We start from the raw sequence: 576,716 nt of genomic DNA on the forward strand, positions 1-576,716 counted from the left end.
TGTTCATAGAGTTATGAAAAGGGTTGACACGAACATCATTCCAACCTGCACTGTCTTCTTGACATTTGACAAAGTTCAACTCCCATCGAAAATCAAAGCAGGCTATGCGATAATTTCCGTTCGCCCTTACGTCCCAAACCCTACGCGTTGCTATCGGTGTCAGCGGTTCAATCACAGCAGCCAGTCCTGTTCCAATCCGGCCAAATGTGTTACGTGTGGCAAGGATGCCCATGACGGTGCTTGTCCACCTCCATCCCTTCGCTGCATCAACTGTATGGGTGACCACGCTGCTTCCTCTCGAGATTGCCCCATTTTTAAAGACGAAAAGCTCATCCAGGAAATCAGAGTGAGGGAAAAGCTGTCGACCTTTGCTGCTCGAAAATTATTCGCCAGTCGACAGCCCACCGTGCCTCAGACAGGAAAATACAGCACTGTCCTTGCTTCTCGGCCAACAAAGGAGGCGGCCACGCAGACTTGCGACCTCACCTTTAGTACCACGGTCGTCAGATCGGCCAGCGCAAAGATCGCCCATTCAACCTCACCACTTTCGCCTGCCCACTCTATGGGTCACCCTTCATCGGGTTCTGCTAAATCTCGAGCCCAAAAGTCAGACACCAAGACTTCGAAAAAAGAGCATACTCGTGAAGATTTTTTACGTACCCCAACTTCACAACCATCGGTTCCTCCTTCATCTAAACATCATATTTCCAAGAAGGCTAATAAGAAACCCAGTTCATCTCCTTCTCCGCCAAGGTGTGTCCCATCTACAGCACCACCTGGCAGAAATCGTGCTCGGCCGTCTTCTGTGTCGCCGAGGCGCACTGCTGGCGGCCGATCAACTGGCCGATCGCTGGTGGCAGGAGCTGCTCCTGAACAACCTATGGATCAGGATCTTCTGCCTTCGGCTGAATGCCATTCCATGCTGTCGGTCGCAAGCTCTAAGCAGTCGCTGAGTTGACGGCAACCTTGGTCACAATCCTCCATTTTCTGTTCACCCTATGTCCATTATCCACTGGAATATCCACGGCATTCGAGCCAATCGGGATGAATTGTCGATCCTCTTACGATCCTACTCACCGCTCATCTTCTGTCTTCAGGAAACAAAGCTGCGTCCCCGTGACCGCTTTGTTCTCCCCCATTTTCAGTCCGTCCAATTTGAGCTCCCCTCTGTTGAACACACTCCAGCACATGGAGGACTCATGATTCTTCTTCATGATACTCTCCATTATCACCCAATCCACTTAAACACTTCCTTCCAAGCTGTCGCTGTCTGTCTTTCCCTTTCTGGATATACCTTTTCTCTTTGTACTGTATACATTCCATCGCCCACACCAATGGCACAAACTGATCTCCTTCATCTTCTTGGTCAGCTTCCAGCTTGCTGGTTGGGGACTTCAATGCCCACCACCCGCTTTGAAGATCTCCACGTCCTTGTCCATGTGGCTCACTATTGCTAGACGTCTTCCACCAAGCGGATCTAGTTTGCCTCAACACTGGGGTCCCTACATTTTTGTCTGCCTCCACGACAAATTTCTCTGATTTGGACCTTTAGGTCGGTACTGTTCCGCTAGCTCGGCGCTTCGAATGGTTCACCCTTGATGATACACACTCGAGTGACCACTTTCCATGTGTCCTTAGACTGCAGCCTCAACTGCCATACATGCACCCGCGATGCTGCAAGTTTACCCAAGCCGATTGGACACTTTTTTCGTCTCTAGCAACATTCGATGACCGTCACTTTCCTAGCGTCGACGATGAGGTCACACATCTTACCGACGTTATTCTTACAGCTGCGGAACATTCAATACCACGCACCTCCGAATTGCCCTGGCGCCCCCCAGTTCCTTGGTGGATCGAGGCATGCCGTAACGCAATACGTGAGCAGCGACGTGCTCTTCGTGTTTTCCGCCACCATCGTACTTTGGCCAACTGTATCCGCTATAAGCAGTTCCGTGCGCGATGCCGTCGCGTCATCCGCGATAGCAAGAAGGCAAGCTGGAATTTCTTTACTAGCTCATTTAACAAATTCACTCCCTCCTCGGAAGTTTGGAGTCGAATTCGATGGTTATCTGGCGCGCCTAGTTTCTCCCCGGTCTCTGGGCTCACTGTCGCGTGTGATACGTTAGTGGACCCCGTCGCAATTTCTAACTCCATGGGTCAACACTTTGCTGAGATATCGAGCTCTTCAAATTACCCGCCAGCGTTTCTCCAAAAGTAGTGTATGTAAGGTTCTGGAGCGTATGGTGAATTTCCGTTTAGCTTGGTGGCTGGAGTCCCGCAGTCTTTTAACACCTGTGCAATGCGGTTTCCAAAAGCATCGTTCTGCAGTTGACCACCTTGTTTCTCTCTCCACTTATATCATGAACAATTTTCTCCAGAAACGCCAAACAGTAGCAATATTTTTTTGATCTGGAGAGAGCATACGATACCTGTTGGAGGACAGGCATCCTCCGCACACTGTTCTCTTGGGGCTTTCGAGGTCGGCTGCCCCTTTTTCTTCTCGAATTTATGGCCGAGCGCACATTTAGCATGCGGGTGAACACTACTCTCTCCTGTACTTTCTCCCAAGAAAACAGGGTACCCCAGGGCTCCGTGCTAAGTGTTGTACTGTTTGCCATTGCCATAAATCCAATTATGGATTGTCTCCTTCCTGATGTCTCGGGCTCCCTCTTTGTGGACGATTTTGCGATCTACTACAGCTCTTAACGGACCAGGCTACTTGAACGACGTCTTCAAGGATGTCTCGTTCGCCTCTACTCTTGGAACATCGAAACCGGCTTTGGTTTTTCTCCCAGTAAGACCGTTTGTGTTAATTTTTGGCGACGTAAGGAGTTTCTTCCACCCTCCTTACATCTAGGACTTGTCAACCTTCCATTTTCGGACGTCGCTAAATTCTTGGGTCTTATGTTTGACAGAAAACTGTGCTGGTCCTCCCACGTTTCCTATCTTTCGGCTCGCTGTCTGCGATCCCTCAACACTCTCCGTGTCCTGAATGGTACCTCCTGGGGAGCGGACCGAGTGGTCCTTCTCCGCCTCTATCGCGCCTTAGTGCGCTCGAAATTGGACTATGGAAGCATAGTTTACTCCTCTGCTCGGCCGTCTATTCTTCGGCTTCTTGACTCTATCCACCACCGTGGATTACGTTTAGTGTCTGGAGCTTTTTACACCAGCCCTGTGGAAAGCCTTTGTGCTGAGACTGCTGAACTTCCGCTGTCCAGTCGGCGAGCAGTCCTTCTGAGTCGTTATGCTAGCCATCTGTCTTCCATGCCTGCTAATCCAGCCCCTGACATTTTTTTCGACGCCTCCTTTGATGTAGGGTATGCAGGCCGCCCCTCCTCCCTACTACCACCGGGAGTCCGCTTCCGTCAACTGCTCCATTCTCTTTCCTTTCGCTTTCCTAAAACCTTCTTGACAACTTGGGGTACAGCACCGCCTTTGCTCCGTCCCCGGATCTGCCTGCTCCGTGACCTTTGTCAATTTCCCAAGGATGGTACCCCTTCACTTGTTTATCGTCGGGCATTTACTGCTCTATGTGCACAAATGAAGGAAGCCGCATTTATTTACACTGATGGCTCGAAAACATCGTTAGGTGTAGGGAGTGCCTATATTGTTGGCGACACCCCAAATCAATTTCGGCTTCCCGACCAGTGTTCGGTTTATACTGCGGAGCTTTACGCTGTTCTCCAGGCTGTCCACTACATCCGCCGCCATCGGCGGATACAGTATGTTATCTGCTCAGATTCTCTCAGCTCTCTCCTCAGTCTCCAAGCTCTTTACACTGTCCACCCTCTGGTCCTCCGGATTCAGGACTGTCTGCGCTTGCTACACCTGGGGGGCGTCTCAGTGGCGTTCCTCTGGCTCCCGGGACACGTTGGTATCTGTGGAAATGAGGCGGCCGATATAGCGGCCAAGGCTGCAGCCTCTCTTCTTCGGTCAGCTATTCAATCGATTCCCTTCACCGATCTACGGAGCGTTTTATGTCGTCGAGTTGTTCTTTTATGGCACGCACATTGGTCGACACTTCCCCCATAATAAATTGCGGGATGTGAAAGCTCTTCCTTGTGCTTGGACCTCTTCCTCCCGAACACGTCGTCGGGAGGAGGTAATTTTAACTAGACTTCGGATAGGGCACTGTCTTTTTAGCCATCGACATCTTTTAATCGGCGATCCTCCCCCACTCTGTCCCCACTGCTCTCAGCTGTGGACGGTAAGACACCTTTTAATTGAGTGTCCCTATTTTACTCCGTTATGCGCCCGTCTACAGCTGTCGCCTGTTATATCGTCCATTTTAGCAGATGACACGCGCTCGGCCGATCGCGTTCTTGAGTTTATTAGTGCCAGTGAAATGACGTCAGTCATTTGAAGCTTTTTTTGGGAACAACCAACCCCTTTCTGTAGTGGATTTTTAAGCCTTCCTTCTGCTTTTAGTTTCTCCACTTTTTTGAGTTTTGTTCCCATTTCTGCTGGTTTGCATTTTCGGTTTTTACTGTTTCCTAAGTCACGGACCGGGCGCTAATGACCATAGCAGTTTTGCGCCCTAAAACAAAAAAAAAAAAAGTCTACCTAGGTACTCCATATGGAGCTTATCTTGAAACAACAGGGAAGAGAATTATCTTCCCTAAGGCTCTGCACTGAATCATCACACATACTGATTTCTCATTGTAGCCATTGCACACTTGAGAGCTCACATCATCAAACTCACAGCTGCATATTTAATTCTCCCGCATGACAAACTGTAAAAGCAGTTCATAGTGTTGATAACTTAACATCAAATGAGAGAAACTCCTGCCTATCATTGCTGACCAGACTTTTTTTGTTGTTATTACAATTTCAGAAATATGACTGCTCACAAGACTCAGTGACACGACTAATAGTATAAGATAAAAAAATGAATAGTGCAAATATGAATTATATTCAAAATCAGCTATTTATGTGCCATGTGTGAAGAACAGCTGCAAAAGCATTGGTAACATGCATATTTGGACTTCATGCCTTCACTGCGACGTTGACATCTATGCCGCCATCTTGAATAAATTTGGCAACAACGCAATGTGGGGTGGTACAAAGGTTGTCCCACTACTATCCGTATCGCACTTTCCGAAAAAAAGAATGTCTCTAGGATAGATCTACACCACAGTGCAGCACTGAAACTGCATATTTGCGCAATAAGCAAGTATAAATACCAAATTACCAAATACGGCATGACAGCTTCGGAAGCTTTAAAATTGGGATTGTGCTGTACGATGTGCTTTTGATACACAGTCTGGACGCAGGCCTGCATGCAGTTTCAGTGCTGTACCATGATGTAGATCTATCCTAGAGACATTCTTTATTTCGGAAAGTGTGATACCGATAGTAGTGGGACAACCTTTGTACCACCCCACATTGCGTTGTTGCCAAATTTATTCAAGATGGCGTCATAGATATGTCAACATTGCAGTGAAGGCAGGAAGTCCAAATATTGGCGGGACAATAGGTCAATTGGTCTGCCTCTACTAACCTATCCCCCTCCCCTCCCCCACTCCCCTCCTCTCTCCCATCTGGAAATTGGTGCTGAAAGGATGCAGCCGGTGTTAGGCTGTTGGATAGGATGGACGTGAGTCTTTATTTTGCAAGCATTGTTCATTTAAGCAATTTGAGTTGTCATAGACAGTAGCTGCATCCAGTGTGTTCACCATGAGGTCCAGAGTCCAACTGACATAATTCACAACACCGTCACCAGAGGGCGCTGTCGTCCCTCTCCCTCACCACTCCTTTAATGTAATCCCAGATGGTGGTCTGTGAAAATGGTGGGAAAAGGATGCAGTCTGTATCTAGTTGCTTGACTGCGAGGACAGATGTAATTGTTTACTGTGTTCAATGGACAAGATGTCTCTGCTGGAGGCGGAGGAGTATATCAGCATCTGAAGACATTGTCGATAGCAATGATATCTGGAGAAGATGAACACGGTTCATAGCATCCTGCCTGAGGTGGATGGTCTGCTTGGACATGTCTCTGAACACTCCAATAAAGAAGACATCATGTGACTCTCAGATATCACAGAACTTTCCATAGATACCCTACTCCAGTCTTGTGTGAACCAGTTTATAGAGGCTCCTATGCCTCACACAAAGGACGTCTTGTGAATGGAGCATTCTGATTGGTTCTTACTGGATTTACCCAGCTGGCTCCCCTCGGCACAAAGGCGTTACTCTTTCTGGTCCTGACCTGCTTGCTTGCTTACTGCCATGCTTTCCACACCCATCTTCATACTCTGGGATTACAAGAACACATGTATTTTCACGTAGTTTGCCAGAATATCATACCATTTACGTGATAGTTTTCGATATCAAGCACATAGAAATATTGCTTGCACAATATAATTCTGAAGATAAAGAGTGGAAATGATTTCTCTAGAAACCCGAAAATTTAGCGAGGTGAAACGTGCTGTAAACCACTGAGCAACTAGAAACTTATATCATCTACGAAGATCTTTATGTGAAACTGGTAAAAATAGAGGAAACTGCTAGTTTCACTCGCGAATACTTAAGTTTGTGATATAACAGATGCCAAATCATCCTTTTAATTTACAAAGTTAACTAAGGTGTTTTTCACATCTAGAGAAACAGCAAAGGTCTCTTCCAACTGTCTTTCACCATTTAGGTGCACACAACATGCACAACAATCGACATTCTCTTAACCAAATAGAGACAGGAAATATGTAGAAGGAGTCAACCGGACAATTTACGTGGGAGGGAATAACAGTAAAGTTAAAGCACACACCCATATTGAATCTTCTCAAATGTCCACGGACAACACACGTGATCGTGAAGGTTGCCTAATACATATTGAGTATTAGTTCGCTATTCACCTGCCTAGAGAGCAACAGGTTCCTGTACCCCAGCTGGGCTCATGAGTCTGGATGTCTTTCATAGTAAGCCAGAACGTCAATCATTCCAGGGATAGGCCATTGCTGCCGCACAGCCCCACTCCAGACCAAATCATCCTAGGAAATCAGCCACTTTTATTTTCTCACTGTACTTACAATAAAATATTATGACTGCAGCCTCAATCTGATGACAATTTACAATGAGTGAAGTATCATAAATACCCCCTCATGACAGCTGTGGCTCTGTAAATATAATGCCTGTACCTATGACTGGACATAATTTTCCACGTTAAAAAAAAAAATAATAATTATTCATTCCTTTACACTATTACAATTTTCCATGTCAAATCCACACCAGGCCAAAGCCATTTTCTTTATACTTCTCAGAACACTAACTACAGTACAGATACTTTATAAGCCCACTGATCACAACCAATCCATCATGCATCCCCTACAGCTAAGTATAATACTTTGCCAGTAACCGAATGCTGGCGATACCAAATAATACTGAGCAAAAATCCGCGATGGATGGACATGTCTCGTAAGTTTTTCTTGCGAGTGGCACCAGTGTGTCTTAGAAAGAGAGACAAACTCGTCTTACAAGCCACTGAGGGTTAAAAACAAGATCACAATGGCTATATTACTGTCACAAGCGGTCTTGAATCTACAGACGCACACAAGTATGGCTAATGATATCCATGCTAAAAACTATACAAACATTATAAATCGAGGTACAGTATTGCTTCTGAATTAAGTGGTTTTCCACATAAGTTCCACGACATTGATATAGACAGCGATCGTCAGGGTGTGTATTAACAGACCGAAAGTGCAGATACATGTCGCCGGCAGTGTAGCTAGTAAAAAATCACCGAATTTAGAAAGTGATTCGACTGTGGAATGTGATATGAAGCCAGTATTTGCAACTCCCTCATGCCACCGCTATATATTTTTCCAGTATTTGTAATGCATTCTATCCCGATGCCACATCACAGGTTCTGCGATACATCCACTGAGTTGATTGAGCATGATCGCATACAGTAATGGTGTACTATGTGACAAATCACTCTAAAAAAATGCAACACTAGATTTTGGTCATATGAAATGTACAAAATCCTATGACCAATACACTGGCTTTTTTCACATATGTAGTGTGACACTTTCTGATATAAATTTTGTCTGATTTGGAATCAAGTCTTTCCATTCAACCACATACCAGCATTGGATTCTATGGAGAAGTCTCTTAATCGTTGCAATCACTAGTGAACCATATTCGTGGAACTCATATTTCTAAATGAGTCGCCTTTCTCGAACCTATTAGCTACAGTAAAACTCCAAGGTGCGTTTTTAGGCAGCCCCTATGCATATTGTAATTGTTCCTCAGTCTCTGCAGCTTTGTGCATGTGATAGTTCCAATTTAAGTCGGAACTGAGCAGACCATAGGCTTTCACAGAAAAATAGACATTGTATGGTGTAAATTAAAGGGAATTAGAATGGAATTTTTTTTCACATTTTCAGATTTCTGTCTCATTGTAAAATTTGCAATTTTTCGAATAAAATGATATATATATATATATATATATATATATATATATATATATATATATATACACACGAGGGCGGTTCAGAAAGTAACCTCCGATTGGTCACAGTGCGGGTTGTGGGGGGAGTAGCGACGCCATCTGTGCGTTCACGCACTCAACAGGTCAGTCGGCATCAAGCCGTGGTCGAGTGAACGTCGTACCTGCGCTAGTTTAGTTTTTGTGGCAGTTTGAAATGTGTGCTGCAATAGAAAATCTCGCCAAATGTGAAGTGCGTGCTGTCATAAGGTTTTTCACAGCCAAAGGATATTCTGCAGCAGCTATTCATCGTGAGCTTTGTGCCGTGTACGGACCAAGAGTTATGCGTGAAGGAGTTGTCCGTGAATGGGTACGTTTATTTAAAAGTGGACGAGAAAACGTTCATGATGAAGAGAGGAGTGGTAGACCATCATTGGTGACTGACGAACTCGTTCAGACAGTTGATGCAAAAGTTCGTGAAAATCGACGTTTCTCAATGTCGGAGTTGTCTACTGGTTTTCCACAGATTTCTAAGACTCTCTTGTACGAGATAGTGACAGCAAGATTGGGTTACCGTAAGTTCTGTGCACGATGGGTGCCCAAAATTCTTACCGACCACCACAAAACTCAAAGAATGGCCTCTGCATTAGACTTTCTGTCACGTTATGAGGACGAAGGAGAACCATTGTTAAACAGAATCGTGACCGGTGACGAAACCTGGATTAAGTACGTGAACCCTGAGACAAAAGAACAATCAAAGATGTGGGCACATTCAAATTCGCCTACCAAACCAAGAAAAGCCTCGCAAGATTTTTCTGCCAGAAAACTGATGGCAACGGTGTTTTAGGATGCCAAAGGGGTGTTGTTGGTTGAATTCATGGAACGTGGTACGACCATTAATCAAGACGTGTACTGTGAAACAATAAAAAAGTTACGACTGGCTATACAGAACAAACGCCATGGTATGCTGACTTCCGGTATCGTTTTTTTGCACGATAACGCCCGTCCTCACTCTGCTCGCAGAACAACGGCCTTTCTTGAGTCCTTCAAGTGGGACGTTATCAACCATCCACCTTACAGCCCAGACCTGGCGCCAAGTGATTATCACCTCTTCATGCATTTGAAGAAATGGCTCGGGTCACAGCGGTTTGATGACGACGAAGAGCTCAAAGATGCGGTCACAGGCTGGCTCCAGGCACAAGCGGGTGATTTTTATGCAGAAGGAATTTCAAAGCTTGTGAAGAGATACGATAAGTGCCTCAATCGCTATGGAGACTATGTAGAAAAATAGTGCAAAGATGTAGTTGTAAGATGTATATATTAAAATATTTTTATTTAACTTGGTGTATTTTTTTAAATCAACCGGAGGTTACTTTCTTAACGGCCCTCGTATATATATATATCACTTATAAACTCACATAAGAAGTATCATATTTTATTTTTTTTTAATATAATCTACACCGGTTGACAATTTTAAAATATTTACATGGATTACTTCAATGCCTAATAAAATCGCAATTTTTTTATATAGAAGGCTGTGGATTGCTGTATTATAACGGTTAAATTACGTGTTTATACAGGGTGATTCAAAAAGAATACCACAACTTTAGGAATTTAAAACTCTGCAACGACAAAAGGCAGAGCTAAGCACTATCTGTCGGCGAGTTAAGGGAGCTATAAAGTTTCATTTAGTTGTACATTTGTTCGCTTGAGGCGCTGTTGACTAGGCGTCAGCGTCAGTTGATGCTAAGATGGCGACCGCTCAACAGAAAGCTTTTTGTGTTATTGAGTACGGCAGAAGTGAATCGACGACAGTTGTTCAGCGTGCATTTCGAACGAAGTATGGTGTTAAACCTCCTGATAGGTGGTGTATTAAACGTTGGTATAAACAGTTTACAGAGAATGGGTGTCAACTACCTGAGGCGATAGATCGGCCGCCAGGCAGCCCATGACAGAGCACTTCATCACTGGCCTCCAAGAAGCCCTGATCTTACCCCCTGCGATTTTTTCTTATGGGGGTATGTTAAGGATATGGTGTTTCTGCCACCTCTCCCAGCCACCATTGATGATTTGAAACGAGAAATAACAGCAGCTATCCAAACTGTTACGCCTGATATGCTGCAGAGAGTGAGGAACGAGTTGGAATATCGGGTTGATATTGCTCGAGTGTCTGGAGGGGGCCATATTGAACATCTCTGAACTTGTTTTTGAGTGAAAAAAAACCTTTTTAAATACTCTTTGTAATGATGTATAACAGAAGGTTATATATGTTTCTTTCAATAAATACAAATTTTTAAAGTTGTGGTATTCTTTTTGAATCACCCTGTATTTGTAGCACTGTCAAAACAGTATCGTATCATATCATAGTGCAAACACGCACTGTATGTGGAAGTGCTAACAACTAACAGAGGCAGGCTGACAGACTAAATGATTGATGAACTACAGTGGTATTATGGGATGGCCATTAGAAATAATACTGGAGATTTGTTGAAAATGAAGCAGGCAATATGGGTTACCTTCTTCCACGGACTGTCAACTGACGAAAAGCCTCCTTTGCCCTCCTGGATCTGATGCATGGTGCAATTACCGCAATGCCCAGTACTCAAACAGTTCATACAGCCATAAACATTCCATCCCAGCAGCAGTCATGGATATCATAAAACGTATTTATAGAGAACTGCAAATCCTGAATTACTGAAGAAGTGTCTGCATGGTCAGAGTCAAAATCCCAATGAGTTGAGCAATAATCTTACACGGACTCGCTTACCAAAAAATGTTTTTGTTGCAATGAAGAGGGGGGGGGGGGTCTGTGTGCTGTCATTGCTTTGCTTTTAATGATGGCAACATTGGTAGGGTGAAAGTGCTGCAGCATTATGGGAATTAATGCTGGAGCAAACTGCATCAGAGAACTTGAACAGATGGACGGGGTTCGCATTGATAAGCAGAGTCTGCAACACAGTTGGTCACTGAAGAGACCAGAAAGAAAAAAGGAAGAAAAAGCTTGGAAAAAGATCAAGACAATGATATACATAATGGCGCAGGTTGCTTCTGAGTAACTAAAAATAAAAAATTAAGCATACAAGAAGAACATAATGTTATGTATAATTAAAATTATTTAGGATAATGTACAAGAAAAGTACACAAAATTTTAACCATGTAATTAAAAATTGTATTTCTGAAAGCAGTGGCTGAAATACAGGTATTGTTGTTCAGTAGACTCAGAATATACAGTTTAATGTCTGTAAAAGTTTCATGTAAATGGCTACAGTAGTTCCTGAAATACAGGGAAGCCAAGTCACTAAATTGAACATTGTTGGGATAGGGCGTTCCAACTCCCTTTATGTTGCTGCTGCTTGCACAACACACATACTGGATGATTTTAAATAAAAAACACTCACAACATATGGAAACTGGAAGAGTTGTGCGGCGTTGTGGAGTGTTTGCAAACAGCTGACCGAAGGTGACTGATGGCCTCTAAATTTGAACTCATCTTTCACAGTGACAGGACAAATGATGCCTCTGTGTTCCGTTTCCATTGAGTCCTCACATTGCACTCATGGATGCGATCACTGTTTCAGTGCCAGCCATCTCTGGAAGGTGTTGCGCCTCCACCAAGACACTTTCTCCATCTCAAACAAGTGATGTCAGTCAATCATTATGTGGTAATCAACAGCGTACCAGTGGACAGATTGGACAGAATAAGGATCACGGTTGATAGTGCGATCAATTTTAGCAATTTTACCATAATTTCAACACTGGCCAATGATGCAGCAGCATGTTTTCAAATTTCTGAATCATTGCTAAACAGCCCCTTCACTACTTTGCGAGGACCATACACGTGATTGCGATTGTAGATAGATAACTGTGCAGTACGTTCATTCATTGTTAATTCTGGAACATATACACCAAAACATACCAGACAACGATTTACATATTTCTAGCACTTCGATCATAGCGCGTAATTTACGATCTTTACCTATGTGGACGGAGGTTCACAGATCATTCTCGCATTCTTAGGATAAAGTTATTGAATGAACTTCTCGCATTGTCTTTTACCGGCCCTCCCGCCAGCGTTGTCACTAATTCAATCTGCACCTGACCAGAAGTAGACCGCTATATTCCACATCTCGTGAAAGAACAAAACGAGCTGGGTGTACATAACTGCTGTTCTGCACCAATATTGCCCATGGTACTCACCCAGGTGTACAAGATTTCACCAGATGCGTGAGGGTCGAGGAGATCGGCACCCCTTGTCTTCATACAGTAGTAGATATGGAAGTGTTGTGATATAATAGCAGATGATTAAGTAGAAGAAGAACAGGTGGTTTTTATATGTGATTGAGCTCCAGACGGAGTTTGAAGCATTTTATGTAAATCAACTGCGCTATAAATTCTAAAGTATTTATTCTAGTGCCTGGGATCAGTACCAAGAAAGTATTGCTAAGAGAGGACATAAACATGTGTACTCCTAAGGCTACACAGTTCTGCACTTAAAACATGCTATAATGTTAGAGTGGTGCGGTTTCCGACCTATTAGTCGTGTGTAATGCAACACTGTTAGTATTCCAGTGTAATAAATATATTTCGAGTGCATGACATACAGCCTCCGTGCAGGTTACACTACAATAAACTATGGTGACAAAATGTAAAATGAAAAAAAAACTACTTCCTTAAAACATCGATCCTTTGTGGTACATGCATAATATAGCTTTGCAGAGGCGTATAGCACCCACTGTTCACATCCGATCATGGTTCAGAAATTATACTATGCTCGCATCAGTCCTATAAAATGATTGTTAGTAAACGAGAATGCCTCTTACAAGAAAACAAACAAACGCATACCAGCGGTGTTCGACATGTGAAATTACGTGTCATCCCGTCACTAACTCCATAAACAGGACATTTGTCAAGCAGATTTATACATGGGAACTGCGGTACCTCCACAAACACTAACTTAGAATCACCGTAGTTATGAAACTGCACACTTGATTTGATGCCCAAAATGCGGCAGGGGAATGAAGTACGTCGCATAAATCTTTGTTCGTCTAGAGGAAAGTGCCAAAACAGGATGCACATATTTCATCATCATGACATATGAGATGGAAGTCCTCTGTTGACTTAGAGGTTTGCTGTTAACCATCATTATGTAACACAACTGATGCACTTCGACAGAACAACGAAAAAAAATGGCTAAATGACCTGCAGCAACATCTCCCTATCTCTCTAGAATGCATCATCAGTCTCCCATTAAATCATACCTCGCTACAACTCCATCTCAATCGGTCACTCCATCCACTTCCACACAGGTGCAAATAGGTTTAGAGGCAGATGTTTCTCTTTTGTCCAGTAAAGCATCGAAGACAGCAGTCAACTCGCGTGTGTCAGTATTACCTGCCATACAGCAATTGTTTCTTAGGTGACACCGCAAGGTTGTGTTTGGCACAGCGTATAGATAATCACATTGTAAATATTGTTTGTTAGCGTTTAAAACACCTAATCAGTCCTGCATAGGGTCAAACACGCTATCCATTATGTAATTTTATATTGCAGTCACCCCACCTCGTAATACAATGCTCCTTAGCTCAGATCACAAGTCATAGCGTCCCATCATCTGCGACACGTATCTTTTGCCCGGCCGCGCGACACCAGTCTGGGCGCGCCCTCAGGGGGCCGCTGGTGCTAGCCACACTTCCTGTCTCTTGGGAAATACCTAAGCCTTATTTGTTTGTGACCACGTGTAGCCAGCAGTAAATACGAAACAACTCTGCCTTCCTCCGTGAACCATTGGTGATACAAGGGCATACAGAAAAAGAAACAAATGCACTGGATCTGCAGTCGAGTACAGTGATATACTATACCGTCCCACCAGAAAAATAGTGCATGTGCTATACTACCACATTTACAAGCAAATTTAGAATGTGGCTTGAAGTGATGTCATGATGGCGTTGACATAAATGACATAAAATTAGGAAAAAGTTGACAGAAAAAAATACGCCGAAATGCAGGATTACATGCATGTTTTCTGCTTGGTGTAAGACAATTCTTGTACGTGGCAGACGGCGGGACGCTATGTGTCCTTAGCTAAAGACCGTTGTATTACGAGCTGTGGTGATTGCGATGTACAATCACAGAATGAATCGCTTGTTTGACCCTGTACAGGACTGATCAGGTGTTTTAAACCCTAACAAACAGTGTTTACAATGTGGTTCTCTGTACTCTCCGCCAATCAAGACCTTGCTGTGTCAGTTAACAAGCAGTAGCTGTATAGCAGCATTCTATTTTATTTCTATTGGGGTAATAGTGATACACACGAGTTGGCTGCTTTCTTTGATGCTCTCCAGGACGAAAGAGAACCATTCACCTCTAAATTTATTTGCATCTGTGTTGAAGGATGACAGAAATCGGATGCAGAGATCAGTTGAGATGGAGTTGTAACGAGGTATGGTTTAATGGTAGACTGATGATGCATTCTAGATAGATAGGAAGATGTTGCTGCAGGTGATTTAACCTTTTTCCATTGTTCTGTCGGGGAGCATCAGTTGTGTGGCACAACTTGAGTTCAACTCGTGTACAACTGCATGTTTTGTATGTGACTTAGAGCATTATCTACTTGCTATCGTTAACAGCAAATCTATCAGTCATCAGAAGACTTCCATCTCATGTGTGATGATCGTATGACATGTCCATCCAGTTTCGGCTCTTTCCTCTAGAAGAACGAAGATTTATGCGATATACTCCATTCCCCCTGCAGCATCTTGGGAATGAAATGTACTCTTCAGTTTCATAGCTAAGGTGATTTAAAAGTTAGCCACAGGTAAATTAGAATACATCTGTTTGACAGATGTCCCGTTTACCGAATTATTGACGCCATGATGTGTAATTTCACATGGAAAACACTGCTGATGTGCTTTTGCCTGTTTTCTTGTAAGGGTCATTCTCGGCTACTAACGATCATTTAATAGGACTGATGCTAGCATAGAATAATTTCTGAACCGTGATCGAATGTGAACAGTGGGTGCTACACATCTCTGCAAAGCAATTCATCACAAAGAATCGATGTTTTAAGGAAGTAATTTTTTCATTTTACAGTTTGTCACCATAGTTTATCGTAGAGAAATCTTCAAGGAGAATGTATGTCATGCGCTGGAAATATATTTATTACACTGGAATATTAACAGCACTGCACTTCAAATGACTAATAGGTCGGAAACCGCACTACCCTATTTTTTCCAGTTTCAGATAAAGATCTTTGCAGATGAGATAAGTTTCTAGTTACTCAGTGGTTTACAGTATGTTCCACCTCGTTAAAGTTTCGGGTTTCTAGAGAAATAATTTCCACTCTTTATCTTCGGAATTATACTGTGCAAGCGATACTGCTATGCAAGCGATAATGCTATGTGCTTGACATCGAGAATTATCGCGTAAATAGTATGATATTCTGGCAAACCATGTGAAAATACATGTGTTCTAGTAGTCCCAGAGTATGGAAATGGGTGTGGAAAGCATGGCAGTCAGCAAGCAAGCAAGCAGGTCAGGGCCAGAAACAGTAACGTCTTTGTGCCGAAGGGAACCAGCCCAGCCTTTGTACAACAGTTAGGAGATTGACTGCAGTACACTGAGGGCACTCTGATCGCGTGTAGGGCCAGTGTGCCTGTTTGGCAGCAGTTGACTTGTGACCATTGGCCAAGCTGGGTGACCGACTGACCGACCTCGCGGGAAACATCTAGTGCTGCGAGGCCTATATACGGTGCAAGAGCTTATGTTTGTTTCTTTGAGAAGTGTCTGTCTTTGCAGTATATGTACAAGAGTCTGGTGGTCAATAGCTAGATGCAGGATGGAGAAGTAATGACTCTGTACGGTGCAGGATACGAATTGTGTGTTTACCACGTCGATGAGGTATGTATTGATATAGCCCGGTTTAGGATCAGTTTGACGCCGAAATATACAAGCTTTCCTCGACAGTAGCAGAGCATTGTAATTGAGGAAGTGTCTTTGGCTCTAAATGGTTCAAATGGCTCTAAGCACTATGGGACTTAACATCTGAGGTCATCAGTCCCCTAGACTTAGAACTACTTAAACCTAACTAACCTAAGGACATCACACACATCCATGCCTGAGGCAGGATTCCAATTTGCGACCGTAGCAGCAGTGCAGTTCCGGACTGAAGCGTCTAGAACCGCTCGGCCACAGCGGCTGGCGTGTCTGGCGATAGTCTTCATATTTCATGATCATTAGGTCACCTTAGCAGGGTTTAGCTGTCAGAGCAATACGACCATTGTATCTTTTTTCTTTTCGATCTGTAAAAAATGGTGCTGCAGCTGAAATCCTCGTAATTGGTCTGTCTGCAGAAAAATATGGCGGACAGTGCTCCCACATCGGCAACAACGGCAATTTGGCAGGTTTCACACCAGAAAACTCAAGCCTTCCTCGAAAATAGTAAACTAGTGTATTTGAGGAAGTGTCTTTGGCGATAATTTCTGTGTTTTATGAACTGTAGAGCACTTTTGCAGGGTTTAACTGTCAGTGCACTATGACTGGTGTATGTTTTTTCTTTTCGATGTGTACAAAATAGTTTTTCCACTGAAAGTCTCGCCTGCAGAAAATGGCAGACAGTGCTCCCACACCGGCAGCAGCAGCAGTTTGGCGGGTAAATTCAGTAAGAATCAATCACAATGCTCCATTCAAAGATGTCGTTTGCGTGGGGCATAGGAGCCTCAACAAACTGGTTCAAACAAGGCGGTGTTAGGGTATCAATGGAAAGTTCTGTGATGTCTGAGAGCAACATGATGTCCTCTTTGTTCGAGTGTTCAGAGACATGTCCAAGCAGACCATCCAGTGTGGTGGGATGCTGTTCCTCATCTACTACTATGGCTTTAGAGCATCTCCAGACCAGCAGCTGAAGGACATTTCGAGAAGCGAGGAAAGTAACATCGCTGACTCCAGCAGCAGCAGCAAATATAGAATTAAGCCCACTCACCTTCTCAGAAAAGTGATGAAGATCACAGCAGCTGTAGGACTCAGAAGGTTTTCTCTCTCTCAGGCCGTGTCTTCAAACAAGTAGCTAAAACTCGAAAATCGTGAGCGTCCTGTTTAGGGTTACAGAGGTATTTATTTCGACTTCCAAATATCATTGTTTTGGCGTGTAAAATTAGATATTGCAGCTCTTGATCGTGATCGTGATCAGTTTCGCACAAAAGCATGTGAAGTGCAGGTTTCACAAGCGTGCAGCGTTCTTTTTAGAGTCCATATTTGAGTGAGGCGGTATATATAGAAAAACTGACACAAACTACAATACAGCGATCTTCTTTGAAGGTGTATTTAAAGACATATGCAGTTGGATTTAGAAACTCCTGAAGCAGCCCATGCTCAAAGACAAGTGTATTTCCCACAAAAGTGTGTGAAGTGTCTTTGGGATGGTTTCACAAGTATGCTGCGATCTTCTTTTAGAGTCTGTGTTCAAGTAATGGCGGTATCCATCGCAAAATTGAAGTAAACTACTGTGCAGTGAATTTTTTGAAAGTGCATTGAGAGAGATATTCAATTGGATTTAGTAACTCCTGAAGCAGGTTGTGTTCAAGGACAGGGGTATTTCCCACAAAAGCGCGCGAAGTGTATCAGTGATAGTTGCACAAGTGTGTCACGATCTTTTTAAGAGTCTGTGTTGAAGTGTGGCGGTGTCGGTATTCCTTGGAATAAAACGTGTAACTGTTTAAATATTCTTGTGTCATCTACAAAGCTGTCTCTTTCTGTCTCTCTCTGTGCGGTGGTACATTTAGGCCCTGTGATATTTTCAAGTTATGTATGTGACAATATTTCGCAACACCAGATGTAATAACTCCCGAAGCAGTTCGTCTTCAACGACAAAGGGTATCTGTGCACCAGGGATGGGAAGGAGGAAGGCGCGGGTATTTCCAAGGCGACAGGAAGTGCTTAACAAGCGGCCCTGCGGCTATTACGTGACCATGCCATAAGCCTGTGCCCTCCCTGGCCTTGCGCAAGCCGGCACATTGCCTCTCTTCCATCAGCTTGAGTTGTGAAGCATAACTTAGCCCCATCTTCATTATTTCATGAAGCGTATTCGTCTTCACCAAATATCTTTGCCATCAACTCAGTCCTCAGATGCTAATATACTACTCCTTCTCCAGCACAGAAGTCTCGTCCATTCAAAACAGTAAACAATTATGTCTGTCCACCAGTCAAGGAGGTAGACAAAGATTGAGTCGTTTAGTCCATTTTTCACAGACCGCCATCTTGCATTATGTTACAGGAGGGGAGAGAGGGAGGGACGAAAGCGCCCACTGTGGCGGTGTTGTGAACTAAGTCAGTTGGACTCTGGACCTCATGGTGAATACACTAGATGGAGCTACTGTCTATGACAACTCAAATTGTTCAAATAAACAATGCTTCCAAAATAAAAACATATGTTCATACTATACAGAAGCCCAGCACAGTCAATCCTTTTCCTGCCAATTTCCTGATGAGACAGAGGAGGGGAGGAGAGCAATGTATATAAAATAAAGACTCATGTCTGTCCTATCCAACAGCCCAGCACAGACTGTGTCCTTTCCCCACCACTTTTCAGATGGGAATAGGGTGGAGGATGGGGCAGGGAAGGGGTTTATGTTAGTGATGGTAATCCAATTGACCTATTTTCCGGCCAAAATTTGAACTTCGCGCCACGACGTCACTGCGATGTTGCCACTTCAATGGCCACCATCTTGGATCCGCCTTCTTCAATAAATTTGGCAACAATGCAGCATAGTGTGGCATGAAGGTTGTCCCACTACTAGCGATATATAAAAATTCTCAGATGTAAAAAAACCTCAAACAGAGCGCGCTAAAGATATCTTGAGCTGCCTTTACTTTTACCGTAATAAAACATAATCATGTCACATGCAAAGTTCAAGAAAGTTTATTTAAACTGATTACACACATATACACGACAATGCCATCTTATTATATAAAAAAGTCACAGTTGTGGTTCTCTTCCTTAGATGATGAATTCTATGCGCCTGGTTTTCCTGGAAAATTGGTTAATTTCTTCGTCAATTGGACAATCATTGTCAGGGTGTGTGTTCAACAGAGCTAAACCATTAAGTCAATCCTCCTTCATAGGAAAGTACAACTAGTAAGTGCCACATTGGAAAGTACAATTACTCGATAACTCGATTCAGTTGAGTCGACTGACGAAAGGAACGAATAGCGTGCGGGCTGACTGGCAGGAGCAGCATGGGTGGCAGTGCGGACGGCCCCGCAAGGGGAGGGCGCGCCCGCGCGACCCCGTATGTATCCTCCACTGTTTCACACACATTTGGTAGTTTAAATCCCCTTAGCCTCAGAAATTCACTTATTTTACCGGGAATGCTAAAAACTGCGTGAAATCCTGATAGATTCGTCTCAAAAACTTTACTTGCGCAATTTTTATGCTACAGTATCATAGAGGAGGACTGGGTTCAACTGACGTGAGTAGCAGTGGATAAAGAGTGCCCGAGGATATGTTTGTTTCGCAGTAGAATGAAGACCATGATTTTTCCCTGCTATTGCACTGCTGCCATCATATGTTTGGGACACTAATTTGTTTTGTCGATATCCCAACTGCTTAGCACTTGCAATAAAACAGTGGCTATGCCCTGTCCACTCCTTTCTTTGCCTATATCATAAAACCCTACGAATCTCTCTTGTATTCCTCCTGATTCGTTATTTGCAAAACGAAAAATTACTCTCATTTGACTTCCAGTTCAGACATCCATTGTTTTGTTGGCTTGTACTCATATAAATGACCATTTTTAACTTCACTTGAAATTTATTCGTTAAAAACATCTCCAATAAAAGTATTAATTCATTCTGTGTGTCAGAGGAAGTGCCTTTAAATACTCCATCGGATGCTAAATGTTCATTCATGTATGGTTCTTCTCCTGCCAAGAAATCTGAAAGTTCTAAACAGTTTCCCTTATTTACCGACGCATCAGATTTGTCATGGTCTGAAAGACCTAAGTCTTGCCATGCTAGAAAACAGATAGTCGAAATAAGTCTCTTCGTTATTCTTCTGTTTCGATCAGACTTTTCATTATGTTTCAAAGCTCCATGTGTGTTGCTTCTGAAAGTGCGCGGTCAAATCTTACTATACCTAGCTGATTTCACAGCTGCTGATACGTCAGACCGAACATTCCTGCTTTTAAGCTTTCGATAAAAAATTCTGGAGACTCTCTTCGTCTACTCCCCACTTATGCCATTTAAAACTGTCATTACCAATTCCAAATAATACACAGGAAAAACAAAGAGGTTTGTTCCTTTTAAAGCTGCCGCTTAACCACGGTTTTGAATTGTACAATTGTGCCTGGAAACGACTTACAGATTTTCCGTATGATTTATTAATAGACAGAGTTGGCGTCAGCTTTGGTTCTTTCACCAGGAGTTTATCTGTGAAAGAAAGATGAGAGAAGAATGCAGCGTCTTCAGTTTAAAATTTCAGTGGGTCTTAAGATGAAATACACACGTCCATGGCAGTTTGAAGTAGTCAGCAATACCATGCTTTACAAGATAATCGTTTGAATATTAGACAACTTACAGTTTTCCTTTCGAAAACACAATGACAAGACTAACTGACGATGACACCACGCTCTAATACATGCATCTACATCTACATCCATACTCTGCAAGCCACCTGACGGTGTGTGGTACCTTGAGTACTTCTATCGGTTCTCCCTTCTATTCCAGTCTCGAATTGTTCGTGGAAAGAAGGATTGTCGGTATGCTTCTGTGTGGGCTCTAATCTCTCTGATTTTATCCTCATGGTCTCTTCGCGAGATATACGAGGGCGGTTCAGAAAGTAACCTCCGATTGGTCACAGTGCGGGTTGTGGGGGGAGTAGCGACGCCATCTGTGCGTTCACGCACTCAACAGGTCAGTCGGCATCAAGCCGTGGTCGAGTGAACGTCGTACCTGCGCTAGTTTAGTTTTTGTGGCAGTTTGAAATGTGTGCTGCAATAGAAAACCCCGCCAAATGTGAAGTGCGTGCTGTCATAAGGTTTTTTACAGCCAAAGGATATTCTGCAGCAGCTAGCTATTCATCGTGAGCTTTGTGCCGTGTACGGACCAAGAGTTATGAGTGAAGGAGTTGTCCGTGAATGGGTACATTTATTTAAAAGTGGACGAGAAAACGTTCGTGATGAAGAGAGGAGTGGTAGACCATCATTGGTGACTGACGAACTCGTTCAGACAGTTGATGCAAAAGTTCGTGAAAATCGACGTTTCTCAATGTCGGAGTTGTCTACTGGTTTTCCACAGATTTCTAAGACTCTCTTGTACGAGATAGTGACAGCAAGATTGGGTTACCGTAAGTTCTGTGTGGTCACAGGCTGGCTCCAGGCACAAGCGGGTGATTTTTATGCAGAAGGAATTTCAAAGCTTGTGAAGACATACGATAAGTGCCTCAATCGCTATGGAGACTATGTAGAAAAATAGTGCAAAGATGTAGTTGTAAGACGTATATATTAAAATATTTTTATTTAACTTGGTGTATTTTTTTAAATCAACCGGAGGTTACTTTCTGAACGGCCCTCGTACATAGGAGGGAGCAATATACTGCTTGACTCTTCGGTGAAGGTATGTTCTCGAAACTGTAACAGAAGCCCGTACCGAGCTACTGAGCGTCTCTCCTCCAGAGTCTTCCCCTGGAGTTTATCTATCATCTCCGTAACGCTTTCGCGATTACTAAATGATCCTGTAACGAAGCGCGCTGCTCTCCGTTGGATCTTCTGTATCTCTTCTATCAACCCTATCTGGTATGGATCCCACACTGCTGAGCAGTATTCAAGCAGTGGGCGAACAAGCGTACTGTAACCTGCTTCCTTTGTTTTCGGATTGCATTTCCTTAGGATTTTTCCAGTGAGTCTCAGTCTGGCATCTGCTTTACCGACGATCAACTTTATATGATCATTCCATTTTAAATCACTCCTAAAGCGTATTCCCAGATAATTATGGAATTAACTGCTTCCAGTTGCTGACCTGCTATTTTGTAAATAAATGATAAGTGATCTATCTTTCTATATATTCGCAGCACATTATTCTTGTCTACATTGAGATTCAATTGCCATTCCTGCTCCATGCGTCAATTCGCTGCAGATCCTGCTGCATTTCAGTGCAATTTTCCATTGTTACAACCTCTCGATACACCACAGCATCATCTGCAAAAAGCCTCAGTGAACTTCCGATGTCATCCACAAGGTCATTTATGTATATTGTGAATAGCAAGGATCCTATGACATTCCCCTGTGGCACACCTGAAATCGCTCTTACTTTGGAAGACTTCTCTCCATTGAGAATGACATGCTGCGTTCTGTTATCTAGGAACTCTTCAACCCAATCAAACAATTGGTCTGATAGTCCATATGCTCTTACTTTGTTCATTAAACGACTGTGGGGAACTGTATCGAACGCCTTGCGGAAGTCAAGAAACACGGCATCTACCTGTGAACCCGTGTCTATGGCCCTCTGAGTCTCGTGGACGAATAGCGCGAGCTGGGTTTCACACGACAATCTTTTTCGAAGCCCATGATGATTCCTACAGAGTAGATTTCTAGTCTCCAGAAAAGTCATTATACTCGAACATAATACGTGTTCCAAAATTCTACAACTGAAAGTCGTTAGAGATACAGGTCTATAGTTCTGTACATCTGTTCGACGTCCCTTCTTGAAAACGGGGATGACCTATGCCCTTTTCCAATTCTTTGGAACGCTGCGCTCTTCTAGAGACCTACGGTACACCGCTGCAAGAAGGGGGGCAAGTTCCTTCGCGTACTCTGTGTAAAATCGAACTGGTATCCCATCAGGTCCAGCGGCCTTTCCTCTTTTGAGCGATTTTAATTGTTTCTCTAACCCTCTGTCGTCTATTTCGATATTTACCATTTTGTCATCTGTGCGACAGTCTAGAGAAGGAACTACAGTGCAGTCTTCCTCTGTGAAACAGCTTTGGAAAAAGACATTTAGTATTTCGGCCTTTAGTCTGTCATCCTCTGTTTCGGTACCATTTTGGTCACAGAGTGTCTGGACATTTTGTTTTGATCCACCTACCGCTTTGACATAAGACCAAAATTTCTTAGGATTTTCTGGCAAGTCAGTACATAACTTTACTTTCGAATTCATTGAATGCCTCTCGCATAGCCTTCCTCACACTACATTTCGCTTCGCGTAATTTTTGTTTGTCTGCAAGCCTTTGGCTATGTTTATGTTTGCTGTGAAGTTCCCTTTGCTTCCGCAGCAGTTTTCTAACTCGGTTGTTGTACCACGGTGGCTCTTTTTCATCTCTTACGATCTTGCTTGGCACATACTCATCTAACGCATATTGTATGATGGTTTTGAACTTTTTCCACTGATCCTCAACACTGTCTGTACTTGAGACAAAACTTTTGTGTTGAGCTGTCAGGTACTCTGTAATCTGCTTTTTGTCACTTTTGCTAAACAGAAAAATCTTCCTACCTTTTTTAATATTTCTATTTACAGCCGAAATCATCGATGCAGTATCCGCTTTACAATCGCTGATTCCCTGTTCTGCGTTAACTGTTTCAAATAGTTCAGGTCTGTTTGACACCAGAAGGTCTAATATGTTATCGACACGAGTCAGTTCTCTGTTTAACTACTCAAGGTAGTTTTCAGATAAAGCACTTAAAAAAATTTCACTGGATGCTTTGTCCCTGCCACCTGGTATGAACGTTTGAGTCTCCCAGTCTATATCCGGCAAATTAAAATCTCCACTCAGAACTATAACATGGTGGGGAAATCTACTCGAAATATTTTCCAAATTCTCCTTCAGGTGCTCAGCCACAACAGCTGCTGAGCCAGGGGGCCTATAGAGACATCCAATTACTATGTCTGAGCCTGCTGTAACCGTGACCTTCACGCAAATTATTTCACATTTCGGGTCTCCGTCAATTTCCTTCGATACTATTTAACTTCTAGTCGCTATAAACACGCCTCCCCCTTCACTGTCCAGCCTGTCTCTGCGGTATACATTCCAATCTGAGTTTAGGATTTCATTACTGTTTATGTCTGCTTTCAGCCAACTTTCTGTCCCTAGTACTATATGGGCGTTGTGACCGTTTATTAATGAGAGCAGTTCTGGGACCTTTCTATAGACGCTCCAGCAGTTTACTGTTAGCACATTAATATTGTTATTCCCTGTTGCATTTTGCCTACTCCTACCTTGCCGCATCTCAGAAGGCGTCTTGTCGGGCCTAGGGAGGGAATTCTCTAACCGAAAAAAACCATCTGTGCACTCCACACGTACTCCGCTACCCTTGTAGCCGCTTTCGGCGTGTAGTGCACGCCTGACCTATTCAGGGGGACCCTACATTTCTCCACCAGATAGCGGAGGTCGAGAAATTTGCACCCCAGATCTCCGCAGAATCGTCTGAGCCTCTCATTTAAGCCTTCTACTCGGCTCCAAACCAGAGGACCGCGATCGGTTGTGGGAACGATACTACAAATAGTTAGCTCAGATTCCACCCTGCGAGCGAGGCTTTCCGCCTTCACCAATTCCGCCAACCGCCTGTACGAACTGAGGATGACTTCTGAACCCATACGGCAGGAGCTATTGGTGCCGACATGAGCAACAATTTGCAGTCTGGTGCACCCAGTGCTCTCTATAGCCGCCGGCAGAGCCTCCTCCACATCTCGGATGAGACCCCCCGGCAAGCAGACAGAGTGAACACTGGCCTTCTTCCCCGACCTTTCTGCTACTTCCCTAAGGGGCTCCATCACCCGCCTAACATTGGAGCTCCCAATAACTAATAAACCCCTCCCCCCGTGTCCCTGCTTGGACCTTGCTGAAGGAGCGGCCACATGTCCACCCACAGGCAGAGCTGGCGATGCCACACGGCCAGCCTCCAACTTTGACCCTCCTCCTTGTGCGCCGTGAACGCCGCTGAACCCACCACTCCCCTTGGGAAGAGGGTGGCCCAACCGCGCCCGGTACCTGCGAAGATGTCTCGACAGCAGGGACAGTGGGTGATGCATGTAACACCTGGGGTGTACCATGCGACGCACCAGACTCCCCACTGCCGCTACACTCCTAGGCAGCAGCCTGAAGATGGCTGATGCGGCCATCAACACGTTCAGCTGTTCACGAACATTGGCCAGCTCCTCCTGCGTCCGTACACAGAAGTCACACATCCTATCCATCCTAAGAAATCAATTTACTGTAGAGAGTTATTCAACTTTTAACTAAGAGTGCTAATTCACTAAAGGCGGCTGATTGTTGACTAAACTGTGGTTGCTAGACACTTCTTGTAGGAAACAATGAAAATAGCACTACCTCTCTCTGGACTGCATTGAAAACAAACACTAGCACTACTGGTACCAAGGAGGTATATAAACTACATAGAGTGGCTATCTGTGAGGTAACAGTGCTCCCAGCGGCAGCAAAAAGCAACACCAGCCGCCATTTTTTGAGACGTCTACATGTCAGCATATTTACATTTGGTGCATAGTACTGGCGTTAGAAAATCACTGTTTTCCGGTTGTAATTTGTTTTAAAAGTCTTATTGACCAATTGCGAATCATGCCCGGTGTATGTGCAGTGTACAATTGCGCTATAGAAGTGATAAAACAACTGGAATATCATGTTTCAGATGAGTATCTAAATGCGTGTTGTGCTTAGCGTCTTGTGCATCATTTGCATGTTTAAGCTGTATACAAAATATAAATAAGCTACTGTATACACGTCTCTTTGTTTTTAGTTTTCCTCTGAAAAAGAAAGAGCTGTTAAGTCGGTGGGTAGCCAATGTGAGGCGAGATAAGTGGCAGCCAACTCAGTATAGCTACATATGCTCGTTTCACTTTGAAGATAGATACATGTATAGTACAAACGAGAAAAGGCGACTTCTGGAAAACGCAGTACCGATAATATTTACGTTTCCTGACCATCTGCAGAAAACAACTATAGTATAGAGACAACCAAGGAAACGGCCTGTCAGTGAAGAATCAGCTTCCTTATCAAATGAACCGGGTAAAATAGTTTGCTGTTATTTATTTGCTATATGGGTTATGTGTGACTTTTACTATTAATCAATTTATGTTTAAAGAAAAATAAACCTTAATGATAATACTTCATTTTTTAGGTGAAAGAGTGAATCAGAATGATCATACAGATCATTCTTATTGTTTGCCTAGCCCCAAAAAATTGAAACAGAATTATGAGGCACTACAGAAAAGGACCGAGAAGCTGAGGAAGCAAGCAAAACATGCAAGGCAAAGTGTTTCAAGAAAGAAGAAACAAATTGTGACATATAAAACAGTGGTTGTAGGCCTAAATAAGAGACTTCAAGACTGCGCTTCTGAAGTGATAGGATGTGACAAAAATAGTGCTATTCTGAAGCAACTTTTTGCAATGCAAAAAAAAAAAATGTTCAATTCCTGAATATCCTAAAGAAATAAGACAGTTTGTCCTTACACTCTATTTTTTACTCCTCCAAAGCTTATAATTATTTGAGGAAGTTTGTTAAATTACCCCATCCTGGAACACTACACAGGTGGGCAACTACAGTAAATGGCAGTCCTAGATTTACAGAAGAAAGCTTAAAAAAATTAGCAGATGTGGTTCAACGTAGTTCAATACCTATTTTAGCAGCAGTTACGTTCGATGAGGTTGCTCTTAAAACAGACTTAATACGGGATGGTAATAAGGTCTGGGGTTATGTTGGCTTAGGGCAAGGATGTGAGGAAAGTGATGATAGCCAAATAGCAAAAGAGGCACTAGTGTTTATGGTCACTGGGATTAATTAGAGTTGGAAAATTCCTGTTTGCTATCGTTTTCTTAATGGTTTAACAGCAAGTGTGAAACTTAATTTACTGCAGCAGTACCTCCGTAAATTGGTGGAAACTGATGGAAAACAGGTTTCATTGCAATAAAATGTATCAAAAATAGTTTTTATACTGCTTCAAAGGGTGTGTTCAAATTGTTAACAGTGGCAGAAAGAGTTTTCAGGGACTGTCAAACCTTAATATGGAAGAACTTCCTTCTGTAGTTGTGTGTGGAATTGTTCAGAATGGTGGGTGACACGCCGAATATATTCACGCGATTTTGACCATCTAATGGTGCCAGCTGAATTTGGAGAAGAGTCACATTACTCTTTTCTAGTCAGGATGCTGTTAAAATGGTATTTTAATTGTAAGTTACACCATTTGTGCAAAGGAAGAGGGAAACATATTCGGCAAATATATACAAACTTATATGGTTTAAGGGACAATGAAAGGTCCTGCGCTGTCAATTGATCGTTTTTGGACGTACTGAACTATTTAAAATTGTTTTTGACAAATCTATATGGCATTGCAGCGAAATGAACAGCAACATTTCTTAATAAACTTTTCAATTAATCGATGTCAGAAGTGTGTTTCATTTCTTTTAGCCTTCATCACTATATGTTTTACAGTAGAGAAATCATATTGTCAGTGCAGATTGGCTTTTTTTTTACACCATGCGTAGTAAACAATAACAACATTCGGGTCAACAGAAACCTCCGATCTCACGCGTCGGCTTTGACCCGTGGTCGTAAGGGTGTTGTGGTCTGTGACGTCATTACGGCGCGGAGTTTGGTTTGTGAGTGTGGCGTGTTTGTAGATGTTGCCTCGTTGACGTTACCTTAGTAGGAGTTTTAGGGCCTGTAATATATAGTTTACCTTTTTACTGTACTTTTTGTTTTAACGTCGTCTATGAGGCTTTTATCAGTTTGCCATTAGATTGTTCAATCTTTATGGTCTATATGTTTTGTCGCTACTCGTTATGTCTAATGAATCAATATTCTTTTTTTCTTTTTTTTTATTTGTTTCTTTTGATTGACCTACACATTGATCTGTAGCGTAGCCCTGAATACGAGGTTAGGTTGGGAGTTTTTTTTTGGCGGGGGGGGTCAGGGGGGGGGCGCAGCCCCCTCTGCCTGGCCTTGAGTACCACTTGTTTATTATTATCTTTGTTTGCTATCAATGTTAGCAGATTGTTCTTGTGAAACCTTTGTGTGTGTTGTTTTTCTATGTGTTTTCGTCTTTGTGATACGTATGCAACGTTTCTATATCCGCCATATTGGAATTGTCGTTTCCGCTATATTTGTGACGTCATGGGTGAAAGCCGACGGGTTAGATCGGACGCTTCCGTATTTCCCAACATTCAGTATTAGCAGACGACGTGTAGGCTGCACCTTCACGTTACAAGATATGGCGGCTCAGTTTTCAAGTTGTTTCAAAGATGGCGGTGCCATAGCCAGTCTATGTTGTTTATATAGGTCGTTGACTGGCACTATGGTTGACTAAAGGGAGTCTCTCTGACGGTATTCAAAACAAACACGAAATCTATGGAACACTAGTACGAGCACTCGACAATTAAAGCTTCCTAAAAGCAAAAAACACACGGAAGAAGAAGTGACAAGTAAGAAAAATACAGTTAACACTTAAATTAACGTAGCTCGCTGCACAGCAGACGTGAGGCAGACGGCTGTTACGACGACACAGAGAGTCAATACACTCTCTGGTGCGAAAGTTGTTACCGCTTGACAGCTAGTGCGACACTAGCGCGCCAAGTGGTTAGAAAGCAGACAGTCACATGCGTCGTAAGGACAATGTTTGTTTTTAATTATTTTCTATTTAATTAACGAAATGATTGTTATGTTTTTGCGTTCCATGCGTTAGTGAATTACCAATACACATGAGTTATCGTGATACAATATAAAAACCGCCGAATCACACTGACTCAAAGACGTAAGCTACAAATTATTCATGAAGAAATACTTTGGAATATGTGTATATTTGCAGCTTATTCCATTGAAAGCAAGGGAATATAAACACATACTTCATGCATGGGGAGCACATATTTCTGTTGTTATTATCAGGCACATTCTTTGACAATTAAATATTTTTGTGGAGCCTAACGATTATCCCATTGTTACACTTCATTTGACTTTCTCATACGCGAATATTTTTGTAAATGTAATTACTTTTGTATCAAAAGCGAATGTGTTAATTACGGTACTCTTGCCATTTGTGGCACAGATTTAGCAAGAATTGTGGAGTTGGTTTCTTCTATGTTTGAAAACAGTTCTATTGCAGTCTGCCATATGAAAGGAACTGGCTTACTGTGCATGCTCGTAAGAAGCACGGAATTGCGAGCTGCCATGCAGTGTGCTATTTGGAGGGGGGATGGGTGGATTTCCCCCTCTCTGCATCAGACTATCCCCTCCTCTGGTTTTAGTTTATGCATCCCTACCTGGGATGTTTATTTCCCACGCACTGGAGTAAAACTTTACATATAATTTAAATTTGTGGAGCCGAACACTGAAAGTTTTTAATAAGTCTTACTATTAATACTATTAATATGTTTCAGCTTTCTATCATCAGAATAAGTACAACTTTTCACAAATGTGCCTCTACTTTATTAATTCCCCTCGTATATCTGTACCCTATGTAGATGATTTTGTAAATAAGCTTTACTTATAATGTACTTTTAAAGATATAATAAGGGATGGCTCTTCTGATAGTGCATACGCGTCAATAGTGAGTTTCGGCATTAACATCTATTTATAAATAGCTGTTTAACCATGCGTAAGGCCACGGTCCAAGCTAGTAACATATATAATTCTACTAACCCCCTAAGACATCGCCCCCACTGGTAAAAGCACAAATCGCACCCTGCTGCTATGGGCTGCAAAGCTAGAGGAGTGATGCACTATACTGCTGCGTTCATACACGAAGTTCAAACGTAAAATATCTGAAAACAATTACAAGGGTACATGACGAGATTGGATTACATTCAGTTTGGACATATTATTTTGGAATTCTTTGAGTAGAGTCAGTCTTAGAGACTTAATGGACGTTTCGCCACTGTACAAAGCTATAACATTTATTTCATGTAGGCAAATGAGGTATCTCACTGCAAATATATTTCGTTATCTTGTTTAACTCGTTCTGCAGTTACTTTTTTATTAGTATTTCTCTGCTTGCTGTAGAGTAACTAGTCTCGTTTCCCGTATTAAATAATTATGATCAGCTGTATTTCTTGCTCTATATGTACCTCGAAAATGTGTCGCTCGTAAAGATTTCAATACCTTCAGCCATGCTCTGGAATCGCATTCGAGAGGAAGACGGTTCATAACCGCGTCCAACCATCCTAATTTAGGTTTTCCGTGATTTCCCTATATCGCTTCAGGCAAATTCCAGGATAGTTCCTTTGAAAGGGCACGGCCAGCCTCCTTCCCTAATCCGATGGGACCGATGATCCCCTCCCCCAAATTAACCAATCAACCAAGCTTCAACCATGAATTTTCTGGAGCACTGACGCTTATCAGCCATGTTAAAAAGAATTCAAGAATTCAGTGTGCACGCAAGGACGAGAAACATTAGCCTGAATAAACACACAGGTGACTCTAATTTTTCGCTCCAGGTGTGCGGGGATTTCCCGTCCACACGCTATGATTTGTGCGCACAGATGTTATATAACTCCACAGTTTTGTGCTATTTCGATCAAACTAGAGACTAAATCTTCCGACATTTTAAATCTGTGACTTGCCTGCACAGACAAATAATAGCAGACGTGTACATTTTAAGCTTTATATGTGCATAGGGTGTGGACTCGTCTGTACACAGGATTGAATAGATTTTAAACAAATACCTAATTTTGGCTGCCTGCATCTAACGGGAAAAGAAATATTCGGAGTGTAAATCAATTTTTGTAGTGGCGTACTGTAGTAAATGCTACATGATTCCCAACGATGCCAGACCACGCTTGAAATACAAGCAACTATGACTTTCGCTGTTTACTGTTGTGTTGTTGTCATTGGTTCGATTTGCCTGTGTTTGGATTTTTGCGTGGGAAATGGGTGCGTGGGTATTTCAAGGAAGACTTCATATGTGGAGCACGGTGCAAACGGTAGGGATTCCGTCATTGTGATGTGGCTGCAAGTTGGAGGTTTTGTTCGGGAAACAATGGGTATGGTGATTTAAAAATTGGTGTTATCTCAGATGCGGCATTTCACGAAATACAGCTAAAACGATTCAGTAGTGACGGTTAACATCCTAATTTGTACGTCTGATTCTCCAAGGAACAGCAACCAGTTTATAGAATGAAGAGATCGAACAAGAAATCCTCCAAACCCCTTGAACGGGTAAGTAATGTCAACTGTCAACCTGGACATGATTCCGTTTCTGTGATGACGCCCATAAACACTGCAGATGTGGATTGTGTTAGAAGGAACTGAACGCCATCGAGGACAAAGATCCCTAAAATTTCGGGCAAACAAAGCCTTTGTTGTTAGAACCTGTTGTTTATATCCTAGTATTTATGCGTTTAACAAAGTGATTTCTTTTGACATTGGAACAACGTGCGCACGCGACTGTACAGTTAACCCCGGTTCTAGGTACTGTAAAATGTTTTTTGAATCACCGGAGTAGTGTGAAGTGCTTTCAAAATATTTCCAGCGAATGGTGCGTTCTAACAGTGTTCGTAACTTCCGGTTATGCATTAGGCCCAATCAGTTCATCTCGGCGTAACAGTTGTATGTCAGTGGAACTTTTTATCAGCAGTCCGAATATAGCTGCAGGTGCCTGTTCTTTATGAATTAATGAAAATAAAATTCCCTCAGCGAAGATTTTTCTATTGTACCAGGTTTGTACATTGTTAAATTAAGTTCGTTTGCTTCGCGTAATGGATAGTTAATATTTCGCCGACACTACAGAGCTGCAATCACTTTCAAATTTTTGAACTTCAGCTGCAGGGAAATGATTTACGGCTGTTGTTTTTGTCGAGATGTTCGCCGACTGCACATGTAAATACCAAAAAATATCTACTTAACAAAGAAAATTGCAGCTATTTCGGAAAGACGGTAGCAAACCTCAAATTTTCTTGAAAGTTCTTGTAATAATTCACACTACATATGTGAAATGAATATTGGAACCATTACGTTCTCTTTTGAGACTGGAGGTTCAAAGTTGAGTTCTGTGCTTCAGTGCATGTTTCTGCTCAATCTGTCACTGGAATCCTTTTGGAATACCTACTTCTTGCCTTTATTAGAAACTGGTCTTGCAAATATATTTTTGGAGGGGGGGGATGCTCCTAATGAAAATTGTAATCATTGTTACAGTACTTAATTATTTTCTCGAAGAAAGATCAATATCTGTGTGAAGGATATGCTTGAAAAACACTACTGCCATGTCAACTCTGTGTTTGTGTTTTCAGTGATCTTCTGCTCCATGTTGCTCAGAGCCAATGCATGGATGATTCCTTCGAGAAAGGAATGACCCATTTCCCTCCTCAACCAGAGCTTCTGCTCTTGTCTCTGATAATTAGGATACATCAGACCCTAATCTTACTACCTCCTTTCATTGTAAAGAGGATACAGTATTTATGGATGTAGGTAATTGTTTTCATTCAAAAATAGCAGTGGAATTGAAGCTACCAGTAGAGCTAAGCAGCAGCTATGTAATGTAACTGAGGAGGCAGCAGTTGTTTTCAAAGTAGCATTTCCTTTCTAATTTACGTGATTAAATTTGTCTGGTATAAGCATAATGCCATTGAGCAGTATAGGCATAGTCCAATCAATTCAGGCAGGCTAGGAAAAAATCTTTAAATTCATATCTTTGGATGTTATTGGATGTAGCAAAATGAAGGACTAAGTAAGGAACACCTTTTTTTTCGTTTTCTCCAAACAAAAATTCTGTGCGATATATAGCTCTCCAAAGATGACACTGCGCATAGGCCTACCATTTTGAAGATGTGAATTTTGGAAATAATTATAAAATGCTGTATCTCTGGAACAGTTCTAGATTTTTTTGGAGAGGTAATTGCTTTATGATTAGAAAGAACTCCTTCATTTGGACGTATCAGTCAAAGTTCTTGTAGGCCTACTACAGTGTTCTGAACTTTTTTGCAATTAATGGATTTTTTTTTCCGAAAATGCTGATCTTTTCTTTTTTTTATTATTATTATTAATACCAATAGTTCTACATTCCCTGAAACGGAGAGCTTCCACTTTTAAGATGAACAGGTTTTATAAACAATTGAAATTTTTGCCATAAATAAAACCTGTTTTATTACCACATTATCACATAACAGGCTCATAAAAATCAAAATCTAGCCTTATTTAAAACATAATTTTATTTTTGAAAGATGAGTAAGAGACTCATTTTCCGAACATTTTAAATGGTTCCAAAATGTATGTGAAAGGTCCAAAGACTTAAAGGTTTCAATTTATGCAACTTCTGTGCATTCTGTTTTGTACTGAAATTAGTCAGTCAATGAATTAAAAAAGTGTTTCACTGCTTCAGTATCTTCCTTTGATATAAAGTGATGCCTTCCTATTGATCTGATAGAAACTGGAGCACTTTAACAGTTTTCAAATTGTGAACAGGAAGTGTGCACTGACGGTGTTGTTGCTGTCCTTCAGCTGGAAACCTATATCCAGCAGCAGCTTCGTGTGGTATCATAAAATTCACTACCATTTCGTTTAACTCATAACTGGTCTCTGTAATCTCTGCAATCCACCAGTCACAGTCATACACACATGCCACAAACATCCACCTTCTCAGGTTGTGAATCTGAATATTATCCTGCTGTTTCTGAAGTGTTGGCCAAACGAACAAAATTTCTTCCTTCTTGCTCTTTAAAATGCATTCAATATGAGTTTGCCCATCACTTTGAGTCCAAAAATGTGTCTTCTGAATTCCTTTCATAGGAGTAGTTTGTTTGGACCATTATTCTTTCTGCTCACGGAATTCTTAGATTTACTCTTTGGACAAAAGAATGAGGGCTGTGGATGTGTAAGATTTCAAGACTCGCGTAAAATCCTCAGCATTCTGAATCGCAGCTGTATTTGGTCTGGAAAGATTGTTTTGTAGCATGGTGCTTCAGCAGGCCTCCTACACCATCACAAGACCCCTTCCCGTTACCAGTTGCACTATATACCCAGTCAGTTGGCACAAGCAACTTACTCAATTCAAACAGCTGGCAACGATTTTTAAAATGACTAGGAGCATCATCTTCTCTGCCCCTGTTTGCAGTTGGAGAATTTTGCGCATTGCTAGGAAACCATTTGCTGACTCATGTCCTGTGTCATCATTTATAACTGCGACACTTGTGGTCACTCCTGTGAAAATTGAAATCTGGTCATTACTTGAGTGGGAGAATTACGGACCAGTTCTCAGCAAAATTGCAGTGAAGCACTAAACATAGTTCTTCAGCCTGTACACATCCTATCACGTTTGCAATGTGTTGTTGTTGCAATTTCTTCAGATGTTGCTGCGTTACTGCTTTCATTGACCATTTACCAAGCTCATCAATGAAACTGTCAAAGACAACAGGTTTCTTAATTAGTTTATTTTCCTCCCATGTCGCATATGTAATTTCTGCAGAGTTATCTGCTACATCTTCCAGGCCAAGTGTCTATAAACACAGCCCACCCTTTCCAGGGCAGTCACCACATTCTTGAAACAAACAAGTCTCTCGCTTTACATCACAGATTACTAATGACTTCACACTCCCAACCAAAGTGTCGTATGTCACGTGCTCCAGTAAGTTCTTTAAAGTTACCACACAAAAATTTGCGCAGTACACACATAAACAGATATCTCTAGGTGGGCATGGAACTACCCACTTAGTTCATAGTGCATAAGATTTTGATCTTCCAATATGTGAAGATGTATAGTTGCTCTTATAAACTGCAAAAGTTTCTTTAATACTGCGAGTCATGTACCTCTTTGCTTTCGCAACTTTTTCACTTTTGACTGTTACTTATAGTGTGTCTCTTGTTGGTACTCTGGCGAGAACAGTCCCATTTATCTTCCAGATAAAATGATTGCCTTATTTGAACTTGAGCTGCTTCTACAGGATGGTCTTCCTAAGACTCCTTTTACAGACCTCACACTTCTTGATTTGTCTACTTTGTACTTAGATACCAGCACACACAGTCAGGTGGCTTGCGGAGTATGGATGTAGATACTGATGGAACATAGTTCAAAACTGTTTTCTTTGAAAATGTGTGTGGAATAATAGCTAAAACTTGCACCTTTTCACTGTAGGATGCACGGTATTAAACAGCTGAATTGATATTTGTGAAAAATTCCTGGCAAGAGTGCTTCTTTGGTTCATTTTCTTCTGAAGATGGAATTTCTACTTTGAAGAGTGTGGTCGGTTTTGCTGTAGTGTATTCGTCCATAGCTTTAGTAATTTCTCTGCGCTTCCTTGATGCGTAGTGTGCCTATGACTCGACTTCACTGCCCACAGTTTCTTAACAGGACTGACACCTATGTATGTAGGTGACTGATTCAGGGTATATTCCTATATTGATGCAAAATCTACATCATCTGCACAATGGGAGGCTTCATCCTGTTCAGGTACTATCATAGTCGTTATTCTGTCAAAACATTTAGACCACAAAAAGTTGTCACTGGAAATGTCTTCACTTTGATACAGAGTCTTCAAATGAGAACACTTATTCCCAACCTGAACAGTCTGTGTGTGTGTGTGTGTTTTTTTTAATCACTCTTTTATGGATATGCAAATAGCACACTTCACTCCCCTGTGGCCCCAGTCAGAAGACATTTTAAACAGACCTTTTCACAAAACACACTACAACTGTGTCATCTGGCAAATTCCTAACGAAAACACAGAACTCACTGGACGGTCTCAGATTTCTTAAAAGCCTCTTCAGTAAACAAATTAGCACCTTACAACTACAGTACAGAAACCTGCAATGAACAACCATGACAAAGAAAAAAAAAAAAAAAAAAAAGACAAGAAATTAGCCCTACAGCAAAGTGTAAGAAATATCTGCAACAATGAGAGTGAAAATAAATAACTGCTACAAAGGAAGTGACAAGAAATAACTGCAACAAAGACAATAGAAATAAACATTGTAACAAAGAAATTAGTAAGAAAGAACTTCAGTGAAGACATACATTACCCTTGAAAGTTTTTTAAAAATAAAACCTGTCCAACTTAAAAGTGAAAGCTCTCCTTTACAGGAATATAGTACTACATGGTACTAATTAACAGAAAAAACTAACTTTTCTGGATTGGCATTTTTGAAAAAAAAAATTTTTTTTTCTGTTAGAAAAAAAAAAATTAAATTAAATTAAAAGGTGACAGTAAAAGAACTTTGACAGATATGCCCAAATGGAGGATACCATTGTAATCATAAAGCAATTATCTTTCAAATAAAAAAACTCTTACAAAATATCCAGAACTGTTACAGAGATACAGCATTAAAAAAAAAAATCCGAAATTCGCATCTTCAAAATGGTATTTGCAGTGTCAACTCTGGAGCCCTATATCTCGGGGCAGGAATTGTTTTGGAGAAATAAAAAAAATACGCGTTTCTTATGTACTACTGAATGCTAACCGCAATAACATACGAGACTATGAAGGTAACCCCTCCCCCCCCCCCCCCCCCCCCCCCCTGCATGAAGTGTTAAGGATTATGCCATATTGACCGTTTATTGTTACTTTAGGATGTAGATTAAGTTTATATAATTTGCTTATCTTCTCTTAATTTGTATTTTTACCCATTGGACATCCCAGATGGTTGTCTTTGATGGAATCTTCAGTATATTGTACGCACAAACAAAGTTGACACTCGCCGCAGTGCCTGATGGGAGTGACTGCAAAGGCATTTCCCGTTTACAGCTGCACCCATCAGCCAGCGCGCTGAGTGTCATCTTTGTTTGCGCGTACAATAGATAAATGAATTACTATATAATACAGCAACCGGTGCAACAAGATTTTACTTTAACGTCATGTTGACACCAACTGTGGGCTCCTTCACCAGAAAATCCAAACAGTTACATTTAGTAACCAATGGACAGATACTTCATAAGAAGATTATATTGAAACCACTTAAAACTACAGTTATTGGAACTGACATAAAGTTTGTAATTGTCAGTAAAATTATAGCTAAAGGCATATCACACTATATGCTGCTAAGGACTGTGAGAGGAAACAGGCACTGAATGTGGCTTCAGACTAAGCTTAGTCACCTCCAGCGACTGTTTCCTCGTACCGCCCTTAGCGATGTATCATGTGCTATGCCATGTAGCTATAATTTTACTGACAGTTACCTACTTTGTCAGTTCCAATGTCTGTAATTTTATATGGTTTAAATATTATCTTCTTATGAAGTATATTATACGACAAGAAAATTTTGCTCTTAAATCTGTTCGTCTTTTACTACATGAAATTGTTTGGGTTTTCTCATGGACACACATTGTCAGTGTGAAAACCAGGTTAAAGTAGAAACTTATAGCACTATTTGGCTGTATTATACATATCATATTCCTGTACATTTGCCGTCTCATAGCTGTGCTTAAATTTGTAGGAATAAATGAGTAAATAAAGATGAACTGCATGGAACTGTCAGAAAGGGAGAGAGAAATCTCTTATGTCAAGGTCTCTTTACTATGCCGAGGTAATTTACCAGTCTTACTTTAGTTTTCAAGAGGACTGCATCATGGAAATAATTTCTTAAACATTTACCAATGACTTAATGTTATTTTAAAATTACAAACTTTGTTGTTTGGCTTAATAATAATCTGGAGTATACCACCATCTCCTGCATGTGATCAATGTAATTATTTGTGAACTATCTTAAATTGGCATTACAGAAGCATCTGATTCCACTCATCTGCTTTGACCCATGACATGATCAGTATGGCGGAAACGGTTACTTCCAATGTATATAGACTGACGACAATGATGTCACTACATATGCAAGTGAACAAACAAGAACAAAAATAAAAATAACACAATAACATCTTACTCCAAAAATAAAATGAAAGTAATGGGGCAGCTGCGGTAAACTGAAGTGGTTTGGGCTGGGACAAGCTACATATACAACAATAGAAAAACCACTCCATCCCAAAACAAATAATATCCAAAAAAATATTAAATTATAGCATTCCACTACACCAACAAAACCACAGGAGTTGGACATTTCCCTTGACCTATATAGCTCAACTGCAGCTATCAATACCAAAAGACCTATATCTCTGAAAAGTGGAACGAAAACCCCAACAACTCAAAAGCTCACATACCCCATATTCACTACATCAATTAAAATGCAGCTGACTTATAAATATACAACACACAAAACATCACTATTACTATACAATAAAACCAGAACAAAAATTACTTACGAATAAAAGTCTCTGGTAATACCATCTAGGTTGGCCAACGCATACACAGGTGTGTACAAGTGCCGACAAATCCACATATACATGTCCCTGGCCTGAACTGGCACAACTCCTGTCAACCTCATGTTGTTGCCACAAATGTGATACCTAACATATTCAGCAATAAGACCGAACATCTGTGGAAACTATATGACGAACATCACATCACCACCTGTCTCAGAAAGTAATCACACCCTCATGAACTTCATTGTCATATCCATAACTAACAGAAAACAATTAAAAAATTAAGACTTCCTTCCACACAACAAACACCAATTATTCAGACTTGGGGAAAAAAACTCCAAACACATCAACAAAAAAAGAACCTTAATCACTTACTGAAAGCACTTCCACAGTCCACGTTACCGCACCAGCTACCGAAACTCAAAACCAGGTCAGCACACTGACAACCAAAATTAAAATGAACCCAATTCCATATGTTAAACTTGGCATGCTCACATCCACCACCAGAGGACACCATCAAATACAACAACATGAAGTCTATAAACACAACCAGCTCAAAAACTCTGCACCGTAATGACATCTCAAACACCACCACCATTACGTAAAAATTGGTCAAAGCCAACACGTGGAATTGGACGCTTCCTTTGATTCCTTAAATTTATTGACTGATTGTGCATGGTAAAGTTACTCTTAAATTGCCAAGTACTATTTCATTTACGTGATGTTCCAACTTTCCTGTAGCAACCCACATTACCTACAGTTTGTCCACGATAAGTTGATTCACATGGTGGCTATAGAGAATGGCAGAATGCCCCAGCATTACAACTGCAGAGGTGAGAGGAGTAGTCAGAGGGAGGCTGTGTTGCTTGCTTGCTGCATTGTTGGGGTCATTATCCTGAGCAATGTGCACAGTACAACTTTTAAGTCTTTAGGAAGCTTAAGGTTGGCACTGCTCAGAGATAGATGAATATCTTTCAACTAGAGTCAATTTTGTCCACTTCTGGCAGCACTCATAAAATCATCAAGGTCATGGATCATGGATTTTGGCCAATTTTTATAATAGTAGCTTAATTATAGTATTCGTAGTAATGAAATCAGATGTAACAGGCTGCACAATTCATTTGAAAACTCTAAAACTAATTTAAATGATCACAGTTTCCATATAAGTTTTTCTAAAATTATGGAATGTGCATTGAACATTCATCACAAACTGAGGTTTAAAATAAAGTAAAAATTATTTTCAATGTTCCACCTTCTGGAATGCAACAATTTTTTTTTAAAGAAGCAGCACACATCTTACGGAAAAATGGAAGATGAGGTAAAGAAGAGGTTAAAATATTTTATTTACGGAACTGGAAATGGGACAAATAAGCAGAACCTCTGTTAAAGATGTATAACAACAGCCAGTTTAGTTTGTCTTTTAACAGGATAGATTTAAAAAAATTGGCTTCTCACTATCTAGATCCAAGTCCTTTGAACATATTATTCAGATATGTCTTTCACCAGAACCTAATCACTGCAGGCAAACACTCTCAGCTTACATATTAGTGCAATAATTATAACCAATTAGGCATAACATAAGTCAGCTGTGTGCCAGTTTTCCAGTAAAACCACAAACCACTTAGCAATGCTGTGACCCTTAATGTGTCTCATTGCTCATTCATTTTACTCTTAAATAAGGACCATTTTGCTTCCACAAATTGAGAAGACACTTGACTTACAATAAAAGTACGTGCTGTCATTGTGTTGATTTCTACCTGATATAAAATGTGGGATAATGTAATATTAAAAGTATCATTTTCAGACTAGTGAAAAGATGATGATGGCCTATTTGGATGTATAAATCTAACTGTTGCATCACTTTCACACCATTCACTTTCAAAACAATACCTAGATACCGGAAGGAATTGTACACACAAGCGACATAGCAATTAGCATGCACATGAACTTCAGGCATTAACGGCTCACTTTGACAGGTATAAAATATGACACTGAAACTGCTATCACAGCTTAAGTGTTTGGCTCCAGTCTGAGTTGCTGAAAGTGGTAAGAAGCATCTAGTTCCAGTAACAGTTCTTGCAGGTGAAAAATGTGCAGAAAGACAAGTACAAACTTTAGCTGGCTCCTGGTTTGAAATAAAGAAAACTGACACTTGTTTCTGGTTGTCTTTACAAAATTGAAAAATTGTGCAGCGCTAAGTTATTGTCCGTGAAACAGTCTTTGCAGACTTGCTTTTGTAACAAGCCTTTTCAAGTGCTACCAATTCCATCACAGGGAGATTTACCATGGCTTGTTGCAAAAAATGACCAAGTGCGTTTTAGTTCTGAAGTCATGTTCATGGTTGTATATATTAAAAAAAAAGTCTTGTAGTTTTTGTACTGTGCAGTACAACTGTCTGTGAAATATACAGTATCACTTATAGGCAGTTCAAGTTCTTGTTCCAAGAACGGCAATAAAGTATTCTGAGTTTAATGAATCGCGGCTGCATTTTGAATGCAGAGACTTTGAAATTGAAAACTTTGGTCTTTCTTATAGTACACACAACTGTCATTATTCCAGTCATAATCTTGTGCTCTATCTTGCACGCCGAAGCCGAAATTTTCACTGACATCCACCAACATTAAAACAGACCCTTTTTGAAGAGTTTCTGTTCTCATTTTAAAGTAATTACTCTTGAGATTTTGCAATGAAGGAACGAGGTGCAAGTTTCTTTATCTTCTGTACCAGCAATTCACAAATTTCTAACAGTTTACTTACTTGAAGAACCAAATTCATCCTGTCTGTTGTAACCCACTGGACGTATTGAAGTCTTTCATCAGGCTCAAAATCTTATGTCTGATTTTGCAGATGTTCCTGAAGTACTGATGTAGGAGGATTTTTGTCACAGGAACATAGCATACAGGTTCTGTAATTCATGTTGCAAGTTATTACTCCCATAGGATTACTTTTTTTTAAAAAGGTTAATGGCATGTAACAGCAATGAGCAAATGTAGAAAATCCTACTTTATTTTCAGGAAATTTCTTTTGTTTAGAGAGTACAGATCAGTTAGCTAACTTAAAATCTGTTGTTTCTGTTCATTTACATTTTTCCTGATGTCACTTTGTCTTTCTTTCGTGCCTTTATTCTAGAGTTTTCATCATCCAAATAGAAATTTTGTACTCTGTCAAAAACTGTTTACTGTGGTAATCATTTCCCTTTTCTGTTCAGGCATAATAAAAATTCCCTTTGTTTTCAAAAGAGTGCATGCCTGACGTACCAAATATTCAGAGACTTGAAACATTTCACATACTTTTTGTGGAGCCCAAGCCTCTGATGTAAGAGTCAAATATTTAATTTTTTCTTGATTATTGGAGTGTTTCATTTTCTCTTTTATTTGTTCCTTTAATTTATCAAAATGGATTACTTTCTGTTCACGTGATAGTTATCATGCTCATATTTCTTTCTCAATTCAACACTGAATAAACGTGAAAGTTAGGCAGTCTCAAATTTGTTTTCTCTAGTTTCATTGGTATCCTTAAAGAAGTTCCTTAATTTCTATTCTTTTAAACTGTAATCGTCCTTCTGCAAGTTGGGCATAGCTTTTCAGCAGGAACAATAGAAAGTCCTTTCTCTCTTAGTTACTTTGCTTGCTGTAATGTCACTTCACACAAACCAGAAGACACCATTTTTTTGTGACACCTGAAAGGAACAACGCATCACTTTTTATGTAGTGAGAATCTTAATAAGTATATTCCTTTTTGTTTAGAACATAAGTACACTTGATCTACTGGCAAAGATACAGCACCATAATAGTAACTCCAGCTCTTCTTCAGTTAGCTCAGAAATAGTTGTCACGGGAGCATCACATCCATCTGCAATGTGTCATCTCCGAGAACATTCTCTACTTGCGAAGTCTTCCATTATTTACCCTAGAAAAGATGGGGAATATCAATGGAAAACATCTAAAATTAGCCAAATAATATGACAGTAATTTTTTCAGTCTGTTAATGAAAGCTTTGAAGGATTTAAAATTATTATAAAGACAGAGGAATGTTGCCATATCAAAGAGGATAAATGGTATAACAATATTGTAAATTTAAAACAAGGGAAAAATCCCCTAACTTCATAACTGGACTGCTTTATTATTATTGTTGATGAGTGTCTACTGTTGGTAGATATTTTCTCCCAATAAAATATTTTTACACAAAACTCGTGATTTCTTGACTCATGATAAAATGATTTAAATAAACTACGCTAAAATGATAGAAACTACAAAAACTCAGGAATCGTTGTACTTCAGAACATACATTACAGAGGAACTTATGTGGGAAATTTTTAAGTAAAACGAAACTTTTGACAGTTAAATATTTTTTAAGTCGGCAGTTAATAACTTTATGTAAAGACCAGAATAGGTAATATCAGGATATGAATGAAATATTGAGTTAATTGTATATTGTCCATAAATGATTTACTGCAGTCGACAGTTTTTTTTTTATTGAGGCATTTTCAGTATTTCCTTTTATTTCTCCAAAACAGTTGTTTTTTCTATGGTGTCTATATTGGTTCTTTAATGACCCCGTAAAATTTTGAACAAAATCCAAAAGAGGGAAGTTGGGGAAAAGTAAATTAATTTGTAGGCTATGGTTTTATGTCATCTGTATAAAAACAAGCAATGTAAGACAAAGGAAACGAATGTCACTTTCAAAACTACAGTATCCTCTTTCATTGACAGATGAAGCTTTCTAAAATATGGTTACAAAATCCCCTAAGTTATTCTTATCATAGTGTTGCAATCATTTAACCAAATGCAATACAATTTTAAAATCTGTCACAGTGGTTCCTAAATTTTTACAACACAAAACATACTGTGACTGAGTTGAAAAACCTTCTAAGACAGTGCAATTTGCACTCAATCAATAACAGGCCCACAAGAGATAAAGCATGTCTTGACAATATTTTTGTCAACTTTAAAACTACAGAAGAATCATGTGATGTTACAGCGTTTCCATTTTCAGATCATGACTCTGTATCTTTAAACTATACAAGTAGGTTCTGTATTGATAATAGTAATACTCCTAAGCCTGTCCCAAAAGTTATAATCACCAGACCTGTCACAGATGACAAAATTGTTCAGCTCTGTAAGTCCCTTGGTGAGAGAGACTGGTTCAACCAATGTCATGGTGACACAAGTTATAGTCTTAGTGCTGATTTGTCAGGGAAACTATTGTTTGGGAGATTTTTAAAAACATTTCTGACACAATTTAATGACAACATCCCCATAAAGAAATGCAAATTAACTGACAAAGGCTTTACAAACAGGGCTAGAAACAGACAAAATTCATGGTTCACTAAACAATTATTAAATATGAAAAACCAAGTTATGGTGTTGCACAATATATGTAGCAATCAGAAAACAGAACATGCCAGATTAGCCTATATAAAGTGCAGGAATGAGTATAAAAAAGCAATCGTGGAAGCCAAAAAAGCACATAATTTCAATACCATTGATAATTCCACAAATAAGTGCAAAGTTGCAGGGAAATTAAGTCCCCAAAAGTTCAATGATTTCTTTATTAAATCTGTTGAAGATGTAGGAAATACTATAATCAAACCTGATATCAATTCATCAGAGTTACTTTCTAAAAATGTTTGCAGAACACCAACAGACACAGGTATGTTTATGTTCTCCGAGGTCTCACCTAGTCATGTCCTAAGCATTGTAAAACGGATGAAATCTTCAGACAGTGTAGATATATATGACATATCCTGTAATTTACTAAAGAAAGTAATAGACTATATTGTGTACCCCTTAACATTCTATATAAATAAATGCATATCTGATGGGATATTTTCCCGAAGAACTCAAAGTGGCTAGGGTAGTTCCAATATATAAAAAGGGAGGTATGGACTCACCTTCCAGTTACAGACCGATCTCCATAGTCCCAGCTTTATCTAAAATACTGGAATGTGTAACTTACCAACAGCTATCTGTCTATTTTGAAAAATTAGAAATAATTAGTGAATCTCAGTATGGTTTTAGGAAAAAGTTGTCTACTGTGGATGCTATAGACTTTGTAGTCAAATACTTACATCAAGTGTTTGAGGATAAGGGCTATGCTCAACTCACATTTTGTGATCTAATCAAAGCTTTTGACTGTGTAAAGCATAAGCCACTACTAGAAAAACTGGAATTCTATGGCATTAGCCATAAGAGCCTTAAATTAATAAAATCATATCTTCAGAATCGTAAGCAAGTTGTTTGTGTAGGGAGAGAAATGTCGAGTATAGAACAAGTCAAGGTAGGTGTTCTGCAGGGATCTGTGCTGGGCCCTTTTTTGTTTCTGATAATGATAAATGATCTGCCGTCATTTATCAAGTCCACCACTGTGTTGTATGCAGATGATACAACATTTCTTCATGCTAGTGATGATTTCAATAGCCTTAAAACTTGTGCAGCAAATACAATTGACCAAGCATCCTATTGGTTCAAGGCAAATGGATTCCTGCTGAATGAAAACAAAACACAGCAGATGGTCTGTAGTCTTAGAGACAAGATTCTGTCAGATGATCCAAGTTATGTCAAATTTTTGGGGGTATACATCGATGATAAATTATCTTGGGGTCAAATGTACAATATATTAGTGGTAAATTGTCAAGAGTTATTTACCTGTTGGGCGACTTATGGATTGTGTTCCTGAAAAATATGTTAGAACATCCTATTTTTCATTCTTTCAAAGTATAACAACATATGGAATTATTTTGTGGGGAACTCTAGCTGTGTACATGACATATTAATACTGCAAAAAAAAAAGCTATTAGGATAATTACTGGTTCTGCATATAAGGCATACTGTAAACCATTGTTCTGTGAACAGAAAATCATGACTGTTATAAACTTGTATATACACTATGTTCTAATTTATACGAAGAAGAAATTACCAGAAACAAAAACCAGAGAAAATGTACATAGACACAATACAAGAAGGAATAGGTGCCTCTATATTCCTTACCACAGATTGTCAAAGTCACTCAACAGCTACGAAATCATGGGGTACAAATTATTTAATAATCTTCCTCAATCTGTTCAAGAATTACCTGAACAATTATCCAAACAAACAATTCAAGACTGGCTAGTCCTCCACCCATTCTGTGATATAAGAGAATTTATCAACTGTAATATAATACTATAATGTTAACAACAAACCTGTTGTTTCTTTCAAACTATTAATTGTATTTTAGTATGTATATGACGTTGTCTATTGCTGTAATGGCCAAACGACAATAAAATTATTATTATTATTATTATATTATTATTATTATTATTATTTGAAAGTTTTCTCTGAGGGTAAGGTTTCATTTTCTTAAATTTCTGGTTGATTTGACGCGGAACGAACCCAGGGTATCATGGACAAACAGTAAATGGCCATTTGGTTTTGTGTACCATTATATTAGGTGCATTAAACCACAAGAGGGCAGAATTGTTTGTTCTGAACTGACAAGTCTCTTGACACCTGATTATCATTTTTCAAATGCTGCTGCCTCTGATTTATTTGATGTGACCTTTTGATTTTATATGCTAGATATTGTAATGGAAGAAAGAATTAAAGTATGAATACTTAAATACTCAGTTTCCAGAAAAAGCAAATAAGTACATTCTAAATAAGTGGAGGTTACATTGTGATTAGGAAATCTGCATAACATTTGCAATGTGACAGTGTAACATACCCCTACATGTAGGATCTTGCATTGGGGCTCAGTCTCCAGTGACATAGAGTGGATGAGTGGCTGAAAGTGTGAGATGATAAAATCTAAATGGTGAGCAGTACATGGTGCTTGTGGTATATGACTTTCTGTACACCATGGTTTTGAAAGAGTGCACCTAGTGTACTAACAAGAAGACAGCCCATAATATGGCTTAGGGATACTCCTTTATTTTAGTGATGACACCAGTATTATCTTCACCTTAATAAATGCACACTGACCTTTTCTTTGAGCTGGACAACTTATATTTAGTTACAAATCTTGAATTTTCTGCCTGCACTGTGGAAGGGAGGTGGCACCTGGATTGTTTGTCCATGATAAGTTGTTGATTTGCGTGGTGGCTGTTAGGAATGGTAGGAAATGTGCATCACCCTCATATTTGTACTGCTGAGGGGAGAGGAACTGTGATGGAAAGGTGGTGTTGGCTGCTTGGCACAGTGCTGGCATTGTCCTTAACAACGTTTACAGTCATATTTCATATCTAGGGGAAATGTAATATTGGCAGCACTTGGAGATAAATGAATGTCTTTCAACTACTAGTGCCAATGTTTTCCGCTTTTGGCAGCATCAGTACAATTGTCAAGTTGTCGTGGACAAATAGTACTTTCTGCTTCACTCCTTTCTCTGTGCTGGTTTGTGTGTGAGGTGCATATTGTATGATCCATTCCCCTCTGTCTCCATAGAGAGAGAGAGAGAGAGAGAGAGAGAGAGAGAGAGAGAGAGAGAGAATGAATCAATCCCATCTTGTGGATGAATCACCATTGACAGCATCACATACTACTGCTGTTACCCAATGAAATTCTGCAGATAAATTAGGAATTTAACTCAGGACCTTGGTGCTCAATCTGGTGGTCATTAATTGTAAAATATTGAATGGATATTGTGGCAGTGAAGAGTGATATGCACTGTAGCTCAAGGTCTAGGTTACATTGGAAGATAGCTTGTCAGTTGGCAAACCAATGAATGTGTGCCACAAAACAAAGTCTTTAAAATGAGGGTTGCAGTGACTGATCTATAGCATAGCTCGTGGTCTTAACTTAAGTAGGAAGACTATAGTTCAAAACTTCCTGGCAGATTAAAACTGTGTGCCAGACTGAGACTTGCGCTCGGGACCTTTGCCTTTCGTGGGCAAGTTCTTTACCATCTGAGCTACCCAAACACGACTCACGACCTGTCCTCACAGCTTTTCTTCTGCCATTACCTTGTCTCCTACCCTCCAAAGTTCACAGAAACTCTCCTGCAAACCTTGCAGGACAAGGACTTCTGTAAAAAAGGGTATTGCGGAGACATGGCTTAGCCACATCCTGGGGGATGTTTCCAGAACAAAATTTTCACTCTGCAACGGAGTGTGCACTGATATGAAATTTCCTGACATTAAAACTGTGTGCCGGACTGCAGGAGATCTTCTGTGAAGCTTGGAAGGTAGGAGATGAGGTACTTGCAGAAGTAAAGCTGTGAGGATGGGTCGTGAGTTGTGCTTGGTTAGCTCAGGTGGTAGAGCACTTGCCCACGAAAGTCAAAGGTCCCGAGTTTGAGTCTCGGTCCTGCACACAGTTTTAATCTGCCAGGAAGTTTCATATCAGTGCACACTCCGCTGCAGAGTGAAAATCTCATTCTGGAGGCTAGAGTTTGTTTGTGAGATGACAAAGGCAACAAATGTGTCATGTCATTGTATATACATTTTGTATTCATTGTGTGTCCCATACTTACATTGTCTTCTATGAAAACTCCTATTTTCCAACTGTGGTTCTGTATTATTCAAGTTTTAATGTGTCTGCAGGTGTTAATAACAGAAACGTTCCCATCCAAAAATCCTGAACTCCCATGAGACCCTGTTAGTTTGTTGGTCTTTGTTTTGGTAATTTTTTTATGTTGTTAGTGAAATTGTGAATTGGTCGTTTCTTGAGCCTTGTCCCTATATTCATGACATTGTTGGTCAGTGTGGGCACTGTGGCATTATTTACTAACTCCAGAAGGTTGTTTGCAAACATGGTCATCAGATGGCTGTTGGAATAAGTGGACTGGAATCTCAGTTCAGAGGAGGTGAAGAGGAATAAGGTAGGAATGGATAAAAAAATGTATAGGCAAAACTGTTTATTTGTAGTGACTAAAAAAGAGTTACGAAAGATGTGTTCGCTCTGTCATTGCTAAATTGTCGTTGATTACTCCATTTCATTTTAATATGCAAACCATTTGTGCCCCTAGTTGATGGAGTTTTGAGATACTTGAAAATTATCAGCATGTTTACTCATTAGTGCCGGGCTACAGTGGCAGGTGAGTTGACTTTGCTGGCTTACAAAATGTGTTTGCTGGTGGTGGGACTAGAATAAATAGTTCTGTGTGAGTAAATGGGCATTGGACTGGGAGCTGTTGCCTGGGCCTTGGCAATGGGTTTCAAAGGCAATTGCATGATGTGTGGGATTCTTTTCTCTTTTTTGAATGTCTACTGTTTAAGTGAACGTGTTATTAAACAATCAAGGTTACTGATTGAGTGTAAGGGCTTAGAGTATTTGATATGACTATGCCACAAAGAAAATGTAATGAAAAGTTGCTACAAAATTGTATTAATGTACTGCTCTGTACAATTTATTAGAGTTCTTTGAAGTGATGAATTAATTTACTTGATTCTAAAAGCTTGTGTTCAGTGAATTAATAGTATGGAAAGATTGGTCGTTTTTGTTTTTTTAACTAACTTGAAGCAAAGTTCAGGAATTTTTTCACACACACACACACACACACACACACACACACACACACACACACACACACTGAAAGATTGTTAATTGATCTCAGATCTTCCAGAGACCTACTGTATTATGAGAATAACAAAAGTTCAGTGGCTAGCTGTAGGATTTTGTCTGTAGAGTAGAAGAGCTGTGTCGTCCAGTTTTAGGCATGTTTCTTAAATGTGACTTCAGTGAGGCCTTGTAGATATGATTCCACACAGAACAAAATTTGAGTAAGTGCGGGAAACAATAGTGTCATTATTTTACAGTTACTTGCATTGACATTGTGTTACATGGGCAACAAAGTTTACAAGAATAAAGGTACAGTAGGTACATGCATTGAACTGAGGAAATAATCACTCTAAATGGGGGAAGGGGGGCACAAGAGGACTGAAGATATTGCTGTTGTGGGTCAAAGCCTGCTTCATTATTTTCATCTAAATAAAAGCTTGTAGTGGTATGGGAGAAAGTGAAAATTCTGAAATAAAAGTGGGTTGACATCCCTGAAACAAATTTTGAACCACTGCTAATTTTGAGACATACATAATGGAATGTTCAAGAGATGAGCGTTTAACTCTCATCTCGAGTTGAACTTGAAGCAAATAACAAGATGACTTGAAAGATGGTTATTGCAGAAAATATATGAGAATCTTTTGAGGAGGCAACAACCTGAAAGTAATTAGAGGAGAATGGTAACACAAAATATGATTATAAAAGAGGAGGAAGGGTCATAAATTTGCACGATTAAACAGCAGAGGGCAAGAGTCAAGTAAATGCTGGAACACCAGTTCCAGTCTCCTCCTCAGTCTGAAAACATTAGGGTGGCAGCTGCAACTGCAGGAGGGCACAAACCTACATTTGAATGCTTGCAAGTCCTTCATCATAGACATTTCCTTCTGTTTGCCTGCCTTCGCAGACGTTGCGGAAGTGTGTGCTTGGTGCTGTGAAACTGACGAACAGCCAGCTCACTTGGTTTGAATGTAAAGACACTGTGTAGATGGCTCAATACTACACCACTACTGAAGCATCCGTACCAAAGACCTCAAGACAAAATAAGGGGCTTTCTTTGCTGTCCAAACTGATTCAGTTGGGTGACAGCTTGAAGTTACAGGTCCAGTCCATTAAGAGAGCACCGTTTTGTGTTGTGAGAGTAAGGAAAAGTTGTGGCAAGATTTTTTAAAATTCTGTTGATCATTCCACAGTAGACACAAATGTTTGGAAGTTCTTCAAAGGGAGTTCTCGTAAGAATGGAGCAAAAACTCGCCTTTGTCATATTAAATGGTGGGGTTCTTTTAATATCTCTATTTAACATAGGAAATCCAATGGCTAATTCTTTTTTGCAAAGTAATATCTCATCTTGATAAAGACTCCACATTCATAATTCAGAAGTAAATTGAGAAATTCCATAGAAGGGACAGTTAGAATTTATTTTACACAACCAATAGGAATGTACCTATCTCTTCTCAATGTGTAACTTAAATGACATATTGTCCTTCAGTAATGGTACATCACTGGAATGCATGTTAGGTTAGTTGTCGCCTCAGAGATCTATTTTGCTCTGTTTAACCTCATTTGATTGCAATATTTTTATATTTAGATTAATTGAGGGAGCAATGAAATTTGCTCTGCTAAAATCAGTGAAGGGTGATAACTACACGAATGTGAAATTCTGGATTGGACAACTAATATGTACCTTCCTTGTTTCGATAATCCTCACTAAGATGTAATCAGATGTGTTCCACTTGGTACTTAGTAGAACCAGAGACCTATAACCAATAATGTAATGTGTTTTTTATGCTTGGATTAGTAGGACAAGAGTTTGATAATGGCTTGTTACATACTTTTTACACCCATTTACAGGGTGACAATTATTGAATATATGAAATAAAATCGTCATAACTTCTGAGCGGTTTGCGTTAGGACGTTCAAACACGATTTGCTGCGGGGTATGATTGAAAGTAGTATGCGCTGTATGGTTTGGTTTAGCCATGAAGCCCACTTTCATTTGGGTGGGTTCGTCAGTAAGCAAAATTGATGCATTTGGGAAACTGAGAATCCACAGTTCGCAATTGACAAGCCTTTTCACGATTAATGGGTCACATTGTGGTCTGCAATGTCTAGTCGCAAAATAATTGGTGCAACATTCCTTGATGGCGTGGTGACTACCGAATGGTATGTGAAGGTTTTGGAAGATGATTTTATCCCCCTTATCCAAAGTGACCCTGATTCCAACAAGATGTGGTTCATGCAAGACGGAGCCTGAACCCAATGAAGCAGGAGAGTGTTTGATATCCTGGAGGAGCTCTTTGGGGACCACATTCTGGCTCTGGCATGGACTTCGATTGGCTTCCATATTCTCCAGATCTGAACACACATGATTCCTTTTTGTGGGGCTATATTAAAGACAAGGTGTACAGCAATAACCCCAAACCACATACCAATGGCCTTGCTGTAGTGGTAACACTGGTTTCTGTCAGATCACTGAAGTTAAGCGCTGTCAGGCTGGGCTAGCACTTGGATGGGTGACTATCCGGTCTGCCAAGTGCTGCTGGCAAGTGGGGTGCACTCAGCCCTTGTGAGGCAAACTGAGGAGCTACTTGATTGGGAAGTCTGTTGTAGAATTTTAGAACATGTTTTTTGCTCGAGTATCATGTCGTTTTTGGAAACCCAGAATCTACTATGTAGAAATCAACATGGATTCCGGAAACAGCGTTCGTGTGAGACCCAACTCGCTTTATTTGTTCATGAGACCCAGAAAATATTAGATACAGGCTCCCAGGTAGATGCTGTTTTCCTTGACTTCCGGAAGGCGTTCGATACAGTTCCGCACTGTCGCCTGATAAACAAAGTAAGAGCCTACGGAACATCAGACCAGCTGTGTGGCTGGATTGAAGAGTTTTTAGCAAACAGAACACAGCATGTTGTTATCAATGGAGAGACGTCTACAGACGTTAAAGTAACCTCTGGTGTGCCACAGGGGAGTGTTATGGGACCATTGCTTTTCACAATATATATAAATCACCTAGTAGATAGTGTCGGAAGTTCCATGCGGCTTTTCACGGATAATGCTGTATTATACAGAGAAGTTGCAGCATTAGAAAATTGTAGCGAAATGCAGGAAGATCTGCAGCAGATAGGCACTTGCTGCAGGGAGTGGCAACTGTCCCTTAACATAGACAAATGTAATGTATTGCGAATACATAGAAAGGATCCTTTATTGTATGATTATATGATAGCGGAACAAACACTGGTAGCAGTTACTTCTGTAAAATATCTGGGAGTATGCGTGCGGAACGATTTGAAATGGAATAATCATATAAAATTAATTGTTGGTAAGGCGGGTACCAGGTTAAGATTCATTGGGAGAGTGCTTAGAAAATGTAGTCCATCAACAAAGGAGGTGGCTTACAAAACACTCGTTTGACCTATACTTGAGTATTGCTCATCAGTGTGGGATCCGTACCAAATCGGGTTGATGGAGGAGATAGAGAAGATCCAAAGAAGAGCAGCGTGTTTCGTCACAGGGTTATTTGGTAACCGTGATAGCGTTATGGAGATGTTGAATAAACTCAAGTGGCAGACTCTGCAAGAGAGGCGCTCTGCATCGCGGTGTAGCTTGCTCGCCAGGTTTCGAGAGGGTGCGTTTCTGGATGAGGTATCGTATATATTGCTTCCCCCTACTTATACCTCGCGAGGAGATAACGAATGTAAAATTAGAGAGATTAGAGCGCGCACGGAGGCTTTCAGACAGTCGTTCTTCCCGCGAGCCATATGCGACTGGAACAGGAAGGGGAGGTAATGACAGTGGCACATAAAGTGCCCTCCGCCACACACCGTTGGGTGGCTTGCGGAGTATAAATGTAGATGTAGATGTGAAGTTGCGGCCCTGGTCTCGTAAACTGACATATGGCCAGGAGAGCGATGTGCTGTTCGCATGTCCCTCCGTATATGCATCCAGGGACACTTGGGCCTTCCAAGGTCTGTTCGGACGGAGTTTAGAGTTTAAGTCTGCTCCATGTCATTGCCAATGATGGCAGGCACATGGAACATGTCATAACCTAAATCCGAATAAAGTGTGTGTATGTCATAGTTTGTAAATAAGTTAAGTTTTTTCATATAGTTTAATAATTGTCACCTTGTATTTTTCTACTAGCTGATGTTGATCCACTGCTTGATCAGCGTTTTTCAGTTCCATCTGCACTTTTAGGGTTGTATGTTGTATGGGGATCAGACAGTGGGAACTGTTTACCAAATATTCTTTTTTTTTTGTGTGCAGATATAAAAGCAACATTGGATTCTCGCACATTATCGGTAATTAGTTGAAAACTGTAACTCTACACATTTTTACACACTCTACACTTTAAGTTGTTCTCCTTCTGAACAAAATGCCTTTCTTCTTTTGTTTCATTTCAACGTGCTGCCTCATTTCTTCGTTCTTTCACTCAAGAGTGTGCAAATATATTCTTCTTAAGTTTAGGTATTGAACAATGAAAATCAATAAGACTGAGACCAATAGAATATTGACTCATATGCATACCAGCTGCCAAAATGCCTGAAACTTATTCTCAGTAAATATATAAGGAAGTCTGAACGCCACAATTGTAGCTCCACTCACTTTGTTCACCGCCTCAGTCAATTGTAACTGAGGAATATCGATATTATTGTCAGTTTCAATTTCTTGCGTCAACTTATTTCCTGTTTGACAAAAAATTTTATGAACAAATCAAAAGCAGAATGATTACTATATGTGTTCTCTAACATTCATGTTGGGGAGCAAATAAGATTTAATTCTGACATAGCAGGAATCTGTGTGTTGCATGCTCAGTTTAAGAACAGTTATAAAACTGTTGCTCAGCACTCGCAGTTCACAGCACTCGCATTTCTTTTCTAGCTAAAACTCTTCTTATGATGCTTTCAGATGGAATAGGTGTTGAAAGAAGTAACATCTATAGAAACACAGATGCATAGAAAGCACAAAAATCGAAAGACGAAAGAGTCTGATTTCAGAGAGAGCGCGCTCACACACACACACACACACACACACACACACACACACACACACACGCGCGACCTGTGTTGTCTGTGAGTGCAAATGATAGACTGAATTTTTTCATTTTTTTCATGTATTGCTGTTTAGCCATTTGAAGCAACTATCAGTACAGATTTGTTGAAAAACTGAAGATCTAGCAAGAAAGAAAAAATATCCTTTTGATCTTTTTTGTGTCGAAAAGTATGATGTTGGACATTATGTGAAAGAAAACATTAAGGTGGTGATTCTGATAACCGTTAGAAAAGATTTTTATTACAGATTTGTAACCATTTGTGTGCATAATTCCGGGCCTTTTAATAATTTGTCACAATCGATCCATTTATCTGGCCAGCGACACCAAATTAAATAAATTTCATTCATAAATAAAAATTTATATGCGTTACAAGCCTATAAGCTGCCTAGTCTCTCGATGCTGTTTTGTGACAACCCACTTTTTAAAATGGCATCCTAACCATAGCCTTGAGCAAAAAATTCTGGAAAAGCTATTTTAACCTTCCTTTACTGTGTGAAATGAAAACCTGGCATAAAGAAATACAAACATCTGTGTATCGAGGGCAACAAGAGTTATTTGTTTTAGATGATTTAAAAATAAAAGGAGTCTTACTTTCTCAAATTCTGCCATAAAGCTCTTTCATCCTCTTCATTAGTAAACTGACCTATCCATGTACTCTGCAGCAGACCTCTATAGCACGTCATTCTGAAAGTTTCTTTTCTCTCCTCTTTCATACAATTTGTTGTTCACATTTCACTTTGATATAACGCTGCACTCCAGACAAACACTTTTATCATAGACTTTCAAACACTTAAAATTTGTATTAAATGTTAAAATATTTCTCTCCTCCAGAAACACTTCTTGCTATTGATAGTCTGCATATTACATCCTCTTTGCGCCATACTGCAGTAGAAAATTTATATCTGGGTAGTGACCTTCAAATACTGTAAATTTGAAGAAATTCGAAGAGGACACCCGTAATATCCCCTTGTCAAATAGACATGTCTTAAAAAACATGCAATGTCTTAAAAATCAGATTTTCAGTTGCATAACATTTCCTCTACTGTTATGAACTCTGATCATAATTTGTCATGAAATGCGGTTAAAGTGGAAGATACCACAGAAGTGTAGGATAGTAGGAACAACTGGATGCAGAAAGTTTCCAAGAAAACATGTCATCAAGCCATCTCACTTTTCGATGAAACTTGATTTACTACTACTCCCTAGAGAGATTAATAGCCGTAACAAATTTTACCATTTTATGTCTCTGTTTCTATTTTATGGCACTTAAAAGATGGGAAGTCTCGTTTTTTTAACATTGTGATGCATGAAAAGGAGGACAGGTCTGATGCCAACAACTACCACCAAATCTTACTTCTGACAGCTTTGTTCAAAATTCTTGAAAAAGCACTGTATTCATAAGTGGCTTCACATATTTGTATAAATGAATAACTATCAAAATTTCAGTTTAGTTTTCAGAAAGGCTTTTCAATAGGAAATGCTATATATGCTTTCACTGATCAAATATTAAATGCTCCGAATAACCGAACATCACTCACTGGGATTTTTTGTGATCTCTCAAAGGCTTTTGAGTATGTGAATCATGAAATTCTTCTAAATAAGCTTAAGTATTGTGGTACGAGTGGAACAGTGCACAAATAATTTACTTCGTATTTAACTGGAAAGAGTACAGAGACTGAAATAAACAGTTCACATAATGCGCAAAAATCAGCAGATTCCTTTAACTGGAGAGGTAACGAGAATGGGGTCCTGCAAGGTATAATCTTGGTTCCCTTATTGTTCTTAATGTATTTTAATGACTTGGCACACTGTATTCATGAAGATGTGATGCTACAGTAATTCTTGTTTGGTGGTGGTACAAGTATAGGAATCACACCCAGCAAAAAAGAATTAGCTGATGAAATTGTTAATAATGTCTTTGAGAAAATTATTAAGTTGTTCTTTGCAACTGGACTCTCACTGCATTTTGTTAAATGAATTTTTAGTTCTGAATTAGTAAATCTTGAATTATGGCATGCAAAGAAACCTTTTGTTAAACTGACATGTTCCAGATCATTACACAGTGCTGAATTCAGGATCTATGGAACAAGTATTAATCTAATCAAATCGAATGCTCTTATTTATTTATCATCCATAAAGTGTAAAATTTGAACATTATGAACTTTATTCTAAGGATTGTATAAGTAATGTTCCATACCTTTAACATTGGATGATGAGTTTGTGCTACGACTTTGGGTACTGTTAGTTAACCTAGACGTCATGCAACATGTTGTTGTAAATAAGCTTGTTTGTACATTACATCTTATAAAAAGAGAAAAATTTTCAAAATATATAGTTCACAGGCTCAGTTAGGAGCAATTCTTGCAGTATTTTTTTCTGGCCGCAGTGATCCCAGAGATTTGCTGTTTCACTGGATTCCTGATATTCACGGTAACTCGTGAAATGGTCGTACAGGAAAATTCCAACTTCATCACTACCTCAGAGATGCTGTGTCCGAACACTTGTGCGCTGACTATAACACCACATTCAAACTCACTTAAATCTTGATAACCTTCCATTGTAGCAGCAGTAACCGATCTAACAACGGCGCCAGGCACTTGTTGTCTTACATAGGCGTTGCCGACTGCAACACCGTATTCTGTCTGTTTACATATCTCTGTATTTGAATATGCATGCATATACTAATTTCTTTGTCACTTCGGTGTATATGCAGTATATACACTCCTGGAAATTGAAATAAGAACACCGTGAATTCATTGTCCCAGGAAGGGGAAACTTTATTGACACATTCCTGGGGTCAGATACATCACATGATCACACTGACAGAACCAAAGGCACATAGACACAGGCAACAGAGCATGCACAATGTCGGCACTAGTACAGTGTATATCCACCTTTCGCAGCAATGCAGGCTGCTATTCTCCCATGGAGACGATCGTAGAGATGCTGGATGTAGTCCTGTGGAACGGCTTGCCATGCCATTTCCACCTGGCGCCTCAGTTGGACCAGCGTTCGTGCTGGACGTGCAGACCGCGTGAGACGACGCTTCATCCAGTCCCAAACATGCTCAATGGGGGACAGATCCGGAGATCTTGCTGGCCAGGGTAGTTGACGTACACCTTCTAGAGCACGTTGGGTGGCACGGGATACATGCGGACGTGCATTGTCCTGTTGGAACAGCAAGTTCCCTTGCTGGTCTAGGAATGGTAGAACGATGGGTTCGATGACGGTTTGGATGTACCGTGCACTATTCAGTGTCCCCTCGATGATCACCAGTGGTGTACGGCCAGTGTAGGAGATCGCTCCCCACACCATGATGCCGGGTGTTGGCCCTGTGTGCCTCGGTCGTATGCAGTCCTGATTGTGGCGCTCACCTGCATGGCGCCAAACACGCATACGACCATCATTGGCACCAAGGCAGAAGCGACTCTCATCGCTGAAGACGACACGTCTCCATTCGTCCCTCCATTCACGCCTGTCGCGACACCACTGGAGGCGGGCTGCACGATGTTGGGGCGTGAGCGGAAGACGGCCTAACGGTGTGCGGGACCGTAGCCCAGCTTCATGGAGACGGTTGCGAATGGTCCTCGCCGATACCCCAGGAGCAACAGTGTCCCTAATTTGCTGGGAAGTGGCGGTGCGGTCCCCTACGGCACTGCGTAGGATCCTACGGTGTTGGCGTGTGATCATTGCTTGTACAGCCCTCTCACAGTGTCTGGAGCAAGTATGGTGGGTCTGACACACCGGTGTCAATGTGTTCTTTTTTCCATTTCCAGGAGTGTATTTTGCAGATGAAAAATATAATAATTTGATTTCAAGTATTTATGGACATAATAAAATTAGCTCACATATGGTATTATAATACATACATAAGATTTTTTTAAAAAGTTTTTATTTACCTTATGTCATTTGTGTTAAAGAATTGTTAAAACACTTCTAGAACATTTTTGGAAAAAGTTTTTGGGATAAAGAGTGGCATATAATGCAATTCTGTATGAAAATTTGTCTTAAGTATTGTTGCAAAAATGTTATTAAAATTGTGATGATCTGGACACTGGCCATATTCTCTTACACGATGGTATGTTTGACATTAGTCATCTAGTATGAATATCAACAATGCAAGAAAAAGATAGATTGCTACTTACTTTAAAGATGACACGTTAAGTTGCAGACAGGCACAATTAAAAGACACTTAAACTTTCGGCCACAGTCTTTGTTGGAGAAGGAAACACACACACATTTATTCACACAAGCAAGCACACTTCATGCACACATGACTGCCATCTCCGACAGCTCAGACTGGCATTCTGTTCTTAGTTGCTGGAGGTGGCGGACATGTATAGGTGAGGTGTGTTTGTTTGTGTGAATGAATGTGTGCATGGTTCTTTTTCTGATGAAGGCTATGGGCAAAAGGTTATTTGTAGGTGTCTTTGAATTGTCCCTGCTTGCAGCTTAATGTGTCATCTTTATGGTAAGTAGATATCTGTCTGTCCCGTACATTGTTGGTTTCCAACTTCACGTGAATGTATTTGTAAGAATGAGCTGGTAATGCTAGATCATATGCTTAGTTTAATTGCAGTTGCAATCCCATGTGGTGTAATAATTGTACATTGGTTTTATTAAGCATTGGAAGAGTGATCACCAAGATATCAGGTGATCAGATGGCACATAGGTGTCAAGTGACGAGATTTCACCTAGACCTTGAGCACCCTGTTGGTGTCGTCAATCAGCTCATGTAAACATCATAATGGATAGTAAAAGCACAAACAATAACTCTGCTGTTGGTATATGTACTTTGAATTTTTTCTTGATGAAATATGCAGTTGTATTGAGCTATTCCTGGATGTATTAAAACAACCTACATAAGACACGATTAGATGTATATAGAGAGCTTTTAAGTGGTTGTAGGTTGTCATCTTGTTGTGAATTTATATAAAGAAAAATTTGATAAAGAAATTTTAAGAATTTGTATAAAATTTTTTAAAAAAGTCGAAAATTATATAAAAAGTTTTATGTAAGTTATGTTTTATGAATGAGACATGATTTTACTGGCAGATTTTTGAAACTGGAGAATAGTGACTTGGCTTACACACATTATGATAATAACATAGGCATATGTAATTATATGTAATAGTAGATCCATGCCTTAATGTTATATGTGAGGTGATGATATTGGTTTGTACTACAACTGTGCCATCTGATGTACTTATGTATCACTAAGAATATTTACGCTTGGATCTGCCAGTTTTAAAGTGGTGATGAGTGTGAGCACTTGTAATCACTGCAGTATCATGTGTACATAGGTGTTATTTTAAAATTGAAGTGTCGACTTCTTGTATAGCTCATGATGCCTGTTTGGACATGCATTGTATAGCGCCACTTACTGTACAGAAAGAGAAGGTTGTGTATTGATGTAAGCATAGGTATGTTGTTATTCCATGTATTGTAAATATTGGATATAATTGTGTGTGCTGTTATGTTAGTTGCTGTATCCTAGCATTTTTGGTCCCATTTCTTGTAGATCCGAAGATGGCAACAGAGAAGCTGAAACCAGTAACGTATACGGATAAATGATTTTATTGACCTTAGCAGTTGAAAATTTATTCAGTTCATAACCAATAGATTGTAGTCAGATTCCACATCTGCCCCTGGAAATGTCTTACAATTTAAAACCTGGTTCCTAAATCTCTGTCTTACCATTATATAATCTATCTGAAATCTGTCAGTATCTCCAGGCTTCTTCCATGTATACAACCTTCTTTTATGATTCTTGAACCAAGTGTTAGCTATGATTAAGTTGTGCTCTGTGCAAAATTCTACCAGGCGGCTTCCTCTTTCATTTCTTAGCCCCAATCCATATTCATCTACTACGTTTCCTTCTCTCCCTTTTCCTACTACCGAATTCCAGTCACCCATGACTATTAAATTTTCGGCCCCCTTCACTATCTGAATAATTTCTTTTATTTCGTCATACATTTCTTCAATTTCTTCGTCATCTGCAGAGCTAGTTGGCATATAAACTTGTACTACTGTAGTAGGCGTGGGCTTCGTGTCTATCTTGGCCACAATAATGCGTTCACTATGCTGTTTGTAGTAGCTTACCCGTACTCCTATTTTTTTATTCATTATTAAACCTACTCCTGCATTACCTCTATTTGACTTTGTATTTATAACCCTGTATTCGCCTGACCAAAATCGGGCAGGATGTAAAGATGGTGGGAGAAACCAACTACACCGCCAAAAATTCAAACGAACGGTTTTGTCAGAGGAAAAATTAAAGCCATTGTCAATGCTCCATGAGTAAAGACGATCGAGACATCACTGAAGATGCCACTCAATGAGACAGGTCCGCAGAGAACTGCAATAGATGGAAGAATCATCATCAAGAAAAAGGCAGCTGGAGCTGCCCAGCACGAGACAGGCCATTATAGGGTTAATGAACATCCAGGACAGAATCCTGAGGCACACAATTTTCCTGGGTAAAGGTGTCCGACAAGGCAGAACCCACACATACCTTGAAAACTCTGTGTTTTAAAAATTCCTCAAGGAAACAGGGCAGGCAGCCACGGAAGCCCCACCTGTAAAGAGTACAGAGGATACCAGTCCTCCAGCAGGCGTCGCAGGCTTTCTCCCAATCAAAAAACACAGCCACAGTCTGGGATTTCCACAGAAAACCATTCATGACATGGGTGGACAAAGTGACGAGATTGTCAACAGCAGAATGGTGCGCTTGGCATCCACACTGTGCGGTGGTTAGCAAATTGCGAGACTCGAGCCACAATACCAGACAGGCATGAATCATACGTTCGATCACCTGCAAAACACACCTGGAGAGAGAAACAGGGTGGTAGACACAATGAAGGTGTTTATCCTTACCGGGTTTAGGTACGAATACGACAGTGGCTTAACGCCAGCATATGGGAAACATGCCATCTGACCAGATGCAGTTGTACATACTAAGCAGAAAGGGCTTGCCAGCAAGGAAAAGGTGCTGCAACATTTGAATGTGGACAGCAACTGACCCTGGGGCAGAGGATCGGGATGAACTGAGAGCATGATCTAGCCCCCTCACAGTAAAGGCGGCATTGAAGCACTCATGATTCTGAGAAGCGAAGGGTATCGCCCGAGCCGCTCCGCTCGTTTCAGATGGAGGAAGGGAGGGTGATAGTGGGAAGAGCTCGAAATTTCTGCAAAATGGCGGCCCAAGGAGTTGGAGATAGCAATAGGGCCCACAATAACATCGTCTGCTACTGTCAGGCTGGAAATTGGGGAATGGATCTTGGTACCAGAGAAGTGTTGGAGGTTGGCCCACATGACAGAAGAGGGAATGGAACTGTTAAAAGAACTAGTGAATGAAATCCAGCTAGCTTTTTTGCTATCCTAAAGAACGCAGATTGCGCCACGGCACACCTCAGTCCACCAAGGGACCAGGGTATGGAATGGTAAAGAGGAAGTGCAAGGAATGGAACGCTCTGCAGCGGTAAGGATAATGTTTGGGTAATCTTGTTTGTCAAAGCTTGGTAGGGAGGAGGAAAGCTTCCAGTTGGCCTTAGTAAGCTGCCACTTGGGTGTGCACACAGTTGGGGTAGGAGTCAGCAAATGGATAGCACACGAGAAATGGTCGCTCGAGTATGTGTCAAAAAGAATGGACCACTCAAGACGATGGGCAAGCTGGGCAGTGCAGAAGGATAACTCCAAATGGTAACAGGTGTGCAAGGAGTCTGAAAGGAACATGGGTGCTCCTCTGTTAAGGGGAGTTGGAACGCCCTATCCCGACAATGTTAAATTTAGTGACTTGGCTTCCCTGTATTCCAGGAACCACTGTAGCCATTGACATGAATCTTTTACAGGATATTAAACTGTGTGTTCTGAATCTACTGAACAACAATAACTGCATCTCAGCCAGTGCTTTCGGAAATACAATTTTTTAATTACATGGTTAAAATTTTGTGTACTTTTCTTGTACGTTATCCTACATAATTTTAATTATACATAACATTATGTTCTTCTTGTAGTTCAATAGACTCAAGATATATACGTTATTACTCCCTTAAAATTTGAATACTCTACTCGAAATGGTTTCTGAGGTTTAGAGAAGAATGCAACAGAAAATGTAAATTTTCAGGAACCGCTTCTAAAGTTTCAAAAGACTGTAACTCACTTAATATATGCTTAATTTTTTTATTTTTAGTTACTCAGTAGCACCCTGTGCCATACTGTATATCATCTTGATTTGATCTTTTTCCAAGCTTTTTCTTCTTTTCTTCTTTCTGGTCTCCTCAGTGCCCAACTACCGGTATGCTGCATGCTCTGCTTTATCAATGCGAACCTTGTCCATCCATTCAAGTTCTCTGATGCAGTTTGCTCCGGGATTAATTCCCATATGCTGTAGCACTTTCACCCTACCAATGTTGCCATCATTAAAAGCAATAACAGCATCACTGATCCCCCCCTCCCACTTTAGTGTCTTCATTCCAACAAAAAAATTTTTTGGTAAGAAAGCCCATATAAGATTATCGAACGACTCATTGGGATTTTGAGTCTGACCATGCAGACACTTCTTCAGTAATTCAGGATTTGCCAGGTCTCTGTAAATAGGTGTTATGATATCCATGACAGCTGCTGGGCTGGAATGTTTATGGCTGTAAGAACTGTTTGGGTACTGGGCATTGCGGTAATTGCACCATGAATCGGGTTCAGGAGGGCAAAGATGGTGTACTGGGTTTTCATCCGTTGACAGTCTGTGGAAGAAGTTAGCCCATACTGCCTACTTCATTTTCAACAAATCCTCAGTATTATTTCTAATGGCCATCCCATAACACTGCTGCAGTCCATCAATCATTTTGTCTGTCAGCCCACCTCTTATGGTTTTACCATCAAAGTTTCTTGTCTCTCAAACTTGGTTTCAACTTCCTCTACCTGGTGCCCATCGTCTTCTGGACATCATACACACATTGCAGTTTTGTGATAATCTTCTCGCCATAAGGTTGAGTGGCTACTACACTGTTATATGCTTTTGAGTCTCCACCACCTAAGAACTTAGTGTAACACACTCCCCTTTTGTTCACAGATTGACTAAAAATTTCAATAGCTGCCGAGGCCTCCATTCCACCACTTGTTCCTTCATAATTTCTGTCACAGATACGCCCTTCTTCATTCCCTGATTTACACTTATAACAATGTTTGGTAAAAGTCTGGAAATTTATTACCTTTCCAGTAACCACACTGGTCACCGTAGCAACAGAATTCTTACAACTGTGAGTCATACCATCATTTATTTCAACAGCTTTGTTTGCAGCACCCTCCATTGACTTGCATGCAACAGATTTCACAGCAGCTCCAATAAATCCTGCATACTTGTCGATTTTACAAGGTGGGCGTGGCATATTCATCACGGCACACATTGTTTCTGCTGCAGTGTGTCCTTTGCCAATAGCTCTTAATCCATAAAATCACCAAACATTTACTACAAAATAATTATCTTTACACTTATCAGAATTCCAAAATGAATGAGTGTATTTACGACCAGCGCAGTTAATGATAAGTTTCCTGGATAGTCCATTTGAAACCTCACTGTCTTCATGTAAACTAACTGGCCCTCCACACATTTTACAACACACACATTCACCTAACATCCTTGTTAGAGTGTGTAAATCTATCAGAATATAACCATACCTACCATTTACATCACTTTCGTTTTGAGAAAACTGTGTATCACAACATTTTATTTTAATCTTCAAAGCACTAATGGGTATTTCTCTAGATGCTGATGAGTTTGTCTGTATTTCATTGTCTGTAACTTCACACGCCACATGTTGAACACAATGTTTCCCTTTATTCGAAAATCTATTACCATGAAACCAACATTTCTAAAAAACACCTAGTTTTGGTGTCATACTTGTCACTTTCCCTCGGAAAAACGTTAGCACTTCGACATACAACGCATGTTTATACTATGACACGATACGAAACTGTTTTTGACAATGTTACCAATACAAGCGCGTAATTTAATCTTTATAACACAGCGATTCACAGCCTTCTATATAAAAAATTACCTATTTTATTAGATCTTGAAGTAATGCACGTAAAAATTTTAACATTTTCAACCAGTGTAGATTACATTTAAAAAAATAAAATAAAATACATCCATGTGAGTTTATAAGTAATATACATACAATCATTTTATTCGGAAAATTGCAAATTTTTATAATGAGATAAAAATCTGAAAATGTGAAAAAAAAATCCATTCTAACTCCCCTTAAGGCAGAAGAGATTAAGTTGATTAAGTAGGTCAGCCAAGAGGGCACCACTCTGAGAGGTTCTGGGAGAACCCCAAAGGGGATAATGTGTATTGCAGTCACCGAGCAACAGAAATGGGTAAGGTAGCTGCCCAATAAGCTGGAGGAAGTCAGCCCTGGTGACATTGAATGACGGAGGGATGTAAACAGTACAAAATGGAAAAGGTCAAGTGAGGAAGGAAAAGGCAAACTGCAACAGCTTGAAGACAGGTAGTCAGGAAGATGGGTTGACTATGAACGTCATCCCCTATGAGAAGCTAGATTCCCCCACGAGATGGAATGTTGACCTTGGGGGGGGGGGGGGGGGGGGGAGGAGGTCAAAACTGACCGGGTAAAAACACGAAAGCTCAAAGCGGTCGGAGGACACAATTTTGTTTCCTGAATTTGGAGTACAAGTACGAACTGCAATTCTAAAAGAAGCCGTAAATCCGCTTTTTTTTTTATCAAAGGCCGTGAACGTTCCATTGGAAGAGAGTCACGATGAAAAAAAAAAATGAAGGGGTGTCACCTCAGCAGCTGCCGAGTGCCAGCCTGCAGACTCTCTGCTACAGGGCATAGAGGCAGGAGGACCCTGCTCCATGAGGTCCACGGAAGCGTCAGCTTTCTTCTGTTGTTGGCCTGCAAAGTCCAACACAGAAAAACGGTTGGTGGTACGCACCAGCGGTACAGTGGCGACATCGTCGAAGAGGATCTTCGAGTAGGTGAAGGAGAAGACAGTTTACCTTTGTTGGACTTCTTCGAGGCAGAGGAAGACTCAAGTGTTGGTTGGCTGGAGAGACATAGGAAGTCTTCACAAGAATATAACTTCTGTCCTTTCCGGCCTGCCAGTTGTGTAGCTGTTAACTCCACTCCATGGGGTGAGAATTTGGTGGCTTGCTGCACAGCTGGACGGGGGGATGGCGATGCTACCATGACAGTGGACGATTTCACAACCTCAGAGCTGAATTTGAGGTCACATGTCTGTGTGGCTATGTCCTTCATGGAGGAAGATGTCGCAAGAACAGTACTGTAAGTGTCAGATGGTAGAACGCAGGGCTTGCGACTAGCCAATAACTTGCGAGCGACTTTTTCCTTTGCTCAGGCCTCCTGGACAGCCCGCTCATCGAGATCACAGGACAATCTCAAGAGGAGACAGCTTGGGCACCATTGCAATTGATACAGAAGGGAGAAGGAGGTGGGCAATCGCCCTTATGCGCATCCCTACCACAAGCTACTCATTTGGCTGGGTGTCGACAAGACATTAGAGTGTGGTTGAAACAATGACACTGGTAGTAGCATATCAGGTTCGCAATGTATAGTCAGACTGTGATAACTTCATAGCCTGCTTTGATCTTTGATGAAAGCACCACTCTATCAAAGGTGAGAAAAAGACCACATGTGGGGCCCTAAGAAGGAATCTACCTTTTCCATCACCCAATGGATGACAATGACACCCTGATCAGAGAGGTAAGATTAGATTTCAGCCTCGCTCAGACCGTCGAGCAGTGTAAATAACAACACAGGAAGAATTCAGAGTTCTATGGGCCTCGACACGAACAGAATAGCCAAGGAGGAGTGAAGTGGCAAGAATTTGCTGTGCTTAAGAATCAGAAGTAGTCTCCAGAAGAAAAGTGCCATTCCATAAATGAGAGCAGGATTTCACAGGACCTGCAATTGCATCAACACCTTTCTGAATATTAAACAGATTTACTGTTGCTAAGAGCTGACTGTCTACAGCTCATGAAATCATGAGGAACTGTGGTGCAGCTGGGTGTGTCTTTGAATCAGGAACTTCATTTCATTTACATTTAGTACACATGGACTGCAAAGATGATGATTGGCTAATGCGAGGAAATATCCCATGATTGCCAGCATCCCCAATGGCACGCTCCTTCCAACTGGGGGCCCGCTTCACTAGGGGGTGCACCTGCCTTAGGTGATTGTTCACATCTCAGGTCGCACCTCCCGAACACCTGACAGAGGGACGAATCGTCAATTTGGGAAGGTAGCAGTTCAAGCAATCACCCCTCCCTGGGCCTGACCTGAACCACGGGGTACGTTCGAACCCTACCTGTTGGCCCGGGGCTGGGAATTATGCGTAACCCAGTTACCTGTCATGCGTAGACAATAGGGCCGGCCTTGAAGAGCACACAGGGAGGAAGAAGAAAAAAAGAGGAGCCTCAAATGCCGAAGTGGAGGAAGGGTAGGCGAAGGTGAATGAAGAAAGGAAAAAGGAATGAAAAACAGTGGTAAGACTTTGTATGTAAGCTAATGACAGTTCGGAGCATTCCCAAAACACCCCAGACATGTTGCCCAAGGGAGGGGAAAAAGAATAGCAAGAGCATAGGCATGCACAGCACAGAAGGGAAAAACCCGCCAAAGAGCAGCGAGTCACCGGGAAGGGGGGGACTCAAGAAAAAAAAACTGTTACAAAACAAAAAACAACAAAGGAGCAAATCTTTCATTAATTTTATTTTCTTCAGTAATAATAGCCCATGCTTTGATAATTATTTTGAGAAAAAAAAAAAGGTCTATCCCACTCCCTGTAGTTGATATTCAATGAACTGCATTTTTTTGTAAAATAATATTCTAAAATATAGGTATGTATTTTATTCCTGTCTCGGTGGTTTTACCTACAGGTATGATGAACACTGAATAAATTTTCAACTGCTAAGGTCAATAAAATCATTTATCCGTATACGTTACTGGTTTCAGCTTCTCTGTTGCCATCTTCGGATCTACAAGAAATGGGACCAAAAATGCTAGGATACAGCAACTAACATAACAGCACACACAATTATATCCAATATTTACAATACATGGATTAAAACTGAAGAAACTGCAAAAAGGTGGGAATTTAAGGATATGGGACCTGGATAAACTGACTAAACCAGAGGTTGTACAGAGTTTCAGGGAGAGTGTAAGGGAACAAATGGCAGGAATGGGGGAAAGAAATACAGTAGAAGAAGAATGGGTAGCTTTAGGGATGAAATAGTGAAGGCAGCAGAGGATCAAGTAGGTAAAAAATCGAGGGCTAGTAGAAATCCTTGGGTAACAGAAGAAATATTGAATTTAATTCATGAAAAGAGAAAATATAAAAATGCAGTAAATGAAGCAGGCAAAAAGGAATACAAACGTCTCAAAAATGAGATCGACAGGAAGTGCAAAATGGCTAAGCAGGGATGGCTAGAGGATAAATGTAAGGATGTAGAGGCTTATCTCACTAGGGGTAGGATAGATACTGCCTACAGGAAAATTAAAGAGACCTTTGGAGAAAAGAGAACCACTTCTATGAATATCAAGAGCTCGGATGGAAACCCAGTTCTAAGCAAAGAACGGAAAGCAGAAAGGTGGAAGGAGTAATTAGAGGGTCTATACAAGGGCGATGTACTTGAGGACAATATTATGGAAATGGAAGAGGATGTAGATGAAGATGAAATGGGAGATATGATACTGCGTGAAGAGTATGACAAAGCACTGAAAGACCTGAGTCGAAACAAGGCCCCGGGAGTATACAACATTCCATTAGAACTACTGATGGCCTCGGGAGAGCCAGTCATGACAAAACTCTACCATCTGGTGAGCACGATGTATGAGACAGGCGAAATACCCTCAGACTTCAAGAAGAATATAATAATTCCAATCCCAAAGAAAGCAGGTGTTGACAGGTGTGAAAATTACCGAACTGTCAGTTTAATTAGTCACGGCTGCAAAATACTAACGCGAATTCTTTACAGACAAATGGAAAAATTGGTAGAAGCCGACCTAGGGCAAGATGAGTTTGGATTCCGAAATATTGGAACACGTGAGGCAATACTGACCCTACGACTTATCTTAGAAAATAGATTAAGGAAAGGCAAACCTATGTTTCTAGGATTTGTAGACTTACAGAAAGCTTTTGACAATGTTGACTGGAATACTCACTTTCAAATTCTGAAGGTGGCAGGGGTAAAATACAGGGAGCGAAAGGCTATTTACAATTTGTATAGAAACCAAATGGCAGTTATAAGAGTCGAGGGGCATGAAAGGGAAGCAGTTGTTGGGAAGGGAGTGAGACAGGGTTGTAGCCTGTCCCTGATGTTATTCAATATGTATGTTGAGCAAGCAGTGAAGGAAACAAAAGAAAAATTCGGAGTAGGTATTAAAATCCATGGAGAAGAAATGAAAACTTTGAGGTTCGCCGATGACATTGTAATTCTGTCAGAGACAGCAAAGGACTTGGAAGAGCAGTTGAATGGAATGAATAGCGTCTTGAAAGGAGGATATAAGATGAACATCAACAAAAGCAAAACGAGGATAATGGAATGTAGTCGAATTAAGTCTGGTGATGCTGAGGGAATTAGATAAGGAAATGAAACACTTAAAGTAGTAAAGGAGTTTTGCTATTTGGGGAGCAAAATAACTGATGATGGTCGAAGTAGAGAGGATATAAAATGTAGACTGGCAATGGCAAGGAAAGCGTTTCTGAAGAAGAGAAATTTGTTTACATCGAGTATAGATTTAATTGTCAGGAAGTCGTTTCTGAAAGTATTTGTATGGAGTGTAGCCATGTATGGAAGTGAAATATGGACGATAAATAGTTTAGACAAGAAGAGAATAGAAGCTTTCGAAATGTGGTGCTACAGAAGAATGCTGAAGATTAGATGGGTAGATCACATAACTAATGAGGAGGTGTTGAATAGGATTGGGGAGAAGAGAAGTTTGTGGCACAATTTGACTAGAAGGGGGGACCGGTTGGTAGGACATGTTCTGAGGCATCAAGGGATCACCAATTTAGTATTGGAGGGCAGCGAAGAGGGCAAAAATCGTAGAGGGAGACCAAGAGATGAATACACCAAGCAGATTCAGAAGGATGTAGGTTGCAGTAGGTACTGGGAGATTGAAGAAGCTTGCACAGGATAAAGCTGCATGGAGAGCTGCATCAAACCAGTCTCAAGACTGAAGACCACAACAACCACAACTACTTTACATCCTGAGCCTGTTGTTCTTCCATTTGTTGAAACTACGAAATTCCTGCGGCTTCTGCTCAATAGGAAACTCCCGTGGTTCTCCCAATGTCTTACCTTGCAGCTCGCTGTACGCATTTCCTCAGTGTCCTACATGACCTCAGTGGTTCTTACTGGGGTGCAGATCGAAGTGCCCTCCTCCATTTTTACCGGTCCGATGTCCATTTTAAACTTGACTATGGGTGTTTTGTTTATCCATCTGCACGTCCATTCCTTTTACGGCATCTCAACACTATCCACCATTGTGGCATCCGTTTGGCCTCTGGCGCCTTTTAGACTAACCCAGCTGTGAATTTGTGTACAGAAGGTGCCGAAATACCTCCGTCCTACCTCCGTGACCTTCTCGTCAGCAGATATGCTTGCCGTTTGGTTACCGTGCAATGCCAACCATCCTATGGCTCCTACTTTGATGACTCCTTGAGTCGCCAGTATGGGGTGCGTTCCTCTTCTCTGTTACCTCCTGGAGTTCGCTTTTGGCTCTTTGCTCTGCTGATTAACTTCACGCTCCCTGCAACTTTCCCGGTGGGTGTGAACCCTTCACCACCTTGGCTTTGTGTGGTGGCCCTTGTTCACCTTGGGCTTAATTCGCTGCCTAAGGACACTACTTGAGCCTCGCTGTATTGCCCTTGTTTTCAAGACCTTTGCATGGAACTTTGTGATAATACCTCTGTGGTCACTGATGGCTCTCGGACTGACTGTGGTGTCAGGTTTGCCTCCGTCATTGATGCAAACGTTTTTCAGTATCAGCCTTTGGCACACAGCTCAGTATTTGCAGCAGAGCTCTTCACCCTGTATCAGGCCAGGGAGTACATCCGGCAACACAGGCTTTTCAATTGCGTCATCTGCTCAGTCTCTCTCAGTGCCATTCAAAGCCTCTGTACACTGTACACAGTCCATACCTAGTGTAACGGGTCCAGGAAAATTGTCACGTGCTCACTCTTGATGAGCCACAGTGATGTTCCTGGTCATGTCGATCTGACAGGAAAGGGGCTGCTGCCAAGGCTGCAGTCCTTGTATCTCAGTCCACTAGTTCTTATATTCCTTTTGATGATCTCTGTTTTGTTTTGCCATGTGTCAGGAGGTTGTGTCACTTGGACATCACCACTGATCCTCCCTTCATGGGAATAAGTTCCCGATTATTAAGCCTCTCCCAGCAACTTGGACGACCTCCCCTTGGCCCTCCTGCTGCGATGAGGTCATTTTAATCAGATTGCGTATTGGGCACTGCCTTTTTAGCCATGGCTCCCCCACCACTTTGTGCACATTGTGCCCAACTTTTAACTGTCTGCCGTTTCGTGACAGAATACCTTTTTTTTTTACTGTGTGTGTTCCCGTTTGGGTTTGCCGTCTGAGTTATTGGCTGTTTTAGTAAATGAAAAGCGAGCTGTCAGTCACATTTACTTCTTATCTGACATAGCAATGTGGCGAAGAGCATTTAATTTTTAGTTCGGGGCCACTGTTTCTCTATTTTATAGACCTTTCTCCATGTCCCTGTTTTTAGCTGTCTTGTCTTCCGTCAGTTGGGATTAACGTATAGTTATTTTTAACTCCTCTCTTTGTCATCGTGTTTTACAGTTTTGAGATGGGTGCATATGCCCCTAGTTGTTTTTGTGCCCTAAAACAAAACAAAACAAAACAAACTGAAGGATGCACAAAATGTATAGTAACATCATGTCCTGTTCAATGATTATCCCAAAGTACCACATATAAGCATCTCTACAAGGTGGGATCAAAATATCTTCCATCATACAGGATGCTAATTTATTCCTTAAATTGTATTTGAAGGTGGGCCCCGCATCACTACTAATCTCCATTGCTTCCAAATTCCCTAAATAATCTAATGGCGTAAAATTATGGAGGCTTACAGTTCCTGGAAAGGTTTGAAATTCTTCAGAGCATTCTGCAAGGTCAGGCTGTGCCCGACTAACCAACCTCTTAAGAAATAAAATAATGCTTAACTATGATGCCATTAACATTACCAAACTGAAACAAATCTGATCCAGGTAGTTTTTCAATTCCTGTGGATCTTTGTAAAAATCTCCTGTCGTGACAATCTAATTGTGCCTTGTATGTCATCACACTTAGTTTTTAGTGCCCAAAGAATGACCATTCAGCATTAATATTAAAATCATTTTAGGGTTATAGAATTATTTTTTTGCCCTGCACTATCATCACTACCATGGTGGAATTTTTTAACATTTAATTAAATCAGTCACAGTTTCATGTCGTCAGATGTAAAACTTTATGGTATTCTTGGAAAAACTGAATTAACTTGAGCTTTTTTTAAAAAATACTGGTGGTTGAGACTGTTTCCTTCATAAGTTCTATCATATAAATTTTTAATTAGGTTAAAAGTATATTACTCAAGAGCCTTAATATTTCAATGGTTTATTTTAGGATCTCAAGAAAAAAAATTAAAAACTGTTATTTGTTTAAAAAAAAAAGACAAAGGCTCATTACTTTATTTTCCAAAGTGTTGGCTCATCCTTTGAACATTACTTTGTAAAACAATTTTTAGGGATTATTCCATTCACCCTGTATGATATTTGATGTAAAAAGTGATCTATATATATTTTTTTAGCAAAATAAAATACTAAAATGTGAGCATATATTTTTCCCTGTTATTTAAAGGCATGAGATATTTTTTTCTTTTAAAATTTCACATTGTTTGGATGGCAATTAGAGAGACGGTAATTTATTTTCAGTATGTTGGTAATGTTATTTTGTGCCATCACAATGTTAAAAAGATGAGATTTTCAAACTTTGAAATGCCATAAGATGGAAACAGAGCTAAAGTACTAAAATTTGGTTTGGCTTGTTATGTGCATAGGGAGAAAAAAATAAGCAAAGCTTCATTCAGTTCTAAGATGGTGTACGAGATGACATGGATGGGTAGGTGCAGGATGACTTGCTAAAAAACTGTCTATATTCAGTTGTTTCAACTTTCCCGCACTTCTGCAATCCCACACTACTGCAATTTCTTCAGCTTTAATCTGCATTTCATAACAATAACTTAAGGTCAGATTTCACATCTACTGAAGAAAATATTACTCAATTTAAAATTGGGTATATAGGCCTCTATTTTACCATTATGTAATCCCTCCGACAAATTAGACCTTATAGACTGGTCTTCTTCGAATTTATTCGTTCTTATAGTATTTGAAGATCATTGCCTGGACATCAATTTTCTAAAGTAGTATGATAAAATCCTCAGAACATGAAAAAATTACCTTTAAAGCTGGGAGCTTAATATAAAGGAGTAATCTGAGGAGTAGAACAAATATTGAATAATAATTTTTCAGTAATACATTTAGTTTTAATTACTGCTCTTATAAGAAGATTGTTACAGACATGAGAAATGCTGTGATGTTAAATGAGAAAACAATATACTGTATGTCAATAATACAGTTCAGTATTTAGAAATAAAAATTTAAATAATTTTTTGTTTGGCATTTTTCCACCAAATTTTAAATTTATTGTGAAATCTGGCATTTCTTATATTTCAGATTTAAAATAAAAACAGGTTTTCTCATTTAAAAAAATTGAGTCATTAGTTGTTAATAAAGATAGAAAATAAATGAAAGTAAAAAAGTGTTGTTACTTGTGTAATTTCAACTAAGTACTCAGATGCCGAGAAATGTCAATGAGTTGCAAATGTTTAATACAGCACCCAGAAATCATATAACCATCAAAACTATTTTTTTAGAATTGCACCTTACTACCTTAGGAACTTGATAGGTGAGCACTGAGCTTCAAATCCTGTAAGCACACAAACAGCCACCACAGTAGTATAAGTTTATATCCCTGCTAGCTCTGCAGGTGATGAAGAGATTGAAAGAATGTATGACGAGATAAAAGAAATTACCGAGATACTTAAGGGAGAGGAAAATGTGACTGTGAATGAGAACTGGAATTCAATAGTACAAAAAGAAAGGAAATGAAAAATAGTAAGAGAATATGAACTCGGGAAAAGAAATAAAAGAGGAACCCGCCCAGAGCTTGAAACATATGGTATTCGAGGTCTGTCCAACAAATGGATTAGTTCCTTCCTGACTAATTGTATGCAGACAGTGTGCATCAAGCACACAAATATTGAACTAAAAACTGTATCCAAACACTTATCTGACAATAAGCAAATTAATTGTGGTGTACTCCAAGGATCAGTAGTGGGACCACTTCTGTACATAAATGATCTAAACTTATTTGTTGATGCACATAAAACAATCATATTTGCAGTTGACACCACATTTCTACTAAAAGGGGACAGCAGTGAACAGTTAACATCAGTCGTAAATGTAGTTACGAAAGAACTTGGGAAATGGGCACAGAATAATCAGCTTGTAATAAACAGTAAAAAAACCATTGCACTAAAATTCCACAATGCTTCTAACAAGAACATGTTTATCCCATCAGTCTCTTATCAATTTTGAACTAGTTCGTAACAGTACTGAAACCAAATTCTTAGGACTTAGGCTGCAGAGCAATGTCATATGGAATAAGTGTATTGAATATCTCAATGCAGAACTTAGCAAAACATATTACCTTTTTTGCTCACTAAAATCATGCTGTAGTGAGAAAACAGTAACAAATGCATACCATGTGATTTACATGATCACTCTACCAGACAAAACAGAAACTTACATATAACACAAATCAGCACAGCTCTGAGCCAAAAAGGTATTTTTCTCATGAGAGTTAAGCTTTATAACAAACCTCCTGAGAGTGTAAAAGCTATTACTGAGGTCAATAGCTTTGGAAAATCTCTGAAGTTGTATTTATGACATTACTGCCGTTACTCCATTGAAGAATATTTAAATTTATGAAGTGTGTGTTATATAAATACTTACATATAAAGTGTATTATTGAAACCTTAAATACGTATGCCTAGAAATGACTTTCAGCTGTGTGTTTATAACTTGACTTGTCCAATGTCTTATGCATAAGCTGCTTTGTAGACAACAGGACCAATAAATGCAGCAGCAGCAGCAGCAGCAACAACAACAAAAACAACAAATTTTAAACTAAGAGATGTGTGGGGGTAGATGTGTACTCTGACCATAATTTATTTGGTAATGAACTGAAGATACTGCAGAAAGCTAGGAAGTTATGGAGATTGGGCCTGGGTAAGTTGTAAGAACTAGAGGCTATGTATTTTAAAGGAAATATTAGACAACGATTGACTGCAGCAGGGAAAGGATTACAGTAGACGAAGAGTGAGTAACTTTGAGACATGAAATCGTGAAGGCAACAGTGGATCAAATAGGTAAAAATGGTATAAATGGTATAAATCCTTGCACATAAGAGGAGATATTGAATTCATCCGATGAAAGGAAAAAATATAAAAATGCAGAATATAAAGCAGGCAAAAGAGAATACAAACGTGTAAAAAATGAGCATGATAGAAAGTGCAAAATGGCTGAGCATGAATGGGTAGAGGGCAAATGCAAGGTCACAAGAGCACATATAACTATGGAAAATTAAGATATTGCCCATAGGAAAATTAGAGAGACCTTTGGAGGTAAAGATGTAGCTCTATGACTATCAAGCACTCAAATCAAGGACCAGAACCAAGCAAAGAACAGAAATGTGGAAGGAATATCTACAGGGACAATAAAAGAGACCTGGACTTGAAGCAATAATATCGGTAGGAGAGAAGAAGTCAATGAGATGGGAGATATTGTTGTTGCAGTAATAATTTGATAGAGCACTGAAAGATCTGAATCAAAACAAAGCCTCTGTAATAGATGACACTCCCTCAGACTTATTGATATGGTTAGGAGAGCCAACCATTACAGAATTATTCCTCTGATGTGCAAGATGTTTGAGGCTGGTGAAATAATCTAAGAATTCAAGAGTAATATAATAATTCCAATTCCAAAGAAAGCAGATGTTGACAGGTGTGAATATCACTCAAACATCAGTTTACTGAGGCATGGTTGCAAAGTGCTTGCACAAATTATTTACAGAACAAACCAGCTTTGGGAAAGATCAGTCTGGATTTTAGAGAAATGTAGGAATGTGCGCTGCAATACTGATCTTATGACTTACCCTAGAAGATCGGTTTAAAGAAAGGTGAACTTTGAGAGAGTTTTTGAGAATGTTGACTGGAGGAATAAACTCCTTAAAATACTTGAAAATAGCAGGGATAAAGTATGGGGAATGAAAGGCTATTTACAACTTTGCAGAAACCAGACAGTAGCTGCAATAGTTGATGGGCATGAAAGGGAAACAGTAGTTGTGAAGAAACTGAGACAGGGAGGTGGCCTATCCCCAACATTGTTAAATCTGTACATCAAGCAAGCAGTTATGAAAACCACTTGAACAGTCTGGAGAAGGATTCAAAGTTCAGGGAGAAGAAACAAAAACTTTGATGCATGTTGCTGGCATTGTAATTCTGCAGATACAGTAAAGGACTTGAATGAATAGTTGTTTATGGACAGTGTCTTGAAAGGAGGATATGAAGATATAAGATGAACATCAACAAAAGCAAAACAAGGGTATTGAAATTCAGTTCAATTAAGTCAGGTGATGCTGAGGGAATTACGTGAAGCGGGACACTAAAAGGTTTGCTGTTTGAGAAATATAATTGATGATGGACGAAATAGGGATAATGTAAAATGTAGATTAGCATTAGTAAGAAAAGTATTTATGAAAAACAGGCATTTGTTAACATCTAATATTAATTTAAGTGTTAGGAAGTCTTTTCTGAAGTATTTGTCTAGAGTGTAGCATCATGTGGAAGTGAAACATGGATGATGATAAGTTCAGACTAGAAGAGAATAGTTGTTGTGGTCTTCAGTCCAAAGACTGGTTTGATGCAGCTCTCCATACTACTCTATACTGTGCAAGCCTCTTCATCTCTGAGTAACTAATGCAATCTATGTCCTTTTGAATCTGCTTACTGTATTCATCTCTTGGTCTCTCTCTCTTTACTTTTACTCCCCACACTTCCCTCCAGTACTAAATGGGTGATTCCTTGATGCCTCGATCCCTCGATGCCTCAGAATGTGTCTTCTAGTCACGTTGTACCACTAATTTCTCTTCTACCCAGTTCTGTTCAGTGCATCCTCATTAGTTATGTGATCTACCCATCTAATCTTCAGCATTCTTCTGTAGCACCACATTTCAAATGCTTCTGCTCTCTTCTTGTCTAAATTGTTTATCGTCATGTTTCACTTCCATACGTGGCTACACTCCATACAAATACTATCAGAAAGCACTTCCTAACACTTAAATCTATACTCGATGTTAACAAATTTCACTTCTTTAGAAAGACTTTTCTTGGCATTTCCAGTCTAAATTTTATATCTGCCCTACTTTGACCATCATCAGTTATTTTGCTTCCCAAATAGCAAAACTCACCTACTACTTTAAGTGTCTCATTTCTTAATATAATTCCCTCAGCATCAGTTGATTTAATTCGACTACATTCAATTATCCTCAATTTGCTTTTGTCGATGTTCATCTTAGAGCCTCCTTTTAAGACACTGTACATTTCCGTTCAGCTACTGTTCCAAGTCCTTTACTGACTCTGACAGTATTACATTGTCACTGGCAAACCTCAAAGTTTTTATTTCTTCTCCCTGGACTTTAATTCCTACTCCAAATTGTACTGTAGAAGTTTTTTGAAATGTGGTGTTACAGAAGAATGCTGAAGATTAGATGGGTAGACCACGCAACTAATGAAGTGGTACTGAATAGGATTGGAAAGGAGGACTTTATGACACAACTTGACTAAAAGAGTGAATTGGTTGATACGACACATTCGAAGACATCAAGGAATTGTCAGTTTAATATTGGAGGAAAGTATGTGTGGGGCGAGGGGGTAAAATTTGTAGGAGGAGACCAAGAAATGGATAGAATAAGCATGTTCAAATGGATGTTGGTTGCAGTAGTTACTCAGAGATAAAGAGGCTTGCACAGGGTAGACTAAAGTTATGAGCTGCATCAGACCAGTCTTCTTACTGAAGACCACAATAACAACAAAGACTAAAATAATGGTTATATGTAAATTGCTAAAAAAAGACTTTTTCATTGGGAACATATTTTTAGTACTGTTTTGACCACAGTACAGCTTAGACCGTGCAGGTTTTATCACTTCATGGCAAAAGGAGTTGTCAGCACAGGAAGCTGCTCACTGAACTGGCATACACCACTGTGACTTCATTTAAATGAACCTGCTATCACGTGACAGAAAATGTTGAGGATCTGTCATGTAGTGGTCACCTGTGGCCAACAGTAGCTGACAACTACCTACAAATTATGGCTCTTCATTACCACAAGGAGAATACAAAAGAGCTGATTCCTGCATTTTTGAATGCAGCTGGGATGACTGTCAGTTCAGGCAGCACTCATCCCTCTATGGATGATTAGTTTGGTATCAAGGCAACCACTATAAACAATGCTACAATCCACCCACCTCCTTTCCAACACAGTGATGCACAAGGAAAGTGAGCAAGAGACAATCTGAAATAGAACTGCAGTCATTAGCACCAGATTCTTGTCAGCAATTGGTGCAATATTTTTCGGATGCCTGATGTGTAACTGTCATAGAAGAGTTTAGAGGCGGCCAGGCACCAATGCGCATCTCAGGCATGCACTCCCACACATTCCTTGGGGAGGTGAATTAGTCATCTTTCGTTCTGGCATTAGTGGATGTTGGAGATGTTTCACCGCTTTCAAGGGTAATTTAAGGCCTGTGCAATATTCGTGTTGGCTCTTCCAACCTATTGTCCAGCCCATCAGTTAATATTTCCATCCTATATGTTGCAATATACTTGAACCCGTCCCTATAGCCACCCCCCCCCCTCCCTCTTTTGGCAGCTTGTTTATATGGTCCTCAAGACATCATTGCTATAGCCATCCCACTTCTTGATGTTGGTCCTCTTGAGATGATCTGGTGTGTGGAGAGGTGATGACACACTGCAAGTATTAACTGGTGCCAAACATTCACAATCAATTCCTTATCAACAGATACTGCAGTCATTTCTATTTGTTTGCTTCCTGTATTTTGGAGGAGGGTTTTCACAATATGAGTAGTGTGTGCTCGTTCATTATGGACTTAAAAGAGGAACCCATCACTGAAATGTTGACTGTACAGTTGGAATAGGTTGAAGGACTTTGCTTAGCTGTCAAATTACTGTTAATAAAAATTGCAATGAGAAGTTCTTTTGCTTTTTCCCTGAGGGTACCTACAAGTCGTAAATTGTAGGTAGTGTTCATCAGCTGGTATTGTTGGCCAACCACTATGAGGCAGATCCTCATGTTCCGTGTTGCACAATAGTGGATTCATTTGAGTGAAGCCACTGCATTGTATGCCATAAAATGACAATACCTGCATGTTCTAAGCTTAGCTTGAAATGACCCGTTGAGGCAAGTTGGCATACTGTGTAGTGCACACAAGCTAGATTGTTCATTCACAATTGGAGACACAGTATGCTTAGCTAAACTGCACTGAGAAAGCACATTTCCTTTTCCTTTATTACACAGGCGGTTGGGCATAGCTGTTTCATGTGCTCAAAAGATTATTGAGAAAGAGGATTCCCATAAAGGAAAAATGCTGTTTTTGAGCTGTTTATATTACATTTAATCTGTTAACTTTTTTGATTAGTTTATCTGCACTGGATGCAAGCTTTACGATGTCATTTACAAAATGAACGTGATTTAGATATGTTGGATTAACTGTTTTCCTTCTTAATTTTCTCAGTTTAAGCATCTGAAAACCCTGTCAGTGGCTGCTATGAATAATTTAAATGATATGAAATCTCCTTGCCTAGCACCACTTTCAGTTATGAATTTGTCACCCTGAAGGGTAATGGAAGCTATAGCATTGACAAAGAATGTTTGTTATTAAGCATAAAATTTACCTTGTTTCTTAGTATTGCTACATGGCAGTGTAAATAACTCCACTACAAAATGTAAAAGAAAAGAATGATCAGAATGTTTTTCCTGTTGTGCAGTTGTGCTCTGATTTCCATAATCAATGGGAAAAATCACAAAAGTATCATCAGCTCAAAAATGTTTTCCTTGAAAATGTTTGAACATAACCAAAGTGTAAAAAATGTGATAATGTGTTAGTAAAAGATGAAAACATAATTATATATAGTTAAAGTATGAGATGACTTGTAACATGTTTTAAGCATGTTGTACAGGTGTTTATCCATTTTGTATAACATAAGGAATTCCAGTTTGGAATATGATTATCTTGTGCACAATCTTGATGTGTACAGTGGTTCTGTTAACGGGCCCTAAATGGAAATGATTTTAAGCTCCCCCACCCCCCCTCCCCCCCAAGTGTGGAACTATTTAAAAAGAATTCTGAGTTTTCCAAACTTGCTGTATCGGAATCGGATTGAGAAGCTGCAGTCCACTATATTGTATGATCTGTTTACTCCTTAGCTCTGATGTTTGCTTTGTCTTAGTGACCTTCTCATGACCAGTGCTAGGAAAACCAGTTAACAATGCAAATGATCATTATGTTAAATTGATTTATTTGAAGTTGGGATCATACACCTGTCACTCTGGAAGTTTTGAGCAAGTAATCCAAAGTTATGCTTTTTTGGCAACGTTCATAGATTTTCAAAGTACTCCTTCTGAAGTTGTTGCACCAGTGAACTTTGCCTCTTGTTACAAAAAAAAAAAAAAAAAAAAAAAAAAAAAAAAAAAAAAAAAAAAAAAAAATCTTTATGGACGAAATCATGGCAGGACACTATAGGAAACAGTAGAGAAGGGTAGGAAGGCCATTTTTGTGTTTAAATTTGTGTGACAATTAGTCTTTGCCTTGCATAATTAGAATGAGTATGTTGTGATTATGTATACAAATCGTCTCTTCCTAGTAGAAACTAGGTTCTTGTTTACAAAACTTGTAATAATTAAAGCAACTATGTACTGGACAGGCATACTTCTAATATTTAATACATGAATGGTAATGACAGTACTTCATGCCTTACATGAGATTACGTTTTCCATTCTTGATTCGTGTTCTTACCAAGATTATTTAGATGATGTATTGCTCATTTCCACCCCAAATGTTTGTCAGATGTGTGCAGAAATGCTCCATCACTAGTGAGTACAATGTTGACATCCCATTACAAACAGTAATTGGTCATTTATTCAATTTTTTTAAAGGTGAAACCTTCACAGGCTATAGTGGCAGCCAAAAGGAATGCTAAGTTGAAGCAGACATCTAAAAAACAAGCAGAAATCATTATAAAGGATATTTATGAGAGTGTAAGTATTCAATGGAAGAAAGTTAACATGGAGTTAGTCATCTTTTTGTATGCGTCATTGCACTTGCACTTTAGAAACAGTTCATAAGGCATGTGTTCCTGGATCCTTTGACGTCCCACGTAATAGAACTTGTTTGTTTATAATTGATTCATTGTTTTTACTCATATTCCAGCAGCAAGGGTTATGCCTCACTCTTATTTGTGTGTACACCATTTTGTTTATGGTTCACAGATTGCTATTTATCCTCTTGTCAGCAGAATTGAAGCCTATTTCTATTTTGCCCTTCCAGAAGACTGACATTTAAAATTCAAATTATGCTATTACACATAGCTTTGGTGGTTGCATGACAGTGGACTCGTTACTGATGCAGAATGAAATTTCTTTTTACCCTTCAATTACTGATGCTGCTGTTACGTAGCAGTGCTCTTCATTTTTTATATTATAATGCTTGATTCCTAAAAGTAGAAAGAAAGGTGTTCCATTTTTCAGTCTTCCTTTTCGATTCCTATCTACATTCTTAGGAAAGTAGAAGGCGTACTTATTACTGTTTACGAAAGTTGGTATTCGTGCAAATTACTATAATGAGTAATTACATATTGATATACTTAAAGAAATAATTGAGTATTAAAAGATTTTAATGTTCTTATGTCATCACATAGTGATGGAAATCAAATATCTGTAAATATTTATGAGATTGGGGATAGATTACTACTCAGCATGTAGATACGTTGAGTATCACACAGACATATATAGAAAATGGAGGCTCAGTTTTGGAATATTTGGGGGGAGAGAGAGAGAGAGAGAGAGAGAGAGAGAGAGAGAGAGAGAGAGAGAGAGAGAGAGCGTGTGTGAGTGTGTTTTGTGAAGGGGGTATGGGGTGGAAGGGTGACCTTTAGCTGTCTTAGGAGGAATTCTGTCATGACATTTTTTGTGTCTCTCTCTGATTTTCAGCATCACCTCTGATCACCGAGTAGTAATCTACCTTTATACAGTAATTATATTTTCCTCTGGACTCCTATATGTATATCTGGTGCAAGTCATTAACTGACAAGTAGCCTAGGTCCCAGCTGTTCTCATCTACAATTTTTATGCAATGCTCAAGAGTCCAACTAGAACTTTGCCAAGTTGTGGCTCCACCAGTATTTGGAGAGAGATGCATTTTCAGAACTGAAAAGACTCAAAAAATCTCAGCTTTTGGCAAGCCATTGCTCCTGAGCTGAAAGAGTTGGGATTCAGTAGCTTGCCGTCCTGGCAAACTTTTACCTGTAAGTAAGAAATAGCATAAACGAAGATGAGCAATGCTCATGGCAAAGTCTCTCTTCAAATTAGCAGAAAAAAATTATTGTGAGGAACTTTCCCCATGTTTTAGCAAGAAATAGGTGATGAATTAAAGGCACCGGAAATTGAAACATTTGTCAGTACATTGTCTGCCTGCCTGTCTGAAAATTACAGAATTATAAAGTGTCCTACAAATTTATCACTAAGTTATCAGCCTCTGAAGTTACCAGAAATATTAAATGTACTAAATTTTGCCTATTTTGAACACTGTGTACTGTAAAATTGGCTCCTCTAATTTTATAATCATTTACACCATTGGAAAAAGCACACTTAAGTCTATTTGAAAGGCTTATTTTCATTTTTATGTCATTTCAGCAAAGATGAAAAATTGTCTCAGATTTATGATTTTTCATTGTATGAGGGCTATTCATATATTAACTTCGCATTGACTGTTAAAAATACAGAAATGCTTCTAACTTCATGGTGCTTGTGTGGTTGGAAAAGGAGACTTTGTAGGTAACTTTGCACCAGTCACATGGGTATTTTGTTCATCAGTGTGTGAGAAGCAAGCAATTGAAATGTACAGTGTTAATGCACCTCGAGACAGTTGTGAGATTCATTCTCGAGTGTGTGATATCTATGGAATATTGTTATGTGTGGTGGTGTGTAAAGTGGTAGAGGCGCAGAAAATTTGAACCTGGTCCCACGGATGTGCACAACACAATGGTCCAGGAAGACATTCAGATGTGACTGATGAATTTGTGCTGCATGTGGACGAAATTGTGCGAGGCATCACTTCTGAATTTTAAGATGTGTTTGAGATTTCAAGGAGAATCTGCTTCAACATTGTGATGGAGAGGTTAGGATTCCATAAATTTTGGGTATGGTTGGTGCCAAACTTTCTTGATGTTTCTTCAGCACTACCATGAAGAGGGGGTATCGTCTGAACAGAATAATTATTGAGGATAAGACAGCTCTGAAATTAAGGAAAAGTCCAAACAGTGGATTGACACTCATTCTCCCAATAAGCCCAAAAATTCAAGGAAGCACGTGTGAAGTGCAAAACAATAACTAAACTATGGAAAATCCAGGATGGAATAATAACAATATTATGACAAGGATAGATCGCTACTCACCATGTAGCGAAGATATTGAGTCACAGATAAGTACAACAAAATGACTATTAACAAGTAAGCTTTCGGACAAAAGGCCTTCCTTCAGAATTAGATAAAACACACACACACACACACACACACACACGACTATCTTTAACTAGTTAAGTCTTTTTGTTGTGACTATCTGCGACTCATCATCTCCATTATATGGTGAGTAGCAATCGTTCCTTTTCATAATGCTGTCAGGAAAGTAGTTACAGTTTATTTGGAATGGCAAATAAATTTTGACAACAGATGTCATGAGACTAATGCGTGAGAACACTGTGACATCAGAGATTTTCTGTGAGTGTCTCTGGAGGACAGTCAAAAATAAATGTTAGGTGAGTACCTATTGGACCATTCTCCTTCTCGTCACTGTGCAACCATGCACTGCATGTTGAACGAAGGAAAAAATCAAGCTTTTTGGATGGGAGATAATCAATATCTTCCCTATTGTCCAGGGTTGGCATCAAGCAACTTTCATCTCTTCCTCACAATGAAGGCCTGACTGGCTACTCAGCACTTCTCAAATGAAGATGAACTCAAGGATTCTGTCAAGAAATGGTGAAGCACCAGCCGGCAACCACTTTGGCGAAGGTGTAAAAAAGCTCATGTTGCAATACAAAAGATGTTTCATTTTCAATGGTGACTTTGTGAAAAATTAATGTCAGCATGTAAGCAAAGATTGTACGTGGTGTGTCTAAAAAGTTCAGTGAATGGTGGCATATCTAAATGGCAACGTAGCATGTTTGTGCATGCATCAGAGACTTCAGGAGAATCGATACACAGCATGTGACTGACTGGCTACGTAAACAGACTTTAACGAGTTGAACATAGTCAGTGTGAGAGGAAGTGCCACAGCACAGTGGAGCAATGTGTAAACATCAAGTTCTGCTACAAATAGGGGAATACTGCAACAGAGACACACAGAATGTTGGTGCAGATGTATGGGAGGAAAGCTGTGAGCAGAAAATGTGTTTGTGAATTGTTTAAATGACTTCGTAAAAGGAAGGAAACAACTGACCACATTTAGGTCAGCCATTGACAAGCAGAACCCCAGAAAAGATCAAGACAGTGTGACAAATGCTGGCACAAGATCGGCGATGGACTATCAGATTGATTGCGGAGGAATTGGGCATTAGGAAGTACACGGTGCACACCATCGTCTGAAATGATTTGGGTAAGAGGAATATCTGCTTCCGATTTGGGCAGCACAAGCTCACAGATGAGCAGAAAGCAAAATGGATGGAAACTTCTGGTGATTTCATTTCCATGTGTGACCAGGATCCATTGCTTCTGAACATCATCGTCGTGGGAGATGAGACCTAGTGCTACCAGTTTGATCTCGAATCAAAACGGCACTCGATGTCATGGACTTCACCATCTTCCCCATGTCCAAGAAAAAGCCGTTTGCAAAGATCCAAGGTGAAGACACTGTTTGCCTTCTTCAACAAGAACATTATTATCCACAAGGAATTTGTTCCTGCAGGTCAAACCATTAATGTTGCATTTTACCAGTCCGTTTTGAACCGATTGCTACAGTGTATCTGGCTGGTTCGGCCAGAGTAGCACAGGACTGGAAAATGGATGCTGCTCCATGACAATGCCCCTGCACAATGTGCAATTTGTATGCACCAATTCCTGGCGCAGAAGATGGTAAATTTTTTGAACACCCTCCGTACTCCCCTGATGTGGCCCCTGCGGACTTCTTCCCGCATCCACCTGAAGGCGGCCATGAAAGGTGAACATTGTGGAGTTGTGAATGCCATCAAAGATCGTGTGACAGACATTCTGCGATCGATTCCAGTGGAGGCCTTTGTTGATAGTTTCCAGCTTCACAAACATCAAAAGTGTGTTGTAGCGGGTGGCGACTATTTTGAAGGACAATAACAAACATTTGTTTGTATCTTTCGTTCTGTTTGTTGTCTGATAGCATTCACTGGACTTTTTAGACACATCACTTATATAAAAATTATTTATCTTTCCATTTGTTAACAGCCAGTCAAGTAAGTGTATCAGTATGCTTATTTAAATAAAATTTGTTGCTTTAATGGTCAATAAAATGTCTTATAAAACTGCATGCTTTCAGGGCCATTGTCATAGGATAATACATTCGTTGTATTGTATTGCTACATAATAGGAAAGAGAGACATACTTTCCACAGTTGTCTGAATGACTTCCACCCAAAAATATGCTTAGTCATGGGGATGGAGAGTGAGGTTGGCCTCTCGTACTTGCATGTGTATATCTACAGAAGACCTGACTATACTCCAGGACACAGAGTTTATAGGAAACATACCAACAAAAACTGTTATCTAGATGCTGGTTTGCTTCACCATCAAGCCCAGGAGCAAGCTGCTGTGAAAGCTCTGACCTCGTGATTTCTAAGCAGTGACAGAAAGAGTGTGTGTTGTGAAAATATTGATGGCCAACAAGGCCGACATTTCCGTAAATTGGTCTTTCAAAAGAAGTGGTAATAATAATAATAATAATAATAATAATAATAATAATAATAATAATAATAATAATGAAACAAGAAGAACAAAGAACCTCTTGCACATTCTGCGAATTTATTATTTATATTTGGAGTAGCTGACCACATAAACAGATTCCTCCTGAAGAATGGTTGAAGGATTTTTCTGGTCTACAGCGGATGTGCCTGATCGCTTCAACATTGTGGGAGTGTTCGGCAAAGCATCTATCAATGATACTGGAAGAACAATAAAACAATGCAGTAAAGAGCATGCATGCCACAGAGTGTAAAATCAACTGTAGCGAAGCATCAAGAAGTATGTGCCCAGGTTATATATTTCAAGAACATATGTGTGATGTCCAGAAAAAGTAATATCTATATAAAGGCCATGTAGCAGATGAAATATCGGAAACTGAATGCAATTTCAGTAGAGATGATAGCTACAGGCTTCCATCTTCATGGCTGTCTGTTTATCATGAAATTAAACACCCAGCCCTAGTGAGTGAAGAACACAAACAACTACCAGGAGGCAACTGAGATGGCGCACCAATATAATTTTGGATTGCCACTCTCTTTCAATGTTTCACCAATAACAACAGTCCACCAGTAGCAGACTGAAGATATTTATCCAGTAACTCCACGTCCCCAAAAAAGTGTAGGTAAAGTAACTATTTATAAGTGAACAAGACACTAAGATCCCTGCAGAAGGATCCAAATGCCAGGCACTGTGGAGGTTTGAAGAGGAATACGATGCTGCCTAATGGCTCTGAAGATTTTTATCACCAATAAATTTTTTGTTCCCCATTTCTTTTTTAAAATACGTGTGTGGAGCAATTTTGCCTAGTAGATTCATTGTTTTATTGAATTATGTTGATCAATTCAAGATTTCAAGACATCTTAATGTCTTGTATTCAGCTGCTCACAGCTGGTGAAATGGTTGTTTGTTAAAACATGAGCTGTTTTGCGGCTTTAAGTCGCATCATCAGGTGAACGTACATGGTAAAAAGCAAAGTGCAGTGTACTCACTTCTTGTGGATATTAAAAGTAGTAAAGAAGTATCTTATACTGACAATGTTGAAAGATCATAGGCATACCCATCACTCTTAGTCTAAATTTTATATTCAGAGAATGTCGTCAATACTATAGCGATCGGAAGGCAAAGGAGAAGTGCCTCATTCTTTAAACAAAAAAGGAAATATTTTATAGTAAGCAGACAATTAACTTTTTTAAGAAAGCAGTGGCTGGATTAGTGGTAAAGAATTTTCACTGTTAACATGATTAGTCTTGGCACATGTAAATTACAGTGTGGAAAGAATCGGGTGGCAGTGTCTTACCAGAATGACAGCAGGACAGCTTAGTGCAGGGCAAAGCAAAAGCGGCCCACACGAATGACAAAGAGAGACTTGCTGGCTGGCAGAATGGAAGCTGTTCCTTTTGGACTGTGTGACGCCATAAAGTTATGACCAGGAGCAATGTGTTGCTACCTTTACAAGCGAGAATAGTACAGAATTTTATTACATACAAGTACTTTATCATACAAACAATGAAAATTAGCCAGAATGCTACAGTGCTTTAATTCCAACTTGTTATTCAACATGAACTGTGCATTTTCTTTTTTATGTATAAGTTTTTCCCCTTCCTCTACTATATATTCAAAATATGGCTTTTTTATTTTTTTATGAAGTATTTTTAAATTTTCTGAAGGGCTTGTAATGCTGTGACCCTCTTGCCCAGCACCGAGTTGTGCTGCTGTCATACTGGTAAGACACTGCCACCTGATTCTTTCCGCATTGTAATTTGCATGTGCCGAGACTAATCATGTTAGCAATGACAATTCTTTGTCACCAATCCAGCCTCCTTTTTTTTATTTTTTTAAATTGGCTGCTTACTATAAAATATTTTCTTTTTTGCTTTTATATGGAAGAAAATTTTAAAGAATGGGCACTACTTCTTAGCCTTTCCCTCACCATAGCATTGACAATATTCTTTGAATAGTAAATTTTGACTAGGAATGATGGGTATGCCTATGATCTTTCAACATTGTGAGTATATTTTAGACATTCCTTTACTATTTTTAACATCTTCAGAAAGTGGTGACACTGTACTTTGCTTTTTACCATGTAGGTTCACCTGATGATATGGCTTAAAGCTGCGAAACTGGTCGTGTTTTAATAAACAATTCTACTAGCTGTGAACGTTCTTCCTAACATCATGCCTTTCAACAGCTGCAGTTGCCCATTGTTAAAATAGTTCTTGTATTCATATTGACTTGAAACTTTTCTTGTTTTAACAGCAGTTAATGTTTTATATGGAGGTGGAGGAAGTTCAGTTAAATATATGCAGCTTTGACAATATTAACAATTTTGTGTGCCACTTATTGTGTACAAAGACTGTAAAAGTATGCAAACTTCTTTAAAACTTTTAGCAACATGAATAATACAATACAAAAATGTCTGGGCAGAACTGATTTCAAAATACTTAGTCAGCCAAAATGAACGACAAAATCTGATATGAAACTAGTCCAAAACCATGCCCATTGTGCAGAAAAGATTTTTCCACAAAGAAAGCTCAAAATACCTTAATTTGATCTCAACCGTATGAGTCTAATGAGATCAATTGAAATATTACCATTAAAGTTTCAATGAAGTGATTTCAGAGATGAAAAACAGACTTTGCTAAGCAATAGCTGCATGGGGTTGAAGCTGCAGTTATTAAGATTATTGAAATGGTTGGTGGGCCTGATGATTGTGGACTTAAACAAATTAGTGCAAGCAAGCAGTGTCTTGTGTACACTACAACAAGGTGATCACAGAATTAAAAGAAATACAGCCAATCAATATTGGAAAAAAAAAAGTTTTGACTTTAATCCTGCTGAGTTGGTCCATTAAAAACACTGTGGAACAATTGTGTGCTTTAGAATGAATGGCATATGTTGCAAGAAAGTTGAAGATGGAAAGAGGAGGATTGGCATATCCAAAAGCAAGTGTGGTAAGAAGCACCCAGGAAACAAAGCTGTGAAATTCTTGTATGATCAAGGGTTTAGCCAAATTTTTTCAGGAAAGGAAGGGTGTTTTCCATTCAAGTAGATGGAGATAAAGTTCAGAAGCTAAAGTACATGCCACTGAGCAATTTGAAAGAAATGTTGATTCCTTTTGAAAATGGAAATTTTCAAAATAATGTGAAATAACATCCAAATCGATGTGTGAATGTTAATGCAATAGCTCAAACTTGGTTTGTCTGTGCACAGTACGTCAGAATGCAATGGGACTGGATAGCGGTGTAGCCCCTACAGACCAACACTAGAATTAAGTCTTCTCTTTTCTTTCTTTCCCTTTTTTTCTTACAGATGTAAAAAATAATTATGCATTTTCTTGAAATGGCACCAAAATTAAATTAGTTATTTGTGATATACTTAAATTCACTTTTTAATTGCTGTTAAAAATTATAAAATGTCAGTGTCATGCCAATTTTAAGGTGCATGGTGTCGAAGATAGGCAAAATTGGTACGTTTATGGTAACTTTAGAGGATGATAAAATAATGAATACATTAGTAGGACAGATCACAATTCTTTAATTTTCTGACAAGCAAGCAGACAATGCACTGACAAATGGTTATCTTGCCAGTGCATTTTACTCATTACCTATTCCTTGTTAAAATATGGGGAAAATTTATCACAACAGCACTTTTTTGGAACTTTGAAGAGAGACTGTGCCATGGGCACTGCTTATCTTCATGTATGCTATTTCTATATTCGAGGCAAAAGTTTTCCAGCATGGCAAGTTATAGGATCCCAACCCTGTTAGCTCAGGAAAGCCAAAGTTGAGGATTTTTTCGTACATTTCCAGATTTGAATAAATGTGCTCTTGTGAATGTGGCTCCTGTACCTACACCAAGTTGTAGGCGGAGCATGAAGTTCATGCAAGTCTTTTAGGTACACTATGTGATCAAAAGTATCCGGACACCCCCAAAAACATATGTTTTCATATTAGGTGCATTGTGCTGCCACCTGCTGCCAGGTACTCCATGTCAGCGACCTCAGTAGTCATTAGACATCGTGAGAGAGCAAAATGGGGTGCTCCACAGAACTCATGGACTTCGAATGTGGTCAGGTGTTTGGGTATCACTTGTGTCATACCTCTGTACATGAGATTTCCACACTCCTAAACATCTGTAGGTCCACTATTTCTGATGTGATAGTGAAGTGGAAACGTGAAGGGACATGTACAGCACAAAAGCGTACAGGCTGACCTCATCTGTTGACTGACTGAGTCCGCCGACAGTTGAGAAGGGTCGTAATGTGTAATAGGCAGACACCTATTCAGACCATCACACAGGAATTCCAAACTGCATCAGGATTCACAGCAAGTACTATGACAGTGAGGCATGAGGTGAGAAAACTTGGATTTCCTGGTCGAGTGGCTGTTCATAAGCCATGTATCAATCTGGTAAATGCGGAACGACACCTCACTTGGTGTAAGGAGTATAAACTTTGGACAATTGAACGGTGGAAAAATGTTGTGTGGACTGATGACTCATGGTACACAATGTGGCGATCCGATGGCAGGGTGTGGGTATGGCGAGTGCCCGGTGAATGTTATTTTGCAGCATGTGTAGTGCCAACAGTAAAATTTGGAGTCACTAGTGTTATGGTGTGGTCATGTTTTCAATGGGGGGAGCTTGCACTCATTGTTGTTTTGCATGGCACTATCACAGCACAGGCCTACGTTGATGTTTTAAGCACCTTCTTGCTTCCTACTGTTGAAGAGCAATTCGGGGGTGGCGATTGCATCTTTTAACACGATCGAGCGTACCTGTTCATAATGCATGGCCTGTGGTGGAGTGCTTACACGACAATTACATCCATGTAATGGACTGACATGCACAGAGCCCTGACCTGAATCCTATTGAACGCCTTTGGATGTTTAGGAACACTGACTTCGTGCCAGGCCTCACTGACCGATATCAATACCTCTCCTTAGTGCAGCACTCCGTGAAGAGTGGGCTACCATTCCACAAGAAACCTTCCAGCACCTGATTGGACATATGCCTGCGAGAGTGGAAACAGTCATCAAGGCTAAGGGTGAGCCAACACCATATTGAATTCCAGCATTACCGATGGAGGGTGCCACGAACTTGTCATATTCAGCAAGGTGTCCAGATACTTTTGATCGCATAGCGTATATTCTGCGCGAATTTCAAAAAAATGGTTGAGCTCAGAGGATGTTGCAGATTGAGTCACTTGATATGCAATGGGCACAACATAACACAAATATACTACAGTTAATCAACCATTTTGGACATAGTCTGCTCTTACAATCAAATTTAGTGGTAATACATGAAAAAACAATGTCAGAATCTTTTTTTGTATGTAATTTGTAATTGGCTAGAACTGAAATATACTTCAAAGAGCGCATGAGAAATGCACATTTTATTTTAAAGAAAGGAGTAGCAATAGCATAAGCTGTAGCTTATGCCATGTTCCTGTTACATTAGGCATTTTACAACATTTTGATGCAGCTGAATGGAACACAGTAGAACTTCTAAAGTTTGTCAAAATCTTTTCTGTGGTGGCCAACTCTGATGCTAGCATTAAATATATGTTGAGTTTATAGTGGTAAGTGTTGAGTGTTACAGAAGATGTTGATATTCTTTTGTGTAGCATATTCTGTGTGATCAGTTGGAGTGCATCAGGCAGTTTATGAGAGTTTTAACAGTTATACAAATCTTAAGTTAAATACTATAGAAGTATAACAGATAGTGGTTTCATAGTCTGTACTATTTGATGCACTAAGATGCTGTGCCTAAAATAAATTTAATCATAAGATTTTTCTGCTTGCTAGACACATTTGCTGATAAAATTTTGCATGCGGCATATGATATTCCCATATTGTATTCTGGTAACCTCGATTTTTCAATGCTTTTGGCATACAGTTTTGCTTTTAATTTAAATCATTAACATAATTGGTTTCTCTGTGTGGGTATATGTTCTAATGCAATGCAGCTTGTGCTTGCCTGCTTTTAGTGGCATAATTTCCCATTCTGCAGTTTTGTTTGATATTTTAATTGTGCGGAACATTAGATCAAAAATCTTTGGTGAACTAAGTTGAAACACTCAACCTATACGAGATCTGACCACCTTGATTCGGGTCTCCAAGGTTCTTGTTAATCATGTAACGTGAATTCTGATAGTTAAGACGTACTTAATCCTGTGTCCATACCATCTACTGTTTCCTTATCTTGTCAGATAACATCACAGGTTCTTTCTGAGCAAGACAACCGAGCAGTGCTCTGAAGTTCATTAATTATTGCTTGTAAGTTATATTAAAGTTCTAAAATTCTGATATTTTGAGAAAATTGAGAGGGAGCTTCCTGTTGTAGCTAAAAAGCTAGAAATCACCACACACACACACACACACACACACAGAGAGAGAGAGAGAGAGAGAGAGAGAGAGAGAGAGAGAGAGAGTGAGAGTCTTTAATCACTGCCATTTGCAGCTGACTTGTGCTCAAAAATTCTTATTCTGTGAACAACACTACTTTATGTAAAGCATGAAGTTGGGGCACTGTCCATGCACAACGGGACAATGAAGAACAGTTGACTGTCTCAAGAATCTTATTTGAAAATCCATTTACCGTGCTCAATCTTTCTCTTTTGCAATACTTAAAAGTTCCTGTTGGAGGTGGTATGCTCCTGTATTTTTTTTTAAATAACATAACAGAATCATTGTCAGTTATAAGGAAACCTATAGTTTAATGTGTTATTTGAGATGGACCTTAAATTATTTGTAAATAAAAATTCTAGGATCAGTTGGGGATGGATCTATGACCCTCAGGATTTGTAATTTGACACTTATCCATGCAACCACAAAATATGACACTTGAACCAAACATGGAAGCTGGAAATGGGGGTCGACAGTGAAGATAGCCTTTAACTCAGAATAGCAATGAGGTGGAGGAATCAGTTTGTTATGGTTTTACTCTTAACATATTAATGTAGGGCATAACGTTCAATGCTGTAATTGAAGTACTACAGAATTTGATTGAAGTGTAACTGAAGCTTTAGTTAGAAGAGTAGAATAGAAGCCTTGAAATGTTGTTCATTTATTTGTGAAGGGATTCTGAAAACTTGTATATATCTACCACATACTGTTGTTGTAAATATATTTGCCATATATAAGTTGTGTAGCAATTTTTTTTTTATTGCTGGTGGAGGACTGTTTTTTTTTCTTCTTTTTCTGTCATTTATGTTAACATAGTCTCCTTAAATACCGAGAAACTAGTGAATTGTTTAATTGCAGATAAAAGTTTTCTTTCCATAAAATAGGCAAGGGAATGTAAAGAAATGATTCGTGGTTCAACTGGGGTCATTTTTGACAGACGGATGGTAGAGCATCACTGTCTGTGGGATTCCAACTATCCAGAAAGCCCAGAGAGGTTTTCAAGAGTACTACACAGGTTAGTAATGTATTTAATTCTCTTGATTGTAAAAATAAATAAATAATAGAGCAGAAAATTAGACATGAACCACATAATGTAGAGTTGTAATTTTTTCTACGTAATATATTTTGCAAGTTTAACGGAATTGTTATTAAATTGAACAAATAAGTCTCAAAATTAGTTTACTACTTTTGTTCTGTGATCTAGAAATTTTATTTTGTGATTTCAGGCTTTTAAATCAGAATCTTGATAATACAGTTTTCTTTAAATGTGCTAGAGTATTGTTGGTCTTGTTTCTATGTAATATTTAGATTAATGTCGACAAAAGCAAACATTTTATCTCTGATGTTATCTTGCAACACTGAAAAATTGCACGTATTTTATTTGTTGCTCTGCAGTTGAGCAATGCAAGCGACAGGCCAGGTATAGAGGAAAAGTCAGGAGTGTAAAAAGTGAGAATAAACGAGGAAACAGAAAAGAAGTTGAAAATTGAGGAAAATGAGCTTTTAACAGGAGAAAGAAAGTGGAAATTATTTATTTATATTTGGAAAAAAAATGAGTGCAACTAATTGGGAACACAAGTTGCAAAACAGTGCAGAGTTGACGGGGTGGAAGGATAGAAGAGCATATTAAGATGAGATTATTGGGGGTTAAGACCAGTTGCTTCATGTTATAGGAGAAATGTAAATTTTTGTTTATCTGAATCTACATGTATACTCTGCAAACCACTACGAGGTGCGTGGTAGAGGGTTTTTGGTGTATGGCAGATAAAAGTGTTGAAACAAAATCTTTAGTGTAAATGTAACCAGTAAGTGTGAGAGGCATATGGCAGTAAAGTGGGAAAAAGTTAGTGTGTCATTTAAAGGAAACCTACTGCATCCCAGTTACATTAACACAGTCAGGCTGACAATGCTCTGCTTGGACAACTTACTTCACCTGTCTCAAGAGACTGTTGTGGACCATAAAACTGAATATTTGCTAGTTCTGGGTAGTTGGAATTCCGAAGGATATAATAGCATCCAATGAATTATAGTCTATTAGTCCTTCTGCCCCTAAATGAACCATGGACTTTGTGATTGTGGATTTACACGCTTTTTCAAATCTAAAACGCGTACCCTAAGTGCAACTGCCTGGAGAGGCATCTGCAGAGAAGCCAGATTAACGTAATATTTCAGTATAGAGACAACAGTGTTTTCAGTTACAGTGGCCAATTGTTTGGATGATTGGCTGATCTGGCCTTGGAACATTGATCTTTCTATGTTAGTACTGTAAATGGCTGAAAGCAAGTTTTTTCTGAAGGGCATGCAGCTCTACTCCATGGTTTAATGATGACTGCATCTTCTTGAGTAAAATATGCTGGATGTAAAATAGTTCTCCACTCAGATCTCTGGGCAAGGACAACTTGGGGGGATGTTGGTATCAGAAAAATAAAATCTAATAATGGAAAATCCAGATAGGAATATCAACAATGTAGATTGCTACTTCCTGGAAAGAAGACACATCAAGTTGCAGACAGGCACGATTAAAGCCTTACACACACACCCACTCACACACACACACACACACACACACACACACACACACACACACACACAAAACTGCTAAATCTAGCATCTCGGTCCAGAGACTCCGGCATTCTGGCTCGAGATGCTTACCATAACTGTACAGTATATATGTCTGCCAGCACTTCATATGATGAAATATTCAAAAACTGCACGGTGTGGTAAAAGAAATTATTCAGATTGTTAAGGAAGATAAAACTTTAATTGTGGTTGGAGGATTGAAATTTGAGAGTAGGAAAAGGAAGATAAGTTAGAGTAGTAGGAAAACATAAGTAAAAAGGGAAGCTGCGTGTTAGTTTTATGCAGAACACATTTTAATCATTTCTAACCCTGGGTTTAAGAATCATGAAAGAACATTGTACACATGGAAGAGACCTGGAGCACCAGAAGGTTTCATTTAGATTATATAATGATAAGATAGAGATTCTGATAACAGATTTTAAACTGTAAAACATTTCCAAGGGAAGATGTGAACTCTGGCCGTAATTGATTGATTATGAACTGCAGATCGAAAATGTAGACGAGTAACGGTAAGAAATTAAAGGGGTGGGGTCTGAATAAGATGACAGGCCAGAAGCTGTTTATGGTTTCAAGTGAAGAGACAGTCAACAATGACTAAAGCAAAGACAAGGAATACAGTAGAAGAGGAATGGGTAGCTTTGAGAGGGAAATAGTGAAGGCAGTAGAGGATCAACTAGTCAAAAAGCTGGTGCTAAGTAGAAATCCGTGGATAACGCAGCCAATATTATCGGCCTGCTTAGCTGGGTGGTAATGTGCTTGCCTCCCATGCAAACAGTCCCGGGTCCGATTCCCGGCTGGGTTGGAGATTTTCTCCGCTCGGGGACTGGTTGTTGCGTTGTCCTCATCATCATTTCATCCTCATCGTTGCCGCTCAAGTCGTCGAATGTGGCTTCGAATGAAATAAGACTTGCATTTGGCGGTTGAACTTCCCTGAATGGGGCCTCCCGGACAACGATGTCGTATGCTCGTTTCCATTTTTTATTGGATGTAATTAATGGAAAGAGAAAATGTAAGAGGTGATCGAAAATTTTATTTTCGAAGGCTGTACAGTTCAGAATCGATACGATAATCAAGCAAATTGCTGAGAACATTGATGAAATCCCTCTGACAACAGTTGAAGATACTCATTTCCTGCTGCATGAAGATGTCTGTAACTGTCTGCAACACTTCCTTGTCCAACAGGAATTTTATAAGGGACTGAAGGTATGATAATGGCATGGGGAGAGATGAGGACTGTAGGGTGGGTACTCCTGTGTGTCCCACTTGAGGCTGCACTTTGATATTGACCGGTGTCTTGTGTCGAATCGCAACCAGCATGGAACTTGACAACCGTTACACAATGGAGGTTTTCGACGGACATGCTGCCCCAGACACATTCCTCAGTATCTAATGAATGTCTACCAGTGTTTGTCCTTCAGCAGCCAAGAAAATGATAACAGCACATTGGCCTTGTTTGGATGCTTCAGGTAATAATGTCACCATAGTTCATGTCTCTGCATTTACCGTACACACATTGGAAAAAGACAGTGCTACCCAAATCGCTTGCCTACCTGTAACTGCTTACGTACCAGCACTGGAGTCACGATATATTGCATATACACTGCAGCAATTCCCTCAAATGGAAAAGGGGCAAATAACAATACAAATATCTAAAAAAATGAAAGTGACAGAAATTTCAAAACAGCCCAGCAGTAATGAGTAGAGGACTAATGTAATGCTGCAAAAGCTTGTGTGAATAGGTGAAAGGTAGACGCTGCCTATAGGAAAATTAGAGAAACCTTTGGAGAAAAGGGAAGCTGTCATATGGATATGGAGGGCTCAAATGGCAAACCAATAATAACCAAAGAAAGTAAACTGACAGGCGGAAGCAATATACACCAGGGTCATACAAAGGAAAGAAACTTCTTAACACTATTATGTAGGGGAAGAGGAAGTATATGAAGATAAAGTGGGGATACGATACTGCAAGGAGGATTTGACTAAGCACTGAAAGATTTAAGTCAAATTAAGGTATTCAAAGTAGACAAAAACCCCTTAGAATTATTGACCTCCATGGTAGGAACAATAATAGAAAACTATTCCACCTATTATACAAGATAGAGGTGAAACACCTTCAGACAATCAAGAAAAATGTAATAGTACCAATTCAAAAGAATGCAGGAGCTGACTGCTGTGAATATTTCAGAATCTTTAGTTAGATAAGTTACAGCTGCAAAAAAAATTTACTCAAGTTATCAACAGAAGTGTGGAAAAACTGGTAGAAGTTGACCTCTGAGAAGATTATTTTGGGTTCTGGAGAAATGTAGTAACACACACAGCAATGCTGAACCTATAACTTAGAAGACAGGTTATGGAAAGGCGAACCTACATTTTCAGCATTTGTGGATGCAGAGAAAACTTTTGACATTGTTGACTTGAAGACACTGTTCGAAATTCTGAAGGAAAGAAGTGGGGGGTGTGAGTGTAAAATACAGGGAGTGGAAGGTTATTTACAACCTGTACAGTAACCAGGCGGCAGTTACAAGAGTTGAAAGGCTTGGAAGGAAAGAAGTGGCTAAGAAGGGAGTGAGAGAGGGTTGTAGTCTATTCCCTGCTCTGCATGGAGCGAGCAACGAAGAGAAATTTGGAAAGGTAATTAAATTTCAGGGCAAAGATTTGCTGGTGACCTCATAACTCTGTCAGAGATGGCAAAGAACCTGTAAGACCAGTTGAATGAAAAGGGGTGTGTCTTCAGAATACAAAGGTAAAACAATGGTAATTCAGTGTGGCCCAATCAAATCAGGCAGTTTTGAGGGAAATAGATTAGGAAATGAGGCACTAAAAGTAGAAGATAGTTTTAATACTTGGTCAGCACAATAATTGGAGACAATGAAAATAGAGAAGTTAAAAAATGTAAATTGGCACTAGCAAGAAAAGGTTTCTGAGAAAGATGAATATTTCAACGTGTATGGTAAAAGAAATTGAAGTGTTACGGAAGTCTTTTCTGAAAGTATTTGTCTGTAGTGTAGCATTAAATGAAAGTGAAATGTGGACAATTAGCTGTACAAAGAAAAATAGAATAGAAGTATTAGAAGTGAAGTTCTACAGAATAATCTAGAAAGTTTTTTTGGTAGTTTGGTTAACTGTTGAAGAGGTACTGAATCAAATTAAGAGGGATTGGGAGAATGGAGAAGATTTTTATTTCACAACTTGACTAAAAGAAGCCATAAATTGATAAGACCTATCTTGATAGCATCAAAGAGTAATTAATTTGGGAAGGAGGTAAATGTGGGAGTAAAAATTGTAGAGGTATACCAAAGTTTCACTGCAGTACTGGTATGCAGACTCAAATTATGCAGAGATGATGAGATAGACTAGCTTGCAGTGCTGCATCAAACTATTCTCTAGACTGAAGATGATAGGAGCACCATCAACAAGAAGTCTCTCTGAGAGTGTTATTTCGAAATAGAATTCTGATAGTAGTAAAGTGATACACAGCTTTGCAGAATGTGTTTTTGTCATTTTAAGAGAAACTCTTGAGAGACTGTAGGATGCTGAAATCAGTGAAGTGTCTAAGAAATGTGGAAGTACCTACTGGTATATCAAAAGAGGTCACAGGCTTAACACATGTAATATGCCTGTAGCACAAAGCCCACTGTGTCTTACACAGACCAGATGAAAGGTGATGCATCTGCATGCATAGTGTCTTGGCCTTGTACCAGGCTGAAATACAGTGCTGAAAATTGCCCCCTCTCCCTCCCATTAGTTACTACTTTGCCTGTCTTTCTGCCAGTTCCATAGAAGGAGAAATGTACAACTTAAAAACCTAAGCCACCAAACTATACAATTACAACTGTATTAACCATGTTGTGCTGTGGTTTTCTTCGGAGGACAAACAAGCTTGTTAGTGGGTTAGGACAAAACTTAATGCAGATATATGTGACTAAGGAAGTAAGTTTTGTACCTACTCCAAATCTCATAGTGCAAGCCAAACCATTTACCAAAAGGCGTTAGCAGACAAAATGGAACATACCATACAGAGCTCCCTTCCGCTACAAAATGAAGGGACAAGTGTGTGCTTTTTTGTACTAGGGCACACTGGAATTTGGAGGGGAGAGAGGATGGGTGAAATTGAACAGCTCACTGTAGTCCTTGGAAGCAACTGTACACCCTTGGTGCTACTTCTTCAGGTTGCTGAGATACGTTAGAGTAGTTACAATCCATCTTCATGTAGGACGAACCCTTGATGAATAAATGTTTTAAATGATGAGAGATTCTTTGTGTGTATGGTGGCAGAGATGTCTATGGCGCCATGCAATAACTAGATCATCCATTAGTTTAAACACCTCTGGATCTTCTCCCAGGTGGCTCACGGTTCTTTCATGTGATCATGCATGGTGGACATGGGGCCCCGATCTATTATGGCCCATTCTTCATTCCTGGCTGCATTTCCTTCACCCCGCTTCCTCCCTCTCTATCCTCGCTCTTTCCCTGTTGCCGCCTCCTTCCCCTCTCTGTGTTCTGATTTATGTCGACCTGGCTATACAACTGGTTTCCTGTATTGGTTGCAATATTGTTCCCTTTGTTTGTTCTTTCATCCTTTTTGGTATTTAGGTCCTGACTTGAGGTTTGACCTTCAGTTCAAAATTTCCTGTTTTTAGTGTGAGCCATATGGGGAAGAACTCCCTCCCTAGCATCTATGATGTGGACTCCTCTCCCCCCTTCCTACCCCTCTCCCTTCGTCACCAACATATATAGTCAGTCTGTGTGGTGGGGCTGTTATATATCCATATGGCTGAGCCCCCTGACAACACAGGGATCACACTGCTGATACCTGAGCTGTTCCCTCCCCATGTGTGCCAAGGAGTGGTTGCTTATCTTCTTGGAGCATCAGAACTCCCGGCAATGGCCGCTGTGCCAGACGGCCCTTGGTGGTTGGCGTCCATGGGGAGAGCTCCTGGTCGGAGTGGGTACTATCAGGGTGGAGCTTGGTGCGTGAAGCGTATCAAGCTGCAAAAATCTGGCCATACTCAAATGGCCATCTCTTCGAATGGTGGAGGATTCTTGAATACTGCTTCGTATGACCCAGCAACCTTCCCTTCCCTGGCTACACCATGGGAGGAGGGCCAGGTTCGCCATCTTGGGATGAAACCCTTTCCCTGTTACCTTGTCTTTACTGGGATGAATGGGGACACATTCTCTGCCACAAAGCTTTTGTTTTTCGTGGAAAATATTGAGGACAAGTTTGTTCAAGTGGAGTCTCTTAGTAAGATGCGGTCGGGCTCCCTGTTGATCAAAGCTTCATCTGTCACCCAATCTGCAGCTCTTCATGATCGTCTGTGCAATATCCCGGTGTCTACCACTTCTCACCAATCTGTGAATGTGGTCCTGGGAGTAATTTTTCGTAGGGATCTCATTCTGCAAACTGATGAGGAACTCTGGGCTAGTCTGTAGCGGCACGGCGTTCATTTTGTTCGACGTGTGCAGAAGGGTCACAAAGTCAACTGCACCGATACTGGCGCCTTCATTCTGGCTTTCAAGGGGGATACCCTCCCAGAGAAAGTCAAGGCTATATGCTACATATGTGACGTGAAGCTGTACATCGCTACATCTATGCGGTGCTTTCGGTGCTTGTATTTTTGGCATATGTCTTCCCACTGTACGGTGGACCCTTTTGTGTGGTGACTGTGGCCACCCACTCCATGAGGGAAGCCCCTGTGTTCTGCCACCTGTGTGTGTCAATTATTCTGACCGCCACTCCCCTCACTTGCCGGATTGCCCAGCTTACAAGAGAGAAAAGGAGATCCAGTGTCACTATCTTCAACTTTTGCCTCTGCTACGTCCTTTCCTCCTCCTGCCCGTCCTTACCCAAGCCCTGTCCCCCTCTCCCCTCCCCCCTCCCCCACCCCAGCAGTTCCCACAACCACCCGTCAGGGAGCTGCTCCCCCTCCCTGGCCAAAGAAGTGCCACCCTTCTTCGGCATCGGCCGGTGTTTGGTCTCTCCCCCGGGACTCCTCTCCCCAATGTCTCTCAGGCCAGAAGACTATTACCACCACACAGCCACAAGGTGCACCATCTGTGCGCCCCAAGGTCACTCACTCTCTTTCGGTTCCTGATCTTGTAGAAGCCTGTACTCCGCCTGTGCCCCGCCCTATTCCACCTCAGAAAGAGAAGAAGAAGAAGAAGAAAAAACATAAATCGCAAGACAATGCACCCCTGGTGCCCCCGGAGGTGCCATCTCCCCCCTCGCATCCTGAGTCTGATGTCTTATTTATGGGTGTCACCCCATCCTTGTCGGTGACAACTACTGACCGAGTGACCTGATCTCATCCTCGGCTTCTTCATGTCTACCTTGGACTCAAGCCACACAATAATCCAGTGGAATTGCAAAGGATACTATTGTCACCTACCGGAAATGCAACGTCTTGTCTCCTCCTATTTTGTGTTCTGTCTTGTTCTTCAAAAAATGCATTTTCGTGATGACCACTCTCCAACTTCTCATATTTATCAGGTGTTCTGTCGGAACCGTGCTGGCCCTGGGGTAGCATTTGGTGAGGTCTGCACTTTGGTTCGCTCCAATGTTATTAGTGACTGGATCCCCCTACATACCACCTTGGAAGTGATAGTGGTTTGAGTGCAAATGACTCTGGCAATCACCATTTGCATGTCTCCCTCCCTCCAAGTAGGCCAGTTGCTTACGTTGCACTGTCTAGCTTACGTTGCACTGTCTGGATTACGTTGCACTGTCTACCTTAATCCAACAACTCCCCCACCCCCGTTTCTGCTTCTTGGGGACTTCAGTGCCCACCATCCACTGTGGGGGAGTATCACTTCAACGGTTAGGGGTATCCTACTTGACCAACTTATCACGGACCACGATTAGTGTCTACTCAATGATGGTTCCCCTACTCACTTCAATGCCGCTCACGGCACCTTATCTGCTATCGATATCACGATCTCCTCCGCTGCCCTCATGGCTTCTGTATGTTGGTCATCCCATGATGACCTTCGTGACAGTGACCACTTTCCGGTGATTCTGTCGTTCCCCTGCTGCAGACAGGCCCCCACGTTGGACATTCTGCAGGGCCAATTGGCCTTTATATATGTCTGCTGTCCACTTTGACATCCCCCTTTCGAATTCCATTGATGTAGTCATGCAAGTTATCTCTGCCGCTCTTCCTCATGCTGCTGGCACTGCTGTTCCCCTATCCACAGGTCCCCCTCATTGTCGGCCGGTACCACGATAGACCAAGAATGTCACAGTTGCTGTCCAGGACCGCCAACGGGTGCTGCAGTGATTTAAGCGACACCCTTCACAGACAAGCCTCCTCACTTTTAAGCGTCACCGAGCTAAGGCTTGTTACCTTATTAAGCTGAGTAAAAAAGAATGCTGGGAGTGCTACGTTTCTTTCCTGGGGATGTATGCCTCTTCACCACAGGTTTGGTCATAGCTCCGTAGCCTTCTGGGCCGCCAGCAACAGTCAACTGTCCGGGGTCTTAATCTCCAGGGTGCTGTGTCCACTGATCCATTGGTTCTGGAAGAATACCTCGTGAGACACTTTGTGAGGTCATCGTCATCCTCTTCCTACCCTACTACCTTTCTCTAGCAGAAATGCAGAGTTGAACAGATACCCCCCCCCCCCCCCCCCCCATCTGTTTCATCCCACGCCACGTTGAGCCCTATAATGCTGAATGGGAATTGTGCAGGCTCTTAGCTCTTCATGAGACACAGCCCCAGGGCCAAATTCCATCCACAACAAGATGATCCAACATTGGATCTTCCACAGAGGCAACAGCTCCTCAGGGTCTTCAACCACATTTGGCTCAAGGGTGCTTTTCCATCACAATGGCGAGACAGTATAGTTATCTCCGTCCTTAAGCCCGGGAAAAACGCAACGTCTCTCGACAGCTACCCCCCAATTAGCGTTACGAATGTACTTTGTAAACTGCTCAAAAGGCTAGTCAACTTTAGATTATGCTGGGTACTTGAATCTTGGGGCCTTTTGTACCTGTATAAATGTGGCTCCCAGGCAGGGTGATCTCCAACTGACCATTTACTCTGATTTGAATCAGCCATCCAACAGGCTTTTACTCACCGCTGGCAGCTTGTCGCGGTCTTCTTTGACCTACATAAGGTGTATGACATGGCTTGGTGCCATCACATTTTAGATACCATCCATGACTGGGGCTTCCATGGTCCCCTTCTGATTTTTATCTGAGAGTTTTTATCTTACTGGCTCTTCCGGGTTCGAGTTGGGACTTTACTCAGTGCTCCTCAGATTCAGGAGAATCGTATCCCACAGGGTTCTGTGCTGTGTGTCACCCTCTTCCTCATTGTCATCAATGGGCTTGCGACCTCTGTTGGGCCTCTGGTTACCCGGCATTGTACACCGACGATTTTTGCATCTGGTGCAGCTCCCACTCAGTAGCATCTGCTGAGTGCCAGCTCCAAGGTGCCATCTGACGAGCCTCTGCATGAGCCACCACCCATGGCTTCCAGTTTTCTCCTTCCAAAGCGCAGGTTATGCATTTTTTTCATCAGTCCACATTACACGCCAATCTAGAACTTTATTTAGGCAACCAGCTCCTCGATGTTGTAACACAGTCCCGTTTCTTGGGCCTTATTTTTGGTAACAAGCTGACATGGCTGCCCCACATTCACCACCTAAAGACTACATTTATGCAGAAGGTTAATGCTCTCCACCTCCTGGCCCACACATCTTGGGGTGCAGGCCATTCCACTCTCCTCCATCTTTACCATGCTCTGTTCTTGTCCTGACTAGATTATGGTAGTCAGGTTTATCTCTCAGCAGCTCCTTCCACTTTGAAACTCCTTGACCCTGTCCATGATTGTGGGGTGCGTCTGGCTGTTGGTGCCTTTTGCATTATTCCTGTTCGTAGTCTCCTCACAGAAGCAGGAATTCCCCTTCTACACATCCAATGGAGCCAACTCCTTGTTTCTTAAGCAATCACCATTTGCCAATTCCCTGACCATCCTGTGTACCCTGTGCTCTTCGCCACTGAGGAATGTCTCCCTCGTAACACCCGCCCAGGGGTGGGATTGCCGATTGGCATGCATATCACTTCCCCCTGTCGGGATCTCCATCTCCACTCACTAGACTGCAACCCGGGTCTTTCCTCCCATACAACCCCCCTTCCCCCACACACACTGCACACGCCCCCCCCCCTCCCCTACCCACCCGGATGGTGCCTTTACCATGGATTGGGACCAATCTGTTCCAGGGTCCTAAGCTCTTTGTTGCTCCTATGGTTTACCGGCGTCTTGTATGTGCCATCCTTCCAGAGTTCCTGGGCCAAGATTGATGGAGTACTGACAAATTATATTAAAGTTCAAGGTGACATTACTGTATATTATCATCCTTAATAAAGATCCTTTCCTTTTTTTTTTTTTTTTTTTTTAAAAAAAAAAAAAAAAAAGCTACTGAAGCATCTTTATCTTCTGTGGGTTGCAGGGGTTACGACCCCTGGGGAGGTGGGTGGGTTTTTTCTATGGCTGTGTGCATATACTGTACACTGCTGTGTAAGGCATCTACACTTACGCTTTTAAGACTATTGATGAGATGGGATTTGCTTTTACGTCTCCTACTGGCTTCGAGCACCATTCATTGTCGGGATCATGTAGTGTGTTGACAGCAGAGCTTGTAGCCATTCACAGGGCCCTCTTTTTTGTTTCTCAGGCCTCCCTCCACAGTGTTTCAATTTGTTCAGACTTCATGTGGGTCCCAAGTCATGTGGGCATCCCAGGGAATGAATTGGCTGACCTTTTGGATAGATAAGCAGATACTTACCTCTTTGCCCAACAGTGGAATGCCTTCTGGAGCGCTACTGCTCTTAGTAATAAACTCATCAAGGAGTCTACTGCAGTTTGGCGCTCTTCTTTCCACTCCTCTCGCAAGGGTCCACTGTTTTGTGCTGTTTACACATTGGTTATACCCAGCTCAACCGTTGTTTCCTCCTACATAACGACCCATCCCCGCAGTGTGGTTGTGGAGCCAGACTGACGATATCTCACCTATTGGTGGAATGTTCCCTTCTTTCGGCCCTTTGTGTTAATTACAGTCTTCCTGATTCTTTAAATTTAATATTAGCAGATGATCCATGGATGGTTGAACTGGTCCTTGGGTTTGTCTGTGAAAGTGGTTTTTATTTCCAGGTATGAGGTTCTCCTTTAGTCTTGGAGCAGGGGCAGGTTGGTTGTGGTTGGAACTTCTTTTACAGTCTCCTCAGTCTGTCATCCCTTGATCACCCCCCTTTTCCAGTTTTTAGATTTGGTCCCACCTTTTATGCTTTTATTGTGTGTGTTAAATGTTCATTATTTTATAATTTGAGTCCCCTGACTGGATCTGTCCACTTTCAGCAGACCCTCTTTCTTCTACATCTAAATTTATACTCCGCAAGCCACCCAACGGTGTGTGGCGGAGGGCACTTAACGTGCCACTGTCATTACCTCCCTTTCCTGTTCCAGTCGCGTATGGTTCGCCGGAAGAACAACTGCCGGAAAGCCTCCGTGTGCGCTCTAATCTCTCTAATTTTACATTCGTGATCTCCTCGGGAGGTATAAGTAGGGGGAAGCAATATATTCGATACCTCATCCAGAAACGCAACCTCTCGAAGCCTGGCGAGCAAGCTACACCGCGATGCAGAGTGCCTCTCTTGCAGAGTCTGCCACTTGAGTTTGCTAAACATATCCGTAACGCTATCACGCTTCCCGAATAACGCTATGACGAAACGCGCCACTCTTCTTTGGGTCTTCTCTATCTCCTCTGTCAACCCGATCTGGTAAGGATCCCACACTGATGAGCAATACTCAAGTATAGGTCGAATGAGTGTTTTGTGAGCCATCTCCTTTGTTGGTGGACTACATTTTCTAAGGACTCTCCCAATGAATCTCAACCTGACACCTGCCTTACCAACAATTAATTTTATATGATCATTCCACTTCAAATCGTTCCGCACGCATACTCCCAGATATTTTACAGAAGTAACTGCTGCCAGTGTTTGTTCTGCTATCATATAATCATACAATAAAGGATCCTTCTTTCTATGTATTCGCAATACATTACATTTGTCTATGTTAAGGGTCAGTTGCCACTCCCTGCAGCAAGTGCCTGTCCGCTGCAGATCTTCCTGCATTTCGCTGCAATTTTCTAATGCTGCAACTTCTCTGTATACTACAGCATCATCCGCAAAAAGCCGCATGGAACTTCCGACACTATCTACTAGGTCATTTATATATATTGTGAAAAGCAATGGTCTCATAACACTCTCTGTGGCACGCCAGAGGTTACTTTAACGTCTGTAGACGTCTCTCTGTTGAGAACAACATGCTGTGTTTTGTTTGCTAAAAACTCTTCAATCCAGCCACACAGCTGGTCTGATATTCCGTAGGCTATTACTTTGTTTATCAGGCAACAGTGCTTTACTGTATCGAACGCCTTCCGGAAGTCAAGGAAAATGGCATCTACCTGGGAGCCTGTATCTAATATTTTCTGGGTCTCGAACAAATAAAGCAAGTTGGGTCTCACACGATCATTGTTTCCGGAATCCATGTTGATTCCTACAGAGTAGATTCTGGGTTTCCAGAAATAACATGATACGCGAGCACAAAACATGATGTCAAAGATATAGGTCTATAGTTTTGTGCATCTTCTTGATGACCCTTCTTGAAGACTGGGACTACCTGTGCTCTTTTCCAATCATTTGGAACCTTCCGTTCCTCTAGAGACTTGCGGTACACGGCTGTTAGAAGGGGGGGGCCAAGTTCTTTCGCGTACTCTGTGTAGAATCGAATTGGTATCCCGTCAGGTCCAGTGGACTTTCCACTGTTGAGTGATTCCAGTTGTTTTTCTATTCCTTGGACTCTTATTTCTATGTCAGCCATTTTTTAGTTTGTGCGAGGAATTAGAGAAGGAACTGCAGTGTAGTCTTCCTCTGTGAAACAGCTTTGGAAAAGGTATTTAGTATTTCAGCTTCACGCGTGTCATCCTCTTGTTTCAATGCCATCATCATCCCAGAGTGTCTGGATATGCTGTTTTGAGCCAATTACTGATTTACCATAAGACCAAAGCTTCCTAGGTTTTTCTGTCAAGTCGGTACATAGAATTTTACTTTCGAATTCGCTGAACACTTCACGCATAGCCCTCCTTACGCTAACTTTGACATCGTTTAGCTTCTGTTTGTCTGAGAGGTTCTGGCTGCGTTTAAACTTGCAGTGAAGCTCTCTTTGCTTTCGCAGTAGTTTCCTAACTTTGTTGTTGAACCACGGTGGGTTTTCCCCATCCCTCACAGTTTTACTCGGCACGTACCTGTCTAAAGCACATTTTACGATTGCCTTGAACTTTTTCCATAAACACTGAACATTGTCAGTGTCGGAACAGAAATTTTCATTTTGATCTGTTAGGTAGTCTGAAATCTGCCTTCTATTACTCTTGCTAAACAGATAAACCTTTCTCCCTTTTTTTTATATTCCTATTTACTTCCATATTCAGGAATGCTGCAACAGCCTTATGATCACTGATTCCCTGTTCTGCGCTTACAGAGTCGAAAAGTTCGTGTCTGTTTGTTATCAGTAGGAGGTCCAAGATGTTATCTCCACGAGTCGGTTCTCTGTTTAATTGCTCGAGGTAATTTTCGGATAGTGCACTCAGTATAATGTCACTCGATGCTCTGGCCCTACCACCCGTCCTAAACATCTGAGTGTCCCAGTCTATATCTGGTAAATTGAAATCTCCACCTAAGAATATAACATGCTGAGAAAATTTATGTGAAATGTATTCCATATTTTCTCTCAGTTGTTCTGCCACTAATGCTGCTGAGTCAGGAGGTCGGTAAAAGGAGCCAATTATTAACCTAGCTTGGTTGTTGAGTGTGACCTCCACCCATAATAATTCACGGGAACTATCCATTTCTACTTCACTACAGGATAAACTACTACTAACAGCGACGAACACGCCACCGCCGGTTGCATGCAGTCTATCCTTTCTAAACTCCGTCTGTGCCTTCGTAAACATTTCGGCAGAATTTATCTCTGGCTTCAGCCAGCTTTCCGTACCTATAACGATATCAGCTTCGGTGCTTTCTATCAGCGCTTGAAGTTCCGGTACTTTACCAACGCAGCTTCGACAGTTTACAATTACAGTACCGATTGCTGCTTGGTCCCCGCATGTCCTGACTTTGCCCCGCACCCTTTGAGGCTGTTGCCCTTTCTGTACTTGCCGAGGCCATCTAACCTAAAAAACCGCCCAGTCCACGCCACACAACCCCTGCTACCCGTGTAGCTGCCTGCTGTGTGTAGTGGACTCCTGACCTATCCAGCGGAACCCGAAACCCCACCACCCTATGGCGTAAGTCAAGGAATCTCCAGCCCACACGGTCGCAAAACCATCTCAGCCTCTGATTCAGACCCTCCACTCGGCTCTGTACCAAAGGTCCGCAGTCAGTCCTGTCGACGATGCTGCAGATGGTGAGCTCTTCTTTCATCCCGCTAGCGAGACTGGCAGTCTTCACCAAATCAGATAGCCGCCGGAAGCCAGAGAGGATTTCCTCAGATCCATAGCGACACACATCATTGGTGCCGACATCAGCGACCACGTGCAGATGGGTGCACCCTGTACCCTTCATGGCATCCGGAAGGACCCTTTCCACATCTGGAATGACTCCCCCCGGTATGCACACGGAGTGCACATTGGTTTTCTTCTCCTCTCCTGCTGCCATATCCCTAAGGGCCCCCATTACATGCCTGACGTTGGAGCTCCCAACTACCAGTAAGCCCACCCTCTGCGACCGCCTGGGTCTTGCAGACTGAGGGGCAACGTCTGGAAAAGGACAAGCAGCCATGTCCGGCCGAAGATCGGTATCAGCCGTAGATAGAGCCTGAAACCTGTTCGTCAGACAAACTGGAGAGGCCTTCCGTACAGCCCTCCGGAATGTCTTTCGCCCCCTGCCACACCTCGAGATGACCTCCCACTCTACCACAAGTGAGGGGTCAGCCTCAATGTGGGCTGTATCCCGCTCAGCCACAGCCGTAGTCCGATCGGGGGGATGCGTGGGACGAGCTGGCCCTCCCCGACAAACCCCCATCTGGACCCCCACAGTGATGCCATTGGTAACAGCCTTAAGCTGTGTGACTGGAGCCAACACTGCCTGAAGCTGGGAGCGAAGGGATGCCAACTCAGCCCGCATCCAAACACAGCAGTTGCAGTCCCTATCCATGCTAAATATTGTTGTGCAAAGAACGTCTGAACTAATCTACAGAGAGCACAAACAATTCGACACAAAATTTAAATGTGATTCTTGAAGTGCACGCCCGAAAGATGATGGAACAAAATTCAAATGGTTATTAAAATACAAGATTGCCTAGTAAATGCAGTAATGCTGCTACTTGCGCACTGCTGACACACTGCTCAGCGGCAGGAGGAGACTACGCGATTTTACACTATTCAGGTACTAAAACGCGATGCTACAACTCTCAAATACTATAATAAACCTGAAATTTATGAATTAAACAATGCAAGTACACAAAAACATGCAAAGAAATTAAGGATTAAACTATGTAACAAATAAGTGAGCTAAGAGTATACGACTTGCTGCTGGCAGCTGCTTATCCAATGGCGGCAGGGAGCTGTAACTCACTTTGGAATCGCGGTACTGATGACCTTGCTGTTTGGTCCCATACTCTTCAATTAATCAATCAATGTCTGATCTTATGTCAGTATGCTACATTTTAACGGAATAGGTTTTCTATTCTGTGTAGAAGATTATGTCATATTTAAGTGTGGACATACTCTTGATTTGCACTTATGGTGTGATATGTGAATATAAGTGTTAAGAGATGAGGGACCAATGCAGGGGTTCCCAAACTTTTCCCCTGACAGAACACTTGGGGAATCCTGTCCCATGGATGGTACATCATGTTTAAGGTTAATAAAATTAATAAAATTTAAAAAAAGAGCATGAGATGAAGTGTTTTTACTTTTAAAATACACAATTCACTGAATATTTCTTGGAAGTTTAAACTGTTTCCCAACCTGACTCAAGCAAACTTTAAATTTGTGAGCATTTGTAACAACAGGGCCATGTTTCTTGAAACTTGCCTACCAATGTTTTGAACATTATGAAAAATTTAAGATGTGTGAAAAGCTGAGATCAAACCCAAACACTTCCTGCTCAGCCCACCAGATATTCAGGACCATTACTCTCGAGAAAAAGAATTTATCAAGGAGTTTGATTTTTCTATAGCCTCAGTGTGATTGGGGCACCTCTGTTAAATGTAGAAGATACAAAGAGAAACTGTCAGGTTGATGATGTGACATGACCTATGGGACATGCATAGAGGGCTCAACTGAAAGAGCAGTCATAATGAAAGGCATCTGGCTGTGCTTGAGCCTGGTTGGTATACCCTTTAAACTTACAAGAAATATTCAGTGAATTGTATATTCAAATAGTAAAAACATGTTATCTCATTCTCTTTTTTGTGTTATTACTTACATCCTTGTTCAGCATTACAGTTCCTCCTCTTTTGTTTGAGGTTTTGAAGGAAAATTACTGCACTGCATGTGTCACAGTGGTGGCTGAGTTGCAAGAATTGAGCTTGGTGTGAATGTAGCATTTTTATTTTATGTATAAACCTTGGGTTCTTATTTTTAGTTCAGAGTAATGTTTTAATATATGTGTTGATTGATTTTTCCATTAAGACATTTCAAGTTCATAATGTTTTCTAAACTCCGTCTCTGTTTTTAAATTTTTACAGTTACGCTGCTAGTTGACTATTTCCAAGGCATGCTTCATTTATGTATCTGGTTTTATAAATTGAGAACTTTGCTTTTGAATGTTATATTTCATTTTTGTCATGTTTTTGAATCTTAATCTGAAGATAAACCAATGCACACTTGAAGATAGATGCAAACTATCCTAAGAAAGGTTACGAATTTTCAAGAACTAACTTTAAATGATAAATCTACGCATATACTAACATCCCCTGCATATCAATCCTATAGAGATCATGGGTACAAGAGTGCATTAATTTCAGTATGCACTGAGGCATTTAAACATTCTTTTTTCTTCTTGTTTAGGGCGAGCAGCATAATACATGTCTGATAATAACATGATCATTAGAATAGAAGCAGCAAAATAGCTGCTTATAATAACAAATCTTTATTTATGACAGATACACTCCTGGAAATGGAAAAAAGAACACATTGACACCGGTGTGTCAGACCCACCATACTTGCTCCGGACACTGCGAGAGGGCTGTACAAGCAATGATCACACGCACGGCACAGCGGACACACCAGGAACTGCGGTGTTGGCCGTCGAATGGCGCTAGCTGCGCAGCATTTGTGCACCGCCGCCGTCAGTGTCAGCCAGTTTGCCGTGGCATACGGAGCTCCATCGCAGTCTTTAACACTGGTAGCATGCTGCGACAGCGTGGACGTGAATCGTATGTGCAGTTGCCGGACTTTGAGCGAGGGCGTATAGTGGGCATGCGGGAGGCCGGGTGGACGTACCGCCGAATTGCTCAACACGTGGGGCGTGAGGTCTCCACAGTACATCGATGTTGTTGCCAGTGGTCGGCGGAAGGTGCATGTGCCCGTCGACCTGGGACCGGACCGCAGCGACGCACGGATGCACGCCAACACCGTAGGATCCTACGCAGTGCCGTAGGGGACCGCACCGCCACTTCCCAGCAAATTAGGGACACTGTTGCTCCTGGGGTATCGGCGAGGACCATTCGGAACCGTCTCCACGAAGCTGGGCGACGGTCCCGCACACCGTTAGGCCGTCTTCCGCTCACGCCCCAACATCGTGCAGCCCGCCTCCAGTGGTGTCGCGACAGGCGTGAATGGAGGGACGAATGGAGACGTGTCGTCTTCAGCGATGAGAGTCGCTTCTGCCTTGGTGCCAATGATGGTCGTATGCGTGTTTGGCGCCGTGCAGGTGAGCGCCACAATCAGGACTGCATACGACCGAGGCACACAGGGCCAACACCCGACATCATGGTGTGGGGAGCGATCTCCTACACTGGCCGTACACCACTGGTGATCGTCGAGGGGACACTGAATGGTGCACGGTACATCCAAACCGTCATCGAACCCATCGTTCTACCATTCCTAGACCGGCAAGGGAACTTGCCGTTCCAACAGGACAATGCACGTCCGCATGTATCCCGTGCCACCCAACGTGCTCTAGAAGGTGTAAGTCAACTACCCTGGCCAGCAAGATCTCCGGATCTGTCCCCCATTGAGCATGTTTGGGACTGGATGAAGCGTCGTCTCACGCGGTCTGCACGTCCAGCACGAACGCTGGTCCAACTGAGGTGCCATGTGGAAATGGCATGGCAAGCCGTTCCACAGGACTACATCCAGCATCTCTACGATCGTCTCCATGGGAGAATAGCAGCCTGCATTGCTGCGAAAGGTGGATATACACTGTACTAGTGCCGACATTGTGCATGCTCTGTTGCCTGTGTCTATGTGCCTGTGGTTCTGTCAGTGTGATCATGTGATGTATCTGACCCCAGGAATGTGTCAATAAAGTTTCCCCTTCCTGAGACAATGAATTCACGGTGTTCTTATTTCAATTTCCAGGAGTGTAGTTTCGGCATTTGTCTCCATTGTCAAGTATACCTAGACTGATGTGACATCCGTATTATGTCATTAGCGGACTGTCTTACGTTTACCCCATCATATTAAAACAGTGACCGTTATAAGACAGTTCACTAATGACGTAATATGGATGTCACATCAGTCTACACGTACTTGACAATGGCGATAAATGTCAAAACGGTCTGTCATAAATAAATATTTGTTGTTATAAGCAGCTATTTTAGTGTATCTGTTCTAATAATTCAGACATTCTTCCCGTGCCCCATATGTAAATGGAACAAGAAGATGCCCTAATAACTGTTGAGAGTACCCTCTGCCATGCATTTCACTGAGCAGTTTGCAGATTATGGATGTAGATGTAGATGGTGAATTCGTTTGCTTCATGTGTTGATGTATGGAGAGTTTCTGAATAATTCATCATTTATCTTGCTGCCTTTTCCATCTTCCTATTCTGGATCCAGCACTTTGTCTGTTGAAGAAAGAATAGTAATAAGGATCGCAGAAAAGTTTATTTTGTTTGTGTGGACATTAATATGACAATTTGTTTTCGTGAGTATGTTTGTATTTGTCTTCCAGGGTATAAGACTATTTTATAGATTTATTTGTTGGATTTTGTATTTTAATTTAATATTTGTCATGGAATTGCATTTTCATTACTTGCAGGTGTGAAGAACTTGGCCTTCTTTCTCGTTGTACTGTCATTACTCCGCGAACTGCTGAAGAATATGAAGTCTTATATAAACATGAAGAAAGACATATAGAGATTCTCAAAGCAACAGAGAACTGTAAAGATGAGGAATCCCTAGAGAAGTTATCCTCCAAATACGATGCCATCTATATTCATCCAGTGAGTATGTCATAATTTTGAGTCCTATTTCTGTCGGTCTTAAGTAATCAGAGTTTATTGTCTATGTTATTCAAACTGTGATCAAGACATATACCTTTGATGCCTTGTCATAATCATTTTAAAACAATAGTTTAAAAGCTTCTCTGTGTTTAATGACTGCAGTTTAGTGTGTACATTTATATGTGGAAATAGAATGTATGAAGAAAGAAAACTAGGTAGGTACTTCTTTGTTCTAAGTAGCAGATTGAGAGATCCACACTTTACTAAAATTAATCCTAATGAAATTTCTTCTGAATTGTGCTACACTTAATTGCCACAAATAGGTGACAATATAATTCTAAGAAAAATGGTAGCCATCTGACTAGAAGTTGTACCACTCATTTACAAACCTTCTTGGTCTCAAGAGTCATTGTTCCTTTTCATGGCTCAGCTCCCTTCAACGTCTCCTATTTCAGGCCTTGAGCACACTCTATTCTCGTGGTCTTGACTCTCCAGTGATATTTCTGTGTCCCTCAGGATGGACCACTATTTGACTCAATAAAGGCTCAGCAGGATGCTGAGGATAGGGATATATAAACCCAATAACATTGTTTGTCTGTAGCCTAGCATTATTTTTTTACAGTGAGGTTTGTGTCATACCTCCCACCCCCCGATGACTTTCATATACTTATTTATTACTATGAATGTGTGAAAATTTAACAGTTTCTGTTACTTTATAAATACTACAGGCATTTTATTCTTTATTAAAATCTCAATCATTATATTATTTCTTGTAATTCCTGGGACAACCTTTTATTTCATTGACTGAGGTACTAAAATCAGCTTTGTTTTTCTCCTCTGAATGAAATGATGTGTTTTGTCCAATAGAAGTTATTTCTGTGAGTTTCTCTTTGTGTCATCCACTTGCTGCCAACTATGTCCACATATTTAAAATGTTGAGTTTGTGATGCCAGAGCTGTACAGAGGCAGCTTGCAGTTTATTGCACTTCCACTGCAAAGAGTTGATACCTAGCTGTTCTACAGTACTTGTCGACAGAATCAATAAGGAAAAATAATTTCAATATTTGTGACACAATTATAACTCGAGAAGAGTATCTTCATGTCTTCTCTCTCCATTTGCTATTTTGAAACTTCTAGCAAATTAAAACTGTACCAACCAGGACTCAAGACCCAGAATGCCGCCTTGGGCGGCAGTGCTTGTACTGACTGATCTATCCATCCTGAACTCATGACTTGAACTCACAACTTTAGTTGTGGAACTTCCTGGCAGATTAAAACTGTGTGCCGGACCGAGACTCGAACTCGGGACCTTTGCCTTTCGCAGGCAAGTGCTCTACTAACTGAGCTACCCAAGCACAACTCACACCCTGTCCTCACAGCTTTACTTCTGTCAGTATCTCATCTCCTACCTTCCAAACTTTACAGAAGCTCTCCTGCAAACCTTGCAGAACTAGCACTCCTGAAAGAAGTAAAGCTGTGAGGATGGGGCGTGAGTCGTGCTTGGTAGAGCACTTGCTCGCGAAAGACAAAGGTCCCGAATTCGAGTATTGGTCCGGCACACAGTTTTAATCTGCCAGGAAGTTTCATATCAGCGCAAACTCCGCTGCAGAGTGAAAATCTCTTTCTGGGAACTTCAGTTGTATTTATGTTTTATTTGTTTTAACATGATTAGATTAGGACTGTCAGCCCTCCTCTTACATCATATTAGGGTTTTACGTATAGAATCCTTTCTAAATCATGGTTACTTTAAAAAAAAATGATGTTACTTTTAAGTGGATGCATTGTGTTGAAATTATAGTAATAAAATGAAAAATTGATGTATCTAATGCCATTTGGAATAGTAGTTCTGATTAAGAACTAATAGTGATGAGATGGCTGCTGCTGCTGCTGCTGCTGCACACATCATTAGCTGTCATTTGAGATTGGAGTTGTTATTTAGTTCTCTGGTATTGTGAGAAATATCATTCCAGAATCAGGTTCCTGCTGCTAAAAGAACTTGGAGAAGGCAACTGAGTGGTCTAATTGTATAGAAAAGCTTTATCTTGGTGAAAGTGGATCTTTCTACTGTTTAGCCAAGAGTATCAAGGCCGAGAAGACATATGAGGGATTGTATACATCAATAAGAAAGTAAAAAAGACAACGTATGTGGGAATTAGTGCACTTGCTTGCACTTAGCCAACATAGCTGTGAACATTATCTTGAAATATAATAAAAGTTTAATGTTGTAGATATATTGTACGTAGACCTACATCACCAGCCAGAATCTGGAAGAGCAGTGACTTTTTTTTGAAGTGGCCTTGCAGAATAACACTGCTGTAATCAATAGCTGGAAATACAAGCATTTGTAAAAGTTAGGTTTCTTCTTCAGGTGAAAAAGAGTTTTTTTATATATATTTTATGAGGGTGTAGAGAGATGCCAATGCTTTCTTGCACTTCATTGCTCTACAGTTTAGACTTTCATCTGTTATCACTCCTACACTATTTGCTGTGGGTAAGTAATTTATATTTGTCCCACTTAGGATCCCCTTCATGAGTCATGGACCTTGTTGAGATGGGGTGGTTTGCATGCCTTATTGATACAGATAGCTGTACTGCAGCTATAACCACAATGGGGGGGGGTTCTGTTGAGAGGCCAGACTAACTTGTGGTTCCGGAACGGGGCAGCAACCTTTTCAGTTGGAGCAACAGCCTATCAGTTGACTGGTCTGATCTTGCCCCATTAACCAGCAGGGCTTTGTTATTTTAGTACTGCAAACAGTTCAGAAGGAAAGGAGCAAAAGCCATTATTTTTCCAAAGTCCTTGCAGTTCCACTACAAGGCATAATGATGATGGTATCCTCGTGGATAAATATTCTGGAGGTGAAATAATTCCCGCCATTCGGATCTCTGGTCTGGGATGTTGCATTGGGAAAAACAAAGCTAGCAATCTGGGGACCACAATGTGTAATGTTTGATCCCTTAATGGGCTAGGTAGGTCGGAGAATTAAAAAAATAAATGTTCAGGTTGAAATTAGATTCTGAAAGGAGCAAAAGCCATTATTTTTCCAAAGTCCTTGCAGTTCCACTACAAGGCATAATGATGATGGTATCCTCGTGGATAAATATTCTGGAGGTGAAATAATTCCCGCCATTCGGATCTCTGGTCTGGGATGTTGCATTGGGAAAAACAAAGCTAGCAATCTGGGGACCACAATGTGTAATGTTTGATCCCTTAATGGGCTAGGTAGGTCGGAGAATTAAAAAAATAAATGTTCAGGTTGAAATTAGATATAGTTGGAATTAGTGAAATGCAGTGGCAAGAAGAAAAGAACTTCTGATGAGGTGAGTTAGGGGTTGTAAATATGAAAGCAATAAGGGTAAATGCAGGAATAGGTGTGGTGGTGGTGGTGGTGATGATGATGATGATGATGATGATGATGAATAAGAAAGTAGGAATGCAGATAATTTACAAAGAACAGCATGTTGAACACATTATAATAGCAAAGATGGACATGTAGCCTTCATCTGCATAGTAGTATAAGTTATATGCTTAATAACTACACAAATGATGAGAAAATTGGAAGAATGTATGATGAGATAAATTTTCTGCCCCCTGAACTATCAGAATAATAATTCTGATAGTTCAGGGGGGCAAAAAATTTTATAACGATGGGTGGATTGGAATATGATAGTAGGGTAAAGAAGAAAAGGAAAAGTGATAACAGAACATGTTCTTGGGCAACAGAATTTCTAAGAATGTAGTCCAGCCAAAAATGTCAAAAGTTTTCTCTGGATGTAGAAATGCTACAGACATAATTTTGGATTTATTATTTCTAAGGTAAGTTGCTTGTTTCTCTGAAACGATAACTGATCTTCTACAAACTTTTCTTCTTCCAGTTTTTCCATGCATCTGTGAATAACTCTTATCAGTGTGTCACAAACATGACTTACTAAACTGTCAACACCTTCCTTTGGTGGAAGTGGAACTATTCTGTTTCACTTGAAGTCTGAGGGTATTTCATCTGTATCATATCTTACATATCAAGTGGAATAGTTTTGTCATAGGAGGCTCTCCCAAGAATCTCAAAAATTCTGAGGGAGTGTCATCTACTCCAGAAACCTTGTTTCGACATAGGTCTCATAATGACCAATCAAATTCTTCTTGCAGTATCACATCTTGCACCTCATCTTCTTGTACTTCCTCTTCCCTTTCTATATTATCATCTTCACGTTTAGTAGCCCTTCTGTATACTCCTTCTACCTTTCAGCTTTCTTTTGTTTGCTTAGTACTGACTGGCCATCTGAGCCCTTGAAATTTGTACACGAGGTACTCTTTCTCAAAATGTCTCTAATTTTGCTATAGGCAGCATCTACCTTTTCCCTAGTCAAGTCATCTTGTGCTGTCTTGCCTTTGTCCATCAGATATTTTTGCCTTGCATTTTGCACTTCTCGACATGTCATTTGTTAGATGTCTGTGTCCTGTTTTGCTTGCTTCATTTTTGTATCTTCTTTCTTGAATTAAGTTCAGTACATCCTGTGTTATCCATGGACTTCTACTGAGCCTTGTCTTTTTGCCTAGTTGATCCTCTGTTGCCTTCACCGTTTCTCATCTCTCAAAACTGCCCATCTCACCTTCTGCATTCCTTTCCTCTATTCATCAAATTGATATCTATTACTTCCTTTGAAACTCTCAACAACCTCTGGTTCTTTCAGTTTTATCACATCTCCTTATTTTCCTATATTTCTCCAATTTTTGGAATTTTAATATGGAGATCACACTTGCACCTGAAATGTTTAACAGTTTAAATTCTGGTTTTCAAAGCTGCCTTACAATTACATTTTTTCACAAAAAATTTTATTTCATGATTCTTTGGAAGAAGGCCTTTTGGCCGAAAGCTTAAGTGTATAGCAATCTTTTTGTTGTGCCTGTCTGCTACTAAAGGTCTCCTATATGTAGTGTATAGCAATCTATCCTTTCTCTAATTATGTTGAAAGTTTTTATGAATATCTTTGTGACCCATGAATGTTATTGCATCTTTTCCAGTTTTATGTATCATAAGAATTCTATTACTGATATTGCTAACAATATATGATTAATATTTACTTTGTTTTATGGATACGTAGTTCCAATATTTATTTGCACTTATGCTCCACAAATATCTCTTCCACAGGTTAATATCTAGTAAATTGTGAGACAGAAATGCTGGCCATCGTGTCGTCTGAGAAGGTAAAGTATCATTACTGTCAATAGGCCCATACAAAAATATGTGACACTATCCTAGCTTTTTGAAATAATAGTTCCTTCCCTGGCGAGCATAGAAAGGAGGTAGAGGAAAGTTAAAATTGAAGGGCAGGTCACTCAGAATCCTGGCTAACTTTTTTCTTTCCTGAGCTTTCCCCCCCTTTCCTCCCCTAGCAAGGAACTGTTATTTATGAAAGCCAGGATACCATTGTGTGTTTTTATGTACATCTGTTGGCAGTAATGATATTCCGCCTCCTGAAGGTAGACTCTGGCCAGCAGTTCTGTCTCAGAATTTATAGTTTTTTTTTCTTTTGTTAGATATATCTAGTAATTCTGTCAAACTTTTGTAGAGTACATACCAACTTTCATTACTGGCTGCTGGCTGTGCTATTGAAATTGTTGATGCAGTATGCAGAAAGAAGATTCAAAATGGAATGGCAATTGTCAGGTATGAACACCTTGAATTGGTTTTGGAAACTGAGCTTTCATTACTTCAGACAGTATGTGACACTTGACATCTTTGGTAAAACATAAAGTTTTGTGGAAATCTGTCATACTGTCACCACATTTCTGAGTTAACCAATGCCTTCTTTTTTATACATGTGAATTGTACATACGTACATTTTGAACTTCATATGTATATTTTTTCTAGACAAAAGCACAAAAGTGAGGTGATACACAGTACACTCACTGTAAATGATGATAAATATTTAATCAAAAACAGCAGTTAAGCTATCAGTGCAGGAAAAGAGTTATTTCTGTTTTGCTTGGGCTTTTAAGTCAGAGATAACAAAAATCAGTTCACTAGCTCTAACAGTGGAAAATCCAGTATGGAATGTAACAATATTATGAAAGGGAAAGTTGCTACTAACCGTATAGTGGAGATGCTGAGTTGCACGACAAAAACACTGTCACAAATAAAGCTTTTGGCCAGTAAGGCATTTGTCAAAAATAGACGACTCTCTCTCTCTCTCTCTCTCTCTCTCTCTCTCTCTCTCTGTCTCTCTCTCTCTCTCTCTCTCTCTCTCTCTCTGTCTCTCTGTCTCTCTCTCTCTTTCTCTTACTCTTACTCTTACTCTCACTCACACAAATGCAAGTCACATAGACGACCGCAATCTCAGACAACTGAAACCACACTTGGGAGTTTTTGGCATTCTGCGGTATTTCCTGCACTGCACTATTTACAATTGCCTTTCTTAACTCTTGAGTTAAGGAAACGCTGCAGAATGCCAAAGACTGCCAAGTGCAGATGCGAAATGAAGCCTGTCGACACCCACCACTACTAGCAAGAAGGGAAGGAGCAGATTATGTAAAGAAACACCAATAACTAAGGAAGATGTATGTAAATAAAAGCGAAACGCATCTGGTGTAATTCTTTTTAATTAGACTGCAGTCAGTTCAAGACAGATAACCTATAGTAACAACAGTTTTGTTATTGTGAAATACATTTTGGTGGTATTGTTTCTGTCCCTAAATGTCTCTCTCTGAATTCAGAATATTTCTAAATGCATGTTTCAGGGATTTGAATGAAAGATGTTTTGTGACTTACCTTAGTCTGTAACCCTTCCAAAACCCTGTTCAGGAAAATTAGGATAAATTCTTAATTGTGCTTAACTTTAAGACACTACTATAGGACGGTAATACCAGTTGAAAAAATGTTATCCACAGAAGAGTGACCTGTATATAGCAGTTGACTAGAAAAACTACCTCCAAACTGTGTGTGTGTGTGTGTGTGTGTGTGTGTGTGTGTGTGTGTGTGTGTGTGTGTGTTTTAGCATTTCTATAAAATTATCTTCTCAACCTGTTAAGTGTTCCAGGTGGTGCTACAGTGTGCATCTATGACAGATTCCTCTGTTTTGTGTAGATTAGGTGTATTGAACTTTACTAGGCCTCCTACTTCTGTTCGGGAGTGGTCAGGAACACAATAACCATAATCTCGCGTATGCCTTACTGGAATGATGCAGTGTGTTATCTAGTGTTCTTTAAGCATCTGGCTTGGCTGGAACATTATCCTATCCACGATAAGGTTAGTAGTCATGATACAGAACTGGAAGAAGAGTAGTTAATATTTTGGATCAAAATGGTTTGTTCACAAAAGAGGGAATTTGTCTAATCAAGAACTAAGCCTCACTAAAAAAAGTATTCTAAAATCTCCTTTCCCCCATTTGTCATAAAGAAGTCAAAAAATTAGAATTATTTGCAAATAAGAAACACAGTTCCATTCCACAGAAGAAAGAGAGCTGTAGGTATATTGTAATTACTGTCTATTATAGTGACTGTCCCAGTAGCGATGAAAATATGGTGATTAAAAATAAACACTAAAATTGCAAAATCAGGGAAGATAACAAATGATGAAATGTAATTTCTTGTGAATATACAGCAACACCTTGAAATATTTTTTCCGTAAATGTTTTTTTTTTCTCTCTTAAATAAAAGTTCAGCTTCAGTATGTCAACAAAATCGTATAATCATAATTTTAATATTTTTAGGTCCTATAGTTACGACACTTTAACTGCACATGCACGTGACTTATCTAGCAAATCCTAAAACATATAATAGTGCGACAACTTTTCACTGACTCGGTAGGCATTCATTTTAAAGTTGCATGTTAAATCATGAAATGGTGTTTCCTTTTAAAGGCAGAATTCAGAGTGAAGAAGAACTAGTTCACATTCAAATTTTGCTTTATTCCACCAAAAGACTAAAATATGATTACATGAAAAGGAAAAATCCTAAAATATTGTCCTTTATTTCTTGAATGAAATAATCAAGAATTGTAGTTTGCTTTTTCCTGCCAGCAAAAGATCATTAGAAAAAGTTGTTGCTCTATTTGGTTGATATTAGCTAGAATCAACTCATTTACACTGAATGGGGAAAAATAGTTTACGACATCTGAAACAAAACTTGGAGCAGCTGACTCATCCTCTTTGTACACCCCCGCCCCCCAACCTTTCACTAGCCGTGCTTGGTTCTTTATTAAAGTATCAGACAGTCACTTACATCTACCTAATGCGCAAAAGTCTGGCTGTCAGCATCACAGCAACGTCGTAAAATGTCACACTTGTATTGACAGCCTTCAGGGAAATCATCATCTTCAGAAACTATATATGACGGTAGTATCTGTTACCGAAAGAACACATACCGTGGATGACCATGCAGCTTTGCTAGAAATGAAATGATAATTAAATAGACACCCTAGCTGCAAACAGGCGTTGATATACTTCACTGGGGACATGTTGAAAATGTGTACCCCGACCGGGACTCGAACCCGTGATCTCATGCTTACATGGATAGAGCATCTGCCATGTAAGCAGGAGATCCCGGGTTCGAGTCCCGGTCGGGGCACACATTTTCAACATGTCCCCAGTGAAGTATATCAACGCCTGTTTGCAGCTAGGGTGTCTATTTAATTATCATTCCATTTCTTCAGAAACTGTTACTGACGCAAAGGGAGCAGGGTTCAACAGAGTCTGTTGTGCTACAGCATTCCCAGCAGCAACAAAAATATGCATAGCGTGTAGATTCTCACTACATCCTTTCTTTTGAGAACCTTTACAAAACAGCCATTTTTACTTAGCTTTCACAGGAAGAATTATGCTTAGATGTAGAAGCTGCAGTTGACTTTGTACAGTTACCAGGAAGAAACATCAACATTTGTTGAAGAATGTCGTTGCCTTTGGATGTGAAATGGTATACATTAGTAATGAGAACCATCTTGGTTCCTTAAGTCCTAAGAAACTTTGTGCAAATTTGAGTAGTCAGCCTGGCAGCGATAACAAAATCACAAAATTATAGGTGTACGGTAGTGTTGTTATGTTATAGATCGTCTGGGTGTTTAAAATGTTCCCATTATTAATAGCTGAAACGTTTTGCTTTCTTTTCCCTCTTCTTGACATTTTTCCGTCTAGGCAGATTAGGCCTGTGTGTTTGATTGAAATAAGATCCCAGTTCCATTATAATTGAAAATATTTGTGCACTCAAATCCGTCTTCAGCCATGGCAAAATATTCGTCTTGCAATTTTCAATACTCTTGAAGTCTACTCCTCACTTTTTCCACACAAATTTTGGTAAAAGAGGTTAAGACACTTTGTGATGGTTTAGCGGATCTTCTCCTGTGATAAATTTTGCGTTTCATGAAGCTGTCTTATTTATAGGAGGATGGTTTCTAAGTCCTTAAGGGCCTATACACCTTCAGTTTAGCTGTACGACTTATTATGTGTGACATCATATTTGAGCAATAAGCTGTCTGCGTGTATCATGTTAAGCAACTTTGCAATTCCTTCAGAAAATTGTTCAATTTTCACAGTCTATTCTATTCGTTACCAGTCACCTGAACCTCAACCTGCTGCCATCGTTACCTCCATGCAAAAGTAGATACACTTTCCAGTTTTCTTGAAGATTTCTGGAATCTTCATGAATATTGGGATACAGTGTATGTTTCATGCTCCAATTATGACTGCTTACAGTGTTTTAATATATAAAAACTAAAAGCTTCTGGAGCCTAATGTGATTCTTGATGCTGTAGTGAAGAAAATAAAGAACTGTCAATCTGCTTTTTGAAAAGAATTGCGGAAGCAATATACCCGCAACCACACAACAAACTGCAGCTCCTCTTCTTTTCTGTTCCCCATTGTCACTTGATCATCACAAATGCTGCACAGAACCCCAGAATTAAGAGAACTGAGGGGAAAACAGAATGTTGTGTACACTACTTACTTTCAGATAAATGTACATGTTTTAAATGGAACAGATAGCTGCACAGTTAAACTAAAGTGTGTTGACCCCCTTTAAATGACGAAGCCTGAATGTTCTCCCTTTTTAATGCAGATGGGCATTGAATTTCAGGACTCAGGAATGCCTGCAAATTTTTCAGTGTATACTGCACAAAGAAAACTGTACCAGATTGTAACTCTTTGTCATGACAAAGAGTTTAATATTCTGATCATCACCCTCAGGGGCCCAGCATTCATTTGCTGGGTGTGGGCTTGGGCTTGGTGACCGTGGGGTTTCTAAGCTGGTGACTAGTGAGTGCTACCAGTTCTCTGTATTGTAAGCTCTGGGCATGCTTCAGTTACAACTGTACAGTGTAGCAGTGGAGCGTAGTGTGTCATAGGTAATGGGGAACTTGGCTTGAATGTCTGTGGATGGTAACCCCTCACTCTTGAGGTTTGTTGCGTGACCTAATGCATGGCTGTCAAGGTGGAACAATCATTAGCAGACCGATATGCAACAAGTGGTTGCGGAATAGGACACTGTTGTTCAAAACCTCAAGTTCCCAACAACCAACTAACCTGCAGAAAACCAAAAGCCTTGAGGAATATGTCATGGAGACTGAGCTCCATACCACCTTGAACAGCAGCAAAGGTGCTGGTGACATGCAGGGATCTGGTCTACATTCCCAAAGATGAACTGAAAGCTGAAAGAGTCCAAGAAGGCATTGTTGACTTCCGAAATATAATGAAAAAGATGAATGGCAATCTGGTTAAGACAGATTCATTTATACTTGCTTTCAATAGCATAAACTTTGAGAGCATGTCAAGACAGGTTTCTTTTTGCTAAGCATATGGCTGTGTTTCCCTAAACTAGTGTATGCTCTAGTTATTCACGTCTGTAGTAGGGACTACAGTGTCTTTCTTGAAGAAAGGAAGAGCGAAGAGATAAAAACAACAAAACACATTGTGTATGGTGAATCCAAAAAATCTAGAAGACCATGCATCTACCTATGGTCGCTGCCTCCTTTGCTTCAGTTCTTAAACAACCAGTCCAAAAATCTGATGCTTCCAAAAAATGGAGGTTGCTAGTGTCAGTAGTAGTATGTGCATTTGTCAATGTACTTGTGCTGCTGCAACTATTTAGAAGCCTCTATCTCCCCCTAGAATGTAAGAAACGGGTGTAGCTCTGAAGCCTACCCAGGGCAAAAAAATCAAAGGCAAAGTGCCAACCATTGAGTCAGACAGTCTGACAGTGTCGACATTATCCTCTTTGACATCTCTCATGAGCCTTCTTCAGAGCTGATGGACCTTCATGTCGACATGGGGCAATCATCTCACCCCAATACTGTCTCCGCCCACTATAGGCTCCCCTCACCATTGGAAAGACAGGATGAAAATGCTACACCTGTGATAAAGGGCACCCAGACCACAATGGTACAGGTGCAGGACACGTGGAGAGATTGAAACTCTTAGCACAGGATCACCCCCTGTGCTTGTGTTCGCATTTTAAAGCATATGATACCCTGTAATGTGGAGCTGTGCCCTCCATCACAAGGATGACCTGACTGAGGAAAGGGTCAAGGGAGCAGTCGTTGTGTTTGTACACACACCACTCCCTTTCTCTCTCCCTGGCTACTGATCTGCAAGTAGTTGCAGTTGAAATTTGCGCATGTCAGAGGATCACAGTTTGCTCAATGTTCAGTGGTAAGTACTGATGATCTTCATTCCAGTGACCATTTTCCACTCTGGGTTGACCTATAGGATGGCACTCTCTCCGAAAAGACACAGTAATGATAGATGATCCGCAGGACCAACTGGACACTGTTCAGTCAGCTGGCTGTGTTTGAACGATGCCACAGTATGCATGAGTGGGTGGACCACATCACACGAGTGATCTACCAAGCCGCTGACTTCTCCATCCTAAAGCCCGTTTGTCATCTTAGGAGGCCACATTTTCAGGTTTTCGTTGGTGGACTTCGTTTAGTAATCCAGGTCAGGTGTGTGGTGGTTTAAGTGCTGCCCAGCGGCTGAAAATCTCGCAGCCTTTCACATAGAAAGTGCAAAGGCTCGACACATCATCCAGGGGAGCAAGGAAAGGTCATGGCAAGAATTCTTGGACCCTATCAACTGTTCTGCTTGTTCTGCTACAGTACTGTAAGCCATCAGGAGGATTTCTGGTAAAGACATTCAGCTACCTGTAGCAGCATTGTTGAATCAGGAGTGTCTACAAACACCACATCATGCAAGCAGTGGCAGAGCATTTTGTAACTACTACTGCCACTGCCAGCCAGGATCTAGCGTTCTGTTATTCCAAAGCCAGCATGGTAAGGAGTGAGTTGGACTTACAGTCCAACACTTTAGTGTGCTGCAACTGCCCATTCTCCATGAGGGAGTTGATTTGGCACTGAATGACGCTCCTGATACTGCACCTGTTCTTGACCAAATCCGATACAGCATGCTGTGGACCCTTGAAACATGCATCTTATAATGCTTTAATTTGATATGGCAGACAGGCCACTTCCCAAACTCATGGAGAGAGGCAATTTTGATACCTCTCCTCAAACCAGGAAAGGACCAAATGTGGCCCAGTAGTTACGGGAGTGTTGCATTGACAAGCTGTGTAGGAAAAACCTTGGAGCAAATGGTTAACCATCATCTGGTGTTGATGTTAGAGACCAGGCAGCCCCTGAGTCACTTTCAGTGTGGATTCAGAAGGTGTCAATCCACTGTAAACAACCTGAGCCTGCTAGATATGATTATCCAGAAGGCTTTCCTATGTAAACAGCGCTGTGTAGGTAGGTGTATTCTTTGATAGTAGTAAGGCATACTACATTACGTGGAGTCACATTATTCAATGGTAGCTCCACCAGTGGAGCTTCTGTGGCCATTTCCCCACCTTGATTTCATCCTTATTATCAAATTGCATTTTCAATACAGAGCTGGTGAGGTGCTGCCAAATAGTTTCAAGCAGGAGAATGCTATTCCTCAGAGCAGTGTTTTAAGTGTTAACCTCTTTGTCACAGCCATAAGCAGTAACACATCTGTGGTAAGGAGTCCTGTGCAGTGCTCCTTATTTGTGGATGATTTTGCAGTTTTTTCTTCCTCCCCCAATATTGCCACAACAACTTGTCAGTTGCAACTTACAGTGAAGAGGCCGGAGGAGTAGTCAACACAGACTGGTTTTACATTTTCTTCAGAGAAATCCATGTGTGTTTATCTTAATCGTTCTTGTCGTATTTTTAATTTACCTGAATTGTGTGTGTGGAACACCATCCTCCCTGTTAGACTCTGTGGTTTTTGGGCCTCATTTTTGATTACAGACTGTCATGGTTACCACACGCAAAGGACCTGAAGGCCAAGGCCCAGAAAATATTGAACATTTTGAAGTGTTTTAACCACAGGCCTTCGGGTGCAGACAGGGTGCGACTGCTCCAGTTTTATAGGGCTTTCGTGCGATTAGGGCTGGACTATGGGTGCACAGTGTATGGGCCAGCGAGGCCTTTGTTACTGAAGGTCGTTGACACTGTACACCGTGAGGGGATCAGGTTGGTCATGCGCACTTATAGGATTAGCCCCTTACCCTGTCTATGTGCCGAGGCTGGTGAACCATCAATAGCCATCCAGCGGCAGCTTCCCGAAGGACAACAGTTGTGTTAGTTCCTCGCTACTCCAACTTCCCCAGTGTAACATACCGTTTGCTCATCCAGCAATGGAACATTTCTTTACCAATCGTCTACTGGCAATGAGGATGTTTGGGATGTGTCTGAAGTGTGTGCTGGAGTCCCTTGGTGTGGGGCATGTAAAGGCTTAAACCTGGGGTTTTAACCAACTGCCACCCTGCTTATTGCAGAGGCCGAGAGTAATTTTAGATGTAGTGCAGTACGGCAGAGGTGGCACTCCTGCGTATATTTGTAATACATTAGTCTTAAATAAGCACCTTAACTCTGCAGCTGTATTTACATGGGGATTCCATTGGTTGCTCAATTATTTTCCCTGTTCGTGTCCTCAGGTCCGACTGCCTCAAGGCTTACTGTCTATGACTTGGAATTGTACACAATATTGTGGGCACTGGAGCAGATGAGACGTGTTTTGAGTTCTAAATTCCCTGTCTGTTCTGATTCCCCGAGTGCCCTTCACTCGCTCCAATGCTTGTTTCCAGCAGATAAAGTTGCTCAGAATATCCAGGATGCCCTCTTCCAAGTACAGAGACAGGGGAAGGAGATGTCTTTCTGCTGGGTGCCAGGGCACATGGGTCTTGCAGGGAATGAAAAGGTGGATGTAGCAGCCAAGGTGGTGTGTCGCATTCCTCAGTTAGTTTAGTGTGCTGTCCCTCTGCATGCTGTCACCTTGCTGTTGATGTACAGGGTCATGTGTCGATGGGAGGATGAACGGCAGGAAGTGATAGACAGTATGCTCCGTCTAGTGAAGCCCACAACATGGTTGTGGTATACCTCCTTCCAGCCATGTAGATGGGATGAGGTCCTCCTTACTCGTCTTCGCATAGGCCACAGCCCTATGATGCATGGCTTTTTGCTCCAGCAAGAGGACCATCCAATGCGTGGTACTTGTGGTGTACAGATCACAGTGTGCCACATTTTATTAGACTGTGTTTTGTTTTCAGACCAGAGGGCAGAGGCAGATTTGTTCAACAGATGTGCCCTCCATTTTAAGTGACCTACAAATGGGTGTGGTTAGAATTTTAAAGTGTTGTGAATTGAGCCGCATGTTTCCTAATATTTAGTGATATGGTGTTAATGTGGTAGCAAGGTGACTGGCTCACCCATGTTTTTGAAAGGTTTCAGCTGGTCTCATTTCTGTATGCCAGTGTTTTAGCTGCTCTGTCATTTTACTAACATTTTAATCCCTCGTATAGCACTTTTTACCCTTTTTTTGTCATAAGTTGTGTTGTCTGAGTGTCACTTTGTAGTTTCATCCTTACTGTGTGCAACAATTTTAGTGATTTTATCCACATTTGTTTCTTTTACTATGTGCAAGGGCACTGATAACTTTGCTGTTGTGTGCACATAAACTCGGAAAAAAGAAACAAAACATACACACACACACACACACACACACACACACACACACACACACACACACACACACACACACATATATATATTCCGATTATCTTCAGAATGCTTTTTTTGGTTGCCATAACTTCACAAAACTTTTACAATGTAGAATTCAGCACTTTAATAGAACACACAGTGCGATCAACTTATGCACTGGGACCTAATGGCAATGTCTCCTATGATGCCACATCACAACATGCCTGCAGAAATTGGAATTTGTTTGTAATTATTGACCAGATATTATGACAATCTTATTGGCAATTAGAATTTATTGTGAATTATTCTCTGTTAGAAGTTTATTGCAGTTCATTTGAAAATGGGTTTTAGTTTCATAACAGAATTTCGTTGCGAACTGTTTGGTTGTTTGATTTGGGGGAGGAGACCAAACATTGAGGTCATTGGTTCCATTGGATTAGCGAAGGAAAGGGAAGGAAGTTGGCTGTGCCTTTTCAAAGGTACCATCCCATCATTTTCCTGTATAAATTTAGGGAAAATCATGGAAAACCCAAACCAGGATGGCCAAACGTGGGCTTGAACTGTCATCCTCCCGAATGTGAGTCCAGTGTGCTAACCATGGCGCCACCTTGCTCGGTGAACTGCTATTCTTCAAAAGAGGATGTTATGTTTAAGCTGGCTTTGTTAAAACTAAATTTCAGTAAAATAGTTCTTATGGAAATTTCCTTGGGACTGACAGAAACATTTGTTAAAGGCAGGAATTCCTTAAAAGTGGCTCTGTTAATGTGGTATTTTACTGTAATACAGTCTTGTATGCTGCAAGTTTGTTTGTCCAGCCCATGTTTCATGGCCAAATGAAACTGTGTTTCCTGAGACTTTTTCAAGTCTCAATCATCTATGATGCATATGTGCAGATGGCAGCGACGAATGAAAATTTGTACCAAGGCCAGAATTTGAACGTAGGTCTCCTGCTCACTAGGCAGAAGCGCTAACCCCTGTGCCAATCTGGCACACTGACTTTGCACAACTGCATGTCTCGCTCCTTGATCCAAATTTCCATTCATGCCTCAACCCACTTGATATTCCTCCTGACTCAAACATAATTGCAAAGTCTGTCCAACTGTATTGGAATAGCAGCTCAGTCTAGTGATCAGGATCCCCGGTTTCAAATCTGGGCCGTGGTACAGAAATTCATTTGTTTCTTCAGTCTGCATATATACGTCATAGATGTGTGAGGCTTGAAAAGGTTATTGGAACTGTATAGTTTAATTTGATTAAAGCACCTATTCCCTGGTTTCAGGCAGAATCCCCCATTTTGTGTGATGCTGAGGTGCTGTTCCGATATAGCTGGAGAGCCTGTGAAATGCTATTCCAGTTTGGGGGGAGGGGGATACAAAGTGGACATAGGTGTGAATGGTAATTTGGATCATCTGCCTAGTGGGCAGGGGAGCTGGTTTTGAATTTCGACCTTTGTACAGATTCGTTACTTCAGTCTACACACACACACACACACACACACACACACACACACACACACACACACACAAAATCAACCTGACTGATAGTGGGTCTGCACAACTGATTGCAACTCGCTGGACCTGACTGGTCAGGTTGACAACCTCACTTGCCCATCACCTCTTTAGCCCACAGGGTTGCAAACTGAGATTAATTACTGGGCAAGCCTCGTGTTCTGTGTCAGGTCTGCATGATATTAAGTTCTTTGCTACATCTTTGTGGGAAATTCATAATACAAACAAAATCAGCTGTGGGATTTCATCCTGTCTGCCATCTGGTTACTGCCTCTCCATTTATTACAATCCTAATCAGTGACTATTGAGTATTTAGGTCTAGGCAGTGGGGGATTGTATACCAATATTTATTAAACCACAAACATTCATACAGTTTACAGGAAGAACATGTCTTAAAATCCCAGTCTGCTTAGTTAGCTGGAATCAGGCCATCCATATTCAAAGAAGAGAGAGTCAGAAACAAGTATGTACAGTTACAGCTCATAGATTATTTCGGCCTAAGTTTGTTTTGTGCCTGTTCACCAATAATATGGTCAACCTGCCGAATATCTGAAGTACTTGGCATCCACAAGGTTAAAAGGGCAACAAACTGTGGTTACTGTTCAATGTCCTAGCCACAGTGAGGGACTTCGCCTATTGCACATGGAGCTCACTGCATAAGTAATGGTGGTACAATTGTCAGCTCACGGGCCCTCGCATGATAATAGTAGTCTCTGGTCCAATGTGATCTCGTATTCAGAGTGATTACCAGTAGTATTGTTAGACATCCAGTTATGGGAGACACTTTTGTTATACATATTGTTATTCTATCAGAAACTGGTGTGGCCACTTGGCATAACACATTCTGTGCAGAAAGGTACCAGACGCAACAACTACTTGAAAAACTGTGGGGCTGTGATGGAATGAGATAATCTGTTTTTCATTATTTACCCCTGTTCTTATGTCCCTTTAGAGAAAATTTTCATGAGTTGCAACATTACTGTAAAGCAGTATCATTAAAAATTTAAATTAAAAAGATATTTCACATTTCCAAGAAATTTGGGTGGGGTAGGGGGAGGGACACCAGGATTTTATACAGTAATTTGGAGGTGTTTATCAAAGTCTGGGTAGAAATCCCTTTGAAACACCTCGGCAACAAATTACATATTCACAATATTTATCCATATTGGCATTGGAGTATCATTAGCACTTTGCTTTTTATTCTTCAGAGTAAAGCGTGTTTTCAGATTGTGCAGCATTTCGATTGTAGATTGTATTTTACTGATCCTGTTGTCTACATAGCAGCTTATGCATAAGACATTGGACAAGTCAAGTTATAAATATACAGGCTGAAAGTCATTTCAAGGCATACATATTTAAGCTTACAATAATACACTTTACACGTAAGTATCTATATAACACATTTCATAAATTTAAATATTCTTCAATGGAGTAAAAGCAGTGATGCTGTAAATATGACTTTAGAAATTTTCCAAATGTATTGACCTCAGTGATAGCTTTTACTATGTTTTCAGGAAGTTTGTTATAAAGCTTAACTCCCATTTGAAAAGTACCTTTTTGGCACAGTGCTGTGCTGATTTGAGTCATATGTAAGTTTCTGTTTTGTCTGGTAAAGTGCTCATGTATATCACAGTTTTTTTGCAGTCTCTGGTCCTTGCCTATTACATTTAATTTAAATAACAAAAGGGTTTCCATAATGTATACACATGGTAATGGAGGAATACCAGATTTCTTAAACAGGGGTTTACAAGAGTCTCTAGGCTTGCACCCAAACAAGATTCTAATGGCCCTTTTTTGTAGTTTAAAAGTGCTATTAGCTGTTTTAGAGTTTCCCCAGAAGGTGACCCCATATCTAAGACGAGAATGAAAGTACGCATGATATACATTTAATACTGTTTTCTCATTACAGCACCATTTTAATGAACAAAGATTCATCAAATGTCCACAAGCGATACAGCATATTTTGATCTGCGCGATGGTAGACCAGTCTGATTTTTGGACCAGATTCTAGTCTGCACTAGAGGGTGAAGTTGACTGCTAACATGGATACTCAAAAAGCTAATTTTTATCTGCAGCAGCTTAAAGAAATTCTACTCCATATTCCGTTATAAAAGTGTACTTTTATGACATCTTATTCCTGTACCGCATTTACTTACCAATTTAATTTTGTCTCAGTGGTATTGTCAAGATCTATTTACCAAATAATTTCACTGAAGACATCACAGCTTTTTATATAATCTTGAAGGGACTGCAGCAGACGAGATGTATTTAAACTACAAAATTCTTCAGCAGCTCAGGCACTTTTGCACACACTAAAATCTTTTACTACATGTTTCCAGCACTCCATTACATCCATGATGCCTGCCATTGCCTTAATACATTTAGGGAAGAAGGTTATACTGTACATAATTGGGTGACTGGAAATTAGTGATAGCAAACTACTATCATTATATGACATGATTCACCTTCTGCTAAGAAGACCACCAACGTGTTGGCTGTGGCATGTGAACATCAGCTTGTAACGTTTAAGGGGTTTGCTTCCTGTTTAGTATTGCATGGGTGGCTGTTGCATTGAGCGCACTCTATTTTGGGTGATGAAAATCTGTCATACCTCTAAAACATTTTTGTATATCTTTGCATCTTTGTCCAAAAGTGCTAGGATGGTACAACCAGCTCCTCAGACTAGGCTGTAACACCCAAGATTTAAAAATTTTCTAGTTTGTAGCTGTTCACCCCCTTTTTTTTTTTTTTTTTTTTTTTTTTTTTTTTTTTTTTTTTTTGCCAGTTTCATATCTTTAGTCATTTTTGGAATTTTGTTCTTTTGTTACTTTTAATTCTCACATTTTACCATGTGATTAATTTATTAGGAATTTCATCTTAGTGCCTGGATGCCGATGACCATTTAGGTATGCCCATAGCCTCGGCAACAACAGAAACAGCAACAAACAGCTGTGCGTGTAGAGATTTTTTTTCCCTTCAAAACTCTTACCAACTGGTTCATCTGAGTTCATTTTGTGTGTTGTTTCAGTTTGATTACTCTAGTTCCTCCCTTTTTCTCTTGAAAAGTGCTATACATGACATTCTAAATATTTAGTCACAATTGTTTTAGTGGTCTTACGGTGGATGTTGCTGCTTCAACATAACATCCTTTGGCACGGATCAGAATGAGACAGTGTTACTTTGGGGTCTCTTGGACATAACAGAAGTGTAAACTTTTTTAATGTGACGTCCTTAAATGCTTTTAGCACCAGAAACACAATTTAAGTACACTGCTGACCATTAAAATTGCAGCATCAGGAAGGTTAGCAAACAACAAATTTTACTTACTATGTGTATACTGTTAGCAGGAAGAATATGTGAGTTCGTGATTTGGAAATATTCAGAGTGCAAAAATTGGTGCACAGAGCTGTTAGCTCTGACAGCAATAATGGCTCTAACCTGGTTAAGTGTTGGGTCGAACTGAGCATGGATGTCAGATACAGTTGCCGTGCGGGATTAGCAGAGCGGTCTAGGGCGCTGCAGTCATTTACTGTGCGGCTGGTCCCGGTGGAGGTTAGAGTCCTCCCTCGGGCATGGGTGTGTGTTTGTAGGATAATTTAGGTTAAGTAGTGTGTAAGCTTAGGGAGTGATGACCTTAGCAGTTAAGTCCCATAAGATTTCACATACATTTGAACATTTTTGACAGATGCAGTTACATCATTATTCCAATTCTGTGCCAGAGTTTAACTGTCTCAGTGAGTGAGAGGTCTGGAGAATGTGCTGGCCGGGGCAACAGTCAAACACCCTCCATATTGAGTTAGGTCTGTATAGCATGGGCAACATGTGATATTGCATTATCTTGCTGAAAGATGATGTCATGGAGACCTCAAAAACTGGCCTCAAAACATCAAAGACATACTGTATTTTATGGCATAAGCTTCCCCTTGCATATTCCCCTCATAAGATTTTTCATCATTAAAAATTATTTTATTAATATCACACACAGTTCCCTCTCCTGGTTCATTCTTAACGGAGTGGCCTTCAAATGACCTGACAATGAACAACATTGGACACAGTGGTACTTGACATAAAAATATTTCCAGGGTCACAACATACTGTAAATTTAACAAGTGAAATTGCAGATGTATTTCTAGGTCAGTTTGTTATAAGTCATTATAATATTTAAATATTCAGACTACGCAGCAAAATTTAAATTAAATGTTTTATCTTACACTGATACAACCGAGTGAAAGCTGCAGGAAGACATTTCTCCATTGATCCTCATTCAATACAGTAATGGCGGAGATAAAAAGATAAACTCATGGCTGCAAAGGCAAGCTCCAAATCATTCTGGGGGCCTAAAACAGGGAAATATCCCAAAATTGTCAATGGTGTAATTGCATATGTCAATTAACTTTGGAGCAGTGGTTGTGCTGTCTCTTACAAAATGAGTCAGAACAAAGATTGCGAGATAGATGCCATGCTCAACATTGACAGAAAGGATTTTATAGCAAGCATTGGTTGGGTGATTTGTTTTATGAGATGGCATAATCTCAGTCTACGATGGAGACCGTCTTAATACCAGCGTTTACAGTGAGACAACATAGATAAGGCACTTGAGTTCCATTGTTACATAATATAAGTGCAGTAGTAATGTGACTATTTGCTCTTCCAGGTTGGTAACGCTGACCAGACACCACTGTTTTTGATATGTCGCATAACACCACCGTTGCTCCATCTGGCTTGAAAAGTGTGCTTCTTAAGATGGCTGGAGCGGAGAAACTAAGAGGCACAATGATGTGCACTACAGCAGATGGCAATAAACTTCCACCGTATGCCATCTTTAAAAGTAAGACATTACCAATATCCCCATGGAATTTACTTACGAGTTCAGGAAAAGGACTGAATGACAGGAGATTTGATGGCGGGGAGAAAGTCTGGGGAGGATGACCAGGGACATTATTACAAAAGAAGTTCTTTCTTGACCTAAACAGTTCCTGGGATGACCTTATGGGAGCTGTAAAGTACAAATTGAAATGTATGAAGTCCCATCCTGTCACCATCCCTGGAGGTTTAACCTCCATTCTTCAACATTTAGATGTCAGCATCAACAGACCTTTCAAAGAACATCTTCGACACCTTTATTCAGAAAGGATTGCAGTGAGAACTCATCAGATGACACCAGGAGGCAAGATAAGGAAACCATCAATATAGACGACGTGCGAGTGGATCCATGCACGGGAGAAAATTAATGTCGATATTATTAATAAGAGTTTTAAAAAAAGCTGAAATTTCTTGTGCCATTGATGGATTTGAAGATGACATGTTGCGGAATAGTGAAAATGGAGATGATGATGATGATGATGATGATGATGTGTTATCTGAGCCTGAAAATAGTGATGACAGTGATGAAAATGATGCTGAGAGAGAGAGAGAGAGAGAGAGAGAGAGAGAGAACACTACATTGCTGCTTTTCATTGCAGGCATAATGAAACTGTGGTATGAATCCAGTTCTTTTGTGTTAATTGAAAATAAGTAATAGCAGATACCATTTTTTTCACAACTACCATAAATATAACTTTTACGTACCTAGTACATTATTTTGCTGTCTTTCTGAATTCTTAAAAAGCACCACTCTACTACTTGTATAATTCCCTCCGTCTCAAGAAAATTTTTTGAGAAAAAGTTTGCAGTAAAATACGGTATGGTTGCTGTCCAAGTTACTGAGTATGACAACCAGAAATGATGATGATGATGATGATGATGATGATGATGTGTATCCAGTGGTGCCTTACACGATCAAACCAGATGCTAGGCCTATATGGTAAACAGGGCTGTATTATGACAATGGTCATTCTCCTTGGAGCCTACACAACACACACACACACACACACACACACACACACACACACACACACACTGTGAAACTGTGTGCAGAGCCTGGACTCAGGTGAAAAGACAATGCATTGCCACTCCTGTGTCCAGTGTTGTCGGGTACTCCACTGTTGGCATGTATCTATCTGCTTCCTTGTCAAAGGATGCCACAATAATGATCACCATACTGACAGTCCATGGTACTCCAGACATTGTTGCATTGTCTGTGTGGATACTTTTCTTGCAGCAGGATCCCATTTCCTGATGCAAGGTTCATGGTATGGCTGTACAATCCTGCATGGCCGCACAAACAATATGTCTTTCTTTTTTGACACTAGTCACAGTGGACTGTTGAGATGCTGCATGGTGCTGAGTATCACAATCCTGCCTGTCAAAATAATGGGAGCCCAGTGTGAGCAACAATATTGAGGAATGATTAATTGCAATCTCGAAATGCCACAATCCTGTCACTGTCGAATTTGGACAATTGCCTTCTTACCCAAGGTGTAACATGATCTCTTCATGACAATCGACATTCTGCTGCAAAATAATTTCTTATATACGTAATATAGATGGTATTGATCCTGCCTACTTTATGCAGTTCCACTGAAATTGCTGATGGTAATTTGACATTTGTTACTTGCCACCTTCATGGTGTTGCCATGTTAAGCAAAACAATCAAGATGTGAGTAATTACAAGTATTTGGCTTTTGTCAGTGTCACTGGGTTTGAAGACGAAACAAATTCTTGTTTGTTGTATTAGGGTTGTCTTAAAGTGATAAATTATTGCATGTACAGTGTCAATTTAAGGACTGTTAAGATCATCACGTGACTGAAATTTGTGTGCATGATATTTATATGTTGTGGATGATGATGCAAACTTAATGCAACATGATGATAAGGATTGTGGTCTTGGTTGTGAATGCCTATGTGTTTCTATTATAGTCTTTTGAGAAGAGTTGAAATGGTAGGAACTACTGTTATTACATTTTAAGAGTGTGGCACATGTTTTCATTGGTGTTTTTTGTTGCAGGCCACCTGGTCATCATGCCATGAAAAGTGAATACTGTGGTTACTGCTTCTTTAACAATGTAGCGTTGGCAGCAGAACATGCCTTGAATAATTGTGATATATCACGTATTGTTATAGTTGATTGGGATGTTCACCATGGTCAGGCAACTCAGCAAATGTTTTATGATGATCCTAGGTAAGAGTTGGGGATTAGATGTTACGGAATGCAGTGTAAATTAAGTTTGGGAACACCTTTTGTGTTTATTGTTGTAAGGTGCTGCAGATCATGGAGATTTTGTATACATATCCTTATGAAGGAAAATTATGGAGAATATTAGAGGCCGACAATTATTGAACTATATGAAATAAAATCATAACAACTTGCGAATGGTTTGTGTTAGGATGTTCAAACTGCACGGTTGGCCACAGGGCATGATGCGAATTAGTATGCACATGCACATTCACATGCACATGCGCCCTGTTGTTGTCGGCCATTTACATGTGAAAATGTCACGGTACAGTGTGCCTGAGAGTATAGTGGTTGTGAAGGCCTACTATGCAAGCAATAACAGCCCAACTGCGGCTCAAAGGAAGTTCATGACAGAGTTCAAGACAGACGATCCAAGTGTGCTAACAATCAAGAATTTGACTCGCAAGTTGGAGAGAATGGGTAGTCTTCGTGATGACAGTTTTGCCAATGTCAGTCATCCAAAAAAAGGTGAAAATGCTTGAAAACATTGAGAAGACAGGTGCTGTGTTTCAAATGAGCCCCGGGAAATTGATAAGATGAGCTGTACAACAGGTGAGACTCAATCGGGAGACACTGTGACAAACCCCCAGGGGGCCCGAGGTTAGAATAGGCCTGAGGTATTCCCGCCTGTTGTAAGAGGCGACTAGAAGGAGTCTCACACCTTTCGGACCTTATGTGATGGTTCCCTGTAGGGTTTGAACTCCATTTTTCAAAATTTTCCCGAAGAGCGAGCCAATTGGGGAAGGGCGCCTTCTGTGGTGCATTGTGTCCATCGTGCATTGGGATCTTTAGCCCACTTTCTCGTTGTGGCATTGCAGTCCTGCTCATCCTCCATCTCTTGAACGAGGACACCTTCCTGGGTGTGTTTTCCTTCACCCACTGTGCAGTGTTTTTTTCTGTGCCGATGATGACCTTGGAATTCTTTCCACCTCATATCCAGCACAGTAGCCAATCCGTTATGGTGGGGCCGCCAAGTACCCTGTTGGTTGTAGCCCCCTGACTACACAGGAATCACTCTGCTGATGCCTCCACTGTTAACTCCCCAAGTATGCCAAGGAATAGATGCCTGTCACCCTAGGCCATTGGGGCTCCTGGCAATAGCCATCCTGCCAGGTGGCCTTTGCTGCGCCTGGGTGGCACCCATGCGGAAGGGTGGCATCAGGGCGGATGACGCATGATGAAGCGTACCACGCCATCACTTGCTAGTGATCAAACGCCAGCAGTCTCTAACCGCTCTGTCTCAGTACAGTGCAAGGAAGTATTATACAAAAACGTCCTCCTCCCTGGCCACACCATCAGAGGAACACCAGGCTAAGGATGCCAGTGAGCCTTATTTGTCCCGATACCTCATACGTACGAGAGCTTATGGGGACACCTTTGTCTCAATGAAGCCTCAGTATTTTGAAGAGCATTTAGAGGACAAGTTTGGGGAGGTGGAGGGCTTGTCCAAAATGTGGTCAGGATCTGTCTTGATAAAAATTGCATCCTCTGGCCAGTCATGGGCGTTACTCGCTTGTGACAAGCTGGGGGATGTTTCTGTTACCTTCACGCCTCATAAGATCTTAAATATGGTCCAGGGTATTATATTCGACAGGGACCATCTTTTGCAGTCTGATGACAAACTGCGCACCAGCTTAGAGCGGCGAGGCATTCATTTCGTCCGGCGCGTCCATCAGGGCTGAAGGATAATCAGGTTGCCGCCGGTGCCTTCATCTTGGTCTTCGAGGGTGACACATTACCCGAGAAGGTCAAGGTCATGGTCTACCGCTGTGACGTCAAGCCCTATATCCCTCCCCTCGATGCGGTACTTTAAGTGCTGGAAGTTTGGCCCTATGTCTCCCTGCTGTACTTCCAGCATCACATGTCTAGATCGTGGATCTCCATCCCATCCCAATACTCCCTGTGCCCTGCCTCCCATCTGTGTCAACTGCGGAGAGCATCATTCTCCTTGCTCACCAGACTGCAGGATTTTACAGTAAGAAAGGAAAATCGTGGAATACAAGACCTTATGCCGCCGCTACGAGAACGGTTGTAGCCCCATCAGTTCCGTGAGTTCCAGTTGGCTCTCAGAGCCGGAAGACAACACCTGCCCGCTTGATGGTCACTTCCCTCCCTGTTGCTCCTGCACCACCTCCCTGGGGAGCACTGTCCCCCCAACCATCGGGGACACCAGTCGCTATTTCTCAGCTGGAGAAGTATAAGTCTTCTTCGGCTCCTCTCGCTTGGAAGGGGTCCCTTGGGTCACTTCCTTCCCAGGTTTCTGCTAGTGTGAAAGATGACACCCGCCAGTGGCTGAAGTGCCCAAAAGCAGCTGGTTGTAGGCCTTCACCATCATTCTCAGTTTCAGAGACTGAATCAGTGAAGCCCTCGCAGGCAGAGAAACCCAGGGATCAGCAAGAGAAATCCAGAAAGAAGACTCCTAAGGCCAAGGGAATTGCGGTGGCACCCACACCACCACTGCCTACAAGCTGTGCATTTGAGGATGAGGTGAAGGTTCTGGCATCCGCTGAGGGCCTAGATCTCGCCAGACCCTCAGACACAATGGATATTGCCTGTTCAGGAAATTAGTCAGTGGCAGCAGGTGACCCTGAGGCGTAGACTGCGTCATTGAGTGTTTCATGCCTTTCCAGTCTCAAGATCACGTCATCCTCCAGTGAAATTGCGGAGTTTTTTCCACTACCTGACTGAGGTACAGCAACTGTTAAGATTTACACGTGCTTTCTGTATTGCCCTCCAGGAAACTTGGTTCCCGGCAATCGGACCCCTGCCCTTCGTGGCTACAGGGGATATTACAAGAACCGTAGCGCATATAATAGTGTGTCAGGTGGCGTTTGCATTTATGTCCTGAACTCTGTATGTAGTGAACCTGTGCCCCATCAATCTCGTTTTGAAGCTGTGGCTGTCAGGGTATGACGACACAGGAAATAACTGTCTACAACGTATATCTCCTTCCAGATGGTGCGGTACCCCTGAACATATTGGATGTACTGATTGATCAACTCCCTCAACCTTACCTACTTTTGGGTGATTTTAATGCCCATAACCCCTTATGGGGTAGCACCATGCTTACTGGCCGTGGCAGAGATGTCAAAAATTTACTGTCCCAACTCGACCTCTGCCTGTTAAATACTAGGGCCGCCACAAACTTCAGTGTGACTGATGGTAGTTACTTGGCCATTGATTTATCAATTTGCAGCCCAGGACTTCTCCTATCTATCCACTGGGGAGCACGTGATGACCTGTGTGGTAGTGACCACTTCCCCATCTTCCTGTCACTCCCCTGGCATCGTGCACACGGATGCCTACCCATATGGGCTTTAAACAAGGCAGAGTGGGTGGCCTTCGCCTCTGCTGTCCCCATTGAATCTCCTCCATGTGATGCCATTGATGTTGTGATCGAGCAGGTCACGAAAACAATAATTTCTGCAGCAGAAAATGCGATCCCTCGTTCTCTAGGTTGCCCCCGGCGAAAGACGTTCACTTTGTGGTCGCCAGAAGTCGCTGAGGCAGTTAAAGAGCATCTGTGAGCTCTGCAGTGACGTAAGTGGCACCCTTCCCTAGAGCACCTAATAGTCTTTAAGTGGCTCCATGCCCACGTTTGCCTGCTTATAAAACTATGGAAACGAGTGTTGGGATAGGTACGTTTCGACCATTGGGTGCCATACGTTACCTTCTCAAGTCTGGTCGAAGATCAGTCAACTTTTTGGGTACCAGCCACAGCTTTAAGACGAGATTGATGGGGCACAGTTTACCAGGTGTTAACATCGTTGGCGTCCTGTCTACCGACGCAAACGCGATTGCCGAGCACTATCCTCGAGCCTCTGCGTCGGAGAACTACCCCCCAACCTTTGGCACCCTCAGTCCCCAGATGGAACGGAAAGTCCTCTCATTCACTACATGCCACAGTGAACCCTCTAATGCCCCATTTACAGAGTGGGAACTCCTCAGCGCCCTTGCACATAGCCCCGACACAGCTCCTGGGCCGAATCAGATCCACAGTCAGATGATTTAACATCTCTTGTCTGACTACAAGTGATATCTCATCATCTTCGACTGGATCTGGTGTAATGGCATCTTTACATCACAATGGCAAGAGAGCACCATCATTCCGATGCTAAAACCCGCTTGATGTGGATAGCTATCGGCCCATCAGCCTCACCTACGTTCTCTGTAAGCTGCTGGAACGTGTGGTGTGTCGGCAGTTGGGTTGGGTCCTGGAGTCTAGTGGCCTACTGGCTCCATGTCAGGGCAGCTTCCACGAAGGTGGCTCTACCACTGATAATCTGGTGTTCCTCAAGTCTGCCATCTGAACAGCTTTTTCCAGATGCCAACACCTGCTTGCTGTCTTTTTTGACTTATGTCAAGCATACAACATGACCTGGTGACATCATATCCTTGCCACATTGTATGAGTGATGTCTCCAGGGCCCACTCTCGATTTTTATCCAAAGCTTCTTGTCGTTCTGTACTTTCCGTGTCCAAGTTGGCCGAGCTCTGATAACCTCATTGTTGTGCGCCCTAAAACACTAATGATCATCCATCCATCCAAGTTGGTGCCTCCCATAGGTGTCTCTCCACTGTCACTTCCTCGCGATTCTTGACATATTCTGGTGCTCTGAAGTTGTTTACGCTGACGGATCGATGGCTGATGGTAATGTTGGCTTCGCCTATGTCCACAGAGGTCATATTGAACAGCAATCCTTGCCCGCTGGGTGCAGTGTATTCACTGCAGAGCTTGTGGCCATATCTCGTGCACTTCAGTACATCTGTTCCTGTTCTGGTGAGTCGTTTCTTCTCTGTTCTGACTTCCTGAACAGCTTACAAGCTATCGGCCAGTGCTATCCTCGCCATCCTTTGGTAGCGAACATCCATCTCTGCCCTGGAATGGTCCAGTCGTTCACTGGCGTTTGTGTGGACCCCGGGACAAGTCGAAATCCCAGGAAATGAACTTGCTGACAGGCTGGCCAAACAGGCTATCCGGAAACTGCTCCTGGAGATGGGCATCTCTGAAACTGGCCTGCGTTCTGTCTTGCACCTCAATGTTTTTTGGCTTTGGGAGACGGGGTGGCATAACAGTATGCACAACAAGCTGCATGTCTCTTTTTTAATTTTTATTTACTTTCTCTTTTTGAAGATAAATGTCTTAAAGTCCATATTCCTTCCAACTTCCGCTTTCCCTTTTTTATTTAGTACTGACTTGCCACTTGAGTTCACGATATTCGTGCAGCAGCTCCTCTTTTTAATTTTCCTTCAAAGGATATTCGTACAGTTAAACAGAAAGAAAATGCAGTAATTTTATATTAATGACAAAAAAGATAAAACTGTTATTTCTTTTATAGGGTTGTGTACTTTTCTATTCATCGTTATGAACATGGCTCCTTTTGGCCAAATTTGAGAGAGTCTGATTATGACTACATTGGGGAAGGAAAAGGAAAAGGATACAACTTTAATGTTCCACTGAATAAAACCGGAATGACTGATGCTGATTATTTAGCTATTTTTCATCACGTTTTATTACCAGTGGTTTTGGAGGTATGTATTTCTAACTACACTTACTTTCTTCAAGTTTTAATGGGCAATAATAATCAGAGTTATTAAATGAACATTTAGTAGCATCTGTTTCCTGTATACCTTTTATGCGGGTAGAAAAATGCAATAATCAATACTGATTTATTTGAAACTAGACTACATTTTAAAATCTGATTTGGGGAAACAGAACTCCCTCAAGTGAAGTGCCTGTGTATGCAGGTTACTCTTCATTTTCACTTATGGTTTTATAACCTTTTTTGTTTTCTTTGTTTTTAGTCTTTCAGTTACCACACACTTTTAATTCCCAGTGTGTTTCTGAATCCTCACTTTTTCAAGTAATTGTGGTTTTCATTGAATTCCTCCTTTTTTAAAGTTTAAGAACTACCCCCCCGCCCCCCCCACTCTCACCCCCCCCCCCCTCTCTCTCTCTCTCTCTCTCTCTCTGTGTGTGTAAATTTTTTTCAAAGAGTTACTGACCATCATGACCGCTAGAACTCTGATAAACATTTCCTTTCACGTGTGAGCATTATCTTGGCTCTGATGCTATAATCTTACTTCTGAATGTACCTTGTAGTATGGTGATTATCTTTCTTTGGAGATCCTATTTACAAACAAAAGTATGAATAGTCTTAAATACCTCTTGTTATTTTATAATATCATGCAGAGATAAAACCATAATTACAGGGAGTTCAGTTATAATTAATGAAATCCAGAAAAGAGGGCAATAACAAACCAGAAGGATGCAAAGGGGACGATGGTGCACTCAGTATAATAGGTGTAGGTAGATATACTAGATACTGGGTAGGAATATGCTGCCAAAACTTGAATGCACCAAATGAAATGGGAAGTTTGAGAACATTATGTATATTGTATGAATGAAAACGTGTGTTCTACTGAGAGATCGGTTTTTGTGCAAGAATGAACTTCCTCTGGAATGTGTTCAGTTGGAGAGCTGCTTCGTTTCTTTCGCAAATCCCATGCACAGGATCTCACAATGATGTAGAACATATGTTTCCAGCACCCACTTAACCATTCTTATATTACTGAATAAACGTGTCACCCACATTTCATTGGTTTTTGTGTATTCGTCTTTCTTCACACACTTAGAAACTATGTTGCCGTGTGTCTGTGTATTATTCACCATAAGCACAGTTCATCCTGGATATTGCTCTTCCATTCCTCATTCTTATATCCGTTTGCTTATTTCTATGAATATTTTATTACTGATGTTTCAGTTTAAACTAATATATCATTAAAAATAATAAAATGTAAATGGATAGATTAAAAATGTACTCACCAAAGGGTGGCAGGCAAACACACACACACACACACACACACACACACACACACACACACACACACACACACACACACACACACAAAAAGGTTTTAACTTTTACAATCTTTCGAAGCCAGTGATTCCTTCTTCTGGCAAAAGAATTGAAGGGGAAGGAAGCGGTGTGAAAGAAAAGCACTGGAGAGGATTAGGGAAAGGGGTACAATTCTGAAAAGTCACCCGGAACCCTGAGTTAGGGGAGACTTGTTAGACAGGATGAGAGCGAAAGACTAATTGTTGAGGACTGCACTGGACGAGATTTGAAAACTTGAGATCTTAAAGGTGGAAGACAGGGTAATATGCGAGAAGGAGATTACTACTAAAACACCGTACACGAGTTAAGAAGATTGAAAAACTAAGTGCATTGTGTGTAACAGAGATTGGGGGGTGGGGGGGGGGGGAGACAGCGAAAAATAGACACATCAGAAAATGAAAGATGTAGAAAACTAAAATGGAGTGAAGAAAGGAGTAGTTACTGTGAAGGAATGCTGAGATGGAAGGCGTTAATGTAAATGGAGGCCAGGTGGGTGGCGAGAATCAAGGATGTGCTGTAGTGCTAGTTCCTATCTGTGAAGTACTAAGAAACTGGTTTCCGGGGGAAGAATACAGGTGGCGCATGTGGTGAAATGGGGGCCGAGGTCATGACTGTCATATTGTACAGCATGATCTGCAACAGGATACTGTGTGTTGCTGGTATACCCCCTTTGCCTATGCCCATTCATCCTGACTGATAATTTGGTTCTAGTCATGCTAATGTAAAAGGCCAAACATTGTTTACATAACAGCTGGTGTATGACATGTTGTTTCACAGGTGGTTCTCCCTTGATAGTATATGTTTTGCCAGTTACAGGGCTGAAATATGTGGTGATAGGAGGGTGCACAGGACAAGTCTTACAGCTGGAATGGTCACGGGGGTAGGAGCCATAGGGTAGAGAGATGGGTGCAGAAGTAGCCTAGTGTCTGACAAGAGTATTGTGAAGATTGGGAGGGCAATGAAAAGCTATTTTATTGGGAGGGCGATGGAAAGCTATTTTATTGGGAGGGCGATGGAAAGCTATTTTAGGTGTGGTGGGCGAAATCTCAGACACAAAGGATTTCATTTCAGGACATGATTTTAGGAAGTCATGCCCTTGTCGAAATAGCTGATTAATACATTCAAGACCAGGATAATACTGAGTGACAAGTGATATGCTCCGAAGCTGTCTTGTGTAGGGATCAGCAGTACCAGGATTGGATGTGATGGCTTGGGAAATCTGCTTATGAACTAGACGCTTGGGATAATTAGCTTCTGTGAAGGCTGATGTAAGAATGGTGGTGTATTGCTGTAAAGAGTCACCATCTAAACAAATAGGTTTGCCTCGAATGCCAAGGCTGTATGGGAGGGGATGTTTGACCTGGAAAGGATGGCAACTGTCAAAATGTAAGTACTGTTGTTTGTTAGTAGATTTAATGTGGAGAGAAGTGTGTAGCTGGCCTTTGATGAGGGTGAAATCAATGTGAAGGAAAGTGGCATAGGATTCAAAATGGGACCAAGTGAAATTTAGTTCGGAGAAAGTACTTACAGATTACAGGAATTTTAACAGGTCAGCTTCAACATCAGTCCACACCCTCCTGCGGGACTGGGGGTTAGAATAGGTCCGTGGTATTCCTGCCTGTTGTAAGAGGCGACTAAAAGGCGTCTCACGCATCTCGGCCCTTAGGTGATGGTCCCCTTTCAGGTTTGACCTCCGTATTTCAAATTTATTCCAAAGAGCGAGCCAATTTGGGAAGGGTGGCCTTACTTGGTGCATTGTGTCCATTGTGCATTGAGATCTTTAGCGCCTTTCTCGTCGTCACATTGCAGTCACGCCGATTCTCCATATCTCGGATGAGGATAAGCCATGCACTATGCAGTGTTTGTTTCTGCGCTGATGACGACCATGGACTTCTTTACGCCTGATATCCAGCACGGTAGCCAGTCCGTTGTGGTGGGGTCGCCATTTACCCTGTTGGTTGTAGCCCCCTGACAACACAGGAATCACTCTGTTGATGCCTGCGCCGTTAACTCCCCACGTATACCAAGGAGTAGGTGCCTATTTCCCTGGTGCATCGGGACTCCAGGCAATGGCCATCCTGCCAGGTGGCCCTTGCTGCGCCTGGGTGGTGCCCATGGGGAGGGCCCTTGGTCGGAGTCGGTGGCATCAGGGCAGATGACACGCAATGAAGCATGGTACGTTGTCTCTTGCTGGTGGCCAGCAACCAGCACTCTGTAAGCTTTCGAGGGCTTAATTTAATGCAAACACGTATGACCCCAAATCGTTCCCCTACCTGACCACACCATGGGAGGAAAAAAAGGCTAAGGTTGGCAGTGAAGCTTATTCGCCCTAGTACCTAGTATGTACGAGAGCTGACGGGGAGTCTTTCACAACAATGTAGCCTCAGTTCTTTGTCGAGCATTTAGAGGACAAGTTTGGAGAGGTGGAGGGCTTGTCCAAAATGTGCTCTGGGTCAGTTTTAATAAAAATAGCATCCTCTGCTCAGTCACGAGCATTACTCATCTGTGACAAGTTGGGGGTTGTTTCTGTTACCATCACGCCCCATAAGAGTTTAAATGTGGTTCAGGGTATTATATTCCACAGGGACCGTCTTTTTGCAGTCTGATGATGAGCTGCGCGCCAATTTGGAGCGGCGAGGCGTTCATTTCGTCCGGCGCGTTCATTTCGTCCAGCGCGTTCATCGGGGTCTGAGGGATAATCAGGTTGCCACCGGTGCCTTCATCTTGGCCTTCGAGGATGATACATTGCCTGAGAAGGTTATGGTGATGGTCTACCGCTGTGACGTCAAGCCCTATATCCCTCCCCTGATGCGGTGCTTTAAGCCACCTACTTCAGAGCAACATCCCCCCACCCATCGGGGACATCCGTCCCCACCTCTAAGCCGGAGAAGTGTCCAACTTCTTCGGCTCGTCTCGCTCGCAAGGAGTCCCTTGGGTTTCTCCCTTCCCAGGTTTCTACCAGTGGAAAAGATGATGCCTGCTAGTGGCTTAAGTGCCCACAAGCAGCTGGTCGTAGGGCTTCATGATCCTCCTCTGTCCCAGAGACTGAATCAGTGAAGCCCTCCCAGCCAGTAAAACCCAAGGGGCAGTGAGAAAAGTCCAAGAAGAAGACCTATAAGACCAAGGAAATTGCGGTGACACCCACCCCACCGCTACCTACAGGCTCTGTGTCTGAGGATGAGGTGGAGATTTTGGAGTCTGCTGAGGACCTAGATCTCACCGGACCCTGAAGACACAATGGATGTCGATCGCACATGTCCTCAGTCGGTGGCAGCAGCTGACCCAGCGGCATAATCTGCCTTCTGGTCCCTCCACGCCTTTTTCGGCCATGGACAATGTCATTCTCCAGTGGAATTGCAGTGGTTTTCTCCACCACCTTGCTAAGCTCAGACATCTTATCAGTCTTTGCCCTTTCTTCTGCATTGCTTTCCAGGAAACTTGGCTTCTGGCAATGCAAACCCCTGCCCTCCATGACCATTGGGGTATTATGAGAATCGGGCAGCTTATGAGAGGGTATCTGGTGGCGTTTGCACCTATGTCCATAACTCTTTTTACATCGAGTGTGTACCTCTTCAAACACCTTTAGAGGCTGCTGTTGTTCTGGTGTGGACGCCTCAGGCTGTTACTGTCTGCAGTATCTATCTTCCACCGGATGGTGATGTCCCACAGCATGTATTGGCTGCGCTGATAGCCCAACTGCTGCCCCCTTTTCTGTTACTGGGCGATTTTAATGCCCATAACCGTTGTGGGGTGGTTTGGTGGCAACAGGCCGAGGCACTGTCGCTGAGCAGGTGTTGACACAGCTCGAGGCCCCCCCCCCCCCCCCCCCCTTCTCTCTCTCTCTCTCTCTTAACTAATGTTGCCTACACACATTTCAGTGTAGCGCATGGCACGTACTCAGCCATCGACCTTTCGGTCTTCAACCCTGGCCTTCTACCATGTGTCCAATGGAGTGTACATGATGACTTGTGCAGTAGTGACCACTTCCTGATCTTTCTGCCACTGCCACAGCGTCACTCTTTGGGCGCCCCTCCAGATGGGCTATGTATAAGGCTGACTGGGACTTGTTCGCCTCCATTGCCACTATTGAGCCTCTTTCTCATGACGCCATTGATGTGGTGGTTCACACGATCACCACCAGCATTGTTTCTGCCGCGGAATCTGCAATTCCCTGTTCTTCTGGGTCCCCTCGGCAGAGGACTGTGCCTTGGTGTTCACCCGAGGTCGCTGAGGCATTTAGAGATCTCAGGCGGGCCCTCCAACGTCATAAGCGGCACCCATCATTGGAACACCTCATCGCTTTTAAACAGCTCCATGCCCGAGCCCACCGCCTTATTCGCCAATGCAAGCAGGAGTGCTGGGAAAGGTATGTCTCCACCATTGGGCTCCGTACCTTCGCAGGTTTGGGCCAAGATTAGGCGACTCTATGGCTATCGGACCCCGATCAGTGTACCTGGGCTTTCCCTGAATGGATCAGTCTGTACTTCCGCCAACACAATTGCAAAATTTTTAGCGGAGCATTATGCTCAGAGTTCCGCTTCTGCGAATTACCTGCTCCCAGAAAGAGCGGTTGGAACTTCGGAGCCTTTCATTCGACACGTGCCACCCCGAATCGTACAATGCTCCATTCAGTGAGTGGGAATTCCAAAGTGCCCTAGCTGCTTGTCCTGATACGGATCGCATCCACTATCAGATGCTCAAACACCTCTCGGTGAACTGCCAGCGACACCTCCTAGACCTTTTCAACCGTATCTGGGTTGAGGGGAGTTCCCGTCTCAGGGGCGGAAAAGCATTATCATACAAGTGTTGAAGCCTGGCAAGAACCCCCTGGAGGTGGACAGCTACCGTTCCATTAGCCTCACCAATGTTCTATGCAAGTTGCTCAAACGCATGGTGAGCTGGAGGTTGAGTTGGCTACTTGAGTCTCGGGGCCTTCTGGATCCATCTCAGGGTGGATTCCATAAGGGCTGCTCTGCCACCGATAATCTGGTCTGCCTCGAGTCTGCCATCCGTAGGGCATTTGCCCGCCATCGGCACCTGGTTGCCGTGTTTTTTGACATGCGGTAGTCATACAATACCACATAGCGACATCTCATCCTCACCACGGTTAATGGGAGGGGTCTTAGGGGCCCGATCCCAGTTTTTATTCAAAATTTTCTGTCGCTTTGTTCCTTCCGCGTGAAAGTTGGTTCCTCCCATAGTTCCTCCCGAGTCCAGGAGAATGGGGTCCCACAAGACTCTGTCTTGAGTGTCTTCCTCTTTTTAGTTGCTATCAATGGGTTGGCTGCAGCTGTGGGAACGCCCGTATTGGCTTCTTTGTATGCTGATGACTTTTGCCTGTACTATAGCTCCACTAGCATTGCGGTTGCTGATTGGCAGCTACAGGGCACTATCCGCAGGGCACAGTCTTGGGCCATCACACACAGCTTCCAGTTCTTGGCCGCGAAGACCCGCGTCGTGCATTTCTTCCAGCATCGCACTGTTCACCCTGAGCCATGGCTTTATCTCGATGGCGAACCTCTTGCTGTGGTGGAGACGTACCATTTTTGGGCTTGCTTTTTGATATCCTGTTGACTTGGCTCCCTCATATTCGGGAGCTTAAACAAACGTGCTGGCACCATCTTAATGCTCTTCGTTGCTTGAGTCACACCAGCTGGGGTGCCTTTCGGTCTACCCTTCTAAGACTGTTATCAGGCGTTTATTCAGTCCTATCTCGGTTACAGGGGCCTGGCTTATGGTTCAGCATCGCCCCCATACTTCACTGTGGGATCCGACTTGCAACTGGAGCTTTCTGCACAAGCCCTGCAGACAGCATACTTGTAGAGGCTGGTGTCCCACCATTGCAGATCCAGTGCCTACGTCTACTGGCTGCTTATGCTGTACACGTTTGTAGCTTGCCTGGGCATCCAAATTACTGTCTCCTGTTCCCCAACTCGGTCGTCCATCTTCTAGAACGGCAGCCCCGATCATGGTACACGATCGCGGTTCGTGTCCGGGCTCTTCTCTCTGGGCTTGAGTTTTTCCCTCTTCCACCTCTTTTTCTGGCCCCATATACGTATACCCCCATAGTGTGTGCACCGCCCATGGCTTCGGCTGGATTTAGCACAGGGCCCGAAGGACTCAGTCCCTCCTGTGGCCCTCCACCGCAGCTTTCTTTTCATCCTTGCTGCGTTTCACGGCTCTGATGTGGCCTATACAAACGGTTTGTTGGTTGCTGGTTGAGTTGGTTATGCCATTACTCTTGGGGATCATTCTGAACAATGCTCATTGCCGACTGGCTGCATTGTTTTCACTGCAGAGCTTGTTGCCATCTCTCGCACTCTTCAGTACGTCCGCTCCTGCTCAGGTGAGTCCTTCATTTTCTGTAATGTCTCCCTGAGTGGTTTACAAGCTATTGACCAGTGTTTCCCTTGCTCTCGTCTGGTGATGGCTATCCAGGAGTCCCTCCATACTCTTTCCCGTTGTGGCTGCTCCGTGGTCTTTGTGTGGACCGTGGGTCATGTCGGCATCCCGGGTAATGAACATGTTGACACACTGGCCAAACAGGCTGTTGGTGCAACGGCGTCGGAGGTTGGCCTTTCGGAGTGTGATCTCCAATCAGTTTTGCGGTATAAGGTCTTTGGCACCTGGGGTGATGAATGGCGCACTCTGCCTTCACCCAACAAACTTCAGGTCATCAAGGAGACTACAGGTGTGTGGCACTCTTTCCTGCAAGCTTCCCGTAAAGACTTGCTGGCTATGCATTTGCAACACCTGGCTGACGCACGGTCATCTCTTGCGATGCAAGGACCCACCTCTCTGTCGCTGTGGATCAGTGTTGACAGTGGTCCACATCTTGCTGGCCTGTCCGCTTTTAACTGAGCTCAGACAGACGTTTGCGCTGCCTGGTACACTCCCTACACTTTTAACGGATGACGCTGCAATGGCAGACTTAGTTTTGAGTTTTATTTGTGCAGGGTGCTTTTATTGCTTGATCAAAGGGTTTGTCATTTTTTGTGTTGAGTCTGGCCTTTGGCCTACGATTTTAGATTGGGGTTTTTAGTGTGTCTCTTGGTGGTTGGCTTTTCCATTTTTGTTTCCATGGTCAGCCAACCACTGCCACACTTTGTGTGTGCTTTTAATTCCTTTTGTCTGGTCTTTGTCTCTGTCTTTCTTGTTCTGTGTCATCCCTTGTCATCTCTGTTGCTTTTTTTTAGTCCTTTGTGGGTGCTTCATGGACATGGAAAAAGGGATCGATGACCTTTGCAGTCTGGTGCCTTCAACCCTCACAAACCAACCAACCGATAGTTCCACATGGAAATGATGTCATCAGTATATCACTACCTCAGTATCATCTCTTCCAAGCCTTCCAAGAATTTCTCACCTCCAACATTATCCTCCCAGCAAACAAAGGATCTACCTCTGTGGTACTTGCCTGACAGGAGTATGTTAGTGAAGGTCTACTCCAGCTGTTTGACACCTCTACATACAGCATCTGCTATCAAGATCTCATCCCTGTGATTCAAACTGACATGCCGTCACTCCTAAAAACCTCAGGCCCCTCAAAAGGACTTGCACATCAATCCATAGAAATTTTTACCCCATCCAAACTAAGCAGCCCCACATTTCACCTTCTTCTTAAGATCCAGAAACCCAATCATGCTGGCCGTGATATAATTGCTGGCCGTGATATAATTGCTGGCCGTGATATAATTGCTGGCTTCAGAACACCCACCTAATGTATATCTACCTTAGTTTATCAACACGTGGAACTTCCCTCCTATGTTAAAGATACCAACCATTTCCTAGACCATCTGAAATCTGCACCTGTCCCACTCGAATCGCACACCTTGCTTGTCACAATTGATGCCACCTCCGTCTATACCAACGTCCTCCATGTACATGGCCTATCTGCTACTATACATTTCGTCAGTCAAAGCCCTCCTGATTCCAAATCCATGACATCCTTCTTGCTCACCTTAATCAAATTTATACTTACCAACCCCTTCACCTTTGAGGGGCAGACATACAAACAGATATACAAACATATCAGAGGTATGGCCCTGGGAACCATGATGGCTCGTTCCTATGCCAACCTTTTCATGGGTTGCTTGGAGGGGCTTTTCTGGGATTCATAAGCCTTAAGCCTCGGGTTTGGTTTAGATACATTGATGACGTCTTTGCCGTATGGACTGATGGTGAGGCTGACCTGTTAAATGCCTGGAATTTCTGAATACCTTCTCCCAATTAAATTTCACATGGCCCTATTCTGAATCCTATGCCACTTTCCTTCATGTTGATCTCATCCTCACTGAAGGCCGACTACACACTTCTGTCCACATTAAACCTACCAACAAACAGCAGTAGTTACGTTTTGACAGTTGCCATCCTTTCCATGTCAAACGTTCCCTCCCATACAGTCTTGGCATTTGAGGCAAACCTGTTTGTTTGGATGCAGACCCTATATAGCAATTCACCACCACTCTCACTTCAACCTCCTTTAGACGAAATTATCCCAAGAGCCTAGTCCAAAAGCATATTTTCTTGGGCCGTCACATCCAATCCTGGTACTGCTGACCGTCCATAAAGCACTTCAGAGCATACCACTTGTCACCCAGTCTTATCCTGGTCTTGAATGTATTAATCAACTACTCTGGCAAGGACATGACTTCCTAAAATTATGCCATGAAATAAGATCCATTCTGCCCACCACTCCCTAAAATTATGCCATGAAATGAGATCCATTCTGCCCACCACTCCCAGAATAGTTTTTCGTCATCCTCCCAATCTCTGCAAAATCCTTGTCAGACACTATGCTCCTTCTGCACCCATCTCCCTAACTTATGGCTCCTACCCCTGTGACCGTTGCCGATGCAAGACTTGTCCTGTGCACCCTCCTACATGACCTATTTCAGCCCTGTAACTGGCAAAACGTGTATTATCAAAGGGAGAACCGCCTGTGAAACAACATGTCATATACCAGCTGTTATGTAAACAATGTTTGGCCTTTTACATTGGTATGACTAGAACCAAATTATCAGTCAGGATGAATGGGCATAGGCAAAGGGGGTATACCAGCAACACACAGTATCCTGTTGCAGACCATGCTGTACAATATGACAGTCATGACCTCGGCCCCCATTTCACCACATGCGCCACCTGTATTCTTCCCCCGGAAACCAGTTTCTTAGTACTTCACAGATAGGAACTAGCACTACAGTACATCCTTGATTCTTGCCACCCACCAGGCCTTCAGTCACATTAATGCCTTCCGTCTCGGCATTAATTTGCAGTAACTACTCCTTTCTTCACTCCATTTTAGTTTTCTACATCTTGCATTTTCTGATCTGTCTATTTTTCACTGCCCCCCCCCCCTCCCCTCAAATCTCTGTTACACACAATGCACTTAGGTTTTCACTCATAGTAACTCATGCACGATGTTTTAGTAGTAATCTGTGTCATGCAATACCCTGTCTTCCACCTTTAAGCTCTCAGGTTTTCAAATCTCGCCTGGTGCAGTCCCCAACCATCAGTCTTTCCTCCTCATCCTGTCCGGTAAGTCTCCCATGACCCGGGGTTATGGGTGACTTTTTTGAACTGTACTCCTTCCCTGAAAACCTCTCCAGACCTTTCCTTCATCCCTCTTCCTTTCCCTTCAACTCTTCTGCCAGAAGAATTAGCCACTGCTCCGAAGCTTGTGTGAATGTTCACCTGCCACTGCTTGGTGAGTAGATTAGCTATCCATTTACATTATATTCTCAGTAATTTATTATTTTCAATGTTATATTAAAAATAATAAGGAAATTATCTAACTTTTTATACCGCACAGTAGCAAATGAGAAATAAGTGTTTTAAATAGTGAAAATAGTACTGATACTGTAGCTTAAACGAAGTAGTCATATGGCTCAAATACAGTCTGTTTCCTGATCTGTTTGTTTGTTTTCTGGTCTCTCATAGCGCCATATTTACCTGATTATAAGATGATATCTCAGGTTTTCTTTCCGAATTCATCATTCGAAAAGTACTGGTTCATCTTATATTCACAGGTTGTTATTCTTGCTGAGGTTAACATTTTTACGTTGTGTGATAGGCTATATAGGGATCCTCTTTACATATGAGGCTTTAAATATTTAGGTCATGTGCTGATTTATTTTGAAGAAATCAGGATGATAGATATGGGAAAACAATATTTGAATTTGAACAGGTTCAGGTTTTCCTGATACGACAAAACTCTTTACACACGGTATCAATGTTGCTTGAACAATTGCATGACATATGACTAGAGGCACCTGTTTGTGGTGAAAATTTCTGCCCGATTTCGTCATTTTTAAAAAGTTATTTCAGTAAATTTTTCACTAGTTTTTTTTTTTTTTCCATTTCGTCAAGAATTTCACTAAATTTTATTTCCACTTTTCAGCAGTAAAAGGTAAAGGAAATACATTTATGGCACATTTGCAGTGAAAAATCTTTTATTTTACATAAATTGAAAAAGCATAAAAATTATAAATATTACTAAAACACAAATACCAAATCATGAAAGTTTGGAAAAAATTTATCCTTTTCTAGTCTATGTACACAACACACAAGTCAGTCTGAGAAAGACAAGGATATCATGACTTCCATATTACTGGGAGTCAGAGCTGTTCTCCTGTCAGACATTATACTGCAATATCTAGAAAATGATCTCTCACTATCAACATTACTGACTGGGATCCACAAAGCCTTCACTGCAGCTTCCACAAAAAGTTCATACTCTGCTTCCAGGGAAAGAAGAATACCAATCACATCTTTACCGTCTCTAAAAGAACTAGCTACTAAATCCCTAGACAATGTGTATGGTACAAGAAATTCTGACATTTGAAGTTCTTGTAGAATGGGAATTTTCTTTATCTGCTGAGAGATTTCAGCACTGTCTAAATTACCTTTTATTATGTTTCTCGGATCAAACAATTTACCTGTAGAAGAAATGACAATTTTTCCTGTATCACACTCCATCAAGCGGTTCAGTTTTATAAGACTTGCGCTACCTACAGACTGGAAGAGTGATGTTAACTGTACTTGCATATGCTCTGGCAATTTAAGTTTTTCTGAGGTTGTCTCGAAGAAAATCCATCCTCTAGTAACTTAAAGCTCTTTGCAAGGTCACGAAGCTTAGGCTGCAGAAGATGAATTAACGGGGTCTTGGAGCTCTCTAATGTCAGCAGCAAATTGCAACATTTTGAGCAGTGCTCAACAAGGAAAAATAGCTAGGCATTGAATTTTTTTTTGCTCAGCAGAAGTCAAAGCTTTAAAATAATTGACAGCTACACTCTCATCTTCAACAGTGTCAACAAATTCTACTATACCACAGAGATATTCTCCAAGGTACTTGACACTTTCAAACCAGAGTTCCACCTGGTGATGCCAGGAATAGGGAAAAGTTTAGTTTTTGTGGTACACATACATATTTCTGCGCTAAGAACTGAATGTATGCATGCTTTCTCTTTCGGGTGTTAAGGAAGATGTGTTTTTTCTGCAAAACACAATGGTTCAAGTCACAAAGTTCCACAGCCCACACATTGCCAACCAAATTTAATTTATGAGCCCAGCATTGTGTGTGTTTTAACCCTTCTGAAACTAAAACCCTAACTGCATTTATACGAGGTGCATTCAAGTTCTAAGGCCTCCGATTTTTTTTCTAATTAACTACTCACCCAAAATCGATGAAACTGGCGTTACTTCTCAACGTAATCGCCCTGCAGACGTACACATTTTTCACAACGCTGACACCATGATTCCATGGCAGCGGTGAAGGCTTCTTTAGGAGTCTGTTTTGACCACTGGAAAATCGCTGAGGCAATAGCAGCACGGCTGGTGAATGTGCGGCCACGGAGAGTGTCTTTCATTGTTGGAAAAAGCCAAAAGTCACTAGGAGCCCTAAAGTGCTGCAGCCATGGACTGTGCAGCTGGTCCCGGCGGAGGTTCGAGTCCTCCCTCGGGCATGGGTGTGTGTGTTTGTCCTTGGGATAATTTAGGTTAAGTAGTGTGTCAGCTTAGGGACTGATGACCTTAGCAGTTAAGTCTCATAAGATTTCACACACATTTGAACATTTGAACAATAGGAGCCAGGTCAGGTGAGTAGGGAGCATGAGGCATCACTTCAAAGTTGTTATCACGAAGAAACTGTTGCGTAACATTAGCTCGATGTGCGGGTGCGTTGTCTTGGTGAAACAGCACATGCGCAGCCCTTCCCGGACGTTTTTGTTGCAGTGCAGGAAGGACTTCGTTCTTCAAAACATTTTCGTAGGATGCACCTGTTACCGTAGTGCCCTTTGGAACGCAATGGGTAAGGATTACGCCCTCGCTGTCCCAGAACATGGACACCCTCATTTTTTTCAGCACTGGCAGTTACCCGAAATTTTTTTGGTGGCGGTGAATCTGTGTGCTTCCATTGAGCTGACTGGCGCTTTGTTTCTGAATTGAAAAATGGCATCCACGTCTCATCCATTGTCTCAACCGACGAAAAGAAAGTCCCATTCATGGTGTCGTTGCGGGTCAACATTGCTTGGCAACATGCCACACGCGCAGCCATGTGGTCGTCTGTCAGCATTCGTGGCACCCACCTGGATGACACTTTTCGCATTTTCAGGTCGTCATGCAGGATTGTGTGCACAGAACCCAAAGAAATGCCAACTCTGGAGGCGATCTGTTCAACAGTCATTCGGCGATCCCCCAAAACAATTCTCTCCACTTTCTCGATCATGTCGTCAGACCGGTTTGTACAAGCCCGAGGTTGTTTCGGTTTGTTGTCACACGATGTTCTGCCTTCATTAAACTGTCGCACCCACGAAAGCACTTTCGACACATCCATAACTCCATCACCACATGTCTCCTTCAACTGTCGATGAATTTCAATTGGTTTCACACCACGCAAATTCAGAAAACGAATGATTGCACGCTGTTCAAGTAAGGATAACGTCGCCATTTTAAGTATTTAAAACAGTTCTCATTCTCGCCGCTGGCAGTAAAATTCCATCTGCCATATGGTGCTGCCATCTCTGAGAGGTATTGAGAATGAACGCGGCCTCATTTTAAGACAATGCACATGTTTCTATCTCTTTCCAGTCCGGAGAAAAAAAATCGGAGGCCTTAGAACGTGAATGCACCTCGTACACTTGCCCATATAACGGGCTGAATCTGAAGTTATAGAAACTACATTTCTGTACTGAATTTCAAGTTTCTGTATGACACTCATAATTGCTTGTGCACATTCTGTAGCATTTGCATTTGCAATAACTTTCACTCCCCCGACAAATAATTTCTGAACTGCACCATCGCCACAACGAAGTACTTTTATCAGAACCACGAACACACACTGCCATTTTCTGTCTGTCGTTTCATCACACAGAATTGAAACTCTTTCGTCTTTCACGGCTCCTTTTAATCTTTCCTCTTATTCTTTGATGATTCAAGGTATGTAACCTTCCTTTAGTCTTCCAGCTGAGGGTAAGTCTCCAGCATCTTAAAAATGTCAATAGAACTGCTATTAAAGTACTATGTAATGAATTAAATTACCACATTACCCAATTATAAGACTTTTTTAAGAGGGTGCTTGAGGAAAAAATATTTTTAATAAAGGCCTATTCCGAACAACAAAAATTATTGGCTATCGAGATTACCTAATCTTTGCTGCGATTAGCAGACGGTAAATTAATTATTACACAAACCTGGTATGTATTTGTTCATTCATTCTCTCAGCTTCAGATGAGCAACTTTTTCCATCAGAATGTTAGCCTCAATGAAAACTCGAGTAGTCAATAAAATGAATTATTCTTTATCATTTTTCGCTTGTTTTGCCGCTGCAGTGACTTCCGTGAGCGTAGCTTGTCTTTTTATATCAGTAATTGTTAGCGCCTTCTCCTTGTTCTTCTTATGGGAAGAACTGTTATTAATGTGTTTCACTCTGCCACTCAATGCGCACATTGCAGTATTTGCACATAAATGTGTTCTTACTTTTGTCGAAAACGTAAAATCCTTCTGACGAAAATTCCTTTTCTTGATCGAAAACTGTCACTGCCATATTAATCATCTGTAGCACGAAAACAAGACACAAAATACCACACTCAATGCATCGGCGATCCACAACGATTTCCAACACGCAATACTGAATACATCGCCAGAACACTGTAGAATGTCTTTGGAATACTCGATATATTATATATATCGAAATGGTGTACAATCGATCCGGATTGTGTCACCATAACGCCAATTGAATTTCCGCAGTTAAGTTCAAATGACGAGATTTTGCAAAGTTTCGTCAATTATTTCGTGATTTGGCTTAAAAGTAAAGTGTTTCGCGTTTTCAGCAAAATGTGTAAAATTTCATGAAAATTTCACAATTTCGCACTTTTTCGAAAAACAGGTGCCTCTACATATGACTCATGACTCTAGTGCAAGGGATACATGAGAAACTATGAACTAGCCACCTGCTTAAAATTTGACAATTTTGTAAAACACAGGAGAAATACCACTAACTTCTGTCATCTTACAAACTATTGTGTTGTTGTATTTGAGCAGGTTTACATGAAAGTTATCATACATGTGTGGATACTGGTACCGTGTACAAACATTATTGTTGCTTTTTAAGTAAAGTTAACATTCAAAAGTGGAAATGTTGTTCTTCAAAAATCATTACTTGATTCTGAATCCATATCAATATTTGATTTGATTATAAGATAATGTAATCATTTACTAATTGAGCTGCAAATGAGAAATTCGGTTGCTTAAATGTGGAAGACAAGGTGAAATGCAAGACAGAGATTACTACTAAAACATCGTGCATGAGTTAATAAGAGTTAAAAGCTAAGTGCATTGTCTGTAACAGAGGTGGGAGGGGGACGGTCAAAAATAGACAGGTCAGAAAATGAAAGATGGAGAAAACTAAAATGGAGTGAAGAAAGGAGTAGTTACTGTGAAGAAATCCTGAGACAGTAGAAATTAACATAAATTAAGGCCAGGGTGGTGGTGAGAACAAAGGACATGTAGCACTAGTTCCCACCTGCGGAGTTTTGAGAAAATGGTGTCTGGGGGAAAAATCCATATGGCGCACATGGTGGAACAGGCATTGAGGTCATGGCTGTCACGAGTAGAGTATGCTCTGCAGCAAGCTATTGTGTATTGCCAGTATACACCCTCTGCCTATGCCCATTCATACTGACTGATAACTGGGTAGTAGTCATGCTGATGGACAGCTTGAGCGCAGTGCAGTCTCCAAAAATCAGTCGTTCCTTGTCATCCCGTTTGGTTAGTCTTCCGTGACCCCGGATTCTGGGTGGCTTTTCTGAACTGTACCCCTTCTCCTAAATCTCTCCAGTCCTTTTCCTTCAGCCCTATTCCTTCCCCATCAACTCTTCTACCAGAAGGGGGAGTCAATGGCTCTGAAAGCTTGTGTATGTTAAACCTCCTCTTTTGTGTGTGTGTGTGTGTGTGTGTGTGTGTGTGTGTGTGTGTTTTCCTGTCACCACTTGGTGAATAGATTCCAATCAAATTATGTTCTCAGCTATTGATTATTGTTGTTGACTATAATTATTGTTGAGAATAAATAACAATGGCAAAGAACAGTTGTGGAGATAGTACCAACATGTCTCAGTAGGTCACGAGATGAGCAAAAGTTCAAGAATCGGACTGAATCTTGATTGCAATCTTTTATGTATTTTTAAATTTCCCTATCTTCAGGTCTAGGGTCACAAATTTTTTGTCATCAGACTACCGGTTTTGAGCTATAATGACTATCTTTAGATCTGCAGCAAAGTATGGGAAAAACACAAATACACTAGCACATTGTTCGCAGCTTAAAACAATAAAATAGACCACAATGAAAATTATTACCGCCATACATGTGCATTTGTGCACTTGAAATATGAAGAGGTATACCTGTTTTATAAAAATATGTGTAATATACTGGAGCCATAGGGGCATCGCCAAATGCTAAACACAAAATCAGTGCCAGCATCGTCAAATATATAAAAATAATAGTATATATGAAAGTAATCTTGTCAGCAGCTCTACTGTTCCAAATAAACTGCCGTACAGTAGCCAAAAAATGTTTGTGTTCCAAGTTCGCCAAATGTCGCTACTGTTGGCATACACATATTCTTCAGTGATTAATTGTATGATGTAAAATAATGGGGGATACAGTCAGTAAAGTCTGTAATGGGCTTATAAATTATAAGAGACTGTACAGTAATAAGAAGCAATGAAATAAAACAAGACAAAAGTTTGATTGTTGAAAAGGAAAAAGTTAGAGATAGTAATTGACATACACTCAAGTGGCTATGTTGTAGATAGTGAGATAAATAATAAACAGCTTTCTGAGTACACAGGATAATATAAAAATTACGAAAGAAATAGCTAGGCATATTATTTGTCCCCAGTGCCTACTTTAACCACTGGACATCTCTGTTTTATATATCTTGCTGATTGTTTCACCTACTTTGTTTTCTTACATTGTGCACGTAACTCTAGTGTTTTCTTGTTTCTTCTCTGTTTTATATAATATTCTTCATTAGCTAGATAATATTGCTCATGCCCTGGTGGGGTTTTATAATTCTTTTCTGCTATGGCATGCCACAGGGTATGAGGGACCCTCTTGTGGTCACATTCCTCTGACCACTATCGTAACTAATTTGGAAGAAATTATTGTGACAATAAAGATATAAATTTCACAGCTGTGTCATTATTATTGTTGTTGTTGTTGTTGTTGTTGTTGTTACTGTTATTATTATTATTATTATTATTATTATTGTTAAAAATGTTGAACTACAGATGACAGGAATAGTAAGCAAAAAATGTAGGAAAGAAAACGGTGTGCACATTAATGTTTAACATTTCTCTTATTTTATTTCTCTTTGTTTTATCAAAATGCAGACAAACTATAAGTGGCATAAATTTAGAATAGTTATGGTGTAAACTCTTTAGACAGATACTTTGTGTCAGGAAAACAGTTTGTAATTTTTATTAGAAAGAATATGTTAAAAATAACTCTTTCTCAAGAAGCCTCTTGAGAAGATGGTGGTTGTCTTATAATCAGGGTTGTCTTATACTCGGGTAAATGTGATAATTCTCAACATGCATCTTTGCATTGCTCACTCAGCAGCAACAAATTTTTGAATAGTTTTTCTATTAAAAGTCAATGTTCTACAACCACAAGTAAAAATTTTTGTTTGACCTATGAAAAACTGTATTTTGGAAACCATATTTGTTAATGAAAAGCATTCTTTTGAGTGTTTAATTTGCTGTCCATCCATTTCCTGTCTTCACCTACCCTAAATGTAGGAACTCCCAACATTTCTGTTACTTCACTGTTAATTTGCACTATTTTGTTTCAAGATGTTGAGTTTACATTATTTCATTCATAAAATCATAAATGATTTTCTGTCCTACTTTTTATCTTGCTCTAGTACGTTAATTCATTAGTTGTTGAAGTTTGTCTGCCTTCGAGGCAAGCTGTGTAGTGTCATCCGAAATAATAATTCAGATATATTCCATTAGCACATACACATTTCTTACTTTTCCAGTTTAAGAATATGAGAGCTTCCTTGAGATTAGTGGAAATAGTTTTGTGATATTGTCTGTATTTACTACTTTACTTAAAAAGAAAATTCTTTGACACTGAAGCCATATACACTGCTGTTTGCATGATAAAAGATTCTCCCACTTTAAATCAATAATTGATACTACCATTGCAATAAATAACTAAAATTTTGAACTGAACATTTGTTTGCAGTCAATTTTTTAAATATAGTTTTTCTTTTTAGTTTCAGCCAGAATTGATCCTGATATCAGCAGGATATGATGCTGCTATAGGATGCCCTGAGGTTTGAATTTACTTACTACTTTTTTTATTTTTTTTTATTTAGTTTCAACCTGAGCTGTTGATCGTGTCTGCGGGCTATGACTCAGCTTTGGGCGATGAGAAGGTAGTTTTGTTTTATGGTTTATAACATGATTTTATAAAGCTGTGAGCATGAGAAAAGATTATATATTTAATGTTAACTATGTGTTAATATGTCATCAGATAAAACTGCATTTACCATAACTTGTACTATCACAATGTATAGTCCTGTTAAATCTGTAAAATATCAGCATGGAGTGTGTAATGGATGAATATGGGAAAACTATGTATGCTGATAGAGTGCTTCTTTGCTTTGGCAGCTTCATTCATTCGAGGAAACAGTATGTACTAAACAGAGGTTAGATAATTTTTTCATTAGCTTTTCATTGGTATTATTTCTGAACAAGAAAACACATAATGAAAACATAGCTGACAATGATCACTCTTGCAATGGGTATAAGGGTAGTTAAAAGGATATTTTTTGGTTCAATATTACAAAGAGAGAACAAAACTGGTTCTCAAGGATGCAAAAAAGCATGTTCACAATGAAGATGTTTTTGGATAGAAATAATGTCCAATAGATTATCCTTTATGGATGTAAGACTGATTGACCAAAGTAAAATGTAGGACGAAAAAGGGGGGGGGGGGGAGATACTGAGACAAATTGCCTTATCAAATTTAATTTTGTAGTGTGTAGTGGCAGTTTCGGGTTTGAATCCATCTTCAGATGAAGACATATTTTGCCTCAGCAAATTACAAAGGGAGTGTAAAAAGTTCTCGCTCTGGCACTGAAATGCTGTTTTTCAGAAAGATAAGCCTCTAAATTTGACTTAAATTGAAAAAAGCTTAAGGGGGGTAGGACGTCAAACGGGCCGACTTGGAGCAGGAGAGGCATCACAGGACATTTTAATTTCCTCTGTCTATACTTTTACAAATAAATTCATAAAACTTTGTCAGCATGACCAGGAAGGATTCAGAATTTACACTCACAGCAGTGGAAGTTCGAAAACATAACAAAATAATTTTTTTTACATGTGAAATTTCATCATTTTTTTCACTTACTAGTGGCAGCATTTATTTCTATAGGTACACTTTTCTTCATAAGTAAGAGAGATTCTTCGATGAATTTTGCGCAGTATACAACCCGTACTCAAAGGTGTATGAAACTCTAGAATTTTACATATCTATTAAAAACTGTGGTAAAAATTGAGGTAATTAACTAGAAAATTTGTGTTTCTTATAAACATGAAGTTTAAAATATAACAGCTCATTCGTTTTTTCATAAATTAAATAAATTCTAGAGTTTCATACACCTGTAAGTATGGTTTGTATGCTGTGCAAAATTCATTGAAGAATCTCTCTAACTTACGAAGAAAAGTGTACTTTTAGCAACAAATGCAGCCATTAGTAAGTGAAAGAATGATGGAATTTCACACATAAAAAAAAAAAAAAAAAAAAAAAAAATGTTATGTTTCCGATCTTCCACGGCAATGAGTGTGAATCCTAAATCCTTCCTGGTGACGTTGACAAATTTTTATGAATTTATTTGTAAAAGTATAGACAGTGGAAATTAAAATGTCCTGTGATGCCTCTCCAGCTCCAAGTCGGCCCATTTGACGTCCTACCCCCTTAACACTAAACTGATGGGCCTGCAATACTTTTTCCCATTAAAGTGGTGTTTTGATCAGACCCAGGGGAACAAGCAATGCTGACAGGTCTCTGTATTGTTTTCTTCCAAATGGCATAATTTGGATGTGCACTGCATGGATATAGGATCTGCACATCATTCTCTTTGCTGATAACAATTTTCCAGACTTTGGAAGAACTACCTGTTATTCAGGTAACTCCATAGGTGCTATCATAAGTCTGAATATACCCAGCTCAGGACTCCAAAGCAAGGGTAAATTCTTGGCAACTACAGGGGCAAACACTTGTGGGGGGGATCTGTATTTTGTTGCTTGTCAAATGATACCACAGTACAGTAATTTGATTTACAGTATATTGTTTTTGAGGAAAATATATGTTCGTCTTTTTCACCATTAAATTGAGACAAATTGTTAAAATTGTCCATTGTTTCCTTTGTTTTGCCATTTGCAGTGTACATATTAATAGCTGTGCATACTTTATGTGATGATGTGCATTTCTGATGTAGTGAGGACAGGAACTAAAATATTGATTGCGTAATAAATCTGTTATCTAATTCTCTGTGATTTTTTGAGCTCTAAACAGTCTACAAAATGTCTTCATCTGCCATAATTAGTGCTGTACTCAGTGTTATCATCGACTGAAATAAATTCATCCACTCACACTTCAGACTGCTTCAATAATGTAGAAACATTTTTAAACAGTTCATAAAATGTCATCTCAGTTTCAAAATCTGCTGATTCCTTATGCGTGGAAGAATCTAGAACTTTGGAGAATGCCTTGTGGTGAGAACAATTTTGTATCACATGGTCTCTCAGGTTTTCTCAGCATGATTGATTAATGGTTTGCTTCTGAGTGTACAACTGAGTTGTCGTTTCCATTTTGTGCTTATTATTTCAATGACTGGTCCAGCCGTAGTCTTCGGATGCTGAGAGTTGTGCTACTTTGTGTACTCAGTACCTGGACTTCAACCAGATTGTGGAATATTGTTGGTCCTTTGCCGCTATTTATAGCTGATTGTGAATTTGACTCCCTACACCCACTATATGCTCTTCTGCTTTTCGGAGCCTGTACTGATATTTTCTGAAACATGTATGGCCTTAGCATCTTTTCTTTTTGTAATGTTGATATAGATATCTGAAATCTGGCATGGCATGTCTTACGTGGTGCAGAATATTAGAACAGTTGACAGAAAATGGAAGGGACATCAGAGATACACCAGACTAAAACTACCAAGGTCGTGGGATGGTGTAATTAAGGAATCTACTAAAGCTAAGATGTAAGAAAACCTAATAAATAGAGACACAGTTTTAAATTTAAACATAGCTTGTGTCTGGCACTGACTTTATTAATATCTTGCCAGATATCACAAACCAGAGTTGGGAAAAACTAAGAGAATAAAGATTTCACAGAATATCAGTATTGGTTCCGAAAAGCAAAAGAATGTCAAAGCACGTAGTTGGCATAGAGAGTTGAACTCTGATTTAGCTATAAATAGTGACACAGGACCAACAACAGATCACCGTTTGATTAGAGTCCAGGCAGCAGGTAAACACAACAGCACAGCTCACAGCACATGAGGATTATGACTGGGTTGTTCTTTGAAATCTGCATATAAAATAAAGTGACATCATATTCCATGGAGAATGTACAGTGTCTGAAAAAAAAATGAAGTACCCAGAAGACATGGTTAGATCTTCACGTAACTTCATACGTGTCTATTTCATCCACAGTATGTAAATGATTAGAGTTGAAATTTTCTCTGACAGATAGAAAAGCCACCAGCATTCATTAGTTTTGTTCATTTTAATGACAGGGTATGTAAGGAGCATGAACAGTGTTAGATGTTAATCATTTTGAAGGACGCAGAAAGACTGCATACTGGACCTGACCGATTTTGAAGGGAACTCATTGTGGGTCTCCATTTGACTGGCTATCGAATCTTGGAGCATCCAGATTTTTGGGGCAGGATGTGACAGTAGCTTGATATTGGGCTACACGGGAATGTGAGGGAAGGCATTCTCATCAAGATTCTGGTCAACCTTGTCTGACCACCTTGAGGAAGGAGCAATGTATTGTGCATCAAGCGCATCATAACCCCTTCACATCTGCATCTGCCGTGTGAGTACAGGCAATCGACTTCCTTCAACATTCTATGTCATCCCGCACCATTGGTCAGAGAATAGTAGCAGCTGGACAAGGGAATTACCATCCAGTGCATAGATTGCCATTAACACAAAACCACCAATGGCTGCGTTTGGAGAGGTGCCATGACCAGGAAGCATAGACTGAATGGTGTCGCATTGTGTTCAGCAATGAAAGTCACTGGTCTGCACTATCCCTGTTGACCATCATTGGCGAGTATGGTGGTGACCTGGATAGAGGTTCTTTAATATCGCTGCCACCCTGAATACAGAAGAACACAGATGAGTCTGTGTGGATCTAGGCAGCAGAGTAGTAGGAAAGCTCTCATGGACAGCTTGTGTAGTGTGTGGTATGGGCAGACCTACTGGACCAGGTGCTTGTTTGCCAGTGGCACTAAGTCTGGCAAGTTCAGTTCTTATGCTCAGACTGACTACCTCAGACCTGGCTTCAGCATCACACCATGCTCGTATTTGTTTCTGTTATTTGTGCTGGTTGTGTCTGTGCCTGTCTCCATGCAGCGTTTGGACTCTCTGCTCTCCCATAGATTGACTGAATGTCAAGTTTCTTTTCCTCTTTCAGGGCCCAGCTACAAGGTTTCTGGGGTGCACATCCACCATCAGCTAGAGTAGCAACATTTGTGCTGATAGGATGGTTTTGTGGCATCATCATACCTATGCAGCTACAAAAAGTCCCATTCCCCCAATGTTTTGGAGAGGCACACCAGTGTTACTCCTGGCATCATGGTGTGGGGAGCCATTGGGTATGACTGCAAGTCATGGCTGGTACATCGAAGGTATCCTGTGTCTCCTTATGTTTTACCTCCCATGCAACGATATTGTGGTGGAATTTTTCAATAGGACAACGCTCGTTCATATGTGGCCCATTTCTCTGTGAACTGTGTGTGTGAGCCGGCCGAAGTGGCCGTGCGGTTAAAGGCGCTGCAGTCTGGAACCGCAAGACCGCTACGGTCGCAGGTTCGAATCCTGCCTCGGGCATGGATATTTGTGATGTCCTTAGGTTAGTTAGGTTTAACTAGTTCTAAGTTCTAGGGGACTAATGACCTCAGCAGTTGAGTCCCATAGTGCTCAGAGCCATTTGAACCATTTTTGTGTGTGTGATGTTGATGTACTGCTATGGGCAGTAAGACCCATAGATATGTTCCTGAGTTAAGATGTGCAGATATGTTCTTTATGGAACACGTTGGATCAGCTCGGATGTGAACTCTGTCCCAGTTCCAGTATTCTGCATATCGATGAACAGTTACGACAGATGTGGGACAGCTTGTCTCAAAACAAGAGATAACAGCATTGTGATGCCCTTCCCAACCGAATCTAAATCTACATCTACATCTACATTGATACTCCACAGTGCACTTCATGGTGCATGGTGGAGTGTTAGCTGCAACGGGCAAAAGATGTGCTCTGTTGGTGCTGCATCTTTCAGCAATATTGACCAAGATAAACTCTCACTGCAGTGTTATTCTTTGGCACGCCAGTGCAGAAGTGTGCACAGAATCAGCTAAGTGTCCCACACTACTGCTGCTCATTTCATCTCCTGTTCCACTTGTTAATAGATTGAGTGAAAAACAACTGTCTGTATACCTCCATATGAGCCCTAATTTCTCGTATCTTATTTTCGTGGTCCTTACGCGCAACGTATGTTGGAGGTGACAGAATTGTTCTGCAGTCAGCTTCAAATGCCAGTTCTCTAAATTTTCTCAACACTGTTCCTGGAAAAGAACATCGCCTTTCCTCCAGTGATTCCCATTTAATTTCCCAAAGTATCTCCATAACACTTGTGTGTTGTTCGAACCTGTTGTTGTTGTTGTTGTTGTTGTTGTTGTTGTGGTCTTCAGTCCAGAGACTGGTTTGATGCAGCTCTCCATGCTACTCTATGCTGTGCAAGCTTCTTCATCTCCCAGTACCTACTGCAGCCTACATCCTTCTGAATCTGCTTAGTGTATTCATCTCTTGGTCTCCCTCTACGATTTTTACTCTCCACACTGCCCTCCAGTACTAAATTGGTGATCCCTTGATGCCTCAGAACATGTCCTACCAACCAATCCCTTCTTCTAGTCAAGTTGTGCCACAAACTCCTCTTCTCTCTCGAACCTATCAGTAACAAATCTGGCAGCCCGCCACTGAATTTTTTCTATTTTTTTGTCTAATCTGACCTGGTATGGATTCCAAAACACTCGAGCAGTACTCAAGAATAGTTCGCACTGTCGCCTATATTCAGTCTTCTTTAAAAATAAATAATATTTTTCTAGTATTCTCCCAATGAACTGAAGTTGACTATTTGCCTTTCCTACTACAATCGTCACATACTCATTTCATTTCATATTGTTTTGCAACATTATGCCCAGATATTTAAAAGATGTGTGTATATCAAGCAGCATGCTGCTAATGCTGTATCTGTAAATCATAGGTTTGTTTTTCTTACTCATCTTCAGTAACTGACATTTCTCTACTGTGTCATTCATGACACCAACTAGAAATTTTATCTGAGTCATCTTGTATCCTCCTACAGTCATTCAACTTTGACACTGTACTGTACACTACTCCATCATCAGCAAACAATCACAGGTTGCTACAGACCCTGTCCGCCAAGTCATTTATGTATATAGAGAATAATGATGGTCCTGTCACTCTTCCCAGGGGCAGTCCTGACAGTACCCTAGTCTCTAATGAACACTTACTGTCGAGGACAACATACTGGGTTCTGTTATTTAAGAAGTCTTCAAGCTGCTCGCATATATGTGAACCTATTCCATGTGGTTGTTCCTTCTTTAACAGCCTGCGATGGGGCACTGTGTCAGACGCTTTCCAGAAATCTAGAAATATGACATCTGCTTGTTGGGCTTCATTCATAGTTCACAGCATTGCAAGTGAGAAAAGGCAAGCTGAGTTTCACATGAGCAATGCTTTCTAAATCCTTGCTGATTTGTGGACATAATCTTCTCAGTCTCAAGAAAATTTGTGATATTTGAACCGACAATATGATCAAGGATTCTGGAGCAAACTGATGTTAGGGATATTGGTCTGAAATCTGCATTTCTGTTCTTTTGCCCTTCTTATATGCAGGAGTCATCTGTACTTCTTTCCAGTCACATAGGACGTTGCACTGGGTTAGAGATCCAAGATAAACGCAAGCTGAGTAAGGGGCCAGTGCCATAGAGTAGTCATTGAAAAACTGATTTAGGATTTCATCCAGACCTGATCACTTCTCTGTTTTCAACTCCTTAAGTTTTTTCTGTATGCTAGGGATGCTTATTACTATGTTGTTCATAGGGGAGTCTGGTCGATGGTCAAACTATGGTATGTTCGCACAATTCCCCTGCGTGAATGATTTCTTGAATGTGAAATTTAAAACTTTGGCTTTCGTTTTGCTATCTTCAACTGCCACACCAGACTGGTCAACAAGTGACTGGATGGGATCTTTAGACCCACTTAGCAATTTTACATAGGATCAGAATCTCTAGGGTTCTCTGCCAGATCTTTTGCTAAGGTATGACTGTGATGGTAGTTGTGTGATTTGCACATAGATCTTTTCACAGATACACAAATCTCTACTAACCTTTGCTTATCATCATTTGCATGTTCTCTTTTGAACCGAGAGTGCAACAGCCTCTGCTTCCTCAGCATTTTCTGGATCTCATTGCTAAACCATGGTGGGTCTTTTCCGTCCTTAATCCACTTGCTAGGCACATAATTCTCCAGACCACAATTAACAATCTACTTAAACTTTGCCCATAACTTCTCTACGTTCATCTTACTGGAACTAAGTGATGTCAGTTCACTTCTAAGTGAAATGCTAACAACTGCTTGTCTGCTCTTTCTAGCAGAAGTACTCTTCTCTCCTTGACTGATTATTAACTTTCGTACCCATAGTCGCTACAATGACACCATGATCGCTAATCCCTGTTTCTTTACTGATGTTAATAAGGTCCAGACTATTTGTAGCTGCAAGGCCTAAGATATTTCCATTGTGTGAGGGCAGCTGAACTAGCTGCTCAAGACCATTATCAGAAACTGTATTCAAAAGTACTTTGCATGACTGTCTGTGTCTACGAGCTACATTGAATCCGTAGACATTCCAGTCTATACTCAGTAAGTTAAAGTTGCCTTCAACTAGTAATGCATGATCTGAGTATTTATGCGCTATTGACGATAGAGATTCTTTAAATGACTCTAGAATTGTCACAGGAGACTGCTGGCTGATAAAAAATTCAACAACTTGCTTGGTTTAATCTAGACCTGTTATAACTGACCAGATAACTTCACTGTCACACTCAACTTTGACCTCAGTAGAGACAATATTTTTGTCAGCTGCAGTGAACACTCCCCCACGCCCCCTCCTCTTTCTTTTCTTTGTATGTTCCATGACTTACTAAATAACTCAACGCTTTTTTACTTTGTGTTTCAGCCAGGTCTTGATTCTGAGAATAATTTGAGCATCCATGCATCCAGGCTATAGGGGGTGCAATGTCCTAGTGATAAGCGGGCTCTGACTACCAAGTTCTTGGTGAATTTGACTTGAGATTGTAATTACTACAATAACATTTCATACCCTCTCAGCTCATGAAGTTTCATTCTTAATTTAAGATAATTCTCATTTATTGTTCCATCTGAGTTGCACATTTTTAATTAGATTACGTGCTTTGATCACTCTGTATCCTCTCTAGATCTAGACAGTTGCGTCAGCAACGTGTCATATCTGTTCAGAACCACATATCATGCTGAACAACTACTTAAATCTGAAGATGATGTGGAGTGATTGAGGAACCTTAAATATCAATACAGTTGCTGTATCTCTAAAGACTGTTATGTCAGCTATAGTGATGTTTTATTTCATTTCCTCCTCCCCTTCAGGGTGCTTAACCCTTTTGTTTTGCAGTATAAGTGACGTATCAAATAAACTGGTGGCATATTATTCTTTTCTTACAATTGTGAGTTAATATTTTCAGTGCAATGAATGTTTGAGAACAGATGCACACTGCGCTGTTGAAAGATGACTTTCAGTTTCCAAGCTTCTAGAAACATTTTTTCAACTATTTGGTCCAGAAAACATTTGTGGTATTCACTAGTTATTATCTTAAACAACTCAAGATTTTCAGTAAGAATATTATCTTCGAATCCCAGATATCCTAAAATTAATCCTCCCAGCTCATCGTGTTAAAGAGTTTTTTTGGTGTTGGGCCACAGGCATTTACTCACTGCTATGGTTGCTCTTTTTTCTAATATGAGGTAGTAGGCTCAACATAAACACATTTAGAAATTTTTGCACAAAATCAGCTGGATTATTTTGGAATTGCTCAATCATTCATGATAAGGTAATTTCCCATGTTTGCTTTGGGTCACCATTCATCAAATCCCTCCCAGCCTCCATAAAGATTTGTTGTAGTTATATGTATAAAATTTTCTCCTTTTATTGATTTGCCAGTTCAATCATCTGTATCATGCATCTTTAATCAATGATTGTTTGATCTACATTTTCTACTTTGAACAGTGGAAAATTAAGGATGGAATAATGGCAATATTATGGAAAGGACAGATTGCTACTGACCATATAGTGGAGATGTTAAGTCACAGACAGACACAACAAAAAGATGGCTAAACAAATAAGCTTATGGAAAGGACAGATTGCTACTGACCATATAGTGGAGATGTTAAGTCACAGACAGACACAACAAAAAGATGGCTAAACAAATAAGCTGGTTTCCAAGGCAGCCGGAGAGAGTGGTCATGTGTGTGCGAATTGTTTTTGTGCGTGCGCGCATGTGTGTGTGTGTGTGTGTGTGTGTGTGTGTGTGTGTGTGTGTGTGTGCACTGTCAGAAGGTTTTTCGGCAGAAAGCTTACTTGTTTAGCTGTATTTTTGTTGTGTCTGTCTGTGATTAAAAAACTCCACTATATGGTGAGAAGCAACCAATCCTCTACATTGTATACTTTCTTAATGCTTTAAACTATGGTTACAGGTTTATGGTCCCTTTACATGGTCTGTCTTAAAAAATTATATCACAAATTTGAGTTCAATAGATAATTTCTTAAAAAGATGAAAGAAAGTTAGGCCATTGTGAGGTGGTGCAGAATTCAGTTTTATACATTTGTTAAAATAATTCAAAAGACTACTGCTTCATAGAGCTGTAAAAATAAGTTACGTCATACATAAAATGCATACGTATCTTATAGTATAGTTCAACTTCTGCCAACATAATAAAAGCAAAATAAAATATTTCAGTGCTGTTTCTAAACCAGGTTCTGATATTGTACTGTCACTCACAAAAGAAATATTTTTCATTATGAGATTCTCTGTAATAGAACAGTCCCCAATGTCACCCACACCACCATATCTTACTCATGCCACATGTTCCACCCTCTGTTGTGACTCCTCTGTCTACCCCTCTCCCACTCCCCTGCTTGCTCCTCCCTTTGCCTCTCTCCCACTCCCATGCTTGCTCCTCCCTCCGCCTCTCTCCCACTCCCTCTGCCTCTCTCCCACTCCCTCTGCCTCTCTCCCACTCCCTCTGCCTCTCTCCCACTCCCTCTGCCTCTCTCCCACTCCCTCTGCCTCTCTCCCACTCCCTCTGCCTCTCTCCCACTCCCTCTGCCTCTCTCCCACTCCCTCTGCCTCTCTCCCACTCCCTCTGCCTCTCTCCCACTCCCTCTGCCCCTCTCCCACTCCCTCTGCCCCTCTCCCACTCCCTCTGCCCCTCTCCCACTCCCTCGGCCCCTCTCCCACTCCCTCGGCCCCTCTCCCACTCCCTCGGCCCCTCTCCCACTCCCTCGGCCCCTCTCCCACTCCCTCGGCCCCTCTCCCACTCCCTCGGCCCCTCTCCCACTCCCTCGGCCCCTCTCCCACTCCCTCGGCCCCTCTCCCACTCCCTCGGCCCCTCTCCCACTCCCTCGGCCCCTCTCCCACTCCCTCGGCCCCTCTCCCACTCCCTCGGCCCCTCTCCCACTCCCTCGGCCCCTCTCCCACTCCCTCGGCCCCTCTCCCACTCCCTCGGCCCCTCTCCCACTCCCTCGGCCCCTCTCCCACTCCCTCGGCCCCTCTCCCACTCCCTCGGCCCCTCTCCCACTCCCTCGGCCCCTCTCCCACTCCCTCGGCCCCTCTCCCACTCCCTCGGCCCCTCTCCCACCCCCCTGCTTGCTCTTCTCTGTACTCCTCTCCTCTCTCCTCCCCCTATCCCATTCCCTCCCCTCCCATCCCATTCCCTCCCCTCCCATCCCATTCCTTCCCCTCCCATCCCATTCCTTCCCCTCCCATCCCATTCCTTCCCCTCCCATCCCATTCCTTCCCCTTCCTGCTCCTCCGTCTCTCCCCTCACAGCTCCTCCCTCTCTCTCTCCCCTCACAGCTCCTCCCTCTGTCCCTCCCCTCACTGCTCCTCCCTCTGTCCCTCCCCTCACTGCTCCTCCCTCTGTCCCTCCCTTCACTGCACCTCCCTCTGTCCCTCCTCCCTCTGTCCCTCCCCTCACTGCTCGTCCCTCTGTCCCTCCCCTCACTGCTCCTTGCTCCTCGCCCTGATCCTCCCCCCTTGCTACTCGCCCCTCGCCCTGATCCTCCCCCCTTGCTCCTCGCCCCTCGCCCTGATCCTCGCCCCTCGCCCCTCGCCCTGATCCTCCCCCCTTGCTCCTCGCCCCTCGCCCTGATCCACCCCCCTTGCTCATCGCCCCTCGCCCTGCCCCTCCCGTTCACGCCCCTCGCCCTGCACCTCCCCTTCACGCCACTCGCCCTGCCCCTCCCCTTCACGCCACTCGCCCTGCCCCTCCCCTTCACGCCCCCGCCCTGCCCCTCCCCTTCACGCCCCTCGCCCTGCCCCTCCCCTTCACGCCACTCGCCCTGCACCTCCCGTTCACGCCCCTCGCCCTGCACCTCCCCTTCACGCCCCTCGCCCTGCACCTCCCGTTCACGCCCCTCGCCCTGCACCTCCCCTTCACGCCACTCGCCCTGCCCCTCCCCTTCACGCCACTCGCCCTGCCCCTCCCCTTCACGCCACTCGCCCTGCCCCTCCCCTTCACGCCCCTCGCCCTGCCCCTCCCCTTCACGCCCCTCGCCCTGCACCTCCCCTTCACGCCCCACGCCCTGCACCTCCCCTTCACGCCACTCGCCCTGCCCCTCCCCTTCACGCCCCACGCCCTGCACCTCCCCTTCACGCCACTCGCCCTGCCCCTCCCCTTCACGCCCCTCGCCCTGCACCTCCCCTTCACGCCCCTCGCCCTGCACCTCCCCTTCACGCCCCTCGCCCTGCACCTCCCCTTCACGCCCCTCGCCCTGCACCTCCCCTTCACGCCCCTCGCCCTGCACCTCCCCTTCACGCCCCTCGCCCTGTACCTCCCCTTCACGCCCCTCGCCCTGTACCTCCCCTTCACGCCCCTCGCCCTGTACCTCCCCTTCACGCCCCTCGCCCTGCACCTCCCCTTCACGCCCCTCGCCCTGCACCTCCCCTTCACGCCCCTCGCCCTGCCCCTCCCCTTCACGCCCCTCGCCCTGCCCCTCCCCTTCACGCCTCTCGCCCTGCCCCTCCCCTTCACGCCTCTCGCCCTGCCCCTCCCCTCCCCTTCACGCCACTCGCCCTGCCCCTCCCCTCCCCTTCACGCCACTCGCCCTGCCCCTCCCCTTCACGCCACTCGCCCTGCCCCTCCCCTTCACGCCACTCGCCCTGCCCCTCCCCTTCACGCCCCTCGCCCTGCCCCTCCCCTTCACGCCACTCGCCCTGCCACTCCCCTTCACGCCACTCGCCCTGCCACTCCCCTTCACGCCACTCGCCCTGCCACTCCCCTTCACGCCACTCGCCCTGCCCCTCCCCTTCACGCCCCTCGCCCTGCCCCTCCCCTTCACGCCCCTCGCCCTGCCCCTCCCCTTCACGCCCCTCGCCCTGCCCCTCGCCTTCACGCCCCTCGCCCTGCCCCACGCCTTCACGCCCCTCGCCCTGCCCCTCCCCTTAACGCCCCTCGCCCTGCCCCTCCCCTTAACGCCCCTCGCCCTGCCCCTCCCCTTCACGCCCCTCGCCCTGCCCCTCCCCTTCACGCCCCTCGCCCTGCCCCTCCCATTCACGCCCCTCGCCCTGCCCCTCCCCTTCACGGCCCTCGCCCTGCCCCTCCCCTTCACGGCCCTCGCCCTGCCCCTCCCCTTCACGGCCCTCGCCCTGCCCCTCCCCTTCACGCCCCTCGCCCTGCCCCTCCCCTTCACGGCCCTCGCCCTGCCCCTCCCCTTCACGCCCCTCGCCCTGCCCCTCCCCTTCACGCCCCTCGCCCTGCCCCTCCCCTTCACGGCCCTCGCCCTGCCCCTCCCCTTCACGGCCCTCGCCCTGCCCCTCCCCTTCACGGCCCTCGCCCTGCCCCTCCCCTTCATGGCCCTCGCCCTGCCCCTCCCCTTCACGGCCCTCGCCCTGCCCCTCCCCTTCACGGCCCTCGCCCTGCCCCACCCCTTCACGGCCCTCGCCCTGCCACTCCCCTTCACGCCACTCGCCCTGCCACTCCCCTTCACGCCACTCGCCCTGCCCCTCCCCTTCACGCCACTCGCCCTGCCCCTCCCCTTCACGCCACTCGCCCTGCCCCTCCCCTTCACGCCACTCGCCCTGCCCCTCCCCTTCACGGCCCTCGCCCTGCCCCTCCCCTTCACGGCCCTCGCCCTGCCCCTCCCCTTCACGGCCCTCGCCCTGCCCCTCCCCTTCACGGCCCTCGCCGTGCCCCTCCCCTTCACGGCCCTCGCCCTGCCCCTCCCCTTCACGGCCCTCGCCCTGCCCCTCCCCTTCACGGCGCTCGCCCTGCCCCTCCCCTCCACGGCGCTCGCCCTGCCCCTCCCCTCCCCTCCACGGCGCTCGCCCTGCCCCTCCCCTCCCCTCCACGGCGCTCGCCCTGCCCCTCCCCTCCCCTCCACGGCGCTCGCCCTGCCCCTCCCCTCCCCTCCACGGCGCTCGCCCTGCCCCTCCCCTCCCCTCCACGGCCCTCGCCCTGCCCCTCCCCTCCCCTCCACGGCCCTCGCCCTGCCCCTCCCCTCCCCTCCACGGCCCTCGCCCTGCCCCTCCCCTCCCCTCCCCTCCCCTCCACGGCCCACGCCGTGCCCCTCCCCTCCACGGCCCCCGCCGTGCCCCTCCCCTCCACGGCCCCCGCCGTGCCCCTCCCCTCCACGGCCCCCGCCGTGCCCCTCCCCTCCACGGCCCCCGCCGTGCCCCTCCCCTCCACGGCCCCCGCCGTGCCCCTCCCCTCCACGGCCCCCGCCGTGCCCCTCCCCTCCACGGCCCCCGCCCTGCCCCTCCCCTCCACGGCCCCCGCCCTGCCCCTCCCCTCCACGGGCCCCGCCCTGCCCCTCCCCTCCCCTCCACGCCCCTCGCCCTGCCCCTCCCCTCCCCTCCACGCCCTGCCCCTCCCCTCCCCTCCACGCCCTCCGCCCTGCCCCTCCCCTCCCCTCCACGCCCCCCGCCCTGCCCCTCCCCTCCCCTCCACGCCCCCGCCCTGCCCCTCCCCTCGCCTCCACGCCCCCGCCCTGCCCCTCCCCTCCACTCCACGCCCCCGCCCTGCCCATCCCCTCCCCTCCACGCCCCTCGCCCTGCCCCTCCCCTCCACGCCCCTCGCCCTGCCCCTCCCCTCCCCTCTCCTCCACGCCCCTCGCCCTGCCCCTCCCCTCCCCTCCCATCCACGCCCCTCGCCCTGCCCCTCCCCTCCCCTCCCATCCACGCCCCTCGCCCTGCCCCTCCCCTCCCCTCCCATCCACGCCCCTCGCCCTGCCCCTCCCCTCCCCTCCACGCCCCTCGCCCTGCCCCTCCCCTCCCCTCCTCTCCCCTCCACACCCCTCGCCCTGCCCATCCCCTCCCCTCCTCTCCCCTCCACGCCCCTCGCCCTGCCCCTCCCCTCCCCTCCACGCCCCTCGCCCTGCCCCTCCCCTCCCCTCCACGCCCCTCGCCCTGCCCCTCCCCTCCCCTCCACGCCCCTCGCCCTGCCCCTCCCCTCCCCTCCACGCCCCTCGCCCTGCCCCTCCCCTTCCCTCCACGCCCCTCGCTCCTGCCCCTCCCCTCCTCGCTCCTCCCCTCCCCTCCTCGCTCCTCCCCTCCCCTCCTCGCTCCTCCCCTCCCCTCCTCGCTCCTCCCCTCCCCTCCTCGCTCCTCCCCTCCCCTCCTCGCTCCTCCCCTCCCCTCCTCGCTCCTCCCCTCCCCTCCTCGCTTCTACCCTCCTCGCTCCTCCCTCTTCCCCCTCACCTCTCCCTTCCCCCTCACCTCTCCCTTCCCCTCCTTACTCCTCCCTCTTTACCCCTCACCTCTCCCTTCCCCTCCTTGCTCCTCCATCTTTCCCACTCACCTCTCCCTTCCCCTCCTTGCTCCTCCCTCTTTCCCGCTCTCCTCTCCTTTCCCCTCCTTGCTCCTCCCTCTCCCCCCTCCCTTCCCCTCCTTGCTCCTCCATCTCTCCCCTCCCTTCCCCTCCTTGCTCCTCCCTCTCCCCCCTCCCCTTCTCTGCCTATCCCTCTCCCCTCCCCACCCCTGGCAGCTGCTCTCCCCTACCCTCCTGTCCACACCCGACCCCTCGTTCCCTGTTCTTTCCATACCCCATTGCCCACCCCTCTCCAAACACATCCACGTGGCCTCCTTGCAATCCCAAATGTGGCCCCATTCCATTCCTCGCCCTCCCCCCTGCCCCCTCTACTCCACCTAGCCACCCATGTACCTCACATGTCCCCCTCCTGCCTTCCCTTCTATAGCCCTGTCCATCACACCTACCCTCTGCCAACAATCTCCTCCACACCCGACCCCTCTGCCTAACACATGCTAACTTTTTCTTCTACTGTCCATCGTCATACACATTTCTAGTTTTGCCTCCTGCTTCATGTTCTGTACATGCTTCCTTCTTTCCCCATGCATCCCTTCTGTCCATGCATCTGCTATTTTCCTTCTGTTGTTCTGTATATGCCCTTTCCTCTATTCTTCATCAAATTTTGACGAATTTTTGTATTTTGTGCTTACCTTGTACTGTTGCTTTCAGTAATATGTGTAGAAATTTAAATTTTTATCATTTTCAGGGGGAAATGAACATAACGCCTGTGTGCTATGCCCATTTACTGTCTTCTCTAATGTGTCTGGCAAGTGGAAAAATTGTTGTGGTGCTAGAGGTGAGTGACATGTTCTGAAATTGATTGTTACATTAATTTTATGAATATACATAGCAACTGTTCTGATATTTAACAAAATCACCACCACATTCTGTTGTGTATCAAAATGTCAGATTGCATGCAAAGAAAGTTTAGGTATGATTGTAACCAGTAAATTAAATTGTAATCTCAAAACAATTGCAATGTTAAAGAGGCTGATACAACTAGGAAATATAGTTTGGCACAGTTTTCTTTGTGTAGTTTATGGAAAAATAAGAGAATTTGAATGTTGATGCTAAGGTTTCTGCATTTAAAATACAAAGAATAATAATTTTTTTGGCCTCCGAAGGATGATAATAGTGCTCTTAAACTGCTTCATGAAATGGGGAGTGCATACATTCCTATATCTAGCGAACTGGCACAGTGGTTAGCACATTGAACATGCTTTTCGGAGAACAATGTTTCGAATCCATGCCTGGTGTTCCTGATTTAATGTTTCTGTGATTCCCTAAATCAGGATGATTCCTTTGAAAGGGCGTGACTGACTTCCTTCCCCAGGCTTCCCTAATCCAATGGGACTAATGACGTTGCTGTTTGGTCCCCTCCCTCAAATCAACCAACCAACCAACTGTTCCTACAGGTGAAGTTGTATTGCGAGTGAAGATTGGGAATCCCACCCAAGATTTGGCACACCATACATCTGTCCATACTGGTGTAGAAATGCAATAAATTTATGTGGAGTCAATGGAATATTGAAAGAATAGTACTTTTTTATGGATGATAAGAAGTCAGAAACATTTTCTTTTTTGTGGAATTGGGTTTGCTTTACTCATTACTTCCAACTGACATTTACTCTGTTAAAGTGAGAATATGTGACTAAGATAAAAATAGCAAAGAAAAAATGAAGCATAATTTTGTGTTAAAGTTAATGGAAATGGAAAGTTTCCAGAATTAATAATTTGAAGTTTAAAACCATGATTTAACAATGGAACTTCCAGGAGTAATAACAACATTGAAACGGTAGATTGCTATTGGAGCAAAGCAGGATATCTTAAAAATTTTAATGAAAAGTTTATACCAGAGCAAGGAGCTCTTATTATAGACTGACGTTCTCCACATCCAAAGAAACATTATTGTTTTTGTCTTGCTAAATCCATGTTCAGCACATTTCAGGACCTAGACATAATCCACTGTGTAAAAGCTAACTACTGAATGACTGTTCAGAAAAAGTAATGAAATTTAACATTTTATGGGCTGTGCACATATTTGTTATTGTCTAAGCATAGTTGTTATTGTCTGAGCATATTTGTTATGGAATCAACAGACTGCATTGGACTGATTTTAAGAAGCTGGCTATTTTACACTGTTAGTTGCTGTAGAAGATCATTATTTCTGTAAAGAAGAGTGGAAAGTCATCACAAGTTTTAGCAAGTGAGATATTTTAGGATTGTTTCTTATGTTGATATCTTTACTGTTAAGTGAGTGGAAGTAGATTGTTGTGATGTGGGTGAGGACAGTGCGGAAAGTAGTAGTTACCAGCAGATAAATTTGCTGTAGTTTTGCTAGAATTTGATACTGATAAGATATTTTTCATTAAATTGCTCCGCTCTAGTCAGCTTCAGTCAGCAGTAGCAGTAACTCCTGTCAATACATCGTGCTTCAAGATCTTGTTCCTCCTGTGCAATTAGAAGAATGAAACATTTTTTGAATAAGAATGAAGACCTGTCAGTTTGATGCTATCTATATTTTAGTTTCCAACACTGAACTTTTGATCAAAGAGTACTGAAATATCTTAAAACTATTGCAATTCAGATTTTGCTCCCACTTCCAGTGCTGTTGAAGTAAACCCCTATTTTAGGAATTCCACTTTTTGGAGGAAAAAATGAAAAGTTCCCAGAGATTTGGGAAAGAAAGGTCTTTCTTGTGTATGTTCCACCCATCTCCATTTTCATGAAAGTCACTGTGACATCCTGAACTCTTACCTTTTCTCTCATCTATTTCTCTACCTTGATTCTGCTTTTCATATTTCTAATTTCTGTCTAGTGATTCCTGGCCATCTATTGAGTTTCAAGAATGATCTACGTATTGTGTAATAATCGAACATTAAAACTATGTGCAGAGACAGATTATTTCTAGTTTTACATATTTCAAATTTTCTTATCAATGTGACATTTGGTTTCACGGATTAAATCCAAACAATTTTTAGTTCCATCCACTTGTCAAGTTTTGATTACCATTAAGTAGTTGAATTCTTTGCCTGTTTCAGCATTTTTGCTGTGAATTTTCTTCGTTTCTGCATTTTGGTTATACACTGCCAGAATATAAAATCCAAGCACCAAAAGATAATTAGCCTAATTTAGAGTAATGAAATTACAGGATACATTTGCCCATGTATTTTAAGTGATTAATGTTGCAAGCTCACATGTTTATGTAAGCACTACAAAAGCTATCAGAAACATGAAATGCTCTTACATTAATAACCAGCATAACCGCTGGAATGTCGAATGCAAGCATGCAAACATGCAGGCATTGTGTCGCGCAGGTGTTCAATCTCAGTCTGTGACACGGAGTTACTAGGTTGGTAAATATGTGAATGGTTAATGCTTCTTATGGATGGTGGTGGAGTTGACGTCTGGTGATTGGAGACAGATCTGGTGACTGAGCATGCCAAGGTAACATGTCAACTCTCTGTAGAACATGTTGGCTTAAAACATTGGTTTATGGGTAAACATTATCGTGCTGGAAGACATCCCCTCGAATGTTGTTCATGATTGGCAGCACAACAGATTGAAACACCAAACTGAGATATAAATGTGCTGTCAGGATGTGTGGGGTAACTGTGAGAGTGCTCCTGCTGATATATAAAATCGCACTCCAGACCAGAACTCCAGGTGTAGGTCCAGGGTGTGTAGGCCGCAGACCGGTTGGTTACAGGCATTCAGCTGGCCTAATTCTAACCAACACAAGGCCATCACTGGCACGAGGCAGAACGAGTTTCCACCAGGAAAAACAACAGACCTTCAGCTTGCCCTCCAATGAGCTCTCGCTTGACACAACTGAAGTCGCAATTGGTGGTGATTTGGGGTCAGTGGACCTAAAGCTCCTGCTAATAAGCTACAACTAGTAAAATTTCATGGTGCGTTTTGGTATTGTGATACACAGTTACTTACATTCCTAATTTTTGTGAAGTGAAATTTTTTATATTGTCTCTCAGTATGGTTTTGTAGGCCGAGAAAGACCTCTGTGTAGCACAAGAGGTCAGTGGTGTACACAGTGGAATTTTGATTTTACGTTCTCCGATTTTCCTTTTTTCGCATTTCTACACTATAAATCTGTAGCCTCTGTGAAAAACATCAATGCTAAAAATTCTTCAGTTCTAAGTTCTTACTTGACATCTCGTTTGACTTTGTCCCATTTTGTTCCTGTTGACATTTGATGTGACTGAATGAGTCATAAGTGGCACTTTATAGGAAGTACCGGAAATTAATTATATGTGGTGACTTCAATATTAATTTTGTATATGATTGTGCGAAAAAAGGATGTTGGTAGATTCCTAAATTCATATGATCTGATGCAGACTGTGTTTTTTTTTTTTTTCAACTAAGGTGCTGGGGAACAGTTGCATAGCCATAGACAATATTTTTATTCATTCTTCATAACTAGATGGGCATACTGTTAGTAGAAGTGTGAATGGCCTTTCAGACCACGGTGCACAAATTTCTAACACTAAAAGGCTTTTGTACTCAAACACACATATATTATGTCACATATAATTACAAACTATGTAGGAAAGCTAATCCAACAGCAATAGAGAGTTTTTTAAAACTTGTCAAGGAACAAGAATGGCAGGATGTTTATAGTGCTAATAACATAGATGACAAATATAATGTTTTCCTTAATGCATTTTGCATGCTATATGAGAGTTGTTTTCCATTAGAACATTCTAAACTGGGTACCAGCAGTGAAAGGCAGCCTGGGTGGCTGATAAGTGGGATAAGGATATCATATAGAATAAAGTAGGAATTATATCAAAATGTTAGTAGCAGTCACAATCAAGCTACAGTGGTCCATTACAAACAGTATTGCAAAGTGCTTAAAAATGTTATTAGGAAGGCAAGAGTATGTGCTACGCACATAGAATAGCTAATTCACAGGATAAAATTAAAACCATATGGTCAGTTGTGAAGGTCATGTGTGGTCAGCAGCACAAGGTTGACAATATAAAGTCAGTTCGTAGTAAAAATATTTCTATTACTGATAAATCAGATATATGTACAGTATTCAACAATCACTTTCTGAGCACTGCTGGTGAATTAAATAAAAATTAAGTTTCTGCAGGGAATCATATAACTCTCTTGGCAAATGCCTTTCCGAGATTGTCTGAAATACTCTTCTGTGATACAGACACGAGGGAGATTGAGTCAATAGCTAAATCACTGAAGACTGAGAACTCTCATGGATATGATGGAGTGACTTTCAGAATATTAAAGTACTGTCCTGCACATGTTAACCCTGTACTTAGCCATATCTGTAATTTTTTTTTTTTTGGATGATCAGTTTCCTGAACGATTAAGGTACTCAGTAGTAAAGCCACTTTATAAAAAGGGAGAAAGACAATTTTAGACCTATTTCTATGCCATCAGTGTTTGCTAAAGTTATTGAAAAAGCTGTTTGTGTAAGGATAATTGATCATTTTATATCCCATAATTTGCTATGAAATGTACATTTCAGCTTTAGACGTCTTACAACTGAAAATGCTATATTCTCTTTTCTCTGTAAGGTACTGGATGGGTTAAACAAAAGGTTTTGAATGCTAGGCATATTTTTTTGATTTAACCAAGGCATTTGATTGTGTTGATCACAAAATATTGCTCCAGAAGTCGGACCATTACGGAATACGGGGTGTGGCTCACAACTGGTTCCCTTCTTACTTTAACGAAGACAGCAAAGGTCATTATTCACAATGTTGAGAATGGCTGTGATGTGGAATCTGAGTGGGGTACAGTCAAATGGGGGGTGCCCCAGGGATCAGTGTTGGGGACACTCCTGTTCCTTATTTATATAAATGATATGCCCTCTAGTACTACGGGTAACTCCAAAATATTTCTGCTAGCTGATGACACTAGCTTGGTAGTAAAGGATGTTGTGTGCAACATTGGCTCTGTTTTAAATAGTGCAGTCCCTGACCTAAGTTTGTGGCTTGTGGAAAATAAACTAACACTAAACCAAAGAAAGACTCAGTTTTTACAGCTTCTAACACACAATTCAACAAAACCCGACGTTTTAATTTCACAGAATGGGCATATGATTAGTGAAACTGAGCAGTTCAAATTTCTAGGTGTTCAGATAGATAGTAAATTGTCGTGGAAGGCCCACACTGAGGATCTTGTTCAAAGACTTAATGCTGCCATTTTTATTATTCGAACAGTACCTGAAGTAAGTAATTGTTTGACATGAAAATTGTCTCCTTGCTTATTTTCATTTGCTTGTGTCGTATAGTATTACATTTTGAGGTAACTCTTCCCATTCTAAAAGGATATTTTTGTCTCGTAAATGAGTGGTTCGGGCAATAAGTGGCGTAAGTTCGCAAGTGTCTTGTCGACTCCTGCTCACTAGTTGGGGTATTTTGACATTGGCCTCTCAATATATATATTCTTTACTGCCGATTCTCATTAACATCAGCTTATTCCCAAGAATAAGCAGCTTTCACTCAGTTAATACTTGGCAGAAATCTTACTTGCATTTGGATCGGACTTCCTTAACTCTTGTACAGAAAGGTGTGCAGTATACCGCTGCATCCATTTTCAGTAAGCTATCACAGGAATTCAAAAATCTTAACAGTAATCCATGCGCTTTCAAATTGAAACTGAAGAGTTTCCTCATGGGTCACTTCTTCTATTCTATTGAGGAGTCCCTTGAAAAATTAAGCTGATTCTTATGTTATATTGTTGCGTGTACTCAACCTTTTGGCTAGACTTTTTTGGGTTCATAAACATTTTACTTTTATCTGTTGTTACTTTTATGTTGTAATTTCATGTACTGACATGTTCCATGACCTTGGAGATTTGCTCCACAATGTGGTCCTATGGAACTTGACATGTAAATAAATAAATAAAAAAACAGATGGTTCACACCATGGGTGGTGGCAGAATTAAGGAAATATTTTGGGCCGTTGTGGACAGGGGAGATGTGAGAGAGGAAATGCTGACATAATCCATGATCAGGGTTGCCAACACAAGTGCAATATTTGCTTCGCCGCGCAGTTATGATACGACTACTGCTAGGTTGCAGCAGTAAGGGGAAAAAAGGCAGTTAATGCAAAGTGTTCTGGACTGAGCCAGAATGTGAGGAAGGGGCCCAGCCACCACCTTTTCTTGTGCCACTTGTAACTCTGTCTCATCTTTTTGCATGTATTTCCAGTGTACTGTATTTGGCAACAATATCAATCGCAAACCTTTTAAATTCAGACACTGACACTCTAAGAATATGCTTGGTCATAATTGAGGAAGTGTCGCCCATTTCCAGCTAGTGAAATCTTATTTCTGGTGACTTATGAAGACACCCATTAGCCAGTGCAACCACCACACCACACTAACACACACAAAATGAGCTCGCCTGCTGGATGTGTGGAGTGGGTGAGTGGCCCTTCAATGACGGAAGTGCTGATAGGGTCGAAAGCATTTTGTGAAGTGCTGAAAATATAGTTTTTGTGCAGATGATGTTCTGAGACACAGATTTCACACAGAAATAGAACAAAGGTTTTGCGTTAGCCCATTTTAAAGACTTACATTTTCAAATATGACATGATACAGTTGCAACTACTACATACACTACTAATGTATATACTTTACACTGCACACACCACGCATTGTAGATCATAAACATTGGCATAAGTGATAAGAGGACATGAAGCGAAACTGTAGCACATGAGCTTTCTTTCAAATTTACATTTTAGACTGTGTATAGAAATTCACTGAGCTGACTTCTAATAACTTCTAGTAAGTTTGCAATGTCAATTGGGGAGGTAAACTCATTTGTTCACATCTCTGTTTCTCTCATCAAGCCTAAAATAACGCTTTAATGGTGGTTAGAATATAAAGCATAGCCCATAAGAAAAGCATTAAAGAAAAACAGCAATGACAACAAAGTATGTCATTAAGCAGATGTCCACTTTAATGCAAACGGTTTAATGACTTAGCTACTGTGATGTTTTTGGTTTAATTTAACTGTTCATCAGTTTTTGCTTTTTTCTGGGTGAACACAAAGGACGATATATCAAAAACACTTGTTTTGAATGTATAATTTGCGGTTCTAGCATGTCAGAAATCAGCTTTATAACCTTGTACTCAGATACCAATTTCAATTTTTTGATAAGTTTTTACTTGCTGTTACACATCTGTGATCTTTTAAGAACTGAGGAAATGCATTATTACAAATTATTGTATAAACATTGTATTGTACATTTAATTTCCTACAGTTAGACACATTTTGTTCGAAGTATTGGAGAGGATTGCAATTTTTAATCATATATGCCAAATACATGTGTTTTTGTTGAACATTTTTCCCTGTGCTACATTTTCCTCAATTTTGAATTTTTTAAGTCTGGACTGCACGAAAACGTAAAATAGGGGTTTCACTGTATTTCAACACAGTTGCTCGAAATCTACCCCCATTACAATCCACCCTTGAATTTCTTCCCTGGAAAAATGATACACTTTCTTCATATCCAGTATTCCTCAGAAGACTGTCCCTTAATGTAGTGAGGCATTGTATACCCACTGAACCAGGTACCTTCTCCAGATAAATCTGCACATCGGAGATCACGTCTACATTATCTTTTTGTGATAGAGATGAGGACTGCAATCGTTGAATAGAAACTGGTGGATGTTGGCAGTGAACTCTTAAAAATGCCAAGGATGCAACAGTCTTAAGAGCTGTGTGAACTTTTTCAGTAAAAGCTGATTCATTATATTTAAATGTGTGTACTACCTCCTTGACTTTTTTTGGCATAATATAAAGCTTCCTAGAGCCAGGTGCATCAATGTGAAAGTTTGGGTTAGGTTAAAGGCAAATGTTGGGAGCTATTTCCTTAAAGGACTGAATGTGGTTCGAAACTGTACCTTCTTAACAGAAGAAATGACACTGTCAACCCACAGGAACATTATTTCAGATGCCCTCTGCTACATGGTGTAAGTCATAGGCAAGACCGGCGCAATGGTTCATATTGGGATCGAATTCTTTCAGTGGTGCTCCCACTTGTAACATATGGGCAACACAGTCTGTCAACAATAGCAAAGCTTTTTCATCCCTACCCTTCCCTGGCCAAAGGGTGCATAGGACATCCCTGACAGCGCAGGCTATAGTACTGGTATTCATCTTTCCCAGTTCCTTACACAGTAGTAGGTAAAGTTTTCCTGGTGCCGTGGAATCTAATTTCCCAGTGTGACGTATCTACGTATATAAATTCAAGTTGTCTGATCTTGTCTGTCTTAATATTTTAATCCAGATTAGACTAGTAAATATACCGATTCACAAGGAAGGTTTGTGTATATAATTTATAAATATTTCATAGAAGTTGTCTTAATTACAATAAATTAAAGTTCCTTGCCACAGTGAAAATGATGCCATTGCTGTGTAGCGAACAGCTACCAAGACTCCAGAGAGAGAGAGAGAGAGAGAGAGAGAGAGAGCAGCAGCAGTGTCTCGAGAGAGCAGGAAGCGTGATTAAATTTGTATCTGATGTGGTAGGCTGATAGTAGAACATGTGGCTAGAAACTGAAAGGTTGTGGGATCAAATCCCGGCTCAGTCACTTCTTTTCATTCTGCATCTTAACCTAGCATCACCTCTCAATCATACGGCAATTCTCCAGAAATGAAATGTGGCTTAGATTCCACATTCTGCTCTCCTTTCCCAGGTTGGATAACTCGTTAGGGGCATGCATGTTGTCTAAATGACATTCAATTGAGGTCAGTTGTTTCATAACAGTTGCATATTGAACAAACATGTGAATACAAAACTTGTGGTTTTCAATTTTTTTATTTATAAAATAAAATGTTTACGAAAATCTTCTCCAGCGTGAGATGCAGTATTGCTTCGTTTACGTAAAGTAAGTTTTGCAGCAGCACATCAGATGACTCACCTTCCAGCTTTGATTTTCTTCAGTTATACATAGACGCAAACATGATTCTTTGCATGGTGGGGTGAAAACGTCTGCCACAAAGAGTCTGTGTCACAAAATTATGGCAGTGAGGCTCAATAATGAATCTCTGTGTGCTAAGGGTCTACATATCTACATTGAAGTCTCTTGATTGCTTCTTTTCATACGTTGGGACTCACCTCAGGAATTACTGCAGAGATTTTGATATGGTTTTTAATAATAGGTACACTGATTTGGAAGGTTTGTGTATACAATTTATAAATTTGTCATAGCAGATTGGTGGAACTATGAAGATATAGTCAACTGCTGCTGTGAAAATGATGCCATTGCTATCTAGCGAAGAATTGCAAAACTCCTTGTACCCACAGCTCTGCACAGCACACCTCTTCCTTTCATGTACTGTCAATGGGCGGAATGCGTTCGGCACAATGCACTCAGTTTGTGTATTCATGTATTATTTATTTGGACACTTCCAAATTATACAGTAGACTGATAAACGAATCTCCACTGGTGAGAGAGAGACATTACTGCTTGGTTCGGATTATGAATCACAATTCATGCTCTTAATGAATTGTAGATTCTTCACTTGCAATTTGAAAGAATCAAATATTTTTAACCAGTAGTGTTCCTGCTATTGTTTGAGAATAGTTGTATAGTGAAAATGTATGCAAATCCAAAATGTATGTTGTTTTAGTTTTTATGCTACCATTAGAAAGACTTCTGAAACACTGCTTCAGCAACTTTACTTCATTTATATACATTGGATTTTTTCAGCAGTGCAACAGAGGACTTGATTATAAGTTCTGCTTTCCTTGAATCAAACCTAGATGTGAAAAAGATTCTTTGCATGGCACAGCAAATAATTCTGCCATAAAGAGTCCACACCAAAGAATTGTTACAATGAGTTTCAACAATGCATCACAGTGCATAGTAAGCTTGACAGGAGGAGTGCTGTAACATGAGCTACTCATATAGACCATGTGTATTTTTTTTTTCTTTTATTTGTGCCACGTCTGCCGGCTTCTGATGTATATTGCATCACTCACATACTCAGGGTTTGCACACAGTGCTTGCATTGCATATGAATTTATCACTTACATTAGTGTGCCCCCAACATTGCTTTGAGATGTCACAGCAGATGCCAATTAATTATGGTACACATAAGATTTGTGCCTCCAGACAAATTCACTGACATGCACTGCTTTCACTGCCTAAGTTATATGGAAGTGATGACAGTCAGATAATTAACATTGTCTGAATTTCATTCATAACTCTACTCAGTGGCCTGCAAACAACTGTCTGTTTTCTCATCGAATGAAAGCCAAATATAGTGGTCATCAGTGTCAATTTTAGTATCAACAATAGCCTTTACATACACTAGTTTCAAATAATTTTTGCACAATGTCAACTCATTGGGTACAATGCGGCTGCTGATACTCGCCAAGAAGCCGTTGAAGGTAGATTTTTTTTTTTTGGAAAGTTAAATTGCACATTAGCCGACACTAAAGCCGCTCACAATCCTACATCAAAGCTGACTATCACACTACTTGATATAGAGGAAATTATTGATTGAATATGTTGTTTGTTTGTTATTGCTAGTGATGCCCGTAATGTGAACTGTGGAATTTTTGTGTTGAAGTAAATGTGATTTTTTTTATCATGGCATACGTATAAACACTAAGATGGCAGTAACTAAAAGATAAGAACATATTCATGTAGAATGTCATTTTCAGTTGAATTGCACATGCATGTGAATAAACTAATTTTAAATTTTGTGTTGAAAATCAAAGAAGCAAAGACTGGCAAGGTAAAATAATGACAAAAGTAATCTGTTTTTACTTACATGTTTTTGGCAGGCTTAGCAAAAAATTACTTAGCTATCAGTTGTGAAATTGGAGTCTTCCGCAATCCACTGCTGGAAGAGACCAGTTTTTGACGATTTCTGTTTAGGCATGACAAAATTACACCTAAAATGCACTGCTTAAGATGAGTGAACACACCATGCAACTTTACTTCATAACTACAAAAATAAATACCTTTAAGAGTCACTGATTTGTTCTTTTAGTACACCCCTCTAGTGTCAGACAGCAATTAAGGAAAAGCTGGCTGAATTTATGCAAACAGAGTGGTATGTGGACATTTTCTCAAAGCGACAATGCTTCATACTCAGTGCTAATTTCAGTGCGGGCTGTGTTTTTTTATACCTTCCAAATTAACAAATAAGTAGACCCGATTGTTCCAGATGCAACAGTGTGCGATAGAGTTATAAGGACCAGTGATATTGTGCCATACACATTCTTGATTTCATTGCAGTGTATAAATTTATTATTATGTATTTTCTTAGAATGTGCGAATCCACAGTATTGATTTTCTTAGTAGTAATTATGAAAATATATTGAAGAACCATGTTATTCTACAAAAATCCATTTTAGACCATACTTTTGCTATGAAAATCCTGTACTGTTCTTTGTAGACCTTTAAGTTCTACTAGCACTTTCTAGGTTCTATAAGGTTAAAACCTACAAACCAAGGTCCTACTACAACAACACAAATTGCCAATGAATTATTTATTGTGTTCGTTTGGCATTTTATTTTAGGGTGGAGTTGTGAATCCCATGCTGCTTGAAATTCTCTCTCCTCTGTAGTTTGAACACAATCAGTTTAATCAGTTTTCGCTTTTGATATAAACTTCTCCTTACACATTCATTTGCATTCCTTATCGTCAATGTCACACCGTTCTCCTTCTCATCGTCAGTCAGTTTAATGTGAAGAACAGCACATTATTGCACCTCTTCATAATAAAATTTGCGGACGCACATGTGTCCCCCCCCTCCCCCCTGCCCCTCCACACACACACACACACTCCTGCCTCATTCCCTATCCCATGCCCATGCCGCCTCTGCCTGCCACCTGTCAACCTTTGTTTCTCCCGCTTTTCCCTTCTCCTCCACCTCCTTGCTTCTCTCACGCACTGCATCCATTTCTTCTTTTCCGTCAAGTCATGCGGAACCCATTGTGATGCAATTTTTCGCATGCCCAGGCATTCCTTCAGGATGCGAAGCAGTCGTATGCACTAATGTGGTTCTTTGGGCAAGCTCACAAATCGTATGGCATCCACTAATGCAGCAACAGCATGCAGTTCTACTTCAGAGATGCTAGGATGACTGCCCGATGCATGTCTGCCACAGTTTTCCGACCTTCGTTGAAGGCTTTTACCCAACATGCCACAGTTCTGTACAGCAATGCCGATTCCCTGCACGCCTCTTGAAGACCTTGATGACACTGTCGTGCTGAACGACCTCTGGCACATTCAATCTTGATCCAACTCCGTTGTTCCTGTTTCGAAAACATAGTGACACTGTTACGTTAGATTGCTTGCTCACAAGTGACTGTGTTTCCCTTGATTGTGCGCATGCCGGTGATATGTGACAGACGAGTCCATTTGCTCGGAGGTAAGGTAGGTATGTCAACAACGTGTGCTATAAGCGACTATAGTAGATTGCATTCCGTAGTGTCTCCACAGCAGTGTTGCCACTATTTAAGTCCCAACCTACTTATTTGCTCCGAATATAAATTTTTGGTTGTTGGAATGTAGATGATGAAAAATTCGTGAGTGGTGTATGCATCGATGCCTGTGAATCTGCATTTGAGCAGCTATGTGACACGGATATAGTGAACATTGTGTGTTCGATAGATGAAGAGAGCAAAGCCAAAGCAATTGAGCAAGCTGTATCACATACATCAAGGCACTGAAATGCAATTATCTCGTATAGAGTATGCTGGAAAAAAATTTGACTGTTTTGGTGTGTTGGCTTTCGGGAAAATGAGAAACATCATCAAGAAGAAAAAAATAATGCAAGCAATTGATAATGAAATACAGTGTACTTGAAGTGTAATTTTGTAAATGAATTATCAGTTTCTGGTGGCTAAGTACTGGTGTTTCAGATGTGACATATAGCATGTTTTGTACATACAGTAAGCAGCAGATTCCAGGAAAAACACATGTATTTTGAATTTTCCATATATTAAATTGTGCATTTGATCTCGGATCCATATTAACATATATAACTGGGAGTTTACTATGTAGTCATTTCTTGTATTTAAGTCAGTTGTTTCCTCTTGCTCCACGGTGTTCTCTTTATTTATTCTTGAATTATGTTTATCATCTAATTCAAACTTGTGCTTAGTGAGTTTCAATATTTTTTCACCATGTATAATCTTATGTCATATTAGCTATTGTCACAGAAGTTCTTTCATTAACCATTTCTGTTTCTTGTTGTGTTTTGGAGACCACTTTGTAATTTCTGAATGTTTACATTGTTACTATGGTAATAATAAAAAAATTATAATATTGAATATTAATTTCCTATGTTGTTGTTCTGTTTCTTTAATGTAAAGTTTGTGTTTTTTTTTTTCTTAACAGGGAGGGTACTGTTTGAAATCCTTAGCGGAAGGTGCTGCACTTACTTTGCGATGCTTGCTTGGAGATCCTTGCCCACAGCTACCAAGTCTTCCTCCTCCAAGTGACAGGTGTGATATTACAAAAATAAATACTAGGTTTTCTGCTACACATTGTTTGAGGCACAACATTGATAACTGTTAGGTACTCCTAAGCAGTAACTTAATGTGTGGGAGAAGGCATTAAAAAATGCAGTACAGTGTGGTTTTTTTTTCCAGGCATTTTACAAATTAATGTTATGAAAATTTGAAATACTTAGTAACATGAAATACTTAGTAACATGAAATACTTAGTAACATGAAATACTTAGTAACATGAAATACTTAGTAACATGAAATACTTAGTAACATGAAATTTTCTGATTGAGAAAACTCACTCATTTGAAGTAAATGAAACCTTTTTGTTTATAACTTGTATTGCATCTACAGTCGTTACTACATGCATTAACATACACAGCACAGCCTGAGGGAGGCAGTGTAGTGGCATAGCAGTATTTCGATCCACAGAAATGCCTTCAGGCAACTATTTGGATTGTTAACTCTCAGTGTAGAACTTGGATTGTTAACTCTCAGTGTAGAACTTGGATTGTTAACTCTCAGTGTAGAACTTAAACAGTTTACTAGCATCCTGTCAGTCCATCCCATGTTTTATGGTATTCCTTAAAAAAAAAAAATCAGGAAAAAATTAATGGTGCTTACTCACACTACACCGCAGTGACTAACACCTTCATGTACACTTGTTCATTTGATGTTGTATATCATGCAAATATCAGTGTGAGGGAGGTATTAGACTGCACCTCCTCCACACACACTCTCTCTCTCTCTCTCTCTCTCTCTCTCTCTCTCTCTAGTGTAGTTTGAAATGATGATCAGAATTTGCATTCTGTTTATGCTGCACTGTTAAGTGTAATGAGGAGCTGTTGTTTTCATATACGAATATATGTTTGTCTTCTGCCATTTTCCAGCAAACCTTATACATAATAGGACAACCAGTTCCTTTGTTACCAAGATATATAGCTACACTAATCTTTCACTTTGAGTATCACAGCAGCTATAGTTTTGAGAGAGTGGACTCAAATACTTTACTCTGCTACATGTTGTTACGTTTGTTGAGGTGGTTATATGTAAATTTAATTTCATTGGCTTCATTAATGATTGTTTCCCAGAAGCTATTTGTATGCATTGGAACACACAGAATATTTTGGTACAATAGGCACTTCCATTTAGCATGCATGCATCACTTTCCCATCATTTGCATTGTATGTTCTTCTAATACTAAGCAACTGTCCTATGCCATTCTACTAATTCAGACAGTGCACTGAGTAAGACATTAGAGTTGCAGTTTAAAGGACTAGTGTTTCCCTGAGCATTCAGACTTACATGCCATGGCTAACATAATGATACTGGAGTGTTTATTAGTGGTTGATGACTGCTGTATTTAGCTAGTGTGGCAATGTTTTGACTGCTTGAGCAAAATCTGTTCTATACCTGGTACTCCGTACAGCTACACCTAACACTGCCGCTTTAACACTTCCTTATTAGATTGGTGTAGATACTCAGCCTTGCAACTCAAGTGATTTACTTCAGGGTCAAGCTATGCTATGCCCTGTTCTTTCCCAGCATTGAACTTATTTCTTCCATTCAGATTTCTTTAACTGAAATGCCTTCCATGGTATGAGAGCTCCTTCATTCCTCCTTGTGCCATGGGGATTAAAAATGCTCTCCAGTAGTTAGACTCCACACCTGTTTAGAGTAATACTTTCCCACAGTATACGGTCCAATCCTTACAACTAATTGCGATCATACACATCTTTACTCGGAACACTGTATTTGATGTACATGATACATACCCTTCCATGAATGATCAGAGAAAATTACTACATACATACATACATCTACATTGGCACTCTGCAAATCAAATTTAAGTGCCTGGCAGAAGGTTCATCAAACCACCTTCACAATTCTCTATTATTCCAATCCTCGTATAGTGCATGGAAAGAATGAACACCTATATCTTTCCATATGAACTCTGATTTCCCTTAGTTTATCATGGTGATCGTTTCTCCCTATGTAGGTCGGTGTCAACAAGATATTTTTGGATTCGGAGGAGAAAGTTGGTGACTGGAATTTTGTGAGAAGATTTCGCAGCAATGAAAAATGCCTTTGTTTTAATGATGTCCACCCCAAATCCTGTATCATTTCAATGTCACTCTCTCCTCTATTTCCAATAATACAAAATGTGCTTCCCTTCTTTGAACTTTTTCAGTGTACTCCATCAACCCTATCTGGTAAGGATCCCACAACACGTAGCAGTAGTCTGAAAGGGGACGGACAAGTGTTGTGTAGGCAGTCTCCTTAGTAGATTTGTTACATTGTCTAAGTGTCCTGCCAATAAAACAATCTTTGTTTAGCCTTCCCAACAGCATTTTCTATATGTTCCTTCCAATATAAGTTGTTCCTAATTGTAATTCCTAGGTATTTAGTTGAATTTACGGCCTTTAGATTTGATTGCTTTACCGTGTAGCTGAAGTTTATTGCTTAGCACTCGTATTGATAACCTCACAGTTATTTAGAGTCGATTGTCAATTTTCGCACCACACAGATACCTTTTCTAAATTGTTTTGCAATTTGCTTTGATCTTCTTATGACTTTATTAGTCAATAAATGACAGCATCATCTGCAAACAACATAAGACGACTGCTCAGATTGTCTCCCTTTTTTTTATATAAAGATAGGAACAGCAAAGGTCCTACAACACTATCTTGGGGAATACCAGAAATCACTTCTTTCTTACTTGGAGACTTACCGTCAATTGTTACGAACTGTGACCTCGCCAACAGAAAATCACGAATCCAGTCACATTACTGAGATGATATTCCATAAGCACACAATTTCACTACAAGCTGCATGTGTGGTACAGTGTCAGAAGCCTTCCGGAAATCAGAAATATGGAATCAATCTGAAATCCATTGTCAATAGCACACAACAGTAAAGAGCTAGTTGTGTTTCACAAGAACAATGTTTTCTAAATCCATGTTGACTGTGTGTCAATAGACTGTTTTCTTCGAGGTAATTCATAATGTTCAAACACAATATATTTTCCAAAATCGTACTCCATATCGACGTTAATGATATGGGCCTGTAACTTAGTGGATTACTCCTACTACCTTTCTTGTATATTGGTGTGACCTTTGCAACTTTACTGTCTTTGTATATGATTGTTAAGTATGGAGCTGTTGAACCAGTATAATCTGAAAGGAACCTAATTGGTATACAGTCTGGACCAGAGTTGCTTTTATTAAGTGATTTAAGTTGCTTCACTACTCTGAGGATATTTACTTCTACGTTACTCATGTTGGCAGCTGTTCTTGATTCTAATTCTGGAATATTTACTTAGTCTTCTTTTGTGAAGGCATTTTGGAAGGCTGTGTTTAGTAACTCTGCTTTTGCTGTGCTGTCTTTGATAGTATCTCCATTGCTATTCTGCAGAGAAGGCATTGATTGTGTCTTGTTGCTAGCATACTTCACGTATGACCAGAATCTCTTTGGATTTTCTGCCATGTTTAGAGACAAAGTTTCACTGTGGAAACTATTATAAGCATCTCACATTGAAGTCCGTGCTAAATTTCAAGCTTCTGTAATAGATTGACAATCCTGGGGATTTTGCATCTGTTTAAATTTGGCATGTTCGTGTTGTTGTTTCCGCAACAGTACACAAAAAAGGATCAGCTCTGTCGTTCGTTAATTTATTTGTTATAAATATCTTAATTGTTGCCAATACTATTTCTTTGAATTCGAGCCACATCTGGTCTACACTTACATCATTAATTTGGAATGAGTGGAGATTGTCTCTCAGCAAGAGGTCAAGTGAATGTTTATCCGCTTTTTTGAATAGGTATATTTTTCATTTATTTGTGGAGGATTGGGGGCTACAGTATTTAATCTCAATATGACAACAGTGTGTTTGCTAATCCCTGTATCCGGTTTGTTGCTCATTGTTAACTCAGGATCAATTCTTGCTAAGAGGTCAAGGATGTTTTCACAACCGTTTGCTATTTGCATGTGCTCATGAACTAACTGCTCGAAATAATTTTCGGGGAATGCATTTAGCACAATTTCGGATGATGTTTTATGTGTATCTCCAGAATTAAATGTGTATTTTCGTCAACATATTCGAGGGTAAATTAGTCACCACTGGCTATAATCGTATGAGTCTGGTACGTGTTTGAAATCAAACTGAAGTTTTCTTTGAATCTTAAAGCAGTTGTATCATCTGAATTGGGAGATCGATAAAAGGATCCAATTATTATTTTATTCTGATTGCTAACAATGACCTCTGCCCAGACTAACTGACAGAAACAATCTACTTCAATTTCTCGATGAGATACTAACAGCAACAAACATGCCACCGCCAACTGTGTTTAACCTATCCTTTTGGAACACTGTTAGGTCTTTGCCAAAATTTTGGGTTAGCTTATCTCTGGTTTTAGCCAGCTTTCAGTGCCTATAACGATTTGAGCATCAGTGCTTTCTATTAGTGCTTGGAGCTCTGGTACTTTCCCAAAACACATATGAAAATTTACAGCTGTTATAAAGATGGTTCCTGTATCTAAGTTCTTCCTGCGTTTGGCCTGCACCCTTTGTAATTGAAGCCCTTTTTGTGTTTTCCCGAGACCCTCTAACCTAAAAAACCACCCAACCCACACCACATAGCCCCTGCTGCAACCCGTGTAGCCACCTCCTGCGTGTAGTGGGCTCCTGACCTACTCAGTGGAACCCGAAACTCAACCACCCTTTGGTGCAAGTCGAGGAATCTCCAGCCTACGCAGTCGCAGAACCGTCTGAGCCCCCTGATTCAGACCCTCCACTCGACTCTGTACCAGAGGTCTGCAAACGGTCCTGTCGACTATGCTGCAAGTGGTCAGCTCAGTTTTCATCTCGCAGGCAAGACTGTTAACCTGTACCACTTCTGTTAGTGCTTGATGCCAGAGAGAATCTCTTCTGATCCAAAGTGACACACACCATTGGTACCGACGTGAGCCACCACCTGCACTTGGCTGCACCCTGTGCTGTTCATGGCATCTGGGAGTACCTGTTCCATGTCTGGAATGACTCCACCCATTATTCTCCTTCTTGGCAGCCATGTCCCTAAGGGGCCCCATAACGCACCTAACGTTGGAGCTCCCAACTATCAATAATCCCACCTTCTGTGATTGTCCGGATCTTGCAAGGTGAGAGGTTTCCTCTGAAACAGGAAAGACGAGGGCATCTGGATCAGTGACAGTATCAGCCACTGGAACCTGTTTGTCAGGATAATCGGGAAGGCCTTACGTGTGCGGTCCCCTGGGAAGTCTTTTGCTGCCTGCTACGCCCCGGGACGATCTCCCATTCGACCACGTGTGAGGGGTCAACCTCAACATGAGCAGTAAGAGGGCTGGCCACTGGTGAAGACCGATCGGAGGACTTGGACGTGCTGGATGTCTGTTGGATCCCCACGGCTGACCCACAATAGTGGTGCCCATCCACAACAGCCTTAAGCTGTGTAACTGAAGCCATCATAGCCTGGAGCTGAGAGTGAAGTGTCACCAACTCTGCTAGCATCCACACACAATGATCACAGTCACTATTTATACTGAAGACCAAACATCTTTGAATCAGAATTTTCATTAATTTAGTTGTTTTAGATTTAATAGCTCCTCAACTTAGCTATCATACAGACATTGAATGAACCATAATTACATTGCTTTCTTTGAAAGCACTTTCAGGTCTTAACCATTAATTCCATTAATTTGTATTTTTGCCTTTGGAGAAAGCACATAGTCTGGTCATGTAAATGATGTCGACAGTGGCTCGTCTATGAATTTACCTTGCATTATTTCAATGGGAGATAAACCAGTAGTTATATGTGAAAGTTCATCAAGTATTACTGGGAGTACTGGTATTTTCTGTGACCAAGTTGTATGTCTGTTTGAACAGTATGTCCTACATAAAGTACCAATTTATTTCACTATACATTCACAAGGGCTACTTTGCTGGTGATATTTTGAGAAAGCAATTTGTCTAACATTTTTCCATGCTAAAAACTCTTTAAAGGCTGTATTCACAAACTGTAGGCCACTGTCTGTCAGCAATTTACTAGGCCTTCCTATCTCCAAGAAACAGTCCTGGACATTGAAGCGTCATCTCTGTGTTGGCTTGCTTACCAGGATAGAATTCAACTAATTTAGACCAACACCTAGGACAAATATATAAATATAAGTTACCCCCATTTCCCCTCTACTAATTGGTAATTGGCCAAAGGAGTTAGCAGCTGTGAGGTCATGTAAGCCTTAAGGTACTCTTGGACATAACTTGTATGTTATCACTTGGTTATTGTCCTTCATCTTCTAGCAACTTTCAGATATACATAGTGCACACAGTATATTCATTCTTATCAGGTGTAGAAGTATGAAATGCGGATTTTTTTTTGTCTAAAAAAACATGTTAATTTCAGAAGGCTGATAAATAGCGCTTTATTCAAAGTATACTCCTTTCATTTTTTATACATTTATCCCACATTTTGGACAATTTGTTGTGAATACCACACCAGTAAAGATTTTCCATGTTTGTTCCAAACCATTCAATGAGCCATTTTTTCACGTCTTCGTATGAACCAAAGGCTGAGCAAGTGCGTGACCTATTGATCCAAACAAATGGTAATTGCAAGGAGCCAAGTCTGGCAAGTAAGCCGCATGGGGTAGAACTTCCCACCCAACTGCTTGCAACGTGTTGCGAACCAGTTTTGCCGTGTGTGAAGGGGCATTGTCTTGAAGAAAAATTACTTTGTGTTACCTCTTTCAGTATTGAGGCCTTTTTTCAAGCAGTGAAGTCTTCAGATCTGTCAATTGTTGTTAGTAAAGTTTACTTTTAACCGTTTTCCCAGGTTGTAACAGCTCATAATAGATGATGCCCCTCTGGTCCCACCAAACACAGAGAATCGTCTTCTCCCAAAGCAATTCAGTGTTGCGGTCAATGTGGATGGTGTGCTTGGGATTCTCAAAATAAATCCACTTTTCATCCCCTCTAACTGTACAATGCAAATATGACTTCTGTATGTACCTAATGAGCAAAATCTAACGTGTTTGTGCACTTTTTCATTTGCCTGTCGTTAGACTCATGTCGTGTACCCATCTACAGGTCTTTCGAATCGTTACCATCTCTCGTAGCCAATTGGAAATAGCTCGTTGACTAACATCCAATTGTTTTTGTGTTTGTGAATCATCTTCGTTCAACAATGCTTCCAATTCCACACCTTAGTACCCCCCCCCCCCTTTTTTTGCGGGTTTTCTATGTTCCTTGTTCGCAACATCGAATCCACCATTTTTGAAGCATCAAAACCATTGTTCACACTTATCTTGCAATGGAGCACATTTACCAGGAGTTCTTCTAAGTAATTAGTATAATTCAGCAGCAGTTTTCTTCAAATGAAAACAAAAAAAAAATAATGCTGTCCATGAATTCTTGCTTCGATATAAATTTTGACATATTCAACACAACATAACTCTATGCACAAACTTCTCCAAATCACTTGTGCACATCTGTCACTTGTTGACGCAACACAATGGTGCAATGTCTTATTGTTATAGCACAAGCTCCATTGGTGCGACATCTGCTGTCTGAAAGCCACATTTCGTACTAGTACACCTGGTAAGTTCCTTAAGTAGTAAAATTTTACCATATGTTGAACACATTTTCGTACTCCAACATGTTCATACCTTTGATAAATAAATGTAATTAAATCAAATTCTACCAATTTCAGTATACACAGTCTTCATTCGAGTCTAATTTTCTTTATTCTCCAAAACAAAACATGATTTACCATAATCCATTCTATCATACCATTATCATTTCTCTCTTCTTGGTCTGAGGTTCACCTCTTATCTGGAAAATATAGATTGTCTGTGATGCCCTTGTTTATTCTTAACGATAGGTTTTTAACTACATTATTAGCATATCTTATTGATGAAAATTTAATGTTGAAGATAGCTCCAGGACCTTCCATTCGTACCAAATCATTCATTCCCAATGGTAAGTGTGATAACGCATTAGGAAATACATTTTGCGAATTCTTTGTAAACCTAGGTTCAATTTGATATTATTGCAAAAATAGTTGTTGTTGTGGTCTTCAGTCCTGAGACCGGTTTGATGCAGCTCTCCATGCTACTCTATCCTGTGCAAGCTTCTTCATCTCCCAGTACCTACTGCAACCTACATCCTTCTGAATCTGCTTAGTGTATTCATCTCTTGGTCTCCCCCTACGATTTTTACCCTCCACGCTGCCCTCCAATACTAAATTGGTGATCCCTTGATGCAAAAATAGTACCCAGCGTATTAACCTATGTAGTAGTATCAATTTCCATAAGGAATGCTAGTGCTTGGTGATCATTATACACCATTGTTATAAAGTCATAAATTATACCTTTTTTTTACTCACCGCACTGTAGTAAGTAATTCTTTCTCTGTTGCGTTGTAGTTCAGCTCATGTTTGGTTAGAGCTCGGCTCACAAAAGCTAATGTAATATGTTCTATCATGTTAACGCCCCACTCTCCCTGAGAAACGACTCTCCTGCTATTCCATACTCTGTGGCATCAGTACTTAACTTAAAAGATTTGTCTGTCTGTGGGTTTCTTAAAATGGGTGTGTCTGCTAGAGCTACTAAAATCTCATTAAAGGCCTTAGACTCCTTGTTACTCCAAATCCATTTTGTGTTTTTCTTCAATAAGTTTAAAAACTTCGAATTGTTCATAGGTTGACTTCGAATATATTTCCTATAGAATCCCAGAATTGCTTTAGTTGTTTCATACTTTTAGGTTCTGGACATTCTTCTAAGGCTCTTATCCTGTCTTGATCTGTTTTCATTCAATTTATGCCTACCAAGTGGACAAGAAACTTAAGTTCTTCTCTTCCAGAAATCGACTTGGACTGTCTAATGGTGATACCTTTGACATAAAACCTTTCTAATGTTCTAACCAGTAAATCACAGTATTCTTCCCATGTCTTGGACACCAGGAGTATGTTGTCTATATAGATTATTAGTTCTTTCAATAAATCCTTACCTAATGCAGCATCCAAGGCTCTTATGAGTACTGACGCTGAGGTATTTAATCCAGACGGCAACACTCTAAATTCGTATGACTTACCATCATACAAAAAAAGCAGTAAATTTCTTTAAATTCTCATTTTGAATTTGACTTGCCAGTACCCAAGGATGAGATCCATTGAGTTAAAATATTATGTTTGCTCAAATTTCATCAATATTTCATCTGTAATGACTGGTCAGTCTCTCTCTCAGGTTCAGTGTGTTAATTTAGTGTACGTGCGTCCAATACTAGACGTACTACCCCCGTTGCTTTACGCACTTCTAGTAACAGGTTAATGCATGCACTAGAACTACTTTCTATTATTCCACCTTTTAACATTTTATTAATTTCCTCTTGATGCTCCTGAATAGGGTTTATGGAAGAAAAGGCAATTCATCTTTGATCTTAAAACTACACACGTAGTTATCAAGTAATCCAGGTTTTTCTGAGAAAGTTTTGGTACACTTCAACATTGGTATTATAGGCCTGCTTATTCAAATACAGAGATACGTAAACAGACAGACAACATGGCGCTGCGGTCGGCAACGCCTATGTAAGACGACAAGTGTCTGGCGCAGTTGTTAGATCAGATGCTGCTGCTACAATGGCAGATTATCAAGATTTGAGTGTTATAGTCAGCGCACGAACGATGGGCCACAACATCTCCGACGTAGAGATGAAGTGGGGATATTCCCGTACGACCATTTTACCAGTGTACCGTGATTACCAGGAATCCGATAAAACATCAAATCTCGGACATTGCTGCGGGCGGAAAAAGATTCTGCAGGAATGGGACAAACGACTACTGAAGAGAATCGTTCAACGTGACAGAAGTGCAACCCTTCCGCAAATTACTACAGATTTGAATGCTAGGCCAATAACAAGTGTCAGCGTGCGAACCATTCAACGAAACATCATCGATATGGGCTTTCGGAGCCGAAGGCCCACTTGTGTACTCTTGATGACTGCACGACACAAAGCTTCACGCCTCGCCTGGGACCGTCAACGCCGACATTGGAATGTTGATGACTGGAAAGACGTCGCCTTGCCAAACGAGTCTTGCTTCAAGTTGTATCCAGCGGTTGGACGTGTTGGATATGGAGACAACCTCATGAATCCACGGACCCTGCACGTCAGCAGGGGACTGTTCAAGATGGTGGAGGCTCTGTAATGATGTGGTGCGTGTGCACTTGGAATGATGTGATACACATGATATGTCTATATATGACTGTGACAGGGGACACATACGTAAGCATCCTGTCTGATCACCTGCCTCCATTCATGTCCATTGTGCATTCAGACTGGCTTGAGCAATTCCAGCAGGAGGGGGGAGGGGGGGGGGTAGTGGGAGTGACATGTTCCACATCCACGAGGAGCTCCTCAACACAGATCTTTTTCTGTAATTCAGGTAGCAGATCAGATTCCTAAGCTTTCTTCATAATTAGTTCTTGCAGTGTTCTTTGTGTCTCTAAAGTGTTCTCTAAATCCATCATGGTGCTCGTTGCTACAAGGTGGATGTTAATTTTTTTTCATATGGACCTACACTTAGTTGTACATGTCATGAATCATGACCAGTACTCCCCATCTTTGTTGTTTGCGTTTACTATTCTGACATTTATTTACATGACAGTAATTAACCTTTTATTCCCCCCCACCACCACCAAAAAAAAAAAAAATCCCTTTTTCCAAATTTTCAACAATCAACAGCAATTCATTCATGGTAGACCAACCTCTTTCTAAAATTTCCTTCCTTACTTAGTACGGCAAATGCCTGACCAATACCTTTGATAGAAGTATTTTGTCTACTGCATTACCTAAATATATATATATAAAAACAAAGATGCTGTAACTTACCAAACGAAAGCATTGGTTTGTTGATAGAGACAATAAAACACACACACACACACACACACACACACACACACACACATTTCAAGCTTTCGCAACCCAAGGTTGCTTCATCAGGAAAGAGGGAAGGAGAGGGAAAGACGAAAGGATGTGGGTTTTAAGGGAGAGGGTAAGGAGTCATTCCAATCCCGGGAGCAGAAAGACTTACCTTAGGGGCAAAAAAGGGCAGGTATACACTAGAGAGAGAGCGCGCACGCACACACACACACACACACACACACACACACACACACACACATCCATCCATCCGCACATTTATATATTTTTCCCACGTGGAATGTTTACTTCTATTATATTCATATCAAGAATTACCTAAATACTTAGATCTTGTTAGATGCCATTCGATATACATTTTGAAATTACCCCATGAACTGTTAAAATGTTTCAGGCCCAGTAATTCTAGCGTCAGTTTCTGTTGGATGGTTTTAGACCAACATTTACGCTTTGAATTTCTCCTGAAAATTGTCCCATGAGGTAAATGCTTGCAAGTCGATGTTTCCCCATTCAGCAGCACCCCCAAGCAAATAACTCAAAACGAAATCTGTCTTTCTAGAGTCTTCCAATTTTGGTAGCAATGACATGGAATACACTTGCAGGAAGTACGTTGGATGTGCTTCCACATCTGGTATAACTTTGGAAAGTTTATAAAAGTTCGTTCCCACTTCCCAATTGCAATTTCTCTTACAGTGCAGTTGCATTGAAAGATTCACCTTTAACTTGACTTTCTGTTAATTTCCGTCTATTTTTTGAGAATTTATCCCATTTGTGGCATTAGTAGCTTCGTCTCTGGAAAGCTGCCCGTTTTCTAAAGTGCATAAAATCTCCTGAAATTTGTGATCTAACAATGCTTGTATTTTTTCCCCCACTCATGAGTGTACATTGTGCGAATATATGGTATCTCCATTGTCTCTTCTCTGCTTAAAAGTATCCATGCGTTTTGAACATCAGATATCTGATCTTTTACCAACTCACATTCTGTTTCTGAAAGTTACTTAAACTGTCTACTTTCATACACAAATCTTTCATATCTTCGTGTCTCTCCCAGAACTAAGTAACTTTGTTTCAAGACATCGGTGTGTATTTCTTCCCTTAACAAGTTGAGTCTTGTCTTAAACACGCCTTTAATGCTTCATGAGTGTCTTTAATCTGAGTTTCTAATTCTTGTCGCAGTTTGTTTTGGTTTTCCATTACTTGCTCATGAGAGTCTTCAATCTGATTTCCTAAGTGTCTCTATGTGTCTTCCAGTTTTTGTACTAATGTTTCCACAATTTCCTTGTTATCACCGATTTAAACAAACTCACAAATATTACCAAATCACGATATCACACCACACCACACGACACCCACAAAAGCAATTTTGAAGTGAAATGCTGGTGTAGCTCACCATAATTCTACTGTGTGCTGGTGATGGTATGGTTGTCAATGATTGTGTGATGACTAAGCATTGCTTTAGCCTGCATGCTGGTGTTGTGATGGTGTAGACTACATGCTGATGGATCAGTCGTCAGTGGCTGCATGCTATTTAGGTGTTGCTGGCTGCGTGCTCTCTTTGGGCAGGTCATCAATAGCTGTGTTTTTTGTCGGCTTAGATGGACGCTCTTTGCCCAGGTGCATCGATGTTGTTTCTTATGCTCCCTGTTGTCCTTGGCAATGCGTCTTCTCTTTACTGATTTATTATGGAATTTCTTCCTTTCAGTCTGTTTTGTATATGCCCTTTTCCACCTATAGCCATAGGGTTGCCACATGGAGTATTTCTTAGTGTCTGCTGTATTTAGCTAGGAGTGGTGATGTTTTAACTGTTTGAGCAATGTCTTTTCTAGACCTATTACTCCATACAACTACACCTAACATCAGTGCCTTAACACTCCTTTATTAGATTGGAGTAGATATTCAGCCGTGCATCTCTAGTGATGTGCTTCAGTGTCCAGCTATGCTGTGTTCTGTTCTTCCTTGGCATCAAACTTTTTTCTTCCATGCAGATTTTTATAAGTGAAGTGGCTATAAAACAAAACACTGCCTCTTTACTTAAATAAAGTAATAGATTGATTCAGTTAACTCTGTATATTGCTACAAACTTTCACAAAATGATACACGTTACATAGGAACCAACTAATATTACTGTCTCAGACTCCTCGTTAACTTTCGATGGATAGTATATGATCACAATCGCTTATTGTTTGTGTACATAATATTTGTCTTTCTTGGTGCAGGAAATCTTCCACGATACCAGAGCTCCTTCATTCCTCCTTGTTCCACGGAGATTACAAACGCTCTCCAGTGGGTAGGCTCCTTGCATTTTGAGTAATAATTTCTCACAGTATATGGTCCAATCCTTCCAAACTAATTGCGATCACACACATCTTTACTCTGAGCTCTATATTTCATATATGTGGTATGCGTCCTTCCATGAACGCATGCATGCATTTGTCATTTTCTCATCTTTTCTGATATTAGTCTGTGAGAGTATTGTACATTCAACTAATACTATATAACCTTCCCGTACCAGTCTACTAACCCAGATAATGGACTGGTTACGGCATTAGACTTGCACTTTGAAGGAATAATGTTTCCCTGAGCATTCAGACTAACGTGCCATGGCTAACCTAATTATACTACCTTTGGTGGAGTTGGGTCCAGAGGAAGTATTTTGTGCCATTCTGTACCGTCTTGTCTAGGTCTCGTTGTTCGACCATCATGGAGTCCATTTAAATTTTATGTGAATGTTCAAACAAGTCTGTGATGATAATCGGTAAAGCTTGATGTTCACTCAAGCAGTACTGGCTAAGACGTAGTCATTTGTTTTACTCCATGTGTGACTGCACAGAATGAACGTTAATTTCTGGTGGCGTTGAGTTGCTATATCTCAGGCAATATTTTGTTGATAGAAATGAAATTTGGCTATCTTGTACAATGTCATGTGTTCTCTCAGGAATAATAATGAAAATGTTTGACAAGCCATGTTGTTGTTGTTGTGGTCTTCAGTACTGAGACTGGTTTGATGCAGCTCTCCATGCTACTCTATCCTGTGCAAGCTTCTTCATCTCCCAGTACCTACTGCAACCTACATCCTTCTGAATCTGCTTAGTGTATTCATCTCTTGGTCTCCCTCTACGATTTTTACCCTCCACGCTGCCCTCCAATACTAAATTGGTGATCCCTTGATGCCTCAGAACATGTCCTACCAACCGATCCCTTCTTCTGGTTAAGTTGTGCCACAAACTTCTCTTCTCCCCAATCCTATTCAATACTTCCTCATTAGTTATGTGATCTACCCATCTAATCTTCAGCATTCTTCTGTAGCACCACATTTCGAAAGCTTCTATTCTCTTCTTGTCCAAACTATTTATCGTCCATGTTTCACTTCCATACAAATACTTTCAGAAATGACTTCCTGACACTTAAATCTATACTCGATGTTAACAAATTTTTCTTCTTCAGAAACGCTTTCCTTGCCATTGCCAGTCTACATTTTATATCCTCTCTACTTCGACCATCATCAGTTACTTTGCTCCCCAAATAGCAAAACTCCTTTACTACTTTAAGTGTCTCATTTCCTAATCTAATTCCCTCAGCATCACCCGAATAATTCGACTACATTCCATTATCCTCGTTTTGCTTTTGTTGATGTTCATCTTATATCCTCCTTTTAAGACGCTATTCATTCCATTCAACTGCTCTTCCAAGTCCTTTGCTGTCTCTGACAGAATTAGAATGTCATCGGCTAACCTCAAAGTTTTTATTTCTTCTCCATGGAATTTAATACCTACTCCGAATTGTTCTTTTGTTTCCTTTACTGCTTGCTCAATATGCAAATTGAATAACATCAGGGAGAGGCTACAACCCTGTCTTACTCCCTTCCCAACAACTGCTTCCCTTTCGTGTCCCTCGACTCTTATAACTGCCATCTGGTTTCTGTACAAATTGTACATAGCCTTTCGCTCCCTGTATTTTACCCCTGCCACCTTCAGAATTTGAAAGAGAGTATTCCAGTCAACATTGTCAAAAGCTTTCTCTAAGTCTACAAATGCTAGAAACGTAGTTTTGCCTTTCCTTAATCTAGCTTCTAAGATAAGTCGTAGGGTCAGTATTGCCTCACGTGTTCCAACATTTCTACGGAATCCAAACTGATCTTCCCCGAGGTCAGCTTCTACCAGTTTTTCCATTCGTCTGTAGAGAATACGCGTTGTTCGGTAATTTTCACATCTGTCAACACCTGTTTTCTTTGGGATTGGAATTATTATATTCTTCTTGAAGTCTGAGGGTATTTCGCCTGTTTCAAACATCTTGCTCACCAGATGGTAGAGTTTTGTCAGGACTGGCTCTCCCAAGGCCGTCAGTAGTTCCAATGGAATGTCGTCTACTCCCGAGGCCTTGTTTCGACTCAGGTCTTTCAGTGCTCTGTCAAACTCTTCACGCAGTATCGTATCTCCCATTTCATCTTCATCTACATCCTCTTCCATTCCTATAATATTGTCCTCAAGTACATCGCCCTTGTATAGACCCTCTATATACTCCTTCCACCTTTCTGCTTTCCCTTCTTTGCTTAGAACTGGGTTTCCATCTTAGCTCATACAAGTTCATACAAGTGGTTCTCTTCTCTCCAAAGGTCTCTTTAATTTTCCTGTAGGCAGTATCTATCTTACCCCTCATGAGATAAGCCTCTACATCCTTACATTTGTCCTGTAGCCATCCCTGCTTAGCCATTTTGCACTTCCTGTCGATCTCTTTTTTGCGACGTTTGTATTCCTTTTTGCCCGCTTCATTTACTGCATTTTTATATTTTCTCCTTTCATCAATTAAATTCAATATTTCTTCTGTTACCCAAGGATTTCTACTAGCCCTCGTCTTTTTACCTACTTGATCATCTGCTGCCTTCACTACTTCATCCCTCAGAGCTACCCATTCTTCTTCTACCGTATTTCTTTCCCCCATTCCTGTCAATTGTTCCCTTATGCTCTCCCTGAAACTCTGTACAACCTCTGGTTTAGTCAGTTTATCCAGGTCCCATCTCTTTAAATTCCCACCTTTTTGCAGTTTCTTCAGTTTTAATCTACAGGTCATAACCAATAGATTGTGGTCAGAGTCCACATCTGCCCCTGTAAATGTCTTACAATTTAAAACCTGGTTCCTAAATCTCTGTCTTACCATTATATAATCTATCTGATACCTTTTAGTATCTCCAGGGTTCTTCCATGTATACAACCTTCTTTCATGATTCTTAAACCAAGTGTTAGCTATGATTAAGTTGTGCTCTGTGCAAAATTCTACCAGACGGCTTCCTCTTTCATTTCTCTCCCCCAATCCATATTCACCTACTACGTTTCCTTCTCTCCCTTTTCCTACTATCGAATTCCAGTCACCCATGACTATTAAATTTTCGTCACCCTTCACTATCTGAATAATTTCTTTTATTTCATCATATATTTCTTCAATGTCTTTGTCATCTGCAGAGCTAGTTGGCATGTAAACTTGTACTACTGTAGTAGGTGTGGGCTTCGTATCTATCTTGGCCACAATAATGCGTTCACTATGCTGTTTGTAGTAGCTTACCCGCATTCCTATTTTCCTATTCATTATTAAACCTACTCCTGCATTACCCCTAATTGATTTTGTGTTTATAACCCTGTAGTCACCTGACCAAAAGTCTTGTTCCTCCTGCCACCGAACTTCACTAATTCCCACTATATCTAACTTTAACCTATCCATTTCCCTTTTTAAATTTTCTAACCTACCTGCCCGATTAAGGGATCTGACATTCCACGCTCCGATCCGTAGAATACCAGTTTTCTTTCTCCTGATAACGGCATCCTCGTGAGTAGTCCCCGCCCGGAATATTTTACCCAAGAGGACGCCATCGTCATTTAATCATACAGTAAAGCTGCATGCCCTCGGGAAAAATTACGGCTGTAGTTTCCCCTTGCTTTCAGCCGTTCACAGTACCAGCACAGCAAGGCCGTTTTGGTTATTGTTACAAGGCCAGATCAGTCAATCATCCAGACTGTTGCCCTTGCAACTACTGAAAAGTCTGCTGCCCCTCTTCAGGAACCACACGTTTGTCTGGCCTCTCAACAGATACCCCTCCGTTGTGGTTGCATATACGGTACGGCTATCTGTATCGGTGAGGCACGCAAGCCTCCCCACCAATGGCAAGGTCCATGGTTCATGGGGGGAGGTGACAAGCCATATTCAGCCATAAAATTTTAGGCAAAATTCCTCGGAAGAATTGATGTCTGAAAAAGTTTCAAGGTTTGGCTTCTTATATCTCAGGGACTAAAGGTGTGTCAGTCATGAAACTTAGCATGTAATAACCTAACAACGCAGCAGTCTCAAATATAAAGTACCACTTATGTAACACTTTTCAAACTCAATAAATTAAGTGCAAAGTTGACGAGTTGTAACAAGGTCAAAAATGGTATTGAGAGAGAGAGAGAGAGAGAGAGAGAGAGAGAGAGAGAGAGAGAATTTTCTATAAAACTTTAAAAACTATTCTCAATAGAAAGGCCCTGGTTTTAATTAAAAAAAAAAAAAAAGTGTATTTGAGTATCCAACATTGCTAACAATGCTGGGAAATATGGATCAAAGTTGAGCGTGAAAATTGTGGCATGAAAAAAATGTAAGCTTTCTATTGGTACTCATATCTTGCAGAGTAAACACATGTTGAACATGAAACTTAATATGCAATCGGTCGGTAGTGCAGGAATCTGGAATACAAAATTTTGTTCACATACTGTTTTCCAATAAACTACATATTCATCAAAAAGATTGTGATTTTTGTGAAGAGGGGAAATATGGTCTATTCAACACTCCCTTTTCAAATGTTGTTTTCTATTAAAGCTTCAAAACCAGTCTTATTCGAAACCGGGTGTTTAGCCTCCACCCCCAAACAGTTGGTTTAATTTCCAACATGGGCTGTCAGTACCACATAAACTGAGGAAAAGTAGCTGGAAAACTTGTATTGTGAATAAACTTGTAACTTTCTCTTCTTATTTGTGTGAGAAACATGAAAGTTTAGACATGTCGTCTTACAACATACTGCTTTCAAAATTTGTGCAAAATCATTTCAGACTTGATTTTTGTAAAAAGTACAGAAATGGATTGATTTCAGTTTGCTTTTAGAAAATCTGTTTTCCATAACTGATTTTAAATTAATCACAGTTAAAAAAGAGCATGTGCCAGCAGTACCGGAAAATGAGACAGATTTGAGACAATGTACCACGGCAACAGGCTACATTGCAGCAACCTGTTGTCCATGTTTCATTGCATGTGGTGTTTATTATTAAACTGACAAATAATGTCTTACTATATTGAATTGGTCCATGGTGACATTGTCACTGTAGTGGCCAGCCTGAAAATAGGGCTTTAAGGTCATCTCACTGCCTTTCAGCATTGACAGTTTTTTAAATAGTGATAGTTTCAAATGTTTGTAAAAATTAAAAAAAAAAATTGGGGAACTCTATTTTAGTCTAGAATATGATGGAGTACTTGTCAAAAGAAAATTCTCTACATCTACATCTACATCTATGTGATTACTCTGCTATTCACAATAAAGTGCCTGGCAGAGGGTTCAGTGAAACACCTTCAAGCTGTCTCTCTACTGTTCCACTCTCGAACAGCATGCAGGAAAAACAAGCACTTAAATTTTTCTGTGCAATCCCTGATTTCTCTTATTTTATCGCGATGATCATTTCTCCCCATGTAGGTGGGTGCCAACAGAATGTTTTCGCAATCAGAGGAGAAAACTGGTGGTTGAAATTTCTTGAGAAGATCCCGTCGCAATGAAAAAGTCTTTGCTTTAATGATTGCCACTCCAGTTCGTGTTTCATGTCTGTGGCACTATCTCCCCTACTTCGTGATAATACAAAACGATCTGCCCTTCATTGTACTTTCTCGATGTCATCTGTCAGTCCAATTTGATGCGGATCCCATACCGCACAGCAATACTCCAGAACAGGGCAGACAAGCATGGTGTAAGCAGTCTCTTTAGTAGACCTGTTGCACCTTCTAAGTGTTCTGCCAGTGAATCACAGTCTTTGGTTGGCTCTACCCACAACATTATCTATGTGATCATTTCAGTTTAGGTTATTTGTAATTGTAATCCCTAAGTATTTAGTTGAATTTACAGCCTTCAGATTTGTGTGACTTATCAGGTAATTGAAATTTAGCGGATTTCTTTAACTACTCATGTGAATAACTTCACACTTTAATTTATTCAGGGTCAGTTGCCACTTTTTGCACCATACTGATATCTTATCTGAATAATTTTGCAATACATTTTGGTCATCTGATGACTTTACAAGATGGTAAATGACAGCATCATCTGCAAACAATCTAAGACGGCTACTGAGATTGTCTCCTATGTCGTTAATATAGATCAGGAACCACAGAGGGCCTATAACACTTCCTTGGGTACTCGATGACTTTCCATCTTTTACTACGAACTGTGACCTTTCTGACAGGAAATCACAAATCCAGTCGCACAACTGAGGCGGTATTCCATAGGCATGCAGTTTGGTTGGAAGACGCTTGTGAAAAAGCCTTCTCGAAATCTGAAAATATGGAATCAATTTGACATCCCCTGTCGATAGCATTCATTGCCTCATGAGTATAAAGAGCTAGTTGTGTTTTGCAAGAGTGATATTTTCTGAATCTGTGCTGACTGCGTGTCAATAAATTGTTTTCTCCGAGGTACTTCATAGTGTTCGAATACAGTATCTTCCAAAACCATATTGTAAATTGATGTTAGTAATATGGGCCTGTAATTCAAACGGATTACTCATACTTTCCTTTTTGGGTATTGGTGTGGCTTGAGCAATTTTCCAGTCTTTAGGTATGGATCTTTCCGTGACTGAGTGATTGTATGTACTTGCTAAATATGGAGCTATTTTATCAGCATACTCTGAGAGGAATCTGACTGGTATACAACCTGGACCTGTGGCCTTGCCTTTATTAAGTGATTTAAGCTGCTTTGTTACACTGAGGATATCTACTTCTATGTTTCTCATCTTGGCAGTTGTTCTTGATTGGAATTCAGGAATAATTACTTCGTTTTCTTTGGTGTAGGACTTTCGGAAAACCGTGTTTAATAACTCTGCTTTAGTGGCACTGTCATCAGTGACTTCACCGTTGTTATCGCGCAGTGGAGGTATTGATTGCGTCTTGCCAATGGTGTGCTTTATGTATGACCAGAATCTCTTTTGGATTTCTGCCAGATTTCGAGACAGAATTTCGTTGTGGAAATTATTAAAAGCATCTCACATTGAAGTACGTGCTATGTTTCGAACTTCAGTAAAACTTTACTAATCTTAGGGATTTTGCATTCTTTTAAATTTGGCATGCTTTTTTCACTGCTTCTGCAACAGCGATCTGACCCATTTTGTGTACCATGGGGGATCAGTACCATCACTTTTTAATTTATGTGGTATATATCTCTCAATTGCTGTTGATACTATCTCTAAAATCATTCCACAACTTTTCTATGCTTACATTATCAGATTGGAAGGAGTGCAGACTGTCTCTGGAAAAGGTGTTAAGAGCATTTTTATCAGCTTTTCTAAATACATATACTTTGCATTTCTTTTTGATGGTTGTAGGAGTTACGGTATTAAGCCTAGCACCTTGTGTTCGCTAATCCCTGTATTCATCACGATACTATTTGTCTAGGATTATTTGTTGCTAAGAGGTCAAGTATGCTTTCGCAACCATTTACGCTTCGAGTAGGCTCATGAACTAATTGTTCAAAATAATTTTCTGATAAAACATTCAGTACAATTTCAGATGACGTTTTATGCCTGCCGCTGGCTTTAAACGTATAATTTTTCCAGCATATTGAGGTTAGATTAAAGTCACCACCAACTCTAATTGTATGAGTGGGGTACCTATTTGAAATGAGACTCAGGTTTTCTTTAAACTGTTCAGCAACTATATCTTCTGAGTTGGGGGGTCAGTAAAATGACCTAATTAATTGTTTAGTCCGATTGTCATGTATAACCTCTACCCATACTGTTTCGCAGGAACTATCTACTTCAATCTCACAACAAGGCAAACTACTTCTGACAGCAATAAATACTCCACCACCAATTGCATTTAATCTATCCTTTCTGAACACTATTAGATTGCTGGAAAAAATATCTGCTGAGCTTATTTCTGACTTTAGCCAGCTTTCTGTACTTATAACTATTTGAGCTTGAGTGCTTTCTTTTAGGGCTTGGAGCTCTGTTTCTTTCCCAACACAATTACGACAATTTACAACTACAATACTGATCGTTTCTATAAGTACTTTTCTGTGTTTTACCTGCCCCCTTTTAGACGGACGCCCTTTCTGTGTTTTCCTGAGACCCTCTAACCTGAAAACCCGCCTAGCCCCTTCCATACAGCCCCTGCTACTTGTGTAGCTGCTTCCTGTGTCTAGTGAACTCCTGACCTATTAAGCGGGACCAAGAAACCCACCATCCGATGGTGCAAGTCAAGGAATCTGCAGACTACACGGTCACAGAAGTGCCCTAGCTTCTGATTCAGACCCTAAACTCAGCTCTGCACCAAAGGACCACAGTTGGCCCTATTGACGATGCTGCAGATGAAGAGCCCCCCTTAATCTCGCAAGCAAGACTGGCAGTCTTTACCATTTCCGATAGCTGCCCAAAACCAGAGATAATCTCCTCAGATCCAAAGTGAAATACGTCATTGGTACCAACATGAGCCACCACCCGCAGTTGGCTGCATCCTGTACTCTTCAGGGCATCTGGAAGCAGCCTTTCCACATCCGGAATGACTCCCCCCAGTATGCACATGGAGTGCACACTCTGGCTTCCTTCACACCCCTACCCCCCTCCCCCGCCCCTGGCAGCCATGTTCCTAAGGGGCCCCATTATGCACCTAATGTTGGAGCTTCCAACTACCAGCAAACCCACCCTCTGTGAACGCCCAGACCCTGCAGGCTGAGAAGCTTCCTCTGGAACAGGGTGGATGACTGCATCCGGCTCAGAGACATTTTCAGCCACAGATAATGCCCGAAACCTTTCCGTCAAATGAACGAGGGAGACCGTACGTTCGGCCCTCGGAAAGTTTTTTTTGCTGCCTGCCAGACTTTGGAATGATCTCCTACTCGACTACGGGTGAGGGGTCACCCTCAGTACAGGCAGTACACTGGGAGGTCACAGCAGTGGACCGAATGGGGCCACGTGGGATGTGCTTGACATCTCTCGCATCCCCGTGTCCGACCCCCCCACAGTGATGCCCCTTGGCAATAGCCTGAAGCTGTGTGAAGGAAGCCAAAGCAGCCTGGAGCTGTGAGTGAAGGGTCGCCAACTCAGCTCGCATCTGTACACAGCAATCACAGTTCCTATCCATTACTGCAGTCACTCCCATTTGAAGCTCGTAAAAATATACAACTAACGAACGGTGTACTCACCTTCTTAGCAGCAGGAACGCGAGGTGCTCTGTCACTGACAGTCTATCTGACACTGAGCTATACTAACAAAAAACAAACAAAAGCCTGTACGATACGAGGGTCGATTTCTCACTAGCTGCTAGGAAAAAAATGAAAACTAACATTACAAGAAATTTTGGAGGAAAGTAATTTTTTACTTCAGCCTGTGGTAGTAACAGAATCACTAATGTAATTGGATTGAGGGGAAAAAATTGAATATCTTCAAAATTTACAGATGCATATACTGCATCTTTTATTTCGGAAACATAGAAGTATTCTGAGATAAAAAATAAAATATTGGAGGTGTGAAACTGTGCCGACTGCGTAGTGAAAAATATTAGTCGTTGATGAATTTTCATTCTTTAGGGCTGCGAAGAACCTTCCCATGAGAAAATAGTTAAGAAAACTACAAAATTATTTTTGGTAACATTTCGGACATTATTATTGTATTGTATCACGTACAGAGGCAAATTATTTCCATGATATTCCGTGCGCAGCAGTGCACAAGTCATTGTAGGCTGCCGCCAAGAGTTTTGTTCGGACGGCTCACTTTAATATGACCGAGAATATACCGTACTTCCCAAAAATATTTTACTGGCAGCTAATAGATGTCCTTTGTCATTGCATCCATCTCTCAAAATGACAATATACACTACACTAAAGTAATTGTAGTTATTTTAAAGCCAATATTTTCACTGAAGTCGAGCAAAATATTTCCTTGAAAGGTTTTGTGAAACCTAAGTTTTATTTAAATTTGCTGTAAGCCTATTATTCTAAGCACGCAATATGTGCTTGGTACACAAAAACCTCGTTCTTACTACTGCGATGTCCCCTGTGTTACAAATTTTGTCCATCATTACAGTTTCTGAATTAAAAACCAAATGGGCGGAGAAGACAGTGCATTGAAGTGACTGTCCAAAATAATCAATTTTGTCATGGACATTACCCTGTATTTCTCTAGCCATCGAATACTATCTTCTGTCATACTGAAGTAATACAATTCTACGTTCTTTCTTTTTGTATAAGTGGTCCAATATCATAAATTTCTATGCTCTTCTCGGAGAATCAGAATAGGTGCTGGGACTGTTGTGATGTTACTGCACTGTTTGTGTATACAGTCGATATAGAAGCACCACAATGTTTTGTCATTTTATGAACTGCATTACCCTTACTACGAAACAGCCAGTAAATCCTTCTATGAAAAAAAGGAGTTACATTTCAAATGTACAAGTAAACCGAATGCAGTAAGACATTCAATACAGGTTTTTAGGAAAAACTTGTTAATTAATGCAGAATTGACAATGTTATTTTAATTGACAGTTACTGTTGAGTAAACTAATTGCCACCACTTGTGATAAATTCACCAGACGTCAACTGTAAGGGAAAAACATTCGCTGTATGTCCTCTGGAACTGAAATGAACAGACAAACATTTAAATCAAATCAGCTTTTTACTTACCTAAACTGAATGATCTTCTGGCTCCGTGTCTTCAGATTCACTGTTGCCTGTTTCAGCCAGGTGTATCATCACAGCTTCCACTATGGTGTCTCTTTAAACCCTGGTTCATGAAATCAGTTTCTTGCAATGCTTCTGCGTGTTTTTCGCACCTCTCCCAGTCCTGCTGAGTAACGTTGTCAAGAGATTTGTGTGTTAGCTTCTCAACATCAGCAAGTTTGAAAGTAGTATTTCTTTTCGCTACAACTCGCTTTACTTGGAGGCCCAATCAATTCAGCAGGACTATACTGGCCGTGATACGGTGGTATAGTACCACTGGGTGTCCCATTTCGTTTGCTAGTTGATCTAATTTGTAAGTCTTTTTGGCATCTACGATTTCTTCCTTAGACAGGAGTTCAGCCTTCATTTCATCGACTGAAAATGAAACATTCCTTGTCTTTAACCATTCCATAATATCTGCCTTGCGCCAATTTGAATGTGGCAGCTTTTCTATCTGAATGGAGTGGTAGCTGGCATTATCCATCATGATAATTGACCCTTCTTCCAGTGCAGACAACAGACGAATAAACCAACTCTTAAAAACTTCTTCACTCATTTCTGAATGGTAATCGGATTGGCAAGAACTTTTCCCACCACGAAAAACAAGTTTGGCCTCTCGTATGAAGCCTTTGGTTAATGAACCAGCGTGGGCAATGATTAATTGGCCACCTCTACCAGTAGGCACTTTCAAACCTCCATTTCCTTTGGAGTCGTGCCATATATACTTATTGGTGTGGTTCTGTGAAACCGAAGTTTCATCCAAGTACACTGCAGGCCTGGTGTCTGCAGCACACAAGAAGTGTGTTGTATGCAAAAACTTTGCTCTTACTGCTGCAATGTCTCTATGTTCCATTAAGAATTTCCATCCATCATTACACTTTTTGAACCGGAAACCAAGGGAGCAGAGAAGACGAACGGAGATATCTGAGCCAGAGTTATTAATTGTTCCACAGAGGTCAGCCTGTATTTTTTTAGCCATTGGACTTTTTTAGCCATTGCTGCCGATATTATTTCTTTGAACTCAAGCCACATCTGGTCTACACATATATTATTAATTTGGAAGGAGTGGAGATTGTCTCTCAGGAAGGCATCAAGTAAATTTTTATTTGCTTTTTTGAATAGGTATATTTTTCATTTATTTTTGGAGGATTTGAGGGTTACGATATTCAATCTCGCTATGACAACCCCGTGTTCACTAATCCCTGTATCAGATTTGATGCTCAGTAATGACTCAGGATTATTTGTTGCTAAGAGGTCAAGGGTGTTTTACAACCGTTTACTATTTGCGTTTTCTTGCCATTGTTCTTGAAAACTTATTTTCTTCGATTTATTATTATATGAAAATTTTTGTATAGGGTGTACATAAAGTCTAAGAACACTTTCAATTATTTATTGCTCAAGAACTAAACATTATAGAGATATCATTCATACTTGTAACAGAAATCTCAAGTCTTACCTACTTTCATCTTTTCACAAAAATCATTATGTTTTCAACAAATTTGTAAATGATTGTGAAATAGTAAGCAAATGAAATGTTGTATTCCACATCCTTGAACTGCCAACCTATTGCTTGTTAAATTTCAAGTCAGGTATATGTTTGCTCTACGATGTGTAAGAAATCAAAGTTAAACTTTTTTTTTTTTTTTTTGTGGCACAATTTTCACCCCCCAACTTTCATTCAAATTATCTAGCATTGCTAGACTGTGTTGGATAATGAAATACTTTTTTATGGTTAAAACTGTAGTCTTTCTAACAAGCTCAGTTGGGAGCGTTTATAGAATTAAGTTTTTCTCAGAAACATCCCATTTTCATGTTTTTACAAAAGCTTCAGCTTTACACGTAATGTATTCAGTATTGGAAAAGTTACATAAAGGAAACTTTATATAAGGGGCGTTCAAAAAGAAATGACCCAGAGGCATAATTACATAAACCAGGACATGCATGTTAGAAGTATTGACCCTGGCTGTTGACACACTTGTCCCACTGTGACACAAAGTGGTGAATGGCTGCCTCATAAAATTCCCGGTGTTGCGATGTTAACCAGTTCCGCACATACAGCTGGACATTGTCGTTCGAGATGAATTGTTTGCCCCTCAGAGCTGTTTACGGGAGCCAAAAATGGCATAATCACAGAGAGGACTCTACGTAGGGTGGCCGAGAACATCCTATTTGAATTTCTGCAGGAGTGCCGTGACTGTGTTGGCCGTTTGAGGCTTTGCATTGTCGTGGAGCAGAATGACCCCACGGGTGAGATTGCCTGGTTGTTTTGATTTGATCGCTTGGTGAAGGGTAGTCAACGTTTGCAAGTAATGCTTGGCATTCTCTGTTTTCCCGTACTGCAGGAAGTGAATTAGAAGGGGGCCATCTTGGTCAAAGAACAACATCAGCGTAACATTTTCTGCACTAGTGTTGATGGCCTTGGCTTGTTTTGAGGCTGGAGACCCTGGATACTTCCACTGGAGACTCTGTCGTTTTGATTCTAGTTCGAACTGATGACACCATGGCTCATCTCCAGCTACCACTCATGCCAGGAAAGCATTCACTTCCCGAGCATAGCGCTGTAGATGAGCAAGACAATGGGCCATTCGACATGCTACTTGGTATGGTTGAAGACTGCGGGGCACCCATTGGGCACACGCTTTGTGGATGTGCAGTCGTTCCTTCATGATCGTGTGAACACTTCCGACGCTCAATCCGACCACGGTGGCTATGGCTTTCACTGTCACTCAGCAATCCTGGGTAATGAGAGCATCCACCAGCTGGACGATGTCATCGGTAATGCAGCATGGTGCTCCAGACTGTGCATCATCGGCTAACAGCACTCGTCCCTCCCTGAAGTGTTTGTGCTGTGCCTTGATCCTTGCAAGGGACATGCAATGTTCGCCATAAGCTTGTGACATTTGTCTATGAATATCTGTACCGCCTACACCTTGTGCTGTCAGAAAACGAACACCACCTCTTTGCTCTTCTGTTGGCACCTCCATGTCACTGTTTGCAATTATACTGGCAGCGTTGGATGATTGATGCATACTGCTGCAAGCTCTGTATAGTCACATGTCATGCACGCATGCCCTCTAGCAATGGGCTGTGAACTTTCACGCTCTGGTCGGAACCACACCTTGTTACACATGCCATAATATTACCCTCATGTCACCGTTTTGCGCATTCCAGACTACGGTTCGTTTCTTTTTGAACTCTGCTTATATTTGAGAACACTGTGTTGCTAGGTTAGTATACAACAAGTTTCAAGTTCGTCATATTGTTAAGCCCTGAGATACAAGAAGCCAAACATTAAAATTTTTTCAGGCACCAATTTTTTCTTTAACTTTGCTTAAAGTTTTCTGGATGAATATAGCTCACAGAATTCTTTCAGTTATTATTATTTAGAGAATGTAGTGAAATTGTGCAAGATGGCCAAATTTCATATCATTCAACAAAATTTTGTCCAAGATATAGCAGCTCAAAGTCGCCAGAAATTCATGTGCGCTCTGCACAAAGTCATGCATGGAGTCAGACAAGTGAAGATATCTTGTCCAGTAGTGCTTCAGTGACTTGAAAACTTTACCAGTGTTCATTGGGGATGTGTGTGAATGTTCACATAAAATTTCATCTGTGATTGGCAAGCAGGAAAATGTTAAAAAATTAGGCAGTTTGGCAGTTGGACATGGAATGACTCTTTTGAAACTTCTTAAAGAAACAGCCTGTTATGTGTCAACAGCCAGTGCTTTGTCTGGTTGTAACCGTTGTACTTAGGTAAGAAGAGATGATATCAAATTATTTCAATCTGTTTCAATGACTCTATGTTGAAATGTCAGAAAGCACACATTTCTTATTCTGCCGTGAAGAAGTGATACGTCTTCAGTCCTGAGACTGGTTTGATGCAGCTCTCCATGCTACTCTATCCTGTGCAAGCTTCTTCATCTCCCAGTACCTACTGCAGCCTACATCCTTCTGAATCTGCTTAGTGTATTCATCTCTTGGTCTCCCTCTACGATTTTTACCCTCCACGCTGCCCTCCAATGCTAAATTTGTGATCCCTTTATGCCTCAGAACATGTCCTACCAACCGGTTCCTTCTTCTTGTCAAGTTGTGCCATAAGCTTCTCTTCTCCCCAATTCTATTCATTACCTCCTCATTAGTTATGTGATCTACCCATCTAATCTTCAGCATTCTTCTGTAGCACCACATTTCGAAAGCTTCTATTTTCTTCTTATCCAAACTATTCATCGTCCATGTTTCACTTCCATACATGGCTACACTTCCATACAAATACTTTCAGAAATGACTTCCTGACACTTAAATCTATACTCGATGTTAGCAAATTTCTCTTCTTCAGAAACGCTTTCCTTGCCATTGCCAGTCTACATTTTATATCCTCTCTACTTCGACCATCATCAGTTATTTTGCCCCCCAAATAGCAAAACTCCTTTACTACTTTAAGTGTCTCATTTCCTAATCTAATTCCCTCAGCATCACCCGACTTAATTCGACCACATTCCATTATCCTCGTTTTGCTTTTGTTGATGTTCATCTTATATCCTCCTTTTAAGACACTTCTCTTCCAAGTCCTTTGCTGTCTCTGACAGAATTAGAATGTCATCGGCTAACCTCAAAGTTTTTATTTCTTCTCCATGGAATTTAATACCTACTCCGAATTGTTCTTTTGTTTCCTTTACTGCTTGCTCAATATGCAAATTGAATAACATCAGGGAGAGGCTACAACCCTGTCTTACTCCCTTCCCAACAACTGCTTCCCTTTCGTGCCCCTCGACTCTTATAACAGCCATCTGGTTGCTGTACAAATTGTAAATAGCTTTTCGCTCCCTGTTTTTTACCCCTGCCACCTTTAGAATTTGAAAGAGAGTATTCCAGTCAACATTGTCAAAAGCTTTCTCTAAGTCCACAAATGCTAGAAATGTAGGTTTGCCTTTCCTTAATCTATTTTCTTAGATAAGTCATAGGTCAGTATTGCCTCACGTGTTCCCACATTTCTGCAGAATCCAAACTGATCTTCGCCGAGGTCCGCTTCTACCAGTTTTTCCATTCGTCTGTAAAGATTTTGCGTTACTATTTTGCAGCCGTGACTTATTAAACTGATAGTTCGGTAATTTTCACATCTGTCAACACCTGCTTTCTTTGGGATTGGAATTATTATATTCTTCTTGAAGTCTGACAGTATTTCGCCTGTCTCATACATCTTGCTCACCAGATGGTAGAGTTTTGTCAGGACTGGTTCTCCCAAGGCCGTCAGTAGTTCCAATGGAATGTTATCTACTCCCGCGGCCTTATTTCGACTCAGGTCTTTCAGTGCTCTGTCAAACTCTTCATGCAGTATCATATCTCCCATTTCATCTTCATCTACATCCTCTTCCGTTTCCATAATATTGTCGTCAAGTACATCGCCCTTGTATAAACCCTCTACATACTTCTTCCACATTCCTGCTTTCCCTTCTTTGCTTAGAACTGGGTTTCCATCTGAGCTCTTGATATTCATACAAGTGGCTCTCTTTTCTCCAAAGGTCTCTTTAATTTTCCTGTAGGTAATATCTATCTTACCCCTAGTGAGATAAGCCTCTACATCCTTACATTTGTCCTCTAGCCATCCCTGCTTAGCCATTTTGCACTTCCTGTTGATCTCATTTTTGGGACGTTTGTATTCCGTTTTCCCTGCTTCATTTACTACGTTTTTATATTTTCTCCTTTCATCAATTAAATTCAATATTTCTTCTGTTACCCAAGGATTTCTACTAGCCCTCGTCTTTTTACCTACTTGATCATCTGCTGCCTTCACTACTTCATCCCTCAGAGCTACCCATTCTTCTTCCACCGTATTTCTTTCCCCCATTCCTGTCAATTGTTCCCTTATGCTCTCCCTGAAACTCTGTACAACCTCTGGTTTAGTCAGTTTATCCAGGTCCCATCACCTTAAATTCCCACCTTTTTGCAGTTTCTTCAGTTTTAATCTACAGTTCATAACCAATAGATTGTGGTCAGAGTCTACATCTGCCCCTGGAAATGTCTTACAATTTAAAACCTGGTTCCTAAATCTCTGTCTTACCATTATATAATCTATCTGATATCTTCTAGTATCTCCAGGATTCTTCCATGTATACAACCTTCTTTTATGATTCTTGAACCAAGTGTTAGCTATGATTAAGTTGTGCTCTGTGCAAAATTCTACCAGACGGCTTCCTCTTTCATTTCTCTCCCCCAATCCATATTCACCTACTACGTTTCCTTCTCTCCCTTTTCCTACTACCGAATTCCAGTCACCCATGACTATTAAATTTTCGTCACCCTTCACTATCTGAATAATTTCTTTTATTTCATCATACATTTCTTCAATTTCTTTTGTCATCTGCAGAGCTAGTTGGCATGTAAATTTGTACTACTGTAGTAGGTGTGGGCTTCGTATGTATCTTGGCCACAATAATGCGTTCACTATGCTGTTGGTAGTAGCTTACCCTCACTCCTATTTTTTTTATTCATTATTAAACCTACTCCTGCATTACCCCTATTTGATTTTGTATTTATAACCCTGTATTCACCTGACCAAAACAAAAGTCTTGTTCCTCCTTCCACCGAACTTCATTAATCCCCACTATATCTAACTTCAACCTATCCATTTCCCTTTTTAAATTTTCTAACCTACCTGCCCGATTAAGGGATCTGACATTCCACGCTCCGATCTGTAGAACGCCAGTTTGTTTTTGTCCTGATAACGACGTCCTCTTGAGTAGTCCCCGCCCGGAGATCCGAATGGGGGACTATTTTACCTCTGGAGTATTTTACCCAAGAGGACGCCATCATCATTTAACCATACAGTAAAGCTGCATGCCCTCGGGAAAAATTACGGCTGTAGTTTCCCCTTGCTTTCAGCCGTTCACAATACCAGCACAGCAAGGCCGTTTTGGTTAGTGTTGCAAGGCCAGTTCAGTCAATCATCCAGACTATTGCCCCTGCAACTACTGAAAATGCTGCTGCCCCTCTTCAGGAAGATAACAAAACAAAAAACTTACTTTTCACGATTATAATGATCAATGAAATTGCCTCTATTTTGAAGAGGCATTGTATTTTGTTAGTTTTGGTCAAGGAGGATAGTTTTGTTTATAATTTACAGATATGTCCCCTGCATTTTTATTGCAGAATAAGAAACAACTCCAAAATCATTTAAATTTCATTTTCAGCATTACGGAATCAATTTTGAATGTGATATATGCCCATCGAGACTACTGGAAGAGCCTACAGATTCAAGATGTGCATAAAAAATTGACAGAGGCAGAAACAAATCCAAATAACAGGATAAGGGAGGAGAAGATGACGTCAGCAGTCGTAAAGCTGTACCAGATACCACCAACTCTTTTTCTGGGGTCATCTGAAAAGCCAGAACACTACGAAACACGGAATTGTTACCCTGTCCAAAGTGAAGCACTTCTCAAGGAGCTGGATGCTACACTTAATAAATTAATAGTTGGTGAGTAATATATCCACTTTTAATGTTATTGATTGGAACAAATGCTATTTTTGAGTTTTTTCAGTGAAAAGAAAACTTCATTCTTATTTTTATTGTTTAGTAACAAATCAAGTATTTCTAAACAAAAGGCCCACATTTACTTGTACAGTGGTGATCCACCACATTCTTGAAGTAAATCAGTGTGTATAATCATCTCCATACTTCTTTCATTTGTTTCCGAATAGTTTATTATTATTATTATTATTATTATTATTATTATTATTGCCATTGTACATGTGTGAAGAATATTAGAGTGAAGTTTTATCTGTAGTACTTGACTTATTGAAACAATTTTGTCAAAAGCTGACATTTTCTGTTATAGAGATCTGAAAACTAAGAGTTTTTGCTAATCTCAATATTTACTCATAACCAGTTAAAGCAAAAGTCGATAAAAGTAAATGGGCTATAATTCTGAGAGACCTGAATGAAGAATGACGGTGTAGGATGCCACTGTCAGTGATAATATGAGAGTTTTCTGCAATAAAGAAAATAATGTAAACTGTAGGAAAGCACACACTGCCAGAACCAACAATAGAAATTAACTCCTGATCATTGCTCAGCTCAAGCCAGCTTTGTCAGGAGAAGGAACATAAAGAAAGGTACAACAAGGAAGAATGCTGTTTCAATAAAGTATAGCATAAGAAAAAAGCTGGCCATGCAGTACCTGGATGTACTGCAACATCCCAAACATAGACTCTCAAACAGAACAAAGTTTGGAGGAAAAGAATCAATTAATAGCAAATCATAGATTGTCCACACTTTGTGCAAAGAAGTTATGTATGATAATGAAAGAGGAAAATCCTAATGTGCTTAAAGTGTAGTTTGATGTACTTTACAACAGAATCGGCCAATACCAAAGCACGCCATGGTTGAAATATTCTATTCAAGACATGTTTGCTTATAAAATTTGCGCATTATGAGTCATTCTCGAGCTGAGATAAGGGAAAGGATTGGTTTTTATACTTGACTTGAAACAGAAGGACCAAAAGGGTTCAGCCAAGTAGCCTTTGCTCAGTTGGATTTTCTCAAAAACGGTGAGGTGCCCCAGTCAGAAAATTGTCAAAGTGAAATTCCTTTATTTTCTAACTCTTGCGCTCATCAAAATATAAGTACATTAACGATGTGTACACTAATGGCCTTCATGGTCGAAAGCAGAAAATTTAGTAAACTGGTATGTTGTTCCTTTTTTCATGATCACAGCTGTATTCTTGGCAGAGTGTTTGGTACAGTTGATAAAGACGTCTGGAAATAGAACCTATTCATTCACTAACTGAATACTATTAAGTGCTGGACCAACACAGCATTGTTAAGATACTAAATAATGATTAGGAAGCAAAGGATCTCGGATTCAGTGCACTAATAGCTCTACGGTCTGAGATGCTTCAGAATAACTGCTTATTGAGTGATGACTTATGAAAAGTCTAAAAAGGTGGTGTTGTCAGTCACACAGTTATAATGGAAGTCCTGTAGAGGTTGATATATGGAAATCCAGAAACTGCAAACAGAAGGTGAGGAAAGCAGTTACCTTGGGAAACAAAAACATGATTAGCAAGTAAAAGAAAAAAATATATCTTAAAACTTACAAGGCACAGGGTGTATACATTCCAGGAAATGCAGGAAAAACCCAAGATTTTTTTCATCTGGGAGAAAATTGGGAAACACATGGGAATTTTTTGGCATTCTGGGATATTTTCATTGTTTTAGTTTTCAGTTCAATTTTGTAATTTTGACTGGTAAGAACTGATACTCTAACAAAGAATATTACTGTATCCCACTAATGCAGAATAATACTGCTGCGATAACACAAAAAAGAGAGAAAAAACCAAAATAAACTTTAGTTGCAAAGGAAATGCACCATTTACAACAACAGAACACTCTGCGCACACACAAGCGTCTGCCAACAGGGAAATGTTTAAAAGGCCTTAGGACAAAGATTATGCAATACTTCGTAACAACAAACTGCTACCGATGAGCATGACTTCAGAACTTTTTACATTAGGTTAGTTTTAGCAGCTGTCAGCGGGCGTACGCACAGTTGAGTCTAGTACGAGCAGTACTTTCTCCCGCTTCTAGCTACTTGAGATATGGCTGTTAGCTATATCAGCAGTAGCAGCAAGCAGCCAGATGCTAACCGAAAAAATTATGTGGCATGCCCAAGCTGCCAGATTCGTGCATGTGCAGAGCACTCTGGGCTGTAGTGGGAAACGGATAGAGTGGGAAACGGATAGCCTCTATGTGACCTGTGCTTATGTTTAGTGATTTTGTTGTTTCCTCTTCCACATAATTATGGAGGGATAAAATATTATTTTGTTTCCTGATGTTATTTCCAGTTTTTTGGCTGTTTAGTAGTAATCGTCTGGCAGATCGATGAAGTTATTTTCATCGGTTTGCTAAAGAAATTTGGTATTTTATTAATGTTTTCCACTGAAACAGTCAATTTATGTGACATGAAGTGTTGCATTCCACAGTATTGGCTAGTTCCAACTGTTCACTGAATTTGCAGTGCACATTTTCATCTTTTGGCTTGTGTGGCATTATGCCATAATAAAGAACCCAAACATGATCTAGTACAGTACTGGTACTCCAAGAAAATGTACACCCTGAAAGCCCCACTGAAAAGCTTACTATCAGGTTGGAGCCTACCTACTTCTTCACGAATCTGGACATACAAATGTCCATTTCAATCCGAATTACTCATTTTAGTATGGTTTATGAAATTCTGATGCTCTTGGAATATCATCTGGTGTCCTGTTTCTTTTATGGCGTAATGTAAGATCTCTTAATGCTCTATACATATGAACATACTGACTTCCTACGTCATCGTAGCTGTGCACATGCAGTAATCTATGTTTTTGGTGCTCTCTGGCAATGCTGGAGCAAACCTATTTCTAATAGGTCTTGGGAAAATATTCTGAATGGTGGTTGGAAAAGTGTTTACTTTCAAAGTAAATTTCCTTTTATGCAACATGAACTATGTTATATATGAGAAGGTGTGATGAATTTCTTAAATTGAGAGCACTTGACTCTCGTTCAAACTTATAACTTTAAGGACCAGCCACTTAGAAGAATTTCGAGTCCAGAAGACCAGACATTCATGTCATTATTTTAAATTTTACTGACACATTCGTGTGATGGATCTTAAAGTGCAATGTACACACAAAAGACCAATATTACATGTGAAAGCTTAGCTTCTCTTGTAGCTCATTAATTTTCAAGACCAATATTATATGTGAAAGATTAGCTTTTCTTGTAGCTACACTATGTATATTAATTTAAACTATTAACTGTTCCTATTTGTGTGTTTGCACTACTTAATTGATGTTACTATTGGCTGACTACATCAGGTCTCCTAAGCTCTGAATATCTGCTGTCATCGGCTGACACGAGCTATTATTGACTTACAAAAGGGTGTCACAATTTAGATTTTAATGCTTCAGAAACTAATACAATATATTTGGTAAAATTTGAATTTATACTTCCGTATTACAAAAATATGCAGCGAACATGTTTCTGCACATGCAAGTTCTTTCCAAAACCCCCCCCCCCCACCCCCCAAGTGCCCAGAAGTTCTATGGCGGTGTATAAAACATTAAGCATTCAAAGGATTGATATGTTTTACAGTTGCGAGGGAAAGTATGCAGGTACATAACACGGAAGAGGTGTGTTTTAACTTGGGAAAAATTGTATTTTTTAACTGTGAAATCCGGGAATTTTATTTTATTTTTTTTTCTTGTCCATTGTTGAAAGTGATCAATAGATTTCCAGTTTAATATTGTTGTAACCAGTATTTTGCATTGAGTTGCAATGACATTTGTTGCTATTATAGCATTTTGCCTAAGAAATGTTCATAAGTAAGAGTGATACTAAAGTGTAATGTTGTAGTACATTATTGCATTTCTATGCAAAATGAACAGTGATGTAGCTTCCTTCGTAATTAACATTAAAGGTAAAAAAGAAATGGAAAAATCAATTTGAATGTGTGTATTAATAAATAAAACCTTTAATTTCCATCTTTGCATCTATCGATATTTAAAGAGACTGGGAAACTTTCACAGTCAGAATCAGAATCAGGCCCACAAAAGATGTGCGAATGATAAATTACATCATTTACGTAATTAGTATTTCAATATGGTATTTGAAAGATGTGTTCCCAGAAAATTTCCTTTTTTATATTCATTGGGTTTTGAAAAAACACTCCTCATTTGTCAAATAATCAATGGTGTCACATTTGTCCTGATCTTGCCAGCTTGTTATGCTGTGAGTGTTAAATATAATTTTTGCACCGTTCCAGTGTAGGAAATTAGTCAGTTATTGGAAGTCACTGTCCAGAGTGCGTGTACTATTTTAATTTTTGTGTGTGCCTAATGTCAGAAGTAATATCCTTGTGTTCACCTAGAAATATGGTCTCGTTATTTCATAATTTTTTTAAGAACAGGTTTGTGGAAGCAGTAGAACTATGTAAGAAACATGGCTGATGTTTGAGAAGTGAATCAGAAATGTTAATGGAGACATGATCGACCCTATTTGAAAACAGAATGTGGTCTGTAGAGGTTTCTCTGCTGTAGTACTCATTTGTTGTTGCCTGTTGAGTATGAAGAGCACTGCAGGTTTTGATTTCTATGAAATTGTGGCCTTGGTTGATAAAAGTGGGTGAAAGGAAGCTGTGCATTACATATTAGAATACAGTAATACTGTGACAGATTGAAGCAAATTAATGTAATGGGTCACAATTTAGACGTAAAGGGAAAACTGTTGATGCAGGATGCAGAGAGAGATTTTCTTATGGAGAGAGGATAAACTGAGAAGAGGAGGGAGGGAGGGGAGGGTAATTACAGAAGATATGGAGGGGGAGATATTTTGGGTTATGGGATAGCTCAGCCAGGTGAAGTTCTTGTGAAGGTAGGCTTCTTTTCTTTGCATTTGGGGGTTGGGGTGGGGGTACAATATGATAGGTTTTTTGTTCATGTTATTTCCATTTCATTATTCATATTAACTTCAAAAATGCACCAGGCGGGAGAAGAATGTTCAGTTCTCATTTGGTGGGTCTCAGACATTTGAAATTGGCTTACCGAAACAAAAGAGGAGGAAGAAATTTTTGTGAATATCATCTTGAGGATTGCACCTTAGGAGTCTCTGAGATGCTTTTTCTTTTTTTTAAATTTTTGTTTTCTTTCTTAAATAGTCTTCTTAACATCCACTTGGAGGTGGACTGGCACAAAACGGCACACGACCAATGTGTTATGCTTTGTCCAGCCATTATGTAACTGGTTTAGTCATCCCAGTTTCAGTGCTTCATAAATTAATACTTTTCCTTACTAGTTTCCACTTTTTATTTTAAAATGTGGATTGACACAAGTCCAACTTTTCATTTGGTTGCCAATGTCCCGTTGACTAGTATTTCGACAATTTTGTTCTTATGCTTGTAACATTTGTTATCATGCTATCTTTTGATTACTGAAAGAGTGTGTATTGCCGAAAGTGGAATCCTTATGTTGATTGCTGCTATTGACTGAAACAGAATTTGAAATATAATCCCCAGGGTCATAACTATTTTTGAGTACATGGTGGGTATCGGTATCCAGTCGGTCTAGTACTCCTTCCTTTATATGCTACAATCCTGCTCTCTGACTATACCTTTTCTATGACTTGATCTGTAGGGCAGTTTCATTTTTGACAGTCTGACTTTCTTTATGGCAATGAATTCGGTTGCCTACTCTGCTTTTTCCATAATTACTTTTCCTTAATTCTCTTGGCTAAGTCACATTTGGTTCTCACTTCCAAGAACGTAGCCAGAGGGGGCGTCCAGGGGATCTGGACCCTCCCTGTCACCTAAATGAAATAACACACGACCTAGTTCCCATGTATGAAGATGGAATCTGTTCTTTCGGATATGTCTGAAAGAACAGATACCATCATCATATAGTTAAGGCTAACCGGCCATTTACCTTCTTCTTCTGTGCTGGATGCACATGCATTGCCCGAACTCTTACGGGACTTGGTAAGATTGTCTGCTGCGAGTAATGAGTGTAATGGGCAGGGGCACTACGAATGAAGTGTGTTGTGGACCTTAAGTTGGGAATGTGGGTCTCACGGGGAGCGTGCAAGGGACAAATCCCTGCAGTCGCACTATCCTCTGGCTCTCGGTGGCTCAGATGGATAGAGTGTCTGCCATGTAAGCAGGAGATCCTGGGTTCGAGTCATGGTCTGGGCACACCTTTTCAACTGTCTCCGTTGATGTATATCAATGCTTGTTGACAGCTTGGGGTCTTGATTTAATTATCATTTAGTCCCCATGTAGTGAAATTGAAAGATACAAGGGGTGATCAAAAAGTTACTGCACAAGGTAGTTGTTGCTCTGTGTATGCAACGTTGCATGACTCGATGTGGGTACATGAGAACCAACTTGGGGCAAGGGATTAGTGTGGTATTCATGTCTTTCTGAGGTGCTTGTGGTATATTTGGAAATATAAACTGAGGCGTCGTTATTACCAAATGCGTTCAAACAAGACTATCTGCTCTTACTCTTTTCGTGGCTGCCAAAGAACAAACACTGGTAGATATCCATCGGAGAATGAAGAAGGTGTATGGGGGCAGCTTGTCTGTCCAAAAGCACCTATGTGGAATGATGTGAAAGAGGTGTTGCTACTTCATGATGACATATGCACCCACTTCGCAAATGTTTTAATACAGAATTTACGCCAAATCAGATAGTAGACACTCGAGCACCCGCTCTACAGTCATGGTCTCTTCCCCTACGATTATCATGTCTTCAGTTCCTAAGAAAAGGCCTTGAAGGGTTGATGATTCGCTTTGGATGAAACGTGCAGTGGGCAGTTACAGACTTCTTCTCGCAGCAGGACACCGTGTTTTACCAAATGGGTATCTTCAACCTGGTACGTTAGTGGGATGAACGCCTCTATGCTTATGGTGATTTGGCCTTAGTGGTGTCCCAATTCAGGACTGCACGGCCTTCAAACATGAAACATAACAGCTGTGGCCTTTCCTTTTTTATAAAGTTTGTTATTATCAGATTCTCACTCATACTAATTAATTGAAAAGCTAATAACATGTCAACAGCAATCCAAAGCAAAGGCCAGATGTGGGGAGTATGACTAATACTACACTTCCGGAACATAACTAATACTACAACTCCGGAACTGTTATGATGAAATAAACCTCTATGAAGTTTTCGTTATGCCTCAAGTAGATATCGTTATTGGTAGGAATGTTTGAAACTGTATTTTTTACTTACAATCTCAAAAATATGTTTACGATAATTGTTTATGACATATATTTTAAACTCAATGTTGTTTGAAACTAAAAAACAGAATTAAATTAAAATCCGAGTCTTACTATGTAATTGCAAAGTATTATCCTGTTCGTGTGAAACATAATTATTGTAATTAACAGGAACAGTAATTACAAATAATGTAAATAGACTGCTTTAAAGAACTTCCAAATTGCTTTTCAAAAGACTGTTATTAGTAAAATGAAATACATTTTTATTAATTCTGGGAAACATGCTAGGAAGAAAGTATTCAATATTTTTCATATATACTAGCAGCCGGTCATAACACAAGCAGCAACAGGGAAGTAAACGATTGTGCCCCTAACCAGGAGCTAATTGCATAGTTTTCCTCTGTGTGCTTTAGTTTCTTGAGTTTCTGCATGTTAATTTAATATTTAATAGACTGAGTTCTCAGGCTTTCGTTTGTGTCGGAAAGTAAACCAATTTTGTGACATATTCGAGCTCCTAATCAGCGAATTATTTTATCTCACCTGTGTGCTTTGATAGTTCAGTTTTTGAATCTCTGCTTGTTAATCTAATTTATTAGACACAGTTCTTGAGTTTTCCTTTGTGTCTACAGTAGAGTTCCGTAGTGTGTGTTGATTGAACTTGTTTGTCTGTGTAGTGTAGTTTTCCACAATCTTTAGTACAGACAGGGACTGCGATGGCTTTGTGTGGATGCAAGCTGAATTGGTGACACTTCGCTCTCAGATCCAGGCTGTGATGGCTTCGGTTATACAGTTTGAAGCTGCAGTGGATGGGCATCACTGTTGTGGGCTGGCCATGCAGATCCAATGGATCAGCTCGCACCAGTGACCAGCCCAGTTACTGTCTACACTGAGGTTAAACACTCACCCATGGTCAAATTGGAGGTCGCCTCAGGGCGCAGCAGGCAGGGAAAGGCTTCCCAGGGAGTCACATGTAAGGCCTACCCAGTTAGTCTGATAAACAGGTGTCAAGTGCTGTCTGTAGCTGACACTGTCCCTCAGCCAAATGCAATTGCTTGTTCTGTTTCAGAGGGAACCTCGCAGTCTGCAAGATCTGGGCAATTGCAGAAGGTGGGATTATTAGTAGTTGGGAGCTTCAGTGTTAAGCAAGCTATGGGGCCCTTAGGGACATGGCTGCCAAGGAGAGGAAGAAAGTCAATGTGCACTCTGTTTGCATGCCAGATGGAGTCATTCTAGACATGGAAAGAGTCCTTCTGGATGCCATGAAGAGCACAGGATACAGTCAACTGCAGATGGTAGCTCACATCGGTACCAGTGCTGTGTGTCACTTTGGATCGGAAGAGATTCTCTTTGGTTTCAAGTGGCTAACAGAAGTGATAAAGGCTGCCAATCTTGCTTGCAAGATTAAAACAGAGTTCACCATTTGCAGCATAGTTGACAGTACCGATTGCAGACCTTCGCTGCAAAACTGAGTGGAGGGTCTGAATAAAGGCTCAGACGGTTCTGCGATCATGTAGGCAGCAGATACCTTGACTTACGCCATAGGGTGGCGGGGTTTTGGGTTCCGCTGAATGGTTCACGAGTCCACTATATGCAGGAGGCAGCTACACAGGGAGCTGGGGCTGTGTGGCGTAGACTGGGCAGTTTGTTAGGTTAGAGGCTCTCAGGGAAATACAAAAAGGGCTTCAGTCTAAAAGGGTGCAGTTCGAACATAGGAAGAACATTGGTGCAGGAACCATTGGTATAACACTTGTAAATTGTCATGGCTGTGTTGGGAGAGTACCAGAGCTCCAAGCACTAATAGAAAGCACTGATGCTCAAATCATTACAGACACTGGAAGCTGGCTAAAGCCAAAGATAAGGTCAGCTGAAGTTTTTGCGAAGAACCTAATCGTGTTCTGAAAGGATAGGCTAAACACAGATGACAGTGGCATATTTGTTGCTGTTAGTAGTAGTTTATCCTGTAGCAAAATGAAACAGATAGTTTCTGCGAGTTAGTATGGGTGGAGGTTATTCTTGGCAACTGGAACAAAATAATAAATGGATCCTTTTTCCAACCTCCTAGCTCAGATGATACAATTGCTGAAAGGTTCAAAGAAAAGTTGAGTTTAATTTCAAACACGTACCCAACTCAATTATTGTTGGTGGTAACTTTAATTTACCCTCAGTATGTTGGCAAAATTACATGTTTAAATCCGGAGGTACGCATAAAACATCATCAGAAATTGTGCTTATCACATTCTCTGAAAATTATTTCGGGCATTTAGCTCATGAGCCCATGTGAGTAGTAAATGGTTGCGAAAACATGGTTGACCTCTTAGCAACAATTAATCCTGAGCTAGTAAAAAGCATCAAAATGGATATAGGGATTAGTGAACACAGGGTTCTCATAGCAAGTTGAATATTGTAATCCCCTAATCCTCCAAGAACAAATGAAAAATATACCTATTCAAAAAATCAGTTAAAAATTCACCTGATGTCTTCCTCTGAGACAATTCCTCTACTCCCAAATTAACAATGTAAGTGTACACCAGACGTAGCTTAAATTCGAAGAAATAGTATTGACAGCAATTGAGAGATTTATATCAAATAAATTAACAATTGACTGAGCTGATCCCCCTTGGTGCGCAAAACTGATCAGAAAATTCTCTCAGAAACACCAAAAAAGTATGTCAAATTCAAATGAATGCAAAATCTCCACAGAAGCTAATAATTTAGTGTGAACATCAATGCTAGATGCTTACAATAGTTTCCACAGTAAAACTTTATCTTGAAACCTGGCAGAAAATTCAAAGAGATTCTGGTCGTATGTGAAGTATGCTAGTGGCAGGACACAGGCAATGTCTTCTCTGTGTGATAGCAATGGAAATACTATCAACAACAATGCTGCCAAAGCAGAGTTACTAAATACAGCCTTTCAAAATTCCTTCACGAAAGAAGACAAAGTGAATATCTCAGAATTCGAAGCAAGAATTGCTGCCAATGTGAGTAATGTAGAACTAAATATCCTCAGAGTAGTGAAGCAACTTAAATCACTTTATAAAAGCAAGTCTTCTGGTCCAGATTGTATACCAATTAGATTCCTTTCAGAGTATGCTGATGCATTAGCTCCATACTTAATCATATAGAATCGTTCGCTTGACGAAAGATCCGTACCCAAAGACTGGAAAGTGGCACAGGTCACACCAATATTCAAGAAAGGTAATAGGAGTAATCCACTAAATTACAGGCCCATATCATTAACATCGATATGTAGTACGATTTTGGAACATATATTGTGTTCGAACATTATGACTTACTTTGAAGAAAACTGTCTATTGACACACAGTCAACACGGATTTAGAAAACATTGTTCGTGTGAAACACATCTAGCTCTTTACTCTCACAAACTGTTGAGTGCTATTGACAAGGGATTTCAAATTGATTCCGTATTTCTAGATTTCCAAAAGGCTTTTAATGCTGTACTACACAAGTGACTTGTTATGAAATTGTATGTTTATGGAATATCATCTCAGTTATGTGACTGGCTTCGTGATTTCCTATCAGAGGTGTCACAGTTCCTAGTAATTGATGGAAAGTCATCGACTAAAACAGAAGTAATTTATGGCATTCCCTAAGGTAGTGTGATAGGCCCTCTGCTGTTCCATGTCTATATAAACGACTTAGGAGACAATCTGAGCAGCCGCCTTAGGTTGTTTGCAGATGATGCTGTTGTTTATCGACTAGTAAAGTCATAAGATGATCAAAACAATTTGCAAAACAATTTGCAAACAGATGTCTGTTTGGTGCAAAAATTGGCAATTGACCCTACATAATGAAAAGTGTGAGTCATCCGCGTGAGTGCTAAAAGGAATCGATTAAACTTCGGTTACATGAGAAATCAGTCAAATCTAGACAATTTAAATTGGAAAGAACGCTCAGAAAATGTTGTTGGGAAGGCAATCCAAAGACTGTCTTTTATTGGCAGAACACTTAGAAAATGTAACAGATCTACCAATGGGACTGCCCACACTGTGCTTATCTGTCCTCTTTTTGAGCACTGCTGTGCGGTCTGGGATCCATACTATATAGGATTAATGGAGGACATCGAGAAAGTTCAGTGAACAGCAGCACCGTTTGTATTATTGTGAAACAGGGGAGAGAGTGTCACGGACATGATACACAATGACAATATTTAAACAAAGGCGTTTTTCGCTGTGGCGGAATATTCTCATAAAATTTAAGTTACCAACATTCTCCTCCGAACTTGAAAATATTTTGTAGACATCGAACTACATAAGGAGAAACGATCATCATAGTAAAGTAATGGAAATCTGAACTCTCATGTGCTGTTCGAGAGTTTAATAAAAGAGAATTATTTTGAAGGTGGTTCAATGAACCCTCTGCCATGGATTTAAGTGTGATTTGCAGAGTATCCATATAGATGTAGATATAGATCCATTAAAATGAAATATGTTTTGTTATTAAATTCTCAAACTTTGTCAAGTTGAGTGTACTAATGGACTTTCAAGTATTTTATCTCGGACAGTTTCAGTTACTTTGAAGACAGTAGGAACATTATTGTTTTGTTTTTGTTACAGTAACTTCTCAAACAGAAACTTTATGATCACTCCTTATATTTTGACTTTCAGGTAGTCAACAATATCGTAATTATATTCAAACTATCGACATATCAATACCACTGTCTGTTATCGCCTATTTCTGTTTTAGCTAAGATCAACTATTACACTTTATTGGCCTTACTTAGAGTGCAGTTGTTGTTTTGTTAATCAGTTCATTTCGTACTTTCATTTGATAATGCAAATGCCGCTGTTTATTGTTTTTGTGCAGTGTGCTGGTCTGATAATTTCTAATTACGGATGCGTTTGTGATAAGGAAGAACAACAAAACCAATTTTTATTCTTCCATTAACATTGTGGTAACTCAAAATAGGTATGCACCACTTAGTGGTCTAATTACCAATCTATAGCAGTTTAATGTTAGCATTGGATTCTTTATTTGGAGACGGATAGAACTATGCGGTTGCAAAATTACAGTATTTCATAATGCAGCAGAGCAGTAGACATAATTAAAAACAACATTAAATTTAAATCTGTGTATAAAAATACTCTTGGATATCCCGTGTTACCCAAAAATCGCATTGATCATCAAAAATATCACGAAAATGGGGATGGTTGAATTTCTTTTATAAAGTTCCTCAAAAAGTCTATTATTATTGGCAAAATATTGCCCAATTCGGTCACCAGGGTGGTACTCAATTATGAGAAACTGATTCTGTTACAGAATGATGAGGAGGAGTTTCTGAAGAGTGGAAGGGGTGTCTGATGACAGCACTTTCTTTATTTCCTACGTTTCTAAAAGATTTTTTCTGTGAGATACTTGGATTTGTCTGAGCCAACTGTGCCCTGCATCCCCCTCCCCCTTTCTTCGACAACATATTTTCGCTCTTGTAATAACTTGTAATAACTTAAGCCATAAATTCCTTGTGCAATTAAATCTTAAAATATGCATGCATTCATTCACTATCAGATGACAAAACATGTACAATTAAAAGAAAAACATGCAATATCAGAGTTCCATCATTTTTAGTGATGCATTTTGTTTTATTTGGAAACAACATACCATCAGGTTTACCAAATTCTCCACCAAACGGTGTAGCTCTGCGCCGTGAAACACTGAGCTAGCAATCTCTGGATTTGGGAGGTGAAGTGATTCGAATTTATCCACCGATAACCTTGAAAATGGTGTTCTGTGGTCTGCCAGTTTCAGTTTAGAAAAAATTTCAGCGTTGGTGCTTACTGTAGGCCTTTTGAATTCCTTTTTTTTCCTGACGCATTCCCCATGAACCATGGACCTTGCCATTGGTGGGGAGGCTTGCGTACCTCAACGATACAGATAGCCGTACTGTAAGTGCAACCACAACGGAGGGGTATCTGTTGAGAGGCCAGACAAACGTGTGGTTCCTGAAGAGGGGCAACAGCCTTTTCAGTAGTTGCAGGGGCAACAGTCTGCATGATTGACTAATCTGGCCTTGTAACACTAACCAAAATGGCCTTGCTGTTCTGGTACTGCGAACGGCTGAAAGCAAGAGAAAACTACAGCCGTAATTTTTCCCGAGGGCATGCAGCTTTACTGTATGATTAAATGATGATGGTGTCCTCTTCGGTAAAATATTCCGGAGGTAAAATAGTCCCCCATTTGGATCTCCGGGCGGGGACTACTCAAGAGGACATCGTTATCAGGAGAAAGAAAACTGGCATTCTACGGATCGGAGCAGGCAGGTAGGTTAGAAAATTTGAAAAGGGAAATGGATAGGTTAAAGTTAGATATAGTGGGAATTAGTGAAGTTCGGTGGCAGGAGGAACAAGACTTTTGGTCAGGTGAATACAGGGGTAATGCAGGAGTAGGTTCAATAATGAATAAAAAAATAGGAGTGCGGGTAAGCTACTACAAACAGCATAGTGAACACATTATTGTGGCCAAGATAGACACAAAGCCCACGCCTACTACAGTAGTACAAGTTTATATACCAACTAGCTCTGCAGATGACGAAGAAATTGATGCAATGTATGATGAGATAAAAGAAATTATTCAGGTAGTGAAGGGAGACGAAAATTTAATAGTCATGGGTGACTGGAATTCTTCAGTAGGAAAAGGGAGAGAAGGAAACATAGTAGGTGAATATGGATTGGGGGGAAGGAATGAAAGAGGAAGCCGTCTGGTAGAAATTTGCGCAGAGCATAATAATCATAGCTAACACTTGATTCAAGAATCATGAAAGAAGGTTGTATACATGGAAGAACCCTGGAGATACTAAAAGGTAACAGACAGATTATATAATGGTAAGACAGAGATTTAGGAACCAGGTTTTAAATTGTAAGACATTTACAGGGGCAGATGTGGACTCTGACCACAATCTATTGGTTATGAACTGTAGATTAAAACTGAAGAAACTGCAAAAAGATGGGAATTTAAGGAGATGGGACCTGGATAAACTGAAAGAACCAGAGGTTGTACAGAGTTTCAGGGAGAGCATAAGGGAACAATTGACAGGAATGGGGGAAAGAAATACAGTAGAAGAAGAATGGGTAGCTTTGAGGGATGAAGTAGTGAAGGCAGCAGAGGAACAAATAGGTAAAAAGACGAGGGCTAGTAGAAACCCTTGGGTAACAGAAGAAATATTGAATTTAATTGATGAAAGGAGAAAATATAAAAATGCAGTAAATGAAGCAGGCACAAAGGAATACAAACGTCGCAAAAATGAGATCGACAGGAAGTGCAAAATGGCTAAGCAGGGATGGCTAGAGGACAAATGTGAGGATGTAGAGGCTTATCTCACTAGGGGTAAGATAGATACTACTTACAGGAAAATTAAAGAGACCTTTGGAGAAAAGAGAGCCACTTGTATGAATATCAAGAGCTCAGATGGAAACCCAGTTCTAAGCAAAGAAGGGAAAGCAGGAATGTGGAAGAAGTATGTAGAGGGTTTATACAAGGTCGATGTACTTGAGGACAATATTATGGAAACGGAAGAGGATGTAGATGAAGATGAAATGGGAGATACGATACTGCGTGAAGAGTTTGACAGAGCACTGAAAGACCCAAGTCGAAACAAGGCCCCCGGAGTAGACAACATTCCATTAGAACTACTGACAGCCTTGGGAGAGCCAGTCCTGACAAAACTCTACCATCTGGTGAGCTAGATGTATGAGACAGGCGAAATACCCTCAGACTTCAAGAAGACTATAATAATTCTAATCCCAAAGAAAGCAGGTGTTGACAGATGTGAAAATTACCGATCTATCAGTTTAATAAGCCACGGCTGCAAAATACTAACACGAATTCTTTACAGACGAATGGAAAAACTGGTAGAAGCGGACCTCGGGGAAGATCAGTTTGGATTCTGTAGAAATGTTGGAACACGTGAGGCAATACTGACCCTACGACTTACCTTAGAAGAAAGATTAAGGAAAGGCAAACCTACGTTTCTAGCATTTGTAGACTTAGAGTAAGCTTTTGACAATGTTGATTGGAATACTCTCTTTCAAATTCTAAAGGTGGCAGGGGTAAAATACAGGGAGCGAAATGCTATTTACAATTTGTATAGAAAGCAGATGGCAGTTGTAAGAGTCGAGGGGTATGAAAGGGAAACAGTGGTTGGGAAGGGAGTGAGACAGGGTTGTAGCCTAACCCCGATGTTGTTCAATCTGTATATTGAGCAAGCAAAAAGGAAACAAAAGAAAAGTTCGGAGTAGGTATTAAAATCCATGGAGAAGAAATAAAAACTTTAAGGTTCGCTGATGACAATGTAATTCTGTCAGAGACAGCAAAGGACTTGGAAGAGCAGTTGAACGGAATGGACAGTGTCTTAAAAGGAGGATATAAGATGAACATCAACAAAAGCAAAGCGAGGATAATGGAATGTAGTCGAATTAAGTCGGGTGATGCTGAGGGAATTAGATTAGGAAATGAGACACTTAAAGTAGTAAAGGAGTTTTGCTATTTGGGGAGCAAAATAACTGATGATGGTCGAAGTAGAGAGGATATAAAATGTAGACTGGCAATGGCAAGGAAAGCGTTTCTGAAGAAGAGAAATTTGTTAACATCGAGTATAGATTTAATTGTCAGGAAGTCGTTTCTGAAAGTATTTGTATGGAGTGTAGCCATGTATGGAAGTGAAATGTGGACGATAAATAGTTCAGACAAGAAGAGAGCCGGCCGAAGTGGCCGTGCGGTTAAAGGCGCTGCAGTCTGGAACCGCAAGACCGCTAAGGTCGCAGGTTCGAATCCTGCCTCGGGCATGGATGTTTGTGATGTTCTTAGGTTAGTTAGGTTTGACTAGTTCTAAGTTCTAGGGGACTAATGACCTCAGCAGTTGAGTCCCATAGTGCTCAGAGCCATTTGAACAAGACGAGAATAGAAGCTTTCGAAATGTGGTGCTACAGAAGAATGCTGAAGATTAGATGGGTAGATCACATAACTAATGAGGAGGTATTGAATTGAATTGGGGAGAAGAGGAGTTTGTGGCACAACTTGACTAGAAGAAGGGATTGGTTGGTAGGACATGTTCTGAGGCATCAAGGGACTACCAATTTAGTACTGGAGGGCAGCGTGGAGGGTTAAAATCGTAGAGGGAGACCAAGAGATGAATACACTAAGCAGATTCAGAAGGATGTAGGCTGCAATAGGTACTGGGAGATGAAGAATCTTACACAGGATAGAGTAGCATGGAGAGTCTCAGGACTGAACACAACAACAACAACAACAACAACATTCCAATTCCCTTAAGGATGCAGCCTATCTGCTGAAATGAAAATAACAGCTTCAAAGGTTAGCCGAACTTCTCTTTGGGGATTCCTGACACTAAAAGCCACATTTACTTTGGAAGGCACTGGCGATCATCATTTGGTACTATGTGAGTTCATATACTTTAGAAGTCTAGTTGAAATTAATGTGTGAACCAGTGTTAGGGTCCCAAAACTGTACCTAATAGTGTTAGTGTATTCAGTTTTGTTTTATAAATAAATTTGTTGCTGTAGTTTCAAATTGATTGTTGAAATAATAATTTAAAAGAAAAGTTTTGATTATTTAAGGAATTTGAGCAACTTGGGATGCTTTGATGTACTGAAAAAATTATGACTGGGTTACAGATAAGTAAAATCTAAATACCAGATTGTGGTAGGAGAAATATAGCTATTGCCAAAAGTATTTTGAACCCATTTAATTTTACAAGTTATTAAATCCACTGTTACGATTCTTCTGCTCTTTAATAGTGTACCTAGTATTAGAAGACTGAGCTGTGTTTTGTTACCAGTGAGGCAACATTATTTTCGAATTTTAATTTTTTTTGTCAATAAAGTAAAGTTATCATATTTTAATTGGACATTGTCCATTTTTAAGAAAAGTTTTTCTTGCTTAGTGCTTGTTGACATTGCCCGTACTCAACAGACGGTGCAGACAGAGGCTGAAACACGAAAAAAGTGAAACACCATTATTCTACATTTTCGTGTGATCCAGTTTAAAAAAATGCATAAATGAGGAAAATGCAGAACCGAAGAAAATGTTACGCCCCCCCCCCCCACCCAAAAAAAAAAAAGGTATGTAATTGGCATATATGAATAAAAATCGCAATCCCCTCCAAAACATTGTATAAAACCTTTATAAGTGAAGGAAATTAAGTGTCAAATGTAATGTTCATGCAATAATTTGTGGTATTAAATATAATCGGTTCTAAAAAAAATCACAGATGTTTAGCAGCAAGTAAAAACTCTTAAAAAAAAAAAAATTGAAATTGGTATCTGGCTATAAGGTAATCGAGCTAATTTCTGAAATGATACGACCACAAATTATGAATCGAAACATGGGTTTTTGAGAGATCTTTCTTTTGTGCTCACACAGTAAAAAGCAAAAATTGATGAACATGCTGAATTAAACCGAAAACTGTGTAGTATGGTGGAAGTCATCTGAATCTAACCTGTGGGAGGACAGGGATGTTTTGCTTCAGTAGCTCTGGTGATGCGAGTATAGTGACATCTAGTGAAAAAATTAGTTTACTTCCCCAATTGACATTACAATCTTATTGGAAGTCAGCTCAGTGAATGAATTTCTGTACACTGAATAATATGTCAATGTAAGACAAAGCTCAGGCGTTACAGTTTTGCTTCATGCCTTCTATCATTGGTGCCAGTCTGTATGATCTACAGTGAGTGGTGCAGAGTATGTATGTGAGTAGTGTATGTAGTTGTTACAACTGTTTCCTGTCATATTTGAACACGAAAATCTTCAAAATGTGCTATAACAAAGACTTTGTTCTACTTCCATGTGAAATCTTTGCCTTGATGTATGATCTGCATAAAAATTATATTTTCAGCACTTCAAAAAATTCTTTCATACATACCTGCACTCAGGTTATTGAATGGCCACTCCCCCTCTCCACATATCCTGCAGGCAAGCTCATTTTATCTGTGTTGGTTTGGTGTGGTGGTTGTGCTGGTTGTTGGGTGACGTAACAAGTCACGAGCCAGTAAGAGCTCACTAGCCGGAAATGGCCACTGTGTCATTCATTCTGACAAGCTATATTCTTAAAGACTCAGGATTTGAATTTCAAAACTTGACAGTCAGTATCGTTGCTGATTACAGTACATCGGAAACGCTTGCAAAAAGAAGAGACTGCATTATAAGTGGCACAAGAAAAGGTGCGGCTGGTTCCCTTCATCACGTATTGGCTCGATCCGGAACACTTCATGTCGACTGTCCTGTTTTTTCATTGCTGCTGTGACCTAGCAGTAGTTCTATCATAATTGCACAGTTTTGCAAGTTGTGTTGGCAGTGCTGATTGTGGATTGTGTCAGCACTTCCTCTCTTGTGTCTTCCCTTTCTGCAGTGGCCTACAATATTACCTTAACTCCACCACCACCTGTGGAGCAAACCATCCGTCATTTGTGCCACTTATAACTCGTTCAGTCATATCAAATGTCAACAGGAAGAAAATGGCACGAAATCAAGCTAGACGTCAAGTAAGAATGTAGAACTGAGATAAACTCTACTAGAAAGAAATGTAAAATGGGAGAATTTTTAGCATTGATCTTTTGGGTGTTCCATGGGGGGTATCAATTTATGGCATAGGATTGTGAAAAATGTAAAATCTGAGAGTGTAAAATCAAAGTTCCACTGTGCCTTTCCACCTAGTTAATGTGTGCACATACTATCATTTTATCCAACAGTATGTATAGACCTTCAGGGAAATTGGTTCCCTGAAACGTAGACCCCTCTCTTTTATAATCACTGTGCTCCTTTCAAAAATAAAGTTGGCCCTGAAATAACATCAGGTAGTTTCTGTACAGTGGTACTTGCAGCCAACAAAATACCACTCAGTACAGCATTAGGCATTTTGGCTATTTTCATAAGAACAGCTGTGGATTTTACCTCCAGTAACATATGTCTCTTTCCAGGTAGAGAGCTGAACAAATTTTCATCTGTAGTGCTTGGCAAATTCATTCATTTGTCCAGAAGGGGAGGCCGACATTGTTTGCCCACTTCTGGATGGTTGGCGGTGTGCTCCACTGTCAGATTCAGAGCACACAACTTGAAGTCTTTCTCAAATGTTTCTACAGAAACTATTCAGTAAAAAATAATAAATTTTTATGTTATTTATAGCTTGATGTGTCAGCTTCATCATGAAGTGATCATTAATTCATTAATATTAATTCATTAATATTATTATGATATTTGCATTAAAGTAAGACAGTGCATGAAGTTCAAAAAGATTTGCAATGAAAAACTAGAGTTGTTATGATTTTGCATTTGGTGCATATCCCATCATATGTTAGTATTGATGAAATTTGTCAAACATATTGAAAATTGTTTTTATGCTTTGGTGGAGGTATCTGTCGCCAAACTAGAAAAAATTGGTTTTATCCAGCCAACTCGTTTGCGATTTCATGTTGCAGCAATAAAGCTAGAATGAAATGTCCATATTCGTCATATCTCATAATTGATATGAATATAATAGAGGGAAACATTCCATGTGGGAAAAATATATCTAAAGACAAAGATGATGTAACTTACCAAACGAAAGCGTTGGTACGGTGATAGAGACACAAACAAACACAAACACACACGCCACTCATACCTCACCTGTCATTCAACAACATCTTTGCCTTTACGTATGTCTGCTTGTGTCTGTATATGTGCGGATGGATGTGTGTGTGTGTGTGTGTGAGTGTGTGTGTGTGTGTGTGTGTGCGCGCGAGTGTATACCTGTCCATTTTCCCCCCTAAGGTAAGTCTTTCCGCTCCCGGGATTGGAATGGCTCCTTACCCTTTCCCTTAAAACCCACATCCTTTCGTCTTTCCCTCTCCTTCCCTCTTTCCTGATGAAGCAACTGTGGGTTGCGAAAGCTTGAATTTTGTGTGTGTGTCTGTGTTTGTTTGTGTGTCTATCAACATACCAACGCTTTCGTTTGGTAAGTTACATCATCTTTGCTTTTAGACATATCTCTTAATTGGTTTGAGATACCGAAACAAGATTTTGGCAAATGGTAGCATGGAAAGAGGAGAGTATTTTTCCATATTCTTAATATAAAATTTCATTATCTACTGTGTTAGTCCACCAATTACAGACTTTTTTGAAAGAAACACGTAATTTTTAAGGGCCATTGATAGCTAGTGAAACGAGAATTGCTGTCGGCTTTGGAACAACAGAAGGGAAGGCATTACACTTTTATTTTTGTACTGAGGCTGTGCTTTTTCATAAGCTATTGATATTACTTGTCCTCTGTTCCTCACTTAATAAACCTCTTTTTCAAGATTCTGTCGTAGTTGCATTTACACAATGTATTAGTGAGGTGGTGATGTGTCAGATCTTCTGTGTTATGTGAAAGAAGCGAATTTTAACAGGGCGACAAGAGAAATGTAGATTTTACTCGAACGTTGTTATTCATGACGGTTTTCTGGAAGTCAGGAAAATGTAAATCACACTTTTGTTGTTTTGTTGAATTTTCAGTGGAATTCTCTTTAGATACTAGCCAAAGCAGAGGTGACAGATATTTTTGGATGTTCACCATGGAAGTTTGGGCATGGGATGCCCCACTTAATATTTACAAAAAAATATGAACTTTGGCTTTAGTTTAGAATGGCACTTCCCCTCCAGCGTTCAGCATGTAGTTACCCCTTCCCGTATAGCAGGTTGATGGCCCACCTGTAACCCCCACCACTACTGATGTCCCAACGCATGCCCAGCTGACTGCTCACTGCATGCACTCTACTTCCGCCTTACCACTTACTGGGGAATTTCCAACGCCCAAAATCCATTGGGGAGTGGTGTTATAATACAATCAAAAGCAATCCAACATAACACGTAGTTACAGATCTTGACATTTGTTTGTAAAACTGTTGGCATTCCCACCTGTTTTAGTGTGGCACAAACAACATATTCGGTCATTACCCTCTTTATCTCTAACTTTGCAGGAGTGCTCTTACCCAATTGTCATGTCTGTTGCATGCCTTTAACACACTGAGAGTGCATAGAAGTGGGATGCTTTCAGTGTTGCCATATCGCTTGATGCTACTCCACAACGATGATATACTAAAAGATATAACTACTGCAATATGAAAATCTGCAGAATCAACAATCCCTCTTTCCCAGGAACATTCATTGGATACCAATCCCATGTCATTGTAAACAAATGTCTTCGTGATCAAAGGATATTGTAGAGGCCACCAAAGATCATTGGTGGGCTCTGCAAGAATGTGTCATCTCCCAGTGGAAATTCTTATTGTGTTCAAAGGGTTTGTATTCTGCATGCTATCTTGGAAAACACCAGAAGGAATGTTGGGAACGATACATAGCTTTCATAGTATGCTGTGCCTCTTCTTCATTGATTTGGAGCAATTTGAGTTGTGATTGGCTGCGAGATAGCAGCTAGTATTCCCGGTATCCTATTAGATGGCAATGTCATTGGAGAACATGTTGCTGATCTCGTAACTTGGGCATCTACACCTAACAACTATCGCTCTGACCTTGGACTACACAAAAGGTGATGGTTAGTGGCTAACAACAACCAGTCTTTCACCACACAAAGTAGTGAATCATATAATGCTACTTTCAGTCTTTGGAAAATCTCCAGCACCCTGGCTGTTGGCTATCAAATGGCAGCAGGACGAGGTAGAATCCACATGCAAATGCTGTAACACCTGTATGTAGATTGCTGACACCACATTCTTGTGGTCTTTAATCATATATGGCGCAAGGTTGAATTCCCAAATGCAGTGTGGGCTTGCATATTGCCAAGGTTGTCCCATTTTGGAAAATGGGGAAAACGATTTGAGATGGGCAGCCATAGACATACCAGCCACGTGATTGTTCCTTGTAAGTTATTTGAATAAATAGTGAACTTGTGTCTGTGTTGATCTTGTGAGGCGGAGAGTCTCTTGCCAGCTCCTTTAATGGATTTTGTGAGGGCCAGTATGTAACAGACAACTTAATTCAACTGGGTGAATTTTGCACATCACCAGACACCTGATTGCTGTCTTCTTCGACTTAAGAGAAGCTGCTACAGTTCTTCAGTTATGACTGATGCTGGATGTCAGTGACAGTCTGCCATAAGGAAAGAACATATGTGGGCTGATGCACATAGCTCCAAGTTTTCCACTGTCAAAACATATGTTGTGCACTTCTGCTGACATAGAATTGTTCATCCACATCTAGAACTTTATCCTCACAAATAGCCTCTCAATGTTGTTGTCCGATCACTTTTTGGGACTTTCATTTTATCTTGGTTATGTGGCTTCCACATATTTGTTAGTTTAAAAACAAATCCTGATTTAAACTGGACAAACTCTGCTGTCTTAGTCACATCTCATGGCGTGCGGACAGCTCCATGTTAAAAATGGATGATGCGTATGGACACCTTCCTGGCGAGGTTTGGATTCCTCCTCTACAGTTCTGTCACCACCAACTACTGCTGAATTTTACATTACACGTCCTACCCTGAATATCTGAGTCAGCATGTTTTTCCATCAAATTTGATGTCCCTGCAACAGTTTGTCTCTGTCTCTTCACTCTGACCTCCACCTTCTTCGGTTGAACCCTCTTGCCAGGTTGACTTTGTAAAGCCTCTCTACCCCCAAGGATCTGCCGGGACCTATCCTGCAGACCAAAGAAAAATATAGACTCTTCGGTTTTTGGTGTTTTTTTTACTCTCAGTTCTTAGCAAATTTCCTGATTCAGAAGTCATACTGCTGACACGCAGGTTGACCATCACATTGGTTGTGTGTTAACACTGTGAGGATCACAAAATGAGTGCAGTGTTTTTACAGCAGAACTTATGACCACTAATGAAATGGTATGTATCACATTCACAAGAATTCCTTAATCTGTTGTAATTTTCTGAGCAGTCTATACACTGTAAAACAGTGCTATTCTAAGATGCCGTCAGTATCAGTCATATATGATCTTTATTGGTTATCAGAGCGAGGTACCAAGATGTGAATCAATGGGTCCATACTTGCGGTCAACACTGTGTCTTCAACTTTTGGAACGTCACAATATGAAATTGCACACCATGGCTGCTAGAACACCGAAAGGTTGTGCGGTAGCGTTCTCGCTTCCCGCGCCTGGGTTCCGGGGTTCGATTCCCGGCTGGGTCAGGGATTTTCTCTGCCTCGTGGGGATTGGGTGTTGCGTGATGTCCTTAGGTTAGTTAGGTTTAAGTAGTTCTAGGGGACTGATGACCATAGATGTTAAGTCCCATAGTGCTCAGAGCCATTTGAACCATTTGAACACTGAAAACATCCGCAACCTAATGGCGATCTTCCCTTTGCCCCTAGCCTTTGCTGGCTCCATACTAGAGACACCTGGCAGACTCATAGACATGTCCTCAGGTGAGAGGACCCACCCCATTGTTGTGTTGCCTATGTCAGTGACCCATATCCTGTTGCAGTGTCCCACCTTTGGTGCTTTGTTGTGAACAACGGTGGTTGAGGACTCATTGCCTCTGTTGATAGTGTCAGAACTGGTTTTATGTGTATATTCAAGAAATTGGTATACAGCAAATGAAAATGAGACTGATGGGGGGAAAAAGTAAGTAAATTATTTATTATTTCAAAAGTAATTGCCATAATTGGTGACGTAGAGAACTACAGACCCATTGCTGTAATATTGACATTTAGCAAACTGAAAGAGAAAATGATATTTGAACAAATTCAGGAACATTACAACAATGCTGACATATTAGGTGATTTCCAGCGTGGTTTCCGAAGAGGTTAAAGTACCACGTCAACAGAAGTACAATTTGTCCATCATGTACTCGAAAAAATAAATTAAAAATCCCAAGCTGTAGGTGTATTCCTGGACCTCTCAAGGTGATTTTTTTTTAAAGTGCATTATGACATGCTCTTATCAAGAATTGCAAAGGGTGGTGTCACTGGAAAACTCGTGCAATTGCTATAAACACATTTAAAGGGTATGCAGCAGTGCATGGATATTATGTACTCCAATGGAGAACTACTAGAGAGGAGAAGATCAAGTTTAAGAAATATACAGTTCGGTGTTCCTCAGGGCTCCATTTTAACTCAAGTCCTATTCATTTGCTATGTAAATGATTTCCCAAGTTCTCTTGACAATAAGCAATTGATTACTATGTATGCAGACAATACATCTGGGCTCTGCTGAGCAGACAGTGAGCCCAGCGAGCTAAAGAGATACATAAATTTATTGAAAAGGTAAGAGCTCACTTTGAAGCAGACAACCTAAAAGTAAACATAGAAACAAACTAATGTTATTAATTTTAAACTGAGTGGCCCAGACAGACAAAATACTGTGATTGATGAAATTCTACCAACCAAAAGCCTGTACAGATTGTAAATTCTTGGGTTTATGTATAGATGGTGGACTTTAATGGAAGCATCAAGCTGTGTGTGTGTGTGTGTGTGTGTGTGTGTGTGTGTGTGAGTGCGTGCGCGCGCCTGGGGGGGGGGGGGGGTTCTATATGTGTTAAGAAGATTATCAACATATTTTAATTCTGAAACCCTAAGGACTGTGTATTCTGGTTTAGTGTACCCTTTCTTGTCTTGTGGAATAGTGTTGTGGGGTGGGGCATGCCAAAATAATATGAAGAGTTTTCATATTGCAGAAGTGAGCCTTAAGGATCATAGCAAAAGTAAAACCAGGAACTTCTTGCAAACCCCTACTAATTAGATACAATATTCTCACAGTTTCCCTCTCCATTTTTATTATCACATAACATGCCTTATACAATCAAAGATTGTGACCTAGGTGACTTGTTAGTTTTACACTAAATATGTTGTTGTTGTTGTGGTCTTCAGTCCAGAGAGTGGTTTGATGCAGCTCTCTATACTATTCTATCCTGTGCAAGCTTCTTCATCTGCCAGTACCTACTGCAACTTACATCCTTCTGAATCTGTTTAGTGTAATCATCTCTTGGACTCCCTCTATGATTGTTACCCTCCACACTGCTCTCCAATACTAAATTGGTGATCCCTTGATGCCTCAGAATATGCCCTAACAACTGATCCCTTCTTCTAGTCAAGTTGTGCCACAAATTTCTCTTCTCTCCAATTCTATTCAGTACCTCCTCATTAGTTATGTGATCTACCCATCTAATCTTCAGCATTCTTCTGTAACACCACATTTCGAAAGCTTCTATTCTCTTCTTGTCCAGACTATTTATTGTCCACGTTTCACTTCCATACATGGCTACACTCCATACAAATACTCTCAGAAATGACTTCCTGACACTTAAATCTATACTCAATGTTAGCAAATTTCTCTTCTTCAGAAACGCTTTCCTTGCCATTGCCAGTCTACATTTTATATCCTCTCTACTTTGACCATCATCAGTTATTGTGCTCCCCAAATAGCAAAACTTCTTTACTCCTTTAAGTGCCTCGTTTCCTAATCTAATTCCCTCAGCATCACCCAATTTAAGTCGACTAGATTCCATTATCCTCGTTTTGCTTTTGTTGATGTTCATCTTGTATCCTCCTTTCAAGACACTGTCCATTCCATTCAGCTGCTTTTCCAGGTCTTTTGCTGTCTCTGACAGAATTAGAATGTCATCGGCGAACCTCAAAGTTTTTATTTCTTCTCCATGGATTTTAATTCCTCACTCTCTTCCCAACCACTGCTTCCCTTTCATGCCCCTCGACTCTTATAACTGCCATCTGGTTTCTGTACAAATTGTAAATAGCCTTTTGCTCCCTGTATTTTATCTCTGCCACCTTCAGAATTTGAAAGCTTTCTGTACGTCTACAAATGCTAGAAACGTAGGTTTGCCTTTCCTTAATCTATTTTCTAAGATAAGTCATAGGGTCAGTATTGCCTCACGTGTTCCAACATTTCTACGGAATCCAAACTGATCTCCCCCGAGGTCAGTTTCTACCAGTTTTTCCATTCGTCTGTAAATAATTCGTGTTAGTATTTTGCAGCCGTGGCTTATTAAACTGATAGATCGGTAATTTTCAAATCTGTCAACACCTGCTTTCTTTGGGATTGGAATTATTATATTCTTCTTGAAGTCTGAGGGTATTTTGCCTGTCTCATACATCTTACTCACTAGATGGTAGAGGTTTGTTAGGCCTGGCTGTCCCAAGGCTGTCATTAGTTCTAATGGGATGTTGTCTACTCCCGGGGCTTTGTTTCGACTTAGGTCTTTCAGTGCTCTGTCAAACTCTTCACGCAGCATCATATCTCCTATTTCATCTTCATCTACATTCTCTTCCATTTCTATAATATTGCCCTCCAGAACTTCGACCTTGTATAGACCCTCTATATACTCCTTTCACCTTTCTGCTTTCCCTTCTTTGCTTATTACTGGATTTCCATCTGAGCTCTTGATATATATATACTATATATAATATACTAAAAATAGACAGTAAACTAATAATACATATTGTGTAACATCTTCAAAGAGGTATTTTAATTACAATTATAATGCATTGTTGACATTCAAGAAATCTTCTACACTATAGTAACATTTATCTTTCAGATATTTTTCCAGGTCTCTTTTGGTACCTTTTACATTTGGGTCATCCACACCTTTCCATATTTTATTTACAAATGTCCTGCCCATATAGTATGGGGTTTATCATGTGATTTTAATCGGTGGGTAGGTAACATGTAGCTCGTTCTATATGTAGTAGCATATTGATGGAAGAAGCAGTTGCCCTCAGAAAGTTGAGGGTTTCTTTTCATGAAAAGTGAGAGTTTCATAGATGTATATGCTTGATATGCTCATTATATCTAGTTTTACAAAAAAAGGTTTACAATGTTGCTTTGGTTTTGCTCCCACCATTGCTCGGATGATTCTTTTTTGTAGTTCTAAGTAAATTTGTAGCTCTAAGTAAATTGGTTTTTTTTTCTCCCCCCCCCCCCCCCCCCCCCCGACCCCAAGAAAATTATACTATACCTAATGACTGAAACAAAATATGCATTATATACAGTTTTTCTTACAGCTAAATCAGTAATACTATACAAGATATGCATAATATATACAAGGCTATTCAGTAGACCCAATATGTCGTCCACATGGTGACTCCATGACAGGTTTTTATTGACTAATACGCCAAGGAATTTGACACAGTCTGCAGTCTCTAATTTTTTGTCCATATATCTTATTTCACATATAGAGTATGCAGATTGTTTTGTGGTGAAATGAACAGTTTCTGTTTTTTCAAAATTTAAAGTCAAGTTATTGTTTTTGACCCATGCCTCCACTTCCCCAAGTGTTTGTTCAATATGACAAATTAGGTCTACCTCATTTTTACAACAGACTCCAGCTGTTGAGTCATCTGCATAGAGGATAGTATCAGACTGCACCTGGCATGGCATATCATTAATATAATACAGAAAAAGTAGTGGCCCTAATATTGAACCTTGTGGAACACCTAACTGTGTATGCTTCCAGCCAGAGAGAAAATTATTGCCATTGATGTTAATAAGTACTCCTTGTTTTCTGTTTGCCAAGTATGGTGACATCCAGCTAAGAGATTTGCCTTGAAAACCATAGTGTGCCAATTTTTGGAGAAGCAGGTCATGATTTACTGCGTCGAAGGCTTTGGACAGATTACAAAAGATACCTGACACACACATTCTATCATCAAGACATCTGCTGACTTTTGTGACTAATTCATCTATTGCATGGATTGTGCTGCGGCCTTTTCTGAAACCATATTGATTGCATAATATAATGCTGTTAGATGAATTGTGATTTTCGATCTGATCACATGCAGCTCTTTCAAATATTTTTGAGAAAATTGGTAACAGTGAGATTGGCCTGTAGTTGCCCAATTCATCTTGTTTGCCTATTTTATGTACTGGCCGAACTTCTGCGTATTTTAATCAATCTGGGAGACATCCCTCATCAAAAGATTGGTTGATTATGAAAGAGAGTGGATATGCAATACCGTGCCGGACTATTTTTATTATTTCAGTGGGGATCTCATCCCACCCCACAGATTTTTAATTTTGTATGGACATTATGATTTTGATGACATCTGAGATGGAAACATGAGAAAACTTAAAACATGGGCGATTACTGTCTATCATATTGGGCTTTGTTTTTGGTGGTGGGCAGTCACCAAATTTGTTACAGTTTATGAAAAAGTCATTGAATGATTCACAAATGGCACTGGGTTCCATAAAAGCTCTACCATTTATCACTATTTTAGAAGGGCATTGTCTCTGCCTCCCTGCCAACTTCGCTTCTTATAACAGACCAAACAGCTTTTGATTTGTTTTTTGCATTTGAAATGAAGTTATTATTCGCAGTAAGTTTTGCTAGTTTAACTAGTTTGTCAGATGTTTTTTGTATGTGCTTACATACTTAAGAAATTCAGGGCTTCAATTTACTTTTTCCTTTATATGCAGTTTCCTCTTAGTACCACTAGACACTCTAATTCCTTTTGTTACCCATGATCTACTTTTATGGGACCTGGTCCTCACTGTTACAAAAGGGAAGCATTCGTTGAATATATCCAAGAATTCAGTTAAAAAGTAATTGTAATTGTCACTTGTGGAAGTGTGTTTGCTCACTGTCCACTTGGTTTGGCTTAGTTTTTTACAATATACTTCCACATTTTCTTGATTGAAATTCCTACATCTTTTTGTTGTGCAGACTGAATTTTGCTTCGGTAGTGATACAAATAGTGCTTTATGGTCTGATACTCTAAATCTAGAAGAAACTTTTCTTTTACATAATAATTATAACTACTTACAATATTGTCAATACATGTTGCAGAGGTTGCTGTAATTCTTGTATACTGATCAAAATTGAGATTTAGCCCATTTGTGGCTACCAAGTTCTTTAAGTGTGAAGAAAATTTGTCATCAGTCCTTACATCTGTGTTGAAGTCAGCACATATAACCACTTTCTTGTGCAGTTTCTCACTTTTTCATTTATGTACCAATGTATCAAACTTATCTGAAAATACAGAGCTTATCTGGTACCCAGGTGTGTGATATATGCTGATAATTAATATGTTGTACTCTTTAAGTTCTATACCATTACTTTAAAATGTACCTTCTTCAATCAGATGGCTTAAATTATGTCTGATATCATAGTCTACCGAGGAATGAACTAGTATGCAAGAGCCTCTATACCCATTGGTCCTACAAAAGCTGGTAGCTAGTTTATAGCCTGTATGTTTATTCAGGAGACTGATATTTTCTGGTTTTAGCCTATGTTTATGCCTTGTATATACTAGAAACTACACTCCTGGAAATGGAGAAAAGAACACATTGACACCGGTGTGTCAGACCCACCATACTTGCTCCGGACACTGCGAGAGGGCTGTACAAGCAATGATCACACGCACGGCACAGCGGACACACCAGGAACCACGGTGTTGGCCGTCGAATGGCGCTAGCTGCGCAGCATTTGTGCACCGCCGCCGTCAGTGTCAGCCAGTTTGCCGTGGCATACGGAGCTCCATCGCAGTCTTTAACACTGGTAGCATGCCGCGACAGCGTGGACGTGAACCGTCTGTGCAGTTGACGGACTTTGAGCGAGGGCGTATAGTGGGCATGCGGGAGGCCGGGTGGACGTACCGCCGAATTGCTCAACACGTGGGGCGTGAGGTCTCCACAGTACATCGATGTTGTCGGCGGAAGGTGCACGTGCCCGTCGACCTGGGACCGGACCGCAGCGACGCACAGATGCATGCCAAGACCGTAGGATCCTACGCAGTGCCGTAGGGGACCGCACCGCCACTTCCCAGCAAATTAGGGACACTGTTGCTCCTGGGGTATCGGCGAGGACCATTCGCAACCGTCTCCATGAAGCTGGGCTACGGTCCCGCACACCGTTAGGCCGCCTTCCGCTCACGCCCCAACATCGTGCAGCCCGCCTCCAGTGGTGTCGCGACAGGCGTGAATGGAGGGACGAATGGAGACGTGTCGTCTTCAGCGATGAGAGTCGCTTCTGCCTTGGTGCCAATGATGGTCGTATGCGTGTTTGGCGCCGTGCAGGTGAGCGCCACAATCTGGACTGCATACGACCGAAGCACACAGGGCCAACACCCGGCACCATGGTGTGGGGAGCGACCTTCTACACTGGCCGTACACCACTGGTGATCGTTGAGGGGACACTGAATAGTGCACGGTACATCCAAACCGTCATCGAACCCATCGTTCTACCATTCCTAGACCGGCAAGGGAACTTGCTGTTCCAACAGGACAATGCACGTCCGCATGTATCCCGTGCCACCCAACGTGCTCTAGAAGGTGTAAGTCAACTACCCTGGCCAGCAAGATCTCCGGATCTGTCCCCCATTGAGCATGTTTGGGACTGGATGAAGCGTCGTCTCACGCGGTCTGCACGTCCAGCACGAACGCTGGTCCAACTGAGGCGCCAGGTGGAAATGGCATGGCAAGCCGTTCCACAGGACTACATCCAGCATCTCTACGATCGTCTCCATGGGAGAATAGCAGCCTGCATTGCTGCGAAAGGTGGATATACACTGTACTAGTGCCGACATTGTGCATGCTCTGTTGCCTGTGTCTATGTGCCTGTGGTTCTGTCAGTGTGATCATGTGATGTATCTGACCCCAGGAATGTGTCAATAAAGTTTCCCCTTCCTGGGACAATGAATTCACGGTGTTCTTATTTCAATTTCAAGGAGTGTATAATGCTAGTGAAAGAAGACACTAAGATCACGAAAAGAAACATGGATATTCACAACTATGAAACGAGGCATAGAAAAAACTCTCATATGATTAACAGAAGATTAACTGTAACAGTGAAAAGCCCATATGTCAAAGATGCTGTTTTTAATAACTTGTTACCAAATGAAGTTAAGGTATTGACAGGGGATACTTTTTAAAAGTGAGTCAAGCAGTGGCTTATCCACAACTGCCCTTATAACTTGAATTTATCATGAATTATAATGTAATAAGAAGCAATGTAAACTAAAAAAATTGTAACTGTATAAACTTTATACTTTGTTGAAAATGCACATACATGTAAAATTACATAAATTGAATTGATATGTTTTGTTTATTCTGAAATTTTGCCCCAATAATGAGATCCAAGTATGTAATTTTTTACAGAATGGATTTTTCACTTTGCAATGAGGTATATGTTGTCTTCAAGCTTTATTGGTAGATTAAAACTGTGTGGTGGACCAGACTTGAACCTGGAACCATAACTTTTATTGGCAGTGCTCTCATGTCGTGTTTCCACAATTGAAGTTCTGCCAGTACCTCTTTTGAATCCACTGCAGAGTTTCAAAATAGCATAAAACACCTGCAGAGTGAAATATTCATACTATGGTGGCAGATGAAGTTATATGTTTATTATTTTAATTTCTTTTTTCCTGTACATTATTTAGTTGGATTTTTGAGAAATGTTTAGTTGATGTAAATAGTCACATTTAAATTTTAATTTTTGTTAGGTACTAACTTATCATTTGCACCAAATCGAGTCTGCATTGTGTATGATGAAGTGATGATGAAACACAAGAACATTGCTGAACCGTAAGTACTTTTTTGTATGTTCTTTGCATCATCATAATTCTAAAAATAACTGGTTTCGTGTAAATATGATCTGTAGCAAGCATAACAAATCACAGTTCACTTGAAATATTACTTCTAATTTTTATTAGCAATGTTTATGTTGTGGCACATTGATTTTTATAATTTCACAAAACTTGTTATTTGGTTTACGTGTTTGTTTGTTCCAGTACTCACCCAGAAAAACCGGAAAGAATTTCTGCCATATTTCTTAAACATGAAGAATATGGACTACTAGACAGATGCTTGAGATTGAAGGTAACTTTTTTTGTTTCTTTCTTGTGCTTTACTGGACACACCAGAAAATAAATTTAAAAAAGTGATGGACATTTTTTACCTTTGAAATTCTTTTTTTTTTAAAAAGCTAAAAGCTACTTCAAGTTGATGCACCATATTTTTATACTGTGACTATATTAGGTTGCATTATAATTTGGAATTTTTCCCCCCTCCTCTCTCATTTGATAAGTGGCGACAGTCTGCAGATAATAATGTGCTGAAATATCATAATGGAAGCTATGAAACATGACATTACTTTTCAAGTGTGCCACTATTGTAATAGAGACTGAGAATCAGTGTGAATTTGAAAGAATGTATTGTGAGAGAAAGATGAAGCTGTTTACCAACAGTATTAATGTATTGAATTACAACTCCAGAGTGAGTGCATTATGTACTGCCCAAAGTTTCAAGGAGGATGCTTTTTCATACTGTTTTTCATAGTGAGATCATCGACATAGAAGATTGTTAGATCTGGGTTTTGCTCCAGATTGAAATTATTTTACAATTTGTAAATGTAATCATCTTTAATTAACAATTCAGTGTGGATTCTTAATAAATCCATCACTAAACTGCATAATTTTCTGAAACGATCTATGCTTCGAGAAACTCTTAAGAGTGTTTCAAGAACCCTGTCAGTTTCGTGGGTACTGCTCACAGTAATTGATCTTATGCCCGTCACATGATCGAATGTACAGCAATACAGAAACCAGTGGAGGCTGTACTTGGCTGCTCATATAAATCTGCATATGAACCATGTGCTGGTGGTTTCGGGTGGGGTGGGGGTAGGGGACTAGATCTGGTTGCGGGAGATATGAGCAGACTGCTGAAACTTGTGTACCTGTGTCATCCTACCAGCTCGACCCTGCTGCTCCACAAGAATGGCACAGAAACTGCTGTATTCCACCAACTGAATTCAGAGGGACACAAGTTGAGTTGCTTGATGTGAGGCAACAGTGCGCAATATCTGCCATTCCTGGGGTATCTCACGGCTGAGAGCCATTTATTCAGAGATGCCCCCCCCCCCATTTACAGCTATGCTTGCAATCCAGTTGCTCACCTAATCAACAATGTGCTAAATGAGTGACTATACCAAGTAGTCATGGGTTATGAACACAGCTCCCAAAGAAAATTGAAAAAATGACCAATTACAGGACTCGGTCCTTGCTCCACTTATCTCCACCTTGTGCATTGCAGAAGTCTTGTAAACAGAATCAAAGAAAATCAAGAAAGTTTGTCAAAGTTTTTAGTACATTGGATCTTACAGCTCTCAAAAATTGGAGAAAATACGTTTCAACACCAAACTGCTGTTTATTTATTGGCTGACTATTTTCAGGATGTGCACATTTTCACAGACCAGCTATTATAGAGAACAAAATTTGTTGTGAGTGGAGGTGTACAGGGTGTGTATATGGTCCGGGAGATCCGGGAAAAACCCGTGAATTTTTTCATCCGGGAAAAACCCGGGAATTGTTTAGTATTCCAGGAATTTTTCATTGTTTTGGTTTTCAGTTAAATTTTTGTGATTTTGACTTGTAAGAACCAATACTCTAACAAAGGATATTACTGTATCTGGCTACTGCAGAATAATACTGCAGCAACAAAACGTGAACGAGAGAAAAAAAACGAAAATAAAACTTAAGTTGCAAAGGAAATGCGCTGTATACAACAAAACAGTGCTCATACAAGCGTCTGCCAACAGCAATATGTGTCAAAGGCTTTAGGAAGACCATGCAATGCTTTATAACAAATTGCCTCCGATGAGCGTGATGTGACAACTGTTTAAATTAGATTCGTTTGAGCTGTTGCGGGCAGGCTCTTGAGCATGCGCAGTTGAGTCACGTATGAGTAATACATTCTCCCGCTTCTGGTTACAGAAATGTGGCTGGGTGCCACTACTTAATATTGCCCCGGTTCAGAAATACAGTAAATCTGGGGCTGATGCACAGAGCAGTCGGAGTTGAGGTGGGGTGTCTCCACGTGACCTTTATTTACGTTCAGTGATTTTGTTGTTTCCTCTTTGTTTATTGGTCTCACATTAAATGATAACAAAACGGATTTTTGTGGCCGGGAGCTATCAAATGAATTAAAATACATTCGTGTAATTACAGAAGGCTAAAATATGTCATTAGTTTCAGATTTTATCTCCACCTTTCTGACAGTCAAGCATTAATCGCCTTACAGAACAATGAAGTTATTTTTGCTGGTTTGCTAAAGAGATTTGGCTGAAAATTAATCTTTTCTGCTGAGGCAGTCAATTTGTGTGAATCGAAGTGTTTAATTTCACACTATTAGCTAGTTTCAACTGTTTGCTGCATTTCAAGTGCACATATGGCATTATGCCATAACAAAAAATCAAACATTAGATAGTACAGACTGATGCTCCAAGAAAATTTACATACGAATGTGCATTTTAAGCCGAATCATGCGTTTTAGTATGGTTCACGAAATTCCGACGCCCTTGAAGTATTGTCTGATGTCTTGTTTCTTTTATGACATATGTAAGATCTTTTAATGTTTTACACGTACGAACATATGGGCTTCCTGCATCATCGTAGCTGCGCAAGCGTGGTGACGCCTGTTATGTCACGCTCTCTTGCTGAAACGACCCTATTTTTAACAGGTCACGGGAGAATATTGTGAATGGTGGTTTGAAAAGCGTTACATTCGAAACAGATTTCCTTTTACGCAAGATCACAAAGCGTTTGACTCTCATTTAAAAATCAACTCTTTGAGGACGACAATTTAGCAGAATTTCGAGCCCAGAAGATCAGACATTTAAGTTGTTATTAAAAATTTTACTGGCACATTTGTGTGATGTATCTTAAAAGTGTAACATGCACAAAAAGATCAACATTATATGTGGAAGCTTAGCTTCTCTTCCAGCTTATTAATCTTAGAGACCAATATTATATGTGAATGCTATGTATATTAATTTAAACCATTAACTTTTCTTTTTTGTGTGTTCGCGCTACTGAAGAGTGATCTTGCTATTGGCTTACTACATCACGTGTCCTATGCCGCCATCAGCTGGCGAGATCACGTGACATGAGCTATGACTGTCTTACAAAAGCGCATCGCAATCTTGATTTCAATGTTTCGGAAAGTAACATGTGGTGTTTAGTGGATTTCAAATTTATATCTTTGTAATACGAAAATATGCAGCATACATGTTGCTGCACATCAAAGGTCTTTCAAAACTTGTTTTTCCCCCTCAGTTTCGTTTTCTAAAGTGCCAGGAAATTCTACTCTGGTATATAAAACTTTAAACATTCGAAGGATTGATGAGTTTTACTGTGCCGAGGAAGACTATACTGTCACTTAACGCTGAAAAGTTTATTTTCACCCAGGAGAAAGTGTATTTTGTACCGGGAAATCCGGGAATTTTTTTCCCTTGTCCACGTATACATCCTGAGGTGTAGAATGTGTACAAACAGTGGAAATCGAGGACAGAATAAGGACAATGTTATGAAAAGGATAGGTGGCTACTCACCATACACTGGAAATGTTGAGTTGCAGACAGGCACATTAAAGAGACTGCTAAACAAGAAAGCTTTCGGCGAGAAGGCCTTCTCCTGAAACACACACACACACACACACACACACACACACACACACTGTCTTTGCTTTTCGAGGCTTTCAGCTTGATGTGATCAATGTGACGATAATATTATACACACAATGGAAAATTTGTTCTGATTAGATTACGCTGTGTATCATGCTGGCTTATTTATTGTTGGCGTTTCATAATTTTGAGAGATGATGATGCAGAGAATTTTATTATAAGGTCTTATGTAATATGTGATATTTTCAATTTACTTCACACTTGTATTAATAGCACTATGTTCAGTTTGACATATAGTGTTCCATAACATCACAGTGATACAATAATTTTTTTTTCCTTTTTAGTACTGTTTGAGATAAAACATTTTGTTTTATTTATATTTCAGTTTACACCACATATGATAGTGTAGTTATGCTGTTAAAATTTTTAGTTGTTTTGTCTATTGTCTCATATTTGGTGAGTGATGAAGGTAGGATGGAGTGCAGTTCATATGCTGATTAAGCTGCTATTGAAGTTTTGTGTTGATCATTTATCATTGTGTATTTGATGGTTAATGCAGGATTGAATGCCTGTCGTAAGCTGTCTAAGGTGCTATGGAAAATTTCTATGACTTTTTGCTGTGAAATTCTGTTTGTTCAGTTAGCATTCCTTCTGGGTGTTTAGTAGTATGAATCTAAATTTGTATACCTTCTAAAATGTCCATTAATTGTCCTTTGGAGACATTATGCAAAATAGATTTTGCTCAGTATTTTCAGTGGAGTGGTTATTCTGTGTGTGATGAAAGCTGAAAGATTATTTGTCCTTGTGTTTGTGTTTTCTTTCTATCTCAGTTTAAACTTCTGCCTGCCTGTTTAAAGTAGGCTTTGTTACATTCACTGCATTCGATTTTGTAAATGCCAGAATGATTTCATTGTTGTGTTTTGTCTATTTTATGAATAATGTTGGCTCCTAATGTGTTGTGATGTAGAACCCTATTCTGAGATTTGCTTTCTTTAGTGTGTAATTCATTCTATCTGATACGTGGCCCCAGTATGAGAGTACTACAAATTTATCTTTCTTTTTTGTTTCAGTCTTTGTCAGTGTGATTTCATCTTTGATGTCTTTGTCGTTTGTATTTCATTTCTTTGTATATAGTTTGTGGACTAGTTCTGGGTTGTAGCCAATACTGATTGCTGCTGCTCTGAGGGTGTTCAGCTCTGAGGGTGTTCAGCTCTGAGGGTGTTCAGCTCTGAGGGTGTTCAGCTCTGAGGGTGTTCAGCTCTGAGGGTGTTCAGCTCTGAGGGTGTTCAGCTCTGAGGGTGTTCAGCTCTGAGGGTGTTCAGCTCTGAGGGTGTTCAGCTCTGATTTAAAATTTTCATTGCTGAGAGTGTATTTCGTCGTTCGATCAACTGCTGATCGAAAGTATGCCTCCTTGGGTGATGAGCTGTTTCAAATATTATCTGTAGTCGTGGACTTGTGGAAGATATTGAAAGAATGTACCGACTTTGTGTTCATGACAATTAACTCCAGGAAATTAATGCTGCTGTTAAGTTTGTGTTTTGTTGTGAAGGTGATGTTTTTGTGCATGCTGTTCAACTGTTGGTGGAAATACCTAATTTCCTTTGCTGATCCATTACATCAAATGATTGTGCCAGCTGCGTATCTTAAACAGTATATTACTTTGTTTTTCCAGTGGTCTTGTTTTTCAAAGAATTTATTTTCTGTGTTTTCTAGAAATGCACACTTGTTAGTGTGCTAGACAAGCAAGTACCCATTGCAAGACCGTCTTCCTGTGAAAATATTTGGTTTTTTAAGCTAAAATAGATAAGGGGTAATATTATGGTTAGTAGTTCCATGGATTTGTAAACCTCCACTTGATATACTTTTTTTTAGTTCAAGAGGTTTTCCTTTATGATGTCAATAGTTTAACAAATAGGTACATCAGTATATAGATTAGTTACATATAAGGAAATGAATCTGCTGCTGTCCGGGATTTTTATACCTTTTATTTCTGCAAATAAGTCAAGCAAGTTTTTGATGGTATATCATCTATGATTCATCTAATTGTCACATTTAATTTGGTTCAGCTTTATCTCAATTAAGTATGCAGGACCGTTTACAATTGGTGTAATTGGAACTTTTGGTTTGTATGCTTTCGACTGTGCTGTTAGCCTTGGGCGTCGTGGGTTCATGACTCAGTACCTGTTCTGTTCTTTCTGTGTTAAGAGAAATCCAGATTTTTTGATTGCTCTTTTTATTAGTGCTTGGGGTCTGTTTGCGTGGTCTTTACCTATATGTGTGATGTTATTTGCCTTAAAGGATTCAGGCATTTTATTTATATACCCATTTTTTTCATCAAGGCAATGGTATTACCATTGTTTGCTTTTAGTGCTAAGGTATTATGTGCTTTTAGTTTGTTTTTAATGTTGTACATATGTTGTAGTTCCTGTTTTTGGTTATCATTTTCCCTTACCATATTATATGTTGTAAAAGGATGTATGACTTTGACAGTTTTACTAGCTATACTGTTTTGCTCTAATACAGGAAGTTTTACCGTGTCCAGTACTACTTTTGCGTGGCCTATCATTGGAAACTACAGCGGTAGCTTTTGGTTTTTGTGGCAGATTATATTTTAATCCCTTTTGTAACAAATTCATTTCATTATTATTGAGGATGAGGTCTGTTACATTTGTAACTTTCTCATGAAACGTAAACTCAGATTTGTTGGAAGATTTATTTTCAATACAGGTGATACTAGTTAATAGAACTAGACATTTCTTATTATGTCATATTTAACAGTTTCAGTTGTACTGTTTATGTACTAATCAATGGCATTCTTCTTGTACTCGTTTGCATTCACTTTCCTTATTTACAAACTGTGTTACATATGTCTCCACTTTTGTGTTCACAGGGGGTCACTCTGCTTTCTAGGCAGCGTTTGTTATATCTTACACCTTGTATTTATCCTCGTCTTTATCTCTGTTCTCTGGTGTGGTGCTTTTGCGAATGGAGACTAGAACCAAACACCAACAAAACAGAGGTTTTCCTGTTTACACCTAATTAATAAACTTGCCAGAAGAAAACTCCACCTGCAATTAGAAAACACTGCACTCGCTCATGACACAACACTTGGTAGTACTCTTATGTTTCAGGGAACATTTGACAAAAACAGCCAAAACATTGAAAACAAGAATCATCATCCAAAAGCTATGTGGCACTACCTGGGGAGCATCAGCATCCATCTATGTTCTCTGCTGTGGGTTTTGTCTTCTCAGCTGGTGAATATTGTGGCCCAGTTTGGCTAAACAGCCCACATGCACAAACTATAGCTGTCTAACTAAATAATGCCATGGGAATGATTGCTGGCACTATTAAATAAACTCCTACAAAATAGCTGCAAGTTTTTAACCACATTCAACCTTCTCATGTACGTCACATTAATGCTTTCATGAATGAGCACCAAAACAAAAAGATCATGGATAGTAAAAATCTACCAATCCATGAAAATGTTGATGATGCAAACCATAACTGACTGTGCTCTAGATAACCACTGACAGTAACAGCAAGGGTTGCCGAGTTCAACATTACTATTCCATGGATTCAAGAATAGACTCGATTACAAAATAATAATATGCTGTGTATCACCTAAAAACGACTGGGATATGACTTTCCACACAAAACATGGTCTTTGCTAGACAGAATTAAAATACAGAATGGCAATTAACGTATATTTTTTACACAGATGATGTGAGCAACTGTCTCCACTTTGTGATTGTGGAGAACCACAGACCTTCAGCCCCCCCCAGGCGGGTCGCCACTCTTTGGTGGGTTCGTGCTTGGCTACCACGGGGCCCCAGCCTTTGCAGCATATTTTCCCTTCTGTGCTGCATGTCTATCCTCTTGATATTCTTTTTCCCCTCCCTTGGGGAACATGTCTGGGGTGTTATTGGGAATGTTCCGCATTGTCTGTCACTGACATAAGAACAATCTCACCACTGTTTTCTGTTCCCTTTTCCTTTGTTTGTTTCCCTTCTCTTCTCGTTCCTCCACTTTAGCATTTGAGGTTCCTCTTTTTCTTCGAGGTGTGACCTTAGTTGTGAACAATCATCTAAGGTGGGTGTGCCCCTGTTGTGAAGGGGGCCCCCAGTTGGAAGGAGCACACCATCAGAGACGCTGGCAATCATGGGAGATTTTCTCGCAATGAGCCATTCATCTTTACAATCAACATCTATGAAATGTAAACATAATGAGGCTAACAATTCAAAGACCCTTCCAGCAGCACCATTGTTCCTTGTGGTCTCACATACTGGAGACGGTCTGTCCTTCGCTACTGTAAATCCATTTATTATTCAGAAAGGTGTTGAAGCAGTTGCTGGCCCTGTGAAACCCTGCTCTCATTTATGGAATGGCACTTTGCTGTTGGAGACTACTTCTGATTCACAAGCATAACAACTGCTTGGCACCTCGCTTCTCCATGGCTACCCTGTTCGTGTTGAGGCCCATATAACTCTGAATTCTTCTTGTGGTGTTATTTACACTGCTCGACGGTCTGAGTGAGGCTGAAATCTAATCTTACCTCTCTGATCAGGGTGTCCTTGCTGTCCATTGGGGAATGAAAAATGTAGATTCCTCCTTATTGCCCACCCGCACTCTTTTTCTCACCTTTGATAGAGTGGTGCTTCCGGCCAAAATCAAAGCAGGCATGAAATTATCACAGTTTGGCTGTACATTCTGAACCCGATGTGCTGCCACCAGTCTCATCATTTCAGCCACTCTAGAATGTCTTGTTGACACCCAGCCTAATGTGTAACCTGTGTTACGAATATGCACAAGGGCGATTGTCTGCCTCCTTCTCCCAGCTGTATCAACTTCAGTGGCGGCCATGCTGCCTCCTCTCGGGATTGTCCCGTGTATCTTGATGAGCTGGCTGCCAAGAGATCCGGGAAAAGGAAAAAGTGTCTTACCCAGTCGATTGCCAGTTATTGGCTAGACGCAAACCCTGTGTTCTCCCGTTGGCACACCTATTGTTCTGTTCCTGTTACCCTTCGCTCCATGAAGGACATCGCCACGCAGACATGACCTCAAATTCAGCTCTGAGGTTGTGAATTCGCTCCATCTCAAGTTAGCATCACCATTCCGCCATCCAGCTGTGCAACACTCCATCAAACTCTCACCTTGAGGGGCAAAGCTACCAGCTTCACAACCGGTAGGCCAGAAAGAAAAACTGTGGAGTACAGAAGGAGTACTCCTGTGAAGTCTTCCTTTGCTAACCGGAAAGGCTTGAAGAAGTCCACCAAAGGCAGACAGTCTTCTTCTTCACTGACTCGAAAATCCTCTTAGACGGTGTTGCAAGCGATCCCTTAGCCTGGCCAGCCTCTGTTTGCTGGTGCACACCACCAACTGTTTTTCTGCGTTGGACTCCATAGACCGACAGCTTAAGCAAGCCGATTGATGCTTCTGTGGACCCCATGAAGGAGGATCCTCCTGCTTCTGTGGCCTTTAGCAGCGACTCTTCGCAGGCGTCACTTGGCAGTGGCTGAGGCGACACCCCTTCATCTCTTCCTCATCATGATTCTCCTCCAGTGGAATGTTTGCAGCCTTCGGTCCCACAAAGAGGATTTGCGGCTGCTTTTACTCTTTTTACTCTGACTTCAGGAAATGAAATTGAGTCCTCATAATCACTTTGAGCATTCACATTTCTTCCTGGTTCGTTTTTAACTACCCCCTGAGGTTGGAATTCCATCTCATGGGGGCATCATGCTGCTCATACAGGATGATATTCATAGTCAACCCATCTCCCTGACTACCCATCTTCAAGCTGTTGCAGTTCACCTTTTCCTTCCCCACTTGACTTTTTCCCTCTGTACCATTTATGTCCGTCTGTTATTCAGTGTCACCAGGGCAGCCTTCCTTCAGCTTATTGGGCAGCTATCTCCCCCATTTCTGCTACTTGGTGACTTCAATACACAACATCACCTTTGGGGTTTTCCCAGGACCTGTCAGAGAGGTCCCCTCTTGGCTGATGATCTTAATCAACTCGACCTCTTCTGCCTTAACACTGGAGCACCAACATTACTTTCCAACTCCTCGCACACCTATTCCCATTTAGACCTATCCTTCTGCTCTGTCCAGCTAGCCCATCGTCTTGAGTGATCCGTTCTTTGTGACAACTTCTCGAGCAACCATTTCCCATGTGCTATCCGTTTGCTGACTCGTACACCCCCTACGTGCACACCCAAATGGCAGCTTACTAAGGCCAACTAGCAACTTGACTCCTTCCTGGCGACCTTCAAAGAACAGGATTCCTCCAGTTGTGATGACCAGGTGTAATATCTCACAAAAGTTATCCTTACTGCTGCAGAACGTACCATTCCTCACACTTCTTCTTTACCATGCCGTGTCCCAGTCCCCTGGTGGACTGAGGCATGCCACGGAGACATGCTCTTCACGTTTTTACCCATCATCCTACAGTGGCAAACTGCGTTCATTATAGACAGATGTGTGAAAAGTCTCATTGCATTCTTTGGTTTAGCAAAAAAGCTATTTGGGTTTTATTCACTATTTCATTTAACAGTTCCACCTCTTCCTCTGTCGTGTGGGCCAACTTCCTGCAGCTCTTTGGCCTGATGGTAGCAGATGATGTTATTGTGGACCCTGTTGATATCTCCAACACCTTGGGCCACCATTTTGCGGAAATTTCCTCCATCAGAAACGAGTGGAGGGGGCTAGGGCGATACCCTTCTCTTCTCAGATTCGCAAGTGCTACAATGCCGCCTTCAAAATAAGGGAGGTAGGTCATGCTCTCAGTTCATCCAGATCCTGCGCCCCCAGGGCTAGACGCTGTCCAAATTCAGATGCTGCAGCACCTTTCTCTTGCGGGCAAGCACTTTCTGCTTAACAACTATAACTGCATCTGGGCAGAGGGCGCATTTCCCGGATGTTGGCATGAAGCCACTATCATACCCATACCTAAGCCTGGTAAGGACAAAAACCTTTCTTCTCGCTACTGCCCCATCTTTCTCACCAGATGCATTTGCAGGGTGATGGAACATATGATTCTTGCCTGTCTGGTATGGTGGCTCGAGTCTCACAATTTACTAACCACCGCACAGTGTGGATTTCGAGCACGCCATTCTGCAGTTAACCGTCTCGTCACTTTGTCCACCTATGTCATGAATGGTTTTCTGTGGAAATCCCAGACTGTGACCGTATTTTTCAATTTGGAGAAGGTGTACATTTGCTGGAGATCTGGTATCCTCCGTACTCTTTACACGTGGGGCTTCCATGGCCACCTGCATTGTTTCCTTCGGGAATTTTTAAAATACTGAGTTTACAAGGTACATGTGGGTTCTGCATTGTTGGACCCCTGTATCCAGGAAAACAGTGTGTCTCAGGGTTCTGTCCTGAGCGTCATCCTCTCTGCTTTCGCCATTAACCCTGTAGTGTCCTGTCTCCTGCCAGGCATCTCTGGCTCCCCTTTTGTTGACGATTTTACCATCTATTACGGTTCTCCATGGACCTCTCTCACTGAGTGGCTTCGTTTGTGATGTCTTGATCGTCTTTACTACTGGAGCATCAACAATGGCTTTCGTTTTTCCATTTACATAACTGTCTGTATGAATTTCTGGGGTAGCAAATGGTTTCTCCCACCTTCTTTACATCTTGGGCCTACTGCTCTTCCATTCATTGAAACTACGAAATTCCTAGGGCTCATGCTCAATAGGAACCACTCTTGGTCCTCCCATGTGTCTTACCTGGCAGCCTGCTGTATGCGGTCCCTCAGTGTACTACGTGTCCTCAGTGGTACTTCTTGGGGTGCCGATCGAACCACCCTCCTCCGTTTGTACCGGTCGCTTGTCCGTTTGAAACTCGACTATGGGTGCTTTGTTTATGCGTCTCCATGTCCATTGCTCTTATGCCGTCTCAACACTATCCACCAATGTGGCATCTGTTTGACCACTGGCATCTTTTACACTAGCCTGGCTGAGAGTCTGTATGCTGAAGCTGCTGAACTACCACTGTCCTGCCACCGTGACTTTCTCCTTAGCAGGTATGCATGCCGTATGTCTGCCATGCATGGCCACCCATCCTATACCTTCTTCTTCGATGATTACTTTGACCGTCATTATGGGATGCGTCCCTCTTCTTTGTTACCTCCTGGAGTCTGCTTTTGGCACTTGGTTTGGCAGCTTAACTTCATACTACTTGCAACTTTCCCAGTGGGTGTGAACCCTTCGCCACCATGGCTTTGTGTAGTGGCCTGTGTTAACCTTGGCCTTCATTAACTTCCTAAGGACACTATCCCAGCCTCGCTCTATTGCCTTCAGTTTCAGCTCCACATGGAATTGTGTGAGAGTACCTTTGTGTACACTGTTGTCTCTTGGACTGACCATGCTGTCTGGTGTGCCTTCGTCATTGGTGTTCGCGTCTTTAGATATTGCCTTCCGGCATGCTGCTCAGTATTTACAGCTGAGCTCTTTGCCCTGTATCAGGCCACGGAGTACATCCGGCAACACCGACTTTTCAATTGCGTCCTCTGCTCAGACTCTTGAGTGCCCTTCAAAGTCTATGTACACTGTACACTGCCCATCCCTTAGTGAAAAGGGTCTAGGAAAGTTGCCACTTGCTCACTCTTGATGGCGCCACTGTGCAGTTTATGTGGTTTCCTGGCCATGTTGGTCTTCCAGCAAATGAGATTGCTGACACTGCTGCCACTAATTCCTATATTCCCTCCAATGATCTCTGTGTTGCTGTCTGTCAGGAGGTGGTGTTCCTTTGGCTTCGTCATTGGTTGTTGCTGCACATCACAGATCTTTTCAAAACACGTTTTTTCCCATGTGTTTAGTTTTCTAAAGGCCCGGGAAATTCTATGCCCGTGTATAAAACCATAACCATTCAAAGGACTGATAAGTTATAAAGTTCCGAGAGAAAATATACTGTCAGTTAACAGGGAAAAATTATTTTTTCACCCGGGAGAAAGTGTATTTTTAACCGGGAAATCCGGGAATTTTTTTCCTTGTCCACGTATACACCCGGATGGTTCATGATGGCTATTGTAGTCTCCCATTTACACCATATGGTTGTCGAGGGTTTCCAGTACGTGGCTCCATGTGGCTTCTAAAATATTCACTACAATTACTTCACCAATTGTGAAGATGACTTAGTGGTTATTATTTGTGTTCCTGGTAGATAAAATGTGGATCTTTTATATACTGCATCTTCCCAGAATTTACTGCCCTCCAGGAAAATTGTTGCACTCAAATTATTCTTGGGACTAAGAGCTGGATGAAACCCAATATAGAAAGCTCCAAAATGCACTGATCAGCCAGAACATTATGACCACCAACCTAATATTGATATAAACCTGTCCAGCTGATGGCAGTGTCAGTTGGTGATTACTGACTGCTAGTCAGACATATGCATGGTGTATGTAGTATCACTGAGCGTGCTGTCCGTGTGTGGAGTGGGGAAGGCGCCCCAACTATCTGAGTTCAGCTGAGGGCAGATTGTGATGGCCCTTAGGCTCGGCGTGAGCATTTTGTATATTGCACTACTTGCCGTGTGTTCGAGAAGTGCCGTAGTGAATGTCTTCAACACCTGATGAAACCAAGGTGAAACCACGTCAAGATGTGGGGTTGGATGGAGACTTTGGATGTCATGGGCTGAACGGACTGGTAAAACAGGACAGGTGGTGAACTGTGGTGGAACTAACATCAAGCTATAACACTGGGTAGAGTATAAGTGCTTCTGAACGTACAGTGCACCGAACGCTTCTAACAAGGGGCCTCCACAGCCAATGACTCATGCATGTACCAATGTTAGCACCATGACATTGGCAGCTACAAGTGAAATGGGCACGTGACCATTGGCACTGGCCATTGGCGCAGTGGAGACCGTTGCTTGGTCTGATGAATCCTGATACCTTCATCATGCTGAATGGAATGCTTAAATCCATCGTCTTTTAGGGGAACACTCCTTGACACCTGTTCTGTGAGACAGAGGCAAGCTGTCGATGGCTCCATTATGCTCTGGGGAACATTCACATTGGCTTTCATGGGTCCAGTGAAGCTTGTTCAAAGCACCATTACAGCCGTAAGTATAGGGTACTGATTGCTGACCACGTACATGAGTTCGTGACAAATGTGTCTCATGACGGCAGTGGCATACTTCAGTAGGATAATGTATCATGTCACAAGATGTGATGGAATGGTTTGAGGAACACAGTGATGAGTTTCAGTTAATGTGCTGGCCCCCCAGCTCTCCAGATTTGAACCTGATCAGACACACCTGGGATGTTATTGAACATAGCATCAGAGCTCATTGCCACCCTCTCCAGAATTTATGGGAATTAGGTGACTTGTGTGTTCAGACGTAGTGCTAACTCCCTCCAGCGACCTTCCAAGGCCTCATTGTTTCCATACCACTACATGTTGTTGCTATTATCCATGCCAGAGGCGGACATGCTGGCAATTAGGTGGTAATAATATTCTCACTGATCACTGTATTTAGCAAGTCATGGAACATATATTGGAAAGACAGATTGGATGTTATAGGAGGGGGAGTGTTGATTGCAGTAAACAAAAATATTGTCTCTAACGAGTGTGACTGTGAAGTTATCTGGAGGTTTGTAACAGGTCTAGGAGAAATCAGTTTAATTGTTGTATGTTTTTATCTACTGCTCAATAATACCATGGCAGTTTTAGAGTCATTCAAAGAAAGTAAATGCTCAGTAGCGTGGAAATACCCAGATCATGCAGTACTAGTTGGAGGTGACTTCAGACAACCGCTTATAGGCTGTCAAGTACTTCTGATGTACTTTTGAACATTTTCTCAGAAAACTGTCCTGGCCGGCCTTGGGTGGCCGAGTGGTTCTAGGCGCTACAGTCTGGAACCTCGTGACTGCTACGGTCACAGGTTCGAATCCTGCTTCGGGCATGGATGTGTCTGATGTCCTTAGGTTAGTTAGGTTTAAGTAGTTCTAAGTCTAGGGGACTGATGACCTCAGAAGTTAAGTCCCATAGTGCTCAGAGCCATTTGAACAATTTTTGAAAAACTGTCCTGAGCAGCTAGCTTGGCAGCCTACAAGCAGTGGATATATTTTAGATGACCTTGTGAATAGTGCCAGTGTAGAGACAGGGATTAGTGATCATGATACAATTGTAGTGATGATAGTTATTAAAGTTAATAAATCAGCCAAATAGGCTATGACAGTAGTTTTGCTAGAAAGAGCAGATAAGCAGATGCAAGCATCCCATTCTGACAATGAATGGAGATCATTTAGTTCCATTATGATGGAAGTAGGGCAATTATTGGCAAAGTTTAAAAAGATTGTAAATGAAATGTGCTCTGGAGAAATATGTCCCAAGTTTAATAACAGAATTCCGAAAATGCTGAGGGAGCAAAGATCGTTGCGCTCTTAGTTGAGAATAGAACGTGCAAATGCTGACACACGAAAGTTAGCAGAGATTCGTGCACCTGTAAAAAGGATTATGTGTGAAATATACAACAGCTACCTTCCTCATACCTTAGCAAAGAATCTAGCCGAGAACCTGAGAAAATCCTGGTTCTACGTAAAATTGCTTAGTGTGTCAAAGACTTTGATCCAGTTACTCATTGACCAATCTGGTATGGCAATAGAAGGTAGCAAAAAGAAAGCTGAAGTTTTAAATTTTTCGTTTATTTGACCACCACACAGACTCCCACATGAAGGATGTAGTAATAGGCATCCTTGGTGTAGAAAAGCTACTGAAAGAGTTGAAAACAAATAAGTTGCTGGGTCCAGATGGAATCCTAACTTGGTTTTACTCAGAGTACTCTATAGCATTGTCCCCTCACTTAGCTTGCATTTATTGCGAATCTCCTGCCCACCTGCCCTGTGCAAGGTTCCTCACAACAGGGACAAAGTGCATGTGACTCCAGTATATAAGAAGATTAAGAGAACTGACACACAGAATTACAACCCAATATCCTGAACGTTGATTTGGTGCGGAATTCTTGAACACATTCTCAGTTCGAATATAATAAAGTTCCTTGAGGCAGAAAAGCTTCTGACCACAAACCAGCACAGTTTTAGAAAGCATATAAATGATCAGATGAACCGGGTGAGAAGCAATCTGCTGATGGTGCTGTGTTGTATGGGAAGGTGTTATTTAGTGACTGTAGGGGGACAAAATACTAGTTGACAAAATGGGTGTGATGAATGGCAGCTAGCTCTAAATGTAGAGAAATGTAAGTTAGTGCAGATGAGTAGGAAAAGCAGTTACGTAATGTTCGAATACAGTGTCAGTAGTGTGCTGCTTGACACAGTGAGGTCAATTACATATCTAGGTGTAACCCTGCAAATCAATATGAAATGGAACAAACATGTAAGAACTGTAGTGGGGAAGGTGAATGATCTGCTTCGTTTTATTGAGAGAGCTTAAGAAAGTGTAGCTCATCTGTAAAAGAGACCACATATAGCTCACTAGTGTGACCCATTGTTGAGTACTGTTAGTGTGTTTGGGATCCCCACCAGGTCAGATTGAAGGAAGGCACCGAAACAATTCGGAAGCATTCTGCTAGTTTTGTTACTGGTAAGTTCCATCAACATGCAAGTATTATATAGATGCTTCTGGAACTTACATGGGAATCCCTGTATGGAAGGTGATGTTCTTTTGGAGGAATGCTATTTAGAAAACTGATATTTGAAGCTGATTGTAGAACAATCCTACCCCCATTAACGTACATTTCACGTAAGGACTGTGAACATAAGATAAGAGAAATAAGAGCTTTTACAGAGGCATATAGACGGTCAATTATTCAAAATGACAGTCACAATCGCATTATTTATTTTGCCGCCAACTGGTTTCAACCTGTGATGGGGTCATCTTCAGGGCAATTTACACCATTTGGTCGCTCGCTGGAGTCGTCACCCTGCCTGTGCAAGGTTGGTATGATAGTTATCAACCGCGCACAGGCAGGGTGATGACTCCAGCGAGCGACCAAATGGTGTAAATTGCCTGAAGATGACCCAGTCGCGGGTTGAAACCGGTTGGCGGCAAAATAAATAATGCGATTGTGACTGTCATTTTGAATAATTGATTATAAGTAAATTAATCACTGTTTATCTCCATACAACTATGTTGTCTAAAAATATAGACCGTCGTTTTACCCACGTTCTATTTGCAAATGGAACAGGTTGGGAAATGACTAGTAGTGGTACAGCATACCCTCTGCCATCATATGTTGCACCAAGTAAATCAGATCAAGTCATATGCAGCACCAAGTAAATTGGATCAAGATATCTTATGGCTTGAGTTAAGTGGCTCTTCAGTTTCTACAGCTGCCAAATCAATTTCATACTCCTACAGGATTTTGTGTTGAATGTGGTCTATGGTTGACGCTAATGCCTTCAGTGTTTGGCACTTTTTAACATTGAGACCAAATTTTCTGTACAGATGGTCCTTAAAAGGGTTCTTGCTGTGCTTAGTCATATCTGATTTGTGTGCGCTCATCTTTTATATGCCAAGAGCTAACTAGGATTGTCTGGTGCTGGTATTGGTGTTACTTGTTTAGAACTGACCAGGAGACGCGTACAACTTAAGGCATGCTGCAGACACGAATAATATCGTCGCCCATCAGATGCTAACTATGAATAAGTATTGGTGAACATATACATATTGAATTTCACATCATATCTGTCTCTTCCTTGATGGCTTAGAGGTGTTGAGGTGTGCGAAGACCTTGAGCCCCGTGACTGCTTATCAATAATGTTCAAAGCAGTGTGGGTGCTTCATGGTGGCCACAGTGGAGATGGTTATCATCTGTAAACTTTGGGGGAAAATGATGAAAACAGGGGAAGGTGAACTGACTTGCAATTGAATCGATGGTAGTAGCTGCCAGGGTTCCATAATTAAGTGTATGAAATAGTAAAAAGTGTCTTTTATGTTTGGATACTAAAACTGAAATTATTTCATAGGCTCGTCCTGTGACTGATGAAGAACTAGAGCTATTGCATTCGAGGGATCATATAAAGATGATGAAAGACATAAAAAACATGAAACTGAATGACATCCTTAAGCTGCAGGATGACTTCTCATCAATGTATTTGCACCCAGAAACTTATGAATCAGCCGCAGTTGCAGCTGGATCAGTGCTTGAGGTTAGTATGAATGATTAATATGATTAACTTGTTCATAGTTTCTTAACATCTCACAATCAACATTTATTGATGCAGATTAATTACACTTTTCAGAATTGCAAGACAACTTTCCATAGAAATTATTGATGTCTAATCCCCCCCCCCCTCTCTCTCTCTGTGTGTGTGTGTGTGTGTGTGTTTTTTTTTTTTTTTTTTTTTTTTTGCGTAAGTACCGTTTTGCCACACCGCGGCCGCAGCTCTGCAGTCGGCATTCTGCGCATGAACAGTTAAGATGCCTCCGATAATCGTGAGTCCCACCGACTGTGAAGTACGGTCTGTTGCAAGATTTCTTATTGCTAAAGGCCTAAAAGCGACCAATATTCATCATGAGATCTGTGCAGTTTATGGAGAAAACATTATGAGTGATGGAATAGTAAGAAAGTGGGTGAGAGCATTTAAAGATGGCTGCACAAATGTGCATGATGAACAATGGAGTGGGAGTCCTTTGGTCATTAATGAAAGTTTGGTGCAGGAAGTGGACAATAAGGTGAGAGAAAACAGACACTGTACGATTTCCTCCTTGCGGGATGACTTTCCTAATGTTTCGCTTAGTGTTTTGTATGGCATTGTGACCGGGCACTTGAATTACCGAAAATTGTGCGCCGTTGGGTACCTAAAATGTTGACAGATGTGCACAAAACCAAATGTTTAGACTGTGCATTGACTTTCCTTGAGCGGTACCACAACGACGGTGATGATTTCGTACGCCAAATTGTTATGGGCGATGAAACATGGGTGGCCTATGTCACACCAGAATCAAAGCAACAGTCCATGGAATGGCAGCATTCAGATTCACCCAGAAAAGTGAAGTTTAAGCAAACAATTTCTGCCCGGAAAATCATGTGCACAGTTTTTTGGGACAGAAAAGGAGTATTGCTCGTGGAATTTGTGTCTCGTAATGAGACAATCAATGCAGCAGCTTACTGTAAGACATTGTACAATCTGCACCATTCAGTTCAGAACAAAAGACATAGCAAGTTGAGCAAGGGCATCTTTTTGCTGAAAGACAGTGTCCGTCTGCATGTGGCGAATCATACAAAAGATCTCGTCATATCTTTTCTATGGGAAACTCTAGATCATCCTCCGTACAGCCCCGATCTTGCGCCCAGTGTCTACCATCTGTTCCTGCACTTGAAGAAACCCCTGGGCGGTCAGCATCTTCAAGACGATGACAAAGTCAAAACAGTGGTGGTGCAGTGGTTAACAAGTCAGGTGGCAGACTTCTATGAGGAGGGTATTCAAAAACTAGTACGACGTTATGACAAGTGCCTCAATGTTGACGGAAATTATATAGAAAAGTAGATTAAGGTACAGACTTTCATGTAAAAATAAAATTATTGAGATATCTTAGTATGTCTTTTTTTTTTTTAATTTCAAAAGGGTACTTACTTAAAAAACACGCCTCGTATTTGTAGGAAAAGTCCACCAGTAGAGTCTTCTGTTATAATGCCAGATTTAAATGTATATGGATAGATAAAAAATGTACTCACAAAGTGGAAACAGGTGAAGTGCCGCCCCCCCCCCCCCCACACACACAAAAGGGTTTAACTTCTACAAGCTTTCGGTATCAGTGGCTCCTTCTGGCATAAGAGTTGAAGGAGAAGAGACAGAGATGAAGGAAAAGGACTGGAGAGGTTTAGGGAAAGGGGTACAGGCCAGAAAAGTCACCTGGAACCCTGAGTCAGGGGACACTCAACAGACGGGGTGAGAGGGAAAGACTGATTGTTAGGGACTGCACTGGACGAGATTTGGAAACCTGAGGGCTTAAGGTTGGAAGACAGGGTAATATGCAAGACAGAGATAACTATTAAAACATCATGCATGACTTAATAAGAGTGAAAAGCAAAGTGCATTGTGTGTAACCGATGGGAGGGGGGACAGTGAAAAATAGACAGATCAGAAAATGAAAGATGTAGAAAACTAAAATGGAATGAAAAAAGAGTAGTTACTGTGAAGAAATGCTGAGATGGAAAGCATTAATGTAAATTGAGGCCATGTGGATGGCAAGAACCAAGGATGCGCTGTAGTGCTGGGTCCCTGAGACCTGCTGTCCGAGGGAAGAATCCAGATAGCACATGTGGTAAACAGGAACCAAGGTGATCAATGTCATGTTGTACAGCATGCTGTGTAACAGGATAATGTGTGTTGCCTGTATACACCCTCTGCTTATGCCCATTCATTCTGACTGTTAAGTGGGTGGTAGTCTTGGTGATGTAAAAGGCCGAACAGTGTTTACATAACAGCTGGTAAATGACATGGGTTGTTTCATAGTTGGCTCTCCCTTTGATAGTACATGTTTTGCCATTTACAGGGCTGGAATAGGTGGTGGTAGGAGGGTGCATAGGACAAGTTTTGCAGTGGGGATGGTCACAGGGGTAGGAGCCGTAGGGTAGGGAGACAGATGCAGAAGCAGCATAGGGTCTGACAAGGATATTGCGGAGATTGGGAGGGCGATGAAAAGCTGTTCTAGGTGTGGTGGGCAAAATCTGAGACAGAATGGATCTCATTTCAGGATATGATTTTAGGAAGTCATGGCCTTATCAAAGTAGCTGATCAATACATTCAAGGTGACAAGTGGTGTACTCAAAAGTTGGTTTTTGGAGGGATTAGCAGTACCAGGATTTGATGTGATGGCCTGGGAAATCTGCTTTTGAACTGGGCTGTTGCGATAATTACATACAGTGAAGGCTAAAGTGAGAATGGTGGTATATTGCTGTAAGCTCTGCATCTGAACAAATAGGTTTGCCTCGAATGTCAGGGCTGAATGGGTGGGAACATTTGACATGGAAAGGATAACAACTGTCAAAATGTAAGTACTGTTGTTTCTTAGCGGGTAGAAGTCTGTAGCTGGGCTTCGGTGAGAATGTGATCAGCATGAAGGAAAGTGGCACAGGATTTGGAATATAACCATATGAAATTTAATTGGAAGATGTTATTTAGGGATTCCAGGAATGTTAACAGCTCAGCCTCACCATCAGTCCATACAGCAAAGATGTCATGAATGTATCTAAACCAAACCAGGGTTTGAAGGCTAGTCCAGGAAAGCCTCCTCCAAGTTACCCATGAAAAGGTTGGCATAAGGAGGAGCCATCCTGGTTCCCATTGCTGTACTGCTGATCTGTTGGTATATTTGTTTGTATGTCGGCCCCTCAAAGGTGAGGTAATTGTTGGTGAGTATAGAGTTGATTAAGGTGAACAAGCCGGCCGAAGTGGCCGTGCGGTTAAAGGCGCTGCAGTCTGGAACCGCAAGACCGCTACGGTCGCAGGTTCGAATCCTGCCTCGGGCATGGATGTTTGTGATGTCCTTAGGTTAATTAGGTTTAACTAGTTCTAAGTTCTAGGGGACTACTGACCTCAGAAGTTGAGTCCCATAGTGCTCAGAGCCATTTGAACCATTTTTTAAGGTGAACAAGAAGGGTGTCACAGGTTTGGAATCAGGTGGGCGTTGACTGAGGAAATGTTCAGCAGCAGACCGACCATGTATATGGGGTATATTACCCTGCCTTCCATGGTTAAACTCTCTGGTTTTCAAATCTCATCTGCTCCAGTCCCCAGCAATCAGTCTTTCCTTCTCATTCTTTCCTTCTCATTCCGTCAGGTAAGTCTCACCTGACCTGAACTTCTGGGTGACTTTTCTGAACTGTACTCCTTTCCCTAAACCTCTCCAGTCATATCCTTCACCTGTCCTCCTTCCTATTCAGCTCTTCTGCCAGGAGGAGGAGCCACTGGCTCTGAAAGCTTGTAAAAGTTAAACCCTTTAGTGTGTGTGTTCCCCTGCCACCGTTTGGTGAATAGATTTTCTTATATATCCATTTACATTATATTGTCAATAACTGATTGTTTTCGTTGTTGTATTTAAATGTATGTTTAATACATTTGCCAATATTGCATCAGATGGTTATTTTTTGGTTGATCAAATTCCTGTTAGTTTTAGTGTCCTTGTTAAGCATAAAAATTCCTTATGCAGTTAAGTGGAACCAATTGCTCTTTTAAAGGTAGTAGTTTGATGGTATGCATTTCATTGGTGTCTTCTATGAAAGTGGTCCATTTTGGGTTCATAATAGAGCCCCTTGGAGTCCAGATGGTGTCACGCAGATTATTCTTGTTTCGAGATACGTACTGGTTTACTAGGATTGTTGTACAAAATTCAGCTATACTGTCTGTGTCACTTTCTTATGATATATATTATAAAAATAGTTTTTTTTAAACATTCAGATTAACAAGTCCAAAAAATTTTATCCAATTACAAAACTGATGATAATTTGTGATATATTCAGGTAAAGGATTTTAAGTACTATGAAAATACAATTGATGTAAAGAACAATATTGTATTTACATAATTTTTGTAACTCATCTTCAGTACCATCTTTTCCATTCTGTGGGCATTGTCTTCAGCATTGTGAAAAGACAGAAGACTCTGAAAGTTATGGTGATGAGCTTTTGGAATGAAGGGCAAAAGTTCTTCCGTGTCCTCCTACTTTCTTTTCTACCACCTGTGGACTTGTGTACAGCTTTCCGTGAGGTATGTTACTCAGAGAAACTGTGGATCCTTTTTTCAACTTTTGTAGTCCTGTCTTCCTCAGTTGCGTGTAATATTACGGTATATTGATAATTTTTACTTATGGACCGTCTGACAGCAACTGAATAAAACACAATTTTAGTGCCATACGCGTTTCGCCTTTATTTTCTGCAAGGCATCATCAGTGGCAGGTTGCGTGGACAATTTCGTACATATTACGCTCCTGTTACATTTTTGGTTTTGTTCTTCTTCTTATGAATGCCAATTTGCGGTTATTTCCACATTCCACAGCACTATGCACTGAACGCTTGTTTTAATCATTGTTGGGGAGTTAGAATCAGTCACTTTTCATGAGCCTTTGGTCTGCTATTTCAGTGTTACTCTTTTCACTTAAAACTAGTTTCATTTAATGTCATGGCTAATCTCAAATTCCTGTCATGGTCTGTACATTTATTTATTTATTTATTTATTTATTTTGTGTGTCAAGGACACAAAATAATTGCACTGCTGGTAAAGCATTAATGATATACAGAGGTTAATTACATACAAAGTATCCATTTCAGGGAAAATTCAATAAAGAAAAGACAGAGAATAATAACAATAAAAATGCAAAAGGGGGAGGGGGAAAATAGCATGGTAATTCTCTTCGTATTCTGTGATGAGTGAAGTATTTGGCAGTGTGACTTCTGTTTTGTAGCTGCAGCAAGATCACCATTAGGACAGACGTTGTTGGTTTTGTTGGTCACCACATTGGAACATTTCATCACAAGTGCTGAAGTCCCTTTTTCCGAGGTTGACTTTGCATAGTGACACCTCCATTCTCAGTCTGTTCAGTGTCTTCCATGTCCAATAGTTCCTCTTCATCATTTGTTCGGTTGGCCTCAAGCAAACAATCTTGGCAAAGAATGAAATTTTCACTCTGGACCAAAGCATGCACTGATATGAAACTTCCTAGCAGAGTAAAACTGTGTTCTGGACTGAGACTTGAATCCGGGACTTTTTCCTTTCCCGGGCAAGTGCCCTACCGACTGAGCAATCCAAGCACGACTCACGACCCCTCCTTTACTTCCACCAATTTTACTTGCCAAAGTTCACTTGATGAGTTCCAGGTGATGAAAGAATTGTTGCAGATGTCAGCCCCTGAAGTTTTATCTTCATCCATGTCTTGGTCATTGAGGCTCGTGTCCAAACAACTGATGTGTGGGATCAGTTTCCTGTTCAGTCTTCCCCGCTTATGCAGCTGATTTCCTACAAATAATTGGTGGTGCTATATTCAGAATTTGGTACAGTGTGCTGACAGGAATTGGTCATAGACAGCCTATCATAGTGCATCCAATCTCATTCAAAACTGTATTAACTTGTTTGGCATTTACAGTATTTTGCGAGACCGGTGCAGAATATTCCACTATGGAAAACATAGTGCCAGGGTATATGTTTGAAGCACTTCTGGTTGAACACCCCAAGTTGTTCCTGTAAGTTTACTGATGATGTTGTTCCGTGCAGATACTTTGAGCTTTACTATTTCAGATGTGGCTTTGAATGTAAGGGAGTGGTCATTCTTTACTCCATGGTATTTGGGATTGTCAGAGAGGTATAGTCATTGTCCTCTCCAAATGATGATCAGTTTTCTTTTAGATTCTGTATTTGCTAAACTTTCATCAGTGTACATGACAGCATGTCTTTTGAATCGTGCTTATGCCTAAGTGTGTTTGACCAAGGGCCCAACGATTTCTTGGGAACCATGAGATCCAGTCACTTCATCCCAGCAGTACACGAATTCTAATTTTGATGACAGGTCGTGACAACCAAATTGTAAATATATAAAGAGCTTTTTGTGCCTGTAAAGCCAGCCAGGGTGGCCAAGCGGTTAAAGGCGCTGCAGTCTGGAACCGCGCGACTTCTACGGTCGCAGGTTCGAATCCTGCCTCGGGCATGGATGTGTGCGATGTCCTTAGGTTAGTTAGGTTTAAGTAGTTCTAAGTTCTAGGGGACTGATGACCTTAGACGTTAAGTCCCATAGTGCTCAGAGCCATTTTGTGCCCGTAAAGATGCAATTTACAGTCTTGTTGAAGTTATGCCTTTTCCTTTTCATCTGTTGAACGCTTGCATTTATTTACAAAAGTATCACATTGTGCACAGGTGTCCTTGCGAGGAGCATGTAAATGCAAGTTGAATTCTTTGTTAAAAGTTCTACAGTAAATGTTTTCTTTACCTGCGTTTTTTCTTTGACTTTGTTTTTTGTACAAATTATAGAGCAGTCAGATATTCATATTTTCTGATAAATATCTTCTGCTTGGATTGTGGGATCTTGCATAGTGTGATTGATAAGAGGGGATCGGTGCTATGAAGTCACCTATTGTCATCATTTTTTCGTCTGAGTTTTTGTTACCAGGAACTTTCTTACTTTGTTTGTCTTCACCTGGTGACTTTGCCTGTACTATCTTTTTCACGGCTTTGGTCATTCTATCATCACTGATTTTTAATGTTTCCGGGAAATATTTTTTGCATGCTGTTTCACTTCATCTACCAGTGGTTGCGTGAAAAATGTTAGTTGCAGTTTTTTTTATTTTTTACTGCCTTTTGTTGGTTGATGACATAGTGGAATTTCCTTTTTTTTCCCCAGTCCATGTAATAGTGTGTAATAATATGGTTCAGATCGTTGTTATTCTGATTGATTATAACACTCACATAGCATCTATAGTTAATATCCTCACAAGATATCTGTTATTCTTACGTAACTAAAGCTTAAAAAATCATTAAATATCAAGATTTGGTCGAGTGATAGAAAATGCTCTGTTATTGGCTGAAACTCTGATGACGTCACAGACTAGGTGCGAGACGAAGCTGTAATGTGTTATATGAGTGTTAGCTAAAGTTATAAGGCTTTTTATGTATTTCTTCTGCAAACGTTTTAGCTATTTAGGGATGGAAATCTCAATTACAACTTTTAAGTAACAATAGAAAGGAATTTTGTGAACACTGATTGTTGAAACCTTACGAAAGTTTATGCATTTATACTCCATCCATTTAGAACAGCAATATATGCAGTGACGGACATTCTTTTCCCTGCTCACTTTAACATCATTAAACTCGCTCAAAACTAAGGAATCGTAGAATTTTAGCAAATGGATCTGTGTTTTATAACTAGATCATTGGCTATCAGTCATGAGCTACAACCTAAAGCACTATAAAATTATTATTCTCAGATCTTAGCGCTGATTTTCTGTATGGAAGGCATTTGGCAGAAATGGTACTACGATAAACGCGTGGTGGCGCAATGGATAGCTCCTCTGACTGGATGAAAAGGCCACAAGCTTTAATCCTGGAAGGGTCATATATATATATTTTAAAGTTTTACACAAAATACGGAAAAAAAAACCATTAGCTAGAACTGATTGTAACAATTGTTTAGATGGTGGATGTATTATATATGGCTTCACATTAATCTTAGTCCACAGTACAATGAGGTGTAGGGCAATGAGATTTTCTATATGGGGAGATATAAAGAATTTACAACATCCAGGTAACACAAGTATAAGAGTTGTCTGAAGCAGACGTACTTCATCTTTATGTAAGATGATGAAACTGAAGGTTTAATAAATAAGGGTCCTAGCTCGACAGTACAGAGAGTTTTTTTTTTTAAATAAAAAAAGTACATTTTCTAATAAAGTAAAAAGTGTGTGGTCACATTAAATAGAAAAAAAAATAAAATAAAAATACTAGCCACTTTGGTGTAACTCCCAACTGCACCACTTCAGCTGTCAGCAGTTAGATGTCTCTATCAACCTGTACAGTTTCTAAGTGAGGTAGGAATTACACAGTTTGAAATGTTAACAAATGCCAGTTACTGAACAAGATCTCTGCCCTATTAAGAAGAAGAAGAAGAAGAAGAAGAAGAAGAAGAAGTGGCATTATATCACTTGTGCTGTAAGGGACTCAATTATTGATCAAGTTGTTAGGAGGAGGAGGAGAAATGCCATTTGTTGGCTCATCTTGTAACACTAATAGGGTGTATCAAAAGTTCCATTATTCTTGATTACTGTTTTTTTCTAATACAAAATGTCAGTCAGAATAGTTGTCTTTGGTTCTTCAGTCGATATTTGTCTGATGATTTTTCTTGCATTTTGTCAGCTCAAGTGGCTGTTATTGTTGAAGCTTCACCATCCATTTCTGGTGGCAGACTGAAGTCGAGCTCATGGCCACAGATTATATGTACCTGTCGCACCAACATATCAGGGCTTTTCCCATGTTTTTACTGCTTGGTCCTTGCCCTGCTATCTGCAACAGTCATTTTCTGTAGCACAGGAATCGTGGATCCATAGAGCTTCAGATCTTCGTCTTTCTTGTTACAGCTATTGTCATTTTTATGAATTTCTGTGGCTTCCTTAAACACTCAAGCATTGTAGCTCTTATCCTCAGAAAGCGCTACTATGTTGATGAATTTTATTATGTCGCCAGTCTTACACATTGCGTGCTCCACCATGCAGATTTCTTCACCTGTCTCAACCTGCGGTACTGTTTAATGTACTGTGATTGTGGTGTTGATGATACATCCAGTCATAACCACATAGACATTTTTCAAATGTACTAGATATGCAATGTATTCCCAACATTGCAAGTTGGTGCCTTTTGTCCTGTGATGATTTGGATTTGAGACACATGTTGATCTTCTTGGTATGTTTGTAAATATTCTTTACATCATGTTTGCGCAAAATACGACCAAATCAGTCTGTAACTGTGGGGATGTATCAGATCTCTTCTACCAGTGTGTCACTTCATTGAGTGTTAGATTTCGTGACACTTCTTGAGCATGCATTGGAACATCCAGGGTTCCTCAGAATGGTTGCCAGATGTTGCATCTCATTTACAAGGTACTGCAGCTCACATATTCATCTTGCTGGCATTGCTAGCATGTTAAATTGTTCCTCTTTTCTGGTTTGGGTGATAATTTGACAGTTTGTACAGATATTGGTTAGTGTATGTCAGTTTTTGATACTGTCGCAGATTCTCACCATCCCTCATACCTAATACGTTTAGAAATGGTAACTGTTTCTCCTTTGCTTTCTCCATAGTAAATTTTATGTTGGTACGGAGACTGTTCAGATGTCTTATGAAGTCATCAAGCTGTTCCTCCCATGGCTCCGCACGACAATGGCGTCTTCAGTGTACGTGTTCGCAGAAATTGCTATTTCACATGAAGTAGTTCAAGCCAAGATATCCATGAAAGAGCTTGTTGAGGTCATGTGAGGAAAATGGAATCAGTATGCTCCAGGGAATCATTGAGTGACACCTTAAAAAACAACAACAACAAAGCTGGCCAGGATGATGATTGTGTGGAGGAAACAGAGTGATCAAATATTTTGTCAGTTTTTGTGTCCATGAACCAGGAGCACATAAAGTTGGTCTTAGTGATACATAGTCTTTATGGAATTTTGATAATCGATTCAGCTGAGGTGTTTAGCTTTGGTGTTGTACAGGAATGTCCACTGAGTGAGAAGATTTCTTGATTAACCAACCTGTATTCTGTGTGAAGCGCTGCACCGGATCTTCTCTTAGCTTTCAGTGGGATGTCGGATCTAAAAGGTACTGAATCTTCTGCTCATAATCTTCAGTCTTCGTTACAGCAGTCGCATTTCACTTGTCAGCAAGCAGTACAATGTACTCTTGTCAGCGTAGAGACTCTCAATAGCTTGTAACTGTTCCTTTTTCATATTGCAAGTTGGTGGTTTTGGTTGGCACAGTATCCTGCCAGTTTCAGTGCATAATTCCTCAGATTTTCACAAAGAAGAATCCAATAGAAAGCATCTGTTGAAAACCTGTGCAAACTGTGAACTCACCATGCAAGTCAGAAAAAGGAATGATTAATACGTTTGTAAAGCCCTTGAGATAAATTTGTGTGTTGTGGCACATTAGACACGAAATGCTAGATTTGGAAAACATTCTATGGAGCATTAATTACGCCAGCAGTTGCATAAGAAGTATCATGAAATCTTACATTTGGCAGAGTGACATGTTGAAAATAGTAGTTTAGTGTCTGGCATTTCTGCCATATATCCCAAGGCACAAATTTGTCTCCATGTTGTGTGAATGCGATGTAAAGACTATGTACAAATGGACCAAGAAGATCAAAGAGTGTCTCAGATCAGCAAATGACAAAAGGAAACCACTTGCTACGTTCAGGAATATAGAGCATATTAAGTGCAAGTGGAAAAATGTATGTGGGAATGACTGCACAGTCCATCAACACCAGTAGCACTGAACAGAAATGGTGTTGCATGTTGGGACAAGTGGGAAAATTGGCCTTGGCAGAGCACGTGCTGAATGGGACCGACCACTCAGAAGCTCTTTCTGTGTAGAAGAGCTACCACAGTCACTTATTCAGGGAAGCCATACAAATTCAAAAACATGACAATAACTTCAACAGAAAAGAGGAAAACCTCAAGCTAAATGGATCCTAGATTCCTGTGCTGCTGTGAATGACTGTTGCAGGTAACAAGGGGAGAACCGCAGCAGTAGTAACCAGAAGAAAGTGCTCAGACACTGGTGCGACAGGCACTTGTAATCTGCAATTGCAAAGATTGACTGCAGTTCATTACATGCGTTGGAGTGTGAAGCTTTGACACTGCCAGCCACTCGTACTGGTAAAATGTTAGGAAAAATCATAAAACATACATTGGCTGAAGAACCTGAGGCAGGAGCCAAAGAGATTTATTTTTTATTTGCAAAGCAGTTAAAGTAATCTCAAAATGGATGATTTCTTTTCAAAATATTGATTTCCTAACTTTATGTTATCCAATTTCTGAAGGGGAAGAAGAAAATACTCGAACAAGATAGGAATCCCAAAGGGTGTGTGCGCGCCACACATTTGGTTAAATATTTGCCAGCACTTACTTACATTCTGTGGTGTTCACAGCCAGTGATGTTAATATGTTATCTACTTAACAGGCCCATAGGCTATAGTCCAGTGGGTGTGCATCATCTCTTTGACATTTCAATTGCAGCTGCACTTGGCATTTTCAGAGGTGTGATTCTCCCATGTCTCCCATGATGGTCAATGGCTATATTTAGCGGAGTACCACACTTATGAAGATCCCCCAGGCAAAGTATCTGAGCCACTGATGTACATTTCAAAACCTCGGGTAACATTGTAGGTAATGAGGTTGTGCATAATCGTGTCACAGGTACAAAGTAGATGGGCACATTATAGGTTGTGGATGGAATGTTTCAGGCAGTATTTCAGATTCATTCAAAATAAACTGGGCAAGCTACTGTAAGCATTGGGACTTTCACAAAATACATCACGTTAGGTGATGGATACCATGCTGCCCTGTTTGCAGACATTAAAAATGTTGGCCCTCCATCTTTTGCTGTCGATAGATAAGTTCCTTTACCTACTACGCCGGCAAGTAGTATTTTTCTATATTCCATTAAAAATTTCTGAAACTTGCAAACAAAACCGTCTTCCATGAGTGCATTCAGCTTTCTTTTGTTAAAAAATAGTGACAGAAGTAAAATGAAGCCCTTATGGCCATGTTGAAATTCCTTCAGTTTCACATTGAGCTCTACATGTATGTTCAAGAAGTCACTTATCAGTGCTTGGTGCAAGATATTCCATACTATTATCAGTTATTAATTTCCTTTTGAATTCACAAGTGAAGTAAATGTGAATTAACTAAATGTTTCCATGGAAATCCAGTTATCCTGTATACTTTCTCATTGTCCTTACTTGAGATGTGTGAGGTATGGTATAAAATAATATCATAGTTTGTCAATTAATAATTATATAAATTACCCAACAGCCTATTTCTGTAATTGAATTAATTTTCTTCCTTCCACTTTATATCTCTGTAAAATGATAGTTGTAGATTTGTAATTCATTGTACTGCTTGTAGGCTGTGCACAATGCTTTAGTGAACTACTGGTGTTTTCTTCCTATTGTTTATGTGCATTAATTTATACTGATCCATATTTGTCGATGATTCATTTATTACACAAAGTAGAAATTATGTGTTGGTTGTGTTGAATTTCCTTGCAATTATTGAGGTGATATTTTTAGAGATGTCCTGTTTGAATTATTAGTTCTGATCTCTTTCTGGTAAATGTTAATACCTTTCTATGTCTATCATCTGTAATGGATGTTAAGAATTATGCAAGTGTGTTGGTCTGCTGAACACTGATAGCCAAATTGCCATTACGAATATTAACAATTTGGTCCAGTATTGCTAGTGCACATTTGACTCTGTAGTTCTGTAATGTTAAATATCTACAGTTTCAGTAGTAGTGTGTTCCATTCACTTCTAACCCATTGTGTTTGTTATCGGAATGTGTGATCCCCACTGTCTTCTCCTGTTTAAATTAAGTAAGATCATGCCATCTTCGTATATAAACCCAAGATGTATCTCTTCTTCATGTAACGAACACCTGTTACAAGTACTTGCTTTTTAAACTGTAGATGTCACATTGCTTCTTGAAGTGTTTTTCTAAATATTTACCCAATATTATATCTTAAGTTTCAAAAATTTTGTAAACTGAAATGGTTGATATTGTTCATTGTCTTTTGCCAATAATGGGCTGGAAATTGATGTGGCTGTAGAAGTTATGTGATACTAATCCACTAAGATTTGTGGCAAGACAGTTGGACAGTGTCCAATAAGGTACATGTAACTCTCAGCCAGTGTGTGTATTCCATTCTGCCACTGCTAGTGCAAGGTGATAAATACCATAAAATGCAGAACATTCAGTGTTAGAGAAGCGCATAATTGTTGTAGTCATACCTTACTGTTGCTTTTTTGTGCTTTTTATGCAATCAGTGTGCTTTGGGCATTGCCATATAATAACAGCACTAAGGCTAGAGATAATGGCCACCAACATTTAATACAGTTTCTTTTCTTATGAGTGTCATTATTTTACACACACACACACACACACACACACACACACACACACACACACACATTCTGATGAAGTAAAACAGAATGACCACTGTAAGATTCAATGCCTCCTAGTAGTGTTGTGGCACGTAGTGTTGCCAGGGAAGTATTTAAACGCGTGAAGATGAATGCGGTATCATTCTAGTGATGATGCGAGCCACAAATGGTGGAGTGCACTGACATACGTGTCTAGCAAAGGGCAGATTGTTCTAGGCAGGTGCCAGGGAAAGAGCATTTTGCGTGCAGGTAGTGGGTGGTTTGCTTGCTGCTGTATTAAGCATATATGGAAAGTGTTTGAAGGATGGGGAAACCAAGAGTAGGTGACAAGGTGTTAGATGCGCCACGCCTCATGATAGAATGTGGAGGTTGGAATGTTGCACTCTATAGAAAGCAGGATAGGTGGTAATCTGCAGCAGATCTGACAATTGCAGTGGGCATGGGATCGTAGAGATCAGACTGTTAATCAAATGAAAATGTCCGCTTCATAAGATGAATCATATTTCTTGTTACAACAGATGGATGCTTGTGTCCAGGCAAATGTCTGCTCAAAATGCAGCAAGTTGCAGGCATAGGCCAGTAGGTCATGGGACCTGTTGTCATAATTGAAAGCAGTGTGACAACTATGGACTGTGTGAACACGACTGTGGACCACCTCCATCTGTTCACACTTAATGTCTTTCCCAACAGAGATGGCATGTTCCAGCTTGATAACTGTGTACGTCACACAGCAAAACTTGTGTTACAGTGTTTTGAGGAGCATTAAAATGAACTCGCATTGATGTTTTGGCTGCCAAAGTTTCCTGACCTGAACCATATGGAATGATATCTGGAGCCAGCTCCACATATACATTTTTGGGAATTGTGTGACATACGCATAGACATCTGTGCCTCATCCCTCTGAAAACTACCAAAAGTTTGATGAAACGTGCCATGAAGAATCACTGCTGTATTGTGTTACAAAGGTGGACCAACACATTGTGCAGTGGATGGTCACAATGCTTTCTTCACATCTTTTTTTATCAGTTTGTAATATTTAAGCAGGATTGCTTGTAATCATAATTTGATTTTTCACGTTGTTTCATAACTTTCACTCTAGGCTGCAGTGTGTTGAGACTTACATGAGAATTTATGAAACTTTTGATGTGTTTTATACTGATGAGATTGACAATCTTGTTTTCTTTTCATTGTTCTTATTGTGAGAGCTGCTGGCTTATATACACCACTGACTGTATTGTTAGTAATTGTCTTTTAAAAGAATCTGTTTGCTTTTGATAAATGTTACAGGTGGTAGACTCTGTTCTAAATGGAGACAGCCGATCAGGAGTAGCAATTGTAAGACCTCCTGGACACCATGCAGAGGAAGGTGAACCATGTGGCTTTTGTGTTTTCAACAATGTTGCCTTAGCAGCAAAATATGCTGTGAAGATACATGGTCTGAAAAGGTATGATAGAATAGATTTTTCTGTTTTGAAGGTAGTGAATTTATTTGTAAAAACATGACTGTTGTTATGTATAACTCTGGTTTAAAATTTGTGAACATTTTGTAAATCATATGTATTGTATCATTTGGCCAGTTGCGTCATTTGAATGTTTTTGAAAAGTTACATGTAAACACAACAGTTCTTACCATACAAGCTGTAGGAGAAATGGGATAAGATTGAAGGATTAGAGTGCGAGAAGTCTGAGGGAAAGTAACAGTGGTGAGTGCTGACTGTGGTAGATTGGTACTAAGAGTATTTCACTACTATGCTGTGGATGGGGAGGAAATGGGAGAAAAACATCCATGTAGTGTAAGACAGATGGTGTAGATTTCACGACGGACCCTCCCATTCCCCTATCCTCTCCTGGATTGGAACAACTCGTGCCTTCACTCTTGTCTGGAAGTTTCCTATATCTTGCTATGCATGTACCCTGCTCTCCTTCCACTCACTTGTACGTAAATGCCTTCCCACACTGCGCAGGCTGTGCCACAACTTGCCTGAGATACTGTGGCATTTATAATGTGTGTGCAACTGTGTTTCCTGTCTCTGTGGCACTCAACATTTTCAAAATGATCGTAGTACGTCTCACAGTAATTGCTAATCATCTTTTGCTGGTTCTCCTTTGTACTGTCATTACCCATATTGCCTGTGGGCTTAATTTAGACTTCTGTAAGTGTTTCCTTGTTGAAAGTATGGTGGGTATCTGTTTTGGTTGTTCATTTTCTGAGGGAACCAGTGATCAGAAATAAAATGATATTAAAAGAGAATAAATATATGATCTTCTCTATAATAAGAGGTTTTTCACTGGAATATTTGCTTGTGCAAAAACTCCAGTTTTTCCCTGAAATGGACTTTCTTTGTTTTTCTTGTTTTGGCTGTGTGTAAGCTTTCACCAGATGATTATATCTGTTGACAAGCAGCAGTACTATCTTGCCAGTGAACAGAGTGCTTCTGTGACTTAAGACATTTCTCAACCTTATCCCCCACCCACTTCAAGAATTACAAAATCTGCTGAAGTGCAGTCAGCCATGAGTGTAAACAAGTGAGAATGTTGACTACCTGTCAGAAGAGGTATGGTTGGGAGAACAAGCCATGCCTCCCTCTCACAAAGCAGATAGCCTTCACCAGTTTTCTGTGCTGTAGCAGAAACAAAACTGATACTTTGTCATAATGATCATCAATTCCTTCTGCTGTTGGAGAGTCAGACTCAAACACTGTGATGGATGAGAGTGAGAGTCTTTACTCATTTCAAAATAAGAAAAGAAAGCAATGAATGAAGTGAAACACATAGCAGAGCGATTTGCACAAGCATTTGACAACAGCTACTGCACAGTTGCTTGTTGAGATTGGCAGTGTCATAAACGAGCTAGTTCAAGCCTGCCTTCTACCAGTATCTTAATGCAGCCATAGTACCTTCCCACTTAAAATAAACTGTAACTTTAAAGTGTCCGCATTGTACCAACGTTAACTAGCAAAGAAGTACATGTTTCTGTGTTTTAAGTTTCTAGGTCCATGGCTGATATCTACATAGCCATGCACAACTTGTTTCTTATAAATCATTGTACTCCCCACAGCTGACATGGCATCAGAGAATAACTTATAAAGAGCAATGGTATATCGTTGCAATCATGTAAAGTTACGATCATTGATTTGTAAACATGTTTGTATGCTCTCTTCTGAAATTGAGCTTCACCAGACCTTTTTAGCACCAGTAACCAAAAATAGGGTTCTTTTCGATATTTGCAGAAAATATAGCTATTTCATACTATGTCTGGTAAAATAATTCATCTAGATAAAATTCCCTGTCAAATAGCATTATTAGATAACTTCTCATTTTGAGGCAGAATCCATGTCTATATTTGCATTTCTAAATCTATGTCTACATTTACATAGATACTCCGCAAGCCACCATAGGATGTGTGACGGAGGGTAGCCTGTACCGGTACTTGTCACTTCCCCTACTGTACCATTTGCAAAAATAGAGTGTGAAAAACTACTGTCTGTATGCAACTGTACGAGCCCTAATTTCTCGTATCTTATCTTTGTGATCCTTACACGTAATGTATGGGGCAGTAGAATCGTTTGGGAGTCGGCTTCAAATTCTGGTACACTAAATTTTCTCAACAGTGTTTCTTGAAAAGAATGTTGCCTTCCCTCCAGGGATTCCCTTTCGAGTTCCCGTAACATTTATGTGTTGTTCAAACTTACCGGTAACAAATATAGTAGCCCGCCTCTGAATTGTTTCGATGTCTTCTTTCAGTTCGACCTGGTACGGATCCCAAGCACTTGAGCAGTGTTCAAGAATAGGTTGTTCCAGTGTGCTATATGCAGTCTCCGTTACAGGTGAACCACTCTTCCCTAAAATTCCCCCAATTAACTGGTGGCAACCGCTTGCTTTCCCTCCCACAGTTCTCACGTGCTGGTTCCATCTCATTTCGCTCTGCTATGTTATGCTGAGATATTTAAACGAATTGACTGTGTCAAGCAGGACACTGGTAAAACTGTATCTGAACATTACATGTTTGTTCTTCCTACTCATTTACATTAACTTACTTGTTATCACATTTAGGGCTTGCTGCCATTCATCACACCAACTTTAAATTTTATCTAAGTTGTCTTGTATCTTCGTACACCAAGGCATCATTAGCAAACAACTGCAGACTGCTTTCCACCCTTTCCGCCCAATCATTTATGTATATCGAGAAGAATAGCATTCCTATCACACTTCCCTGGGGTACTCTTGATGATACCAATGTGTCTGGTGAACACTTGCCTTCGAGGACAACATACTAGGTTCTATTATTTAAGAAGTATTTGAGACACTCGCATGTCTGTGAACTTATTCCATGTGCTCGTATTTTTGTTAACAACCTGCAATGGGGCACCATGTAAAATGCTTTCCGGAAATCTAGAAATATGAATATGGAATATTGCAAATGTGAATTTTTCAGCACCATACCTACCACTATCTTCCTAAATAGCACATGACATTCAACTTTCTCATTTTGAGGCATGAGGCAAGCAGTACAAGGCAGTATAGTCAATGCCAATAACACCAAGTGATTCTTTACGAAATGATCATGTTGGGCAAGAGAGAGAACTAACCCCCCCCCCCCCCCCCCCAGTTATGTATATAGAGAACAATAGTGGTCCTATCACACTTCCCTGTCTCTCTCTCTCTCTCTCTCTCTCTCTCTCTGTGTGTGTGTGTGTGTGTGTGTGTGTGTGTGTGTGTGTGTGTGTGCGCGCGCGCGCGCGCTCTATATTTGGTTCTATTAATGTAATTTGTGTGTGTGTATTCTTATTTGTGGTTGTATTAATATAATTTTTACAGAGTTCTTATCCTTGACTGGGATGTTCATCATGGCAATGGCACTCAGCACATGTTTGAGGAAGACCCTCGTGTTCTATACATATCACTTCATCGGTATGACAATGGCAGTTTCTTTCCGGGGTCAACAGATGCAAACTACACAGAAGTTGGTGTAGGTCCAGGAAAAGGTTATAATATCAATATACCTTGGAACAAGGTTTGTATTAGTAATTTATAATACAGGATTATTCATAAGTTGAGAACTATAGGTGAATAACAAAAGCAAAATAAAAGATATTATTCAAACTGTTAAACTTTTTATAAAATTGTGAATTCCATTCTTCCAACATTCGTTGAATCTTCTTTGCCAAAATTTGCTAGCATGTATGAAAATCCAGTATGTACTCAATTTTAACATCACTTGTATTTCATTAATAGAGCCGCATAAAAACAGAATCCACAGAGTTAGCTCCTAGCAGCTAACTGCTTGTCTGCCTGTTTACTATTGGTCTCCACCAGTAAAACTTGGTTTTGCTCCTGCTTAAATGGTGCTGTGGTTTATTTCATGAATAATCTGAAAATCTGTATGGTTCCAGGCTTAAGACATGCATTCCTATTTAAACTCCTACATAGAAAAACTTTATAATTAATGGATTAAATTGCCCATGATCTTTTAGCTGGAACAAATTTTATCATAGGCGGATAAACGATATCTATTAGAGTTATACACATCAAAAGAAAATGAAATTGAAATAACGTGCAAAATAGCAGAGCAGTAATGGCTAGAAGAGAAATGGAAAGCTCTAGAAGTATGCATGAATATGGGGCAGATAGATGCCAGCTACGGGAAAGTGAGACACACCTGTTGAAAACCAAGAGTTCACTTGGAAAGCCAATGCAAAGAAGTGAAGGCTGAAATATGGAAGGAATATATACAAAGAAAACAAACTAGAAGACTTGTGTTGTAGGAAGGAAAGAGGAGTGGATGGGAGATGGGGTTCTGTGAGAAGAATTTGATGGATCACTGAAAGATCTGGACTAGTCAACAGCCCCACAGAATTACTGTGATCCTTGGCAGTAGCCTGACATAACTATTCCACCTCATACGCAAGGATGTGAGGCAGGTGAGATACACTCAGACTTTAAAAAAGAATGCATTAAGCCCAATTCCAAAGAGAGCAGGAGTTGACATATGTGAATATTACTTAACTATCAATGATATGGTTATAATAGAGGGAAACATTCCACGTAGGAAAAATATATCTAAAAACAAAGATGGTGTGACTTACCAAATGAAAGTGCTGGCAGGTCGACAGACACACAAACAAACACAAACATACACACAAAATTCAAGCTTTCGCAACAAACTGTTGCCTCATCAGGAAAGAGGGAAGGAGAGGGAAAGACGAAAGGATGTGGGTTTTAAGGGAGAGGGTAAGGAGTCATTCCAATCCCGGGAGCGGAAAGACTTACCTTAGGGGGAAAAAAAGGACGGGTATACACTCGCGCGCGCGCACACACACACATATCCATCCACACATATACAGACACAAGCAGACATATTTTCATGTCTGCTTGTGTCTGTATATGTGTGGATGGATATGTGTGTGTGTGCGAGTGTATACCCGTCCTTTTTTTTTTCCCCCTAAGGTAAGTCTTTCCGCTCCCGGGATTGGAATGACTCCTTACCCTCTCCCGTAAAACCCACATCCTTTCGTCTTTCCCTCTCCTTCCCTCTTTCCTGATGAGGCAACAGTTTGTTGCGAAAGCTTGAATTTTGTGTGTATGTTTGTGTTTGTTTGTGTGTCTGTCGACCTGCCAGCACTTTCATTTGGTAAGTCACATCATCTTTGTTTTTAGATATATTTACTTAACTATCAGTTTAATAAGTCATAGCTTCAAACTGAAGATGAGTTTGGATTCTAGAGAAATGTAGGAATATGAGAGGCAATACAACCCTATGATTTACACGGTAGGTTGAAAAAAGGCAGACCTACATTTACAGAATAAGTAGATTTAGACAAAGCTTTTGACAATGTTGACTGGATTACATGCTTCGAAATTTTGAAGGTAGCAGGGCTAAGATACAGGGAACAATTGGAACAATGGGTTATATGCAACTTGCATAGAACCGAGACTGCTGTCATAAGAGTTGAAGGATAAAAGAGTAGCAGCCATTGAGATATAAGTGAGACAGGAGAGCAGCCTATCCCCAGTGTTGTTTGATCTGTACATTGAACAGTCTGTGAAGGAAACCAAGGAAAAATTTTGAAATAGAATTAAAGTTGAGGGAGAAGATATAAAAATTAAGGTATGCTGATGTCGAGGGAGGAGATACAAAAACTAAGATGCGCTGATACCAGTGGAACTGTAGAGATGCAAGAGACTTGCTGAAAGAGCAGGATGAATGGACTGGGTAGTGTCTTCAAAAGAGGTTATAGGACAAACAGAGAGAAAGTGGAACAATGTAATTGAACATAGTCGATCTACTGTATTTACCCGAGTATAAGATGACCCTGAACATAAGACAAACACCCCCTCTTTTTTTTAAAAGGCTCCTTGATTAAAATTTATTTTTAACATATTCTTACTAATCAAATTTCCAAACTTTTATTAATGTAAGGTATCTGCCTAAAAAGTTAACGTTACAGTTATTCTAAACATATGGCATTTAATGGTTGTCTGCATTTTCTTAATACAAAAAGAAATAAACAAAAAGAAATTGTTTTCCTTAATCTTCATCGTAACTGTCTGTAGTTTGGTTAGCCTGTCTGTGGTATCAGTGGTATCACTATTTTAAATCATCATTATCATTATCATCCTGCTAACAGTACAGCTGTAAAACTTATATCTTCGATATCACAAATATTTGGCTGTTTCTTCCGAATAAGTTGTGATTTCTGAGGTTGTGGTTACGGTGGGGCACAACTATTTTTTCTGAATAAATTGTGGATTTCACTTTTATACTGACGTGAGAATGTTACTGAGTTTCTTGCTTCTAAATACATTGTCTGCCCACCGCTCTCTCATTGGCTGTGTAGAACCAGCAGCTGATGCATCCCCTATTGTTCTTCTCATACCAAATGGCGAGAGTTGACAACATTGCTGTGTGAAACACATAAGTACACTACTACCTTCAGCCTAGACATTTACCATCTGCTGCAGAAGCGTGCACTGTTGTCGAGTATTTGTCCAGTTTTAAAGTCAGTATGATTCAGAGTACAAATGAATTCAGGCAGACTGCAGTTTATACATGGTAGATGTCAATAAAAAGCCAAAGAATGCATTGTAGATTCCCATAGTTCCCAACACAGTGAAATTTGCTGCCTGCTCAACACTCCCCTCCTCACATTCATCATCATAGTTCTCAATTCTCAATGTTGCTGATGTCACTGTTCTCCCTCCAACCCTTCTGTAATGGTGTGCTTGAGCAAGTGTGCAACATGGAAGTCAGTATCTTCTAGGGTGCAGGTCATATGTAAAAGCAGCAGCTAATCATAAATGACAGAACACAATCACAATTCAGTCAAGTTCCCAGACTTCCACTTGTCCCGCGATCTAGTCACATCTGTTGGTACTGTCTACATAATGGGTCTTTTGCTGCAACTTATTTTTGCAATAATAATTGCAGTCAATTTATATGATTAATTTCATATCTTATAAATTTAATTCTGAATTAATTTTCTTTCTCATTTAATCTGACTGGCACCATCTTGTTCTAAAGCTGGAAACATTCTCTCATGGTATTCTAAGATGTGAACAGTGACTGAATGTTTCATTTACAACCCACGTGGTAAATCATTAGAGTTTCTCATAACCAAATAAAGTATTAACTTGGATTCAGAATCAAGTAGTAGTTTTTGAATGACAAGATTTTAGCCTTTAGAAATTAGCTTTACTTAAAAAGCAGATATATGAGAACTTTTATTGCAGACCTGTTCAAATGCAACAAAAGTTCATATGTTAAAAGAATTTAATGCTATTTCCTCTTGTGTAGTTTTTAAGCAGATCATTAGAATATTGTTGTGGCTAGTTCATAGTTTTGCGAGTATCCCGTGCACTGGTGCCACGAGTTGAATGTCACGTGATTGTTCGATTAAGGTCGATACTGGATCTATCACAGGAGTGCTTCTGCGTATCTGGAAATCTTGAGCCTATTTGAACTCAAGTATTGTTTTCTAAGTCCTACCCTATGGGATCCTTGAAAATAAATTTGTACTAAACCGCAAAAGCCAAAGCTTCATCTGTAAATGTAGGATAACCCCTATATTCATCCATTAAACAATGTAAAAACGTTGACCTTAGCAGCAATAGTTTAATTTGCGAATATAAGATGACCCCCCCTATTTTTCGAATGACGAATTTGGGAAGAAACCTAGTCTTATAATTGGGTAAATATGGTAAATCGGGCACAGGCAGTGCTGAGAGAATTAGGTCAGAAAATGACACTAAAGGTGGTAAATGAATCTTGTTATTTCGACAGCAGAATAAGTGACAATGGCTGAAGTTATAAGGATATAAAATTTACAAATAAAAGTGTATAATTAATCTGATGCTACAGGTGTTTCAGAATTTTAAAAAAAAAACTTGGTGCCAATTTTTTGAATACTGACAAAAGCAAAATGTTTGACTTTGTCAATTTGTAATTGTGGATGAGAATAGAGTCCACCGCTTCAAGGTAGAAGTGAAACAGCTGTTGTAGCAGTGGGTTGGAGAAAGCCCTCCACCAAATGAAGTCTGTTTCATGTGCCTGAAAGATTGCGGGTAGTGTTTTCTGGAAGGCCCGAGGTATTATTCTTAGTTGTTATGTTATGAAGAGTTAAGAAATAAGAGGCAAATACTATGGAAAGCTATTGGGCCAATTGATTGAAAAATTGTGAGAAGAGGTGTGATGTGCCCACAGAACGGATTTGGTGTTGGAAAACCTGAGAGATTTTGAAATATGGATTCTTAGAACATTCGCCTTATTTACTACTGTTGTCATTCTCTTGAATTTTTTATGTATTGACTCATTGAAAGAAAGTTATGATGTTAAAATGTTTTTAAGTACAATGAAACAATTAACAATAGCCACAGCTGGATATTTTATTGACATTGTGGTAATATAGTTCAGGCATGGGATAGAGCCACAAGTTTCTGTGGCCGGTATCAGTAAAATCATTCTGAATATACTGCTGCGTCATCTTATAAAATATTTAACATTCAACTAACTGACCTATTAAGTATTTTATAAGACGACAATACACCCAGAAGGATTTTGAAGAGACTGGACAGAGTACATGAACAATGTAATATAATGAGTTCCATTTTGACTAAGTGAAACTGTCTTTACACAAAATCAAGAATCTTTGAACTTGACGTAATTTATATTAGTTTATTGTGGCTTTCTCACTGGTATTTCAGTTTCAAAATTTTCTTCATTGAGACTAGAAGTTTACCGTCAAACGGGGTGATTTCGGACTCCAGGGCGAATTCGGACAGTATGGCTTATTTGCTCTTTGCCACTGCATAGAAGCAGAGAGTTACTTATTTTAACATCCGAGTGCCAGTTATTTTAAGCGCAAGATTGCATTTGTCGCTTTCCACAACTTTTATTTTGCGTCAATTGTTTCCCTAGGCGAATAACTGACGAACAGTCTCAGTGTTAAAAATCCATGCATTATCGTAAAGTGGAAACTTTCTATTGTTTCATCGAGCGGGAAGTTATTGTAATCGTAATTGCCGATGTGCTACATAGCTAACAGCATTGAGACAATTTCTGTACAAGTTTGTCGAGTTTCTCGTGCAAGGTTATAAAATAACAATGGTTTTTGTAAAATTGTGTACTGTATGGGGTGATTTTGGACAATGTCGAGAACATATCAGAGCAGGAGAGGTGCTACAGTACGGTGTAATTATGACCCAGAACTTTTAGATAAAGCTGTTTGTGATATTCAGAGTGGTAAATTATCTTAAAGAAAAGCGTGTGATTTGTATGGTATACCTAAATCAACCCGACAAAAAAAGTGCAGGAAGCACATCCGAAAAAAAATGGGAGGCCAGCCAGTGCTAAATAAATAACAAGAAGAAGAAAAGAAGAAGAAATTTTGAAGCAAGGTATCTTGAGGGCTGCACATTGGGGATTTCCCTTGACTAAATTCGGTATTAGATATTTTGTTAAAGGCTACCTTGTTAAAGCTGGCCAAAAAGAGAAGAAATTTCGTAATAATTTGCCAGGAGAAGAATGGGTGCATTTATTCCTCATACGACAGTCAGAAGATCTTTCCATTTGCTTAAGCGAAAATATTAAATGAGCTCGTGCAGAAGTGAACAAAGAGACTGTTAAGATGTTTTTTTCTAATATAACGGCAAAGCTGGAAAATCTCCCACCTAGCAAATTGATCAACCATGATGAAACCATCATTTCGTATCACTTATTCATGACAAAGGGCTACCTTAAAATGTGTAAAACGTCACCAAAATCAAATAAAAAGCATGTATAATTTAAAAAAAAGGCAGTAACTGTCCGAATTCACCCTCTATATACTGTAACTTTGGACAGAGATTTAAAAAACACACGTGTCCGAAATCACACCAATCCAAGGGGTGACTTCGGGCACTTTTTTTAACTGCTTCAGATAAATATACCTACACATATACTTTCTGGTTCTGGTATATTTTATTTGTTACACATATACCCTACCACTTCCATAAAAATCAATTTAATCTAACAATATATACGAAAGTTACAATCAAAATAACAACAAAACTGTCCTAAATTACCGCGTTTGACAGTACTCCCATTTCATCGTGACGCTGACATTATACCATTTAAATAGTGCAACAGATAAATATATGCAACTGAATTTGTACATGTAATACAATTAGGCAACTGAATCAGTAGTACTATGATCATATTTTTGTAGCTACATCTTTAATGTGATTCTTACTGGTTTGTTTTAAAAGCGTGGAATGGGTGATGGAGATTACGTCACGGCATTTCACCAGGTAGTGCTTCCTGTGTGTTATCAGTTCAACCCGGAACTGGTACTTGTCTCTGCTGGCTTTGATGCTGCTATTGGTGATCCATTAGGAGGTATATAGATACACTTCAATAATTTTCACTTTAGTGTTTTTTGAATTACTTTGTCGCAGCTACCTAGTTCTTTAGGCAGTCATGACGGTATTAATCATCTTAGGGTATTATCGCCTTACATGTGTAAATTTATTGAACAAAAAAAAAATCAAGAGTCCATGCCTTTTATAACAATTTTACCTCAAAGTCGCAATTTTAATTTCTTTAATAGATAGTTTCATCTGTTGCCATCGTCAGATTCGTTACATGTGTTTATTCTGGCCAGTGAGATATACATACACAAGTAATAAAATAAAATAAAATTGCGATCTTTATGGGATAAAAAGTTATGTTTTTAAGTCATAAAATAAAGTATGCACAGTTATGATGCCTCTTTTAGTTATATTTCAACTTACATACCAATTTTATCAGTGCTTCCACTCTTTCTTACTCTCTCATCTGTCTGTCTACCTACCTACCTACCTACCTACCTACCCACCCACCCATCTCTTTTTTCAGCTGAATGATAGCTGCTGACAAAATTTCTCATCCAACTCTGTTATATTTTGATAAACAGAAGACTGGAAGTGAATTTTATTACAGAACAGACTGAAATGTACAGTTTTATGTTATAGTCTCTAAGGAAATGAAAGAGTGAGAACATACGGCCCCAGTTTGGTATGCTTGGATTAAAATAACTAGGTTTCAGTGAGTTGAGTGGTAGGGGCCAGCTGCTGGCCAGTTGTAGTTCTCTCTGTGTTACTGTTTAATAGGTACAAGCAGAGCTTCGTCAAGCAAAGCCAGGTGCATGCTGGCAATACTGTCCCTTAGCACTGCAATCCATCAGTCAGAAAGTTATCAAACAATGGAAAGCCCATGTTGGAATATCAACAATATTATGAAAAGGATAAATTGCTACTCACCATATGTATAACATTTTGAGCTGCAGACAGGCAACACATTCAGCTTACGGCTAAAGCCTTCTTCAGAACCCCCCCCCCCCGCACGCGCGCGCACACACACACACACACGCACGCACTGATGGACATCAGGCTTGTTGTCATACCAATGTAAAAATCTATGCAATGATTCTGGCAGTTCTTGTATGTGACATGGTGGCTGCTTTTGGAGGTGGCCCAGCCTCTTGCACTTGGGATTGCGAGCCGCATACGGATGGACTAAGATGATGTGGAGGTCGAATGGTGGACACAACCCCACATTAGGAGGGTGGGAAGGGCCTTGGGTATGTTCTTCATCATTTCAGAGCTTGATCATAGATAATCAAAACCCTGATGAAGGATGTGGTTCAGTTGTTCCAATCCAGGGAGTTATTAGATGATGAAGGGGGCACTCCTTTACTGTTGGTTGGAGATTTGGAGTGTGTGGGGGATATGGCACGGAAATCTTTGTGCGGACTATGCCTGGAGGTAGAGCCTGTCTAAGAGGGGCCTTGTGAGCCCCAAGCATGCTGGGCAAGGGATTTCTTGTCACAGCAGATACTCCATCCCCAGATGGCCATGTTGTACGGGAGGGATTTTTTGGTGTGCAATGAATGGCAGCTGTCAAACTGCAGGTACTGTTGCTGGGTTTAATGTGGCCAAAGGTGTGGATGGAACCATCAGAGAAGAGGTGGTCAGCATTCAGGAAGAATGGTTAAGGAGGACCAGGTGAAGTGGATGGGAGAGAAAGTGTTGAAGTTGTGAAGAAATGAGGGAAAGTTGTCCTGGCCCTGGGTCCAGATCATGAAGATATCATCAGTGGCCTAAACCAGACCTGGAGTTCAGGGTTTTGGGACACTAGGAATGGTTCTCTAAACGGCATATAAACATGTCAGCATAGGAGTTGGACATACTGCAGATTTATTTATGTGGCTCTTTTTCAAAGGACAAGTAGTCATGTCTTAGGGCAAAGTTAGTAAGGTGTATGAGAAATGAGGTAGTGGGTTTGGAGTCTGAAGGATATTGGGGGAGATAGTGTTCAACAGAGGCAAGACCATCATCATGAAGGATGCTGGTTTATAGGGAAGTGGCATCAATAGTGATGAGCAGGAATGCAGAAGGCAAAGGAGTGGGACAGTCGTGGATCAGTGAAAGAAGTCGTTGGTATCTTTGATGTAGGAGGCTAGATTTCAGGCAATTGGTTGGAGGTGTCGGTCAGTGAGGTCCAAAATTCTTTCAGTGGGGGCACAATAACCAGCTATAATGGGGTGTCCAGTATTGTTGGGTTTATGGATTTTGAGGATCATGTGGAAGTGGATGTGTGGGTGCCATAGGGGTGAGAAGGGAAATGTATTCAGGGCAGAGGTTCCAGGAACTGCCTAGTAATCTCTCTGGCAGAGTTTATAAGTGAAAGAATCAGTTGGCAGCGGCCTTCTGCCAGGTAGTCACTGTGATTCATAACAACAGTGGTGGAACCTTTGTCAGTAGGTGGCATGATTAGGTGAGGATCTGTTTTGAGGCTGTGTATGGCTGTCCTTTCTTGTGCTGGAAGGTTGGTGTTCTTAGGAAGAGACCTAGAGAAGGATGTTGATGCCAAGTTGGAGGTAAGGTATTCCTGGAAGTTGACTAGTCAGTGGTTAGGTGGGAGGCAACAGAGGAGGATCACTGTTGGGTGGCGATATGAACTGCAAGAGGCAGGTTCAGGTTTAATGTTAGGATTTGGTTGTGACAAAGAAGTGTTTCCATTGCAGGAACTGATAGGAGGAGAGTGGGTCTTTGACAAGTCCACCGTGGCTAAGTTGGGGTGTAGGCCTGAAAGTGAAGCCTTTGGAATGGAATCCCTTTCCCTGGCTGAAACCTGGACACACATCCCATTCCTTAAATGCTGCCTAAACCATGGAATTCCCCCTCCCCCTGCAATGGCCTAACTATAAAAATTCCTTTCTCTGGATCCCACCTCTCCTTTAACAATGATGTCTATGAGCTCTGCTGCAATCATTGCACAGCTTTTTATATTAGCATAAATGGACACTGCCAAACTTTGGCCAAGAGCAAAGTAGACAACCCTCTGGCACAACATGAAGCTACACATAACATGCTTTATTTCAGTGGCCGCATAACAGCGCGGGTCATGTGGATCCTTTACTCCTCGATGAACTTTTCTGAACTGTGTAGGGGGATTTATCCTTACCACCCATTCTCCACTCCTGAAATTACCCTGGCATCAATTTATAGTAATCTAGTGTCCCCAGACATTTCACCCAACAGTTTCTGCCCCCTTTCTCCTCACATCTCCAACCATTACATGTCCTCTCACACTCATTGTGTGCTGCTCTGTACCATCACACCCATGGATCTTCTTCCTTTCTCTGCTACTCCCCCCCCCTCCCCCAATCTCTCCTGTCCCACAGCCTCCCAATGCTTTGCCGGGCAGCCTTGTTCTGCTGCTGTCTCGTCTCTGCATTCTCCACCAGACAGCATTCTTCACTCCCCCCCCCCCCCCCCCCCAACCAATACCCTGCTATCCCTTCCCCTTCTCTACCCCACTCGGGATTGTTGCTTTAGTTCAACACAACACAGCAATTCAAGCTATAACTCTGCTCTTAAAAGAGGTTGCAGTGGCACTTCCACATATTTAAGTGAGGAGTGACACAGTGTGCAGTCAGATTAAGTCTGGGGAGAGTTTATTTTTTACTACATACATAAACAATGTACAAGATTTATTTATTCCATTCTTTTTAAATCGTATCATTTTGGATTAAATATCAATAACTTAAGAGTGAAAATCATAAGACCTGCAGAATTTAAAGCAAGATTTTTCGCTAAAAATATAGAATACAGTGCACATGTTTCTGAAAGTATATCTGTACACTTCGTCCACTTAAATGGATGGATAGATGTCACTAGGGTGTATTGCACTTCAGCATTTTATAGTGTAGCACAGATATTGAGCAGGAGTTTTGAGCCATGTTTCTTTGAACTGGGTGACCAGCTTCAGTGACAACATGCATTCAAATGTGTCACAGCTTCTGAAACAGTTTCCTTGAAATCATGTCCCCATTCCACAAGCAGTGTAGGTCATACAAGATAGAAATATAAGATGAAAATAGAATCCACTGACTGCAACTTATGTCTTTTGTTATTTATGTAATCAATTTCGAAACATCCAGTTTAATCTCCAGATGTTCCTGTAACAAGAAAACTCTTTAATCAAGGACAGTCTACATGTCGTCATTATGTACATAAACTTCAATTATGAAATAATTACTGAAATTTTATCATACTCCATTTCATTAGCAATAACAACTATATTTTGTTACTATTTTACAAAATACCATATATTTAAAACAGTTTTTATTTGTGTAACGTTAAGGAAATTTATTTAAGAGGTCTAAAGTTCTAGTGATTTAATACAAGTAACATTAATTCTGCTTTAAGAATGCATTTCACACTTATTTTGGAAACTACTGGTTAAACTTTAATCAGACTTGCACTTTTATTTATTTAGCACATTCCATCCAAAAGAACTGCATAACTCAAGAGGAATGGTTAGCTCAGACGGCAAGCAAATGCTAACAAAAGAAACAAGATCTGAAAGGTGAAAGGAATGTGTAGGAGTGCTGTATGAAGGAAACGAACTTGAAGACAGTATAACAGAAAGAGAAAAGGAATTAGGAAAAAATGAGATGGGAGACATGATACTGCGAGAAGAATTCAACAAAGTACTGAAAGGTCTAAGCTGAACAAAGAAACCCAGGCATGCACTCTAAATTATTGATAAGCTACGCAAGGGAGAACCGTTTATGGCAAAACAAGTCATTTACATGAAACCGGCAAAATACCCTCAGACTGCAAGGAGAATATAACAACTCCAGTTCCAACCAAGGCAGTTGTTGACAGGTGTGAATACTATTGAACAGTCATTTTCATAAGTCATGTTTGCTAAATACCAACATGAGTAATTTACAAAAAAATGAGATGATGTGTAGAAACCAACCTTGCGGTAGATCATGTTGGGTTCTGGGGAAATGTAGGAACATGCGAGACAAGGCAAACTTACCATTTATAGCTGCCCCAGATTTTGTGCAAAAGTACTTATGATCGAGTGTTCCAGAGTGTTTGTTGTATAGGCGCTGTTGTCCATTCCAACAACTACTATAATCGTATGTCTGGCTATAGAGTCAAATGCCATCTTAAAATAATAAAAGTATATCATGAGCATTTACTTATCTCCAATGAGCATGTCTGTTACTGAATTTAGCATATAGGCCCCCCCCCCCCCTCTCCTGTACACACACACACACACACACACACACACACACACACACACACACACACACACCATTTTAAAGTTTGAAAACTGTTATTTATATCTCACTAATAATTCATATGTAATTTTTTGTTTTCCTCATTACAGGTTGTAAAGTAACACCTGAAGCATATGGTCACATGGCGCATTGGCTGTCTTCATTAGCAAATGGCAAAATAATTTTATGTTTAGAAGGCGGATACAATATTACATCAATCTCCTATGCTATGACACTTTGCTCAAAAGCTCTTCTTGGTGATCCTTTACCACCATTACAAGCAAAGTTAGCTCCTAGCCAGAGTGCTATAAATACAATTCGCAATGTTGTAAAAGTTCAGAGTAATTATTGGTCTTGTCTTAGATTTGGAGTTTCTTTCCTTGATCAGCAGTACTTGACTGATCATACGAAAGCAGTGGGAGATACTGATGTGGTAAGCAGCTGTTCACAATGCAAAGAAGAAATGTCAGCACAGATTCCCAATGCCAGTTCGATTTCATTGGAAGATACATTTGCTAGAATAAATTTAAGAGAGGAAGTGGCACTACACTATTCAAAATCTGCATCTAGTCACATTACAACCAAAGATAACTACTTAAATGATAGCAATTATTTCTCAAGTTCTGGTGAAGACAAGTCTCCAGACAGTCCTATGGACTTTTCAGGAACAAGTTCACTTATAAGCCCAATTTCTTCTCCAGGAGATTGTAACCCATCTTGGTCTCTTAGCCCACCAGTCAGTGTCACAATACCAGAGAATGTTTGTAATGAAACAGTTGTAAATACACAGTTTTCTGACAAAATTGAAGCTGAACTTGAACTAGATGAGAAAAACAGAAATGTAGCAAGAAAAAATTCTGAACTTTCACTTTTGTCAGATTTAGGACATGATAGCAATGAGAATCCAATCACAGAAAAACATCCAAAAGGTATAGGAGATACTGAAGTATCACTTCGCAGAATGGCAGATAATAATACAAGCAGCAGTGGAAGCAACTCCCAACAAGCTGGGGCAAGTAATTCTGCAGATGGTGGGGATGCTGCTGATTCTTCTACTGCATCTGGGTCGAGCAGCAGACCACGTCGTCTAGTGGACTACTTAGCTGAAAATATGCAGGTGAGAACACTACATTTTTGGTTTTACAACATTATCATAATTTGTAAATTTAAAATGTCAAAGTTAATTGGGCAAATGGGTGGGAATAGTCATACATTTGAAATTACTTTTGGTAAGTTAGTCACATGTTCTGTAGGTCTTTTGTATGAAATCATGGAAACTATGTAGAATGAGTTAATTGCTAATGAATGTGAAAGGCATTTTTGACAAAGAAATTTTGTGTCAGACCTTGTTCCCTTATTTTACATGTTGCACATCCTGTAATTTACATTCTGTAACACAAAAAATGTAAGGCTTTATGTACCTGTAACCATGACAGTGCTCAAACAGGCAGAGCTTACCCCTTTTTTTATATTTTAAGAAAAGAACTTTATTTTTAAAGAGAATATTCAAATTCAAGTTGTACATTGTTTTCTATAGTTGTCATTATAATTTGTGACTGATTCTGTTTTTGGCTAAGGAAAAAAGTAATGTAAAACTGTGTTTCCCTTTAATCATCAGTCATGAATGCAAACAATGTAGTGCTTGGAGATAAATTTCATAAATTTTCCATATACAGGTGAGTTTCTGGAAGACATTTTCAATCATTCCTAAGAGCTACACTAGAATGATGTGTATTAAGAATGAGATAATTTTTATTTTTAGTGTGTTGTTGAAGGAACAAGGTTGTCTCATCGTGTTTCACCACTGTAGTCTCTCACAGTTGTGTTTTTCATATTGTTACTGAAGTTGGTGTCTTTTCTCAGATGCTTCACTGTATCAACAAAGCTAATATTGTTACTCGTTGTGATGTGTCACAAGCTTCTTAGTAACTTATTGGAAAGGGTTTAAATTTGTGGTTGATGTTCGTCCTTTCTCAGATATGGAAACCTGTTGAGCAGATATTTGGCTTCACAACAACTGCTAATCAAAATTTGATGCTGAATTTTTCCAGATTATTAGCCAAATAGTGTGTAAATGTGTGTGTGTGTTTAGTAGTAAAGAACTTTTCGTCATTTGTAATGTTTTGTCCTGGACTATAAACAAGAGAACAGTTTTCATTAAAATGGTTCCAGACTTGTGGCACTAAATAGAACTTCTCTATTATGAATCTTATTGATCTTCTTTCACTTATAACAAATTGTAAAAATTTTGTAACACTTCTAAATCTACCCCCTATTGCAACTTTGCTGACCTGTTCTGATTCACCACAAGTCTCATATATCTTCTTCTACCAATAATCTCCGGATCATTGTATGGTGTTTAAACACTTATTAAATAATTCAACACAACACTGCCAAATTTACTTTTCATTTCATTCACATTTATTGCAACTAAATATGATCATGATCACCACTTTGCTTGTAATGAACTACATAAATTTAACAACACAGATCAATAAGCTCCATAGCTTAAGAGTGGCCTAATAAAAATTCACAAATGGTTCATAAAACAAACATAGTAACTTTCCTCTTTGAATGCTAGCTGCCAACTGACTGACACACAACTGTGCATACTGAATGATAGAAAATGACTGTATCTAGTAACTTGATGCATGATGCCCATTTAAAAAGAGGTGTGTAGGAGAGAAATTACAAAGTGTTAAAATAGAAAGCTCATACATTTTAAATATTAATGTAAAAGAAAAATAGAAAATACATCAACATATTAGAAAGTGAAGTAAATCTGTGTAACTGTGAACTGTATTTTCTTAAACTGGTATAAATAATTAGTCATCAGTATGAGGCAGAAATTTTGGTGCACACTTAGATCTACCGACGCCCATCAACAATTTTCTGGAAACTTAAATTCTCTAATTTAACTATTTCATAAATTGACATATTATTCAAGGAAAATTTACGTTTCTGATATCACAAAATTTAAGGCTGACATACAATAACATTTGATTTTTTTAAAGGATTACATTTTAAGATTTGAGCTTTCTAAAATGTAATTTTGATGAGAAATAACGTTTGAAGTACTAAGTTTTAGGAAAAGATAATACATTCTTTAGCAAGAAGAGAATGGTGGCTGTTAATTTTTTTTAAGGAGGTGTTCATGAGTTTAGTCACAAATTGACTGTTGTCATTGTTGGCCTGAAATCAATACATTGAGTAATCAAGTTTAGCAAATTTTATTGTGAATAAGAATGTATGAATTATATGTAATCATGGTGTATGCATTATGTGTAGAAAAGATAAAAGAAAATAGAAAAAAATATACATTAAAGGAGTGGGATTACAGCAAGTAGACACACTCCTCTTAAGGGGCTCCGGAACGCCCTATACTTGCAATGTTAAAATAACGCTTATAAATTACATCTTTCCTCACAAAGTATTTGAGGTAGGAAGTTGAACTTTTTACAGATTATTTATTGGAATATGGGCTACAACTTAACACAGGGATTTACAAAATTTTAGTTCAGTTATTAAAGATGATTTTTTTTTTCAATTGTAATGAAAATTCACAACATTTTTTTGCAATTTTTTATTTATATATTCAAAAATATACAGTTTTTTGGAAAAAGGCTGTGTTAAATTATGCAGAAGGTACTGTGTAACATTTACTGAAAGTTTGAAACAAATATGTTTGGAAGATCCTTAGAAAACATGTAATTAGTATGAGAAAATAAAAGTTTTGGGAATCGAGCGACAAAGATTGGATTAACTTTTTAGTGCATTCCAGGTCCATAGGATGGATTATCTTCATCCTCTGCAAACTCCTCCTCCAGCTTCCTCTTGTTCCTCCTCCTGTTTACTCTTGCTTGTATTTCTAGACTCTTTACAGCCCTGTCTGCAGCCCGAAGGCGTTCCTTGTCTAAAGCAAGCATCGCTCGTACCATGTTAGAACCTATCTCCATTCCCATATTTCTAAATACCTTGCACCTTTGGCTTTCCAACATTTCTCCTTTTCTTAAAAGCCTTCAGAGGATTTCTAATAACTTTACCTTTACTCATTATTATACTTCAACAAAACAGAGACTCAAGAAACAGAATTAATTACGAATATTTTCGAGATAACGACAGAGTAAATAAACATGAAACAATCGACAATCACACCAGCGATATATATTGAACCATCACAGGTTAGCCACAACACATACTTTATCTCACATCACTAAAATGTACCTGATGAACACGGACGTTAATAATAACACCATTTGACAGCAGTTTAACAGTGCCACAGTGGGTCACGCCCATGTAGAACACATTTCAAAAAAATTTAAAAATAGTTGTAGTCTTCGGAATTGAATAAATTATATATCTATTAAAAGGTAATAGTCTGCAGATTCAGAAAACGCAAAAAAGTAAAAATTGAACTTTTCATGATTTTGAGCCTTTCTGGAGCCCCTTAACTAGAATTCATTATTTCTGATGTTCCTATTGTGAAAGAACTATGCCCACGTGAATTCTTCACGTAAATTTGCAGTAATTTCTTTTGATATGTTTATGATGTCAACTTTTCCTTACATCTCTTACTGTCAACCATTCATTACCATGTTGTACACTGTTTTGATAATTTCTTCAGTGATTACGGTTTTGAGACTTTCTTCGTGAGGATAATCATCAAGAAAACTCCTCACCTTTTCAATCTACTGATCAATTTCATAACAAAGACAATGCATTTATGATAAAGCTGCAGTTTATTGTCTTCCAGCTGACTAGTTGTGAGCATTTGTTGTGGCTGTATTTAATTGAACAGGGTTCAACTTAATGGGGGGGGGGGGGGGGGGGAACATAGATTTGGTGTAGATGTGTAACGTTCTTCACATAATGTACAACTACATTTGGTCATTCAAATTTAATAACTGTTGAAAGTGAAGAAACAGACTCCATATAAATTTTCATCAATGTGGAAAGGATAGATTGCTGTTCACCACAAAGAGGGAGTATTGAGCTGCAGACAGGCACAGTGAAAGAGAGTGCTAGAAATTTTCAGCTTTCAGACTAAGACCTTTATCAGAAGTGGCGCGCGCACACACACACACACACACACACACACACACACACACACACAAAGAGAGAGAGAGAGAGAGAGAGAGAGAGAGAGAGATGGCGAGGGGGGGGGGGGGTAGAGTGACTGTCATCTCCAGGTTGTAAGGAGACTGCAGTCGGACCTTAGTGCCCAAAGATGACAGTGGCCATGAGTGTATGAGGTTGTGCTTCTTCGAATATATGTGATTTTTCTACTTCTGATGAGGGACTTCTTCCAAAAGTTGAATATTTGTTGCATTGTTTTTCATTGTGCCTGTCTGTAACTCAATGCCTCCTCTATGTGGTGACTATGAGCCTATCTATATTGTTACTCCATCTCGGACTTTCAGTTGTTAGGATGAGTTTCTGTTGATCAATGCATGGTATTCTGTTTTGTCTGTTTGAATAAACAGACAGACAACACAACTGCTTCAATGATCTATATGCTGAAAACTATTCCACAACTCATTTTTCCACTTTGATCGTTTCAAAGCATGTATCAGTAACAAATACAAAATTTTTTTGATATCAGTATTGTATCTGTGGCACACCTAGTGTTTTTCTCCTTGCCTTAAGCAAATAAATTAAAAAAAAAATTAAGTACTAATCTGAAAGTCTTGGTTCAAGAATGGAAAACTCTTGTCAACAGAGGTAGTTAGTGTCATTCTTTGGTAATAAACAGTGTAGTCATGTTGGTAAAATAGGCTACTTTGTTTCACTGGAAAAAGCAACTTCTTCTTCTTCTTCTTCTTCTTCTTCTTCTTCTTTTTTTTTTAAAAAAAGTAGGGGCAGTATTTTCTAGTTTCAGTTAGTTGATTTATAGTCTTTTGAAGACAAATTGATGTGTAATTGTTAGTACAGCGTACAGCTGCTTTGTCCTTCATGACAGGTTCTAAGGAACACATTGCCTAAAGGAATGAACTAAACAAGCTATATACAGAAGTATTGCCTTCATAATAATGTTTTTTGCAGATGTTGGTGGCTGGAGAAATGTTTGCTGTTGTACCATTGCCTGGTTGTCCTCACTTGGATCGTGTAAGAGAAGTGCCTCCATGTGGTATAAACTGCACTCTACCTTGTCTTGAGTGTGGATCAACAAGAGAGAATTGGATTTGTCTTGAATGTTACACTGTAAGTTTATAACACTGCACTTATATATGTGTGTATTTAAAATATTATCATCTTGTGTACAGTGAGCTGTGTAGATGTGTTTATTTTTATCACTACAAAAATGTGGTATTCAGAACTTTGTACCACATGGATCACATAAATAGAGGGTTATTTGTAATGTAACAGGGTAATATGAAATGTAGTATCTTATTTTCCACAAGATTTGCATCCATTTCTGGCAAAATTCGCATCTAAATTATTAAATAGCGGAAACTCCAGGTTGGAACATAAAAGATGTATTGCTACTTACCATAAAGATGACACATTAAGTTGCAATTGGGCTCGGTTGAAAGACACTTGCACATAAGCTTTTGGCTACAGCCTTCATCAGAAAAAGAAACACACACCATCCAATAACCACACCTCATGCACACATGACTGCCAACTCTGGATCTGGCAGCTTGGGCTAAATAATCTTGCATTCTAGCCAAAGTTGGGGGTCATGTGTGTGTGAAGTGCGCTTGCCTGTGTGAATGATTGATGTGTATTTCTCTTTCTTTTCCTGATGAAGGCTGTGGCCGAAAGCTTATGTCTAAGTGTCTTTTAATTGTGCATCTAAATTATTTTCCTTTGTAAATGATTAGACTTAAAAATTTGAAAGTTTGTCACGATACATGCCTGAAATTGCCACACTACTTTGAAATTGACTGTTTAAAATAATAGTGTTGTGGAGCTTTTGTATTGGAATGTTTGCTTTTTTCACTGAAATGGCTTTTGGTTGTTTCCCTCTTTTTGCTCTATATACCGTATTTACTCGAATCTAAGCCGCACCTGAAAAATGAGACTCGAAATCGAGGGGGAAAAAAAAATTCCCGAATCCAAGCCGCACCTGAAATTTGAGACTCGAAATTCATTGGGAGAGAAAAGTTTTAGGCCGCACCTCCAAATCGAAACAAAGTTGGTCCATTGTAATATGAGACACAATTTAGGTCGAATGAATGAAGATACAGCTACAGTACTTCGGTTCGAGTCATAAGCTTAGCAGTTAACCTTTACCAGGTAGCCATTGCTATGCGTCACGTGCTCCGTCCGTATTTATACGAGTACCCAAGTTTTTCGCATACTGCATCTGGTTTGAATTGATTGCTTATTTTTCTTTGATCTGAAAAGTGTCGTACTCTTTGTTATAAGTGTTTACGCCACTTTAAGCTGAAAATGGATTACTGTACTGTGTCGTGCATTGTTTGTCGCATTCTGATAATGAGTGTTTACGATCTGTCGCCGCTCGCAGCATGGCTTGCTTTTGCGCACGCTACCGCCGCTTACAATTTAAAAAAAAAGAGAGAAAGGAATCGTCTCCTTAGCGAAGCAGTGGCAAGAGACTGCTATTTGTTGTTACTTACACTGCTGCTTTGTTTGATAATGACCAACAAGAACCAAATAATAGACAGCGTATGATAGAAGGTGTTCTGAACGAGAGTTTAGCGAAAATTTTTATCTGTTTGAAAATCTTTGCAGACGCCTCTTTAGTAGCCTACATTACATTCTGCACTGAAATTAGTCATCTTAGATTTAAAAATCTAGTCAGTTGCCGTGCTTCATTTCTGACTGTATCACTATTAGGCATAAGAATAATACGAATATAAACATGACATGATATGTATATTCTTCCGCGTTTGCTGTTGTCTCACACTAGTTTCGTAGTTTATTAGGCAGACAGGATTTAAATGAATTAGCAGCAAACACGAAAGAATACATGGCAAAATGTTTATATTCGTATTATTATTATGGTAAAGAGAATACTGCATTAAATTCACAATTCACAAAAGTTCCTATAAGGAACCATCTCTTCTCATAGGTAGGAAAAAATAAAGAACGTAGACATCCCAAACAGTCTTGCCAGTCGGATTTTCGTAGTACATTGAAATGCTGCTACATTCGAAGGTGGACAATACGGAATTTGTATTTACTTCATTGGATAATGTGTGAAAAGGCAGTGGTCGAAACTCGAGGCGGAGGAAAAAGCTCGTCGTCCACTTTTTTTTTTAAATTTATTTACTGACGCAGAGGGTTTGGGGCCAGTATTTATCTTTGTGCCGGCAAAGCATGCCTGTGCATCGCTACATATATTCGACGGCAGAAGTTAGTTGTGGCGGCACCTACCAAATTTTTTTTTCAGAACTTCCGCTTACTTTGCACTCGTTTTTAAGCCGCAGGCGGTTTTTTGGGTTACAAAAATCGGAAAAAAAGTGCGGCTTGGATTCGAGTAAATACGGTAAGCTTTTTCTGTTGAGAAGCAGCAAAATTTTCCTGCCAGTGAACAGATTATGTCACTGATTTAAGTTGTTTCTGGACATGATTTCTCTATTCTCACTCAATTTGATAAAGGCAGAATATTGATTTTGACCTTTCATGACTGACAAGGTATTTAGCATAGAAGTAGGATTGAAAGTATGACTCAGCCTCATCAGAGTACAGATTCACAGATTTTGTTCTCTGGTTGCTGTTGTGCAGAGTATGGATACTGTAAATTGCCAGTCTGCCGCGAGTGTGAAGAAAGTAGAATTATGGCTGCTGGAGGAATGGTGTGGAGGGAAAAGCCCTGCCTGTCTCTCGCAGGTCTCTTCAATCATTTCAAAATATAAAAAGAATGCACAACACAAAGCATTCAGGAATGGATGCTGTGCAGTTGCATACCTTGGTTCACGATGTCATAAATGAGGTAGTTCAGGCCCGACCTCAACTAGTATTTGACACAACCATAGTTCAAAATAACCACCAACTAAAACTGCCATTTTACACTAACTTTTGCGTTTCAGCTAGTGGACAAGTGTACACATTTCTGTGTTCTAAATAATGCTAGGTCCAATAAACAAGTCCTATGTCACATTACACAATGTGATTCCTTACGCCATTGTAAACAAACAAACAATTTGTCAACTTTAGTGGTTTGCCATATTATGTGGTAGAGTGCAGCTCTGATTGTTGTGTTTGCTAAGCACTGATGATGATTTGTGTTTTTGAGAGGAATTTTGATTGACGGCTGATTTGACAAGGTGTTTGGTGTTGTTTGTGATGTTTCACCACACATGTTGAGTGAGAAAGAGATTTTCTCACCGTATTGTGGGTTTACAATATTGCGGAAACTACAGCCAATAGAATATATGGATAAAAACAAAAGTGCACTGATAGTTACCAAAATGGCAGAGGTATTACATCTTTTTCAGCCTTATATTAGGCAGGAACACATTAAGAAGAAAATTGTACAATTTACAGATGGGAATGCAATAAAATAAAATAAAATAAAAATTGAAGCTCTCAATTTCTTCCACAGGTGATGTGTGTGGTGTGTGCTCCATTTTTGTCACATATTAATGCAAATTCATTAGCTTTTTCTCTCAATTTCAACCATTCCCTGCACCAGTGTCTTGCGCCCCCCCCTCCCCCCCTCCTTTTTTTATTTTTAAATACACATTGCAAGAAATGCTTTCAATTGATATCCATCCCCAGTAGTATCAAAATCTTTTGTGACAATTGCTTTAAAATTGAGGTTAAATTTGATAAACTTTGTTGATACATATACTTGCTTCTCTTACAAACCCGTGCAAAGGAAACGACAAATTTGAGAAACAAGTTTAATTCTTTTTAGGGACCTTTATAAATTGCATTTGTGCACTATTTAGGGTTCTGTACTCCATTCAGTAAATATGGAGTCCCTGTAGGATCACTTTGTTGTCCACCTGTTTGTCCATCTGTTTTCTCAGGAATGTGTCATGGTATCAAGTTGAAATTCATTTCAAATACTTATGTGTACACTTTCTTGATGGTGTAAAAAATTTAAGCTTCTAAGCCAACACAATCAAAAGATATGGCCATTTGTGGAACATATCTTGATATTCATAAAATCACTCATCATAACCTATGGATGAACTATTTATATACATAATTAAGTTTGTATGGATCCATTAGAGCAGGAGTCCTACATGCACTTGTGGTTTTTATTTTGCAAACGTGTTCTTATGTAGATTACCTTCGCCAGGTGATGAGTAGTTCCAGTAACTGAAAATTGATTACATTTTCCATATTTGTATGCAGAAAATAAATCTATTTAAATTATCTCTAATAAAATATTCATGTAGATACAGTTACGTATGAAACAGTCTTCATTAGGTAGTTTCACATCTTTATATTTTGAGGCAAAATTTGCATCTGTGTTCTTATTTATTTCAAATTCATTTTTTCAGGTCCTAGTTATTTGTATGCACCTCCAGTGTTTCAAAAGAGACAGTGTGAAAACTGCAATACTAATGACAAGTGTCAAAGTACAGAATATCTCTCCAAGTTTCAGTTCATAATATATGTTGTGGCATAGTTGCAGAGTGCATCACTAAGGTGCAGATGTTTTGTATGGTTGCATCTAATTAGCCATGCCTGCAGATAGGCAACACTGTGAACAGATTTTCAAAGTAGGGTGCTGTTGTCTCTCTCTCTCTCTCTCTCTCTCTCTCTCTCTCTCTCTCTCTCTCTCTCTCTCTCACACACACACACACACACACACACACACACACACACACAAAAACACAAACAAACAACAACAACAACAACAACAACAAATCTTGCATCCACATATTACTGTTTGCAGCCTCACAAACAGCGCCGATATTGAAAACTTGATACTCTGTCATGCACTTCACCTGTATGGCTTGTATTCTTCAGGCGGTCTTTTTCTGAAACCTTGGAGGTACTTAAGAAAGACGCTGTACAAAACAATCTTAATTTTACTTTTCAGGCATTATGTTTCAAAATACTCCAGCAAATCCTTGATTGTTTAAACAATCAAACTCTCACCTATCAGGTGCACCCAGAAGGTAAATTCTGATGACGAATATAGAGAACAAAGATATCACTAAGTAATAAATATTTATTGGAATATTTACACTATGTGATCAAAAGTATGTGGACACTCCCAACAACATATGCTTTTCATATTAGGTGCCTTGTGCTGCCAACTACTGCCAAGTACTCCATATCAGTGACCTCAGTAGTCATCAGACATCGTGAGAGAGCAGAATGGGGCACTCTGCGGAACTCACGGACTTCAGACGTCATCAGGTTATTGGTTGTTGCTTGTTTCATATGTCTGTATGCGAGATCTCCACACTCCTAAAATCCTTAGGTCCACTGTTTCCAATGTGATAGTGAAGTGGAAACGTGAAGGGACATGTACAGCACAAAAGCGTACAGGCCGACCTCGTCCGTTGACTGTCGGAGACCACTCACGGTTGAAAAGGTTCATAATGTGTAATAGGCAGACATCTGTCCAGACCATCACACGGGGATTCCAAACTGCATCAGTATCCACTGCAAGCACTACGACAGGTGGGAGGTGAGAAAAATCGGATTTCTGGTTTAGTGGCTGCTCATAAGCCACACATCATGCTGGTAAATGTCAAACGATGCCTTACTTGCTGTAAGGAGCTAAACATTGGATGATTGAACTGTTGTGGACTGGCCAGACAGCCAATCCACTATGACCGGTAGCCGAAAGGCACGCGTTAAGCTCACACAGGCTGGCGTGAGGTCTGGAACAGGACAATGTCTTGAGACTAGCAAAAAAGGTACGTAGCTTCTGGAATACTTAACTTTAATCCATAATTGGTGAACATCGCTCTTGACGGTACATGCATCACAAGATAAATAGCAAATGAAAATGGCGCCTTGCTAGGTCATGCAAATGACGTAGCTGAAGGCTGTGCTATCGTCTCGGCAAATGAGAGCGTAATTTGTCAGTGAACCATCGCTAGCAAAGTCGGCTGTACAACTGGGCGAGTGCTAGGAAGTCTCTCTAGACCTGCCGTGTGGCGGCGCTCGGTCTGCAATCATTGATATTGGCGACATGCGGGTCCGACGTATACTAGCTGACGCGGCCGATTTAAAGGCTACCACCTAGCAAGTGTGGTGTCTGGCGGTGACACCACATTCCTCCCCCGCAAATCGGCGAACGGCTGTGTTATAAGGCTTCCGCGCGCCGTGGGGAGGACCCCATGTTGATGTATGCGACGAGGTGGGGAGTCTAACAACAGGCGAGGCTGTGCCACCCGCACCCTGCCATTAGATCTGAGGGGAGCTAGGAAACGCCTGAAAACCTAGTCCAGGGTGCACGCCAACATGCGGTGTATGCGCCCGCAGAGAGACAGGAGGAGCCGAAGGGTCGACCTCCATCGGGTCGGGGCACCCGACGGGTGAAGACGACATATGGTCCGGAGCGGGCAAGAGTTCCATGTCGGAGGACCACTGGTCACGGGATGCAATTGGCGGCGCGTGATCCAGGGAGGTGCCCGGCGGTTGCAGCGACGCGTCCACTGTGGGCGTGTGCGGCGGGAGAACAGGCGGCGGTGGCCCGTCGCCATGGGGCAAAATGGAAGGCATCGTCGGTAACACCTGGGGCTGAGGCGAGCCAGTAGATGGGTCCCCAGGGCGCTGACCGGACGGCACCGTCGCTGAAAGCAGACGGGGAGCGGCAGAACCCGTGCGACGACAGAGGCGCAGCTGATTGAGATGCCGACGCACCTCACCAGAGGCCCCCAAAACCAGATACATAGCGCGGCCGAGGCAGCGAAGAATGCGCCCTTCGAGCCAACGCCGTGCACCTCGATAGTTACGATAGTAGACAACGTCGCCTGGAGCAAAAGCAGGTGTTTGCCGCTGCACAGGAACCTGATGCGGCGGATGTAGCAAAGACATCAAGGTTCGATGAGGACGACCGTGGAGCAACTCAGCCGGCAAGCGACCATCTCGGGGCTGAGAGTGATACGAGGACAAAAAGAGCAATAACGCGTCCTCCCGAGAATGCGACTCTTTTAACTTCAACATCTGTGACTTGAAAGTCCGGACCAAGCGTTCAGTGACACGGTTTCAGTGTGGCGAAAACGGCGCGGTTGTCAGATGTTGAATACCATTGGCCTTGCAGAATGACTGAAATACTGCAGACATAAATTGTGGGCCATTGTTGGAAACAATAGTCTGTGGAAGACCTTCAATGCAAACGATAGCAGATAACGCTTGGATGGTGGTAGATGACGTCGTGGAAGACATCCGGACAACAAAAGGAAAATTACTGAATGAATCTACCACAACCAACCATCGAGCATTCCAGAATGGACCAGCAAAATTGACGTGTAAGCGTTGCCAAATGGAAGAGGCCTTCGGCCACGCAAAGAATTTCCGCGGCGGTGCGGATTGTTGTTCGGCACACGCCATGCAAGAAGAGCACATATTCGTAATCGCAGCATCGATTCCGAACCAAGTACAGTGCTGACGAGCAAGTTGTTTCGTTCTCACTATACCCCAGTGTCCTTGGTGGAGAAGCCGTAAGACAGAGGACTGTAACGAACGTGGGACCACGACCCTGGACTGATCATTATCTGAACGTAACAGCAGAACACCACGGCGTACAAAAAGTCTCTCCTTGTGAGCAAAATATCGGCGAACCAACGGATCCTCGATCCATGATTTTGACAAGGGCCATTGCGTAGCAACAAAACGCAAAACGGTAGCAAGGACAGGGTCAGCAGCTGTGGCTGTAGCTACATGACGAAAATCAATCGGAAACCATTCTATCACGTCATCGGTTTCCGAATCAATGAACATGCAAGCAAGTTCGGAAGAATCGAGTGCTCTATCCTCAGCAACAGGCAAACGGGACAATGCATCGGCGTTTCCTTGCTTAGCAGTGGGCCGATACAAGATATCGTAGCGGTACTGTGAGAGGAAAATAGACCAGCGGATGAATTTCTGCGCTGTAAGCGGAGGTACAGGCTTGTTCGGATGAAAAAGTTACGTCAAAGGTTTGTGGTCTGTGATGATGGTAAAGAGACGACCATACAAGAAATCATGAAACTTAGTAACACCAAATACGAGAGCCAAAGCTTCTTTCTTGATCTGTGAATAATTTCTTTGTGCAGATGAGAGCAATTTGGACGCAAAGGCAGTAGGGCAATCGTGCGATCCATATTTGTGCGCAAGCACAGCACCGATGCCGAAATCCGATGCATCTACCATCAACAAAAGGGGCTTCCGGGGATCGAATGGCATAAGGCAAGTATTGGAAAGTAACGCCGATTTCAACTGGCGAAAGGCGTGTTCGTGTTCCGTCGTCCAGACGAATGGAACACCTTTACGGCGTAAGCGATGAAGCGGAGCTGAAATGGAAGAGGCGTGGCACACATAGCGATGATAATAATTGATTTTTCCCAGCACACTCTGTAGCTGCTGCAAATTCTGCGGCGAAGGCAAGTCTTGAATGGCACGGATGTGCTCGGGACTGGAATGTATGCCTTGGGCATTGAGTACATGTCCCAGGTAGGGTAAGTCACGAGCAAAAAACACACATTTGTCCTTCCACAAGCGAAGACCATTGTGGCGCAAGACCTGAAATAATGTTCAGAGATTGGCGAAATGTTCTTCTTCCGTCTTTCTGGAGATCACAATATCGTCCAGATAGTTTGCTGCAGTAGGGACCGATGCACAAACCGTTTGCAGATATTGCTGAAACAATGGAGGGGCGGATGCACACCCGAATGGCAGTCTTTTGAATCGATACAAACCAAGATGCGTGTTAACAACCAAAACGCACTGGGATTCTTCGTCCACCGGTATTTGCAAGTACGCATCTGCTAGGTCCAACTTCAAAAAATATTTACCCGGGCACAGTTTGTCAAAAAGATCTTCCGGGCGGGGTAAAGGAAAAGTTGCAATCACTAGTTGGGGATTCACTGTTGCCTTGAAGTCCACACAAAGTCTCAATTTTCCGGAAGGTTTTGGCAAAATTACTAAGGGTGAGGCCCAGAGAGAAGCCTGCACACGTTCAATTACACCTTGTGATTCCAAATCGTGTAATGTTTTTGCGACCGCATCACGCAATGCGTGGGGAACATTGCGCGCTCTGAAAAATTTCGGTTGCGCGTGGACTTTCAGTTCCAAATGTGCTGTATAGTTCTTAGCGCAACCAAGGCCCGGTGCAAAAATATCTGCAAACTCTTCACATAGACGAGAAACACTGTCTGAATGCACAGTCTGGTTCACTGATAGGACCTGATTTACTATAGACAAGTTAAACAACTGAAATAAATCGAAACCAAACAAGTTCACTGCAGAAGAAGAATGAAGGACGTAAAATGACACAAGTTTTGTTTGTCCTTTGTATGTTGCAAGAAGACTGCACTGCCCTAACACAGGGAGCCCGTGACCTGAATACGTAGTTAGCTTAACATTTGCGGCACGCAACGGTGGTGTGCCCAGCTGTTTGTACGTGTCTTGATTGATCAGTGAAACTGCAGCTCCGGTATCGAGCTGGAAGGGTATCACTTTGCCGTTAATGTCCAAGTCTACAAAAAGTTAATTGTCCTGCTGACGACAAGAGCGACTGTCTCGTGCATCGTGAAGGGACACTGATACAGAATCACTTGCGACTTAACGGGATTTCCGGCGATGTCGACGCACACTATTTGTGGGACGAACACAGTCACTGTTAGAGAGAGTGGCACTGGGTGGAGTGGAATGAACTACATGAATTTCCATGGGCGAAGGTTCACGAGTCTGAGTATTCTTGGTTCGATTCCGATTCCGGCGCGAAGCAAAGGGCCTGGAATGGTTGTGAGCTTCCGATTGGAGCTTTTTCTGGCAAACACTTTGAACATGTCCTTTTTTATTACAGAAAAAGCAAATAGCCTGGCGGGACGGGCAATTCTCACGCGAATGTCTAGTAGCACACCGCGGGCATGATTTCACTGCATTTGCTTGCTGGCGCCGGACACGTGGCTGAGAGCCAGGCGGCTTTGGCGTGGCCGGGCGCGAGGACTGTTTACTGCTCCGTGCAGCTCGCCCGGCGGGCCAGTTAACCTGACACACGGGTGGGGAAGTTTCAAATGATTCCTGAGCAAAGTCAAGTGTGTCCTGCCGATCCAATATGTCCATCACTTGTTGAAGGGAGGGATTGACTAGTTTCAAAATCTGTTCTCTTATACGAACATCAGAAACGTTCTGTGCAATTGCATCACATACCATAGTATCTGAATAAGGGAGTCCACATTGACACTCAAAAGCACAATCCCTAGTAAGGCCTTGCAAGGTTGCAACCCACTCCCGATTAGTTTGACCGGCCGTACGTTTTGTACGAAAGAAGGTATACCTTTTTGCAACTACATTGACTGATTCTTTGAAATATGCATCTAATGCAGACAAAATTTCGTCGTAGGACAGAGTTGCTACGTCGCATCGGGGAAATAATTTCACTATCACACGGTACGTCTGGACGCCTACGGATGCTAACAAAAAAGGCTGCCGCTCATTACCTTGAATTCTGTAGGCGGCGAGATGGAATCCAAATTGGCGTGACCACTCCGTCCAGCTTTCCAGTGCAGCATCAAAAGGTCGAAAAGTTGGTGCAACAGCGTGTTGTGGCTGCGTGAGTGGTGGAGCAGCGGCTGCCGCATCGTTTTGCATTGCACGTTGAACCTGGACGAGCTGTCCAAGGGCATCCAATAAGGCCTGCGTCTGCTGGTTCTGTAAGCGATAAAATTCGGACAGTACATCTGGAGATTGTGGCGCAGCCATGATGCAAGTAAATCAGGGCAATATAGTTACGAACGCAGAATTCTCGTCGCCAACTGTTGTGGACTGGCCAGACAGCCAATCCACTATGACCGGTAGCCGAAAGGCACGCGTTAAGCTCACGCAGCCTTGCGTGAGGTCTGGAACAGGACAATGTCTTGAGACTAGCAAAAAAGGCACGTAGCTTCTGGAATACTTAACTTTAATTCATAATTGGTGAACATCGCTCTTGACGGTACATGCATCACAAGATAAATAGCAAATGAAAATGGTGCCTTGCTAGGTCATAGCAAATGACGTAGCTGAAGGCTATGCTAACTATCGTCTCGGCAAATGAGAGCGTAATTTGTCAGTGAACCATCGCTAGCAAAGTCGGCTGTACAACTGGGCGAGTGCTAGGAAGTCTCTCTAGACCTGCCGTGTGGCGGCGCTCGGTCTGCAATCACTGATAGTGGCGACACGCAGGTCCGACGTATACTAGCGGACCGCGGCCGATTTAAAGGCTACCACCTAGCAAGTGTGGTGTCTGGCGGTGACACCACATGAACGGTGGAAAAACGTTGTGCGGAATGACAAATCACGGTACACAATGTGGAGACCTGATGACAGGGTGTGGGTATGGTGAATGCCTGGCGAATGTCATCTGCCAGCGTGTGTAGTACCAACGGTAAAATTTCGAGGAAGTGGTTTTATGGTGTGGTCATGTTTTTCATGGAGGGGGCTTGCACCTCTTGTTGTTTTGCTTGGCAGTATCACAGCACAGGCCAACATTGATGTTTTAAGCACCTTCTTGCTTCCCACTGTTGAAGAGCAATTTGGGGATGGCGACTGAATCTTTCAACATGATCGAGCACCTGTTCCTTTGTGCATAGCCTATGGTGGAGTGTTTACGCGACAATAACATCCATGTAAAGGACTGACATGCACAGAGTCCTGACGTGAATCCTATAGAACACATTTGGGATGTTTAGGAACACCGAGTTAGTGCCAGGCGTCATCGACCAACATTGATACTTCTCTTCAATGCAGCAGTCCGTGTAGAATGGGCTACTATTCCCCAAGAGACCTTCTAACACATGGTTTAACGTATACGAGTGAGAGTGGAAGCTGTCAACAAGGATAAGGGTGGGCCAACACCATATTGAATTCGAGCAGTACCGATGGAGGGCGCCATGAACTTGTAAATCATTTTCAGCCAGGCGTCTGTATACTTTTGATCACATATTGTAGATTCAGTGGCTACTTCTCAGCATAGACACCACCATTGTTGAGCCATTTAACACAATGATGCACCATTATTTGTTTGCCCATATCATAGGAGTCTGCTGCCAACATCCAGAGTCATGAAGGTACTTCAGTCTGCCCCTCAGCGTCATTGTGAAAATGTTTTCCTGCCAGAAATCACTTCACGAGGTGGACAAGATAAAAGCCACTAGGAACGAGGTTGGGGCTTTTGGGTAGATGGTTGAAGATCTCTCTTCCATACTGATTCAGCACATTTCTTGGGACATTATTTTATGGTGTCTGGCATTATCATGTACAGTCATATTGCCTCTTGTCAGCATCCCTCATCTCTTGTTCTGGATCATTCTTCTCAGATTTTTCTGTGTCTCACAATAGCAATCAGCATTCATGGTCTCTCCTTGTAGTAAAAACTCTCACAGGACACCACATTGATCCCAAAACACAGTTCACATGATTTTTTTGACAGACTATCTGCTTCAATTTGGTCTTCACAAGTGAACCACTGCGCTGCCAATGCATGGATTGTTGTTTGGTTTTTGGTGTGACATGCAATGCACATTTCATCCAAAGTGACAACATGGTTGAGAAATTTGCACCTTTCTCTGCATACTGCTTTAGGAATGTCAATGCTGAGGCCTTGGTTTTGTGTCTCTGTCAGTTGCCTTGGCAACTATCTTGCATGCACTTTATGAAAACCAAGCCACCAGGAAGACAGTTTCGTGTAATAGTGAGTGAGACATCTGAGGGATTGACGAGAGAGTTTTGAAATGCTGATTCCACAAATTTGCATACCGCTCACTTCCCATCCGTTATGGTATCACCAGGGACAGTCGGCCACTGTGATCTTCATTGTGAATGTTGGTTTGTCCTTCAATGAATTGCCTGCACCATCGTCTGACCACACTGTCACTCGTAAAGTCGTCTCCATACGTGTGGGATAATTGGGGATGGATCTCTGCTGGAGATTGTTTCTGAGCATGCAGAAATAAATGCACAAACTTTGCAGTTTTTGGGAGACAGTATCAGAGCAGCCATTTTATTCTAGCACTGTGCGGTATCTACTGCTGTCACGAGACTGAAACTGCACTGCATTATCCCCACATACCTACTCTCTACTCCTGTGCATGTACGTTCCTATTCGACAACTTGTGCCATCACTGGACATGATGTGAACTTAGCTTCTGGATGCACTTCATATAAAACAGCTTCAAATATCTAATTACCTTAGAAATGAGTTAATGTGTTAAGTATTTGACTTGAAGCATGTAAGGGAGAAAAATGTTACGAAATGTCTGAATTTATAAAGTTTGTTGGTAGTTACTACATGCCCTCATTCTCAAATACTAGATGAATGTAGGCTGAGTATTTGTGCCCCGTCAGCTACCATGCCTCAAGATACAGCATTTTAAATAGTTAAATTTGGTTGATAATTATGTGAAATATTAAAAATCAAATGTTTATTGCCCATAGAACTCACTAGTTACGCAACCTGCAACGGGTTACATTGTCCTGGGATAGTGGTTTACTGATAAAGGTCACTGCGTTTTTTCCATATTTATATCAGACGTATTGAACTTTGTGATTCACTTTGTAATCACGTAATATTCTTGTCCACCTTTACTCAATCCCTGTAAGATGATAAATGATAGATGGCTACTCACCATATAGTGCAGATGCTGAGTTGCAGAAGGCACAAGAAGAAGACTGTCAAACAAGTAAACTTTTGGCCAAAAAGGTCTCCTTCTGAATTAGACAAAAAGCACACACATATACACGACTACTGTCTCTGGCTGCCGAGGCCAGACAGCGAGCAGCTTTACATGATGGGATGATGGGAGAAGCAACCTGGGTGGTGGAGGTAAGTAGTAGTCTGGGGAGTGGAGGGAGAGGGATAGCAGGGTAGGGGTGAAGTATAGTAAAATGCTGCTTGTGGGAGCATGAAGGGACGAGGTGGAGAGAGGTTAAGGCAGCTAGATGCAGTCGGGAGGTTAGACAGAGAGCAAGGGCAGTGGAGGCATGGAGAGAAGTAAAAAGACTGTCGGTGTGTTGGTGGAGTACAGGGCTATATAGTGTTGGAGTGCAAACAGGGAAGGAGATAAGTGGGTGATAGACAGGAACTAACGTTGAGGCCAGGAGGGTTACGGGAATGTAGGAAATATTGCAGGGGGAGTTCCCACCTGTGCAGTTCAGAAAAATTGGTGTTGGTAGGAAGGAACCAGATGGCACAAGCTGTGAAGCAGTCATTAAATCGAAGAGTGTTTTGTTGGGCAGCGTGCTTAGCTACTGGGTGGTCCAGCTGTGTCTTGGCCACAGTTTGTTGGTGGCCATTCATGTGGACAGACAGCTTACTGGTTGTCATGCCCACATAGAATGCAGCATGGTAGTTGCAGCTTAGATTATAGATCACATGACTAGTTTCTCAGGTAGCCCTGCCTGTAACTGTACAGGTGATGTTTGTGACTGGACTGGAGTAGATGATGATGGGATGATATGTGGGACAGGTCTTGCATCTATGTCTATTACAGGGATGTGAGCCATGACAGGGTGTATGCACCCTGCAACAACCAGGAAATCCAGGAAAATCCCAGGAATTTTTTCATCCAAGAGAAAACTGGGAAAAACCTGGAAACTTTTTAAAATTCCATGAATTTTTCAGTGTTCTAATTTTCAGTTAAATTTTTGTATGTTTGACTGGTAAGAACTGATACTCTAATAAAGAATTTTACTTGAGCCTCCTACTGCAGAATTATGCTGTAGCAGTAAAATGTAAACAAGAGAAAATCACCAAAATAGAACTTACGTTGCAAAGAAAATGTGCCAATTATGACAACAAAATGAAGTATGCATGCAAGCGTCTGCTGACAGCAAAATATGTCACATACTTTAGGATGAAGACTATGCAATACTTAATAACAAAAAGCTGCTTTTGATGAGTGTGGCGTCACAACTGTTTGCATTTCTAACAGCTCACAGGAAAAATATTGTAGTTGGTGGTTTGAGAAGTGTTACTTTCAAAGTAAATTTCCTTTACGCAAGATGAATTATGTTGTGTGTGAGAATGTCTAATGAGTTTCTTAAATCACACGTCATTTGACCCTCATTCAAAACTTAACACTTTGAGGATCAGCTCCTTTGAAAAATTTCGGACCCATAAGACCAGACATGTATGTCACTATTTAAAACTTTTGTGGCACATTTCAGATTTGATATATCTTAAAGGGTAGCACAATGCAAAACAGACCAATATTATATGCCAAAGCTTAGTTGTTCTTGTAACTATGTTCATATTAATTTAAACCGGCAAGTTTTCCTATTTCTGTGCACTACTTAACATTGAGTTGCTGTTGGCTGACTACATCACGTGTCTTATGCTCTGAATATCTGCTGTCATTGGCTTGCAAGATGTGATGCGAGCCACGATTCACTGACAAAAGTGCATCGCAATCTCGCTTTCACTGCTTCGGAAACTAATGAGCTGTGTTTGGTGGAATTCGTATTTATACTTTTGTAATAGGAAGAAGTTCTAGGCCAGTGTATAAACCCTTTACAATTCAAAGTATTGATAAATTTTAGAGTTCCAAGGGAAAATATACTTCAGTTAAAACAGAGAAAATGGATTTACACCTGGGAAAATGCGTATTTTTAACCGGAAAATCCGGAAATTCTTTTTCTCTATCTGTGTATACACCCTGAATGAGGCAAGGGTTGGAAGCAGGAGTTGTGTCAAGAAAGATGAGGGTAGTGGAGGTTCCGTGGGCGACCAGATACCACTGTGGGAGGGGTGGGAAGGACAATGGGTAGGACATTCCTCATTCCAGGCCATGACAAGAGGTAGTCGAAACCCTGGCAGCCAATGTGATTCAGTTGCTCCAATCGTGGGTGGTACTGAGTCACGAGGGGAATGCTCCTCTGTGACTGGAAGGTGGAACTTTGGGAGGTGGTGGGTGACTGGAGAGATAAGGTGTGGGAAATCTGTTTCTGTACAAGCTTGCGAGGTTAATTACAGTCTGTGAAGGACTCATTGAGACCGTTGATATATTTCGAGAGGACGTGCTCATCACTACAGATACGACGGCCATGGGTGACTAGGCTTTATGGAAGGGTCTCTGTGGTATGGAATGAGTGGCAGCTGTCAGAAGTGGGAGGTTGGTTGGTTGATTGATTTGGAGGGAGGCGACCAAACAACGAGGTCATCGATCCCAATGTATTAGGGAAGGGTGGGGAAGTAAATCGGCTGTGCCCTTTCAAAGGAACCATCCTGGCATTTGCCTGGGCTGATTTAGGGAAATAACAGAAAACCTAACTCAGGATGGCTGGACATGGGTTTGAGCGGTCGTCCTCCCAAATGCGAGTCCAGTATGTTAACCACTGTGGCACTTTGCTCGTTGAAGTGGGAGGTATTGCTCGTGTTTTAAGTAGGTTTGATGTGGGCAGAGGTACTGATGTAACCATCTTTGAAGTGGAGTTCAACATTGAGGAAGGTGACTTATTGGGTGAAGGAGGACCATGTGAAGTGAATAATGCTGAAAGCTTACCTGTTTGACAGACTTTTTGCTGTGCCCATGTGCGACTCAGCATCTCAACTATATGGTGAGTAGCAGTCTTATCTTCTTCATATTATTATCATTATTCCATTCTGGATTTTCCATTGTAAGATGATAAAGGAATAGATACAGCTATAGCGAAATTGAAGGACAAATTTGCAGCCAGAAGGAAACTCCATTTAAACCATGGATTGAGAAACCACATGTGGGAAGGAACTGAAATTAATAATAGATTGGTTTGGAATGACCATTCTTTCTATCATTTTTCACTCTTTCCACATCATTTTCTTAGGAGGGAGTTGAGTCATAGTTCTTGTTTGTTTGTCCAGTGAGACCATTATTTGTGAATTTCTTAGCGCTGAGCTAGTACTTAATCTTAGTAATGCTGCTGTTGACAATATTAGAAGCAAAATATTTGGCATCTTACCTGTGCTATAGGTTTCGTTTCAGAGTGCTATGTTTCCTCATGTCAGCAATCACAGGAACTCTAATATATGAGAGACTTTCTTTCTCATGATATATACAATACTATCAGTTTCATGAGTTTCTGTTTAAACAAAAATCTTGTTTAACTTTGGTTTAATGTTTCATGTGGGTAGTTTCAGCGGCATATACAGTTTCTTATTTCCCATGTATAATTACAGTTACTGTTATGCCACTAATATCCTATTTACCCATTTCTGCTTGGCAGTTTGTTTATTGCACTAGCTTAGAATGCACATGCTATGTGTTATTTTCGTAGTGTATTTCATAGTGTGTAGTGTTCTGGCATTTATATCTGTAATCCAAGTATATTACCATTGTATCTCCACCCCCCCCCCAAAAAAAAAAAAAAAAAAAAAAAAAGGCACCACTCCTGTACAGTAGTGTTTAGCTACACAAGAAAGAAACTAAAATTAAATGTTCAAATATTTAAAAAAGTGGATATTCGAATATCAAGTATGGCTTGAGAAATTCTCCATTCAATGTTCCTCCTAAACTGTACTTGTTGTTTTCACCAAACGCATTTAGTGGCAGGAGGAGAACTCCTTAGCACAAGTAGTTGCTGTTACAAGATGGCTTGCATGAGCACAACAACTATACACAGTCATCCCAGGGACAAATAATGTTTGGCAACAGATACGGCAAAAATAGATGACAACACAGATTAGTAACAATTCACAATGATTTGCTGATAAAAGTTTCAATACTCCACTGGAGTATGAAGATTGTGCCTGACAGTATAGATCAGAGTTCAGTTGCACTGATTTGCTTTAAACTTTGGTATGCTGGTAGATCCAGTGAACAATGACTAACATCTGTAAGTAACTTCTATAATGTCTGTTTGGGCTTGTTCATATTGGTGGCGACTGTTGATGAGTCCTGAGACACTGTCCTGAGTTACTATCTAACTTACTACTGAGTGGAGCCATATGTCTGCTTATACCCACATCTGATGGATGGATGTACACAGGGGAACTGTTTGTGCAATGTAAAGCAGGCGCGTAATATAATATTTTTAGCTTGATGTTGATCGTTATTGAATGAGATACATAGTTGTCATTTTAGAAGGAGACAGCATATTTCGCTTGCACTTACTTTCAGAAGGAATAATTTCAGGCACTGTGGATGAACTTTTAAATATAGAATGGGAGAGTGTTCCTGGCATTTGGAACTTTTATTTTACTTCCACAGTTGGGAAATAGGATGAGGGGACAGATTGGTGGTGGAAGGTTGGAAAGGAGGGGCTTGTTACTCAGAACACAGCTTGAGAGAAACCCAGCTGCTAGACCTCCAGCTGACCACAGCGCCTCCTGCGCTACGTGATACACCAACCACTTTCTGCAACATCACAGACCTATTCCCACTCCTTTCCCACCTGAAACCTTACTTTTTACCTTTAGCCATCCCCACTCTACACCAAAATCTCACAAACACAGGGCCACTCACCTTCCTTATTGTTGCTCTAGTTAACACCATTCTTACCCATAACTACTTCCCTTCTGAGGGCCAGATCTACAAAAGTATCAGAGGAGTGACTACACACACACTTACAGGCTAGGCTTTTGTGACAAACACATCTGCTGCAGCACGAAATCCCTCAACACTTGTACCAACTATGTGTCCCAGGCATTCCTCTTTGACAACTACCACAGAGATCTTGTCTACAAACAAGTCTCCTCTGCAGTCTCCTAATCCCCACTCCTACAAACAAAGCTCTTACATCCAAAATACTATGAGGCAACCCCATTGGCATCTAGTACCACAGAGCCTTGAGTGCCTCTGTACATTAACGTGTGAAGGCTATAACTTTTTCGTCTATCCCTAACATGAGATCATCTCTCCATGATATCTTTCTACACTGCCCACTATCACTCTCTGTCCCAGCCTCTGAAAGAGCATTGTCAAACCAGGTCATTGCCAGAATTTAACCCCTACCCTAATGTTCCGACAGCTGTAATTGTTTCCTCTGTAAAACTTGCTGCACGTGCATGTTACCAGTTATCCTATTTCCACTACTGGTAAATCCTACAACAGGCAGAGTTACATCTGAAACAACACATGTTGTTTACCCACATGTATTCACTGCACAGCATATTACCATATTTACTCGAATCTAAGCCGCACTTTTTTTCCGGTTTTTATAAGTCAAAAAACTGCCTGCGGTTTAGAATCGAGTGCAAAGTAAGCAAAGTAAGTGGAAGTTCTGAAAAATGTTGGTAGGTGCCGCCACAACTAAATTCTGCTGTCGAATATATGTAGTGCTACATAGGCATGCTTTTCAGGCACAAAGATAAATACAGGCGCCAAAACCTCTGCGTCAGTAAATAATTTAAAAGAAGGGTAGAAGAATGTAAACATTATGCCATGTGTTCTTTCGTGTTTGCTGCTATCTCATTTAAATCCTGTCTGCCTAATAAATTACGAAACTAGAGTGAGACAACAGCAAATGCGGAAGAATCTACATATCATGTCATGTTGATATTCGTATTATTCTTATGCTGAATAGTGATACAGTCAGAAATGAAGCACGGCAACTGACTAGATTTTCAAATCTAAGATGACTCTAATTTCTGTGCAGAATGTAATTTACTAAAGAGGCGTCTGCAAAGATTTTCAAACGGAGAAAAATTTTCGCTAAACTCTCGTTCAGAACATTTCTATCATATGGTCTGTTATTTGGTTCTTGTTGATCATTACCAAAAAAAGCAGCCGTGTAAGTAACAACAAATAACAGTCTCTTGCATAGTTTCACTTATGAGACAATCCCCCCCCCCTCTCTTTTTAAGCCGCGGTAGCAAGCACAAAAGCAAGCCAATGCCGCAAGCGGCGACAGGTCATAAACACTCATTATCAGAATGAGACAAACAATGCATGACACAGTAAAATAATGCATTTTCAGCTTAGAGTGATGTAAGCACCTATAACAAAGACAAAACTTATCAGTTCAAAGCAAAATAAGCAATCGATTCAAACCAGACGAAGCACACGAAAAAGGAAGGGTACCCATATAAATATGGACGGAGCGCCTGACACATAGCAATGGCTACTTGGCAAAGCTTAACTGTTAAGCTTACGACTCGAACCAAACTACTGTAGCTGTATCTTCATCCATTCGACCTCAATTGTGTTTCATGTTGCAATGGGCGAACTTTGTTTCGATTTGGAGGGGCAGTCTAAAACTGTTCTCTCACCTTGAATTTCGAGTCTCAAATTTCAGGAGCGGCTTAGATCCGAGAAAATTTTTTTCCTTGATTTTGAGTATTATTTTTTAGGTGCGGCTTAGAGTCGAGTAAATACGGTAAATAGGAGTGACCACCACTAAACTGGTTGTGCAAGTAAACGGTCACAGAAGAATGCTTTGGGGACATGCAGTACTTAGTTCCTGATCGAGCTCAACATAACTCAGGAGAGCAACTTTAGGGGTAGGGATTAAAAGCAGGGAATGGCATATCTTTTGATAAGGATGCTACTGAAGAGTTTGAAAGAAAGTGCCATTTACATTGCTTGCTACACCGTATGGCCCATTTAGATTCATCCAACCAGCACTAATTTCCCTGTACCCTGGGGATGGGAACTACTTTCCAATGTATCCTTATGCGCCATCACTTCCTTTTTTCCCAATGATTTACTATTTACTCTGTGACTTGTTTAAAATCTTTACCTTTAAGCTATCTTTCTCTTTGCCCCACCCCCTCTCATTGTCCATCAAATTCTAAATTGCATTTTTCATCTCTCTGTAACCACCTTTATTTTGATCTCCTACTCTGTTGATTATTTCCTCTTGTTTTTGTCTCCACTTGTCCTCACAAACAGGGGTCCGAGTGACCTGCAACTCTTTTACAACCATTCCCAACAAATCCTTCTTTTGTCCTTGAGAAAGAAATGTACAAGTTTGGAACAGTTTTCTCTGTTTTGAGTGATTTGCCAGTACTAGACATTTTGTATTTGAAGATAAGTAAAGGCCAGCCATCCTGTCTCCTTTCAATTTAACAGTTTTCTCAATTGAATTTCCCATAGGATATGTAGTAGCTTTTATATAACTCTCAAAGATTCATTCATCTTAATGGTAGCCTCATCTAGTGGGGATGATAAACTTCATGGTGCAAAGATTTCTCAGTTACGTAAGTTTTGGCTGAACTCACTAAATGTCTTGTAGGAACACTGGAAGTAGCTGGCTTGAATTGTGATGAATTTTCATTGCTGGTATTTTGCTGACAAAGGGGGACTTACGATGTGAAGTTTCTTATCACCAAACTTACTAGTGCCCTGGGTTAAATTGCAGACCTTGCTGCAGTGGCTCTTGTATTGAGAACACATTACTCTATTTATGGTGAACTGTCTTTTGAATGTTTGTGTTAAGCTTGGCAGCATTCTATGGAGCTATTTGAGATGGACAGGCTATGTTTCAGCACTAGGTTTCTCAGTAGCAGTATCTGTGGATTACAATAAGATGAAGAGTGTGCAAAAGATGTCACCTACAGTTAATGTTATTTATAATGTAGACACCTGATATGCCATTGAGAATGCTGTGTAGGTTAAGGTTGCTTCAATTGTTACCTGCTTTGAATGTTCGGTGCGCTTTAATCTCAACTATTGTTGAGATTGAGGTGGTGGGGGGACTGAGTACTAAAGCTTATTTTAGACCTCGTAGCTAAAAACAGTCCTGACCTCATTAATAGTGTCAGTATATAGACAGGAACTAGTGCTCATGGTGCTGTCATAACTGCAATGGTTATTAAAATTAATACCTGTAACAACAAGGGCAGGAGAATTTTTATGCTAGAAAGAGCAGGTAAGCAGTCGTTACTTTCGTACTTAGACAGTGACTGGACATAATTTACTTCCAGTATGATTGATGTAGAGGAATTTGAGGAAAGTTTAAACTGATTGTAAATCACAGTCTTGAGAAGTAAGTGGGTAAAGAATAGAGAAGAACCACTGTGCTTTAATACCTGTAACAACAAGGGCAGGAGAATTTTTATGCTAGAAAGAGCAGGTAAGCAGTCGTTACTTTCGTACTTAGACAGTGACTGGACATAATTTACTTCCAGTATGATTGATGTAGAGGAATTTGAGGAAAGTTTAAACTGATTGTAAATCACAGTCTTGAGAAGTTAGTGGGTAAAGAATAGAGAAGAACCACTGTGCTTTAATCAGAAAATTTGAAAAATTATAGGCAGACAGTGATTGATCCACTCTTGATTCTAAAAATAATGAAGGAATGTCAGCAGGCAAAAGTTGGTAAGACTGATATGTAAAGAATACAACAACTACAACCATTATATTTTATTGAAATATCATGCTGCGAATTGTAGAAAATTCTGGTCCTATATAAGATTGCTAAGTGGATGAAAGTCACATCAACCAGTCTGATGTGGCCAGAAGGAAAGCTGAAGTTTTAAATTTTGCATTTAAGAAATCATTCACAAGAAAGTTCGTGAAGACATACCATTGTTTGACTACTGCTCAAGCTCCTATATGGAGGACGTAGAAATAGTCATTCCTGGCATTGAAAGGAAACTGAAGAGTTTACAACAAATAAACTGCCAGCTCTGGATTGAATCCCAGTTCATTTTTGGGAGAGTACTCTTCGGCATTGGCTCCCTTCTTAGCTTGCATTTAGTGCCAATCTTTCACCCAGCATAAAATCCCAAGCAATAATGGAACAGTGATTACAGATTTTAACTTTGTTTTCTGCTGAACTATTGCACAAGTTTGAATTTATTTATTTTATTTTATTTAATTTTTTTTTATTTTTTGTTTTGAGAGAGAGAGAGGGAAAAGCTGTTCACAAATTGAGGATTTAGAAAACATCATTTGTGTGAAACTCAGCTTGCCCTTTTCTGGCACAATATCCTGTGAACCATGGATAAAGGACAACAATCAGCTTCCACATTCCTAGATTTCTGGAAAGTATTTGACGCAGTGCCATGATGCAAACTATTACCTAATAGAGCTCAGGACAATGTCCTGGATGGCAAGTATCCCATCAGAAACAAATGTGCTGTAAGGAGTAGTGATAAAACAACTCTTGTTCCCTGCACACACACACAAACAATCTCATGGATAGGGCAAGCAACTGTCTGTGATTGTTTGCTGATGACTTGGCAGTGTACGGGAAAGTATAATTTTCAAGTGATTGCAGGATACAATATGACTTGGGTAGAATTCGGGTTTGTTGTGGTGAATGGCAGCATGCTCTAAATGTGTTAATGTGTATGAGTACAAACAACAATCATGTAATGTTGCATACAGTACTAGCAGTGTACTGCTCGACACAGTCACTTCAATTAAATATCGAGATGTAACATTGCAGAGTGACATGAAATGGAACGAGCACATAAGGTTGATAGTAGAGAAGGCAAGTGGTAGACTTTAGTGTAGAAGGAAAAGATCTATTAAAGTGTGAGACATTCATAAATATCTATACTGCCAGGTTGGATTAAAGGATGAAATCAAAGTAATTCAGAAGCATGATGCTAGATTTGTTGCTTGTAGGTTCCATTGACATACGAATATTACAGAAATGCTCTGTGAACTCAAATGGGAATCCCTGGAGTGAAGTATTTTTTTTCACAAAATGTTATTGGGATAGTTTAGAGACCTGGCATTTGAGAACCTGCCAGTACTGCAAGAGCTGGGGAAGGGGGGTTGTTCCTTCCAAATCCTTCCCTTTCTTGCAGCTAGTTCATTAGTGAGATACATGTTCCATAGATCACTTCAATGATTTTTGCATTGAAATGATGTGCAATGAGTCAGTTTACAGTATATGTACCTGTGGGTTTCAGTGGATGGCTATGTGCTGGCAATTTACAAAGTTCCAAAGTGGCACCGTGGCCTGAGTTTAACATGAAGGAACATATTATATTTAAGCCCTACTCATGCAACTTCACTTAAAGCTAGTTCTTTTGACAGGCTACAGTATTTTAAATAATAATTTGTCTGTGTAATAGAAGAAATTGTACAGATGAAATGATATTCGGTTAGATTTAAAATTTGCTTTATCTGCCAGACATTTTATATTATATTGGCCAAATGATTAAAAAAAAAGTTTGCTGATTTATATTGAACTCATTTCTGAGCCACCGATTGCTGTAATAATGAGTAATAAAGATAATTTTTTCTTACAGTACTGTAGATGTGGTCATCACTATCTTCTCAGATTGTGATGGATTATTTATGACAAATAGCTTCAGTGAATGAGGAGGTAACTAGAAGATGACTGTGTGTAAACACCATATGTTATTTGTATTGCTTGCTTTTGTGCAATCAGTGTGATGAGTTACCCAGAAAATTATCCCATAAGCCATTATTCAGTGAAATTATACAGAACATTTTAGAAGGATGATTTGTTTGTTTCCAAGACTAGCAGTTATTTAGAGATCAAAGTAGCTGACCTTCATTATTTGAACAGCTCAGTAATGTGTTTGCTTCCAGGTCAAGTTAATCAGTATGTATATTAAAAAATTTGGAGCATGCCATTCTGTTAATTGACTCCTGTTCAGATTCTAGATCGATTGCTGGTATGACTCTTATTTGTTGTATGGAACTATGTATAGTGTGTTTTCTCAAAAATGAGGGAGGGTACGTTTTCAGAGAACCATTTAAATAATTCTTTAAAAACATCAGTAACAATTTCTACCTTCTTTGGGATTGGTTGCAACACTACTATTGCTGCAAAAATGTACCAATTCTGCTTGATCAATACCAAGTGGAAGATTGCTCATGTATATAAGGAACAGGAGTGGACCCAAAATTGAATCCTAAGGGACTCCCTTCATCATTTCTTCTCAGTCTGTAAAATTTTCTCTCCTTCCAACATTGTTTGAATTATTCAGCACAACTACTTAAGTACAATTCAAACCAGTTGCTTGTAAATCCATTGGTTCCATAAAAGTTCAGTTTTTCTAAGAAAGAAACATGATATACAGAGTCAAATGGCTTGGAAAAATAACAAAAAATACCAACTGGTGTATTTCATTATTTAAGGGCTACAGTGGAAATGTTATGGATAGTTTTTGGTCTAATGTTGAAGCTTTCAGGAAACCTCATTTGCTTGTTTTTGTGCAACTATTTCATTGAACATGCAGAAGTGTGTCCTATGTGACCCTGTATTCACTACAGCAGTAACAAATCTTTTTGTGGCTGTTACTCTTCCTTTCCTTGTTATTATCCATTACATTCTTAGAATTGCCATTATCAGTTATACACATTTTAATACTGGCAATCTTTCCAGAATAATCTGAAAAGGAATTTTGTTTGCTTTTTTAAAATAAAAATCTGACCGAAATGTTTGCATACCCAAAGTAGTCAACACACCGTACAATCACACTCCATAAGCACTGATAACACTGCTGTATAGGTTGCAGTGCTGAGTGTATTGCCTCAGGTCAGTCACTGAAGTAATTTATGGCTTTCTGATGAATAAGATGTATCATTATGAAGAGGGGGGGGGGGACAACTGTAAGGCGGCGAGATACACTCATTGCTCCGCTATAGTTGAAAGAGTACCATGGTATGCTTTGCACCAGATGATGATCTACGTATGGAAAATTATTTTACAGAAACTGGTCAGTTGACCTATTGCTAAACTTTGCCCTCAGGTTTCTGCCCATTCACTTGTTCATGAATATAATACTAACACAGGTAGAAAGACACTGAAATGTTAGATTGCATATAAAAAATATATCATGCTGGTGATTGAAGTCAAATAGTCTATATGGCAAGTTAATGCCATTTTCATTAACACATTTGGAATATCAGAACAAGTATAAATTAAGTTGTTGCATGTGGGTTTCTCAATTTATGGTAATATTCTATATTTGTGTTAAATATGTGTTACTTCCTTGAATCATGTGTCACATTACTATGTATTCAGTGTTAGACTCATTGTAAAAGGTTGACCAAAACAAATAAATATGCAATTCCAAACAGTGGGAAATCCATGATGGAATATAACAATATTATGAAAAGGATAGTTGCTATTCAGCATATGGTGGAGATGCTGAGTTGTAGGTAGGCACAACAAAAAGACTATCACAAAAAGCTTTTGGCCAACAAGGCCTTTGTCAAAAAAAAAAAAAAAAAAAAAACACACACACACACACACACACACACACACACACACACACACACACACACACACACCCATGACCACAGTCTCTGACACCTGGAGCCACACTAAAAAAAGCAACACATGATGGAAGAGGCAACTGGATGGGGGTAAGGAAGAGGCAGGGGCGGGGAGGGGTAATAGGGTAAGGAGGGTGGGGGATGGTAAAGTGCTGCTGCTGGAGTGTGCAGGGACGAGGTGGAGAGAGGGTAGGACAGCTAGGTACAGTCCGTATGTTGGATGGATGTTGGGGGAGAGAGGGGGCAGCGGTGGTAGCAGAAAAGGAGAGAAGTAAAAAGACTGGGTGTGTTGGTGGAATAGAGGGCTGTGTAGTGCTGGAATGAGAACAGGGAAGGGGTTAGATGGTAAGGACAGTGAGTAATGAAGGTTGAGGCCAGGAAGGTTACAGAACATAGGATATATTGAAGGAAGAGTTCTCACCTGTGCAATTCAGAAAACCTGGTGTTAGTGGGAAGGATCTAAATGGCACAGTCTGTGAAGCAGTCATTGAAATGAAGAACATTGTGTTGGGCAGCATGCTCAGAAACAGGGTGGTCTAGTTGTTTTTTGGTCTCATTTTGTCGGTGGCCATTCATATGGACAGACAGCTTGTTGGTTGTCATGCCCACGTAGAAAGCAGCACAGTGGATGCAGCTTAGCTTCTAGATCACACGACTTGTTTCATAGGTAGCCCTGCCTTTGATGGAATATTACAGGAATGTGTGACAAGAAGTTATGTAGGTTCAGTGGCTGGCAGATTACCTCTGTGGGGTGGATAATGGGCAGGACGTTTCTCATTTCAGGTCACAACAAGAGGTAGCTGAAACACTGGCAGAGAATGTAATTCAGGTGCTCCAGTTGTGGTGGTACTGAGTGACAAGGGAAATGCTCCACTATGACCGGATGGTGGGACTTTGTGAGGTGGTGGGTTATTGAAAAAATAACACACATGAGATCAATATTAGAGAAGGAACGTTGCCACTCACTATATAGTGGGGATGCTGAGTCATGATAGACGTGACAAAAAGATTCACACAATTATAGCAGTGTGTTTTCAGTTAGTTGAGACTGCAGACGTGTGTGCAAGTTGTGTGTGTGTGTGTGTGTGTGTGTGTGTGTGTATTGCTGACAAAGGCCTTAATGGCGGAAAGCTATAACTGTGTGAATCTTTTTGTTGTGCCTATCGCGACTCAGCATCTCTGCTATATGGTGAGTAGCAACTTTCCTTCTCTAATATTGCTACATCCCGTCTTGGATCTTCCATTGTTAGACACAGGAGATCTGTTTTTGTACAAGGTTGGGGGGGGGGGGGGGTTGATTATGGTCTGTAAACGCCTCAGTGATGGTCTGTAGTAAAGGCCTCAGTGAGAGCTGCGCTGTATTTTGAGAGTGACCTCTTTCTGTGGATTGGGTGGCAACTGTCGAAGGGAGGTACTGCTGCTGGTTGGTAGGTTTGATATGGACAGAGGTACTGATGTAGTCATCTTTGAGGTAAAGGTCAACATGAGGAAGGTGGATTGTTGTTTTGACTACGGCCAGGTGAAGCAAATGGGGGAGAAGGTGTTGAGGTTCTGGAGGAATGTGGATATGGTATCCTCACCCTTGATGCAGATCATAAAGATGTCATCAGTGGACATGAAACAGGTGAGGGGTTTAGGATTCAGGGTATTTAGGAAAGCTATGTCTAGATGGCCCATGAATAGGTTGGCATAGCCTGGTGCCATGTGGATGCCCATAGCTATACCCCGGATTTGTTTGTAACTAATGTTTTCAAAGGAGAAGTAATTGTGGGTGAAGATATAGTGGGAGACTAGGAAGGAGGTTGTAGGTTTGGAACCCATTCGGCATTGGAAAAAAGTGTTAAATAGCGGTAGGCCATGGACATTAGGAATGTTGCTGTGAAGGGAGGTGGCATCAATAGTGATGAGCAGGGCACCGTATGATAAACGAATAGGAACTGTAGAGTGTCAGTGGAGGAAATGGTTGGTGTCTTTTATACAGTAGGGTAGGTTGTGGATAATAGGCTGAAGGTGTTGGTCTCTGAGAGCGGAGATTCTCTCAGTGGGGGCACAGTAACTGGCCACAATGGGGCTTTGTGGGTTGTTGGGTTTATGGACTTTAGGAAGCATTGAAGAAGGTAGGAGTGTGGAGAGTGGTAGGGGTGAGGAGAGAGATGGACGCCAGGGAGAAGTTCTGGGATGGGCCTAAGGCTTTGAGGAGAGACTAGAGATGCTGCTGGATTTCTGGAATGGGGTCACTATGGCAGGGCTTGTAGGTGAATGAATCTGGCAGCTGGCAGAGTCCTTCTGCTGAGTAGTCCTTATGGTTGAAGGCAGCAATGGTGGAGAACTCATCAGCGGGTAAGATTATAAGGTCAGAATCAGTTTTTAGGTGGTGGATTCAGTTCTTCCTGTGGATGTAAGGTTAATTTCCATGTTGAGGGATTTGGGGAATGATGGTGAGGCAAGGTTCGAGGTTAAGGATTCTGGAAAGACAATAGGGGTTGATTTGGCAGCAGTGGATGTGGATCACAGTTGGATGGAGGAGTGAACCCAGTCAGGCAGGATTCAGCATTGATCTTTAGTTGAGTCTGATTGGTAGGCTTGGTGGTGAAAAAGTGTTTCCACTGTCAGGCCCGGGAAGAGGAGAGAACGTCTTTAACAAATTCTGCATGACTGAATTTGGGAGTGGTGCAAAAGATGAGGCATTTGGAAAGAACTGATATTTCTGTGGGGGCTAAGGCTTCTGGAGTAGCGGTTCATGACTGTGTTTTGGGTCTGTTTAGGTTCTGGATTCTGTATGATGATGGGAGTGAGTTTTGGATGGTTGGGTAAATGTAGTAGGTCTGCGAGACAGGGTTGTCAGCTATGAGGAGACATGGGAGATAATTGGAGGTTGTTGTAGAGGTGGTGGACAGTGGTACATGGTCCTACTCAATTCATCAGGCCACCTTTCTCAATGTTGACCACCACCTCAAAGATGGCTATGTCAGTACCTCTGTCCATATCAAACCTACCAACCACCAGCAATACCTCCACTTCGACAGCTGCCACCCATTCCATACTAAGAAGTCCCTTCCATACAGCCTAGCCACCAATGGTCATCACGTCTGCAGTGATGAGCAGTCCCTCTCAAAATACACCAAGGGTCCAACTGAGGCCTTTAGAGACCATAATCACCCCCTCCCCAGCCTTGTACAAAAACAGGTCTCGTGTGCCTTATCTGACCTAGATGCAAGACCAGTCCCATACATCTTCCCACCACCACCACGCACTCCAGTCCAGTCACAAGCATCACCTATACCATAAAAGGCAGGGCTACCTATGAAACCAGTCATGTGATCTACATGCAAAGCTGCAACCACTGGGCTGCATTGTATGTGGGCATGACAACCAACAAGCTGTCTGTCCACCTGAATGGCCACTGATGAACTGTGGCAAAAAAACAACTGGACCATCCTGTTACTGAGCACACTGCCCATCGTGGGATTCTTCTTCCCAATGACTGCTTCACAGCCTGTGTTATCTGGATCCTTCCTTTGTGAATTGCGCAGGTGGGAACTCTTCCTGCAATTTATCCTATGTTCCTGTAACTCTCCTGACCTTCACCTTTGTTAGGCATTGTCTTTACCCATCTAGCCCATTTCCTGTTCCCATTACAGCACTGCACAGCCCTCTACTCCACCAACACATCCAGTTTTTGTACTTCTCTCCTTTTCCGCTACCCCCCCACCTCCTCCTCCTCTCACCCGCCTTCAGTCTAACCTCCTGACAGCACATAGCTGTCCTACCCTCTCTTCGCCTTGTCCCTGCATGCTCCCACAGTGGCTCTTTTCCGCCCCTTCCCCCCCACGCTTATCCTGCTGTCCCTCCTCCTCCCTGCCCTAGCCACTTCCTTACCTCCACCTGGTTGCCTCTCCCATCTTGTGCTGCTGTTCGTTGTCTGGCTCCAGCTTCTAGAGTGTGTGTGTGTGTGTGTGTGTGTGTGTGTGTGTGTGTGTGTGTGTGTGTGTGTTTTGTCTATTTTTGACAAAGGCCTTGTTGGCCGAAAGTTTACTGCGTGCCTATCTGCAGCTCAGCATATGGTGAGTGGCAGCAAATAAACGTGCCATATTTACAAGCCTCATTATATAGCTCACTGCATGTAGAATACTGTATCAAAAGTGAGGTAGTAGTATTTAAAAGGCACATTATGTAATGAAAACTCTTATTAAAGTGTACATTGGTAATGATTATGATGATTTATTGTAGAAATAATTAACTTGTAAAAACTTTCAAACAACGTGATAAGTAATGAAGTGGCTTTGTCCATTTCATCCAGTACTATATACCTCTGTTCATCTTCAAGGAAATTGTAAAGCTCTTTTATTTTCTCAGGTTCACTGTGGCCGATACGTAAATGGGCATATGGTGGAGCACGGTATGGAAATGTCACACCCAATCACACTCAGTTTTTCTGACATTTCAGTCTGGTGCTATGCATGTGAAGCATATATTGAAAACCAGGTTTGAATTTCAGTGATCATTAGCAGATTAACGTTGATTGTTGTTGCCGTCTATAGTGTCTCTGTTATTAAAGTAAAAATCATCTGTTATAGACATGCTTGATTATACTTGCAAGTAAGAATCCACTTAATCTGATTTTTAAATATTGTTGTGCTTCATTAGGGAGATTTCTTTCTGGTCCAGGTATTCTCCTTTAGATTTTTCCTGGTGTCCCAAAATCATTATACCAACAAGATCACAGACAATTTCTTTTACCCATCTTAAAAATATTGAACCCCAATGATGGAACTGATTTTTAAACACTTATATGAACCATAGACTTGCCATTGGTGAGGAGGCTTGTGTGCCTCAGCAATACAGATAGCCATACCGTAGGTGCAACCACAACGGAGGGGTATCTGTTGAGAGGCCAGACAAACGTATGGTTCCTGAAGAGGGGCAGCAGCCTTTTCAGTAGTTGCAGGGGCAACAGTCGGGATGATTGACTGATCTGGCCTTGTACCACTAATCAAAACGGCCTTGCTTGCTGGTACTGCGAACGGCTGAAAGCAAGGGGAAACTACGGCCGTAATTTTTCCCGAGGGCATACATCTTTACTGTAGGGATAAATGATGATGGCGTCCTCTTGGGTAAAATATTCCGGAGGTAAAATAGTCCCACATTCGGATCTCCAGGCAGGGACTACTCAGGAGGACGTCGTTATCAGGAGAAAAACAAACTGGCATTCTACGGATCGAAGTTTGGAATGTCAGATCTCTTAATCTGGCAGGCAGGTTAGAAAATATCAAATGGGAAATGGATGGGTTAAAGTTAGATATAGTGGGAATTAGTGAAGTTCAATGGCAGGAGGAACAAAACTCCTGGTCAGGTGAATACAGGATTATAAATACAAAATCAAATAGGGGTCATGCAGGAATAGGTTTAATAATGAATAAAAAAAAAAAAAAAGGAGTGCAGGTAAGCTACTACAAACAGCATAGTGAACGCATTATTGTGGCTAAGATAGACACGAAGCCCACACCTACTACAATAGTACATGTTTATATGCCAACTAGCTCTGCAGATGATGAAGAAATTGATGAAATGTATGACGAGATAAAAGAAATTATTCAGATAGTGAAGGGAGATGAAAATTTAATAATCATGGGTGACTGGAATTCGATAGTAGGAAAAGGAAGAGAAGAAAACGTAGTAGGTGAATATGGATAGGGGGTAATAAATGAAAGAGGAAGCCGCCTGGTAGAATTTTACACAGAGCACAATTTAATCGTAGCTAACACTTGGTTCAAGAATCATAAAGAAGGTTGTATACATGGAAGAACCCTGGAGATACTGACAGGTTTCAGATAGATTATATAATGGTAAGACAGAGATTTAGGAACCAGGTTTTAAATTGTAGGACATTTCCAGGAGCAGATGTGGACTCTGACCACAATCTATTGGTTATGAACTGCAGATTAAAACTGAAGAAACTGCAAAAAGGTGGGAATTTAAGGAGATGGGACCTGGATAAACTGACTAAACCAGAGGTTGTACAGAGTTTCAGGGAGAGCTTAAGGGAACAATTGACAAGAATTGGGGAAAGAAATACAGTAGAAGAAGAATGGGTAGCTTTGAGGGATGAAGTAGTGAAGGCAGCAGAGCGTCATGTAGGTAAAACAACGAGGGCTAGTAGAAATCCTTGGGTAATAGAAGATATATTGAATTTAATTGATAAAAGTAGAAAATATAAAAATGCAGTAAATGAAGAAGGCAAAAAGGAATACAAACGTCTCAAAAATGAGATCGACAGGAAGTGAAAAATGGCTAAGCAGGCATGGCTAGAGGACAAATGTAAGGATGTAGAAGCTTATCTCACTAGGGATAAGATAGATACTGCCTACAGGAAAATTAAAGAGACCTTTGGAGAAAAGAGTACCACCTGTGTGAATATCAAGAGCTCAAATGGAAACCCAGTTCTAAGCAAAGGGGAAAAGCAGAAAGGTGGAAGGAGTATATAGAGGGACTATACAAGGGCGATGTACTTGAGGGCAATGTTATAGAAAGGGAAGAGGATGTAGATGAAGTTGAAATGGGAGTTATGATACTGCGTGAAGAGTTTGATAGAGCACTGAAATTCCTAAGTCGAAAGAAGGCCCCGGGAGTAGACAACATTCCATTAGAACTACTGACAGCCTTGGGAGAGCCAGTCCTGACAAAACTCTACCATCTGGTGAGCAAGATGTATGAGACAGGCGAAATACCTTCAGACTTCAAGAAGAATATAATAATTCCAATCCCAAAGAAAGCAGGCGTGAAAATTACCGAACTATCAGTTTAATAAGTCACAGCTGCAAATTACTAACGTGAATTCGTTACAGACGAATGGAAAAACTGGTAGAAGCCGACCTCGGGGAAGATCAGTTTGGATTCCGTAGAAATATGGGAACACGTGAGGCAATACCGAACCTACGACTTATCTTAGAAGCTATATTAAGAAACTGCAAACCTACGTTTCTAGAATTTGTAGACTTAGAGAAAGCTTTTGAAAATGTTGACTGGTATACTCTTTTTCAAATTCTGAAGGTGGCAGGGGTAAAATACAGGGAGCAAAAGGCTATTTACAATTTGTACAGAAACCAGATGGCAGTTATAAAGAGTTGATGGGCATGAAAGGTAAGCAGTTGTTGGGAAGGGAGTGAGACAGGGTTGTAGCCTATCCCCGATGTTATTCAATCTGTATACTGAACATGCAGAAAGAAAAAAAAAAAAAAGAAAAAAAAAAGGAGGAGTAGGTATTAAAATCCATGGAGAAGAAATAAAAACCTTGAGGTTCGCTGTTGAAATTGTAATTCTGTCAGAGACAGCAAAGGACTTGGAAGAGCAGTTGAACGTAATGGACAGTGTCATAAAGGGAAGGTATAAGATGAACATCAACAAAAGCAAAACGAGGATAATGGAATGTAGTCGAATTAAATTGGATGATGCTGAGGGAATTAGATTAGGAAATGAGACACTTAATGTAGTAAAGGAGTTTTGCTATTTGGGGAGTTAAATAACTGATGATGGTCGAAGTAGAGAGGATATAAAATGTAGACTGGCAATGGCAAGGAAAGCGTTTCTGAAGAAGAGAAATTTGTTAACATCGAGTATAGATTTAAGTGTCAGGAAGTCGTTTCTGGAAGTATTTGTATGGAGTGTAGCCATGTATGGAAGTGAAACATGGACGATAACCAGTTTGGACAAGAAGAGAATAGAAGCTTTCGAAATGTGGTGCTACAGAAGAATGCTGAAGATTAGATGGGTAGATCACATAACTAATGAGGAGGTATTGAATAAGATTGGGGAGAAGAGGAGTTTGTGGCAAAAGTTGACTAGAAGAAGGGATCGGTTGGTAGGACATGTTCTCAGGCATCAAGGGATCACCAGTTTAGTGTTGGAGGGCAGTGTGGAGGGTAAAAATCATAGAGGGAGACCAAGAGATGAATATACTAAGCAGATTCAGAAGGATGTAGTCTGCAGTAGGTACTGGGAGATGAAGAAGCTCGCACAGGATAGAGTAGCATGGAGAGCTGCATCAAACCACTCTCTGGACTGAAGACCACAACAACAACAACAACAACAACAACATATGATTGTATAAGTTAGGCCCCCAAGTATCACACCCTGCAGCCCTTCACCCTGGTGAGCTACCTTTTGGGAGTAATTGACAAAAAAGAATGTCTCAATATACATTAAAGCCTGAAGATACTGGAGAGGGGTACCCCACAGGTAACACATTAAGGTGTTATGTTGAAAGTTGTCAGTACTGAGTCCTGGAAGATTCTACCTACTCCTTTTCTCTTCATCACAAGTACTTTGAGCATCATTTTTATTCAGTTAATTAGTTTGAGTATTTTTTAAATTTCTTTATTTCTGTCACATACACTGGGAATTTGTGCCCATGTGCTTTTCATTATTTCGATTTATCTGTTGTGGTATTTAATCATTAAAAAAGCATGAATCTAATAGTTAAAAAAGAAGAGATGAAATATAGCTGGGTAACAGTGTCAGAAATTAATTTATGTTACAAAATGTAAATTTTTTGGGCCTTAGTTAGCACACAAACATCTTAAACACAAATAGTTACAGTGATAATGAACACAATAACCTGGGTGAAATAAACAAGGAAGAAAAGAGTTATACAGTTGTAATGAACAGCTGATGGAGTCAGTAAGGAAACAATGAATATGTTTTACATCTGTTCAGGATATGGACACAACCTGAAACCTGAAGTTTCTGATAAAATGGTTCAAGGAAGCAAGCTCAAAAGCACTGGACTGAATCAGGATGACCTCTCTAACCAAACAAAGTACAGTTTTCTGATAACAACTTAAAAGGTCTTTCACAGTGAGAAGAAACAGAGCAGTAGATGGTCTGAGAGAGAAGGTAGGTGGCCAGAGAAAGAGTGCAGTGCTCTTGGGCCGTAAGAAAGGCATCCAGAAATGCCTTACAGTTACTTGGATTAGTTTGGAAAGGTCCTAAATGAAAACAGAAAAGTTGATGAAAAGGAAGTAGTAATTACATCAAAGCAATACATAAAAATAATTTAAATGATTTGGTCAAAAACTCCAAATGAAAAAAGGAAGAAAAAAGAAAGCAAATAAAGAAGTTGATAAAATGATGTGACACAGGATTAGAAATATAGAAATCACATTTAAACCAATCTGCAGAATAAAAAGAATCATCATTTTGATAAGGAGAGCGGAAAAAAGAAAAAAAAAAGAATATAAAAAACACTTCACACCATACATGATACACTTTGTGTCACATAACTTGACCACTATGCTACAGTGTCATATCGAATATTAGTATTGTTTGCAGGTTTCTAGTCATCTAGTGGATCACAAGATATTCTTTTTTCTCGATAAATCGCAAATGACGGGCATAGGGTGAATGGCTGCAGGGTGAGTGATACCTGGGACCGTAACCCACACAATTGTATATGTAGTTCCAAAGAAAGTTAACTGCGTTTGATGTATCTAATTTGTAAATCGTGATGTACCTGCATACAGAGGTTTGCTTCTGATCCAGGCATTCTCCTTTCTGTTTTTCATAGTGTTCCAGGGTTACTACTGATGATAGCTTGGAATTTTTCTGAGATATTTGCTTTCCACGACAGTAAATTTTTTTTTTTTTTTTTTTTTTTTTTTTTTTTTTTTTTTTTTTTGTAGTCATTTGAGTCAGAGTTTGTTGAAAGATGGGAAAATTGAATTGATCGATGTTTCTCTTCACTTTATGTATTTAATTTATTTATTTTTTCTGTGTTTTGCATGTAGGAAGAGTACAAAGATTGTGTTTAGGTTCATGAAAAGTGAAAACGTAAGAGGAGTGACAGTGAAAAACAATAAAAGTCCAGTGTTCAGGTGCAGACGGAAACAATGACATAAAATCTGTTTGCACTCTTGTCATTTTCTGTGGTAATTTACAACTGAGTAGATGCTCTTAGATTATTGACAGATTTTAAAAATATCTCTTTTGATGCCGTGCCGACATTTCTTTTAGCTTTAATTGGGTCAAACAGTTTGAAGTCACTAGTACATTTTTTCTTTTGCAATGTCTAACCTGTTACATAATTAAAAATCGATTTTCTGGAAATGAGAGGTGGTTTTACCCATTACACTTTTTTTTTTTCAAAGTTTTTCCTTTACATATTGAGTATTTATCATTGACACTATCAACAAACAAACATGTTGGGTGTTGCAGAACAAGCACACATACTGGGTATCTTAGAACAAACAAATATTTTGGTATCGTAGAAGAAGCAGACATATTGGGTGTTAAACTTCTTGTCAGATTAAAACTGTTTGCCAGACCAAGAGTTGAACTTGGGGCCATTGCCTATCACATCCAAGTGCTCTGCCGATTGAGCTACCCAAGCATGACTCATGACCAGTCATCACAGATTTACTTCCGCCAGTATCTCATCTCGTACCTTGGTCTGGAACACAGTTTTAATCTGTGAGCAAGTTTCATATCAGTTCACACTCCGCTGCAGAGTGAAAATTTCATTCTGGAAATATTGGGTATCCTAGATTAAATGAACATATTGGGTATCATAGAAGAAATGAACATTTTGGGTATTGTAGAACAAATAAACATATTGAGTATTGTAGAACAAATAAGCATATTAGACTTTACTCTTAACTGTGTACTGAGCAATCTAGCGCAGTGGAAGACACTGGACTCACATATGAGAGGATGGTTCTTAAAGTCCCGCTCTGGCCATCCCTGGATTCCCTAAATTGTAAGGCAAATGCTACGCTAGTTCGTTTAAAAAGAACTTTGTTCAGTTTTTTCTCCAGTCTTCGTGTGCACTGTTTTTGTAATGTTCTCGTCGGTAGGACATTAAACCCTAATCACCTTTTCTTAATTATAATTTAACACAGAGTCCCCAGATCGATATTTGTCTCTCCCACAACATAAAGAGATTCAGGTCAAACGAGGAGCTCAGCAGACCTGACAACCCACTACCACTCCATACCAAATGACATCTGCCTCTTGCTGAATTCTAGAACATTTTAGGTTTCAATTAGATGATCACCAAAACAAAATTGGCTTTTCCATGGAATCTGAAAATATCAAATGCACAACATTCTGAAAGATATATTATTATATTACTAATTTGGTAAAAATTTAGTTGCTGTCTCTTTGTTTTCGCAGATGGCTCAGTTACGAAAATTTTGTAGCTGAAGACAGTGCAATGGTATCCACTCAGAGCTGGGCAAGATTTATTATCAATGCAAAGAAGGCAGTTGACTGTAAATATTTTAAAAGAAACAAGAAGTATATATAAAAGCATCATTTAATCAGAAGCAAAATTAACTTGCTAAAAATATTAAAACTACAAAAAAGCAGAGTGGCTGGCTAGTACTTGCCATCAGAAAGAGGAATTCCTAATACAGGGTGTATATGACCTGGGACAACCGGGAGATCCGGGAAAAACCCGGGAATTTTTTCATCCGGGAGGAACCGGGAAAAACCCGGGAATTTTTTCATCCGGGAGGAAACCGGGAAAAACCCGGGAATTTTTTAATAACTACAGGAATTTTTCGTTGTTTTAGTTTCCAGTTAAATTTTTGTAATTTTGACTGGTAAGAATTGATACTCTAACAAAGTATATTACTGTATCACGCTACTGCAGAATAATACTGCAACAATGAAATGTGAATGAGAAAAAATATGAAAATAAAACATAAATTGCAAAGTAAATGTGCCATATACAACAACAAACCACAGTGCTCACACAAGCGTTTGCCAACAGCAAAATGTGTCAAAGGTTTTAGGAAGACTATGCAATGCTTCATACCAACAAATTGCCTCCGATGAGTGTGACGTCACAATTGTTTATATTAGATTCGTTTTAGCAGTTACGAGTGGGCTCATGCGCAGACACAGTTGAGTGGCGTATGAGTTGTATCTTCTCCCCCTTTTGGCTACAGAAATGTGGCTGTTAGCTGTGTAAGCAGTCACAGCAAGCAGCTAGATGCAGCCGGGAAAAAATTTACTGCCATTCCCAAGCTGCCAGATTCACGCATGCGTAGCAGGCCTGGATCTATGGTGGGGGGGGGGGGGGGGGGGCGGGGCGGGAATGTCGGCAAACCAAGGTATCTGACCCAGGCAACACAAAGCGCCTAGCATCCAGCACGTTGGTCTATCGATTATTCGTATGATTTTGAAACGCATCCTTGTTGGTTTTTGAACACACTGTGTAAGTTGATTTCTGAATGAATCATAAGTTTATTTTTGAATGCGTGCATAGTGTACGTGATGTCTAACAGGGTAATCCTAGTCACATCTAGAAATATACTTTCCTGCAGGCAAAAGGGGACCGGGCTATACGAGCTGAGCGGAGTAAAGCCGAAAGAGCTAACGCCAATCCCTATCTGATTATGTTGTTGATTGGGTTTGCGAATGATCAGTGTTGTTATAATTACTGGGTAAATCCATAGATTCAGACTACCAGAGTAGAAATAAACGACTAACAGGAATAACAGGTAAGAAAGATTACACATTATCTTCTTGGTGTATCCAAGAAAATGAAATTTTCTCAGAAAATCTTTGTCCAGATCGCTGCACTAGTAAGGTTTGTACGAACATAACAACGCCTAACCGGAGAATAATCTGGGATAAGTAAACCAGGGATTCTGGCAGGGTTAGTGAAGTTAACCGGTGAATAAGTTTTGACAAAGGCAGGAATAGTTCCAGAATTAGTCATGACAAGATTGTTTGTTAGAACGAGTAAGGAGAAGAAATGCTGACGTCACAGAAATTAGGGAAGAAAATGACGATTCCAAATACATATAAATATCTCGTACTACTACTTTTTAATCTCATGCTCGAGAAACTGGAGCGTATGAATGAAATGTGAAACTATTTTCTAACATAAAGCTTTTTGCTTGTAGTAGGCCTAATAGGCATTTTATGTTGGTCTTTGTGAATTATATTCTGTCATGTTATAAAAATGACCATTTGTGCCAAAACAGTCTCGTTTATTTGGTGTGTGTTACAATTTCGTTAGTGTTAGAAAGGCCTATTTGGTTTTATCTAGCAGACAGTGACAAAATAGACATAATCAGACCATGAAACCATACCAGTCTTGGATACTATTTGTATTGACAGCTTACGCAGTATTGGACAAAGATATTTTGATTTTTCATGTAGCAAAACATTTGATGAACTTTGAGGTAACAGATTCTTTCGCAGAAAGGAAAGCACGCCATGTAAAGCTGTAGCAAGATTAGAGAGAATAGAATGCTGGGAGCTAAGGATTGAAGAAATGTGTACTGTCTTGCTAGAGGCACCACAGGACATTTTAATTTCCACTGTCCTGAATATAGTTCGATGGCATCCAGTATGAAATATACATTTGTCGATTCCACGGAGCGAAATACTGTGACGTTTCATAGAAGAATGCTGTGTGAAGAGGGGTGACACTGCACTCTGGCACACTTAAGACCAAATAACATGTCTTACATTTCCTCGAATATGTACGTTTTATGTATTAGACTCTCCAGAAAGATGTGCGCTACGAAAGGAACATATCATTGAAAACTCGATTTTTTTAAAATTTTTGACGTCATATCTCAAATGCTTGAGGGAGGGGGGGGGGGCAGACGACACCACTATCTTAGTATTGTCCCGGTTCGGAAATATTGTAGATCCTGGGGCTGATGCGCAGAGCAGTCTGAGTTATAGTGGGGAAGTGTGTAGTCTCCACGTGACCCGTGTTTACATTTAGTGATTTTGCTGTTTTCTCTTCGTTTACTGCTCTCACTTCAAATGAAAACAAAACGGATTTCTGCAGCCGGGAACTATCAAGTGAATTGAAATACATTCACATAATTACGGAAGGCTAATATGTTATTAGTTTCAGATTTTATTTTATTTCCACTTTTGTGACAGTCATGCATTAATCGCCTTGTAGAACAATGAAGTTATTTATGTCGTTTTGCTAAAGAAATTCGGTTTTTATTAACCTTTTTACGCAGAGGCAGTCAATGTGTTTGAAACGAAGTTTTTAGTTCCACACTATTGGCTAATTTCAACTGCTCGCTGCATTTTAAGTGCATGTTTTCATCTTCTAGCACGATGGCATTATGCCATAATAAAGAATCAAAAATGAGTTAATACAGTACTAGTACTCCAAGATAATTTACATCCCGAAACCCACACTGAAAAGTTTAATATTAGATCGAGGCCTACTTCGTTGGGAATCTGGATATATGAATGTGCTCTTTAAGTATACACTTCAAATGTGCCAATTTAGTGTGGTTCACGAAATTCCAATGCTCTTGGAGCATCCTCTGATGGCTTGTTTCTTTTATGACATAATGTAAGATCTTTTAATGTTTTACACATATGTACATACCGGCTTCCTGCGTCCTAGCAGCTGCCAAAGTGCGGGGGCGCCTGTTATCGGGCGCTCTCTGACGACTACTGAAATGAACCTATTTGTAACAGGTCGCGGGAAAATATTGCGACTGGTGGTTTGAAAAGCGTTAATTTCGAAGTAAATTTCCTTTTACGCAAGCTGAACTATGTGCAAGTATGTACGATGAATTTCTTAAATCGCAGAGTGTTTGATGACTACCCATTTCAAACCCAGAAGATCAGACATTCATGTCGTTATTATGAGCAAATTGATGTAGTGCTACAGGAAGCTCTGTTTCCTCTGCTGTAGCTAATTTATTTGTGGAAAACTTCGAGGACAAGTCACTGGACTCGGCTAAAAATTTTACTGGCTTATTTGTCTGATATATGTTGAAGTGTAACACGCGCAATGAAGATCAACATTACATGTGAAAGCTTATTAACCTTAGAGACCAATATTATATGTGAAAGCTTTGCTTTTCTTGTAGCAACACTATGTATATTAATTTAAAACGTTGACTTTTCCTGTTTGTGTATACGCGCTACTTAACAGTGATGTTGCTATTAGCTGACTACATCATGTGTCCTGTGGTCCGAATAACCGCTGTCATCGACTGGCGGCATCACATGACATGAGCTATGACTGGCTTACAAAAGCGCATCTCAATCTCGATTACAATAGTTCGGAAAGTAACGTGCGTTGTTTGGTGGAATTAGAATTTATACTTTCGTAATACGAAAATATGCAGCATACATGTTGCTGAGCATCAAAAATCTTTCCAATAGGGTTTTTTCCCCTGAGTTTCATTTTTTAAAGTGCCGGGAAATTCTACGCCCGTGTATAAAAACATAACCATTCAAAGGATTGATAAGTTTTACAGTTCCGAGGGAAAATACACTGTCACTTAATAACACAGAAAAAGTGTGTTTTCATCCGGGAGAAAGTGTATTTTTAACCAGGAAATCCAGTAAAAATCTTTTTTTTTTATTTTTTTTTTTATTTATTTTTTTTTTTTTTATTGTCCACGTATACACCCTATAGTACTGTGGATAGAAAAAAAATTGCAGTATAAAGTAACAGTTCTAAGTTTTGGAACTACATGTTCTTTGTGTAGGGGAAAAAGAATGAGTGCATGGGAAATGTTGTAAAGGGAACTAGGCCAGTGAGGCCTTATTTTGAACCTGATGGTAAAGTCTTTTATTTTGGCTTTACACATTCACTCCATTCTCTCACCCCACACAACGTTTTCCTATGCTTTCCATCACCATAGCTTCCTCCTTTTTGATGTACGGCCTTCTCTTAGATAAAGTATACCCAACTACTTTGTAATTCTCCTAAAGAAAGGACATCTAACTACTTTGCAGTCCATCCCTACTTTCCTAATGTCCCAGTGTAGAAGTCGTACTTCAGAACAGTCGCCCTTCAACCATATGCATCACACAGCAGGTGTCTGTGTTGTGAATGTCATTCTGTTGTTAGTATGTTGGTTAGTATTAAGTATGATGCTTACAAATGAACCAATATTATTATATTTTCATAACAATAAAGCTGTTATCAACCTGAAATCACAAAACTACTTTACTAGGCATGGTCCTGTTGGATGTAGTATACCATTGCTTTCCCCCAACCTTTGCACTGACCAAATACAGGCACCTGTAGGAGTATATACAGTTTAACATGGATTCTGAACCATGGTACAAATTGGCATTCTTCACATCAACAAACATTGCCATAAGTGATAAGCGATAGTTAAAAATCCAAGGACTGACTTTTATGAGCTTCAATGCCTTTGAATTTTTTCCTTTCATTGTGAAATATGTTTGAGGGACTGTGGGGTAGGACCTAATGTGTTTCTTGGTCCGTGTTCAAACATTGGATCTCGGGGTTTCAACTGTAAACTTTGTCATAATGGTCAGGGCTTTTATTGTAGTGCCTGCTACAGGAATGCGAACTGTCACAGGCTCTTGTGTACTAAACAAACTATAGTGAAACACTCTGTTCTTCATTTGAAATTTTCTATTATATGTAGCTGCTAATAGTACCAGATTAATGAGAAATAATCAAGAATTAGTCAAAGTATGAATGTGTTGGCTACTTCTTTTGTGTGTGAATAACATTTTCTTCAGATTCTTCCAATTGATCACTTTCTGACATTTGGTTTTCCATCTAGTTTTATGTAGTCATTCCTCTTACTGTTACCGAGCGAGGTGGCGCAGTGGTTAGCACACTGGACTCTTATTCGGAAGGACGACGGTTCAATCCTGTCTCCGGCCGTCCTGATTTAGGTTTTCCGTGATTTCCCTAAATCGTTTCAGGCAAATGCCGGGATGGTTCCTTTGAAAGGGCATGGCCGATTTCCTTCCCAATCCTTCCCTAACCCGAGCTTGCACTCCGTCTCTAATGACCTCGTTGTCGACGGGACGTTAAACACTAACCACCACCACCACCACCACCACCACCACCACCACCTCTTACTGTTTCTCTGTTTTTAAGGTGGTTATTGTTTCCAGTTATCTGTAGTAGTGTGATTGTGCAGTAATGAGGTATGCCTGCTTATCTCTTTGCAATATGTTAAATTTATTTAAATTGAGGTTCAACTGCCACTTTATACACCAAGCATGTGCTTCACCTTGTGTTTAATTACTGTTTTCTGAAATTGCGACTTCCCACTGTACAACAGGGTCACCCATGTACAACAGTCTCATGGAGCTTCCAATTTTATCCAGTAGATCATTTATGTTTTTCATAAATGGTAACAGCCTGTAACACTCCATTTAGGCACTCTATTAGTAATTTTGATGATATCTTCCATGGAACTACATTTCCTGTCATTTCTAATCATTTCACTCATAGCACTACTTCAAGTTACTACAGAATGTGAATTTTACACTAGTATTTGTTTTGCTTATTTTTACCAGTATAGTACCAGTTCCTTGGGATCATTGCTAGAACTACAGTTCCCTTGTTGGGTTCAAAGAAGTAGTCAGTGAAGTTTAATCTAATGACACATTTTGTTTCAAAATTATTAATTAAAATATGCAGTTATCATTTTTATTTTTAGTGACAAGAGGCCTTTTTGCCTAGCTCTTTTCGTGACATGTTGGCACGATTCGGAACGTCTCTTGTCGACTGTCTTCTGGTTCCATTGCGGCAATTAACGATCTGATGGTAATGATTCTAGTAGCAGCCTTCATTCAGCTCATTGCATTGTGTTACAAAGCTTTACTTTAATTTAATTGTCATTTATACAAATAAACACCATTTTTGAAGATGGACGTCTTTGTAATGTGCTTTTACAAATCGTTACTACGCGCAGAGTCTTAGGTTGATACATCCTAGTGTCAGATGTAAACATTCCTCCTCAAGATGCTCTGTAATGTAAACACAATTTCTGCCCTCATTCTCATCAAGGACATTCCTGAGCCAAGTGACCTTGTCGCCAAGAAGCTGTAGAGTTTTTGCCAATTGTTCTCCGTGCACGATGACTGCCGATAGTGTTTTAACTATTATGGGACAAGTTTTATTTACCCTAATTTTATAATGACTATCAATAATAAGTCTCACATTAGGATACGAATATCTTTTTCATGTGGTTTCACAGAAGACTTTTGCCTCCATATTTTATTTACACCCTTGGATATGATCAGAACAAAGGAAACTTTTTTGAGTGTGTTATTGCTCAACCGCTACCTTTGTGATAATCACGAAAGCAGTGGCTGAGTGCTTACACACACAAATGGGCTCATCGGTTTGTCTCTTTGTTCCGATCAATCCAGTGGTGTAAATAAAACATGGAATCAAAAGTCTTTCATGAAACCACATTAAAAAGAAATTCGTGTCCTAATATGTAACTTATTATTGACAATAATTATAAAATTATGGTAAATAAAGACTGTAACACGGTGTTAGTTAAAACACTGAATTTGGCAGTCTTTGTAAACAGAGAACAGTAAGCATGAAATCTACAGCTTGTTGGTGACAAGGAGGTCACTTGGCTCAGGGAAGTTCTGGGTAAGAAATAGGGTGGAAATTGTCTTTAAGTTATGAGCATCTTTAGGAGAAATTTTTTTGTCTGACACTAGGTTGTACCAGTCTAATACTGTGCACCTGGTATGGATTACCATATTTCGTGTGAAAGTAACAATAATTTGTAAAGCCTATTGTAGAGATGGCTATCTTCAAAAGTGGTGTTTGTGTAAATGACTGTAATTAAATGAAAGCTATTGTAAGACAACACAATGAGCAGAATGAAGGTTACTACCAGAGTCACTATTGTCAGATCGTGAGTACTTTCCCACCTTTCCAAACACTGTGAACCTATAATACAGACGGCCGTGACTGAACAGGCCGACAATGAAAATCTTGCTAGCCGTGCTAACATGATTTTGTACGATCTATAAGTTTGCATATAGTCTGCATTTCCTGCTTTATTTGAAGGCTGACTTTGAACAGAAATACAATGCAATTTTTGCAGAAATATGTCTGAAAATCTGTGTTAAAGGTCGTGATAATGTCAGAGAAAACTTAAAATGTGGGAATTGTTGTAACATGTAATCGTTAAAGATAGGGAAGCATTGTATTGAGAGAATAGGACTGCAGTTGGGTCTGACAAAAATAAACATAAAAAGTGGAGAAAACACAAAGTGCAAGAGTGTAAAAAAACAGGGCTGTACTGTACTGTATATGGTGATGTAGTTTAAGGGCCCATGTATCACATCCTGCTACCATTCACCCTGGTGGGGCCCACATTGCAAGTAATTGATGGAGGGGTAGGGGGGGGGGGGGGGGAAGTTTGGTCTTTTGCTTGATGCTCTGTAGCTTTAAAAGGGAATGTTGTACAGACTGGTTGCTTAGTGTAAACTGTAAGGAACAGTCTTCATATGCAAAAGGTTATGGGTTTGAATCTTGTAAAGTACTTTTAAAATTTTTATTTTTAAATCTTTATTGAAATAACTTTGATCATTAGTTTTATTCAGTTGATAGGTTTAAATCTAATTATTTTATTTCTATTCCTTTGCCATATCATTTTAATAACCACATTAACTTTTTCAGTAACTTTCATTTTTTCTTCCCATCACTCTTTTTCTACTTGGAAGTTTATGGATGTGAATTTAATTATTTTTTAATCTATCATAATATTTAAACATTTGAAAATGTCAATGTGTTGGTTAAAAAACAAAAGGCGAAATAATCTATGTATATTGACTGTGCAGTGGTGTTACAATATGTAAAATTTCATAGACAGTAATCATCAAACAAACATTTAAAACATAAATTCTTATTGCACTATCAACAAAATAGCACAGATGAAGATTTAAACGAAAGGAGAGATTATAAGTAAGATGAAATCCAAACAAAATAAGGAATGGAAATAATGAATACAATAACATGGAAAAAATATAGTATGATAAAACAGAAGAAATCAAATTTATGTTAGTACATAAAAAGCCCTTGAACAAAGATTCCAAGTGGAAACAGAATCATGGGAAGAAAAAATGAGAACAAATGAGAGATTTTATATGATGATTAAAATGGTACGACAGTGGAATTAAAATAAGGAAGATTATGTTTAAACCAGTTAATTGAATAAAAATAATGATCAAAGCAGTTTTTATAAAGATTTAAAGATAAAAAATTTCAGGGCACCTGATGAGATTCAAACTTACAACATTTTCCTTGGGGAAACTCTAATTCACCATTACACTACTCAACATTGCTTTTTTAGAGTTTTAATGCATCCTGCAAAATTCTGACCAGCGAGTACTCACAAACGGGGACCCACCAGAGTGTGATGGGTGTAATGGGGGCTGCAGGATGAGATACCTGGGATCTTAACCTCCATCATAGTAGAGATTGTCTCAAAAATTCAATCCCAGCACTGATGATCTCTCCTTGTTAGCACAGGTATGTAGGGTTATGAGATGTCCCATATAGTAAGGGTTTTCCTGTACTTCATGATTACAAAAATTGTGCCATATAGACCTTGTATATGGTACATTAAAATCCTGTAATTAATATTTTTCCACTAATTTATCTTATTTGTATAAATCATTTGCAAATTTACATCGTATTAGACCTGTTTGTTGAATTTGCTTGATTGAAACTGTAGCTCAAGTCAGTTGTCAAAGTTAACTTAAATAATTCAATCTGTATATTAGTAAGCAATACTTTGAAGTTTGAAATGTTGTGACAATAATGAATGATCCTTTATTTAAAGGAGCCAATAGTAACTGAAGTTCCGAACCATTGCCAGTTACAAATATGCATAAGCAAGAGCCATCAATTGTCTAGGGTCAACACTCGACATTAGCTTGTTGCACTGATACGATTAACATTGCAGTAACAGTGTCTAATTCACTTTCTAAATGAGTTCAGTGGCTGTGTGCTTGTACAGAAAGTTAAGAAAAAATATCCGTAGGCTTTGTGTGGTAATAACAGTTCAATCAAGGCAAAATGTGCAATTTATAACTTAGAGTTGTTAGAATGTTTTTGGACAGTGGTGAAAATGACAGGAAACTGTTGTCTACAGCAAAATGAACAGGTAAACACGATGTTCTCGGAGACTAGCTTAATGATGATGGATTGATATATGTTGACATTCATTGTTCAACATTTTGTAAATGTTTAAACAGCTCTGTAAACTTGGAGTTACTAATACAGTATTTTACACTAAATTGATTAACATACATTTCCAATTTACTACACTCTGCATGTCTTTCATGTAGTAAAATAACAGCTGATCAGCGTAAAAATTTGGTGTTAGTTTGATGCCCCTAAATGTGATGTAGAAGAAATTGACAACTCTCAAAGTATGGCTTTTGAATCATAGGCACATTTGAAGAAAGAAAACATTTTGGTTATTTTTTTTAATTTTATATTTTGGTTCCTTCTCTTACAAGTGTCTGGGGTTTCAATTTTGTTCCACTGAAGCCTTAATATACAACCAGAATTTATCAGGGTTTTGAGACAGTCTCCGTGACAATATTTTACTCATAATAACTTAAAGGCTTCATCCATTGCCCCTCTAGTAGCTGAACATGTTTAATTTAACTCTGTCTATAGGCAGAGTTATGGTTTGTTTTGTATCTATTGTACAGCAGACACTATTTTGTAGAAGCTTCTGATATTGTTTGTGTACTGAGGAGGATATCTACCATCATTAATTATTCTGCTAAGTGCGTATATTTCTATAGCTTGTTCAGCTATTCACTTAAACTTGATTGACTGTTCCCTCTGTGTTCAGTGTCTGAATCAAATGATACTAATTTCTATCTGAGAAATAATACGATCTCCTTCTTATCCCTTTTACTGAACAGGTATACTTTTGTATGGTTGGAGACACAGAATTAGATGTCCATCTGCTATGGGATCCATGGGATCCTAATATCTGTCTGTCTGTCCGCCTGTCTGCAGGGATTACAGTGCATATTTTGTGATGAAACATTCTGGCACATCCTGAGGTAAAGAAAAGTCTCTTGAAGAAACATCATGGACTCAGAGAAACCACACGTGAGAAACAGCGCTTGCTTTATATGATTAAATGAATATGGGCTAATAGATCCTGATACGTTATATTGGCTGGTGATTGTTCAACAGAAAGAGAGTAACATGAATGGCAGCTCTCTTTAAATCTGGATAGATGTGAGATGATGCATGAACAAAGAGAGAGAATCCAATATTATCCCATTATGAACACTCTGAACATGTCACGCCATAATAAGATTTTTGAGGTTCCACTGAGAATCAGTATGAAATGAGGTGACCAGGTAAAATCAGTAGTAGGAAAGGCAACTAAAAGTAGTAGATTTTTTTGTAATGGTCCTGGGAAAATAAAATGTATGTGTAGGACAATTGAGAACAGTGTGACTGATTCTAGACAACAGTTTGACCAATTCTAGAGTAATGGTAAAGTGTTTGGGGTCGTAATGAAGTAGGCATGACAGCAGACATTAAGTGATCTCAGAGACATGCTGCCAGGATCACAACAGGTCAATATCCCATATAAAAATGTAATAGGAATGCTTGGGGAATGTAAATAGGAATCCATGAGAGGGATAAGGGGGTGTAAAGAGACATGCAGTCAGTCATTTTTTCCTGCACTCATTTCATGAACGGAATAGAACAGATATTTTTTATACTAAAACCATTTCTCTTCAGTTGGTTTTTGATTCGTGTTTACTGTTAAAAATACGCCACCCTGTATCACACGGGGCCTATCTTTTTGGCCAACATTTGGATTTGCTTACACAATCTTGCTACTACCTTTTAGAAACCATTGCTCATATGAAACTCAGCTTGCCCTTTTGTCTCATGACATACTAAGAACTATGGACGAAGGTCAACAGGCAGATTCCATTTTCCTAGATTTCCGGAAAGCATTTGACACAGTGCCTCATTGCAGGCTGTTAATGAAGGTACGAACATACGTAATAAATTCACAGATATAGGAGTGGCTTGAAGACTTATTGAGTTATAGAACCCAGTATGTTGTCCTTGATTGCGAGTGTTATCAGAGACAAGGGTATTGTCAGGAGTGCCTCAGTGAAGTGTGATAGATCTGCTGCTATTCTCTGTATATACAGAAATGATTTGGAGGACAGGGGGGAAAGCAGTCTGCTGTTGTTTGCTGATGATGCCGTGGTGTACAGTAAGGTGTCGAAGTTGAGTGACTGTAGGAAGATACAAGATGACTTAGACAAAATTACAAAATTTCCAGTTGGTGTTATGATTGGCAGGTAGCCCTAAATGTGGAAAAATGTAAGTTAATGCAGATGAGTAGGAAGAACAAACCTGTAATGTTCAGACACAGTATTACTATAGTGCCCAGCTTGACACAGTCAAGTCGTTTAAATATCTGGACATAACATTGCAGAGCAATATCAGGTGGAACGAGCATGTGAAAACTGATAGGAAAGGCAAATGGTCGACTCTGGTTTATTGCGAGCATTTTATGAAAGAGAGGTTCAGCTGTATAAGAGACCACACACAGGACACTGGTGCGACCTATTGTTGACTGGTGTGAGTGTTTGGGATCCCTACCAGGTTGGACTGAAGGAAGATGTCAATGCAATTCAGAGGAGTTCTGCTAGATTTATTACTAGTAGTTTCAAATGAAAAGTATGTGTTACGGAAATGCTTTGGGAACACAAATAGGTGTTCTTTTTGGGAAACACTATTGAGAAAATTTAGAGCACTGGCATTTGAAGTGGCCGCCGAATCATTCTGCTGCTCCAACATACATCGCATGTAAGGATCACGAAGAGAAAATATGAGAAATTGGGGCTCATACAGAGGCAAGCAGACAGTCGTTTTTTTCCTTGCTCTATTTGTGTGTGGAACAGGAGGAGAAATGACAAGTAGAGATACAGGGTACCCTCTGCCACACACCTTACGGCGGCTTGTGGAGTATCTATGTAGGTGTAAATCTGACTCTAGCCATCACTCAGTGCCAAGTGCTAGGTGGACCCTCTGCTTTTAAGGGGAGTTAGAACAGATCCCCCCCCCCCCCCCCTCTCCACATTTGAAATTTTCTGAATGAAATGATACATATACCACTTATAAACTCACATGGGAAGTATTTTATTTTTTTAAGTATAATCTACACTTGTTAAAAATGTTAAAATTTTACGTTCATTTCTTCAAAATCTAATAAAACCGTTAATTTTTTTTATATAGAAGACTGAGGATTGCTGTGTTACAAAGGTTAAATCGCGTGTTTATATTGATAGCTCTGTCAAAAACAGTACGTATCATTTCATAGTATAAACACCCATTGTATGTCAAAATGCTAATGTTTTTCCGAGGAAAAGTGACAAGTAGATTGGTAAATCTCTCAAAACGTAAAGTATGATGCCAAAATGAAGTGTTTTTAAGAAATGTGCGTTTCATGGTAATAGATTTTCAAATGAAGGGAAACATTTTGTTGCAATATGTGGCATGTGAAGTTACAGACAATGAAATACAGGCAAACTCGTCAGTATCTAGAAAAACACCAATTAGTGCTTCGAAGATTAAAATAAAATGTCGTAACGCACAATTTTCTCAAAACAAAAGTGATTTAAATGGTAGGTTAGGTTAGGTTATATTCTGATAGATTTACACACCCTAACAACGGTGTTAGGTGAATGTGTGTGTTGTAAAATATGTGGAGGGCCTGTTAGTTTACATGAAGACAGTGAGGTTTTAAATGGACTAGCCAGGAAACTTATCATTAATTGTGCCAGTTGTAAATATACTCATTCATTTTGGAATTCTGATAAGTGTGAAGATAATTATTTTGTGGTAAATGTTAGGTGGTTTTATGGATTGAGAGCTACTGGCAAAGGACACACTGCTGCAGAAACAATTTGTGCTGTAATGAATATACCACGCCCATGACTAGTATACAGGATTTATTGTAGCTGTTGTGGAATCTGTTGCATGTGAGTCAATGAAGGGTGCTGCAAACGAAGCTGTTGAAATAAATGATGGTATGACTGGCGTACCAGTAGCTTAGGATGCCACTTGGCAGAAGTGCTGCTACAGTTCTAAGAATTCTGTTGATACGGTGACCAGTGTGGATACTGGAAAGGTAATGGATTTACAGATTTTAACCAAACATTGTTATAAGTATAAATCAGGGAATGAAGAAGGGCATATCTGTGACAGAAATTATGAAGGAACAAGTGGTGGTATGGAGGCCTCTGCAGCTATTGAAATTTTTAGTCGAGCTGTGAACGAAAAGGGAGTGTGTTACACTAAGTTCTTAGATGATGGAGACTCAAAAGCATATAACAGTGTAGTAGCCGCATTCCAGTTTTGTGATAATCTTCTCATCAGGAGATTATCACAAAACTGGAATGTGTTGGTCATGTCCAGAAGAGGATGGGCACCAAGTTAGATTTCTAGATTAGTTTTTTGTTCCATAGATCCGTGCTGAGGAGATCCTCGTGGATGTGGACCACGTCAATTTTTTTAAAAATTTGTTTTTAAGCTGAAATAACAATACTAATAGTATGAATATACACAATAAATCATTTGTTTCTATTAAAAAATTCATCAATGGTGTAGAAGTAGTTGGCCACTAGTAAGTCTTTCAGGCTCCTTTTAAACTGATCTTTATTTGTAACTAAATTTTTTATGTTTGCTGCCAAATTATTGAAGATGAGTGTTCCTGAGTAGTGGACTCCTTTTTGAACTAAAGTAAGTGCTTTTAAGTCAAAGGAAGTTGAAACAAAGTTTGAGAGACAAGAAACTTTATGGTGGTAAAACCATAAGAGGCAGACTGACAGACAAAATGATCGATGAACTACGAGGTGCATTCAAGTTCTAAGGTCTCCGATTTTTTTTCTAATTAACTACTCACCTGAAATCGATGAAACTGGCATTACTTCTCGACGTAATCGCCCTGCAGACGTACACATTTTTCACAACGCTGACGCCATGATTCCATAGCAGTGGCGAAGGCTTCTTTAAGAGTCTGTTTTGACCACTGGAAAATCGCTGAGGCAATAGCAGCACGGCTGGTGAATGTGCGGCCACAGAGAGTGTCTTTCATTGTTGGAAAAAGCCAAAAGTCAGTAGGAGCCAGGTCAGGTGAGTAGGGAGCATGAGGAATCACTTCAAAGTTGTTATCACGAAGAAACTGTTGCGTAACGTTAGCTTGATGTGCGGGTGCGTTGTCTTGGTGAAACAGCACACGCGCAGCCCTTCACGGACGTTTTTGTTGCAGTGCAGGAAGGAATTTGTTCTTCAAAACATTTTCGTAGGATGAACCTGTTACCGTAGTGCCCTTTGGAACGCAATGGGTAAGGATTACGCCCTCGCTGTCCCAGAACATGGACACCATCATTGTTTCAGCACTGGCGGTTACCCGAAATTTTTTTGGTGGCGGTGAATCTGTGTGCTTCCATTGAGCTGACTGGCGCTTTGTTTCTGGATTGAAAAATGGCATCCACGTCTCATCCATTGTCACAACTGACGAAAAGAAAGTCCCATTCATGCTGTCGTTGCGCGTCAACATTGCTTGGCAACATGCCACACGGGCAGCCATGTGGTCGTCCGTCAGCATTCGTGGCACCCACCTGGATGACACTTTTCGCATTTTCAGGTCGTCATGCAGGATTGTGTGCACAGAATCCACAGAAATGCCAACTCTGGAGGCGATCTGTTCAAAAGTCATTCGGCGATCCCCCCCAAAACAATTCTCTCCACTTTCTCGATCATGTCGTCAGACCGGCTTGTGCGAGCCCGAGGTTGTTTCGATTTGTTGTCGCATGATGTTCTGCCTTCATTAAACTGTCGCACCCACAAACGCACTTTCGACACATCCATAACTCCACCACCACATGTCTCCTTCAACTGTCGATGAATTTCAATTGGTTTCACACCACGCAAATTCAGAAAACGAATGATTGCATGCTGTTCAAGTAAGGAAAAGTCACCATTTTAAGCATTTAAAACAGTTCTCATTCTCGCCGCTGGCGGTAAAATTCCATCTGCCGTACGGTGCTGCCATCTCTGGGACGTATTGACAATGAACGCGGCCTCATTTTAAAACAATGCACATGTTTCTATCTGCTTCCAGTCCGGAGAAAAAAAATCGGAGGCCTTAGAACTTGAATGCACCTCGTACAGCAGTATTATGGGATGGCCATTAGAAATAATACTGTGGATTTGTTGAAAATCAAGCAGGCAGTGTGGGCTACCTTCTTCCACAGGCTGTCAACTGATGAAAAACCAGTACATCACTTTCGCCCTCCTGGACCTGATTCATGCTGCAATTACCACAGCAGTCATGGCTATCATAAAACCTATTTACAGGAACCTGGCAAATCTTGAATTACTGAAGAAGTGTCTGCATGGTCAGACTCAAAATCCCAATGAGTCGTTCGATAATCTTATATAGACTCGCTTACCAAAAAATGTTTTTGTTGGAATGAAGAAACTAAAGTGGGGGGTCAGTGATGCTGTTATTGCTTTTAATGATGGCAACATTGGTAGGGTGAAAGTGCTACAGCATATGGGAATTAATCCTGGAGCAAACTGCATCACAGAACTTGAATGGATGGACAATGTTCGCAATGATGAAGCAGAGTATGCAGCACATTTGGCCACTAAGGAGTCCAGAACGAAGAAAAGAAGGAAAAACTTGGAAAAAAATCAAGAGGATGATGTGTAGTATGGTGCAGGATGCTTCTGAGTGACTAAAAATAAAAAAATTAAGCATATTGAGTTACAGTTTTTTGAAACTTTAGAAGCCGTTCCTGAAAATTTACATTTTCTGTTGCATTTTCCCTAAATCTCACAAACCACTATGAGTAGAGTATTCAAATTTTCAGGGAGCAACAACATACATATACTGAGTCTACTGAACTAAAAGAACCTGCCGGCCGAAGTGGCCGTGCGGTTAAAGGCGCTGCAGTCTGGAACCGCAAGACCGCTACGGTCGCAGGTTCGAATCCTGCCTCGGGCATGGATGTTTGTGATGTCCTTAGGTTAGTTAGGTTTAACTAGTTCTAAGTTCTAGGGGACTAATGACCTCAGCAGTTGAGTCCCATAGTGCTCAGAGCCATTTTTTAAAAGAACCTAATGTTATATATAATTAAAAATATTTAGGATAACATACGAAAAAAGTACACAAAATTTTGACCGTGTAATTAAAAAATTGTATTTTTGAAAGCAGTGGCTGAAATGCAATTATTGTAGTTCAGTAGACTCACAATATAAAGTTTAATGTCCTGTAAAAGTTCCATGTCAGTGGCTACAGTGGTTCCTGAAATACAGGGAAGCCAAGTCACTAAATTTAACGTTGTCGGGATAGGGTGTTCCAACTCCCCTTAAATAGTACTTCAAGATCTGGTGCCATTTTATGAGCATTTTTGCAAGGTATCACCAATCTACACTACTGGCCATTAAAATTGCTACACCACAAAGATGACGTGCTACAGACGCGAAATTTAACCAACTGGAAGAAGATGCTGTGATATGCAAATGATTAGCTTTTCAGAGCATTTACACAAGGCTGGCACCGGTGGCGACACCTATAACATGCTGACATGAGGAAAGTTTCCAACCGATTTCTCATACTCAAACAGCAGTTGACCGGTGTTGCTTGGTGAAACGCTGTTGTGATGTGTCGTGTAAGGAGGAGAAATGCGTACCATCACGTTTCCGACTTTGATAAAGGTCGGATTGTAGCGTATTGCAATTGCGGTTTATCGTATCGCAATATTGCTGTTAGCGTTGGTCGAGATCCGATGACTGTTAGCAGAATATGGAATCGGTGGGTTCAGGAGGGTAATACGGAACGCTGTGCTGGATCCCACGGCCTCGTATCACTAGCAGTTGAGAAGAGAGGCATCTTATCCGCATGACTGTAACGGATCACGCAGCCACGTCTCGATCCCTGAATCAACAGATGGGGATGTTTGCAAGACAACAACCATCTGCACGAACAGTTTGACGACGTTTGCAGCAGCATGGACTATCAGCTCGGAGTCCATGGTTGCGGTTACCCTTGACACTGCATCACAGACAGGAGCGCCTGTGATGGTGTACTCAAGGATGAACCTGGGTACACGAATGGCAAAATGTAATTTTTTCGGATGAATCCAGGTTCTGCTTACAGCATCATGATGGTCGCATCCATGTTTGGCACCATCGTGGTGAATGCACATTCGAAGCGTGTATTCGTCATCGCCTTACTGGCATATCACCCGGCGTGATGGTATGAGGTGCCACTGGTTACACGTCTCGGTCACCTCTTGTTCGCATTGATGGAATTTTGAACAGTGGATGTTACATTTCAGATGTGTTACGACCCATGCCTCTACCCTTCATTCGATCCTGTGAAACCATACATTTCAGCAGGATAATGCACGACCGCATGTTGCAAGTCCTGTACGGGCCTTTCTGGATAAAGAAAATCCTCGACTGCTGCCCTGGCCAGCACTTCCTCCAGATCTCTCACCAATTGAAAACGTCTGGTCAATGGTGGCCGGGCAACTGGCTCGTCACACAATCTGCCAGTCACTACTCTTGATGAACTGTGGTATCGTGTAGAAGCTGCATGGGCAGCTGTACTTGTACACGCCATCCAAGCTCTGTTTGACTCAATGCCCAGGTGTATCAAGGCTGTTTTTACGGCCAGAGGTGGTTGTTCTGGGTACTGATTCCTCAGGATCTATGCACCCAAATTGCGTGAAAATGTAATCACATGTCAGTTCTAGTATAATATATTTGTCCAATGAATACCCGTTTCTCATCTGCATTTCTTCTTGGTGTAGCAATTTTAATGGCCACTAGTGTATCATAGGTATATTTTGAAGTCTGACATATGTGTTTTTGGAGTCCTCTGTAGCAGTTGGATAGTGTGTCTCCTTCTGTGTGCAAATTGTACTGGTTTCTGCTTTAACAGATACTGGTTTCTGATCCAGTTCTTCCATGTAACTCAAAACTAGCATCCCATGGTTATTTACAAAGACAATGCTACACATTGTGAGGTTAGTCATAATACCAGGGACGGGGCTCTTTGGGTTCACCTTCCCAAACAGTTGTGAGAAGGATCCAAGTATGGCCTCAGGCATTGCTTGTTTCGGCATCAGCTGGTCAGCAGCTGGTTGCACATTGTGACCTCAACTGCTGTTGACATGGCCTCTTTATTATGACACCTCAGGCATGTACACTGAGTGCACATAGTTCCCCTTTCTGACACTTGCTGCAATTATTCACTGCATGTTTTAACTGCCAACGGCTAATGAACCTCTCCACCACCTCATTTTCTTTGGCCTGACATGTGATGTACACTATGTGATCAAAAGTATCTGGACACCTGGCTGAAAGTGACTTACAAGTTCATGGTGCCCTCCATCAGTAATGCTGGAATTCAATATGGTGTTGGCCCACCCTTAGCCCTAGGATGACAGCTTCCACTGTCACAGGCTTATATTCAGTCAGGAGCTGGAAGGTATCTTTGGGAATGGGAGTTTATTCTTCGTGGAGTGCTGCACTGAGGAGAGGTGTCGATGTCAGTCGGTGAGGCCTGGCACGAAGTTGGCGTTCCAAAACATCCCAAAGGTGTTCTATGGGATTCAAGTCAGGACTCTGTGCAGGCCAGTCCATTACAGGATGTTTTTATCGTGCAACCACTCTGCCATAGGCCGTGCACAAATGAACAGGCGCTCAATAGTGTTGAAAGATGCAGTCGCCATCCCCGTATTGCTCTTCAGCAGTGGGAAGCAAGAAGGTGCTTAAAGCATCAATGTTGGCCTCTGCTGTGATTGTGCCATGCAAAACAACAATGGGTGCAAGCCTCCTCCATGAAAAACACAACCACACCATAATACCTCCGCCTCCGAATATTACTGCTGGCAGATGATGTTCACTGGGCAATCGCCATACCCACACCCTGCCATCGGGTTGCCCCATTGCGTGCTGTGATTTGTCACTCCACACAACATTTTTCCACTGTTCAAGCATCCAATGTTTAAGCTCCTTAAACCAAGCGAGGCGAAGTTTGGCATTGACTGGCGTGATGTGTGGCTTATGAGCAGCTACTCGACAATGAAATCCAAGATTACTCACCTCCAGCCAACCTGTCATAGTACTTGCAGTGGATCCTAATGCAGTTTGCAATTCCTGTGTGATGGTATGCCTATTACATATTACTACCTTCTTCAACTGTCAGTGGACCCTGTCAGTCAACAGACGAGGTGGGCTTGTACGCTTTTGTGCTGTACGTGGCCCTTCATGTTTCCACTTCAGTATCACATAGAAAACAGTGGACCTAGGGATGTTTAGGGGTGTGGAAATCTCGCACACAGACTTATGATGCAAGTGACACCCAATCATCTGACCACATTTGAAGTCTATGAATACTGTGGAGTGCCCCATTCTGCTCTCTCACGATGTCTAGTGACTACTGTGGTCACTGATATGGAGTACCTGGCAGTAGGTGGCAGCACAAGGCACATAATATGAAAAATGTATGTTTCTGGGGGTGTCCCTATGCTTTTGATCACATAGTGTATATGGCTTACCAACTGCGTAAGTATATTACACTGGCTCAGATCCTTGTCAGTTTCTGACAGCACTTTATACATGTTTGGAAGGGAACTGCGCATTGATGGATGTTTTATTCTGGACTCTTTCCCTTCATTGCTGTCCTGTACATTGTACCGCCACACACATTGAACTGGATGCACATGATCCAAGAAACTTTCATGGAAAGGAAACAGCATTTGTGAGATTACATAATATTGTGAGTAGTTTGAACATCATAGGTAAATTCATTTAATAGTTCTCCCAGCACACCCATTTGCAACAGATTTCAGCTGCAAAAGTCGAAGCACACTTCAAGTAAGCACAGATTTCAGCTGACTCATCCTCGTTGGGTTCTATTCTATTGAATGTATAATCCATAATTATACTAAGGAGTCTCATGGAAGAACACTGGCGCCCGACAGTAGCAAATGAAACCAAAAATTTGTGTGTGCAAGCTTTAGAAATATGCACCAAATTAAAAATAAATAAAATAAAATAAATAAAAATGATAAATGAAAGGTTAAACAAACCATGTCTCCTATTTGAATTGCAGTTCTACGGAACATCTAGATTGAATCTGTTTGCTGAAAATTTAAGGCATTTTATATTTGAGGCTCGACAATGGACAAAAGACATAGCGCTAATTGCATAAACAAACATAGGGGCTACAGGAAATTATGTTCTGAAACAATATAGAAGTGCATTCATTAGTAAAGTACTCCAATGAGGGTCATATAATGCAGAACACACAATACTTGTAAAATATAAGAGAGTCTCGTAATATGTATTTAACCGTATTACCATTAGTGAAAAAATAACGAGATACAACTGTCACATTTTGTAAGATGCTGGAATGTTGATCTGCACTAAGCATTATTCTGTTGTAGTGAAGGTTGCCATTTATTAATGTAAAGCAGTGATTGCAAATGTGATGTAATTGGGAGCATTAGTAGTACATGTAGTAAGATGCTAGAATGTTCATTTGGACTAAGTAACAATTTTGTTGTAATGAAGGTTCCCATGTTCCACACCCAGGAGGATTCTCTCTTTTACGGGTCTATGGAATGAATAATTAATCTAATCTAATCTAATTTTCTAATATAAAGCAGTTATTGCAAATGTAATACAAATGGAAGGGGTGGGGATATTGGTAGCTGAAAAAGTAAATAACAGGAAACTGAAAAATGTACTAAAAGTAAGGACAGATAGTATGATGTCGCATGAGGAATGATGGAGTAATTCAACTTTACATATAAAAGTATTCAAATACAAAGTCTTTTGTTTCTAAAATCATAACTATTGCCTTTTCTTAAATCATTTACATTATTATTGTGTCCTGATAAGTATAAGTACACACATTTCACTGATTTTTTAATATCATCATCATCATTACATTACCTTTTGTTCCTGTATGTATAAAGTATTTCTTCCAAAATTAATTTTCAAACTCTTGAGTTGTTCCCAGAATGAGATTTTCACTCTGCAGCGGAGTGTGCGCTGATATGAAACTTCCTGGCAGATTAAAACTGTGTGCCCGACCGAGACTCGAACTCGGGACCTTTGCCTCAAGTCTCGGTCGGGCACACAGTTTTAATCTGCCAGGAAGTTTCTTGAGTTGTTATCTCTGACAGTGTGTAGCAAATGATTGCAGAATGCTAGCAATAGTGGAATGGCAACAATTTCTGATTGGAATGAGTCTGAATGAATGTAGAGTATACAGTTGTACAAATTTTTAATTATTTTGCAACTAATCAGAGATGAGAGCAATTTTCCATAAAAAACATCACGTGAATTCAAAGTTTTAAATGTCCTTTATTGTTTTTCTGTTTAACAGAAATTTTAACTGACATATACTGTTTTACCCGATTGTAAGATGAGGTTTTTTCCCAAATTCATCATTCAGAAAATATCGAGTGGTCTTACAATTGAAGATAAAGCTATTGTTGCTGAGGTCAATGTTTTTATATTGTTCAATAGATTAATATAGGGGCCGTCTCACGTTAAATGATGAAGCTTTGGCTATTGAGGTTCTGTACAAATTTATTTTGGACAATCCTCAAGGGTAGGGCATATCACACAATACTTGCCTTCGAATAGGCTTGAGATTTCCCGATATACACGATACTCCAAAGCACTCTATACAGTATCAGTCTTGCTCGAACAAACACGTGATATTTGGCTCATAGTGCTAGTGCAAGAGATTGCGAGAAACAATGAACTAGCCACTACAATAGTCTGACGCTATGCTTAAAAATTGACAGTTTCGTGAAACACAGGAGGAAATAATATTAAATTCTATCAACTCACAACCTTTTGTTGTCTTCAACAGATTTGCAGTAAAAGCTGTCTTACATGTATGGATATCGTATACATACATTTATGTGGCTTTTTAATTAAAGATAACAATCACAGGCAAAAATCTAATCCTAAAAAACAATTACTTGATTCCAAACCCAAGTCAGTGTCTTATTTGGTTATGGGAAGGTAATAATTTATGAAGTGCTTTGCAGATGAGAAATTTGGTTGCTGTACACACATTAGAATACTGGAGAAAATCGTTACCAGCTTTTAATCAGGCTTAGAACAAGAAGAAGACATTCAGATGAAAAGAGAAGGAAAATTAATCCAGAATGAAATGTCCAATAAATGAAATAAATCTTTAAAATGGACTGTAATTGTTGTCACGATAATAAAGTACAGCGTAAAGACCTGTTATGGAGAGAGCACAGACAGACATCACAAGATTGGAAGATGAGCGGAAGTTCAAGAATTGGACTGAATAGTGATTGCGATCATATATTTCTGTATTAGTTGCTGTTGTTACATATGACCTGCACCCTAGAAGATATTGCCGCCCATGTTCATTGTTGCTCAACTCCAGTACAATGGAAAGTTCAAGGGAGCAGTGACCCAGCTTGGCTGAGAACTGCAATGAGTGTTGAGCAGCCAGAAATTTGTCACACTTTGGCTTTTTATGAACATCTACCATGTTTGAACTGCGGTTTTCCTGCATCCATTTGTACTCAGAATCAAGTTGTCCTTAAAATTGTATAAATACTCAATGATAGCGTACATTTTTGTAAGAGACGCTAAAAGTGTATTGGGGGTCAGTGGCGTACTTAGGTGTTTCACGCAGCAGTGTTGTCAATGCTTACTGTGCAGTGTGATGGGAACAATTGGGGGTGTGTCAGCTCAAGCTGCTGGTTCTACACAGTCAATGAGAGAGTGGCACACAGACTGCATGCTTGGAAGCAGGAGACGTTGTAACATTCTCGCATCAGTATAGAAAAGAAATCTGCTGTGTGTCCAGTAGAAAATAACTGTTCTCAGGTCCCATCATAACCACCACCTCAGAAATCGCAACATATTCGGAAGAAACAGCCAAATATTTGTGACAATGGAGATATACATTTCATAGCTGTCCTGTTTGGATGATGTTGTTGTTGTTGTTGGTGGTGGTGGTGATTAAAAATAGTGATACCACAGACAACAGGGTAAATAAACAAAAAAAGCAGTGAAGACAAAAATTAATGTAAACAATTTCCTTTCATTTATTTTATTTCTCCTTGTATTATCAACCTGTAGACTCAATAAATGGCAGAAATTTAGAATAGGTGTAATATTAACTTTTTAGACAGATCCCTTACATCAGCAAAAGTTTGTAATTTTGATCAGTCAATGTATGCTAAAAAATAAATTTTTCTCAAGGAACCTCTTAAAAAAGGGGCCGTCTTACACTTGGGTAAGTACAGTATATCAAAACTGTAGTTTCATTGTTTTTTATATATAATTTTTTAAATCAATCCTGTCTGCAGGTTTTTCAATTCTGTCTTGAATAGAAACTGCAAATGGAATAATACTTGATTTATGCTTGCTTTTTAGTAAACAGTTGGTTTAAATAGTTAGCCTAGAACTGTGGGAAGGTACTCTAAATGTAAGTCTTTGTGTTTCAGGTTCTGTACAGTGCCAAAAATGCAGTTCACCGCAGCAAGTTTGGAACTGAAATGCCGTGGTCATATAACGATTAAGACGTAAAGATGGGTATATGCAGTTTTCATAGCTTTAACAAAACTGCTTTTTACTTTTAACGTAATAATGACTGATAAAAGATACTTTTAAGATGGTTCTATGTATTAACAGAAGACAAAGACCTATTTGCTTTTTTATAGTGTGCAAATGTATTATTTTTCCTTGTAATACTCTATTTTGGAATGTACAGCCTTTTTGTACTTGAGAATATGTACCTGCCATTCTTAATACAAAATTAAGAATGATGCTCTCTCTGTGTTAATTATTACATCCTTAAGTTCCCTTCCAAATCGAGACAAATTTTAGTATTAGCTGAAGTCAAAGAGGAACATGGTAGTAATTCTGAATATTGTATTTCATTCAGTCTGAGAATACTAGTAAGGAGTTATTTGTTGTTGCAAATGGCACCACAGTAGGAAGCTTCTACATTCCGAATTTTGGATATCAACAAATAAGGCAACTTCTGAAGATTACCTACAAATGTCCCATTCCTGACAAAAGTATTGAGTTGGCTCATAGGTTCATAGCATTTTCTCATAAGTTTAATAGACACAACAGTTGACTATTTACAATAGTCTGCCAATGCAGGGGTAACTTTTCGATTCTTTGACTGTAGAAACCATATGGTTTTGAGGCAAATTACTCATCAGGCCTTGTTCAGAGCACATCCGGAAAAGAAGTTCCTTGAAGGTTGATCGATAGAGATTAGGAAAGATAAAATCTGAGGGTGCAAGACCAGGTAAATAAGATAGGTGCGGAATAACTTCTACACCTTGGGGGAGAAATTCGTAGTACACCACACTGTCGCTGTTCCACCAGCTGCATGACATTATCTTTTGTGGTTGTGCACAGGTCTGTCTTTGTACAGGGAGTTGGGCTCAACCATTCCTTTCTTTTCCCTACATTAGCACAAATAAACCATTTCTCGTCACCAGTAATGGTACAGGATAGGAATGCTCAGTGTTGTTCACAAACCAGTTGGTGACGAGCAAGCAGAGATGCACTTATGACTACCCATGAGTTTTTATGCTTTAGCATAAAACATTCATACACTTGATTTTTGAACCTTCCCCACTGCATGCAAATGTCGTACGATAATGGAATGATCGCAGTTCATCGCATTTGCCAGTTTTCGAACATGCTTCTGTAGATCATTGTGGATTAATACATTTAAATGATCTTCATCAAACCTCGAAGGTCTTTCTGAATGTAGAGGGGTCACAATGTCAAAATGATCCTCCTTTAAATGAGAAAACCATTTTCTTGCTGTGCTCTGTCCAGTGGCATAATCCTCATACACAGTACAAATGTTTCTGGCTGCATCCGCTGCTGTCATCCCCTATTGAATTCAAAGAGAAGAAAATGTTGGAAATGTTCCTATTTCTCCACTTGGCCCTCCATTTTCTCGTGTCTCCAGCTCCACTACCTACCTCAAAATGACAATATGTAAACTCAAATAGCAACAATCGACTGCAAAAACAAAATGACAATCAAGAAATAAACCCATAGCAACCAGAATACCAATGTGCAAAATAGAAATCCTACCAACGTATGCACCCACCTAATAAGAAAACTGTGTAGTTATCCTTATTGGTATGTCCCTCCCCCTTCCTCCTCTGCTTGTTGCTACTGTGTTTGGACGTATGTTTTGTTGGCTTTACTGTCGTGGACAGTCGAAGTTCACCATTTAAGAGAAGATCGGAATAGATGGAAAGAGGTAGGTGGGCTTCCGTTCTGCAGATGGGATTACGTAGTCACCTCTAGTGCTGTGAACAAGGATTTGAGCATCTCAGTGAAGCTGAGCATTGTGCCCTTGATTAATGTACATACTATCAAGGTAACCTTGCTGGACAAGCCTCAGCAGAGAAACCAAACAAAATGTGTCCCATATCGTACAGTGCGGGGTTCCAAGGTTGTCTTTCCCCAGAGAACTTTTCCAGAAATAGCTTGTTTTGGGTGTGGAGAATCTGGGGTCCCCAAGTAGGGGAATGCCTCAGCCCTCAAGTATCCTAAACTCAGAGCTGCCATAATGATCTCTGTAGGATGTGCCAATGTAAATTTGTTTGCCGTAGAAGACAGGGGCCTTGGATTAACCCCAGAATGCTGAATGTCAGGAATTCACATCATACGAAAGCTGTACTAATAAGTGGAAGGGTAAATGTTTTTGAACGCCAGTGCCAGTAGGTTCTTCATGAAGCTACCAATGCTTCTGACAGGTGCTGCATTCTCCTGAGTGTTTCAGGTACCTCTAAATCTCAAAGATTTTTGATTTTCATGTTTCATCTAGAAATTTATTCCGGCATTAAGGGGTTATATGTCCAGATTTCAAGTAAATCAGATAGCTCATTTAAATTCAACATTTTGCTTTGTGCTGATTGATTGGATGGCTGTCAAGGCACCGAGCGAGATAGTGCAGTGGCAAGACATTGTCCTTCCATTTGGAAAGATAGCTGGAGTTTTGTTCAATTTTAACGATTTCAGCTGTTTCTCAGCACCAGTGACGCTGATATTATTTCACTCATCTTTTTAGTGGTACAAGGATTAAATTGGGTTAATTCTGTGTTTTCCTTTGTAAAAGAACATTTGAAAACAGAGTTAAGCATTTCAGCTTTTGCTTTGGTATTCTCAATTTCAGTTCCTGTCTCATTCTCTAGGGTCTGGACACTAACTTTGGTGCCACTAACAACCTTTACATACGACCAGAGTTTCTTTGGGTTTTGTGAAAAATCATTTGACAATATCCCTCTATGGTATGCATTGAAGGCATCACAGATGCCCTATTGACAGCCAAATGTGTTGCATTCAGCATCTCTCTGTCTATAGCCCTACATTTTGTTTTACACCTGTGCAATAATTTCTGTTTCTTCAGAAGTATACCATGGAAGTTCCCTCCCATTATGAACTGTTCTGCTTGGGACATACCTATCCTGTGCATGGTCAACTGTTCTTTTGAGCTTGAGCCATAGTTCCTGTGCATGCTTCTCTTCTATGCTGAAAGTTTCAAATTCCTCATTGAGATATGACACTACTGATTATTTTATCTAGTTTAGTGAACATATATTCCACTTGCTTTAGTTGTTGTGTGTACTTTGGGAACCATTGTTGCCACAACCTTTTCATGGTCACTGATACCAGTTTTGATATTGAAATCCTCAATGAGATCAGATCTATTTGTTGCCATTAGATCCAATATATTTCCATCATGAGTGCGGTTCTGAACAATCTGTTGTAGGTAGTTATCAGAGACGGCATTTCGTACTGTTCCACACCCGCCACTAACAAAACTGTAATTTTTCACGGTTAATTGCTGGACAATTAAAGTTTCCACCGATGATTACAGTATGGTAGGAAACTTACTTATAAGTGATCTGCGATTGTCCCTCAAGTTTTCGGTTACATCAGGAGATGTGTCTGGTGGGCGATGGAAGGACCCAGTTACCATTTTATGCCCCCCAATGATACTGGGTCTTGCCCAAACACTCTCACATGCAGCTTCAAGTTCTCGGTGGATTTGAGTTTCTTGTCTGTTGCGACAAATACATCACCTCCATTTCCCATTTCCGTATCCTTTCGATATGCACTCAAATGTTCCACAAAAATCTCCCTCCTATCAATTCCATGTTTCAACAAGCTTTCTGTGCCTAGTATTACATGAGCATCACTGCTTTTTGGAAGTGCTTCAAACTCTGGCACTTTCTTGCGAATGCTTTGGCAGTTTACCATTAGGATTTTAATAATCTCACCTATGGGATGCATTTATTATGAACTTACACTGATACTTCTGGAGTTGATGATGAGTCCCTAATCTAAAAAACCCTTGTGTGCACTCGACACGCAGTCAGCTACCTGAGTAGCAGCCTCTGACATGTAGTGCCCACATGACCCATTTAAGGGAACCCTACAATTCTCAACCCTGTGGCGCAAGTCCAGGAAGTTGCAGCCTAGCTTGTCACAGAACCTTCGAAGTCCTTCTACTCTACACAGAACCAAAGGGCCACCATCAGTTCTGGGACAATGCTGCAAAATGTAAGCGTCGTTGAAACTCCATGCACAAGTCTGGTCTTCTCAACCTTCTCTGCCAGTCACTGGAATGATTAAAGTATGACCTCGGAGCCCAGACTACAGGCATAATTTGTTCCAATGTGCACCACAACCTGCAGTTAGTTGCACCTTCTTCCCTCAATGGCTGCTGGAATAACCTTTTCAGCATATTGAATGAGGTTCCCAAGGCATACATAATGAGTGCACCTAGTGTCCTTTCCTGCCCATTGCTGTAGTTTTCCTAAGGGGTACCATCATTCATTGTACAATTGAACTGCCGATGATTAATTGACCCCTACCTTTTTACATTTGCCTCCTCTTGACACTGGACGAAACAGGTTTCCCTAAAGCATGTGAAGTGAGTCACAATGTCTCAATTTCAGTTTCAGTGAAAGACAGCATCTGTAGTTGGATGAGTACAACACCCTGAGTCGTCCTTCATCCCTGTTTGCCCTGTACAGAACATTTAAACCTACCATTGACACACCACTTGCAGTCAAGTAGATGTGTAATGACATGTCCTGTATTTTCTGCAAAGAAGACAGGATCCACAGAACAGGATAGTACTTCAGTACCTCTGGTACTGGTGTCACAGGTACATGACTCTTAAGAGCTCTTCCAACACACCAATTCGCAGTAGCTGCCAATCGTTTGACAGTAGTTAGGGTGATTTACAGCTGCTTACAAAAGTCAAACAACTCATCCTGTGTTCAAGAATAGCATTCACATTGGCCCTGCATTTTGATTTTGGCTGATGCAATATATTGCAGTTCAGTGAACACTAACTTTAAACTAAGCCGGCTGATCATCTTTTAATCTGTTGAGCAAAAAAGTTGCTAATTCTCTACAAGAATTGAAGTCAATACAAAAAAAACGAGATTTCTGTTGAAGAAACACAAAAACCTATGATAAAAAATATTAGTTTCCTAAAATGTTTGAGGTTAATTATAGTTAGCAAACTTGAAAACAAACTTTATTTACAATATATGTAGAAAATAAATAGGGATACTCCTCTTTAAGAGAAATCTAGACCTAACGCAATATGTTAGCCTATCTGCTACAGTAACTAAATCACAAACGCCGATTTACTACAGACTACTTGTAGGTTATGCAAAGGACAGTAGTAGACCCTGAAAATTCTCAAAACATACTTTTTTTTTTCGTTGATATTACAATGACATTCACGGGTGATGTGTTCCTTGGCAGTACCTGTGAACCACAAACTCTGATTTGCTACGAAATAAGTTAAATATCCAAAACACTCGTACCTCTAACTTACGAAAATATAGTTGTTTAAGCATCCAAAAATTCTCAAAAATATCCCTTATTTCTCACATAATTATACAAGGAAATTAGAAAACAGTTGTTTTGAATGAGGATAGACCTACAGTTCTCAAAAATTTTAAAAGAGTGCAATTAAGTTTAAGCCTGTAACAATACGAGTTTGTCGTGCCACTCATGAATGGTCAAAATTTCACGTTGTTGTTGTTGTTGTTGTTGTGGTCTTCAGTCCAGAGACTGGTTTGATGCAGCTCTCCATGCTACTCTGTCCTGTGTAAGCTTCTTCATCTCCCAGTACCTACTGCAACGTACATCCTTCTGAATCTGTTTAGTGTATTCATCTCTTGGTCTCACTCTACGATTGTTACCCTCCACGCTGCCCTCCGATTCTAAATCGGTGATCCCTTGACGCCTCAGAATATGTCCTACCAACCAATTCCTTCTTATAGTCAAGTTGTGCCACAAATTTCTCTTCTCCCCAATTCTGTTCAACATCTCCGCATTAGTTATGTGATCTACCCATCTAATCTTGAGCATTCTTCTGTAGCACCACATTTCGAAAGCTTCTATTTTCTTCTTGTCCAAACTATTTATTGTCCATGTTTCATTTCCATACATGGCTACACTCGATACAAATACTTTCAGAAACGACTTCCTGACACTTAAATGTATACTCGATGTTAACAAATTTCTCTTCTTCAGAAACGCTTTCCTTGCCATTGCCAGTCTACATTTTACATCCTCTCTACTTCAACCATCGTCAGTTATTTTGCTCCCCAAATAGCAAAACTCCTTTACTACTTTAAGTGTCTCATTTCCTAATCTAATTCCCTCAGCATCACCCGACTTAATTTGACTACATTCCATGATCCTTGTTTTGCTTTTGTTGATGTTCATCTTATATCCTCCTTTCAAGACACTATCCATTCCATTCAACTGCTCTTCCAAGTCCTTTGCTGTCTCTGACAGAATTACAATGTCATCGGCGAACCTCAAGGTTTTTATTTCCTCTCCATGGATTTTAATACCTACACCGAATTTTTCTTTTGTTTCCTTCACTGCTTGCTCAATATACGGATTGAATAACATCGGGGAGAGGATACAACCCTGTCTCACTCCCTTCCCAACCACTGCTTCCCTTTGATACCCCTCGACTCTTATAACTGCCATCTGGTTTCTGTACAAATTGTAAATAGCCTTTCGCTCCTTGTATTTTACCCCTGCCACCTTCAGAATTTGAAAGAGAGTATTTCCAATCAACATTGTCAAAAGCTTTCTCTAAGTCTACAAATGTTAGAAACGTAGGTTTGCCTTTCCTTAATCTTTCTTCTAAGATAAGTTGTAAGGTCAGTATTGCCTCACGTGTTCCAACATTTCTACGGAATCCAAACTGATCTTCCCCGAGGTCGGCTTCAATCAGTTTTACCATTCGTCTGTAAAGAATTCGTGTTAGTATTTTGCAGCCGTGGCTTATTAAACTGATAGTTCGGTAATTTTCACATAGATGTGGTCAGAGTCCACATCTGCCCATGGAAATGTCTTACAATTTAAAACCTGGTTCCTAAATCTCTGTCTTACCATTATATAATCTATCTGCTTTCTTTGGGATTGGAATTATTATATTCTTCTTGAAGTCTAAGGGTATTTCAACTGTCTCATACATCATGCCCACCAGATGGTAGAGGTTTGTCAGGACTGGCTCTCCCAAGGGTGTCATTAGTTCTAATGGAATGTTGTCTACTCCCGGGGCTTTGTTTCAATTCAGGTTCTGTCAGACTCTTCACGCAGTATCATATCTCCAATTTCATCTTCATCTACATCCTCTTCCATTTCCAAAATATTGTCCTCAAGTACATCACCCTTGTATAGACCCTCTATATACTCCTTCCACCTTTCTGCTTTCCCTTCTTTGCTTAGAACTGGGTTTCCATCTGAGCTCTTGATATTCATACAAGTGGTTCTCTTTTCTCCATAGGTCTCTTTAATTTTCCTGTAGGCAGTATCTATCTGACCCCTAGTGATATATGCCTCTACATCCTTACGTTTGATCTCTAGCCATCCCTGCTTAGCCATTTTGCTCTTCCTGTCTATCTCATTTTTGAGACGTTTGTATTCCTTTTTGCCTGCTTTATTTACTGCATTTTTATATTTTCTCCTTTCATCAATTAAATTCAACATTTCTTCTGTTACCCAAGGATTTCTACTAGCCCTCGTCTTTTTTCTTACTTGATCCTCTGCTGCCTTCACTACTTCATCCCTCAAAGCTACCCATTCTTCTTCTACTGTATTTCTTTCCCCTATTCTTGTCAAATGTTCCCTTATGTTCTCCCTGAAACTCTGTACAACCTCTGGTTTAGTCAGTTTATCCAGATCCCATCTCCTTAAATTCCCACCTTTTTGCAGTTTCTTCAGTTTTAATCTACAATTCATAACCAATAGATGTGCTTAGAGTCCACATCTGCCCATGAAAATGTCTTACAATTTAAAACCTGGTTCCTAAATCTCTGTCTTACCATTATATAATCTATCTGAAACCTGTCAGTATCTGCAGGCTTCTTCCATGTATACAGTCTTCTTTTATGATTCTTGAACCAAGTGTTAGCTATGATTAAGTTGTGCTCTGCGCAAAATTCTACAAGGCGGCTTCCTCTTTCATTTATTACCCCCAATCCATATTCACCTACTATGTTTCCTTCTCTCCCTTTTCCTACTGACAAATTCCAGTCACCCATGACTATTAAATTTTCGTCTCCCTTCACTATCTGAATAATTTCTTTTATTTCATCATACGTTACTTCAATTTCTTCGTCATCTGCAGAGCTAGTTGGCATATAAACTTCTACTACTGTGGTAGGTGTGGGCTTTGTATCTATCTTGGCCACAATAACACGTTCACTATGCTGTTTGTAGTAGCTTACCCGGTTTCCTATTTTCCTATTCATTACTAAAGCTACTCCTGCATTACCCCTATTTGATTTTGTGTTTATAACCCTGTATTCACCTGGCCAGAAGTCTTGTTCCTCCTGCCACCAAACTTCACTAATTCCCACTATATCTAACTTTAACCTATCCATTTCCCTTTTTAAATTTTCTAACCTACCTGCCCGATTAAGGGATCTGACATTCCACGCTCAGATCTGTAGAACGCCAGTTTTCTTTGTCCTGATAATGACATCCTCTTGAGTAGTCCCTGCCCGGAAATCTGAGTGGGGGACTATTTTACCTCCGGAATATTTTACCCAAAGAGGACACCATCATCATTTAACAATACAGTAAAGCTGCATGCCCTCGGGAAAAATTAATTGCTTTCAGCCGTTCGCAGTACCAGCACAGCAAGGCCGTTTTGGTTAGTGTTACAAGGCCCGATCAGTCAATCATGCAGACTGTTGCCCTTGCAACTACTGAAAAGGCTGCTGCCCCTCTTCAGGAACCACATGTTTGTCTGGCTTCTCAACAGATACCCCTCCGATGTGGTTGCACCTACGGTATCGCTGAGGCACACAAGCCTCCCCACCAACGGCAAGGTCCATGGTTCATGGGAGGGGGGGCACTAAAATGTATAGCATCAAAAAATACATCATCTGCCTGTTGCAGCTAACAATGCAGTGCTTTCTTCAAACTGTTACTGAGTTGACGTGTCGGTATGTTCGGTGGAGGAGGAGCCAGTTTAGGTAGAAAAGATTTATTTTCTATTGGTTGGGAGGGGGAAAGTCACCCTCCCCTGCACCCTGCTGAGTGTGTCCTAGGGTTGAATGATGGGCAGCACTCAGTTGCATGATGTTGAGTAAGGTAGTGTACACAACAAAATTAGTCTTCTTTGTCTCAACATGCTGCTCTTCGTTCAGAAAAAATGAAGTTATATACACTTCTGGTCTGATCTGTGTTTGATGCTAGCTAAAAATGTCGTTACCTGCAGAAGAGTGGATAAATGTTTTGTTGGGAAAAAAAGTTGTGTAAAGGAAAGAGGAAAACATTTTCCAGGTTGAACGAATATAACAGGTAAGTTACCTGATAATGATTTAACTGCTGTTGAAATTGCTATGTATTGGCAAATGAGGCAGATATTGAGCTGCTGAGAGCATCGCATTGAAACAAAGTAGTGTCTTATAAGATTAGTTAGTTAGTTACAGCTCAAGTAACAAGTTGCTATTGTGAACTGCAACAGAAATTAAATGTATGGGATTCTAGGATCAGGGTTGTGAAATGTTCATGGAGTTATTTTCAAATCACCCATGCAAATTTATAATCCATATGAACAAAAGAAGAAGAAGATTTGTCACTCTAGCACAAATAGCCTGACACACTACATGTATGTTTGTTGGTGGAAGTTTTTCCAATTGATATTCACTGTCTTTGTATTGTGCCCCAAGACTGTGAGGAAGTGATGGCTACACCATTAATTCTAACCTGAAAAGGAATGGCAGACAGCCAAAACTAATCATTAGTCATTAAGTTTTACTTTGTAAGTGAGACTGCACATGACACTATTACTGGTGACAGCCTCATTAAAATGTGGCAGAATGAGACCAGATTGTAGCTTATTCTTTACGTTCTTACATTTGTGCATAGAGCAAGCAAAAGAGGAGAAATTTGGTAAAGGGATTAAATTTCAGGGAGAAGAAATAAAAACTTTGAGGTTCGTCAATGATGCAATTCTGCAAAGGAGTTGGAAGATTACGTGAACAGGAAGACAGTGTCTTAAAAAGATGTAAGATGAACATCAACAGAAGTAAAACAAAGGCAATAGAGTATAGTTGAATTAAATCAGATGCTGGCAAGGGAAATAATAAACTTTATTGTGCACAAGTTGTGCATATGAGGATACATTATTTAACACAGATGTCTATGACTGATTTCACACAGTTTTTACACATTAGGACGTGGTATCAATCACAATGTTCCTCACAGAGTTCACATATGCATATCGAGTCCGGGTCGTGGTATGTCTTCATCCTGCAGATTACTTGATGGTAGCTGTGGGCCGCCATGGAAGTTATGAAGTGTCTCAGCTCCTGGTTTGTGCCTGTTCTGAAGAGTAGAACCCTGATCATATCTCCTTCTTTTTCTCCTCCCTCTCTAGTCACAGTTTCTTCCAGATGTCTGTGTAAGGCAAGTTGAATTTCCATCTCAGGTCCTCTACTAGAAATGTTTCTCTCGTGAGTTCATACGCTTGTCTTGACTTGGTGTACTTGGAAATTCCGAGGGCTGCCTTCAGGACTCTGGCATTCGCTTTTTCCATTTGTAGTAGGTCTCCATAGCTTAACTTTCCCCATGTTATCTCTATTCCATATATTAGAATAGGAATGGTTTTGGCTTCAAGGAGGGCCCAGGCCCGTATCCGGGGATAGTTTGCGTACTGACTTGATGTCATAGATGGTTTTGATTGTGGCTGCTGCTCATTGTGTTGTATGGATTCTATATGAGTCTGCTGTTGTCTGACCTGTAATGCCCAGATATTTGATGCTGTTTGTAATTTGTAGAGGTTCTTGTTTGAGATATGTTTTGTCCTTCGTGGATAGGTGTCTTCCTTTCCTGAAAACCATCTGTACAGTCTTTTCTGCATTTACCTGCACTCTGTTGTATTCAGCCCATGTTCCAAGAACATTTATTCCTTTCTGTAGTTCATTTGTTTCATGTGATCCCACCACCATGTCGTCTGCGTATATATACATCTTGAGGGAAAGAAGCGAAGTTCATATTGCTAGTACCACGTTATGTGGGGCTATGTTGAACAGAAGGGGACTGGGGTGGTCTCCTTGTAACATTCCATTTGTCTGTGTTATTTGTTGCAAGGTTGTTATGTTGTCTGATACTATGATGGTATTTTTGCTTAGGACGTTGTGTGTCAAGATGCTTAGTTCCTTTTTTTGTTCCACCATCTGTTCTAGTTTGGAGCATGTTATGGCCCTGCTTAGATTGTCAAACTCCTTTCTGACATCGACGAATACTCTGTGGAATTTTCCTTTTGGGATGCTTTATTTTCTACTATGTCGTCTATGAGGTTTCTGACTCTCTGTAGGGTGCTTTGGCCATTCCTGAATCCAAATTGTTCCTTTGGGATCTTGTTGTCGATTTTTTCTTTTAGTGTTATCTTCGCTAGGCTTGTCAGTATTTTGAGAAGGTTTTTCTCTAGTGCGATTCCCCGTTATCAGTTTGGGTCATGTGATCTTCCTTTCCCCTTGTATACCATTCCGATTGTTGAGGTTCTCCATCTCTCCAGGATTCGTCCTGTGTGCAGACATAAGTTCATCATGTCTGTGATTGCTGGAATTAAATCTGCCGGGGCTGCCTTGATGTGTTCGTTGAATATCTCGTGCGGCCCTGCTGCCTTATTGTTTTTCAGTGTTGACATAGAGTTTCTAATTTCCTCTGCCATGAATCTTCTGATGTGTTTGTATTGTCTTATTGTTTCATGAGCTTCGTGGACTCCTTGTTGGGTTAGGATGTTGGTGAAGTGGTCCTCCCAGACTGGCGTCTCTGCTTTCCCCATTGTCTGTGACTGTCATGGCTTTAGAGCTATGTTGGGGGTTTTATTTTGCTTTATGTGATCAGGTCATCGCGTTTTTGTGCGTGTTTGGCCACATGGAGGGCTAATAATACTCTCTTCCTCTCTGTGTAGCATTGTTGACCGAACCATCTCTTTGCCTTTCTCTTGTTGGTTGTGGTGGCTGCGGCTTTAATTATCTGTACTAGCACTGTTGCTGTAGCATCTAGGCCCTTTTCCTGTATTTTGTTTTCAAAGACAGTAAGTTTGTCTCCATTTTCGCATATTTTATTCTCATCTATCTTTCTGGAGGTTCTTCTCGTGTGCATTGTTTTCTATTGTGTGCATTTAGGTTCCTTCATTTTGAAAGGTAGTTTTCACTGGCCACTGTTTCTTTATTGGTGTCTCCGTGGTGGAATATATCACATTGTGGCCTGTTACTTCGAGATCGTTGCCTTTGTAAAGGATTATGTCTAAGGTGCTGCTACCATTGTGTGTGAAGTATGTGTTGTTTTCTCTCTCTCTTTTTTTTTTAAACCAGTGTAAATCCTTGTTCAGCCATCACTTGTAGTAGTTCCCTACTTCTGCAGTCATGCTTATCTAGTCTGCAGTTTAGGTCTGTTTTCTAGAGCGGTCTCGCGATTGCTATTGCCATCCTCAATTGGGATAAGGGGTTTGATGTAGAGAATAAGGAAAATGACTCTCTCAGTCTCCATTTTTAGGGTGTCATATTGTTCATAGACACAAGGTGCTATTCCTATTGTTGGTTTGTAGGAGGAGGATATTCCTTTGGTGGGTCTTCCTCTCAGTCCCTCTTTGTTGTTGTTGTTGTTGTTGTTGTTTTTTTTTTTCTCCAAGAATTTGTTTCGAGTGAAAAAAATATATCATGGCTTCTTAGGAGCTCACCTTCCATCAATTCTAAGGCGCTTCGCAGTCTTTCTAAATTCCAAAGAAGTAGGTTAAACTTCGAGTTCGGCACCTCGGCTTTGGGGGCGAAAAAACTGGTATCTTCTAACTTTGGCCCCTTCAGGCCGTTTTTCTGGAATTGTGATTTTGTTAAGCTTGTTCAGTGGAATGCCTACTTTGCAGGCTTTTAGTAATCCTCTGGATTTTATTTCATCACATTCTATTATTTCAGTCACATTCAGTTTTCCAAGGCATCAGATAAGATTTTCCGGCGTGGAGTTGCAGTGTAGCCATCCAATGTAGAGCCATGCTCTGTGTATTGCTGCCTGGAATGTGCTGTCTGTTGAGTCCGTTTCTTGTTGGGGTTGTTGCTGGGTGCCCACTACTGTTGGGATCACAGTCTGTTGATTCCTTTGGCGGTTCCTTTAAGCGACTTCAATCCATGCTTGATTGTTTTCATCGCTGGTTGTTTTGTCGGAGTCTGCTTCATTTTTGTTGTCCCTTAGTGTGGTCTCCTCATCTTTCTTGTTGTTGATTATGACTCCTTGTGTAGTAGGTGGGTTGGGAACTTTCCACATTGTTTCTTTTGGTTTGGTTCCGCTACGTACGATCTCAGCTGTTGCTTTTGCTGTGGCCCTTCCCCCCGCTAAGTGTGTAGTTTCGGTTCTGATTTTTTCATCTGTTAAATTTCTTAGATTGTTGGTGAGATGTTCCATCATGGCTTCCACTTTTTGTGTTAACTTTTGTATAATTTTTTCTTCTAGTTTGTCTTTGTCTTCCATTTCCAACTAGCTTGTTTTTGCAGGTTGTTGAGTATCGTGTCATATCTTCTTGCTGTCTTTGCTGAATGGGTTGCTGCCCAACTGCTTGTGTGTGTCACCTTCTGACTACCATCAGTGCTCCGCTGTCCGGCAGGCGTCGCTGGCGTCTGGTATCTGTACGCTGCTTCTTGCTTCGGGTCACTATATGTCACTAGTTTTCCTGTTGAGTAACTGTCATTTTCCTCTATATCTGTTCTTTTGCCTGTTCTGACCTCATTTTGAGGATTCTTTGTTGCCTTTTCACTTGCCTCTGGGCTTTTCCCTCCCGCTATATTCACTAGTTGTGTCGGGGCACTGTCGAATTTTCAGATTCGAAAATGAGGGACTAAAAGTTGTAGACGAGTTGTGCTACTTGGTCATCAAAATAAGTGATGATGGCCCAACAAGGGCAGACATATTGCACAGGTTGTCAGGAGTAGGAAAAGCATTTTTTAAAAAGAGGAATTTGAAGAGGAGTACAGTTTAGCTAGTAGAAGTTCCTGAAATGTGATGCTACAGAAGAAAGCTGAGGATTGGATTGCTTGATCAGGTAACTATATGGTACTACATCAAACTGAGAAGACAAGAAAGTTATGGTATAACTTAACTAAATGAAAGAAGTTAATAGGACACATCCCGAGCCATCAAGAAACTGCTGATTCTGTAAACTGGGGACATGTGGGAAGTAACAGTTGTAGGAGGTAACTAAGGCTTGACTACAGTAAGTCAGTTCAAGTGGATCCAGTTTGCAGTAGTTGTGCAGAGATGGAGAGACTTGCACAAGATAGACAAGCACGGAGAGCTTATTGTAGGTAAATTCAATGCAATATTGTTCAAGGTTGCCTACACTGTATTTTCTTCGTAACTGTGTATACAAACCTAGGTACATTATAAAAATTATTCCATTCCATTGCACTGCATTGCATTGTAGAGCAACCTGGTTATTGCTACTGTTTAATAGTCATAGGTTGCACAGTGTCCTTTATTAACTCAAGAATGACACCTTTCACCTGTATCATGTCTGAAAAGTCAGTAAGTTTCTGCCAAAAAGCATCCTTCAAAGAAGGTATGATACTGAATTAACAAGTTGCCTTTTAGTATGTTTGTATGTTTCATTTGGCAACGTACCTTTCTTGACGGATGTTTTTTGGCAGAAAATTTTTCATTTTGTAACATAACTTGATGTGCCCTAACCAGGCAAAACACGTCGTTCTAAGAGTTAATAAAGAACATCGTGCAACCTATGACTTTTATTAAATACTAGGTACAATGTCTGATCAGTAGCACCCAGACATACGTAGGTAATGCAGAATTGACCATAGAAGTTACTAGAGGTGGACCCACCAGTAGAAAAGTATGTGGAGAATATTATTTTGTCAGTAGAGAAGCAGTAACCACAAAATGGGTCAGCCATGAGAGCTCAGTGAATTCCTATGTTTACTTGTCATTGGTAGTCACCTGAGTAAAAAATCCCTGGGAACATTTCAACCCTTTAAAGCTACCTAAGTCACCTCTTGGTGATGTGATTGTGAAGTGGAAATGGAAAAAGGAACAATCACAGCTACATCAGCACCAGACAGACATCATGTACCGATGGACATGAACTTCTAAACATTGTGCAAGGTGGTTGTAAAAATTGCACGAAATCTGTGGAAGGAATCACTCATGAGTTCCAACGTGCTGCCAGCAGTCCAACTAGCACAATGACTGTGCATTGGAGGTTAAAAAAGAATGAGGTAGAGTGGTGGAGAAGCTCGTCATAAGCCACACATTTCTGTAGTCATTGGTAAGGGATGCTTAAGGTGGTGTAAAGAGTGATGCCATTGGGCAGAGGATGATTGAAATGAATGATGAATCACACTAAACTGTATGGTTTTGGTGAATGCCTGGATTGGTTACAGTGTGGTCCCCTCATTGAATGAGGAAGGTTATGAACACATTTTACAGCATTGTATGCAGTAGAGGAACAGTTCAGAAATTATGATTTTATCAGCATGATAGTTCACCTAGTATCTATGAGGCAATGATTTGTGGATGATAACATTCCTGAAATGGACTGCCTGCTCAGAGGCCCGATCCGAACTCAAAGGAACTACTCTGGGACGATTTAAGAATGTTGACTTTATTCTAGACCCTGTCTTCCATCCTTCCATGGATTTGGCTCTTGAGGAAGAATGGGCTGCCATTTCTCCAGAAAAATTCAGACACCTCACTGAAAATGACCCCAGCAGAGTTCAACCTATTGTAAAGACAAAGGGTGGACACAACCCTTATTAATGTCCGCTAATAGGTGTCCTTAATGCTTTTGATCTGATGTGGTGTCTGCTAATAAGAGAGCAAGCTCTTGAACAACAGTTTAGTAAGACAAGTGTTCTACAATGTGTTGTGATTAATTTTCTGTATTTGAGTTTTTATAAATTCTGTAGTACTTCCATTACTAATACATAGAACACCCTTAAATTTTTACTTTCAAATTAATTTTAGCAATGTGGCCTGTTATATCATAGCTCAAAAGACCAGCTTAAAGACACCCTAGAGAAAGTTAATTATTCCATATGTCTGATTAACTTCAAGTAACTATTTTAATAAAGTTGAGGTAACAACTTTCATAAAAGCAGGATTTTTGTACTTGAAGTAATATTTCATTTTTATTAAGTTACATAATTTTCACATTACTTCTTCTATTACAAGTGTAACGAATACACTTATTTAAAGTGATACATTCTGTATTGTATTAGCTTAATACAATATGGTAGTAAGGTCATGTGAAGGCAGTATTAATGGAGTTGGTAGTAAATTCAAATTAATAATAATGCATGCAGTTTTAGGTGGAAAACACCACATTAAAAATCAAGTGCCCTTTTGCAAGGTTCTAGTCCAGTCAGATGGTAGATGTACCTTGCAAAAGGTGGGGTAGTAGATTGTAGCACATTTCATTAAGTCATTCATGTTAATGGAAAGATCCAATCTCTCAGCTTCTTGTGCTCCTAGTGCTTTGACATCTATTTCCATTTTAAAAGAGCACAAGATTCTGAACAAATTCGATTGCTATAACTTTTATATTCATACAATACCAAGGGTGCAACAGTTTATCAAAAGATATCATTTTTTCAAAGTTTCTGCAAAACGGCAAAGTTCATAGTTTTTGAGCATTTTTTTTTTTTTTGGTTTGTTTCTGTTTATATTGTAAAAATATATATTATGTTATATATTGAAATTAAACATCGCACATAATGGTATTCAATTACGCCTTGCACAATAGGGTGATTACTGGGCCTATTTTGATCTATACATCACTAGTGTAAGGGGGGATGTAATGGATTTTGGTCCAAATAAATTGATTTTTCAAAAATATTATTGTCTTGATCTGCATGTTGTGCATGAATTTCATCACAATAGCAGCTTTAGAAATGCCTTTAAATTGTTAAACTGATTAACTCTGCACTGGCAGCCACACCATTTTCAACATTTGGCATACTGCTTGCTTCAGCAGGATTCTTGTCAGTGTAAAGACTATTTCTTTTAATATCTCTGGCTGATGTCTCTATCTTTGCCTGAAAACTTTCTTGCATGTTGTTTATTTACGTTTTGACAATACTAACACATATTAGTAGGTGGAAGGTTGAATTCGCAAACCCTTACATGGAAGTAAAGATTTATGCATAGTGGGTGGTGGAAAAACAGTGTTTAGGAAACAGAGGTTTCATGGGAATTGGTTTACCAACAAAAAAGAGGAAGCAGCTCGAAATGAAGAACATGAGCTCTCAGCTTAAGAATATGAACATGGGACAAGAGAATTGTACAGGTATGTGAATGATGTTGAAATGAATTCCACTGGATTCAGACTTACTGATTTAGAACTCTGCCAGGCTATATAAAGTTTTCATGTTCATGTGTTAGCTGTAAAAATATGGAATGCATGATTGTTGTTGAAGGAAGAAGAGTGGGAATAGCTTGTGATTTTAAATTAATTTGTAATTCTTGTGGCTATGAATTTTCATTTTCCTTCTCCAAAAAAACTGACACTGGTACCTATGAAAGCAATTTTAGGTTAGCATATTCTCTTAGATGCCTAGGACAGGGCAGGGAAGGAGGTAATTTGTTGTTTGGCTTCCTAAACATACTTCCACCCTCTGCGAGGTTTGAAAAAATTAAGGAAGAAATGTCTGATGCTGTATGCAATACTGACAAAGTTTCTGTGAAGAAAGCCATGGAGGAATTGGCAGAAATAAACCGAAAGCAGTAGATCCTGGGGTAGATATTCATGACAGTGAATCTCCATCAAATGTTGCTGAGCTGTGTGTGTCTGTAGATGAGATCTGGATGAAAAGGGGCTACATATCTCTGTATGGAGTTGCATCTGTTATTGACTCAGGTAAAGTTTTAGTTGTAGAAATTAAGTCTAAATACTGCCACTAGTGTGCAAAAAGGAAAATGTCCAACAATGAAGACAGTGAGGAACTGTGGCAAGAAAAACATGCAGTAACGTGCTCTAAAAATTATAGTGGCTGAAGTGGGGGCATGGAGGATGCTGCAGTTGTGAGGAGCAGTATGGTGTTAGATATACTTGGTGATGGGGACTTGCAAAATGATTTAGATAAGATATCTGTATGGTACGAAAAGTTACAATTGACCCTGAATAAGGAAAAGTGTGAAGTTATTCACATGAGTACTAAAAGAAATAAGCTAAATTTCAATTAGGCGATAAGTCACACAAATCTGAAGGCTGTAAATTCAACTAAGTACTTAGGGATTACAATTACTAATAACCTAAATTGGAACGATCACATAGATAATATTGTGAGTAGAGCAAACGAATGACTGCGATTCTTTGGCAGAACACTTAGAAGGTGCAACAGCTCTACTAAAGAGACTGCTTACACCACACTTGTCCGCTCTATTCTGGAGTATTGCTGTGCGGTGTGGGATCCGCATCAGGTGGGACTGACGGATGACGTCGAAAAAGTACAAAGGAGGGCAGCTCGTTTTGTATTATCGCTAAATACGGGAGATAGTGAGGCATTTTTCGTTGTGATGGGATCTTCTCATGAAATTTCAATCACCAGTTTTCTCCTCCGATTGAAAAAAATTCTGTTGGCACCCACCTACATAGGGAGAAATGATCATCACAATAAAACAAGAGAAATCAGGGCTCGCAGAGAAAAATTTAAGTGCTTGTTTTTCCCGTGTGCCGTTCAAGAGTGGAATGGTAGAGAGAGCTTGAAGGTGGTTTATTGAACCCTCTGCCAGGCACTTCATTGTGAATAGCAGAGTAATCAAGTAGATGTAGATGTAGAAAATTTACTAACACTTATTACTATCACTTTGGGATGCATAATATTTCTGACAGTGTACATATTTTTGGAGCTTTCTAAGGCATTTGATACAGTCGACCACAAGATTCTGTTAAATAAATTACAAGCATTAGGAATAAGAGGGGTAGCTAATGACTGGTTTCGGTCATACCTAAAAGATAGGGTACAAAGTGTAGAGATAACACATACTTCAAATAGATCTAAACATTTAGGAAAACTCTTATCAGAACCAAAATATGTTAATATAGGGGCTCCACAAGGTAGCATATTAGGACCAATACTGTTCCTGATATACATCAATGACTTTCCCAGTAGTGTTACTCATGGTGAAAAAATCCTGTTTGCTGATGACAGTAATATTTTGGTCACTGAGAAAACAAGAGAACTCCTTGCCGAGAAATCAAATGAAACTCTTAAGGAAGTTTATAATTGGTCAACAAGTAATAAAGTGACATTGAACATAAAGAAAACTAATGCCATGGATTTCAGTTTGAAGAGGAAAAATGACAATGTTAAATTTAATGTAGATGGCACCTCTGTAGACTGTGTAACAAATGCAAAATTTCTAGAAATGAATATTGATTCTCAGTTTAAGTGGTGTGAACACACAAAGATACTTGCAAACAGAATGCCATCAGCATGTTATGCCCTTAGAATCCTATCATCAGTGTGTAACATGCAGTGTCTTTTAGTTACATATTATTCATATGTACACACAATTCTTAGCTATGGCATTCTTTTTTGGGGAACAAATGCACAAAATATGGACACAATTTTCAAACTCCAGAAAAGATCCATAAGAATAATAACCAGAAATACTAGTCGAGCTCATTGTAAAGATCTGTTAAGAACACTGGGGATTTTAACGGCTCCATGTGAATACATTTACCAGTCAGTTGTACACATCAAAAATAACATAGCTAATTACTGCAGAAACAGCTCTGTCCATGACCATGCAACAAGAGAGAGATTCAACTTACATCTTCCAAGAAAAAATAAACATAAAACTCAAAACAGCATTTTCTACCAAGGAATAAAACTGTACAATAAATTACCAAAAGAGATTAAAGAAACTGCAAAAATACAATTATTTAAAAAGGCAGCTAAAAAGTACCTGTTATGCAATATGTTTTATACATTGAAGTATTACTTAGCTAAAACAGAGTAGGGGTTTGATAAAAAATGTTATACAAATAAATAATAATAATAATGGTGTGTGTGTGTGTGTGTTTGTAGTGAGTGAAGTGTTATGAAACAATGTGTGTATAGTGTGTGCAGTGACTGATAGTGAGATATGAGTGAACAATGTGACATTACATTATATAATAAGTAATTTGTAGATAAAGTATTGTATACCAGGAGTAAATCTAATGATTGTCTCTAACTAGAAGTCTGTAAATATATGTGTATACGAATTAGCTTATTTTAAGTTGATCTAAATTTGTAAATACTTTGACATGTCCTATATCCTTGTAAAAAGAGATCTGTAGATGAATAAAGCTACTGCTGCTACTACTACTACTACTACTACTACTACTACATTTGGCACACTTGATGTGGATATGTGAGTGACGTCTGATGAGCCAAATTCCATAGTGCCACCTGAAGTGCCTTGAGTAGTAGAACCAGGGTAGGTAGATTGAGTGGGCCAATATTTTCCACAAAATTTCCTACGTCTTCATTTGCTTCATGTAAAAATACTGGCCCATTTTCACAGTGGACTTCATTGGAGTTCCTGAAAATGGGGAAAAAGTTTCAAACCTGCTTTTCTGCAGAAGCACACACTTTCACAGCTCCATTCATATGAGTGAGGACCAACATGAAGAACAAGCTCAGATCAACCTCCGACCTTGGTTACTTTGAGTCCAGCCCCATTTCTCAGGATGTTTCCAGTTTCCCATCTAATTATGGACTTGCTTGTAACTCCATAACAAATGATGTTGCTCATTGTCTTTTGTGGGTGACAACTTTCCATGATTCCATCCCGCTCTGCCTGTGATTGGACATGTGGCTGCTCCTTCAGCAAGGTCCGAGCAGGCACACGGGGGGAGGGGTTTATTAGTTATTGGGAGCTCCAATATTATATGGGTGATGGAGCCCCTTAGGGAAATAGCAGAAAGGTCAGGGAAGAAGGCAAGTGTTCACTCTGTCTGCTTGCCGGGGGTCTCATCCGAGATGTGGAGGAGGCCCTGCCGGCGGCGATAGAGAGCACTGGGTGCACCCGACTGCAAATTGTTTCTCATGTCGGCACCAATGACTCCTGCCGTCTGGGTTCAGAGGTCATCCTCGGTTCGTACAGGTGGTTGGCAGACTTGGTGAAGGCGGAAAGCCTCACTCGCGGGATGGAATCTGAGCTAACTATTTGTAGTATCATTCCCAGAACCGATCGCGGTCCTCTGGTTTGGAGCCGAGTAAAAGGCTTAAACCAGAGGCTCAGACGATTCTGCGGAGATCTGGGGTGCAAATTTCTCGACCTCCGCTATCGGGTGGACTAATGTAGGGTCCTCCTGAATAGGTCAGGCATGCACTACACGCAGGAAGCGGCTACAAGGGTAGCGGAGTACATGTGGAGTGCACATGTGGGTTTTTTTAGATTAGAGAATTCCCTCTCTAGGTCCGACAAGATGCCTCCTGAGACTTGGCAAGGTAGGAGTAGGCAAAATGCAACAGAGAATAACAATATTAATGTGCTGATAGTAAACTGCACGAGCATCTATAGAAAGGTCCCAGAACTGCTCTCATTAATAAATGGTCACAATGCCCACATAGTACTGGGGACAGAAAGTTGGCTGAAACCAGATGTAAACAGTAATGAAATTCGAAACTCAGATTGGAATGTATACCGCAGAGACAGGCTGGACAGTGAAGGGGGAGGAGTGTTTATAGCGATAAGAAGTGCAATAGTATCGAAGGAAACTGGCAGAGATCTGAAATGTGAAATAATTTGGGTGAAGGTCACGGTTAAAGCAGGCTCAGACATGGTAATTGGATGTCTCTATAGGCCCCCTGGCTCAGCAGCTGTTGTGGCTGAGCACCTGAAGGATAATTTGGAAAATATTTCGAGTAGATTTCCCCACCATGTTATAGTTCTGGGTGGAGATTTTAATTTGCCGGATATAGTCTGGGAGACTCAAACGTTCATAACGGGTGGCAGGCACAAAGAATCCAGTGAAATTTTTTAAGTGCCTGGCAGAGGGTTCAATGAACCACCTTCAAGCTCTCTCTACCATTCCACTCTTGAACGGCACACGGGAAAAACAAGCACTTAAATTTTTCTGTGCGAGCCCTGATTTCTCTTGTTTTATTGTGATGATCATTTCTCCCTATGTAGGTGGGTGCCAACAGAATTTTTTTCAATCGGAGGAGAAAACTGGTGATTGAAATTTCATGAGAAGATCCCATCACAACGAAAAATGCCTCACTATCTCCCGTATTTAGCAATAATACAAAACGAGCTGCCCTCCTTTGTACTTTTTCGACGTCATCCGTCAGTCCCACCTGATGCGGATCCCACACCGCACAGCAATACTCCAGAATAGAGCGGACAAGTGTGGTGTAAGCAGTCTCTTTAGTAGAGCTGTTGCACCTTCTAAGTGTTCTGCCAAAGAATCGCAGTCATTCGTTTGCTCTACTCACAATATTATCTATGTGATCGTTCCAATTTAGGTTATTAGTAATTGTAATCCCTAAGTACTTAGTTGAATTTACAGCCTTCAGATTTGTGTGACTTATCGCCTAATTGAAATTTAGCTTATTTCTTTTAGTACTCATGTGAATAACTTCACACTTTTCCTTATTCAGGATCAATTGTAACTTTTCGTACCATACAGATATCTTATCTAAATCATTTTGCAAGTCGTTTTGATCATCTGATGACTTTACAAGACGGTAAATCATCTGCAAACAATCTAAGACAGCTACTCAGATTGTCTCCTATGTCGTTGATATAGATCAGGAACAATAGAGGGCCTACAACACTTTCTTGGGGAACATCAAATATTACTTCTGTTTTACTCAATGACTTTCCATCTATTACTACGAACTGTGACCTTTCTGACAGGAAATCATGAATCCAGTCGCACAACTTTTTTAATTATAATAAAACTACCTATGTTTCATTTGCATTGCACGATTTCTTTATAAAAGTATAATTAGCTAACTATCTTGCTGAAGTGTCCATTGACTTAAGGGGGGATGTAATGGAAAATGTACACATTTATTTAAAAAATCATTACAGCCCTATTTATTAATGTAAAAAACCAAAATTTTGGATGTGAAAGCAAAAAAGCTGTATTTTAATGGAAAAATACAATAAAATACGCAGGATTACTATCTTGCCACAAATTTGAATTTTTTATCGTCTTTTATAAAAAGCCGTAACTCAAATTCTAATCATGCAATTAATCTGACAATTTTATTGTAGTGTCCTGAGATGGTTATAAGACCACTGAACTACAGTTATTAATTTATGTTACAAATTGTATAATTAACAGTGTTTTTAATGTTGCACATCCAAAATCAACTTTTTTTTCTACATACAATCACCTAAAAATCAGAATGTAATTGCAGGATCTCGTATTTTTTAGTTCCAGGGAGACAGCAACACGTTGCAAACAGTTCCTGAAAATTTCATAGCATTAGTGCATATACTTTTTGAGAAAAGGTTTCTAATAACATAAAAAAATGTAAAACAGAGAAAATGAGGTTCAAAGATTTTCTTCTCACATTTCTACATGTAATAAGCTTACGTCAATTTTAAAATCCTCCATACTGATACTCCTCATCCTCCAGGTTTCTCTTCTCTCCTCTTTGAATCTGTCTGGCCTGTATTTGCAGGTAAGACACTGATCTGTTAGCTATCTTGACCCTGCTCTCGTCAATGGTGTAAAATGCTTTTGTTGTAAACACACCAGGATCTATACCAACTCTCTTCAACACTTCAATTATTTCTGTTATTGTAACATAAAACTGCATCATAGACACCCATTTTGAGTACTTCAAGTCCACAGAATGTCCTTTTTGAGCATCTAATCCAGATTCAATTATTGAGGCTTTCATTTACATTTTGTACATTCTGTGAAGATACTTCCTCAATAAATCAGTGTTTGCAAGAAACCTGAATGTGGGCTTAATTGCATTCATAACAGGTTCTGGTAATGAGTGTTAACTGAAGAGAATCAATTTCTTTCAGAGTAAGCCTGCCTTTTCCTCATAGTGGTTTTCCATCCTCAAGTACTTCACCTTTCTTCTCTTTCAGCAAGTGACAAAGACTACCACCAAGCCTCTTTTGGATGTGACCAACACATTCCAACTTTTCTATTGTTGTATTGTATGGATTTTTATCTGTTACAGCTCTGAACAACGAGGAGTCCCCATCACCAAGTATATCTAACACCATACTGCTCCTCACAACTGCAGCATCCTCCATGCCCCCACTTCAGCCACTATAATTTTTAGAGCACGTTACTGCATGTTTTTCTTGCCACAGTTCCTCACTGTCTTCATTGTTGGACATTTTCCTTTTTGCACACTAGTGGCAGTATTTAGACTTAATTTCTACAACTAAAACTTTACCTGAGTCAATAACAGATGCAACTCCATACAGAGATATGTAGCCCCTTTTCATCCAGATCTCATCTACAGACACACACAGCTCAGCAACATTTGATGGAGATTCACTGTCATGAATATCTACCCCAGGATCTACTGCTTTCGGTTTATTTCTGCCAATTCCTCCATGGCTTTCTTCACAGAAACTTTGTCAGTATTGCATACAGCATCAGACATTTCTTCCTTAATTTTTTCAAACCTCGCAGAGGGTGGAAGTATGTTTAGGAAGCCAAACAACAAATTACCTCCTTCCCTGCCCTGTCCTAGGCATCTAAGAGAATATGCTAACCTAAAATTGCTTTCATAGGTACCAGTGTCAGTTTTTTTGGAGAAGGAAAATGAAAATTCATAGCCACAAGAATTACAAATTAATTTAAAATCACAAGCTATTCCCACTCTTCTTCCTTCAACAACAATCATGCATTCCATATTTTTACAGCTAACACATGAACATGAAAACTTTATATAGCCTGGCAGAGTTCTAAATCAGTAAGTCTGAATCCAGTGGAATTCATTTCAACATCATTCACATACCTGTACAATTCTCTTGTCCCATGTTCATATTCTTAAGCTGAGAGCTCATGTTCTTCATTTCGAGCTGCTTCCTCTTTTTTGTTGGTAAACCAATTCCCATGAAACCTCTGTTTCCTAAACACTGTTTTTCCACCACCCACTATGCATAAATCTTTACTTCCATGTAAGGGTTTGCGAATTCAACCTTCCACCTACTAATATGTGTTAGTATTGTCAAAACGTAAATAAACAACATGCAAGAAAGTTTTCAGGCAAAGATAGAGACATCAGCCAGAGATATTAAAAGAAATAGTCTTTACACTGACAAGAATCCTGCTGAAGCAAGCAGTATGCCAAATGTTGAAAATGGTGTGGCTGCCAGTGCAGAGTTAATCAGTTTAACAATTTAAAGGCATTTCTAAAGCTGCTATTGTGATGAAATTCATGCACAACATGCAGATCAAGACAATAATATTTTTGAAAAATCAATTTATTTGGACCAAAATCCATTACATCCCCCCTTACACTAGTGATGTATAGATCAAAATAGGCCCAGTAATCACCCTATTGTGCAAGGCGTAATTGAATACCATTATGTGCGATGTTTAATTTCAATATATAACATAATATATATTTTTACTATATAAACAGAAACAAACCAAAAAAAAAAAAATGCTCAAAAACTATGAACTTTGCCGTTTTGCAGAAACTTTGAAAAAATGATATCTTTTGATAAACTGTTGCACCCTTGGTATTGTATGAATATAAAAGTTATAGCAATCGAATTTGTTCAGAATCTTGTGCTCTTTTAAAATGGAAATAGATGTCAAAGCACTAGGAGCACAAGAAGCTGAGAGATTGGATCTTTCCATTAACATGAATGACTTAATGAAATGTGCTACAATCTACTACCCCACCTTTTGCAAGGTACATCTACCATCTGACTGGACTAGAACCTTGCAAAAGGGCACTTGATTTTTAATGTGGTGTTTTCCACCTAAAACTGCATGCATTATTATTAATTTGAATTTACTACCAACTCCATTAATACTGCCTTCACATGACCTTACTACCATATTGTATTAGGCTAATACAATACAGAATGTATCACTTTAAATAAGTGTATTCGTTACACTTGTAATAGAAGAAGTAATGTGAAAATTATGTAACTTAATAAAAATGAAATATTACTTCAAGTACAAAAATCCTGCTTTTATGAAAGTTGTTACCTCAACTTTATTAAAATAGTTACTTGAAGTTAATCAGACATATGGAATAATTAACTTTCTCTAGGGTGTCTTTAAGCTGGTCTTTTGAGCTATGATATAACAGGCCACATTGCTAAAATTAATTTGAAAGTAAAAATTTAAGGGTGTTCTATGTATTAGTAATGGAAGTACTACAGAATTTATAAAAACTCAAATACAGAAAATTAATCACAACACATTGTAGAACACTTGTCTTACTAAACTGTTGTTCAAGAGCTTGCTCTCTTATTAGCAGACACCACATCAGATCAAAAGCATTAAGGACACCTATTAGTGGACATTAATAAGGGTTGTGTCCACCCTTTGTCTTTACAATAGGTTGAACTCTGCTGGGGTCATTTTCAGTGAGGTGTCTGAATTTTTCTGGAGAAATGGCAGCCCATTCTTCCTCAAGAGCCAAATCCATGGAAGGATGGAAGACAGGGTCTAGAATAAAGTCAACATTCTTAAATCGTCCCAGAGTAGTTCCTTTGAGTTCGGATCGGGCCTCTGAGCAGGCAGTCCATTTCAGGAATGTTATCATCCACAAATCATTGCCTCATAGATACTAGGTGAACTATCATGCTGATAAAATCATAATTTCTGAACTGTTCCTCTACTGCATACAATGCTGTAAAATGTGTTCATAACCTTCCTCATTCAATGAGGGGACCACACTGTAACCAATCCAGGCATTCACCAAAACCATACAGTTTAGTGTGATTCATCATTCATTTCAATCATCCTCTGCCCAATGGCATCACTCTTTACACCACCTTAAGCATCCCTTACCAATGACTACAGAAATGTGTGGCTTATGACGAGCTTCTCCACCACTCTACCTCATTCTTTTTTAACCTCCAATGCACAGTCATTGTGCTAGTTGGACTGCTGGCAGCACGTTGGAACTCATGAGTGATTCCTTCCACAGATTTCGTGCAATTTTTACAACCACCTTGCACAATGTTTAGAAGTTCATGTCCATCGGTACATGATGTCTGTCTGGTGCTGATGTAGCTGTGATTGTTCCTTTTTCCATTTCCACTTCACAATCACATCACCAAGAGGTGACTTAGGTAGCTTTAAAGGGTTGAAATGTTCCCAGGGATTTTTTACTCAGGTGACTACCAATGACAAGTAAACATAGGAATTCACTGAGCTCTCATGGCTGACCCATTTTGTGGTTACTGCTTCTCTACTGACAAAATAATATTCTCCACATACTTTTCTACTGGTGGGTCCACCTCTAGTAACTTCTATGGTCAATTCTGCATTACCTACGTATGTCTGGGTGCTACTGATCAGACATTGTACCTAGTATTTAATAAAAGTCATAGGTTGCACGATGTTCTTTATTAACTCTTAGAACGACGTGTTTTGCCTGGTTAGGGCACATCAAGTTATGTTACAAAATGAAAAATTTTCTGCCAAAAAACATCCGTCAAGAAAGGTACGTTGCCAAATGAAACATACAAACATACTAAAAGGCAACTTGTTAATTCAGTATCATACCTTCTTTGAAGGATGCTTTTTGGCAGAAACTTACTGACTTTTCAGACATGATACAGGTGAAAGGTGTCATTCTTGAGTTAATAAAGGACACTGTGCAACCTATGACTATTAAACAGTAGCAATAACCAGGTTGCTCTACAATGCAATGCAGTGCAATGGAATGGAATAATTTTTATAATGTACCTAGGTTTGTATACACAGTTACGAAGAAAATACAGTGTAGGCAACCTTGAACAATATTGCATTGAATTTACCTACAATAAGCTCTCCGTGCTTGTCTATCTTGTGCAAGTCTCTCCATCTCTGCACAACTACTGCAAACTGGATCCACTTGAACTGACTTACTGTAGTCAAGCCTTAGTTACCTCCTACAACTGTTACTTCCCACATGTCCCCAGTTTACAGAATCAGCAGTTTCTTGATGGCTCGGGATGTGTCCTATTAACTTCTTTCATTTAGTTAAGTTATACCATAACTTTCTTGTCTTCTCAGTTTGATGTAGTACCATATAGTTACCTGATCAAGCAATCCAATCCTCAGCTTTCTTCTGTAGCATCACATTTCAGGAACTTCTACTAGCTAAACTGTACTCCTCTTCAAATTCCTCTTTTTAAAAAATGCTTTTCCTACTCCTGACAACCTGTGCAATATGTCTGCCCTTGTTGGGCCATCATCACTTATTTTGATGACCAAGTAGCACAACTCGTCTACAACTTTTAGTCCCTCATTTTCGAATCTGAAAATTCGACAGTGCCCCGACACAACTAGTGAATATAGCGGGAGGGAAAAGCCCAGAGGCAAGTGAAAAGGCAACAAAGAATCCTCAAAATGAGGTCAGAACAGGCAAAAGAACAGATATAGAGGAAAATGACAGTTACTCAACAGGAAAACTAGTGACATATAGTGACCCGAAGCAAGAAGCAGCGTACAGATACCAGACGCCAGCGACGCCTGCCGGACAGCGGAGCACTGATGGTAGTCAGGAGGTGACACACACAAGCAGTTGGGCAGCAACCCATTCAGCAAAGACAGCAAGAAGATATGACACGATACTCAACAACCTGCAAAAACAAGCTAGTTGGAAATGGAAGACAAAGACAAACTAGAAGAAAAAATTATACAAAAGTTAACACAAAAAGTGGAAGCCATGATGGAACATCTCACCAACAATCTAAGAAATTTAACAGATGAAAAAATCAGAACCGAAACTACACACTTAGCGGGGGGAAGGGCCACAGCAAAAGCAACAGCTGAGATCGTACGTAGCGGAACCAAACCAAAAGAAACAATGTGGAAAGTTCCCAACCCACCTACTACACAAGGAGTCATAATCAACAACAAGAAAGATGAGGAGACCACACTAAGGGACAACAAAAATGAAGCAGACTCCGACAAAACAACCAGCGATGAAAACAATCAAGCATGGATTGAAGTCGCTTAAAGGAACCGCCAAAGGAATCAACAGACTGTGATCCCAACAGTAGTGGGCACCCAGCAACAACCCCAACAAGAAACGGACTCAACAGACAGCACATTCCAGGCAGCAATACACAGAGCATGGCTCTACATTGGATGGCTACACTGCAACTCCACGCCGGAAAATCTTATCTGATGCCTTGGAAAACTGAATGTGACTGAAATAATAGAATGTGATGAAATAAAATCCAGAGGATTACTAAAAGCCTGCAAAGTAGGCATTCCACTGAACAAGCTTAACAAAATCACAATTCCAGAAAAACGGCCTGAAGGGGCCAAAGTTAGAAGATACCAGTTTTTTCGCCCCCAAAGCCGAGGTGCCGAACTCGAAGTTTAACCTACTTCTTTGGAATTTAGAAAGACTGCGAAGCGCCTTAGAATTGATGGAAGGTGAGCTCCTAAGAAGCCATGATATATTTTTTTCACTCGAAACAAATTCTTGGAGAAAAAAAAAAACAACAACAACAACAACAACAAAGAGGGACTGAGAGGAAGACCCACCAAAGGAATATCCTCCTCCTACAAACCAACAATAGGAATAGCACCTTGTGTCTATGAACAATATGACACCCTAAAAATGGAGACTGAGAGAGTCATTTTCCTTATTCTCTACATCAAACCCCTTATCCCAATTGAGGATGGCAATAGCAATCGCGAGACCGCTCTAGAAAACAGACCTAAACTGCAGACTAGATAAGCATGACTGCAGAAGTAGGGAACTACTACAAGTGATGGCTGAACAAGGATTTACACTGGTTTAAAAAAAAAAGAGAGAGAGAAAACAACACATACTTCACACACAATGGTAGCAGCACCTTAGACATAATCCTTTACAAAGGCAACGATCTCGAAGTAACAGGCCACAATGTGATATATTCCACCACGGAGACACCAATAAAGAAACAGTGGCCAGTGAAAACTACCTTTCAAAATGAAGGAACCTAAATGCACACAATAGAAAACAATGCACACGAGAAGAACCTCCAGAAAGATAGATGAGAATAAAATATGCGAAAATGGCGACAAACTTACTGTCTTTGAAAACAAAATACAGGAAAAGGACCTAGATGCTACAGCAACAATGCTAATACAGATAATTAAAGCCGCAGCCACCACAACCAACAAGAGAAAGGCAAAGAGATGGTTCGATCAACAATGCTACACAGAGAGGAAGAGAGTATTATTAGCCCTCCATGTGGCCAAACACGCACAAAAACGCGATGACCTGATCACATAAAGCAAAATAAAACCCCCAACATAGCTCTAAAGCCATGACAGTCACAGACAATGGGGAAAGCAGAGACGCCAGTCTGGGAGGACCACTTCACCAACATCCTAACCCAACAAGGAGTCCACGAAGCTCATGAAACAATAAGACAATACAAACACATCAGAAGATTCATGGCAGAGGAAATTAGAAACACTATATCAACACTGAAAAACAATAAGGCAGCAGGGCCGCACGAGATATTCAACGAACACATCAAGGCAGCCCCGGCAGATTTAATTCCAGCAATCACAGACATGATGAACTTATGTCTGCACACAGGACGAATCCTGGAGAGATGGAGAACCTCAACAATCGGAATGGTATACAAGGGGAAAGGAAGATCACATGACCCAAACTGATAACGGGGAATCACACTAGAGAAATACCTTCTCAAAATACTGACAAGCCTAGCGAAGATAACACTAAAAGAAAAAATCGACAACAAGATCCCAAAGGAACAATTTGGATTCAGGAATGGCCAAAGCACCCTACAGAGAGTCAGAAACCTCATAGATGACATAGTAGAAAATAAAGCATCCCAAAAGGAAAATTCCACAGAGTATTCGTCGATGTCAGAAAGGTGTTTGACAATCTAAGCAGGGCCATAACATGCGCCAAACTAGAACAGATGGTAGAACAAAAAAAGGAACTAAGCATCTTGACACACAACATCCTAAGCAAAAATACCATCATAGTATCAGACAACATAACAACCTTGCAACAAATAACACAGACAAATGGAATGTTACAAGGAGACCACCCCAGTCCCCTTCTGTTCAACATAGCCACACACAACGTGGTACTAGCAATAAGAACTTCGCCTCTATCCCTCAAGATTTATATATACGCAGACGACATGGTGGTGGGATCACATCTGTGGTGGGATCACATATGTTCCTTAACAAGGTTTAAAAAACTCTCTATTGCTATTGGATTATCTTTCCTACATAGTTTGTAATTATATGAGGGATTTGTTTGAGTACAAAAGCCTTTTAGTGTTAAAATTTGTGCATCATGGTCTGAAAGGCCGTTCACCCTTTTATGAACAGAATGCCCGTCTAGCCTATGGTCTGCAGGCCATAGACCTGACAGCAGCCAGTGACTAAAAGAACTACGACTGTGGTTCCCAAGGTTTGCCCACTCCTCTTCAATTCTCAGCTAAACAGCAAATAAACTCTCACAAGTGTGCCAAACCTCAAAAATAGTTATGGAGAAAAAGAATAAATCTCAGGAGAAGGCTACTCCAGTGATCCCAGAGGCACCTGATCTTCCCACACCTTCAGACTCATCACCTATATTCATCAATGCTGTTCCATCTCCACCAGTGATAGACAGTGATCCTGGTGTGTGGCCTGTCCTTTCGTTCCCTTCATGCCTAACCAAGACACTCTTAATTTGATAATTCAGTGGAACTGCAATGGATATTACTGTCATCTTTCAGAACTACAACAAATTATATCCTCTTGTTCTGCAGTCTGTGTTGCTCTCTCTTTGATGACCATTCTCCAACCCTTTGAGGTTATCGTACCTTCTGTCAGAACCATACTGCCACCCAGAGTATCTGAACGGGTCTGTACACTGGATCGCACAGTGAGCAGCAGTGAATATGTTCCCCTTCACACCACATTGGAAGAAATAGCACTGTGAACACAAACAACCATAGTGATCACCATTTGCAATATTTATTTATCCCTAAGCAGGGCATTCGAGTTGGCTTCTCTGTGATCATGAAGTAGGGGAAAGAGGGTCATGGATATGAAACCCAAATTAGGGTGGCAGTCATAACAACAAAGCTGTTTGTCACTTTGGTAAGACATTTTCATGAGATTTCAGAAAAGAGAGGGTCATGGATATGATACCTAAGTTAGGGTGGCAGTCATAAAAACAAGCTGTTTGTCATTGTGATAAGATCTTTTCATGAAATTTCAATCACCAACTTTCTCCTCCAAATTGAAAGTGTTTTTTTGGCATCCACCTGCACAGGGAGAAATGGTCATTATAATAAAATAAAAGAATTCAGAACTCACAAAGTAAGATTTAAGTGTTTGTTTTTCTCACATTCTGTCCAAGAGTGGAACAGTAGAGTAATAGCTTGGAAGGTGGCTCCATGAAGGCTGCCAGGCATTTAATTGTGAATTTCTTGGAAGCTATGTACATGTAGATGAATCCAACAATTCTCCTCACTTTTTTTTTTTTTTTTTTTTACAATTTAAGCATTTCATTGTCCACTACCCCCTTTGGGGAAGTACCATGTCATCTTGTAGAGGCCTTCTGACTGACCAACTTCTCTCTGATCTTGATCTGTGTCTTCTCAGTGACAATACCTCTACACACTTTAGTGCTGTCCATGACATCATCTCACCTGCTGACCTAAATGTCTTTTCCCTCATTTGCTTCGCTACAGTTGTTGCTGCTCGATATTCTTTGTGACAGTGATCACTCTCTGTTGCCCTTGCACCACCTGAGAGCTGGACCCCATGAAGGGCCAACTGGCAGCTGTATGTCTCTACTGTCACCTTTTCCTCCTTTCTGTCAGATTAAATTGCCAAGATTGTTGGATACATCTCCAATGTGATCTCCACTAGAACTGCTATTCCTCTTTCTACAGGCCTTGCCGGCCAGCTGGCAGTTTCATGAGGTACCAAAGATACTGCAACAGCAATCAGGTGCACCATAGATATTGCAACAGCTATTCAGGATTGCGAAAGTGCACTGAAATATGTCAGGCAACATCCATCATAGACACATCACTTTTGAGCAACTCTGTGCAAAGGCTTTCTAACAATATTTCTAGCAATGCATCAATTCTTGCTGAACCATGACCCATTTTGCAACAGCATCAGTGTCCTCTTCTTACATGGCTATCTTTCAAAAGTATGAAAGAAGATGTAAATTATATAATGGATCTTTCAACAACTGGGAACTGCTTCAGGCTATCGACTCAATATGATTCCAGGCTGTGATTCATAATCGGATAATTCAACATCTGCATGTGATTTGCAGAATCCAGCTACTCAGGGTCTTAAATTGTCTTTAGCTAGGTCTTTTCCCTTTACAATGTTGAGCTAGTGACATCCCAATGTTTAAACCAGGCAGAAACCCAAAGTCTGTTGACAGCAACCAACAGGTTAAACTCACCAATGTGCTCTGCAAACTGCTTGAAGGGCTGGTAGCCTGACTACTATGCTGGATTCCCAAATCATAGGGGCTATTGTCCCACTATCAGTGTGGTTTTTGGGAGTGATTGTCCACAATAAACCATTTGGTTAGGATGGAAATGGCAGTTAAATAGGCTTTTTAACATCAACATCCCTTTGCAATATTTTTTTACCTACATAGGTTATATGAAAATGCTTTGCACCATCCCTGTCAATATTTCTTTATCAGCTTTTATGCACCTGGTAGTTGCAGGTGAGAATTGAGACATCCCTCAACTCCCTACAGGTCCAAGGGAATAATGTCCCTCATAGCTCCCTGCTGAATGTTACACTCTTCCTTATCGTCATCAATGGGCAAGCGACCTCTGTCAGGCCAGTGATTATCCCTGCACTGTATATCAATGATTTTTGCATCTGGCATAGCTCCCAGGCTGTAGCTCTAGCTGAATGAGGGGCCATCCAAAGGACTTCCACTTGGGTTCCTTACCATGGCTTCCATTTTTCTCCTGCTAAATGCAAGTCATGGATTCTGTCTTGCTCAAGACACTCTGTCAGGCCCTCCACCTTCCCTCCCCCCCCCCTCCCCCCAAATGTGCTCCTCGTATCTTCCTGTGCACCCTTTCTTGGTTACTACGCAGACAATGAATTAGGATGGATCTGTTTCAAGGACCTAAAGTTTCAGTATCTCTATGACCTTTCAGGGACTGTGCCTTCAGCTCTTCAGGAGTATTAAGGTGCTACCTTTGTACACTGACCATTCTAAAATCAGAGGAAGGATGGGATATACTTTTATATTTTCTGCAGGTTAGGAACAACATTAATTGCTGGTAACATGCAGTCTTTTATGGCATAGCTCATACCCTCTTATATTTTGTTAAATAAATCTCCCTCAATGGTGTTTTAATTTGTTGTGACACAGTGAGCAGTGACTCAATGAGCAGTATACTCTTGTCACCCTATGATATCTATTATTCATGATTTTTTTTCTCTGACTTTAATCATGCAACATGGTCCAGTTGTTCCCAACCTGCAGATAATTACCCTCTGAGGTGTAAAATGAAATTTTCTGAGGCATAAAAAGAAAAGAGTTCATTGTGTTTTGGCCACAAAACTAAAATATCATTACTTTTGTCACTATTTCATAAGACTGTAAAACTGATTATACAAGTTAAAAAGAATTACATTTTAAAAAAACTACTAGCATTAACACGTGATGCAATGTGGTGGAGGTTATGGCTTGTGAAATGAATATATGAAAATCTTAACATCTTTCTCACACAATTCATCCACTAAACACATATTTTGTACTTTGTACCATATATATATGTGACAGCAAAATTGTTACATATGGTTAAATATATTATGAAAATGCCTGTGGGTATTGTGTGGTGTAGAACCGTAATAACCACTTTTGCAGTCAAACAAACATTTATTTTACCTTTGAACAAAGGGAATAAATGAAAAGCTGTTGAACCTGGAGCACAGCAAGACATAGACAAAGTGAACTAAAATAAAGTCAAAGAACATCACTTCATGTCAGAGGAACCATAGAGCCCCTCCCCCCCTGGCAGTGCGGAGCCCGGAGGCGAAGCTAGCTCACTACAACACAAAATCCTCATGCCAGCGTGGTGGATGAAGGCTTTGTCCGGCGCGTGAAGGGGGTGTCTCAGAAGCCACGTCGAACAGCTGCGCAGGTGGTGGGGAGTCTTTGGGGGAAGCGTCAGCGGGTGAGGCGCTAGTGAAGGCAGGTCGGCGGGAGGCATAAACGCGACTTGGAGATGGACCACATAGGTTTTAATTGGTGCACTGAAACCATATTCAGTAGTCCATTGAGTAGTAACATGAAAGTATTAACTCTGCAGCGTAAGACACGGTGCAGACCGGAGTATGGTGGTTGCAGGGCCGCCTGTACAGAGTTGTCTCGTAGTATGATGGCTTCACATTATGCCAGGTCGTCATGTACAAACACTGGCAGCATGGAATGAGTGCAAGGCATGGCTGGACGTAGGTGAGCAATTTCATTTGCGCACAAAATTTTCAAGGTGTTAAGATGCCCAGCTTTATGACATTCATGAGTGGATTCTATGACAAGTGCCATAGCTGATGGCCGAAACCCGCAAACGGGGCAGGCAGGGGAGGGTGAGAGAGGGGGCTGTTGTGACAATGGTTCACTGACCTTGTCGGGCCGGAACGGCATGAGCGAGGCGTTGGTAGCAGACGATGATGAATGGCATGGTATAGCAGCCACGTGATGCGAGGAAACCCATGAAGTGAGAATACGAGCGTCTTGTAGGTTTGACAGTGACGGCATGGAAATGGCAGCAGGCAGAGGAAGGTTCGATGCAGAAGCAATGTAGTGTGAAGATGCAGTAAATGCAAGTGTTGGTTCACCTTGCTGCAGCTTTGCAGAAAGGCCACCGATCGTACCCTCTGTGTGTGACAATTCAGCATAGGCGCCGGCAATGAGAGCACGTAATGCCTCATTCTGTGTGCAGAGCTTGTCGATTTGTGGGTGCACGGCTGGCAAATCAGAGAGTCGTGCAGTAATACACTCAAGCAGAGATGCAAATGTGGAAAGCGTAGCCAAGGAGGTGGAGGGCAGAGTCGTACTGAACTCGTTCGAGCACGGAACGGTAGAACCAGACGCGTGGCGGAGCGTGGTGGCCTGTAGGTCTGGCGAAAGTTCGTAATGGTATAGGAAGTCCAACCCAATCACAGGTTCATCCACGTTGGCGACATGGAAAGTCGAAGGAAAGGTGGTGTCTGGTGATAGGCGAAGCGACATCTCGATGGAGCCAAGGGCCGCGATAGGAGAATGATTTGCAGCGATCAAAGTGAGGTTAGCAGGTGAAAGTATGCTGCCCACATGCTCGGCTGGTATAATGCTGACGTCGGCACCGGTGTGTTGACGAGAAAGCGGTTGCCTGATGACAAGTCAGTGATGCAGAGGCGTCCCACCACCACAGCAAGTGATGCGGCGTCAGGTGGCAGGTGTCGTGAAGGATCGTGGCGGGTTGTGGTGCCTAAACGTGCCCAACAGTCTCGGTTGGGGAAGTTACAAGGAGTGCGGCAGTTGCAGGTGGCATCCCCATAAGTAACGTGGAACCAGCACAATGCAGCTGACTGCATCAGGGCCAGAGGCCGATCGGGTTGCTGCTCGGGAGAAGTCGGCAGCTGTCAGGGGGCAGCAGGCAGTACCTCCTTTAGGCTCCTGAAAGGCAGCTGAGGTGAGCGCACAGGTCTCTGCTGGCAGAGCGTGGAACCAAAGGTGCAGGCATGCCAACTGAAGGTGATGGCGATGGCGATGTCGTCTGTGACAGGTGGTGTTGGTGATGAATGATTGCGTAGGACCAATCAGCCATGTGTAGATGAACCTCGTAGGGTCAGCGATGTGAGATAGCTGGTTGAAGTTGTAGGTCCAACAGCAGTTTGGCCATCCACAAAGTCCAAAGCACAGCATCTGTTAGAGCTTGGTCATCAATTAATGCATGAAGACACCAACAAAGCTGCGAAGGTGTGCGGTCGGCGAGGTGCTCGTCATGGATGATGTGGTGGCTAGCCTCTGTTGCAAAGCGAGAAAGGTGTTCTGTAAGTAATGTTTTCGCTATTAAATACTTGGACAAGGCAGGCGGTGAGAGGAACAGATCACTGATGAGTTCTTGATGAGCATGGAGGTGGCTCACCAGGCGGACGAAATGTGCGTTATCATCCAAAATCCCATGGATATCCAGTAGATGATCCACTAATGCGAACCAAGTCTTAGGATTGACCTTTTTCAATGCAGGCAGGTTAGGAAATTTGCTGGGTAACACATGTTGATGCAGTACAGGGAGGCGAAGATCTGTGTGAGCAGTGTAGGAAGCCCCCCCGATGCTGGGAGTGCTGTAGTGGTGGATGATGCATCACTTGAGGTCTATGTGGGGGAGTGGCCACAGGCAGCACCCGATTTGGAGTGAGCCGGTGCAACCGACGGCATTATGTGTCCCAACTGCAGGCGTTGTGCAGGTGTAACGGCTGGTGCCGTTGCAACAGCGGGCAGAAGGCGGTCGCAATGCAGCCGAGCAGGGGCTGATCCAGAAACCGGTTCGGATGAAACAGCTGGTGCCATTACAAGAGCAGGCGGAAGGCGAGTGTGATGTGAGCATGGAGCGATGGGTGTGGAAACTGCTGCAGTTGAGGCAGTGTACGGAGGGGGGGAGTTGCAATGATGTCAGGCATATAAGAATGTGCACTTCGTCGGTACATCAAACCAACCCGAAGGCGACTGTTTAGCTGAGGCATGAAACACAATGCCCTTCACACGGTTATAGTTCACAATGACACTAAGTGGAGTGCACTGTCCATGCAGCAGACATTGCTGCATAGTAGCATTTGGTGGTGCCGATGGTGAGCAGATTAAGGTTAAGTGGCCGCCAGCATGGCTGGGCATAGGTAACTGTTCACTTTTAACCAGATGCACATTAGGTACACTTATATACTTGTGATCGGAAGCAAAGTCAATTAGGTCTGCTACACTTGCACTGGAAGACACTGGTAGATCCATTGTTCCAAAGACAATGTGGACTAGCACACGAGTCCATTAATGATGAAAAGAAGCACAAAATAATTTCTGAACACACAGTGACAATGTCGGTGTCACCACTTTGGGTATCACGGGACGTAGAACCGTAATAACCACTTTTGCAGTAAAATAAACATTTATTTTACCACTGAACAAAGCGAATACAAGAGAAGCTGTCGAACATGGGGTGCAGTGAGACATAGACAACTAAAGTAAAGTCAAAGAACATCGCGTCCAGAGACATGGTGATTCACACTAGAGAAGCCACATGCCTTCTCTGATTTGTTGGTATTTCCCACAGTGGACCAAGTAATTGCTTTGTTATACATTTCACAACAGATAAGTTGTATTATTATTATTATTATTATTATTATTACTATTAGTGGTGTTGGTCAAAGACAGCCTGAAGTCTTCCAAGTTCTGCCAGTTCAGAAATAAGGAGTCATACAGTCAAATGATTTACAAAGGATAGTGCATATATTTTAATTGGTTGGTTTTAACTGGTGGTACAGGTTGTGGAAGAAGCAAGTATCACTGCAGAGAGGTGTGGTGCAGAGGAAACATGTTTTGTAACAAGTATCTACCCTCAATATGGATAGTTTGCTTTCTTTTCTGAGAAGGAGTTGTAGGTAGCACTTGTGATGCACTGATAATTGCTTCATCCTCCCATAAAAAAAAAGGTTTTTATAAATAAGCAGAACCAATTGTCTCATTGGCTTATTGGTTTGTGGTGCAATAAAACAACTCAAAAACTATATACCGTTTATCTTCCTTCACATTAAAAACAAAAGAGTTCAAAAGAAAATTCTTTTTTATTCTACATTGTAGTTAGGTGGTAATATTTGCTTGCATTCAGAGATAATAGTGTCAGAAAGGTTGAGAATCACTGATATACTGAGTTGTCTTTCTCTGAGTCAAAATCATTTGGTTATCCTGAGGACTGGGTTGGCCGACAGCTTTGCTAGAGAAGTGATTATTCACACAACATTTGCTTTGACAATCCCAGGTGTAGATTTGCATTTGTGGATAAGGCCTTAGTGATGACACAGTATCTGGTAGCTCACTAATAAACTGCACACCACCAAGAATACTACACATGCATGATACTCTTTCTTCCATTCCTCCTGGAAAGAATCCATTATCCTATGTCACCTCTGCCAGAGTAACACATTTTCTTATCTTATGAATTGAGTGACCCCCATGTCAAAGTTGCTGAGCCTTATAGACAGTAAGTACTCACATCATGGTGGAATATCCCCTCTTCCAGTTCACCATCATAAGCATGTACGTCTGGATTCCTTGCTTTAGAGTTGGTGGAAGATTCATGGACAGTTGACCTGGCTCCTGGTTTCCCCTGGAAGTGATTTTTATGATCAGATCTCACGTTTCAAGCTGCTTTCAGTGTGGGGGCTAGCTGGTTGGGTTGTCTCTTGACTGTACCTCCTCTGCCAGCTGCCCTGATCATTCTTCTGTCACTCTGTTTGTAATTACTTGTACATAGTGGTTCAAAAAGAGCACTAGCTTTGATAAATCAAAGTAAGAAGTTTATTTTTACACAAAAAAATACGTATGTATGAAAAATGTGAGGCACATGACCTCCTCTACTGCACTGGCATCCCCACGAAATTCACTGTTACTGCACGATGAGATTCCACAAGCATTTCGCTGACAACTCATCAAATTTCATCCTTCAAGTGACGGATGTTGCGGAGTTTGCTGGCATAAACCATTGACTTAAGATGACGCCAAAGAAAAATGTCACAAGGAATTAAGTCACATGACCTTGGTGGCCATTGATGATCAGCACTGTGCAAAATGAACCGATCTGGGAACTGCTCACGTAGTAATTGAATTGTTTTGTAGGAAGCATGGCAGGTGGCATCATCCTGCTGAAACCATAACTCTTCATTGTCCATTCCATCCAAATGAGGCCTCAAAAAATCCTTTATCATTGGTCTCCATTGACTTTCACAGCTTACCCTGCCGCATCTTCAAAAAAATAAGGTCCGATTGAGCTGCTCGACCAAAAGCCGCACCAAACTGTCACTCATTGTGGATGCGTTTAGCATTCTTGGATTATGCAAAGATTTTTCTGACCCCCAGGTGCAGCAGTTGTGCTTATTCACAAAACCATTGAAGTGGAAATGTGCTTCATTACTGAAGATGATTTTGTTTGTGAAGCTATTATCCTTCCATCGTCCTCTGAGAATACAGTCAACAGACTGTCATCTCTCCTGGTGATTTGCCACTTTCAGCTACTGTGTCAACTGAATTTTGTATGGGTGGTAATGAAGATCAACTGGAGAATTCTCTGTGCTGAAGAACAGCTTAAGCACAATTGTTGAGAATGGTGACGACCTAATTTCATTGGACCAATAGCCACACTGTCACAAACCACTGCAACGTTCTGCTCACTGTGGCCAGGATGACAACACCAAGGAATTTTAAGGTTTACTGTTGAACCTGTTTCAAAGAACATTTTCATAAGTCTGTGAACTGTTGATTCATTCAGTGCCTCATTATGCCCTAGAATCGCGTAAAGTCCCCTGGCAGTTGCTGCATAACTTTCTCCATTCTCATAAAATGTTTTTCACAATTAGCATATGTTGTGCACAAGTGAACTGCTCCATGGATAGACATGGAATGCAAGAAATTCAAACTGAGTCTACAATTGGAATGTTCCTGGAAACAGAAACAAATCAAAACAATATCACCAACTGACAAAGAAAAACTCTCCAGCCTTTTCAGACTGGCACTCTTTTTGAACCCCCTTTAGCTGCTTTTTTTCTGCTGCACCATATTTCACACTTTTAGGAGAGCCCCTTCATATAGTGCTCTGATGAAGGCTAGATATTAAGGATTCCTCTTTAAACATTAACTATAGCAGATTAGGGGTTGGAACATTGTGGGAGGGATGCCTCCCACTACATGGTGAGCCCTGGAGGACACTCAACTGCACTCACCTGCCTATCGACCATTCGTTCGGCTTTCCTGCCCAACTGAAACCAATTATTTGTTTCATTGCTGTCTTGCCCTGCAGTGGTTCAGCAGAGGCCCATATGTTGCGGAGGTCCCTCAAACCACAGATAAACCCTTGGAACCCTCATCTATTCTCTGACCTGCAGCCTTGGACCGCCCCCTATACTTTTAACCCTAATCCAGTTATACTTCTCTCTGTGACTGGTTTGATGCGGACCACCACAAATTCCTCTACAGCACCGACCTTTTCATCTGAGAATAGCACATGCAACCTACGTCCTCAATTATTTGCTGGAATATTCCAATTTCCTGTCTTCCTGTACAGTTTTTACCCTTTAGAGCTCCCTCTAGTAGCATGGAAGTTATTCCCTGATATCTTGACAGATGTTCTATCATCCTTCCCCTTCCTCTTGTCAATCTTTTCATATATTCCATTCCTTGCTGATTCTGCTGAGAACCTTCTCATTCCTTACCTTATCAGCCCACTCAATTTTCAACATTCTTCTGTAGCTCCACATCTCAAATGCATCCATTCTCTTCTTTTCCAGTTTTCCCACAGTCCATGTCTCACTGCAATACAATGCTGTGCTCCAAATGTTCATCCTCAGAATTTTCTTTTTCAAATTAAGACCTGTGTGATACTAGTAGATTTCTCTTGGCCACGAATGCCCTTCTTGCCATTGCTAGTCTGCTTTTTATGTTCTCCTCACTCCATCCATTGTGGGTTATTTTGCAGCCTTGGTGGCAGAATTCCTTAAATTCATCTACTTCGTGATCACCAATTCTCATTTTAAGTCTCTCTCAGTTTCATTTCTGCTACTTATCATTATTTTTGTCTTTCTTCAATTTACTCTCGAACCATATTCTGTACTCATTAGACTATTCATTGCATTCAACAGATCCTGTAATTTTTCTTCACTTTCACAGAGGATTGTTGTTGTAAGCCGAAAGGCACGCGTTTAAGCTCACGCAGGCTGGCGTGAGGTCTGGAACAGGTAAAGGAGTTGAGTCTAGTAAATAAAGTACGGAGCTTCTGGAATACTTAACTTTAATCCATAATTGGTGAACATCGCTCTTGACGGTACATGCATCACAAGATAAATATCAAATGATAATGGCGCCTTGCTAGGTCGTAGCAAATGACGTAGCTGAAGGCTATGCTAACTATCGTCTCGGCAAATGAGAGCGTAATGTGTCAGTGAACCATCGTTAGCAAAGTCGGCTGTACAACTGGGGCGAGTGCTAGGAAGTGTCTCTAGACCTGCCGTGTGGCGGCGCTCGGTCTGCAATCACTGATAGTGGCGACACGCGGGTCCGACGTATACTAGCGGACCGCGGCCGATTTAAGGGCTACCACCTAGCAAGTGTGGTGTCTGGCGGTGACACCACAATAGCAATGTCATCAGTGAATCAATTGTAATCCCACTCTTGAACCTTTCTTTCATTTCTGACATTGTTTCTCTGGTGTATAGATTGAACAGCAGTGGTAAAAGACTACATCCCTGTCTTACACCTTTTTAATCCATGCATTTCATTCTTGGTCTTCCACTCTTATTGTTCCCTCTTGGTTCTTGTACATATTTTATATTACCCATCTTTTCCTGTAGCTCACCTCCATTTTTCTCAGGATTTTGAACATCTTGTACCGTTTTACACTGTCGAATTTTTTTCCCCAGGTCAACAAATCCTATGAACGTGATTGATTTTTCGTTAGTCTTGCTTCCATTATCAACCACAACACTGGAACTGATTCACCTGTGCCTCCACCTTTCCTAAGTCCTAACTCATCTACGGCATCAATAAGGCCTTCAGTGCCTCAGTTTTACCACTCCTACATCAAAATTTGATCAAATTTCTGGCTGGTGTCACTAATTACAGATGGATTATCCCTTGACCAAGGAACAGATTACTGAAGATCTTGCTGTTTCGTTTAGTTTTTTAACCAGTCAGCCAGACAACCAATTCCAACTTAATTTTCAATTGGCCAGAGAAACCAGTCTTTGTTACTTCAGCATCATAATTACAATTTATAAAAACCTTGTCAATTACATTATAACACCTATCTCCATATTTATTGACTTTATTTACTATTGCTTCCAGGTTCAGGTCATCATTTTATGCTCTATTATTTTTAAAACTTGCATTGAAGTCACCCAGCAAAATTGTGCAATTTGATTTATATCTGAGTTCATGTTGAAGATATTCTATGCGTTCTAAGAATGTCAGAAAATTGCCTGCATGTAATCTGATATGCAAACATTTACGACACTTCTGTCTGTCAGCTCACACATATAGACTATATAGTATTTTCTGTGCATTTCGCCTTGTTTTATTTCTTTATAAATAAGATGATTTCCGATACAAATACATACAGCTATACCTTTCTCAGCAAAAGTTGCTGACAATTTCTAGATCGAGAATTTTAGTTGTACAGATTTGTGAGCTTTTTAACCAGTGTTCATTGGTTCATGATACAGAAACCTGTTTTAGATTCTTGTTTAATAAGACTTCAAGTTCACGTAATTTGGTACGTAAGCTTTGTAATTTCTAGCACAATTTTGAACTGACAAGTTGAAAGCACTACTTATGTCACGGTTTTTCAGAGAACTTTTGGCAATAAAATATCTTGGCTGCCTAATGCTTCTATTAATTGTGTGTGCTAAACTACTACTGCTGCTACGGTAGCTGATGCTGGAGTGGTTGCAGTTGCTCTTGGTGAGATTGCTTCGGAGCTGGATGAGGTGGTTGTGGATCCTGTTGAAGTTCCTCCTCCTGTCAGACTTGTTAATGCTGATGCTGGAGTGGTTGAAGCTGCAGCGCCATAAGGTTTTTCAATCACTGGAACAAATTATTGACAAATATAACAGATTCACAGTTTTACTAATGGCTATCTTGATACCTTCTTTTTATGTGGTTTAGATGGTCCATATCACCGTTAATTCTTCTTTCTTCTTTTGCGTTATCCTGAACCACTGAAACTAATCGATGCTTAAGTTGTCACACTTTACAAGTAGCAAGTGAATCATAGCAGCAGCAACCACTGCCGAAGAATTTTTCTCCAGTGTGAAATTGGAAAGGTGCTGGTGAGCCTGGCATTCTTGGCACCAGTACCTATTTCGAATCTCAGTCTGATTTTAGAATTGACCTTCCTGCTGTTCAAAGCCTTAGCTTGTCAGCATAAGCTGGCTTTTCATACTTCTTCTGAACCTGGTGGCTATCACTATAGCATTCCAAAAGAACATGGAGGCTACCACTTGTTTCAGTGATAAGTTGTCAAAAGCCTGTGTCAGACAAGATTGTTATTGACTCCTACTAACTTCAACATATTTTTCTCGGTGCTTCTGATGTATACTTTCAGGGACCACATCAGGTGAAGCAAACATCGTGGTACAACGCGCAAATGCTAATCGATTCTTACCATCAGCGATCCTCTCTGGAGGTAGTATATAGCTAAATGTGTGTAAGATCTGCCATAACCATTAACCTTTCATTGGACGTTCAGATCACGACCGTCGCGGCAAGAGCAGCGTCTGCTATGTTCAGGCTCAGGAATAGGGCTGGGACTAAAGTTCGATGACAGAAAATACCAAGCTTCTACTGAAATTACTAAGCTTCTAGTATACTGGACGTCTGCAGTCAAAACTTCTTTACAACAGTGAAACTTCAGCAACTCTTGACAGGCAAGAGCACAGGTTGAACAGTTTTAAGTTCCAATGTCTCTGAAGGAGCCTCCAGATCGCTAGGAGAGACAAAGCCCCAAAAACCGATGTTCTACTGCGAGCTGGTATCTTTAACTTGTATAGCTTACTCAGTCAGCTACGACTTAAATGGCTAGACCACGTCAGGCGCATGTCTTGTGTGAATAACTATTAAACCTAACTTCCTGAGAATATACGTCACTTCAAAGACTTCACCTTAGCTTTAGAAATGTTTGTAAAAGTGCAGAGTCCACTTGAGGGATCGAGCGAAGTGGCGCAGTGGTTAGCACACTGGACTCGCACTCGGGAGTACGTCGGTTCAATCCCGCGTCCGGCCATCCTGATTTAGGTTTTCCGTGATTTCTCTAAATCGCTTCAGGCAAATGCCGGGATAGTTCCTTTGAAAGGGCACGGCCGACTTCCTTCCCCATCCTTCCCTAATCCGATGAGACTAATGACCTTGCGGTTTGGCCTCCTCCCCCAGCCGGCCGGGGTGGCCGAGCGGTTCTAGGCGCTACAGTCTGGAACAGCGCGACCGCTACGGTCGCAGGTTCGAATCCTGCCACGGGAATGTATGTGTGTGATGTCCTTAGATTAGTTAGGTTTAAGTAGTTCTAAGTTCTAGGGGACTGATGACATCAGATGATAAGTCCCATAGTGCTCAGAGCCATGTGAACCATTTTTTCTCCTCCCTCAAATCAACCCAACTCCACTTGAGGGGGAATAAAAGACTAAGTGGCGAACTCACCGCAAAGAGAAGTAATTGGAAGAGGAAAGTTGTAGCATTTCCAGACAAAGCTCTTTCAAACTTTACTTGTCTGAATTGAATTATGCAAGGGACTGCCATCATACAGTAGATCTAATTATCCACTCTCGGAAATGTACCAGTTAGATCAGGATGTTCCTCCCATCATCCTCTGAGGATGCAAAGATGCCTGTACCATACGATGTACAGGTTGGTTATAATTGAACTATTGTTATTTGAGCCAGTGTACACAGAAAACTATTTACAGTATGTGTACTCCTCTTTATAGAAATGATGTTTAGACTGCGCGCTACAGGATTTGCGTTGTTAGTAGGGTTTGTGTTGTGTCTTGCCATTAGGCACCAGTACTGGTGCAATGACGCAGGGTTGAAACACAACGGTGCCAACGAGGTATACGGGCCCTGCAACGATCTTGTGACTTGACATTTGCCTGCTTCTCTACAACACTTCGCAAACGCTCGGCTCCGGGCAGGGCCCACGAGAAATCAGAATGTAATTGGAAAGGTGCCCACTGAATGTCTTCATTTCATCGTGTGCTGTGGAGAACTTAGGTGCATTTAAACACGCAGTTACGAATTACTATGTTAGTCTGAAATAATTACTCGCTCCTGGCCGGAGATGGCTGGAAGACCTGTAATGTCACGTGCTGTGACGTACGCGCCACGACCTGTCTTTCTCGTGGGCCTCGGAAACACAAGCATTAGTGCGCATCTCATCTGCAAAGAGTCAACATGGATGCGGACAAGCTGAGCAGGGCTTTATTCGTAAAACTGTTTTATCAAAACAACAGCAAGAGTGCTGTTGCTCTTCGCGAGTATCGACGCATTAAAGCAGGGCCGGCCGCGGCGTGCCAGATTTCACGCGGGCCGAGTATGCGGGCCACGGGTGAGCCAAGACCCACAAGCAGTGCACAAGCTGTGTCACGACAGCTGAACATTCCACGGCCCACCCTTCGAAAAGTGCTGCAAAGAGTTGCGTAATAGTATCTCTAGTGCAGTTCCTGGCTGTCATGAATGCAAATGAGCATCATATTGAGCATAGTTTGTAACCTGGAACATATATATGGTACACACTTATCAAATGTTACCCTCCATGTGGAAATTAAAATGTATTTCTTTCGATGGTTTACTCATTATTTTTCTTCCACGTGCCCTTACAAATGTTTCAACAAAGTTTCATTTTCCACAAAGTTTCATTGTCCTACGATCATTCGTTATTCATGGGGGCCCTCTCAAGCAGCGAAAGTTTAGTTATAACCACCCTGTACATCTTGACGCCACTATCGACATGTCATCGTTGGCTATGTGGCACTACATAAACCTGGCGCTAATAGCATAGGCACATAGGAAACACACACGACACAGATCTCTAAATTCACAGTATTGGTGATACGTCGAGAAAACCGTCCCAAAAGACATGTGCTACAAAACGCCACTGTTTCCTGCGCTTGTACCCCGACATCAATACGGGATAGATCACCATCCATACGTACACAGGCCGCACAACGGGTTGGCATACTCTGGATCAGGTTGTCGAGCTGCTGGGATATAGCCTCCCATTCTTGCACTAGTTCCTGTCGGAGCTCCCGAAGTGTCGTAGGGGTTTGAAGACGTCGACCGAGAGCATCCCATCGATGGGGTTTAGGTCTGGAGAACAGGCAGGCCACTCCATTCGCCTGATATCTTCTGTTTCAAATTACTCCTCCCTGATGGTAGCTCGGTGGGGTCGTGCATTATCATCCATCAGGAGGAAGGTAGGACCCAATGCACCCCTGAAAAGGCGGACATACTGGTGCAAAATGTCGTCCCGATACACCTGACCTATTACAGTTCCTCTGCCAAAGACATGCAGGGATGTATGTTCACCAATCATAATCCCACCCCACACCATCAAACCACGACCTCCATACAGGTCCCATACATTATGGGGTTGGTATCCGGTTCCTGGCTCACACCAGATGAAAACCCGGCGAGAATCACAGTTCAGACTATACCTGGGCTCGTCCATGAACATAACCTGGGACCATTGTTCCAATGACCATGTACTGTGTTCTTGACACCAGGCATTATGGGCTCTCCTGTGACCAGGGTTCAGTGGAATGCACCTTGCAGGCTTCCGGGCGAATAAACCATGTCTGTTCAGTCGTCTGTAGACTGTGTGGCTTGAGACAAATGTTACAGTGGCTGCGGTAAGATCCCGAGCAATGCTACCTGCAGTACTCGGTGGCCATCTGCAGGCACTGATGGTGAGATATCGGTCTTCTTGTGGTGTTGTACACTGTGAACGTCCCGTACTGTAGCACCTGGACCCGTTTGCTGTCTGCTGGAATCGTTGCCACAATCATGAGATCACATTTTGTGGCACACAGAGGGTCCGTGCTACGACCCGCTGTGTTTGACCAGCCTCTAGTCGGCCTAGTATTCTATCCCTCATAATGTCATCAATGTGTGTTCTCTGAGCCATTTTCAACACACAGTCACCATTAGCACGTCTGAAAACGTCAGCATACTTACTCGCTGTACTGTACTCTGACATGCACCAACACACCTCTGTGTATGTGGACTGCTGCCAGCGCCACCGTGCGACGGCCGCAGGTCAAATGCACCGCATGGTCATATCCCGAGGTGATTTAAACCCGCAAACCTCCCACCAGAGCGTTATTTCATCATGTATCAGCATTGCCATTACTTTATGGGCATGTGTGTACATCGTGGCAGCCTTTTAATATTTCAGTTGTTTTCGCGATGAAGATTGTGGTAAGATTGGACTCATATCATTTAGAGGTGAAAAGGTCTTTATAAATACGTAGTTCAACAAATCCGTCGTAAAATACTTATCTAATGTCATGAAATCAGGAGTTATACAGATCAATGTGGCTGGCGCACAATTGGAAAGCATATGACTTATTACTCTATATAAAGGGTGAAGAGATACCATTCACATTGGGTGACGTATTGTAATAAACAGTGCATGTGGTGTCGGCAAGGTTTTGTCTTTATTGTGGGTCTTTATAGTGCGGGTTCTGTGTCGTGCTGCTGGAAGCATCATGCCCCACTACAGGACTAAAAAGTACTCTACGCAGGGTGCCCGCCGATATCTGATGAAATATTCATGGAAATAGTAGGTAAGAAAAACTGTGCAATGGGTCGCTAGTTGTCCCTGATATCTCCCTCGCCGCACCCTCGAACTCGCAATAAATCTTCAGCCGGCTCGGCCTTTCAGCGATGCGTGCAGACTTTCGCACTGAGAGAATTCGTCTAAGAGATTTGCCTGGCCGTTTCCGCGTCTCAACAGAACGAGAAGACCCATATTTGAAAGATTACTGCAGAACCATCTTGTACTTGAGATTGTTAACTTACTAATAAGCAATGGGATCGTTTTAGACCACAAAGGAAATTGCTATAAAACTACGAAAGTTATTGCAAAAGTCAAGGAAACTATTTTTTGCCTCGAAAGTGGTAACGAACTACAAAAATACTGAAATTTGCAAATGGAAGGTTTGTTCACATGTAAACATTACACGGAGGGAAATGGATGAACACACACTGTCATAAAGCTGTAGCACGAGAAAAAAGACGAAACATATTTTGTCGTCTCAAACGTATTTTACTGTCAACTGCAGCGGTACATAGTAGTACATTACAAACTACGCGCATTCCATGGCATCAGGGGCCTCCGCAAAAACCAACAGTAAATGGCGTGACTTTAGATGGCAGTAATTTCCAGGAGAACGAAGCATGAAGTGAGACCACAGTGTGAGTTGGGCAGCCATTCAGGATGAATGTTAGACGATTTGAACAGCGCTTTTACGTAAAGATTGCAGTTCACCGTCGAAGGAATACTGCTCTACCGTACCGAACAGTTGTTCAGTGGATAGGTGCATTCAGGCGTGGCAGAGCAGCAACGGCCATCATGCACCGATCAGAGAAATGATTTTGTGCCAATTCGTCCCACGTGGACAAACTGTTAATGCACTGTACTACTGTCGCACTTAAGATGGGCTCTTCGGGGGGGGATGTCCTGAACGTCAACACAATGCGTTAATTCTTCAGGACACCCCCGCTATGGGGATAGAAAGTACAGAAGCGTCCACCATATTCACCAGACTTACCATCTTCCGATTAAGACCTCACACCAGAACTGAAAGAACCGCTGCGTGGAACCCGCTTCCGAACACATGAAGACATTGCCACAGCAGTGACACGTGAGATGCGGCGATTCGCTCATTGTGAGGCCACGGGTATCTGACGTCTTCCACAGCGTCGGCAGCGTTGACAGTGTGTGACGGCTTCGTTGGGAGACTATTTCGAGAGACTCCAAGAGGTCGCCGGTCCGTGTTGCTGCCCTGCACTATTGTGAACTGTTGCAATTGACAGTAAAACACGTTGAAACGACAAAATTTGTATCGTTATGGCGGTGTGTGTGTTCGACCATCCCCCTTCATGTAATGCTTACATAAGAAGTAACCTTCCATTTGCATATTTCAGGATATTTTTAATTCGTTACAGGTTTCGAGACAAAAAAAAAAAAAATAGTTTCTGTGACGTTTGCAATGACCTTCGTATTAATCTCATTTCTATATACCTGTAACTACTAATCATGTTATATCGCACATATGTTGTAATCATCACTTCTGCATGTACATATACGGTAAATGCACTTGCTATTTGATATCCGTGAAGTAACAATATCAACAAGACCCTACAGTGAGCTAGAAAACGTTTTACGTGGAAACACCGTGGTGTTCTCTTGCTCAGGTCGTCCACATAAGAATGAAACTGTTGAAATATTAAGCAGAGGCCTGGAACACCGTCATTCGCAAATTTGTTGGGAGTAGCTATTAAGTTTTTACATACCTGTATTAAAAAAATTAATATTCAAGAATGTTCTGCAATATAAACTGTTACTCAGTGATCGAAATAGGCCATATTTTGTTAGTATGATTCCATGTCTTCATTCTTAATAGGTTTCTTATCGTCACTACGATTTTTTCTGTCTTCACAACTTACTCAGTGGGACATATAATCCACAGGCTTCTTTGCGTGATTTGACATCGTGGCACAAAGTTCAGTCGTCCTCGTTTGAACAACCATGGCGTTGTTAGAACAACGTCACAGTCAGTCAGAATTCTTGCCGAGAGATATTCTGCAGTCGCGACACATGTATCGGTCGTACGCAAGATTTTTCAGCCGCTGAAGTTAAGTCGTATGTCAGTTTTGGGTTCAGGGACTCCAAGGGGTAGAGTCGACCGTCTAATTGGAAGGGTTTTCTTTCTTCGTGTACAATATTACCTTTCTTCAAAATGGTTCAAATGCTTCTGAGCACCATGGGACTTAACATCTGTGGTCATCAGTCCCCTAGAACTTAGAACTACTTAAACCTAACTAACCTAAGGACATCACACGCATCCATGCCCGAGGCAGGATTCGAACCTGCGACCGTAGCAGTCGCGCGGTTCCGGACTGCGCGCCTAGAACCGCTAGACCACCGCGGCCGGCATTACCTTTCTTCCGAAAAGCTTGACATCTCTTCAGTGTATCTCTCCAATATGGTTGGGTGTGTTGGGTTTGTGTAGAGTGTAATGCCATGTCGGCGAGTGAAAGAAGGGATAGGATGAAACGTGTTGCTGGCACATAAACCACCCTCCTCGAATAGCAAAAAGGGCGCCACCAAGTTTTAACGTCGACATCTGGCTAGCCAGTCAGATATTACAGAGTGAACGTTTCTTCCACCGCCACGATTTTAACTGACTGTCTCCGAGTCAGACGGCGCCACACAAACTTTCGTTACCGACCACGACTGTGGAGGGTGTAACTGGATGAGAGGAAAAAAAATATGAAAAGAGGCCAGGATTGGTCAATGAAAATAAACAATTTTTCATCATGATAATGAAAGAGCCCATAGAGGTACTTTGGCAATACGAAAACTGAGGGATTTGAAGTATAAACTGGATGCACAATTACTCTCATTTGTCAATCTCTGACTTCCACAAACATCCGAGTCTAGGGTAATTTGTGCTGGAAAGTATTTTCAGTGCAATTAAGAGGTTATAACAGCCTCTCTCCCTCCATGAACCAGGGACCTTGCTGCTGGTAGGGTGGCCTGCGTGCCTCAGTGACACAGATAGCCGAACCGCAGGTGCAGCTACAGTTGTGTTTGATGAACGTTCTGCCAGGTAATTAAGTGTGATTGCAGAGTAGACATGTAGATGTACAATGGAGGGGTGTCTGCTAAGAATCCAGACAAACTTGAGGGGCAGCAGTCTGGATGGCTGACTTGTCTGATGTTGTAACCAAAACGGCTTTGCTGTGCTGGTATTGCGATCGGCTGAAAGCAATGGGAAACCAAAGCCTTAATTTGAAACCAAAGCCTTAATTTTTCCCGAGGTCATAGAACTCTGCTGTATGGTTAAATGATAATGGCATCCACTTGGCTAAAATATTCCGGAGATAAAGGAGTCCCCCATTCCGATTTCTGGACAGCGGCTAGTCAGAAGGATGTCACCATCAGGAGAAACACAACTATCGTTCTACAGATCGGGTCGTGGAATGTTAGATCCTTGATTGGGCAGGTAGGTTAGGAAATTTATAAAAGGGAAATTGACAGTTACTTGAGAGAAGGTGAACTTCTTAGCCAAGATCGCTTGTAAACTACAATTGTTGACTACTGATTTCGGTAAGCGTGATAACCGTCTCCAATGTCGATAAAAGGATGTTGCATGTCTCCTATACTACCAGTACAAGTGCTGCAGCTGTTAAAGGAGACATGCAGTAACCTTTCATCGAGATCTGAACATGGTAACCACGTTTACCGAAACGGCTAATCGACAGTCAAGGTTGTTTGAAAGCAAAATTCGCCAAGAATTTCACCTTTACTCAACTAATTATTTCAGATCGCCCCTTGCCATTCAAGATGAGTAAACTAATGCAATCGGACAGGTTGAGGTTAGATGTAGCGAGAATTAGTGAAGTTTGGTGGCAAGAGGAACAGAACTTCAGGTCATGTGAAAACAGGGTTAGACAAGAAGAGAACAGAAACTTTTGAAATGTGATGCTACAGAAGAATGCTAAAGATTACATTGGTAGATCTCGTGGCTAATGAGGAGGTACTGAATAGATTTAGAGAGGAAAGAAATTTGTGGTACAACCTGAGTAGAACCACAGAAGAATAAAGTATTGTCGCCTTTTACATGCTCTCATAACCGCTGTATGCAAACCTGTGTTCATAATCTTAGAGCTAAGTGAAATGCTAACAATGGCGAATGCACACTTGGATTTTAAACCGTATAAATAATGAAAGTGTCAAGTTGGAAAAGCTTGTTACAATTATAGTCCTTAAAACAATAAAGTGACACAGGTATTTCTCAAATACACACATTAAAAAAAGTTTTGCATCACTCCGGTTCCCAGAACTCCTGAAGATAGACGTTGACTGTGGATATTGTATCACAGACACAGTTCCTTTGACTGTTCAGAAATGCCGCTAAAACCGCCCAAAGATGTAAACAACCATGCATGAGCAGCGCCTATTAGACGGAGGAGGTCCGACAGCCGGTCAGTTCCAGTCATTCCACAAGGAAGAAGGTACACAGCTCCTGTTGTCTGTAGTTCAACCGTACCTAGACAGACAATACCGCGGTTCGATCGCGTCCGCATTGTTACTTTGTGCCAGGAAGGGCTCTCAACAAGGGAATTGTCCAGGCGTCTCGGATTGAACCAAAGCGACGTTGTTCAGACGTGGAGGAGATACAGGGAGACAGGAAATGTCAATGACATGCCTCGCCCTGGCCACCCAAGGGCTACTACAGCATTGGATGACGACTACCTGCGGATTAGGGCTCGGAGGAACCCTGAAGGCAATGCTACCATGTTGAATAATGCTTTTCGTGCAGCCACAGGACATCGTGTTACGACTCAAACTGTGTGCAATAGGTTGCATGATGCGCAACTTCACTCCCGATGTCTGTGGTAAGATCCATCTTTGCACCCATGACACCATGCAGTGCGGTACAGATGGTCCGAACAACAGGCCGAATGGGCCGCTCAGGACTGGCATCACATTCTCTTCTCCAACGAGTGTTGCGTATGTCTTTAACCAGACAATTGTCGGAGACATGTATGGAGGCAATCTGGTCAGGATGAACGCCATAGATACACTGTCCAGCGAGTGCAGCAAGGCGGAGGTTCCCTGCTGTTTTGGGGTGGTATTATGTGGGGCCAACGTACGCCTCTGGTGGTCATGAAAGTCGCCATGATGGCTGTACAACACGTGAATGCCATACTCTGACAGATAGTGCAACTATTTCGGCAGCATATTGGCAAGGCATTCGTCTTCATGGACGACAATTCGCACTTGCATCATGCACATCTTGTGAATGACTTCCTTCAGGATAACATCATCACTCGACTAGAGTGGCCAGCGTGTTCTCCAGACTTGAACCCTGTCGACAGGCCTGGGATAGATTGAAAAGGGCAGTTTATGGAAGACATGACCCACCAACCACTCTGAGAGATCTACGCCGAATCGCCGCTGAAGAGTGGGACGATCTGGACCAACAGTGTCTTGATGAAATTGTGGACAATATGCCATGACAAATACAGGCATGCATCAGTGCTAGAGCTCTACTGGGTATTAGAGGTACCGGTGCGTACAGCAATCTGGGCCACCACCTCTGAAGGTCTCGCTATATGGTGGTACAAGATGCAATGTGTGGTTTTCATGAGCAATAAAAAGGGCGGAAATGATGTTAATGTTGATCTCTATTTCAATTTTCTGTACATGTTCGGGAACTCTCGGAACCGAGCTGATACAAATCTTTTTTGGTGTGTGTATTTGGACACATGGTTTTCAGGTGTTGTTATTACCTGAACTATAATTTCTTAGAATTTATTCTGAAGTGATGTACTAAGTTCTGATGAACACAAATTATATAAAATGTTTAATTTGTGTCAGCTTATTGTTTGGAAGGTTTATGTGTTTTGTACCTATCAAAAGCATATCCTCAATCTATCAGAATGCTGTAATTTTACATCCTGGCAGGGTCACCATTTTGTTGTACGTCTGACCTTTGTATCTGCACAGTAAGTGTCTTCTCAATCCCAGGGTGTCAAAGAGACATTCTAAATGAATATAACCCTGGCCCTGTAAGGAAGCTAATATCAGGTGCAAATCGTAACAAAAATCATTAGAAATGCTGCTGTCATGTACCTATAATGCATGAATTAATAAAAGTGAAATTTTGGGGGTCTATTCTAGAAAGACAACACAGCTATTCCCTTTTTTATTCTATATATAATTTATCAACTGTTGCTTTCAGGGGTCAAGTGATAAACAACAATCATGTTCAATTACTTTTCACACTCAATAACAAAATATTTAATTCTTGGACTATTGAAATGACAATTATTAAAATTGTTATCCCTACACATGAAAATTTTTTATCACAGGAAAGAATGTTTATTAAAAATCCTCATTATTTCATTTAAATCTATGTTGTTGTAGCTGGTCAATCCACTGGGTTGGTGGAGAATAAATTTACCTTTTGAACCAATGAAAAAACTATCCTAGCTTTTGATATCAGTGGTCAAAGTGTACGCAAGTTGGAGTGAGCAAAATCTGGACTCAACATTTACTGTGGCCTAATAAGCGAGGGTACTTTACCAAGTGGCATCTGCAACGGCGTTGTCTCCGTGCTGGATCTGAAACACTAATTCCCTACTCTGGCCTTGACTGAATTTTCTCAGTCGCAACTTTCCTGCATGCCATAGAACGGTAATCTTTCCCTAGTCAAAATAATGGCTATTCCGCACTCACTATGGGTTGGAGCAATGTGCACAATTTCTTTGCCTGCAACAATTCCCGCAGGAATAATTAACTACAGCTTTGCTATCTGTCGCCACGATACATGAAGTGTATCGTCCTCACTTAGCAGAAAGCAAAGCTCTCAACGCTCTTGCTTATTTCCAAACACTTGTGCGGTTCGCTGCAAGACGTGAGAGAGAGGCATAGAAATTTTAGGTCTCAAAATGCTTTTATATAATGAGGATCTCCCCACCGTGTCGCATCTGCATCGCCAAATATGGCTTCAGCCAATCACTGTCTCGCTAGAGGTGAATACATTTTTATTTTTCTTGCTGGCTCGCAGCCTAGCCCTGTTAATGATATGTAGCCACATACCCTCGGTCCCAGCCTTATTTACATTAAAGGGAATAATGTATTGTTCTGGCCTTATCCCTTCTGTTCTAAAGCTCGCCGTTCTCTTGCTAAATGGGAGTTTTGCGATATCATTAACCACCTGCTCGGTTTGTCTCCAAAATGCGTTTCACTTTAACTTATTTGTTCATGCCAGTCCATATTGGTAGAGATTGTTTTGTTAGTTCTCAGTACATGAGATTAAATGAATTGCAATTGCCTTTTGTTGATATAATTATTATTTTCTGAGGATCTCATACTGTATCATCCTGTTGTTATGGATCAAGCTCATGTAAGGTCTGTAAAATCTGGACGCCTTACAGCGATGTACTAAGGTTTCTTGAACACAAATTATATAAAATGTTTGAATACAACAAGAACAATAATGTATTACCATTATTTTTAAAATGTTCTACATCTATATACGTACCACACTCCGCAAACCAGATATGGTACATAGAGAAAGGTACTTTCTACTATCACTAAGCATTCTCTTTCTTGTTACTCTCACAAATCTATTGTGAGAAAAACGGGATTTGTCCAGTCACACTTCCTTGGGGCATTCATAGACAGTACCCTTGTCTCCGGTGGGCACTCACCGCCCAGAACAATATACTGGGTTCCATTAATTAAGAAGTTTGTAGCCACTCACATGTATGGGAACCTATCCTGTGTGCTTGGACTTTCGATTACAGTCGGCAGTAGGGCACTGCATCAAACGTTTCCCAGAATTCTAGGAATATGGAATCTGCCTGTTGTCTGTCATCCATGGCGCGCAAAATATAGTTCCAGAGAAGGGCATGCCGAGTTTTGCATGAGAGATGATTTCTAAATTCGTGCTGATTTGTGAAAAAGAAGCCTTTCAAATTTAAGGAAAATCTTAGCCATATGTAGCGCATTAAAACTGAGAGTAACGCTTTATTTTGGGAGTGGGTGGGGGACACCAACAAACTGTGACACCCCATCCCCCCTAGAACCGAACTCTGAATCTACACTTGGCTGTTGATAGGAATTTTTCTCCCAGAACCAGACTTTTGGGGTAGAATCAACTCATTGGAGAAATTCCGCGCTAAGTTATTTGACCTAAGTAGGAATAAGTCCGAAAGGGAATGGTCTGACTTGTCATGTGGAAATCTATGTTTTTTTCAATTGTTAGTAACCTTGAAAAACATCTGTGCGAAAAATTTTAGCGGTCTAAATAAACCACAAGTCAACCAGAATAAAAATTATGAAATGCGACATTTTTTGCATAGCTTCCGTGTTTGACACTGCCTGTTGTCCAGCCTTGAATTCTCTCTTTGTACTATGCACCACTCTCTTGCCACAGCGATGCGAGCACTCATTCGCCGATCGAAAGTGAATGAAAGGCATCTTAATATTCGCAGACACACGCCCTGTATTTTATCTACAACTCTCTTTCCAAATTGGTGTGGAGTTGCGGGTAGTTATAAGTAAACTTTCCCTGTTTAACACGTTATAACTTAGAAAATAATTACCGTACGAGGACCAAACTTGGTAGAAGAGAAATAATGCAGAATCAGTTTAATGGAAATATTGTTGTGTACTGCTAGGGTACATCATACCATTACATACCGGTACCATTACCTCTGCGAAAGAGGCACAATATGGCGCCCATCTGTGCCCAGAAGAGTCTGAAAGCGCAGGATTACATTCTGTATAGCAGAATGAAGCATGTCCTTAGGTATGCCAGCTACCTCTATTGATATACTGCACTTCAGATCAGCACGTGTCAATGTTCTCCTGGTAGCCTAACAACAAAAAAATCACAGGGAGCGAGATCAAGTAATCGTGCCGGCCATGCATTTGGAAACGATCGGATGATAATTCGATGGTTGCCAAATGTGTTTCGGAGAAGCAGGTGAACTTCACGAGCAATATGCAGTGGGGCCCAATCTTGCATGAAAACTGTTGAGTTCAACGTGTCTCTCTCCTATAGGGCAGGTGTGGCATGCTGGCGAAGCATATCGCAGTAACAGTAGCCAGTCACACTTTACGTCTTTGGTCCTTGAGCGCCAACCTGTTCAAAAAAGAATGGGCCGATGATGAACGTAGCCATGAGGCCACACCATACGGTGACACGTTCACTATATAGAGGAACTTCATGCACAGTGACTGGAGGTGAACCCCCCCCACCCCCCCCCCCCACCCCCCCACCCCCCACACACACGGCAATTCTGTGTGGTCACCTTAGCCGTCGGAGAAAAATGTGCTCCGTCTGTCCATAGTATGGTCCAGGGCCAGTGCTCATCAACTTCAGTCCTTTCGAGAAAGTGGAGAGCAAAGTCAACACCTTGTTGTGTGTCCTGTGGTGCAAGCTGCTGTACGATGGGGATCTTGTACGGACACCATTTGAGAGTGGTTCATAGCACCTTCCGTACAGTGGTCCACAGTATGTTTAACTGTCGTGACACAGCATGCGGACTGCCTGACGATCGGGAATTGCCCGCATCGTTGTCTGCCATAGCAACAGAGATTTCGGTAACCACCTGTGGTGCAACCGGTCATTTGCCTCTTCCCGGAGCGACGCCCAGTTCTCCAGTTGATTCGAACTTCTTCATCGTGCTCTGCACAGCAGGTGGAGAAAGAGGACCCTTCCGTAATCCTTTCAGCCGACGATATTCTCAAAGTGCAGCTGCAGCATTACTGTTGTTTTGATAATAAAGCTTCATCAATAAACCCCTGCTCCTTCTGTCAGAGCTCATGTTGACACGTCAACAAGTGCACTGTGACTGGTGAGGTGTGTGAGACTATGAATCACGATGACCGATCACGGCGCCTTGTAGCCGTAGCTGCAACTGGACGATGGCGATGTGACGCATGGAAATCATGCACCCCATACTTTGGACATTAATGCTACCAAGTTTGGTACTCGTACGGTAATTTAATTTCCTTGTTACAACGTGTTAAACAGGGAAAGTTTAATTATAACCACCCGGCATATGCACATAAATACCAAATTTCCAACTAGTTCTACATTAATTTTATTTCTTCCGATTATTGCAAAAATGTGAAATATTGATACCATGTTCGAAAAATAGAGTTTTCTGTCCGATGAACATACATTAAGTACCCTACGGCAATTGACAACCCTATGAGTTGCGGATAGACTTCGACGTTTTAACAGAAAAAGGCTGTGGTTTGGAATAAGTTCCACCTAATATCAGTAGAGTTTGAAAAATGCTCAGCGCATTTAATCAGATTTGAGTAGCCCAGATGCAAAAACCGCTAATAGCATGATAAGCGAAACTGAGATAATCGCGAAAAACTCGTCCCATCCAAACTATTGAAGTTACAGACTTCATTTCTTTTCTAAAAGTAAGTAAAAAACATAACTAATTACAAAGTATTAATGGCTGAAATCTGCGATTAAATGTTATATATTGAAATCTTAAGTGAAATGTTGACGTAGTGGTTTTTGCGCACGATTCATGCAATTATTGTGTTTTGCAAATTTGTCGATCCAATTGCAAAACAAACATTCGGTTGCAACATGAGCTATTCAGTGATACGTTAGGAATGACCGAAAGGTGGAATTTAATTAATGTAAATATGAACAAAATATGTTTTATTTCAAAGAGAAGTCTGAAAATTATATAAAATTTGCATATATAAATACGAAAGTGACATTGGTTTGCTAGGAAGAACTAACTTACTTAACGTCAGGAAGAGAACAGATATGACATTAGGGTTTTTTGGAAAAAATACACCATCGTGTTTTGAACATCACAAGATATTGTAGAAAATAAAATAATGCATCCTAGTAAAACATCGACAAAATTTTAGAAAATAATGAAATTGTCGGGAAGTTGCATCTTAGTTAAAACAGCGACAAAAAATTCTAGAAAATGAAATTAGCTGAAATTTACTTTTAAGTGACATCGACCTTAACACTGCCTATCAACTCCAACCGCTTCTGGCATCTTCAGATGGTTGGCAGTAGCAGGAGCGACTCTAGAAGTGCCTCCTTTAGACCAGCTATGATTGGTGTTGGACCGTTCCCTTTGCTGAAATTTTTTTTCCTCTTCAGGGTGCTCTTCCCGTCTCCAGCTTCAAAGCTGTAGAAGGGCTGTCCACGAACTAGACAAATATTCTTGTTCTTGCTTTTCGTGAACATGATTTTTTTTTTGGCTTTCTGTATCTGGAAATACCAGTTACAAGTAACTTTCACTAATCCTTCCATGTGCATCATAGCAGTTAGTGTCAACACACCATTCATTGCGTAACATCGCTTTAATAATACTTTTCATGTTCTTACAATTCTGTATTGGAGACAGTTCTTTTCCGCTGATCAGGACCCTTCTTCCTTTTCCGGGAGGGGCTGTTCCCCTTGGTCTTGTTCTGGTCATTTGCAGCCACGACGATGGATTCGACTTCTTGCAGAATTCCTACTATTTCAGTTACTGCTGCTTCGTTTGTACCATCTTCTCCATTTAAATCGTTCACGAAATCACTTATTTTCTTCAAAACATTCACGCAAATACGTCAAAAAACAAACTACTGATCAGTTGAACTGTGCTTGCTGGCGTATATTTCGACAATGCTTCGGCAGTGAGAGCTTCATTGTTGCGTACAAGTTCGCTGTAGCGCAGACAACCTATCTCTGAATAACAAAAATATTCCTTCGAATCGTAACACACTGAAAGGTAGTTTTGAATGTCTAGACTGGTAAGTCTAATGTCAGTTGGCATTCCCTGCATCCGGGCATGGCACGGCGACTGCCATGCCTATTGAACTGGCGGGTTTCGTAAACGTTGAACATTTAATGGGGTTTGCACCCCGAGACAACGTGCATTCAGTGGCTTTTGCAACGAACACGATTCTTTTACAGCCAATTTCAAGCACCCAGAAACCTATTCCATAGTGCCGGCGCTGAAAAAATCTATACGATGGTGTGCTCAACTCAAATCGACAAGACCTGCATTTAGCGGCTTTTGCATTTGGGCTACTCATCTGGAACGCAAGGGGATTGTAGCGTAGGGATACTGTCACAGTGACAGACTGAAAGCTTTAGTGATCTCTTCTTAATCATTTTTTGTGTTAATGTTCTGTAAAAAGCATCCGGTTGTTGTTGTTGTTGTTGTGGTCTTCAGTCCTGAGACTGGTTTGATGCAGCTCTCCATGCTACTCTATCCTGTGCAAGCTTCTTCATCTCCCAGTACCTACCGCAACCTACATCCTTCTGAATCTGCTTAGTGTATTCATCTCTTGGTCTCCCTCTACGATTTTTACCCTCCACGCTAAATTGGTTATGCCTTGATGCCTCAGAACATGTCCTACCAACCGATCCCTTCTTCTAGTCAAGTTGTGCCACAAACTTCTCTTCTTCCCAATCCTATTCAATACTTCCTCATTAGTTATGTCATCTACCCATATAATATTCAGCATTCTTCTGTAGCACCACATTTTGAAAGCTTCTATTCTCCTCTTGTCCAAACTGTTTATCGTCCATGTTTCACTTCCATACATGGCTACACTCCATACAAATACTTTCAGAAACGACTTCCTGACACTTAAATCTATACTCGATATTAACAAATTTCTCTTCTTCAGAAACGCTTTCCTTGCCATTGACAGTCTACATTTTACATCCTCTCTACTTCGACCATCGTCAGTTATTTTGCTCCCCAAATAGCAAAACTCCTTTACTACTTTAAGTGTCTCATTTCCTAATCTAATTCCCTCAGCATCACCCGACTTAATTTGACTACATTCCATGATCCTTGTTTTGCTTTTGTTGATGTTCAAGACACTGTTCATTCCGTTCAACTGCTCTTCCAAGTCCTTTGCTGTCTCTGACAGAATTACAATGTCATCGGCGAACCTCAAAGTTTTTCTTTCTACTCCATGGATTTTAATACCTACTCTGAATTTTTCTTTTGTTTCCTTCACTGCTTGCTCAATATACAGATTGAATAACATCGGGGAGAGACAACAGCCATGACTCACTCCCTTCCCAACTACTGCTTCCCATTCATGTCCCTCGACTCTTATTACTGCCATCTGGTTTCTGTACAAATTGTAAATAGCCTTTCGCTCCCTGTATTTTACCCCTGCCACCTTTAGAATTTGAAAGAGAGTATCCCAGTCAACAATGTCAAAAGCTTTCTCTAAGTCTACAAATGCTAGAAACGTCGGTTTGCTCTTCCTTAATCTAGCTTCTAAGATAAGTCGTAGGGTCAGTATTGCCCCACGTGTTCCAACATTTCTATGGAATCCAATCTGATCTTCCCCGAGGTCGGCTTCTACTAGTTTTTCCATTAGTCTGTAAAGAATTCGCGTTAGTATTTTGCAGCTGTGACTTATTAAACTGATAGTTCGGTAATTTTCACATCTGTCAACACCTGCTTTCTTTGGGATTGGAATTATTACATTCTTCTTGAAGTCTGAGGGCATTTCGCCTGTTTCATACATCTTGCTCACCAGATGGTAGAGTTTTGTCAGGACTGGCTCTCCCAAGGCCGTCAGTAGTTCCAATGGAATGTTGGCTACTCTGGGGGCCTTGTTTCGACTCAGGTCTTTCAGTGCTCTGTCAAACTCTTCACGCAGTATCGTATCTCCCATTTCATCTTCATCTACTTCCTCTTCCATTTCCATCCTACTGATGGAAAAAATGTTGGTACATATCTGTTAGTGTGGATTCGCGATGCGATCGACAAGGTTTCAAAATATTTATAACCAAATCAAGAATCTAGTAGGAGAAGGGTACAGCGTTACCGTTCGATTCTTGAAGACAAGAATACGAGGTGCAACAATAAAGTAATGAGACTGATTTTCTTTGCAAGATGTGGCAACCCTGCTGGCTTGCGTAGGCACAGTATCTTTGACCTTTGTCTATAAACTGCTTCTAGTCCAAGCGGCACTTCGATGCAAATGCTCTGTCGTGAGTTGTGCTGTAATAAGTTAACATGTGTTGGTGTCTCTCGTCACGGAAATGGAACCGCATAATATTGCGCAACGGTATGCCATTTCTTTCTGCATGAAATTGGGTGAAAACGCGACGACAACTTTCGTTGGCATAAAATGTTTAGTGAAGGCAGAACGAATGTTGAAGAGAAAGGCCGCAGTGGAGAACCATCAACCTCACGGACGGATGTCAACTTGGCCAGGGTGCATGAACTGTACGATCTGATCGAAGATTATATGTGAAAATGATTGCAAAAGAACTGAACATCAATCGAGAGACGGTTCATCTAACAATAACTGAAGATCTTGGTATGAGAAAGATTTGTGCAAAACTGGCCATGCCATACTTCTCTGTCAGTACAGCAATTTTTAACCTCAAAACAAATTTTGGTACTACCACAGCCACCTTATTCACCAGATATCGCTCCATGCGACTTTTTTCTATTTCCAAGAGTCAAAACGGCGGTCAAGGGACACCATTTTCAAACAACACATGACGTCCAAAAAGCTGTGACGAGGGTCTTGGAGGATATTACAGAAGATGAGTTCCAGAAATGTTAACATCAATGGCAGAAGCGTGTGTGGAATCAGAAGGGAAGTACTTTGAAGGAGACAACACTAAACGTGACTAAAACGGTAAGCAACATTTTTTTCACATCAGTCTCATTATTTTACTGTCGCACCTCGTACAGTATAGATAACAATGAACCATACAGAGTGATTAAGGACGTAATTGTGTATGAATGAGTGGATTCAGACTTGGACTCCGTAATCATCTTTGTATGTATCCCTCCTCTGGATGAAAGCACTTTTAACCTGCTTTTCATATCTAAAGTTAGTTGATCTCAATGTACTTGCACGATTCACTCAAAACTGCTATCTTACTCTTTGCATGTGTAACAACCACAGTGGTTCATCAAATAAACCACCGCTTGATCTGGATATGTGAAAATCACACCCAGTGAAAGTCGCGCCGGCCGTTGTGACCGAGCGGTTCTAGGCGCTTCAGTTCGGAACCGCGCTGCTGCTACGGTCGCAGATTTGAATCCTGCCTCGGGCGTGGATGTGTGTGATGTTCTTAGGTAAGTTAGGTTTAACTAGTTCTAAGTCTAGGGGACTGATGACCTCAGATGTTAAGTCCCACAGTGCTTATAGCCATTTGAACCATTTTGAAAATCGCACATAGCCAGAAATCTGTGAAATTCGCACCCAGTTTTGTTGGAAGCTACCTGCTCAAGGGCAGAGTCGACAAGCGCCCCCGCGAGTTGTCATCTACCAGAAACGATCCCTGGGCGGCACGGCCTACCTGCACTCGGGAAGTCCTCGTCCACTCAAGTGACTGACGGCTTGGCTACCCACTGTCAGCGTGAGTCTAACTTTCGGGGTGTTCAGATCGTTCGCCTTGTGTCTCTGTGTGCTTATACGTTCTTTATGGAACTATCAACAACCACCCACGGTAAACCATGTTCCCATTATGATGGCTACTCGTACATCGTAAAGAGAAGCAAAGCAGATGAGACTGATACGGCGCTGTTCGAAACATAGAACAACATATTGTCGAGGAATGCTTAAGACCAAAGACTGTATCGTGCTTAGTTCAAACGAGCATCAATGTGGGGCATCGGATAACGCTCGCTTAGAAGTAAAAAAGACGTTGAATCAGGCGAAGAAGAGATCACGAGAGGAAGAGACTTCGATTTCTAAAATATATAATAAAGACTTAGGCGACTTGCACAATTGAGGGTATGATTTTGTTACCGAAATGCCAGAACAGTAGACAATGAAGAGGATATTATACATCCACCGGGCCAAATCACACGGCAATCGGGACGAGGCAGAAACACGACAATAAGTTGATCTTCAAGCAGAGTTACTAACCGTGAATGACGGCAGCAGTTTTCTCATGAGTGATGACAGCTTTGGAGATACGATCATAGTTTTTAGCGGAAAAGCAGGAAGAGAGGCTCTGAAGCCTAAACAAGACTTTTTTTTATGGATGGGACCTTCAAATGCTGTAGCAAGTAATTTTCACAAATATATACTATTCATGCAGATTTCGGAAGTTCAAAGCACGAAACAAACATCGATCCTGTGGCTTTTGCATTCTAATCAAACAAAAGAAGAGAAACATATATCCGTCTTTCCGCAATGTTGTGGATAATGTACCAGAATGGAAACCTAATAATGTCATCGTTGATTTCGAATCAGCTGCGATTTCTGCGCCAGATGTTGTGATCCCTTCGGTTCAAGTGCATGGGTGCCATTTTCATGTCAATAAACCTCTCTGGAGGAAAGTGCAAGACTTGAGACTTACTTGAGAATACAGAGAAAACGAAGACGTAAGGTTGGAAATTCCCATGTGTGCTGCTCTGGCGTTCCTTCGACCTGAAGATGTCTGCGATGACTGGCTCGTGATACATTCACAAGCACTGGACATCGCCAAGCTTTCTCAGTTTTTTTGACTTTTCCTAAAATTAAAGACGTGATCGAGTGTGTGAAGACAGAAGCAGAGAACTCGGCAGGTGCGTTAATGAGATCAGAATTAAGTATGGAAGGCAAACGAAACAAAACAATGTATACGAAACTTGATGAAAGTATGGAAAAATTGTAGAAAAATATGAAGAGGATGGTGACATCAGGGCTTGTTTGAAAGCAATCTCTTATGTCCAAAAATTTGAATGAAGACATATATTAGTGTTGGACGATATATATGAGAAGAATGTAAAAAAAGTAAATACTCATGGTAACTTACAAACTCCAAAATAAAATACAAAATTTAAAAAATTAAATACAAAAGTAAAAAAATATAAAAAATAAAAAAAACATTTTGAACACGCCTAAATAACATTTTGCTCTTGTCATTTAGCCAGTCCAAAGCCTGGATAAAGTGTGATGGGAGTCTGTTTATCACGAAAAATTCATAGACACAACATTATCACTTCCTATAAGAAACGACGTTTCATGTATGGAGTACCATGATTGTGCTTTATATTTTTTTTATTTTCTCTCTGACGCAATCGCAAAATTTTCACATATGGTCTGCATTGGCCAACGTCATCCATCTCCAAAAACAATATAAAACGTATATATGAAATTACAAACACATATAATTTAAAAATCGTATCTTTTCTGCTTGTCAAAAGCATACTTAAAAATAAACATAAAATAAAGTATGGCTCATAACTACGGGTGGTATATCATGTATACGTAATGTAAAGTGCATAACATGTGTTGTTGCATAATGTGTGAAGATGAAGGCGCCACTGCGCGTATGTAGTGCTAGGTGTCACGTGAGAAGCCGTGACAGCCAATTTTACCTCTATTCGTGCCTAACGCTGGACTTTTAGTTAGTATGACAACGCTTCTTAGATACATTTCATGGACCATATGCTGATCCACGGCTGTGGACCATATTTTAGTTTATGTTTATTTTAAAGTATTCTTTGCGAAGTAGAAGTGGTTATATCTTTAAATTCTGTGTTGGTACGAAAAAATGATCGCTTCTCATTACGAATCTTATTCGATCATCACTAGTCCCCTTTACCTGTACACCACGTAAAAGTATGTTTACAAGGACTGTAAAAATTGGCTTTTGCTGACAATATAGGCGACCGTGTTGTCTGGCAATATCATGGCCACACGAATTACGGCCAAATGTACGGCAGCATTACCGGCCACTGTTGCCCGGCAATGTTTGCGGCAAAACATTTCCGGGCCAAATGTGTTTACATGAGCCATTCTATAGCGGCATAATGAACAAAAGCAAGATAGAGCTCTCCCACATTTGCATTCTACAAGGAAAAAAATTAGAAAGAACAAAAGAAATGGGGCATCATGGTTGCGTTCTTTTTTATAGCAGATGAACTGCTTCCGAAAGTTTAGCTTGTTAACTGATACTTGGAGCATACCTTTTTCAGAATGCTAAAATCCGGTTCGTCCGAGAATTGATAAAACCAATACCACATTAGCTACTATATACGAGTTGCAACCCTTCAGTTTTTGGCTAGTGGGGGTTGATGCAGAGGTCTGATATTCCTCTTTCAAGAGCTGAAAAAATACATTTTTAAAAGTTTACACTAGAGCTGCTAGTTATTTAATGTTGGCTGACAAATTTCGGCCTTTGCCTATTTTCAGATGCCACCTGTTGCAGGGAATAAAACTTGTAGTGAATCGATGCATCGAATGTGGATAATAAATGTAGTCTATCAGTAGTAGTATGGCTCATATGGTAACAACATATGTACGAGTATTTTGTATTTAGGATGTGTTTGGTGTGGACAGCTCTACGTATTTATGTCATAACACTTACATGTATCTCAGATCTGCGTTAAAATATGTCACAATTGTAGTTACACCTTACTATATTATGTTAACATATCTCCATAATATATATATATATGTATTCCGTAATTGTTGTGCCTTCAGTACCCAGCATGATGTGATTCACATGACAACGACATTTTATATATAATGGAGAATTTCCTCAATGAAATACACTGTGCATCACGCTGGCTTATTTATCGTAAATATTACACAGCTCTACAAAATAAAATTTTTTTTTCGTTGCCAGGGAAGTTTGAACGAAAATGGGATATTGTTATGATACTCATTCCGAGTATATTTGTACTTTTTCCAAATTGGCTCTGGTTTTCGAGATATAGGTTATTTGTGGAAATGAGAGTTTCATGTGGATAATATCGACTGCAGGGTCCATATATGGTGTAATGTATTTGCTACCTGTTTTTTAATTAGTGATATTGTACTATCTTTATTAAACAATTGTGCTCAGGGAGTGCATCTGTGTGGTTGAGGATTACATCATGCAAACATCACACTGTCAGCATGTGTTCAGTCCTGTTGTGCGGTGCGTGTGTTGAAGATATTGAGGGTTGTGCAGATTTGAATTCGGCGGTACTCGACATTCATTTGTTGGCCGAGGTAATCCCCGCAACAGCCGATAGGTAGCGTTCAGTGTAAACAAGAAAAATGGCGATGGTCGAAAGTCACACACATGTGCAGTGCAGCTTCAAGGAGATAGAACCTTTTCATCGTGACGTAGCAAATAAGAGGTGAGTATTCATTTCACACAAAACAATTAATGATGTTTGTTGGATGTGATTGACATGCAAATACAAGAAAGTTCTGCATAATATGTAGTATTTGTGCAATTTTGTTTTAGGAAAACATGAGTTCTTCACGCCGTCTTTGCGTGAACCAGCCAGATGAGTTCTGCTACATTTGTGGTGAATACGTTCTTCAAAAGAACAGGAAGAATATCACTCCTTTTGTGAAAGAAGCGTATCTGGCATATTTCGGAATTAAACTTGGAGATCAAGACAAGGCGTGGGCACCCCATAAAGTTTGTAAATGCTGTGTGGAGTGCTTACGGCAGTGGACAAAACGAAAAAGGAAAAGCTTAAACTTCGGAGTGCCTATGGTATGGCGAGAGCAGAAGAACCATACAGATGATTGCTATTTTTGCATTGTTAATGTGAAAGGTTTTAATAGGTTCAAAAAACGAAAGTGGGAATATCCCGATTTGGAGTCAGCAAGAAGACCGGTGGTGCACAGCAACGATGTTCCTGTACCAACCTTCACAACATTACCCACGCTAACATCATCAGATGACGATGTGCACGGCGAGGAATGTACAAGTAGTGGTTCGGAATACGAAGGACGTGAGACACAACCCCAGCAGTTCGACCAGAAGGAGCTCAGTGACTTGATACGAGAACTCAATCTTTCAAAGCAAGCATCAGAACTCTTAGCATCCAGGCTTAAGGAAAAGAACTGTCTTCATCCAAGTGTTAAAATAACAGCTTACCGGACGAGAGAAGAAAACCTTCTTCCATACTTCAACCAAGAAGAGGTTATAGTGTATTGCAGCAATATACCTGGACTTTTACTTGAATTGGGGCTGCCGGAATATAGACCAGAGGACTGGCGTCTCTTCATAGACAGTTTCACTAGAAGTTTAAAATGTGTTCTCCTACACAATGGCAATCGTTACGCATCTATTCCAATTGCCCACTCAACAAAACTTTGTGAAGCATATGCTAACATCAAGATGGTTCTGCAGAAAATTCAGTATATGCAGCACCAGTGGTTGATTTGTGTTGATTTGAAAATGGTGAACTTCTTGCTTGGACAACAAAGAGGATACACAAAGCACCCATGTTTTATCTGCATGTGGGATAGTAGGGCAAATCACGAACATTGGAAGCAGAAAACATGGCCTCCAAGGGAACATATGGCTGTTGGTGAAGCAAACATCATTAATGAACCTCTGGTTAGTATGGACAAGATTGTTCTTCCACCATTACATATTAAGTTAGGACTAATGAAGCAATTCACCAAAGCTTTAGACAGAAATGGTAATTGCTTCACATACATCTGCAATACGTTCCCTGGACTCAGTAGTGAAAAACTTAAGGCAGGAATATTTGATGGTCCTCAAATTCGCAGGCTCATCAACGATACCAATTTTACAAGTGTCATGACTGTCACTGAAGCATTGGCCTGGAACAGTTTTGTCGCTGTTGTAAAATGTTTTTTGGGCAATCATAAAGCTCCCAATTACGAGGAACTGGTCAAAAACATGCTCACTAACTTTCAAAACTTAGGAGCTAACATGAGCATAAAATTGCACTTCCTTCACAGCCACTTGGATCGATTTCCTCGTAATCTAGGTGATTTCAGTGAGGAACAAGGAGAGCGGTTCCATCAAGATATGAAAGGAATAGAGGAAAGATATAAAGGAAGATGGGACAGGCATATGATGGCAGATTATTGCTGGAATCTGCAACGTGACTGTTCTGAAGAGACCTATAAAAGGAAAGCGTGCAGGAAGCGGTTCGTCATGGACGGAAAATGATATACTTATAGAGAAACTTTTCAATTATGTTTTATACGTGGACAAATGCCTATCAGGTTTTCATAGAAGCTATTTATAAAGATTATTTTCTTTTTTCATTGTAGTTTGTAGCGCTCGAGTTCAGTATTAGCAATTTTTTCTAATTTTTTGAATAAATCATGCATTATCTCAAAAACTAGAGCCAAACTGCATAAATGGTTGCTATATTCGTCCTCAGCACCACTAACCCATCCTAAAGCCACTCAAATATCCTTGGCAAGAAAATGAGTGTTGACCAGTGTTATCACAATTTTGACAGATGTTGATGCAACGAATTTTGTCTTATATAAGCTTTGCAATTTACTTCGTGATTGTATTTAGATCAATGACAGTATCTAGTGTAAACAGTGTTCCACCACATCACAGTTGTACAATAAATATTTCATTCCCTTTCAACACTATTTGAAAGCTATTTGAAAGCAAACATATTGTTTAATTTGTACTTCAATGAAATCTGCATACAATAGTATTTTGCTGTTATAATTCTCACGGTATAGATTGCGATTCATATGCTGATTAAGGTACTCTTGAAGGTTTCTATGAATCGTTTGTAGTCGCGTATTTGATGATTTATACATGGCGGAGTATCTTTCATATGCTGATTGAGGTGCTTTGGAAATTTTATATGATTTTTCTGCTGCGCTATTCTGTTTGTTGATTTAACATTTGTTCTGGGAGCTTAGTTGTGTGAATGTAGATTTGTACAGGTATTTCTTCGAGCATGTCCATCAATTGGCCTTTGAAGACATCTGTAAAGTAGCGAAATTTCTCTCGATATTTTCGATGGGGTGTCTATTACTCTCTGAGGTGCGTGCTGAAAATTGAAATGTTATTTTCGCTTCTTATATGTATCCTGTATATCTCGTTTTAAGGATACCTGGAGTTCAACGGACTGCATATCTACACCTCGCTTTCATCGCGTGTTACTCTTCATCTACGACGCGAAGGAAGTTGCGGTTTTGTACCAACACTGAATGACATTAGCTAAAGCTGTACAAGGAAAGCTATTTAATCTAATCGAATCTACTTATAGTTTAAGAAATACGACATTCTGTATAATAGACGGTTCACTTTGGAGGAATTTGGTGAACATAGCTCACATAATTGTGAAGATTTATGTACCCAATGTCCTGAAATTGTAGTTTCGCGAAAATGAAAAGAGATTGTACTCAATGTTTTTGACTAACCGTATGCTTCTTTCAGAACATTCCAGTAGCATTATTCTTGCTGCTCAGCTGCTTCTTCATCCTCTGTAGACTTTTTCAGGAATCTTTTCCTTACTCTGGACCGTTAGTGCTGACTTTCGCAACCCTTTCAGCTTCAACTACTTTGGCATTTAACACAATTATCGTATTACTTCCTGGTCGGATGCCGAATTTGGTTCAAAATGACTCTGAGCACTATGGGACTCAACTGCTGAGGTCATAAGTCCCCTAGAACTTAGAACTACTTAAACCTAACTAACCTAAGGACATCACACACATCCATGCCAGAGGCAGGATTCGTACCCGCGACCATAGCGGTCGCGCGGTTCCGGATTGTAGCGCCTAGAACCGCGTGGCCACTCCGGCCGGCTGCCGAATTTGTCCATTAGTTTTGTCTTACTAATTACACCATCACTGAAACAGATGACTGCATCCATTACCCACACCTGAGTACTGTCAATCGAACAAACATTGTTTTTGGTACCCTTTGCCACACGAAGCTGTTGAAACTCTCATTAGGGTTCTTGCATGGTCATGTAGACATCTGTTGAGTAATTTTATATCTGCAAAGTCCCTGTATATTGGCTTTATTGTTTCCATGACTGTGGCAGGCAAGAAATGTTTATGGTGATATTCTTTGCCTGTCACATGAGCGTGGCTCGTTCAAAGAGCGTGTAAGACCAAATCAATAACTGAAAGAAGATAAAAATACATTTTTTGAAACGGGAGAAGTTTGTTTTCCAGATGGTGACAAAAATATGTTTTCGAAAATTTCAGACATTTCACGTCCAGATCCCCTTAAATGTCCGTCCGCCCAACGTAGGCTTTATTACATTCGTTGCATTCATTTTTTTAACTGCCAGAATAGTTATATCGTCTTGTTTTGGCTACTTTATAAATGATGTTGGTGTCGAATGTGTTTCTGTCAAATTTGCGGTAATGCATGCAATAAATAAGCCAGCCTAATCCAATGAGAACAATTTCTCCACTATATATAAAATATCGTTGTCACGTGGATCACATCGTGCTGGGTAATGAAGGTAGCACAATTAAAAAAATTATATATATATATATATATATATATATATATATATATATATATTGCACATACATTAACATAATACGGTACAGTATGGTGTAAATACAGTTGTGACATCGTAGAACGCAGATCTGAGATATATTCAATTGTGGTGATGTAAATAGAAATGTCCACAGCAAGCACATCCTAAATACAAAATACGTAAGTAGTTACCATATGAATTTTTATGATACCTTTATTATCTACAATCAACGGATCCACTCATAACAGATTTTGTTCTGTGTAAGAAGTGGCTTTTGAGAATGGGCCAAGTCCGAAACTAGTCAACCAACACTAAATAATTAATTAGTAACTTTTCTTGTAAATGTTTAACAATGTCTTCTCTTCCACATTTTTGAGCCGCCAGACGCAGCGCACTGAATAATTTTATATCTTTAAAGTTGATTTCTCTTCCATATGCTTCTTGGTACAAGGCATTTGCAATGCTTTGGTGGAAGGGCTCAAAGAATTGATTAAAGTAGTAGACCAGAGTTATAGGGCGTGCAAAGTAGTGTATACAACCATCTCAATAAAATAATAACAGTTGGCAAATTGATGCCCATTTAAAACGCATGATGAAGCTTCAGAAACGTTCAGGCGTCTTAATAACCAATGTAGAATAAAATTTCTGTTCAGAACTGCAGATCTTCTAAAACGATAGCAGTGAGAATACCCTTTTCCTGACTTCGCTTTTTATATACATTATTTTCTGTTTATTTCGCTCTGGTTGTATTTATGACTTTCATGTATTTCTCGTTGGCAATTTTACATACCTGTAGCTGCTTCTGTATTCTTGGAGCAGTGGTTCGTGTAATTCATTAGAAGAACCTAATCTCCAAGAACGAAATAATGCTGTTTTACGTGACTTGACACAGCAGCACTGTCGGCTGAGGAAGAAGAACTGAGACTGAGAGTGAAAGGCAAACACATGCAGACAAGAACTGAAACGGATACGGCCTGGCATTGACGTGTTGCATCGATTAGATTAGATTAGATTCAGTTTTCATTCCATAGTCGCAAAAAATGAGATGAGTGGGTGTGGAACATGTCAGAAAGTATAACATAAAAACATAAAAAATTTGAATATAATAGTTACTATCCTGATTATTTGTCAGCAGATTGTCGAAATAGGTGATTACAATAGGGTAAACTGGAACAGCTAATATTTACAGAATTAACACGCTGTCAGAATGAAACATTGTTATGAACTGTTAATAAATTTATCATGCACAAAATACCTAATCTTGATTGTTGTGACTAAGTGCTGTCAAAACTGAAATCTAAGAGACATTTTTACTTAAGCTGGCTTAGTCTCTGTTAAGATATTCATGTATAGAGTAGAAGGAGTTGCCTATCAAAAAGTCTTTCAAACTCTGCTTAAACCGTGTTTTGTCTGAAACCAAGTTTTGAATGGTTTCTGGCAATTTATTGAAAATGTATGTTCCTGAATATTGAGCCCCTTTTTGGACCAAGGTTAGTGATTTTAGGTCTTTATGTAGATTGTTCTTATTCCTAGTATTGATACTATTTATCGAGCTATTGGTCTATGTTGGTCTCTTTTGCTCAGTAGGTCAATGTTGCTGGAAACACTATCGCGGCCACACATTGCTGTAAAATAGGGCCTTCGTCTCTCCTAACAGCCGAGCGGCGATTCTGCCTCCCGGGTGTAGATCGGACAGAGAGAAGAAATTTTTTTTCTTTCGGATTAGTAGAAGTAGTAGCAGTAGTAATCGTCAAAGGCATATTTAGGCTTAGGCAGACTAGGCAGCTGCCTAGGGCGCCGGACTTTAATGGGCGACGGTTCTTAAGTGGTGGCTTATAAACTGTTACTGTCCTTTTTTCTTTTTTTTTTTTTTAAATTTCATTCACAACTCTTGAAAAGGGAATTCCAACTTAAATCATACTAAAATTGATATGAATAATGTTGGCAACAATCAGCTCAACTTTCATGAGCGATCTGGTCAGCCAACAGAAAAAGGGAAGGTTTTGTTTTAATAGGGGCATTACGTCTGACAGTGTGACCATTATTCACTTTATTCAGTGTAGTGCCTTCTAATGTGGTATACGTCAGGACGGCGAATCATGTTGCTCGCAATTAAGCTTTGTGATGGCAGACGCCACGAAAACTTTCCTAGGAGTAGCCATTGTCGAGAATCAGCCAATGCCCGTTCAAACTTCTCACTCAAAGAAAATATCACCAGTCATTCGAACAGCTGGCGGCTTGGCTGGCGGTTTAGTTTACTCTGAAATTATAAATAATGCCATTGGTTAGTGCTTAGTTTGTGATTTATATTTTAGTATTAATTAAAGTGAGTGACAGTCAGCGAAGAGTAAGTAGTTCTCGGTACCAGGAACTCGCAAAACATACGACACTGAAGAAAGAGGAAACTGTGAGAAAGAGCACGAAAATCGATATGTTGTTTTAAAATCAAACACAGCCAGCTAGTTCCAGCTCGAATTCGAATGTAGAAACAACGGAGCATAATTATGTGGTGAACATTATCTAAAACAGTGCAGCGTGTGGTTTATCTGAGTCAGGCGTTTCTGATATTAGCAACAATAACAATATCGCATGAACAATCATTTCAGTTGACCCAAGTGACACAGACAAAGCGAATGATGATAGTGATTCAGTTTCTTGATCCTGTGAACGGGTTAATAAATGAATTACTTCATGAGCATACCGCTAGACAAGGTCATGTGGCACAGAATGTGGGCTGTGATGTCAGTAATTCATGCAGACAATAAACAGGCTTTTAGAGGTACTTAAATAAAGACTTGTTTTTAAGAACCATAAGGAATGGCGAGAAACAAGGAAGACAATTAATTTTAGTGTACTCTCAAAGAAGGGCAGCTTATTTTTTGTCCCATGTTTATTGTTTAAACGAACATCACAGTTTGCAAAACCAATGAGTGGTTTAATGACTGGAAAATGGCCAGTCCAAATGAACTAACTGCCCATGAAAATTCATCTGAACATCGGAAATGTGTGTTAACTTTAAAATCTGGTGGACAAGTCATGGGGAAAATAGATAAAAAACTAACGTTTCATCCTGAGAGAGAAGTAAAATATTGGGTGGACATGTTAAAATGAATTGTTGCTGTGGTCAAGAACGTTTCCATACAAGGCCTGTTTTTCAGGAGTCACAACTATGGGTTCGGGTCCACATACTGTGGAAATTTCGAGATGGCACTACAGCTAACAGCAAAATTCGATCCTTTTCTAGCTAAACATATAGAACTTTATAAAACACAGAAAAAGGGACCGTATATTTATTTTCAAATGCCTAAAGAGTTTATGTCAATTCTGGGAGACATGTGGTGAAGTCTATTGTCGATGAAGTGAAGGAATCTAAATATTTTTCAACCATATTAGATCCAACCAAGTTATTAAAACATGTTAATCAGCTGTCTTTTGTTAAAAAGGTATTTATTAAAAGATATAGTTCCTCTTGGAAGATTGACCTATTTTGTTCCGAATTCAGAGCACAACTCAGAAGAATTAGCTGATTCAGTTGGACGTTGACTTATGCAGGGGTCGGTCATACGACAAAGCCAGCAGTACGGCTGATACCTACACTGGTCTCCAAGCTGGAATTAAACAAATCAACCCTCTTGCTGCGTATATTAGGCGTGCGACTCACTCCCTTAAATTAGCAGACTCGTGTACAGCGTGTGAGTGAGTGCTGTCCTCAGGTGGCTTCATTTTTCCGTTTTTTGCAACAAATTTACACCCTTTTTTCTCTGCTCCAACGAGCTGTTGGAATATTTTGCAGGAAAAATTAAATAGTTCAGTCTCTGTAAAACGACTTTCAGAAAGACGCTGATCAGTGCATCTCAGTGTTAACTGGGTAGAAATAATACCAGCGTTGGAAGCTATTCAGGGTGATGAAACTCAGAAGCCTTCATGAAGATGGCGACTGGAATGCTAAATAGTATACAGAGCCTGGAAACTGCGATATGACAACTTTTTGGTCAGCGATGTTGAACAAATTTAATGCTACAAATAATTTGTTGGGGCTGTAATAAAATTGTGCGATCCTTTACTTGAATAAGTTCGAGAGAATCGTTCTATGTACGACACACATGAAAACGCTGTCATTGAAAAGAGGAAGATGAATACTAGACAACCAAAAAACAGGAAAAATTCAAGAAAACTGAAAGTGGACCAAAGAGACGAGTTTGAAACTAATTTTTAAGAAAAGGAAGATTTTCGGGTGAATATACAGCGTGATTATAATCAAAATTAAACTTTCAAACCCCTGTAGAAATAACACCACTGGTCAGAATGAGGTCAAGTTTTAACGGAATATTATCGGAGAAGGGGGAACAAGAATGGCAGAAGAAAAATAAATAGTTACAAAATGTAGGAATAGATGGAACTGTAAGCAGCATAAGTTAATAGCGGTCGACTACAAATGACAAACGAATCATACAACAATGCCCAAGGCTTACATTGACGTTAAACAAACTGTACTACTCAGTGTGCATGGGTATACAGGTGTGATACTGTCAGTTACGTAAGCCCATCCACCACGGCAAGATCATATCACATCGGATGGGAAAAACCGTTTTTAATTGTCCTGAGGCCACAAACCGTATAAAAACTTCACTCACGTCGGTTTTTAATTGTCCTGAGGCCATAAACCGCATAAAAAGCATCAATCAAAATCAATTGGATTATTAATTTCCGTGTGACTGTCGCAAAAACATGTTCAATATGCTGTCCACCGTTTTCTGCAACAAGTTGAAATTAAGAAACAGCATGTTCCACAACTGATCGAAGTGTTTCCTGGGTCACGTTCAGAATGTGTTGCGCAATGCGTGCCTTCAATGCAGCTAAATTTGCGATCGGAACACTGAACACAACATCTTTCAGATAGCCCCACAGCCAGAAGTCACACGGATTAAGATCAGGTGATCGGGACGGCCAGGTTGTACGGAAATGGCGGCTGATAATTCTAGTATTTTCGAAATGGCGCTTGAGCAGCTGCTTAACTGGGTTTGCAATGTGCGGAGGTGCGCCATCTTGCATAAAAATGAACCCTTCCACACATCCACGTTGTTGGAGAGCTGAAATGACGTGGTGCACCGACGGTACAGGTAACAGGACCGGAAACTCGTGTCTCTTCGAAAAAATGTGGCCTTATGATAAGTGATGCCATAAACCCGCACCATACAGTGACCTTTTTTCCGGATGATGTGGTACTCGACGATTTGCGTGTGGATTTTTCGTTGCCCATATTCGACAATTCTGTGTATTGACATATCCCGTCAGGTGGAAGTAGGCTTCGTTTGTCCACAAAATCTTCCACGGCCAATCATTGTCCACTTCCATGTGAACAAGAAATTCTAAAGCAAAGGTCTCTCTTGCTGGCAGGTCAAAAAGAAGCAACTCGTGCACATGGGTAATTTTGAATGGATAGCAAAGAAAGATGTTTCGTATGATTTTACGCACCGTGCTCAGGGGCATGTCCAATGTCCGGGCAATTCTCCGTGCACTACACTTTTGCACATCAACACTCGTCTCCTCCTGCATTGCTGTGGCCACTGCTTCCACTTACGTCGAATCAATAAGTTTCATCCCTCTACCAGGTTGCACACCAAAAGAACCCCTCTTTTTGAATTTGCGAATCATTTTCTTCAGACCCACAGCAGTCATTGGAGCAACTCTTTTTCTCAAACCGTTCAGTGTCCGGAACTTCTGCAGAGCGATGTGTGCACAGTCATCATTCTTGTAATACAGCTTTACAAGCAGAGCGCGATCCTGCATGGAGACAGCCATGGCGAACGTCGCAAACGCGAAAGGAGGAAAATCCGTGTACCCTGGGAGTTTATACCAACTTCAGTGGGTCGTGCGCATGACAGGTGTTTTCATTTACGTAATCTGACATATAGAGCGTCATCTGTTGAACAAATTTCACACTATTTTTTTTCTTTTGCCACACGTTTTTCCCCTTCTCCGATAATATTCATTTGCAGTTTGACATCATTTTAACCAGTGGTGTTATTTCTACAGTGTTTTGAAACTTTAACTTTAACCACCCTGTATTTCTGGTTATTATAGGCAGATTGATACATTCAATGAAGAAATGAAAGAAAAAGGAAATTCTGGAAGAGTTTTATAGCAATTTTGAGTTTCTAAATAATTTTCCTGGACGAGGCACCTCTGAACTATTGCGAAACAATAACAGCGTTATTAAGACGATTTGGAATAATTTTGGAGCGATGAGGTTACTCATTTTAAAGAATACCGAAGAGCAGTAAAATTAAATGCTTCTCCCTAAGGGCTTTGTATAGACTGTTACTTGAAAACTACGTTAAGAACTTTTTCTTAATTTGGACATCGCACTGCGAATATTTCATCAATCACAGCGACGAACGGTTTGACCGAGTGCTCCTTCTCACTTCTCAAAAGACTCAAGATTTATTTACGATTATCCATGTTGCAGAATTGAGTGAACAATCTAGCCGTTCTCTCCATGAATTCTGACATAACACAGCAACTAGACTATTAAGATTTTATTGGTGAATTTGCTACAAAGATAGCGCGCCGTAATCAGCTTTGCCTGATTTGAATGTGGTGTGTTCAGTATGCATCTATTTATTATTATTATTGGTATTATTATTAGCAGCAGTCGTAATATCAGTTACGTACAGATGTAAGTTACTTTGTGAATTTGTGCTCAAGCGTGGTGCAAAAATATTTTTCTGTGCCTAGGGGCGGCAAATAGCTAAATTCGCCCCTGACTAATAGTAGTATAGCAGCAGTAGTATCAGTAGTAGTAGTAGTGGAGATAATTGTTCAAAAAGGGTTCAAATGGCTCTAAGCACTATGAGACTTAACATCTGAGGTCATCAGTGCCCTAGACTTAGAAACTACTTAAACCTAACTAACCTCAGTACATCACACAAATCCATGCCCGAGGTAGGATTCGAACCTGCGAACGTAGCAGCAGCGCAGTTCCGGACTGAAGCGCCTAGAACCGCTCGGCCACAGTGGCCGGCAGGTAATTGTTAGTCAAAGGTGAAAACATCACTCACAAATGATCCAGGGTATAAGTGTCTTTAGTTTCTTCGCTGGCGCTGGCAGTGGATTTGCTCTGTAACACTGAGTGCTTCATTCGTTCCTAGCCGTATGTCTGCACTGTTTAAATCCCCATCTAAAAGTTTAACCATTATTCGACACAAAACAATCTTCATACGTTTTCTTTTGATGGCATGAGCTGTCATGTACAGTGTATCTCCACAGCAAAACATTCACAAGGTTCCCGTCAGCTGCACGGCGAGATTTATCTATCGTACGAGGGCTATCCACAAAGTACATTACGTTTTGGAATTAAAAATAAATGAAGTATTGGAAATTTTTTTATTAAATACAGATGAAAGCCACAGTTAAATACTACATTTCCACGTGGTTACCTCTTCTTTTGGGGTAGAAAAAGTGTGATTTTTGTGGATTTCCTGGAAAGAAGAACTACAATAAACTCTCAAAGGTATTGCCAACCTCTGCAAAACCTCTGAAGAGCAGTACAAAACAAGCGCAGGGGAAAGTTGGGCTCAAAGATCTTGCTGATTCACTATAACGCCCGGGCCCTCACGGTATATGCCACTCGTGAAGTTCTCGAATCTTTTAAGTGGGAGTTGTTTCCTCATCCGCCGTACAGTCCCGACCTGGCACCGAGCGACTTCCACTTATTCCCAGCAATGAAGAAGTGGTTGGCTATGCAGCGTTTGGATGACGACGCACAGCTTCAAGAAGAGGCAACCACGTGGTTGAAGGCGCAGGCGGCCGAATTTTACGACGAAGGAATTTCCAAGCTCGTCCATCGCTACGATAAGTGCCTTAATTTAAATGGCAACTATGTAGAAAAGTAGTATTTAAGTGTGGCTTTCATCTGTATATAATAAAAAAATTTTCCAATACTTTATTTATTTTTAATTCCAAAACGTAATGTACTTTGTGGATAGCCCTCGTATATAGTATTTTATAGATTTCAGCGTATCGTTAGAAAGATGTGGTTTCAAACATTTGCTAAAAATTATAAGAAAGTACTGCAAGAAAGCTAATATTATCATCCGTTTTTAACAAAGCCTTGAATCGAGATTCATTTTCAAAAAGCGTTGCGCCGGTCAGCTGTAATTTCCCGATCATGGACAGTAAATCTCGTAACAACAGCCAGCGATATCCAGGGATATCCATTCTTTAGTTGCAGGTGTCAAGCCACAAAATACCAGTTTTGCGATTTTTGAAAGTACCTTCCAGTGTATATCAGCAGCTGAAATTTGACTTGCTTGTTTCAAGTATCCTTAACTACCAGTGGCGAAAAATATTACGACAGGTTTCAACATGACAAGTCTGAAAACGCTGTTTGAAGAAACACTATCTTTCACTGCCAGGCCGAGACGTTTTCAAGTCGGCCGTTTACTGTGCCCCCGTTGACAACAGCCAGCTGTGCCTACAGACGAAAAACATCAGAAATGGATTTGTTCAGAGTGAACTAATGAGGAAGTAACACACAGGAGAGTTGAGGGGCGGAGCCTCGTCGTGCCGAGACAGCAGCCCGGGCCTCCTGCTCGCAGGCGGGCATGCGTCGCGCGTCGCGGCAGACGCGTCGTGTTTGATCCGACCCGCTGCGTTCGGCGGAAGACGCCTTAATTAACCGGGAACGCGCTCCTGTTTGACTTGACGTGCTGCCCGGAGGCTTGCACAGCAAACTGCAATCCCACCTGCTGCCGGCGCACTGTCTTTGGTAACACTGTTAGCTTTGTCGTCTGAGTGGGTGCCAATAGAAATACTTCGCATCTCGCTGCCTTCTCTGTTCAGCCGCTTAAGTGAACTGTAGTGCGCTGGTGTCCGAAAGTTGATCATTATTAAGGAAATAAGGAAACATAAATAGAAAGGACAGCCGTCCTGTCAGGACGTTCCCACGCACTGGAAGAACTTTAACTGCAGGGAAAGCGATTATTACTCTCCAAGACAACGCTGCGTTTTGGAGGGTATTTCGCACACCACTGTCACTTCCTCCCGTTCAGGCACGGATCTAATAGGGAGAGGGTAATGGGCACATAACCGCTAACTCCTCCTCCCCTCCCATATCAATTTCCAAGTTTCTAAGCTACCTTTCGGAGAATGAAGTAGTGTGGAAACCAAGAGTCTCGTAAATGGTGACAAATTCTGGAATTTACAAGCCGCGAGGGTGAGTCAAATGAAAACCTTAAATTTGTAATAACAAATCAAAATTTCGCGCCGTTATCCTGTAAGTTGGTAAGCGTGCTACAAACAGCGTGCAGATCAAATCATTGAAAAAGGGCAAAACACCAGGGCCAGACGGCATAATCGCAGAGGTGGTGCAGTTCCTTGCCCCTCAGCTAGTGGCGTCTCTCACGGGACTGTTCAATGAGTGTCTAAGAACAGGGAGTTTCCCTAAAATCTGGAAAAGGGCTAACGTAATAATCATTAAAAAAGGGAAGGACAAGGACCCCACAGAACCCAAATCCTACAGGCCAATCTGCCTCCTAGACAATCTAGGAAAACTGTTAGAGAAGCTACTGGCTGACAGACTGACAGCGCACAGGATACTGCGCGGGATGAGCGACAGGCAGTTCGGCTTTAGGCCGGGGCGATCGGCGTCTGACGCAATTGCCCTGGCAGCTTGCAGCTCAACCCCGCACAAGTATGTGGTAGGCATCATGGTGGACATCAGTGGCGCCTTCGACAACCTGTGGTGGCCCTCGCTCTTCTCCCGCTTGCGTGAGAAGGAGTGCCCAGGGCCCCTCTATGGCTGTCTGAGGAGCTATTGCATGGACAGGGAGGTATGGCTATCGTCGCCTAGCGGAAGAACAAGTAAAACCATCACGAAAGGGTGTCCTCAGGGATCAGTTCTGGGGCCACTCTTTTTGGATATAAACATACAACCCCTCCTAGAGAAATTACAACTAAGTGAGGACGTGCTAGACGTGATAGCTTATGCTGACGACCTCCTCCTGCTGGTAGGCGGCCGCAGCCGAGAGGAACTTGAGCCTAAGGTAGAGCAAGCTATGATAGTGCTTCAGAAATGGTGCCAAGAAGCAAAAATGAAAGTTGCACCGCACAAATCCACATATCTATTAATGAAAGGCAGTCTCGTCAGAAATCCAACCGTCAGAATTGAAGGAACTCCAGTTCTTCGGCGTCGAGAGGCTAGATACCTAGGAGTCACAATAGATGAAAAATTGAATTATAATACTCATATAGAAAACATTACGCAGCGAGCACTAGAAGTTCTAAATAATCTTATCAGTATAGGCCATAGAAGATTCCACCTACCTCCCAACTTGATCAAACTATATCACAACAGTATCCTAACATCCTTAGTAGGATATGCGAGCGGGGTTTGGGCACACAGGCTTACGACGATGATGCCCGCAGTGACCGTGAGAAGGGTGCAGCGGAACATGCTGTTGCGTTCAGTCGGGGCATACCGAACAACACCTGGGGGGGCCTTACTGATAATAATAGGATTATGTCCCTTAGACATAAAAATTAGAGAACAGGGAGCGTGGTATTGGGTCTCCAAAGGAAAAATAGATAAGACCAGGGAAATCATGGGGGTACAAGTTGGGGAAAGATACGCAATAAAGAGAAGGGGCGAAGAGTTATGGCAACAGCAATGGGAAACTGAGGAAACGGGAAGAAGGGTATTCCAGCTACTACCAAACATCAGAAAAAGGCTTCAAATGAGCCAATTTGAGCCGAGCACTTTCTTACAGGTCACGGGCTATATCCGACATATCTATGTCGATTTGGAAACGGGCGACACCAGCGTGCGACTGTGGTGCTCCGGATGGAACACCCGAACATGTCGTCTATGACTGCACGTTATATGACGATGTGGCGCTCGAACTTAGGAATCAATTACCAAACAGAGACACATACACACTACTGCGACGTGCCGAGACCTTCAATGTCCTCAACAATTTGGCAAATGAAATATCCCAAAAGATCTTGAGGGATTTTATTAGTAACCAACACGGTTGAGACCAAAAAATATAACCCAATGAAGACTTAGGTGCACCTGCAATTTCCGCCGAGCGCGGTACTGGCCGGTTGTTTCACAACTGGAATCCGCCGCGTTGTCGGATCAGGGGAGCAGGAGCACCATTCCCGGACTTGACATATGCACTAACGTAAAATTAGAACACTAACATTACTAACATAGGTAGGGACTGCAGCGATTTCAAAAGTAGTAGGCCAGCCCAGTGCCAGGGGCACGCTCACTGGGATTAGCTCAGTGAGCAGGCCTTATTAGTAGGTTTGTATTTCGTCTGGCATACCTGTAACGCTGCAGAGTAGCTAGTCTTAGAATAACCAGAGTAGTCAAGTAGTTAGTCTAACCCTGTCCATAGCAAGTGCCATTAATTAATTAGTATAAGCTGCTTGTTTTTGAGTATAATAATTGGACCCACTAATTATATAAGGTGGTGGGTTAGTGTGTATCATACAATGTTTGTTGTTTATAAATAATTTGTATCATAATACCTTCTTTTCGATTGTTTTATAATGTTGTTGTATCAATAAAGATTAAAAAAAAAAAACAGCGTGCAGAATGGCCTGTAGGTGGCAGCAAAGTGCAGATGCACGCATACCATCGCAGTATCAGTATAAATATGACCGCCCCACTTGTAACTTGCACCAGGGAAGAACAGCGTTCTGTTATTCGGTTTTTGCGTAGTGAAGGTGTGAAACCTATTGAAATTCATCGGGGAATGAAGGTTCAGTACGGTGATGAATGTTTGTTACAGCAGCAAGTCTACGAATGGAGTAGGAAGTTCGCAAATGGTGTGACTTCAGCGGAAGATGCTCCTCGTCCAGTTCACGCACAACGAGTTGTGGCTCCACAGAACATTGAAGCAGTTGAAGCCATAGTGAAGGAAAATCGCCGAGTGACACTGAATGACATTGCAGCATGTTTACAGATTAGTCATGGGTCAGCACACCACATTGTGCATGATGTGCTCCAGTTTCACAAAGTGTCTACGAGATGGGTGCCATGGCAGCTGACTCCTGAAATGAGAGAACGACTTGTTGATGCTTGTGAAGAACTTTGAACGAGAAGGCGATGGCTTCCTTGCAAGAATCGTTACTAGGGACGAAACCTGGGTTCACTTCCATTTTGAGTGTCTTCCTCATCCACTCTACTCACCAGACCTTGCCCCAAGTGATTTACATATGTTTGGACCACTCAAACACGCAATGGGAGGAAAGAAGTTCCGTTCTGATGAAGAGGTACGCCACGCGGTGCATGAGTGGTTGCGCGGACTACCAAAAGAATTTTTTTCAAAAGGAATTTATGCACTTTATAAGCGCTGGAGGACTTGCATTGAGCGTGGCGGGTATTATGTTGAAAAGTGATACAGCTTTGTACCACTTCTGCACAATAAATAATATTTTAAAAAATATTTAAGGTTTTCATTTGACTCACCCTCGTACATTTAACACAGTACTACCGAAATGTTCCGGCTTCGCAAGGCCAGCATAAGCATCTGCTTCCAGGCGACTCGTCTGTCGTTGCCGTAATAAATTAAACAACGCAACAAAATTAAAAGACCACTTTGTCGATTATACCACATTGCCATCAAATTTCACCAAAATTCGGCCGCATGCTATCGTGGATGTGTCACGTGATGAAAATGTCGTCGCAGCCCCTCTTACCCACAATTTACCCCTTCATTTTACTTCTCTGCGATGGAGGTCAGAGTTGAAATCACACGGTTTTCTCATGGATGGCCGAGGGAAACATTTCAGATACACCGCTGCTCAGAACCGACACGAAAAGGTCTCAGGAGGTGGCATAAATGGCGTCAATGAAACCATCCCTGTCCCTAGGGCGTTCATTCCCACACACTTTGCGATCGGAAACGATATTTCGCAGTGCCGGGAGGGAGCAACAGGAAGACTTTCTTGACATCCTTTGACGCACCTAACACCCTGGGACGTTGCAACGCTGCCCTAAGGACATTATGGGACTGAATCCCCATTAAAAATGATCGCACCCTTTCGGAGTGCAGCACTACCGCATTTTTTGCTCTCGTATTCAAGTTAGAACCAGTAGGTACCGTCCAAAACCAGTCGACGAAATTTGAACGTGATCCGAAGCTGCAAAGGGTACTTACTATTTTAAGTCGTCCTGTTTTCCGTCTTCCTATAACCGGTAGAATGTTGAATGCACGAGTGCAAAATTGAAGGCATTGCGTTATACAGGTGCTGGAAGTCAGTTTCTGTGATGGATAGTAGCCGGCTGGTGTGGCCGAGCGGTTCTAGGCGCTACAGTCTGCAACCGCGCGACCGCTACGGTCGCAGGTTCGAATCCTGCCTCGGGCATGGATGTGTGTGATGTCCTTAGGTTAGTTAGGTTTAAGTAGTTCTAAGTTCTAGGGGACTGATGACCACAGATGTTAAGTCCCATAGCGCTCAGAGCCATTTGAACCATTTTGTACTACTGCCACTCTTATGCAACTGGTGCGAAATTTGATTCTATATCATCTTACAGATGTTGAAAGACCCCTACCAACTTTCGTTTATGTCGGACAACTCCTTCTTGGTGTTGCAACTTTTTTTCCGTCAGTGTATTCCAGCTAGGCAAAGGCACCATTCTCAAGCTGACCTTACCTGCTGCCAACAACCCATACAACACGATTTGTAAATCCACAGGTAGAACCGATAAACTACAGGAAACTAATTAAGGAAGGATAGAAAGGCAAAGATCCTCTATTAGGAAAATATAAACAACCTGACTTCCTGCATGTGGGCGGAAACTGATGAAAGAAGGCAGGCAGCAGTAGCCGACCGAGACAGACGCAACAACAGGGAAGTAAACTGCTCTTGTGACATTTACGAGTTCCTTGGTTCAAATGGCTCTGAGCACTATGGGACTAAACTTCTGAGGTCATCAGTCCCCTAGAACTTAGAACTACTTAAACCTAACTAACCTAAGGACATCACACACATCCATGCCCGAGGCACGATTCGAACCTGCGACCGTAGCGTTTACGAGTTCCTAACTAGGAGCGAATTTTATTATATCTGTGTGCTTTAATAGTTTAGTTACTTGAGTTTCTGCGTGTAAATTTAATATCTAATAGCCACAGTTCTCGCGTTTCCGTTTGCGTCAGAAAGTAAACCGATTTTGTGACACATTGCAAGTTCCTTATCAGGGGCAAATTATTTACTTTCGCCTGAGTGCATCGGTAGTTAAGTTTTTGAATATCTGCGTATTACTGGACACAGTTCGTGCATTTTCGTCAGGGTCTACAGTAGAGTTGCGCAGCACGTGCCGATAGTCTGTTTGTCTGCATAGTTTAGTTTTCCACGGTCTTTAGTATGGACAGGGACTGCGATTGTTGTGTGTGGATGCTAGCGTAGTTGGTGACACTTCGCTCTCAGCTTCAGGCTGTGATGGCTTCGGTTACACAGCTTGAGGCTGCAGTGGATGGGCACCAATGTTGTGGGCCGGCCGTGGGGATCCAACGGACGTTCAGCGTGTCAGAGTCCTCCGATCGGCCGGCCTATGTGGCCGAGCGGTTCTAGGCGCTACAGTCTGGAACCGCGCGTGATGTGTGTGATGTCCTTACGTTAGTTACGTTTAAGTAGTTCTAAGTCCTAGGGGACTGATGACCTCAGAAGTTAAATCCCATTGTGCTCAGAGCCATTTGAACCATCCTCCGATCGGTCCTCACCGTTGGCCAACACAGTTACTGCTCGCACTGAGGCTGCCGCCTCACCTGTGGTCGAGTAGGAGGTCGCCCGGTGGCGAAGCAGGCAGCGAAAGGCTTCCCAGGCGGCCGCACGTAAGGCCTCCCCGGTTTTTCTGACAAACAGTCTGTGGCTGACACTGTCGCTGAGCCAGATGCCTGTCCTGTTTCAGAGGAAACCAATCAGCCTACAAGATCCGGGCAATCGCAGAGGGTGGGATTATTGGTAGTTGGGAGCTCCAACGTTACGCGCGTTATGGGGCCCCTTAAGGACTTGGCTGACAAGAAGGGTAAGAAAACCAATGTGCAGCAAAGGGTCCTCCCGGAAGCCATGAAGAGCACAGGGTGCAGCCAACTGCAGGTGGTTGCTCACGTCGGGACCAATGATGTGTGTTACTTTGGATCAGAAGAGATTCTCTCTGGTTTCTAGCGGCTAACAGAAGTGGTAAAGGCTGCCAGCCTTGCTTGCACGATGAAAGCAGAGCTGACCATTTGCAGCATAGTCGACAGGATCGATTGCGGACCTCTGGTACAGAGTCGAGTGGAGGGTCTGAATCAGAGGCTCAGACGGTTCTACGACCGTGTATGCTGCGGATTCCTCGACTTGCGCCAAAGGGTGGTTGCGTTTCGGGTTCCGCTGAATAGGTCAGGTGTCCACTATACGCAGGAGGTGGCTACACGGGTAACAGGAGCTGTGTGGCGTGGACTGGGCGGTTTTTTAGGTTAGAGGTTCTCGGGAAAACACAAGAAGGGCTTCAGTCACAAAAGGACCAAGCTGAACACAAAATGGTTCAAATGGCTCTGAGCACTATGCGACTTAACTTCTGAGGTCATCAGTCGCCTAGAACTTAGAAATAATTAAACCTACCTAACCTAAGGACATCACACACATCCATGCCCGAGGCAGGATTCGAACCTGCGACCGTAGCGGTCGCTCCGTTCCAGACTGTAGCGCCTAGAATCGCACGGCCACTCCGGCCGGCAAGCTGAACACAGGAAGAATGTAGATACAGGAACCATTGGTATAACAGTTGTACATTGTCGTAGCTGTGTTGGAAAAGTACCAGAGCTCCAAGTGCTAATAGAAAGCACTGATGCTCAAATCGTTATAGTCACTGAAAGTTGACTAATGCCGGACATAAGCTCAGCCGAAATTGTGCGAAGAACCTAACGGTGTTCCGAAAGGATAGGCTAAACACGGTTGGCGGTGGCGTGTTTGTTGCTGTCAGGAGTAGTTTATCTTGTCGCCAAATTGAAGTAGATACTTCCTTTGGGTTACTGTGGGCAGAGGTCATTGTTGGCAACCGGAATAAAATAATAATTGGATCCTTTTACCGACCTCCCAATTCAGATGATACATTTGCTGAAAGGTTCAAAGAAAACTTGAGTTTGATTTCAAACACATACGCGACTCATACGATAATAGTTGGTGGTGACTTTCATTTACCCTCGATATGTTGCCGGAAATACATGTTTCATTCCGGAGGTACGCATAAAATATCATCCGAAATTGTGCTAAACGCATTCTCTGAAAATTATTTCGAGCATTTAGTTCATGAGCCCACGCGAATAGTAAACGGTTGTGAAAACACACTTGACCTCTTAGCAACAAATAATCCTGAATTAATAAAGAGCATCAAAACCGATATAGGGATTAGTGAACACATGGTTGTCGTAGCGAGATTGAATATTGTAATACCCAATCCTCGAAAAATAAGCGAAAAATATACCTATTCAAAAAAGCAGGTAAAAATTCACTTGACGCCTTCCTGAGAGTCAATCTCCACTCATTCCAAATTAATAAGTCTAGACCAGATGTGGCTTCGATTCAAACAAATAGAATTGGCAGCAATTGAGAGATTTATACCAAATAAATTAAGAGACGTCGGAGCTGATCCTGCTTGGTACACAAAACTGGTTAGAACACTGTTGCAGAAACAACGAACCAAACATGTCAAATTTAAACAGACGCAAAATCCCCAAGATTGGAGATCTTTTACAAAAGCTCGAAATTTAGCGCTGACTTCAATGCGAGATGCCTATAATAGTTTTCACAACGAAACGTTGTCTCGAAACCTGGCAGAAAATCCAAAGAGATTCTGGTCGTATGTGAAGTATGTTAGCGGCAAGAAAGAGTCAATGCCCTCTCTGCGCGATAGCAATGGAGATACTATCGAAGACAGTGCTGCCAAAGCAGAGTTACTGATCACAGTCTTCCGAAATGCTTTCACAAAAGAAGACGCAGTAAATATTCCAGAATTATAATCAAGAACAGCTGCCAACATGAGTAACGTAGAAGTAAATATCCTCGGAGTAGAGAAGCAACTTAAATCACTTAATAAAAGCAAGTCTTCTGGTCCAGACTGTATACCAATTAGTTTCCTTTCGGAGTATGCTGATCCATTAGCTCCATACTTGACAATCATATACAACCGTTCGCTCGTAGAAAGATCGGTACCCAAAGACTGGAAAGTTGCACAGGTCACACCAATATCAAGAAGGGTAGTATGAGTAATCCACTAAATTACAGGCCCATATCGTTAACGTCGCTATGTAGCAGGATTTTAGATCATATATTGTGTTCGAACATTATGAATTGCGTCGAAGGAAACTGTCTATTGACACACAGTCAACATGTCAACATGGGTTTAGAAAACATCTTTCCTGTGAAACACAACTAGCTCTTTATTCACATGAAGTGCTGAGTGCTATTGACAAGGGATTTCATATAGATTCTGTGTTTCTGGATTTCTGGAAGGCTTTTCACACTGTACTACACATGCGACTCGTAGTGAAATTGCGTGCTTATGGAATATCGTCTCAGTTATGTGACTGGATTTGCGATTTCTGTCAGAGAGGTCACAGTTTGTAGTAATTGACGGAAAGTCATCGAGTAAAACAGAAGTGATTTCTGGCGTTTCCCAAGGTAGTGTTATAGGCCCTTTTCTGTTCCTTATCTATATAAACGACGTGGGAGACAATCTGAGCAGCTGTCTTCGGTTTTTTGCAGATGACACTGACTTTTATCGACTAATAAAGTCATCAGAAGATAAAAAAAACTGCAAAACGATTTAGAAAAAATATCTGAATGATGCGTAAAGTGGCAGTTGACCCTGTGTAACGAAAAGTGTGAGGTCATCCACATGAGTGCTAAAAGGAACTCGTTCAAATTCGGTTACACGATAAATAAGTCTAATCTAAAAGCCGTAAATTCAACTAAATACCTAAGTATTACAATTACGAACAACTTAAATTGGAAGGCTAACCAAAGACTGCGTTTTATTGGCAGGACACTTAGAAAATGTAACATACCTACTAAGGAGACTGCCTACACTTGTCCGTCCTCTTTTAGAATACTTCTGCGCGGTGTGGGATTCTTACCAGATAGGACTGACGGAGTACATCGAAAAAGTTCAAAGAAAGGCAGCACGTTTTGTATTATCGCGAAATATGGGAGAGAGTGTCACAGAAATGATACAGGATTTAGCTGGAAATCATTAAAATAAAGGCGTTTTTCGTTGCGACGGAATCTTCTCACGATATTCCAATCACCAACTTTCTCCTCCGAATGCGAAAACATTTTGTTGACACCGACCTACATAGGAAGGAACGATCAACACGATAAAGTAAGGGAAATCAGAGCTCGTACGGAAAGCTACAGGTGTTCATTCATTCCGCGCGCAATACGAGATTGGAATAATAGAGAATTGTGGAGGTAGTTCGATGAACCATCTGCCAGGCACTTAAATGTGATTTGCAGAGTATCCATGTAGATAGATGTAGATGTAGAAAGAACATTCACCTCATTTATACACTTATATACGCACAGTCAGCACACTAGTGTTCACAACAGTATAGCTTGATGAAATATTGATAACTGTGAATGGATACTTCGATTTTATGAAGGATAAATTATGGCGTTATACAAGTCTGGAGAGTTTGTTGCCTTGATAATGCTTGTATTAATTACATGAAACATTTATTTCTCAAAATTTCGGTTGTGTGCTTTCTAAAGGCTATGTTTCCTAATAGCAATTTCTTGGACGTTATGCTAAAGCACTGCGCTAGTCCTTGATAGAAACAATTTACTATTATTGCATTAAAATATTTTATGTATTTTATGGCAATTAAACAATTTATTATTGTAATGAAAGATCTTATACATTTTGTTATTTTTCTTATTCTTTTTCCTCTGCTACTTCGTCGTCGTCGTCTCGTCGTCGTCGTCATCGTTTGACTCTGCTCAGGATTATGGGACTAAGGGACATTGGGAAAATTCCTTGTTAGATGGCTTGCTGGACCCATTGTCGGTGTTATGTTTTCTCTGGCAGGATCTCCAGTTAACTTTACTGATGCGAGCCATTTGTTCTTCGAGGCATTCCCCCTACCTGTCACTGAAAATCATGTTGGTGAGTCGTTTCAGATTCGTGTGCGTTAAGTGCCAGTAGAAGGATAGTCCATTTTCCTTACACACATGACGATGTCGTCCTGGTGTTGGTACAGCCCGTCGTTGTGGCACATTCTGTAGGCGCTTTCCTATTGACTATTGATTCTAGTATCCTCCTCACGATATTTCTCTCCTTGAGCTCCAGATTCCGCAGTGAGCTCCTCAAGGTCATTAAGAGCACTTGGAAATATGCAGGAGTGGATTTTACTACCGAGTTGTAGTGTCCGAGTTTGAGGCTCTTGGAGAGGCACTTAGACAAGTAGATGCTTCTGCAGGAGTGCTAAACCCTTTCAAACTTGGTGCAGCTTGCGTCTGTAGCTAGGCTGTCGCTCTTGTTTACAGAAATCCACTGTCCGAGGCACTCGATAACAGATAGTTTTCTAATGGCGGTGTCTTTTAGTGGAATTGTAGAGGGAGCTTACTTGATATTGGCCATGAATTCAGTCTCCAAGATGTTGATATCCATGCTGGTCTTAACAGCTGCAGTATAAAAACTGTGTAGGTTGTAGGTAAACTCCTCTATATTGTTTGCTAGTAAGGTCAGGATACTGGCAAAAGCTAGGCATAGTACATTATCTTCTTTCCACCTATTTATGCGCAATGCGCTACATTGTTGATGTCGAGGGTCTTTGCACAGAGCATCGATCCTCTGGAAGTCTCCCTGCATTTCACTACAACTTTCTAGCGTTGCGGCTTCTCTGTATACAACAGCATCATCCGCGAGCAGACTCAAGTATCTTCTGGCGTTATCCATTATGTCATTTGTATCTGTTATGAGAAGTAACGATCCGATAACACTGCCATGGGGCATGCCAGATATTAACTTTATGTCTCAACATCGTTCTCCGCTAGAAATGACATATTGTGCTCTGTTTGCTAGAACTCTTCAGTCAAATAATAAAACTGGTCTGATATTCGGTACGCTCATGTTCTGTTCGGTAGATGACAGTGCGGAACTGTATAGAAGGCTTTTTTAAACTTAGTGAACACTGTATCAACCTGGGCGCTGGTGGCTACTGCCCACTGGCTCTCGTAACCGAATAGAGCAAGCTGGGCTTGCGGAACTCATGTTGATTGCTACAGAGGATATTTTCCGTCTCCAGAAAGATAGTCATATACGAACACGAAATGTTACCAAATCCTACCACAGACTGACGTCAGCGATCCCTGTTGCACAACCCTTCTTGAAAACGGAAATGACTTACTCATTTTTCCAAACACAAGGAACGCTTCGCTCCTCCAGCAACCCATGGTACGTTGCTACACGAAGAGGAGCAAGTTTCTTTGGGTGCGCTGTATAGAATCATATATGTATTCTGTTAGTTCCAGTGGTTTTTTATGTTAAGCGATTTCAGTTGAGTTTTTCTTTTTACCCTGGTATCACTTATTTCGATGTCTGTCATTTTGACGTTATTGCGACGATTTAAAACCTCTTTAACATGAGCGACATTCCTGTCTCAATCGACTACCCTTGTCAAGTGAGTCTACAACAGTGGCCACGTCTTTTTATTCCTGGACTTAGTTTCGCTTGTCACGAATGGTCGTTTTCGTTTAAACGTAAGGTTCAAAATGGCGTGATTTTTGAGAGTTGTGTACTGTGCAGTTTGGCACCTGATAGGTGAAACTGAAGTTATGAGAGACCATTCATTTTTACGAAAAGAACGGAACATTGTAACAGGTTGTAGGAATAAGGAACGATGGATGTTCTTGACAAAGATCTTAATTTTCCACATCACATCCATGAGAACTGAAAGAACACGAAAAATGGCCAAACATTCAACGTATCTACATTTATTTGTGCGAGAAAATAAATGTACTTACAGATAGAGAATATAATATTTAGAAGGCATTATAGTATCCATTCAAAGTGCCAAATAACAGCGAAAATTATTTTTCTCGTTAGATATATCTTACAGTTTCTCTGTTGAAACAATTTCGATTACAAAAAGTTTATCTGTTTACGTTCTTATTTATGCACAGTGTAGGCTTTTGTGTTGTAGAATGTAAATAGTATTACGTTTTCATATACTTCTTCTTTCTTGTGGAAGAACACTCTTAGGAAAACACCAGGTCCTTGTGCACCTTTGCATGTGTCACGAACATGAAGCAAATAAGCAAAATAAAGGTAAAGAAGACACAAAAGCACAATATACACTACTACTATAGGAATGACCTCGGTGAGAATAGATTACATTCCGATGTTAATAGACTTCACCATCAGCTCCTGTTTCTGCGCATGCTTCGACTGCAGTACACTGAAAATTTTAAAACTCTACACTCGGAACAGTCAACTGATCACTGACCGACCCACTCGCGACATGGTTGCCGGACCTATTTACAGTAAACGCGTGACGCCCCACCTACAACAGGTTATCGATTATGACGAAAGATTTGTTCGTGTCAAACAGGCTTAAAGGAGGAACAACAGTGCGATCTTCTTCGGTGAAATAATTTTGGAAAAGGATATTAAATATTACGGCCTTCTCTCTGTCATCCTCCGTTTCGATGTCTTTATGGTCACAGACAATTTTACTATATCTGTAGAACAGCTTCGTGATCCTCGAAAATATTGATTTAATATCTTAGCCACTGTGACACTGCACTGTAGTATACTCGTAGTTCAGTTAATGAACTCGTAACTTTTCAATATTTAATCTTGCGAACTGAACGTGGACTGGACTGAACAGCTATTCTTTATAACTCATGTATCTGTCTTGCAATCATGGACAATGCAAATAGTGAAGCTACGGAAACGCTGTCTTACAAATGAGTTGCTAAAAATGAAATTTTTACATATAAGAATAGTCAACAGCTGTATGTTTTCAGAAGTTATTTTATTTAGACGACCCGTTTCGGCATCTTCGGGCCCCTATGCACTCCACGTGTAGACAGTCAGATATATTGATACATGCATAACTGGAGCCATCAATATCTGGATTCCGTGAATTCGTTTGTAGAGTGTTTACTTTGAAGACTTGAGTTGTTTTGGTCTTCGACGTAAACACTCCACAAAATAATTCAAGGAATCCAGATATTGATTACTTACTTTGAAGACTTGAGTTGTTTTGGCCTTCGAAATAACACTCCACAAACGAATTCACGGAATTCAGATACTGATGGCACCCGTTATGCATGCATCGATATACCTGGTTATCTATACATGGAGTGGATAGGGGCATGAACATGGCATTAATGAGGAGCCGAAGCTGGTTGTCTAAATAAAATAACTTCTGAAAACATGCGGCTGCTGGCGATTTTTCATTGGTAAATATCTGACAGGTCGCTATCACGTATCCAAGATGGATCAACAGAGAAAACTGAAATTGTATAACTGCATATTGATTACCTTCAACCAGATTAAACAAAGAGCGAAAACTGTAAACTAAATAAGCTGTCTTGTGAACCTCTGTATTGTGTGGTCTAGTGAGCAGTGCTACGATGCGTGACGTCATAATACGTGACTTACGGTTCCAACACACAAAAATAACAGGATAAAGATATTACATAATTATAAACTAAATTTTGAAAGAATAAACATGTTTCTATGAAAGCCCGTTGAATTTACAAATGGAAACTGACTAAACAAATATCCAAACACTGAGTAATACACACTCGAATGTAACACTGCACTGTGAGGATAAAACTGTCTGCATAAGAAATGTAATCTGAACTGAAACTTACTAAATTGAACGTGATAACAATTTTGAAAAGCAAAGCTAACCGTTATTGCTCTATATTGACCGTTAAGCAAAACCAGCCTTAACTAAATTTCATGGCTTACCTGAGGCAACAGGAACTCGATACTGATGGAAGTGATGAACACAAAAAAATACAGCGCAGCACCAAGCTAGCTGAAAGAAAAGAAAACCTTGCGCAGTACAACGCAAGGGCACGCAATTATTGTAAAAGATTATGCTTTACTTTTATTTTTGTGCAGTTGTGTTCCGCTCAGTGCAATATGGCGGCGTTAATAATCAGAAAAAAATGACATACTTTCGAGAGAAGTTGGTGGTGGAATTTAACATGCTAAATAGATGAAGCTAAACTGACTTTTACAAAATTGTGTTGCGAATTCTGAAAACTTTGTGTGACTGTTGCAACCAACTTTACAAAATTTATCTTTACATAAAATTTTACTCTTTCAAGTGATTGATTATTGAAAATGATGCAGGAATGGTAAAATTTATAACCTCTGAGTGGAAGCCCTGTGCATAGATAACTTTCCTTAGTCATGTCTGAACAATGAAATTAACTAACACAAACCAATAAAGAAAAGTCGTACTAAAACTTTCTGCTATTTAAACAAATCTTAATTGCGCGCAACCAAACAGTGCAGCAAGAATTTTACTTCATAATCTTCACTTATCTAATTACTCATAACCAAATCATATTTCACAGTTCATCATACTGTGTAATTTTATCTATTTTCTCTGCAAGATATTTCAGACTGCTCAGTAGCACAGCAAACACCCACTTCCTAGCTTTTCCTAGAATGCCTCTGCATCGACAATAGACCTGACACCCGAAGATCGCAGTACTTGTACTTAAAATATCTGTAAAGTAACATAGGGACTATCGGAAACGTCTGTTTAAAAAATACACTACTGGCCATTAAAATTGCTACACCACGAAGATGACATCCTACAGACGTGAAATTTAACCAACAGGAAATAGATGCTGTGATATGCAAATGATTAGCTTTTCAGAGCATTCACACAAGGTTGGCGCCGGTGACAATACCTACAACGTGCTGACATGAGGAAAGTTTCCAACCGATTTCTCATACACAAACAGCAGTTGACCGGCGTTGCCTGGTGAAACGTTGTTGTGATGCTTCGTGTAAAGAGGAGAAATGTGTACCATCACGTTTCCGACTTTAATAAAGCTCGGATTGTAGCCTACCGCGATTGCGGTTTATCAAATCGCGACATTGCTGCTCGCATTGGTCGAGATCCAATGACTGTTAGCAGAATATGGAATCGCTGGGTTCAGGAGGGTAATACGGAACGCCGTGCTGGATCCCAACGGCCTCATATCACGAGCAGTCGAGATGACAGGCATCTTATCCGCATGGCTGCAACGGATCGTGCAGCCACGTCTCGATCCCTGAGGCAACAGATGACGTTTGCAAGACAACAACCATCTGCACGAACAGTTCGACGACGTTTGCAGCAGCATGTACTATCAGCTCGGAGACCATGGCTGCGGTTACCCTTGACGCTGCATCACAGACAGAAGCGCCTGCGATGGTATACTCAACGACGAACCTGGGTGCACGAATGGCAAAACATCATTTTTTCGGATGAATCCAGGTTCTGTTTACAGCATCATGATGGTCGCATCCGTGTTTGGTGACATCGCGGTGAACGCACATTGGAAGCCTGTATTCGTCATCGCCATACTGGCGTATCACGCGGCGTGATGGTACGGGGTGGCATTGGTTACACGTCTCGGTCACCTCTTGTTCGCATAGACGGCAATTTGAACAGTGGATGTTACATTTAAGATGTGTTACGACCCGTGGCTCTACTCTTCATTCGATACCTGCGAAACCCTACATTTCAGCAGGGTAATGCACGACCGCATGTTGCAGGTCCTGTACAGGCCTTTCTGGATACAGAAAATGTTCGACTGCTGCCCTGGCCAGCACATTCTCCAGATCTCTCACCAATTGACAACGTCTGGTCAATAGTGGCCGAGCAACTGGCTCGTCACAATACGCCAGTCACTACTCTTGATGAACTGTGGTATCGTGTTGAAGCTGCATGGGCAGCTGTTCCTGTACACGCCATCCAAGCTCTGTTTGACTCAATGGCCAGGCGTATCAAGGCCGTTATTACGGCCAGAGGTGGTTGTTCTGGGTACTGATTTCTCAGGATCTGTGCACGCAAATTGCGTGAAAATATAATCACATGTCAGTTCTAGTATAATATATTTGTCGAATGAATACCCGTTTATCATCTGCATTTTTTCTTGGTGTAGCAATTTTAATGGCCAGTAGCGTATTCAGTATATACATATGAAATATGACACATCGGATGAAAATAGTCCTTACGTCACTTTTCTTGAATACAAAAAATACACTAGAAACCTTAGAAACTACTCAAACTCAATGCAACTTCGTTATGTAGACTAAAACGTGCCAGGTCTCTTCAGAGAGCGTCATGAAACCTCGGAGGAACGACATGTTGCTCCCTACACCTTGCTCTTCTTGCTGAGCTGGAGTACTGACGCCTGTTTTACCGGGCAGAGCTACACCAGACGGTGTCGGAAGGAGAATCCCACGGGTCTTGCGCTTGACGAAGAAGGGCGCGCTCGGTTCGCAGTCCGTGGTACGCGCCGTCTGTGGCTTCCTCGCGTGCCGCTGACTCACCGCCGCGATAATTGATATGTTATTAAGGCCGGCCGCGCGCGGCGAGCCCGCTAATCGGGAATAGATTCCCCAGGCCATTACGACGACCAATATTCAGAGAGCATGCGGCGGTAACAAGGTTGTGCTCCGCGCCGCTGTATCCGGGTGATGAAGCAATCAGTCCGTGTTTACCTAACTATTTTGGCGGCGGCGACGGCGGTGGCCAACTGAATTACCCGTTTCCTGCCGCCCTACTCTCCCCATGATACCCTGCCCCGGCGAGGATGCTGCTCTCACGTTGTCCCTGCCCTTGTCGTCTCCAAGGCCGCACAGATGGAGCGGTGAGATAGCTCTCAGCCAAGGGCGCAAACACAGAGGGGGCGTAAAAACTGACCGAATAAAACCACGAAAGAAAGACGGTTTAAGAACTGTGAGAAGGCGCCTTTCAATCTGAATACTACACTAAATTCCCGCTGTTGTCACAGTGTTATTTAGTCCACTTAGTGACATAAAAAGACAACTTGCCACCGAACAGACATCGCCAACACTGTTTATGTCCTCACAGTGCGATGGTTGACACAGTTGCCGTCTATACGTCTCGCTCATGTTTAACAACGCAATTCATGCTGCTGCTGCGCTACGGTATTCTCTACGCTAAGCGGACTCTGAAGCAAATACTGCTCAGGAAGGAAGAACAGCGACCAGTTGCGAACAGTCTGAATTTTACCGCAGATCGATTTCAACTACAGAATAGTCATAACCAGTGCTGAAAGAGTACAGAAGAAAAGGTTTCAGCAAAGTAACAATATTACCGATAGCACTGCGGTTCGAGTCTCGGCAGTGGCACAAATTTTAATTCACTTTTTCAGCTTCCAAAATTATCGTAGATAAAGTGACAGTGCTTATAAGCAGTGTCGCACGGCCATACAACGTGTATGTAAAAAAGAACATACTGTAAAATGCCTAGTGTGGTCACATTGACAAAGTACAGGAGCATGTAGACCACAGTTTCAATACAGGAATACACACCCTGAGGTAACAAAAGTCACGGGATATCTCGTAATATCGTGTCGGACCTCCTTGTGCCAGGCGTAGTGCAGCAGCTGTATGTGGCACGGACTCATCAAGTTCTCATAAGTCCCCTCCAGTAATACTGAGCCATGCTGCCTATATAGACGTGCATAACTGCGAAAATGTTGCCGGTGTAGGGTTTTATGCACAAACTGACCTCTCAATAATGGCCCATAAATGTTCAATGGAATTCATGTAGGGAGAGCTGGGTGGCCAAATCATTCGCCCAAACTGTCCAGAATGTTCTTCAATCCAGTCGCGAACAGTGACATGGCGCATAGTCTTCCATAGAAGTTCCATCGTTCTTTGGGAACATGAAGTCCATGAATGGCTGCAAATGGTCTCCAAGTAGCTGAACATAACCATTTCCAGCCAATGATATGTTCAGTCGGACCAGAGGACCCAGCCCATTCCACGTAAAAACAGCCCACACGATTATGGAACCATCACCAGCTTGCACAGTGCCTTGCCGACAATTTGTATCCACGGCATTGTAGGGTCTGCGTCACACACGAAACCTACCATCAGCTCTTACCAACTGAAATCGGGACTCTTCCGCTCAGGCCAGGCTAGGGTCCAACCGATATGGTCACGAGCTCACGAGAGGCGCTGCAGTCGATGTCGTGCTATTGGCAAAGGCAGTCGTGTTGGTCGTCTGCTGCCACAGCTTATTAACGCCAAATTTCGCCTCATTGTCCTGGTGGATACGTTCGTCGTACGTCTCACATTGATTTCTGCTGTCATTCTGCTTGTCTGTTACCACTGACAATTCTACGCAAACACCGGTGCTCTCGGTCACTGCATTGTCCGTGGTGAGAGATAATGTCTGAATTTGGTGTTCTCGGTACACTCTTGACATTGCCGATCTCAAAATACTGATTTCCCTAACGACTTCCGAATGGACTGTACCACGCGTCCAGCTCTAGCTACCACAGCGCAATTCCCGTCGTGCGGCCATAATCACGTCAGAAACCCTTGCATATGAATCAGCTGAGTTCAGATGACGGCTCCGCCAATTCACTACACTTTTATAGCTTGTGTACACGGTAAGACCGTCGTCTGTATGCGTGCTTATCGCTATCCCAACACTTTTGCACCTCAGTTTATAGCAGTCACAACAAAAGATACAGCCAGTGAAACCAAGTGGGAGAAGTCTAATACAAAACTGTATCTGTTGCTTGCAAAAGACTGCAACTGCCTCTCATTGCGTCATATCAAAATATTAACGGCCTCTATACGGATACCATTAATTACGTCAGATGTTGTTGCTGGTGTGGTCCTCAGTACAAAGACTGGTTTGATGCAGCTCTCCATGCTACCCTATCCTGCTTACTATATTCATCTCTTGGTCTCCCTCCTCGATTTTTAACCCCCACGCTTCTCTCCGGTATTAAATTGGTGATCCCTCGATGCCTACTAACCGATCCCTTCTTCTAGTCAGGTTGTAGCACAAATTTGTCTTCTCCCCAATTCTCTTCAGTACCTCCTCATTTTTTACGTGTTCTGCCCATCTAATCTTCAGCATTGTTTTGTAGCACCACGTTTCAAAAGCTTCTATTCTCTTCAATTACGTCAGACCAAACCATTTTTTGTAAAGAAATTACAAAAAGTCTGTGGATATTTATTGCAATAAACTATAGGTGTATAATATCTTGAAATTTTTTTGAAATACACTCAGTAAATAAATAAATAAACAAATGAAGGCAACGACGCACAATGAAGGAATTATCCGAATGGGACAGAAATCGGTGGATGTATGTCGACAGACACACAAATGACTGCAATTAAAAAAATGGATGATTTGTTCAAGGGAAAGGGCTTCGCGAACTGTGCAAATGAATAAGGCGTTGGTCCACCTCTGGTCCATATACAAGCAGTTATTCGGCTTGTTGGGTATCCTCCTGAGGGATATTGTGCCAGATTCTGTCCAGATGACGCTGGTTGGAGGGCCCTGCCCATAATGCTCCAAATCTTGCTGGCGAAGGAAGGATTTGGCAAGCATGACGACAAGCAGAAGAAACTCTCGCCATGTACTGGCGGGCATTATCTTGCTGAAATGTAAGCCCAGGATGGTTTGTCGTAAGGACGAAAAAATAAATAAATAAATAAATAAATACAGGGCGTAGAATATCGTCGACATACCGCTGTGCTGTAAGGGTGCCGCGGAAGACAGCCAAAGGAGTCCTGCTATGAAAAGAAAGGGTGTCTCCAGATACGTCTTGCACCTGGAATCTCATTAACTGGAGTAGAATTGTCTTCGGTGTCTTCGCTTCGAAATGGGCCCCGATGATCTGCGAATCATCATATCTCATGGTATAGGTAGCCGTCAGCTTCTTCGTGGAATGGTGACTCCAACTGACACTTCTGAAATGAGTGTGCTGCATTTAACAGCTATGTAAGTGGCAAATTCGTCAATTTATATCTGTGAGAGATAGCGCCAAGGCGGCAAATCATTTCTCCTACATGGTGCTAACAAATGTAATAGCAAGAGGAATACTGACTAAAATCATTAAGAAAACATATGAAAACCTGCGATCGTACTATGTAAATTTGACTTGTCTCACGTTAAAATTGGTGTTCTGGTGGAACAGCTGTCTGGAATGTCGCAGTAGCTCTCGGTTCTTCTTTCTTATGCATGACCAACTGTGGCTGTAGCTTTGTCTCGCTCTTGAACTCTTTGTTCAAATAGCTTCTACCTACATATTGTTTGTTACAGTACTTTCCCTATAGCCCATGCTTATTTTTCTTGGGATTTAAAACACCTTTTCGCTGTTTCGTCGGAAATTTATCTTCTTGACAGTCGAATGTGTCGCAGACTTCCCACCACCACCGTAAAAATATAAGAAGACATCCGTTAACGGCCATATGTTGGAAGAAATTGTGAGAAGCTGCATCAGATAATCTAAGACCTTTCATTTCATGCCAGTACTTATTCCTTGGCGGTTTCGGGTATTATTTTTACGAAATACGTAAAGATTTGTTCCACAGCATTACAAGATCTCACTTACAAGATATAGTGCACTTGTAGGTGACTGACTTGTGCTGTCATTACAGTGGGAACTATGACAGTTCAATGAAACAGATCCCTTGCAGCTTAGTACCTGTAGGATAACGTCATGATCATCTTCAGATCTGTCTGTGACAATAAGATGGTATAATAACGGCGAAATCGATCAAAATACACTGAGGGAAAAACTCACATCACCAAGAAGGAGTTGTGCAACATAAGCAAAAGCTGGCAGGTGCGTTTCTACATCTGAAAGATGATGTCTAACCAAATTTCGCATCAGTCGAATAAGACTGGCGCCAGAAGTGCTGCTATGAGGATGCTTATCAGGTTTACTTTAAATCCCCGTTGTAACGGTTAGTTACTTTTGAGACTGGACGTGGTGAGTTGATGTTAATCAAGAATGCCTTTGAAGCGATAAAGACGCCAGCATCAAAAATGGCTCTAAGCACTATGGGACTTAACATCTGAGGTTATCTGGCGTAGAATTGTCTTCGGTGTCTTCGCTTCGAAATGGGCCCCAAAGAGCAGCGAATCATCGTATCTAACCTAAGGACGTCACACACATCCATGCCCGATGCAGGATCCGAATCTGCGACCGTAGCAGCAGCGCGGTTCTGGACTGAAGCGCCTAGAACCGCTCGGCCACAGAGGCCGGCACGCCAGTATCAACACATGTTAGTCAATAAAGCCTTTAAGGTGACAAAGACGTCATTGTCAGCGCGCACTGAGTTTGAACGAGGTCGTGCAATAAGGCTACGAAAAGCTGGATGTTCCTTTTGCGACACTGCAGAAAAACGTGGTAGGAGTATACCCTCTGTACATGCTTGCTGATAGCATTGGTCACAGATCGTACGGTCGCAAGAAGACCGTGTTCCGGAAGGCCACGTGGTACTACCGACAGGGAAGACCATCGTGTTCGGCGTATGGCACTGGAACATCGTGCTGCATCCGCACCAGCAATTTTGGCAGGAGTTGGCATTACAGTGACGCAATGAACTGCTGCAAATCGGTTATTTCAAGGACAACTCCGAGCCAGACGCCCTGTAGCGTGCATTCCGCTGACCCCAACCCACCGCCATTTGTGACTTCAGTGGCGTCAAACAAGAGCTCATTGGAGAGCAGGGTGGAGGTCTGTTGTTTTCTGACACAAGCTGATTCTGCCACAGTGCCACTGATGGCCGTGATTGATTAGGAGGAGGCCGGTTGAGGGCCAATAACCTACCTGTCTGTGCGCTACACACTCTGGGCCTACAGTTGGGAGTTAAGGTCTGGGCTGCAATTTAGTGTGACAACAGGAGCTCTCTCGTGGTTATCTACGCACCTTGCATACAAATTTCGACGTCGGTCTGGTGATTCGACCTGTTTTGCTGCCATTCATGAACAGTACTCCATGTGGTGTTTTGCAACAGGATAACGCTCGGCCACATACCGCTGTTGTAACCCAACATACTCTACAGAGTGTCGACATGTTTCCTTGGCCTACTGGATCACCAAATCTGTCTCCAATGGAGCACATATGGGACCTCGTTGGACTACAACTCTAGTGTCAGGCGCAACCAGCATTTTTACACAGGGTGTTACAAAAAGGTACGGCCAAACTTTCAGGAAACATTCCTCACACACAATGAAAGAAAATATGTTAGGTGGACATGTGTCCGGAAACGCTTACTTTCCATGTTAGAGCTCATTTTATTACTTCTCTTCAAATCACATTAATCATGGAATTGAAACACACAGCAACAGAACGTACCAGCGTGACTTTAAACACTTTGTTACAGGAAATGTTCAAAATGTCCTCCGTTAGCGAGGATATATGCATCCACCCTCCGTCGCATGGAATCCCTGATGCGCTGATGCAGCCCTGGAGAATGGCGTATTGGATCACAGCCGTCCACAATACGAGCATGAAGAGTCTCTACATTTGGTACCGGGGTTGGGAGAGCTTTCAAATGCCCCCATAAATGAAAGTCAAGAGGGTTGAGGTCAGGAGAGCGTGGAGGCCATGGAATTGGTCCGCCTCTACCAATCCATCGGTCACCGAATCTGTTGTTGAGAAGCGTACGAACACTTCGACTGAAATGTGCAGGAGCTCCATCGTGCATGAACCCCATGTTGTGTCGTACTTGTAAAGGCACATGTTCTAGCAGCACAGGTAGAGTATCCCGTATGAAATCATGATAACGTGCTCCACTGAGCGTAGGTGGAAGAACATGGGGCCCAATCAAGACATCACCAACAATGTCTGCCCAAATGTTCACAGATAATCTGTGTTGATGACGTGATTGCACAATTGCGTGCGGATTCTCGTCAGCCCACACATGTTGATTGTGAAAATTTACAATTTGATCACGTTGGAATGAAGCCTCATCCGTAAAGAGAACATTTGCACTGAAATGAGGATTGACACATTGTTGGATGAGCCATTCGCAGAAGTGTACCCCTGGAGGCCAATCAGCTGCTGATAGTGCCGGCACACGCTGTAAATGGTACGGAAACAACTGGTTCTCCCGTAGCACTCTCCATACAGTGACATGGTCAACGTTACCTTGTACAGCAGCAACTTCTCTGACGCTGACATTAGGGTTATCGTCAACTGCACGAAGAATTGCCTCGTCCATTGCAGGTGTCCTCGTCGTTCTAGGTCTTCCCCAGTCGCGAGTCATAGGTTGGAATGTTCCGTGCTCCCTAAGACGCCGATCAATTGCTTCGAACGTCTTCCTGTCGGGACACCTTCGTTCTGGAAATCTGTCTCGATATAAACGTACCGCGCCACGGCTATTGCCCCGTGCTAATCCATACATCGAATGGTCATCTGCCAACTCCGCATTTGTAAACATTGCACTGACTGCAAAATCACGTTCGTGATGAACACTAACCTGTTGATGCTACGTACTGGTGTGCCTGATGCTAGTACTGTAGAGCAATGAGTCGCATGTCAACACAAGCACTGAAGTCAACATTACCTTCCTTCAATTGGGCCAACTGGCGGTGAATCTAGAAGTACAGTACATAGTGACGAAACTGAAATGAGCTCTAACATGGAAATTAAGCGTTTCCGGTCACATGTCCACATAACATCTTTTCTTTATTTGTGTGTGAGGAATGTTTCCTGGAAGTTTGGCCGTACCTTTTTGTAACACCCTGTATAGACATTTTTTGAACAGCGATCAAAATTTTTTTTTTAAATTTTTATTTTTAAAATTCAGTCTTGATCGCACCACGTATGCTACAAAAACGTAGGTGACCGGTTTCGGTCATATCACATGACCATCATCAGACCTGTAATTTAATTTAGAAAGTAATAGAAACCATACTAGATTGACAATAAAATATGACAAAATGCTTATAAGGATTATGTGAACCCGTTTTACACTGATTGGTTGACGTAAGGTAGAGGGAGAAGAGGTAGGCGGAGCATCTTCGTATTTAAGCGTATGCCCGTCACTTGCTGGCACCAGTTGGCTTCACAGTAACTGAGAAGAGTGCTCCACCTACGATCTTCGAAGTATGCCATGGGTATAACAAGTTTTATTCATTTTGTCCTTATAAGCATTTTGTCATATTTTATTGTTAATCTAGTAAGGTTTCTATTACTTTCTAAATTAAATTACAGGTCTGATGATGGTCATGTGATATGACCGAAACCGGTCACCTACGTTCTTGAAGCATACGTGGTGCGATCAAGACTGAATTTTAAAAAGAAAAAAATTTTTACAACCAGCATTAACTGACCCTATATTAACTGACCAAGTGCAATAGGCACGGGACTCCATCCCACAAGCTGACATCCGGGACCTGTACAACACAATGAATGCACGTTTGCTTGCTTGCTTTCAACATTCTGGGGTTTACACCGGTTTTTAATGTACCAGCATACATTAACCAGTAAACTTGCAATGTTAATCACTTAAATACGTTAACTAGTCAAGTGTATTCCCGAAATGTCATTACTCTACAATAATGGTTTTTGGTGTTACGATTTTTTCCCGTCAATGTATGAACGTTTTCTTACAATCGAACAGAGATAAAAACACTACAGTTTTAAACAACTGATTGCGGTAACCTCTTGTGACCATATCACACTTCATCACCGTGGTGTAGTGCGTCGCGGGCGTGCAGAGAGAAAGAGATCGTTGTAGGAAACAGCAGAGTGGAGGAGGCCGCCGTCTTGCGGCAGGGCCTCGAGATAAGAGGAAAATGTGGGGGCGATTTGCGGCAGAGCCTGTTTGGTGCAGGCGGGGTCCGCGTCGCCGGCAGCGCGGCGGTGCTGATGTACGGCGCCGATGACAAGCAAAGCTGCGCCCAATGAGTTCGGCTGCCGGCTAGCCGGCAAATGGCGGCGCATTTCTCAACGTCCCGCGCCGCTGCCCGCCTTCATATTTATTAACAGCGGCGCGTGTTCCGCGGCAGCGCTCCGCATTTGTCAGGCCTCACGTGGAAGTGACGCGGGGGCGGCGGCGGCGGCGGCGGTGGCGGCGGTGGCGGCGGGGGCGGAGGCGGCGCAGGCGGAGGCGGACGCGGAAGGCAGGCGATACGTCTCCAGTGCGGGACGGCGCGCTGCCCTCGCAGTTGGTCTCTGGTCGCTGCCATTAATCGTGCCCTAGGTGCTCGATAGCAATAGCTTACCTGACGAGAAAGAACTGTCACAGTTTCCTTTATTTCTAGTGTTTCGCTGAGAAGGCTCGTTTGCAGAAAGGTCGAGAACAGAGTTATGTCTGTGCCGTTTGAGACTGTCAGGCATTACGTTGGATGGTGTCGCTGAAAGTTCGCAGTATTTCTATGAGCACCTGCTCGTCACCTTCAGGTGACTGTTGGAGGGAGAGAATAGCAACGCGAAAACTGTCATATGGAGAGTGCAGTGGACCGGCACCATGCAAAGGTATCGAGCACATGTTTTAATTATTCGGGAGTTGACCATCTGGTTTTAAACTTTCTTTGTTTTTTGCGTTTAATTTGATTGGGAAACCGTTGAGATCGAACTTAACGTTTACATGGATGGACATGAGAAATAAAAGGTTGCAATAAAATTTTTATCTGTGATTATTACCTTACGTATGAAATATACTGTTGCAGATTAATAAAAATGAATTTCTTAGAATATTCCAAAATAATTATTCAAGTTTTACTTTTATTCAAGTACTGAAGCTGTTTGTGGAAGAATGAAAATATTATTGTCCGTCGAACATGGTAAACATTTTCACGTTGCAGTGGATTTTTGTTTAACTGGGTATACCCCGACTAGATTTCAAGCAAAAGACTATCTTTACAATACTAAAATGTTTTCTTTTTTATAATGCTAAGCTCTCATGAAAATTATCCAGTTTTAAATACACTTTACGATATGTTAAGAATTTATCACTTTTTTGAATGAAAATTTACAAAAGCTGCAGCTTTTATCCACCTGTGAATGCACAAGATAAAATCTACTATCTCTTTTTATTCTGCGTCTGGAATGCTGTGAAAACACTTTAATATTTTCGTTCACCTCTACCTGTACCCTTTTTAGGATGTGGTCGTTGTTGCGATCGTATATTTAAATCTGCTGCAGACCGCTCGCTCGTGGCGCAGCTCCGCACCGCCAGCGATGTCCAATAAAATGCTGAAATTTCTTAAATAAAATGGGTAATGTCCGGTGCGAACTTTGCAGTAATTTTGACAAACAGATTTTACTAGATAAATATATTTTAACAGAAACAATTAAAATCTTTACACACCTTTTACAAGCCCAGCTACAAATGGCGTCGATCATCGACTTATGACAAGTGAAGACTACGTACAGGGTGTTTCCAAAATGACCGGTATATTTGAAACGGCAATAAAAACTAAACGAGCAGCGATAGAAATACACCGTTTGTTGCAATATGCTTGGGACAACAGTACATTTTCAGGCGGACAAACTTTCGAAATTACAGTAGTTACAATTTTCAACAACAGATGGCGCTGCGGTCTGGGAAACTCTATAGTACGATATTTTCCACATATCCACCATGCGTAGCAATCATATGGCGTAGTCTCTGAATGAAATTACCCGAAACCTTTGACAACGTGTCTGGCGGAATGGCTTCACATGCAGATGTGATGCACTGCTTCAGCTGTTCAATTGTTTCTGGATTCTGGCGGTACACCTGGTCTTTCAAGTGTCCCCACAGAAAGAAATCACAGGGGTTCATGTCTGGCGAATGGGGAGGCCAATCCACGCCGCCTCCTGTATGTTTCGGATAGCCCAAAGCAATAACACGATCATCGAAATATTCATTCAGGAAATTAAAGACGTCGGCCGTGCGATGTGGCCGGGCACCATCTTGCATAAACCACGAGGTGTTCGCAGTGTCGTCTAAGGCAGTTTGTACCGCCACAAATTCACGAAGAACGTCCAGATAGCGTGATGCAGTAATCGTTTCGGATCTGAAAAATGGGCCAATGATTCCTTTGGAAGAAATGGCGGCCCAGACCAGTACTTTTTGAGGATGCAGGGACGATGGGACTGTAACATTGGGCTTTTCGGTTCCCCATATGCGCCAGTTCTGTTTATTGACGAAGCCGTCCAGGTAAAAATAAGTTTCGTCAGTAAACCAAATGCTGCCCACATGCATATCGCCGTCATCAATCCTGTGCACTATATCGTTAGCGAATGTCTCTCGTGCAGCAATGGTAGCGGCGCTGAGGGGTTGCCGCGTTTGAATTTTGTATGGATAGAGGTGCTGCACTAGCTGCGCGTTGCCCTCTGTGGTTGCCGTACGCGGTCGTCCTACCTTTCCAGCACGTTCATCCGTCACGTTCCCAGTCCGTTGAAATTTTCAAACAGATCCTTTATTGTATCGCTTTTCGGTCCTTTGGTTGCGTTAAACCTCCGTTGAAAACTTCGTCTTGTTGCAACAACACTGTGTTCTAGGCGGTGGAATTCCAACACCAGAAAAATCCTCTGTTCTAAGGAATAAACCATGTTGTCTACAACACACTTGCACGTTGTGAACAGCACACGCTTACAGCAGAAAGACGACGTACAGAATGGCGCACCCACAGACTGCGTTGTCTTCTATATCTTTCACATCACTTGCAGCGCCATCTGTTGTTGAAAATTGTAACTACTGTAATTTCGAAAGTTTGTCCGCCTGAAAATGTACTGTTGTCCCAAGCATATTGCAACAAACGGTGTATTTCTATCGCTGCTCGTTTAGTTTTTATTGCCGTTTCAAATATCCCAGTCATTTTTGAAAAACCCTGTAAGAGCCTAATGCTACGTCACGGGTTCTTCTCCTATTCAGTCCGTGCAGAAGACAAGCGATTCTATTACAATATATTGCCTATTTATATCTTAACTAATTCTTGGACAGTCTCTGTCGTTTTTGATTACATATCGTTTCTTCTGTGGCGGTTTTCACATCCTCCGCCATAGATAGTATTTCGCACTCTTTGAATAATCATTTATAATAGCAAAATTCATAATTATCTTTTTCTTCACAAAATTAAGAGTCCTTTTGAAATTCAATTAACAGAAATACGTATAAATTATTTGTTACAGTAAGCATTATACATCGAAATGTTCTTTTAAATTCAAATGGTTCAAATGGCTCTGAGCACTAGGCGACTGAACTTCTGAGGTCATCAGTCGCCTAGAACTTAGAACTAATTAAACATAACTAACCTAAGGACATCACACACATCCATGCCCGAGGCAGGATTCGAACCTGCGACCGTAGCGGTCGCTCGGCTCCAGACTGTAGCGCCCAGAATCGCGCGGCCACTCAGGCCGGCGATGTTCTTTTAACATTCACTTTGGATGCGTGCTGCCAGAGAACGTTACAACATGATGCTAAAGATGTTCGCATTACGTTACGTTACATTAATACTTGTTCCGTAGACTATGAATACGACATTTCGTAATGATGTGGTAACGTGTCAATTCAACAAAAGTTTTCATTGCACAGTATACCTCTCTTTATCTTCCTTTTTTTTTTTTTTTTACAGTTACTACTTCGTATCTAAAAGTTCATCTGTTGAGTAGAAGGAGTTGTCATTCAGAAATTCTTTTAATTTGATTTTAAAATTGATTGACTATCTGTCAGACTTTTAATATTATTTGACAAATGACCAAAGATTTTTGTGGCAGCATAGTTCCTTTCTTTCTGTGCCAAAGTCAGATTTAACCCAGAATAGTGAAGGTCATCTTTCCTTCTTCTGTTGTAGTTACGCAATTCACTATTATTTTTTTGGAACTGGAATGGGTTATTAATAACAGATTTCGTAAGTGAATATATGTGTTGCGAAGGTACTGTGAATATTCCGAGTTCCTTAAATAAATGTCTGCACGGTGAGCCTGGGTGGGCAGCAGCTATTATTCTGATTACACGCTTTTGTGCAATGAATACTTTTTCTCTTAATGATGAATTACCCCAAAATACGATGTTATATGAAAGCAGTGATTGAAAACTGGCATAGTAGGCCAATTTACTGATATGTTTATCACCAAAATTTGCAATAGCCCTAATAGCATAAGTACCTGAATGTAACCGTTTTAGTAGATCATCAATGTGTTTCTTCCAACTCAGTTTCTCATTAGTGCACACATCCAGAAATTCTGAATGTTTTGCCTTAGTAACAGACTTCTGATCAAAGTCTGTATTTATCAATGGTGTTACGCCATTTTCTGTACAGAATTGTATATACCGTGTTTTCTCAAAATTTAGTGAGAGTTCATTTGGCAGACAACCATTTAATACGTTTCTGGAAGGCATTATTTTCAATTTCCTCAGCTAATTCTTGTTGTTGGGTGTGATTACTATACTTGTACCACCGGCAAACACAACTAGCTTTGCATCTTCATGAACAGAGAGTGGCAAGTCATTAATATATATTAAGAACAATAAGGGACCCAAGACTGAACCCTGTGCACTCTGCAATCTGGATGTCAAAGAGCTCAGTTGTGCACTGCTATTTTGAGCGGTTCTAGGCGCTACAGTCTGGAACCACGCGGTCGCAGGTTCGAATCCTGCCTCGGGCATGGATGTGTGTGATGTCCTTAGGTTAGTTAGGTTTAAGTAGTTTTAAGTTCTAGGGGACTGATGACCTCAGCAGTTAAGTGCCATAGTGCTCAGAGCCGTTTGAACTATTTGCAATGCTATTCCTCTACTACAGTTAGCACCATCATGGCCTCTTCCTAAACCAGTCAACATAAATGAAGATGAAATGCAGGCGTTCCCTCTAAATACGAGGGTGATTATAATGAAAACTTTGAAAGTTAAGTAAAGTTCCTAAAAGTTGTAGTATCTATTCGGCAGTTGGCAAGAGTTATCATTAAGTGTCGACATATGTCCAACAGTTGACAGCCCGATATCGCATCACAGAAAGGAAATGTTGTCAGTGCGAAGATGGTCGCCCCATTGTCGACCGGTACACCGTTGGAACAGCGATCTGTGGTGCGTTTTTAGAATAGCGAAACAGGTAAACCTCAGGAAACACATCGCACGATGAAAGCACAGTACGGTGATTCGTGTTTGTCCCTACAGCAAGTGCAAGAATAATATATAAAGTTTAAATGAGGCGCAACTTCTATGGAAGAGGCTCCACCCCCGATCCAGATAGACATTTTAGTTACGAACGAAAATATTACTTTATCCTTAAGGAATCAAGTTGGCTGGGATTGCTAGAAATTCTTTTTATTACTATTACCGGCCAGCGTAGTAGATATGTCGAAACCGGGTAATCGTAATAAAAAGAATTACCAGCGACCTTGGCAAAATTGATTCTTCTAGAATAATGTAATCTTCAGATCGCTCCTAACGATTGACGCAGTGTTAAACATATAGAAAACATTACTGTAGTGGTATATACATGCGTACTGCTGAAAAGTAAATAGACACTATTTTGGACATTATTATTGGTTCAGCACACAGTATTGTCTATGATGCGCTGCGATTAATAAACTGTCTGTAAGATGGATGCCACGTCAGTTGACTGTCGAATTCAGAGGTCGTCGCGTCGATGCCTGTGAGGAATTTTTGCGTCATTTCCAAGTTGAAGGTGTTCGATTTCTGGGCAGAACCGTTACTGGAGATAAAAGCTGGAGATAAAAGCTGGGTCTGCTATCACCAAGATGTCAAGAAATGGTGCCATTCCTCTTCGACAGAAACAAAAAACAATCCACACTCAATCAGCGACAGGAAAAACCATGCTCTCTCTATATTGGAATGCAAACTGGATAATTTTGCAGCATTACACGGAAACGCGATAACAGCGGCCAGTAATTCAGACTCAAACGTTATAAAATCATCTTTTCCCTTTAACCAGGAGTAAACGGCGAGGACCTCTGACTGCAGCTGTTTTGTTGGAATACGACAAGGCCTGTCCCAATACTGTCATTTCAAACGCAGGAACAAAAGAGGGTACGGAGTTTGAACGTCTGGTATAACCAACATACCCACCAGCTCTCGCCCCGAGCGACTTCCATGTTTTAGGACGGCTCTAAAAAGCATTGGATGTAAGCATTTTAGAAGCGATCAAAACCGCAGTGCACGAGTGTCTGCATTCATAATCAAAAGGATTCTTTCCACGAGATATCTGAGTACTCACGAAGCGGTGGAAGGCATACATTACACGTCATAAGGTCTGCGTCGAAAAATATCTCTTTTTCTAATTTTTGCATAACAGTAAATAATGAAGATTTTCATTTGAGTCAGTCTTGTATTACGAAATTTTAGCAAAAGAATCTGATGGAATGCTCAAGACTCAGAGTTAAGGTTGCCGTCCGCCACGACGGCGCATTTGTCAGTCTCACTTGCTAATCTTAAAAATTCTTTACTTTTCCACAAATTTGCGAAAGTCACAAGAAGCCGCAGTAGCTCAGGTAAGCACAACACAGCTGATACAAGAATTTTAGAGTAAGAAAATATACTCCATGAGACTGAGAACAGCGTTTTGAACCTATATTGCCTCCCAGTTCAAATGACTCCGGTACGGTGTAAAGGTTGCTCGCAAGTGCTCTGCATATTTTGAATATCATTGCATCATTGGACAGACAGGACACCGTGGATTTCATACATGCGTCTGGCGCACCTTCACAGTCTGATTTCGATATCTGGAATGAATTTGGCTTAAAGCTTTGAAGAGACTGAAGCAAAGGCATTTCGCTTGTTTGCGACAAACAACTCAGATGCCCCTAGCTAATTTTTTACTGTAGGTAAAGGAGGGATATCCACTGCCATTTTTAATTGTTGTACTACGCTTCATTGTACTGCCACATTTCTATTTTAATAAAATATGCTACGATGGCATTGTGAAATGGCTTACAGGTACACCAGAGAGAAAGGGTCCCAAGAAGCATCGAATTTTGACCTATGACAAGCAGCAAATTAACGATTCATCTTTATGCTTGTTCATTATTTTTATCGGTCTTTCTTTACTCAGTTTTATTTTTATAATAGGCAAGCTGACAATAATATTTTCGAAAATATTGTTACCACAGTAGCTCTGTACAGAGTTACCCTTCACGGACAACTGAAACATTTAAATTCTTATATCAACTGAATGCTGACGGCAGATGGTGCAGTGAGAGAACAAAGAAGATGTTATTTACTGGGTCACATGCGATAGGGGGTTAATGACAGTGGATGCAGGTCACACACGAAAGAGGTTCTCCACCTTTTACGTATGAGTATTTGTCCTTTATTTATTCATACATTTTGACAGCAATTCATAACCTAGATTGTGCATTCATAAGGTAGATCTAGGCTCGATCAAAGGCTACGATGCTTGCTAGTGACCAATGTATCCTGTTGTAACCAAGAATATCCAGGAGAATTTGTTGTATTAAAAGTTCTCGGTGTATTCGTCGCGTTAATTCTCTATAAAAAATCCAAGTTTTCGATAATGTCCACCAATGTCTATGTCTGGAAAGTAGCTGACCCTAGAAGTAACTGTATCACACAGACTCTAACGATGTAGTGCTGCTATAGGAGCTCTGCTCTTCTTAATATATTGAAACGGTTTAAGATGCCGCAGAAGCAGCTCCCTCAGATTGTTTGAGAAATGACACTTATGTTCAGCGACTAGTAAAGTCATCAGTAGATGAAAACGAATTGCAAAATGATACAGACAAGATATCTGCCCAGTGTAAAATTGGCAATTAACCTTGAACAATAAAAAATTTGAGTTTTTCAACATGAGCATTAAAAAAGTCTATAGAAATAAATAGCTCAAAGACGAAAGCAATGAAATTTAGAAGAGGAGACCAATGTCAAAGGCAGAACACGAGCTGGCTGAACATTGGAATTTCGTGCTTGAGAGTAACGCTGCAAGAACTGGAACCACTGTCTACATGCATATACAAGAGCGAGCGATAGCCGCAATAAAACTCATTAACGACATCCCTATGATGCAAAATTCATCACTGCCAACTGCGATAACGCTGTTAAAGCTCAAAGTTATTTCATGTGCCACATACGGAATTCAACTAATATGGACCTATCTGACCGAAAAAAAACGCCAGAAAAGCTAAAGGACGTTAAAGCCAGAATCATAAAAGAGCTTTATGAATCTCAAATACATAACAGCACAGGAATCTTTCTTTGCAGAAGATATTAGACAAATCTTCGATCTTCCAGAAACGCAAGCATACAAAACCGCCAACGAGGAGAGAGACAGAAGAAAGCCGGGGAGGTAGCGAAGAAAATCATGGAAACTGAATCGATCGCTTTAGTTACTTGTAAAGGACGGAACTTCCAACTCCGCCACCTGTACAGACGTTTTGCCGCCAATGATTTTCACGGGAAGATATGCCAGTGGGGACTGTACGAGGAACCCAAGGAGGACTGCGTCCGTAAACTATGCAAGAAGCCACGGGCCAAATCCATTTAGTGAAGTATGAAAGCAGATCTCAGTCATTTAAGGGCCTTGAAAAAAGACTGGTGAAAGCGTAACACATAAGGTTTGTATAAAAAATTACAATAAATTTGGCTACACGATAAATCAAAAAATTAGAATTGTCGATTCAACTAAATAACGAAGGATTACAATTAGGGACAAATTAAATTGGAAAAATAACAAAAAATACTCTGGGGAAGGCGAACGAAAGCCTTTGTTTCATTGGCAGAACACTGAGAAGATACAACAAATTTACTACAGAAACTACCCATACATTGCATGTCCGTACTCTGCTAAAATATTTTTGTGCGGTAAGAGATCATTACCAGGAAGGATTCAGGGAGGACATCTAACAAGTTCAAAGAAGATCAACTCATTTTGTATTTTCACGAAATAGCGGCGAGAGTGTCACGGATATGATAAGCGAGTTAGGCTGGCAACCATCAAAACAGAGGCGTCTTTCGGTGCGGCAATATCTTTTCACGAAATTTTAACTGCCAAATTTTTCTACCGAATATCAAAATACGTTTTAAACTCCAACCAATATAGTGAAAAATGACCAATGTCTTCAAATAAATTAGAGAATTATATTTAGGTGTTCATTTTAACAACCAGCTATTCGAGAGTGGAACGGTTAGAGAAATAATTTGAAAGTGGTCATTGGTCGGCAGTTCTATGCATCTGATATTTTTATCCTTTTTGTAAACAGGAATGACCTGCATTACTTTGCAGTCACATGGGACTATTCGCCGCACAAGAGATTCTCGATAAATATGGATTCAAAAAGGCGCTACATCCATGGCGTATTCAACTTAAAATCATAAGTGGTCTTAACTGTTTTTCAGCACTGGGTGCAAATACCGGTATCATTCATTTGTGAGGCTCTGCAGTGGTCAAACTTTGATACGGTGCATACATTCCTGAATGAGCTTTCCAAGTCGAGAACGAAACAGGAAGGAATAAATAGTGTAATGCAGCGACGGAATTTTATTTCGGGTGCACTCTAAATCCTGAGACTGTGATATGGCTATTGGATGTTGGTCGTTGCAAACCTGGGGCTATGTGCGAGAGGCATCGGCTGCTGCGACCACGGTGTCACAAAAAGAAGCGCCTGCCGTGTCTGCAACCCCGCACGACGCATTGAGCGCAGCAAGTGAGGCAGCAGCCCGCAGCACGCTTGGGTAGCCGCTTCCGTCGCCGCCGCCGCCACTGCTCCAATTAAAAACTAATGCCGTCGGCTGCGAGGGGACCGGTTTTGCCGTTCGGCCTAAAGAGGTTTCCATGGGCGGCAATTAGCGCGGCCCGTCCTGGCGGGTCGAGGGCCGCTAATTGCATCCCCTAACGACAGTTTCATAGCTCGACAACAGGCCGGTTTCTTAGGGGTGACGGGCGCGCCATTCTACACACACGGTGTTAAACCACAGCTTCCTGCTCCCACAGCTTTCCAGTTGTTCCCTGGAGGAGAATTCTCCCGTTTTACGTCCCTTTTTATCCTGTTTCTTCACTTCTCTCTCGACCAAAGCGTAAAAACTGTGATATAATGGTTTCTTTTGGCCCATTAACACTGGAAATATACATATACTCTCTCTCTCTCTCTCTCTCTCTCTCTCTCTCTCTCTCTCTATATATATATATATATATATATATATATATATATATATACTCCTGGAAATTGAAATAAGAACACCGTGAATTCATTGTCCCAGGAAGGGGAAACTTTATTGACACGTTCCTGGGGTCAGATACATCACATGATCACACTGACAGAACCACAGGCACATAGACACAGGCAACAGAGCATGCACAATGTCGGCACTAGTGCAGTGTATATCCACCTTTCGCAGCAATGCAGGCTGCTATTCTCCCATGGAGACGATCGTAGAGATGCTGGATGTAGTCCTGTGGAACGGCTTGCCATGCCATTTCCACCTGACGCCTCAGTTGGACCAGCGTTCGTGCTGGACGTGCAGACCGCGTGAGACGACGCTTCATCCAGTCCCAAACATGCTCAATGGGGGACAGATCCGGAGATCTTGCTGGCCAGGGTAGTTGACTTACACCTTCTAGAGCACGTTGGGTGGCACGGGATACATGCGGACGTACATTGTCCTGTTGGAACAGCAAGTTCCCTTGCCGGTCTAGGAATGGTAGAACGATGGGTTCGATGACGGTTTGGATGTACCGTGCACTATTCAGTGTCCCCTCGACATCACCAGTGGTGTACGGCCAGTGTAGGAGATCGCTCCCCACACCATGATGCCGGGTCTTGGCCCTGTGTGCCTCGGTTGTATGCAGTCCTGATTGTGGCGCTCACCTGCACGGCGCCAAACACGCATACGACCATCATTGGCACCAAGGCAGAAGCGACTCTCATCGCTGAAGACGACACGTCTCCATTCGTCCCTCCATTCACGCCTGTCGCGACACCACTGGAGGCGGGCTGCACGATGTTGGGGCGTGAGCGGAAGACGGCCTAACGGTGTGCGGGACCGTAGCCCAGCTTCATGGAGACGGTTGCGAATGGTCCTCGCCGATACCCCAGGAGCAACAGTGTCCCTAATTTGCTGGGAAGTGGCGGTGCGGTCCCCTACGGCACTGCGTAGGATCCTACGGTCTTGGCGTGCATCCGTGCGTCGCTGCGGTCCGGTCCCAGGTCGACGGGCACGTGCACCTTCCGCCGACCACTGGCGACAACATCGATGTACTGTGGAGACCTCACGCCCCACGTGTTGAGCAATTCGGCGGTACGTCCACCCGGCCTCCCGCATGCCCACTATACGCCCTCGCTCAAAGTCCGTCAACTGCACATACGGTTCACGTCCACGCTGTCGCGGCATGCTACCAGTGTTGAAGACTGCGATGGAGCTCCGTATGCCACGGCAAACTGGCTGACACTGACGGCGGCGGTGCACAAATGCTGCGCAGCTAGCGCCATTCTACGGCCAACACCGCGGTTCCTGGTGTGTCCGCTGTGCCGTGCGTGTAATCATTGCTTGTACAGCCCTCTCGCAGTGTCCGGAGCAAGTATGGTGGGTCTGACACACCGGTGTCAATGTGTTCTTTTTTCCATTTCCAGGAGTATATATATATATATATATATATATATATATATATATATATATATATATATATATATATATATATACTCTGTTTATTACTACAAATAATCGATTGCGTTGATGTTAATATATTAACAACAGTTTCTCTGATAAGTGTTAATACCATTTCTGTCGTTCTAAGTTCACAGGCTTGACATATCAGCGAACAAGTAAGTAATGGTGTGAATATTTATGAGAGACCTGTGAGGCGCTCGTCTTCAGAGCAGATTTTGTGTTCAACTATCGTTTGTCACCTATGGATTAACTCTTTTGATATCTTCTGACATAAACGACGGTAAGTTCAATTCACAGTAATATTTCATGCTTTATCTATACTACAGTATAGAGACAACTCGTTGTTTAACGTTGTTGCCAAATCTCCAGAAGATCTTGACCAACTGACTTTTTACACAATACTCTAAGAAATGTTCAGTTGGACGTTGGCTACTTTTGTAAAAATATTATCGTATATGTATATATCGCCTTGGAAGCGATCAGGAACGAGGAGGGGGATGAGTAACAACCTCATTAAGAGAAAATCTTGGTTCATCGGGATCTGGCTCCGGATGTCAGCACCCTGTGGGGACCCCTGCCTAGGGCTACAGATAGACAATCCAGACACCTCTGTGTGGTAGCCACCAGTACTCTGATCAGCGTCTGTTGGCTCTGTGGGGCAAGATGTGACTGAATCTTCTGGAACTCACAACTCCAGTCGAAATTAAGTGAGATCCTTTGGGATTTCGCCGACAAAACCTCAATACAAATCAATAATCATGACAGAAGAAGGGAAAGAATTGACTACCCTGGGCCCCAGTTAGTAATACTTCGTAATAGATTAAAGGGGATCACGTATGCCTTGAAGAGAAGAAGTGGAAATTCTCAAAAACTCTCAAGACTAATAGAATATTTTACATGGAAATACTCAACACGAACATATTACTGAAACCAGGTAAATTGTAACAACTGACATACATAACGGACAAATACGGTATCAAAATTCTGGCAATACAGGAAACACGATTCTCAGATGAGAACCACTTTGACTCGGAAAACTACATAATATACAAGTGGAAAACAGACAAATGATTTCAAGAAGAAATCTCTAATTCTCCAGAGCAGGATGTGTAGTACACAAGTCGATATTGGACTCTGTAATAGATTTCGCTTTAAAATCAGAAAAAAAATATCAGCACTCATTATAAGATCTGGAAATAAAACCTTTACGCTAATCATTGCACAAGCCCCCCACAAATAGCTACAACGATAAAAACCCACAGATGATAGATTTCTGGAAAGATCTGGAAGAAAACACCAACAAAATCCCCACGAAGCACGCGAAAGTGTTAATAGGAGATTTTAATTCCCAACTAGGCAGGGAATTCAAACACACAACAGGGCACGGGCGACAAGCGGACAAACAAAAATGAAAAGAAATTGATAAACTTCTGCAGGAATTTCGATCTCAAAATCATGTCTAAGCAATTCCAGAACCATACAAGAAATAACGGACTGAGAAAGCCTCCAACAACGTACTAGGAGAGTTTCAGATAAACCACAAGAAAAACACGATAAAAATAATGGATGTAAGAACAAGGAACGAATTTTTCGAATCCAATCAACTACTAGACATTAACGTGAAATTTATACATAACATACCAATCAAGAGAATCAACAGAACTTTCGGAACATATCCAGAGTGCCTACAATTAAACAAGTAAGAAATATCATAAAAAATTAAGAAAATCGACAGTAACGACTGGACAGAACCGTCATAATGAACGAAGGAAGTGATGAAACTTGGCAACCATCGAGAAAAAGGAAACACAGATGATGGAACATGGCATATGACAGAGCCATAGAAGACCGAATACAGGTCTCGAAAAAAATTTAACAGCCATAGAACATCAGAAAAACAAGAAGATACAACAGGATATAGAAGACCACTTCGAAAACAATCCATAGAGAAAAAAAGAGTATACGAAAACAACAGACATAGAGATAGAAGAGTACTTCAACAAACACAACACACAAAATTTTTACAGAAGGGTCACAGTTCGTAGTAATAGACAGAAAGTCATAGAGTAAAACAGAAATAATATCCGCCGTTCCCCAAGGAAGTGTTATAGGCCCTCTATTGTTCCTGCTGTATATTAATGACATAGGAGACAATCTGAGTAGCCGTCTTAGATTGTTTTGGGATGATGCTGTCATTTACCGTCTTGTAAAGTCATCAGATGACCAAAACGAATTGCAGAATAATTTAGATAAAATATCCGTTTGGTGTCCACTGCTCTTAGCCTCGCGGTGGCATTCTCGCTTCCCGAGCACGGGTTCCCGGGTTCGATTCGCAGCGGGGTCAGGGATTTTCCCTGCCTCGAGTTGACTGGGTGTTGTTGTGTCGTCTTCATCAACATCATTCATCCCCATTGCGGTCGGAGGAAGGCAGTGGCAAACCACTTCCACTAGGGCCTTGCTTAGTACGGTGGTGCGGGTCTCTCGCATCGTTCCCCTACGCTCTTTCACGGAGTATGTGACTTCATCATCATCATCATCATCCGTATTGTGCAAAAAGTGGAACTGACCCTGAATAAAGAAAAGTGTGAAGTTATTCACATGAGTACTAAAAGAATCCGCTAAATTTCGATTACGCGATAAGTCACGCAAATCTGAAGGCTGTAAATTCAACTAAATACTTACAAATAACTAAATACTTACAAATAACCCAAAGTGGAATGATCACATAGAAAATGTTGTGCGTAGAGTAAACCACTTAGAATGTGCAACAGGTCTACTAAAGAGACTGCTGACACCACGCTTGTCCGCCCTATTCTGGAGTATTGCTGTGCGGTGTGGGATCCGCATTACGTCGGACTGACGGATTACATCGATAAGAAGAAGAACAGCTCGTTTTATTTACCACGAAATAGGGGAGAGTGTGCCAAAGACATGATACCTGAATTGGAGTGGCAATCATTAAAACAAAGGCGTTTTTGTTGCGACGGGATCTTCTCATGAAATTTCAATCACCAGTCTTCTCCTCCGATTGCGAAAACATTCAGTTGGCACCCACCTACACAGGGAGAAATGATCATCACGATAAAATAAGAGAAATCAGGGCTCACACAGAAAAATTTAAGTGCTCGTTTTTCCTGCGCAGTTCGAGAGTGGAACGGTAGAGAGACAGCTTGAAGAAGGTTCATTGAACCCTCTGCCAAGCACTTTGTTGTGAATAGCAGAGTAATCACGTAGATGTAAATGTAGATCACAAAGTATCAGACGATTCAGATTCTGTAATAGCATTACAATCATAAGCCGATAAGCCAAAGAATCTAATTCGGAATCTCTGCCTTTCGCGGATAAATGCTCTACCGAAGTGTTTTTCTCTGTTTTTTCGATATTGTTCTCGTCATTTGGTCTGGGTGGACGTCACATGACGCCCTTGAAATTCATCGCTGAATAGTTCGTGTTTTCTTATTGCAGAGAACACTCAGATTTAGAGAAATATAACAGGTTATCAACCACCGAGCTTATGCTTCAAAAGACAAGATGGAACACTGGAGACAAACCCGAAAAAGTATTGTGAAATATTTGCGCAATACTTCGACACACTACTAATCTGTGATAAATCACTGCAGATTCAGCGCTTCGACAAATCAGAGCCTAACCTCGATTCCAAACCTCGAGAACACGAGGAGATTGTGAAAATAAAAAAATTGAAAATTTACAGAGCACCTGGAGAAGATGGACTGATTACGGAAATATGGAAATTACACCACGAAACCGTAACACCCAAAATACACAGAATCATCAAAAACATCTGAGAAACAGAAGAGGTTCCAGGGGAATGGAATTCAGTGTTAATACACACCTTCCACATGAATGGAGACAAAACAGACCCTAATAGCTACAGAGGAATTTCACTGCAGCCTGTGACATACAAAATTCTATCAAAAGCCCCTGTTAAATCGGCTGGAGCCTCAGACAGATCCACAGATAGGAGAATACTAAGAACAGTCCAGAAAAGGAAGATCATGCGGTTAATAGATATGATGCCTGAGAACAATATTAACAACAAAAAAGTCCAGGAACACTACAATAACATTCATCTACTTGAAGAAGGCTTACGACTCCATAGCGAAACACTCTTCAACACACTGGAAGCAATGAAGGTGGACAAAAGGCCAGAAAGGTAATCTAGGAAAGACAAATACAACATCCAAAGTGAAGTTTATGGGATAATCTCGAAACCATTTGAAATTAAGACAGGGAGATGGCCTGTTACCTAACCGAGTTATACAGATATAACTCGGTTTTGGAGAAAATAATCAGGAAATGAAACAAAGGAGTCATTGTGGTAAAGACTGGGAGAGACAAAGATAGAACTGTCAACATAAAATGTCTGGCCTTCACCGACGATGTAGTCATCACGACAAATAACAGAAAAGAAGCTAAAGAAGCTCCAGAGACGCTACACGAAATCTCAGCCAAAACAGAACAACAAATTTAATGTGAAAAACGCAGTACATGACACGAGATCTACAGACAGCAACCTACTGGTAATAAAGTGTGGAAAGATAACAGAAGTAGAAAGCTTCATATATCTGGGAGAGATCATACAGTAAACAGGACTGAACTCGTCATGCAATGAAGAAAGAACCACGAAATTACAAAAAGCATGCGGACTTACATGCAAACAATGGAGCAAAACAAGTATTTTCATCAATTCTAAATTAAGACACAATAGCACAATAATCTTACCAGAGGCCTTGTACGTATCAGAAACAACAGTGATCAAGGGAAGAATAAAAATCAAGGGAATGAAAAAACAAGACAAGAAAATACTGAGATTTACCGGCCGGTTCAGGAAGAGAGGATCTGGACAAAGAGTCCGACAAAAGGCTGTACGAAGAGACAGAGACGATTACAAACGGCCGTCCGTTGTGGCCGAGTGGTTCTAGGCGCATCAGTCCGGAACCGCGCGACTGCTACGGTCGCAGGTTCGAATCCTGCCTCGGGCATGGATGTGTGTGATATCCTTAGGTTAGTTAGGTTTAAGTAGTTCTAAGTCTAGGGAACTGATGACCTCAGATGTTAAGTCCCATAGTGCTCAGAACCATTTGAACCATTTTTTTTATTACTAACGGACACATACATCAGATGAACGAGAATAGATTTCCCACGAAAATTTTTAACATAGTGACAACTAATAAAGTGAAAATCAACTGGGTAAAGCAAACCATGGAAGATGTCAAGACACTGAGCATCTTCACAGAAGACAAGGAAAAAATACAGAAAAAATCATAAAACATAAATTTCAGCCAACGCCCAAAGAGAAGAAAACAGGAAAAAGTGAACAGAAGAGAGGGAAAAGAAACACAGTGAATATATGAGAGTTTTTTGGGAGGAAAAAACAAAGAGACAGAAAAAATGCCATGAAAGATCATCGAGTTTTAGCGCTCTGTTTCAGAAGGAGCTAACGATAGAAATAATAATAATACTGTAATATAAAGAGGCAACGTTGTTAGTAAAAATTTCGAAAAAGTTGTTTACCAGTTTACTTAAAAAATTTTACACTGTATTCCAACAAACGTTCTGACGGACATAAGCTACACGTCTTTGAAATATGTAACGGATTTACTTCAGATTTTTACACAATAGTCTAATAAACATTCAGACGGACATAAGCTATATTTTTGTAAACAATAATGTACAGTTTTCTGTTAAAACCGACTCTCGAAAAGAAAATGCTGTGCTGTGAAAATATTCGGTGTCTTTTTCTTTCTCGCAGTCAGTTTTAACTACGATTTCACTGCATTTACATTAGACCTACTCTCTCATATGTATTCTTCCTTCTTATATATAATTACAACATAAATAGTGCCCACAACTATGTGCTGTTTTGGAACGAATTTTTCACTTTGCAGCGGTGTGTGCGCTGGTATGAAACTTCCTGGCAGATTAAAAAGGTATACCAGACAACGGCTGTAACTCGGGACCTTTACCTTTTGCAGGGCAGCCATTCCAAGCTCACAAACTTCTCCTGGAATCTTGCAGGACTAGCACTTCTGGAGGAAAAGATATTGCATAATCAGCAGGAGAGGTCTCTCATACCACGGATACCAGTGATCCCAACTGATTTATAAATTATTTTTAAATGACTTTATTTCCCAATCAGATTTCGTCGGCAGTAACAATAAACGAGGGTGAAAGTGAGAGACAGGGTGGGGCGGAAGAGGAGATGGGCAGAGAAACGGATGAGGTGGGGGGTGGGTAATGCAAATAGAAAGGGGGAAGGGGGAGATGGACAGACAGAGAGGGAGGGGAGGCGGAGAGAGATAAGGGCAGGAGGAGGTGGACAGAGAGAGAGAGAGAGGGTAGAGGTGATGGACATAGGGAGGGGGAGGAGGATATTATGACTTATATCCAATTCCCGTACGTATTTCGCAACAGCGAAACTTTGCCGGGTTCGACAGCAAAGTATAAAATCAATACGAGAATCGTCTGTAAGGACTGTAAGCTTTCTATCAAATTTTGACTGTTTTTGAGAGAACTGAATACATTGATTTCGAAAACTTCCTCATGTAACATGTACTTTGGACAACTTATTCAATTGCTGAGCAAAACTAACTGTTGGTTGGCCCTGTGTTACGCATGTGAACAGTGTCGTGAAATAAAACTTTAAACTTCATGAAATCCAAACTTTGAAATAACGAACATTAATCTAATTACATGAAAAAAGAAACTAATTGTGTGATCGAAGGAAACTACATAACTAAACCTCAGTAACGAAGCTATTAAGAACGATGCGTAATGTGAAGCGCAATATTAGACTAAAAAATCCACAAAAATAAATTACTGCTCTGCTCGGAAGAAAATAACTGTTTGAAATTACTAATACTGAAAATTAATGTACTTGGCTACCACGATACCTGACAATACCGTCTACACACCGCTTGCACAAGAATGCAAGGTGAGATATGCCCTGAAATAAAAGCGACTCACCTCTTGCTCATTGTGCTGTTTTTGTGTCTGGAGTACAGATGTTCTCAAAAGCAAATACAAATCAGCAGATACAGCAGCTAAAGATAAAAATCTACTCTAAGTTCTTTTATGTCAGAAACAAACTGTTGCTGAATGTGACGTAAGATGCAATGCATACGCGATAAAAATTCAAAACTTTACTGTGACTCATGGAGGTAGGTTTTACTTCAGAGAAAATCGTTTTTGAGAAAGCAAACTTTGATTATTTACAAAAAGACTGCACAAATAAGAAATCTCTAAAAATTACAAAATTCTCTCATTACAAAGGAACTACGGCCGTTAACTTTAAAATTTCTCCAATAACTTCTCTATTAACATAAATAACAAGGGAGTATTAAATAAATTTCCCTCTCCAAAATAAACTATTCCATGTAGCTCCTCCGAGATTCACAATAACAAATCTCGTTTTCTGAAAAACTCAACTGCACGCTACAACGCCTCAAATAAGAACGTCTAAGCCGACTAACAAGTCAGCCACAGATAAAACTAAACACGGAGAAGGAGATCTCTTACCACTCCTACAGTGCAGTCATTCATCTTTGTACCAATAAAGTAAAGCTGAATTATTTATGATAGCAGAAAACATACGAGAACATCACAGCCTGTTTACAGCCTGTTTACAGTTTCCACGCTGCACATGTGAGGAAGCAGAATGTCGTGAATTCAGTTGATAATTATAACCAGTTTCACTGATTATATGCTGCAAAAGCTTCTTGCGAAGAATGAACATTTCAGATAATATTGTTTCAGAAATTATCTCTAAATTGCTAGCCGCTGAGATAATACAAATTATTTCCGCTGATAGCGCACATGTAGGATGATCTCTAAATTATTCTACATGACGAAAACAATTTATGCATGCTCTTGAATGTAACAGGCGCATTATCTACTAAACTTTGGTTGTTTTTTACAGTTATAGAAATCATACTGACATTCGTGAATATTTCTTTTAGATTTACGCGAATGACTTAAATGAGGTGGCATAGTTCCCTGGCAGGTGAAGCTCTGGCAGATCGTGTAATGAACTGCTGGGAAGAGGTTACAGAAAATCACGCAGAAGATTCAAAATTTGGAGGAGACTCCGGTGCAGACGATCTGTCTACTATTTTTTCGGTTTCTAACAATACTACAGTAACTAATGCTAGTCTCGGTTACATAATGTCAAGTGGATCACTGGATAAAAAGCAAAGTACAGATGCACTGGCTGGGGTCGACTGTTTTCCCGTGCCTGAAGAAGTATTTTATGAAAGTCGTGAAAGTGAATCTGGTACTAAGGCAGCTCCAAATGTGGAACTATATACATAGTCCGCCGGCCGAAGTGGCCGTGCGGTTAAAGGCGCTGCAGTCTGGAACCGCAAGACCGCTACGGTCGCAGGTTCGAATCCTGCCTCGGGCATGGAGGTTTGTGATGTCCTTAGGTTAGTTAGGTTTAACTAGTTCTAAGTTCTAGGGGACTAATGACCTCAGCAGTTGAGTCCCATAGTGCTCAGAGCCATACATAGTCTAAAGTTGGTTGTGAACCCCAGTCCCTTGGAAAATACCTTTCTCCTGAGAGCATCAGCTTACTAATTGAAGCTGACATTGCTAATTTCCTGTAGATTTGTTCAAACTTTTTTTATCAGTCATTTAGTGTTCTTGATTCGATTGTATGAATATTTACCATTCTATAATTCGTGATGGACTTGGAAATTCAAAATAAATTGAATTCTTTTATTGATCACTATTCCCAAGGAGTACATACTGCCACATATTTCTGTGATACGCTGAATAAAAGAGATGCAGTGGCTGGGGTCGACTGTTTTCCCGTGCCTGAAGAAGTATTTTATGAAAGTCGTGAAAGTGAATCTGGTACTAAGGCAGCTCCAAATGTGGAACTATATGGATAGTCTAAAGTTGGTTGTGAACCCAAGTCCCTTGGAAAATACCTTTCTCCTGAGAGCATCAGCTTACTAATTGAAGCTGACATTGCTAATTTCCTGTAGATTTGTTCAAACTTTTTTTTATCAGTCATTTAGTGTTCCTGATTCGATTGTATGAATATTTACCACTCTATAATTCGTGATGGACTTGGAAATTCAAAATAAATTGAATTCTTTTATTGATCACTATTCGCAAGGAGTACATACTGCCACATATTTCTGTGATACGCTGAATAAAACATTTTGTCAAATGATCCTTTCCGCTCCGTTATTGATTTATGTCATTCATATGATTGATTTCGAAATTATATAATTTCACCTTTGGACTAAATGCAACACCTTCTAAAATCAGTAGTGTTACTGTAAGCATAAAATGTTCTAGACCTTGTGTGTACCCACCGATATTCCATGCTTAACTTAGTATTCGTTTTACAGGTATAAAACTTCCATTATTATATGTTTGGCCTTCACACTGGGTACACACAAGAAATGCCATTTTATATACACACATCAACAAAAGTTTTGCATCACCCCGGTTCCCATGACTCCTGAAGATAGACGTTGACTGTGAATATTGTATCACAGACATAGTCCCTTTGACTGTTCAGAGATGGCACTAAACCTGCCCAAAGATGGAAACAATCGTGCATGAGCAGCGCCTATTAGACGGAGGGAGTCCGACAGCCGATCAGTTCCACTCACTCCACCAGGAAGGAGGTACATGGCTCGCGTTGTCTGTAGTTCAACCATGCCTAGACGGTCAATACCGCGGTTCGATCGCTTCCGCATTGTTACTTTGTGCCAGGAAGGGCTCTCAATAAGGGAAATGTCCAGGCGTCTCGGAGTGAAGCAAAGCGATGTTGTTCGGACATGGAGAAGATATAGAGAGACAGGAACTGTCGATGACATGCCTCGCTCAGGCCGCTCATGGGCTACTACTGCAGTGGATGACCGCTACATGCGGATTATGGTTCGGAGGAACCCTGACTTCAACGCCACCATATTGAATAATGCTTTTCGTGCAGCCACAGCACGTCGTGTTACGACTCAAACTGCGTGCAATCGGCTGCATGATGCCCAGCTTCACTCCCGACGTCCGTGGCGAGGTCCATCTTTGCAACCACGACACCATGCAGCGCGGTACAGAAGGGCCCAACAACATGCGGAATGGACCGCTTAGGGTTGGCATCACGTTCTCTTCACGGGCTGAGTGTCGCATATGCCTTCAACCAGACAATCGTGGGAGACGTGTTTGGAGGCAACCCGGTCAGGTTAAACGCCATAGATACACTGTCCAGCGAGTGCAGCAAGGTGGAGGTCCCTGCTGTTTTAGGATAGCATTACATGGGGCCGACGTAGGCTGGTGGTGGTCATGGATGACGCCGTAACGGGTATACAATAAGCGAATGCCATCCTCCGACCGAGAGTGCAACCAATCGGCAGCATACTGGCGAGGCATTCGTCTTCAAAGACGACAATTCGCGCCCCCATCGTGCACATCTTGTGAATGACTTCCTTCAGGACAACGGCAACGCTCGACTAGAGTGGCTAGCATGTTCTCCGGACATGAACCGTATCGAACATGCCTGGAATAGATTGAAAAGGGCTGTTTATGGACGACGTGACTCACCAACCACTCTGAGGGATCTACGCCGAATCGCCGTTGAGGAGTGGAACAATCTGGACCAACAGTGCCTTGATGAACTTGTGGATAGTATGCCACAACGAATACAGGCATACATCAATGCAAGAGGACGTGCTACTGGGTATTACAGGTACCGGTGTGTACAGCAATCTGGACCACCACCTCTGAATGTCTCCCTGTATGGTGGTACAACATGCAATATGTGGTTTCCATGAGCAACAATAATGGCGGAAATGATGTTTATGTTTCTCTATTCCAAATTTCTGTACAGATTCCGGAACTATCGGAACCGAGGTATGCAAGACTTTTTTGATATGTGTACTTACGGTAGAACTACTGATTTCCGATATAATTACGTTAGGGATCACTTTATATACTTCAGTATTCCGACTGAGAAGGGCTTACACAAATATGTGTGCAAATGGAATAGTATAAAATTTCTTGGCAGATCAAATCTGTGTGCCAGAATGGGACTCGAACCTCGGACCTTCCCCGTTCTCGAAGAAGTACTGCACTGACTAAGCTTCCTAAGCAGGAATCACGACCCGCCTTCTTTACTTCCACCAGCACCTCTTCGCCTACCTCCCAAACTCCATTGAAGTTCTGGAAACATTGGGGAACCAATATTCCCAGGATCGAGTCCCAGTTCGACACATAGATTTGTTCTGCCAAGAAGTTTCCGATCACTACATGCTAAGCTGCAGAGTGAACATTCAGTTTAGATAATATTGCATAATTTCGAGCCCTCCCTCGGGCATGGGTGTGTGTGTTTGTTCTTAGGATAATTTAGGTTAAGTAGTGTGTAAGCTTAGGGACTGATGATCTCAGCAGTTAAGTCCCATACGATTTCACACATACCACACCACACACACACCATAATTTCGATATCGATCTTGCGAATTCAATATCACCATTAAAACAGCTGAATCGATCACCAATAACAGTTACTCAATGAAATACAGCGAACATACTAAGGTTCCTTTCATGAAAAAGAAACTCATTAATGGATTTTTCAATTACAATCTTTGATATTTTTAGTTCTAGTTCTTTCCCTTAGCGCATTTTGAGCTCAACGCAGTTACTAATGTGAGAGGAAGGACATTATACTTAAAATCTATTATAAAAAATAGTTAATGCCACCAGTTTCTGGTGCCAGTACAGTATAATTTGTTCTTATGCGTTAATTTATTTTCAGTTAGTAGCATGTCAAGCGACACCCAATCGGAAACAACAGTACACCAAAAGCAACATTCAAAGGTACTGATGAGCGTACGAGTACTCTGAAAAATACTCCTTTCACCACAGCGTAAAAATAACCCCCTTATCCTTCCAGTCTGATAATTAACTGACATCACGTCATTACTCTGCCACAATATAAAGGTAAACCCCCTTAGCAACGCGAGTGTAAAGTAACTAAAACTCTCATAATACAGTTCGGTATTGAGATTTCCTTATGAATTAGCTCTTGAACTTTCATTTTTAATACTGTAGCTCAAAGACCTAAACTTTATAAACTGTCTCTTCGCTGAAAGCTTTCACAACCGGATGTTTCAGCTGCCGACAATTCTTCCGGGTTGTATGGCCATGGCCCATGGAATTCTTCTATCTCTGACGTTTCGTCCAAAGCTACGTTGGACATCTTCGGAGGTGCTCCTGGTTGTGCTGGGTCTTGCCGACTGAATTCCTCTAAAGCTTTTTTGCCATGTGACCAAACCACAGATGTATCATCCACGTATCGATACCATCGACATGGTTTCTTATTCGCTTTTTCCAGAGCTAACTGTTCGAATTTTTCCATGTAAAAATTGGCGATCTTAGGACTCAGTGGGTTACCCATGGCCACACCACCAACCTGCTCATAAAACTCATCCTCCCACTGGAACTGACTAGAGGTGAGACCGTGTCTGAAAAGAGCAGTCAAATCTGCTGGGAAAAGCAGCTTTAGAGGAATTCTTTTGTTATTTAAATAGTATAAATCCTGAAATCCAGTTTACCATGGAAATGGAGAAAGACAATGCAATATGCTTCTTGGATGTCTTCGTTATGAGACAGACTGATGGCAGCTTGAAACATAAAGTCTTTCGGAAGGTTACACATACCGACAGATACTTGTTAAGGATTCCAATCATCATCCACAACAGAAAAGAGGTTTAATTTAAAGTCTAGTGGACAGAGCTAAAAGGATTTGTGCGTCGGAATACCTGGACGCCGAGTTAAAACAGACTTTTGAGAAGAGTGGGTACTCTAGTAATCACATAAATAGAGTTTTGCGACCGAATAACAGGAGGCCTGAGGACAACGGTAGGACACGGCAATGGAAGGACACGGTTTCTCTATACTTCATCAAAAAAATAACGAATCAAATCGGCAAGATTTTAAGGAAACATGACGTTCGACCGATTGCCAGACCAACTAAGAAAATAGGCCAAGCACTTCGTTCCGTTAAGAATAAACAATAAACATCCCCCTCTGTCTGCAAGTGGTGTATACAAGATTCCGTGTACATGTGGTAGGGTCTACATTGGAACTACAAAGAGAAGTGTGAATACACTGTTGAAGGAACATAAAAGTCTTTGCCGACTAGGGAAAACAGACAAGTCAGCCGTGGCGGAATATGCTCTGCAGTCGGGCGATCACGTAGTAAAATCTTCGGAGACTGAAGTTTTGTGTACGACGAACTATTATCCACGGCTATATAGAGAAGCCATTGAAATATATAAACATGGGGATAATTTTAACAGAAAAGAAGAAGCTATGAAACTCAACGATATATGGGCAGTGGCGCTACAGAATCGATGAGAAATTTTTATCTTTGACGTACTATGATCGTTGTTGTTGTTGTTGTGGTCTTCAGTCCTGAGACTGGTTTGATGCAGCTCTCCATGCTACTCTACCCTGTGCAAGCTTCTTCATCTCCCAGTACTTACTGTAACCTACATCGATAGTTGTATTTTATGCTTGACAAGGTTTATCTCTGTTATCGCGTGAAATCCAGACCACGCCCACTTTTCACGGCATATAGGCCGTTTTTCGATGTCCGAATCGTCAGTCGGAAAGACTCGGCACAACCAGGAGCACCTCCGAAGATGTCCAAACGTCAAGGTTAGAAGAATTCAATGGACCACGGCCATACAACCCGGAAGAACTGTCGGAAGCTGACTGTTCGCTGTTAGTATTAACTTAAAATCTAAATTGAACCATTCCAGTTATGGCGTACAAAAATGTAAGGAAACGTTACTACTGGAACTGAGAAAAGAAAAAAAAGTAAGAGCAAATTACATACATTTTTATCTCCCTGGTAGATTTTTTATCTGACTAACTTAGAGCTCCTGCGGTATTAAAATTTTATCTGTGTCTCAAGAAATAATTCCCCACTAAATTATGTACACATGTTTACTAAACAGTCACAAAATAAGTAATTATTCAGAAAAGCTTAATATCTATGTCAGTTAATTACACCAATCTTAATTTTATAGTATAGTCCATTTATACAACGTAAATGAGATATTTCTGTTGTGGTCTTCAGTCCGAAGACTGCTTCTATGTAGCTCTTCATGCTACTCTATCCTGTGCAAACCTCTCCCTCTTCGAATAACTGCCGCAACCTACCTCCGTGAGAACTTGCTTACTTTATTGATCCCTTGGTCTTCTTCTACGATTTTTACCCCTCACACATTTCTCCAGTACCAAACTGACAATTCCGTGATGCCTCAGAATATGTCCTGCCAACTAGCCTCAACTTTTAGTCAAATTGTGCCAGAGATTTCTTCTCTCTCGAATTCGATTCAGTACCTCCTTATTAGTTACGCGATCTACCCATCTAATCTAATGATATATGAAGCGCTACATATTATCTCTAAGGGCAATAAGAAAGGAAAGAGAGCGAAAGAGTTGCCTTTTTTACTCGAGGGGATATAGCAGGTTGCATAGACAACATTTTTAAATATGAAAAATGATGATACATCTCTGTCTATGCGGAACAACGACACTACTCTATTATGCGTATACATTGGCAGACACGATTCTTACCATGCATCATCTCTGTCTAAGCATCACAAACATATTACTGCTGGGTTTACTTCACAGCAGATAGATTGCGCTCGTGCTGAGTCTTGTGTATTCGTGAAGCACCAGTACCTTGTTCTCAACATTTAATTAAAACTAAGAATATAAAAGTTATAACCTGCTTTACTATTCATTTTATGCGATGAAAACATCTCCATGGGAGACTGTAGAAACACGGAAGAAAAAGAAAATAGCTGCTAGATAATATCCAAAAACTCGACCCATGCGAAAAGCAATCAAATGGTCCCTCACAATGCCCTTTCTCTGTTATTATTGTTCTAGTTGTTTCTGTCTGTACGTTGACGATATATTCATTATCTGGAACTAAGTACCATTTCTATCGGAAATGCTATTGGAGGTTTCCAGATTTATGTTTCAAATGATTAACTGGTAGAGCAGTCTACATATACTAATCACATTTGCGCTTAACAATGTCCATATGCCGTAAATAAACACGATTAAAGATGAAATACCAGAATAAAATTCTGTACTACACCAGTTAGAATGAGAGAAGTTAGTAGATTAAACTTCACTGTTTTCAGTTCTATTCGTTGAAACGCAACTCAACATTCCTAACTGGTTGAAATCACGCACATGCAGTTCGGAAATCGTTGAATTCTTTGTTCCACTGAAATTGGTCCATTACTTGAAACGGAAATTTGGCCGATAGTTCGGATTTATTGATATGAATAAATTGGCTGCAGTTCTGTTGTGAATGTTCAAACTATGATCAACAGTCAAGTCTGTTTGCTTTACGTACTCGTGCCTGAGGGAACGTCAATTAACTCCAATAAATCCGTTCCTCCGCAGTAAATCACAATACTTCGTACTTTTCAATATAGTTCGCTTCAGCGGAAAAACATTTCACCAAATTTGCCCTCGTTAAGCACACGATACGCTATGTCGACCGTAACCACAAATCGCTGACTCCTTATCCAGAGCGATCACGCGCCTAAGTCCCAAAACCAGCGTTGTAGTCTCGCGACAGATTAACTCTAGCGTAATCGACATTCGCTCCTATGTAAACGCTCATCCGTGTTTGAAATATGATTGGGTTGTCAGGTTCCTACTCGATTAAAAAAATTGACGGCTAATCTAGAAGAAGTGAATTTTTGTGCAGTGAAAGAGAAAAAGAAATGTTTCAGTCGGGAACTGTAAAACTGATTACCTGAAACCATTCCTTTAAAACAACTGATGATTGGTAAATATTAGGCCAGTCTAACACAATCGACCGAGAGCCTAATCTGCAAACTCGTCAGTGAAAATCGGTTTCCGACATTCGATTTTCGTCTTCCGAAAGTTGTGTTGCCTATGAACGTAGCAAATGAGTTTCTAGAATATCAGAACAGTGCCGCCACTCCTCGCTGCCCTAGTCCGTCGTAAACTCAATACTTGTCTCCGCTTGGTGCCACATAGTAAGTAAGCAGATCGAGACCATTGCATGAATGTGCATGCTCTCAACAAGCATCATCCGGCACGGAAACGTACAGCTTTGTGACTCCAGATCATAGAACTTGGGCTGTTTAAGAAGCAGAAGCCCAGATCCAATAAACGAACTACCTAACTGCTCAAAGAATGCCAGCGCAATAACTTACAGTTTTCTCATACCACACAGGAAAGGTTCAAGAGAAACATCACGGAAGAGCACACAAAGATCTCGCTTTCCAGCTTGACTTGTTCGTCGGGGAAATAACTGGGTGTAAAAAAACTACGTAAACGAAATTTAAGAGTGTTCAGAGGAGATAAAACATCTGTAATACGATTCTCTTGACGGGACATCCGCAACTGTTATTGATCATTAATGATAAAATCCGGTACTGTTGTAAAAATTATCTATTTTTTAAATGGAAAGCACAATCCGGTTTCAGGACATGTATACCTTCTTCAGCTGCGTATTAAAATGTGAGTTCACAAATGAAGCATAACTGAGGTTAAAATAGGTTAAAATCCTGTGTCTTTTGTGGACTCACATTTTAATACGCACATGATGATGGGATACGTGTCTTGAAACCGGGTTACGCTTTCCGTTTTAGAAATAAATAATTTTTGTCATTAATAACAAGCATTTTTATTATGTGACAAAAAGTCACAGGTGCACCGTTTCCTCGCTAGCGGTCAATCGAAGTTTTAACGCTAACGATAATCAGAGTCGGTGTTCAAACTGCCGTCTGATGAATATTGTTTTAGGGGTTTTGTTGAGGCCCTATGAATTTCTGTTTGTGGGGGAAGATTAAATATTATGTGTTCTAGGCATCGACAGACACTCCAGAACAGCTGGTTGCTCGTTTTGGTCGCAGAAGCCAGTTAGGCATTAACGTAAACGGACAGCGTTTTCAGCAACATTTCAGGAACCACATTTATCACACGGCAGTTTTAATATAATCTATGAACACCACTAGCGCTAAAAATTTAATGGACGCCTATTGAGGAAACAGTACACCTATGACATTTCTGTCACCAAAAGAAAGTATCTGTTTTTATCTCGTCTAGATACTCTACAATGTTGTATAGGACGAGTCTTTGCAAACTGTATAATCCGTTTTTGGAAGAGTTACTATGCCAACCTTTGGATCCCCGTTAGGATTACGGGGGGTTCAGAAAACCTGCGGTACGTAATATTTCGCACAACTGCGTGTATTATTAGCTAGATCAGTCAGTGTATATTGTTGAACAGTGCCAGAGCGCAAGAATCATTGACTTTTGAACCTGGTGATGTTATTTACTTCTCTTACATAGCGTTAGAGCTTTAAAAGTTTGACTCCTGCAACAAAAAAGGACTTACAAGGGGAGGCCGCCAATTGCGAAATTTAGATTCGATTCATACTGCGCATAATAAAAGCTCATGGCCAGAGGTGTAATGTGGCAAAGCACCAAGATGCACTTCTCAGGCGTTGTCGAGAAAATCAACAGTTAAAGAAACCGTTGCCGTGAAATAATCTCTACGATTAATAATTTTCTACAGCGTCGTGGCGCAGTGGTACGCGCTCGGGTTCGTAATCCGAAGGTCGCCGGATCGAATCTCGCACCATGCAACATTTTTTTATTATTAGTTTATTGTAATTCATATATATGTATATATAAACTATTAATGAATTGCTTATGCATGTCGGTGAAGGCGGATCGCTCTCCAATTGTACCGCCTCCATTTTTCCGTTTGTTTAACAGGGTGTAGCGAAGCTCTCACGTCCGCACTGATTTTCGACGATGTTATAAGTTGCGCTAGGGACCGCATCTACCTTCTTTCGAAGTTAGCAGGCAACTACGCTGTTATGCGGCGGCTCGTTTCGGCCCATTCAACATCTGTCCTTCAAGTGTAACGAGCGAGTAACGGAGTTTATATTTCATACCTGCCACAGCAAATTTGTGTTCGTGGGGTTTCTATTCTAATTCGAACGTTTGACTTACGCTATACGTATTCGTTTCGGAATATCGTTTCTACGTCTTCCGTTAACTATACGTGGTTAACATTATGAAGACAATTAATAACTTTTGTGAAATACAACTTTGTTTGCGGAAAACATAATGATGTTCGAAGTCGCCAGTTTTTCCACGACAAACGACTTTCAACAACTTATTATATGCATAATTGTTGCAACTGATTGCCGGGAATTTTATATATATATTTGAATTACAAAAAAAAATATTAAAAAAAAAAAGATTGCATCGCGCGAGATTCGATCCGGCGACCTTCGTATTACGACCCCAAGCGCTTATCGCTGCACCACGACGTTGTAGAAAATTATCAATCGTAGAGAGTATTTCACAGCAACGGTTTATTTTAACTGTCAATTTTCTCGACAACGGCTGAGAAGTGCATCTTCGTGCTTTGCCACATTACACCTCTGGCCATGAGCTTTTATTATGCGCAGTATGAATTGAATCTGAATTTCACAATTGGCGGCCTCCCCTTGTTAGAGAATTCGCATGAAGGATTTAGTGGGGCAGAAAGAATTTTGATCTGATGTCGTTCAGACGAGAGCGTTAAGGTCGAGGAGAGCTATGATCAGACGGTAACGGAAATGGAGAGTGTAAAAATCTCTGTGCTTCACTGCACATAGTCGCGATAGCTGTGCCTTGATGGTAAAATGTGACCATAGTGAAGAAACATGGTACTGAGACTGATGAATCTATTGTAAGAAGCTTTTGTAAGTTTATGGTGCCTTTATGATTCTCAGTTTAAAAAATCTCACATTACTTAGCAAGTGGACAGCGGATGACGCATAAAATAGTAGGAGCTGCGCTGAATCAAAAAGGGAAAACGAGTGAGAGACCAGTTGAATGGTAACGCCACTGCAATCTCCAATATTAAGAAGTAGAAATTATTTGTTTTCTGGAACGGCGATGCACTTGTGACATCTAGTATTCCCCTTTCCGAGTTTAACAAATCATTTATACTGTTGTATTTGAAAAATGTATTCGAAAACCTGTTGCCGAACAAATTATCTGAAGAGAATCGTACCGTCAGCTTTAATATGACGTAAAAACATTACATATTAGACAAGGAAAAGTTTATAATCCGGTGTTTTGTACCCCGGATGAATCAACTGATAATCGGAACAGATGCATATCCAATACGTTGGAGACACAGAAATGCAGAACAAGTGAAACGATTGGTTTTACTTTCAACAATCTGTTGACTCATGCACAAAATTTCGTTGTGATGTACAAGGATGATAACTTATTGAGTTCAACAGCATGGAATATCTTGGGCTCGTAACCTAAAACACCTAGAATTTGGATTGCACATAATGCAATGTTCTGACAACACCTTAATTTTATTTGTAACGTTTTGATTTAGTTTTTACCAGACGCACTAAATATAGAGCGAGATCACAACTGTTAATGTAAATACACAATTGCTATCGATATTATCGAAGTTGACCATATTGGCTGTTCTTAAGTACAATTTTGTTCAAATACAGCTAATTGTTTTCGCGTTGGGCTGGTGCATTTCCTTACATTACTATATTTCTTTACATTGCTACACTATGTGATCAGAATATCCGAACACCTGGCTGAAAATGACTTACAAGTTCGTGGCGCCCTCCATCGGTAATGCTGGAATTCAGTATGGTGTTGTCCCACCATTAGCCTTGATGACAGCTTCCACTCACGCAGGCATACGTTCAGTCAGGTGCTGTAAGGTTTCTTGGGGAATGGCAGCCCATTCTTCACGGAATGCTGCACTGAAGAGAGGAATCGATGTCGTTCGCTGAGGCCTAGCACGAAGACGCCGTTGCAAAACATCCCAAAGGTGTTCTATAGGATTTAGATCAGGACTCTGTGCAGGCCAGTCCATTACAAGGATGTTATTGTCGTGTAATCACTCCTACGTAGGCCACGCATTATGAACAGGTGCTCGATCGTGTTGAAAGATACAATCGCCACCCCCGAATTGCTTTTAAACAGTGGGAGGTAAGAATGTACTTAAAACGTCAATGTAGGCCTGTACTGTGATAGTGCCACGCAAAACAACAACGGGTGCAAGCCCCTTCATGAAAAAACACGACTACACCGTAACGCCAGCGCCTCCGAATTTTACTGTTAGCATTACACACGCTGGCAGGTGACGTTAACCGGCCATTAGCCATACCCACACCCTGCCATCGGATCACCACATTCTGTACCATGATTCGTCTCTCCACATAACGTTTTTACACTGTTCAATCGTCCAGTGTTTACGCTCCTTACACCAAGCGAGGCGTGGTTTGGCATTTACTGGCGTGATGTATGAATTCTGAGCAGCCGCTCGACCTCCTGCCTAACTGTCATGGTATTTGCTGTGGAAACTGATGCAGTTGGGAATTCCTGTGTGATGGTCTGGATAGATGTCTGCCTATTACACATTACGACCCTCTTCAACTGTCATCGGTCTCTGTCAGTCAACAGACGATGTCGGCGTGTACGCTTTTGTGTCGTACGTGTCCCTTCACGTTTCCACTTCACTATCCATGGGAAACATGTGGATCTATGAATGTTTAGGAGTGTGGAACTCTCGTGTACAGTCGTATGACACAAGTGACACCCAGTCACCGGACCACGTGCGAAGTCCGAGAGTTCCGCGGAGGGCCGCATTCTGCTCTCTCACGATGTCTGATGACTACAGAGGTCGCTGAAATGGAGTACCTGGCAGTAGGTGGCAGCACAATTCATCTAATATGCAAAACGTCTGTTTATGGGGGTGTCCGGATACTTTTAAAAATGGCTCTGAGCACTATGGGACTTGAACATCTTAGGTCACCAGTCCCCTAGAACTTAGAACTACTTAAACCTAACTAACCTAAGGACATCACACACATCCATGCCCGAGGCAGGATTCGAACCTGCGACCGTAGCAACCCCTCGGTTCCGGACTGCAGCGCTAGAACCGCACGGCCACCGCGGCCGGCCCGGATACTTTTAATCACATAGTGTATACTTCCTTGCTACCTGCTAAATCATTATAAAAGACCTACATAATCCTTTCAATAACCTTCAACTAATTCTGCATGTTTATGGTTGTATCATTGTTTCAGATACGAGAACAGTAGACTCTACTGTTTATTCTATAATTTTTTATTTGAAATGCGAAGTATGGGGATTTCTGCAGTGCCTGCTATCACGCGGAGTGAAAGAAAGTGTCGTAAAGAGAGGTTTTCCATCACAGTTACGTGACAGATATGTACTTTGATGTGGTTTTCTGGTCTCGAGCTTTCAAAAAATCTTTTGCATCTTTAGACTCCTTATAGTTTTAAGAGTATATCAAAAGGATTTTTTGTGAAATCATTTCTTTATACCTGAAAACCACTTTTGAATGGAAACACCCATACGCCCAATCTAGCCGCTCTCGGTGCTTGGGCCGTTTGCGACTCCGGTCGATATCTCTTTGTCTGTAAAGCTACTGTGACAGTCTAGGTCGGAGAAAATATCGTTATAGGTGTTGTACTTGCGCATCAGATTTCTTATTTTTGCACAAAAAATGTTGAAGAACAGCATAAAACAAGGCCCCGAGATTAGAAAACTCCCTGGAACGGAGGTGCATTGTACTGATATCTTCTGGGCCAATGAAACTGTGTAAGAGACCAGAACGTGTTCACAGATATGTGCTTATGTTGATGGCATCAGGTTCCTGACGACTCACGTTCAAATCAACAAACCGTGATGTAGACCGGATAGCTCTGCAATAGTGGTGTGGTGCCCGTTCGTTAAACACTTGTCGTCCTGTGCGGCAGTTTACACGTCTCATGACAGTGTATTTGCCGTACTGAATATCCACCCTAGACAACTTTGACCTAGGAGACCCGAATATGGGATGAGCCACGCGTCTAGTACCGATTAGCATCTCATGTTCAAAGTCGTTTAACTCTCAACGTGGTCCTCGTCTGCTCGGTAACCGACTGGTCGTTTATCGTTTTTGCACTTGTGCCTTACACAGCTTATAGTAATATGCAAGTGTCATACCCATCTTAATTCCATCTGCGAGACGATCAACCCGAGCAGACCGTTCAGAATTGAGGACAAATGCAGGCTGAAATCTTACAGAACAGTAGGTTATAAGCGAGACTGGTGCGTCTGACAATAAACACCGACCCATGTAAAGACAGAACCACGTACAGAATCACCGTCCACAGCGGCCGCTGCAGCCCTCATTCACTGTGAAAGCCATTGGTCACCTTACATCTGCATCTGCATGGATACTCAACAAATCACATTTAAGTGCCTGGCAGATGGTTCATCGAACCACCTTCACAATTCACTATTATTCCTATCTCGTATAGCGCGCGGAAAGAATACCTATGTCTTTCCGTACGAGCTCTGATTTCCCTTATTTTATCATGGTAATCGTTTGTCCCTTGTAGGTCGACGTCAACAAATATTTTCGCCTTCGAAGGAGGAATTTGGTGTGCGGAATTTCGTGAGAAGGTTCCTCCGCAACGAAAAACGCCCTTGTTTTAATGATGTCCATTCAAAATCCTGCATCATTTCAGTGACACTCGCTCCCCTATTTCACGATTACACAAAACGTGCTGCCCTTTGAACTTTTTCGGTATACTCCGTCAATCCTATCTGGCAAGGATCGCACACCGCGCAGCAGTATTCTAAAACATGACGGATAAGTTTAGTATATGCAGCCTCCTTAGTAGATCTGCTACATTCTCTAAGTATACTGCCAATAAAACGCAGTCTTTGGTTAGCCTTCCCCACAACATTTTCTATGTCTCCCTCCAGTTTAATTTGTTCGTAATTGTAATTCCTTACCTCATTAAAAAGCCAGTTGCCAGCTGCTAACAAAATGCACTAAAATATACAAGTAATAGCTTGCCTACCAGTACTACATTTCTCTTAAAGTCATCATTAACCAATATCTAGGTAAGTGGTACCCTCGGTTATTCTTAACAGAACGCACGCAAAGTTCTTAAATCTTAGTCTTTAATGATAGAGATCAGTTTTTTTAGCTTTAAACATTTCAGAGCAATGTGTTCATTAGTGTTGCAAAGCGTAACAACTGTCAATTCAACAGTAGTCCAAAGTAGATACATTTAAAAAACGTAAAAGCAATTATAATTTATCTTCATTACATTCTCGCAGTTGGCGCACATACCGTAATCCTTTAATTTTCAACGATTACAAATGCCACATTGAAGTGATTACATTAATTAGACTTTCTGATTGCAGTTTGCACACATAGGTGCATTATTTGTAATTAACAAATGTATTTAAATTAACTCCACAGGCTGGATAGTATAACAAATTCATCACCATTTGAATAGCTTGCCCATTGTGTTCTTAACAGAGGCTTTGTGTGAAATTTTTAATTAAAATTTCAAATATAGTCGAATAATTTTTAAATATAGTGGCGCATTTTATTGCATGTTTGTAATATTATGACAAAAGCGAATACAAAAATTATACTAAATTGGCATAACTGATAAAAGGAGAGGCAATTTGAAAAGAAATATACTCGAGAAGTACGAGAGTTATACTGAAGTTCTGACAAGAAAGAAGTGGTGAAAGTGAGAATATGCGGAATAGAAGCTGTTTAGTTGTTGCTGTCTCTCTATTTGTCATCTGATGAAGGGATAGCTATTTTGCAGGTCAGATGGGAGGAAAGCTATAAACTGCAGTGTCTCACTCTACACCATTCTTGCTTGTACTATGTCATAATCTTTGCTACCAAATACAGTCCAAGATCTTTTTCCATCACAATATACAATAATATTGTAGCTGTTGCTGATTCTTGATTGGTACTGAGACGACATATATTGAATGGGCACAAAATAAATCTTAGAAGTCTTTTCTGGTGAAGAAATTCTCGCGAATATTCTCAGCTGAAAGTAAAAGAAAAGTTTTTATTAAAAGGGGTGCACTTATTCAACCAAATAATCATTGCACATTTGTATTTATTTAATAGTGGTTAAGTGAAGTTAGATAAAACATTACAAATTTTTCTTATCCAGTTGATAATCCTGTCTCGAATGCTGCCATGTTTGAAGTGAGGAATACTGGATAGATTGCATCATTCAGTAAGTGGCATGGCATGGTGATGCTAAACTGTTTTGCAGTAGTGAGATGAAGTTGTTTAGCTGCGGCTTCGGGCAGTCTGTAGTGGCGAGATGTGCACGTCCCTCTCCAGTCGCCAGCTGCTGTGGATGTCTTGTGTTGCACCAGCTTTCAGCCATAAGCTCCTAACAAAAGTTTCCATTCTACTTTACCCATTAATCCATTTATGTGCAGTGCTTGTGTACACCGTGTGTTACCCAAATGGGTCCCGTTGAAGTCATAAGGTAGCTTCTTCTACTCATACTCAGACAACAGGATCTGTATCGAGCATCAGAATGGCCTGGTTATTTCACGTTCTTTCAGGATTATCAACAGCATATCTCACTCCCACATCATCTTTTATCAATCACGTTGATATTAATAATATTACTCTTAAGATCTGGTGCTGTTTATCTATGCCCTACTCCCTACCAACTTCTGCGAGTGACAAGTGAAATCCCGTAAATACAACTCAGTAGAATCTTCATTTCCTGTCTGTGAAAGCAGCGTTCTCTGTGCTCAATCCGGTAGTTCCACATGAGCCGCCTTTGGCCTACCGGCAGACGTCCTCCAGTGACAGTGTAGATGGCATTACGGATGGTAAGCTGATCTCAAGTGGAAGGGATGTTCGTTGAAATGCAGGAAAAGGATTTGCAATTAATTTCAGCTGTATTCACAGAGCGGTTTCTACAAATCCATTACTGAAAATCTTTCTAGGGTCATATCCATGACAAGTTGCTTTGAGGGCTCTGTGAAAGGCGGAAATTTCCACATTCAACTCCGGTCACAAATGGTTCAAATGGCTCTGAGCACTATGGGACTTAACATCTGAGGTCATCAGTCCCCTAGAACTTAGAACTACTTAAACCTAACTAACCTAAAGACATCACACACATCCATGCCCAAGGCAGGATTCGAACCTGCGACCGCAGCGGTCGCGCGGTTCCAGACTGAAGCGCCTAGAACCGCTCGGCCACCATGGCCGGCTTCCGGTCACAGTCTCGTATCTTCAGTGAGTTCTGTTTCTAATAGCTGGACTACTTGCAGAGAGACGTTATATGATTCATGAGTGTAGAGTAAGTTATTGCATTTGGTATGCTAAAATACACTATGCCATCAAAAGGATCCGAACACCTGGCTGAGAACGACTTACAAGTTCGTGGCGCTCTCCGTCGGTAATGCTGGAATTCAATATGGTGTTGGCCCACCCTTTGCCTTGATGACAGCTTCCTCTCTCGCCGGTATACGTTTAATCAGGTGCTGGAAAGTTTCTTGGTGAATGGCAGTCCATTCTTCACGGAGTGCTGCACTGAGAGGTATCGATGCCAGTCGGTAAGGCCTGGCATGAAGTCGGCGTTTCAAAACATCGCAAAGGCGTTCTATAGGATTCAGGTCAGGACTCTGTGCAGACCAGTCCATTACAGGATTGAACCGCAATTCGCAAAAACAAGAAACATCGCGAGTAGGTGCTGGTTATGCTACATTAACACTTAACACGATACTCGTCGAACTGAATAACCGCGATTGCATGCCTGACTACATCCACAGCCGACCCTGGGAAGTAATCTCAGGCTCTGCACACATATTCTGTGGCTGCCTCAATGATGAGCTTCGCACGTAGTTGTCACATGTTACAGACGTGTAGTCGGAGCAGAAATGGGGACCCTTGAGTACCAAGTAAACTGACAAATGTCTCTGGGACGATAAGGCAGTGACTTCGACTATCTCTTGTCGAAGAACAGTGATATCTTTATGTATTACTTTGCAGTCTTCTAATGGTACAGTAATCCTTTAAATGGTAGCATTCAAAAATGAATTTAATAAGTAAGTATGAAAAGTGTTGATAGTTTCGCGAGTTTTCAAGCACGTGGAATTAAACCGTAGCCAATTTATTGATACAAATTCGTAAAAAAATTTATAATGCTACTTGGTTATTAAGAAATAATGATTTTGAGACTAGATAACGAAATCTTTGAAAAATAGGAGACTCATATCGAAAATGAAATTCCAGATTTGTGAAGAAGCTTGCTCCAAAAACTATTAAAGTGAGCTTCTACGAATGAGACTACTTACAGAACTCTCGTGGGCCCAATTTTAAAATATTGTTCAAATGTGTGAGGCTCATTCCAAGTATTATTAATAAAAGAACACATGGTCCGTAGCAGGCTGTAAAGCAAACGATCTTTATTTTAATCGTGCGATTAGCTGACTTGTAATTTTTAAGGACCAGTAAAATCAATGTGGAAGAGTATCACATTCTCTGCATACATTTCCATATATCGCCATGTGTACCGGTAAGTAACATCTTACACAACTCACATTAACATATCACCTTATCATGCAAAATTCCTATATCCATGTGTGATATTACGTATTACATGTCGTAATTGTCAAATTATTTTTTAGTGATTTGACAGTTACGATTTGTAATACGTACTGTCTCAGTACGTGGGGAAGCTTGCGTGCCTCAGCAATATAGATAGCCGTAACATGGGTGCAGCCACAACGGAGGGGTATCTGTTGTAATGTTTTAAAAAAATATATTTGTGTTATCCAAATTTACTGTGTGTTGTGTTGTTGAGCAAATGCTGTGCTTAATCAGTTTTATTGTAATCCAAAGAACAATTAAACCACTTGATCTGGAAAACCAGTGTGTAATGCCTATAACGAAATCAATAATAATTGGATAGTTACATGACAAAAGGTCTTACATCGTTTGACAAAATAGATTCCAAAATTTAACTTCCTTTTATCAAGTTTACAAAATACACAAAAAATTACAAATAGGATTGCCTAGTCAACGTATTGGTTCCTACAATCAAGGGTCGGTACTGTCAGAATTAGCAAATTCCACATTGTGTTGCTGCATACTTAAAACTAAATATACAGTTTCATTACTTTAAAAAACAGTATTATGCTGCGTCCATAGGCCAACAGCTAAATTCTCACATCCATCCACTAACTTAAAGTCCTACATTCTACCTTTCACAGAGTGCAACGGCAACTGCCTCTGCGCTTCGCGCGCCCCTACTTACAATCGATTCTGCCATTCAGGCAACATCTTTGGTTCAGGGGTGTCAAAGATACAGTTTCTTCTACATGTGATAACCATTTCATGTTATTTTTCATGAAACATATTACAAAATCGGGCTGCACTTACAAGTGGCCCCCTCAGACCGTTGAGAGGCCAGAAAAAGATGTGGTTCCCGAAGAGGAGCAGCAGCCTTCTCAGAAGCTGCAGGGGTAACAGCCTGCATGATTGATTGATCTGGCCAAATAACATACACCAAGACGGCCTTGCTATGCTGGGACTGCGAACAGCTAAAGTAAGGGGAAACTACAACCGTAATTTTTCCCGAGGTAATGGAGCTCTATTGTATGGTTAAATGATGATGGCATCCCCTTGGGTATAATGTTCCGGAAGTAATATAGTCCCCATTCGGATGTCGGGGCGGGGACTACATAGGAGGACGTCGTTCTCAGCAGGAGGAAAACTGGCGTTGTACGGATCGGAGCGTGGAATGTCAGATCCCCTACTCTGGCAGGGGTTAGAAAATTTAAGAAGGGAAAGGGATAGATCAAAGTTAGATATGATGGGAATTACTGAAGTTCGGTGGCATGAAGAACAGGACTTCTGGTCAGGTGAATACAGATTCATAAATACAAAATGAAATAAGGATAATGCAGGAGTAGATTTAGTAATGAGTAAAAAAGTAGGAACACGCATAACCTACTATCAACAGCATAGTAATCTCATTACTGTAGCCAAGAGAGACACGAAGCACATGCCCACCATAGTAGTACAAATTTAAACGTCAACTAGCTCCGCAGCTGGGAAGGAGATTTGAGGAAATGTGTGATGAGATAAAAGAAATTATTCAAATAGCTAAGGGAGACGAAAATTTAACAGCCACAGGGAACTGGAATTCGATAGTAGGAAAAGCAAGAGAGGGAAAAGTAGTAGTTGAATTTCGACTGCGGAGAAAGGCATGAAAGAGGAAGTTGCCTGGTAGAATTTTGGACAGAGCATAATTTAACCATAGCTAACACTTGGTTTAAGAATCATGAGAGGAGGTTGTATACGTGGAAGGGACCTGGAGACTCCGGAATGTTTCAGATTGATTCTATAATGGTTAGACAGAGATTTAGGAACCAGATTTTAAATTGTAAAACATTTGCAGGGGTAGATGAGGACTCTGATCACAATTTAAAGGCTGTGAACTGCAGATTAAAATTGAAGAAACTACAAAAAAAGGTAGGAATTTAAGGAGATGGGACCTGGATAAACTGAAAGAGCCAGAGCTTGTAGAGGGTTTCAGAGGGAGCATTAAGGAACGATTGACAAGAAAAGGGGAAAGCAATACATTAGAAGAAGAATAGGTAGCTTTGAGAGATGAAATAGTGAAGGCAACAGAGGATCAAGTAGGTAAAAAGACGAGGGTTAGTAGAAATCCTTGGGTAACGCAAGAGACATTGAATTTAACTGATGAAAGGAGAAAATATAAAAACGCAGTAAATGAAGCAGGCGAAAAGGAATACAAACGTCCCAAAAATATGATCGACAGGAAGTGCAAAATGGATAAGCAGGGATGGCTAGAGGACAGGTGTAAGGATGTAAAAGCATACATCACTAGGGGTAAGATAGATACTGAATACAGGAAAATTAAAGAGACCTTTGGAGAAAAGACAACCACTTGTATGAATATAAAGAGCTCAGATGGAAAACCAATTCTAAGGAAAGAAGGGAAAGCAGAAAAGTGGAAGGAGATCATAGAGGGTCTATACAAGGGCGATGTACTGCAGGGCAGTATTATGGAAAAGGAAGAGAACGTAGATGAAGATGAAATGAGAGATTTGATACTGCGTGACGAGTTTGACGGGGCACTGAAAGATCTGAGGCGAAATAAGGCCTCGGGAGTAGACAACATTCCAGTAGAACTACTGATAGCCTTGGGAGAGCCATCCCTGACAAAACTGCTATCTGGTGCGCAAGATGTATGAGACAGTCGAAATATCCTCAGACTTCATGAAGAATATAATAATCCCAGTTACAAACAAAACAGATGCTGACAGGTGTGAAGTTTCCCTAACTATGAGTTTAATGACTCAAGGTTGCAGAATTCTAATACGAATTCTTTTCAGACGAAACGTAAAACTGATAGAAGCCGACCTCGGGGAAGATTAATTATGGATTCCGTAGAAATGTAGGATCAGGGGAGGCAATACTGACCCTACGACTTACCTTAGAAGATGGCTTAAGGAAAAGCAAACCACGTTAATAGCATTTGTATACTTAGAGAAAGCTTTTGACAATGTTGAGTGGATTACTCTCTTTCAAATTATAAAGGTGGCAGGGGTAAAATACAAGGAGCGAAAGGCTCTTTACAATTTATACAGAAAACAGATGGCAGTTATAAGGCTCGAGGACCACGAAAGGGAAGCAGTGGCTGAGAAGGGAGTGAGACAGGGTTATAGCCTAGGAATTAAAGTCCAGAGAGAAGAAATAAAAACTTTGAAGCTTGCCAATGACACTGTAATTCTGTCAGAGACATCAAAGGACTTGAAAGAGCAGCTGAACGGAATGGACAGTATCTTGAAAGGAGGATATAAGATGAACATCAACGAAAGAAAAACGAGGATAATGGAATGTAGTCGAATTAAATCAGGTGATGCTGAGGGAATTAGATTAGGAAATGAGAAACTTAAAGTAGTAAATGAGTTTTGCTGTTGGGGAAGCAAAATAACTGATGATGGTCGACGTAGGGAGGATATAAAATGTAGACTCGCAATGGCAAGGAAAGCGTTTCTGAAGAAGAGAAATTTGTTAACATCGACTATAGATTTAAGTATCAGGAAGTCCTTTTTGAAAGTATTTATACGAAGTGTAACCATGCATGGAAGTGAAACATGGACGATAAACAGTTTAGACAAGAAGAGAATAGAAGCTTTTGAAATGTGGTTTACAGAAGAATACTGAGGATTAAATGGGTAGGTCACGTAACTAACGATGAGGTACTGAATACAATTGGGGAGAAGAGAAATTCGTGGTACAACCCGACTAAAAGGACGGATCGTTTCTTAGGTCAAATTCTGAGGCATCAAGGGATCGTCAATTTCGAATCGGAGGGAAGCGTGGAGAGTAAAAATCGTAGAGGTAGACCAAGAAATGAATACATTAAGCAGATACAGAGGGATGTGTGTTGCAGTAGTTATTCGGAGATGAAGAGGTTTGCACACGATAGAATAGCGTGAGGGATGCATCAAACTAGTCTTTGGTTCCAAATGGTTCAAATGGCTCTGAGCACTATGGGACACAACATCTGAGCTCATCAGTCCCATAGAACTTAGAACTACTTAAACCTAACTAACCTAAGGACATCACACACATCCATGCCCGAGGCAGGATTCGAACCTGCGACTGTAGCGATCCAGATTGAAGCACCTAGTCTTTGGACTGGAGACCACTACAACAACAAGGTGGTATGTTAATGTGAATTACGTAATGTTTTTGCTATACATGGAGATGTATGGAGATGTGTGCAGACAACGTGATACTCTTCCACGTTGATTTTACAGATGCTTGAAACCGACAAATAATCGAAATTAGTTAATCGCACGATTTAAATAAAGATCGTTTACATTACGGTCTACAACGGACTATGTTTTCTTTAATTAAGCATTCAGAGGCTGTGGATCCCCAAACAAGCAAAATTTTGAATATTGTTAAGGACTGATATTGCATGTATACTAGGAGGGAGCGGTTGATGATCGCAGGTTTGCCTGACTTGTGGAAAAGCGTTACCAAAGTGCTAGAGAAGAAGGATTGGCAAGCGCTTGAAGAAAGACGCCTATTTTGCAGCGAAAGCCTACTTTCAAAGTTTCAAGAACCAATATTGGGGGTAGAATGTAGATCTAGTCTTCAGCCCTGTACGTATCACTTCCGCAAAGATTATGAAGAGACAAGATTAGAAGAGAGACACCAATTAAGCAGCGAAAGCCTCCTTTCAGAGGCTCAAAAATCAATATGAAGGGAAGAATCTAGATATATTTTTCAGATTTGTACGCATCAGTTCCATAAAGATTACGGAGTGACAACATTAGATTGATTACTGTAGACACAAAGCTATTTAAAAATTCTTTTTGCACTCCATACGCTAATGAAATGGAAAGAAACACTAGTACTCAGTACAATGAGAAGTACCCGCTGCCTTGCACTGCACAGTGGTTTGACGAATATGATTCTCATGAAGAGGACACTGGAATAAATGAATAGGCTACTTCTGCCACTGAAATGGTCTGTTCCCACTAGCAAGTCCTTGCCTTCTTTCCATCTTAAAACTAACTTATCGACCTTAATATGGACTCTGTACGATTGTCCAACTTGGCATTTTTCACACTAAGAAATAAAACTGTAAAGCACGCTGCACCTGGGACTTCTAGGTTTGTTGGGGAGCACTTGTTAATTTTTTTACATGTTTCTACAACAGTTTATGAAAGCTGTACCATTATCAATACATCATTCAAATTTTTTGCATTAAGCAATGTGTTAATCAATAATAACAACAACAAAAAAAGACAATACCAGTGCACATTTTGTATCCTCAAGTATATCATTACTGTGAAAGCAATATAAATGATTTTAACTTGTTCTTGATGAAGTTCTCTCTGTACTGTTGGTGTATTGTTTGTCTTGTTTCCAGCTGTAAATCAGAGAACTGAAACAGTAGAACTATAACAGTTGCAATGTAATACATGTTTGTCCTAAAATATTAATTTCGCATGTGTTACAAGAGAGAGAACATGTAGTATTTAAATAATGATATGAATGATTTGTTCAAATTTGTTGTAGATGAAAGTTATACCTGCAGTTTTTTTATTAATGAAACTAATACATAAAAAAATTAGAAATGAAATGCCAAAAAGTTCATTTCTTCACTTTCGCTTTTAAAAAAATTTAAAACTGCAGAAACCAATACTTTGTCTCCATTGCTTCTCGTATGTTGTCTCAGAATAACCTAAATTTTAAATCTATTTTCTTTTTAACTTTGCATGATTTTCTCAACTATCTTGTTCCATCGCGTGACTGAGTTATTGACTTGAATATGAACTCTTCATCGTCATTTTTAGTTCTTAACCTGAGCCACAGTGCTATGGTGGATTGGATTGCTTTAACTATACAGTCATCTTACCATTGGGGGAATTTATTATTACTTTACGTAAGACACAGACAAATAACAAGTATGAAGGTCGCAGATTCTGGCTTTCAGAGGAGAAAAAGACAGCAGTCACTTCCAGAATTGCGATATACTATATATTAATAGACGATATAGCGGAGAGCATCATTAATTCTTCCGCTAAAATGGCTGCCACAGTGTAGGATCACAGTATCGAGACAGTGACCTTTATTGGTGCCTTTTGTGTCCAGGGTCCCCATTTCTGCTGCAGCTAGACATCTGACTTCCAGCTAATATAGGATTTTGTGCGATTTTAATGTGGCTGAGAACGAGAGTAACTTCAGAATCTTAAATTAATTTGATGAAACATGGCCTATTTTCAAATACTATCGGTGAGATCTGTTGTATTATGTTAAGACCTTAATTTATTTTTGATTTTACAATTTTTATACCCTTTCAGTTGTTAGTTCTGTTGCTGGGGATGTATTGAACTATGTGCAATGCATATATTTGCTTGTCCACCTGTTGGTTAGCAACACATGTATTTATCTTTATGTTATAAGTGGTAAACATTATAGTTACAGTACTTCCGAAGATTGCAGATCCTATTTACTGGACCATCATTTCGAAAAACATTTACCATACCACTCTTTATAAACATCACATGGAACAAAAATAAGAAGAATATTAATGGTTAATTCCTTAATGAAAATAATAATAATGTTTTTTCATGTTCTCGCCTGTGACTTATTTATTATCTTCAGATAATGAAATTAGGAAATCTGACAGAGGCAATTACTCAAATAAATCTTCTAGTAACAATACCTAGTAAAACTAGTCTCAGAAGTTCTGCTGAAATATCAAATTCATATAAAGTCTAAGGAAAAACAGAAAAAGCTACAGTAGACTCAGTTAGTAAGTTTAAATATGTTGCAAAAACCATACAGCAGAATAAAGTAGAAAGATTTACACTACATGTAAAAATTAGTAAAATGGAAATAGCGTACAGTTAAAAATATCTACAAGAAAAAATGTAGCTCTTGAAGTATACAACTACACTCCTGGAAATGGAAAAAAGAACACATTGACACCGGTGTGTCAGACCCACCATACTTGCTCCGGACACTGCGAGAGGGCTGTACAAGCAATGATCACACGCAAGGCACAGCGGACACACCAGGAACCGCGGTGTTGGCCGTCGAATGGCGCTAGCTGCGCAGCATTTGTGCACCGCCGCCGTCAGTGTCAGCCAGTTTGCCGTGGCATACGGAGCTCCATCGCAGTCTTTAACACTGGTAGCATGCCGCGACAGCGTGGACGTGAACCGTATGTGCAGTTGACGGACTTTGAGCGAGGGCGTATAGTGGGCATGCGGGAGGCCGGGTGGACGAACCGCCGAATTGCTCAACACGTGGGGCGTGAGGTCTCCACAGTACATCGATGTTGTCGCCAGTGGTCGGCGGAAGGTGCACGTGCCCGTCGACCTGGGACCGGACCGCAGCGACGCACGGATGCACGCCAAGACCGTAGGATCCTACGCAGTGCCGTAGGGGACCGCACCGCCACTTCCCAGCAAATTAGGGACACTGTTGCTCCTGGGGTATCGGCGAGGACCATTCGCAACCATCTCCATGAAGCTGGGCTACGGTCCCGCACACCGTTAGGCCGTCTTCCGTTCACGCCCCAACATCGTGCAGCCCGCCTCCAGTGGTGTCGCGACAGGCGTGAATGGAGGGACGAATGGAGACGTGTCGTCTTCAGCGATGAGAGTCGCTTCTGCCTTGGTGCCAATGATGGTCGTATGCGTGTTTGGCGCCGTGCAGGTGAGCGCCACAATCAGGACTGCATACGACCGAGGCACACAGGGCCAACACCCGGCATCATGGTGTGGGGAGCGATCTCCTACACTGGCCGTACACCACTGGTGATCGTCGAGGGGACACTGAATAGTGCACGGTACATCCAAACCGTCATCTAACCCATCGTTCTACCATTCCTAGACCGGCAAGGGAACTTGCTGTTCCAACAGGACAATGCACGTCCGCATGTATCCCGTGCCACCCAACGTGCTCTAGAAGGTGTAAGTCAACTACCCTGGCCAGCAAGATCTCCGGATCTGTCCGCCATTGAGCATGTTTGGGACTGGATGAAGCGTCGTCTCACGCGGTCTGCACGTCCAGCACGAACGCTGGTCCAACTGAGGCGCCAGGTGGAAATGGCATGACAAGCCGTTCCACAGGACTACATCCAGCATCTCTACGATCGTCTCCATGGGAGAATAGCAGCCTGCATTGCTGCGAAAGGTGGATATACACTGTACTAGTGCCGACATTGTGCATGCTCTGTTGCCTGTGTCTATGTGCCTGTGGTTCTGTCAGTGTGATCATGTGATGTATCTGACCCCAGGAATGTGTCAATAAAGTTTCCCCTTCCTGGGACAATGAATTCACGGTGTTCTTATTTCAATTTCCAGGAGTGTATATCACTAGACACCAATGGTAAGGTAGGAATGTTTGTATGTATGTGATTGCTTAACGTTGACTTATAAGCTGGACAGAATAGAGGTACATGAAGGGCAGATTATTAGAAATAATAATGAGTGCCATAAAAAACTGAATGTCCGAGAAAGAGAATCTACCAAAATACACATAAAAAAACCTTAGCGTAAGCAATTTTTTTAGGGTCTCTACATATTACTAAACGAATGAGATCAGTCTAAAAAATACGTATTTCTGTCAATAATAGCATTGATTATGAAAATAAGAAAAAGAAATATAAAGAAACAATATCAATGTTTAGGAAACAGAATGAAGCTATTTTAAGAGTAAAGCAATAAATTTTAATCGCTTTGAGAGCAAGATAATTAGGAAAACAATAATAACATGGACGGAAGAAAAAAAATGGCAACCTGCAGAGGAGCTGAAGCAGTACTGGATGAATAGAAATCAACAGAGAAGAACAATTGCGATAGTTGCGCGATTTCTGTTTGTCGATGCGAAAATAATAATAAAAAAGACCTTATAATCACAGTTTAGGCATTTTAATAACACACATGTAACAAGCTATATAAATAAACCAATACCACAAATCAGTTGCCTTACGTTATTGTGTAATAATTACCAACATAACAAAATAAAAGTTTCCTTGGCATCAACACCATCTCTGTGCCAGGCCGAGAATGCGTCAGCTTGATCTACAAGGTAGACCTACTGCTTCTGATCGCTGTTGTCGTTTCTTGAAGGACGGCAGTCAGGGTTCGTTCCAGGTCCGGAATGAGTTTCGGCGGTTGTGCTGTCCCCCCTCCCCCCCCCCCCCCCCCCTTGCTTCACGCCTGCAGCGCGTGGAAGTTGGCTGCTGTTTAATGAGGCGGCAGCACGTCGTAATGAGGAAGCGCGGGAACTTGGCCCATTAACTTCACACGTCCCCGGCCGCGGCCGCAGCTGCAGCTGCCCCTCAAGACGAAATTTAGGGCGCTGGCCGAGCGCCACCGCCCGCTGACCCACTTTGCCAATCCGAATTGCAAATGGAAAGTTACCTTCACTGATCCGCTGCTTGAGAACAGATGTGCGCCTACTACTCCAAGTGCACACGGTTTGCGACCGCTAAGTGCATATTCGCTTGGTGTGTATATTTCCTCAATTTTATTCACTATACGCGTACAGAACTAGGAGCTTCGAATCCTAATAGCTGAAGAAAATTTAACGTTCGAAATAATTATTTGAATAATGTAGGATGGACACAAACATGTTACGGGTTTTGAAATGAAGTGCGAACGTAAACATTTTTCAACTACGCATAAGGTGAATATTTCGTGACAGATGAAGATGATTAACTGAAGCATATGCGGATATGTTGCAAAAAAGTGAAGCACTCCTTGAAAATGAAGTTGTAGCTCAGAAATGCGTTGGACTATAGCAGAAAAATAAGATATTGTGACTCAAGGTATATATATATATATATATATATATATATATATATATATATATATATATATATATATATATGTAAGTACATTTCACATCTCCTCGCAAACCACTGAATAGATTTAAACCACTCTTGGTGCACATATGATTTACTATCTGGAGGAAAGCATTGTGGGAGTAAGAGCCACGTACCTTCCATACATGTGCGGGTGGAGGTGAAAAGGAGATGACATAGAAGCATTTATTTGTATAATTATTTGTGTAAAAATGCCCTGGAGATAATATATCCCTACCACAGCTACAGCGTGTGGTGGGGGTGTAAGCCATTGATATTTAAAAATATCTGATAACGATCGATATCTCTTCCGATACAATGCGTTATAATACGGTACTGCAGTGGCTGTGTTGTTCAGAAACCCGATGCAATGCTCCTTCGAACATGCATGTATGTCGAAAGGAACACTGCATAGTACTTCTGACCAGCACACGCACTGCGATATTGTATTTATCCACCAACACTGGGCAAGCGACTTTCAATTAAAATACCTCTCCTGTGTGGGAATATACATAATGGATGTACGAGTGAAGGTTGTAGACACATAGTTGACGACATATGCAAATTTGGATTTAGCGATGAAGACCGTTTTTATAGCCTAATCGTAAAGCCACCGCTCGGGGTAAGCGGGAAATTCTGGTTCGAATTCATTTTCGTCTTTCCATTATACAGCTGATGATTGTCCATATTCTTCCCCTCTTCACTCATGCAATCTAATGCTCCCTTGCGAAGTCTGGTATTATCCATTCCTTGTAACTGATCGGTCCGATTCTATTATTTAATATATTATTATGTACTAATTCTATATCTAATTCTTTCCTAATATCTTCATTTCGTATCCTACCCATTTTCATACATTCTTTAATACTCTTTAAAAATATCTTTTCTGCTGATTGTATTTTACTCCGTTACTTCTGCTTTGGCATCCACCTTTCGCTGCCATAAAGTAATGTGGGTAAAGCCATTACTTTAGAAAGTCTCGTTTTCGTTTCTGCGTGCGCACATGAACTGTAGCTTAGGTGACTTCTGGAGGTCAATTTCAGGCTATTTCCCGGCTTAATAGGCCAAAAGTGTCCAATACAAATTTGGTTGTCTCGACTACACCAACATCACTGTGGTAAGCGACTGAAAAAAAAAGAGTGAAGCAGCCAAGAGACATGATCGGATGTCAATGTGACTTCGTTCACGTACAGACCACTGGCAGGCAGCTAAATAATTAGAGCTCTAATTCTCTGTAACACGCCGAACAGCCACAAGAGTGCGAATGTTACTACTAGTGTAGTTGCTTTTCGTAAACAGCATCCCATACGAGCAAATCAGATGCATCTTTACCTGTGGGTACTTGTCCTTTAGATACTTGAGCTATTCATGGCTCTGTTTAAAAGGAATACCTCGATGTAGTCGTAGGGTCGAGCCGCGCACAACTGCTTTCATGCACTGCAGCTAATTCGCTGCAAATAACCTGTAGCCGTGATCCTGCAGTCAAATAGTCTATGCACTGGCTAGAATTGCGAATTAATAAAATACTCAGAAACGCAAAATAAAAGTTAAATGAATAATTTATGAACAAGTCTCCTATTTTAATGTCTGTGATTGATGTAGACGACAAAGAATTATGTTGAATAATGTTTATTCAAGAAGGGGCAGCTCAAATAGACGGGAACTGGTCCTAGGATATTTATTTGAAATACGAACAGAAAATACCCTTATCAAATGCAGTAAAGTTACGTTGAGAGCGTTACAAGAATGACAGCAAAATCCCCAAACTAAATTGTAATCAAAGGTGCGCGCAAAGTCCATTTCGTAATCACAAGGTACGAAATATTCACCAGCTGAAACAGTTCAGTGTTCAACATGATGATTTAGTAATTAACACACGCGATACAAAGGATAGTAACTCATAATCTGTAGATCCTTATTTCTGTAATACAAGCGAAAAAAGTCTGGAGCACATTCAGATCTCTCGAAATTTTTAAGTCTCTCCAGAAGTTAAAATATGATAGCAGCTGTTCATTGCCCAAAATCAAACGACTCCATGGTCGAATACCGCTAGTTACCACAGGCTGGTCTGTCTCTTTCCAGAAATCGAGTGAAGGTGTCCAGATTTGCTCCCTCGAGCTCTTCACTCGTCAAAGTCCCAGTCTCCACTTGATTCCCGTAGTGTTCCGCTATCGTTTGCTTTTGCTTTGGCTGAAGGTCGTCCCCACCAAGAATACATCGTTGTTACGTTCAACCTCCTGGACTAAACTAATATATTACAAACATTTAAATATAGAAATGTTATAAACATTCAGTCACACTCAGACCATTCACAAAAAATATAGGTTTGTCCATAAATAAATAAGTTAGTATTCTTGCAGAAGTGCACTCATGATAAACGAAAACAGATTGTTTTTAAATGTCGTTTAAAGAATTATTTAAGCCTGCTTCTTAGAAGCGTGTTTTCACACTGTTTTACAAAGATGGTATCAGCTTAAACGTGCGCTTGACCACTTCTCAGATTACCATGATTTTATTTTATTACTTGTAATTAATGTTTAAATAATGTTAGTATCAAAATAGTAAATTGTTCATTAAATAAATACACAAGTATGAAAAAAATGAGCTATTCACGTTGTATTCATTTGCTGTGTAACTAAGGAGGATAAGATATTTTGACAATCATTTGCATGATAAAAAATATAAATGGTGTCCATAAGTAAAACAGATACAGATGAATGGCTTCCTGGGCTGATGGCTATCGTGCAGAGCTGTCATCTGAGATATTGTATGACGAAATCGCATGAAGCGTTTAAACTCAAAGGTTCATTGTGAAAAACATTAGTCACTGTGAAATATTAACTTCTATAGTTGTAAAGATATTGAAAATAGTGTTGTATCATTCGATACGTCTAATTTTTCTGAGATCGCAAATGTATTCAGATTTACTTTAATATTTGACTGTAAATTATTATTGACTTTCAAAGAGCTGTAAGAAGTTATCTTCCAGCTTGTCTGACACTTCACCATTTCTGGTGCATCTCCTGAACAAAGGCCACGCAAGCAACAGTCGTCCAAATTCCCAGCTTTGGGATTTACCCATTTCGGCGACACTGCTCGTCTTTATACCTGGACTCGCCCATACTACTCGTCTAGCCGGACCTGCTGCAGTGCGCCCTGAGCCCTGGGCCCGATAATGTTCGGCCGCAAAACAATTTCACCTCATCTTATACCCCCCCCCCCCCCCCCCAGATGGCCAAATCGCTTGCCTAAATGTGCATAACGTTACAAGGGTTTTACGTGTTTAGTATTGTAACGAATCCTGGTGGGGTACATAAGGGACGTGAGAGCATCAGTTATTGAGTAATCACTTTGAAGGACACTGTGATGCCACATATTCGTGTGAGACAGTGTTACCAACACCTGACAGAAACAGAAAGGCACCTCATTGTGTCTTCATTTGGCCAGTCGGTCGAGTTGTACAATGTCCAGATCTGTGGGGCATTCGAATGTGACACTGACCTGATGTTGGAATGCATGGGTACATGAAGGCAGACTGTCAAAGTTCCAGTCGACCTCGACTGACCACCACAAGGGAGGATCACTGTATTGAGAAAAAATAGCATTCTAACCACTTCATTTATGTGCCTGTCATCCCAGAATGGTTAATGGACTCCCTGGAACGTTCTACTTCGTCACACACCACTTTTAAGAGACTAGAAGTGGCCGATATAGGGCGTTAGCGTGCCATGTGTACGCTGCCGGAAAGGATGGTCATTTGACTGATGGCATCACGTTGTGTTCAGCAATGAATCAGCATTCTGTACTACCCCGAATGGACCAGTTTAACGAGTATGGCGGCGACCTGGGGTGAGGTCACATTCTTACAATGTTTCTAAAAGCCACAGCGGTGTTCCTCCTGGTCGTGGTCTGGGCAGCCATCAGGTTTGACTTCACGTCACGTCAGGGAACTTTGACAGTAGAACAGTACGTCATGGACATCTTGCGTGCTCACATGTTACCTCGTATGCGGCAGTATCGTGGTGCTATAGCTCAACAGGTAAATACCTGTGCTTATATGGCAGGTGTTTCTATGACGTTGCGGTAGTCTCGTGGCCAGCGAGATCTCCACATACGTTTCCGATAGAATATGTGTAGGACTAGCTCGGACGTCAACTGTTTACTAGTGCTAGTATCCAGGATCCCAAGGACCATTTACAACAGCTTGCCTCAGGAGACGAAACAACATCTTAATGACACCCTTCAGAAGAATATAATAATTCCAATCCCAAAGAAAGCAGGTGTTGACAGATGTGCAAATTACCGAACTATCAGTTTAAAAAGTCACGGCTGCAAAATACTAACACGAATTCTTTACAGACGAATGGAAAAACTGGTAGAAGCCAAACTCGGGGAAGATGAGATTGGATTCCGTAGAAATGTTGAAACACATGAGGCAATACTGACCCTACGAGTTATCTTAGAAAATAGATTAAGGAAAGGCAAACCTACGTTTCTAACATTTGTAGACTTAGAGAAAACTTTTGACGATGTTGACTGGAATACACTCTTTCAAATTCTGAAGGTGGCAGGGGCAAAATACAGGGAGCGAAAGGCTATTTACAATTTGTACAGAAACCAGATGTCAGTTATAAGAGTCGAGGGACATGAAAGGGAAGCAGTGGTTGGGAAGGGAGTGAGAAAGGGTTGTAGCCTATCCCCGATGTTATTCAGTCTGTATTTTGAGCAAGCAATAAAGGAAACAAAAGAAAAATCCGGAGTAGGTATTAAAATCCATAGAGAAGAAATAAAAACTTTAGGTTTACCGATGACATTGTAATTCTGTCAGAGACAGCAAAGGACGTGGAAGAGCAGTTGAACGGAATGGACAGTGTCTTGAAAGGAGGTATAAGATGAACATCAACAAAAGCAAAACGAGGATAATGGAATTTAGTCTAACTAAGTCGGGTGATGCTCAGGGAATTAAATTAGGAAATGAGACACTTAAAGTAGTAAAGGAGTTTTGCTACTTGAGGAGCAAAATAACTGATGATGGTCGAAGCAGAGAGGATATAAAATGTAGACTGGCAATGGCAAGGAAAGCGTTTCTGAAGAAGAGAAATTTGTTAACATCGAATATAGATTTAAGTGTCAGGAAGTCGTTTCTGAAAGTATTTGTATGGAGTGTAGCCATGTATGGAAGTGAAACGTGGACGATAAATAATTTAGACAAGAAGAGAATAGAAGCTTTCGAAGTGTGGTGCTACAGAAGGATGCTGAAGATTAGATGGGTAGATCACATAGCTAATGAGGAGGTATTGAATAGAATTGGAGAGAAGAGAAATTTGTGGCACAACTATCTGGGAGAAGGGATCGGTTGGTGGGGCATATTCTGAGGCATCAAGGGATCACCTGTTTAGTATTGGAGGGCAGTGTGGAGGGTAAAAATCGTAGAGGGAGACCAAGAGATGAATACACTAAACAGATTCAAAAGGATGTAGGTTGCTGCAATTTTGTCATATGATGACAAGTTGGAGACCGTGGCTGTTTTTGAAGACAAATGTTGATGTTTTCAGGGCAGCAACCAGCCACAAATTTACTTTGAGTTCCTTTATTCAAAGGAAACCGTTACCGGTTTCGAATCGTTGCGATTCATCATCAGACGGATTTACACGCTTTCTTTCTACATTTGGTGTGTTTTTATAGATAAATTGTCCTAAAATATGAATAAAACATAATTACAAACACGCCACACACAGATGGTTACGTTGCAGATTTTCGTTGCATGTGACTTACGTGAAACGTCGGCTTCGAGTGATTGTTTCTATAACGTTCATCCAATCGATGTAAATGCATTTCACCTGCATCATCGTTGTTGCACACGTAATAGTTCTCACTGTACGCTTTAGATTTGTCGCTGGGATCATTTCAACCACGCACCACATGTTTTGGTACATACAAAGAGCTTACAAACATATGGGTGTCACAGATGCTATGATATATCGTAACATTTGACGATGATGTCCTATGTTTGGAAAGGATCATATATTCTTTTACAAAACTATAATGTATTTTACATTAGTACACAGAGATTGAAATACTTTTTTTTTAAATCAGTTGTTGCTAATTTAATTATAAAGTTTTTTATATATATATTTAGAGCTGTATAGGTAAAATAGTACATTATTTTATTACATTTGGCAGCATGAGAATTATAGTAACACATAAATTTTCTACTTGATCTGCAGATAGGTGTATTAATATTATTTGCTTTGGAGGCTGGAAAGTAATTTTTGGAAATTTTTCAGAAAAGGGGTGTTAGCCAACTCTGTTTGTTCGTTAAGGATATAGTCTGGGGTGCTGTTTTTGTGTGTGTGTATTTCTAATTCTTCTAATATATTCATAGTGGCCCCTTTTTCTGTTAGATGTAAAATCTTTAAGTTGTCCTCAATGTTACCTACTGAATGGTTTTCTTCGGCAATATGGGCTGCAAATGCTGATTTGTTCAAGTTACCAAGTCTTAGAGCGTCAATATGTTCTTTATATCTAATTTCAAAAGTTCTGCCTGTCTGTCCAATGTAGAATTTTGGGCATGTATCACATTTGAGTTTGTATATTCCTGATTTACGGTAGGGGCTCTTGGAGGTGTTTACATCATGGATCAATTTTTGTTGTAATTTATTATTTGTGGAAAAGCTGATTCTGATATTTTTCTTCTTTTTAAATAAGTTTGCTATTTGGTATGAAAGTGGGCCTATGTATGGGAGAGTAGCATATTTAGGTTTGGCTTCAGTGGCACACTGATTTGGGTTGAATTGACTGCTGTGAAGTGGATCTGTGGGTTTTGTCTGCATTTTGTTGTGGAGTTTTTCTATTATTGTGGGTTTATATTCATTATTATGAGCAACTGTTTTAATTATATTGATTTCATTTTGTTGGTCTGTGTCACTCATTGGTACTTTTTTAATTCAGTGTAGCATCGTTCTGAAATAAGCCATTTTTTGTTGGCGGGGGTGGCAAGATGAGTTGCTAATACTGACATCTGTGGTGGTAGGTTTTCTGTAAATACTGAATTGATGTTTATTGTTACTATTGCAAACTTTCAGGTCAAGAAAGTTAATGCTTTTATTAGTTTCATGTTCAACTGTGAATTTAATATTTTTGTGCATTTTGCTAAGATCTGCTGCTAATGTATCTATTTCATTGCTTGTACCATCAAAAAGCAGTATTGTATCATCAACATATCTTCTGCAGTATATTATTTTGTTTGAGATGTGCTGGTTGGCAGAAAAGAATTTTTGTTCTATATGTATGATGTAAATGTCATCCAATATCCCAGCTAAGCTACTTCCCATTGCCAAACCATCATGTTGTTGGTACAGTTTGTTGTTGAAGCTAAAGTAATTATGCTAAAGAATAAGTGAAAGTTTTTCTGTGAGTTCAAAGATCTCTGCAACACTAATTTTCTTGTATTTAAGCAGATTGTTTCTTATAATGTTAATAGTCTTTTTTACAGGGATGTTCGTGTACAGGTTGACTATGTCTAGTGATGCTAATTTAGCTGTTGGTGGGATGTGGATGTCTTTAATTAAGCTTATGAGTTCATGTATGTTATGTATGGTGTAGTTATTTTCAAATGTATCGTATTTGGTAATGAGGTCTTTTAATTTATGGCTTATGAAGTATGCAGGATGTTTCTTGAGTTAACAATCGGGTGAATGGGACAATTTTCTTTGTGAACCTTTGGCTGTGCACGTAGTTTTGGTGCCGAGGGATTCATTGTTATGCAGTTACGTATTTCATATTTGTTCAGTAAAAAGTTACAGTTTTGTAGTAGCTTTCGGAGTTTAGTTTGGAATTTTACTGCAGAATCTGTCTTTATTTCAGTAATATTGTTGCTATGGAAAAATTGCAAGGTTTTCTCTACATATTCTCTTTCATGCATTATGAATAAAGAATTTCCTTTGTCAGCTTTTACTATGAGTGCTTTACTTTCTGACAGTTTGCTGTTAATATTTTTCAAATCTTTAAGTTCAGTGTTTTTGCGGGTATTATTTGCTTGAAGTTGTTTCCTTATCAGTTTATTTGTCTTGTATGCAACTGCATTTTTCTCACATGTGTCTAGTTTTGCTGTGTCACAAGCAAGTTTTGTGCAGGCTATGAGGTTTTTAACACTGTGATTATTGAGATTTGTTCCAATATTATGTTTCAGACCTTTATTTAACAAAGTGAGTTCAGTGCTGCTAAATTGGATGTCAGTTGTATTAATGACTCTATCAAAAAATTTGTGTTGGCTTAGCTGTTTGTTATTATCAAACTCTGGATCGTTCATAGATTTTAAGGCTTCAATTTTATTTTTGTGTTTGGATAGGATAATCTTTTGTTCTTTGTCTACTTTATCGTCTGTGTGCTGTAGGATGTGCGAGAATTGTAAAGGTGAGAGGCTGTGTCCTAGCTGCAGATGCAAGTTGTACATGACATTGTTTAAGTGTTCTTTTTTCTTGTATTGCATATTAATCTCTGTTTTTAGCCATATATTTTCACATTTTTGCTTAGCAAATCTGGCAGCTTTAGTTTTGCAGTTAATTTTGACTTTGACATATTTTGGGACTTATTTAAGTGACATACACTCTTTGTTGAATTTAATGTTAAGAGACGTTTTCATTAGGTTAATTTTTTGTTTTTTGAAAGCATGTATATTTCTCATTACCTGGCGAGGTATGCTTAATGCAATTTTGTCATATGATGACATGTTGGAGACCGTGGCTGTTTTTGAAGACAAATGTTGATGTTTTCAGGGCAGCAACCAGCCACAAATTTACTTTGAGTTCCTTTATTCAAAGGAAACCGTTACCGGTTTCGAATCGTTGCGATTCATCATCAGACGGATTTACACGCTTTCTTTCTACATTTGGTGTTTTTTTATAGATAAATTGTCCTAAAATATAAATAAAACATAATTACAAACACGCCACACACAGATGGTTACGTTGCAGATTTTCGTTGCATGTGACTTACGTGAAACGTCGGCTTCGAGTGATTGTTTCTATAACGTTCATCCAATCGATGTAAATGCATTTCACCTGCATCATCGTTGTTGCACACGTAATAGTTCTCACTGTACACTTTAGATTTGTCGCTGAGATCATTTCAACCACGCACCACATGTTTTGGTACATACAAAGAGCTTACAAACATATGGGTGTCACAGATGCTATGATATATCGTAACATTTGACGATGATGTCCTATGTTTGGAAAGGATCATATATTCTTTTACAAAACTGTATGTCTTTTACATTAGTACACAGAGATTGAAATACTTTTTTTTTAAATCAGTTGTTGCTAATTTAATTATAAAGTTTTTTATATATATATTTAGAGCTGTATAGGTAAAATAGTACATTATTTTATTACATTTGGCAGCATGAGAATTATAGTAACATATAAATTTTCTACTTGATCTGCAGATAGGTGTATTAATATTATTTGCTTTGGAGGCTGGAAAGTAATTTTTGGAAATTTTTCAGGAAAGGGGTGTTAGCCAACTCTGTTTGTTCGTTAAGGATATAGTCTGGGGTGCTGTTTTTGTGTGTGTGTATTTCTAATTCTTCTAATATATTCATAGTGGCCCCTTTTTCTGTTAGATGTAAAATCTTTAAGTTGTCCTCAATGTTACCTACTGAATGGTTTTCTTCAGCAATGCGGGCTGCAAATGCTGATTTGTTCAAGTTACCAAGTCTTAGAGCGTCAATATGTTCTTTATATCTAATTTCAAAAGTTCTGCCTGTCTGTCCAATGTAGAATTTTGGGCATGTATCACATTTGAGTTTGTATATTCCTGATTTACGGTAGGGGCTCTTGGAGGTGTTTACATCATGGATCAATTTTTGTTGTAATTTATTATTTGTGGAAAAGCTGATTCTGATATTTTTCTTCTTTTTAAATAAGTTTGCTATTTGGTATGAAAGTGGGCCTATGTATGGGAGAGTAGCATATTTAGGTTTGGCTTCAGTGGCACACTGATTTGGGTTGAATTGACTGCTGTGAAGTGGATCTGTGGGTTTTGTCTGCATTTTGTTGTGGAGTTTTTCTATTATTGTGGGTTTATATTCATTATTATGAGCAACTGTTTTAATTATATTGATTTCATTTTGTTGGTCTGTGTCACTCATTGGTACTTTTTTAATTCGGTGTAGCATCGTTCTGAAATAAGCCATTTTTTGTTGGCGGGGGTGGCAAGATGAGTTGCTAATACTGACATCTGTGGTGGTAGGTTTTCTGTAAATACTGAATTGATGTTTATTGTTACTATTGCAAACTTTCAGGTCAAGAAAGTTAATGCTCTTATTAGTTTCATGTTCAACTGTGAATTTAATATTTTTGTGCATTTTGCTAAGATCTGCTGCTAATGTATCTATTTCATTGCTTGTACCATCACAAAGCAGTATTGTATCATCAACATATCTTCTGTAGTATATTATTTTGTTTGAGATGTGCTGGTTGGCCGAAAAGAATTTTTGTTCTATATGTATGATGTAAATGTCATCCAATATCCCAGCTAAGCTACTTCCCATTGCCAAACCATCATGTTGTTGGTACAGTTTGTTGTTGAAGCTAAAGTAATTATGCTCTAGAATAAGTGAAAGTATATCTATGAGTTCACAGATCTCTGCAACACTAATTTTCTTGTATTTAAGCAGATTGTTTCTTATAATGTTAATAGTCTTTTTTACGGGGATGTTCGTGTACAGGTTGACTATGTCTAGTGATGCTAATTTAGCTGTTGGTGGGATGTGGATGTCTTTAATTAAGCTTATGAGTTCATGTATGTTATGTATGGTGTAGTTATTTTCAAATGTATCGTATTTGGTAATGAGGTCTTTTAATTTATGGCTTATGAAGTATGCAGGATGTTTCTTGAGTTAACAATCGGGTGAATGGGACAATTTTCTTTGTGAACCTTTGGCTGTGCACGTAGTTTTGGTGCCGAGGGATTCATTGTTATGCAGTTACGTATTTCATATTTGTTCAGTAAAAAGTTACAGTTTTGTAGTAGCTTTCGGAGTTTAGTTTGGAATTTTACTGCAGAATCTGTCTTTATTTCAGTAATATTGTTGCTATGGAAAAATTGCAAGGTTTTCTCTACATATTCTCTTTCATGCATTATGAATAAAGAATTTCCTTTGTCAGCTTTTACTATGAGTGCTTTACTTTCTGACAGTTTGCTGTTAATATTTTTCAAATCTTTAAGTTCAGTGTTTTTGCGGGTATTATTTGCTTGAAGTTGTTTCCTTATCAGTTTATTTGTCTTGTATGCAACTGCATTTTTCTCACATGTGTCTAGTTTTGCTGTGTCACAAGCAAGTTTTGTGCAGGCTATGAGGTTTTTAACACTGTGATTATTTAGATTTGTTCCAATATTATGTTTCAGACCTTTATTTAACAAAGTGAGTTCAGTGCTGCTAAATTGGATGTCAGTTGTATTAATGACTCTATCAAAAAATTTGTGTTGGCTTAGCTGTTTGTTATTATCAAACTCTGGATCGTTCATAGATTTTAAGGCTTCAATTTTATTTTTGTGTTTGGATAGGATAATCTTTTGTTCTTTGTCTACTTTATCGTCTGTGTGCTGTAGGATGTGCGAGAATTGTAAAGGTGAGAGGCTGTGTCCTAGCTGCAGATGCAAGTTGTACATGACATTGTTTAAGTGTTCTTTTTTCTTGTATTGCATTTTAATCTCTGTTTTTAGCCATATATTTTCACATTTTTGCTTAGCAAATCTGGCAGCTTTAGTTTTGCAGTTAATTTTGACTTTGACATATTTTGGGACTATTTTAAGTGACATACACTCTTTGTTGAATTTAATGTTAAGAGACGTTTTCATTAGGTTAATTTTTTGTTTTTTGAAAGCATGTATATTTCTCATTACCTGGCGAGGTATGCTTAATGCAATTTTGTCATATGATGACATGTTGGAGACCGTGGCTGTTTTTGAAGACAAATGTTGATGTTTTCAGGGCAGCAACCAGCCACAAATTTACTTTGAGTTCCTTTATTCAAAGGAAACCGTTACCGGTTTCGAATCGTTGCGATTCATCATCAGACGGATTTACACGCTTTCTTTCTATATTTGGTGTTTTTTTATAGATAAATTGTCCTAAAATATAAATAAAACATAATTACAAACACGCCACACACAGATGGTTACGTTGCAGATTTTCGTTGCATGTGACTTACGTGAAACGTCGGCTTCGAGTGATTGTTTCTATAACGTTCATCCAATCGATGTAAATGCATTTCACCTGCATCATCGTTGTTGCACACGTAATAGTTCTCACTGTACACTTTAGATTTGTCGCTGAGATCATTTCAACCACGCACCACATGTTTTGGTACATACAAAGAGCTTACAAACATATGGGTGTCACAGATGCTATGATATATCGTAACATTTGACGATGATGTCCTATGTTTGGAAAGGATCATATATTCTTTTACAAAACTGTATGTCTTTTACATTAGTACACAGAGATTGAAATACTTTTTTTTAAATCAGTTGTTGCTAATTTAATTATAAAGTTTTTTATATATATATTTAGAGCTGTATAGGTAAAATAGTACATTATTTTATTACATTTGGCAGCATGAGAATTATAGTAACATATAAATTTTCTACTTGATCTGCAGATAGGTGTATTAATATTATTTGCTTTGGAGGCTGGAAAGTAATTTTTGGAAATTTTTCAGGAAAGGGGTGTTAGCCAACTCTGTTTGTTCGTTAAGGATATAGTCTGGGGTGCTGTTTTTGTGTGTGTGTATTTCTAATTCTTCTAATATATTCATAGTGGCCCCTTTTTCTGTTAGATGTAAAATCTTTAAGTTGTCCTCAATGTTACGTACTGAATGGTTTTCTTCAGCAATGCGGGCTGCAAATGCTGATTTGTTCAAGTTACCAAGTCTTAGAGCGTCAATATGTTCTTTATATCTAATTTCAAAAGTTCTGCCTGTCTGTCCAATGTAGAATTTTGGGCATGTATCACATTTGAGTTTGTATATTCCTGATTTACGGTAGGGGCTCTTGGAGGTGTTTACATCATGGATCAATTTTTGTTGTAATTTATTATTTGTGGAAAAGCTGATTCTGATATTTTTCTTCTTTTTAAATAAGTTTGCTATTTGGTATGAAAGTGGGCCTATGTATGGGAGAGTAGCATATTTAGGTTTGGCTTCAGTGGCACACTGATTTGGGTTGAATTGACTGCTGTGAAGTGGATCTGTGGGTTTTGTCTGCATTTTGTTGTGGAGTTTTTCTATTATTGTGGGTTTATATTCATTATTATGAGCAACTGTTTTAATTATATTGATTTCATTTTGTTGGTCTGTGTCACTCATTGGTACTTTTTTAATTCGGTGTAGCATCGTTCTGAAATAAGCCATTGTTTGTTGGCGGGGGTGGCAAGATGAGTTGCTAATACTGACATCTGTGGTGGTAGGTTTTCTGTAAATACTGAATTGATGTTTATTGTTACTATTGCAAACTTTCAGGTCAAGAAAGTTAATGCTCTTATTAGTTTCATGTTCAACTGTGAATTTAATATTTTTGTGCATTTTGCTAAGATCTGCTGCTAATGTATCTATTTCATTGCTTGTACCATCACAAAGCAGTATTGTATCATCAACATATCTTCTGTAGTATATTATTTTGTTTGAGATGTGCTGGTTGGCCGAAAAGAATTTTTGTCCTATATGTATGATGTAAATGTCATCCAATATCCCAGCTAAGCTACTTCCCATTACCAAACCATCATGTTGTTGGTACAGTTTGTTGTTGAAGCTAAAGTAATTATGCTCTAGAATAAGTGAAAGTATATCTATGAGTTCACAGATCTCTGCAACACTAATTTTCTTGTATTTAAGCAGATTGTTTCTTATAATGTTAATAGTCTCTTTTACAGGGATGTTCGTGTACAGGTTGACTATGTCTAGTGATGCTAATTTAGCTGTTGGTGGGATGTGGATATCTTTAATTAAGCTTATGAGTTCATGTATGTTATGTATGGTGTAGTTATTTTCAAATGTATAGTATTTGGTAATGGGGTCTTTTAATTTACGGCTTATGAAGTATGCAGGGTGTTTCTTGAGTTAACAATCGGGCAAATGGGACAATTTTCTTTATGAACCTTTGGCTGTGCACGTAGTTTTGGTGCCGAGGGATTCATTGTTATGCAGTTACGTATTTCATATTTGTTCAGTAAAAAGTTACAGTTTTGTAGTAGCTTTCGGAGTTTAGTTTGGAATTTTACTGTAGGATCTGTCTTTATTTCAGTAATATTGTTGCTATGGAAAAATTGCAAGGTTTTCTCTACATATTCTCTTTCATGCATTATGAATAAAGAATTTCCTTTGTCAGCTTTTACTATGAGTGCTTTACTTTCTGACAGTTTGCTGTTAATATTTTTCAAATCTTTAAGTTCAGTGTTTTTGCGGGTATTATTTGCTTGAAGTTGTTTCCTTATCAGTTTATTTGTCTTGTATGCAACTGCATTTTTCTCACATGTGTCTAGTTTTGCTGTGTCACAAGCAAGTTTTGTGAAGGCTATGAGGTTTTTAACACTGTGATTATTGAGATGTGTTCCAATATTATGTTTCAGACCTTTATTTAACAAAGTGAGTTCAGTGCTGCTAAATTGGATGTCAGTTGTATTAATGACTCTATCAAAAAATTTGTGTTGGCTTAGCTGTTTGTTATTATCAAACTCTGGATTGTTCATAGATTTTAAGGCTTCAATTTTCTTTTTGTGTTTGGATAGGATAATCTTTTGTTCTTTGTCTACTTTATCATCTGTGTGCTGTAGGATGTGCGAGAATTGTAAAGGTGAGAGGCTGTGTCCTAGCTGCAGATGCAAGTTGTACATGACATTGTTTAAGTGTTCTTTTTTCTTGTATTGCATATTAATCTCTGTTTTTAGCCATATATTTTCACATTTTTGCTTAGCAAATCTGGCAGCTTTAGTTTTGCAGTTAATTTTGACTTTGACATATTTTGGGACTTATTTAAGTGACATACACTCTTTGTTGAATTTAATGTTAAGAGACGTTTTCATTAGGTTAATTTTTTGTTTTTTGAAAGCATGTATATTTCTCATTACCTGGCGAAGTAAGCTTAATGCAATTTTGTCATATGATGACATGTTGGAGACCGTGGCTGTTTTTGAAGACAAATGTTGATGTTTTCAGGGCAGCAACCAGCCACAAATTTACTTTGAGTTCCTTTATTCAAAGGAAACCGTTACCGGTTTCGAATCGTTGCGATTCATCATCAGACGGATTTACACGCTTTCTTTCTACATTTGGTGTTTTTTTATAGATAAATTGTCCTAAAATATAAATAAAACATAATTACAAACACGCCACACACAGATGGTTACGTTGCAGATTTTCGTTGCATGTGACTTACGTGAAACGTCGGCTTCGAGTGATTGTTTCTATAACGTTCATCCAATCGATGTAAATGCATTTCACCTGCATCATCGTTGTTGCACACGTAATAGTTCTCACTGTACACTTTAGATTTGTCGCTGAGATCATTTCAACCACGCACCACATGTTTTGGTACATACAAAGAGCTTACAAACATATGGGTGTCACAGATGCTATGATATATCGTAACATTTGACGATGATGTCCTATGTTTGGAAAGGATCATATATTCTTTTACAAAACTGTATGTCTTTTACATTAGTACACAGAGATTGAAATACTTTTTTTTTAAATCAGTTGTTGCTAATTTAATTATAAAGTTTTTTATATATATATTTAGAGCTGTATAGGTAAAATAGTACATTATTTTATTACATTTGGCAGCATGAGAATTATAGTAACATATAAATTTTCTACTTGATCTGCAGATAGGTGTATTAATATTATTTGCTTTGGAGGCTGGAAAGTAATTTTTGGAAATTTTTCAGGAAAGGGGTGTTAGCCAACTCTGTTTGTTCGTTAAGGATATAGTCTGGGGTGCTGTTTTTGTGTGTGTGTATTTCTAATTCTTCTAATATATTCATAGTGGCCCCTTTTTCTGTTAGATGTAAAATCTTTAAGTTGTCCTCAATGTTACCTACTGAATGGTTTTCTTCAGCAATGTGGGCTGCAAATGCTGATTTGTTCAAGTTACCAAGTCTTAGAGCGTCAATATGTTCTTTATATCTAATTTCAAAAGTTCTGCCTGTCTGTCCAATGTAGAATTTTGGGCATGTATCACATTTGAGTTTGTATATTCCTGATTTACGGTAGGGGCTCTTGGAGGTTTTTACATCATGGATCAATTTTTGTTGTAATTTATTATTTGTGGAAAAGCTGATTCTGATATTTTTCTTCTTTTTAAATAAGTTTGCTATTTGGTATGAAAGTGGGCCTATGTATGGGAGAGTAGCATATTTAGGTTTGGCTTCAGTGGCACACTGATTTGGGTTGAATTGACTGCTGTGAAGTGGATCTGTGGGTTTTGTCTGCATTTTGTTGTGGAGTTTTTCTATTATTGTGGGTTTATATTCATTATTATGAGCAACTGTTTTAATTATATTGATTTCATTTTGTTGGTCTGTGTCACTCATTGGTACTTTTTTAATTCGGTGTAGCATCGTTCTGAAATAAGCCATTTTTTGTTGGCGGGGGTGGCAAGATGAGTTGCTAATACTGACATCTGTGGTGGTAGGTTTTCTGTAAATACTGAATTGATGTTTATTGTTACTATTGCAAACTTTCAGGTCAAGAAAGTTAATGCTCTTATTAGTTTCATGTTCAACTGTGAATTTAATATTTTTGTGCATTTTGCTAAGATCTGCTGCTAATGTATCTATTTCATTGCTTGTACCATCACAAAGCAGTATTGTATCATCAACATATCTTCTGTAGTATATTATTTTGTTTGAGATGTGCTGGTTGGCCGAAAAGAATTTTTGTTCTATATGTATGATGTAAATGTCATCCAATATCCCAGCTAAGCTACTTCCCATTGCCAAACCATCATGTTGTTGGTACAGTTTGTTGTTGAAGCTAAAGTAATTATGCTCTAGAATAAGTGAAAGTATATCTATGAGTTCACAGATCTCTGCAACACTAATTTTCTTGTATTTAAGCAGATTGTTTCTTATAATGTTAATAGTCTCTTTTACAGGGATGTTCGTGTACAGGTTGACTATGTCTAGTGATGCTAATTTAGCTGTTGGTGGGATGTGGATATCTTTAATTAAGCTTATGAGTTCATGTATGTTATGTATGGTGTAGTTATTTTCAAATGTATAGTATTTGGTAATGGGGTCTTTTAATTTACGGCTTATGAAGTATGCAGGGTGTTTCTTGAGTTAACAATCGGGCAAATGGGACAATTTTCTTTATGAACCTTTGGCTGTGCACGTAGTTTTGGTGCCGAGGGATTCATTGTTATGCAGTTACGTATTTCATATTTGTTCAGTAAAAAGTTACAGTTTTGTAGTAGCTTTCGGAGTTTAGTTTGGAATTTTACTGTAGGATCTGTCTTTATTTCAGTAATATTGTTGCTATGGAAAAATTGCAAGGTTTTCTCTACATATTCTCTTTCATGCATTATGAATAAAGAATTTCCTTTGTCAGCTTTTACTATGAGTGCTTTACTTTCTGACAGTTTGCTGTTAATATTTTTCAAATCTTTAAGTTCAGTGTTTTTGCGGGTATTATTTGCTTGAAGTTGTTTCCTTATCAGTTTATTTGTCTTGTATGCAACTGCATTTTTCTCACATGTGTCTAGTTTTGCTGTGTCACAAGCAAGTTTTGTGCAGGCTATGAGGTTTTTAACACTGTGATTATTGAGATTTGTTCCAATATTATGTTTCAGACCTTTATTTAACAAAGTGAGTTCAGTGCTGCTAAATTGGATGTCAGTTGTATTAATGACTCTATCAAAAAATTTGTGTTGGCTTAGCTGTTTGTTATTATCAAACTCTGGATTGTTCATAGATTTAAAGGCTTCAATTTTCTTTTTGTGTTTGGATAGGATAATCTTTTGTTCTTTGTCTACTTTATCGTCTGTGTGCTGTAGGATGTGCGAGAATTGTAAAGGTGAGAGGCTGTGTCCTAGCTGCAGATGCAAGTTGTACATGACATTGTTTAAGTGTTCTTTTTTCTTGTATTGCATTTTAATCTCTGTTTTTAGCCATATATTTTCACATTTTTGCTTAGCAAATCTGGCAGCTTTAGTTTTGCAGTTAATTTTGACTTTGACATATTTTGGGACTATTTTAAGTGACATACACTCTTTGTTGAATTTAATGTTAAGAGACGTTTTCATTAGGTTAATTTTTGTTTTTTGAAAGCATGTATATTTCTCATTACCTGGCGAGGTAAGCTTAATGCAATTTTGTCATATGATGACATGTTGGAGATCATGGATGTTTTTGAAAACAAATGTTGATGTTTTCAGGGCAGCAACCAGCCACAAATTTACTTTGAGTTCCTTTATTCAAAGGAAACCGTTACCGGTTTCGAATCGTTGCGATTTTTCCATAGCAACAATATTACTGAAATAAAGACAGATCCTACAGTAAAATTCCAAACTAAACTCCGAAAGCTACTACAAAACTGTAACTTTTTACTGAACAAGTATGAAATACGTAACTGCATAACAATGAATCCCTCGGCACCAAAACTACGTGCACAGCCAAAGGTTCACAAAGAAAATTGTCCCATTCACCCGATTGTTAACTCAAGAAACACCCTGCATACTTCATAAGCCATAAATTAAAAGACCTCATTACCAAATACGATACATTTGAAAATAACTACACCATACATAACATACATGAACTCATAAGCTTAATTAAAGACATCCACATCCCACCAACAGCTAAATTAGCATCACTAGACATAGTCAACCTGTACACGAACATCCCTGTAAAAGAGACTATTAACATTATAAGAAACAATCTGCTTAAATACAAGAAAATTAGTGTTGCAGTGATCTGTGAACTCACAGAAATACTTTCACTTATTCTAGAGCATAATTACTTTAGCTTCAACAACAAACTGTACCAACAACATGATGGTTTGGCAATGGGAAGTAGCTTAGCTGGGATATTGGATGACATTTACATCATACATATAGAACAAAAATTCTTTTCAGCCAACCAACACATCTCAAACAAAATAATATACTGCAGAAGATATGTTGATGATACAATACTGCTTTTTGATGGTACAAGCAATGAAATAGATACATTAGCAGCAGATCTTAGCAAAATGCACAAAAATATTAAATTCACAGTTGAACATGAAACTAATAAAAGCATTAACTTTCTTGACCTGAAAGTTTGCAATAGTAACAATAAACATCAATTCAGTATTTACAGAAAACCTACCACCACAGATGTCAGTATTAGCAACTCATCTTGCCACCCCCGCCAACAAAAAATGGCTTATTTCAGAACGATGCTACACCGAATTAAAAAAGTACCAATGAGTGACACAGACCAACAAAATGAAATCAATATAATTAAAACAGTTGCTCATAATAATGAATATAAACCCACAATAATAGAAAAACTCCACAACAAAATGCAGACAAAACCCACAGATCCACTTCACAGCAGTCAATTCAACCCAAATCAGTGTGCCACTGAAGCCAAACCTAAATATGCTACTCTCCCATACATAGGCCCACTTTCATACCAAATAGCAAACTTATTTAAAAAGAAGAAAAATATCAGAATCAGCTTTTCCACAAATAATAAATTACAACAAAAATTGATCCATGATATAAACACCTCCAAGAGCCCCTACCGTAAATCAGGAATATACAAACTCAAATGTGATACATGCCCAAAATTCTACATTGGACAGACAGGCAGAACTTTTGAAATTAGATATAAAGAACATATTGACGCTCTAAGACTTGGTAACTTGAACAAATCAGCATTTGCAGCCCATATTGCCGAAGAAAACCATTCAGTAGGTAACACTGAGGACAACTTAAAGATTTTACATCTAACAGAAAAAGGGGCCACTATGAATATATTAGAAGAATTAGAAATACACACACACAAAAACAGCACCCCAGACTATATCCTTAACGAACAAACAGAGTTGGCTAACACCCCTTTCCTGAAAAATTTCCAAAAATTACTTTCCAGCCTCCAAAGCAAATAATATTAATACACCTATCTGCAGATCAAGTAGAAAATTTATATGTTACTATAATTCTCATGCTGCCAAATGTAATAAAATAATGTACTATTTTACCTATACAGCTCTAAATATATATATAAAAAACTTTATAATTAAATTAGCAACAACAGATTTAAAAAAAAAATATTTCAATCTCTGTGTACTAATGTAAAAGACATTACAGTTTTGTAAAAGAATATATGATCCTTTCCAAACATAGGACATCATCGTCAAATGTTACGATATATCATAGCATCTGTGACACCCATATGTTTGTAAGCTCTTTGTATGTACCAAAACATGTGGTGCGTGGTTGAAATGATCTCAGCGACAAATCTAAAGTGTACAGTGAGAACTATTACGTGTGCAACAACGAAGATGCAGGTGAAATGCATTTACATCGATTGGATGAACGTTATAGAAACAATCACTCGAAGCCGACGTTTCACGTAAGTCACATGCAACGAAAATCTGCAACGTAACCATCTGTGTGTGGCGTGTTTGTAATTATGTTTTATTTATATTTTAAGACAATTTATCTATAAAAACACACCAAATGTAGAAAGAAAGCGTGTAAATCCGTTTGATGATGAATCGCAACGATTCGAAACCGGTAACGGTTTCCTTTGAATAAAGGAACTCAAAGTAAATTTGTGGCTGGTTGCTGCCCTGAAAACATCAACAGATGTGGGTTGCAGTAGGTACTGGTAGATGAAGAAGCTTGCACGAAGACCACAACAACAACTACAAGAACAACACCCATTCGAATCGTTGCATGCATTCGTTTCCTCATCTCCTCCTAGGCGTTTCATTCTATTCCTCGTACACATAACCTTAATGAAATATAGTAAGGGGCAGTTAAATGATAAACAATCAACCGCCACAACGGGACCACAGGGTGGTTCCATTCAAAATTAATCACCACATACGTTAAGACATTTATCCCACTTAGCGACGAGATGATCATTTCCTGTTTCTTAGAACGTGGTCAGCCACTGAGGGATCCACAACCACACCCACTCTTGTACGTCTGTGTCAGACTGAAACTGATGTCCACGCACGTCTTTCTTCCGGTCGCTAAAGGTGTGAAAATTACACGGTGAAAGATCCAGGCGGTACAGGGGATGTTGCAGTGTTTCGCAACCAAATCGGTGTAGCATAGCCTTCGTCCTATTAACATTGTGGGAGCAGGCGATATCGTGCAACAGGATGACTCCGTCTGACAGCATTCCGGCAGCCCGAGGGCAAATGGCTAAATCTACAGGTGAAACACTCACATCTCTCGGCCCCCCCCCCCCCCCCCCCCCCCGTGCCAGCAACCCCTCCCCAAAGGTATCCAAAGCTGTTCACACGAGTTCCGGTAAGTTCATGATGACCGTCTTCTTCGACTGCAGGGACCCTTTGCTCGTCGAGTTTCTCGAATGTGGAAGCCCAATCAATGTATAGCACTATGAAGACACTTTTCAGAACGTGCGACGCGCCATGCAGTCAAGACGCTCATGAATGCTGTCGGGCGGAATCATTTTGACGAAGGCTACGCTTCAGTGGTGTGGATGGGAAACACTGCAACATCCTCCATGCAGCCCGGATTTTTCACCGTGTGATTTTTCACATCTTTGGCGACAAGGAAGACGTGCATGGATGTCACTCGCACGAGGAGGTGCTTCCGTTTGCGACCGACCACGTTCTGCGAAACGGGAAATGATCGTTTCGTCTCTCATTGAGCCTCAGAAGGCACAACGGTACCGACCGACTGCCGTGTCATTCTCAGCTGATAGCCTGCACTGGATGCGGATGCAGAGGGACATGTGGTCAGCACACCGCTCTCCCGACCGTTCTCAGTTTTCGTGAATGGAACTGCTACTTCTCTATTAAGTAGCTCCTCAATTGGCCTCAAAACGGCTTAGTACATCCCTCTTGCCAACAGCGATCGGCAGACGTGGACAGTCATCCGTCTAAGTGCTAGGCAAGCCCGACAGCAATTAACGGGAAGCGGTATTACCTTTGCAGCAAGGCCGTTGTCGCTGTGGTGGGTGTTCGGTTTTTATTAGGGTCTCGTCTTGTTACACTATATACTGTGTGGTGTGAATGATTACTTAAATTCCTCTGTGCGTTTTGTAATTAATCTTGTCTTCATGCTCCCTGCAAAAGAAATACATAGATAACTAAAGTATATTCCTACGTTCCTAGTACAAGGCTGTTCTTGAAAGTTTGTACGTAGGTTTTCGCGGTGTAATTGGCGTCGATCTTCAAGCTTCTGCCATTTAAGGTTTTTCAGACACTCCGTGGTGCTCTCCCACGAGTCAAGCAAGCGTATGAGCATTCGCTCTGCCCTTCTTTGCATAGGTTTAGGATCCTATGTTAGTCCTAGCGTAGCTAACGACCATTTCATGGCAAGCACCAGCGAGCTCACCGCGGACAGCTGAATTGGGTTCGGTATGTTCTGTATTATTTCGCCTCCAACTGGCATAGCAGATCCCATGAGAGGAATACTGGAATGAGACTGAACTTCAGAATGAGGCCGGCATCAGGTAGCATAACCTTTGACTATCAAAATTTTCTGATGTTGTCACTCCACATTTGCCGGCCGCGGTGGTCTCGCGGTTCTAGGCGCGCAGTCCGGAACCGTGCGACTGCTACGGTCGCAGGTTCGAATCCTGCCTCGGGCATGGATGTGTGTGATGTCCTTAGGTTAGTTAGGTTTAAGTAGTTCTAAGTTCTAGGGGACTGATAACCACAGCAGTTGAGTCCCATAGTGCTCAGAGCCAACACTCACTCCACATTTCAGAAGACAAAAGCCACTCGTTGAAGAATATCGAAAAGTACTGTTCAGCAAACAGTTGCCAAATCATAGTGAGTTGCTTGATAGCTCGATATTAATACAATACCCCCGAATAAAACTGTACTAAAATTCCTCAAACACTTTCGGTCTAGTATGCAAATGGAATGGAAAGTGACCCCTGAAGCACGTCCGTTGTGGCTAGATTTCCTGGGTTTTACCCATTCAGTTCACTACAGGGTGGACTCGACAGAATGCATACAAATCACGGGTGCTGTATTGAGTCAGCAACGACCACTTAGCTGCCGGTGAATGCGAAGCTGGAAGCCATACTATGGATAATATTGCCCTGACGAATTTAGGGACGGATTGTAGATGCAGTAAATCCGAGAGGATTTTATTGCAATTGGAGAATGGTTTCAGTTTGCGAATGACAGGCGACAAAACAAGCTCAAATTTAAAGTAGAATATCGCCTTCGAGAGTCTCATCACGAGGTATCCCGGCTGGAAAGAAGGACACAACAGATGTTATCGATTGGCTGACGAATCGGAGCAGTAAACTACTGCAGTGCCGTCACAATTTTTTGGGTCTTACTGTGCAAACTACAGCTCAGACGCAGGAGTTGAAGAATCCAAAGCAGACGGAAGGCGCAAAGGCGTTCGCCTGGCAGTTGCAGCAATACCGCTGTTCATGCACTGTGAGGTGAGCCAGACCAAGTACCTCAATCCTTACACCCCATTGGCAATCCACGGATCTGTTATTCCGTATGTGGCTGGAAGCGGTACATCAGCGCAACAAATGAGCTTCTAACTAGTATAAATACCTGTCAATTCTAGTAGAAGTATTCACAGTCTGCCAGCACATACTACTACAGGAGTACTACTACGCCAGACGCCGGAGCGATAGGGTCTACAAGCAGCCAGCATGAGAATGGGCCTCAGCCACTGCCGGACCAACTTCGGGCACTGAGCCCTCATCCCTGGAGTTGGCGCCTCCCTGCTGGTGACCCGTCTCCAGGCTTTCAGCAGCGACCAGACTCCTGCCCACGAGGGCAGCAGATAGTGACCGGGGCAGTACAGCCGTTCGCCCTCCTATGCTGCTGCGGACGTCCTGCCGCTACACGCCACTGCTCGTAAGGGCGAGCTCCACTTCCGGAGGCTGCCATCATCTAAGAATTCCGACGGACTTCAGCGCCGCTGAAGTCTTCTGCGAACAGCCACACTGCCGCTGAGAGGGTCTCTGGGCGTCAACATTCCTGTGCGCAGACACCATGGCCGGCTTCCTGGCGAACAGCTACGCACGAATCAATCATCTCAGCCCCAAAAGTGGGCGTGGCCGCCGCGCCTCACCTAGTGTAGCAGCGGGAATCTCAATAACATGTTGCCTTTCTGATATTGTTCTGCCAAGATACCGACGGCCTGCACATTTACCACGACGCACTACGACAACACAACCCTGCACGAAAGTAGCGCTTCACCCCAAGGCACTTCACTGCATTTCGCACCATCTGCGTATCTACAAACGAGTCAGAGCTATTCTTAAGAGGAGGCGGGAATGAAAGAAGGAGCCACGCGAAATTAAAATATATATATATATATATATATATATATATATATATATATATATATATATATATATATATATATATATATACACTCCTGGAAATGGAAAAAAGAACACATTGACACCGGTGTGTCAGACCCACCATACTTGCTCCGGACACTGCGAGAGGGCTGTACAAGCAATGATTACACGCACGGCACAGCGGACACACCAGGAACCGCGGTGTTGGCCGTCGAATGGTGCTAGCTGCGCAGCATTTGTGCACCGCCGCCGTCAGTGTCAGCCAGTTTGCCGTGGCATACGGAGCTCCATCGCAGTCTTCAACACTGGTAGCATGCCGCGACAGCGTGGACGTGAACCGTATGTGCAGTTGACGGACTTTGAGCGAGGGCGTATAGTGGGCATGCGGGAGGCCGGGTGGACGTACCGCCGAATTGCTCAACACGTGGGGCGTGAGGTCTCCACAGTACATCGATGTTGTCGCCAGTGGTCGGCGGAAGGTGCACGTGCCCGTCGACCTGGGACCGGACCGCAGCGACGCACGGATGCACGCCAAGACCGTAGGATCCTACGCAGTGCCGTAGGGGACCGCACCGCCACTTCCCAGCAAATTAGGGACACTGTTGCTCCTGGGGTATCGGCGAGGACCATTCGCAACCGTCTCCATGAAGCTGGGCTACGGTCCCGCACACCGTTAGGCCGTCTTCCGCTCACGCCCCAACATCGTGCAGCCCGCCTCCAGTGGTGTCGCGACAGGCGTGAATGGAGGGACGAATGGAGACGTGTCGTCTTCAGCGATGAGAGTCGCTTCTGCCTTGGTGCCAATGATGGTCGTATGCGTGTTTGGCGCCGTGCAGGTGAGCGCCACAATCAGGACTGCATACAACCGAGGCACACAGGGCCAAGACCCGGCATCATGGTGTGGGGAGCGATCTCCTATACTGGCCGTACACCACTGGTGATGTCGAGGGGACACTGAATAGTGCACGGTACATCCAAACCGTCATCGAACCCATCGTTCTACCATTCCTAGACCGGCAAGGGAACTTGCTGTTCCAACAGGACAATGCACGTCCGCATGTATCCCGTGCCACCCAACGTGCTCTAGAAGGTGTAAGTCAACTACCCGGGCCAGCAAGATCTCCGGATCTGTCCCCCATTGAGCATGTTTGGGACTGGATGAAGCGTCGTCTCACGCGGTCTGCACGTCCAGCACGAACGCTGGTCCAACTGAGGCGCCAGGTGGAAATGTCATGGCAAGCCGTTCCACAGGACTACATCCAGCATCTCTACGATCGTCTCCATGAGAGAATAGCAGCCTGCATTGCTGCGAAAGGTGGATATACACTGTACTAGTGCCGACATTGTGCATGCTCTGTTGCCTGTGTCTATGTGCCTGTGGTTCTGTCAGTGTGATCATGTGATGTATCTGACCCCAGGAATGTGTCAATAAAGTTTCCCCTTCCTGGGACAATGAATTCACGGTGTTCTTATTTCAATTTCCAGGAGTGTATATACGAAATAATACACAACGATCACCGAAATACACGCAGTCTGTTCGAAAGCACAAAATTTCTTTCTATCGACGATAGTGAGTCGCAAATCCACTGGCAGAAGCGACGTTCACAAAGGGCATACCATTATGGGCTCGCGCCTGTGTGGAGCAGGTAGACGACGGCCTGTGACAGATCTCACAACTGGTGCTGGCACCAGTGTTTCGGGTATACAGTTCGGCGTACACTGATGAACATAGCGCCTCATTAGTTTTTTTTCTTCTTGTCTGAACTGTTTATCGTCCGCGTCTCACTTGCATACAAGGCTACACTTCAGAAAGGACTTCCTAACACTTAAATCTATATTCGACGTTACCAAATTTCACAAACTCTTTTCTTGCCACTGGCAGTCTACATTTTATATCCTATCTGCTTCGGTCATCAACGGTCCAAATACTAAAAATCATCTACTACTTTCAGTGTCTCATTTCCCGATCCAATTCAACACCAACGCCTGATTTAATTCAGCTACATTTCAGTGGCCTTCTTTTGCTTTTGTTGATGATCTTCCTAGTCCTCTTTTCAAGAATCTGTCCATTCCGTTCAGCTGCTCTTCCAACCCTTTGCTGTCTCTGACAAAGTTACAATGTCATCGGGAAACCTCAAGGCTTTTACTTCTCCTTGGATTTTAATTCCTACTCTAAATTTTTCTTTTGTTTCTTTTACTGCGTGCTCAATATACAGATTGAATAACATCGGGGATAGGCTGCAACACTGTGTCACCCCCTTCTCACCCATTGCTTTCCTTTCGTGCCCCTCGACTCTTGTAACTGCCATCTGTTTTCTGTACGAATTGTAAAGAGCCTTTCATTGCCTGTATTTTACCCTGCCACCTTGAGAATTTGAAAGAGAGTATTCCAGTCAACACTGTCAAAATCTTTTTCTAAGTCTACAAATGCTATAAACGTAGGTTTATCTTTCCTTAAGCGATCTTCTAAGATAAGTCGTAGGGTCAGTATTGCCTCCCGTGATCGTACATGTTACGGAATCCAAACTGATCTTCCCCGAGGTCGGCTTCTACCAGTTTTACCATTCGTCTGTAAAGAATTCTTATTAGTATTTTGCAAACGTGACTTATTAAACTGATAGTTCGGTAATTTTCACACCTGTCAGCGCCTGCTTTCTTTGGAATTGGTATTATTATATTCTTCTTGAAGTCTGAGGGCATTTCACCTGTCCCATACATTTTGCTCACCAGATGGAAAAGTTTTGTCATGGCTGGCTCTCCCGAGGCCTTCAATAGTTCTAACGGAATGTTTTCTGCTCCCGGGGACTTGTTTCGACTTTGATCTTCCACTGCTCTGTCACATTCTTCACGCAGTATCATATCTCCCATCTCATCTTCATCTATATCCGATCTATATTGCCCTCAAGTACATCGCCATTTGTCTAATCCCTCTATATACTCCTTCCACATTTCTGCTTTCCCTTCTTTTTTTAGGACTGTTTCGACGTCTGAGCTCTTGACATTAATGCAGGCGGTTTTCTTTTCTCCAAAGATCTCTTAATTCTCCTGTAGGCAGCACCTGTTTTACCCCTAGTGATATATGCTTCTCCATCCTTACATTTGTCCTCTAGCCATCTCGCTTAGTCAGTTTGCACTTCCTGTCGATCTCAGTTTTTAGATGTTTGTATTCTTTTACACCTGCTTCATTAACTCCATTTTTATATTTCCTCCTTTCGTCAATTAAATTGAATATCTCTTGTGTTACCCGAGGGTTTCTACAAGCCCTCGTCTTTTTACTGCCATGATGTTCTGCTGCCTTCACTATTTCATCCCTCAAAGCAACCCATTCTTCTTCTACTGTATTGCTTCCCCCTGTTCTTGTCAATCGTTCCATAGTGCTCCCTCTGAAACTCTCTATAACCTCTGGTTCTTCCAGTTTATCCACATCCTATCTCCTTAAATTCCTGCCTGTTTACAGCTTCTTCAGTTTTAATCTACAGTTCATAAGCAATAAACTGTGGTCAGAGTCTACACTTGCCCAGGCATTGTATTACAATTTGAAACCTGGTTCCTCAATCTCTGTCTTACCATTGTAAAATCTATCTGAAACTTTCCAGTATCTCTAGATCTCTTCCACGTATACAATCTTCTCTCATGATTCTAAAAACCACGTGTCAGCGATGGTTAAATTATGCTCTGTGCAATATTCTACGAGGCGACTTTCTCTTTCATTCCTTACCCCAACTCAATATTCACCTACTAAAGTGCGCGTCATATATCTTGGCGGCCGAGTTTAGGTTCGTTCTGCGCATCTGACGTCAGAAAACACAGTCAGCCAATGAACAGAGAACGACATTGCCAGATCTGGACTGCAGTGCAGAGCACGGACGAGTCTCTTCAGTTTTAGAAACGTTCAGTCATAAATACAGTAATAGAACAAAAGTAATGTCTTGATAGCAGACTTTCTTTTATAGAAAGTTTGGAAAAAGCATTCTTTATACCAATTGCTTCATATTCTATTAATTAATTAAACCAAACAAGCAATAAGACTCCTAATTCAGGCGATAGCAAGGAAAGGTGTTTGTTTGAATCTCACGAACTGCTTTTTCGCAATAAAGAACAGCGGTAATTGTTTATTTCCTATTGTACTTCGACGAAGCGTGAGTAATTCATAGTCATACCAACAGCGTTTATAAGTAGTTGCGTGAGGTGTTAGATTGGCCTGCCAAGTGAAAGGTTACGAGTTCAAACCTTGTGCGGAGCTTAATATTTTTTCTTTATTTAAAAACAATATTGGAGTGCCTTACTTCACGATTTTTATTCGTTTGAATGAAATTTCTAGTGCTTTGCCTCTTCATTAACTTTTTCGCTGCTGCAGACACGTGCTCCCCGCATTCCGCGCTGTGCGCGATTTTGTCATCACTGCACTTCTCGCCTGTGCAGACACATGGTGTTCCCACTGCTTTGACACACTTATCGTTCGATTTCACAAAAACTATTTGGCCAAAAAATTTGATTTTTACACGTCTTCTTGACTGATACCTTCCCCCCATAAATGACTTAATTTTGTTTTGATGTGTAGCGTTAAATGTAGTAAACCATTGCACGAAATTTTGAAGAGTTTGCAGAGGTAAAAGTCCATAGCGTATACTTTCCGTATGGTCGATTTTAGTTGCCACAATGTTGAGAATGAAATGTGGACAAGATACCTAAATTTCATATAATATTTACTGTATAACAATATCTCATTTAATTTAAGTACCACATAGGTGTCGTATGTAATATTGAGAAATATTCCGTCTTTCGCGACTGTAATAAAAGTTTTATTTACACAGGGCGCGTTTGGCTTTATTTTAAAGTGAAAGGTGAAAAGGTATGGCACATACACAATGGTAGTCATGTTCTATTTCTTGTTTTTGTTCCACAGTCGCAGTTTTACCAATGGTATTGAAATATATCCCTCTTCTGCAACTGTAATAAGCGACTTATTTAGACCAGACGCGTTTCTCTCTTTTGAAGCATCATAAGAGGACTGTATTTTGTGTCCTCCATTGCCAAGTCACCTTTCGTAGTTTTGTGCTGCGGTAGCACAATATTCAACGTTTGTGTTGGCTCATCAGTGTTTTAGCAAATAAATGCTGTTTGTGTGTGCCACACACAAAATTATATTTGACATAGCTCTGAGCACTTCACTGACAGACGGTATATTCAAGTCCTAATGTTTTTGTAAGTCCACAGTTTTGTTTAATGTATTTTGTCTACTTCCTTTTGATTGATTGAAGTGCTTTAAAATAAAGCCAAACGTGCCCAGTGTAAGTAAAACTTTTGTTACAGTCGCGAAAGGTGGAATATTTCTGAATATTACATACGACACTTATGTGGTACTTAAATTAAATGAAATATATAGGTATCTTGTCCACATTTCATTCTCAGCATTGTGGCAACTAAAATCGACCATCCGGAAAGTATACTCTATGGACTTTACCTCTGCAAACTCTTCAAAATTTCGTGCAATGGTTTACTATATTTAATGCTGCATACTTCCCCCATGAACCATGGACCTTGCCGTTGGTGGGGAGGCTTGCGTGCCTCAGCGATACAGATGGCCGTACCGTAGGTGCAACCACAACGGAGGGGTATCTGTTGAGAGGCCAGACAAACATGTGGTTCCTGAAGAGGGGCAGCAGCCTTTTCAGTAGTTGCAGGGGCAACAGTCTGGATGATTGACTGATCTGGCTTTGTAACATTAACCAAAACGGCCTTGCTGTGCTGGTACTGCGATCGGCTGAAAGCAAGGGGAAACTACAGCCGTAATTTTTCCCGAGGACATGCAGCTTTCCTGTATGATTAAATGATGATGGCGTCCTCTTGGGTAAAATATTCCGGAGGTAAAATAGTCCCCCATTCGGATCTCCGGGCGGGGACTACTCAAGAGGACGTCGTTATCAGGAGAAAGAAAACTGGCATTCTACGGATCGGAGTGTGGAATGTCAGATCCCTTAATCGGGCAGGTAGGTTAGAAAATTTAAAAAGGGAAATGGATAGGTTAAAGTTAGATATAGTGGGAATTAGTGAAGTTCGGTGGCAGGAGGAACAAGACTTTTGGTCAGGTGATTACAGGGTTATAAATACAAAATCAAATAGGGGTAATGCAGGAGTAGGTTTAATAATGAATAAAAAAATAGGAGTGCGGGTTAGCTACTACAAACAGCATAGTGAACGCATTATTGTGGCCAAGATAGACACAAAGCCCATGCCTACTACAGTAGTACAAGTTTATATGCCAACTAGCTCTGCAGATGATGAAGAAATTGATGAAATGTATGACGAGATAAAAGAAATTATTCAGGTAGTGAAGGGAGACGAAAATTTAATAGTCATGGGTGACTGGAATTCGTCAGTAGGAAAGGGGAGAGAAGGAAACATAGTAGGTGAATATGGATTGGGGGGAAGAAATGAAAGAGGAAGCCGCCTTGTAGAATTTTGCACAGAGCATAACTTAATCATAGCTAACACTTGGTTCAAGAATCATAAAAGAAGGTTGTATACCTGGAAGAATCCTGGAGATACTAATAGGTATCAGATAGATTACATAATGGTAAGACAGAGATTTAGGAACCAGGTTTTAAATTGTAAGACATTTCCAGGGGCAGATGTGGATTCTGACCACAATCTATTGGTTATGAACTGCAGATTGAAACTGAAGAAACTGCAAAAAGGTGGGAATTTAAGGAAATGGGACCTGGATAAACTGAAAGAACCAGAGGTTGTAGAGAGTTTCAGGGAGAGCATAAGGGAAGAATTGACAGGACTGGGGGAAAGAAATACAGTAGAAGAAGAATGGGTAACTCTGAGGGATGAAGTAGTGAAGGCAGCAGAGGATCAAGTAGGTAAAAAGACGAGGGCTAATAGAAATCCTTGGGTAACAGAAGAAATATTGAATTTAATTGATGAAAGGAGAAAATATAAAAATGCAGTAAATGAAGCAGGCAAAAGGGAATACAAACGTCTCAAAAATGAGATCGACAGAAAGTGCAAAATGGCTAAGCAGGGATGGCTAGAGGACAAATGTAAGGATGTAGAGGCTTGTCTCACTAGGGGTATGATAGATACTGCCTACAGGAAAATTAAAGAGACCTTTGGAGAGAAGAAAACCACTTGTATGAATATCAAGAGCTCAGATGGCAACCCAGTTCTAAGCAAAGAAGGGAAGGCAGAAAGGTGGAAGGAGTATATAGAGGGTTTATACAAGGGCGATGTACTTGAGGACAATATTATGGAAATGGAAGAGGATGTAGATGAGGATGAAATGGGAGATAAGATACTGCGTGAAGAGGTTGACAGAGCACTGAAAGACCTGAGTCGAAACAAGGCCCCGGGAGTAGACAACATTCCATTAGAACTACTGATGGCCTTGGGAGAGTCAGTCATGACAAAACTCTACCATCTGGTGAGCAAGATGTATGAGACAGGCGAAATACCCACAGACTTCAAGAAGAATATAATAATTCCAATACCAAAGAAAGCAGGTGTTGACAGATGTGAAAATTACCGAACTATCAGTTTAATAAGTGACAGCTGCAAAATACTAACGCGAATTCTTTACAGACGAATGGAAAAACTGGTAGAAGCGGACCTCGGGGAAGATCAGTTTGGATTCCGTAGAAATGTTGGAACACGTGAGGCAATACTAACCTTACGACTTATCTTAGAAGAAAGATTAAGAAAAGGCAAACCTACGTTTCTAGCATTTGTAGACTTAGAGAAAGCTTTTGACAACGTTAACTGGAATACTCTCTTTCAAATTCTGAAGGTGGCAGGGGTAAAATACACGGAGCGAAAGGCTATTTACAATTTGTACAGAAACCAGATGGCAGTTATAAGAGTCGAGGGGCATGAAAGGGAAGCAGTGGTTGGGAAAGGAGTGAGACAGGGTTGTAGCCTCTCCCCGATGTTATTCAATCTGTATATTGAGCAAGCAGTAAAGGAAACAAAAGAAAAATTCGGAGTAGGTATTAAAATTCATGGAGAAGAAGTAAAAACTTTGAGGTTCGCCGATGACATTGTAATTCTGTCAGAGACAGCAAAGGACTTGGAAGAGCAGTTGAACGGAATGGACAGTGTCTTGAAAGGAGGATATAAGATGAACATCAACAAAAGCAAAACGAGGATAATGGAATGTAGTCAAATTAAATCGGGTGATGCTGAGGGGATTAGATTAGGAATTGAGACACTTAAAGTTGTAAAGGAGTTTTGCTATTTAGGGAGTAAAATAACTGATGATGGTCGAAGTAGAGAGGATATAAAATGTAGACTGGCAATGGCAAGGAAATCGTTTCTGAAGAAGAGAAATTTGTTAACATCGAGTATAGATTTAAGTGTCAGGAAGTCATTTCTGAAGGTATTTGTATGGAGTGTAGCCATGTATGGAAGTGAAACATGGACGATAACCAGTTTGGACAAGAAGAGAATAGAAGCTTTCGAAATGTGGTGCTACAGAAGAATGCTGAAGATAAGGTGGGTAGATCACGTAACTAATGAGGAGGTATTGAATAGGATTGGGGAGAAGAGAAGTTTGTGGCACAACTTGACTAGAAGAAGGGATCGGTTGGTAGGACATGTTTTGAGGCATCAAGGGATCACAAATTTAGCATTGGAGGGCAGCGTGGAGGGTAAAAATCGTAGAGGGAGACCAAGAGATGAATACACTAAGCAGATTCAGAAGGATGTAGGTTGTAGTAGGTACTGGGAGATGAAGAAGCTTGCACAGGATAGAGTAGCATGGAGAGCTGCATCAAACCAGTCTCAGGACTGAAGACCACAACAACAACAACAATGCTGCATAATAACTGCGTTGAACATCGAAACAAAATTAAGTCATTTATGGGGGGAAGGTATCAGTCAAGAAGATAGGTAAAAATCTAATTTTTGAGCCAAATAGTTTTTGTGGAATCGAATGATAAAAGAGTGTCAAAGCAGTCGGAACACAATGTGTCTGCACAGGCGAGCAGTGCAGTGACAAAGTCGCCCACAGCGCGTAATGCAGGGAACACGTCTTTGTAGCAGCGAAAGGGTTAATGCGGCCGTGGTGGCTTTACTTCATGAACTGCGCGCTCCCCCCTAAACGTAAGCTTGCGAACTATGCTGTACTATGGCGCTGCTTCTCTTGGCGCGTGCGTCGTGTGCAACTGGGAACGCAGCAATCTCCCGCGTCTAGGCGGGCATGCGCGAGCCGCCAAGATAAAAGAATTGAACTATAGTTTCCCTGCTCTTGCTTTTTCTACTATCGAATTCCAGTCCCCCATGACTATTAATTTTCGTCTCCCTTAACTATTTGAATAATTTGTTTTATCTCATCATGCTTTTCTTCAATCTCTTCATCATCTGCGGAGCTAGTTGGCACATAAACTTGTGCTACTGTGGTAGGCGTGGGCTCTGTATCTACCTTGGCTACAATAATGCGTTCCATATGCTGTTCGTAGTAGCTTACCGCGTTCCTATTTTTTTTTATTCATTGTTAAACCTACTCCCGTATCACTGATATTTGATTTTGTATTTATAAACCCGTATACATCTGACCAGAAGTCCTGTTCTTCTTGACACCGAATTTAGCTAATTCCCACTGTATCTAGCTTTAACGTATCCATTTCCCTCTCTAAGTTCCCCAACCTACCTGCCAGAGTTGGGGATCTGACATTCCACGCTCCGATCCGTAGAAAGCCAGTTTTGTTTCTCCGATAACGACGTCCTGCTGTGTAGTCCCCGCCCGGAGATCCGAATGGGGGGCTATTTTACCTCAGGAATATTTTACCCAAGAGTACGCTATCATCATTTAACCATATAGTAAAGCTGCATCCCCTCGGGAAAAATTACGGCTGTAGTTTCCCCTTGCCTTCAGCCGTTCGTAGCGCTAACACAGCAATTCTGTTTTGGTTCCTGTTGCACGGCCAGTTCATTCAATCCATATTGTTTCTCCTGCAACTACAGAGAAGGCTGATGCCCCTCTTCAAAAACCACACGTTTTTCTTGCCTCTACAGAGACACATCTCCGTTGTGGTTGCACCTTCTGAACCGCTATTTCTATCGCCGAGGCACGCAAGCCTCCCCACCAACGAGGAGATCCATGGTTTATGATATATACAAAATTTTGATTTAAAAAAACATCATATGTGCCTAATATATACAATTTATCAGAGATAGTGGATCAACTAACACGTCTTCTTCCATGCTGAATTCTGCCTCTGGTACATTATCGCATGATTCAAATCCACAATGGAGCATCGAAGTCATGCTTTTTGCAACTGCATTTGTTGATACAAGTTGTTTTGTATTGGCTTCAAATAGTGTTCAGCAATGGCTGTGGAGCTGATTCTTTATTCGTTGGCACTGGAGTTATTCCAGTAACATCTTCCTTCAGCCCTAATTGAGGGCGTCTTTTTCATACCCCATCCACTTGAACTTGCAGGTAAGTTCTATAAGCATGGTACTTAACAGCATCCCTTGCTGAAGGCAGGCGCGTCATATCGGATTTGATGTGTGTAGCAGCTTTAGGAAATCGAAGATATCACAACTCATCCAAGTGTTCGAGACCTCTCCACAAAGTGCCACAAAGAAATTTTTAGTTTTTTCCACGATCTAACTTTTTCTGGAGCTGCGTCTTTGATAATGAAAACACTGTTATGGTGGGAAGCATCACTCTCAGGTGTGGTGCAAAATGTAGTTTTCCACTGTCCAAACAGAGTGGAGGTGGTATCGCAACTACTTTTCGCATGGAGAAATAGAATGTTTTCCACAAAATCTCTACATTTGAAGGATGTTTTGGAATGTTACCCCTTCCATATCTGTAAAAGAATACATTATTTGGCATTAAAACCTTCACCAAAACCAGGAGACTAATGTCTTCTTTAATAACATTAACAGAATCGTGTTTATGGGACAACGAAATGACAATTTTCACATTTAACACATATGTATTTTCTATTGTCTGCTTGGTGAACATTTGTGCTCGCTGAAATTCGCTCTGAAACAATGAGATGAAGCGGGATTCTATCAAAGAGGACTTCTACTCAACGTTGTAGACTTTAACGACGAACTCTTTCGGTGTTTTTTGTGCTACTTTTATTTTTTTCAAGGGGGGGGGGGGGTACCTATCGAGCGTTTTGATCATGATGTCACAAATCTTTTAAAAGGAGCAGAAAAGATTCACTCCGATTACAGTGAAGTCCGTTGTAGGACGTCGGCGTCATTTACAACATTAAATTTGTCTTTCGCATTTCTATGTCACTTGATAAGGGCGTGAAGGCAGAATAAAATATGGACTTTGTCTCGTGAACTACATGTAGATGTCGCAGACGTAACGGCTTAAGGATGATATTACATTCAGGAACACTATTTTTGAATGATGATGATGTTTCCAGTTATGAATCCGTTTTCGCTAAAACTGTTAATGTGACACTTTCCGGGGTGTATAAGGAGTACTGTAATTACAAATATTTTGTGTAAATCCTGAAGGAAATTAAATCCTCTACAACAATGGTTTTATCCATTCTGCACGAAACTGCACTAACAAAAGGTTATTAGGTCAAAACAACTAACATATCTAACTTTTTACTATTTCTTTACACTTTTACAGATATTCACAGACTCGTTTCTCAGTAGCTGTTCTGAATTTTCCAACATGTTGTATATAAAACATGCATAAAATTTTATAATTGGCAACGGAATATTTTTGCCTGAAATACACTGGAAGCGATTTACTAAGGAAAAACTGAAAAAGGTGACATTTCGTAGCAGTTTTTTCATGATGGCGGTGGGGTAATGCATACAACATACCTGAAAATCAAAATTACTCCATCTCTTGCAACCCAACCCTCTTTTTACAGCTACCTCTACTGGGATTATTACGCTACGGGGGATTAGTATCTGTGTCACAAGGCCAGAATCGTGCCACAATGGTTTGAGGAGCATGATAGTGAACTGAGGTTAATGTCTTGGCCACCAAATTCCCCTGACGTGAAACTTATGGAACACATCTGGGACGCTATGGGGTGTCCGGTGCGCGCCCATAGGCCACTCGCGCGTAAGTTACGGGCATTGTACGAACCTCGTGTAGATATCTTGTGCCATATATCTCTGGAAACCCAACAAGAACTTGTCAAATTCACGCCGCGTGGAATCGCTGTTGTGTTGCATTCCAAATCTGTAGTGCGACGAAATTATACAGGTCGTCGAAATATTTTGTCTCATCAGATACACGCGTAACCCAGTTTCATTTGATCTGAGTACTTAAAGGGTAATCTATGATATTTGGAACATATGTTGTGTTCTAATGCTACGAATTACCTCGAACAAAACCACCTGTTCATAAATAGTCGACATGGATATCGAAAATATCGTTCATTTGAAACACATCTAGCTCGTTATTCACACGCTGTAATTAGTGCTATCGACAGGGGCTCTCGGTTTAATTCTGTGGTATTGCCCAGAGATCGTGGTGCCACATCAGAGTCGGCAACGCATATCGATACCATAGACGTCAGCGAGCTTCTGCTACAAACCGCAAATACGAATTGGAGGACACGCCCTCCCTGACAGTGCAGCAGCACCCTCGTGCTGAGTTCAGTATGATGTCGAGCATACAGGAGCTCTGTCCGGTTCGAGACCTCAGCTACAGCAGTCAACATCATAGTGAAGGTCAGTGAGATTTAAAATATCAGATGAACTTGTGTAAGTAGGCTGTTTAGGTTTTTTTTTTGGTAACGCCACCTCTGTATGAAAATCACTGGCTGTGCTGTGTGCAGTCTGTGGCTGTTTTGCATTGTTGTAATACTCGCCATTGTAGTGTTAGGCAGCTGGCTGTGAACAGCGCGTAGCGTTGCGCAGTTGGAGGTGAGCCGCCAGCAGTGGTGGATGTGGGGAGAGAGATGGCGGAGTTTTGAAATTTGTCATGAACTGCTATATATATATATATATATATATATATATATATATATATATATATATATATATATATATGATGACATCAAGGTAAATACATTGCTTGTTCTCTATTAATATCTTTCATTTGCTAACTATCCCTATCAGTAGTTAGTGCCTTCCATAGTTTGAATCTTTTATTTAGCTGGCAGTAGTGGCGCTTGCTGTATTGCAGTAGTGGGAGTAACCAAGATTTTTGTGAGGTAAGTGATTTGTGAAAAGTACAGGTTAATGTTAGTCAGGGCCATTCTCTTGTAGAGATTATTGAAAGTCAGATTGCGTTGCGCTAAAAAATATTGTGCGTCAGGATAAGCACAGTTATGTATATTTGTACAAAGGGGACGTTTCGTATGTCGACCCTTAGCCGAGGATACCTCACTGGGATCTTCTGATTTTTTCTTGTAGTTTGTGTAATTAGTGTAGATTTTGTTTATTGCTAGCGCGTAATTGTAGAGAAAATCTCCTTTGTAGTTGCAGTCTTTCATTGTTGTACAGTAAAACAGTTGTGGCATGCATGTAGATTTGCACCAAGTATTTCGCAGCTGCAATTAACTACATATTATTTTCAGTGCTATGTTAATGTGTTCTCTTATTTTTGCTCTTCAAATTGTGCTTTTCTGTGTTATCGTGTGAAATATTATGACAATAATGGCGTGTGAAAAACGTAACACTAGGCTCCAAAGTAAATTGAGAAATTACAGCGAAGACGAAAGCAGTGTGTTAGCGCCACCGTGTAATGAATTAACTAATATTCAAAGTAGTAATTTGGTAATTGTGCATAGGGAAATGGAGCGGGCGGCAAACAATGGCGTAGGCAGTGAAACAATTAGTGAGCAGGGAAGCATTATCGATCGATCGGTCGGCAATAGCTCGGCTCAGGAATCCGAAATGACACGACACGATCTCGCAAATACTGTAGATTCAGGTTTTGGATCCTCACCGTTTTCTCAAATAAGTCAAGACACATTTTCCGCTTGTCAAAATGTGAATGTTGCCGGTGCAAATTCACTGCCGAAAAGCACTGAGGAACATGTTTCAGACACCAGTGCATTGTTATTACAATTGATGCAACAAATGGGACAAAAGCTTGAAAAGTTAGACACAGTGGAACAACACCAGAGACAAACACAGCAACAGTTAGACACAGTGGAACAAAATCTCAAAAAGTTAGACACAATGGAACAAAATCAGAGACAAACACAGCAACAGTTAGACACAATGGAACAAAATCAGAGACAAACACAGCAAAAGCTTCAAAAGTTAGACTCATTGGAACAAACTCTTGAACAAACACGTGAAGATTTAACTACTGAGTTACATAACATTGAATCGAAATGTCAAAAAGTCTGTAATGACGTAAAAACTCAAATTTGTGAGCATTTTCAACCTATTTTTTCGCGGCATGAAAATGCATTACAGAATCACGAAGCAGCCATAAAAGAACTGCAAACCATTGTTCATGAAAATCATGAGACCTTGTCGGCTAAAATTGACTCACTTGCATCTACCGATTCGGTTACGCAACTTGCAAAAACTCAGGAAATCTTAAAGGACACAGTAGATACTCTGAAACTTGGTTCAGAAAAACACACTGAGGAAATGTGTTCACTATCAGAGAAAGTAGCCGAACTTTCGGATCAGTTCACTAACTTATCTACGAAGGTAGATGATAACCTGAATGACACAAAACCGGTAGTCTTTAATGACACAGAAGAGAGCGAACAAATTAGGAAACTGAAACAAAATCTGAATCAAATTAATACGCAACACCAAAGAGAAATCCGCGAAGTACAAGATCATCTGACACAGGTAATACAAGAATTACGCATTTCAGAGGACACTCGCGCCCCAATACGGGAAGAGGGACAACGACGTAACAATGACCGATATGCTACTCGCCGACACGATGATTTTGACTATAAGCTGTTCATTACTACACGTAAATTCAAAACGTTTAAGAATTCTGCCAACGACATTCATCCACAAGCGTGGCTCCATCAATTCTCTCATTGTTTTCCTCCCAACTGGTCGTTAGAACACAGATTAGAATTTATGTGTGGCTACTTGGAGAATGAACCAGCTGTAAGAATGCGATCGGTCATTCACGATTGTCACAGTGAAGGAGATTTTTATCATGCCTTCCTCTCAGCATATTGGTCTCAAGCCACACAAGACCGAGTAAAACATAGCATCATAATGATGAAACGTTTCGAACAATCTGAATTCTCCAGTCTTGTGAAATATTTTGAAGACATGTTGCACAAGAATCAGTACCTGTCAAACCCATACAGCCCCTCAGAACTCATCCGCATTTGCTTAATCAAATTACCTGAACATTTACGACATATTATTTTAGCAGGACGTTGCAAAGAGGACATTGAGGCTTTTCAGGGACTGTTACAAGAACTGGAAATTGACACTGACAATCGGGGAACGCGGGAACAGGAGCACAACAATTACAGGTCACATCTGTCACAATTCCGCGATGACAGAAATAATACACGACAAGGCTATTCTTATAACGTAAATCGTGACCAAAACAGACACCACCCATATGACAACCGTTGGCAGAGTAGTAATAATTACAGGGAAAGATCACCTCTCCGCGGTAATGACTATTACAGAGACAATCAGAGAAACAGACAATATGGGAACCAAAATAATTGTTATTACGGGAGACAGAATAACTTTAGACGCAACGGTCCAGCGCGCAGTTACGATTCAGGGAGAAATTCTCCACCACTTAACCGACAAGAAAGAAACTACAGGAACTACCAACATGACGACAGACGATATATTCGTAACGACAGACCTGAATTGCATCAGAACTGGCGGGATTTAAACAGGGCAGGGCCTTCTCGTCAAAGTGAATTTGTAGAAGTTAGGTCTCCTAATCCCAATAACGGCGCGCGCCAACAAAGAGACAGACAATGACTCGCACAAGCAGGCAGCCGCGTGCGCCCGCTGGCTCCGAGAAAAATAACATAAGACGCTAGCCTTGAGAAAAATTTTAGAATTCTTTACCGATGTATAAAACATGACAATTGCTTTTCAGTTGAAAAGTCTGAGTACTATGAAGAGTAAAGGTTTACACCACATTTCACATGTAAAACCGTTTATTGAAAGATAATCTGCTTTTTAACTTTGTCTTTGCCATAAAACTTTTCACTTCACATTTCTAGTATGCTTTGTCAGACTTAAGAATCTGTTAACATACAACAATGTTTGAAGTTAAATATCCAATCAAGAACCAAGAGAACTTATTTAACCAGAAATTACGAATGCATTGTTATTGTGAACAGACGACACAGTGTTATTGTGTGTGTGCATTCTTGCTTGTTTGTTGCTCGATTACGGAACAACTATCATGCTCACATACTTAGAACATATACCGGCACTGCTAATGAGATTTTCATGTAACATTTTGGTTTACTTGAAAAGACATTCTTTATTTGAAGTACTTTCTGTGGGATTAAAGATGACTTAGCACTTGGTTTCTTTGACAGCTACACAATTATATCACGACGCTACTAATGTGTGACACAATTTACATTGTTGCTTCTGTGCTGTATCTGCTTTATATCTGTACAGTTTTTTTGAATTCTTCTGGAAAGTAAAATACGTTTTAGTAGTAACTTTTGTGGTATAGCTACAATGAGACAGCCTTTTCCGTAGCACAACAATACGTTATAGCACAGTAGTTTCTTCTTCACGGCAATAAGCGTAATAACTAAAGATATCTATACACAAAGCATTTCACTTTTGTTTATCATGAGGTAAGTACATTGACTTCTGCAGAACTTAGCTTTCGGAGGGCGATAACTACGAGACTTTGACAGTGGTTATCTTACAACATGACGCCCAGTTTAGCGCTACAGTACACGTATTTGAGTTATTAATTTCGCACTTAAAACATTTATTTTTTTAAAGATATTTGAAGAACAATGATACAAGGGTTTTCCGTGATATATTTCATTCCATTGCTGTAATCTGTAACACCTGAGGGTATAATTACATTAATCCTCAGGGGGGTACACGCTTACTTTGTGTACCATGTGTTTGGCAAGCACAAGGAGCCCTAACTAATATGGTATTTGCTTAAACAACTTTACACATCGGTACCATATTTCTCCAACACAAAATACACAGCTATCTGATCATTTAACTGAGAGAGACAAACTTTTTTACTGCATCAGTGACACATGTTTACGTAATTACACCATTGGATAACTTCATACTTATGAAATTGAATTTTGTCTGTACTTTGTGAAATGCTCATATTTTTTCGGAACCATTGTGATACTATGAGAGCTTTGAATGATATACACTCCTGGAAATGGAAAAAAGAACACATTGACACCGGTGTGTCAGACCCACCATACTTGCTCTGGACACTGCGAGAGGGCTGTACAAGCAATGATCACACGCACGGCACAGCGGACACACCAGGAACCGCGGTGTTGGCCGTCGAATGGCGCTAGCTGCGCAGCATTTGTGCACCGCCGCCGTCAGTGTCAGCCAGTTTGCCGTGGCATACGGAGCTCCATCGCAGTCTTCAACACTGGTAGCATGCCGCGACAGCGTGGACGTGAACCGTATGTGCAGTTGACGGACTTTGAGCGAAGGCGTATAGTGGGCATGCGGGAGGCCGGGTGGACGTACCGCCGAATTGCTCAACACGTGGGGCGTGAGGTCTCCACAGTACATCGATGTTGTCGCCAGTGGTCGGCGGAAGGTGCACGTGCCCGTCGACCTGGGACCGGACCGCAGCGATGCACGGATGCACGCCAAGACCGTAGGATCCTACGCAGTGCCGTAGGGGACCGCACCGCTACTTCCCAGCAAATTAGGGACACTGTTGCTCCTGGGGTATCGGCGACGACCATTCGCAACCGTCTCCATGAAGCTGGGCTACGGTCCCGCACACCGTTAGGCCGTCTTCCGCTCACGCCCCAACATCGTGCAGCCCGCCTCCAGTGGTGTCGCGACAGGCGTGAATGGAGGGACGAATGGAGACGTGTCGTCTTCAGCGATGAGAGTCGCTTCTGCCTTGGTGCCAATGATGGTCATATGCGTGTTTGGCGCCGTGCAGGTGAGCGCCACAATCAGGACTGCATACAACCGAGGCACACAGGGCCAACACCCGGCATCATGGTGTGGGGAGCGATCTCCTACACTGGCCGTACACCACTGGTGATCGTCGAGGGGACACTGAATAGTGCACGGTACATCCAAACCGTCATCGAACCCATCGTTCTACCATTCCTAGACCGGCAAGGGAACTTGCTGTTCCAACAGGACAATGCACGTCCGCATGTATCCCGTGCCACCCAACGTGCTCTAGAAGGTGTAAGTCAACTACCCTGGCCAGCAAGATCTCCGGATCTGTCCCCCATTGAGCATGTTTGGGACTGGATGAAGCGTCGTCTCACGCGGTCTGCACGTCCAGCACGAACGCTGGTCCAACTGAGGCGCCAGGTGGAAATGGTATGGCAAGCCATTCCACAGGACTACATCCAGTATCTCTACGATCGTCTCCATGGGAGAATAGCAGCCTGCATTGCTGCGAAAGGTGGATATACACTGTACTAGTGCCGACATTGTGCATGCCTGTGTCTATGTGCCTGTGGTTCTGTCAGTGTGATCATGTGATGTATCTGACCCCAGGAATGTGTCAATAAAGTTTCCCCTTCCTGGGACAATGAATTCACGGTGTTCTTATTTCAATTTATGAGACCATGATTTTTAAGGTACATTTGAGGTAGATGACACTATTGAAATGAGCAGAGAATATGTTTTAGGGTTTTGAAATTATTGCAGAAAGCTACGACGTTTTTGAGATTTGACTGAGGTGTTACGATGTTATTTTTACGACGACGATGTGTATTATGCTGTTGAGGTATGTTTATGATCAATAAGCTGATGCTATATAAGGAATGTGATTACGTGTTTATATGTATATGAAAAATGAATAGAAGTTAGGGACTATGGTTTGTGAAAAAGGTTGTTGGAAACCAAGAATCGTACTTTAAGAGTTATGAAATGTGTGTATATGCGTGAATGTATCACAATGCTGGCGAAAATTTTTTGGACGCTGTTATATTTATAGGATTTTGTTTCTACAGATTTGTAACCCAAATACTTGACCTGTGAAATATATTTATATGAGACTGTCACTGTAGTGGAAACTGGTGTCGTAAATATTTCGGTAAGAAAGTTCAGTGACCACCTGCACGTAATGCGTCGTGGGCACCCAGCTGAGCGGCCAGATGTGCCAGCCGCCTTGAGAAAAAGCCATTAGGTGGTAGGAAAAAAAAAGGGAGGCCATTATCCTCGCTATTGGCGTTCCTTTGTAGAAAGCATCGCAAAAACGACACGGTCGAACTTGAAAACATATGATTACGCTGTGGAGCTCTTAATTTATGATATTTCCTGAAATGAAATGATGAGAAACATTTCACATCTATTGTCTTTCTAGTTGAAAGATTGTTTACGGCACTATGAAATGCCATATGGCTAGTGAATGACGTTTCACACCTTGCTTTGCTCATTTCGTTTAATATCTAGTTTCTAGCTGCACTGCAGCATTGGTTAAAATAAAATTTTATAGATGTACTAATATAAATATTTTCTGTCTACAGATCGAGTAAATAATAATTTTTTTCAAAAAAAATGAGGGAGCACAAAAAGACATTTACCTTCACAGGAACTGCATACATAATTTTCTTTTCTTGTACTTAGTAATTTTTTGTATAATTAGCTTTTGTGGTGCACCACTTTAATTACATAGACATTACGATGTGAATATACATTTCCCTTGTCTGCATTGTTGGCTTTAGTGTAATATTTTTTTCTGCTTGAGCTATGTTATGTTTAGGTATTTCATTTTCTGCTGCTGTTTGCCAGGCATAGTGTTGCTGAATTTGAATATGTGTTACTCTGCTAAGCCAGATTTATTTTTCTTGTTTGCTGCGCATTGCCTCATATTAGTTGTAATGTGAATTGCTTGGTAATTTAGATTTACTGTAGCTTGATTTGCAAATTTCCATTTTTTTGTCATTGCTGTTTGTGTTAATTGTTTTGTGCTGCTGCATTTCCTCGTCCCTTAGTTTAATATCTGAGCTCAGTAGATTTAAGTTAGCTTAAGAGGGGGTAGACTATATAAGAACCTAACTATGGAGAATAGGGAAAGAATGCTTTGAAAGTGATATGAAAACGATTTGGGCCTAAATGAGTATTGTACAATGAGCCATATTTATTTTGAAAGAAATATGGTTAGAATACAGAAAAGAGGTACAGATAGGACTTTTTGGGAATAATGATGAACGAAGGGAGATCTCCAAGAACAAAAAAAGGTTTTGTTCGCAAAATACTGCAGTACCAAAAGTTACACTGAAAACGAACCCTGTCCTTTCCATTGTGTTATCCCCCTATGTGTTTGTGTACCCTTGTGTATTTGTTTTCTTCCTGTCTCTGTGTACTGTTTCATAGAACTTTTTTCTCTTCTAATACTAAGTTACATTCACTATGATGAGGAATACTGTTATCCTCAAATATAATTGGCATTAATAATATGTTATTTACCTTGTAAATATGCTTAGACATTATTTATTCTGTTTTGTTTTAATGCTCATGTGTAAAGTTGATGTTTCAAAAGTTATTCTGATCTTTTATGTATTTACTTATGTCATTATTTCTGTAACACTGATGTACATATTTTTATTCTTTTGTAAAGCCCATATTACTACAAATGTTATCTGTATTGTTATGTTCTTTAATGATGTATTTTGCACCTTTGTAATTGTATTCTTATGTTATAAAATGGTAATTGACACCAGTTCATCATATTATTAACTTGTAAGTTAAATTTCACTGCACACGTTTCTGTTGGTCATAGTATATGGACAATATGTGAGAAGTAGGGACTGTTAGTGTTTGCATGTGTGTTAATAATTCAGCAAGGGACTGGATAACAGCATTGCTGGTTCTAAGGACAATTCCAAAAAACTTTGTGAGTGCACAAGTGGTGGTTATGGACTTGCTATATTATCTACAAGACTCTTCAATGGTGATTGTGCACCTGCACAGTCACAACAGATGGCTGCTGGCCATCTCTACCAGGACTACAGTGGGTCTGCATCTTTGATGGCCCACCAATTTCTACAAGGACTGCAGTGGGTCTGCACCTCTGGTGGCCCACCAATACCGTAATCTCTACCAGGACTACAGTGGGTCTGCTCTGTGATGACCTAACTACCAATATTCTTCAAAACGTCGACTGACTCTGCTGTGGGTTTACTCTGTTGTGGCCCATTACCTGTCAGCATGTCAAGAGTCAGCACTGTCTTTCCGTTGGAAGGACAACACTACTTCTTCAAGACTGCATGGAAATCCACTACTTCTGTGTGCAATTTCTTTTACTAATGAGACTTTGAGAAAAAAAAAACTGTAATTACTATTATGATGAATGATCAGGACTATCTTTATGGACTGTGAGAAAATTTTAGCTTTTGACCAACATTGTATCAATAAGTGTGTGCATTTGATTTCTTTGTTATTGTAATTACGATTATGAAAAATTTTAACAAATATGTATTGGCCAGTGCCCAAAAAAATTTGTAAAATTTTTTTGTGGGGAGCATGGGGGCTATGTAAGTAGGCTGTTTAGGTTTTTTTTTATTGGTAACGCCACCTCTGTATGAAAATCACTGGCTGTGCTGTGTGCAGTCTGTGGCTGTTTTGCATTGTTGTAATACTCGCCATTGTAGTGTTAGGCAGCTGGCTGTGAACAGCGCGTAGCGTTGCGCAGTTGGAGGTAAGCCGCCAGCAGTGGTGGATGTGGGGAGAGAGATGGCGGAGTTTTGAAATTTGTCATGAACTGCTATATATATATATATATATATATATATATATATATATATATATATATATATATATATGATGGCATCAAGGTAAATACATTGCTTGTTCTCTATTAATATCTTTCATTTGCTAACTATCCCTATCAGTAGTTAGTGCCTTCCATAGTTTGAATCTTTTATTTAGCTGGCAGTAGTGGCGCTTGCTGTATTGCAGTAGTGGGAGTAACCAAGATTTTTGTGAGGTAAGTGATTTGTGAAAAGTACAGGTTAATGTTAGTCAGGGCCATTCTCTTGTAGAGATTATTGAAAGTCAGATTGCGTTGCGCTAAAAAATATTGTGCGTCAGTTTAAGCACAGTCGTGTATAATTGTTTAAAGGGGACGTTTCATACTTGTACTGTACTAAAGGCTGATTTTGTACTGAGACAGAAAATTTTGTTAAACTGTGCATGAAGTGGGGCTTTGATAGTCGATGCTAGTCGTAAATTATCAGGCAATCCTGTGGCAAAAAAGTGTGTCAAAGTTAAGGAAACCATTTATTCATGTATGTAATAAAATGAACTAATATTTCATGTGTTCTAGTTTGACGAGCCTTATCTCAGGGCTGTCAAAGAAACCACAGTTATGGTTAGACGAAAGCAGTTTTGTCTCGTCACAACAGAGGCTATATTTCTAGATTTCCAGAAGGATTTCGATAACGTTCCTCACAAACGACTTCCAAACACATTTTGTGCTTATACAGCGTCATTTTAATTGTGTGACTGGATTCGCAATTTCATCTACATCTACATCTACATCACACTCCTCAAGCCACCTAATGGTGTGTGGCGGAAGGTACTTTCGGTACCACTATCTGATCCCTCCAACCATGTTCCACTCGCGAATAGTGCGGGGGAAGAGTGATTGTCGGTAAGCCTCTGTATTGGCTCTAATTTCTCGAATTTTCTCCTCGTGGTCAATACGCGAGATGTATGTGGGGGGAAGTAATATGTTGTCTGACTCCTCCTGAGAAGTGCTGACCCGAAATTTCAATAGTAAATTTACGTGATGCACAACGTCTCTCTTATAACATCTGCCAGTGGAGTTTGTTTAGCATCTCCGTAACACTCTTCGTTTGATCTTCTCTATCTCCTCTATCAGTCCTACCTGATAGGGATCCCAGACAGATGGACAATACTCAAGAATCGGGCGAACAAGCGCCGTATGAGCCACTTCTTTCCTGTCAGCTCGTGGTAGTTAACGAAAAGTTAGCGAGTGAAACAGGATATCTGGCGTTCACCAAAGAAGCGTTGTAGGCCCTCTACAGTTCCTCATCTTGATAAACGATACAGGAGACAATCTGAGCTGCTCTCTCGGATTGTTTGCGGATTACGCTACCATTTATCTTCTAGTGTGGCCACCAGCAGACAAAAACCACTTGCAAAAGAATTTAGGCATGATGCCTGTAGGGTGCGAAAAGTGTCAATTGACTCTAAATAGTGAAAATGGTGAGCTCATCCATATGAGCACGATAAGGAACCCGGTAAAATTTGGGTTACACGATAAACCACACAATTCAGCTAAATACTTGGGGATTACGGTTGAGAATAACTTAAATTAGAATGATTACACAGATAACGTTCTGGAGAAAGCGACTCAAGGACTGCTTTTATTGGCAGAATACTTAGAAGACGTAACAGTTCTGCTCAAGAGACAAAGAGAGTGCCTACCCTACGCTTGCCCGTCCTCTTCTGGAATATTGCTGCGCGCCGTGGCGTCCGGGTCAGCTACAATTCAGGAAGATATCGAAAAAGTTGAAGCGTAGCTCGTTTAGTACTTCCGCGAAATAGGGGAGAGAGTGCCACGTATATGATACATGGCAATCATTAAAATATAGGTGGCTTTCGTTGCGGTGAGATGTTTTCACAAAATTTCAAACATCAACTTTCTCCTCCGAATGCGAAAATAATTTGTTGGCGCCCACCTACATAGGCAGAAATAAGGAAATGAGAGAAAGCAGAGAACGCACAAAAAACATTCAATGTTTGTTTTTCACGCGCACTTTTCGTGAGTGGAACATTAGAAAACTAGCTTGAAGGTGGTTAAATAAATCCTTTGCTCGGAACTTAGTTGTGAATTTTAGAGTAGTTATGTAGTTGTAGATGTAATTTCTTTATGACAAATGTTCTTTTTTACAAGTTCGTAATTTGTCGTGTTGTCCATTACAGCTGTAGTGTTCTTTGTATGGTATCGATATTCGATTCTCTTAAAAATATGATTGAGCATCGTATTTATAAATGGAAATATTTTTTTGGCGATATTTCCCGTTTTCAAAACAATGGCTATGAGCACTATGGGACTTAACTTCTTAGGTCATCAGTTCCCTAGAACTACTTAAACCTAACTTACCTAAGGACATCACACACATCCATGCCCGAGGCAGGATTCGAACATGCTGCCGTAGCGGTCGCGCGGTTCCAGACTGTAGCGCCTAGAACCGCTCGGCTACCCCGGCCGGCTCCCGTTTTCAAAAGTGATTTATTTCATATTCAAACTTCTAGTCAAGAATACGACATTATTGTCGCCAATTAAAGTGGCAGCTCATTTGACTATGTTCTACGAATAAATGCTGTATCAGAACACCAGTACATTGGGGATTTCTCGAAAACGCTTCGATATTGGTATAGCTTGTGGTAATCAAATAAAGGAAAACGTCTCGTAGATGGCTGAGACTAAGTTATCCTTTAATTCATACGCACATGTGTCAGTCTTTTCTATGCTTTATATTCTGAGTGGTAGTTTGCTTTACCAGATGACCAACATGTTTTGAATATTATTCGCATTTGCTTATTTCATGCTTGGTTTGTAAATAACTGAAAATGACAACTCATTCCTGAGAGAGCACTCTCATATAGGGTGTTACAAAAATGTACGGCATGTATTGAAGGACACATTCCTCACACGTAGACGAAGAAATTACATTATATGAACATGGGTCTGGAAACGCTTTTCTATGTTACAACTAATTTTCTCCAATTTATTAATCATGGGACACTCGTACAAGAGCAGAACGTCAGAATTATGGGGAAAATGTTGTTGGTGGCGTCTGGTAACGTTGTGCGACGCCAGTGTTTTGTTTTACCTGTCCCTGTTGCAATGCGACGCACGTCGTTGCTGGTTTACAGATAACATCAACTGTTCCAGCGATCAGTACGACTTTTGCAAGCGTATGGATTACTACGTAGAGTTAATGACAGACTTAGCTCGTGCAATGGCAGAGTACACAAATGCAGGGACGGCAGATGCCTATTTGACGTATGGATTAGCTGATGGCACTGGTGCTCGCGCCTAACATTTGTAACTGGAGAGATTTCCAGGCCGAAGGTGCCCAGGAAAACGTTATGAGCCATTGATCGTCGACTTAGGGAACATGTGGCATTTAAACCTAATACTCGCGACCAGGGGAGCCCTAGAAGGACGATGGCACCGTAACAGGAGGCGGCAATTCTTCACGCAGTTGACGACGACCCTAGTGTCAGTACAAGACACGTAGCTGCGACGCTGAATGCTGACCCCATCACTGTCTGGCGAGTGTTACACGAGAACCAGCTGTATGCATACCATTCACAGAGTGTGCAACCACTACCAGCAGATGATTTTCCTGCACCGGTACTCTTCTGTGAATGCTTCATTCAACAATACGTTAACCCTAATTTTAGTGCTTCTTTTCTGTTCACAGATGAGGCATCGTTTCAAATAGATCGGACTGTAAATTTTCACAATCTGCATTTATGGTCAGACGTCAATCCTCACGCAACTGTTGAAGGAAATCACCAACAAATATTTTCTGTCACTGATCTGGCCAGCATTGTTGTTGATTCTTTGTTAGGGGCTCACTTTCTTCCAACCAGGCTCAACGGACAAAGTTATCATAATTTTGTAGCGAATGTTCTACCTGACCTCTTAGCAGATGTGCGTCTAGCTGTGCTAGAAAACATGTGCTTCATGCACGATGGAGCACCTCATCATTTTACTGTTAATGGCCTTCAGCTTCTAAACAGCAGATTCGTTGACAGATGGACAGGCAGAGATGGACTAATTGCGTAGCCTCCACGCTCTCCTTACCTAAACGCACTAGACCCTTATTTGTGGGGGATTTTGAAAGCTCTTGTGTATGGAACCCCAGTACAAGGCGTTCAGAGTGTCCGTGCCCGTATTATGGAAGGCTACGAAACCGTCGCGATACTCCACGAATGTATCAGCGCATCCGTGGCCCACTACGACGGCGGGTTGACGCATGTATCAATACCCACGGAGGGCACACTGAAAATTTCCTATGAGAAGAGTTGCATGTGGTATGCTGGTGCGTTCTGTTCGTGTATGTTTACCATGATTAATGAGTTGGAGAAGCTGAACTGTAACATGGAAACTTAGCCTTTCCAGATCCACATTTATATAACATAACTTCTTCGTCTACTTGTGAGGCGTGAGTCCTGCAATTTCTGCAGTGCATTTTTATTACACCCCGTATGCACGCGACATAAAATATTACAGAACTAATCAGGAAGTTACAGAATATTTTAGAAGGGGGAAATTTGGAGGTAGAAAGACGCGAACCAGCAACCTAGCAATCTTCCGCTTTATAATTCACGCTCATAATCACTACACCAGAATCGCATTGGAGAACATTAGAATCTGTGCCGCACATTGTATGACATAAGAGCTTTACCCGCCAGTAAGTCATTATGTGACGTTTAATTGTGATAGTGATTGTAATAAATCGGGCAAAGAACAACGTGTTTTTATAAAATTTTCGGTGCTGCGTGTGGCGTCAAAATGACGTCACGTGAGCTCAAAGTCTTGTGAGTTGCGACCCGTGCGAGACAGGCCCGCATCGAACGCTAAAGAAAGTCGATGGCGGTTCGCGCGGTTTTCCTATTTCGTGTGACGCCAAAATGACTCACGTTTGCAGGAAGTCTTGTGAAGTGAGTGTTTTCTTTTGTGCTTTTAGTGTAGCTTAGATCTTCCTGTACCTTACAGATTACTATCAAACTTTACATCTTTATCTGTCCATTACATATAAATTGGTTTATTTCCTAGTTCGTTTTAATATTGGCTTCATATAGCAAGTACTTGACTGATACTGGTTGTGGGGTTTTATTCTTGATATAAAATGCTAAAAAGTTGTTATCCGCTGACTATATTTTCTGGATTGAAATAATATAGAAAAAACATATGGTTCGTATATCCATGGGTATCACCACCGCAATCACAGGCTGGTGTTTGGTTAGTATAAAAACTCTGGAAATGTCCCATGATTGAGTTTTATTCTACTTAATATGAATGTTGCTTGTTGGGGTTCACAAATGAACTCAAACCAAGGCTGTTTCGAAATTCGTGGTTGTATTTGCGTATAGTCGCCTCCTTTGTGCCGTGAGCTCTGCGTACATTCTTCCTATCAGGACTCGAATGTCCTCTTCCGAATAAGTTGCCCAGGTTCTGCATAGGGAAGCTTTATTTCTAGTGGTCTCCTGTTGCTCGTAGCCAGCTTTGCCAATTGATCCGTTTTTTCATTGCCTGGAATCCCACAATGGGCTTTCATCCACAAAAAGACAATTTGTTTATTCCTTCTGAGGCATTCATAATACCAATAACGCATATGGAGTAGGTATTTATTGATGATTTTCGAGACTTTGTGCTTGATACTGCTTGAAGTACACTTTTCGAGTCTGATAATGTTGCATAGGATATGTATTTCTGATTCGTACACCATTGTATCGTCTTTAATACTGCTATTGTTTCGGCCACTTAGTTAGAAGTAGTTGCTAGTAATTTATATTTTTGGGATATCTGCAGTTTTGGAATACATATAGCAGATCCAGTGTTGTCCTGTCATGCCTTCTTGTCTCCCAGAAACCAGACTTTCCCTCTATCGTTAGGAATGAGGTGCGATCCCTGACGATGAAATAGTCATTTGTAAACAGGCCACTGTATATTTATGGCAATATCTTTGAACTCATACGCAAAATCATTATATGCCGAAATGAAATTAACAGACTTTTTGCCCAAGGACGGTACAATCATAGAATCTGATGGATTGGATGCTATGAACATGATAATTTCTGTACTGTCGTTCCACAAGCATTTTCGTTCTTATACGGTGGGCATCTCTTACGCTTCCAGCAGAAATGCATTTGTTTGTGTGGATTTCATCACTCCTAAGCATGTGCACATATAGTGGTGTTGCAACCTTCTTTAACAGTTTACAAGTCGTTTATTTGTAGTATATACATCCATAATCCAATCTGGATCTA

General features: G+C 40.9%; 1 protein-coding gene across 5 annotated transcripts; it reads left to right on the top strand.

Moving 5' to 3' along the window:
- Positions 1–31,226: 31,226 nt before the first annotated feature.
- On the top strand, positions 31,227–370,444 carry LOC126259559 (histone deacetylase 6). 5 transcript variants are annotated; one of them, XM_049956465.1, is made up of 21 exons: positions 31,227–31,569; positions 80,527–80,628; positions 92,859–92,989; positions 112,821–113,004; positions 118,576–118,673; positions 136,383–136,556; positions 141,949–142,141; positions 161,385–161,444; positions 177,161–177,250; positions 190,811–190,917; positions 221,980–222,266; positions 253,952–254,033; positions 254,240–254,327; positions 271,844–272,026; positions 286,799–286,956; positions 290,330–290,525; positions 297,254–297,383; positions 302,718–303,724; positions 308,650–308,808; positions 339,159–339,287; positions 370,155–370,444. In XM_049956465.1, exons 1-21 carry the CDS (start codon positions 31,528–31,530, stop codon positions 370,227–370,229), a joined length of 3,675 nt encoding a protein of 1,224 aa, XP_049812422.1. In that variant the 5' UTR covers positions 31,227–31,527; the 3' UTR covers positions 370,230–370,444. The 5 variants fall into 5 exon arrangements, with proteins under 5 accessions (XP_049812422.1, XP_049812413.1, XP_049812431.1 ...); XM_049956456.1 differs by lacking the exon at positions 161,385–161,444 and adding an exon at positions 161,283–161,342 and having other exon boundaries at positions 31,228–31,569; XM_049956480.1 differs by lacking the exons at positions 31,227–31,569; positions 161,385–161,444 and adding exons at positions 31,983–32,069; positions 161,283–161,342.
- The last annotated feature ends 206,272 nt before the right edge of the window (positions 370,445–576,716 follow it).

This window comes from Schistocerca nitens, chromosome 1, assembly GCF_023898315.1.
Source record: "Schistocerca nitens isolate TAMUIC-IGC-003100 chromosome 1, iqSchNite1.1, whole genome shotgun sequence".
NCBI lineage: Eukaryota > Metazoa > Arthropoda > Insecta > Orthoptera > Acrididae > Schistocerca > Schistocerca nitens.

Coding starts and splice junctions, on each gene's coding strand:
- LOC126259559 (XM_049956465.1), top strand. CDS start 31,528: ATGAAGAGATCGAACAAGAAATCCTCCAAACCCCTTGAACGG. Junction 113,005..118,575: donor ATGCCATCTATATTCATCCA/GTGAGTATGTCA, acceptor AAACTTTTGTAG/AGTACATACCAACTTTCATT. Junction 222,267..253,951: donor ACTTAATAAATTAATAGTTG/GTGAGTAATATA, acceptor AATTTTTGTTAG/GTACTAACTTATCATTTGCA.